Raw genomic sequence first — 487,587 nt, forward strand, 5'->3', positions numbered from 1 at the left:
AATTTCCTTGTTATAAGATATTGGTATTTGTTTAACTTAGTTTGCGATGTCTGGGCGAGGGCATGGCCCTAGCTGAAAGATGTCAAGATGGGATTATGGGATGGTAGGAGTGTCCCCTATGGACAAGGGGGGAAATCTCCTTTTAGTTATGTTTTATGTTGCTATTTCTTAGGAGTAGATTTTAGTAGTTTTGTTTTAGTAGTTACAAAGGTTGTATTTTAAAATTTGTGTGAATTGTTTACGGTCTCTAATCAATGCTTTTTGAGTAGAGTTCTTCCTTGTGGGGGGTCTCGGGTGTTCCTGAATGATCATGGCTAGTCATTCGTTTAAATTGGGTTTATAAAGTGTCGCAGATCTACTTATAATATCAGAAGAGTGCTAAAAATGTTACAAGTCTGCCAGCAAAGAGCGATACCAGGATTAGTTGTCACACTAGATGCAGAGAAAGCATTCGACCGATTGGAATGACCGTATCTTTTTTATACCAAGGAGCAGTTTGGCCTTGGTTAGGACTTTACCAAATGGGTCACAGTGCTATATGATGACCCGAACTGGGAATTTGTGTTGCAGACGTTTTGTCCCCTGTCTAGGTGACACCCTCAGTGCTTGGGAGTCTCCTGTGAAGCGCTTCTGTGGTCTTTCCTCTGGCACTTGTAGTGGTTTGAAACTGCTGCTTCCAGTTGTCAGTTCCAGAAGTTGGCAGAAGTTGTTGTCAAGGGTGCCTTCTTTCGTCACTATTAATTACACTAGTGATCGAACCGCTGGCGGAAGCCATCCAAACGGACCCCAATGTACCCCTGGAGGTAGGATCAGGTAAGCATAAAATTACTCTTTATGTGGATGACGTCCTTCTATCCTTAAATGATCCATTGACATCTGCCCCCCTTAATTCAAGTGATTAATTTATTTAGTATGTTTTCAGAATACAAAATTAATTTTATGAAATCAGAGGCCATGCCGGTAGGAGGTCTTACCAACGTATCCAACTTTGCGGATGGAAACCGCTTCCCCTTTCAGTGGTCACAGGAAGGTTTTCTCTATTTAGGTATTTTTATTACCCTGGTATTTGGTCAGCTATATAAAGCTAACTGTATGCATCTATTAGAGAAAATAAGGCAGGACCTCCAGCGTTGGGAAGATCTCCCGATATCCTGGTTAGGAAGAATAGCTCTGGTCAAGATGAATCTTCTCCCTCGCCCATTATACCCTTTGAGAATGCTTCCTTTGATGTTGCCAAGACAGGCCCTACGTAAGTTTTATGGTTGGCTCGGTTCTTTAGTTTGGAATCATAGATGGTCCTTTATTAAATTTGATAAATTGCAGCTCCCACAAGAAAGGGGAGGTCTAGGTTTCCCGGAATTTAGGAAGTACCAATTGAGCTCCCTGCTATCATATGTGGCTGATTGGGCCTCTCACGATCCACAATCAGTTTGGCTGGATATCGAGACTTCCCAAGCAAAATGCCCCCTCATCAACCTAGTGTTTATGGATAAGGTGAGAACTGTCACGGATAAAATGAGATTAGGGTAGCATGGTGGCTCAGTGGTTAGCAATACTGCCTCACAGCAGCAGGATCCCAGGTTCAATTCCAGCCTCAAGCAACCGCCTGTGTGGAGTTTGCACAGTCTCTCCGTGTCTGCATGGGTTTCCTCCAGGCGCTCCAGTTTGCTCCCACAGTCCAAAGATGTGCAGGTCAGGTGAATTGGCCATGCTAAATTGCCCATAGTGTTAGGTGCATTAGTCAGAGGGAAATGGGTCTGGGTGGGTTACTCTTTGGAGGGTTGGTGTGGACTAGTTGGGCCAAAGGGCCTGTTTCTGCACTGTAGGTAATCTAATCTAACTGTGCGCCCGATTGTCCTAAACACAATCAAAGCTTGGAGGATGATTCGACAGGGTGAGGGTAATCTACAAAAAAAAACCTCCCCCTTTATTTCGATAGTGGGAATGTTGGGATTTCAGCCAGGTTTGACTGACGCTGGATTTAAAATTTGGGAGTCCAGAGGCATCTCCTGTTTGGGAGATCTGTTCGATGGGGAGGTCATGTTTGAACAGTTGTGTCAGAAATTCGGGTTGCCTAGGGTTCAATTCCTGCCTCAGGCGACTGACTGTGTGGAGTTTGCACATTCTCCCCGTGTCTGCGTGGGTTTCCTCCGGGTGCTCCGGTTTCCTCCCACAGTCCAAAGATGTGCAGGTTAGGTGAATTGGCCATGCTAAATTGCCCGTAGTGTTAGGTAAGGGGTAGATGTAGGGGTATGGGTGGGTAGCGCTTCGGCGGGGTGGTGTGGACTTGTTGGGCCGAAGGGCCTGTTTCCACACTGTAAGTAATCTAATCTAATCTAATCTTTCGACATTTTCAAGTATGAGACTTCATGCAAAAAAAGACCACATTGATGGCTAATCTGTACAAATCAGATATGGAGGGGAGAGTGCTTTGGCTGATGGGTGCATCCTCGGTCAGTACTCTCTACCACTTGCTAGGTAATAAGGTATCGAAGGACATGGAATGGCCATATAAAACCTGGACTCTAGAATTAGGGGTGGAAATCTCCTCAGAGATGTAGGAGGACATCTGGGAAAATGCCAGGAAGATCTCTGTCTATAATAGGGGTCAAGCTATTCAATTGAAGATACTTCATAGGGCTCATGTGGCACCAGAGCGGCTTGCAAGGTTCAAGATAGGAGCATCCCCAATGTGGCCTAAGTGTAAAATAGAAGTTGGTACTCTCACTCATTGTCTGTGGACATGCCATAAGATCCGTAGATATTGGGACAGTGTAGCGAATGCCTTGGCAAAGATTATTGGAACTGAGATTAGGCTGGACCCAGTGTCTCTCCTTCTGGGTTTTCCAAATCTTCCTTCTCTAGATGCATACGGGAAGAAACTATTTACGATCCTCTCCTTTTGTGTGAGGAAAAATGTTTTAGAAAGCCGGATATTGGAAAGTCGCCCAGGACTTTCGAATTGGCATAGGATAGTTATGGAATATATCCCTTTGGACTTCTTATGAATATGGTGCACGATAAAACGGAATTGTTCTATAGAACATGGCGGCCCTTTTTGAACTACATTGATGCAGATGTATCGGCCATACTGTTTAGGGCCTTTGATTAGCCATGAGGATAATGTCTGCTGGTTCGGGGGCTCCTAGGAGGATGAATCCCTTACAGGACTTGATATAATTTTATTTTGAATGTTTATTTATTTATCCTCTTTTTTTTGTTAGTTATATACTGAATTGTAGTTTTCTTAATATAGAGGTTTTTTTTCTTATATCTTACTTTGTGTTTTGGTAGTCTGTAGAGTAGATTAGTAATTTGTTTCCTTTATTTATATTGATGTTATTATATTGTAAAGTGGTTACACTATTTTCTATTATGCAAGCATAAGAGGTACAGTTAGTGAGTTTGCAGATGACACCAAAATTGGAGGTGTAGTGGACAGCGAAGAGGGTTACCTCAGATTACAACAGGATCTTGACCAGGTGGACCAATGGGCTAAGAAGTGGCAGATGGAGTTTAATTCAGATAAATGCGAGGTGCTGCATTTTGGGAAAGCAAATCTTAGCAGGACTTATACACTTAATGGTAAGGTCCTAGGGAGTATTGCTGAACAAAAAGACCTTGGAGTGCAAGTTCATAGTTCCTTGAAAGTGGAGTCGCAAGTAGATAGGATAGTGAAGAAGGCGTTTGGTAAGCTTTCATTTATTGGTCAGAGTATTGAGTACAGGAGTTGGGAGGTCATGTTGCGTCTGTACAGGACATTGGTTAGGCCACTGTTGGAATATTGTGTGCAGTTCTGGTCTCCTTCCTATCGGAAAGATGTTGTGAAACTTGAAAGAGCTCAGAAAAGATTTACAAGGATGTTGTCAGGGTTGGATTTGAGCTATAGGGAGAGGCTGAACAGGCTGGGGCTGATTTCCTGGAGAGTTGGAGGCTGAGGGGTGACCTTATAGAGGTTTACAAAATTATGAGGGGCATGGATAGGGTAGATAGACAGTCTTTTCCCTGGGGTCGGGGACTCCAGAACTAGAGGGCATAGGTTTAGGGTGAGAGGGGAAAGATATAAAAAAGACGTATGGGGCAACTTTTTCACACAGAGGGTGGTACGTGAATGGAATGAGCTGCCAGAGGAAGTGGTGGAGGCTGGTAGAATTGCAACATTTAAGAGGCATTTGGATGGGTATATGAATAGGAAGGGTCTGGGCCGGGTGCTGGCAGGTGGGACTAGATTGGGTTGGGATATCTGGTCAGTATGGATGGATTGGACTGAAGGGTCTGTTTCCATGCTGTACATCTCTATGACTCTTTGAAATGACAACACTAGAATATTAAAAAGAATGCAAATAAGGAATGGGAATCATTTTATTCTTGATGGTCTTTGAAGTATTTGCTGTGGTTTGGATCTGAATTCTTTGCATGGCAATGTGGGTGGAGACAGATCTGGTTGTGACTTCCATAAAAGAATTGTTTTCGTGCCTGAAGAGAGGAAAAAATGCAAGGGCTGGGGATGACAGTGTAGTGAGACCAGCAGAATTGCAAAGAACTAGCTCGTTCCACAATGCCATGTCTAGAGAAGGAAAACGGGATCCAGGCAGAGTCACTACTGTGAACCATGCACAAAATACTGTCTCCTTGTGGCTGACTCAGAAACAAGGTCAGAGATTGGCAGTACATTTCCTGCCATCTAAAGCAAGAAAGTCAGAAAACATGATATTCAAAGTTGAATGTAATTGAAAAAAAAACTCAAAATACAGGATGGTGTTCCAGCACAGTAAACCACTCAGTTCATTGAATCTGTGCAGGCTACCAGACTCATCCTATCAGTCCCACTCCATCGCCTCCACATCCCCAACATTTCATTTTTGCTTCTTCAAGCACTTTTTGAAAGTCGCAATTGAATCTGCCTCTACCCTGATGCTCTTACCTGCCCTCGCTCTCTTCATAGCCAACTGCTGCCGCGACATTAACCGCCTCAAACTGTCCACCCCTCTTACCCACTCCAACCTCTCACCCTCACAGCGTGCAGCCCTCTACTCCCTCCGTTCCAACCCCAACCTCCCCATCAAACCGGCAGACAAGGGAGGCGCAGTGGTAGTTTGGCGCACCGATCTTTACATTGCTGAGGCTAAACGCCAGCTCGCGGACACCTCCTCCTACTGCCCCCTTGACCATGACCCCACCTCCCACCACCAAACCATCATCTCCCAGACCATCCATAACCTCATCACCTCAGGGGATCTCCCATCCACCGCCTCCAACCTCATAGTCCCACAACCCCGCACCGCCTGTTTCTACCTCCTGCCCAAAATCTGACTGCCCTGGCCGACCCATTGTCTCAGCCTGCTCCTACCCCGCCGAACTCATCTCTGTATACCTCGACACGGTCCTGTCCCCCTTAGTCCAAGAACTCCCCACCTACACCAACCACGCCCTCCACCTCCTCCATGATTTTCACTTCCCCAGCTCCCAATGCCTTATCTTCACCATGGACATCCAGTCCCTACACACCTCCATCCCCCATCACGAAGGCCTTAAAGCCCTCCGCTTCTTCCTTTCCCGCTGACCCAACCAGTACCCTTCCACTGACACCCTCCTTCGACTGACTGAACTGGTCCTCACTCTGAACAACTTCTCTTTCCAACCTTCCCACTTCCTCCAAACCAAAGGAGTAGCCATGGGCACCCACATGGGCCCCAGCTATGCCTGCCTCTTCATCGGATATGTGGAACAGTCCATCTTCCGCAGTTACACTGGCACCTTTTCCTCCGCTACATCGATGTCTGTATCGGCGCTACCTCGTGCTCCCACGAGGAGGTTGAACAGTTCATCCACTTTACTAACACCTTGCACCCCGACCTCAAATTTACCTGGACCGTCTCAGACTCCTCCCTCCCCTTCCCAGACCTCTCAATTTCTATCTCGGGCGACCGACTCAACACGGACATTTACCAAAAACCAACCGACTCCCACAGCTACCTAGATTACACCTCCTCCAACCCTGCCCCCTGTAAAAACGCTATCCCATATTCCCAATTCCTTCGCCTCCACCGCATCTGCTCCCAGAAGGACCAATTCCAATACCAAACAACCCAGATGGCCTCCTTCTTCAAAGACCGCAATTTCCCCTCAGACGTTGTTGACGATGCTCTCCACCGCATCTCCTCCACTTCCCGCTCCTCTGCCCTTGAACCTCACTCCTCAAATCACCACCAGGACAGAACCCCACTGGCCCTCACTTACCACCCCACCAACCTCCAGATACATCGTATCATCCTTCGTCATTTCCGCCACCTCCAAACAGACCCCACCACCCAGGATATATTTCCCTCCCCACCCCTATCAGCGTTCCGGAAAGACCACTCCCACCGTAACTCCCTGGTCAGGTCCACACCTCCCACCAACCCAACCTTCACTCCCGGCACCTTCCCCTGCAACCGCAAGAAATGCAACACTTGAGCCCACACCTCCCGCCTCATTTCCCTCCAAGGCCCCAAGGGATCCTTCCATATCCGTCACAAATTCACCTGCACCTCCACACACATCATTTACTGCATCCGCTGCACCTGATGTGGCCTCCTCTATATTGGGGAGACAGGCCGCCTATTTGCGGAAAGTTTCAGAGAACACCTCTGGGACACCTGCACCAACCAACCCAACCGCCCCGTGGCTGAAGACTTTAACTCCCCCTCCCACTCCACCAAGGACATGCAGGCCCTTGGACTCCTCCATCACCAGACCATGGCAACACGACGCCTGGAGGAAGAGCGCCTCATCTTTCGCCTAGGAACCCTCCAACCACAAGGGATGAATGCAGATTTCTCCAGCTTCCTCATTTCCCCTCCCCCCACCTTGGGTCAGTCCCAACCCTCAGACTCAGCACCGCCTTCTTGACCTGCAATCTTCTTCCCGACCTCTCCGCCCCCACCCCCACTCCGGCCTATCACCTTCACGTTAACCTCCTTCCACCTATCGCATTCCGAACGACCCTCCCCCAAGTCCCTCCTCCCTACCCTTTTATCTTAGCTTACTTGGCACACCTTCCTCATTCCTGAAGAAAGGCTTATGCCTGAAATGTTGATTCTCCTGCTCCTTGGATACTGCCTGACCTGCTGTGCTTTTCCAGCAACACATTTTTAACCTCTACCCTGATGCTGCCTGGCTGGCTGTGTTTTTCTGCTTGTATACTTCGGATTCCAGTATCTGCACTTTGTCTCTACCCATTGTCAATGCATTCCCCAACCTATTCACAGTGCTTTAAAAATAATTCAAAAACTTTCAATAAAATAATACCCATTCCATGCCTGCATGCATCCTAATTATGTATGTAGTGCTGGCTTTCTAGTAACAGAACACGTTGCCTGCACTCGAAGATATTAATCTTTACAACTGGAGGGCTGGAAGTTATTTGCATGAAACTCCCAGCCCTAAAGATCACATGGTGCTGATGTGAGGCACAGTAAACCATGGCAGCACTTAGCAGCTCCTTCCTGCTCTTTGTCGCTGCGGCATTTCTGCATCTTTTTATTCCCACTTGGGCCCTGCACACAGTCGGCTCGCTCCCTCTGGACACCGTCACTTTCTACAAGGTGAGTGCACCCTGAAAACGCGGCGCTCATGTTAAACATTTGATTTGCAGGCGGGCCAACGGGAACTTCCTTGGTGCTGCATCTGAAATAAACTCGACCAGTGTGATAACTCATTTGACATCTTGCAGCTCTGAAACAAAAAATGATTTGACTGTCACCCGATGAAGGGGCGTCGCTCCGAAAGCTAGTGTGCTTCCAGTTAAACCTGTTGGACTATAACCTGGTGCTGTGTGATTTTTAACTGAAAAAAAAAGATGGGGCAATATCCAACGGTAAAGAAAAAGCACAACGTGGAAATGCCCGGGATGCCAATCGAAGCGGATTTTGTTAAATGACAGGTTTCTATCAGACGCTAAGGAAATTAAACCTGATCGGCAACCTTGTGTTTTTGTTTAAAAGATAGGTTGAAGTATATTAGAGAAATAGACAATGAGTAAAGGCGAGGATAGAATGCACGGGTTTGCTGATCAATCCAGTTTTAAAAATGACAATGAATTAATTTGAGAAGAGTGTAGCAGTGTGCACGGGCAGAGTTTGTAACATCGCCACTGTTTCAGTGCAGTGTATCTTTATCATGGACGGGGGGAGTTCTCGAGGACTGATGTGCAGAATTTTCTGGCACCAGAATCTCTGCTGGGCACGGAATCTCTGTCATTCAGTCCGTTAACAGGGTGGTTAATAGAGGCTTCCCTTTTGCATTGCCCTAGTGCGCTCCTCCAATAGAAAAATGACAGCGAACAGCAATGAGCACCTCCCCACCAATCCTTTCTGCACGCGTGTGTTTCACTTCCTCCCTCCCGCCCATCTCCCCCCTCGTTTGCATCAATGTCGCTCCTTTTGTTTTTCCCCCAGCCCCACTCCCTTTCTCCCTCCCCATCTGTGCTTCAGTCACTAATTAGGCCAGAACAACATGAGCTCACAGAATGTGCTAGAATCTGCAACTCGGTCACATGCAGCCATCACATCTGGTTATAAAGGTTACTTTTCTTACAAACAGGAATCACTGAAACAACGTCCTCCTGGGTTGCAGCATTTTTTTAAAAAATAGAAGCCAAAGTTAAAAGTACGTAATAGAAAGAAAATGAATTCAGATTTACTCGTCAAATTTACCCCAAAATGCCACACACAATGAATCATTCCAGAAACAAAGACCGGTTACCAAATTCATGCCAAAAAACCTCTGTCAGAGAATAGGCGGGTGTTGGGAAACGCTGCACTTTTTAATTCTGAACAGGAACTAGCTTCGTTAAATAGAACTTTTATTTTCATGACAAAAACAATGAGATGCAGAAAACATGTAAGACATAAAGACAAAGTATTGGAAATACTCAGCAGGCCTGGCAGCAGCTGTGAATAGATAACACTGACCTTCCTGGTGGTTATCCAATGACGTTTATAGTAAGCAGATTGGTTGTGGGTAAAGGAAGCATTGGGTCAGTTGTATTTGATGAAATGCAATTTCAGACTACCAGAATTGTGCAAACCCAATAAATGGATCAACACCTAAAGTCTCAGTATTTCCTGCAGGTTATTCCTAAACAGAAGTATGTGCTGGTAAAGATTGACACACAGTATCCATACGGAGAGAAACAGGATGAGTTTAAGAAATTAGCAGAAAACTCTGCTTCCAGCAAGGAACTCTTGGTGGCTGAGGTGGGAATATCAGGTAGGAAGAGTTACTTGCTCAAGAATTAAACTAAGTGTTCAGAAACCTCCTCTATTAAATGTCTGTGTCTTATATTGGTTAGTTCCCACAACAATTCCAATCATAGCTGAAACCATGTTCATATTCAATGTGTTGTGCTTGTAAATAAATAAATACATATTAGTGAACAGGGATGCTAGGAGCCTCAGCCAGAGAGCAGGTCTTATTCTGTTAGAATTTTTTTCTCAGCATAAGTATTGAGTGGCTATTTCCAACTGTGAGCTGGAATCGAGACCATGAAAAATGAAGGAGAGTACATAGAATAGGGAGAAGAAATAATTTGTTTTCACATAAACACCTTTCACACACGGAGGACATCCCATACCACTCACAGCCAGTAAATACTCTTAGGAAAGGGTAGGGGAGAATTAGAAGCTTTTGTACCAAGCTGTAGATCCTGTGGGAATTGGGAGTGTTAGGAGGGTGGGGGGATGTGAGGAAAAACAATGTTTTAAAATATATAGTCAGACTTATACTATGAGAAATTATTTAACTTTAGATTTTTTAAATTCATAAACAGATTATGGTGAAAAGGAAAATTCAGAACTTGGCACGAAATACAAAGTGGAAAAGGATGACTATCCTGTCTATTTGCTTTTCACGAATGGGGATTTAGAGAATCCAGTCCACTACACTGGTGAGATTAAACAGGATGCCATTCAGCAGTGGTTGAAGAGTAAAGGTGTGTGGGTCGGAATGCTCGGATGTCTGGAGGAGTATGACTCACTAGCTGCAGAGTTCCGCAGCACAAGCGCCCAGGAAGAGCGCCAGAAGATCATGGAGAAGGTGAAGGCCATGATACAGGAGATGCCAGAGTCTGAGCAGAAATCAGCAGAACAGTACCACAAAATTATGAGCAAGGTTCTGGCACAAGGTGATTCATTTGTCCATTCCGAGATTGCACGGATTGGCAAACTGCTGGAAGAGAGCAAGATGAGTTCAGCTAAAAAGGTGGAGTTTCAGAAACGGCAGAACATCCTGAGCTCGTTTCAAGTACCCAGTGTAGCAAAAGAGGATTTGTAAGAATTAACTGGGATCTGTTGAAGTCCTGAAGTTTTAAAAAAAAGCATTCTACTGTAAGCCATGTCACTGCTGAAATTGCTGAAGAGGATCTGGTTATCCAGAGTCCACCATCTCCCACTTATTCTTCTCAGCTGAAGGCTCTGACTGTTGTGCTGTCTTAACAGAGCCCGATACTGTTCTCAAATGCCAGCTGGCATGAGGCACTGAATATATTACTTGTTTGTTGAATCCCCATTAATGCCAAAGCACCAAACTGAATGATGGCATCTTGCCACTCCTGTTAACTCAACAAATTTGGACTCAATCCTGGGATCCTCAGTCTGTCTAGCTCATAACAATACCCCTTCAAAGGTCTTAGGGTCTTTCATTGAAAGGGAATTTTCACCACGATTGTGGCAGCATTGTGCATGTTGAAACTGCAGGAGTATGTGCTAATGATGGGCTTTCACCAACATGCTTCATAGCTCAGAGTTGCCAGTTTCAGCTGTGCTACGTTAAAGGAGCTGCTGAACAGAAGCTGTCAGACTGCATTACCCCACCTTCATTTCAGACCAGTAGAAGCCTGTGACCAGGCCACTCATTCGTAATCAGCCAGGGAGTAGTGAGTGGCACAGGTAGACCAGCTCAGAAGAGGAAATACCATTAAAGAATGGGAGTCAAACCATAAAATTGTCTTCAAGTAGATGTCAAATAACATACAGTAGCGCCTTGACTTACAAACTTAATCCATTCCAGGACCCGGTTCGCGAACCAAAAAGTTCGCGAACTGAATCAATTTTTCCCATTGTTTGGATAGTGTAAGAATGCTTGGTCGGCTGTTCACAGCGCATGCGCCAAGGACGAACTGAATGAGAGCACGCGGGGGCCCGAGAGCTTTTGCGTTCAACAAGCACGTAGCAAAGCAGAACAGTGAAACCACGTGGTCGCACATGGGCTTTTTGCGTTTGTACCTTGAATTTCGTACGTACATTGAAGCAAAATGTTACGTACAATCCCATTTGTAAACTGATTTGTTTGAGAACGGGGTTGTTTGTATGTCAAGGCACCACTGTATTTCAAAGTACAAGATTTTATAGAAATTATGAAGCTCTTCAGCAGTGACATGGACAAAAGTCTTTGTTTATAAATCTCTTAATTTTTTTTTAATTCTTGGAAAATATTTTCTTCACTAACCTTTTGAGGGTTATTCCCAGTATTATTTCAATATGTAACAATCTGAAGCAGTACAGGTCTGTCCCATTGCTTCCCATGTAGCGAGTTCCGCATGTCAAAAATGCCATAATGAGTGTAACCAAACAGAGGTCCAAAAGTCATTGCCAATAAATTCTAAAGAAGATTAAAACTCTATAGACTGTAATAGTGAGGCCTTTTTCACCCCCTCTCCCTGGGCTGTAATACTCCTGAACAGCATTCCCTTATACTCTTGTCACTGGCGAGCAAGAGAAGAGGGAACAGTACAACATTCCAACTAAGATCAAATCCTGCAGGTGTATAAATGAATTTGGGTCTCCACTTATAACTGATTGGCATGAGTGAAGGAGATGCAGGTATGAGAAAAAACACTCCTCTTCAAGTAAAATGCAACTTACAGTAAAACAAAGGAAAAGAATTCTCCAATTCTGTTGACACCTGTTCGTTTCATCATCACCCATATTTAGACTTTCTCCCAACAGTTGATCTGTATAAGGATCACCCTGATGTGCAAATGATCTTGTGTACTATTGTGAATTGTTTTAAAAATCTTATTAAAAATGATAATTTACAATTAATCTTGCATATAGTGTATATATAACTGATTCAAATTTAGTCAGGATGAAGTCATTTTACAGCCTGGAATTCAAAACAAGTTGCTTTCCCTTCCTCATAGTCTTGTGTCAATGATAGGAACTCTTGTATCATGGGTGAGAGTTTAAATTCCACATCAGGACTTGTGCATAATATATGCTGATACTTCTATTCAGGGAGTAATGCAACATGTTTGATGTTAGAGAACAGGCCATGGTAAGTGTACCGCTGAATTTAAAAGATGTCTTAGTACTACAGTATTATTTAAAGATAGAGAATTTTGTTGTCCTAATCAACATTTATACCTCAATTAGTAGTACTAAAATTGGTTATTGATGACGGAGGCTGGTTATTTTATTTACTGGGCAAATTGGTTTCCTTTGATGCTTTCAAAATAACAGCAATTATACTTCAGTAATTTATTGAACATTGTACTTTAAGACGTCTAGAGGTCATGAAAAATATTTAATAAATGCAAGGTCTTCCTGCCAGTCAACCAATACTTTTATTCGTAGCTTCGTGAAAGTGCTATTCAGAGTGAGGAAGGTTGGGGCCACTTGCCCTTCATATCTCAACTATCTTACGATGTGCAGCAGCAGATTGGATGCTATTGATAGTTTATTCTAACTTGCAGTAATGAGGCAATTTGCCACATTCAATGACAGCAAAGTTGATCAGTCAGTCTGGCTCAGCAACAAATGTCAAACCTGGAGAAGCATCATGCAAAATTATGTACTTTGTGCAAAATTGAAGTCCATGAGATTAAAGAGCTGTATTGGCTAAGAGAATGGTTAAGTAGAGGACAGTAGTGGTGAATGTATGTTAATCAGAATTTCAGGGGAAGTGTGCAGTGATATTTCCCAGGAATTATGTTGGCTACTGTGCAATTTACTACATATTAATGACTTAGACGTTGGTATATAAGGCATCATTTAAAACTTTGTAGATTACACAAACGCAAATGTATCTCTGAAAAAGATAGTAATTGACTTCAGGAAGACACAGAACTGTTAAAATACATAGAAACATGGCAGGTGAACTCTTCTGCAACACACTATGGATGTGACTCATTTTGTTAAGATGAATAAGAATCCAAATTAAACACTAATTTTAAATAGGACGCAATAATGGAATCTCAGTGGTGTACACAGACAAGTGTTTGGAGGTGGCAGAACAAGTTAAAGGCTGTTAAAAATTGTCCAGTTGATCGTCACATTTTCATAAGGATTTCAAGCCTTTAAAGAGGAGGCAGGGAAGACTTACAAGAATACAACAAGGGATGAAAGTTCAATATGTTGCAATACTTAGGAGGTGGGAAAGATTTTATACAGATATTTGAAAGTTTTGATGAGTAGATTAGGAGAAACCGTTTCAAGTAGTAGGATCTAACAATGATGTCTTGAAACGGTTAAAGTTGGATAAATCCCAGGACCTGATCAGGTGTACCCGAGAAATCTGTGGGAAGCTACAGAAGTGATTGCTGGGCCTCTTGCTGAGATATTTGTATCATCGATAGTCATAGGTGATCTGCTGAAAGACTGGAGGTTGGCTAACGTGGTGCCACTGTTTAAGAAGGGTGGTAAGGACAAGCCAGGGAACTACAGACCAGTGAGCCTGACTGACCTCAGTGGTGGGCAAGTTGTTGGAGGGAATCCTGAGGGACAGGATATACATGTATTTGGAAAGGCAAGGACTGATTAGGGATAGTCAACATGGCTTTGTGTTTGGGAAATCATGTGTCACCAACTTGATTGAATTTTTTGAGGAAGTAACAAAGAGGATTGATGAGGGCAGAGCAGTACATGTGACCTATGTGGACTTCAGTAAGGCATTTGACAAGTTCCCCATGGGAGATTGATTAGCAAAGTTAGATCTCATGGAATACAGGGAGAACTAGCCATTTGGATACAGAACTGGCTCAAAGGTAGAAGACAGAGGGTGGTGGTGGAGGGTTGTTTTTCAGAGTGGAGGCCTGTGACCAGTGGAGTGCCACAAGGATAGGTGCTGGATCCTCTACTTTTTGTCATTTACATAAATGATTTGGATGCGAGCATAAGAGGTATAGTAAGTAAGTTTACAGATGACACCAAAATTGGAGGTGTAGTGAACAGCGAAGAGGGTTACCTCAGATTACAACGGATTTGGACCAGATGGGCCAATGGGTTGAGAAGTGGCAGATGGAGTTTAATTCAGATAAATGCGAGGTGCTGCATTTTGTGAAAGCAAATCTTAGCAGGACTTATACACTTAATGGTAAGATCCTAGGGATGTTGCTGAACAAAGAGACCTTGGAGTGCAGGTTCATAGCTCCTTGAAAGTGGAGTCACAGGTAGATGGGATAGTGAAGGCGGCATTTGGTATACTTTCCTTTATTGGTCAGAGTATTGAGTACAGGAGTTGGGAGGTCATGTTGTGGCTGTACAGGACATTGGTTAGGCCACTGTTGGAATATTGCTTGCAATTCTGGTCTCCTTCCTCGAAAAGATGTTGTGAAACTTGAAAGGGTTCAGAAAAGATTTACAAGGATGTTGCCAGGTTTGGAGGATTTGAGCTATAGGGAGAGGCTGAACAGGCTGGGGCTGTTTTCCCTGGAGCAGAGGCGGAGGGGTGACCTTATAGAGGTTTACAAAATTATGAGGGGCATGGATAGGATAAGTAGACAAAGTCTCTTCCCTGGGATGAGGGACTCCAGAACTAGGTTTAGGGTGAGAGGGAAAAGATATGAGACACCTAAGGGGCATCTTTTTCACACAGAGGGTGGTACGTGTATGGAATGAGCTGCCAGAGGAAGTGGTGGAGGCTGGTACAATTGCAACATTTAAGAGGCATGTGGATGGGTATATGAATAGGGAGGGTTTGGAAGGATATGGGCTGGATGCTGGCAGGTGGGACTACATTGGGTTGGGATATTTGGCCGGCTTGGACGGGTAGGACCGAAGGGTCTGTTTCCATTCTGTACAGCTCTATGATCTATGGACAACAATTTTTAAGGAACAAAAAGGACAGCAATTGAAAGTAACTTGCAAAAAGAAACCTGAGTTGACATGAATAAAAAAGTTTGCAATTAAATCTTATGATTCAAAATGTGTTCTCTGAAGGGATTGTTGAAGTAGTGCATTAGTAATGTGCTAGACTTATATTTGAAATGAAACCAAGTCATAAACAACCAACAGAGGCCTGATGTCTGAATGGCTTCCTTCTGAAATTACAGGATTCTAATTTTAATTAAACAAGAGTTGTGAAAACAGGTGTAATCATTGAGATGAGACCACATAGTGTAATTAGTTCAACCCTTGAATCAGAAAGTCCTGTTTCTGTAGCCATACTGGAAAAATTCTGAAACAAATGATTCCTACAAGCATTTCTAATCTGGAATTAAACAGTAGCTTTAAACGTATCAGATTCAAGATAGAGCTGCCTCAACAATCACTCCCTACCAATACTAAAAACCTACAGGCATGCTCCTCTCCCATGGGGACTGATTGTGCTTTGTTTTCTGTGCTGAGGCCGTTCCTTCATACATCCCTCACACCTCTATACAGGACGAGAATACTTCCATAAATAGTTCATTATTAACTTGCAGTGCAATGTCAATCAAGTGAAATTTTGCACATCAGACACATACTATACATCATAGATAAGATCAAGGAGCAGAAATTAGGCCATTCAGCCCATCGAGTCTGCTCTGCTATTCAATCATAGCTGATAGGTTTGTCAACCCCGTTCTCCTGCCTTCTCAGTGTAACCTTTGATCCTATTCACATCAATAACTTATGCATCTGTCTTAAATAAACTCAATGACCTGACCTCTACAGCCTTTTGTGGCAATGAATTCCCATAAACTCACCCTCATCTCTGTTCTAAGGGGTCCTCCCTTTACTCCGAGGCTGTGCCCTCAGGTCCTAGTCTTTTGCTAATGGAAACATCTTCCCACATCCACCCTATCCAATCCTTTCAGTATTGTGTAAGTTTCAATTAGATTCCCCCCTCCCCCCACAATCCTTCTAAACTCTGGAGTATACAGTGTGCTCAAATATTCCTCATATGTTAAACCTTTCATTGCTGGGATTATTCTCATGAACGTCCTCTGGATGTGCTCCAGGATCATATGTTCTTCATGAGATGTGGGGCCCAAAACTGCTCACAATATTCTAAATGTAGTTTGACCAGTGCAGTATAAAGCCTCAGAAGTATATCCCTGCTTTTATATTCTAGTCCTCTTGAATTAAATGCCAACATTGCAGTTGCCATCCTAATTACTGACTCAACCTGCGAGTTAGTTTTAAGAGAATCCAGGACAATGCCCAGATTTGATTTTCTTTCCCTCCCCCCATTTAGTCCATGTCTCTTCTTTCTACCAAAGTGCACAAACTCACTTTCCCACGTTGTATTCCATCTGCCACTTCTTTGCCCATTGTTCTTGTCTAAATCCTTCTGTAGCCTGCTCAATAATACCTGTCCCTCCATCTAACTTTGTATCATCTGCAAACTAGTATCTTGCCTCTCACACCATGGGCCCTTATCTTACCCTGTATTGCACATCAAAGGCCTTCTTGAATTCCAGTTAGATAACATCCACTGGTCTAACTTGCTCGTTACCACCTCAAAGAATTCTAACAGATTTGTCAGGTATGAATTCTCCTTGACAAAATCATGCTGCCTTTGTCCTATTTTATCATGCACTCCCAAGTATTCAGAAATCTCATCCTTCACAATGGACTCCAAAATCTTACTGACAACGGAGGCCAGGCTAATCTGCCTGTAATTTCCCACCTTTTGCCTTTTTCCCTTCTTACACAGGGCGGTTACATTTGCAATTTTCCAGTCCTCTGTCACCTTGTCTGACTCCAGTGATTCCTGAAAGATCACCACTAAGGACAGAAAAACATTTAATGAAGTACAAGAATTAGATGGTGAAAATACACCCATTCATCTGAAATGCCATGGGAAATTATGTTGCATAATAAAAGTTACCCAGAGTCATAAAGGTGTACAGCACAGAAACAGACCCTTCGGTCCAACTTGTCCATGCCGACCAGATATCCCAACCTAATCTAATCCCACTTGCCAGCACCCAGCCCATATCCCTCCAAGACCTTCCTATTCATATACCCATCCAGATGCCTTTTAAATGTTGCAATTGTTCAAGCCTCCACCATTTCCTCTGGCAGCTCATTCCATATACGTGCCACCCTCTGTGTGAAAAGGTTGCCGCTTAGGTCTGTTTTATATCTTTCCCCTCGCCCTAAACCTATGCCCTCTAGTTCTGGACTCCCCCACACCAAGGAAAAGACTTTGTCTATTTATCCTATCTGTGCCCCTCATGATTTTAGAAACCTCTATGAGGTCACACGTCAGCCTCTGACTCTCCAGAGAAAACAGCCCCAGCCTATTCAACCTCTCCCTGTAGCTCAAATCCTCCAACCCTGACAACATCCTTGTAAATCTATGCTGAACCCTTTCAAGTTTCACAACATCCTTCCAATAGGAAGGAGACCAAAATGCATGTAAAGTTAAAAATCACACATCACCAGGTTATATTCCAACAGGTTTAATTGGAAGCACACTAGCTTTCGGAGCATCGCTCCTTCATCAGGTGGTAGTGGAGGGCTCAATCCTAACACACAATTTATAGCAAAAATTTACAGTGCGTGATGTAACTGAAATTATACATTGAAAAGTTGATTGTCTGTTAAGCCTTTCATCTGTTAGAATACAGTGATTAGTTTCACTTCTTTCATGTGTAAATCACAAAACCTTTTTTTAAAATGTTGTATTCTCTGGTTAGCTGTTTACAATGGGTGATAGCTAGATAATATGTTGAAGGTGTTGGCCCCCCGTGTTCTCTGTCTATGCCATGATTTTAATCTAAAAAGTGAGATAACTGAGTTCTACATGAATGCATGCAGTTTTTGAGCAAAATACAATGTAACCCTGAAAGTACAAATTCACCCCACAAAATGTGTGCATCTGTCTGTCTGATTGGGTTGGGCGTTGTGAGTGACAGAAAGTGTGTGTGTGTGTGTGTGTGTATTGAGTCTTAAGTCTGTGAGGGGGTGCATGTGAGAGTGCGGGAGTGTGTGTGTGTCTGTAATGGTTGTGTGGGTGTCTGTGTGTGCATCTGTGTATATGTGTGTGTGTATAAGAGTGCCTGTGTGTGTGTGTGTGTAGGAATATCTCTGTGTGTGTGTAGTGCAATGGTGATCACCTGTAATGTGACATGAACCCAAGGTCCCGGTTGAGGCCCTCCCTACGGGTGCCGAACTTAGCTATCAGCCTCTGCTCGGCCACTTTTCTCTGCTGCCTGTCCTGAAGTCCACCTTGGAGGATGGTCACCCGAAGGTCCGAGGCTGAATGTCCTGGACCACTGAAGTGTTCCCCAACTGGGAGGGAACACTCCTGTCTGTTGATTGTTGTGTAGTGCCCATTCATCCGTTGTCGTAGCCTTTGCTCGGTTTCCCCAATGTACCATGCTTCCGGGCATCCTTGCCTACAGCATATAAGATAGACAATGAGTCACATGAGTACCTGCCACGTACAAGGTGGGAGGTGTCCCCACACGTAATAGTGATATTTATGTCCACACTCTGACACATCTTGCAGCGCCTATTGTGACAGGGTTATATGGAGTTGTCCTGAGAGCCAGGCAGCTTGCTACAAACAACGATCTGTTTGAGGTTTGGCAAGTAGAGGAGGTGTGGGGAAGGTCTTGGTGAGGTGCTCATCCTCATTGATAATGTGTTGCAGGTCATGAAGAACATGGCGTAATTTTTCAGCTCCTGGGAAATACTGAACAACGAAGGGTACTCTGTCGGTTGCAGCACGTGTCTGTCTTCTGAGGAGGTCATTACGGTACCTTGCTATGGCGGTCGATGAGAAATGTAGCACTGTCAGGTTGTCTGTGGGTTTGCGGTAATGTGATGCAGAGGTGTCCATCCTTGATGGAGACACATGTGTCCAAGAATGAGACAGATAGTTGATCGTAGTCCATGGTGAGTTTGATGGTGGGATGAAACTTGTTGATGTCACTGTGTAGTTTTATCAGTGACTCCTCGCCATGGGTCCAGAGGAAGAAAATGTCGTCAGTGTACCTGGTGTAAAATGTTGGTTGGAGATCCTGCATAGAGAAGAAGTCTTGTTTGAACCTGTGCATAAAAATGTTGGCATATTGGGGTGCAAATTTGGTCCCCATGGCTGTTCCGTGTGTCTGGATGAAGAACTGCTTTCAAAGGTGAAGACTTTGTGATCAAGGATAAAGCGGATGAGTTGTAGGATGGTGTTTGGAGACTGGCAGTTGTTGGTGTTGAGTACAGAGGCTGTTGCCGCGATGTGGGGGATGTTGATGTACAGTGCGGAAACGTCCATTGTGACGAGCAATGTTTCTGGTTCAACTGGTCCGTGGGTGCTGAGTTTCTGTAAGAAATCCGTAGTGTCGCGACAGAAGCTGGAGATCCCCTGTACGATAAGTTTCAAGATACCTTCCACATAACCAGAGAGATTCTCACATAGGGTCCCATTGCCCGACACGACAGGACTTCCTGGTGTGTTGGCTTTGTGTACCTTTGGAAGGCAGTAGAAGTCACCTACATGAGAAGTACGTGGGATGAGGGCGCGTAGGGAACTCTGAAGGACTGGATCCAAAGTTCTGATCAGTGTGTTTAATTCACGGGTGTGTTCTTTGGTTGGATCAGCTGGTAGTTGCCTGTAGTGTTCCTGGTTGTTCAGTTGTCAGTACACTTCCTTGCAGTAATCTGTTCTATTCTGAATGACAATGGCTCCTCCTTTATCTGCTGACAACGTTGTGATTGGTTTTGAGAGCCTGGATGGCATTGCGTTGTGAACGGGTGATGTTTTGCTCTATCTTGTGGGTACGGCTGATGAATCTGGCATTTATATATTTCCTGACGGTTTGAGCATACATGTCAAGCCTAGGGCAGCGGCCCTCCGGTGGGATCCAAGTTGACACTTTCTTTGGTCGCTCCTCTACAGACCCCTATGATGACTGTTCCAGTTCATCAGTGGGCTCAGTGGGATCACTGCTGGCACCTTGAAAGAATTCCCAGAGTCTCATTCGTCTGATGAACTCCTCAGTGTCTGCTGCCTGAACCAACAGGTCCATTTTGGTGGTGGGGCAGAAGTTGAGACCCCTACTCAGGACAAGACTTCTTCTCTATGCAGGATCTCCAACCAACATTGTACACCAGGTATATTGACGACATTTTCTTCCTCTGGACCCATGGCGAGGAGTCACTTATAAAACTACACAGTGACATCAACAAGTTTCATCCCACCATCAAACTCACCATGGACTATTCTCGACTATCTGTCTCATTCTTGGAGACATGCATCTCCATCAAGGCTGGACACCTTAGCACCACACTCTATTGCAAACCCACAGACAACATCACAGTGCTACACTTCTCCAGCTTCCACCCAAAACATATTAAAACAGCCATCCCCTATGGACAAACCCTATGCATACACTGAACATGACATCTGGAAGTACTCAGGGATGCCCTCACAAGAACAGGGTACAATGCCCAACTCATCGACCGCCAGTTCCAACGTGCCACAGCAAGGAACCGTAATGACCTCCTCAGGAGACAGACACGTGCTGCAACTGATAGGGTACCCTTCGTTGTTCAGTATTTCCCAGGAGCTGAAAAATTATGCCATGTTCTTTGTTATCAATGAGGATGAGCACCTCACCAAGACCTTCCACACATCTCCACTACTTGCCTTTAAACAACCGCCAAACCTCAAACAGATCGTTGTTCGTAGCAAGCTGCCTGGCTCTCAGGACAACTCCACACAACCCTGTCACGGTAGGCGCTGCAAGATGTGTCAAGAGTGTGGACATAGATACCACCATTACACGTGGGGACACCTCCCACCTTGTACATGGCAGGTACTCATGTGACTCAGCCAACGTTGTCTACCTTATACGTTGCAGGCAAGGATGCTTGGAGGCATGGTACATTTGGGAAACTGAGCAAAGGCTACAACAACGGATGAATGGGCACCGCACAACAGACAGGAGTGTTCCCTCCCAGTTGGGGAACACTTTAGTGGTCCAGGACATTCAGCCTCGGACCTTTGGGTGACCATCCTCCAAGGTGGACTTCGGGACAGGTAGCAGAGAAAAGTGGCCAAGCAGAGGCTGATAGCTCAGTTTGGTACCCATAGGGAGGGCCTCAACTGGGACCTTGGGTTCATGTCACATTACACGTGACCACCATTGCTCTATACACACACGCACTCCTATACACACGGACATACACATACACAGACGCGCACACATCCACACTTACACATGCACCCTCTACATACATCCACACTTACACATGCACCCCCTCACAGACTTAAGACGCTCTGCACCCACTACACACACACACACACACTTTCTCACACTGTCAACCCCCAACCCAGACAGACAGAGACACACACACATATTTTGTGGGGTGAATTTGTACTTTCAGGGTTACATTGTACTTTGCTCAAAAACTGCATGCATTCATGTAGAACTCAGTTATCTCACTTTTTAGATTAGAATCAATCTAAACATCATTGCATAGACAGAGAACACAGGGGGCCAACACCTTCAACATATTGTCTGGCTATCACTCATTGTTAACAGCTAAACAGAGAATATAACATTTTTAAAAAGGTTTTGTGATTTACACATGAAAGAAGTGAAACTATCACTGTATTCTAACAGATGAAAGGCTTAACAATCTACTTTTCAATGTATAATTTCAGTTACATCACACACTAAATTTTTGCTATAAATTGTGTGTGCTAGGATTGAGCCCTCCACTACCACCTGATGAAGGAGCGTCGTTCCGAAAGCTAGTGTGCTTCCAATTAAACCTGTTGGACTATAACCTGGTGTTGTGTGATTTTTAAACTTTGTACACCCCAGTCCAACACCGGCATCTCCAAAAAATGGATGCAATATTCCAACATTGGCCTGTACAGCCACAACATGACCTCCCAACTCCTGTACTCAATACTCTGACCAATAAAGGAAAGCAGACCAAAAGCCTTCTTCACTATCCTATCTAATTGCAACTCTACTTTCATCAGCTTATTTCTAGGTTTAATGCATTAACTATATTCGTAAATGCAGCACATCATATATAATAAATCAATGTTCTCATAATTCTTCTTGGATAATGCTGTGGGAAGAATTGATGCTCTAAAAGTAAGAATTCCAAAATCACCGCTACCCTGCTCACATTTTTTCTAGGAAGCTTTCATTTCTATTTTCTTCCATGAACTATTCACTATGCTTTACCATGTTTCCTTACATTAATCATGTTAAAAATCACACAACACCAGGTTTAGTCCAACAGGTTTATTTGGAAGCACGAGCTTCTGACTCGAGTGGGATACAGACAGACTCTGACCTCACACCTCTAATGCATTTTCTGAGATGAGATGTCATCTTTTGTTATAAAACCTTAAATTATCTCGAGATGATGATGAAGAGGGGTTTGGGATTTACATATGAATGAACTGTAACCTGCAACCCATTCTAAAAGATGAAAGACTTAACAATCCAGGTTTGTTCCATATATCACTGAATGACATTAATCTTTTACTGTAAATTCTGTGTCTTAAGATCTTATTACTCCACAACCATCCGATGAAGGAGCAGTGCTCCAAAAGCTAGTGCTTCCAAATAAACCCGTTTGACTATAACATGGTGTTGGGTGAGTTTTAAACTTTGTCCACCCCAGTCCAATACCAGCATCATACATTAGCCATGAATAACTAATATGGAAAAAGTTTCTGTAATTTAAAAAAAATGTACAACTGCATGTCCTTTGTTCATAATATCTGTGAAAACCACTATATTAAACAATCTCCAATTCCCGATCTGGATTATTGCTAACAAATTATACTTTAAGGGAGCAATCTCAGAATCATTTCAACTAATTTCTCTTCCTGTGACTCAAGTTTATTTCTTTAGTTAGTTTTGCTTTTGTAATAATGAAATTGTTAGCCTCTTTCCAAATCTGAAGAATCTCTCCCAAATATAGTACAAGAAACATCAGCTAAAGCTTCACTAATAGCTTCTTTAAGATTTATGCATGCAGTGTACCTGCATAGTACTTTAGGGGTGGTTATCCTTTTATAATCAATTATGTTATTTGCATTATGCAGCTCTTTCTGAATCAAAATCTTAGCTGGAACACTCAGACACAGACAAATGAGAGTCCAATGTCAAATAGGACTCCAAATTTATGTGCACGTTATTACACAGAATGACTACTATGAATTTCTGTGGTAGTACTATTGTAAATGCTAGTGATACAGAAGTATAAAACAAACACAACGGTCTGTGAAGAGAATGATTCTGCAGAGAAAAGTTCAATAAGCAGAATTTTATTGCTTTGCTAACCTTTAAATATGCAGCCCTGCTTATTCATAGGTATCCAATTCTGTTCAACATACAACAGAATTTTCAGGACACTTCATAACCTTAAATATCAGCTTGAAAAATTTGCTGTCATTAAATATGGGGCTACTTACAGAGTGAACACAATTTACAGATGTACATCAGATAAAACAATAGAATGTGTATCCAAGAAAAAGGTAAGAGATTGCAATGCATGTAAAATAATTCTGCAGTATCTCTGAAATTATTGCAGGAATAAAAAAAAAATTAGATTCCCCTAGCTGTATCACTTTTTAAATTGAATATGTTGGTGTCCATAAGACATAGGAGCAGAATTAGGCCATTTACCCATTAAGTCTGCTCTACTATTTAATCATGGCTGATGAGTTTCTCAACCCCATTCTACCCTTTCTCCCCATAATCCTTGAGGATCAAGAACCTATCTCAATCTTTAGTATACTCAATGACCTGGCCTCCACAGCTTTGTGTGGCAATGAATTCCATAGATTCACCACTCTCTGGCTGAAGAGGTTTCTCTTTATCTCCATTCTAAAAGGTCTTCCCTTTAGTCCAAGGCTATGCCCTCAGGTCCTAGTCTTTCCTGTCAATTGAGACATCTTTCTGACATCCACTCTGTCCAGGCCATTCAGTATTCTGTAAGTTTCAATTAGATTCCCCCCCTCATCCTTCCAAACTCCATTACGTTTAGACCCAGAGTCCTCAAATGTTTCTCATACATTAAGCTTTTCATTCCTGGGACCATTCTCATGAACCTCCTCTGTACATGCTCCGAGGCCAATCCATCCTTTCTGAGATATGGGGCCCAAAACTGCGCACAATGCTCAAAACATGGTCTGAGCAGAACCTCAAAAATACATCCCTGTTTTTATATAAAAGTCCTCTCAAAATAAATGCCAACATTGAATTACAATGTGTCCTATGATTACCTGCCTCTTGAAGTAAGATATCAAATGAAAATAATACTCAATGGGCCCAATTCCACACAAGAATAGTTAATGGCTTATATTTCCATTGAAAATTTACTGAATTTTACATTAAGCTGTGATAACTGTTACTTTTGATTGTCATAATCTGGGGTAGAGATGTGGAGTGAGAAAATACTATTTTCTAGTTTTATATAATAAATGATTGCTTAATGATTCAAGCAAGAAGAAAAATCCCCTCCAATCTGTAATTACACCACCAATTCAATCAGCAGATAGCTGACAAAATTAACCTACCATTCCAGTCACCAGAATGTCAGTCTAGCTCTTCCCTTGTTTTGACACAGTATTGGTCTCTTCAAAAGGTCTGGATAATTTTTACATTTATTGATTGCGCCTTGCTAATGAATTAATTTCAGTTCCATTTTGATAGAATGTTAGAATTTTTAAGTCATACCTGAAATTTATTTTTCATTTGGTGTGGATGTCTTATTTGTGGATGCATTTACAAATGATAAATGACAATCTCTAGCTCAATTCCAACTTTCTGCTGCATAAGTTGGTCTCAAAATTGATGTTGGGATTCTAAAATTAGACTTTGCCAAGGAGAATTCATTACATTAGGAATGGCTAAATAATAATTAAGTTAATATATAAAATAAGGTTTTTCTCTTGACTTTCACATGTTTTAAAATATCCTTTAAGAAATGTCATGTTGTTGAGTCTTTCCATCCATCTGGTGCAACACTTTCTTTTTTTTAAAGACCCAGTAACAACATAAGCAGCCAGAAATACCAAACATAACACACGTTAAGGGGTCTCAAGATTGAAATTGCTCCTGTATAATCCCTAGACTTGCACATCTATTTCCAACCTCAAACATGATAAACTGGGTACCAAACAAGCATCTCTCCATTGGATCCCTTTGATGAGAGAGCATGGTCGTGACCTGAAAAGAGAAGTGTAGGGAAGAAATACAAAACCTCTCACGCTAAAAAAGGGAAAAATACAACACAAACAAGAATATATGAAATCCATAGGATTGAATTTTAAGAAAACTATTAAACTCCTGTCCAGATAATTTAGTGGATGTGCTGCAAAATCAATGGCAGTAGTGGGAATACAGCAATAAACCAATATCTTTTATTGATGAATTGCAAGTTATGTTGAATCAATTGCTGTCAATTGTTAATGCAATTAAACAGAAATGTGCTCAGCTACCAGATTTTAGTAAATGCAAGAACTGGACTTCAATACTCTTGGGTTAAAGGACACAGGAAAACATTCACGTAAGCCACAAAATGATACATCACAAAAAGATCACTCACCCTATCATGCCTACATGAGTTTTTTGACAGAACCATTCAATAGTGCATCCATTCCAGTTGGAAAGTGCAAATGGTGATATTAGATGCAGAGTATCAATTGTGGCTGTGATGAGATTGAACAATGAAAATAGTTGCCGATATACTCATGTAAAGTAGCGCACCAGAAGACAAAAAGCTGCACTTGATATACATGTACAGAATTTTTGCTGTGTGTTGAAGAGCAGAACGAGGTGGGAAAACACAGGGGAAAAAACATGACTTTCTTGCAATGAAAACAGAAATCAGTGCAAATGCATTTGCCTGTATTAACATTTTAAATAGAAATACAGGTTCACCTTTCAACATGTTTTGCCCTCCCTGGAGGGGAAACAAAAAATTGACATTGCAAGGTCAAAATAAATAACTGTCTTATGACTACTGAATGTTGAAGAATTGAGATAGAGGTCATGAGAATGTTTTAAATTATTGACCAAACTGCCTTGAGGACTGTGCTGGAAGTTGAATTTTCTCTATTAATATAAAAGATGAACACAAGATTGATGTAACTGGTTACTCACATGCCTTGTTAAATTAATAAATTATAGAAATTTAAGAAATTTCAAAGATTGGCGAAGGTGCAGTGAAGCAGTTAAAAATTAAGGTATTAATACATAGGAAGGCAAAATAGTATTCCCTTTCAGAAACAAATATAATCAAAGTTTAACTCACCAAATCCAGAATACACTGCAATGAACTATAAAATTCAGCTTGTTAAAATCCTAACTGAAAACAAGTCCACATTTCTACACAGTCCTTCATTTCACTAATATTTGAGCCTATTTACGTGCATGTTGTACACAAAAGGTCACAGGTATAGCTTTTAATGACTCAAAGAGTCTTACTCAACTGCAAAGCCAAGTTGGAAATAGCTTTGAATGGAATAATGCGCAATCATACAGCTCAAATATGAAGCAAAGTAAATGAATTTTTTTTGTTCACTCACAGCAAATGGGTGTCTCTGGTGAAGCCAGCATTTATTGTCCATCTTTATTTGCCCGGAGGGTAGTTCAAAGTCAACCACATTGCTGTAGGTCTGAAGTCACTTGTAGGCCTGACCAGGTAAGATGGCAAATTTCCTTCCCTAAAGAACATCAGGGAACCAGTTGGGTTTTTCCAACAATTGACACTGGCTTTGTGGTCATTATTAGACTCCAGATTCTTTATTGAATTCAAATTCCATTATCTGCAATGGCAGGATTTGAACCAAAATCCCCAGATCATTAGCGAACTTTCTGAATTAATAAGTCGAGCGATAATACTACTAGGCCGTTGCCTTATGAATGGCAGTTTTAGAGTGTTTCTCAATAAATTGTTTGAGCTGCACCATTTGACTTATCAGAAGTTGTACTGGGCTAACTAAACAAGTGGGAAATGTTCCTGCAACAGTTATATGTTCCCTATCACAAAGTGCCACATTTGTAAAGCTCACAGCATCTAAGCCAAAAGCATTGATACTCTGTTAGCAAGGTTTCTTAACTGTTCCCTTAATTTGCAAAGAAAATAAATGTACGGGGGGGGGCGGGGGTAGTAATGTAAAGTCTAATTAATTTAACAGCCATTACAAATTTGTAATAGATGAAAGATGAGCCTTTTCAATGGCTCTTCTGCAGTTAAGAAAGTTTATTTGATCAAGGAAGTTTAAAAAATATGCAGGTCTCAATGACAAGTGTGTAGTCCTGTGCAGTTAAGGATAATAGAATCAAATTATTTCTGTATTATATAGACCATTATATAAAGTTTCTGAAATTATTTGATAATTCAGTTGGGATTTGGAGACTTTTAAAAAATATATATAAATAACTTCTGAAGAATTCTGCTCACATGGTGCCTTTGTAAGCATTTGCCTCAAATACTGAGCACACATTATCACAAATAGTAAAATCAAGACACAGAATCACAGAATGTTCCAGTCAAACTGGTGCAATGCTAGTCCTACCTCATGACTCTACACAAAATTGGATCCTAATCTTTGCTCAGCCAGGAAAAAAAACCCACAGGTGCTTACTTTCAGGGGAGGGAAGGTGCAGAAGGCAAACTTCCCTGGTTCTAGTTGATTGCATAGTAACACCGAGTTCAGGTGGAATAAAAGAGCTAAAAACAGTATATATAGAAAATACAAACTCAGTTTAAAAAGAAACCTATGAGCTAACTTGAATTATACCTGTTAAAAAAAATATTCTTGCAATTATGTCCACAATTTAGTTTTCACACATCCAATTCATCATCATTTAAAATGAAGAATCATTTGAAACCCAAATTTTAGATTTTAAAAGCAACAGCTGGTTTTATGATAAAACGTTTCTTGGGCCAGGAAAATGTTAACAATAGAGAATAATGCACATAACCAGGCCTTTCAACTCCGTAGCAAAATTTACGGTCACAAACATTCTGGCTGTTCCAGAATTACAAATAGAGTTTATAGCTAATGACAATATCCTGTTGTTCAACGTCAGGTCAAGTTCACCAGAACATACAGCTTGTCGTGTGCATTATATAGTGGCTCAACATATTGTATAAATCTCATTTATAAGCAATCAAGAGATCTGTCAGCTCTAAAGTATGAAATCAACTCTACCATTAAATGCAATTTCACTTCCAATATCATGCAATATGTAGTGCTGTGAGGAACTATATAACTTGTTAATGCAAAGCACGGCAAGTTTTACTTTGATGAGCCAAAATCTGGATTAAAAAAAACAAAACCCATAATTTTTTATTGCATTTATATCACTACATCAATACTATTTAACTTGTAATTGTTTGGTCAAGCTGACAAAGTTCACATTTGTGCAGGTTGACTGGGCAGTAAAGGTACCTAGTCTGTCTCAGTAATGGGAGGTTATCCCAAATTCAGTTATGAATCCACAATAAACCAGATATTTCTATTCAATACTATTAAGGCCTGAGAGATATTCTATAATGAATTTAAATGAAACAAAATTCAAGCTCTTCTTGTTAGCAGCAGAAAGGGATTATTTGGACTGGATCTAGATGATTAACTTAAAGGACTGTGCGCCAACTGAGTATGCCATTAAATCACAGTAAGATACAGCGCAGAATGAAAGCCATTCAGCCCCCATGCATGACAGATGTTGGAAGGAGCTGGCCAATTCGGTCCATTCCTTTGCTTTTCAGAAAGTCCTGCAACATTTTCCATTCCCTTTTTAAAGTTATTTTTGAATATGATCCAATTTTTTAATGTTACTTTTATTTTTGAATATGTATTCCAGATGAGAGATGCAGAAATGTCTCTCTCCACTCACCTCTGGTTCTTTTCACAATTATCTGCAGCACTCATCCTCTATTAATTGACCATTTTGTCACTGGAAAGTTCTCCTTATTTATTTTAACAAGACTTCATAAATCTGAACACAATGAAATCCTTCGGCCTTCTCTGCTAATGAAAACAACTCCAGTTTCTCTAGCCTCTATGCTCCAATTTAATGGCCAATGGTTTTAAACAGGGGTATTTATATAAATATGAATATAAATGTTTCTGATACATACCACCCTCACCGATCCACAAGTTTTATTGGCACACTTAATTATTCAACTCCTTTCCCTTTCTAAAAGAAGTGTCAATTGACACTTGGAAACAGAAGCTCTTTAGCCGTGTGTCAAATAAGGGGATTTCCACTCAAGTCCACACTGTGATTGTTGGCAGGTATTTATTTCTGAGTGCGCCAAAGGTATATTAAAATTCAGTCTCAATCAATACCCACATAATTTTCTTAGATGGATCAGCAGCTTCAGACTAGGAATGAATTTTTATTTTCTCATTCCTACCCGAGCTATTAAAGGGAATTGTAATGCCACTCAAATGAGATGAGTAAATTCAGCAAAGATCAATTAGCAAATTGTTCACCATTTTGGTCTGTATAGTTTTTTTAAAAAACATATTACATGCTCAGCCAGTAGGGGAGCCAGGATACTGTTTGGAGTGTATCTGAGTACAGGTTATTTTACTTAAAGTTATTTTTGACAAATTAATGTTGCTGCGGTGTGGAGAGCCTTCAATAGTGTGTGTGGATGTTAACAAAATACAAATACCACCAAGGAATTAATGCAATAAAAATGCAAACCTTACTGTTGTTTCGTATTTTAGTATGCCTCATGGAATTTAGGCTCTTCTGTCAAAATATACTCTCTGAATTAGAACTGTTTTAATACATTAAGTTTTTCTTTTCCTCAGTCCTGTCTTCAGCAGCTGTGAAGACAATGGAAAGGATGCTCTTGTACATTAGATGCTAACACATTTTCCTTGTTTGACAAAAGAGGCATTGAATACACAGAGAAATGAGAGAGACAACATTAATGCCTCACAGCATTGATTCCACTGTCTGGAAATCTCCCCCCACAGTCTGCTCTGCGACTGTATACTGCAATGAGCATTGAATCAAGACCATCAGTAACGAGGTGTGGGTCAGCAGCTCTCACACAACTGAAATAAAACAAAATTTGATAGAAAAGCAAGCACATAAAAAGCAAAAAAAATTTCCCCAAACTAAGCTTATTGGAACAGGGTCAGAAAGAAAATTGCAAATAAGGGAATAGATTTGAGGAGCCAGATCTATAAAGGAGAACAGTTTGTGAAAGAGTTCTGCTTATACAACACAATTTTATACAAATTAAAAAAAAATTAAAATGTTGAATAAATTATGATGGAACACGTGGTACTTATCATATACATTCTGTACACCCATATGTGTTGTATAAGCTGCAGTCAAAATGTCAGTACCTACACAGGTACTATGTTTGCAATTGAACATAGTCTAATGTTTCATTTGACTTTTCAGCACTTAGTAGCGATGGTGCTGGGTGCAACATGCACAAAACTACACAACAGAAACACCCAACAGATTCTAAAAATATTGCTGCCAAGTCTGAGAGAAGGCCTCTGACTCTGAATTTATGTACATAATTTATTAACCTTTTTTGTTCTAAAAACCTTTTACTTTAAACTCTTTCGTTGCAAAGTCCTTCATGCTTTCTGGTAAATGTTCTGCATCAGCTGATGTATCTGATGGGGTCCTAGGAACACACTGTATTTGTCACGGGATTTTACGGCATAGCCGTGCAGTTCTTCACTGGTCTGTTACCCCTTTTCTTCGTCTGCCTCAAACAGTTAAAATTTCAGGCTTTTAACCGTGTCCAATCTCTTTCTCAGTAGCTCTCCAATCTCCTGTAGAGAACGTTGGTAGCTGCTTTGAATTTTACTTCTCACCGTCCGGGAAAACTTCTGCTCATCCTGAAACCAGCAACAAAAATAATTTTTTTCAGTTACCAGCAATGATAAAATAATTTTTTTTATTACTTATCTACTGAATGCGGGCGTCACTGGCTAGGTCAGCACTGCCCAGAGCGGAGTGGAGTCCAATCAGGTGGCTATGTGTCTACAGTCACATGTACTTGATCTTCATAAAAAGGACATTAGTAAGCTAGATGGGACTTGCATACAATTGGCAAATGTTTATGGTCATTAACAGACTCTTAATTCCAGATTTTTATTGAATTCTAATTCCACCATCTGCCATAGCTGGATTTGAACCCAGGCCCCCAAACATTACCTAAACAATCTAGTGAAAATAGCACCAAGTCATCTTCCCCGGTCCAAGTCACTCCAGAAACTGCATATACATTAAACTATGTAAACAATGTAGCACAAATATAACTGTCTATTTTGTAATTGTTTATCTTCCTTTGGTAATTAATACAAGTGTTTGGGACTGGAAAACTTTTATTCTGTGCACTTAGTGTCAATATTAATCACCAGCAACATTGTGCAAAAAAATAATCACACGATACTTCAACCTCAGCAGTGCTGATCGGCTTCAATCCCCATGTGCGATCTTTTACCTGGTTGATTATGGTTTACCTCTCAAGTGAGAATGCTAATTTGAATGAAGCCTGACTCAATTGCAGCACTCACTTGAACCAGAAGTTTGTAGGATTCAAATCCCATTCCAGAACTTGAGCATATTATCATTTTAATGTGGTATAGAGAAAATGCTGCATTGGCAAAAGAGTTGTGTCATCACAACTTGAATTCCCCTTGTTGTGCATTAAGCAGTGTGACTATAAAGGAAGAGTCAGTTCTGAGGAAAACAATTTTAATAGCTAAAATGCAGTCAAGCAAATTTCAGGAAAAATACCTATGACACCAATAGGTTTTAAAAAGTATTTTGAAGATTTTACAGCAGAACCAAACAGCCACTACATGGAGTGCTTAAGCATATTTTGGAGACATGCACATAATTTAAATTTAAAGATCCAAGTGCCTCCTTGTGCTGGTGCAGGGAGAACCAAATCACTTAAAAGTTATTTTCTCCTTTAGGACTACTCTTTGTCTTACTTCACTTATCACTGAATATCATTTCGCGTGAAAACAGTTACACAGAATAAACAAAATACTGTTTAACTCTCCAGTTAATATTCCATCCACGATAGTTTTATTCTTTTCCTAAAGAGAGAGGCTTTAAGTGCAAGTTTTAACTTGTACAACAGGTAGAACTGACTAGTTTCTCGAGTGTCTGCTGGTTTGCTGCTGTACACTAATCTTAAATCAAGTCAAAGCAATTCCATTACAATTCCCACCAGTGATTAGCATTACTATCACCATTTTGTACAAAATGGTCACTTCAGACAACATTTGAATAAAAAAAATCTACAACAGTACCACTAAACGTTCTCATTTTGTTTTGCTTATGTGGCTGACTGATACTCATTCAGCATTCTTCACTGGATAGACCAACTGTTGTTTCTTCCTCAGGCAGCTGAGGAAATTTGGAATGACAGTGAGTACCCTTGCCAACTTTTAGCAGTGCGCCATCGAGAGTATTTTGTCTGGATGTATCACTACCTGGTATGGCAATTGTACCATTTAAGATCGGAGACAGTTACAGAGAGTGGTGATCTCAGCCCAGACAATCACAAAGGCCAACCTCTCACATATAGAATCTACCAGGCCCACTGTCAAGGAAAGGCCACCAACATTCTCAAAGACCCATCCCACCCTGGCAATGTTTTTCTACAACCTCTACCATCAGGGAGAAAGTACAGAAGCCTGAACACACGCACCAGCTGATTTCGAAACAGTTTCCACCCTACTGTTAGAATACTGAACGGACTCTCAAACTCTTAGCACTCGCCTGTACCTGTGTGTTTGTTTTTGTCGCTGTTTACCTATTATTTACTATCTACGCTACTTAACTATGTGATCTGCCTGCATTGCTCGCACGACAAAGCTTTTCACTGTGCCTCAGTGCACGTGACAATAAATTCAATTCAACTGCACAAGTAGTTTCCATTTGCCAGAGATTAAACATATTATCCCTTCCAGGGTACTCTTCAAAAACACTAACTTCCAAAAATCCAAAGCCTAACAAGAGTCAAGGCTGAAGCAATTCCAAATATTAAAAACACACAGCTGCCCAAAATAATGCAGTTCACCAACATATAATATCAGCAATTTCTCTGGTTATTTAATTAAAACAAACCTATTCTTAAAACAGGGCCAACTGTGACAAACTGAGAAGAATCCCAGTTCCCCAGTGAACATGGTTACCATTTCAAATCCATCAATAATCCTGAAGCCTCAACAGTGCAGAACTGCAGATCTGCATTATAAAAATGCTCAGTTTGCCAGAGTTTCAGGTGAAGCTGTTAAGCCACCTTGATTCAGTAAGGCTGTGGTTATCAGTAGGATAATGACTCGGTACCAGACAACTGGCATGGCATCAGGCAGCAAGCGCAAGGGATTTTACAGTCTTGCAGATATACATAAAATCTCATTTGTTGTTCCACACTTTCCAGGCAAATTTGTCTCAATGTAAATTGCAGAACTACGTCTGACTTACAAGATAATTATCCACATTATTAAGAATGAAAACACTTGCAGAATTGCCACAAAAGCACATTATTCAACCTCAATGACAATCATTCCTGATTTACCTTCCAGAACTAGGACTTCAGTGTCAGGTTAATGCATTACCTCACTTTGGCCTCTTCACCCATTGGTTGATCAAACTGTGCATACATAGAACATGGAAAAGTCATAGGAATAGACCCTTCAGCCAACCATGTCTGTATGTACATCATTCCATTCTTATCCAGCTAGACTTGAACAACTGACAGGAGAAAAAAATTCTCATTGCTACCGTTTTGCTTGTGGAAAATTGCACAGGTGAAAAGTGGTTTCATGACTGCCTTGGTTTGCAAAGATGTTAAATTTCCCTGTGCAGGAACTAGCGACAGTCCCAGAAAAGAAGCACTTAATTCTCAATCTACTCCATTCTATGCCACCACCTTTTGTCTAAAATTTGTTCATGGGACGTGGCATTGCTGGCTCGGTCAGTATGCACCGACCATGAGAAAGTGATGGTGACTGCCCTTACCACCACAGTCCTTGTAACGTGAATACACCCTTAGCAAGGAAGGGAAGTGTAGGATTCTGACCCAGCAACAGCAAAAGAAAGACAATAGGATCTGCAGCTTGGCAGGCAACTTGAAGTTAATGATGTTCCCATGAATCTGCTGCCTTCTTCCTTTTGAGGCGGTCGACGTTTAGAAGGTTATGATTGAAACTTCCTTGCTGAGATATTGCAGTGCATTTTGTAGATGATGCACATTGTCACCAATGTGTGTCAGTTGACTAGTGTTGAAGATAGTGGATGGGGTGCCAACCAAGTGAGCCACTTGGTTCTGAATAGTGTCAAGCTTCTTGACTGCTGTTGAACAGACCCAACCAGACAGAGAGTATTTCATCCCAATCTTGGCTTGTGTTTTGTACATGGTGGACAGGAATTAGGGAGAGGGTGATGAGTCACTTATCTAGAATTCCCAGCCTCTGACCTGCTTTTGTCGTCACATTGATATGGCTGGTCCAGTTCAATTTCTCGTTAATGGGTAGTGTCCAGGTCAATCTCCGTTAAAGGTAACCTCCAGAATTTTGTTACTTGGGAGATTCAGATTTATTAGATTATTAGATATTTTTCTGGAGCTGGCCATTGCCTGACACATGTGACATTGACATTACTTGTTACTTACCTGCCCAAACCTGGATGTTGTCCAGTCTAAGTGTATGAGTGGAATGGGTATCTGAGGAGTGACAAATGGTGCTAACCACAGTACAATCATCAGCAAATATGCATATTTCTGATTTATGATGGACAGAAGATGGTTGAACCTAAGACACCACTCTGAGGAACTCTTGCAGTGATGCTCTGGGCCTGAGATGATGAACATCTAACAACAAAAGGAAGGAATTTTTCCTTTGTGCTGGAAATAGCTCCAACCAGTGCAGCTTTTCCCCTAATTCCTAATGGTACAACATTTACTAGGTTACTGGTAAACTGGCCAAGAATATAAAGGAGGATAGTAAAAGCTTTTTTAGGTATGTCCAAGGCAAAAAAATGGTTAGGACAAAAATTGGGCCCTTGAAGACAGAAGCAGGGGAATATATTACTGGGAACGAAGAAATGGCAGAGGAATTAAATGGGTACTTCAGATCTGTGTTCACTGGGGAAGACACAAGCAATCTCCCTGAGGTAACAGTGGCTGAAGGACCTGAACTTAAGGGAATTTCTATTTGCCAGGATTTGGTGTTGGAGAGACTGTTAGGTCTGAAGGTTGATAAGTCTCCGGGACCTGATGGCCTGCATCCCAGGGTACTGAAGGAGGTGGCTCAGGAAATCGTGGATGCGCTGGTGATTATTTTCCAGAGTTCAATAGAATCGGGGTTGGTTCCTGAGGATTGGAGGGCGGCTAATGTTGTGCCACTTTTTAAGAAGGGTGGGCGGGAGAAAGCAGGAAATTATAGACCAGTTAGTCTGACCTCAGTGGTGGGAAAGATGCTGGAGTCTATTATAAAGGATGAAATTACGGCACATCTGGATAATAGTAACAGGATAGGACAGAGTCAGCATGGATTTATGAAGGGGAAATCATGCTTGACTAATCTTCTTGAATTTTTTGAGGATGTAACTCGGAAGATGGACGAGGGAGATCCAGTGGATGTACTGTACCTGGACTTTCAGAAAGCTTTTGATAAAGTCCCACACAAGAGGTTAGTGAGTAAAATTAGGGCGCACGGGATTGGGGGCAAAGTACTAGATTGGATAGAGAATTGGTTGGCTAATAGGAAACAAAGGGTAGTGATTAACGGCTCCATTTCGAAATGGCAGGCAGTGACCAGTGGGGTACCGCAGGGATCCGTGCTGGGACCGCAGCTTTTTACAATATATGTAAATGATATAGAAGATGGTATCAGCAATAACATTAGCAAATTTGCTGATGACACAAAGCTAGGTGGTAGGGTGAAATGTGATGAGGATGTTAGGGGATTACAGGGTGACCTGGACAAGTTAGGTGAGTGGGCAGATGCATGGCAGATGCAGTTTAATGTGGATAAATGTCTGGTTATCCACTTTGGTGGCAAGAACAGGAAGGCAGATTACTACCTCAATGGTATCAAATTAGGTAAAGGGGCTGTTCAGAGAGATCTGGGTGTTCTTGTCCACCAGTCAATGAAGGCAAGCATGCAGGTACAGCAGGTCGTGAAGAAGGCTAATAGCATGCTGGCCTTCATAACAAGAGGGATTGAGTATAGAAGCAAAGAGGTGCTTCTGCAGCTGTACAGGGCCCTGGTGAGACCACACCTGGAGTACTGTGTACAGTTCTGGTCTCCAAATTTGAGGAAACACATTCTGGCTATTGAGGGAGTGCAACGTAGGTTAACGAGGTCAATTCCTGGAATGGCAGGATTGCCTTACACGGAAAGACTGAAGCGACTGGGCTTGTATACCCTTGAGTTTAGAAGACTGAGAGGGGATCTGATTGAAACGTATAGGCTTATGAAAGGACTGGACACTCTGGCAGGAGGGAACATATTTCCGTTGATGGGGGAGTGCCGAACCAGAGGACACAACTTAAAAATACGGGGTAGACCATTTAGGACAGAGATGAGGAGAAACTACTTCACCCAGAGAGTGGTGGCTGTGTGGAATGCTCTGCCCCAGAGGGCAGTGGAGGCCCAGTCTCTGGATTCTTTTAAGAAAGAATTGGATAGAGCTCTTAAAGATAGTGGAGTCAAGGGGTATGGAGATAAGGCTGGAACAGGATACTGATTAGGAATGATCAGCCATGATCATATTGAATGGCGGTGCAGGCTCGAAGGGCAGAATGGCCTACTCCTGCATCTATTGTCTATTGTCTATTGTTACCTTGAGTCCACATCAGTAAAGTGCTACCTCGATATCAAGGGGAGTCATTCTTACCTCATTGTAAGGGAACTTGTATAAGTCATTAAAATCTCTGCATCAGCATCTACCGCAGTAAGATGCATCAATTTCTGTCATTTAAATTTGCACTTGACTGAATGACTCTAATGCAATTTCACAATCTAAAATTCAATGGAGCAACACAGATCATCAAATGAGAAAAGGAACTCAACTGCCAAAATCCTTCTTTTGAACATGAAATCAAAAAGGAAGTAAAACAATTACAGGAAACTAGAAGCAAAATTCTGTGGCCACTGGAAACATTGGCATAGTTTCCCCAAGAGATGCTACCTCCGCTGCTAGCATTGTTTCCCTTGGATGTAGGTTTGCTTGCTGAGCAGGATAGTTCATTTCCAGACATTTCGTCAGCCTACTAGGTAACATTTTCAGTGGGCTTCCGGGCGAAGCACTATTGATAATTCCTGCTTTCTGTTTAGATGTTTGGTTTTCTTGGGTTGGTGATGTAATTTCCTGTGGTGATGTCATTTCCCGTTCCTTTTATCAGGGTGTAGCAGATGGGGCCTAACTCGATGTGTTTGTTGATAAGAGTTCCGGTTGGAATGTCATGCTTCTATGAATCCTAGGACAAGCCAAACAGACATGCACAATTCCCAGAAGCATGGCATTCCAACCAGAACTCTCTCAACAAACACAGAGTTAGACCTCATCTACCACCCCCTGAAAAACAGGAAATGACATCACTGCAGGAAATTACATCACCAACCAAAGATACCCAAACATATAAACAGAAAGTAGGAATTATCAACAGTGCTTCGCTTGGAGGCCCACTGAAGAAGTTACCTAGCAGGGTGACAAAACGTCTGGAAATGAACCTTCCAGCTCAGTGAGCAAACCTACATCCAGAACCTCAACCTGAGCTACAAATCTTCTCAAAACTCGCCATTGTTTCCCTTGTTTATCTCTTCCCAAATATCTGTGAAAAGCGTCTGGAAGAAAAGTATCAGTAACAGCATTGTCCATTTGTCTGCTCCTGCACCTCAGCCAGTGCTGGTGCCACTATTCTCAAAACATTATCAAGTGGCCCCAAGTGTAAACAAGGGCAGTTCTTTATTATTTGCAAAGGAATGGTGAATAATACAGTAAACACAAAACTCATGAAAGTATCTGAAAATAAATGTCCAACAGGAAATTCCTGGTCAGACTTTATATAATTCTGTACCTCAATAGCTGAAGGACTTTCCAGTGTTAATTCTTCGAGTTTCAGTGCAGTGAGTGTTGACTCCAATTCTTTAAGATGGTTAACCACTTCAGACAGGAAATTCTGCAATCTACCCACATAGTCTTGGAAGCTGCTGAAAACAACGGGCTGTGGGAATACATTAATGCCTTGTCAGTAAACAAATTCTGCAGTATTACAGGGATGAACTTTGATAACTGAACAGTAATAACCAATTTTTGAATCAAAGATTTCATTCCTTTGATTCAAATTTGAAACAAGATGGCTGTCAGTTCTTACGAAACACACTCATTCTCTCCAACACCCAAAAGACCACTTGTGGGGTGTTAGGCTGTCTCTGCCTGTAGATAAAACCACAAATGGATCTACTCAATGAATCTTTAGGTTCTGTGATGTTATAGAACATAGAACATAGAACAATACAGCGCAGTACAGGCCCTTCGGCCCTCGATGTTGCGCCGATCAAAGCCCACCTAACCTACACTAACCCACTATCCTCCATATACCTATCCAATGCCCGCTTAAATACCCATAAAGAGGGAGAGTCCACTACTGCTACTGGCAGGGCATTCCATGATCCTACGACTCGCTGAGTGAAGAACCTACCCCTAACATCAGTCCTATATCTACCCCCCCTTAATTTAAAGCTATGCCCCCTTGTAATAGCTGACTCCATACGTGGAAAAAGGTTCTCACTGTCAACCCTATCCAACCCCCTAATCATCTTGTACATCTCTATCAAATCACCCCTAAACCTTCTTTTCTCCAAAGAAAACAACCCCAAGTGCCTCAGCCTTTCCTCATAGGATCTTCCTACCATACCAGGCAACATCCTGGTAAACTTCCTCTGCACCCGTTCCAGTGCCTCCACATCCTTCCTATAGTATGGCGACCAAAACTGCACACAATATTCCAGATGCGGCCGCACCAGAGTCTTATACAACTGCAGCATGACCTCAGGACTCCGGAACTCAATTCCTCTACCAATAAAAGCCAGTACGCTATAAGCCTTCTTCACTGCACTATTTACCTGGGTGGCAACTTTCAGAGATCTGTGTACATGGACACCAAGATCCCTCTGCTCTTCTACACTACCAAGTAGTCTACCATTAGCCCAGTAATCCATCTTTTTATTACTCTTACCAAAGTGAATCACTTCACACTTAGCTACATTGAACTCCATTTGCCACCTTTCTGCCCAGCTCTGCAGCTTCTCTATATCCCGCTGTAACCTGCCATATCCTTCCTCACTGTCTACAACTCCTCCGACTTTCGTATCATCCGCAAACTTGCTCACCCAACCTTCTAACCCTTCCTCCAGGTCATTTATAAAAATGACAAACAGCAATGGTCCCAAAACAGATCTTTGCGGAACACCACTAGTGACAGCACTCCAAGATGAACCTTTGCCATCAACTACTACCCTCTGTCTTCTTCCAGAGAGCCAATTCCTAATCCAAACCTCCAACTCACCCTCAATGCCATATCTCTGTATTTTCTGCAGTAGCCTACCATGGGGGACCTTATCAAACGCCTTACTAAAATCCATATATACCACATCTACCGCTTTCCCCTCATCTACCTCCTTCGTCACCTTCTCAAAGAATTCAATAAGGTTTGTGAGGCACGACCTGCCCTTCACAAAACCATGCTGACTATCCTTGATCACATCATTCTTATCCAGATGTGCATAAATCCTATCCCTTACAATTCTCTCTAAGACTTTGCCCACAACAGAAGTGAGACTCACTGGCCTATAGTTACTAGGATTATCCCTACTCCCCTTCTTGAACAAGGGAACCACGTTTGCTAGCCTCCAGTCCTCTGGCACTACTCCTGTAGACAAAGAGGACACAAAAATCAAGGCCAATGGCTCTGCAATCTCCTCCCTTGCTTCCCAGAGAATCCTAGGATAAATGCAATCAGGCCCAGGGGACTTATCTATTTTCACCCTTGCCAGAATTTCCAACACCTCTTCTCTACATATCTCAAAGCCATCCATTCTAATTATTCGTGCCTCAGTATTCATATCGACAACAATGTCCTGTTCCTGAGTGAATACTGACGAAAAGTATTCATTCAGCGCCTCCCCAATCTCTTCAGCCTCCACACGCAACTTCCCATTACTATCCTTGATTGGACCTATTCCTTCCCTAGTCATTCTTTTATTCCTAACATACCTATAGAAAGCCTTAGGGTTTTCCCTAATCCTACCAACTAAGGACCTTTCATGTCCCCTCCTTGCTGCTCTTAGCTCTCTCTTCAGGTCCTTCCGGGCTACCTTATAACTCTCAACCGCCCCTATTGAACCTTCACGCCTCATCTTTACAAAGGCCGCCCTCTTCCATTTAACAAGGGATTCCAACTCCTTATTAAACCACGGCTCCCTCACACGACCCTTTCCTCCCTGCCTGATAGGTACGTACTTATCAAGGACACTCAATAGTTGCTCCTTGAACAAGTTCCACATATCAATTACGCTCTTGCCTTGGAATCTACTTTTCCAATCCACACATCCTAAGTCATGCCTCAACGCATCATACTTTCCCTGCCCCCAGCTATAACTCTTGCCCTGTAGTACACACTCATCCCTCTCCATCACTAGAGTAAAAATCACCGAATTGTGGTCACTGTCCCCAAAGTGCTCACCTACCTCTAGTTCTAATACCTGGCCTGGTTCGTTACCCAGAACCAAATCCAGTATGGCCTCACCTCTTGTTGGCTTATCTACATATTGTGTCAGGAAACTCTCCTGCACACATTGCACAAACACTGACCCATCTAACGAACTTGAGCTATAGCTTTCCCAATCAATATCAGGAAAGTTAAAGTCTCCCATAACAATCACCCTATTACTGTCGCTCTTCTCCTGAATCATCTTCGCAATCCTTTCTTCAACGATTCTAGGACTATTCGGAGGCCTGTAAAAGACTCCTAACAGGGTGACCTCACCTCTCCTATTCCTAACCTCAACCCAAACTACCTCAGATGGCAAATCTTCATCCATCTTCCTTTCCACCGCTGTAATACTATCTTTGACAAGCAAAGCCACACCCCCCCCTCTTTTACCCCCACCTCTGACCCTACTAAAACATTTAAACCCTGGAACCTGCAACAGCCAATCCTGTCCCTGATCTAGCCATGTCTCCGTAATAGCCACAACATCGAAGTCCCAGGTACCAACCCACGCTGCAAGTTCACCTACCTTATTTCGTATACTTCTGGCATTAAAGTATACACACTTCAAGCCACTCTTCTGTTTACAGGCACCATCCTTTAAGATTGATGCCATATTCCTACCCTCCCTACACTCCAGGTCCTGCACCCTAAAGCTACAGTCTGGGTTCCCATGCCCCTGCAGAGTTAGTTTAAACCCCCCCCAAGAGCACTAGCAAACCTCCCCCCAAGGATACTGGTGCCCCTCAGGTTCAGGTGCAGACCATCCTGTCTATAGAGGTCCCACCTTCCCCAGAAAGAACCCCAGTTATCCAAGTACCGAAATCCCTCCCTCCTGCACCATCCCTGTAGCCACGCATTTAACTCTTCTCTCTCCCTATTCCTCGACTCTCTATCACGTGGCACGGGTAACAAACCAGAGACAACAACTCTGTTCGTTCTAACTCTGAGCTTCCAACCTAGCTCCCTAAAAGCCTGTCTAACATCCTCAGCACTCCTACCTATGTCATTGGTGCCAATATGGACCACGACTTCAGGCTGCTCCCCCTCCCCCTTAAGGACCCGGAAAACACGATCAGAGACATCACGTACCCTTGCACCTGGGAGGCAACATACCAAACGTGAGTCTCTCTCGTTCCCACAAAACCGCCTATCTGTGCCCCGAACTATCGAGTCCCCAATGTTATGCAGAGACCAGGCAAATTTTAATTTTGTATTTCTCTTTCAACATCTACAATGTGAACTTGACTGGGCATGATTCTACAAATGACAGCATCATGACAGACATTGATAAACTCTACCCAAGTATGGGCAAGTTCTTTAGAAATTAACATGCAGGTTTAACATTCAACAAGAAAGACTCAATACAAAAACGAGGATTGGTTTCAAGCTGGCTGTCGAGTGGAATGCAAAATTGGCACATGGGATTGAGAGTGCAACAGTGGAGTATTTTTAAAAGTGAACTGGTTAAATGTGTACTATAAATATCTTTCATTTAAAAAAATTATAGTAGTTTCAGGAAGTGCTAAATAAATAGAAAGATTGGGAAAAATTGGATTGTTCTTTCAAAAAGATAGTACCGATCATGGTGGCTGAATACTCCAGCAGAGATGGAAGACAGCCTAATGCAGGGTTCCAATGAAACTCAATGTAAGCTTATAGAACAACTCATCTTTCAATCAGGTACCTTATAGCCTTCTGAATGATCAGTGAGTTATTTATTCCGATTATAACCTCTACCACCCCTGACACTATGCCCTCTTCTCATCTCCTTCATTTTTGAATGTTGTGGTTTATCTCTTACTGTCCTTTTCGGACTGCAGCACATTTACTCTAGTCCCACATTTTGTTTCTTGGTTTTAATTGTGTTCCATCACCAGTCCTTGTGTTATTTCATGTATCCTCTATTCCACCCAATCAGGGACCAAGGTTTTTTCCTCCCTATACTTTGTTGTAAACCTGTTACATTTATAACTTACTCCATTTTTGTTGAAGGTAATCAACCTGGAATGTTAATTGTGTTTCTCTCTTCACACATACAGCTAGAACCAGAGTATTTCCAGTGTTCTCTGCTTTTGATTCAGTTTTCCAACATTTGCTGTAGTCTGCTTTTGAAATAGTCACAAAGCAAAGGAGCAAAGCACAGAAAATGAAGTAGGAAGAGGAGCGAGTTTCAGACAGTAATGTACACAGAAAATATATATTAAAAAGGATATGAAAACAAATGATGCAGTAAATTTTACTGATTTTTAAAATATGAATCAGTTAGGGAATGCTGACTTTTATCCAAATCAAATGGGCTCCCTTTTATTCTTCTGACTCTTCTTCTGTACTTGATGTCCTGGACTTTTTCCACCATGATCTGTGGGAATAACGTAGCCTGCCAGAATCTACTGGTGATCCTACCTTTCATTAGTGCGAAAGCTTCCGACGCAGTTCATATTAATTTAATCACCACTATTCGAGAGAATATAACCTTTGAACAAATTGTGGCAACAACTATATTTTACACAAGATGTTTGCTAATATACAACTATGAACAATTTTGACAGGATATTGTCTTGCTGCCATCTACTGGACACAGCAATTTTGTGATGGATACAGGAATTACCTGGAGCAAATCAAAATGCTCCCTTCCATCCTCAATTGGAGTAGTTATTAAGTACTGTTATTAATTACTTTTTTTTTTGAGATTCTGCTGAAATTCCAAAAGGCATTTTTAAGTGTCTCCAAGGGCATCACTTCTTTTGTAAGACAAAATGGGCACATCAAGTGCAAGCATGATTCTGCCAAAACTATGTAATGAGTAAATCTCTTATTTACTCAGTTCACGATTCTTCTAACTTCACCTTCAGTAGGTATAGTGCTAGGTTTGCCTCCTGAGTAGGTTACCCCTTAAATTAGGGCTTCCCAAATTTGGGGAATGAGAATGTGTATTCGCAAGCTCCAAGGAAGCATCGGCTTGCTTTGGAACTCACAACGTAGTGTCAGCATCAACATGTAAATTAACATTTAAATCCTTGTACATTTAAAAAAAAAGGTATAGCATAACTGGATTTTGTGCCAAAAAAGATAGGTTCTTAAAAAATATCTTTGCCACCCTCCTTTGGTGTTGCAGCTCCCTACCTCCTCCTAATGATTCCACACGTCGGGTCATGTAGATTTTCAAGTATTGAAATGCTATCATAGTGAAATAAAGCTTGAGAAACACTGCCTTCAGTTAATCCACAACACACACAGTTAACCAAATGCTGGTCCTTTGCCTTCTTTTTGTCATATCATTAAGTTCTGTTGTTTGTACGGACTTGTATATAAATTGGCTGCTACATTTCTTACATTACAACAATGACTGCACTACAAAGGCAGTTCACGTCTAAATGTCAAAAGCTATATTAATGTAATTTTTGTTTGTTGTTCACTCACATATGCTCATCTAAATAAAGCACCAATTGCAAAACTGACTGATAAGCAATACAAGAACTATTTGTTGAAAACAGATTTTGAATTCATTCATGGGATCTGGGTATTGTTGCCTGGACCAGCATTTATTGCCCATCCATAGTTTAGTTTCAGGTAGTGCTGAGCTGCCAACTTGTAATGCTGCAGTCCATTTGGACAAGATTTTGATTCAGCAACATTGCAGGAAAGGCAATATATCTTTAAATGAAGATGTGAGTGTGTCTTAGAGGGAGTCTTGTAGGTTTACAGTGCTGTTACTGTGTATCTGTTGCCCTTGTCCTTCTAGATGGCAGTGGTCATGGCTTGCAAGGTGCTGTGTAAACAGCCTTTGTGAAGTTCTGCAGTTCATCTTGTAGATGGTAAACCCTACCACTACAATGGTGGAGTGTTTGCCCATGTGTTGTCAATCAAGCAGACTACTTTGATTTAGATGTTGAGGGCTCTTCTTGGACACTGGTAGTGTCCCCTACCTCTGAGCCATGAGGCCTGTCCCACCAGTTCCAGAGGTGCGTAACATTACCACTGAACATGGTAATTACAAAATGTTTTTGAGTGTTGCTGGAGCAGTACTCATCCTGGCAAGCGGAGAGAATTCCATCATATTCCTGATCTGCGCATTGTCGATGATGGATGGGCTTTGGGTAGTCAGGTGGTGAGATACTTGCATGATTCCTTCACTTTGATCTGCTCTTGTAGCCACAGTACTCATATGGTTAATCCAGTACAATTGCTGGTCAATGGTACCTTCCAGGATGTTGATAGTGGGGGATTAAATTATGCTGATGCTCTTTAATGTTAAGGGTGATAGTTACATTCTCGGTTATTGCCAGGCACAGGTATTGCTTGCCACTTTTCAGCCCAAATGTGGATGTCTGTCCAGTTTTAACTGCATATGGATATATACAATTTCAGCATCTGAGGAATCACGAATGAGGAATCATCATCATCATCATTGGACATCCCCAGTTCATACCTAATGGAGGAAGGAAGGTCATAAATATAGCAGGTGAGAATAGTTGGGCCTCAGGCATTAAGTCAAAGAACCCAAGCAGGCCCAGATTCAGGTCCAGAGGTGTGTAATCACATCTCTGAACAGATTGATTAGACAATATCCAAACTGAGGAACTCCTTCAATGATGTCCTGGACAAGAGATGATGGACTTCCAAAACCATTTTAACTTTTGCTCTCCAATTCCCATTCATTCCAAATTTGCCAGAGCTCTTTGTTGCAACTCTTGTCAAATGTGGCCTTCTTGCCAAGAGCAATCACTCTCCCTTCTCTTCTGGAAATCAGTTCTTTTATCCATATTTAAACCAAGCTGAGTGGCCCTGGCAGAATCCAAACTGAGCTTTACAGAGCAGGTTATTGCTAGCAAGTGCTGCCTGACAGCATTGTTCATCACTCCTTTCATCAATTTACTGATAATCAAGAGTTAAGTTAGAGAGCACTAAGTGGCCATGTTGGATTTGTCCTGCTTACAGGATATACAGAGTATATCCAATGCCTTCAACGGTTACAATTACAGTATCCAATGCCTTCAACGGTTTCTTAATATTATGGGAGTGAATTGAATTGGCTAAAGACTAACATCTGAATGCTGGGGATATTTGCAAGAAGCAGAGATTGATCATTTACTTAGCATTTCTGACTGAAGATTGTTGCAAATGCTTCAGCCACACCTTTTGTACTGATGTATTGGGCACCCTCCACCATTGAGTATTTGTTGAGCCGCCTCCTCCAGGAAGTTGTTTAATTGTCCACCACCATTCGTAACTAGTTGCGGCAGAACTGCAGTGTTTAGATTTGATCCTTTGATTGTTAAATCCCTTCTTTCTGTGTATCACTCGCTGTTTACCTGTCAGGAAGTCCTGCACTCTAGCTTCACCTGGTTGACACCCCAGTTTTGGTCTGCATGGTGCTGCACTCTTTATTGAATCTGGAATGATCTCCAGCCTTGATGGCAATAGTAGAGCAGGAAATACACTGGTCCGTGAGATTACAGATTGTTCGAGTGCAATTGTTCTGTTGCTGATGGCCTACAGTATCACATGGGTGCCCAGTCTTCAGTTGTTAGGTCTGTTTGAATTCTATCCCATTTAGGACAGCACTAACATCACATGACAAGATGGATGGCATTATTAAGATAAAGACAGGATTTTATCTCCAGGAGGTGTGTGTAGTAGTCAGTCCTACTGACACTGTCATGCACAGATACATCAGCAGCAGTTTGGTGAGAATGAGATCAAATAGTTTTTTTCCCTCATCACATTTAACAGACACAATCTAGAAGCTATATTCTTTCGAACTCAACCAGCCCCATCTATAGCAGTACCACTATAGCAGTCACTCTGATGACAGACATCAAAATCCTCAACCCATAGTGGAGGATTTTGCCATCCTCTGTACTTTCTCCAAGTAGTATTCAACAGGGAGCAATATTAATTTATCAGCTGAGGTGGGGATAGTACACAGTAATCAGGAGATTTTCTTGTCCATGTTTGACTTGATGCCATGAGACTTTATGGGGTCTGAAGCTCCAGTTGAGGACCCTGGAGTTTTTCCACAAGACTATATAACACTGTACTGACCCTTCTGCCAGATATGCTGGGTCTGATCTGCTGTTTGACAGGACATACCCAGAGCTGGTGTTATAGAGTCAGAGAATCAGACAGCGTGAAAATAGACTCTTCAGTCCAACCAGACCATGCCGAACATACCATGCCAAACTAAACTAGTCCCACCTGCCTGCTCCTGGCCCAGTTCACACACTTATCCAAATTTCTTTTAAACGTTGTAATTATATCCACATTCACCACTTTCTCAGGAAATTCTTTCTACACACAAACCATCCTTTGTGCAAACAATTTGCACCTCAAATCTCTCTCTTCTCATCTTAAAAATATGCCCCCCAGTCTTGAAATCCCTCATTCTCGGGAAAAGACAACTCCATTAACTATCTATACCACTCATTATTTTATAAATTTCTATCAGGTCACCTCTCAATCTCCTACACTCCACTGGAAAAAAAACACCCCAATCTATCCAGCCTTCCTTTATAACTCAAACCTTCCATACCTGGCAACATCCTGGTAAATCTCTTCTGAATACTCTCCAGCTTAACAACATTCTTCCTATAACACTGCAATCAGAACTGGACTCTGTACTCCAGAAGAGTCCTGTACAACCTCAACATGACTTCTCATGTTGTCTGGGACAATGAGAGTAAGCTACGATTCCCTGAGTATGACTGTCAAGCTGTTGTTTATCTAGTCTGAGAGGGTTCTCCCAATGGTGGGACGAGCCCCAGACATTGCAAAGGAAGACGTTGCAAGGCCAACTGCTAAGTTTGCCATTGTAGTTTCTGGTGCATAGGTTGACGCTAGGCAATCTCCTCAGTTTCTTTTTTTTAAAAAACAAAAACAGTTCAATATAACTGAGTGGCTTTCGAGGCAACTTCAGAGGGGCAGTTAAGATTCAAAGATCGGAGTCACATAAAAGCTAGACCACATAAAGGACGCCAGATTTCCTTCCCCAAAAGGGACTGATTGAACCAGACAGGTTTTTTTACGACAATCGACGGTATTTTTATAGAAATCATTAGACTTTTAATTCCAGATTTTATTGAATCCAAATTCTACTCTCTGCTGTCGTGGCATTCAAAGACAGTCCCAACAACAATTCCTGGATTTTTGGATTACAAGTCCAGTGACAATACCATTATACCATCAACTCAGGTCACTTAAAAATAAATAGGGCAATAAAGCCAAAAAGAAAAGCTTTGTCTCTGCATACTGAAGCAAAAATAAACACATCCACAAGTCAGATGGTTGCATTAAATTAGACCAATTGGATAGAGCACTTTAATTGAACATTCAAAAAAGTAGCTTAATGGATTACAGGTCATTCTGCTATAACGCGGCAGTTGCTTTCCGCAGCAACCTTGCGCCATGAAAAACTGCTATAGAAAATCGCGCTGCAGAATACGGTTTTAGAAAATTGCTATACCTGTTCAATAGATTATCCAAACAGCATTCATAATTCACGCTGATGAAACATGCGTTATACTAGAACAACCTGTACATAACTGGAAAAGAACAAATGACTGTGTTCTATTTCCTACATTATCTCCACTGAAGACACTTAGCCTTGCTGGAGCATAATTCCATGGACACTAGATACTCACCCATGCCTTGCTCAAGTGACCATTCTCAAGTGCAGTGCTGGTGGACTATTTCACCAAGACAAATTAAAGCCAGTGCAAAGCTGTACATACTCATGCACTTCCAGAATAGGTCAACAGATAGTGATTAGGAGCTAGGAACAAGACAAATTTCCTTTCCCAATCCTGAGTAGGGAGACCTTTGGTGGTGCATTTACTACTACAACAGGCAGTATCAGAAAATGCAACAAATTCCAGAAGATTAGCTGAAAACCTTCCAAAATGGTTCACATTGAATGAATTTACTGGTCAAAGAAAGAAACATTTAGATGATCACAAGTTTTACTTTAGATCTCTATAATTTCTCTAACTTCTTACCATTACGACATTGATTTCCTTTTTCTTCTTCTTTTTCCTTTGTAAACTGGATTTTAGTGGCCGGAGGACATTACCACAGTAATAAGATACCCACAGGACGATGCAGGTGGTCTGAGATAGTAAGAACATGCCTAACATTAGTTAATTTAATTTGTTTCTTGCTGTTCTGTGTAGAACAGCGGGAACCACATTTCACAATAGAACAGGCAAAAAATGTCATTCACAACTAAATCCTAATAAAAGCACAGTTTATTTGTTAATGCAATACAAGTGCATCAGAAAGTCGAGAACCTCTCATAACAAAGAAACTGAAGATGAACACAATAGTAAGTTCAGAGAACGATGAGCTTCATTTAGCTACCTCTCCTGAACTCATTTCCAAGGGCTATTTCTAACGCCAAGCAGAGTGATTATTTATAATTTATAAGGTTAGCATTGGCATTTGTCTGGGTGCACGGAGTCTACACATTCTACCAACGAGTGAAATTTGGACTGTACAACAGAAGGTGGCATAGACGGTCAGACTAACAGTAAACCCAAATAGTTTTTAGTTAAACTGTAACCATACTTCTGCAGTGCACAAAACCTAGGCAGTTTTATTATTGCTAAAACAAATTCAGCCACATCAAGTCAACGCAAGAAGTGTTTTTTAAAAAAATGAAACAATAAATGGCAAGTAGGTTTGTGATTGCTTACCTCAACTAAAAAGACAAAGTTTTCTAAGAGTTCCGGTTTTGTTGTACATTCTGTTTGCTTTGTTTCCAATAAGTTTCCTTTACATTTATTGAATAATTCTGAAGAGGGAAAAGCAGACAAGTGATGTCCTTCGCGTACAAAATCTTAGTCCTACTGTTTTTATCGGTGTTCAGAAAACAATTGTAAAGATTCCCAAAGATTGCAGACACATTTCTCATTTTGACTTGCCTCGTTTAGATCTAGGCAATGAAACCATTTTCTTTTACCCCTTCAAAATACTGAATTGTCTCCTTGCTTCCTGAAAGTGCTGATTTGTTTAAGGGCAAAGGTTTATTCTACAGGTGCAAGCAGCTCTAAAATATTCAAGTTGAGGAGTCACTGCTGGAAACTTTCCAACTCACTTGACAGCAAGAGGATAACCATCAAGAATCCAGACTGATTTTTCTCTTCCTCAACTCAGAGAAACTTGGGAAAAATTATAGTGCTTTTGTTGCCCTGGAGGTGACACTCCAGAAACTGATAATGGCTAAAATATTTTAGAAGCAGAGTTGTTGGACAACAGTCAGATTTTCAACAAGGGTGTCTAGTTCAAACTCAATTGATTGCAAAAAAATTATGATAAAAGGGATCAGCTTCCAGCATACCAACTAATGAGTGAGTACCAACAATAATGGCATACCAACAGTACTTTCTCAGCAGAAGCACTGCCTCATCTGGAAGAAATAAAAAATATATATTTCTCTATACTTTCATGGGATGTAGGGTTGTTGGTAAGGGCATCTGTTGCCCATCTTTAACTGACCCGAACCAAAGTGGCTTGTGCCATTTCAGAAGGCAGTCAAGAGTTAATAATTTTACTGTGGATTGAGAACCATATGTTGGCCAGACCAGATACGGACGGCAGATTGCCTTCCCTATAAAGGGCATTAGTAAACCAGATGGCATTTTCACAACTACTGGCAGTTTATGACACCATTACTGAGACTAGCTTCAAATTCCAGATTTAACACTTTGAATTCCAGCATTTCTGGTGGTGGGATTTGAGCCTATAGCCCTTTGTTATTTTAGGTTTAACCCAAGCTTACTGGATTACTAGGCGAGTGATATTTCCACTGCACAAATGCCTCATGTTGAGGAATGTCAAACTGAACTTTAGTGCTGTTCTCAGTAGCACCAAAAGAATGATGATAGGTGAAGGGTGCTTTTCATTGATGCCGTCCACATGATGAAGATACATCCACTTCTTCGTTGGGGAGGAAATTCCAGAACCTTACTGCAAATTGTTTGCTAGAATTCAGCTAATTCTGCCTCCAAATACAACACACTAATTTATTTTGCAGAGTGGATGTAAAACAGTGCAGTTACAAATACAATATAAATAAGTACAAAGCAACACATTAAAAAAAAAGGACTAAGATTTGTGGAATCTTGGCATTACCTTGCATCTGTTGTAACAAAGATTTAAAATTATTTGCTATCCTCTCCTGGACATCCAGTGTTTCATCTGTGGGATTTAAAAGTGGAGAAGTATCAATTATAATAAAAATCAAAGCCAACCAGCACAGACAGGCTGAATTGCCTCCTCTGTGCTGCGAATTTCCACAATTCAATGAACACCTATTATCTAGGAACACAAGTAGACAGTTTGGCCATTCAACCAGTCAAGTTGTTCTGCCATTCAATTATATCAGAGCTAATCCTCAGTCTCAAGGCCACCTTCCCTCATCTGAGCAGTCTGTCTTCACAATGCAAACCAGGAATTACTTCTGAAGGACTCAAGAGCAAGATACATTTCAGTTAATGCATTTTATTTTAGAAGTAAAAGCAAATGGCATGCACTCTTTACCATCTCATCTCATCTGCCGACACATCCCAGACACATTACATATTTTGTTGAAATGAATAATTAGCCAAATGAACAGCAGGGGTACACCATTTCAGAACAATTGCAAAGAGGTCCCCAACTACCACTGGGAGGTTTATACATTTGACCATCAACTGAAATATTGAATGCCTCAGTTTCCAACTGAAGATTTCTCTGGTGAGGTACTTCAAGGCTGAAATAAATTCCTGTATGCGAGGACTTAAAGAAATGACACAAATTGGGTTCTGTAAATAAGACAGTGTGTTGGCGTAGCATGGAATCACAAACAAAAAGGCTGTGCTGAAAATGTTTAATTAACTTCTCCTCTGAAGACTTATTTCCTCCATCTTCATTTTTCCCAACTTGATGAAGGTTCTAAATTTTGCTAGACATAGTTTCACACAATTTTCTGCTACCTTTCCCAGGTTTTAAATGTGAGCTTAAACAAGGTTCACAGCCAGGGTATTTGAGCTTCAGAAGAACCCAAACCCATTGTGATAGACGCCACCTCATAGCAATAAAACCAGAGAGTACAAAGACTGCACAGAATACATTTATTTAGGGTACTTATTCAGTAATTCTATATGTGAGTAAGTAGGCTGAATCCTTAAGGATTACTAAATGATTACCAGTGACCAGAAACATTTCTTGGCTAGCTACATAAACATTGCCTTAATAAAAGCAGTCAGAAGGTGTTCTGTGATCAATGACATCGCCTGATGCCCCAGAGCTTTTGTAACGTTGCCAAGATGCAAGTCAAGGGTGTACAGATATATTCTCCATTTTCAAGCCCTGTGCTAACAAACTCAAGCAGTTTGCTATCATTCAGGATGATTAACAGCTATGGCTTATTCAAACACATACTTGCCTCAAAAGCCTTCAGGTTCTGGGATCGAATTCCTTTGTGCACAAAGGCTGACACTAAATGCAACAATGTCAAGGAGACATCTTTTCCACAAGATGTTAAACCAAGATTGTATCCAAGCGCGTGGGTTGAAGTGAAAAATTCCATAACACTTCAAAGAAGAAGAAGCCACCACTGGTGCACACTGCGTTGGCAGTGCATACACATACAAGATCCACTATCGTTAGGCACTAAGGGCATCTTTGGCAGCACCTCCATACCTGTGACCTCTATCATCTACAAAGAAAAGGCAACAGGCGCATGGGACACCAGGACTTGTAAATCCCCCTCCAAGCCATAAACCATCCTGACTTGAAAAAAAATCATTTCTTCACTGAGTAAAATTCCTGGATATTCCCTGCTAATATCACTGTAGAAGCACTTATATCATGTGTGCTGCAAGGTTTAAAGGTAGTAGCTCACCACCACCTTTTCAAGGTCAATTATGGATGAGCAATAAGCACTGGTCTTGCAAGTGATAGCCATTCCATGCACAAAAAAAGTAGCAAACTCAGCAATTGATGATATCAAGACTATATAACTTGCATGTTTCTTAGAAACACAGAATAGGAAGAACAGTGGGCAATATGGCCCTTGGAGCCTACTTTGCCATTCAACATGATCATGGCTGAACATGCAATTCAGTGCCCCTGTTCCTGCTCTTTCCCCATACCCTTTGATATCTTTAACAGTGAACTATATCTAACTCCTTAAAAAATTCAAGTTTTGGTCTCAACTGCTTTCTGTGGCAAAGGATTCCACATGCTCACCATTCTCTGGGTGAAGAACCTTCTGAACTCGGTTCTGAATGGTCTACCCAGTATCCTTAAGACTGTAAATCCTGGTCTGGCTTCCTGGTCATTGGAAACTGTCTTCTCCATTTACAGTTAGTCCTGTTGGAATATTACAGGCTTTACTCTCATTCTTCTAACTCCAATGGATAGAGTCCTAACTAATCTAATCTTTATTTATCTGTCAGTCCTGCCATCCCAAGAATCAGTCTGGCAAATCTTGGTTGCATGTCTTTAAAGATCCAAGTAAACCACATCTACTGACTCCACCTTATCAACTCTACTATGGGGAGGAGGAGGGTCTCTGAATTACAAACACTCATACTTACTCTATAGTGTTCTGCATTCAGCTTCAACTTGCGGACAAATCTACTTGCAAATGGACTCAAGAATGGAACCCGTTCACAGCCCAGGGACTGCCTGGAGTTACACTGTTGGAAAATTCTAGTAGATTTGCCAAGTATGATTTCCCTTTCATTAGTCCACACAGACGCTGTCTAAACTTGTCACTGTTTTCCAATAGCTCTGCTATTAAGTGTTTGAGAAGGGACTCTCACATTTTACTCACTACTGATAAGGATCACTAGTCTATAATTCTGTTTTCTGTCAACCTCATTTTTATATTGTGTTGCTACGTTAGTAATCCTCCAATCTATGAGAACTGTTCCTGAGTCTACAGAATCTTGAACTAAGAGGTGCTGACACTAATTTTGCCTAATTATCCTGTGCTCCTCATGCTCACAAAACCATTTCCAAATGGTAGCTGTTTCCAGTCAGGCTGCAATCGTTAGCAAAAGGGAAGAAACTCATGCACTGAAATATATTATTGAAAGCTGTCCAGATTATTGCTGGATCATTTTTGACTTGTATGGTATAGTTCAGTTGTCAAGTGTATTTTCAACTGAGCATTTTGAGAAGCCATATATTTAATTTCTCATAGAGCTCATTAGTTACTAACGGATGACAATATAATTTGGAAGATTTGGGCTCACACAATACTTACTGACCAACTGTACAAGCAGATTTGAAATTAAACTTCATGAGTTTCAGTTTTCAACATTTGAGCAATTCATCAAAGAGTGAAGTTCTCAGTTTAAGTGTACATCAGTTTCTTACCTAATCCACTGACATCCAGTTCATAGATATCAGTGACCAGATGGAAAGCATCAATCTGACACCGACAGCTATTACTTTCCAGGTAGGTTGTCATACGTGTTGGAGGTGGTCCCTGGACGAGAAACTGTGGACGAGAAAAGCAAATATTAACTTGCACGCTAATTTCCTGGATTAAATTTAAATTTAAAAATCTGGACATCATATTAGCAGACTGAAATAAAATAAGGGAAAACTTTTGTTGGCTGCCATTCTAATAAAAGACAGACACTTGTATTTATTTAGCACTTCTCATGACTACTCGATGTCTCAGAAGTGCGTTTGAGGTGTAGTTATTGTTGTAATGAACGAAACATGGTAACCAAATTTCACTCAAACTCCCACTAAGAGCAATATGCAAGTGACCAAACAATCTCTTGAAATATTAATCAGGGAACAAATATTGGCAAGGACACCAAAGATAACTATCCTCAGTTTCTTTTAGTGCTGTGGGATCCTTTACTTCTACCCAGGCAGACAAATGAGTCACTGGTTTAATGCTTCATTGGAAAGTTAATTGTTCTGACATGACTCTTCCTCAGCAGTGCATTGAAGATTCACTTTCCTTTTGTTGTGTTCAAACTCTGGAGGGGATGAAACCTTTTGACTCAAAGGTATGAGTACTAGCAACCGAGCCAAAGATGACACAATCCATATAATTCACAAAAAGCACAACTAAAACACTGCAATATGCTTAAAAGAGTCCTCTTGCTCTCCCAGATTAACCCAATTCTGAAAAGGTGGAGTTCAGTCAGTGCGAGCCACATAATAGTTTGTTTTTTGGTTCAGTGCATGTCGTAAAAGCTAGCACAAAATTTTCTCAATTATTTTTCCAAAAAAAATTGCACATTTTAAGGGCACAGCACTGTACACAATATATTCTATAATGTCTATAAAAAGGTCAAGTCTAACAGATGCAATTAGCACCCCATCAGCAGATACTATGTTAACAGCAAAGTGACAGAAGGTGCAGTTGATGCTGGTATCAAGTGGCATTTACACAGAACAACTTGCTCACGAATGTTAATTTTGGTTCTGCCAGAGTCACTCAGTCCCTGACCTCATCACAGCTCTGGCACGTGGACCAAGGATTGGAACTCGAGTGATGATGCAAGAGCCTATTTATTAAGCAAATGCAATTCTGGAACCAAACTATTGTCTCCTCATTTGCTGAGTTTCTATTAGACCACCACTCAGGCTCTAGAAGAGACAGTCTTTGGTAATGTGCAGTACTGTTTGTGACTCTCCACAAGGACATTTTGGGTGTATATTGGGTTTCAGTGATGGAGGCTGGCTATGCAGGGATTGAATCGCCCTGAATCTGTTAGTTACATCACTCTCATGTTGGTTGTTGAAAGCCTGCCATTCATCAGATTGGATATGTCACAAAGGAATGGTTAGCAATTTCCTGCATTTACCCATACATTGGTCAGATCAAGATGAGAGTGATTGTCCATGATATCAAGACAGCATTTGACATTTGACAGAAACATTGAAGATTAGAATCCCTACAGGGTGGAAGCAGGCCATTCAGCCCATCATGTCCACACCAATCTTTTGAAGAGTATCCCACCTAGACCGAACCCTCTACCCTATCCCTGTAACGCTACAGTTACCATGGCAAATCTAAACATTATTGGACTCTAGGGAAAATTTAGTATGGCCAATCCACCTAAAATCCACATCTTTGGACGGTGGGAGGAAACCGGAGCACCCAGAGGAAACCCACACAGACATGGGGAGAATGTGCAAACTCCACACAGACAGTCATCTGAGGCTGGAATCAAACCCAGCTCCCGTGCGCTGTGAGGCAGCAGTGCTAAGTACTGAGCCATTGTGCGTCCAAGTAATGGCAATCAAGAGAAAAACCCGACACTGATTAGAGTTATGCCTAACACAATTGAATACGGTTGTATTATTGAAAATCAACCATCTCAGTCCTAGAATATCACTTCAGGAATTTCTCAAGGCATTATCCAAGGCCCTGTGATCTTCAGTTGCTTTATCAGTGAATGTACAATCATCAATCTGATGAGGGAAAGGATACAGTACATTTACAAATCCTCAGATAATGAGGTAGATTGTGCCATTATGCAGCAAGACTTGGACAACATTCTAGTCTGAACCGATGAATGGCAAATAATGTCCACTCCACATAAATGACAAGCAATGATATTCTCCAAGGAGAGATTTCACTTATTTACTCTAGACATTCAACGGCATTACTATTGCTGAATCTCCCAACATTAAAATGCACCTGCTGCCATTGACCAGAGGTAACTGGGTACTATCAATACTGTGATCGCATCAGCAGGTCAGAGGCTGGGAGTAACTTGCCTCCTGACTCCCAAACATCTGACAAGCCCCAAGTCAGGTATTTGATGGATTACTAAGCACTGATTAGTGCCAATCTAATAAACCTCAAGAAGCTCAAGAACATATAGGACAAATGAGCCTGCTTGATTAGCATCCTAATCACCATGTTAAACATTAATTATGTCCACAGCAATGACAGTGGCACAACTTTGTATATCCACAAGATACACTGCAACAACTTGCTGAGTCTCATTGCCAACTTGCAACCTCTAGCACCTAGAAAAGAGGATAGGACAGCAAACATTTCGGAACATACTGATTGAAAGATCCCCTCTGAGCCACACACTCTCCTGACTTGGAACAATATCACCATCTCTCCAGTGTTGCTGGGTAAAAAAAACTGGAACTCCTTATAACAGCACTGTGGTGCACCTACAACATGTGTTATTGTTGCTCAAGTGACTACTCACTGTATTTTCAAGGGCAATAAGGTGTGGCAGAAAAATACTGGCCTAGTCAGAGAAACCCAGTTGCCTGAAATAATACATGAAAGAAAATACAAATATCCTAATACTTGTGCAAACTTAGTGAGGGACAATTAATTTTTACATGCAAAGTTCTTGGTCACTGGCATTCCTGTTAAATTGGAAGGGCAGCAAGCAAGAGTGGTTATACAGTATTAGGCTGAGGTAGCTGCAGGTTTTCATCAAGGATAAACAGGGCAATGGCAGCCCAGAACCTTAACAGTCAATAATCACTATGTCCAATATGGTTGCGGCCTGATATCCCCAAGTTTTCCCAACTCCAGATGCAGTTCTGACAATTAATAATAATTGACAAAAGCTCTGCGTGTTTTTTTTGACCATGTTTATAGTGACTCTTATTGGGCTACATTACTCTGTACTTCCTTTGATTAATTCTGGCAGCACTCACTATGCTGATAAACTATTCAACTGCAGCACAAGTTGAAGGAGATAGTTCTGGAGAAAGAACGCTGCCAATTATTCTTCTGGGCCAATAATGTACATTTAATGCAATTATCTGGATGAAATGACAAACTGGAACACAAGTTGGCTATTGAGCCAGTTTAGTGATATCACAAAATAACATATCTGTGGACTGACTTAATATCACTGCTTTTGCTATGCTGTAATATCTTTGATTAACCAAATTTAAAATTGAGACGGATATATTTAACAACTGATTCAACTGCTGTTTGCAGAAGAGAACTGCAAATTTCTATCACTCATAGCATAGACATGAGACTGAATACATGAACTTTCTGTTCTGTAAGATATTGATTTGTGTTCTTTTTAAATCAACTAAGCCAAATGGGGTGGGATCAAAAACATTGATCTTGTGTGCCGAGTTTCAACTTCTTTTCAAACCAAGACATATTTTCTTTTCTTATAGACTGTACCTTGGCTATTGGTTTGTCTTTTTTCTTCTCGGACTGCACCACACGTTCAAGCTGCTGAATTAAAGAGCGCAGTATCTCAATTTTAGAAGTGACACCATTTGTTGTCGTCTTTTCGGAATTTTTTGGCTCTACTGTATGGCTAACAGCAGAGAGTGCACAGACCAGACGCAGTGTCAATGAGCGAACTTGAAGCCATATTCTCTCCTCTTTCATTGACGATTTTCTTTCCCCTTCTGACAACTCCCTACCACAATTAAAAGGGAAAAAGTTACAATAGCACTTTTCTGGGCAAATTTAGTCATTGAATCCCTACAGTGCAGAAAGAGGCCATTCCACCCATCAAGTCTGCACTGACCCTCCGAAGAACATCCTCACCTATCCCCACATTTTTACCATGGCTAATCCAACCAGCCTGCACATCCCTGTACACTATGGGGCCATTTAATGTGGTCAATCCACCTAAACTGCACATCTTTGGATGTTAGGAAAACAACCAGATTGTTTGGCAGAGACCCATGCAGACAGGGGGGAGGACATGCAAACTCCACACAGCCACCGAAAGCTAAAATTCAACCTGGGTCCCTGGTGCTGAGAGGCAGCAGTGCTAACCATGCCGTTATATAAAGAGTTTTTCACTCATTAACTTACATAAATATGCTCACCTTTAAATGCACAATGTTTCCTATTTGTGAGCCACAGACGTTTTACAGCACAGAAAAGGGGACTCTTGGCCCATCATGTCAACATCAAACGAACATCCATTCTAATCCCATTCTCTAGCATTCGTGTCTATAGCATTTCAAGTATTCATCGAAACATTTATTAAATACCTTGGAAGTTCCTGCCTCTACCATCCCTTTCGGCAACGAGTTCCATAATGATCTGGGTGAAATTTTGCTTCTGCAATCCTTCTGAACCTCCTTACCTTAAAACTCTGCCACCTGGTTATTGACCCTTCTACCAAAGGGAAATGTTTCTCCCTTTCTACCCTGTCTATCCCTCTCAGAACTGTGTTCCCTCAATCAGATCTCCATCTGGCCTTTTATGCTCCAAAAGGAACAACCCCACATTATCTAGTCCCCTTCATAGCCGAAGTACTCCAGCCCAGGCAACATTTTGGTGAATCTCTTCTGTACCCTCTCCAGTGCAATTTTATCCTTCCTACAGTGTGATGAGCAGAGCTAAAACACAGTTCCCCAGTTGTGGCCTAATTAATGTTAAATACAGATCCGTCATCTCCTTGCTTTTGTATTCACTGCCTTGACAAAGAAAGGCAAGTATCCTTGTTACCTTCTCATGCCAGCTAGTTGTAATCTTACTGAACAAGGTGGCCAATTTAGTTATAATTCGTGATAGTTCAGGAGCACTTTTGTGTTGTGACCACACCAATGAGGAATTGTTTTGAGATTTGTGCAATAGATCTATGATCTCTACGACCTATTGCATACAGGAACCCTTGTCATTAAAATGGGAAGTGACAGCTCATCCATCAGATTTGGATTTGCATCTAAATCTCATGGGTGAAAAGTCTAACTCTCTGCACTGTAGAATTTTAAATATTCTATATCAGAATATATACAAATACTTTGATTATAAAATTCAGCATCAAAATGGCAGTGAGAGAATGAGAGGGAAGAGGGGAAAGGGGAACATGGATTTAAAAAAAACAAGCTGATGGTAAGTAAAAGACACACATAAGAAAGCCTTTTGAAAATAAGGTAGGAGATGGTGAGTCAAAAGAATTTTTCTAGGAATTTCTAGAGATCAGGGCACAGTGACTGAAGGAATGGCCACCAATGACAGAACAAAAGAAGCAGCGAGAAATATTCCAGTACCTGAGCAGCAGGGGACAAGCGGAGTGACAAAGATTCATTGGGGAAAGGCTATGATTCAAGTGCAATTAATTAACTGACCTGTTTGAGTTCATTGGAAATGATCAGAAGAGTGCAAAAGTCTTGTATGTGTGAGAGGAATTTGTGCTATATTATGAAGTCTGCAAGGCTAAAGAACACCTCAAAGCTTGATATCTTTGATGTTAAGAACATTAGAGACAAGGCAGATGCGGCAGGATTTGGTGATAAATGAATTAGAAAAGGTCTATGAACACTGATAGGCTGTTCTTTATCAATGTTGTGGACAAGTCTCTTCTGCAAAAAAATGGACGTCATCCAGGATGTGTGAGGTAAAGGACAGCAATACTAGAATAATATTACTACATAAATATATCACATCTTGTTAGAGAAGAATTTAAAACAATGAAAAGACAATCATTTACTACTAGATTTTCATCTCTGGAATTTGAAACATTCATCTGCTTCAATTGTCGATAGAGGTTATCCATTAATTATGCTTGCCTTTTATTGTCATTTCCTCACCATCATAACTAAAATTGCAGTTTACAAAATTATTTACCTGTCCTTTGGATCCCAGCTAATACTAACAGCCAGATCCCGGTTATCCCGTAGATTGTCCCATGGAATATCATCCTCATCTGGACATATACCCATTGCTTTTATACTTTCTTCCAGGCTGTTTGTTCTAGAAGAGGAAATAAGAAGATATTTAAAATATAAAGAGCTAACGTGCAACTGTGGGTTGTCCCAACTTGAAAGACAAAGGCTAACGTGAATCTATTAAAGTAAATAGCCTACAGTCAGTTCTTCTATAATGAGATGGTTGCATTCATGTGCAACCCCGCATTACAGAAAAATCGCACTTTCGATACAGCACTTAAAAGTATTTGTGCTGTATTCACATCACAGCCAACACACATTTCAAAAGTTTGCACTGCAGAAACAACATCCCCAATTCGTTAATCGTTACAGCAGATTTGCATCGATGATACGCATATTATAACAGCACGATCTGTACTTGAATATTGTAATTTCTATGTGTGCCTCAAAACATTAAGTTTCAGAAACTACTGCATTACCAATCTCCCTGTTTCCCCATTTTAACACAGAATAACAGGAAGAGATGAAGTTAAAGTCAGAAATTAAGTCAAGGTACCAACTTTATAAAGCAGGCAAACAAAACAAAAATTCAAATATTAGATCCTGTTCCAATCATTACCCTCTGCTGTTACATGTGGATTATGAAGATTACCAAGGAAATATATTCAGCTACAGTACAAATTAATGCAAGGCCATTGGACATCAAGATGTTCCTACTACATAAGTACTGCGTTCAAAAGTACAGAGCATTGAATGGGCAACTTTCATATGAAGACAGGATAGAAAAAGATTTTATCAAAAGCAAGACGAAATGCATCTTACAAATAAAATAAAAAAGCCCCAGCCATTTATTTTATATTAAAGCATTGAGTAAACAGCTTAAGATATCAACTACCAAAACAAGTGAGGTAGTAAACATAAGCCTTGTTTTACCAATACAATACTGTCTGGTATTGCCACACATACATGTTTGCTTCGAGGAAGAGATCTAACAGCATACGTTCAATGCGAACTTGTGCAAAATGCAGAGAATTATTCAGCCTGTTCCGGAAGGCAATGAATTCTGGGATTTTCTCAAACGCACCATATTTGTATGCCTGAATTATGTATTCAGAGGTCTGAAAAATCAAGTAAAACATCACATTCAAAAGGATTTTTATGACAACAATGACACAAAAAAAATGTTTCTTGAAAACTTAAGAAAGACTTCATTGAAGACAGAAAATCCAGTTTCTCCTCAAAGTAATGACTCTTACTAGGGTACGATTGGTACCATATCTCATGTGATATGTTGGATGTTACCTAATTGAGATCACAATCCTGTCCTTGTTGACATTTACATCTTTGTAATTACCAGAAGGTTATCATTGAGACATCAGATTCAGGAATCTTAAAAAAAAGTTTACATGTCCAGTTCAGAAGCACTGAGGACAAGTGCTTCATTCCCACTGTCGATCTGTCTGAGACCAAGCAACCCAATGCAAACTGGGAGCTGAGTGAAGGGAATAACACTAACCAGAATAGTTTTAGGCTCAATTCTTGGTCTAGCTAAGTTAGGTGACTGCAGCAAGAAGCAAGACGGAGATACAATTGACTTGTGAAATTTTTGTTTGAATTTCGGATAATCTGTTTCTGTGTCGTAATTCAGTCATTTCTGGTACAGTATGTGGATGCAACAGATTCCCGCTGATACATGCCGAAGGCAACAAGTATTTCAAAACCTCTCCTTGGTGGCCATCAGCAGAATCATATCGTATCACAATTTGTAACTTTTGGGAGAAGAGGAGATGGAGAAACATTTCATTTAAAAAACAAAACATTGCCTAAAACTACTGTGCTGTTTTAAGGTGGTGATACTACATTGTTTAAATAACAAAAACCAAAGGGAAAGAGTGCACTGCAGCCTAAAACAATAACTTCAGGAATTGAGGTGGCTCCATAAATCAGAAAAGCAAAATTCAGTTTGATAAAAGCAAAAAAATCTTACATTTTCAATCAAATTTTGTATGCTGTAAAATATATCCCTACGCCAGTACTGCCAAAACCTGGGAACTCACCTTTTTTGATGTGGTCCTTAACCAGAATTTGGAAAATGGACAATCAAGAATGGTTACAAGGAATTTAAATTATGGCTAAATTCACAAAATTGCATTTTTACAAAAAATGTTCTCAAACAAATGGAATCCACTTGCTGCAATCATTAATTCTGCATGGGGTTAGGTGGGAAGAATTTGAAAACAGCAATGACTAATGCTGACAGATTGCTCTTTCAATGCAATCCATTCAAAGTCTAGATTTGCACCACACTTACATCTTTCTGGTTGGAGTGGAAAAACCTGAGTGTGAAGTTACATGCTTGGGAAGCAGCAGCAAGGTGGCCCAGCGGCTCCGCATAACGAGTCAGCAGATATCTGCCAGTCAAGCATAACAGTATCAGTCACTAACTCTTGCAAGACAACATCACTTTAAAGACAGTTATTCTACATTTCAATATACTTGCACTAATTTTGTCATAGTTGCTTATATTTATGAATATTAAAATATCTTTGAATTTCCTTGGCACAAATTCCTCTCAACTGCCAAACATTTTGTCAAAATTCTGCTTAAAGTGTATTGACACCGTAAATAATAAGCATCAACCAGTGCTCTTTGGATTTAAATTAATGTCACAATTCAAGACCGATGTAATTCAATGTTATTTGTACACAAGTACTAACAGCAGAGATATACTTGTATGATCAAGATTAAGACTTGGAATTGATCTACTGATTTATTGTTAATCCAGAGAATCCTTTATCATGGTTGATAACAGCAGTTCTATTACGCTTGGTTTTATTCGGAAGGTAGTGTTATTATTGGAGAATGGAAATCAGTTTACATTGAACACAGACTAGAAAAAGAGCAAAGCCCCTACAATGTTATTTGACTCCTATCCTCAGAACACCACCAATTTACATTCCTTGTTTACCACACTGCACCTCTTTTTGGATTGTTAGATTTTCAAATATATATTAATTTATGCCAAGGGCCTGCATGCAGATTGGGAGAACAGTAATCTCCCAGTTTCACAAAAATCTAATGTTTTTCCTAAGTGCTCTTGTTTTTTATTCTTCTTTCCAAAATACAACACTAACAAGAGGCATAGTTAGGTGGCTTCATCTTTCAAAGTTAAGGAAATAAAAGAAGGCACATCAGCACACTGATATAATCTACTGGCTATAAAATCAGCACCCACCCAATTGTATCATGCTGCACATGCTTGGCATCAAGACTGGTGTATAAGTCTACAACTGGCTCAAAAGCTCCCAGCAGACAATAAATTCGAATGAGTAGCAGCTTGAATTGAGCACTTGAGGGGCTGTTAGAGAGGCTCTCTTCCAACAGTGCTAGGGATCGCCACAGCGGCCATTCCTCACCTGCAAGAAGATTAGTACACAAAAGTATTAAGCAAAAATATCAATAACAGATATGCAACAGTGAATAATAAGTGTTTAAAGCCATTTTATCAGATGACTTGTCCAAAATCATTGCGGTGAGAGTTTCTTTTCAACATCTTTACAATTTACTTCTCCTCCCAAAAAACCTAATTCAAAATGTTTACATGCTGCACTCATCAAATCTGATCACTCATTAGACAAATAATTCACTGCACAGAAATTAGTCTTCATGGTATTTATCAAATAAAATCTTTTTTGCATATTTTGAGGACTATAAATCCCTTTTTTTTCCCCACTCTGAACATGTCTTGCCAGATGGTACATCCCACAGTTGAATAGATAATGCCTTTGAGGCAGAGACCTTACACGACTCTAAACATATTAGTGTATTTTAAATTTTAGAAGGAAGTAGTTGACATACTTGTGTCGGTTAGTTGAATTGAAGACTCATGCACCATCTTTCTTTACTAAATACTCAGAAATATGGAAGACCTCACAACTTCTCCTTTCATTCTTCTTATAAGGTTCAATTTGTTAAACTATTACTAGATTACTATTATTCAACTTATCTCATCACACTTCACAATCTTTACGATGCCCTGCAGTATATGATTTGACCTTTCAAATCTGTTTCTCAAAAAACCTTATTTTACAATTTGCTTGTGCTGTGTGAAAGCTACTCACCTCCACTTGCCTTCTCCTCATACTGAAGAAAAGGATATTATCAAAACAGGAAAAAACAAATGGATGATGAGTACTGAATCAGTGTATTTTCAGTGCTTTGAAAAACTGATACAGTGCAAGCCCAGCAACTTTAGTTTTTTCAACTAAGTTAGCAAAAAACAGTAATTATTAGCATTTTGTGGCCATGTTTAACTAGTTTGAAACACAGCAATTAAAACAAAGTTCTGGAAAATCCAATATCAGTTTTGAAACTTTAACTCTAATTTATCTCTCCACAGATGCTGGTCACTTAAGGGAGTATGAACAGCTGGGAGCTAAATTAGAAAGCAGAACCAAAAAGGTAACAACCTCTGGAATATACCTGAACTGTAATTGGCACAGGGTCAATAAGATAAAGCAGATAAATGTGTGGCTCAAAGATTGGTGGGGGAGAAATGGGCTTGAATTCATGAGACAGTGGCATGAGTATAGGGGAAAAAACAACCTGTTCCAAAGGGAAGGTCTTAATCTGAACCATGCTGGGACCAGAGACTTTGCAAATCGCACAGCTAGGACTGTAGACAGGGCTTTAAACTAAATTTGGGGAGGGGGGGTGGTGGGATTCCTAAGTTGCAAGTGAAATTAGAAAACATGAATTACAGGAGGTGCCACGAGTGCAAACCTCAGAAGAGGTTAATAAGATCTCCAACACAGACACAAAAAGGACAGAGTGTATGGAAAGAGTTAGCAATCAAACTTCAAACGTGCTAAACAAACAAATGACAATAAGAGAGACAGTTAATACAGACTGAAGGTGTTATATTTGAATGCACACAGTATAAGGTAAATATGCTTGTGGCACAAATTGAAATTAACAGGTATTTTGTATTAGGCATCACTGGCTCAAGGGGATAAGGACTGGAAGCTGAATATTAAAGAATATACATCCTATTAAAAAGATAGGCAGGTGGGCAGAGGGGGTGGGGTTGTCTTGTTAGTAAGAAATGAAATTAAATCAATAGTAAGAAATGATGTAGGGTCACATGGTAGAGAATCTGTGTGGGTAGAATGGAGGAGCTGCAAATGATATTAAAAAAAAATCATAGTTGAATTTATGTACAGGCCTCGAAACAGTAGTTAGGAGCTGGGGTGCAATATACACAAGGAGATACAGAAAGTGTGTGTGAAAGGAAAAGTTATGGTGATCATGGGGGATTTCAATATACTGGTGGATTGGGAAACTCAGGATGGTCATGGATTGCAAAAGGAATTTGTGGAATGTCTACAAGATGGCTTTTTGGAACAGCTTGTGGTGGAGCCCACAAGGGACAGGCAAGACTGGATTTAGTGTTGTGCAATGAGGCAGACTTGAAAAGGGAGCTTAAGGTGAAGGAACCCTTAGGAGGCAGTGACCATAATGTGATTGAATTTACCTTGCAATTTGAGAGGGAGAAGACAGAATCTGAGGTAAGTGTATTAAAGCTGAATAAAGGCAATGACAGAGGCATGAAGGTGGAGCTGGGTTGAACTGACTGGGAGAGGAGCCTATCAGTAAAGACAGTGGAACAGCAATGGCAGGAGTTTCTGGGAGTAAGTCAAGAGACACAGCTGAGATTCATCCTGACGAGAAAGTAGCATGGTACAGGGATGATGAAGCAGGATGAGCCATGGCTGACTAGGAAAGTCAGAGATAGCATAAAAACAAAAGAGAAAGCATTTAGTGTGGCAAAGGGTAGTGGTAAACCAGAGGATTGGGAAACTTACAAAGACCAACAGAGGGCAACAAAATAATAAATAGAGAGAGAGAGAAGATTAAATGAGTGTAAGCTAGCCAGTAATGTAAAGAAAGACTGTAAGAATTTCTTTAGATATTTAAAGAGCAAAAGAAAGGCAAAAGTGGAAAATTACGCTGGAGAGATAGTATCGGAGAACAAGAAAACGGCTGAGGAACTGAATAATTACTTCGTATAAGTCTTCACAGTGGAAGACATGCATAATATCCCAAAAATTGAAGAGAGTGCTGAGCTGAGTATAGTGGCCCTCATCAAGGAGAAGGTGCTAGAAAAAACTGAATGGCATGAATGGATAAATAACCTGGATCAGATGGACTACACCCCAGAGTTCTACAGGAGAGCGCTGAAGAGATAGTTGAGGTGCTCGTGGTGATCTGTCAGGAATCACTAGAATTAGGGAGGGTCCCATAGCACTGGAAAATCATTAACGTGACACCCCTATTTAAAAAGGGAGTAGGGCAAAAGATGGAAAATTACAAATCAATTAGCCTAACCTCAGGCATGGGTAAGATCTTGGAATCCATTGTGAAGGATGAGATTTCTGAATATTTGGAAGTATATGGTAAAATAGGGCAAAGGCAGCATGGCTTCATCAAGGGGGTCGGTGGGAGGGGGGCACGCCTGCCAAATCTGCTAGAATTCTTTGAGGAAGTAACAAGCAGGTTAGACCAAGGAGAGCCAAAGAGTGTTATCTCCCTGGACTTCAAGAAAGCCTTTGACAAGGTCCACACACGAGGCTACCAAGTAAGATAAAGGCCCATGGTGTCAGAGGCAAGGTACTCGCATGGATAAAAGCTTGGCTGTCTGGTAGAAAGCAGAGAGTGGGGATAAAATAAGTCTTTCTGAGGATGGCAGCCAGTGACAAGTAGTGTTCCACAAGGCTCAGCGCTGGGACCACAACTGTTCACTTTATACCCTAATGATCTAAATGAAGGAACCGAGGGCATTCTGGCTAAAGTTTGCAGACAAAAGCAAGATAGGTAAAGGGACAGGTAGCAATGAGGAGGTGGGAGAGGGGGCGGCAGAAGGATTTGGACAGGTTAGGAGAGCAGGCAAAGAAGTGGCAGATGGCATATAAAGTGGCAAAGTGAGAGGTCAGGCTCTTTGGTAGGAAGAAGAGAGGCATGGATTATTTTCTAAATGGAGAGAATATTTAGAAGTCTGAAGTGCAAAGAGACTTGGGAGTTCTAGTCCAGGATTCTCTCAAGGTAAACTTGCAGATTCAGTCAGTCAGTAGTTAGGAAGATAAATGCAATTATGGCATTTATTTTAAGAGGACTTGAATATAATGCTCGATAAGGCTTTCGTCAGACCACATTTGGGATACTGTGCACAGTCTTGGGTCCCATATCTCAGGATGGATGTACTGGTCTTGAAGCGTGTCCAGAAGAGGTTCACGAGAATGGTCTCAGAAATTAAAAGCTTAATGTATGAGGAACATTTGAAGACTCAGTTTATACTCAATGGAGTTGAGAAGGATGAGGGAGATCTAATTGAAATATACAGAACACTTAATGGCCTGAACAGAGTACATGTTGAGAAGATGTTTCCATTGGCAGGAAAGACTCGGACCCGAGGGTACAGACTTAGAGTAAAGGGAAGACCTTTTCGAACAGAGATAAGGAGAAACTTCTTCAGCCAGAGAGTGGTGAATCTACAGAATTCATTGCCACAGAAAGCTGTGGAGACCAGCTCACTGAGTATATTTAAGACTGAGACAGTTAGGTTCTTGATCAAGGGATCAAGGGTTACAGGGAGAAAGCTGGAAACTTAGATTTGAGAAACTTAGTCACAACTGAATGGCAGAGCAGACTCGATGGGCTGAATGGCTTCATTTCTGCTCCTATGTCTTATGCTGTTTTTATCTCAGTCTTCTAGTATTTGGCTTCTGTTTCAAATACAGAAGTCTTACTTTCCTGGGAATATCTACTTCTCGTGTTACAGCTTAAGATTCAAGCGGAACACTGACCTGATTGTCGCCAGATATCGAGAAGCTGGTGCACAGCAAGGAGACAATAATTATCAGAGAATTGCAGTTCTGTTTTCAAACACGATGTTCCTAATAAACATAATTAGAACAAGATTTTAAAAAGTACTTCAAAAAATACTGCATAACATATTGACTTAAGAGTAGGCCAGAGGCAAGTTTGCTGCAGCTATATTCGTGCATGTATACATTTGAAATGAAAATGAGTGTTGTTTCATCTTGAATTAATACAAAAAAAACCTGTTAAATACAGAGAAAGGAATACTGGCTCAGATTAAGTTGCCAAAACACGAGTGAGATACTGACCGTTATTCAGGTGTAAATTCATGAAAGAAGCTTCAGGTGAGAGGATGCACTGTCAAATTCAAATATAAAATCTTTCCTGTCTGAGCTGAGTTATCTTTCGCTCATGATGAAATACTATCTTGCTATCTCGTTCAACACAGAAATGACTTGAATGATGCTGAAGCTCTGCTTTGTGGAGCAGAAATAATCACAGAATCTTGCAGCAAGAAAGGCCATTCTGCCCACTGTATCTGATATTTGAAAGAGCTTCCCAAATTAACCCCATGATGCAGCCTTTTGCTCATTATTCTATAAATTAGCTCTCAACAATCCATGTCCATGATATGAATTAAACTTAACAGTGGTAGTTGAATCTTGTTCATTTCAGTTTAAGTACCTTTTTCATGATGTGTTGTGTTGTGTTAAGAGATAATTATTGAGAATTAACCTTTTGGACACTAAAAGGAAACATAATAATAAGTACATCAATTCTTTGGAATTTAACTGATCATGAAAACATGAAACATTTTTCACTTTATTTTTGTTTCGACTACGAGCACAATTTTTTCTATTTCACTTCTGTGGCTGATTTGACAATGAATTCACCTACGGTAATTTATGCTTCCTTCTGAGCACTTCTGTTAATACTTCAATCTGAATGGTTGATTTATGCAAGTGCCAAGTGCCTGGTTTTCCGAAGTAAAACCATTAGCTTGGACATTCCACAACTTGTCATGTGAAAAAATTACAGCCCAAAATGTGCAAGGGTTAATCTAACAATAGCAGGCATTTAGCAACGTCAGCTACAACAAAATGTGGCCCAATGTTAGTGTTTCAAAAAGGTGTGCAGCATAAAGCTATCCTCAATGTACACTAAGAATTATTCACCAGTTCTAGCAAATGTTCAATCAGCAACAGAAAGGCACAATTGAACCACACGGACTAGAAAGATTCCAATTTTGATTCCTCGGCCATGCTCAGTTAACTGGTGGTAGAGACATTATAACTGTAGCCAGTTCACCAGGTTCCAGAGAGAAAAGTATGCTGAATTTCCACTTGAACACTTACAATCAATATCTGTTAGAGAGTGATGTATGAACATGAGATAATAGCAAGATAGGGATATCATTTTCAAATCAAATAGTCAAACATGCCAAATCTAAATTCAACAAGAGAGTCGTCGCTTGCAAACATTTCGTGGGCTCATGATATGTACGCAACTATATTCAGTGCAGTGTAGACCTTCAGGTTAAAAAATATACTCGAAAATAAAATGCAGGTTCTTTCTCAGACAACTGACAAAAGTTGTAAGTTAACACAGCAAGTCTAATAGTTGGGACTGAAATTTTGGGACTAAGATACGAATCATTATTTTGAAATTTCTTTCGGGCTGACTGAGATCACAGTTAAAACTGTTTTCCAATTAGAAAATGCTTCAGTTATCCTCAAAGATTGCTTATATTGTTTAAAATAAAAGATCTATTTCACGTTAATCGTGCATTTAATTTCTTGCTCTATCAATGACAATAAGTATAAATATATGCAGATTTGATAAGATTAATTTGAGTTTTAAAAATGGATTTCATTGATTTCATTATTGTATCAGGAGATGCGATAGGGAGCAACCAATGACCATTATCCATTAGGTGGAGGAGAGGCAAGTAAGAGATCAAGTTGCTATCACAACAATATACTTGAAAACAGGATAATGAAACAACCCTAAAACTTAGCAATTAATTTTATTCATATACGAGAGGAATAGGAGTAGTAAATAGTAGCCTAGCTTCTCACTGAGTGACTGGCTAGCCTGGCTTCCTGGCAGTACTTGAATGGTGAGACACACAAAAAGCAACTGAGACTCGGCCGATTTGGTACTGGATAACTCTGTAAGTGAATGATTGAATGGACAGAGGTCTTTTTTCAGACAACAGCATAAGACAAAAATACTCCAGGCTGATAATTTATACTGTTTTAGTTGGTTAAATATGAGCATTATCAATGCTCGGCCTCTAAATCTCGGTCTCTGATTACACACCAGGAGGAGACAATTAACTTGGTAAAAAATTGCTGTCTACAATCTATAAAAGGGAGAGCAAACACCTCAAAATCTTTTAAGAGAAAATATTAGGTTGCAGCATGTGCTGGTGGGACAAAAAGTGAAATTAACTTACCGAACTTTAAGGCATGTTTGTATCTCTGCATCAGCTCTTGAATAAGTCTGAGCTTCTGTGTCTGGTCCATGGTCTCATGAAGGCCTAATAATCGGGCAAATTGAACAACAAACATGTGCCTTTGCATGGCTTTGACATCACCTGGCAATGCAAGATCACTCTCTGTTGATATTGAAAGAGGTACTACCTCCATCAATTTGTTGATAAACTGCAAAGAAAGCAAGAACAGCAATTTTCACACTTAAAATATACAATCAATAAACATACCAAATCAATAATCTGTCACAAACACGATCTTCTTTGTGATTTTCCAGACAACTTTGATCCAACCTCGAGATAGCTCACTTCCATGTCCTTCCCAAGAGCCACAAAGAGCAATGGCTTCGGAGATTCATCATTTCAGTTTGCTCTTCTCTATGTAATAGATTTCTTCCCATCACAGCTCTATTTTTAATCTCTTCTAACCTACATCCACAATTCTTCTTGTTTCCTCTGCTAGGCTTTCATCACTATGGACAATCCAATCTCAATATCTGCATCTCCTACATCCCAGTAGCTCCATTCTTCCTTGAGTAAAAATGCAACCAGACCCAGTTACTACCACTGGTCTGCTGGCTAAACATGTTCTCCTTCTGAACAGTTTGTCCTTTGACTCCAGTTCCATCCCTGATATAAAGTGTGCTGCCATTTGGGGCTCAGCCATGCATGTGGCGTATTATATAGATTTGTTGTATAGAATCCCTACAGTATGAAAACAGGCCTTTTGGCCCAACATGTCCACACCAACCCCCCCGAAGAGTAACTCACCCAGACCTATTCCCCTACATTTACCCCAGACTAATACATCTAACCTACACAACCCTGAGCACTATGGGCAATTTAGCTGAGCGAATTCACCTAACCTGCACATCTTTGGATTGTGGGAGGAAACCAGAGCACCCAGAGGAAACCCACACAGACACTGGGAGATTGTGTGTGTGGAGTTTGCACAGTCGCCCGACGCAGGAATTGAACCCAGGTCCCTGGTGCTGTGAGACAAATGCTAACCACTGAGCCGCTGTGCGGCTTATTAGGAGAGATTGAATAGACTGGCACTATACTAATTGGAATTCAGAAGAATTTGGGGGGGTGGGTGAGATCTTAGAGAAACATATACAATTATGAAGGGAATAGATAAGAGAGAAGCATCGAGGTTATTTCCACTGGCTGGTGAATCTAGAACTAGGGGATATAGCCTCAAAATAAGGGGAAACAGATTTAGGACTAAGTTCAGGGGGAACTTGTTCACCCAAAGGGTTGTGAATCTGTGGAATTCCCTGCCCATTGAAGCAGTTAAGGCTATCTTGTTGATTGTTTTTAAGGCAAAGATAGATACACTTTTGAACAGTAAAGAGATTAAGGGATATGGTAAGCAGACAGGTAAGTGGAGCTGAGTCCATGAAAAGATCAGCCATGAACAGGCTTGACAGGCCAGATGGGCTTACACCTGCTCCATTTCTTATGTCTCTTTTGGAAGATTCTATATTCTCGTCTTATATGAGACTTCTCTCTCAATCCTGGATTGCATTGGTGCCGCTTGAACGGGGAAATGCCAACAACTCTCCTTCCAAATTTCCTCTTTTCCCATGCCTTCCCATGCCATCTTCTACTTCTGACTCCATTCTAGCTACAGACAATCAACCAACACTAAGCCAACAACTACCTCGAATACACTTTCTTCCACCCTGCTTCTTGTAGAAATTCTACTCCATTCCCAATTAGCCATCAAATCTATTTTAACAATGTCATCTTCCACACCAGTGCTTCAGACATTTCCTTCCTTCTTTGGTCAATCAAGAATTTTCTGCGATGAAACAGAAGATCCACCACTGTGTTCATTACACTTCATATCCTTGGCTCTAAACCGTGCCCATCATTCTCAGAATAGTGATAGGCTTCCCCTTGTCCTCAACATTCACCAACATTCATCCAACCATGGATCGGATCATACTCGAGCCTTTTTACCATCCCTAAAAATGATAGCACCAAACAAGCATCCCTTCCTGCACTGAAAAAACTGCTCATTCTCCAAGCCCCTGGTGTACTCCTGAATCACTCTGATTCTCTTTTCTGTGCACCATACCATACAAGCAACAGCTCTTTTATCTTCTGTTCTGTACCCAAAACACCTTTTCCAGGCAAAACAGTAATATATATGCACTTCTTCTAATTTGGTATATGGTACTTATTATTTATAATGTAGTCATCTCTATGTTGGAAAGCCCAAATACAGATCAGGTCATGGTAGAACACTATGTTCAGTTTTCAAGTGTGCTCCTAAGCTTCCTGTTGCTTCTCATTTTAAGTCTCCATCTTGTTGCTACCCTTAACTTCTCTGTCCTCAACCCCCTACATTATTCCAATGATAATCAAGATAAGCTGGAGATAGTGGGTGGCACAGTGGTTAGCACTGCTGCCTCACAGCGCCAGGAGACCCAGGTTCAATTCCCGCCTCAGGCGATTGACCATGTGGAGTTTGCACTTTCTCCCAGTGTCTGCGTTGGTTTCCTCCGGGTGCTCCGGTTTCCTCCCACAGTCCAAAGATGTGCAGGTCAGGTGAATTGGCCATGCTAAATTGCCCGTAGTGTTAGGTAAGGGGTATATGTAGGGGTATGGGTGGGTTGTGCTTCGGTGTGGACTTGTTGGGCCGAAGGGCCTGTTTCCACACTGGACTGTAATGTAATGTAATGTAATCTAATCTAAATAGCACCTCAACAATGATTAGGCACTACCACGTTTCAGACTCGGTGAATTCAACAAATTCAGATCATAACTTCGGATTCTTTTTCTTTTTGAATTGTAGCTGTTACAGATGACTGTGCTATCTCCCATTTGCACCTTCGTGAGACTGACTTGTTGTTTCCTCACTTGTCCTTAGAATATCTCCATTTGACTTGCGCTATTTTCCTTTTTGTTATTTAATTCTTTTTCCAGCCTAACACAGACCTTTCCTTTGCTTCCTTTCCTCTACACTCCACTTCCCCTGTTGCCTGGCTGGGTTAAAATCCTGTTCAGTCTCTCAATTTTTCTCCACTTCCAACAAAAGGACATTGATTTGAAATGTTAACTGTCTCTCTCCACAGATGATGAATACTTTACTCGAATGGTTTCAGTATTTTGTTTTTTCAGATTTCCAGCACACATAGTACTTTCCATTTTGTGAATCTATCATTTGCATGTTGCAAACTAAAGCTGATGACCAATCACACCAAGTGGCAGATATTCAAATTTCCACGATCCATGACAACATAGGTCACTTTCTAACAGGATGGGAAAAAACAAAGGGCCTGATATTAATCTAGCAAGAACAAAGTGGAGAGGAATGTATTATGTCACGGATCTTTGCTCCCAGTCATCAAAAAAGTGCAAGCATCAGTGCTGCCTGCCAATTTATTTTTCCAAAAGGTTAGATCTAGGGAAGGTAAAGCAATGTTTTAACACCTAGATCTCACAAAAAGCTGAAACAATTTTTTTTTTAGATTAGATTAGATTAGATTACTTACAGTGTGGAAACAGGCCCTTCGGCCCAACAAGTCCACACCGCCCCGCCGAAGCGCAACCCACCCATACCCCTACATTTACCCCTTACCTAACACTACGGACAATTTAGCATGGCCAATTCACCTGACCTGCACATCTTTGGACTGTGGGAGGAAACCGGAACACCCGGAGGAAACCCACGCAGACACGGGGAGAATGTGCAAACACCACACAGTCAGTCGCCTGAGGCGGGAATTGAACCCAGGTCTCTGGCGCTGTGAGGCAGCAGTGCTAACCACTGTGCCACCGTGCCGCCCACTGTGAGGAAGCTGAAATAACTGCAGAAAATGAGAAGAGCAAAGAGAAATAAATTTTAAAAATGCACTCCAAGTGACAACAGGTGAACAGTTTCAATTTGTATAGTCAGAACAAGTGAGCTAGTGGTATTGTGACCAAGTAGTCTAGAGTGAAGGATTTAATCTCCAGTGTCTATTGAGTCATTGATTCAAATGTCACCATGACCAAAACTGACAGAAGAGTGAGCTAAATAGAAAAAAGGTAGAGAAGTCTCAGCTATGCTTTATAGATGTCAGGGTGGGCCTACTGGTGAATGACAAAGAACGTAAGACAAATGTTACTTAGGAGGAACATTCATGTTTGAAAGGGGAAAGCATAAGAGATTGAAGATTCCAGTGAAGGGAAGAAGAGCCAGAAGAAGGAAGAGAGGATAGAAATGCACCGATGGCCTTGGCCCAAAGTGACAGCCAAAGTCTATCTTCAAAACAACACACAAACTCTTGACAAGAAAAGAATTGCATGAGACAACACAGGGAAATTTCATAAAGACAGGGAAGTCAATACAAAATAGCAAACTAAAGATTCATATCAGAGCAAGAATGCTCAAGTCTGACAACAATCCTCTGATATCGGAAACTAATCAATTCAATGCGCAAACAGATTTTTTTCTTTGATGGACAAAACATTTTAAATAGGTTGACTTAAAAAAGTAACCTGTATATGAAATGAACAAAAACCCAACTTCAAACAAACCATAAGATTGACTAGGCTTGAGTGATATTTAAACTTTTGATGTAGTTTATTGGCTATTTGCCAACACTGACTTTGAAATGAGTGATGTTCTTTTAATGGAGGAAACAATTACATACTGGAATGATGCTAAATAATGCCAGATTGGTGGGAAATTTCACCAAAAAAGATAACCTACTGCAATAGCCAAGAGGTCAAATACCCAAAATCCATAGGCACATCACTTTGATATGTGAATCTTGCATGATATGCTTAGCTCAGCAACTCAGTATTTCACTACAGCTAAATAACTGTTTTGTTCGGTCTCCTCTATGGTTTAAATGAATAAAATACCAAAGGAACATTCTCATTCAAGCCCTCGTGGCAACACTGCTTTGGTAACGTGTCAATGTATCACTGTATTACACCAAAGGAAGGAACTTTTGCTCACTTATTGCACAATTTAAATTTTCAATTAAGAATATGAAAAGGTAAAGGCTATTGCCCCTACTCCAAGATTATGATAGTTAACACAGTTTCAGAACTTTGTCAGCCATAATTTGCTTGCTCTTTTCATGTCCTTTATTTCTCAATATGAAAGAAATTTTATTTTAAATTTTCCCAACTGATCATGTATCCTTGGCCTTCTGGAGCAGATCCTTTATTTTAAACAAGACTTTTGGGTTTAGAAACGGTTCCAAATTCCCTTCGTTCCGATTTTATGGTTGCATATGTTTTGGCTGTTCCTAACTTTACAAAACAACAGGCAACAAGCAATACGTATAATGACTAAATGCTGAGGCCACTGGGTGAACTTACCCACTCACCTCACTGCAGCACAGCCTGAGCGAATGAAGACTCTGTCAGTCTCCCGGTCTCACCTGTGTATGCCTGTCCAGCGATAGAAGATCGACAAAGATTTTCAGGTCAGAATAACAGCAAGGCCTGTCCCCAAACCTCTCAAAGTACTGGAACATCAGGTCCTCTGGAATTCCTAGCAGTAATAAAGAAAAAAGCATAGTGGGTAAATGTAGGAGTGAATCCCAAACTGATGATGCTTAATACTATAAATTAGTGCAGCCTTTCAGTATGCATAACTTTAAAGCTGACAGTAGAGAATCATGGCTCATTTGCCTTGGTCTAAAAGCTGCAGGTCCATATCCTACCCCAGGATTTGAGTATATAATCAAGACTGAAAGACTCATTGCACAACCACGGGGCCATTCCATTGTTGGAAATGCTAATGATGCAACAAATCAAGGCCCACTTGGCTTGTTCAGGGGGACATTTTCAAAGAAGAACTGGCAACAGGCTGCAAACTGAAATTCCAAAATTGAAAGGTAAACACTTCATCGACGGAATTGCAACAGAGTATTTGCTTCTAAAGGAATTACTGTTCAAATGTTCAATATGGAGGAAATCTTATGAAGAGAGCTACACAATGCCTTGATTATATGGCTGTTGTGCCTCAGGCGAAAATGGAAAAAAATGTTTTTATTAATTACATTAGAAATAGGAGCAGGGGTAGATTATTTGGCCCGTTAAGCCTGCCCTGTCAAACAACATGGCTGACCTGCCCAAGCCTCTTCTTTCATACCAGGTCATCATAGTCCTCAACTCCCTGATATTTCAACAATCTACCTATTGTAGAAATACTTCCAGTATTTAGTTTTTTGACTTACCAAAGGATGATATTTAGATATACTAAACTGCCACTCCACTGTAGTCAGCTAACTCAGCACTGATTTGGAATCCAGCCTCTGATCTGAAGGGCCAATGGTCCACTGAATAAACTTGCCGACCCTATGATGTGCCAAATTAAGAAGCTTGAAAGAGTTCCACAATCAAATGTTGGAGGACCTCCCTCAAACTTTTCAGCAACTTTCCATCAGCATTATTGCCACCAGTGTTTGTACATTCAAGCTTTATTCCAGGCATGAATATAGTGGTAAGAAAATATTACATTGTCAAATATGTCATCTTTTGAAATATTAAACTGAGCAGTAGATAGGTGAAATTGCAGCAATTTATCTCATTGTTACTTAAGGACTTTCTTGTATGCAAATTGCCTGCTACGTTGACCAACATTGTAACAGTAATTGGAATACAAAATGACAAACATTTTGGGATGTCCTGAGGTCGTGTAAGGCACCATGTGAACATGATTCCCTTCTTTTTCTCTCTGAAAACTTGATCCATCCTGCAGTACAGTATTCCATAGCAATAGCTTTCTTGTACAAAAAAACACCTTTATAATAATTAACATGGATAATGAATATCAGCAAACTGTTTGATCATATAGGCCATCACAACTAAACTCAAACCGGTCCTCACAGGATGTTCCTATGTCCACTTTCTAATGAAAATCAACAGAAGCAGGAACATTCACATTGGTTAAAATTTCTCTCATTTATGGTCACTGTACTCCATGATCCAACACGGTGTATAAAGACATTTCTCTGAACATCTCTCCACACTCCCCAAGATACATTAAAGTTAATATGTAGATAATCTGACGAACTTGCATTCAGTAAACAATCAATCACGCACCAAGTTTATGTTCGTCATTTGTACCCCTCTCTCTTAGCCGCCTTATTAATTCAAGTTTAGCCAGGTATGGTCCCCTCAGGCGACGGGAGCCCTTTGGTTCTTCATTCAAAACTCGTTCCTCCACAAAGGACATGGCTTCCTGAACAAGGCAAGTGACTTGGCCCTCTGGACAGCTACACGAAGCAAAAAACATTGTTATGCACTGCACAATAAAAATTAACTGGGGCTTGTTCTTGATGTGTCTGATTATAGCAAATCTTCAGCAGAAAGGGATTTCCAGACATTTAAGAGCATTACACACTGCATGCAAATTTCTGAATTTACAATGGGCCATGGAGAAACTTTTGTTGTTGTGATGATAGAAAGAACACAATGTGCAGGTTATCGGAATGCTGATTCAACTGAAACATTCACAAGGTGGATTGGATTGAATGCTGAGCAATGAGTACAATAACATACAGTTTGTTCTGCTATAACACGTGTTTCATCAACACAAATTGGCTTTATCACAATTCAAGAATTTAGACCGTTATTTGTAGAACATGAACTTTCCATACCTGCATTGGCTATAACACATTGCCAGCCCCATTAGTTTAAATGTAAATCATCCATTGCGTGATTTCCTTATAACATGAGATCACACGAGAACAGAACTATCGCATTATATCAGAACTGACTGTATACGCAATTTAAGAAAGTTGAAAATGGCCAGCTCTGGATAGAACTTGGAACTAGTAGATCTAGTTTCTGTTCTATTCTTGAGCAACATTTCAGTAGCTGGGACAGAAGCAACGGTGATCAACCGTGTCCCTCAATTAGAGGGTAACACAAATCTGCCATGGTGTTGAGATGGGATGTTGAAAACTAGAAAAGGGAAGTGCAAGAGGCAAGTGCAATTTATCCAGAAAAAAAATTACATGTATTTTCAAAAATATTCAGCATGCCAACCAGTTGCTTTCCAGACACAAAGTAACCTGAAGCACAATAGTGTTTTTACAAATAAACCAATGCAATATCTCATGTTCCAAGGGTAGTTTGCCTTATATAAATGTCCCTATTATCGTTCTTTGAATGTAATATTATACCCATTGTTTACAGGATTACAACTGAAATATTATTTTATACAACCTTGGAATGTAAAGGAAATTTGTTCTATTTCAAAAAATACACCCTCTCATTGTCATGCAATAAGGATTATTCAAATACATGGCAGGACTTAAACACTTAAACTTTTTGATGTATGTATGTGTGTTCTGACAGAATTCTCAGGAGATTATATTAAATAAAAGGCACAACAATATTTTACTTCATTTCACATAAACACAATTCTAAAAAAGGAAATTCACACTACTTACTGCTCAGCTTTTGCAGGTGGAGTCCAAGCCTCATCAATCAGATGGAAGAGGGAATCAAAATAAGATATGTAAAATTGCCAGTCATCTGGGCTGGAAAAGAACAGCAGCAGCGTTTACTGCACATCTACAAGCTCTTTATATGATCATATGCTGAACTTAAAAGTTAAGATTAATTTATTTTGCTGAAGATAGAACACCCTTTGGCTGGCAGTTGTTCCCCAAATCCCAAAAAAAGCTAGCAGGAGAAGACTATTCTAATTTAAAAAAAAAGGTTGCTGGTCTTTACTGGATTTCCTTTCTGTTGGGGTTAGGATTTGTTATTTAATTGATACATTTAAGTCAATTATGTGCAAAAACTAATCATATGTCTATGTGGCACTCTTAAGGTTTCAGACAACTAACAGACCCAAAACACAATCTGTAAATACTTGTACACCAGTGTTAAATACAAATAATCATAAAATATTCCGTGCTCCTGAACTGAGACTGTCAATACACAACCTACATTCAAATTTTCAAAGTTCCTTAATCAAACAGCAATTAAAATCCAAATTACTCAAGACTATTACTTAACAGTTGTTGTAATTCACCACAAATTAAAATTTACCACTAATGCATTGCTCATTACATGAGTGACGTATTTTGTTATAAAACTGAGCATCAGCTGACTATATATAAAATACAAAAATTAGAAACTGGAAATGAAAACACAAAAATTGTTAAAATGCACAATTGATCAGGCACCTGAAGGAGGAAAAACATTTTATCTCTTTCTTTCAGATCTTGACTAACTTGCTGTACATTTCCAATATATTCTGCTTTTAATACATTTGACATTTTCTTGTTAAATATTTTCATGTTCAAACTACTCCATCTGTGCATTTGGCCTCAGTTGAAACTACATTCTTTCACACTTATAATGAATGAGACAGCAGCCAGCAGGAAATAACATTTCTTTTTTGTTAAGTTGTAATTGTTGGATTCCCTTTCTGCTCATTTGAGATTTACTATTATTTTGTGAACATATATGAACTAATGAAGATCACGAGTAACATGTGTACACCACCGAATTCTGTATTTCCCAGAAGTTATTACTGAACATATAACTGTCGCAAATTAAAAATCAATCTGAGCTCACATGTAGGTCAGATGAGGTGCAATAGAAGGGCACAAGAAAACCAATTGAGACTTAGCATAATCTGGTAAATATTGATTAATAGTATTGTTGGTTCCATTTCTCACTTCACATAGTAGAATTTGAAATCATTACATTTAAATGTAGGTTTGCTCACTGAGTTGGAAGGTTCATTTTCAGACGTTTCATCACCATACAAGATAACATCTTCAGTGAGCCCCCAGACAAAGCATTGCTGATGATTCCTGCTTTCTGTTTATTTGTTTTGGTTACTTTGGGTTGATGTCATTTCCTGCTCTTTTTCTCAGGGGTCGTAAATCGGGTCCAAGCCAATGTGTTTGCTGATAGAATTCCGGTTGGAATGCCATGCTTCTAGGAATTCTCACGTGTGTCTCTGTTTGGCTTGTCCTAGGATGGATGGGTTTTCCCAGTGGAAGTGGTGTCCTTCCTCATCTGTAAGGATATTGGTGAGAGAGGGTCATGTCGTTTTGTGACTAGTTGATGTTCATGTATGCTGGTGGCTAGTTTTCTGCCTGTTTGTCCAATGTTACCGTCCTTGCACAGTATTTTGTAAATGACAATAGTTTTGCTTGTTATCTGTATAGGGCCTTTCAAGTTCATTAGCTGCCGTTTTAGTGTGGTGGTGGGTTTGTGCGTTACCATGATGCCAAGGGGTCTGAGTAGTCTGGCAGTCATTTCTGAGATGTCTTTGATATAGGGGAGAATGGCTAGGGTTTTTGGACATGTTTTGCCTGCCTGTTTGGGTGTGTTGCTGAGAAATCTGCGGACTGTGTTCATTGGGTGCCTGTTCTTTTTGAATATACTGTATAAGTGATTTTCCTCTGCTCTGTGTAGTTCCTCTGTGCTGTAATGTGTGGTGGCTCGTTGGAATAATCTTCTAATGCAGCTTCATTTGTGGATGTTGAGGTGATTGCTTCTGTAGTTTAATATTGGTCCGTATGTGTTGTTTTCCTGTAGACACTGGTTTGAAGTTCCCCATTGGCTGTTTGCTGTACTGTGACATCTGGGAATGGCAGTTTGTTGTTACTTTCCTCCTTTTTAGTGAATTTTATGCCAGTAAGGGTATTATTGACGGTCTTGAAGGTTCTTTTAATTTGTTTTATTTAGTGCTGACAAAGGTGTCATCCATGTAGTAGACCCAAATTTTGGGTTGGATGGTTGGCAGAGCTATTTGTTCAAATCTCTGCATTACTGTCTCTGCTAAGAAACCTGATATCGGAGATCGCGTGGGTGTTCCGTTGGTTTTTCTGTAGGTTTTGTTGTTGAAGGTGAAGTGGGAGGTAAGGCATAAGTCCACTAGCTTGACAATACTGTCCTTGCTGATGAAGTTGGTAGCGTTTGGTGTATGTGTCTTTGGGTCTTCTAGTAATGTAGTCAGTGTTTAATTGGGCAGGTTAATGTTGGTTGATGTGAACAGGGCTGTTACATCAAAGGAGACCATTATTTCATCCTCTTCTACCTTCGTGTCTTTGATGGTCTTCAGGAAGTTTTGGGTGGAGTAGATGAAGTGGCGTGAGTCTTCTACGAAGTGTTTTAGTCTTTGGTGTAGCTCCTTGGCTAATCTGTAAGTTGGTGTTCCAGGTAGCGAGACGATGGGCCTTAGGGGGGGCTCCTGGTTTGTGAATTTTGGGTAATCCGTAGAAGTGTGGTGTGTTGGATCTGTTTGGTTTCATTTCAAGACCATCAATAATACCTTTACTGGCATAAAATTCACTAAAGAGGAGGAAAACAACAACAAACTGCCATTCCTAGACGTGTGTCCAACACTGATCCTGTCTTTTGTTTACAGTGATTAAAAGCGTTGCCGAGAACAGTCCTGGACTGATGGGAGCGCAGTCACCGTCTCTAAATGACTGATGTCTCACCCCCTCTCTCTCTCTCTCTCTCTCCTCACACTTTCCCTGGAGTCCTAACAGGGGTATAACCTAAACCCCCCTTCACCAGATAATCACTCTAACATTGTCTTATACAGGGCAGAGGTGGAACCTGTCAAAAAGTTACAGTAAACAGTTGTGCGCGTGCACATGCGTGCTATTTGGAGACTCACCTCCCAAATGGCGGCAGTAGCGGTCTTGTTGTTGGTGCCCAGTCTAGCTGCCCAGGAGAGGGAGAGGGGGGGCAGTGTTGAACGGGGTTTGGGGGTGGGCGAGGTGGCATTGTTGGATGGGGTTTGGAGGGTGGGCAGGGGCGCGCTGTTCGAGGGGTCTTGGGGGGGCAGTATTGGAGGGGCAGGGGAGGGGAGCGATGTTGGAAAAGGTTTGGGGGTCAGGCGGGGGGGGGGGGGGGTTGGTGTTGGACAGGGTTGGTGTTGGACAGGGTCTGGGAGGGTGGGCGGGGGCAGTGTTGAGCAAGGTTGGGGGGGGGGGGGGGTGCTGGACACGGTTTGGGGGGCAGGTGGAGGGGCCAGTACTGGTGGGCAGGGCAGCATGGGGGCTCACGTGCGCTGTGCTGCTGCGAGTCTCCTGAACGAGGAGCAGACTTATTGGAAAACTCCGAGCCCCAGAGGAAAGGCATTGAATCGATTAACCGAATAATCAATTATCCAAACGAAACAGTGCCCGCCCATCGCATTTGGATAACTGAGGTACCCCTGTATTGAAGTACAGAACATTATTCCAACGAGCCACTACACACTGCAGCACAGAGGAACTACACAGAGCAGAGGAAAATCACCTATACAGTGTATTCAGAAAGAACCAGTACCCAATGAACACAGTTAACAGATTTCTGAGCAACAAACACAAACAAGCAGACAAAACATGTCCAGAAACCCAAGTCACTCTCCCCTATATCAAAGACATCTTGGAAATGACTGCCAGACTACTCAGACCCCTTGGTATCATGGTAGCCCACAAACCCACCAATACACTAAAACAGCAGCTCATGAACTTGAAAGGCCCTATACAGACAACAAGCAAAACTAATGTCATTTACAAAATACTGTGCAAGGACGGTAACAAACACTACATTGGACAAACAGGCAGAAAACAAGCCACCAGCATACATGAACATCAACTAGCCACAAAATGACATGACCCTCTCTCACTAGTATCCTCACACACAGATGAGGAAGGACAACACACCCAACTTCGACTGGAACAACACATCCATCCTAGCACAAGCCAAACAGAGATATGCATGAAAATTCCTAGAAGCATGGCATTCCTACTGGAAATCTACCAACAAACAGAATTAGACCCCATCTACAACCCCCTGAGAAGAACAACTGGAAGTGACGTCACAACAGGAAGTGACATCACCACAAGAAGTGACATCAACCCAAAGAAACTCAAACACAAATAGAAAGCAGAAATTATCAGCAATGCTTCGTCCGAGGCTCACTGAAGATGTTACCTAGCATGGTGATGAAATGTCTAAAAATGAACCTTCCAGCTCAGCAAGAAAATCTACATCCAGAACCTCAACCTGAGGTACAAGTCTTCTCAAAAAAAAAGTTCCATAATGAGTAAGGTGCCCTACCCCAAATAAGGTTGAAGCCATCACGAGAGAATTTTCTGTTGCTAGATTAGTTGTAGCTAATCTCAACTGCAGTAGCTGTTGGGCAGCTACAATTGGCCAGAGCCCTGCACAAGCATAAAGAGTGACTGAGCCTCTACTCTGATCACCAAATAGCAATCCCGAGTAATAGTTGTGCGGATGCAAACTTGAGGGCACTGCAATGTTCATCACAGTTAGCCTGCCAGCATTCACTATATGGGTAAGACAAAAATACTACAACTACTGTGAAGTGCCAGTGGACAAATGACGTCATGGAAGTAGTTGCCCTAAAGATATGAAGTTGAGGCAAATCAGATAGTACAGACAGGACCTGGAAAAGGAAACTCAATTTTCAGAGACCAATCCAATGGTACGAAGAACTACTAATGCTTTAGGTCCAATTTCCTTTAGGGTACATCTTTACAAAAACAACAGAACGGACCAACTTTCTAAGGAACAGCAAGGAAATCAGATTAATAAACTGGAGAAGATCTTACATTTGCCCTTTGAGAGTACTGTTAAATTAATGAGGACTTCCTTACTTGTTCAGTAAAAGTTTCCTTGAAAGTGCATTACATTCAGGCCATTTTATCAGCTTCTTGTACAGCACCATACATTTCATCTCTCGACTTTGTAACTCACTAGTCAGTTTCTCTGAGGAGTAAGACAGAGTTGCAATGTAAATAAACATTTTGTCCCTAAATCAAACAGTGTCAAGAGAAAACCTGTGGGTAATAAAAGTCCAATGAGATTGAATCTGGACATTCACATTTTAATTACTATTAAGCACGAGTTCTCAGAGTTGACCATAAAACAGCATTAGGTTGGTAATCTCACTCAGATATTATAAGATTGTTAATATACAAACTGGGAACTGTCACACTGCAGTAGTGAAGTTATCTGAGGGGCAATGGACTGGGTGGGATGCTCTGGGGAACACTGGTACAAATTTGATGGGCCAAGTGGCCTCTTCTGCACTGCAAAGGCTTAACAATAAATGTGAAGTCACAGTAGTCTTACCAAACTATAGGACATGGCAGTGGCTTAACTTGAGAGAAGTAACACTCAGGTGAGGGAAGAGGTTGAGATAGAGTCCTTCATGGTAACTAATGCGAGGACTAAAGCGACACTATTGATACCAGTGCATCACCAAGCAGCTGCCCAGCCAACTGTGCTAAGTGATCCACATTTTCCATGGTTGAAAAAGTTCTTTTATGTATTTTTTTCAGATTCAATGAATAGTCAGTTTTGCAGAAAGAACTGGAAGACTATCCATTCTTGTGGAAATTACATCCTTCAGAGATTGGAATGGGGAGGGAAATAGAAAAAATATTGTGCACAATTTTGTGCACAAAAATCTTGCAATAAATTAGTTTCCATGTCACCTCCTAGTTTTCCTTGGATAACTTCGAGAGCCTCCTGGTCTTTTCCAAGTCGTTCCAAAATCATTAAGTAGAGTTGCACCTATTATAAAAAACAAAAACTGTGAAATACTATGATTGCATACATATGTATCCAGAGTGTCAAAGTCACACACTGATTTTAAAAATTTTACAAATTACTGCAGTCATCCGGTGAGATGAAAGTCAGTTTTATGAGCTATCATCTTTCGAGCTTCTTCCCAAACTTGAATACAACCGCTAAGAGTCAAAAACATTAGCGATGAGTCGGATTTATTTCTCATTTACTTAGCCCTAATCTAATACACAGAGAACTGAATAAAAACTGCAGGGCCAATATGGGAGAAGAAAATCAAGTATGATCTTTTTCTAATGTCTCCTGATTGTTAACTACAAGAGTACTATCCCCAGACTGGAAGCAAGTAATCCTCATGTCTTTTCAGCAATATAAGTACAAAGACTGGTTACAGGTTTGCTAAATTATGTCATATTAAGATAAAGAAAAATTGTTTATAACTTAATAACGGGTTTTTAAAAATTATTTTAGTGCTCATCATTGGTCAGAAAAAATAGGCCTAGGGAGAGAAATAAAATAATATGAACCAGCCAGTATATTCATACACAAATCAGTATGCAGGAGCTCCCCAAGCCCACCAAAAAAAAAAGAGACAAAACAATACATGGACAATAACACTTCTTGTCACAATGGTGTGATTCATGTCATGACTGGAGACATTTTTACTTTCTTACCTCAGCTTCAGCCTCAATCTTGTCTTCTTTTACCATTTTTTCCACCATTCTCTGTGCTAAGGGGAGGAACATTGTCTTCGATAATTTTTCATCTTGTGCTGAAATAGACTAGACATAAACATGATCAAAAAAAGGTTAAGGGACAGATATAGATTTTCAGTATGTTTAAAGCACACCCATCACACAATTAAAGTAGCCTCCACTATCCGTCTCTGCCACCTAATATCATGAGACAGATACTGTCATTAGTCTTTATAATTACTAACCCTGGCCAGCAGCTGTGAGATTTAAAAAAAGTCACGGGCTCAGTTAATTAACTTTCACAATGTCCTTTACAGAACTGCTGTAGACATATATCGGGTTCAATTATTGTGAACAAGCACCTTATGTGGAGCTACATCTTTATAAAGACTGAGAAAACATTGCAACAAGCTTAATGCTCATCCATTTGGACAGGGTGAGGGGAACGTGACAGAGAAGGAGTTCACTTCAGAAAGATTTGGTCCAAGAGATGGGTTCTCAAAGTTTTGGACATGAAGTTCACAAAAAGGAACTCCAGAGAGTAAGGCATAGATGAACAGTGCTTGTGCTGAAAAAGGGGAGAAAGCACAAAAGTCATAGTCGGGGGCTTAAAAAGAATTGCAAGGCGGTCTAAGTTTATATAGTATATTGTAAACAATATGAAATTTAATTAAGAAATTGGAGTAGACGATGGAACCCAACAGCCCCGTTCCCCTTTCATTCAGCAGAGAAACAGCCTCAGTCCATGCCAAATATAATCCCAAACTAAACTAGTCCCACCTGCCTGCCCCTGGCCCATATCCCTCCAAGCCTTTCCTATTCATGTACCCATCCAAATTTCAGTATGATCATATTGGGATTCTGTCTCAACACTATTTTTCTCCTTGTTCCTGAAATCACCAATTCCTTCAGATATTAAAATTCTGTCTATTACAGTCATAAACATATTCAACACTGGAGTACCCAAATCCCTCTGGGGTAAACAATTCTAAGGATTCATAACTTTTTGATTAAAGACGTGTTTCCTTACCTCAGTAAAATTTTTGTCCCTTTTTTTAAACACTAGGTTCTTATGTTCTAGATTCCCAATCAGGTGAAACTACATCTCAACGTCGACCCTGAAAAGGCCCAGCAAAATTCTACACATTTCAACAAGATCATTCTCATTCTCCTAAATTCCAGATAAAGTACTGGCCTAATTTACTCAGCCACTCAACACCGCACAACCTTCTTATTCCAAGAACTAGTGAACCTTTGTTGCATTGCCTCCAAAGCAAATAAACGATTTCTTAGATATGACCACAAGACAGAGTAGAAGCAGCTCATCAACTTAGTCGTAGACAAGTTAGTTCATGGCTGAACTAATAATCCTCAACTCTACATTCTTGCCTTTTCCTCATAATAGAGTCATAGAGATGTACAGCACAGAAACAGACCCTTCAGTCCAACTCGTCCATGCCGACCAGATATCCCAACCCAATCTAGTCCCACCTGCCAGCGCACAATTCATATCCCTCCAAACCCTTCCTATTCATATACCCATCCAAATGCCTCTTAAATGTTGTAATTGTACCAGCCTCCACCACATCCTCTGGCAGCTCATTCCATATACGTACCACCCTCTGCATGAAAAAGCCGCCCCTTAGATCTCTTTTATATCTTTCCCCTCTCACCCTACACCTATGCCCTCTAGTTCTGGGCTCCCCAATCCTAGGGAAAAGACTTTGTCTATTTATCCTATCCATGCCCCTCATGATTTTATAAACCTCTATGAGATCACCCCCGGCCTCTGACGCTCCAGGGAAAACAGTCTTAGCCTATTCAACCTCTTCCTATAGCTCGATTCCTCCAACCCTGGCAACATCCTTGTACATCTTTTCTGAACCCTTTCAAGTTTCGCAACATCTTTCCAACAGGAAGGAGACCAGAATTGCATGCAATATTCCAACAGTGGCCTAACCAATGTCCTGTACAGCTGCAACATGACCTCCCAACTCCTGTGCTCAATACTCTGACCAATAGAGGAAAGCATACCTCTTTCACTATCCTACCTACCAGCGATTCCACTTTCAAAGAACTATGAACCTGCACTCCAAGGTCTCTTTGTTCAGCAACTCTCGCCAGGACCCTTATTAATTAGAAATTTGTCTACCTCAGCCTTGAAAATACTTAATGATCCAGCCTCAACAGCCCTCTACGGTAAAGAATTTTCTACCCTCAATGAAGAAACTGCTCCTCTTCTTGTCTCAAAGGGCAACCTCTCATTGAGATTATGCTCTTTGGTCGTAGACTCTCACACAGGGGGAAACAACCTTCCTTCATCTACCCTGTCTATTCCCCTAACAATCTTGTATAGCGATAAGGTGGCCAAATCTGCACTTAGGTGTGGTCTCATCAAAGCATTGTACAAGTATAGTAAGATGTCCTTATTTTTATATTCCAAAAGCAATAGTTTACTTGTATTTTCTGATCTAACATGTTTTAAGGCTGCCCTGTGGTAGGACCAGTCAAAACCACCACAAAAATATATTCAGAAGATACTCTAGACCCTAACTTTTCTCAATTATTAACTCTCATAGTTTGCTAAATAGATTATTTAACTCGCATGACACTGTAATCTATTGCTATAAATTCTGTGTCTTATGCTCCCTACACCATAACCACCTGGAGGAGAAGCGGTAGTCAGAAAGCTAGTGCTTCGAAATAAACCTGCTGGACTAGAACCTGGTGTTGTGTGATTTTTAAATTTGTCCACCCCAGTCCAACACTGGCTCCTCCACATCTTAATTTAAACAGCAATCATGATGTTGGATGAGTACCGAGACACCTCGGTCTTGCTTAAATAATCGTGAACAGTCTTAGACATTTCAGTGGAGCAGATGAGCGGTTTGTTTTTAACAAAGTGAATCCATATAGTAATGATACTATGTTTTAACTCAAACAAAATACAACCATATAAGAGAAAGTTTAAGCAACCTTGCTGAAGTAGGATTCATTTAAAGGATACCAATTCAGATCCTCAGTACCTAATGTTACTTAATTTAGCAGTTTTGGAAATCCAGTTAACTTAATTGAACAAATTTTTACTCCAATCCCTCTGAAAGCACCTGAAATCTCCTTTCCTTGTACTGGACATTTTTAAAAAATCCATTACCAGTCACCATGCAATTAGTATCTTAGTTTTAAGATGTATAAAGATGTGGGCGGCACGGTGGCACAGTGGTTAGCACTGCTGTCTCACAGCACCTGAGATCCGGGTTCAATTCCCGCCTCAGGCGACTGACTGTGTGGAGTTTGCACGTTCTCCCCGTGTCTGCGTGGGTTGCCTCCGGGTGCTCCGGTTTCCTCCCACAGTCCAAAGATGTGCAGGTCAGGTGAAATGGCCATGCTAAATTGCCCGTAGTGTTAGGTAAGGGGTAGATGTAGATGTAGGGGTAGGGGTATGGGTGGGTTACGCTTCGGCGGGGCGGTGTGGACTTGTTGGGCCGAAGGGCCTGTTTCCACACTGTAAGTAATCTAATCTAATCTATACTCACCTGCATGACCAGACTCATCACAGACCAGAAGTAATATGGATTCTTTGGAACAATCTTGTAAAGTGCCATCCCAGCCTAAGAGAAAATTCAGCAAAATACTTCAGCATATTTCAATAAACCTTAGTGGACACACTTCTCAGGTTGAACTAAATTGATTATTTCTTGATTGAACTAATTTCTTGATTATTTTTAAAGTCAAAATTATATCAACTTCACCTGTACATAAATCATTGAATTAGATAAAGAGTTACTTTAAGATCAGAACATTTCCTTACAAATTAGGGCTATTGTCAACAAGTGATTCTTGTGTGAAAATGCCTCAGACAACATTTGAATTTGGTCATCACGCAACATACAAAACGAAAGCATTAAGCTAGTGGTAAAGGGATTTATATGTTGAACAAATAAAAATGCCAAAGATGAAGAAGTAGCTCCATGATAAGTTATGTTTACAGATAGTGGTACACACGCATGGAAAACAATGATACAATCATCATATTATTGGACGTAAATGGACGACAGCTTCTGAAGAAAGCAACTTACTACCCTCTTCCTCAAGGGCATCTAGGGTTAAGCAATGAATGCTGGCCCAGTCAGTCACACCAACATCACATGAATGAATTTTAAAAAGCTCCATTTATCAGCAAATATTGTTTATCTGGAATCAACTGTGCTTTTGAGAGGGATGTACAAGTTACAAGTAAGGCCATCATTGGTTGCCCTTCTCTAACTTGATGGAACTGACTAGCTTGCTGGGATATTGCAGGGAACATTTAAATGTCAGCTTAGAGTCCAGAATCACATGTAGGCCAGAAAAGATACGACAATAAGCAATAGTTTGATCATCACAAATACCAAATCAAGCATTCAATTCCATATTTTAAATTTTAAAAGCAGTCATGGTGAGATTTGAAGACATGCCCCATAGAATGGCACAGCTCTGGATCATTAGTTCAAGGTCACGGCCATCACACTACCGGCTCCTCCAATTTATGCTAAAAGTCATCATGGTAGGAACAGCATTCAAATTTCATTTAAGTTTCAGTGTCATAAAATTAATAAATAGGATGGGAATTTAGCATATATGTGATTTCATATTGTCCAGGAAAGTGACAAAAACAGAATTGATAAAGGCATCAGAAAAGGATGTCCACCCATTCAGCTGATGTTAGTATATCCCTGGGAGATGGAATCAGGATACTTACAAGAGTGGTAGACATTTATGAAGAAATAAATATGAAAATGAACCAGCTATGTTGATTTGGCAAATCAATTTTTTTTGCTTCCTTCAATGTGAATTTGTATTAATTGTATCTGTACACAAATCATTACATGGGCCAGGGCTGTGTTATTCTAAGATAATTTCAGAAATGTACTCAGTGAAGGAATAACAGAAATTTTCAACATAACACAAATTGTAGTGTACTGCTTACTTTTCAATTTTGACGCAACTGCTGGTGAATTGATTGAAAGGGACAGAATAACAGCAGTTAATACCAGCCCATAAAAAGTCAGTTCATTTGTATGTAAAATATTACATTTAATACTGCTTGCAACACAAATTTTGAAGGAATGGAAAACAGATCTAATTCAAATTTTGTGGAACTATCTGGAATAGTTTTCTTTAACCTAAGTAATTGAAAGGTTTTTATGGACAATGAAGCTTTTATTTAACAAGACTTCATAGAAATCTCATTACTAGTGCTAACTGTTCACTTTGCTGTAGGCCCCTGGTTGGGTTGTTTGAATAGTGACTAGGTGAAGTGTGCTTCATATCTAGAATTAGTTAGGGAATACATAACCAGTGAGCAAGAGCTCAAATCATTTTCAGTAGAGTTCACTTGCTAAGTTCAGGTCGAAACCTGTTCATTCTCCAAAAAAAAATTGGTTACATGATCTTCCCTATAGTGTATTTCCTGAGCAAGCAATGCCTACGAAAACTCCAGAGACAATCATGTGGGAGTTGTGACTCGATAACATATGCATCAGAGCAACAGACTTTTGAACATGCTAGACTTTATTCTTGTTGCCTTCAAGAATAACGTTATGGCCAGAGAGGTTTTCTTCTTTAAAATGTGAGTCTATGCAGCAAATCTTCTTTTGTTTATTTTTCTTTATTTCTTTCTTTTCCCTGAAGACAGAGGGTGTGTGCAGGTGTGCTTTGGGTTATTCCAAGAGATAAGTATTTATATTTTCATATTATGCACTGTGTATACAGAATGCATAACTGTACAGCACAAGAATGGGCCCTTGGGCCCTCAATGTTGTGCCAAACATGACACCCAAGAAAACTCATTACTTCTGCTTGTCCTTGGTCCAAATCCTTCCATTCCTCGCATATTCACATTGGTCCCTTAAATGCCCCTATTCCATCTGCCTCCACCACCACCTCTGGCAGTGCATTCCAGACTCCTACCACGCTGTGTTAAAAAAAACTCATCTCCTTTGAACTTTCCCCATCTCATCTTGAATGCATGCCCCCGAATATTAGACATTTCAACTCCTGGGGGAAAAAGATTCTGCTCATCAACTCGACAGATGCATCTCAATTTTATAGACTTATATCAAGTCTCCCTCAGCCTCCACTGCTTCATAGAAAAAAACCTGAGTTTTTCTAGCCTCTCCTTCTCATCCAGACAGCATCCTGGTAAATTTCTTCTGCATCCTCTCCAATGCCGCCACATCCTTGTTTTAATGTGATGACCAGAATTGAATGCAAAACCTTAAATGTGGCAAACCAAAGTCTTACAAAGCTGCAACATGACATCCTGATTCATATACTCAATTCCCCCACCAATAAAGGCAAGCCTACCATATGTCTTCTTTACCATGCTATCTATTTCAGTGGTCACTTTCAGGGAGCTATGGACTTGATACCTTTAGGCTCTGGGGTCTTAACCACTTGAATGCTCTCACACCCAACACCTCTTCATTCTTGATCTCAAAATGCCCTAGCATATTAGCATGCTCCACACAAATTTCACCATCAGCCATATCCTTCTCCTGGGAGAATACCAATGCACAGTACTCATTTTGGATCTCACCCACCTTGTCTACCTCTAATCACAAGTACCCTCCTTTATCGTTGAGTGGTCCTACCTTCTATCTAGTTGTCCTCTTATTTTTAATGTATATATATAATGCCTTGGGATTCTCTATAACCTTACTTGCCAAGGTCATTTCATGGCCTCTTCTTGCTCTCCTAATTCTCTCCTTGAGTTCTTTCCTACTTTCTTTATATTTCTCACAGGTCCTGTCCAATTTTAGCTTCCTAAACCTTACAAATGCTTCTCTTTTCCTTTTGACTAAATCCACAACCTCGCTCATTATCCTAGGGTCCCTCACGTTCCATCCTTGACCTTCCGCCTTATTAGAACATGCCAGTCCTGAACTCTGATCAGCAGGTCTTTACATAACACCCACACTCCTGTGTAATACTAATGCAAATTGCCGTCACCCAATTTAGTACCTTCCCGCAAGGTCCGAACTTATCCTTAAGTATCTTAAAACTTAAGGAGTTGCGATCACTGTTTCCAAATGCTGTCCCACTCAAACGTCAGTTACCTGGCCAGGCTCATTAGCCAAAACAAGATCCAGTATGCCTCCTCCTCTAGTCAGACTATCCACATGCTGTTTCAAGAAACCCTCTTGGATCACTTAAATTCTTTCCTGTATGGGAAGTTAAAGTCACCACAACGACAACCCTGTTGTTATTGCATCTTCCCATAATCTGCCGACATACTCACTACCTAATCACTATTTACTGCACCTTTCTTGAATAAGTGTTGTTTTGATCACCAATAATTGTGTTTATTGCAGAAATGCAGTTGATAACCTGTTTAGATCAGGTTTTAAATAAAAAAAGATTACTTAATTGGCCACCTTGGTAACTAGCACAGCATTTTTGTTTGTGACTCAGCAAGTAGTGGGAAAGTGCTTTCCTCCAGTCTTGATCATCAGACAAAGAAATAAAATCAACCGGCTGATTAGTTACTCAATAGCCTGAGGCTCCTAGTCAAGTCCACATAGATCTCTTCAATGTTTTTACAAAACTATATCTTATTATATAATAGTGAAACTAAAGATACATTTAAGAAATAAAAATGTCACTCTACAATTAGAACACAGAGACAGAAACATATGAAGTAAATAGCATGATCTATTAGAATCGGCAAATAAATGACAGGTTCATGTTTTTCATGGACTCGACACTCAAGCTGACATTAACTTCAGACATAACTTGCCTTGATTTGGATGAAAAAGTCAGAATAGGGAAGGAAAATAAGTGTCAACTTTTACCACAGCATCTGCTAAAGTTTAGCTTCTAATGCTACAGCATTCTACCATGCTATCAATTGGTAGTCAACACTGTATTTTGTTTGGTACAGTAAAGATTAATCTTATGCTGTAAAAATAATACCTGTTGCATTTTTTTGTATTCTCCAACCCTGGCATATGCCATGAAGAGGTGCGAGTGATACTCCTCACTGCTTGGGACTTTTCGCACAGCAGCCTCATACAGCTTAGTAACCAGCTCAGCTGAAAAATAAATTCAACACATCACAACTTCATACAAAATATGTACAGTAAATATTTTTATAGGGGATGGTAGCACAGTGCTAATATTACTGGATTAGTAACCTAGAGGTCTGGACTAAGATAGCAGAGAGACAAGCTCAAATCCCTCTAAATGTTGCCTCGCAGCACCAGGGTCCCAGGTATGATTCCAGCCTTGGGTGACTGTGTGGAGTTTGCACATACTCCCCATCTCTTCCTCTGGGTGCTCTGGTTTCCTCCCACAGTCCAAAGATGTGCAGGTCAGGTGAATTGGCCATGCTAAATTGTCCATAGTGTTAGGTGCATTAGTCAGAGGGGGGTGGGTTACTCGTCAGAGGGTCAGTGTGGACTTGTGGGACTGAAGGGCCTGTTTCCACACTGTAGGGAATCTAATCTAATCTAAACGAATTAAAGATGAACTAACCCACCAATCTGGAATAAAACACTAGAAACAGTTATGATGATTGTAAAAACTGATGTGTTTCTCCTTCAAAGGAGAAGATTTGCTTTCCTCACCCAGCCTGGTCCAGAGACTCCAGACTGACAATAATAGCTGAAAAACCTGAGGAAGCCACTCAGCAAGAACAGTAAGGTATGGACAATAAATGCTGGTTTTGTCAACAATACATTCCAAATTCAAACAAAAAAAAAGCAACTCAGTTTTCAATAGAAATAGCCCGAGATATTCAGCCAGTACGGACATCTACGTAATTAACACCTTTCAATTACGTGTTAAAAGGATAATTTCGTCATGTCCACTGTCTGTTAAGTACAGCAGATGCTAGCCAATAGGATTTAACTGAAGCACAGTTACTTTCTCTCAATTTCCTTATTTCTTGGACAAGCCAAAAGGACCTGGACATAGCACACTAACATTTGGCATTGGATAAATTATAACAGACAATTATTTATTGGATGTCACTGCAGCAGATCGGTATTATCAAACAAGAGAGAGATAGTAATTTCAGTTTAATTTTCAAATAATTTTCAGGAAAAAAATCCACAGGTCTCAGGTGGGTACATAAATTTAAGAAGGATTGTCAAATAGATTAATTTGAACTAAGCAGATATACAAGTAGCCCCTTTTCAGTCCTCTCTCCTCCCATCCTTCTGTGAGAACTTACGTCTGTGCATTTCACGATAAAGAATAGTGAGAGCTTGCAAAGAGTTGTCATCCGTGGGTTCAAGTGCAGCTACCTCCTGTGCCACAGCAAATGCCTCTTCTTGTTTGCCAGTCCGTTGCAACCCAATTGCTTTCAGGACCTAATTAGTCAGAACACAAAAGGAAATAAGTCTTCATTGGTATATTTTGCATATTGGTATCAATGAGTTTGGGAGAAAATCATGAAACTTTTGACAATGCTTTGCACTTCTAACTCTGAGTGTTCTACACATCATTATGGAGATGGGACTTTAAGATCTGGATTTTTTTTTCTTTAGATCTGAATGTTTTTCTTTCCTTTGGCTCTGTTTCTTTCATTTCTGCTCTTTTTTAAAAATTGTCTTTTGGAACCAAGATGGTGCTGGAGAATGACAACTGTATTGTATTCCAATACTTGAGTGCTTATGACAATAAAACTTAATGCTAATCCTAAAATTTTTAATTCATGACATTGAATTACCCCCTTTGCAAATCTCTAACAAATCATAACATAAGTGAGCATTTACTCAAAATCAATTTTTTTCCAGCATTTCTATCAGAAAGAAAAAGAGGAGAAAGAGTTATTTGAAAAGCATGTAGCATTCGCCATTGATAACCAAGGAGTCACACTGTTCATATTCTGTAACTTCAACATTAACCATGCTCATTACAATTTTAAGTAACAAAATGAAAGATTTTTATCTTCATGAAAACATGGATACTGAAAGACTGCCTCAAAAGCAAACAATCAAATTATTAAGTGAAGTCTGAAAATGACAAGACAGCAAGAAATTGGAACATGATTAGGCTATTTCGTCCTTCAAGCCTGCTACACCATTCAATAGAATTATGGCCGATTCAGCATTCCTCACAGCCACTTTCTTGCCCTTTTGCCCGTCACCCTTGATTCCCTTACTTATCCACAATCTATCTCAGCCTTCAATATACACAAGGACTTTGCTACCACATCTCTCTGTGGCAAGGAGTTCCAAAGATACTGAACTCTCAAAGAAGAAATTCCTCCTCATCTCAGTCTTACGTTGATATGCTTCATTCTGAGACGATACCCTCTCGTCCTAAACTCTCAGAGGGGAAATATCCTCTGAGCATTTACCCTGTCAAACCCCTTAAGAATCCTATACATTGAGATCATCACTCATTCTTCTAAATTCCAATGAGTCCCAACCTGTTCGACCTTTGCTCATAAGACAATCCCTCCATAACAGGGATCGTTTTAGTGAACTTTCTCGAAACTGCCTTCAATGAAATAATACCTTTCCTTAAATAAAGAGGCAAAACTGTTCACAGTACTCCAGGCGTGACCTCACCAGCATCTTACACAGTTGCAGTTTGACTTCCTGGCTCTTATGCTCCAACCCTCTTGAAATAAGGGCCAACATTTCATTGCCCTCCAGGTTACCTGTTGCACCTGTGTTCCTGCTTTCTGTCTTTCATACACAAGTACCCCCAAGTCCCTTTGTGTTGCAGCTTTCTGTTTTTTTTCCCCAATTTATTCTCTCTTCTAAAATGAAGACTTCACATTTGCCCACATTATACTGCACATGCCAACTTTGTACCCATTTACTTAAACAATCAATCTCTCTCTCTCAAGTTTGTATCCATCTCACAATCTGCCTTGCCACCTATTTTAGCATCATCTGCAAATTTTGCTCGAGTACTTTTACTCCCTTCCTCCGCGTCAGAGGTTTACAGCATTTGGCCCAATTTGTCCACATTGCTCAGTTTTCACAAATAATCTAACCATAAACCCCTCCATACCTCTCCCATCCACGTACCTGTCCAAATTTTTCTTAAATGACAAAATTGTATTCACCTCCACCACTCCCTTTGGCAGCCTGTACCAGACACACAACCTTTTGCGTTAAAATTGTCCCTCTGGATCCTTTTGCATCTCTGCCCTCTCACTTTAAAAGTATGCCCTCTAGCTTTTGACAGCCGCACCATAAGGAAAAGCTGTTTGTTACCAACCTAATATATGCCTCTCATGATTTTACGTACTTCTATAAGGTTACCCCTCAGTCTCCAACACTCCAAGAAAAAAAAGTTCAGCCTATCTAGTCTCTCCTTTTCACTTAAACCTGCTAGTCCTGGAATCTTTTCTGCACTCTTTCAAGTTTAATAATATTCTTTCTATAGTAGGGCCACCAGAACGGCAATAAATACTCCAAATGTGGGCTTATCAACGTCTTGTACAGCTGCAACAAGACATCCCCACTTCTATGCTCAGTGCTCTGATTGATGAAAACAAGCAGGCCAAAAGCTTTCTTCACTGCTGTCTACCTGTGACTCCAGTTTCAAGGAGCAATGAACTTGTACCCTTAGATCGCTTGTTCTCTAACACTCTCCCCGTCCCTACCATTGACTGTGTAAGCCCTGCCCTGGTTTGACCTACCAAAATGCACAATAGAGTTTAATTTAGATAAATTGCACTTATCTAAATTAACTGCATCTGCCACTCCTCAGCCAACTGGCCCAGTTGATCAACATCTTGTTGCTTTCCCAGATAACCTTCTTCAAGGTCCACTCGTCTTGGTGTCAGCTTCAAACTTACTAATCGTACTTCCTAAATTCTCACTCAAATCACTTGTATAAATGAAGAAGATCAGTGGTCCAACCAACAATCCCTGTGGCACACCACTGGTCACAGGCCTCCAGATTGAAAAGCAACCCTCTATCAATGTCTTCGACCTTCAAGCCAATTTTGTATCCAATTGGGCAACTCTCCTGGCTAATAAGATTTAATCTTACTCAACAACCCATCATGTGGTACCTTTCAAAGGCTAAACTAAAGTTTACGGAGACAACATCTACCACACTGCCGTCATCTACTTTCTTGGTCACCCCTTCAAAAAAACTTTTATCAAATTTGTGGGCCATGGCTTCCCATTCTTAAAGCCAAGCTGACTAACTGAAATGAGTCCTTTCCTCTACAAATGCCTGTAAATCCTGACTCTTAGAATCGCCTCAGATGTTAGGCTGACTAGTCGAAAGTTCCAAATATTTCCCTGCAGCCTTTCTTCAATAAAGGCACAACATTAGGTACCCTCCAATCTTCAGACACTCCATCTGTGGAAGGTCCTGAAGAAGGGCTTATGCCCAAAACGTCGATTCTCCTGCTCCTTGGATGCTGCCTGACCTGCTGCGCTTTTCCAGCAACACATTTTTCAGCTCTGATCTTCAGCATCTGCAGTCCTCACTTTCTCCTAGTTGATAATACAAATATCTCCACTGGAGGCCCCACAATTTCCTCCCATAAAGTCCTGGGATACACTTCGTCAGGTCCTGGAGATTCATTTACCTCGATGCATTTTACAACTACCAGCACCACCTCTTCTGTAATGTGTACTCACTTCAAGACATCACTTTTGTTTTCCCCAAGTTCCCAAGCATTCATGCCTTTCTCAAAGTTAAAAATGCTGAGAAATATTCATTTAGGATCTTACCCATCTCTTGTGGCTCTGCACATTGTTGATCTGAGAGGCCCCATTCTCTCCCTTGTAAATTCTTTTGCCCTTCACTTACTTAGAGAATCCCTCTAGATTCTCTTTTGCTTTATCTGCCAGAGCCATCTTGTGTCCCCCCCCTTAGCCCTCCTGATTTTTCTCAAGTGTACTTTGACACCCTCTATGCTCAAGGAATTCACTTGATCCCAGCTGCCGATACATATCCTATGTTTCCTTGTTTTTTTTGACCAGGACCCCAATAACTCTATTCATGCAGGTTCTCCACTCCTGACAGCCTTATCCTTCACTTGAACAGGAACATGCTGGCCTTGAACCCTCATTAACTCACTTTTGAAAGACTCCCACTTACCAGGTGTCCCTTTTCCTGCAAATAGCCTCCCCCAGTAGTATTTGAGAGTTCCACCTAAGACCATCAAAACTGACCTTGGCCCAAATTAAAACTTTAACTTCTGGACTAGACCTATCTTTTTCCATAGCTGCTTTTAAACTCATGAAACTACGGTCACTGGTCCCAAAGAGCTCCTCTACTAACATTTGCATCACTTGCCCTGCCTTATTTCCCAAGAGCAGGTCAAGTTTTGCCCCTTCTCTAATTCTTCCTATCCACACTTAAATTTATCTCTATCCACATCCTTAACACTATGATAATCCCAGTCTACGTTAGGAAATTGAAAATCCCAATATTGCAACCCTATTATTCTTGCAGCTCGCTGTGGTCTCCTTAGATTTTGCACCTCATATCCTGCTGACTATTGAGGGGCCTATTGTATGATGCTATCAAAGTGATCTCCTCAGTTTTATTTCTCTGTTCTACTCATACAGACTCGTGAACAAACCCTCAAGAATGTCTTCTCTCAGGACTGCCAGGTTGTATTTTTGATTTGGGAGAACAACACCTCCTCCTCTCTTATTTCCCCTTCCCGTTCCTGTGGTATCTGTATCCCTGAACAGTAAACTGCCAGTTTCTGTATTTCCCCATAACATCCCAGTTCCATGCATCCATCCACACCAGAGTTAATTTGCCTTATTTGTTAGGCTCTTGCACTGAAACAAATGCAATTTAACCCAGCTTCCCTTGCCCTCGTACTGTGTCCATCTCTATTCTGACTAATACCAGGATTACTAACACTGCCTTTACTACTTCACTTGCTCTCATTAACCCCTGTATTGTCCTCAAGCTACTCTTTCATCTCCTTTCTGCTTTGGATCTCACCCCACTGTTATACTAGTTTAAACCTCCTCAAATCAGTCGAGCAAATCTCTCTGCCAAGATATTGGTTCCCTCTCTATTTCAGGTACCACACATGCCTCTTGCACAAGTACCTTTACATCAATCATCCAACAATGTGAATTCCTGTCCCCTGCATCAGTTCTCAAGCCATGTATTCATCTCCCAAATCCTCCTATTCCTATTCTCACTAACACGTGGACATACTAACATATATTGTAAACAACTGCAGTCCTAGTACTGACATGTGAAATTCCACTTGCAAAACTGAAAAAGAACCCCATATACCCACTAGCTGTTTTCCCGATGGTTAGCCAAACATATTCCGATCTTTCCTGATAAACAACTGACTTCTATATGAACTGTGAACTTGCCTTTGTCTAACAATCATACTTTACCCCCTCAGAAGGGCATAACTTCACGAATGGAATGGTGAAATCTGTACTTAGTGGGGCAACACTTTGATCATGATCAGACAGATTTGACTTACCATAAAATTACAGAAGACCACATGATTTTGAAATTACAACACCTTGTACGCCAATAAATTAGAATTCAACAATTTTTAATCTAGAAATAACCAGACTAAATATTGAGAATAATCAGAAACATATCACTTCATGTGAAACTTGCAAGTGACAGTAGAACTATTTAGACCTATGCACTGTTGGAAATACTCATGCATTGCTTTTGAAGGGGAGGGCTAACTTTACAATTACTATTACAATCATGTCTCAAACTATGCAACCATGAAAAAGGTTACATATTGCACTCCAGTTTAGAAAACTACTGTTATGCTTGCTTACCTTTGCACAGTGAAGGTCCCTGTGTTTTTTGAGCAATTTGTCAGCTTGCTGTATAGCCATCTTGTTATTGCCATTGTCCAGATAATCTGTGCAAAAGATACAATGTATAACTTTTCCTAAAACTGAGGTAAAAAGGTAGGGTACGCTGTTTCTATTGAAAATAAAAACAAGTGTCAAAACTCATGCAGGGCCAAATACACTAGTATTTTGAATGTCACTGAAGTATTGAAGGAAAATGCACACCATTCACATCAAGCACATATGAACACCCAACCGGTGTATAATGCGTTAAGCTCTGAAAAGATTAATGCTGACAAATGCATTAAAGCACGACCCAAAGAATATATTATGTGAACTTCAGAAGACTAACAACTCAGGACCTTGAAAGAAATAGACCTACTCTCCAAGTCTACCTTAGTCTTTGTAATAAGCTCAGACCAAAATAACTTTCATTCAACAGTTATCAAAAAATAAATCATTGTTTGATTAAGTCAACAGTCTCCTCTCATTAGGCTACTTGATCGTTTTCCTCGACCAAGCACACCCAGGAAATTCCACCTTAAAAGCGACAGCAAATCTACCTATTGCTTTATTGGGGTGCGGGTGTGAGTGGTGAGGTCAGCATTTATTGAAGACCACCAATTACACTCGATAAAGTGGTGGCCTTCTTGAACTGCTGCAGTCCTGGAGGTACAGGGATACCCACAGTGCTGTTATGAAGCAAGTTCCAGGATTTTCACCAGTGACAATGAAGAAATAGTGATATAGTTACAAGTCAGGATGGTGAATGATTTAGGAGGGAAATTAAAGATTGTGGCATTCTTGCAGAAGTGATGGCATAATAATATCACAGGACGAGTAATCTATAGCCCCAGGCAAATGTTCTGGGAACATGGGTTTGAATCCCATCATGGAAGATGATGATAAAGTAAAAAGAATCAAAAGCTACCCAAATGACAGCCATATAACCACTGTCAATTGTATAACGCATCAGGTTTCACGAATGCCCTTTTGGAAAGGAAATTTGTTAACCTTACCTGGTCTGACTGATGTGCGGCCCCAGCCTTCCATCAATGTGGTTAACTCCCCTCTGAAATGGCTGAGCAAGCCACGGAGTTTATTAAACTAAAAAATTTTATTGAACCTTTTGATGACAATACCTCACACAAGAGCAGTGGTTCGGATACATTATACAACAGAAGTGTTTGATGCCAATGCTGACTCCTATAATGCTGTAGTTACATTCCCATGTGATGTCATGTTAGAGAAAATTGCACAATAGAAATAATGGTGCCTATGGGAAAAACAGGGTTGGGGCGAACCACCAAAAATATCAGTAAAAATCCAACCAAAATACTTAGCTTAACACAAACGATAGCACAATCCAAGTAAATTTTTAAATATGTTTCAACAAAATAATACAATAAATCTAACATTTTAAGGGTTTCTTGAATTAAACAACATCCTTTTCTGAAATTTGCTTGCACTGGTCTGGTTGCTGAATTCATTGCTATCATAGCTGGAAATCAAAGTTCGGAGCTAAGTAGTCAGAGTCATAGAGATGTACAGCATGGAAACAGACCCGTGGGTCCAACCTGTTCATGCCGACCGGATATCCCAACCCAATCTAGTCCCACCTGCCAGTACCTGGCCCAAACCCTTCCTATTCATATACCCATCCAAATGCCTCTTAAATGTTGCAATTTTACTAGCCTCCACCACTTCCTCCGGCAGCTCATTCCATACCCCAACCACTGTGAGAAAAAGTTGCCCCTTGGGTCTCTTTTATATCTTTCCCCTCTCACCCTAAACCTATGCCCTCTAGTTCTGGACTCCCCGATACCAGGGAAAAGAATTTGCCTTTTTACCCTATCCATGCCTCTCAATTTGTAAACCTCTATAAGGTCACCCCTCAGCCTCCAATGCCAGGGTAAACAACCCCAGCCTGTTCAGCCTCTCCCTATAGCTCAAATCCTCCAACCCTGGCAACATCCTTGTAAATCTTTTCTGAACCCTTTCAAGCACCACAGCATTTTTCCGATAGGAAGGAGACCAGAATTGCACGCAATATTCCATAAGTGGCCAAACCAATGTCCTGTACAGCCGCAACATTACCTCCCAACTCCTGTACTCAATACTCTGACCAATAAAGGAAAGCATACCAAACGCCTTCTTCACTATCCTATCTACCTGTGACTCCACTTTCAAGGAGCTATGAACCTGCACTCCAAGGTTTCTTTGTTCAGCAACACTCCCGAGGACCTTACCATTAAGTGAGTTTTGAGAAGATTTGTAGCTCAGGTTGAGGTTTTGGATGTAGGTATGCTCGCTGAGCTGAAAGGTTCATTTCCAGACGTTTCTTTACCTTACTAGTGGACTTTATGCAAAGCAATGCTGAAAACTTCCCGCTTTCTATTTATATGTTCGGGTTGGTCATGTCATTTCCTGTGGTGAAGTCACTTCCGGTTCCTTTTCTCTGGGGGCGGTAGATGGGTCTAACTCTATGTGTTTGTTGATAGAATTCTGGTTGGAATGCTATGCTTCTAGGAATTCTCGTGCATGTCTTTGTTTGGCTTGTCCTAGGATGGATGTGTTGTCCCAGTCGAAGTGGTGTCCTTCCTCATCCGTATGTGAGGATACTAGTGAGAGGGGGTCATGTCTTTTTGTGACTAGTTGGTGTTCATGTATCCTGGTGGCTAGTTTTCTGCCTGTTTGTCCAATGTAATCTTTGCTACACAGTCTTCGTACGGTATTTTGTAAATGACGTTAGTTTTGCTCATTGTTTGTTTGGGTCTTTCAAGTTCATTAGCTGCTGTTTTAGTGTATTGGTAGGTTTGTGGGTTACCATGATGCCAAGGGGTCTGAGCAGTCTGTCGGCCATTTCTGAGATGTCTTTGATGTAGGGGAGAGTGGCTAGGGTTTCTGGACACGTTATGTCGGCTTGTTTGGGTTTGTTGCTGAGAAATAGGTGCACTGTGTTAATTAGGTACCCATTCTTTTTGAACACACGGTACAGGTGATTTTCCTCTGCTCTGAACAGTTCCCTTGTGCTGCAGTGTGTGGTGGCTTGTTGAAATAATGTTCTGATGCAGCTTTGATTGTGGGTGTTGGGATGATTGCTTCTGTAGTTTAATATTTCGTTTGTATGTGTTGTTTTTCTGTAGACGCTGGTTTGAAGTTCCCCATTGGCTGTTCGCTCTACTGTGACATTTGAGAATGGCAGTTTGTTGTTGTTTTCTTCCTCTTTAGTGAATTTTATGCCAGTAAGGGTATGATTGATGGTCTTGAAGATTTCCACTAACTTGTTTCGTTTCGTGATGACAAAGGTGTTATCCACGGAGCAGACCCAGAGTTTGGGTTGGATGGTTGGCAGAGCTGTTTGCTCAAGTCTCTGCATTACTGCCTCTGCTAAGAACCCTGATATTGGAGATCCCATAGTGTTCCATTGGTTTGTCTGTAAGTTTTGTTGTTGAAGGTCAACTGGGTGGTAAGGCATAGGTCCACTAGCTTGATGATATTCTCCTTGATGAAGAAGTTAGTGGTGTTTGGTGTCTGTGTCTTTGGGTCTTCTAATAGAGTAGTCAGTGTTTTCTTGGCCAAGTTAATGCTGATTGAGGTAAACAGGGCTGTTACATCAAAGGAGACCATTATTTCATCCTCTTCTAGCTTAGATAGATGTGTCCACCAGGATACATGAACACCAACTAGCCACAAAAAGACATGACCCTCTCTCACTAGTATCCTCGCATACAGATGAGGAAGGACACCACTTTGACTGGGACAATACATCCATCCTAGGACAAGCCAAACAAAGACATGCATGAGAATTCCTAGAAGCATGGCATTCCAACCAGAACTCTATCAACAAACACATTGAGTTAGACCCCATCTACCACCCCGTGAGAAAAGGAATAGGAAGTGACTTCACAGGAAATAACATCACCAAAAGAAATGACATCACCAACCCAAAGAAACCCAAACAGAAAAACAGAAAGCAGGAAGTTTCAGAATTGCTTTGCATAAAGTCCACTGAAGATGTTACCTAGTAAGGTAATGAAATGTCTGGAATTGAACCTTTCAGCTCAGCGAGCAAACCTACATCCTTACTATTAAGTGTATAAGTCCTGCTAAGATTTGCTTTCCCAAAATGTAGCACCCCGCATTTATCTGAATTAAACTCCATCTTCCACTTCTTAGCCCATTGGCCCACCTGGGTCAAGATCCTGTTGGAATCGGAGGTAACCCTCTTCGCTGTCCACTACACCTCCAATTTTGGTGTCAAATGCAAACTTACTAACTGTACCTCTTATGCTCGCATCCAAATCATTTATGTAAATGACAAAAAGTAGAGGACCCAGCACTGATCCTTGTGGCACTCCACTGGTCACAGGCCTCCACTCTGAAAAACAACCCTCCACCACCACCCTCTGTCTTCTACCATTGAGCTAGTTCTGTATCCAAATGGCTAGTTCTCCATGTATTCCATGAGATTTAACCTTGCTAATCAGTCTCCCACAGAGAACCTTGTCGAACGCCTTACTGAAGTCCATACAGATCACACCAACCGCTCTGCCCTCATCAATCCTCTTTTACTTCTTCAAAAAACTCAATCAAGTTTGAGAGACATGATTTCCCACACACAAAGCTATGTTGAATATCCCTAATCAGTCCTTGCCTTTCCAAATACATGAACATCCTGTCCCTCAGGATTCCCTCCAACAACTTGCCCACCACCGAGGTCAGGCTCACTGGTCTATAGTTCCCTGGCATGTCCTTACCACCCTTCTTAAACAGTGGCACCACGTTTATCAACCTCCAGTCTTCCAGCACCTCACCTGTGACAATCAAATGATACAAATATCTCAGCAAGAGGCACAGCAATTACTTCTCTAGCTTCCCACAGAGTTCTTGGGTACACCTGATCAGGTCCTGGGGATTTATCCAACTTTACCGGTTTCAAGACATCCAGCACTTCCTTCTCTGTAATCTGGACATTTTGCAAGATCTATTCCCCTACAGTCTATATCTTCCATATCCTTTTCCACAGAAAATACTGATGCAAATACTCATTTAGTATCTCTCTCATATTCTGCAGCTCCACACAAAGGCCACCTTGCTGATCTGAGGGGCCCTATTCTCTCCCTAGTTACCTTTTTGTCCTTAATGTATTTGTAAAAACCCTTTGATTCTCCTTAATTCTACTTGCCAAAGCTACCCCTTTTTGACCTCCTGATTTCTCTCAATTATACTCCTACTTCCTTTATACTCTTCTAAGGATTCACTCGATCTATCCTGTCTGTCCCTGACATATGCTTCCTTCTTTTTCTTAACCAAACCCTCAATTTCTTTAGTCATCCAGCATTCCCTATACCTACCAGCCTTTCCTTTCACTCTGACAGGAACATACTTTTTCTGGATGCTTGTTATCTCATTTCTGAAGGCTTCCCATTTTCCAGATGTCCCTTGACCTGTGAACATCTGGCCCCAATCAGCTTTCCAAAGTTCTTGCCTAATACCGTCAAAATTGGCCTTTCTCCAATTTAGAACTTCAACTTTTAGATCTGGTCTATCCTTTTCCATCACGATTTAAAAACTAATAGAATTATGGTTGCTGGCCCCAAAGTGCTCCCCCACTGACACCTCAGTCACCTTCCCAAGAGTAGGTCAAGTTTTGCACCTTCTCTAGTAGGTACATTCACACACTGAATCAGAAAATTGCCTTGTATGCACTTAAGAAATTCCCCTCGATCTAAACCTTTAACACTACGGCAGTCCCAGTCTATGTTTGGAAAGTTAAAATCCCCTACCATAACCACCTATTATTCTTATAGATAGCGGAGATCTCCTTACAAGCTTTTTCTCAATTTCCCTCTGACTATTCAGGGGTCTACAATACAATCCCAGTAAGGTGACCATCCCTTTCTTATTTCTCAGTTCCACCCAAATAACTTCCCTGGATGTATTTCCAGGAATATCCTCCCTCAGCACAGCTGTAATGCTATTCCTTATCAAAAATGCTACCCCACTAGTCTCTTGCCTCTTTCTATCCTTCCTGTAGCATTTGTATCCTGGAACATTAAGCTGCCAGTCCTGCCCAGCTCTGAGCCATGTTCCTAATTGCTATGATATTTTTGAGGATGTAACTCTGAAGATGGACGAGGGAGATCCAGTAGATGTAATGTACCTGGGCTTTCAGAAAGCTTTTGATAAAGTCCCACATAGGTGGTTAGTGGGCAACATTAGGGTGCATGGTATTGGGGGCAAAGTACTAACTTGGACTGAAAGTTGGTTGGCTGACAGGAAACAAAGAGTAGTGATAAACAGCTCCATTTCGGAATGGCAGGCGGTGACCAGTGGGTACCGCAGGGATCAGTACTGGGACCGCAGCTTTTTACAATATATGTTAATGATATAGAAGATGGTATTAGTAATAACAGGAGCAAATTTGTTGATGATACTAAGCTGGGTGGCAGGGTGAAATTTGAAGAGGATGTTAGGAGATTACAGGGTGACCTGGACAGGTTAGGTGAGTGGTCAGATGCATGGCAGATGCAGTTTAATGTGGATAAATGTATGGTTATCCACTTTGGTGGCAAGAACTGGAAGGCAGATTAATACCCAAATGGAATCAATTTAGGTAAAGGGGTAGTACAGAGAGATCTGAGTGTTCTTGTACAGCAGTCAGTCAATGAAGGTAAGCATGCAGGTACAGCAGGTAGTCAAGAAGACTAATAGCATGCTGGCCTTCGTAACAAGAGGGATTGAGTATGGAAGCAAAGAGGTTCCTCTTCAGCTGTACAGGGCCCTGGTGAGACCACACCTGGAGTACTGTGTGCAGTTCTGGTCTCCAAATTTGAGGAAAGACTTTCTGGCTATTGAGGGAGTGCAGCGTAGGTTCACGAGGTTAATTCCTGAAATGGCGGGACTACCTTACGCTGAAAGACTGGAGCGACTGGGCTTGTATACCTTTGAGTTTAGAAGACTGAGAGGGGATCTGATTAAGACATATAAAGGTTATTAAAGGATTGGACACTCTGGAGGCAGGAAACATGTTTCCGCTGATGGGTGAGTGCCGAGCCAGAGGACACAGCTTAAAAATACGGGGGAGACCATTTAAAACAGAGATGAGGAGAAACTTCTTCACCCAGACTGGTGGCTGTGTTGAATGCTCTGCCCCAGAGGGCAGTGGAGGCCCAGTCTCTGGATTCATTTAAAAAAAAGAGTTGGATAGAAGTCTCAAGGATAGTGGAATCAAGGGTTATGGAGATAAGGCAGGAACAGGGTACTGATTAAGGATGATCAGCCATGATCATATTGAATAGTGATGCAGGCTCGATGGGCAGAATGGCTTACTCCTGCACCTATTGTCTGTCCCAGTCCCATGCTCCTAATTATGCCCTGGGTTCATCTGCCTTCCCTGTTACGCCCCTTGCATTGAAATAAATGCTGTTTAATTTATTAGTCCTACCTTGTCCCTGCCTGCTCTGACTGTTTAACTCGCTTCTGTTCTCAACTGTACCAGTCTCAGATTGATCTCTTTCCTCACTATCTTCCTGGGATCCCCCCCCCGCCACCTTTCTAGTTTAAATCCTCCCAAGCAGCTCGAGCAAATCTCCCTGCCATTATATTAGTCGCCTTCCAATTTAGGTGCAAACCGTCCTTCTTGTACAGGTCACTTCTACCCCAAAAGAGATTCTAATGATCCAAAAATGTGAATCCTTCTCCCGTACACCAGCTCCTCAGCCATGAATTCATCTGCTCTATCCTCCTATTCCTGTCCTCACTAGCTCGTCGCACTGGGAGTAATCCAGATGTTACTCACATCATAATGCAGATAAAGACATTCAACCAATAGGATTTCTCCTCAACAAACTTGTTCCCAAAAACATTTTCAAGGAGAAAGATAAAATGTAGCAAGTTTTCTTTTGGCGTGAGTAAAATCTCTTTTTCGAGGGCATGGCTAAAGTGCTGGAATACCCCAAACAGCTGGAGGTTTTAATGGGTCTCGGGTTTCAGAGAAAATGAGAGGCCAAGACTCTCAGATCTTCCTTCCAGCTCTTTACACAGGTTTGGCACGATATCATCAGTGCTTACATGTACCCATTCTTTCGGTCAAATCCTTCAGATTTAGTCAGGACAAATTCTTTCATCTCAACAAAGCTTCATAATTGTGCTTATTAAATACACCTGCTGAAAATTCTTATCAATGTTGAGAGTCATAGAACTGTACAGCATGGAAATAGACCCTTCAGTTTGACCCGTCCATGCCCACCAGACATCCTAAATTAATCTAGTCCTAATTTGCCAGCACTTGGCCCATGTACACATCCAGATGCCTTTTAAATGCTGTAGTTGTAAGAGTCTCCACAACGTCCTCTGGCAGCTCATTCCATATACACACCAGCCTCTGCATGAAAACGTTGCCCCTTCGGTCCCTTGTAATTCCCGCCTCAGGCGACTGACTGTGTGGAGTTTGCACGTTCTCCCCGTGTCTGCGTGGGTTTCCTCCCACAGTCCAAAGATGTGCAGGTCAGGTGAATTGGCCATGCTAAATTACCCGTAGTGTTAGGTAAGGGGTAAATGTAGGGGTATGGGTGGGTTGCGCTTCGGCGGGGCGGTGTGGACTTGTTGGGCCGAAGGGCCTGTTTCCACACTGTAAGTAATCTAATCTAATCTAAAAAAAGTAATCTAATCTAATCTAATCTAATCTAAATCTTTCCCCTTATCTTACACCCATGCCCTATCGGTTTGCACTCCCCTACCCTGGTGAGAAGACCTTGTCTATTTACCCTATCCATGCCTCTCATGATTGCTCCAGGGAAAATAGCTCCAGCCGATTTAGCCTCTCCCTATAGATTTAACTCTCGCAACATCCTTGTAAATCTTTTCTGAACCCTTTCAAGTTTCACACCATCTTTCCGAGAGCAGGGAGACCAGAATTGCATGCAGTATTCCAATAGTGGCCTAACCAATGTTCTGTAAAGCACTAACATGCTCCTGCACACAATGCACCGACTAATAAAGCTAAGTATACCAAACACCTTCTTCACTAACCTGTCTACCTGCGCCAGAACTTTCAAAGAACAATGAACCTGCACTCTGAAGTCTCTTTTTGTTCAGCAACACTGCCCAGGTTGAACATGATAATTTGCCTTCTCCCTCTTTTTTTGGCTTGCAAAGAGAAGGCAGCACATGATGAGGAGGAGGAAGAGAGAGTCATTCCCCACATCAACACCAGATAAAGAAAATGAAGTTGCTTCTCTTACCTCTCCTGAAATATACTAAGTAATACTACTGATATTCTTTCTCGGTAGATATCAATTGAAATCTCATTTAGAAAGAAAAATCTGAGTTAATGCCACTGACTCTTTTCAAAAAATGAGCTCCTGACTGGCAGAGTCACAAAGATTTTTAAAATGGGAGTAAGGGTAGAGAAACACAAAATTGCATGAAAACAAGCTCAAAGATTGTTTGCGGGGGTCCACACCTGAAGTGCTCCTTATTTTTAAAATTAAGTATGAACACTTCAGTCATATTTTCAGTGTCACCTATGCACACTACTTGATTAAACTACACATCAGCTTTAACAGAAAATTAACTCTCCTGGTACCACCATATGTTGGAATTCATAAAGCTACTGCAATCAACATGCATGATCATTTATATTTTCCCAAAAGAAACCAAAAAAACTACAGATGCTGGAAATCCAAAAGAAAAACAAAAATTGCTGGGAAAACTCAGCAGGTTTGGTAGTATCTGTGGAGAGAAAGCAGAGTCAATTTTTTGAAACCAGTGACCTCTCTTCCGAAGGGTCTCTCCACAGATGCTGCCAAACCTGCTGAGTTTTCCCAGCAATTACTGTTTTTGTTTCTTTTTTTACCAACTTGTTTAGATAAATGGCAACTATCACAAATTATCAGCAAACCATTCACAACATATTTTTAAAGTACATTTAAAAAGTATGCCTAAAACTTGAACTCATACAATGTAGATTGACTTTTATGACCTTCCAAGATTCTAGACACTTGCAAGAGGATTGCCATTTTTATGCTTGACCTTCTTGTCACTGTGAATGCTCTACGATGTCATGCATGTGTGCACAGAAAAATCATTCGGTCCCACCAACCACACGAAGTCGGATTCAAAACTAAATAAAAACATGTGAGCTCTTCCAGTGATTTAATGGGCAACATGACATTTATGACAAATGATTCACTGGGTGTGGAAGTATCGTAGAGATCAGAACTGTTAATTGTTCTTGGCAAAGACAGTGGTTAGATCAAAACTGAGCTGAACATATTGAACAAAATTTCCCAGACAGAGAGGCATAATTCAAAAAGGCATCCCATCTCTCAAAGTACAACAGGCTTTGTCCCTCAAATTCTGAAATTATCATGTACAGTACCAACATATCATAAATCAAAGTGCTCACATCATGAGTGTGCTGAGCACTTGTGTCTTCATAACTGTCAAAAGCATTAATGTTTGATGTATAAAAATTATGCATGAATAGAATGATAAAGCAGAGCAGGCGGTTTAATCACTGTGCCTGAGCCATCTCATTCAAAGAGCTAGAAGATGTGAAGGATATATGATTGGGAAGGGTTTAGAGGCTTATAGGCTAAATGCTGGAAAATTGGACTTGGTCAGATTCAGATGTCTGGTTGACGCGGATGGGTTGAACAGACTGCTGTTTCTGTACGGTGTGACTCTATGACCATATGACATCGGAAGAAAACTCGGTCACTCAGTCCACTGAGTTTGCTCCATCCCTCACTGAGATCTTCACTGATCTGATAATACTCACGACCACTTTCCTGCCTTTTCACCATGACCTTGATACCCAAGCTAATTAAAAATCTGTCTATCTTAATCTTGAATATATGTCACAATCTAACCTTGACAGCCCTCTGTGGTAAAGAATTTCTCTCCATCTCTGTCTGAAATTTGCTACCCTTTATTCTGAAGTTGCGTTCTCTGGTCCTAGACTCTCCCATAAGCGGAAACAATCTGTCTACATCTACCCGATGAAGACCCTGAAGAATCTTATATATTCCAAAAAGTGTTGACCAAATGGTTCTCCGTAGACCTGCAAATTTGTTCATGTATCTAATTCTAATTCAAAAGGTGGCATTAAATCTGCTTTAAATTAAAGGAAATCTTGTCTGAAGCATAACATTTAAGTGTTGATCCTGGCAAAAGAATGGTAGGAATTGTGACTGAAAAGTTACACAACTGAAATGTTAGTTCTTTTTCTTCTAGCACTTAGAGCATTTTTAAAATATTATAATCGGTTTTGATCCTTCTTGCTTGGACTTGGGATTCACTTTTACTGGTTCTGTTGAAAAGACTCAACCACAATGTTGTTGGGGAAGTTCTTCGGAGAAATGAAACCAATCAAACGAAATCCACTACTTGAAGACCTCCATTGTTAGAGAATTGAAAGGACATTTTTCCAGCAATACGCATACCAAATCCCTCAAGAAAGTAGAAACAGGAATGGGAAATTCAATGTTAATATGATTTGATCATGACTGATCTAATTATCTTTGTTTTTGTTGCATCTATCTCAATACTTTTATCAAAAATGGATCCTTCTATGACTAAAAATTTTCAATTGGCCCATCATCCATCGCTTCCTGAGGGAAGACAATTCGTTATCTGTAAACAAATGCTTCTTAATTCAACCCCTCAATTGCTTAACTTTACTATGAAGATTGTGCCAACATGTTTTGGATTCTCAAACAAAAAGGAAATAATTACACATATCTAAGAGTTTCATCAAATATATACGCTACCATAAATGCAATCCAGGGCAAATGTAAGCCAGGTTAATACATCCAGTTTTCAAAAGTCACATTTTAAACACCATCATAATTTTAGTCAATCCGCAATATACATTACCATTGATATATATATCCTGAGTTGTGGTCCTCAAAATAGAATGCAGTAGTCAAGGCTATATAACATATTTTCCCATTTTTATCCTAGCACTGGAGATGTTGTTCAACAATCCATTAGCCTTTTGAATACACTTTATTTCTGTGCACTTGTGTTCAAAATGTATAATTGGAGACCCAAATCCTTTTGCTCCCCTACACACATCAGTTTATGGCAAGATGCTGCATAACTAGATGCCAGGGTGATTTATTTGCTGAGTAAGCTAGGAAGAAAATTTGAGAGATTCTTAAAAAGATTCCAATTAGACAATAGACAATAGGTGCAGGAGTAGGCCATTCTGCCCATCGAGCCTGCACTACCATTCAATATGATCATGGCTGATCATCCTTAATCAGTATCCTGTTCCTGCCTTATCTCCATAACCCTTGATTCCACTATCCTGGAGACTTCTATCCAACTCTTTCTTAAATGAATCCAGAGACTCGGCCTCCATTGCCCTCTGGGGCAGAGTATTCCACACAGCCACCACTCTCTGGGTGAAGAAGTTTCTCCTCATCTCTGTCCTAAATGATCTACCCCTTATTTTTAAGCTGTGTCCTCTGGTTCGGCACTCACCCATTAGTGGAAACATGTTTCCTGCCTCCAGAGTGTCCAATCCTTTAATAACCTTATATGTCTCAATCAGATTCTCTCTCAGTCTTCTAAACTCAAGGGTATACAAGCCCAGTCGCTCCAGTCTTTCAGTGCAAGGTAATCCCGCCATTCCAGGAATTGACCTCGTGAACCTACGCTGCACTCCCTCAATAGCCAGAATGTCTTTCCACAAATTTGGAGACCAGAATTGCACACAATACTCCAGGTGTGGTCTCACCAGGGTCTTGTACAGCTGCAGAAGAACCTCTTTGCTTCTATACTCAATCCCTCTTGTTACGAAGGCCAGCATGCTATTAGCCTTCTTCACTACCTGCTGTACGTGCATGCTTACCTTCATTGACTGGTGTACAAGAACACCCAGATCTCTCTGTACTGCCCCTTTACCTAAATTGATTCCATTTGGGTATTAATCTGCCTTCCTGTTCTTGCCACCAAAGTGGATAACCATACATTTGTCCACATTAAACTGCATCTGCCATGCATCTGACCACTCACCTAACCTGTCCAGGTCACCCTGTCCAGGTCACTCCTAACATCCTCCTCACATTTCACCCTGCCACCCAGTTTAGTATCACCAGCAAGTTTGCTACTGTTATTACTAATACCATCTTCTATATCATTAACATATATTGTAAAAAGCTGCGGTCCCAGTACTGATCCCTGCGGTACCCCATTGGTCACTGCCTGCCATTCTGAAATGGAGTCATTTATCACTACTCTTTGTTTCCTGTCAGCCAACCAACTTTCAATCCAAGTTAGTACTTTGCCCCCAGTACCATGCGCCCTAATTTTACTCACTAACCTCCTATGTGGGACTTTATCAAAAGCTTTCTGAAAGTCCAGGTACTCTACATCTACTGGATCTCCCTCGTCCATCTTCAGGGTTACATCCTCAAAAAATTCCAGAAGATTAGTCAAGCATGATTTCCCCTTCAGAAATCCATGCTGACTCTGACCTATCATGTTACTACTATCTAGATGTGTTGTAATTTCATCCTTTATAATAGACCCCAGCATCTTTCCCACCACTGAGGTCAGACTAACTGGTCTATAACTTCCAGCTTAGTCTCTCCCACCTTTCTTAAAAAGTGGTACAACATTAGCCACCCTCCAATCCGCAGGAACTGATCCTGAATCTATCGAACTCTGGAAAATAATCACCAACGCATCCAGGATTTCTCGAGCCACCTCCTTCAGTACCTTAGGATGTAGACCATCAGGCCCCGGGGACTTATCAACCTTCAGACCTAACAGTCTCTCCAACACCAATTCCTGGCAAATATAAATTCCCTTCAGTTCAGGTCCTTCAGCCACTGTTACCTCTAGGAGATTGCTTGTGTCTTCCCCAGTGAACACAGATCTGAAGTACCAATTCAATTCTTCTGCCATTTCTTTGTTCCCTGTAATATATTCCCCTGTTTCTGTCTTCAAGGGCCCAATTTTAGTCTTAACCATTTTTTTGCCTTTCACATACCTAAAAAAACTTTTACTATCCTCCTTTATATTATTGGCCAGTTTACCTTCATACCTCATTTTTCCTCTGTATATTTCCTTCTTAGTAATCCTCTATTGTTCTTTAAAAGCTTCCCAGTCCTCCATTTTCCCACTTATCTTTGCTATGTTATACTTTTTCTCTTTTAACTTTATATGTTACTTAACTTCCCTCGTCAGCCACGGCCACTCATGCTTCCTCCTAGGATCTTTCTTCCTTTTTGGAATGAACTAATCCTGCAACTTCTGCATTATACATAGAAATATCCGCCATTGTTCCTCCACTGTCATCCCTGCTAAGGTACTGCACTATTGAACTTTGGCCAGCTCCTCCCTCATAGCTCCATAGTTCCCTTTGTTCAACAGAAATATTGTCACTTCCGATTGTACCCTCTCCCTCTCAAATTGTAGATCGAAGCTTATTGTATTATGGTCACTAGTTCGCAATGGCTCCTTCACTTCAAGGTCCCTGACCAATTCTGGTTCGTTGCACAATACCAGATCCAGAATTGCCTTCTCCCGGTCGGCTCCAGCACCAGCTGTTCTAAGAATCCATCTCTGAGGCACTCCACAAAGTCTCTTTCTTGAGGTCCAAATACCATCCTGATTCTCCCAGTCTACCTGCATGTTGAAATCCCCCATAACAACTGTAATAACATCTTTGCGACAGGCTAATTTCAGCTCCTGAGTTAACTTACATCTGACATCCAAACTACTGTTTGGGGGCCTGTAGATAACTCCCAAGAGGGTCTTTTTACCCTTAGTATTTCTCAGCTCTATCCACACTGACTCTACATCCCCTGATTCTGGGTCCCCCCGCGCAAGGGACTGAATATCATCCCTTACCGACAGGGCCACCCCACCCCGTCTGCCCGTCAGTCTGTCCTTACGATAGCACGTGTAGCCTTGAATATGCATTTCCCAGGCCCTGTCCACTTGAAGCCACGTCTCAGTTATCCCCACATTATCGTATCTGCCAATTTCCAAAAGAGCCTCAAGCTCATCTACCTTATTTCTAATGCTTCGTGCATTCACGTATAGTATTTTTAATTTGTTACTGCCCTCACCCTTCCCATCAACTCCTATTTCACTCAACCTTACAGCATGACCCCTTTCTGAGTTTTCTGCCTAATTGATACAGTTGTCTTTCTTGACTTCCCTTGTTCGAACTTTCCCTCCAATTTTCTTCTTAAACATCCCCCCCCCCCACTACTTAGTTTAAATGTAGCTGTGTTGCAGTAGCAAACCTGCCTGCCAGAATGCTGGTCCCTAACCTATTAAGGTGCAAATCGTCTCTCTTGTAGAATTTATGCTTACCACAAAACATACACCAGTGATCCAAGAATTTAAATCCTTGCTTCCTGCACCAGTTCCCCAGCCACACGTTCAAGTCCATTACCTCCCTGTTTCTGACCTCACCAGCCCGAGGAACTGGAAGCAAACCAGAGATAACCACCTTGGACATCCTGCTTTTCAGCCTTATTCCTAGCTCCCCGAAGTCCCGCTGTAGTATGTTCCTCCTCTTCTTCCCGACATCATTTGTGCCGACATGTACCACCACCTCTGGCTCTTCACCTTCGTCCTTGAGGATTTCCTGCACTCTGTCTGTGATGTCTTTAACCCTGGCACCAGGAAGGCAACACACCATCCTTAAGTCCTGTCTGCTGCCACAAAAACCCCGGTCAGTTCCTCTCACTATGGAGTCCCCTAATACCACAGCTCTGTGCGATGTCCGACTCTTCAGCTCTGTCTCCACGCCAACTTTTGATTGACAGACCTGGCCGTCTCATGGACTGGCAGTGTAATCTGTCTCTACTGTTTCCAAAAGATTCAACTTGTTCCTGACAGGTACTTCCCCCGGGGTCTCTTGCACCTGTCTCCTCTCTGCCTTCCTCATCGTCTGCTCTCTTCTGGTACGATTGGTGTAATAACCTCGCTGAAGGTCTTGTCCAGAAAGATCGCGTTCTCTCGGATGAGCCTAAGGTCCTTGAGTTCTTTCATCAGTGAATTCTTTCTATGAAGCTATTGATAGAACTACAATAAAACATGGATTATTTTTGATCAGAGACATCTGGTATATCCACACAGCAGCTTCCTTCCTTAACTCTTGACTGCAGTCAAACAACTTCATGGCACTAGTTAGTTCTTCTATAGTGCGACAGTTGTGTAACCCCACATTACAGAAAAAAAATGCTTTACAAACAGCGCTTTAGGTTTTGGCAATGTAATTTTGTTACAGCAAACACACATTTTAAAAGTTGGCGCTTTACAAATAGCATCCCTAATTGTCAGTTGCGTTCCAGTGAATTCGCATTGAGGAAATGCGCATTATAACAGAACGTCCTGTATTAAGTTCGACAGTGATGTTGGAGCCATGCACAGACCAAATCCACTGATCCAATTTAATAACAACTTGCAATATGCAGCAAAAGGATTCAGTGTTCCATCTGCCATGGCTCCATTATCACCCTAAACTGTGCATCTCCTCAATCTCTTCCTTTAACTCGTTACAGCAGGCCAACTACTCAGTCTCTGAGCAATATCAGCCGGTCTGGCAGTATCTGTAGAAGGAAAGCAGAATTATGCTTCCAGTCTAGTCACCTTTCTTCTGAACTCAAAATTTTCAGTACCTCAAACAACTAAAAAAATCTCAATTACACAGAAAAAAAAAATCACACTTGATAACTTTTGAACATTTCATTCATAAATCAAGGGAAGCAACTCATGCCCCCACACAAAGCAAAAACTGGTGATTGTCAAATACTGAAGCAATATGTTGATCCACCTAAGAAGCACAGCACACAGCCTTCTATTACTAAGAATCAGAAAATCTAATCATAAGCCTCTTCTCTAAATTTGCAGGAAACTAAACCATCTAAAACTTACGCTCAATTTTACAGAAGACTTATTTTGAATTTATTCCAGGAATGAATCAATTAGCTTTTTGGCAAGTCATTCAGCTCTTCTCAAATTTGTCTTCTAGTCTGAAGATGCAAAAATTTACGATCTTTATGTTAAGCAACCTGATCTGAACTCATTGCTTTTTGAGCCTGACGGATTAACAAAACAAAATGTGCAATATTAGGGTACTGGTTGGAGGGAAGGGGTAGTTAAGGGGCAACAACAGCAATGGAGAAGGGATGAAAAAAACATAATTCCACTTCTGCAAAGAGCTGTAACAATTCCTTGAACATTGAGTTTCCTTTGAGTGTTAGGAGACCAGAGAAATAAGCAACAGCATGTTGACCACCGTCTCATATTTAAATATAACACTGATAAAATTATCTCGTCTTTCAGAGATAATGCTATATTTTTCCCTTCAGTATAAACTGTCAAAATGCCCTTTGGTGTCAAAATGAATTAATTTGAGCCCATTCTATTGTTTTGACGGCATACTTCCATTAACCTGTAAACAGAAGCACAGTGATTTTAAACAATAACAGTTATATTTTATGAGGCACACTTCTTAATCAGTAAAGACTCCTTTTGGATTGAAGTTCCTTCTTTAACTACCTAAAAGCATTCAAGTTGTCGTTGTGAACAAGTCAGTCAAAGCTCTACAAACCCACTCTAATTGAAAACAGCCATTTGAAAAATCTGTTCAATAAATATAGCCAGATGGTATTTCATATGCAGAAAGAAAACACACACAATCATACAGTAAACTCCCTCTGTTGTTTGTGGGGTTTTGCTGTGTGCAGATCAGTTACCGATTTTCACCATATTACAACAGCAATAAGTAAAAATGTACTGTATTACTTGTAAAGCACAAAAGGGCCATGAAAGATGTTATATTATTCTTTCTTCTTTATTACCCATAAGATAAACGTGTGCTTCTCTTACACAAAGCACAGAAATTGCTGGAGAAACTCAGCCGGTCTGGCAGTATCTGTAGGAGGAAAGAAAAATTATGCTTCCAGTCCAGTGACCTTTCTTCTGAACTCAACATTTTCAGTGAAGAATTTTTGACCTGAAACATTATCTGGCTGATCATGACCTGCGAAGAGTTCCCAGTATTTTCTGAACTGCTGTTTTGAATTTCACATTACTCAACTCAAAAATAACTGTTTAGAAGTTATTAATTTGGAAACCTTAAAGTTTGATGTCTCTGTTCTGCAACCACCGCAGCAGTGTGAAATATCAAGAGCACACAAGGAAATCTTGATTTCAAAACCACTTGGATCACTGGAAGTGCAACTTGGTTATCAAACTTTTATTTTTCATATATGGAGACTTTCTCAATTTAGGTTATGGCACTTCTGTAATACTGTTTAACTTTTGAATACGTACTGACAAACTGCTGCTACAGAGATATAATTAGATCCACATGTACCAATATATTAATGGATAAAACAGATTTTTAAAAAATAGTGAAAGTCCCTGTTTTATTACCTGTTGGGACAGATTCACATTTCTGTTTAAAGTCATGATTATAGAAAACAGCGTTCATTTTATAATCAGTTGTTTGCTCAAGGACATTTCTGCCTGTCCTAGATCTAGGAACCGGACCAGCAAAAAAGAATGTAGTGCATTACTCAAATATGGTGCTGGAAAAGCAGTATCCAAGATGCAGGAATTAGGATAAAGGGCTTTTGCCTGAAACATCGGCTCTCCTGCACCTCACATGCTGCCTTACCTGCTATGCTTTTCCGGCACCACACTCGCGACTCTAATCTCCAGCATCTGCAGTCCTCACTTTCGCCCTGTATTACTCAGCATTTTAAATTCATAATAAATTTTAAAAACTGTTCTAAGCAGTCACATGTTCTAGAAGAAAATACTGAGACTAACAAAGCTTCAGTAGTGGTTCCCCTTTACTAGCTATTCAATTACAATATTAAAAGTGGAACTCAACTAATCTGGACTCCAAATGCACTTGTGAATAAAGCTCAAATTCCCCACAATCATTTATATTTTTTTCTTTTCCAGTATTTACCAGATTTACTTTTGAAAACTACTGAATCTGTTCCTGCACTGTATACTACAACATACAAATGCACTATGAAAAATAAGGTTTCCTTAAGTTATCTGATTCTTTGTTTCATTTACCATAAATTTGGGTACACTGAATACTGATCAATTTAAAATGGGAAACAAGCCCTTAAGGTCTATCAAAATCACCTCGATCAAATCTCCCTTTAGCCTTTGCTTCATTATGTGGAGAACCTTAATTTCTTCAAAATCTCCATTTCCTCAGTCTTCTCTAAGTTCCCAACATTGTTTCTATAGATAGAAGCAAGGAATTGGTTGCAATATTCCAGTCTGAATGTTTTATAAAGATTTGGCAGAACTTGATTGTTTTTGTCCTCCTCCATTTATAAAGTCAAGGATTCGATATGCATTTCCTGTGGTCTTCTCAACTTCTCTCTTGCCAACTTTAAACATTTGTGTATGATATCCCCACGACTGCATTCTTGCATTCCCTTTAAAAAGTTTTTAATTTAGATTTTATAGTGTACTATTTACTTTATATTGTGTCTCTTTTAAAGTTAATCACTTCACGTCTGCTAAAATTTCAAGTGGTATGATGCCTATTCTACAACTAGAAAATCTTTCTCAAGTACAGCCAGGAGGAGGATGCTCCAGGCAAAAGCCCTTCAATGTCCATTTTCCTGCTCCCCGGATGATGCCTGACCTGCTGTGCTTTGCCAGCATGACTCTAATCTTGATTTAGCAATGAAGGAGCCCAGCACACCAACATAAAAGCTAAGACTGAAGATCCTACATTGATCTTTAGTCCAAAGTGTTGAACAGATAATCCATCGTGATCTCCTCCTCAGGTCACCTGTATTACCAATGCCAGTTTTCAGTCAATTTACATAATTCCAAGTGACATCAAGAAACAGTTCGAGGCACTGGACATTTCAAAGCATATGAACCCCTGACAATATTCTGGCAACAGCACGCAAGACTTGTGGCTCCAGAATCAGCTGTACAACCTTAGCAAAGCTGTTGCAGTTCCAACACTAACATTCTACGCATCAATGTGAAAAAGATCCCAAGTATGTCCTGTTCACAAAAAGCATTACATATCCAATCTGGCAATTGCTAATGAGTTAAGGCTTGATCATCAGGAAAGCAACGGAAGGGGTCATCAACAATGCTATCAAGCAGCACTTGCAAAAGAATAAACAGTTCACTGATGCTCAGTTTGGCTTCAGCCAGGGCCACTCAGTTCCTTAGTTAACTTTTAATTAAGATTTGGTTAAAACATTACACAGGTTTGGTTAAAACATGGACAAAAGAAATTAATTCCAGAGGTGAGCTGAAAGTGAGTGCTTGTGACATCAAGGCCACAATAAACCAAGAATCATATCGAGGAATCAAGTAAAATTAGAGTCAAATGGAATTTGGGGACCTCTGCACTGACTGGAGCCATACCTAACACAAAGGAAGACAGTTGCAGTTGTTGAAGATCAATCAGCTCACTTCAAGGTCATCACTGCAGCAGTTCCTTGGTGAATTTCCAAGGTACAACTACCTTCATCAACTCATCAATGACGTTCCTTTCATCACAAGGTTAAAGTGGGAATTTTTGTTGATGATGCCCAAAGGTCAGAATCATTCACAGACTCTGAAGCAGTCTGTCTCCAAATGCAGCAAGCCTGGACAACATCTCGGCTTGGAGAATAAAGTGTTAAGTAACATTCATAAGTGGTAGGCAACAACTATCTCCAAAGAAACTATGTATCACGCTTGATACTTAATGGCATTGCCTTCGCTGAATCCCTCAATATCAACATCTTAAGAGTCACAAAGTCACAGAGTTACACAGCACGAAGCAGACTCCCTCAGACCAGCTCGTTCGCACCGACAAGCTATCCAAAACTGATCTAGTCCCCTTTGCTAGCATTTGGCCCACATTGCTCTAAACCACTCTTGTTCATGTACCCATCAGTTGCCTTTTAAATGTTACACTGTGCCTGTTTCCACCACTCCCTCTGGCCGCTCATTCAAGACACACATCACATTCTGCATGAAAAAGTTACCCCTCAGGTCAATTTTAAATCTTTCCCCTCTAGTTCTGGACTCCCCTATTCTGGGAAAATGACCTTGGTATTCACTCTACCCATGCCTGTATTGGTTTTATAAATCTCTATGAGGTCACCCTTCAGCTTCCAAGACACAAGAGAAAAAACCCTGACTATCCAGCCTCTCCTTCTAGCTCAAACCCTGAAATCCCAGCAATATCCTTGTAATCTTCTCAAGTTTAACAACTTTCAGGGAGAACAGAATTGAATGCAGTGTTCTACAAGTGGCCTCGCCAGTGTCCTGTACAGCCACAAAATGATGTCTCAACTCCTAAAATCAATGTTCTGACCAATAAATGCTAGCATGCCAAACATCTTCACTACTTGCTACGCCACTTTCAAAGAACTATGCATCTGCACCCCTCGGTCTCTGTTTGGCAATACTCCCAGGACCATACAATTAACTGTGTCCTTGCATAGTGGCAAGAGTGTACATCTACAAGATGCAGTGCAATAACTTACCAAGAATCTTTCTACAGCACCTTCCAAAACTGCAACTGCTACCATCTAGAAAGACAAGGTGCATGGCAGCATAAGAATCTGCAAGTTACCCTCTAAATCACCCCACCTAAGATACAGGAACAGAATTAGGTCATTCAGCCAATTGAATCTGCTCCACCATTGGATCATGGTGGATACATTCCTAAATTTCATTCTCTTGCCTTTCACCTTACCAATCAAGAACCTATCTCTGTCTTCAATATACTCAGCGACTTGGTAATCACAGCCTTCTGCAACAATCAGTTCCACAGATACACTATCCTCCAGCTGAAGAAATTTCTCCTCGTCTCAGTTCTCAAGTGTCATTCCTTCACTGAGGTTGTGCCCTCTTGTCCTTGTCTTACTACTGGAGAAAATATCTTGTCTATATCCACTCTAACCAGGCCTCTCAGTATTTAAGAGACTCCCCCCCCCCCCCCCCCCCTTTCATCCTTCTAATCTCCATCGAGTACAGATCCAGAGTTCTCAATGTTTCTCATGTGAGGAGTTCTTCATCCCTGGAACTATTCTTGTAAACCTTCTCTGGACCCCTCCAATGCCAGCACATTGTTCCTTTGGGGCTCAAAACTGCTCATAATATTCCAAAGGCAGCCTCAGCAGTACATCTCTCTTGAAATGAATCCTGACATTGCATTTGCCTTCCTAATTGTCAACTGAACCTATATGATAATCTTAACAGAATCATCAACTAGAACTCCCAAGTCCCTTTATACTTCAGATTTCCAAAGCCTTTCCACATTTGTAAAATTGTCTATGCCTCTGTTCTTTCTACCAAAGTACATAACCTCACACGTTCCCACACTGAATTCCATCGGCCACTTCCTTGCCCACTCTCCTAGCTTGTTCAAGTCCTTCTGTGGACGCCTCACCTCCTCAACACCAGCTATTCCGCCATCGAGCTTTGTGTCATCTGCAAACTTAGCAATAAAGGTAAAAACAGGGTTAAAAACAATGACTGCAGATGCTGGAAACCAGATTCTAGATTAGTGGTGCTGGAAAAGCACTGCAGTGCAGGTAGCATCCGAGGAGCAGTAAAATCGATGTTTCGGGCAAAAGCCCTTCATCAGTAATACAGGCAGAGTGCCTGAAGTGTGGAGAGATAAGTTAGAGGAGGGTGGGTGGTGGGGAGAAAGTAGCATAAAGTACAATAGGTGAGTGGGGGAGGGAATGAAGGTGATAGGTTAGGGAGGTGGGTGGAGTGGATAGGTGGAAAAGAAGAGAGGCAGGTAGGACAAGTCACGGGGACAGTGCTGAGTTGGACTCTTGGGACTGGGGTGAGGTGGGGGGGAAATGAGGAAACTGTAGAAGTCCACATTGATGGCCTGGGGTTGAAGTGTTCCAAGATGAGGCATTCTTCCTCCAGGTGTCAGGTGGTGAGGGAGTGGCAGTGAAGGAGGCCCAGGACCTCCATGTCCTTGACAGAGTGGGAGGGGGAGTTGAAATGTTGGGCCACAGGGTAGTGTGGTTGATTGGTGTGGGTGTCCCAGAGATGTTCCCTAAAGCGCTCTGCTAGGTGTCCAGTCTCCCCAATGTAGAGGAGACCGCATCGGGAGCAACAGATAAAATAAATGATATTGGTGGATGTGCAGTTAAAACTTTAATGGATGTGAAAGGCTTCTTTAGGGCCTTGGAGGGAGGTGAGGGAGGCGGTGTGGGTGCAAGTGTTGTAAATCCTGCAGTAGCAGGGGAAGGTGTCAGGATGGGAGAGTGGGTTGTAGGGGGGCGTGGACCTGACCAGGTAGTCACGGAGGGAATGGTCTTTGCGGAAGGCAGAAAGGGGTGGGGAGGGAAATATATCCCTGGTGCTGTGGTCCGTTTGGAGGTGGCGGAAATGTCAGCGGATGATTTGGTTTATGGGAACTTCAGTTCCTTCATCCAGATCATTAAAGTACTACATGGATAGCTGTGTTCCAACACTGATCCCTCCAGAGCTGCCATCTTGAAAAAGACCATTTTATACCCTCTCTGCCTTCTACCAGTCAGGCAATCCCCGAAATATGCCAGCACCGTACCCCCAACGTCATGGGCTTTTGCTTTATTTAGCAGCCTCTTGTGTAGCACTTTCAAATGCCTTCTGAAACTCCAAACAGATCACGTTCCCCTGGCTCTCCTTCATCTAAACATCCTTCCTTGGAGCTATATCCCCTTTCAATCATTGTCATTAGATCTAAAATTTGGAACTCTTCTCCTAACAGCATCTTAGATGTCCCTATAAACCAAAGATAATAGCAGTTCAAGATGGCAACTTGCAACTACCTTCTTCGATTTCAGCAAGGCATTCGATAAGATTCCCCACAGCAGGCTATTGTACAAAATGCGGAGGAATGGGATTGTGGGAGATATAGCAGTTTGGATCAGTAATTGGCTTGCTGAAAGAAGACAGAGGGTGGTGGTTGATGGGAAATGTTCATCCTGGAGTCCAGTTACCAGTGGTGTACCACAAGGGTCGGTGTTGGGTCCACTGCTGTTCGTCATTTTTATAAATGACCTGGATGAGGGCGTAGAAGGGTGGGTTAGTAAATTTGCAGACGACACTCAGGTCAGTGGAGTTGGGGATAGTGATGAAGGATTTTGTAGGTTACAGAGAGACATAGATAAGCTGCAGAGCTGGGTTGAGAGGTGGCAAATGGAGTTTAATGCGGACAAGTGTGAGGTGATTCACTTTGGTCGGAGTAACTGGAATGCAAAGTACTGGGCCAATGGTAATATTCTTGGTAGTGTAGATGAGCAGAGAGATCTCGGTGTCCAGGTACACAGATCCTTGAAAGTTGCCACCCAGGTTGACAGGGTTGCTAAAACACTGTATGCCTTCTTAACTTTTATTAATAGAGGGACCGAGTTCCGGAACCATGAGGCTATGCTAAAGTTGTACAAAACTCTAGTGCGGCCGCACTTAGGGTACTGTGTACAGTTCTGGTCACCGCATTATAAGAAGGATGTGGAAGCTTTGGAAAGGGTGCAGAGGAGATTTACTAGGATGTTGCCTGGTATGGAGGAAAGGTCTTACGAGGAAAGGCTGAGGAGCTTTAGGCTGTTTTCGTTAGAGAGAAGAAGGTTGAGAGGTGACTTAATACAGACATATAAGATATCAACCTGTTCAGAGATGCTATTACACACCTCTGGAGCAAGTCGACTTGAACTTGGGTCACAGTTTCCTCATTCCTGAAGAAGGGCTTATGCCCGAAAGTCGATTCTCCTGTTCCTTGGATGCTGCCTGACCTGCTGCGCTTTTCCAGCAACACATTTTCAGCTCTGATCTCCAGCATCTGCAGTCCTCACTTTCTCCTCGAAGATTTTAACCTACTGCGAATCCTCTGACAAGGATGCCTTCCTGAAGCTCTCTTCCTCCCTCCACAAGGATTTCAGTGAGTCCCTCTCTCACTGCACCATTTCCAACGCCCCTCCCCCAAGTCCCTCCTCCCTACCTTTTATCTTAGCCTGCTGGACACACTCTCCTCATTCCTGAAGAAGGGCTTATGCCCGAAACGTCGATTCTCCTGTTCCTTGGATGCTGCCTGACCTGCTGCGCTTTTCCAGCAACACATTTTCAGCTCTTTTCATTCAGGGACAGGAACACTAATCACAACAGTCCCTCAGTTTCAATATTCATTTTTTAAAAATTAACTTGTTTTTCAAATCAACCTGTTCATAGATGTTATTACAGATCGCTGGAGCAAATGAGACTTGAACCCAGGCCCCTAGTCCAGTGGTAAGGACACTCCAACTGCACAAGATGATCCTCTACCTAAACATCTTTAGATTAGATTACTTGCAGTGTGGAAACAGGCCCTTTGGCCCAAGTCCACACTGACCCTCCAAAAAGCAGCCCACCCTGACCCATTCCCCTACATTTACCCCTTCACCTTACACTACAGGCAATTTACCATGGCTAATTCACCTGACCTACACATTTTTGGACTGTGGGGGGAAACCAGAGCACCCGGAGGAAACCCACGCAGACACTGGGAGAATGTGCAAACTCCACACAGTCTCTTGAGATGGGAATGAACTCGGGTCTCTGGCGCTGTGAAGCACAGTGCTAACCACTGTGCCACCTTTCCATGCAATTTATCATGGTTTCCAGCATCTGCAGTCATTGTTTTTACCTCTTATCATCAACACCTGTTAGACCTAAGTACATTAGTGAAGCAATGACCAGAACATCTCTAGTATGAATGCGCTACTGCAGCACATCTATTTCCTGCCAAAACAACAGAATAATCTTTAGTGATATTTCTGGTTATACAGTAAGGTTTAAAAAAAATAATTTCAGTCAAGTAACATATAACTTAAAAACAGAACATAGCAAAACATTACTGTCAAATGTTCAACGTTAAAGCAAGCATGAGTGTTGAAACGCCACAGTTAAATCAGTTATTTCCAGAAAAGCGCTAAGCTCCAACTACCACATAACTTGTTTCCAAGATCAGAAGCATCCTCAGAGGCAAAATTGCCGCTCCCAACCAAACTTCATGCACTCTAGCAGTTTAGGTTAAAAAGATGACCCACCCAGATTTCCAACCAAAAGTTTGTCTCCACCAACACCCCAGTGTTTCAGTTGCTGTATCCCAAACGCCTCGCTTCCACCGTAATGAGAAATCAACAGGTTTCAACTGGAGATATGCACATCGCTCTACTTAACTACTGACAACCACAGACCCGCCTAAACAAACTTCTAAAAAACAAAGCTTTCTACGAGTGAAAACAACAATAAAATTTGAAAATCAAATAGACGCTGGACTGTCAGTAACAAGAGTTCGATACCAGACTGGGCTCCTAAGTGCTGTGTAACTCGAGCTCGAGGATACATTTGCGGCCTACCAAGAGGCGGATTCGCGGTGTTAAATTAACAAAGCACCGTGACTTTGAACAGCTTGAATTTTGTTACTGGTGTGTGAACAGGTGAATGTTGCAAGCAAAACACGACGAATTAATTCGTTACCATAGATCGGACGCAACCTCCTGTCATTGGGATCCTGCACATGGCTACGTGCCGCCATGATGACTCTATGCTCCTGCGCATGCGCACACCCACCCGCTCCTCCGGCTACTGCGCATGTCTATTGCTGGACATGGTGCCGGTCCAGACACATGCGCAGTGTCGTCCAACTTGTCAAAGTTCATTTGTCAGCCGAAGGTAAGAAAGTTATATGGGTTTCATTTAGAATAGCTCACCCATCTTTTTCACTTTTAACTTTTCTTCTGTCCTAGCTTGCTATTTCTCTGTTGACCGTTTCATTATCTAAGGTATAGATAGGATAGATCGAGTGAATCCTTAGAAGGGTATAAAGGAAGTAGGAGTATACTTAAGAGGGAAATCAGGAGGGCAAAACGGGGACATGAGATAGTTTTGGCAAATAGAATTAAGGAGAATCCAAAGGGTTTTTACAAATATATTAAGGACAAAAGGGTAACTAGGGAGAGAATAAGGCCCCTCAAAGATCAGCAAGGCTGCCTTTGTGTGGAGCCGCAGAAAATGGGGGAGATACTAAATGAATATTTTGCATCAGCATTTCCTGTGGAAAAGGATATGGAAGGTTATAGACTGTAGGGAAATAGATGGTGACCTCTTGCAAAATGTCCAGATTACAGAGGAGGAAGTGCTGGATGTCTTGAAACAAGTAAAGGTGGATAAATCCCCAGGACCTGATCAGGTGTACCCGAGAACTCTGTGGGAAGCTAGAGAAGTGATTGCTGGGTGTCTTCCTGAGATATTTGTATCATTGATAGTCACAGGTGAGGTACTGGAAGTTGGCAAATGTAATGCCACTGTTTAAGAAGGGCGGTAAGGACAAGCCAAGGAACTAAAGACAGGTGAGCCTGACCTCGGTGGTGGGCAAGTTGTTGGAGGGAATCCTGAGGGAGAGGATGTACATGTATTTGGAAAGGCAAGGACTGATTAGGGCTAGTCAACATGGCTTTGTGCATGGGAAATCATGTTTCACAAACTTGATTGAGTTTTTTGAAGAAGTAACAAAGAGGATTGATGAGGGCAGAGCAGTAGATGTGATCTATATGGACTTCAGTAAGGCGTTCGACAAGGTTCCCCATGGGAGACTGATTAGCAAGGTTAGATCTCATGGAATACATGGAGAATTAGCCATTTGGATACAGAACTGGCTCAAAGGTAGAAGATGGAGGGTGGTGGTGGAGGGTTGTTTTTCAGAGTGGAGGCCTGTGACCAGTGGAGTGCCACAAGGATCAGTGCTGGGTCCTCTACTTTTTTGTTATTTACATAAATGATTTGGAAGCGAGCATAAGAGGTACAGTTTGCAGATGACACCAAAATTGGAGGTGTAGTGGACAGTGAAGAGGGTTACCTCAGGTTATAACAGGATCTTGACCAGATGGGCCAATGGGCTGAGAAGTGGCAAATGGAGTTTAAGTCAGATAAATGTGAGGTGCTGCATTTTGGGAAAGCAAATCTTAGCAGGACTTATACACTTAATGGTAAGGTCCTAGGGAGTGTTGCTGAACAAAGAGACCTTGGAGTGCAGGTTCATAGCTCCTTGAAAGTGAAATCTCAGGTAGGTAGGATAGTGAAGAAGGCGATTGGTATGTTTTCTTTTATTAGTCAGAGTATTGACTATAGGAGTTGGGAGGTCATGGTGTGACTGTACGGGACATTGGTTAGGCTACTGTTGGAATATTGCATGCAATTCTGGTCCCCTTCCTATCAGAAAGATGTTGTGAAACTTGAAAGGGTTCAGAAAAGATTTACAAGGACATTGCCAGGGTTGGAGGACTTAAACTATAGGGAGAGGCTGAACAGGCTGGGGCTGTTTTCCTGGAGCGTCGGAGGCTGAGGGGTGACTTTATAGAGGTTTACAAAATTATGACGGGCATGGATAGGGTAAAACAGGCAAAGTCTTTTCCCTGGGGTCGGGGAGTCCAGAACTAAAGGGCATAGGTTTAAGGTGAGAGAGGAAAGATATAAAAGAGACCTAAGGGGCAACTTTTCCATGCAGAGGGTCGTACGGGTATGGAATGAGCTGCCAGAGGAAGTGGTGGAGGCTGGTACAATTGCAACATTTAAGAGGCATTTGGATGGGTATATGAATAGGAAGGGTTTGGAGGGATATGCCCTGGTGGCAGGTGGGACTAAATTGGTCGGCATAATGGGTTGGACTGAAGGGCCTGTTTCCATGCTGTACATCTCTATGACTTTATGACTCTTTCAGGGCTCTGTCTTCACCTCCTCCCTTCCCCACCACCGGTTCAGGGGAAAGACCATGTTTTCCCCATCTACTAATAACTGTGTTGACGAGTCACCGAACCTGAAATATTATCTCTGCTTTCTTCCATCAGATATTGTCAGACCTGCCGAGTTTCTCTGGCAATTTCTGTATTTGTGTCAGCACCTTCTTTTAGACTCATAGAGATATACAGCACAGAAACAAATTCTTCAGTCCAACTTGACCATGCTGACCAGATATCCTAACCTAATCTAGTCCCATTTGCCAGCACTTGGCCCATATCTCTCTAAACCCTTCCTATTCATATACCCATCCAGATGCCTTTTAAATGGTGTAATTGTACCAGCTGCCAGCACATCCTCTGGCAGCTCATTTCATATACACTCCACCCTTTGCTTGAAAAAGCTGCTCCTTATAGGTCCCTTTTAAATCTTTCCCCTTTCATCATAAACCTATGCCCTCTAGTTCTGGACTCCCTCACGCCAGAGAAAGAGACCTTGTCTGTTTACTCTATCTATGCCCCTCATAATTTTATAAACCTCAATTTCCTCAAACTTAGAAATTATATCCAGCTCTAATTTTGACAAAGACAAAACCCATAATGCAAAACATAATTCAATTGCCTTGTTTACTTTATGTTAATTTTCCTTGCATTTTCAGTTTAATATCCGTCAACAAAGGTCAATCATGAGTTTTAACATGGATTAAGGAGAAGAGGATGAAAATTTATTTTCACCCATATGGGCCTTAGAATTCATTATTTGAAAAGTTGTCAAAGGAGAAACTCTCATTGCATTTAAAAAATGCTTAGATTTGCACTTGAAGTGCTACAAGTGCTACTGAGGATCAATTGCATTAAAACTGGATTATTATCTTTCAGCTGGCACAGACAAAATAGACCAAATGATGTCCTTCGCTGCTGCAAATTTGTTATACTTTGGTTTGTTTTGTCTCCACTAAAACTGTTGACTCTTTTGTCAGGTACTGTTTCAAGAGCTGTACATCACCCAATGATTCTAAACTCTGAACTTGGCTGAGTTGTTAGCATCCTTATTTCTCTGTAAGAAAGCCTATGTTAATACTTTGGTATACCTAAACTGAGTTGACACCCAAATGCAAGACAGAGTAAGTGCTATATTATCTTTGGAATAGACACTGAACTGCTGAGAAAAACTGTGCAGCTTTGGGTTGTTGGCAGCAAACATATAGAGTTTCTGTTGGGTGTGAATGTTGTGTTTATCATTTTCATAAAAACAAAAGGGGCAGTATGCTGTAGGCAGAGTTTATTTCTACTTCAGTCTCAAGTTTCATCATCTGATTTTCATAAGTCAAAAAATTATATCATAGAAATATAAATGTTCCTTTTTGAGTTTTTTTTTCAATACCAGTGCACTGGCATATTTGACTGTACAATTTCTTGATTGGACTGGCTTGATAGAACAGGTGTTTTTGTCATATCCATTAATGGTCTTTCCAGTCTTCAAGAGGGGGAAGGTCTGTATTAACCTTGACTGAATCTCAGATTGATTTAATCAAGAAAAGTAATGGGAGATAGAACTTTGTCAGCCAATTCCAATAGATGTATGTCAACAAAATACAATATTTAAAATGAAGAAGAAGAGTGGACTAAGAATGGATCATTGCCATTGATTAGATTCAAAAACAATGAGAACTGGGGCCATGCTAAAGCAATCCTATGGAGAATCAACCATTTGGACATTGCAGAGGGGTCAAAGACAGCGCTAATTTCCTCTTCTGAATGTTAAAATGTCATAGGATATAATGGGCCACAACAATACCTAGTGATCTCAACCTGCAAATGCATTATTCAGACACCTATTTGCATTAGAAACTCATCATAACTGATGAAATAAGCATTTTACAAAAGAGAGAATGAAGTTTTTTGTAGAATACTTCAAAATTCTTCACAGCCATCAAAATGTTTTCGCAAAAGAATCATTATGAGGTGGGGAAACATACGGCAGCAAATTTGACCATATCAAGATGCTACAAAAAGTAATGGCCCTCTTATTTAATAAATGATGTACTGTTGAGGAATTTCAGAGAATGTTCACTGAGTTTACTCCTGGGAGGAAGAGGCTATCTTATAAAGAAAAGGTTGGGCCGATATTTATTGGAATTTAAAAGAATAAGTAGTGCTCTTATTTGCAACATATGATAATCTGAGGAGTTTCAAAGTGCAATTTTTTTCAATCTTAATATAAATTTAATGATTAATATTCAACTTACATCATTTGATGTTAACACTTGAGATTTTCATGGATGTTTTAAATTGTTTTAAAAAGAACACAGCTGACTAAAATGGCATTTGAGATCTCCTGACAAGCCCGGGCAACCCCAAATGGAATTTCAAGTGCTAACTGCCCTGGAACTACCATTCTAATTAAGAATCGGTGAAAGTAAAGTGAGTGAGGTTTCAAGAAATTTGCATCTCTTTGTTTACTCAAATCTGCACGATAACATCAAATATTGAAAATGAAAGTTTACCTGAGTGTTCAGCTTGAAAAAGGCAATAGAGCTATACTGGGAATATAGAAACAAATCCATCTAGAACCTTGCTTTGAGAACAAAGGAATGAGAAAGCAACATGTACTGAACACAGTCATGCCTGACTAAGTTGATTGGCTGGTTGACTTTATAATTAAAGTGTGCTAGTTTTGTACTAAAAAGGAAACAAAATAAATATTTATTGTGACTCACTGCAAAGGAAGTTGTGACCTGTCTTCAGTTGGTCTCCAAAAGATACTGAGGTGTTTCTCCTCATGTGATGAGAAGGAATTTGCTGCTTTTGTTAGATCATGAATTCATGACACTGAGATTTAAGCTGACTAAGGGAGTATTGAACAAAAGAAACCTGATTAAGTGTACCAAACTATGAGTTTACTCAACCTCTGTGCAGTTCTCCATAGTAATGAGACTGGGACAACATATACTAAACAAGAGGAAAGGCTGAACATATACCACCTTCACTGTCTCAGATATGGTCTCAATATCTTCAGTAGGACAAGATTATCAACTCAGTGGCCTTGGAGCATTTTAATTTTATCAGATTACACTCATTACTGAGCCAACAGCATCTACTTTGGTTCAATCATGTCCATCAGATGTTCCAAATCCTCTTCTCTAAAATAAACTGGGGACAGGGTCATGACCTGACCATACTTCTGCTTCAAGGCCATCTGCAAATGATATGTGAAGATGTCACATAATGACACAGATCAGAGGGATGTAGTTACTGGTGACTGTGAACACTCCACATGGACTGTCTGGAGGGAGTTTGGACAAAGTGAAGTGAATAAGTAAAGTCAGCTGGTCTAGAAGAAGGTCCATAGAAAACTGAAGCTTCAAATCCTGCATCTTTCCATCCCCTATCTCTTTCCAAAGCAAATGCAGCAAAGACTGCCATGCCAGAACAGAACTCCTCAGCCACACCAATGTTTAACATAGTGTTGAACAACCAATGGAAAAACCATTGCTTCACACGACAAAAGGCATCCAATAGAGAACAGACAGGAGAGTCAAGTTAAGGTCAAGACCAGATCAGCCATGATAATATCGAATGGCAGAGCAGGTTTGAGGAGTCAGATTGCTTACTCCTTCTATTCCTTATGTTCTTATGAGGTCAGTGATCAAATAATCTTTTTCTCTTGGTATTGGATGACAGCTACAGAAAAGCAACCACTGTCATCTTCTGTGACTTCACTCTTCTGGCTGCTGAATTCTCTCAGTTATCTTCTTTCTTTTTACTGCAAATATGTTTCATATGAAAAGGCACCTTTGATAGAGAGTGTTAACTAATTTATTGGATTTGTCTCGATGGCAGTTGCTTTCTGACCAATTTTCAAAATGCCCACATTTTATACCCCCAACATCAGATCATCTGAATGGTTCAATGTTGGCAAAACAATAAATTAAAACTCGACAGGGTTTTAGTATCCTGGGGCAAAAATTAAACTGATTGGTTAAATTTGAATTGTTGTCAAAACAGCAACCAAAACCCAGGTATCTATTTCACAGCCAAATGTTGCATATTTGTAATTTTCCAGTACACTCAGGGACTGCCATCTAGTCATATACAAAGGCGCTTGTAAGCTCTCAGTTCAAAAGCATTCACTCTCTCTTAAAGGTACAGTACATGGCTTCAACTTCATAACAATATGGAGGAATGGTGCTGAAGTGTTCTGAGGGAATATTGATGCAGTGCAGAGGCAGAAGGTATGCTACATGATAGAATAGGGGTAATGAGAGCAAGTGGAAAAGGTGTTTTAGGCGACAAGAGTGGGTGTTTAGAGTATAAGCATTGGTGGGAGGGTGGGAGGTGGATGGATAGGCAAAAATGAGTGTGAGGTAGCAGAGGACACAATATTGCATTTTCCCTGGTGGAATGGAGATCATTGACTTTCATACTGCACTGCTGCACAATGCTCCTCACCCTGGAAATAGAACTGACCCGGCTGGTGACCTCTGACTATGCAGTTCTGGTTGGGGGTGGGGAAGGTGAAACAACCTCTGCTGGTCCTCCAGGTAGATAACCCCTTTACATTATCCCACACACAACGAGAGACCTCATTGTCTCTCTGAGGGGAGAAAGTGAGGACTGCAGATGCTGGAGGTCAGAGCTGAAAATGTGTTGCTGGAAAAGCGCAGCAGGTCAGCCCTTCTTCAGGAGGGCTGATGCCCGAAATGTCGATTCTCTCTGAGGGGAACATGGTACCAGCTTCCTCTTCTATACCATCTCTCCTCATCCCTTCCACAGCCAAGCAGCACAGCTTTCAGATGGCAGAACTCCTGCAGGTGCACAGATTAGATTTGATTCTTGCTGTGAGGCCAAGATACAGCAAGACATCTTGCTCTGTCTTATGCAAGAATCATTTCAAAAAACTTGATGCACCTTGCAATTTACAGCCCCATGAGTTCTTTTCAAATAAAAATTTATAGTTGGAGAAGTGCAAAGTGATGGATATGAAGTTGAACCTTGTGATCAGCAGAAAAATGAAGTAGATAAGTGAACACAGGTTATGCTTTTATCATTGCTTTATCAGGATTATTGCTTCAGCTAAAAGCAAAATTAGAGTCGTGGAATCATACAAAACAAAGGAGGCCCATTGGCTCATCAAGTCTGCACCAAACCATCTAAGTTAATCCAAATTTCCAGCATTTCGCCCAAAGCCTTGAATATTATGGCATTTCAGGTGCTCAGCCAATTACTTTTCAGAGTTTTTGAGGTTTCCTACCCTCTCAGGCAGTACATTCCAGATGAGTGTAAAAGGTTTCCCTCAAATCTCCTCTAAACTTCTTGCCCTCCCCCTTAAAATTGTGCTCCCTTCAGCTGATTCATGCCCCTCACAATCTTACAGACCTCAATCAGGTCCTCACCTCAGTCTTCTCTAAAGAACTCTATCCAGCCTCTCTTCACAGCTAAAATGCTCCAACCAAGACAACATCTTGGTGAATCTCCTGTATACCACCTTCAATGTAATCACATACTTCCTATCGTGTGGCAACCAGAACTGCACACAGTACTCAAACTGTGATCAAATCGGAGTTCTGTATAGCTCCAACATGACATCCCTATTCTTATACTCTATGCCATGACTGGTGAAGGTAAGTGTCCCATAAGCCTTCTTAATCACCTTTTTTTTCCCTGTCCTGCACCTTCAGGAATCAGTGGACAAGCACACCAAGATTCTGTGTTCCTATGAAGTTTCTCGTGTTATTAGCTGTCAAATAATCTGAGTTTGAGGCTTAATGAAAAGACACTGATAAAGCTTCAGAAATTCTAATAACATTTATGGACAATGTTTATGAAGTATGAACAGACTTTGATAAATTTAGAAAGCAGGATGGATATTCTCCAGATCAATATATATTGAATTTTAACAGTTTAAAATTTGAGATTGCAGAAATTCTGCTTTAAGATTCATGAATCTTTAAAATGTTGGACTGTGCTAAAATGTCAAATATGGTTAGACTTCCTTAGTAAGTGGAGTTAGATTTTCAGAAAAAGATATACTTTTGGAACAGATATCAGCTTTCATAAAAAAACATTTCTGGGAAAACATTCATTTCCAGTGCCCGTAGTACCTCAAATAGGTTATTCAGCAATAACAAAAAGAACAGAGGATTCAATTGGAGTGGCAATGCAAGATCACCCAGATTCAGATCAAAAGTGTCAATACTAAAGGGCAATCAAGACTAAAAGTCGTGAAGGTGGCACGGTGGCACAGTGGTTAGCACTGCTGCCTCACAGCGCCAGGGACCTGGGTTCAATTCCCGACTCAGGCGACTGACTGTGTGGAGTTTGCACGTTCTCCCTGTGTCTGCGTGGGTTTCCTCCGGGTGCTCCGGTTTCCTCCCACAGTCCAAAGATGTGCAGGTCAGGTGAATTGGCCATGCTAAATTGCCCGTAGTGTTAGGTAAAGGGGTAAATGTAGGGGAACGGGTGGGTTGCGCTTCGGCGGGTCGGTGTGGACTTGTTGGGCCGAAGGGCCTGTTTCCACACTGTAAGTAATCTAATCTAATCTAATCTAATCTAATCTAATCTAATCTAAAAGGTGTGGCAACAGGAATTAGATAACTATAATTGAAGAATGACTTCTGGAAATACCTGGCATATGGTTAACAGGTGTTTTAAATGTGACTTAAAATATTGTTATGGAATAAAATGAAATATCAAGCTTTTCAAAATTACAGACAACATAGAAGTTTCAGAAGGATAAATATTGTGATCTTGATCAGGCTGAGTAATTGTACCAGTGAAAGAAGTTTCCGTTCCTGATTAAATGGTTTTATACCAGGCACATTAAATTGCTCTGTGATGGATAGTGGATGCGCACTCACAGACTGTCTAGCTTTAAATAATAACTACCAAAGTAAGGCCAAGGAATTTCAGAGTTTTGCATATTTTAGGTTTCGGGATGACAACATACTGAAAGCACTAAAAACAAGTTTATAGGGTAAACCACTATATCAGCACAGACATAATGTCAAGTGCAATACCCTTATTTCTTGAGCAGTCCACCAATGAAAAAAGGCTGATATTTACCTGGACATGAAACATGACAAGGTCATTGTTTTTAGAAAGTTTTTTGCAAGTTTACAGTTCTCACAATATAGACATCATTTTATTCCTTTTAACAAGACACAACTTCTCTGATCAAAATATTAGGCAGTTATTAGCATCAGGACATAAGAACTTCAAGGCAAAAAGTTAAATTATCTTTAAATTATATCAGCAGTCTGCCCATCCATTTTCTCACAGGTTAAAAATTCAACTAAAGAATGCAGGAGTAAGGAATGAGTAGTTTACATGTATGGAAGGGATCAACAATAAATGTAATATGCGTAAAATACCATGGCCCATAACGTGTCTCCCTTCAGCAAGAGACCTTAATAAAGTTGAAGTATTGGATTTAAAGGTATGGGGTAAGGAGATGTATGTTTTCAATTTGCAGTTGGCAGATGCCAACTAGATTTGGTCAGTCTACAATAATATATAATAAAGAGAAAAGAGTAAAAGTGTATAAGGTATAAGGTGGAAAAAAATGAATGGGGAACAGAGGGCAGGTACCAGTTAAATTCCTAACTTATAATGGCAGGGAACTTGCCAATGATGAATTTAGGACGAGGTGTAAAAACATGGGCATTGTGGTCATGAAAATTGTAGCAAAATATCCCTTTAGTAATGGTGTGTGTGAAAGAAATCATGTGGTAATAGATGTAATGCTTTTTAAAATCCTTGCAGACCAACCAAATTGTAAATGAAAATCTGCCCTGGTATATTTATTGCAGGAGGTTGGGCATACGATACACATTGAGTTGATTTTTTGTGGGCGGCAATCCAAAAATTTCTTTTGTAATGGATGGGTATCCCCAGCTTGTGGAAGAAAGTGTAATGAGTTCTATTTTTTATTCTTAAACAATTTTATTTCAGTTACATCTCTTATCCTTTTTATTTTTAAACTATTCAAAATGGTGCCGGATTAAGACCATAAGACCATAAGACATAGGAGTGGAAGTAAGGCCATTCGGCCCATCGAGTCCACTCCGCCATTCAATCATGGCTGATGCGCATTTCAGCTCCACTTGCCAGCGTTCTCCCCGTAGCCCTTAATTCCTCTAGACAACAAGAACCTATCAATCTCGGCCTTGAAGACATTTAGCGTCCCGGCTTCCACTGCACTCCGTGGCAATGAATTCCACAGGCCCACCACTCTCTGGCTGAAGAAATGTCTCCGCATTTCTGTTCTGAAATGACCCCCTCTAATTCTAAGGCTGTGTCCACGGGTCCTAGTCTCCTCGCCTAACAGAAACAATTTTCTAGCATCCACCTTTTCAAAGCCATGTATTATTTTGTACGTCTCTATTAGATCTCCCCTTAATTTTCTAAACTCCAACGAATACAATCCCAATTGTGGTGACTTTTGAAGCTTTTCACCATATTTTACTGTTTTATTCACTGTAAAATGCAAGTGACAATAATTAATTAATTAATTGATTGATTGATTAGTTAATTAATTAATTAATTAATTCATGCTTTCTTTCTGAGTACCTGAAGAAAGCCTTGCAGGCAGGGAGAAGGACATTCATTAAGATTGATGTTTCAGGGCAAATTTGACAGGCCTTAATGTCTTAGAAATCAATTTTCACCAAGTGGACATGATATATTACAAAAGACAAAGGTAGAAAGAGTGGAAGTTGGGGTAGAGTAATCATAGAAAAACACTTTTAGAGTCTGGCAACCAAAGGCCATGAATTACATACTGAGAGAACAAGTCATAGATGCAATCTGTGACTTATTTCACCATTATACCAGCTGATAACATCTACAGCACAACACCAAAAACTTTTATGGAGATTTTATAAAACAAGATTTACCCCAATCCAAGAAAACAAAGAAATAAATGGATGACCTTCGAACATTTTGAAGCTCAGTGGTTAGCACTGCTGCCTCACAGCGCGAAGGACCTGGGTGTGATTCCAGCCATGGACGACTGTCTGTGTGGAGTTTGCACATTCTCTCCGTCTCTGCATGGGTTTCCTCCGGGTGCTTTGGTTGCCCCCCACAGTCCAAAGATGTGCAGGTTAGGTGAATTGGCCATGCTAAGTTGCCCATAATGTTCAGTGATGTGTAGGTTAGGTGTATTAGTCAGGGGAAATGTAGAGTAATAGAGTAGAGGAATAGGTCTGGATGGGTTACTCTTCAGAGGGTCTGTGTGGACATGTTGGGCCAAATGGTCTGTTTCCACACTGTAGGGATTTGATGATCTATGATCTAAAAGAGTAGAATTTAAAATTGAGAATTTAGAAGAGAATATGTTTGTGTGGATGATCAGGGAATGGGAATTGTCTGGATATGCAAACCAGGAGGAGAGAAGAACCTTGAACAAACTAAATGTGTGGAGTTTATAATCTGGTGTCACGCTGATATATGGACAAGGGTCCAGAGGTAACAATGGACTGAATGACTGTTTCACCAATTATGAGCTGAGGCAGGGATGAATTTAGGAGCTGTTTTGAAGGTGGAAACAATAACTCTTGGTGATGATGCAAATATCTTCTTGAATTGATCTCAGACTCCATTATATGAAGGATATTATGAAGCAGGAGAGGATTCAGATGAGATTTACCAGGGTGTTGCCATATGGAAGGTAGGAGTTATAATTAGAGTGTGGATGAGCTGGGTTTTCTTTCATTGGAGCATGGGAGATTGAGAAGTGACCTTATGGAAGTTTACAAAATTATGAGGGGTATAGACAAGATTAATGGGAGGTATCTTTCTCCTCGGATCTGAGCTTTAGGACTAGGGGAGCATAATTTTAAGATGAAAGGAGAAAGATTTAAAAAGGACAACCTGTTTAAAAGGGCAACCTTTTTACACAGAGAGTGGTTCATGTATGGAATGAACTTATAGAGGAATTGGTGACTGTAGGTACAGTTACAATGTTTAAAAGACATTTGGATAAGTACATGAATAGGAAAGGTTTGGAGGATTATGGTCCAGGCACATGTAGGTAGGACTAGTTTAGTTTGGGATTATGGTTGTCATGGTCTGATTGGACTGAAGGATCTGTTTCCTTCCTGTATGACTCCATGATTCTATGAGGCACCATGAAATTTGTATACACATACATTGGACTGTTATGGGGAGCAGATGAAAGGCTGATTGTACATAGAAAACATGATGAGAGATGCAGGACAAGACCATTTGTCTCAAAGAACAACAACTGAAAATTGGCACCAAAGTGGCATATATGCCAAAAGGGACCAGTGACTGGAGGAATGCCACTATTACAGCTTAGCAGGGAAAGCTACCAGGAACTACAAACATTGGTTAAAGGTACAAGATGAGGCATATGATCCATGGATTGGCAAACAAGGTAAAAATACAAATTCTGAAAGTGGACCTGGAAGTGAACATGACCTGAGGAAAAAAAAATTAAACTTCTGAAAGGAATTCTGATCATAGGAGGGAAAAATCTTATAGTGGTAGTTCAGAACAAGATAGGAGGTTGAATAGAGGTTGTACTTTGACAAGTTGGGAATGCTGTGAGAAGGTAAGACCTTATGATCAAGATGTTTTAGTGGTTACAAACAAATTAGAATATGTTGATAAAGGATGCCAAAGGGGAATTAAAGTGCTGGTAAAAATATGGTACATAAAATGAGGTATCAGATAACTACCTTTATCATACTGTTGGATATGTACAGTAAGAATACTGGATTAGTGGTGCTGGAAGAGCACAGCAGTTCAGGCAGCATCCAACGAGCAGCGAAATCAACGTTTCACTGCCTTTATTCCTGATGAAGGGCTTTTGCCTGAAACGTTGATTTCGCTGCTCGTTGGATGCTGCCTGAACTGCTGTGCTCTTCCAGCACCACTAATCCAGTATTTGATTTTTAGCATCTGCAGTCATTGTTTTTACCTTACAGTAAGAATACTCCCTAGTGAAACCTACAAGACTAAAGCCAGACTGGTGTCTATGGGGTTTAAAGAAAAACTTGGTGATGAAGATGTTGGAGTAGATTCCCTTAACTGCAGGAAATATAATCTTGAAGATCTTCATAATTCTTTTAGCAACATAATCCTGGGCAAATACTTCCATTGGTATAAAAGCTGCATTATTGCAGAGTGAAAAATTTCAAAGGTATGGAACCACTTAATGTAGCAGGTGATAAAGAAGGGAAGCTATGGAAATTGAAAAAATGTGATTTAGGTAGAAACATTCAGTCTGATTGCTGAAAGCAAGTTACATTCAACATAAGGCAGATTTAACAGTGTCCCACTGGTATCAAAAGAGAAACTAGTATCTATGAATCACAATTACGATTTTCTGTGCAGAATTTCGATGGAATTGGTGCAATGTGTAACAGATAAAATAAGATGGGAAATTAGAAGAAGTTGATATTAGAAGTCTGAATCGGGGTCTTTTGTGTTGGACATTATGCAGAATACGTCAGGAGAATATTTGGATCAAATCTTATTTGGAAAGCATTAAATGCATCCGAATAAAATGGGTCAAGTCTACAGAGAAAAATTGCTCTGCATTGAGGGAAGAAGCAGACCAATTAAGAAGTTTGATTGGACAATTAACTTATTTACACATTCTGTGTTTACAGAATACTATGATAAAACATGTTGTTGTTGAGAAAATCCCGACAGTAAATACAACGTTATACAAATTAAATATAGAAAATATCCATTCATTTACAACCTTGTGTGACCCAGAAGATATCACCAAATCCTTTTTAGCTTTGCTTAATGTGCCATTCTTCTGAATCATTATTTGAATATGGTGGAGTTTCTCATATTCTTAATGGGAAAAAAATAATAAAAAAATAGTTAGAAGTTCCTCAGCAGGTGAAACATTGGCACTACTATACAAGGCAGTGTGAAAACATTTGCTAATAGAATGTTATATTGATAACCATTCTCTTTGGGGAAAGGTACATCTGACAAAGTATATAGCTAAAAAAAGATTGAGAATTGGCCTTACTAGCATAAAAGAAATGTTAAAAAAAAGAGTTCACTCAAATTGCCAGTTGTCAGATTGTTTCACAAAAAAAGATGAATGCTCCAAAAATATTATTGAAGATCCTTGAAGCAAGGAAGAATTATAAGAACATGAAAAGCAAATATTTTGTTTGGTTTGTTTCGTCATTAAACATTTGTTTGTGTTTAAAGAAAGAAGAGGGAATACTAAAGGTTGTTTGTATCATAAGTAATATGGAAACAAATAATTTTGTTACAGATTGGCTGTTTTATAAAGTAGCATAGAATATGAAAATTATTTTGTTAAATTTTCTTGAGATAAAGGATTGTTTTTATGTCTTCAAAACATTTATTTAAAGAGAAAAAGGGAATCTGTTAACATAATAAGCAGTTAAGCAGGTTTATCGGGTAAATTGATTATATAATTAGCTGTGGAGAGAAAAGGTTAACTGGAGGGGCCCTCTGGTGGCACAATGTGTCTGGTGTCTCTGCTCCTGGACCAAGAGACTCAGCTTCAAGTCCCACCTCTCCAGAGGTATATAACAACATCTCTGAACAGATGGATTAGAGTCATAGAGTCATAAAGATGTACAGCATGGAAACAGATCCTTTGGTCCAACCCATCCATGCTGACCACATATCCCAACCAAATCTAGTCCCACCTGCCAGCACCTGGCCCATATCCCTCCAAATCCTTCCTATTCATATAACCCATCCAAATGCCTCTTAAATTTTGCAATTGTACCAGCCTCCACCCCTTCCTCTGGCAGCTCATGATTAGGAGAAATGGGTTAAATAAACAAAAAATTAAAAAGGAAAGGTGGGACTGGGGTGTGGAAGGAGCTATAAGACTGAATAGTTAATAAACTTCAACCACGAAGTAAGGTCTTTCTCCTTTATTCACTGACTGGATCTGAATTGACAGCGGCCAAAGTTTCAAAATAATATGGAAACAAGAAGGAAATTATTTTCTCAGTGGATCATTGGTATTTGGAATTGTACTCCTCAGCAAGTAGTGGAGGAAGGTCATTGAATATATTCAAGGCTGAAGAAGACTGATTTTTGATTGACAAGGAAGTCAAGAGTTATGAGGGAAAAACAGGAACGTTGACAACCGGAAGCGGCAGATACAAATCACTATAAATGCTGGAGGTAACATCACAGAAACACTTCACAGGAGGCTCCCAAGCACTGAGGATATCACCTAGACAGAGGACGAAACGTCTGCAACACAAATTCCCAGCTCGGCGAACAGAACCACAACAAGCACCCGAGCTACAAATCTTCTCCCAAACTTTGAGCAGGCTACAATTTCTAATGTTCTTAATTCTAAACCTCTCTGTTTCTTCTTTCCCTCACTTAAAGTTATAATACCATTCCCAATATCAGGTTTGTAAAAATTTATTCATTTTGTGGGATGTGGCATGGCTGGCTGGCCACCATTTATTGCCTGTCCCCAGTTGCCCTTGACAAGGTGGTGATGAGCTGCATTAGATTAGATTAGATTAGATTAGATTAGATTACTTACAGTGTGGAAACAGGCCCTTTGGCCCAACAAGTCCACACCGACCCGCCAAAGCGCAACCCACCCATTCCCCTACATTTACCCCTTTACCTAACACTACAGGCAATTTAGCATGACCAATTCACCTAACCTGCACATCTATGGACTGTGGGAGGAAACCGGAGCACCCGGAGGAAACCCACGCAGACATGGGGAGAATGTGCAAACTCCACACAGTCAGTCGCCTGAGTCGGGAATTGAACCCAGGTCTCTGGTGCTGTGAGGCAGCAGTGCTAACCGCTGTGCCACTGTGCCGCATTCTTGAACTGCTGCAATCCACCTGCTGTGGGTTGACCCAGAATGGCATGAGGGACGGAATTCCAGGACTTTGACCCAGTGACAGCGAAGGAATCATGATATATTTCCAGTCAGAATGGTGAGTGACTTGGAAGGGAACTTGAAGGTGATGGTGTTCCCATATATCTGCTGCCCTTGTCCTTCTAGTTGAAGGTGGTCATAGGTTTGGAAGGTGTTGTCAGAGAATCTTTGGTGAATTTCTGCAGTGCGTCTTGTAGATAGTCCACACTGCTGCCACTGAGCATTGGTGATGGTGGGAGTCGAAGCTTATGGATGCAGTGCCAATCAAATGGATTGCTTTGTCTGGGATGGTGTCAAGTTTCTTGAGTGTTGTTGGGGCTGCACTCATCCAGGCAAGTAGGGAGTGTTCCATCACACGCCTAACTTGTGCCTTGTAAATAGTGGACAAGCTTTGAGGAGTCAGGAAATGAGTTAGTCGCCACAGTATTCCTAGCTTCTTATCTGTTCTTGTAGCAACTGTGTTTTTGTGGTGAGTCAAGTTGAATTTCTGGTCAATGATAACCACCAGGATGTTGATGGTGGGGAATTGTCTCTTATTTGTGATGGTCATAGCCTTGCGTTTGTGTGGCACAAATATGACTTGCCACTTATGAGCCCAAGCCTGGATCTTATGGCTTTTGAATATGCTTCAGTATTTGAGGAGTTGCGAATGGTGCTGAACATTGTATAATCATTGGCGAACATTCCCACTTCTGACCTTATGATGGAAGGTAGGTAGTTGATTAAGCAGCTGAAAATGGTTGGGTCGAGGACACTATCTTGATGAACTCCTGCACGGATGTCCTGGAGGTGAAATGACTGACCTCCAACAACTATGACCATCTTCCTATGTGTCAAGTGTAACTCCAACCAGAGGCGAGTTTGCCCTTGATATCCATTGATTCCCATGCATTTCCCACATCTAACACACCTAACTTATACATCCCTGAACACAATGGGGTAATTTAGCATGGACAATCTACCTAACTTGCATATCTTTGGACTGTGGGAGGAAACTGGAGCACCCACAAGAAACCCATGCAGACATGGGGAGAATGTTAAAATTTCACAGACAGTTGCCTGAGGGTGGAATCGAACCTGGGCCCAGTGCTAACCACTGAGCCACCATGCTGTCCCATTGATAGATACCATATCACAAGGGACATTTTGCATGTGAGCAGGTGAATGCTAAGGGCTGAAGGAATGAGACCGTGATGTTTTCCATGTTGGAACTGCAATGCTAATATTCCTGTTTGGCTCAAAAATCAATGTGAGGGAGCCAACAGAGACATGACTGAATTTTACACATTTCAGATGCTTATTCTTGACCCAAACATTTCCATCTTCTCTTATCAACTCTCTCCCCTTTGCAATGAGATGCTATTGAAATCCTACTTCTTTGACTAAGCTTTTAGTTATTTGTTCAAATGTCTCTTTATATGGTTTAGGGTTGAATTTTTCTTGAAAGCGCTTGTTATTTTGGGGTATTATAGAATAGTGGAGAGTGTGGTGCTGGAAAAGCACAGCAGGTCAGGTAGCATCCGAGGAGCAGGAGAATCGACGTTTTGGGCATAAGCCTTTCATCAGGAATGCTAATCCATCCATTCCTGATGAAGGGCTTACGCCCAAAACTTCGATTCTTCTACTCCTCCAATGCTGCCTGACCTGCTGTGCTTTTCCAGCACCACACTCTTGACTCTGATTTCCAGCATTTGTAGTCCTCACTTTCTCCTAGTATTATAGAAGTACAGTGGGGAGATGATGGCTTAGCAGAAAGTAATATAGAGACTCGAGTAATGTTCCCAGGACTTGGGTTCAATCCCATGACAGCAGATGGCGGAATTTGAATTCAGTTAGAAATCTGGAAGCAAAAGCTTTTTAGGGAAGAAAAACTGCTGGTCTATTTGTGACTTCAGACCCAAAGCAATTTGGTTGACTCTCATTGTGCACATCTCTGGATATCACATGATAGGAAGGATATGAATGCATTGGAGAAAGTGCAGAAGTCTTTTACAAGAATGGTTCCAGGTATGAGGTTAGGTTGAAGAAGTTGGGGTTGATCTACTTGAAGAGAAGGTCAAGATGATAATTGATAGAGGATTTATAAATCCTGAGATGACTGGATAGAGTAGGTGAGAAGAGACATTCTGCTTGTAAAAGGAACAAAATTTAAAGTGATCAGTTAAAATAAATATGGAAAAATGTTTTCACTCAGTGAGTAGTTAGCTTAATGAATACACTCGGGTATGTATAGCCCTTCCTGCAAGTGTGGTAGAGGCTGGTTCAATTAAGGCATCCAGGAAGACTTTTGATAATTATTTGGATAAAAATACTGTGCAAGGGGGAAAAAAAACAGGTGATTGGCACTAGGAAATGATATGATATTCATTTAATAAGCCACACATTCATTTGTGGGCGGTACGGTGGCACAGTGATTAGCACTGCTGCCTCACAGAGCCAGAGACCCGGGTTCAATTCCCGCCTCAGGCAACTGTCTGTGTGGACTTTGCACATTCTCCCTGTGTCTGTGTGGTGGAGGTGCTCCGGTTTCCTCCCACAGTCCAAAGATGTGCAGGTTAGGTGAATTGGCCATGCTAAATTGCCCGTAGGAGAAAGTGAGGACTGCAGATGCTGGAGATCAGAGCTGAAACTGTGTTGCTGAAAAAGCACAACAGGTCAGGCAGCATCCAAGGAGCAGGAGAATCGACGTTTTGGGCATAAGCCCTTCTTCAGGAATGAATTGCCCGTAGTGTTAGATGAAGGGGTAAATGTGGGGGAATAAGTCTGGGTGGATTGCTATTTGGAGGGTCGGTGTGGACTTGTTGGGCTGAAGGGCCTGCTTCCATGCTGTAAGTAATCTAATCCAAAGCCAGTGCAAGCACGATCCACTGAATGGCTGTAACAATACGATGATTCTGTGAAGTTTTTGTTGTTGAGACTGGAAAAATAAGTCTGGAGTATGTGAAAAATGGGGAACCAAACATGATCACAGGGTAAAGTTGCTGAATGGCCTTACAATAGTAGATAGTCATTCTGGTCCCAGGCAAAATCTGAAATGATATCACTTAGCGACTCACAATTTGTATATAATAAAGTAAACAAATAACTGTGGATCCTGAAGATCTGAAACACACAAAAGCAGAAATTGCTGGAGCAGATATGGCATCATCTGTTGAGAGAGAAAAGAAGAAACAGAAGAATCTGAAGAAAGGTGTTTGGACTCAAAATATTGACTCTATCTTCTAATATCTACTTCACCTTGGTGTTGATTTGGTCTGACTATATAACACCTCCACTCTAAAAGCAAATTAGTATGGCAACCACCTCAAACACTAAAATTGAGATAGTACACTGTTTGTGGGTGTTGGTTAGCTTATATGGCTGGACAATTGGTTTGTGATGTAAAGTGATGCCAACTATGAGGTTTCAGTTCCTGCCCTGGCTGAAGTTAGTATATTGTCAATATACTAAATTCAAAACTTGATTGGAATTTGGTATTTTTTGGGAAATAATTTAAACTGATTGGCCTAATTCAAATTTGTTTTTGTCTCCAGGCAACCAGCTACACTAGCTGCTGGACCAAAAGATTACATTGTATATTGTTTAGAACACTTGGTGCTGTCAGGTAGTTCTGCCAGCTTTTAACTTTCTTAAAGGTACAGTACAGTACACATCTTCATAACAACCATAAAGAACTCTTCTTCTCAACTTCTCCCCTCACGTGAAGTCTGGTGGCCCTCAGGTTAAACCACCACCAGGTGGTTCTAATGAGAGATTAGCCTGATAGTCTGGTAGGGCTATGGCAACTTTACATTTTACTCTGTTTCTTTTTCTAAAGATACTGCCAGACCTGTTGAGTTTCTCCAGTAATTTCTATTTTGTATGTTTCACATTATTTATAATTTACTAATTTTCATTCTCTGGTCTTAATAGAAGAACTTGCCTCTAAAGGAAAAGTCAATGACTTGAGACGTTTACTGGAGGAAGATAGATTAGATTAGATTACTTACAGTGTGGAAACAGGCCCTCCGGCCCAACAAGTCCACACCGCCCCGCCGAAGCGTAACCCACCCATACCCCTACATCTACATCTACATCTACCCCTTACCTAACACTACGGGCAATTTAGCGTGGCCAATTCACCTGACCTGCACATCTTTGGACTGTGGGAGGAAACCAGAGCACCCGGAGGAAACCCACGCAGACACGGGGAGAACGTGCAAACTCCACACAGTCGGTCGCCTGAGGCGGGAATTGAACCCGGGTCTCCGGCGCTGCGAGGCAGCAGTGCTAACCACTGTGCCACCGTGCCGCCCACAATGTTTGATGCCCACTCTGCTTCTTTTGCTACGCCTGCTAAGAATTTATAGCAATTTTATTTTCTTATTTCCAGCAATACTTCTGCTTGTGACTACCAGTGAGACCTCCCAGTCTCAGGAGGTCAGTACTGAGTTGGGCGGAGATCGCTGGATACACTACCCTCTTGACCTGACAAGAGCTGTGTTGGCGAACCGGGCGCTGCGGTTTGGGGCGGGGGAGAGAATATCTGCGTCATCGTGACCGACGCGCGGTCGAACCTATCCCCTGTCGAGACCGGCCGCCGGTTGGGCCAACGAGCAGCGGGCAGAGGGGCGGTGCCTCAGGCGGTGTTTGCGGCCGGGTTTGTTGCTGAGGTGAATAAACAGCCGAGAGCCGGCATCCCATCAGTGAGAGGAATGTTGCTGACAGCACTGCTGCTTGACGGAAGGGAATTGGGGTAGTCTTATCGGGTGTTCTGGGCAATTTTTTCCCCATTACCTTCCCCTCTTTAGACTCATTGGAGTGTTTGAGGAGCTACTTCAGCCAAGGACGGTGAGTGGGGGTGGTGACGGCGGCCGTTTCCGCCCAAAGGAGGAAACAACTGTCTGTTCACAGAGACAAGAGCGAATATACATATATAAAACAAAGATAATTCACTTTAATTCCGTTTGAAAATCCTTACGAATGAAACCCTCTGTTGAAGGGATTTGTGGTGACTGCCCTCCTGCCCTTGTGAAAGTGAACGTTGAGGCTCAGTTTAACTCCCCCTCAAAAAAAAACCGGAAAAGTTAATTGACAAAAAAAAACTTGTTTTTCATTTGCCAAGTCGAGGGTCTTATTTTAAGTTATTTTTCTTTGAAAGCGGCTTCCCTGTTGTCCAATGAATGGTTCCCGTAGTGACGTAACAAGGGATCCATTTATAGGATGGTTCAAAGTGACGTAATTGGGGAACTACAGGAATGGCGCCTTGGTCACTTCCTTGGACCTTCTATTAATGTTAAATATTGCTTGTTCATTGTTTTGCAGCTATTGGGTCTGAAGGGCAATCTTTCTTACAACTGACTTTATGCTGCAGTTGGTGTTGTTTTCTAGCAAGTTGGTTATTGTTTTGCAACTGCTTATTTTGGATTTCCACTGTCAGGACCACTGCCAGAAATTTTTGATTGCTCCATCCCTTTTTGGTAGAATTGTCTGGTTCTGTGACAATTCAGTGCAGTTTTGCATAACTGCTATTGATTTGTGGAGCAATGTAGCGAAAGAGGAGCTTATTTGGCTCATTGAGCCTGCTACGTTTTTTCAAAAGTAGCTTCATCCTTGTTGTTCCTCCTTTATCTATACTGTTTTATTCTCTAATAGTTGTCCAGTTTCGCTTAACTGTGGTTGAAACCATAGACCTTTTATGTTACAATTCTCTCTGGCAGTTTAATAGAAATTGAGTGCCTTTGTGAAGCTTCCATTCTCCTTTTTGCTGTAAACTTGCTGCATTCAGTAAATGTTTAAAATGTTGTGTCCAGGAGAATAATCAATTTATAAAGTGGCTTAATTAGATCCACTGGATCTTTATAGACCATCTTTCAGCATCTAAAGAAATGTATTTTCGATGCAAATTCAAACAATGAGATTTAGAGCCTCTCATCATGTACTATTTAACATTTAGTTATGACGACCTGAACATGGAAGTAAGTGCATTTCAGGAAGAAACTGTAGAACAGGAAGGCAACCTTTTTTATTTGTTTGTGCAATGTGGGCATTGCTGGTTATGCCAATATTTAGTGCCCATTCCTGATACTTTAGAGGGCAGCTAACTGGCAACCACATTGCTGTGTTTCATGATTACAAGGCCATTTCAGGTGAGGATGGCACTTTTAGTTCTGTTTGAGGACAGTGGTAAAAGCACTTGCATTTTAAGCAATCAACAGTGGGTGAAATGTTGCTCCTGGGCTCACTTTATATTCCAGACTTTGGGATTTGAACCCCAATTCCCACAATGTTAGGCTGGGGTTCTGGATTGCTCATCTAGTGATATAACCGCGCCAGAGACCCAGGTTCGATTCCTGCCTCAGGCGACTGTGTGTGGAGTTTGCACATTCCCCCAGTGTCTGCGTGGGTTTCTTCCGGGTGTTCCGGTTTCCTTCCACAGTCCAAAGATGTGCAGGTCAGGTGAATTGGCCATGCTAAATTGCCCATAGTGTAAAGTGAAGGGGTAAATGTAGGGGAATGGGTCTGGGTGGGTTGTGCTTCGGCGGGTCAGTGTGGACTTGTTGGGCCGAAGGGTCTGTTTCCACACTGAGTAATCTAATCTAATCATTTCTTCCTAAATATGTTGCCTGATTGCTTCCACTGTCTTTTCTACAATCAGTGAAAATGCCTAAGTCCCAATTTTATTTTTAATATACCACTTGTGAATAGTTGATTTAGTACTGACTGAAGTATATTTAAGCTAAGCTGCTTGTAAATTACAATTATTCTATTCATGGTGCATTTTAAATTGGATCTGTTCTGGATTCACCAACGCAACAGCTGGTAAATGGTCAGTGGGGAATGTACAAGTGGCAGCACAGCTGGGTAACGTGGCTGTCAAGACAAAAAATCCTCACATTCAGTTAAAAGCAAAATACTACACATGCTAGAGATTTGAAAAAAAAAGTCAGTGCGAGGGGAGCTTGCAGCATCTGTGGGGAGAGAAATGGATCTAAAGTTTGAGTCCCATTAATTCTTTGGAACTTTGGGGTCATTCATTTGCTGGTAACTTGGTTACTGATGGTGGCCTCTTAGCCATCCTTCGTTGAGTCCATTTGTTCATGATTTTGGAGCAATATTGCTTAACCACCTGCGCCCAAGCATGAAGTAACATTTTTAATGCAAATTCAAGAAAAAGGGTTGTTCACATTTTTTTCATTGAAACTAGTTTTACTCTTGGGAGCTGTTCACTTTGATTTTCATGCCTTTGTGTCACAACTATGTGCACTAAACTCAGCACAAAGCTGAGATCTAAATGGGGTCTTAATAGCTCATTTTGTCTGTTGTCCATCCATCAGAGGAGCTTGATGTTTGTTCTTAATGTGTCATGAGCCTGTACCAATACAGAATAAAATGTACAGTCGGGGCTTGATTCATCAAAAATAAAAAGACTAAGATGAAGACCACCTTATTAATTTCTTTCTTTTTCCCTCTGTGTGTGGCCAACAACTTATGTGGGAAGTGAAATCAATTATATCATTGTTTACTTGCAATTTTCAAAGACATTGACACAAATTAGTAGAAACTTTTGGTGTCTTGGTTTGTTTCTTTTGACCTGGTAATTCTCTCGAATGGAAGAATATTACCTTTAATTAGATTACAAAATGTAATGGCTTACAGGATTAAAACTATATACTATAGCAAGGTGCTTTCTTTGAAGACTTTAGAGATATATGAAACTTAAGCAGTCTTTTTGTCTACTAGACATGATCCTTATCAAGTAAATTGCTTTAAAATATTGATGATTTTAAAGTTCTAGCTCTTGGTAATCCTTTTAAGTATTATTAAAGCAGATGCCTTATATTTGCTTTTTCTTGGGCTGTGCTTTTGAAATGTGATGGCTGTTGGACTGTGAATCAGTGATCCTGGAATAGAGCCAGAAAGTTGGACTGAATTTGCAGTAAAAAGAAACTGAAAGCAGAACTTTTGATTCTGCAAGTTGAGCTAATTTTATTAACTTGAGGGTCACTGTGACTGATTAGAAAAGTGCTAACTGGTAAAGTATCTCCACCAGTCTTTCTTTGGCCGCAAAGTAGTTAATGGTGAATGTCACTGCTACTGTAATAAAGGTAGTTAGTTTTAGTCAGTGAATGATAAGCAAATGTAGTTGAAGCTAACTAGAATAGTAGCTGTGCTGAATCAACATCCAGCTGCTGGTTAGGTAGAATTGTTGGATCTAGCCATAAGTTCTGAGGGTGGCTATAATGTATGTAGTGCATACAAAATTTAATCTGTGAATTTCTCAATCACTTGCTTTGATTCTTAAGCATGGTGATGGATTTTTCAACAAGTTTGAGCTGAACAGGATTATGGTTAGATTGTTTGCTGGCATGTGTCACAGCTTGTTAAAATGATAAAGTGCTTGTTATATACACTCACAGGGTGTGGATTTGTGCCAATGGTTATCTTGTACTGTACAGGATTTTATGCCTCCTCCACTCTGAGGCAGCATTGGATAGAGCTAAGGCAATGTGTCACCTTCCTGTTAGCAAAATTGACGAATACACTGTGGGAAAACACCCAAAGTTTAAGAGATCAGCCACTCATGGGTTTCTGCACTCAGGATTTTTTATTGTTTGGAGTTATTCTTTTGGTCGGAAAATAATGCTGGTGGTGAAAGGAGAAATTGGAGTTAAAAGTCAGTGTTCCAAAAAGCTGTGATCTGCCCTGCCTATCTTTTCATTGGATGTTGGCTTGAGTTTTCTTTTTGCCTCTTCATACTTATCTTTTCAAGCAATAAGATCTGAGATACTCACTATTTTGCTTTGTAGGTTTTGAAGAAGAGTAAAGATGTCTGAAGATCAGGCTGAGGAAACTAGACTCTGTGCTAACTGGTAAGGGACTAACTTTGTTGTCCTTATCTTGATTAAACTTCTGAAGTACCTGTTTCAAAAGCTACTTTGGTTTAGGTCTGTCTCCAAGCTGGTTTCGGGGTGCAGCTCATGGGAAGCTGGGAAGGAATTTGAGAATTTCATCAGACCGTTTAAGAACAACATATGACCAATATTGTGTCTCAGAGTTGTGGTATGAATTTGTTAATGAAATGTGTTTTGAGAGCGAATGTTATCTTAATGATTCATAAGGTTATTCAAGTGTTGATTTGCATCTCTCGAAGTTTCTTTATAGATATGGTAATTAAGTCCCAATAATATAGAAAAGCAAAAGCATTACTCATGAATAATTGGGAATAAGTTTTGGTAGGAAATACTAGAAGAAGTAACTAAAGGCTGGATCAGAGGTTGTCTTCAAGGAGTGTTCTTAAAAGAGAGGAGGTAGAGATTTAGCTAGAGAATTTGTGTTGAGGACCATAGAATTACAGAATCCTTCAAGTGTGAAATCCTTAAAGTAAGGCCATTCAGCCCATTGAATTCACACCAACCCTAGGAAGAGCATCTCCTCCAGACCCAATCCCTGTATTCAGGCTTTGTTCATGGCCAATCCACCTAACTCGCATGTTTTTGGACTCTGCAAAGAAGCTGGAGGAAACCCACACAGACTGAGAGGGTTAGCAAACTCCACACACAGGAGCCTGAGGGTGGAATCAAGCTGGTGCATTGTTGCTATGAGGCAGCAGTGCTAACTGCTGAGCCATTGTGCCATCCATGTTTGAAGGAATAGTAGTTTGCCATTAAGTGAGAGATGTGGAGGATGCGTAAAGGTGTTGATGAAAGAAGATAATGAGGCTGGAGACATTTGGGAGAGTTAGGATGAGAGTGGAATCAAGTACTCAGATGAGAGATTTAAATTAGAGATGTTACCCTATAGCCTCTGAATCTATCACCTATCAGTGAATGCAAGAGCTGATATGGGATAGAGTATGATACATCACCAGTTTAGATGAGTTAAAGATTCTGAAAGATGGTGGCTCTCAGGTAACTTTGGATCAAGAAATAACAGATGCAAATCAAGGTTCTGGCAATTGATTGATTGTCTGGGGTACATAGTATGTTGGGCTTTGGCGAAAGAGGTAGGCCTGTTATGATGGAATATAATAAAATTATAAACTGTGTTCAAAAGAATGTCAAGATTCAATCTGTGGTATTGCATGAACAGGCTGTATAGATGGTGCTGAGTTGATAGCAATGAAAGTATGACTTTGGTCTGTCTTGTGTGAATGGGTGAAATTGTAGTGCAGATAGGGCTGGATATTAGACAAGAAGTCAATCAGTGCAATTAATAAGCCATTTTGAGAAATGTCGTCTTATACAAGAAGATTCAGTGAGGTGGTGTGAAATCCTGTAAAAAGGCTGGAAGGGTAGAAGCTGGCGATTGAAAATCTTTTCCCTTTAACAGAAGGATAAGAATTAGTTTTCTTGTTTAAAAGGGTCCATGAAGTATAATGTGCTAATTATTTTCACATTGTCTCATGAAGCTAGGTTTCACTGGATCAGTGATGCTGCTTTGTATTTTCACTGTGAAACAAAACAGCATAATCAATCAAATCAAACCTTCCCGTATTCCGTGTCAACACCACCTGTTTCAAGAAATGACCATATTCTTGCTAAGGTCACACAGGAGTGCAATTGTTCCCCCTCGTCCTGCTGTCGTACACTGAGTCAGAGCTTGACAACAAACCTTCCATAAAGTAAGATGCTTATACAGTATATTCTGCATGTATCTATGAAAGACCTTATTTTTACAGTTTTCATTAATAATGAAACCTAGTTGGAGATTTGAGTTATGGTAATGTCTTTGGGTTGCCTCAGTTTTTTGACTTGTTTAAAGGAAGTAGAAAAGAACAGTGGTAGTTATTGCCAAGACTAGTGAGTACATTAGATTAGTCAATTCATGACCAATGTCTAGAAACTAATAGTTTGTAAACATGGAACCGGTTCACTCAGACCTCCAACCAGATTGTACACTCCACTTATGATACCAGTTGTTTCTTATAAAATAAATTTTTAGATTTAAAAAAAAATCAACAGAAGCAAAATGCACAAGTGACAAAAGTGCTGTGGTAGAGTATTTTGGAATTTAGAAATGTGATACTTTGCCATAGTAATTGCTACCATTTAAAGTCATAGTATTGGCACAGAAGGAAAAGGTCCATTTCCACTCTGTGGAATTTACAGAACATTGGAAGCTGGATTTCACCCTATTTTCCCAGGGTGTAAAGATTGCCTGAATGCAAATAGTCTCCTAGTGTCTGGCTGTCCCCGTGATTTATTTTCACCATTTTCTGTCTCGAATCACCTATTTGTTCATTTTTTTTCTCTCTTGATTGTGAATTGTGTACATTGTGAGGAATAACACTTTAGAAAAAATGGGAAGATGTAAATTGAAAGCATTCAGTATTCTCAAACAATTGATACACTATCATATGTAACTAGTTTGTAGCCTGTTATTTTTGGTTATTACAAATTGGTTTAATTCTAGCCTTATTAATTTGGAAAGGATAACAAAAGTTGTATTAAAAGGAATTACTGTAGTGATCTCCATAAATTTCTTGTAGTCTTAGCTAATACAATGAGGCATTTATTTTTATAACTTGCATTTTCTAGCAGCCAAATTCAAGTCTTGGGGTGAAATCTTCAGAGTTATTTGGAAGCTCACTTGCCATTGCAATAAGATTCTAGGATTCACTTGGACTCTGCCTCCAAATATTAACAGTAAGTTTGGAACAGAGTTTGACTGGATTCATGAGCATTCAACTATGCAAATGGAAAGACATTTGAAGTTTTACAGAGTAAAGGTACAGAAAAGAGGACAGCAACCGCTGGAAATGGTTTTGAATGAGGACTGCCAGAGGACTATTTGTGATCCTTAAAAATACAAACTCCAAGTTTACTATCCAAGTGAAAGTGCCGCTTCACGACCATTTCCCACGGCACTACTGCCAAACTTTAGCGCTCTCAATCACTTTATAATTACTATGAAAGCCAAATTGCATACTATTTGTTGCCGCCACACACCCCCGCCAAAAGTGAGCATGATATTATCTCTCATATGATGAGCAATTGTTAATAGGTGACATGGTGCAATCTGATAATATTTTAAAGATTATGTTGATTTCATTGCTTATTGGGCAACTTTGAGTCTCTTGCTGTGCTGAAACTTTGTTGATACTGCCCACCTTCTGAAAGCAACATATGTTCCAATATAGGACTTTCCATCACACATGTCTTAGTTGGATAGGTTTGTTATCTTCATGAAATTGGGTTCAGCATTCTTGAGGAAAAGTTTAGGTATAGGAATACTCTTGTTCGCCATCCAGCATTTCTTGGGTGAAATACAACTAGGTGCTTGAAAGGTGTGTGTGTGTGTTGTGATTTTGTGGTTACTCCACCATATCATGGGTTCATATGAATACCGACTGTGCAGATGGATAATGAAGTGAAGATTTGCTGTCTTCTCAACACATGTGCATGCGCACAATCGGTGAGGAAGACAGGAGCAAGCAGTATTGAAGGTGTTAGTTTGTGAAAGAGGTGGTTGATTAAGGATCACCTGGTCTGTTTCGCTTAATTGACAAAGACACTATTTGCTGTAATTATGACATTTGGGGTGTTTGTTTAAATGGTGTTGCTTGATGTTTTGTTGACAGCTATGTACCTTCAATTTAGATGTACAAGTGGAACTGATACTATCTCCTCTTAATTGCCGGGTTTACATCATTAGCATGTCCTCTGTTTTACTTTCAGCCAACGAGACATTCCTGCAACTAACTTCACCATTCATGAAATCCACTGTAGAAGAAACATTGATCTTTGCAGGTATTGTCATGAACCCTTTCCTAAATCTGAGATGGAAGAACACTTTGAAACAGAGCATGCATTGGTAAGTTCAGTAGAATGATAGTGTTATGGTAAATATTTACACTTGTATGTCATTCTCTCTTGACTAATATTTCTTCGTAGTTTCTATATATATATGGTGTATGCTAATGTATTGTTTCATCAGTCTTGGCTGTCCTTGTGTGCCTCAGTCAAAGGTGATGTTTTCATGTAATCTAAAGTAGTGCTGGTAGGCCACCTCACTATTGTATCACAGCTCTTTCTTTTTCCCCCAATTTAAGAAACAGAAACATTTTGAGCAGGAGTGGACCATTTGGCCCTTCGAGTCTGCTTTGCCATCCTTGATCGTGGCTAGTTATCTAACTGTTCCTGCTTTTTCTCCATACATCTTGATTCCTTTAGCCTTAAGAAATGTGTCTAACTCCTTATTGAAACAATTCAGTGTTTTGACCTCTACCATTTTCTGTGGCAGAAATCGTCACAGGTTAACCCGTCTCTGGATGAAGAAATTCCTCCTCCTCCTCTCAGTCCTAAATAGCCTGCTCCATATCCTTCGACTGGTTCTGGACTTGCGTGTCATTGAGAATATCCTGCATTTACCCTGTTTGGTCTTGTTAGAATTTGATAGGTTTCTGTGAGATTACAACTCTTCTACTCCACCTCTTTCCCCCCCGCCTCCAAATCTCCAGTGAATGTAGTCCAAACTGCTTAACCAATCAAATGATTTCCAAGGCTTTGATCCTTTTCCATTCCTCTTCTTCCCATTTTCTTGTTGACAAAGGAATTAGAAGAAAACACTAAAAACTACCTTTGTGGTGCAGGATAATTATCTATCTTTGTGTCATTAAAAGCTAAAATATAAATGTTTGTATGTTTATTACCAGAGCAAAATTAGTTGAGGGATCATTCCTATTGCTAGCTACAAAGAAGGCTGCTTCACTAGTTAAGTATGTCAAACAACACTCTGCCATCGATGTGTTTTAAGTACAATTATTTCCAAGAGTGTCAAGGGGTTGATTGAACAGAAAAATCAGAAAAATTTTATTATTGACTACTGAAATGGTACAAAGTCATTTATCCTGTTTTGTCATGTCTCAAGACTTGGTTGGGGGTGGGGGGGAATGCGGCTGGAGGAGATAGTTAAATGTGGCTTCTCTTAACTTGGTTATCACTTGTTGTTCTGCGTTGCTTAAAGCATGTACCTGAGGGATGAAACTTAATCTAAGTTTTATTACTGCAAAAAAAAAGTTGTATAATTGGTCAACATTGAATGTAATGAGTGACATCTGAACCTTTTGTGCTAGATTGATTTTTTTTTCAAATAGGCATGATGTTGATCGAATCTGGGAGTCTAAATTCTCCAGATGAATTGCTGTATGATTATAAAAGTTGATAATAATGGAGTCCTTGGAGTTTGTTTCCAATGCTGAAACATTTTCAAGTTTACAAATTATTGTGGCTAATTTTAAAATGGCTTATCAGGTACCAATGTGAACCACTTAGAATCAACAGCAGCCTGAGCAGCTTTAGAGATGTGGAGTTGGAGGTAATTCATACCATTTCGAGCACCGATATTAAAAGCGAAATGGGTTTTTGTCCTGTGCATGTCTCAAGGCAGTTAAGGGTATTTCATCTATGTAACCAAGTTTTTCACAAACCTGACTTTTGCTTTGTATGGGTCAAGAGTAATGGGGGTTTTCCCAAATCATTTATTTTTATATACCTAAAGGTGTGGACTTGTCGTGAGAATGCTTACCCAGGGTGTACTATTCTTAATTTAGGCATAATTCTAAGTTTTGGCCAATTTGTACCCACGGTTTGCGTATTTTCAAACAATCATCATGGATGTGATCAATATTAGGACTACTTAGTCCAATCCTTTTGGACACCTCCATTTCTTGTCTGGAGCACTCCACTTATTGCATCCTTCTTGCCTTCCTGGATAAGATCAGCTAAGCCAGGATACAATGCAAACCCCTTAAGCTTTGGCAATTGAAATACATGAGGATTGCTCTTAAAGATAGTAAGCAACAAGTAATGAGCACTAATATTTGATGACTTAATTGATCACCACCTGTTTTTCAGGTCAACTGTAAGTGCAACATGAAGGTAGAAAAAAATCAGTTGGAAAAACATGAGGTTGGTGTGTGTCTTTGTTTATCCTCCAGTTTGTCTGCCTAATGCAGCACCATCTGTTAAACGCTGATGTTGATGTAACATAGAAAGCAGACTTGATTTATTGGTCCCTTGACTGTTTTAACGTTCAATTAGGTCACAGTTGGTTCTTAAACAGATATTCCCCATCTTTAGTTCTGCTTGGCATTTTGCCTGACACAAATTATTGCTATCAGAGAAGTTTTCAATTGATCCCGCATCTGTAGGATTTTAGGGAGACAAAATTCCAGATTTCTTACTTCCTGATTTCAGATTATGTTGACTTCGCTAAATTCGCCAACTAGAGGAAGGATCATAGATTAGTTCATTACAATAGTTTTATCATAAAGAAACTGATTGGATTGACATTTTAAATGTGAAATACGTCCAGCTGTCCCTACAACCTAACCCTTTAAATCCCAATTAATTCTGATAAATCTTTGCACCCTTAAAGGCTAATACTCTGTGCATTGTCCAAAACTGGACATTATGCTACAAATGGCATCTAAAACAACTGTGTAAGTGAAATAATGCTCCCTCACTTCTGTGTTCCAGCTCCCTTTACCTTGAAAAGCCAATGTTCTTCTGACTACTTTGATTCTATAGCTACAGTTAGGGAGCCATGTACTCTGCTAATTATCTGTGGATTTTCTATTGAGTGGGAAAACCAAGATGAACAAATAGATTACTTATCTTGTGCAAGCCTCAGTTGTAGTCAGATTATTTTAGATCCGTGAAGGGCAGGCCAGGTCTTGGTATGGTGATTTTCTAATAGCAGTCACTGGACAGCAATTGGAGCTTGACTGATCTGTTAACAGCCTGAGAATAGCTTGAATCCAGCCAGGAAGTCTAACCTATAACTGATAAGATTCATCAATATTGTGGGCAATGCACTTGGCAGCTTAGACAATGAAGCTCTAAATACTTTTTGAAAAACATGCTTGGTGTTAAGATCATTTTAATTCATTTTCTCTTTGCCTTGTAGAATTTCAAATGCCCTTTGCGACTGGTTAAGTGTCAATTCTGTGAACTGGAGCTGGCATTCAACAAATCTGAAGAACATGCTGATTATTGTGGATCAAGGACTGAACCTTGTGCAGCTTGTGGTCGCAATGTTTTGGTCAAAGACAGACACGTGCACCACATCTCCTGTGGCAAGGATGTGGAGGAAAAGAATAACAACCGTATCAAACCTAGATCTGTGTATCACTTTGAAGATAATGCTGGGACTTGGTTTGAAAACCAACCATTTGGGATCCTTCATCGGGATGAAGAGAACCGTGTTAGAGTCAGGCCAAGAATTTCTAGACAGTTGGAAGCCAAAGTTCATGGGAACAGAGAAGTAGGATGTTTAGTGAGGGGGTCAGACAGGAGGAATCTGCCGACCGTAGGTAGAGACCAGAATCAAGGTAAGCTGAGAATATTTTGAATTGGAAGTAGTTATATCAACATGTGAGCTTGAAGATGGGGAAGGAGCTAGAAGTAGCGAAAGAGCAAAATTTATGCTACAGGATTGCACAGCTACAACAGTTGTTGGCCTCCTGGTAACTGCTTTGATACTTCAATGTTTTGACGAGAGATTCTGCAACTTCAGTGGTGAGAGTGATGGAATTAAACAAATGAAGTGCGTACATATATAGTGCTCATTACTTGGCAGACTTTTAAGGATGTTTCTGGTCTTGTAAATGGTATGATGTACTAAGTATAATAAGAACTCTTGTCCTGTATTTCTTTACACATGGTAACTGTTGAGTAGCACCAATCCTGCCACCTGTTTAACAAGAATATTTGAATGGAATTGAAAATGGGTGTATAAGCAATGTGTGGATTTCAATAGTGGTATTCTGCAGTGTGTAGATTTATCTTCAACCCAGCATTATCTTCAGTTTTATAATGGCTGGAAGAAAAATACAGGCTGAAGTGAAACATTTCAGTGCTAAGGAAAGAAAGCCAATCTGGACTTCTACTTTTGTTTGTCATTTATCTAAATTCTCATCCAAATCGTTTGAGAAATGGTTATGAAGTTTGTGGATGGCACCAAAATTGGTGATATAATGGACAGAGAAGAAGGTTATTTAAGATTACAAACAGATGACAATCAATTGGGTTTGAGGATTGGCAGATGGAATTTAATTTGGATAAGTGCAAGGTATTACGTTTTAGGAAAGCAAACAAGGGCACGACTTATACAATTAATGGTAGAGCTCTGGGTAGTGTTGAGAGGATAGAGAGTTCAGTACATAATTTTTTTGAAAGTTGCATCACCTGTAGAGAGAGTGGTTAAGAAGGCGTTTGACATATTTTCCTTCATTGCTCAGACCATTGAGGGTAGAAATTGGGACATGTTGAGGTTGTATAGGATATTGGTGAGGCCTTTTCTGCAGTACTGTCTGGTTCTGGTTCCCCTGCTACAGGAAGGATATTATTAACTTGGAGATGGTTCAGAAAAGATTTATCAGGATGTTGCCAGGAATGGAAGATTTAAGTTATAAAAATAGGCTGGGACTTTTTTTCACTAGTTTAGGAGGTTGAGGGGTGACTTCAGAGAGGTTTACAAAATCAGGAGTGTTGATAAGGTGAATAGCAAGCATCTTTTCCCTAGGCTGGGGGAGTTCAAAACTAGGGGTGTATTTTTAAGGTGAGAGGAGACAGATTTGAAAAGGGTCTGAGGGGCAATGTTTTTACACCGGTTGATGTGTGGAATGAACTGCTGGAGGAAGTGGTGGATGCGCATACAGTTACAACTCTTTAAAAAGACATTTGGATAAGTATATGAATAGGAAAGGTTTGGAGAGATGGGGGTCAAACACAGGCAAATGGGACTAGTTTGATTTAGGAACATGGTTGTTCTGGTCTAGTTTGACTGGAAGTTTGGTTTCCATGCTGTATGACTGATTCTCGTGGCAGTTCGTGAACATTCTAAAACTGTGGACATCATAATTAGAGCAATACCTGTCATTACACTTTTTTGGTAATGGGCAAGGACTAATTTATGGAGGGAGGGAAGGATTCAATGCCTATTTTATTTTATCTTTGCTGGATTGATTAATTGGTATTAGGTTAAATGTAAATTCATATTTGTCCCTTGCTATAATGGGAATTTGTGTTTTGAGGTGGACTGAAACTAAATTGTGGGTAAAGACATTGCTAAATATGATTCTGTCTTCATCCAGCATTTGCAATTTGCCATGTTAGTCAGTATTTAGACCTCTGGTATTAAGTTGAATCCCACTGTGGTCGACCCATGGTGTTTTCTTGGTTAAAATCAGCTCACCAATACTGGTTGAAACTTTGAATTATGCTTTTAACACTCATATTTCCTGTTGATTTTGCAGCCAGCCTAGTGAGGACTGAGAGAAATAATTTGGCAGATGTTACAGGTCCAGAGCATGTGGATGCCAACTCTAACCTGGATTACCTGCTTGCTCTCAGTCTCCAAAATGAAAACAGTGAGGGAGGAGAGTGGCCACCTATATGGGAGGATACTCGCTCTGACTACAAATGTTCAGAGCAACAGAATGCAATGGGCTTGCTCAGCACTCAGTCGCCATCTGATATATTCCCAACTTCTGTAAATGTCCACGAAGAGGTAGCAAGTAAGTAGTTCAATATTGGACATTTCTTCATAACCAGTGAGTGCATCTTCTGTTAATTATTGTGATCATATAGCCTAGTATATGGCTAATATAATAATCCACCTTGGGTGTGTTAGGATAATACCTACTTGCCATTCAGATTGAGTACCCAGTCTTTTGCATGTGTACTTTTCCACTCTTTTTAAGAAGCAGACTGTCACACTGAGTTAAGGTCAGATATTAATTAGTAGCTTGCCTTCACTTGCAGAGAAGAAGTAAGCATAGAGTCACAGAACAAATTCTACCTCACTTGGTTTAATCTCTCTCTTCCTAATCATGAGGAAAAGTAAGCAACAACATGGTCCTATTTCTTAACTGTCACCTATCTTTCAAACTATTTCTGAGAGCAAAAAAAGCATCCTACATATTTAGCTTCCAGCTTTAAGCTTAAGGACTGAGTGCCAAACCTGTGGTCGGAAATCTGACTGTGTCCCTTTTATTCTTCTCATTGTCATCAGATTAGATGGTATTGAGATACTGATTGTATTTCCTGTAGTGATTCATCATTAAGCTTACAATAAAATTGGCTGTAGCTTGCTAGATAATAGTTCAAGTGGTACCTTTTGCAAATTAATGTTCATGTGGAAAGTTGTAAGTTTTGAATAGATTACTTTATTTATATGTGGTGGTTCTTTTCTTGCCTTTATTTGTCTTGTACATATTCACCAAGAATGGTTGGATTGTTGTCTGAATCAGGAACTTGTCACTTTTTCTCCTTGTAAAACAATGATTTGAGTCATACGTAACTGCTATCTCAAACAGACGTCAAATACCATGAATAGTGGGCCAGATGTCAAAATATAGTTTTGTTTTCTTCTTTGAGCTCCTCTGGGCTTGACTTGAGGGCTACCTTTTGGATTTCAGGGTGCCATTTTTCATTCTCACCAACTCATTTATTAGGTGATGAGCTCTTGTCATATTACCTTATCTATTTGTATTCGAAACATTTGGACTTGCACAGAAGCAGAATTAGAAGTATTTAACAATATATTCAATCATCACTGCTTGACTTGATTAAAATTAGCAACATACAAAAGCATTAATTTGAAGCTCTACAGTTTTTAAGTTGGCACAAGGTATTTGGCATAGGCGAGTAACAAAATCAAGTTTTTAAAAAATTGACGCACATAATGTACAGAAATCTAACATAACATGTTCTGTAAACTGGTGAGGTCATAGTAAACAGTTGCATGATTGTCCCTAATGTGGAGTCTGCACTTCGTCATTTTCAATATGAGATGCTCTACATAAATGTAAATCTTTATGAAACAAAACTGTTCAGTATTAAATTATCCAGTTAACAGTGCTTCAAGATTAATGTTTATTTATACACTACTTTGAAATGTTTAAAACCATTTTTCCTCTTGGCAGTTTCTCCCCTGCCCACTTTGCAGTCCCTTTCAACTCCCTTTGTCGTCCCTTCTCCCTATCCCTCTATCCATCTCCAATTGTTTATCTACCACAGATGCTGCTGATCTACTCATACGTCCTAGCTCCAACTGCAGAGTTGACTTTCTCCTGATTGGTTGTCCCTATACTCTCATTTCCCTGGTGATTTGGCCAATTTGAAGGGCTGAATTCACCCTCTGCCCTCTTATTTTGAGTGTTGCAGTCGGCATTTATTCATGGGCCACTCTCGTTGTGTGACTCACTTATTTTTTTGTGGCTCGAATGAGTCACTATGCAATTTAACTGTGGATTAATTGAGTCACTGGGGAAAACCTTTAAGTTCCACTTAATTGAATTCCTGCTAGTTTCCCCATGAATTCTATGCAGAGTTGCCTTAAATTTTATGTTGTATTTTGTTTCTTATTCATTGATGTTTACGTTCTGATGGACCAAGTTCTGTTTGGTCATCTAGGATCTTCATTGAAACTGATTTACGTACATGTTTGGTGTTCCTGTGGCCCCTTCCTGCTATCTGGGTCATAACCTTTTTCCCAAAATCACTCTTGCTCTATTGATTAAAATTACTGAAGTTTTTTAAAACCATGTACAAGTCATGTGAAAGTAAACCTTTTTGGGTCAAAAGTCTTGGTAAACCTTTTTGTGGGTAAGGTTTTTGAGAGATTGGCATATGTGCTTGTCTTGGGCCCAAAAGAAACTGTCAATAATGGAGTAAAGTGAAAACCAACAACTCTAAATAATTAAACTATCCAAGGTTTAGTTTATGACCTTGCAAACTATGTAGATTTCATTTAAGACAAGCGTGTACCATAAAAAAATTAACTGCAGCAGTTCTCATTGATCATTCCAACAAATACCTTCTTTATTCATTCTTGGGACATGGGCATCACTGACTGGCCATTTGATTTTTGCATTTATTGCCCATCTCTAGTTGCCCTTGACAGTGGTAAATTGCCATCTTGAATTGCTGCAGTCGAAGTACTATAGGTTGACCCACAGTGCCCTTAGGGAGGGAATTTCAGGGTTTTGATCCAGCAACAGATGTTTTTTCCAAGTCAGAATGGTGAGTGACTTGGAGTTAACTTGTAGGTCATGTTCCAATTTATCTGCTCATCTTGTCATGCACTTGGAAGGTGATGCTTAAGGACCTTTGAACTTGTGCATCTTGTAGGTAATGCACAGTGCCACTACTGAGTGTCAGTGATGAAGTGGATGCTTGTGAATGTGGCGCTAATCAAGCAGGCTGCTTTCTTGTGGATGGTATCCAGTTTCTGGAGTGTTGTTGGAGATGCACCCACCTAGGCAGGGGGGAGTATTCCATCACACTTCTAACTTGAGCCTTGTAGATGATGGACAAGATTTGGGGAGTCTCAGTGTTAGTTGTTGCGGTATCCCCAGCCTCTGCCTGTTCTTGTTGTTACTGTTTATGTGGCAAGTCCAGTTGATTTTCTGGTCATTGGGATGTCCCGTTGAATTTCTAGTTTGTGATCATTTCAAGCTTTTAATTTTTTTCAGATTTACTACTACTTTTTGCTTTGCGTAAATTGTTGTATGCTGTTGCAAAAATGTATCACTGCATGAAGATAATTTTATCTTCGACCTTTGGACAGTTAATAATCAAATGACATGCTGTGCTTAATCTGTGGATTTGAGTAAATGCCAAGTGTATCTCCTTTTGGGCTCTAGCCACGAGAGAACAGGAGAATTGCCCATTTCTTCATTTGTGCTTATAATTAAACAAGGAAGGATAAATACAACTTCTTTTCACCTTCACATTAAGTTGTAAAACGTTTTACAAAACTACTTTTTCCACATTGCTCATAGATAATTTGGAACTTTGCATGTTCAGATTGGAAGTTGATTAGTAACTGGTAAATTTGAGGTAAATTAAAACTGGTAAAATTAAGTGGTAGTTTCTCAAAATAATTAGAATGACAGGATAAGGTGTTGCTCATGTCATTACTTCAAGCTGAATAAACCCAGTGATTAATTTGAACCAGTAAGGTACTGTCTGTTAATGAGGGGTCATTGCTGAAAAACAGACATATTTTTTCAAGCTTTTTATCTTGCACTCATCAAGACATGCTGCAATTCAAGGGACAACTCAGGTCTACACTGAGAGGAGAGTGCTGATTGGCAGGGAAATGAACTGCTATTGATGGAGGCATTGTCATGGTGAATGCACCCATTAAGTTGGTTGACAGTTAATCGCCAAGCAGTTAAATTTTAAACCAAACAAGTTGAAGCATCTTGTGCTATATTTGGCAAATCCTATTTATACCTGAAAATCTCAGAGGCACCGGCTTATTCTAGTTGATTTCATCCCAAGAATTCATTTGTACTTTTATAGTGTCTTGAGGGTTGTTGGACTTCCTATTCCAAACTAAGATGTGCCACAGATCTTGGGAATTGACTGACTGTTCTCAGTTCCCCAGTCTGGTCCTTGAGTTTCTCCAGATTTTTAGAATTTGAGAACTTGAACCTTATTAGGCTTTGTTGCTGAGATCATTTTCACTATTCTCAGGTGTTACAACACAGGGTCAACCTTTTTGCTTAACTTAAAACCAGCAACACAGAAAAGATTTATCTTGTGCAGTAATCATCTGTAAAGATTTGAGTGGCCAAGAACTACTTATGGTAAAAATTAACAACTTTTTTTGAAGTATAGCATAGAATTATTAACTGACAACTATATCCAAGTCCTTACTCAAAACTATCTTTTACCTTCCCTTCTATAATACTAGTCTGAAAAAACTCCTGATTTATGATTTACAAACCAAAACAACTTATCTCAAAACCAGGCAGCTTTTGTTCTCCTTGGTATTTTGGTCGTCTTTTCTTCTTGGGGATTCTGCTTCAGTGTTACTGATCGATAAAGGTAGCTTTCTAAGAGAGCGGTTTTCTGGGCAGTGTGCAGTTATCATTGGCTTATCAGTTCTATTATCGACTGTTCAGGTTTTCCTGGTCTTATACTCCCAAAGCATCGGGTTGTGTCAATATACTCAATTCATACTGGATCGGAGTTTGGTATTTTTTCGGGGTTAGCCTAATTTGAATCGCTTTTGTTTCCAGGCAACCAGCTAATCAAGTTGTTCCACCAAACGTTATGTGTTTTTTTTTCAGAATGCTTGGTTCTGTACGGTAGTTCTATTGCTTTTAACTTTGAAAGGTGCAGTGCACCCACATCTTGATAACACAAGCAGATCTGACCATTTTAGTTCCTCATGCATTTGGACCTTATTAGAAATATTAGGTTAATGATAACTTGAGGGATAGTCCTGATTCCAAATGGCCTCTACATTCCTTGTGTTCTGGCAGTTGGTAGATACCAATCTTGCTGTCCATTTCTTTTGCCTTCCAATTTCTAATTCTGCATACCTTGGTTTTTATCCTTGAGAGGGTTATTTACACAGGCAGGAAGAACCACCTAGTGCTTAAGAGATGACTGAATAGTGCTATGCTGGTGTTGGTTAATTTTGTATCAGGAATTAAATATCAACATTTGTTGCTTTGAACATGTTGAAGAGTAAAATTTTTCTATGTATAATCCCCCAATCTCAAATTCCATATTGCTGTTGTTGCAATTGCTTTCATCCATCCAGCCTTCCTCATGAACCTGGACAAGTACGCCTTTCATAAGTCTCTTTTGGGAGTGCTTTGTACTTGAATATCATCATGGTCTTCAATCATGTGCCATCCACTTGCTGTACAAGATGCAACCACTGTGCAGTACTTATTATTGTGTCCAGTTGTCTCAACAATGAAAGTTTTTCATCAGTTTTAGCAATGGTAGTCTTTGGCATGTTAAATTTCATTGTCCTGTGTTGGAAACACGGATGAAACATCGATTTGTTTATATTCGTAGTATTGGAAGACAAAATAGTGGAAATTGATTATCTTTAAGTTCAGATGGCAGATGTTGGAATTTTTTCAAGTACTAAATTTGTCATCATTCATCTGGTGCCCCACCTGGGACAGGCAGGCCTCGAATTCTGAAATGTCATCTTTCTTCACTTCTGAGGGTAGAGAGTTGCATGCCTCCATTAATTAATATGATCGTTTTATTAATACTCATGAACATATTCTGCAAGTTAGTTCTCCAGTTTAAATTAAGCTGTGTACTTTTTAATTCTAAATGATCTCGTGATGGGTGATATTGTCTTTGGTTTATTAAGGAAGCTGAAGCTCTCCAAGAGGAAGAAGGCAGCTTATGTGAGGATGAGGCATAAAGGCTGAGATAGGGGACTGGAGAGTTATAAGTTAGCCAGAAAAGGTCTTTGAGAGGGCTAAGAAGAGCCAGGAGGGGATGTGAGAAGTTGTTGGTGGATAGGATCAAGGAAAAACCTAAGGCCTTCTATAGGTATATCAGGAATAAAAGAATGACTAGAGTAAGATTAGGGCCACTCCAAGATAGCAGTGAGAGGTTGTGTGTGGAATCGGAGGACATAGGGGAAGCGCTTAATGAATTACTTTTCGTCAGTATTCACATTGGAAAGGGGCAGTGTTAGTGAGAATACGGCGATATAGGCTACAAGATTATATGGGATTGAGGTTGACAGAGGTGGTTTTATCAATTTTCAGATCTTTGAAAATTGCTAAGACCCCTGGGCAGGATGGGATTTATCTTCTGATCCTCTGGGAAACGAGGGAGAGGATTGCAGAGCCTTTGACTTTGATCTTTGTCATCATGAGTAGTGCCAGAAGACTGGAGCAGAGCAAATGTTGTTCCCTTGGTTAAGAAGGACCATCGGGACAGCCCTGGTAATTATAGGCCAGTGAGCCTTATGTCAGTTGTGGGTGAGGTGTTGAAAAGGGTTATAAGCGATTAGGGTATATAATCATTTGGAAAGGAATAATTTGATTAGAGATAGTCAGCACGGTTTGGTGAAGGATAGGTTGTGCCTCATAACTTTGAGTTCTTCGAGAAGGTGACAAAACAGGTGGATGAAGGTGAAGCTGTTGATGTGGTGTATATGGACTTCAGTAAGGTGTTTGATAAGGTTCCACACGGTAGGTTATTGTACAAAATACGGAGTTTTGGGTTTGAGGGTGATTCAGCGGTTTGGATCAAACATTGGCTAGCTGAAAGAAGCCAGGGTGATGGTTGATGGAAATGTTCATTAAGGAGCTCAGTTGCTAGTGGTGTGCTACAAGGATCTGTTTTGGGGCCGCTGCTGTTTTTGCATTTTTATATATTATCTAGATGTGGGCATAGAAGGATGTGTTTGTAAATTTGCGAATGACACTAAGGTAGGCAGAGATGTGGATAGTGCCGAAGGACGATTATGGGTTACAGAGGAGCATAGATAAGATGCAGAGCTGGGCTGTGAAGTGGCAAATGGAGTTTAATGCGGAAAAGTGTGAGGTAGTTCACTTCGGAAGAAGTAACAGGAATGCAGAGTATTGGGCTAATAGTAAAGCTCTTGGCAGTGCAGATGAACAGAGATCTGTGTCGTGGTGCATAAATCCTTGAAAATTGCCACCCAGGTTGATAAGGTTGTTAAGAAGGCATGTGGTATGTTGGTGTTTATTGGTAGTGGGATTGAGTTTAGGAGCCACGAGGTAATGCTTTAGCTGTACAAGACACTAAGGCCGCACCTGGAGTATTGTGTGGAGTTCTGGTCACAGCATTATAGGAAGCATATGGAAGCTTTGGAAAGGGTTCATAGGAGATTTACTAGGATGTTGCCTGGTATGGAAAGAAGGCCTTACGAGGAAAGGCTGAGGGAACTGAGGCTGTTTTTATTGGAGAGAAGAAGATTGAGAGGTGACTTAATCAAAACTTAAAGATAATCAGCGGGTTAGATAGTGAGAGCCTTTTTCCTCGGATGGTGAGGGGACATAGATTTAGGACAGATATCACTGGTAGTTTCTTCACTCGGAGAGTAATAGGGGTATGGAACGGCCTGCCTTCGACAGTAGTAGACTGGCCGATATTAAAGGCATTTAAATGGATATTGGACATATGAATAACAATGGAACAGTGTTGGTTAGTTGGACATCAGATTATTTTCACAAGTCAGCACAACATTTTATGTTCTATTTGTCAATCCTGTTAATTAGCTGAGGGGAAAATCTAAAGTTTACCACATTTTGCTTCCCCGTTGATAAGCAATTGTATTTACTGGTAATTTAATAATCCACGACTAGTTTGATCCCTGAAAACCTAATTTTAACTTTTACAAGAGGTATGTTATTTTTCAGCCAAAATTTCTATGCTTTGTGTGATCTGTAGATGAAGGATGTAGACTGTTGGCAAGTTTATATTGTGGATTTGTATTAATCAAGCACCATGTTGGAACCCCTCATTTTAGATTTGAGATGAAGGAAAGCCTTTCTTTACATCTGTCAACCTGGATTTAAACCTGAGTAAAATAGGAATGGATTAATTATGGTAATGTTTCATCAGTGTCTTTTGAAAGTAATTGTAAATTTTGGTTGACAATTGAACATTTTTTCCCTCTTTTAGATGATGTCACAATGTTACCTTGTGAGTTCTGTGAAGAACTCTTCCCTGAAGAAGAATTAATTATTCACCAGGTTTGTTTTTGTGTCCATTCTAACAAATCAGGACTGATTCTATGATCTCGTAATTCTGATGGAAGTATTACTGATTGAATTTTCTCCAGTAATTTGATTATCAACATTAATGAACAGCTAATGCTAAAAATCTTGTTCATCACTGTCTTATTCTATCTTTCCAGTCTGATTGCCAGCATAGTATTTTCTCTTGCATTCTTAATGTATAGAATGTTGACTTGTTATAACTGCCTATGAAGATAATTAGTTGTGAAGTCAGTCACAGTGACCACCAAGGACAGATAATGAAAGCTGGGAAATGTTTGTCCTATTACCTGAAGAATGTTCCTTGAAAGTGAGGTAGCTTTGCTGAGTCAGTTTCATTGAACAAGGTTCAACCCATGTTTGGCCCTATTCTATTCACATTGGTGTGAGACCAAATCTGATCATGAAGAGAAGGATAATCAAATCATTTTGCCCCTACTTAAGTCACAGTACTTTCTTCTCTGTTCCCATCCTCTCCATGTTCTTCACATCTTTAACAAAGTCGCACAAAATAATGTTGCCATGACCTTGATTGCAAGAGCATAAATCAAGGAAAAAAAAATTGACAACTGTGAACAACATCAATCTGATTTATTCTTAGATATGGCCCATTCAATTATGTGCATGGGCTTTAGCATGGCTAATGCCTGTGTAGTATCTGCATAGGTCTGTTTTATGCTTAGTTAGCTTAGGAATCTTCAGGTAGCTGCACTGCAGTGGAGCTTGGTGAACATTGCCTATATGGGATTGAAAAGTTAGCAGTCATAAAAACAAATATAACCCAACTCATAAATCCAAAAAAAGAATGTAGGGGATGCTTCTTTATCCAAAGAGTGGTAAGAACATGAAAGGTACTACCACGTGGCATAGTTGAGGCAAAAAACTGAAGTGTATTTAAGGGGAAACTAGATGAGCAGAGAACAAAATCATCAGCAATCACTCCAATGACTATGTGCACTGAGAAAGTTTTGCATCACTGGTCATGGGTTCTGTGGCTGATGAGTCCAATCTAAAGCTGTACCTCTAACTGCAGAGATTTAGCAGGTGTTTCCAGGAGGTGGAATTAGTCCTTGCGATTCCTGTAATTTCTTTCTTCAATATCTTTACCATTCTTTCTCCTGATGATGGATCAGGTTCCCTCTGAATAAGGTGTGTCATGTGTTGATATCTATGTTGCATTTCTTGAGGCAAGCCTTCAGGAAGTCTCTGAAATGGTTCCTTTGACTGCCTGTTTGAAGAGTAATCCTTTGGGGTTAGTTGATGGTTATTCGGAGGTTGCTTTTCTAAACAAATTAGGAGTGAAGGTTTCAAGTATTTAATTTTATGTTTGATTATTAACTATTTTGTACTGGATTATAATACTTTGCAACAGTGAGCCTAAAAATAAAAATTCAGTTTATGATGATTAAAAATCAAGAATTCATCTTATTTTCAAAATGTGTTGCTAAAACAATTTTTATATATAATAACTTCAATCAGGAGGAGGGAGGTAAATAAGTCAAATTAAGAATTACTTCATCTAGAAAGGACGAAAATAGCTACGTAAACACTTCCAATTTCTTTCCATCAAGTCAGCCTCTGAATTCTTTTGACTTGTATCTCCTTTCATCCAGCAAGTAAAAAATGCTTATCTTGTCCATTCAATTACATCTGCTACTCAACCTTCTTGGCTACTAACCTCACTCCCAGGCATTCCCTTGTCTGTCCTGAAGCATTATTTCTTTTTTGACTATGAAATCAACTTGCCAATCTGATCCTCTTCCTGTACCTTGAATGCCATTTGTGCTGGCTTGTATGATAAATGGACTCCGCTTCTACCTCTCTCTTTCACTGCTGTTGCTTTTCTTTAAAGCAACAACCCCTCTTTTTCATCCTCATCACGAATTACTACCCTACTTAAGACTTGGTCATTCCCAAATCCATGGAGGTACATCTTGGCTGCAACTATCTGAATCCTTTATTTTGTGTAATTGGGTTTCTGTCCTTAAGAAAGCAGATGCAACCTTAATTAAAGTGACATATGACACACCCTGGTTACACAGGATATTATTCCTCCTAGATCTCCCTGAAGTCAATGAGAGCATTCAATCCTTCACTACTTTTCTACAGGGATCTGAACTTGCTTTGTTTACTCTTGGCTAACTGATCGTGGCCAATGCATCCTTGTCAGAGATCACTTCTCCTGCCTCAGGACTATTACCTCCAATCCCTTGAGGATCAATACTTGGTCCCTCTTTGTCTGTATGCTGTTCTGTAGCAATGGTCATATGACATATTGTTTTCCCCTTTTCATCGTATTGTTAAACCCCTTAGTGTCCTTGTCTTACTGTGTGTTTAGTAGCTAATCTTGGGTAAGGTGTAAGTTTTTTTTCCAGGTAAACATTGTGGAAAGTTGAAATCACCAACTTCAAACCCCATTATAAAACTGTCCCATATCACCAATTCCAATCTCCCTGGTTATTATCTCAAGTCAAATACGTTTGTCATTGCAGTTGCATTTTTTTCAAATCTGAGTTGTGACCACTCCACAAGTAACACTTGGTTTAATTTATATAATATCATCCACATTCCTACTGACTGATAAAGCCCTTGTGCGTGGCTTTCTCATTTCCGCTTTGCAGTGCCTTGCTCGCAAGCCTTTCACTCTTCTCTATGTGGAAACTTCTTGCTTCCTTATCTTTGACTGCAAGAAGTGCTGCACATTCATTATTCTCATGTCCTCACTGATCTCCTGGTCTCATAGTACGTCTAATTTATGATTTTGTGCTCATGTTTAAATCTCTTCCACTTGTTCTTGCCCTTCCACAACTAACATTTTCTGTCTTAAAACTACAAAACAACAATTCTCCCTTCCTCTGACTCTGTGCTTTCTCCCATCTTTACTTTTTCAAGCTTGTCTTAAGTTGCCAAGGCTTCATGATCACTTTACCCCTCCAACTCCTTTTTCATTTGATCTTGCTTAAACTCAATCTCTTTGACAATTTTTTGTCACCCCTCCTAAAATCATCTTTGGTCTGGTGTCTGCTTTATTTTGCATAATCAAACCATGTGCTTTGGGTCATTTTGTAATATTAAAGATGCTATATAAATAAAAGTTGTTTGTGCAATGATGAAGAATTGCCAAGAGTTGTTCGCATTTGAAGATGGGGAGGCAATGGTCTAGTGATAATATTAGGAGATTATTAATCCAGAAACTCAGCTCATTCTGGAGACCTGGGTTCAAATCCCACCATGGCATAGTGGAATTTGAATTCAACAAAGAATCTGAAATTAAGAGTCTAATGATAACCTTAAAATCCATTGTTAATTGTTGGAAAAATCTAAATGGTTCACTAATATTCTTTAGGGAAAAAAAATCTATGGTCCTTACCTGGTCTGGCCTGTATGTGACTCCAGACCCTCAGCAATGTGGTTGACTCTTAACTGCCTTCTGGGCAATTAGGAGTGGACCGTAACTGCTAGCCTCGCTAGAAATGCCCACATCCCATGAGTGAATAAATTAAAAAAAAACAAGTCCCGTATTAGGTGAATGTTGCTTAAGATGGTAAGAGAATGACTTTTACTTAGAATAATGTAGATACTTTATTCAATCTGAAGGCAATTTAAACAAGAATAAAAATTTCTTGGAAAAAAGTCAGTTATAATTGTGAACAACTGAAGTCTGATTTGAGAAACGTTTATACTGACGATTTTTTTTTTCCTTCCCTTTTTTGTGAAGCAATTGATTTTATGATTTTTGTTTTAACAGACTGGCTGTAACCCAGTAAGTGCCTTTGCATCATTCAGTAAAAGTACCACACTTATACCACCGTTACAAAGGGTCTCCATTCCCAGGACGAATGACATTTTCTCCCATCGTCATCATATGAATCCTGAATTGTTTTCAGAAGACTACACACTGCCATCATATAGTCCATTTGTGGGTTCCAGTGATGGAGATGTCATGATTCCGTGTGAGTTCTGTGGTTATGCATTAGAAGAAGATATGCTGTATCATCATCAGGTAAAAAGGAAAAATTATTTTAATAACTGTATCACAAGGCAAGTAATGATTAGTATTGACTGAATTGTCTGAATATTGAGCTTAGCTCACTCAGAAGCATTCACCTTTTGTGAGGAAAGACTTGTTACTCCTCTGCACTCTGTTCTTAGTATCTAATTCATTTGTTTAATAGGTTGCATGATATTGCCATGTAATTTGAAATGATTTGGTAATACATCTTAAATATGGTATGTTCTATATCTAAGTGAATGTGCTGGAAAACAGTCCCATTACTTTGAGATGGGGGATTGAATCACAGCTTTCTGGGGTTTTCTTCTGGTATGTCATTTGTATATTGACTGTGGCAGTCACCAGAGATTACCTGTACACTCCTTGTTAGTAACATAAATCCAAGTCAATATCTTCTCTTCAGTTAGCAGCTTTGTAGACCATTCCATTTTCTTAAAAATCTGGTTGGGGTTTTTGATGATGTGGATGTACCCATATTGAAAGTAAAAATTTTTTTTGTTTAAAAGTAAGAGTTTTATTTCAAATCCCTAATCAGCCGAGTTTAAAATCTGGAATATAAATATTTAAAAAAAAAACAAAACATGACTCTTTTTTTGAGAAAGCACAGTCTGCCTTCTATTATGCATGAACATAGAGCCAATAAATTTCCTTCTCTTCTGTTAACAGAATCAGTGTGATTTGCGACCACCAACTGCAAGACCACCTGATCAAGAAATCAATCGGCCTTTCCTAGTCACCAATACTGAAACAAGAGAACCTCCACAAGTGCCCACTCACCGACCGAGACACCAAGGTAAATGCAAAAGTGTGTCTCCCTCACGCTGTGAGAAAAACAATGTGCAAATGTAAGTCATTTTCTGGCTAGGCAGAAACACATGAAATATGCCCTCCTTTAAACAAGAGCCTTCATGTTAGGAGTTAGTGGATTGTTTATTCAGGTATCCCAATGCTGCAGTGCTCCCACTCTTGAACTTTACAATATGGATTACGTTGCCAGGCAGGTACAACATTTTATCTTCCTTGCTGTTTTCCCAGTGCAAGCAGTAATGTAATCATATCCATCCATCTGTTAGAGCTAATATCAGTTAAGTGTGCAAGGTGTTTTGTTTTAATAGAGGATTACTATACCAGATTCACTCAGATTCTTTGATTATTCAGTATCTAGTAAATTTGAGTTAACTTTTACATGAGTCTTTGCACATTTTAGGTGTATAGGGGAATTAACTTTCTTGAAGGATAGACACCGATATCCACAACAATATGTGGAAAATTGATCATTGGTCCTATCAACAAAACTCTGGGCAAATCCAACACCATCCAATCCTGCCCTATCAACCTAGTGTCCATCATTTAAGTAATGGAACTGAATCATTGACAGTGCTACAACACAGCATTTGCTCAATAATCACCTTTGTGCTTAGCTTAGGTTCTGCCAAGGCTGCTCAGCACTGACCTCATGACACTTGGTCCAAGCATGGACAAAAGGACTAAATTCTAGAGGTGGGGTGAGAGTGTTTGCCTTTGACATCAAAGCAGCATTTGACAGATTCTGACATCAAAGTGCTCTTGCAAATCTAAAGCTAATGGGTGGGTTGGGAGAAAAAGGGACACTCCACTAGTTGGAGTCATGCTTAGCACACAAGGTAATTTGTGCAGGAGTTCCTCATTGCACTCAGTCACTTCTAGCTACTCAACCCTGGGTCTGTCTTCCTTCCATCAAAAGATTAGAAGCACCCTTCATGATTCCAAAAATACTGAAGTAGTCCATGTTCATAGATGGTCTTCGGCGATAAGCGGCAAGTCACATTTATTGCATTCAGTGCAAGGCAAAGATCACCTTCAGATGGAGAGAACCATATTCATGATGTTCAATGGCTTTACCAGTGCTGAGTCTCACTGCTTGCGGGACTACCATTGACCAGGAACTGAACTGGACCAGCCATATTAATGGCTGCAAGAACAAGACCAGAAGCTGGGAGTCTGATGCATACCATCCTTGACGCTCCAAGTCTTTTTCACCTACAAGATACAAATTGAGTATGATGGCAAATACTGCAGTTGCCTAGATGACTACAGCTCCAACAGGACTTAAAGCTTGACATTAATCAAGGCAAAAGGGAGTGCATGACTGGTACCCATTAACCACTATGCTACAAAATGCTCTGCAGCAATTGGCCAAAATTCCTTTTTAACCATATCTTTCAAATCTGTGACCTCTGCCATCTCCCAAGGACAAGGGCAGCTGATGCCTGGAAATGCTTCCACTTGCATGTTCTCCTTCAAGTTGCAATATCTTGACTTGAAACTACATGATAGTTATTTCGCTGCCACTGGGTCAGAACCCTGAAACTCCTTTCCTAATAGAACAATGGATGTACCTATCTCTCAAAGAATGTAGAAGTTCAAGGCTCAGTGCCATCTTGAGGGCAAGTGGACAAAGGCCATAAGTGCTGACCTAGCTAGTAACACTGTCATCCTGTGGTTAAATTAAAAATCTGGTTATATCAGTGTGGAGGTTTGTGTTCTGTTTATGTAAATTATTTGGAGCACATTGTGTTTATGCTTAGTGAGTTTAGAAAGAATAGTTTTGTTTCAGAATCGATAGTTTCAATGCTCTTCATGATTTACGTTCTGATTGCAGGAGATGTCAAGCCAAATTATTTTTCGCATCTGGACAACGTCCAGGCAAGACCAGCGATTCGACCTGCACAAAAAACAAAACCAACAGGAGCTCCAGCAACATTTAGACAGGGGATTGGTGCCCATAAGTCTCCAGCAAGTCCAGACACTGAGACCAGTACCCTAAATACAAGAAGTACAAAGCTTCCCAACAGAGAAACATCTGAATTGAGGCGGCGGGCCCGGAAACCTTTGGAAACATCTGTGGGTTCTACTCGTCCTATTGGAGACATATTTCCAGAAAGCTACAAATCAAACTTTCCACATGCACCCACTGCTAGATCCAGGTGAAAGTGTGTTCAACAATAGGGCCAAGTAAACAAGCATCTGGATCGTTTTAAATAACCATCCATTTTAACAACCTAGTCTAATCACCTGTGGGATACAAATAGTTTTGACTTCTAGACACTGGTTGTAGGGATGATGAGAAAATGAGCTTTTCCATGATGGTTGACTGCCGTAAATGCATTTCCCAATTTGCGGAGTTTGTATGGACCAAGAAAGCCAGGATTCTTGCTTCTGATCCTTGACCAGTGACTCCTCCCACTGAAAAATACATATGTTGTTCAGGTGACTGCATTGGGCTCTTTGTAATGTCATCCAGCTTATTGTTGACTAGAGAGCTCTCTGTTTGAACTTTGATCTCAATAGCAACTTGGATGTGATAGACTTTGTGCAGAGCATCCAATGAGTTATGCTCCACTTGCCAACACCTTCTGGAGAGCAGGGTTGAAAATTGGAGGGGGAAGTACCCATGTGCCCTCCTGTTCAAAGTGCTCAAAACTGCATTTTGTTTAGCCATCCCTCCTGTCCTGTCACCTGTTTATTCAAACTGTGTTCAGATGCTGGTTTGCTTATCCCTTTGGATTGTGGTTCTCTTGTATATTAAGTTTTTTTGGTGACTCTGCTGTTTTATGTGCTTTTGTAATGTTCTGGTACATGCATTGGTTTGACGTGATTCCTCACACAATGCATTTTTTCTTATGGTCTGAGTAGCTCACTTGCTCACCACTTATATAAGAATGAACCATGAAGTAGAACTGTTTGTTTCTTTTTTTCTTTTCCAGTGTCGTATCACTGAACAACACAAGTCCAATGTTTGTAAAACCAGGGAAGCAGTTGGAGTTTAGGAAAGGACATTTTCAATGGTGGTTCTTAATCGTTAACCTGGCTGCATTTTGGTTAACATCAAACAAAGCTGAGATTGGCTCAGGAAATAAATCCTCCCATGGTCGAATAGCTTGCTGCCTCTTTCTGCCAATGTTTGGACATGGAATTGAATTGCTGTTCCTGTAGAGTCATAAGACTTGTCATCTGGGAGGGGAGAAAGGTGATGCGGGAGAAAGGGAGCCATTCCTTTTTAAAATGAAAATGCAGATTCCTGACTTGAGAATCAGAGGTGAACTTCGTGTGTTTGGTCCTGTATGTCATGAGCAACTATGAAGTTGCTTTCTATCCAAGGTGGCATCTATTTTAAAAGGATCTGTAGAGTCTCCAGTGATGATGATATTAATTGAAGCTGGGAACTGTCAGTCCTCCAGCATAAGTAGATATTGTAAGAGTTTCTGACAATGTAGTTAAAGCAGCACTTCCCAAATTCTGTTAGACCAATGTAATACAGTTTAAGCATGAGAATTAAATTGTTTTACAGATTCGCATTTTTCATGTTTTCAGCGTTCTGCCTGTTTGTGCCAATTCAGCTTGGTGCTTAAAAGCCCAGAAGACTTGTGGAAAAGTGCAAAGGTTGTGTTGCTTTAATGTGTTAAACATTGTTCATTCTTTTCCAGAACTCTGTATTAAAAGATAGTCATTACTAGACAAAATGGTGGAGATTTGGAATCAGGCAGTGGGTTGTGTGTCATTCCTGAGTGGAAATATACATACATGATTTGGAAGAGGACACTGTTGATATGATCAGCAAGTTTGCAGGTGACACGAAGATTGGTCGAGTAGCAGAAAGCATATGGGACTGTCAAAGAATATAGGAGAATATAGATAGACTGGAGAAGTGGCAGATGGAGTTCAATCCAGGCAAATAAGGTGATGCATTTTGGGAAGTCTAATTCCAGAGCAAATTATACAATAAACAGAAGAGCCTTAGGAAAAGTTGATGAACAGAGAGATCTGGGAGTTCAGGTCCATTGTACGCTGAAGGTTGCTGCACAGGTGGATAGAGTGGGCAAGAAGGCACATGGTATGCTTGCCATCATCATACAGGGTATAAGAGTTGGCGGGTTATGTTAAAATTGTGCAAGACATTGGTTCGGCTGCATTTAGAATACGGTGTACAGTTCTGGTCACATTTCCAAAAGGGTGTGGAAGCTTTGGAGAGGGTGCAGACAAGGTTTACGAGGATGTTGCCTGGTATGGAAGGTGAGGTCGAGTAGGTTGGGATTGTTTTCATTAGCAAAAAGGAGGGGTGACCTGATTGAGGTCGACAAAATCCTGGAGGGTATAGACAGGGTAGCTAGAGATAAGCTTTTTCCCCAAGATGAAGGATTCAATAACGAGAGGTCATGCTTTCAAGGTAAGTGGTGAAAAGTTTAAGGGGTATATATGCGGCAAGTACTTTACACAGAGGGTGGTAGGTGCCTGGAACACGTTGCCAGCAGAGGTAGGAGAGGCAGACATGGTAGATTCATTTAAGATGTGTTTGGATAGATGCATGAGTAGGGGAGCAGAGAGATACAGATGCTTAGGAATTGGGCGACTGGTTTAGAGAGTACATTTGGATCGGCTCAGGCTTGGAGGGCTGAAGAGCCTGTTCCTGGGCTGTAAATTTTCTTTGTTCTTAAATAAGACATGGCCTCTTGAACCTGCTTCACCATTTACCAAGATCATGATTGATCTTTGGCCTTAATTTTACTTTTCTACTAGGTCCTGAAATCCATAAGCTTCTAAAAATGTATCAATCGCAGCTAGGAATTTATTCAGCAATAGAGCATCTGCAGTTCCCTCTGGAGAATTCCAAAGATTCACAGTCCACCCACTGGAAAACAAAAATTCTCATTTCAGTATTAAATGATCAACCTGTTATCCTGAGACTGGTTCAGTCAGTAAGGAGAAAGTGCCTCTGAGCATTATGGTCAGATTTTGTTGTGCTATTTGTTTCAATGAGATTTATTTCTCATTTTTCTAAATTGCAGAGATTCTACTTAGTCTCGCCTCAGACCAGTCCTCCAATCCGAAGTCAATCCGAATCTAGTGAATCTTTGTGCAGACTCTTAAGATTCTAATGCTTCTCTTTCCACAGGTGCAAAGTATCTCCAGCACTCTGTTTAATATTGTTTTGCAATCCATCTGCCACCTCATTGTCTAGTCATTAACTTGTCTATAATCTCATCTTTATGCCCTTCCCGTAGCTGACCTTTTCACTTTGTTTCAGTCATCAGTTATTTTGGATACATTGCACTCTAATTACTTTACATGAAAAAACATGGATTGTAAATAATATTTTTTCAAGTCTATCGTGTGGATTATTTTGAAGTCTAGTTCGAGATCTGTTTTCTCTCCAGGCTACAAACATTAGAAACTCCAAGATTTTTCTATGTAACCATAACTTCTTAATTTATTGCTTTTTTTTTCTCCAGATCTTTTCAATTTGGCATATGTCCTTCACTGTCAATCTTGGTTCTTTGCTTTCAGTGAGAAACCCAGGCGAAGATCAGTATTGATTCTGGGTGATCTTCTCCATTACACATAACCTGTGTTTAGTAGAGCTGATTTCTTTTTTATTCTTGCTGTCTTTATAAGTCCTGTGTTTACTTTTTCAGTCTGAGAACAGAAGGACCCAGGGTTTCTAGGAGCACAGTTCCTCCAATCTCGAGGAGCAGAGTGCCAGGAATCAAGGTAAATAATTTTTAAATTGCATGGGAAATATGACCTTTGATCTAAAGAAACATGGTCATTTTAAAAAATAAACTCAGATGATCTAATGCATTATCAAGTTTCTATAAGCTGGTCAGGGTAACGTTTCAGTATTGTCTAATCACTAATATATTTTGTTTCTCTCCTAACGTTGCCCAGTTTGTAATATAGTTCCTGAGGCACTGGTGATAATTTAAATAAGTGCGTTTCTTATGTGACTAGAGAATTAAGTGTTGGGAAATTAGCAGACTTTAGGGGGTGTTACAATCTCCATAGAAATGGTGATAAATAATTAAAATCTCCAAAACTGACTAAAAGGGTCACATGCCGTGATTTCAAGAGGTTTTGCATTTACTGTGCCATAAGTGAAAGAAACATTGGTTCAACAAGCAATTTCCATAAGCAATTTTCACTTTTTAAAAAAAAAATAGGTTTATGCCATCTACTTAAAATGATCAAAAGGCCCAATTATATTTTACTCCATCCCTCGTGTGGAGATTCCCTTCTCTGAAGTCCAGCCCCAAACTATTCTCTGCTCCTGATAACTTGCCTCCTTTTTTTCTCTCTTCTAGATGAATAACTTCTCCCCAAACTGACCTAGTTCCCTGGCGATCTTTCTCTAGCCAAAGCCTCAATTAAGTTGTCATGTCTTAAACTCAAGAACATTCCATATGGTGAACAATTGAGATCTGCTGATTCTGTTTTTGCGCTCTCAGGTTTTTGTGGACTGACCTGTCTGAAGTGTCCATGCACTAGAGATATCTTGACTCTGTACTGTCTTGAATGAAATAGACAGTTTGAAGTAAAGGTTTTGCAGGTGCTGACATTCCTAACACCAACTTGAGATTTGGAGAATGGTTGTTTACTCAGTCATCAAAAATGCTCTTATCCAGATGTAAACATCTTGTATGATCTTCCTGGTAAATCAATGTGGCCCACTCTTAACCAAGCCAGCACAAACTCTTGTGACCTAATCTGGATTCAGTCAAATGACCCTTGCATCAGTGGCTGTCAAAGCAGCAATCTTACAATAAGCAAGGGATATGGTTATCTGAGACTGGAACCTCCATTTTCCACATACATTGACTAGAAAACTGCCGTACAACTCTGAACCAAAAAAGTACTTTTTCTAAGAGAATTGGGGTAACTAATCCTTTGTCACAGTGTTTGATTACTGCTTGTGATTTCCAGAAAATTGCCAACCTGCATATTTTAGACCTTTCTTTTTGAAGTCTGTTGCTGAGCCAAGTAATGATTCTGTATTATCTTTTAAGAGCCCACAGAGCAGTTGTCTATTCTGTTCTCTTGTGGATGAGGAAAAAGTAGCAAGTGTCCCAGAAACCATACAGCAAGTCTGGATATACAAGCTCACTATGCAAGTGCTAAGTGGACCCTGCTTTCTTCTTTTTGTTGAAACCAACAACTTATGGCACAATTATTTAACTTGGTCTTTTGACTGATCTAGTGTTTAGCTTGTTCTGACTGTGCTAGTTAGTCTCATCTGCTGTGCATTGCTTGTATGCTGTTTTGCAGTGCTTGCTTAATGCTGCTAATCCAGGAGTTAGTCTGTTCCATTACTTTGTTTCCTGGAACAAGTGTTGCCATCTGGTTCTACCACCTATACTCAAGTGGTAATCCTGCTTCAAAGTAGATAGCAAGAAGTTTGTTAAGAAGGTTAAAATCTTTCAAGTTCATAAATAGCTTGCTGTAACTTGTTTGAGTTCAGGCATTAGTGATCACAACTGAGCAACTGTACACTTGCAGGAAAAAAATGCAAGTTTGTTAAATATTCCTGTTTAGTTACAAATATCCAATTTAATACTTTTTAATAAAACTCTTAATTGAATGTTATGTTGAAAATCTGTGTTCTTGAAGAAAATTAGCACAGTGGCTCAGTGGTTAGCACTGCAGCCTCCGTGCCAGGGACTCTGGTGCGATTCCCACCTTGGGTGACTGTGCAAACTCCACAGACATTCTCCCCGTGTCTGTGTGGGTTTCCTCTGGGTGCTCTGGTTTCCTCCCCCAATTCAAAGATGTGTTGGTTAGCTGGATTGGCCATGGGAAATTGTCAATGGTGTTAGGTGCATTAGACAAGGGTAGGGGAATGGGTCTAGGTGGGTTACTCTTCAAAGGGTCGGAATGGACTTGTTGGGCTAACGGGTCTGTTTCCATACTGTAGGGAATCTAATCCAAAGTTAATCTTTTAAAATGTCTTATTTGTTTTGATTTTCCTGATGGCTCAGTTGGTATGGTCCAAAATTGAACCAGGCCAAGGAGGCCTCAAGTTTAACACTCACAGCAGAAACTGGAAATCAGTCTCTGCCAGGCTGCAAGTTACAATTATTCTCATTTCTGAGCTAAGGAAAGAGAATTAATAGCTGCTGGGATTCTTGCATCTGATCATTAGCTTAGTATCTTGCATCTGAGCCTTGGTGGGTTAGGCAAACATTGAGTGCATATGGTGAAGAGTTTGCTCATACTGAGCTTACAAATGAAAAATAACTGCTCAGGTGATGATAAGAGAACTTTGTTTTCATAGAATTGTGCTGTAGCATTTTCAGGAAAGTGGTGTTATGGTTGTCGGGTATATGTATGTTTGTTTTACCTACTACAAAAACCCATATGATTGATAATTATGTATCTCTTTCCATTTCAGCAGAAAACAAGACCAGAAACTGATGAGAAAGAAGAGGAGTGATGAAATGGACTACACTTGTTACAATGGTGTCCAACTCCTAAATTATATCTAGTGCTAAAACTCAGGACGTTCTTTTATTTTCTATGCAAAAGAAATATTTATCAGAGTGTGGTTTAAGTGGTAGTGTTTTTATTTCCTCTCAACTCTTGTTTTCATTGTGAGGTTTAAAAAATATATACTCTTACCAGGAGCTCACTTTTTTGGATCCCTGCACCACATAAGTAACTTAAAAGGCAGCAGAAAATTTAATTTAGGCATTTTGTACATTTCATTCAAGTGAATAATGTGGAGACATTTGACCACACAACTGATAGGTTAGGTTAGGGAAGAAAACAGTTCACGTTGATACTCATTCCATTTCAGTGGGGCCTGCTTTGGAAATTTGCAATCTTGAACAGACAACCTAAGGATATGACTTTACATTGTGAGATCAATTTGAAGTATCATATAATAGGAAAGGGCTACTAATAAGTTCAAAAGACTTAATGTGTCCCAAATGAAGAGTAGTACCGAACCATCCCAATTAAAATTGGGGTTTGGTGACAACCTGAAATTTTTGTTCAATTTTTCTGTTTTATCTCTTGTCATTTTAGGTAAGGGTGTAACACTTTCAATGCTGGTAGTGGTGGTATTTACCTTTTGAACTTTGTTGCTTTCTGTCATTTTTAAAAAAACTCTTGTTGCTCTGTTCTCTCTTACAGGAGTTAATTTTATCTCTGCTTGTATTATGTTCCATCTCTGTCTCTTTTGAATTCATTTTTCATACAGTTTAAGTAACAGCACAATATATATAGAATTGGAGAAATAACTTTTGTCTTTGAGGAAATTGTACATGTAAAAGTTTTAATCTGCATTTTGGGCATGGCAGATCAGTCCTAATTACTGTGAAGAGGTAATGTTTTTAAGACAGTTGTGTTGTGTGGGGATCACATCAGTTTCTCTGGACTAGTTTTGACGACAAATTGTAGGGGCACTTTATTGGAATGTACTTCTTTTAATATATGGTTAATTTGAAAAAGCACTAGGTGAGCTTGAATTGTCCTTCAGATCTACAGTCTCATTGGAATAAATTGGAGCATTAAGATGCTTCATTGCAAAACTGCTTGCAACCTGTCCTCCAGTTTTGCATCATTTTAGAAGCTGATAAAGACTATTTAATAAACTGTACTATTTACATAGTTAAGGATTTCAGAAATGTAAATGAGAAGCTGAAGTTCAAGAGCTCTAAAGGTGGTAAAAATGCACAGGAAACAGTTGCTCGAGTGGAAGAGGAAGATATGTATAAGAGAGCATGTTGAGTCTGGCCAACTGGGGCAGAGCAAAGATGTATGTACAGGATTGAGATCTGTAGAAAGAACTTCAACCTGAATCAGTCTTTGTGATCCACACCATGGAGCACCTTGTTGGGATTGGGTTACCACTGTGCCTGTCTGCAGGTGAAAAATGTTGTCCAATTGGAAGGATAAACTCTGTTGTAGGAAATTTGTCTATATGTGGCAGTAAATAGAAATTACTTGCTAGCCTTGAAATTTGAATCTCTTCAATAGAAAAACATGGCTGCCCCTTTTCTGTCCTTTGCAGTAACTTCAGTTAGATCAACTGGTAAAGTTTTTACTGCCTATGTAGGAGGCAGATTCATACTTTTATTGGTATCTATTTGTTGCCTGAAGAGATGTCTCTTTAGATTTGGAGTTGTCTTAGTAGACAGAAGTTCCAGTTTTTAATGCAAAATCATCGTTTGGTGTGGGTCAGTTCTACCACTGACTCCGCAACTGGAGTGCTGTGGGACATTTTAAAATGTTGTATGTGTTCAGTGGGAAAATATCCTTTCTTGCAGTTGGTGTATTTGTATACTTTTAAATATCTTTATTGTAAACTTGTTTGTTTTAAAATGTATGAGGTGGCTCTTGATTTGCTCCTGTTTAAACTTGACTTACGACTTATGTGAGTTCAAAGAGGTACTACCTGCTACAAATTCTGCTTGGTCATAAGGTTGTGACATCAGTAAAGAAATGTTTGTTTTAATTATTTTAGAAACATTGGCCAGGTATTCATCACGAAACTCAAATTTAAGTTTATCCCTCAAGGTAAGAGAATGAGTGGTCATTGCACCTATCTCTTAACATTGACTGTGATTTTTCTTCCAACAATGTGCTGGCTCTGTGCCTAATTTGTTCAGGATCAAGTATCAAATTGAAACCTAGGCAACACCAGTACATTGTGCATCAGTAACTGAATGAGCAAATATAACTGAGCAATAACATGCCTAATATTCTTGCCCTGTGCTCAGCAGCTTGAGAGACCACCACTGCTTTTGTCTTGAGCAGATCATGGATATAGCTTGCTAATATTGTGAAGACCCCTTTTTAAGTTGACAAATTGTTACTCAGTCACAAATTGTGATAACTTATTTTTCCTTCCATCTCTCCAAAGTTCCTTTTTTTTTCCTTCTTCACTCTTGATTTTAGGTCCTCTGGGTAGAGCTGTGGGCTGTTCTTGGAATGATGGTGGGCTTTGCAGCTCTAAGCAATTCATTCATTCATTGAATTAATCATAGATGCTTTTTCCTTAATGTGATACTGCATTAATGGGAGATTGAAGAGGAGAGAACATATTATAGGTTCGGTACTTTTACTTGAGATAGTGGTGTTAACGATTTCCTAAATATTTTAAGAATTGGTGGGAGAGTAAACAAAGATTTACTGTGTCTGTGTGCATATGTTTGTAGTTCTATAGAATAGACTAAAATCTATACCTCATTCTTGGATAGAGAGGTGGTATGGAAATGATATGAATGCTGCAATTTTATTAGTCTTGAGCACAAGCTTAGGAATCTCAAAAGTAATTCTTTAGCTGGCTAAACTATAAAGATCCTTACAAATCTGAATCTGTTTCACACCAAAATTATTTACCACTCCTGGCCAGTTCTATTCTTTCAATTTTAAAACTTGAGGAAACACTTATTCAGTGTGCTGTGTTCTGTAAACTAATGTTGATTATACAGTACGTAACCATCCCATTCACTGTGGACTGAATTTGGTGACTGTATCCTTTTTTAAATGACTGAAATGTTCTGTCTCATACCATTTGTGGTTTCTTTATCACCAGCATACAGTTAACTGCAAAATCTTGTCAGCTACTTATGATTTTTAAAAATTAGCTATCTGTAATGTGTAAATGTATTGACTTGCAATATATAATAAAGGTTGTGGTTTGACCTGTTTTTGTGAAATTTAAGTGAATCTTGTAATTGCTAATTTCAGAATTATGCATTTGCTGCACTGTTTGTGCTGGCTCTGAGCATTGTGCCTAGTGTCATTTCTGACAAAGTTGCACTGTTCCTTTTATCTAACAATCTCTTTTTTTTTGAATGCCTCAACTTGTCTCCAGTACACTTGGTTAGTGGATGTAGGTTTGCTCACTGAGTTGGAAGGTTGCTTTTCAGATGTTTCGTTACCCTACTAGTAACATCTTCAATGGGCCTCGGGCGAAGCAATGCTGAAGATTCCTGCTTTCTATGTTTGGGTTTCAAGACCATACAACATTTTTTTTGTTTGAAATAAAGGTCAATATTCATTTTCCTTCCCCTATTAGCCACTGAACTTGAGATTTATGCAGGATTATGCCCAAATTTCTCTGCTGTAGCAGTCTGTAGTCTTTCCCTATTCACAATCTTGTGTCAAGCTCACCACTTAGCTTCCCACCTATTTTTATCATCCACAAATTTGACAATAGTACATTTGCTTTCCTCATTCAAGTTATTAACATTTTAAATAATTGTGGCCAGTACTAATCCTTGTGGCATTCCATTAGTTACAGTTTGCCATTACTGAAAATGACCATGTAATCCAACTCTAGCTAGTATCACTTGGCCAATCCTCTGTGCCTACTGGTAACATTTCTAACACTCTGGACCTGTACCTTTTTAAGTTACTATGCATTAGTCTATTTAGAAAATGCCTTCTGAGGATCTGGATACATTGCATATATTGCTTTCCTTTCCTTTATCCTGTTTAAGTGTTTGAAGAATTTGTGAAACCATGCTAACTCTACTTGATCAAGTATTTCTAAATGCTCTGAAATTACATCTTTTACACTAAACTAACCTTTTCCTAATAACAAATATTAAACTAACTGACCTAAAGTTACCTGTCTTTGATTTAAAAAGGGAAAACAAAAGTACTGCATTGTCAGTTTTCCCAATAATCTGAAACTTCTGCAGCTTCTAAGGAATTTTAATATATTAAAAAGGAAGTTACTACATAAATAGTGAATGCATTGATAGTAATCTTTAATGATTTATCCAATTAGGTCCCAATAGTTTCCTCAGCACTTTTTCTTTCATAGTCAATGTATTTATTTCTTCTGTTGTTCCTTACTTGGTGTTTTTGGAATGCTGTTAGTGTATTCTACTCTGGATTAAATAAATACTTTGCATTAATCTTAACTGTAATTTCCTGATTCCTTGTTTCCCAAGGGACCTTTTGGTTCACATTGTCAATGTGAACTTCTCTCTCTCATTTTTTAAAAAAAAAGGATCTTAAACAAGCTCTAGCTGTTCCTCTTGGTATTATTTGCAAGTTTGCTCAGTTTATTTTCCCCTAATTTTCTTAAAACAAATGAAAATCAAGACGAAAAGTTTTCCAATCCTCTACTACCACTAATCTTTGCTATGTTATATTCTGGTTTCAATTTAATGCTATCCTTAACAAGCTGGATGGTTTATCCCCTTCCTTGGATCATTTTTTTAATTAGCAAATTTTTTTAACTTTACAAACATAAAATTATTGAAAAATACAATCAATAACAAATCTGTATAATAAGAAAAAACAAATTTCAATGCAACTACTGTCTCCTATTAAGCTACCCTCTAATGTGTGTGGAGTCAGAGGAGATAGGGGAAACACTAAATGAATATTTTTCAACCGTATTCACTCGAAAACGGCACTTGTCAAGGAGATTACTGAGATACAGGCTACTAGACTAGGTGTGATTGAGGTTCACAAGGAAGAGGTATTAGAAATGCTGCAGTGTGTGAAAATAGATAAGTCCCATGGGCCGGATGGGATTTATCCTAGGATACTTTGGGAAGCCAAGGAGGAGATTGCTGAGCCATTGGCATTGATCTTTAAATTGTCATTGTCTACAGGAATAGTGTCAGAAGACTGGAGGATAGCAAATGTGGTTCCCCTGTTCAAGAAGGGGAGTAAAGACAATCCTGATAATTTGATTAGGGATAGTCAGCAGTTTTGTGAAGGGTAGGTAATGTCTCAAACCTTAGAGTTCTTTGAGAAGGTGACCAAACAGGTAGATGAGAGTAAACCAGTTGATGTGGTGTATATGGATTTCAACAAGGTGTTTGATAAGGTTCCCCACAGTAGGCTATTATACAAAATGTGGAAGAATGGGTTTATGGGAGATATACCAGTTTGGATCAGTAATTGGCTTGCTGGAAGAAGACAGAGGGTGGTGGTTGATGGGAAATGTTCATCCTGGAGTCCAGTTACTAGTGGTGGACCACAAGGGTCGGTATTGGGTCCACTGCTGTTCGTCATTTTTATAAATGACCTGGATGAGGGCGTAGAAGGGTGGGTTAGTAAATTTGCAGACGACAGAGGTTGGTGGAGTTGTGGATGGTGACGAAGGATGTTGTAGGTTAGAGAGACATAGATAAGCTGCAGAGTTGGGTTGAGAGGTGGCAAATGGGAATTTAATGTGGACAAGTGTGAGGTGATTCAAAGAGATCTCTGTGCCCATGTACACAGATCCTTGAAAGTTGCCACCCAGGTTGACAGGGTTGTTAAGAAGGCAGACAGTGTTTTAGTTTTTATTAAGAGAGGGATCGAGTTCCGGAACCATGAGGTTATGCTACAGCTGTACAAAACTCTAGTGTGGCCGCACTTGGAGTATTGTGTACAGTTCTGGTCACCGCATTATAAGAAGGATGTGGAAGCTTTGGAAAGGGTGCAGAGGAGATTTACTAGGATGTTGCCTGGTATGGAGGGAAAGGTCTTATGAGGAAAGGCTGAGGGACTTGAGGCTGTTTTCATTAGAGAAGGAAGTTGAGAGGTGACTTAATAGAGACAGATAAAATAATCAGTTAGATAGGGTGGACATGGAGAGCCTTTTTCCAAGAATGGTGACGGTAAGCACAAGGGGGCACAGCTTTAAATTTGAGGGGTGATAGATATAGGACAGATGTCAGAGGTAGTTTCTTTACACAGTAGTAAGGGTATGGAATGCTTTGCCTGCAATGGTAGATTTGCCAACTTTAAGTACATTTAAGTCATCATTGGACAAGCATATGGACGTACGTGAAATAGTGTAGGTTAGATGGGCTTCAGATTGGTATGACAGGTCTCCGCAACATCGAGGGCCGAAGCACCTGTACTGTAATGTTCTATGTACCCTCCCTTATTCTCCTGCCACAGTAACCACTGAGCCTGTGGCATGCCCAGAAGCAATGGGTAAGAGTACCTACACTTATGTTACATTTGGGGCACACTGAAGATGTCCCCTTTTGAAAAAAACTTTACCAGACTGTCTGGTGCCAGATGAGCCCTGTGCAGAACTTTTAACTGCATAGCACATGTCCTATTAAAGATTGAGATCTTATGGGAGAATACTCAAATGTTGTCCTATCTTTCAGAGGAGATCTCCACTCCTAGCTCCTGTTCACAGACCACACATAACTAGTTAATATCCTGCCAGGCCCAGCAGGTGATAGAAGGCACTAACCAAAAGGTTGCTTGTGGAGCATAGCAACATCCTCTCTGTATTAGGCTTAGTGAGGAGTGTAGTCTTCTGGATGAAATCCCTAACCTGAAAAAAATGGAAAAATCTCTGCTAGGTAATGCCTTTTGAGCAACTAAACTGCAAATATAGACCATAACATCCCTCTCAAACAAGTTTCCTAAACTAGAAATTCCTTTCGCTGCCCCTAGTTTGAACCCTGAGTCCATCATCCCTGGTCAGAACCCTGGCATGCTAACTATAGGTATAAGTGGCGAAGTCTTGGATAAGCAATCCTCACTCTGACACATCTTCCAAGCCCGGACTGTATTAATGACAATGGAGTTCCAGCAATGGTCCATACCTGTCCTCTTATTAACCTGTTCATGGATAAGATGAGGACACTCTGCTGGGGAGGCCTCAACACCCAGCCATAATTGAGTTTATCTGCGATTGGGTGGGTTACGATCCAAAGGACAGCAAGAAACTCTATTGCTACCTTCTGATGTTTGGGAAATCAACTCCTTCCCCCTCCTTGAGGCAACTGCAATTTAGTGAGTGTGATAAGGGCTGCCCACAATGCCACTCTTTCCAATCTCAGCACCAGGATCTTGAAATCTGAATTTAATAGAGAGATGGGTCTGTATGAGGCACGATCCTCAGGCATCTTCCCCTTCTTAAGAATTAAGGAAATATTAGCTTCTCTCAAAGATGGTGGTAGGTATTCATACATATAAGAGTGATTGTACATCTCCAACATCAGCCCTGATAGAATCCCTACAAACTCTTTATAAAACTCACCTGGAAGACCATCAGGGCCAGGCACTTTCCCACTCTGAAGTTGCCTAGCTGCCTCCAAGGGGGCATTAAGGAGAGAGGCCTGTTCCAAGGGTAACCCTGCAAGGTCCAGGTTCTTAAAGGTCTCCATTTTAGCCTTCCTGCCTTCACAACCTTCAGACCGATACAATTCAGAGTAAAAGCTCCAAAAAGCCTCATTAACCTTTTTAGCATCATATGTAAGGACCCTGGCACTGTCTCTGATTGCCATAATGGATTGGGGAGCACGCTTTTTCCTAGTTAGGTGTGCTAAATACTTCCCTGGCCTATCCCCATATTCGAACAACCTTTGTCTAGCAAAAGCAAGTTCTTTCTTTGCGTTTTGTGTCAGTATTGAATTCAAGGCAGCCTGAAGAGCCGTGATCCACTATAGCTTAGTCACCAAAGGCCGCGCAAAATGTGCTGCCTCTGTGGCTTTCAACCACATCTCAAGTAGACGCTGCTGTTCCTCCTGCCGTTTCTGGCTAGCCAAATAGGAAATTGCTAAGGCCTTTGCTAGGGGATTAGCTGTCTCCCATAGCATGGACGGACTACTAGCCACAGCTGAGTTGATCATCAAGAATTCCTGAAACATCTTCAAAAAGTATTCCACACCTTTGGAATCCTTAAGGAGACAAGGGTCCAAATGCCAGTGCCACAAACCTAGCCCCTCACTCTTGGCCTAAACCTCCAACTACACTGCCACATGATCAGAGATAGCTACAATGGGAGCCAGAAAGAGGTCAATCCTCGTGTGACATTTATGTGGGTTTGAAAAAAAAAAGATGAAGACATCTCCAAATATCCACCAGCCCCAACTCCTCGCTTAAGTCAACCACCTGCTTGGCCTGTGAAGAAATAGTTGGGGGCCCACAAGGCATCCTATCCACTGTCGGATCCAAAAGACAATTAAAATCTCCCCCCCCAATAATAATGTGCTGTGTTCCAAAAGCACCCAACTTAGAGAAAGCACTAATCTAAAATTTGAGGGATGTACCTAAGGACAGTAGGTGTTTAAAATACCATATTCCTCCCCCTGTATCAGGGCATTAAGTATCACAAACTGTCCCTGCTCAAATAATGTGAACAGAAAATTTTTCTGGATAAGTACTACTAAAGGTAGGGGGGGGGGGGGGGGGGGGGACGGGGGTGGTGGTAAAGGATGAAAAGAATACCCGGTCATAAACCCACTGTTGTAATTTCAGGTGTTCCCCATCAAGATGGGTTTCCTGCAACAGAACGATATCCCTCTTAAGGCTAGAAAGCACTTGTTATTTCCTTTTAACAGGCGAATGGCTTTCCTTCATGTTCCATGTGCACCATTTAATAAGAAACTTAGCCATATCCCCTTTCAGACACCCTTTTACTCTTCGGAGGGAGAACCCTGCTTACAAAGTGCTGAGCATAAGTAAATAAAGAACTCAGAATCAAAAAACGATATATACAAAAACTACTCTATCATAATGATAAACAACTATCACTACCAAAAATCTACAAAGGAAACCACCTACAAAACCTTGAATGGAAGACTCTTTCCCCTGGCCATAGGGGGCACTCTCCCTACTCACCCCCTCTTCCACAGCTCCTTCAAACCCGGACTGTGCCCCAGCCTTCGGCCAGAAATAATCCTTAAATCAACAGAAAAAAAGACCAAGTCAGGATGAGCACTCCAACCATCCCTGGCTTCATGTCACTCCTACTTGTGACCAAAAGAGAAGCAGAACAAACAAAAAAAAGGGGAGAAACAACAAAGAATATCCACAAAATCCAGTTATTAAAAAAAATAGGAACAACTTATTCCAAAGTCTTTTCCCCCCTTTCCAAAAAGGAAATTATTAGGGAGAAAGAAAGGGATTAAAAAAAGGAAGGAAAACATGGGGAAAGATAGAGAAGAGAACAAACATTAACTGTATTCTTCAGGCCAATCCATCTATTTTAAAATGTCCACAAAGTTTTTAGCCTTATCCGCTGAGTCAAATGTATAAGCTGAGTCCTCGTGGCTGAAACAAAGTACTGTGGGGTATCACATGGAGTACTGGATGCCCAGGTTCCTCAGGCTCTTGTTAACTTCATTGAAGGACTTCCTCTTTTGAATTACAGCTGCAGAGAAATCCTGGAAAAACATGATTTTTGACCCGTTGTACAGCAGTGCCTGCAGATCTTTTCCCAGAGATCTGGAAGCTTCTATGACTTTTTGCTTGTCCTTATATGAATTGAAGTGCACTAGGACCGAGCGGGGGCGCTGCACTGGGCCTGACCTGTGCACTGTAACCAGATACGCCCTTTCAATATGTAGCCTGCTGGACTCTGAAGGCCCAAAAGCTTTGGCAGCCAGCTTTCAAAGCAGCTGACTGGCTGCTCACCTTCCTCACCTTCAGGGAGCCTGACAATTCGGAGATTTATCCTCCGACCTTGATTTTCAAGGTCATCAATATGGTCTCGCAAGGCCTGCATCTCTCGCTCCAGCACCTAGATCCGACTGGATGAGGACTCCATCGCAGCTTCCGAGGCCTTAGTTTGACACTCCACCTCCACCAACCTCCTCCCCCCCCCCCCCACCCCCCCAACCCCCAAACCGCCGAGGCCCTGGATCTCCTGCTGGTGCTTCTGTAGCATGGATGTAATAGGTTGGACCTGGGCACGAATCTCCCCACGGATTTCGTCAATTGCAGCCACAACTTTCAATGTAAGTCTCTCCATCACCGCAGCCAATTCCTGAGTCTGTCAGGTCCCTGGTGGGGGGGGGGGTGGTGGTCAGGAGAGGCTGCTGCTGCTGCAGGGGGGTGTCCTCCCTGCTGCTGTTTGCTTGCTCTTTTTCCCCTTTGACATCCTTTCTACTCCCAAATATTAACAAATATGTGTTCTGTAAGGTTTTAAACTAATAATTCCACCACATAGGTTGGCCAGGGATGGCAAAAAACATCAGTACGCCTTGGCTGTTAGGCAGAGCTGTCCACAGCAGTTCTACAGAATCGCTGCCATCTTGCTGAGTCCAACTGATACATGTTTTAATATGCATTTCAGTTTTTTAAATTTATAAACAAACTAACCAGGAGTTGTTCAATTGCCTGTTTGCTGCCGTGTTTGTAAAATAGCACCTACACTGTAAAAGACTGCATTTACAGCCAGTTGGAACGGCGTCCAATAATTCAGTATGGCTAAAACCAATGTACAGGTAGCTGTCAAAGACAATTAGAAAATTTGAATGATTACAAGATTGTCAGTCTTTATCAAATGCTGAAATTTGGAACAAGCTGTACGTACCAATATAATGCAATATTTCACCTTTTTGCCGTGTGTGGGAAAATCAAAAATAGCCCTTTTTAGTTGATGCTGCTTATTTTGGCCCAATTTTGCTTGGCAAATTTACTTTTAGCTAGACTTATAACCAAATTGACACACACTTTAGCTTGACTAGAGTGCAAAGATTTTTTTTCCAGGTTTGACTGAATACAGATTTTGTAACTCCATACACTTTGATTTATATATAAATGTGTCTTGTGCTTTTGGTATCATCATCAGTAAGTGAGTAACCAGCTACTAGCATGCATTACCCATGAAGTTAACCTCTTACTCCATGAACTAATCTTTCAGGATAGTTTTTTTTTACTGTTGGGGGGCACAGTGGTTAGCACTGCTACCTCTTAGCACCAGGGAACCTGGGTTCCATTCCAGTCTTGGGTGACTATGTGTTGAGCTTGCATGTTCTCCCAGTATGTGGGGGTTTCCTCCCAAAGGTTAGGCAGATTAACCATGGTAAATGTAGGGTTGAGATGATCTCAAAGTGAGACTTGGATCCGAATGGCGTCTTCCTGCACTTGAGGGATTGATTCAATTTTCATAAACACTGAAAATGTTTTTCCCAACCTCTTCACAAAAATCAGTGGTCTATAATATCCTTTTGTAAAGCACTTTGGTAGTTTTGATCCATAAAAATGAGTGACAACTTTAAAAAAAATCTGCTTGAACTTTTTAATATGAATGTAATTTCCATTCATACATCACTGCTTTAGGTACCAATGCAGACTAAATCAACAATACAGATGATTTTTAGATGCATTCATAAATAATTGCAATAAATATACATCAATAACTGTACAGCGCACATTAACACCTGTATGTTGATATGTCCTTTGTAAGTTTTAGTTTATCTGGTTGCTCCTCGTAAAATGGAGCAGTCATAGCAGCAGATTAACATTACCACAGCCAGTACCACATCACTCTAACAAGGTAGGGACAAAGAGTCAGATCTACACTGGTGTCAGCCTTTTTGGGTGAGGGGACAGACTGGGGGATTATTCAACTAATAGTTTGTATATAAAAACAACTAGATGTGGTGTTGCTTTGTTGTCCCATGAAATCAACCACTGAAACGATCATGACTTTTTAAAATAATTTCAACACCCTCTGCTTTAGATCTGTGCTAGTCAAAACTAGCTTGTCAATCTGGGGCCATAACCAAAATTGTAGTACTATCTATAAACAATTTAAATTTTTGATTGACCAGCTTGTTCCTGTTTACAGCTCTATTATGGGTCTTGACTTTTTGCAATTTATTAAACCTTAGTTGAAAAGCCAAGGTTCATCTACCAAAACATACCTCTTCATTGTATTTAATAAAAGATGAATAAAATTGACAATTATACAATAACTAATTCCAGAATTTAACAATATAATTTGCTGAAATGTTTGAACCACTCCACAAAAATAAACTCGCAGCATCAACACTGGCAGCAGGTCAATCTGCTCTTTGTTTGCCAAATAACTAATTACACAAAACCTTCATTCACTCAGTTATTAAGCAGGCCCTTCACATGTTTGCAGGCTATCTTACCATTGCACAGCAAAAGAAAACAAAATACACTCTGCACCCTATGATAATTTATATTACACTTTATGTATCTGGAGGATACATTACTTAAGCCTCCTACCACAAGCTTTAAGACCCGTCAAATCTCCTGTATTGCAAGGGGTTGGGATAAATCCACCAAGATTCACAGGTTTATACTGATATTATCCTTACACTTCTTGCTTCCCCTGCCTTGTATGCTTAGGCCAGTATTAACCTCAGCTCTTTACTTCTGTAAAATTGGTCCTGATTAATCCTAGAACTAGGGGTATTTAATGCCATTGATATAGGCTATCTTGATAAATATGACAAGTATTGTCCTGAAGCACAATCTTCCATTTCTTTGTATTGTCAATATACATTTCACAGCTCTATTCAAATTAGTAATGAAGAATTAGCTACTCTTGAAAGAGATTACAAGCCAGTACCAATTTCAATTTACAGTGACAGACTTGAGGGTATGTATGTACTTCCAAACTCTCTCAACGAGCTTCACTTCATTATTGGGAAATTCCAAAGTCAGATACACAATAGCAGTGAAGACTGTCAAAGGTTCTGATGGTGTCACAGCTTAGTTTCAAGTTTACCTCAGGTACAACTCTTCATGACTGCCTTTTTGCAAACGCTGAAATAACCTACAGCCTATATTATTGCAAAACCAAAACTTACAGGTTGTGGATTTCTGTGGGGGTGGACAAGGAAAGATGCTGGGAGGGAGGAGGAATGTTTAGAAATCTGTTTTATCGGAAAAATAAACAATTAGCAAATACATGTGGTACATTCACTGTACTGTCAAATTAAGTTTTAACGTACATTGAAAAAACTCAACATCTTAATTGACATCAGGCTGCATAGCCATATCCATTTCCCCTTTAAATAAGAATGTTCACTGATTCAGAGAATTCTGGAACCACACAACCAGTGATCTCAATAGCTGTATCCCTCATTTCAGATTAGAAGTGATGTCACTTCTGCTGGGCACTATTTAAATATTCTTTACGGTTGGAGCTTACTTCATCATTCTGACTGCATGCTGATAATGTCATTTTACACTCCCAACTAAATATGAAACAGCTTGGATAAATTGAGTGTGCCAAATCATGATATTTGGTTTGCATCTCTTAGCGCAGTATTTTTCCACAACATTTTGTATCAAAAGTAGCATTTTACAATGTAGTTAGCCAATTTACTGCTGAATGTGTTGTTAAACCATGTAAAAGATTATTCCGAAATGGCTATGGAGTAAACAAAACCGAAGGATGGAAACTTGTGCATTGGGTTGTGCAGACTTTTTTTTTTAAAACATATAATGCAGGCTATTTGCACTGTAAATCTTAAATCAATCTATAGTAAGATAGTTTTATTTAATTAGGATTCATGCTACTGCATTTCAACTTTAATATAGAAAATTCAAAATTCAAGGGGACCAGACTTCTGATCTAATGGATTAGGCTTACAGTTCTGTGACGTGACATTCTTATCCAAGCAGTGGCCAGACATTTCCCATCAGCTATTTGTCCACCCACTCAGTTGGGAATAGTATAATTTGAAAACCCACAAGGGAAAATGAAGAGGATAAACTGAACCAGCAATGATCATAAACCGACCTCTGACAAAGTAACTTTACAGAGAACTGTATCCCTGCCTTATTACCAAGTTCTGGGATCTTCTGTCAGTAGGAAAGGAGATATCTGAAATTATGTTACCCAAAGCATCAAATCAAGGCTTCTTACATTACTGGCAATTTCATAAGCACTGACAGACCGTCAGCAAAGGAACTTTGCAAGAAAATATTTGTAGTCACGGACTTCCTGTCAGTATGACAAAAGATTGAAAAATTAAATAAAAGGACAGCTGAGTGTCTTCATGGCAAAGCAGGCATCTGTTGACATGCTGATCCTACATACAAGTACTCACATCTTATCTGTGAAGGAGAAAAGGGAAGTAGACTGGGTCACATGATTCATTTAAATCCACCTATAACTAGAAGATTAATTGTTGGTAGGTGGAGGTATGCCTTTTTGTACACTGACGATCACGACATTAACTTTGGAGCGTTTAAATTCTGTAGCACACTTGTGCGCACATATGGTTACTAGACATTTTAGAAGCCAAAGCTGATCTGGAAGAGAAGATTTGTCTAATTTTGGGTAGTGTTCCCATGTGTGTGCTTGTGCACAAGGAAAAGTAAAAGAAATTTCCTTCTATGAGAACATGAAAGTTAAAATGCTGCTCCAAAGTTAAGACCACAGAGTATAAAAACAGTTAGATCCTACAATAAACTATTATCCTGTTTGACCACAAGCGTTTGTGTTTTAAGGGTACAGTAACATACACCGCTGTAGTGGTAAAAGCACCGTACACTCTTGGAATAGCTGCTTGACAAGACAGCAACACACCATTCTCAGTCCATCAATAGAAATGGAAATTTACAAAAAGAAAGTTTGCATCGGTGTGGAAGCATTTTGCTTGTGACGGGTTCAGAAGGAACTGCTCCCGACTGCAGCATCGATTTCCATCTGGCTTCCACCTCAATTCCTTTTCTTAAAAGTAGGTTCAAGGAGGTCCTCAGGCATCGCCATTTGTTGCAAAAGGATCTGGGAATGCCAGTTGTGTCCTGCTCAGCCGCTGAGAGGGTCTTCACGGTAGTGGATAGCATAACGGAGCTTTTCCAGCATGATATCAAGCGAGGAATACTGAGGAAGTTTGATCATAAACATACAGGTTTCTACCCTAATGTATCGGGAATCCGGTGAACCTGAACACAAAGGAGAAATAGACAAACTAAAAACAAGGCACTCATTCTGGCAGTGTGCATATTTGCTGACACTGATGCTATTTAGTTTTGTTGAAAAAAGATGCTTTGATGAAGCTTTTCATCTTGCACTCATCAGGACAAGTCATAAGAATATTAATAAATGTAAAACTAACATTTACACTGGTTGGGTAGAGGTGTTGCTATGGAGAATACACACATGAATGCTAACTAACAGTTAACCTCCAGGCACAGTGCCCTATACCATGCATTTTATTAAAGAATGGAGAGTTAGCTTGTTGCCTACTAGGCTACTCTCAAACCACTTGCTTGGAAGGTAGCTTTTACTTATGTTCTTGTGGGAAGTGCCTTTTCCTTTTTTCAAACAACATTCTATACTGGAACAGCTCAAATTAACAATGTCTGGTTGTGGGCAAGATTAATTAATTTAATGTTTGAATTGTTACTACTTCCATGCAACGAGATCAAAAAATTCTTAAAAGTGCTGTCTTCCTGGTTCTGCTAAAAATATTTAGATGCAGATATTCACATCCTAGCCAGCTTTTTGGTGCATCATTTGCTTATTCATTCCCAAAGATTTATTGTGGCTATTTTATAAAGAGAAATTGAATTCCCAAGGAACAATCCAGATTTCTTTCCCTACAAAATAGTTCTCAAACATCACTGTGACAGCTAGGCAGCTTCCAGCAACACATCAAATTCCTGATGTTAGTTATACCCTCAGGCAGAGGCACAGAATGTGCACGCTTTTCTTATGTGAAGAAAAAAATCTGGAGAGCAAACTCGGCTCCTACGGTTGTATCACCACAAGGAAGGCTGTATTTTGATCATCTTAGCTGCTGGATGGTGAGAGAGATAAGGATAGAAAGGGCTTCATCTATCGTGATAAAGCTGAAAGGACTGACTCCCACTGTGATAGTAGAAGAGACAACCCTCTAGATTACCTGCAGCTCCATCAGGAGGAGCAATCTTCATAGGATATGGTGGAACATGGGCGGTATCAGGGCCACCATCTTTGCAGGGGCAGGTGAATGGTATTCGTTCCTGGTTGCAGGCAAATTTGATGAATTTACAGAGTTCCTCTTGAGTGAACATCTCTAACGCTGCCCAGAAGAATTCAATATGCTGATCAGTCTCCATAAGTCCCACCTGGTACATGGTGTGAGCCTGGGTAATAGTGGAGGGCAAAAGAAAGACTCACATATATACTCATAATTGACAATACAAAACAAAATTCAACCAGTCGCTGTTTCTTTATAAGCAAGTCAAACTGTGGCTAGAAGTTGTACAACCGTCGCTAAAAAAGATGGCAATAAAAGGTTGGCAATTGTGCAGTTACATTTTGCCAGTATGAGTTGGACCCATTCACTTTTTCATGCGCTTGAATGTTCAAATATTTTTTGACCCATCAGCTATCAAAATGAAAGACACTTCCAGCTGTTCTTAAAGTCAGGAAATGCACAGACCGAATCTACATTAAACTTGGAACGATATGCCTGTGACTGGAGCCATGCTGAGTACACTTGTTGACTGTTACTTTACTGGCAATGGCTTGTTTGCAACTCTAAATTCCAAGTTCTATTAACCAGTACTTCAAATTCAGTTAGAAAACGTCAGGTTTCATGCTAGTCAAAAGGCATTTCAACTCAGATTCTTAACAGTAAGAAATTGCAGCATTCTTCAAATTATTCAATCTTTTGAAAAAAAAATAAGATTAGAAGTGGCAATCATTTATTTGTGTTATCTCTAAAACATCAGGCAGTATTGTAATGTTAGGTTTGTAACATCTAAATGACACTCTTTTACTCCTATGGCAGTATAAATTAAATGATTTTGAATAACATACTGCAACTGAACAGGTTAATAGAAGCAAGGTTCATTGATGATTAAAGTAGTTTCTCAGCTTAGTTTACTGAACTTCATGAATGATTATTACCTTTAGAAACTCTAGGTTTATGTAGGGCAGTCCACATGTCCTCAACTCCATTTCCAATGGTGTTGGCAGTGTCAGGAGCTGCAAGGGAATAATTGAGCCAAGCCCAGCGCGCACCGCAGTCATGCAGTCAGTGTTCTCAATCTCTTGCAGCCTCAGATTGCGGATTGCTGAAGCATATGCATCTTTATTATCCCACCTGTAGAAAATGAAATTAGGGCTTGGTGCATGACATCAGCAAATAAATGATATGTTCACTGCTCAACACTAAGTATAAAAGGTAAAAACAATGACTGCAGATGCTGGAAACCAGATTCTGGATTAGTGGTGCTGGAAGGGCACAGCAGTTCAGGCAGCATCCAAGGAGCTTCGAAATCGACGTTTCGGGCAAAAGCCCTTCATCCTCCAATCCCAACCTCACCATCAAGCCAGCGGACAAAGGGGGCGCAGTGGTAGTCTGGTGCACTGACCTCTACACCGCTGAAGCCAAACATCAACTCGAGGACACCTCTCCCTACTGCCCCCTCGACCATGACCACACCCCCCATCACCAAACCATCATCTCCCAGAGCATACAGAACCTCATCACCTCAGGAGATCTCCCACCCACAGCTTCCAACCTCATAGTCCGGGAACCCCGCACTGCCCGGTTCTACCTCCTTCTCAAGATCCACAAGCCTGACCCCACCCTGGCCGACCCATTGTCTCAGCATGCTCCTGCCCCACTGAACTCATCTCTACCTACCTCGACACTGTCCTATCCCCCCCCCCCCCAGTCCAGGAACTCCCCACATACGTTCGAGACACCACCCACGCCCTCCACCTCCTCCAAGACTTCAGTTTCCCTGGCCCCCAACGCCTCATCTTCACCGTGGATATCCAATCCCTCTACACCTCCATCTGCCATGACCAGGGCCTCCAAGCCCTCCGTTTTTTCCTCTCCAGATGTCCCCAACAGTACCCTTCCACCGACACTCTCATTTGTTTGGCCGAACTGGTCCTCACCCTTAACAATTTCTCCTTTGAATCCTCCCACTTCCACCAGACCAAAGGGGTAGCCATGGGCACACGTATGGGCCCCAGCTATGCCTGTCTCTTTGTTGGCTACGTAGAGCAGTTGATCTTCCGTAATTACACCGGCACCACTCCCCATCTCTTCCTCCGCTACATTGATGACTGCATTGGTGCCACCTCGTGCTCCCACGAGGAGGTTGAGCAATTCATCAACTTCACCAACACATTCCACCCTGACCTTAAATTTACCTGGACCATCTCTGACACCTCCCTCCCCTTCCTGGACTTCTCCATCTCCATTAATGACGACCGACTTGACACGGACATTTTTTACAAACTCACTGACTCCCACAGCGACCTGGATTACACCTCTTGCAAAAATGCCATCCCGTATTCCCAATTCCTCTGCCTCCGCCGGATCTGCTCCCAGGAGGACCATAGAACACACCAGATGGCCTCCTTCTTTAGAGACCGCAATTTCCCTTCCCACGTGGTTAAAGATGCCCTCCAACGCATCTCGTCCACATCCCGCACCTCCGCCCTCAGACCCCACCCCTCCAACCGTAACAAGGACAGAACGCCCCTGGTGCTCACCTTCCACCCTACCAACCTTCACATAAACCAAATCATCCGCCGACATTTCCGCCACCTCCAAAAAGACCCCACCACCAGGGATATATTTCCCTCCCCACCCCTTTCCGCCTTCCGCAAAGACCGTTCCCTCCGCGACTACCTGGTAAGGTCCACACCTCCAAACAACCTACCCTCCAATCCTGGCACTTTCCCTGCCACCGCAGGAACTGTAAAACCTGCGCCCACACCTCCTCCCTCACCTCTATCCAAAGCCCTAAAGGAGCCTTCCACATCCATCAAAGTTTTACTTGCACATCCACTAATATCATTTATTGCATCCGTTGCGGTCTCCTCTACATTGGGGAGACTGGGCGCCTCCTAGCAGAGTGCTTTAGGGAACATCTCCGGGACACCCGCACCAATCAACCACACTGCCCCGTGGCCCAACATTTCAACTCCCCCTCCCACTCTGCCGAGGACATGGAGGTCCTGGGCCTCCTTCACCATCGCTCCCTCACCACCAGACGCCTGGAGGAAGAACGCCTCATCTTCCGCCTCGGAACACTTCAACCCCAGGGCATCAATGTGGACTTCAACAGCTTCCTCATTTCCCCTTCCCCCACCTCACCCTAGTTCTAAACTTCCAGCTCAGTAACTGTCCCCATAACTTGGCTGGACTTGTCCTACCTGCCTATCTCCTTTTCCACCTATCCACTCCACCCTCTCCTCCTTGACCTATCACCTTCATCCCCTCCCCCACTCACCCTTGTACTCTATGCTACTTTTTCCCCACCCCCACCCTCCTCTAGCTTATCTCTCCACACTTCAGGCTCACTGCCTTTATTCCTGATGAAGGGCTTTTGCCCGAAACGTCGATTTCGAAGCTTCTTGGATGATGATGAACTGCTGTGCCCTTCCAGCACCACTAATTCAGAACTAAGTATAAAAGGATGAACAGAACAGTTTGGGAGGAATAAGGTTGCAAAGGGTTTGAGGTTTGATCGATCTTTCTTGAAAAAAAGCTTTTATTCCCCTCAATTTATATATAGTAGACATGCTCAGGTCTGTATATGAACCATAAACACTTATGAGGAGAGATAAGAGTTTTTAAATATAAAATAATTACTTTTGTTATTAAAGAGTTTGGATTTTAAACAACTGGCATTTGGATACTAGCTCAGTCTTTCTGGAACCATGACTTGAAACCAGGATATGCCACATAGAGTATTACCGAAAGTTTGTTTATATTGTTTCAGGTTTACGAATGAAGAGAGAAAACATTATGCAATTATAGCTTAGCATAATCTAGAATGAACATTTTAAAAAAATAGTTCAAAAGCTTTTTAATTCAAAGTATCAGGGTCAGATCAGGGATAATTTTGCTCAGAAAAAGGAAGTTTTTTGACGATATGCTTCTAAGCTACCCCCTTTTTGCTCTCGTCCCCTGCTGATACCACCAAAGGCAGAAGGGTAAGGATCATTTAAGGTAAAATCAAGGTCGTAACTTGCTGAATATCATTTGCTTTTACATAAATTTCATGTTTCCTGACACTTCCTCTCTCTGACTCATTATGTTGAGGTCCAACATACTGCATTGGAGCAGGAGAAATTTTCTCCAGCTAAATGTCAAAGCCATGTCCTATTTTTATTCCTTTCTCAAATTTCTGACCCCCACCTACTGAAGCTGTCTGTTTCCGAGATCACTGAGGTTGAGTCAAATTTTACACAACTCTGGTGTAACACCTGAAACTGAGATGTTTCACACGACATATCCACACACTCAGCATAAATGCCTCCTTTCACCTCCACAGAACTGCCCTTTTGCTTCTCCCATCTCAGCTCAGATATTACTAAATGCCTCATTTATCCCATTGTTACTTCAGACTAATCAGATGAAATCTTGAGTGGCTTTCTTACTTTTTCTCCTTAAAATTGAGTTCATGAAAGAAATTGTTCCATTGGGGCCCTTTCACAAAACACTTTCATACTCCATGATCAACACTGGTCTTGGCATAACAATTTCAAAATGTGGATTCTTGTTTTCACATTCACACTCCCCACTTGCCTGGATGCAGCTCCAACTTGAGTAGTTTGACACCATCCAGGATAAGAGCTGAAAATGTGTTGCTGGAAAAGCGCAGCAGGTCAGGCAGCATCCAAGGAGCAGGAGAATCGACGTTTCGGGCATTAGCCCTTCTTCAGGAATCTGATGCCAGAAACGTCAATTCTCCTGTTCCTTGGATGATGCCTGACCTGCTGCGCTTTTCCAGCAACACATTTTCAGCTCTGATCTCCAGCATCTGTAGTCCTCACTTTTACCATCCAGGATAAAGCAGCCTGCTTGACTGGCAAACCATCCACCTTCAAGGTTCAAACCCTTCATGACTGATGTACAGTGACAGCGAGTGTGTACCATCTACAAGAGGTACTGCAGATAATCACAAAGGCTCCTTCTTTGACAGCACTTTTCAAACACTAGGCAGTTACCCTGGAAGGGCAAGGGCAGCAGATACATGGGAATATCGCCATCTGCAAATTTCCCTTTAAGTCACAATACCACCTCAACTTGAAACTAAACTGGCACTCATTCACTATCATTACTTCAAAATCTTGAAACTCATTTTCCAATGGCACTTTGGGTGCCTTTACACCTCACGCACTGCAGCAGTTCAAAGTAGCAGCTCACCATCACCTTCTCAATGCTGGCTTCACCATCAATAGCCATGACCCCTCACTCCCCTACCCACGTAACCTCCTCCAATCCTTTCAGATCTCTACACTTGTGAAATTCAGGCCTCTTATTTACATTTAGTGGCATGCCTTTAGCTGACTTGGCTCTTGGATTCCATTTTTTTTTCTCCTTTTGATGCTTTCTAAAGGCTATTTCTAGGAGAAAGGGTTTGGACTTATGAACTGGAGGTGGTCGAATTTTGTTTGATTTTTGCTCAAGTGAGTTTGGATATTTTACAATACTAAGGCATGACATAAATGTAAACTGCCTTTGGCTGATGCCTGAGATTAAGCTTCTTACAATTGTTCTGACTGAAATATGTTTTGAGTGTACAGACTGTTGATAGAGGGGAAAAAAGCACACCCCTACCTCGATGACCACCAAATCTAGCCATAAAATTTTAAATTTAAATTTTTAATTTCTATCCACTTTTCTAATTTGCTTCAAATCCCCACTACCTTCAGGATAAAATCCTGTACTGGTCCTGAGCTCAAAGAGGTTAATATGCAAAAAGCGAAACAGTTGATTTCCGATTTGTTTGATTTGTAAGACTTTGGGCCAGAAAACTAGTATTTTAACCCATTCCATTTGTGATCAAATCAGAGGTAGATGATGTATCCTTATCATTTACTCACGTAACAGTGATATTCTTGCCTCCAGGACATAGCTCCACTTCCTCGCCTGTCATGGCGATGTAACTGAATTTACAACAGGGCTTGCTGGGAGATTCAGGGCTCTCTGTGGTTAGGTGATGTGATGTTATTTCAGCACACAGTGCCTCAAGTTCTATCTCATTATTAACCTGGAATGATAAAATTCATGTCAACCACACTCCCAACACTGAAGAACCATAGAAAACAGTCCACATTAGATCACCTTTAATAAATTACCTTGAATATGAATCACACTTTATAAGATGCTCACATCTCAAGGCCTAAAAGCCTTGAGGTAGGCCAGTTGCGAAAGTGGGAACTCACTCCAAAAATTTGACAAGGTGGATGGAGGGATGATGCTTTAATCCTCTGACAGCCAGTTAGTGAATCTTTGCTCAGATTCAGATTTATTCACAAAGTGAAACATTACAAAAATTCAGCTCCAAAAAGTACAAACTAGTCCCAAAATCAAGAAGTGTCTCTTTATATGTGCTCAATTATCTGATGAATTCCACCTTTATAACCCAATGGGAGGAAAATACCCAACATTTCATGTACAAATAGAATTCATTCTAAAATCTCGACGTTCAGAAGTCAAAATCTTTCAAAAAAGTGGCCAGATCGATGGGTTCTAAAGAACTGTCTTACCAGACTCAGAACATTAACTCTATTTTCTCTATCCACAGACACTGGCAGACCTGCTGAGTTTCTCCAACACTCTGTGTATTTATTGTTTGTTCGGTTAGAGAAGGGGAAGAGAAGGAAGAAGAAGCAGCAATCTTAATGGGCACAAACACTCGCACATACTGAATGACTTACAGTCTCAAACTTCTTGACGTAGTTGTAGGTCAAGATGTCAACCTCTTGCAGATCACACTCTGGATCCAGTGATTCGCCAACTAGAGTCTTCCAAAATGTTGGGAGGAGATCAAGAGGGAGTGGGACATCTGCTCGGATAGCAATTCCAAGTAATTGGCCAAAGAAGTGTAACAGTTGCTCCTCAGTATATGTTATTGGGCCAGGAGTCAGGATGTGTTTGCCCTGAAAAAAAGTGTTGAAACCAGACATACAATAGATGTATGATGTGCTTAGCCTGAAAATCTAAGAACCTCAACATTGTTCGTCTCTCTTTAACTAGAAATAGACTGCAGGAGAATGTTCAGAGTGGTGTCAATATCTTTATTTGTATGTATAATCCGTAGAAATTATAAACCTACTAAAACCAATACATCGGGACATGATGTGTTACACTACTTTCTTCAATTTAAAATTGACTAATCCACAATCACCAGTTCTTCACTCTGATATTATGTGGCTCAAAATGTTCTCTTTTGATGCATTCATCAATTTCATCTGTGGCGATGACTGAAATAATTTAATTAGATTCAGTGCCAATGGGTTATGTACAGGAGAATGTGTATTGGAAAAATCCACAATGCCCAATCTTAATTAACATCCACTGCCTCTTGATGAGAAGGAAACACAGGCAGGCACAGGAATGAGTATTGATGTCATCCCAGTTTGGCCAAATTTACATCCTGAATGGTCACTTAAAATGCTTACTCAAGACAAGGTACTGCAGAGCACCTGGTCACAAAATCTACATCATGTCCAGAAATTAACAGCTCTAGTAGAATAACAGGCAAACATTATAGACCAATACTAAGACTTTAAAAATTAATATTCCATATGTAATTCATTCTGATAAAGGCTTTCTACAGGTTGGCAGACTAATCATTGTCAACTGGAGTGCAGATAGATGCAATAATGCTACTAATTTTATTTCCCCTACAAGGGGCTACACTTTTGATGTATGCTATTCTGAGGGGGATCATGATGACCACTGATAATTCAACATTAATCATATTTGTTAATTAGATTAAAATTGTGGAGACCTATCCCACAAAGCAACCAGATAAGTGTTCAACTTTGTGAGAAGATTTGTAGCTCGGGTGCTCGTTGTTGTGGTTCTGTTCGCCGAGCTGGGAATTTGTGTTGCAGACGTTTCGTCCCCTGTCTAGGTGACATCCTCAGTGCTTGGGAGCCTCCTGTGAAGCGTTTCTCTGGCATGCTGGAGGAAAGATCACAAGCGCTTCACAGGAGGCTCCCAAGCACTGAGGATGTCACCTAGACAGGGGACGAAACGTCTGCAACACAAATTCCCAGCTCGGCGAACAGTAATGCCAAAATCTGGATGCTCCTTGAAATGTTCAAATTTAAAACAAACTATAATGCCTTCTAAATTTGTTTGAAGTGTGACAAAATGTTAACTGGTACTTGATACTGCAATTCTGTTGAATCTGAATTAGAACCCAGTGATAATAATACAAATACCAGCAACTTACTCCAGCACAGTAGAAGTGACGGCATCAGGACTTAATTTGATGAGATGAAACAAAGAAAGCTTAGTGCTGGGAATTGGAGCTGAATAGAAAATACTGGGAATGCACAATTGCTCAGTCGACATTTGAAAGAGGAGACAGTACTGTTTTAATACTGTCCTCCATCACAACAGATGCACCCTTTCTAATGCTGGGTGAGCAACTGAGTATTTTAAGCAATTGCTGTTATGGCTGACATGTTTGCAATCTTCATACAAGTTCTAAAGGAGAAGAACAATGATAAACTCTCGCATTAACATCAGGATTGCAACGAACCAAACTCATCTTTTTCTCTCTCAAACTTCATGTAGCGTCCCTTTTGCTTGAGGTTGCTATCATGACTCTTACTATCCTTATAGGTAAAGTGAGGACTGCAGATGCTGGAAACCAGGGTTTAGATCAGAATGGTGCTGGAAAAGCACAGCAGGTCTGGCAGCATCCGAGGAGCAGGAGAATCAAAGTTTCGGACATAAGCCCTTCATCAGGAAGCAGAGTCTTTTGTGTGCTGTGACGTCTACAATTCTATCACTTCATGACTCTACAGTACTTTATATTTTGGTGCATTATTTCAGAAGTATTTCATCGAGGAATGCATAATACTGCACATTTATGGTATAGTATTTCAACTTGCACATTGCTTGCCTCAAAAAAAAAACCATCTGAAGGGATCTAACATTGATTTGATTCCTCATGGGAATTTTGATTCACTTAAGTAGAGACTTTTAGGAATGCAACTGCAACCTTAAGATGACTTAATCAATCTGACTGGTTACCTTGTTTCTGTTGGCTGCAGAACTTGGACAAGGTATAAGAAGTGAAAGTGCTGAACTCTGTAACTCTTTACAAACTTGCCACAGAAAGTGTCGGAATGATCCACCTAAAATCCAAACAACACAAATTGAGACACCAGAAACAAAGGTAATTTTTGAACAAGGAAAACATTTTGGCACATTGATAAAGACCACTGGAACAAGCACGTGTAATTAAAATGGAGCTTGAAGAGTGCATCCCTCAACAATGCTGTGCTGACATTTTAATAGATTACATGATTTTTTTGGGAGTGGAATTTAATACCAGAATTTTCTAATTTAAGAGGTGAGACAACTATATCAATTTAGCTGACAATAACAGGAGTTTGGAATTGTGCCTATCTTCGATGATACTTTGGAGTTAAACCTGATCTCAGAAAAGCAAAGAAAGCAAACAAAAATTGAGAAACCAAATACTAAAGCTACACAAATTGAAACAAAATAACATGTGCTTTATAAACGTGATCAACTTAACTAACATTTTTAGCTGAGAATTAGATGCAATTATATATATTTATTCTGTCCAACATTATAGCGTCTTGTTTAAAGGATTAAATGAAGTTGAGTGCAGGTCAGGCAGCATCTGAGGAGCAGGAGAATTGATGTTTCAGGCATAGGCCCTTAATGAAGGCAAGTATCAGAATTCTCACAGGGAGGCAGCAAGGCAAATTTTGGTGAGCAAAATACTTGAGGATTTAAGTTAGTTACACATAAATACACACATTTTGAAGATCATAGGTTGTTAATTACATGAGCTGCAATTATAAGCACCATTCTAGCATACTCCAAAGTGATAGAAATGAGAAGATCTTGGGTTCGAGCGCCCTTTTGCAATGAATTACTTAGATCTGAGTTACACAGCAATTGGATTGTTGCAACTGATCTCCAGGATGGGAAAATATCAGCCATGTTACAGATTATTGAGCGATCGCCACTGGAAAGCAGACATGTCTGGATGCAAGGTGAACACAACAACAGATTTGTCTGCAATGTTTGACAATATTTAGGGGCGGTATAGTGGTTAGCACCGCTGCCTCACAGTGCCAGGGACCTGGGTTCAATTCCATCCTTGAACAACAGTCTGTGTGGAGTTTGCACATTCTCCCAGTGTCTGCATGGGTTTCGGCCGGGTGCTCCAGTTTTCTCCCACAGTCTAAAGAATGTGCAGGTTCGGTGCATTGGCCATGCTCAATTGCCTGTAGTATTCAGAGGTGGCTAGTTTAGGTGCTTTCGCCATGGGAAATGGGGAGTTACAGGGATAGGATAAGGGGATGCTTCTGGGTGGGATGCTCTTCAGCCGGTTGGTGTGGACTTGTTGGTTTGAATAGCCTGTTTCCACATTGTAGGAATTCTATTCTAATCACACAATTCGCCAATATTTCCTGTCTCTACCTAGTTATTTGGTGAGTATTTCATAAGTGACTAAGACTTAATCTATTCCTAAGTTTCAATATACTATAGTAGCCAGTGGTAAGGTTGACAGAATTTATAAAAACATAAATATGTATATAATTAAATAAAAATCAATTAGAACACATTAAGGTTGAAAGGACAGGTGATGTGTCACATCTGTAGTGCGTGTGGGAGTTCTTGGAAGCCACTTTGTCCAAAACAATTATATCTGTCACAAGTTATTGATATCTACAGTACAGAAAAAGGGACTTTAGCCCACTGAGTTTACGTCAGTCAAAAACAACCTTACAATTCTAATCTATTTTCCAGCACTTGGCCCATAACCTTGTATGCCTTGACATTGCAAATATATATCTATCTAAATACTACTTGCAATGAGGTTTCTGCTTCTACCATCCGTATATTTTAGGTATTTTAGGTGCTGGAGGCGATTTCCTCAAATTCCAGGAGCAGCAATTACTGTTTTATATGCTGTTGCATTTCTTTTTTCCAAAGTTCCAAAACAAAATCAAAACAACAGCAGTTTTAAAAGGGAGAAGAACAGACAACTCCAGGAAACGTGAGAGAGTTAGGCACCTAGTGCAGATGTGTTTTGTGGCTATACCCATTTCAAACAAATATGCTGTTTTGGAAAATGTAGGTGGTGATGGATTCTCAGGGAACATAGCACGAACAATCAAGTTTCTGGTATTGAGACTGGCTCTAATGCAACGAGGGGTACGTCAGGTTCCAAGAGATCAATTGTGTTAGGGGATTCTGTAGTCCGAGGTACAGACAGATGTTTCTGTGTCTAGCAGTGAAAAGTCAGAATGGTGTGTGGCTTCCTTGGTGCCAGGATTAAGGATGTCTCAGAGAGGGTGCAGAATGCTCTCAAAAGGGGAGAGGGGCCAGCAAGAGGTCATTGTCCACATTGGAACCAAAAACATAGGAAGGGAAAAGGTTGAGATTCTGAAGGGTGATTACAGAGAGTTAGGCAGGAACTTAAAAGAGTTCCTCAAGAGTAGTAATATCTAGATTACTCCTGGTGCGACAAGCTGAGAGCAGGAATAGGAGGATAGAGCAGATGAATGCATGGCTGAGGAGCTGGTGTATAGGAGAAGGATTCACATTTTTGGATCATTGGAATCTCTTTTGGGGTAGCAGTGACCTGTGCAAGAAGGACGGTTTGCACCTAAATTGGAAAGGGTCTAATATACTGGCAGGGAGATTTGCTAGAGCTGCTCGGGAGGATTTAAACTTGTAACGTGTGGGGGTGGGCCCCAGGGAGATAGCTAGGAAAGAGATCAATCTGAGATTGGTACAGTTGAGAACAGAAGCGAGTTAAACAGTCAGGGCAGGCAGGGACAAGGTAGGACTAATAAATTAAACTGCATTTATTTCAATGCAAGGGGCCTAACAGGGAAGGCAGATGAACTCAGGGCATGGTTAGGAACATGGGACTGGGATATCATAGCAATTACAGAAACAGGGCTCAGGGCTGGGCAGGACTGGTAGCTTAATGTTCCAGGATACAAATGCTACAGGAAGGATAGAAAGGGAGGCAAGAGAGAAGGGGGGTGGCGTTTTTGATAAGGGATAGCATTACAGCTGTGCTGAGGGAGGATATTCCTGGAAATACATCCAGGGAAGTTATTTGGGTGGAACTGAGAAATAAGAAAGGGATGATCACCTTATTGGGATTGTATTATAGACTCCCCAATAGTCAGAGGGAAATTGAGAAACAAACTTGTAAGGAGATCTCAGTCAGCTGTAAGAATAATAGGGTGGTTATGGTAGGGGATTTTAACTTTCCAAACAGACTGGGACTGCCATAGTGTTAAGGGTTTAGATGGGAGAGGAATTGGTTAAGTGTGTACAAGAAAATTTTCTGATTCAGTAAGTGGACGTACCTACTAGAGAAGGTGCAAAACTTGACCTACGCTTGGGAAATAAGGCAGGGCAGGTGACTGAGGTGTCAGTGGGGGAGCACTTTGGGGCCATTGATCATAATTCCATTAGATTTAAAATAGTGATGGAAAAGGATTGACCAGATCTAAAAGTTGAAGTTCTAAATTGGAGAAAGGCTAATTTTGACAGTATTAAGCAAGAACTTTCAAAAGCTGATTGGGGGCAGATGCACTCAGGTAAAGGGATGGCTGGAAGATGGGAAGTCTTCAGAAATAACAAGAATCCAGAGAAAGTATATTCATGTGGGTGAAAGGACAGGCTGGTAGGTATAGGGAATGCTGGATGACTAAAGAAATTGAAGGTTCGGTTAAGATAAAGAAGGAAGCATATGTCAGGTATAGACAGGATAGATCGAGTGAATCCTTAGAAGAGTATAAAGGCAGTAGGAGCACACTTGAGGGAAATCAGGGCAAAAATGGGACATGAGATTGCTTTGGCAAATAGAATTAAGGAGAATCCAAAGGGTTTTTACAAATACATTAAGGACAAAAGGGTAACTAGAGAGAGAATAGGACCCCTCAAAGATCAGTAGGCGGCCTTTGTGTGGAGCCACAGAAAATGGGGGAGATACTAAACTAGTATTTTGCATCAGCATTTACTATGGTTAAGGATATGGAAGATATAGACTGTAGGGAAATAGATGGTGACATCTTGCAAAATGTCCACATTACAGAGGAGGAAGTGCTGGATGTCTTGAAACACAAAGGTGGGCAAATCCCCAGGACCTGATCAGGTGTACCATCGAACTCCATGGAAAGCTAGACAAGTGATTGCTGGGCCTCTTGCTGAGATATTTGTATCATCAATAATCACAGGGCCAATGGGCTGAGAAGTGGCAGATGGAGTTTAATTCAGATAAACGCGAGGTGCTGCATTTTGGGAAAGCAAATCTTACCATTAACAGGACTTAGGGAGTGTTGCTGAACAAAGAGACCTTGGAGTGCGGGTTCATAGCTCCTTGAAAGTGGAGTCGCAGGTAGATAGGATAGTGAAGGAGGCATTTGGTATCCCTTCTTTTATTGGTCAGCGTATTGAGTACAGTAGTTGGGAGGCCATGTTGTGACTGTACAGAACATTGGTAAGGCCACTATTGGATGTAATTCTGGTCTCCTTCCTATCGGAAAGATATTGTGAAACTTGAAATGGTTCAGAAAAGATTTACAAGGATGTTGCCAGGGTTGGAGGATTTGAGCTATAGGGAGAGGCTGAACAAGCTGGGACTGTTTACCCTGGAGCGTCAGAGGTTGAGGGGTGACCTTTTCAAGGTTCACAAAATCATGAGGGGCATGGATAGGGTAAATAGACAAAGTCTTTTTCTTGGGGTTGGGGAGTCCAGAACTAGAGGGCATAGGTTTAGTTTGAGAGGGAAAAGATAAAAAAGAGACCTACGGGGCAACTTTTTCACACAGAGGGTGGTCCATGTATGGAATGAGCTGCCAGAGGATGTGGTGGAGGCTGGTATAATTGCAACATTTAAGAGGCATTTGGATGGGTATATGATTAGGAAGGGTTTGGAGGGATATGGGCCGGGTGCTGGCAGGTGGGAACTAGATTGGTTGGGACATCTGGTCGGCATGGACGGGTTGGACCGAAGGGTTTGTTTCCATGCTGTACATCTCTACGACTCTATTATAGGCAGTGAGTTTCAGATTCCCACCACATGGTGGGTGAAAACATTTTTCCTCTCATTCCCTTTAAACTTCCTGCCCCTAAATCTATGCGCCCTCGTCACCGATCATTTCACCAAGAAGTAGTTCCCTTCTGGCTACCCTATCTAGGCCCCTAACATTTTATACATCTCAAACATTTTTCCCTTCAGTCTTCTCTGCTCTAAGGGAAACAATCCTGGTCTGTCCAGTTTCTCTTCATAACAAGCTCTCCAGTTACATCTGCTAAATTTCCTCTGCACCCCCTTTCATGCAATTTACCTCCCTATAACGTGGATCCCAGAACTGCCCACAATTCAATAGCTGTGGCCTAACCAACACTTTATATAGTTCCAGCATCACCTTCCTGCTCTTAAACTCAAAACTTTGGCTAATAAAAGCCCTGCTACCTTATGAGACCAGTGGTCACATGCACCAACAGGCCTCTGATCCTCAATGCTTCCCAGAGTCCTACTGTTCAACATGTATCCCTTGTCTTGTTTGTCCTGCCCAAGTGCATCACATCATACTTCTCCAGATTGAATTCCATTTGCCACTGATCACCCCATCGATGTTTGTATTACCTGTGAACTTACTGATCAATCTTCTTACATTCAAGTCTAAACTGTTTGTATACTCCACAGTCAACAAGGGCCTCAAAACTGGTCCCTGCAGAACTTTAATGGACACAGGCTTCTAGTCTCAAAACACCCCTTGACCATCACCCTCTGCTTGCTGCTATTCAACCAATTTTGTGTGCAATTTGCCAAATTGCCTTGGATCCCATGGGTCTTAACCTTCGTTATGAGTCTCCCATGTGGAACCTTATCAAAAGCCTTGCTGAAGTTTAAGTATGCCTGTCATTCTAACTTCAGTGGTGGGGAAACTATTGGATGTAATTCTGAGGGACAGAATTAGTCTATACTTGGATGGCAGGGATTAATCCGGAGTAGTCAGCATGGTTTTGTTAGGTTAAGATCAAATGCATTACCCTCATCTACAAACCTGTTAATATTCAATCTAGTTAGTCAGACATGACCTCCTTTGACAAAACAATGCTGACTATTCTCGATTAATCCCTGCCTCTCAAGTAGCGAGAGGTGAAAGATTCTTTGAGATAGGCAGGAATATGGAGTTTAGGTTACAATCAAATCAGCTATGATTTTTGAATGATAGGCGAGATAGGTTGAATGATCTATTCCTGTTCCCTGTTTGTGTCTTGACTCATGTGTTAAATGGTCAATTGGAGAAGAACTGGAAACTAGTGACTGTTCATGAATCTGCATTCGAACAGTTGCCCACACCTTCAGAGAATAAGGGAGTGGAGAGAAAGGGTGGGAACACATGGTTTTGCACTAATATTTCACTATTGCTTCAATCTACACTTTAACAACAAAAAGCTGAATCTACACATCTTACTTGTTCCATGCACTTCTTCACCAGTGAAGCGAATATTAAATGCGTAGGTTGGATCTCCGCCACTTGCCAATTTTACACAGAGTTGGGAGGAAGGCACTAGTGCCAGTTGTCGAGCTGCCTGGCAGAAGTAGGTATTTTCTGATGAACGAATCTCACCTATGTCAATGATTTAAAGGAAGGAAATCAGTGCCCATCCAATGATTTGCAGTGACAATCAAACTAGCACATCACAAATGGCTGACTCAGACTTAAACAGCCAAAAAAAAATCTACATCTTCTGGTTACTGTACTGCCTCAGGTTATTGCTAATTTGTCGAAGGCTCTTGCACATTTTAATGCATTACGACTCTATGTCTGTCCTTAGAAAACATAAAGCACTCATAAGTAGAATTAAATAACTAAGTTTAGATTTTAAAAAAGCGTATATGAGTTTTAGGAAACAGAGGTGCCTTAGGTCCACTGGGCTGTGGCAGTTGCCAAAGCTGCATTTAACCATCCAATAATTCATGAATCAGTTTCTAAATTGTCACATACACGTTGAGTGGCCAGTGATGGTCATTTAAATTAAAACATTGCTTAAAAATAAAGATAAACAGAAATGAAATTGTAATGTAAAAGTCTTGACATAAGTAAAATAATTTTTTTTGTGGACCCAAAGGATAACAGCCCCTCTTGTAGATTGAACCTGCCAAGACCAAATTCCTTTAAAAAACTGAAACAAAGATGATGAAAAAAATTGAAGTCCACATGACAATAACATACCAAACTTGAAGGTGTAAAAATGGTTAAAACCCCTAATTTTCTTACTTCTGTGTTATGCCAGATCCAAATCTGTGCTCAAGCACTAACTGGATTCCAACCTTCTCCTAAGTGTGAGACATCCAGGTGGTTACCAGACTATCTAACAGAAGACTGATATATTTCAGCTTTCAATGTAAACTGCAAGGCACGAAACGAAAAACTGTGCAGAAATCAAACCAATATTTGGAAAGGAAAGTGCATAAAAGAATCCTTAAATCATATTCTTCAAGTCAAGCATTTTTAAAAAATTTTCAAGCCTTTCTCCACTTACCTCCCACTATTTCCAAAGGATCCAGTGTTATTTCAGGTGCGGCATGGTCTGCAGTTCGCTGTACAGTTGCATTCAAAACCCGGTTCATCACAGCTAATTTAGTATCATAAAAAACTAATCCTAAACAAAAAGAATTGATATATGAACAAGGACAGCTTTGTCAGAATAGTTACGAACATCTCTACAGTCACGTGGAACACCGGATCTCTAATGTGAAAAGTTTACAAATATGAAGATTACCTGCAATAACTGGGCAAAACAGAACTTTGACTGAAACATAGCATGGACAAGAGAAATAGCTAAAAGCTGCTGAAAAGCTGTTCTTTTGAAAGAAAAAGACATCCAATTTAGTCTCAAAATCTAGAAGGCCCCCAAGTTTCAGTGTAGGGATCATGATACACAAATCACTTCACACCTGACTGAAGTGATGCAGGCAGCTTATAAAATGCATGTTGCCTGTTCATTGTCATGCAAAGCTGTGATGCTGATTGGGTGCACCCCTCAGCAGGGGTATCAGGTCAAAGAGAGTCAAACACCACTTAAAGCTGAGCTATACCTTTCAAAAGTGAGATGCATTCTGCTGGCAGCAAGGGTTGGAAGTTCCCTGGCAATACTTGGCAACACAATTGAAATGGTGCAACAGGCAAAAGAACATGGCTGCAATTTTTAAAAAATATATAGTTGTTGCTAAACTGGAGTAACTGATGCAGTAGGGGGACTGGAGGAGAGAGGGACTGATCCTTTCAGACAAACGTTCAGAAGGTAGAGGAGCAGATAGCTGTGGTCAATAACAACAATACAGAGCAGAGGGCATGGATTAATCAAAAAGTTTAATGACCTCATACAAGTGGTTAACATCAAATCCCACCAACTGACTATAAGCTAGTGAGTATGAAGATCTGCTTTGTTTATGTGCATTTTTGTTTGAGGTTTTTAAACCTTTAGGTGACGAGCTAGAACTGAATAGATCAGTGCATTATTAAAAATAGAGTGAAAGAAACGTTGCTTTGTGACAGGCACACAGTCACAAACAACAATCTCAAAAGAGTCTGTGTGGAGGTATGCCACAGAGTGGAGACAAGGCTGCTGGACAACTGAATTTTGAGAACTCCTATGGGTTTTCTCCAAAATTAAAAGTAATAGTGTGTTTAGTTTGAAATTTATTTCATGTGTCTTAGGGAGATAACAGATGAAGGGCAAAAACATCTTGAGTACGCAAAGAAGTTGCTGTAAGAAAATCAGTTGGAGTTGTCCCAGCATAAGACTGGGCAAAGGACCTTAACACGGAGATAATGGTGAATCTTCACTGAAGGTTTGGGTGTTTATAAAGATTTTGCTGCGCTCAGGCGGATAATACAAGTTTGAATCCTTTTCTGATGTCTGTAAAGAAACTTTTCCATCGTTTTGTTTGCATAGTGTATATAATTCTTTTGTTTCCTTGTTTAATAAACATTTTATTCTGTGTGTTAATGTGCACCCTTTTGTGAATCTATTCAGCAAGTGACTTTCATGGTTAAGAAAATGTTAGAAGTTAACAAACCAGGCTTCAGTCTGGGATTAAAATCCACTAATAACACTGATAAAATGATGTATTCAGGGATGTTTCAGAAGTATGTAACTCATCCGAAGAGCAAGGCACTACTCCTTACTTATGTGAACTTACAAGAGGGTTATTAGCTGAACTGACTAAGTCAAAACTGGTAGATATTAAATGTTAATTGTTGACTAACATCATGTTCTTCCTCCTGCATGCTTCCAATCTATGGTAGTGCTCTCTAAAGTGTGGTGCAATATGCTAGATGTAGTTGGGAGCAGCCACCCCACAGTTTTTAATCCTCAGTGGACTGATGGGGGTGAAACTTGTAATGACAGAAACAAAATTTACTTTAGTGGCATCTACTCTCAGTTCAGATCTGTCAAAATTTAACTGATTTTTGGATGCAGGTGAACTAACTAGTAAAAATTTTAGCAGTGTGAAGTTGCAATATATAGCCCTATGAATGAAATTGACTGGTCTGATGGGTTCTCAAGCCCAGTATCATTGAGCTGTGAGGTAAGCTTTATTAAAAAGGAGAACAGAACTCAAGCAATCAAATTTAACAATAATTTTGGATGAAAAATGATTGTATCAACTCTACAATTTTAAAAATAACTCCATTTACTCCTGTTTCTCTTGCCAGCATATTATTCTAATGCATTGGCAGACTCTGGAACTTCCGTTCAATTGCCAGTCTTCTTGTACAATTCTAACTTGAACATAAATGGGAGAGCCTGGTGAGACAGATCAATGATGAATGTGTACAAGCTGTGTAGAGGAGGAAGAGAAATGCAGGAAGTGCTGAACAGTTCATCTGAATCCTTTTCTTACCTGATCTATACTAGATAACAAATCAGAATACGGAATCCTGCCCAATACTCCTCTCTCCAGGGAATAAAAGAGCAAGATAAGTTTGCTATTCATCTCCTGGAGTCTGTTACACAATACAATTTGATCAAGATTAATCTGTATATTATCTACTTTTGTTCCATATCTCTCAATTTCCTTACCTAGCAAAATGTGCTGATCTCATTCAATAACCAGCAACCATAGCCTTTTGGGGAAGTGAGTTCCACTTTTCCACTAGTCTGTGTGTGGAGAAACCGTGTCCCCATTTCACTCCTAAATGGCCTAGTTCTAATATTAAGAATATGGCCTTTTGATTTCTCTTCCCTAACCAAAGGGAACTATTTCTTTGTAACTAGCCTATTAAATCTTTTCATTATTTTAGAAATCTCAATTACTCAATCCCACCCACAACCTGCTTAACAAATTAAGTCAGTGTGTGTGTGTGTTAAGATTTGAAGCTCAGGTGCCAGTTGTCATAATTGTGGGTATGTATCAGATAATAACTTACCAGGACAAACAACCCTTTACCCATCATGTGCAAGATTAATGTAATTTACAGGATTACGTGCAAAGACTGCACGAAACACTAGCAATCTGCATCCACGAACACCAACAAGCCACGAAACATCATGACTAGGTGTCCCGAGTAGCCACATTCACAGATGACAAGGACAACAGATTCGACTGGGACAACGCAACGAACATAAGACAGCCAGAGAATTTCTAGAAGCATGGCACTCAGCCACAGACTCCATCGACAAGCACATAGACCTAGACCCAATTTCCTGGCCACTACAATGAACAACTGGAAGCAGCAGAAATGGAAGCAACTAAATTCCAGAAGACACAGTACAACAGCACTTCACAGAAGGCTCCAAAGCACTGAAGATGTCACCTAGACAGGGGACAAAACATCTGCAAATCAACTTCCCAGCTCAGTGAACATATCCACAAATATGATAATTCAGTCAATTTCATGCAACCTGTCCTCATAATTTAATTTTTTAAGCCTTGATATCATTTGGGGATTTCGCTGCACCCTTGCCATGACCAACACAACTTTTCTAAGGTTTGGTGTAACGTATTCAGCAAAGACAGAGTATGCTATTCCAGATATCATTTAACCAAGACCCTTTTATAACTGATTCATCACCTTCTTATTTTGGAAATCCTATCCTTTAGTTCCATTAGTTTTCCATTATATTCTGTACATGCAGATTACATTTTAGCAATTTTATACACAGACAGCTAAACTCCTTGGCTGCTTCACAGCTCATAGTGCTTCACTATTAAGAAAATATTCTGATTTGCCAATTGTAATTTTTCAATGCAGAGAAGTTTCATTCCTGAGTCGAAAGAACTTTGGAATATAATGACTCATGCACCTGTACTTTCCACACCAATTATTTTAATATCTTATGTCCCAAGGAGGCAAAAGGACTTGTTACATTATCTATCATAACAATGAAGTATTTTCCAAAGTAAATAGTCCACTGCCTTATCGGTTGAGCCATCCAATGCATTACAGTCCTACTAACACCATTGAGTCTTCCAACAGGACATCTGACCTTTAGCCTCTCGTAGCAGTGATGCAATGCTATCCATATAAGTATGCGTTTGTCTGAGTTCCACCAGAGGCAGGAAGAATGTCTCCAAAGTGTTGTTTAAAGACTGAAGTAGAGCAAAACGAAGTCGAAGGCTTTCAATTGGAACATCTAGAAATAGTACATCAAAATTAATTGTGCACAATGTACAGGATAACAAGCAAACACATCTCACATAATTTGGAGGTACCCATATTAGACTGGGTGTACAAAGTTAAAAATCACACAACACCTGTCAGGCAGCGCTGCGAAAGCCAATACCTCCAAATAAACCTGTTGGACTATAACTTGGTGTTGTGTGATTTTTAACTTTGTACATCTTACATAAATTTCACTGTATCAAGCATTTCATTTAATAGTTCTTTTTGTGATTTAAGAATGAAGGTATGTTAATTGAATGCCCTCAGTACCAAAACAGTTCATACTAAACAAATCACTTTTTAAACTGGAATTACTGCTAAGAACACAAGTTTGGTAGCTCATCACAGTATTTAAGAAATCCTGACTCAGTCTTGATCCAAATTTTCACCTTTTGACCAAGGATTTAACTCCCAGACAGGGAAGGATTTCATAATGATGAGAATTTTTCATTTTAGGTACTGGTACATCAGGAAGTTTAGCTAGAAAGGATAGGAGAGATGGGTGAGTGTGACATGATACAGGAAGTAGGTAGCAGGAGTTTTGGGTGAGTCAGAAGTTTGCAATGTCATGGAGGTAAAACTAGTTGCTCTCTTAAATGGAGCTGGAGCACTATCTTTGAGTAAAATAGGAAGTACAGGTTGTCAAAAGATAAATAGTCTGGTTTAGCTAGAGATAGAGTCATAGAGATGTACAGCATGGAATCAGACCCTTCGGTCCAACTTTTCCATGCTGACCAGATATCTCAACCACCAGCACCCGGCCTATGTCCCTCTAAAGCGTTCCTATTCATATACCCATCCTTTTAAATGTTGCAATTACCAGCCTCCACCACTTCCTCTGGGGCCTATTCCACACACGCACCACCCAGAGTGAAAACATTGCCCCTTAGATCTCTTTTATACCTTTCTGCTCTCACCCTAAACCTATGCCCTCTAGTTCTGGACTCCCCCACCCCCGGGAAAAGATCTTGTCTATTTACACTATCCAAGTCCCTCATGATTTTATAAACCTCTAAAAGGTCGCCCCTCAGCCTCTGACATTCCAGGGGAAACAGCCCCAGGCCTCCAAGCCTGGCAACATCCTTGCAAATCTTTTCTGAACCCTTTCAAGTTTCACAACCTTTCAACAAGAAAGGAGACCAGAATTCTAAAAGTTGGAGACACAAATGGAATAAGAGGCAATAAGAGTTTGTGGTAGGGGTTGAAAGCAGTAGATCTAATATTTTCTTTATGGCAAAAATTCTGAATTGCTTGGTTTTCAGACAAGCGATAACCAAGAGACAGTGGAGGGTTAAGAAAGAGGGAGGAGAGAGATTGATGTGACAGTCAAATGGCAATGACTATGTTTTCCGATCCCTAACTCAAAAATGTTGGGGTCAACTGTATTAGTTCCAACTGATCATGCAAGATGTTGTTAATGCAAAGGAAATAAAAATAACTATGAAAGAAAAGTTTTATTCTCTCCCTTTCTGGAGTCCTATTGCAAACAAAGTTCTTTGGCTGGTATATGATTGTGCTTGCCAATGCAATTTTAACGATCACCAGAATAAGACAGCAGCTCAAGATGTGCCATCCTTTGATTACTTTTTCCCTACCTATTGTCAAGCAAAGTGCTTCACTTTCCTTACCTAAAACCTCTGCCTTTCCCATTGTTCCCCCCCTTAAAAGTAAACCTGTTGACAAAGGTGGTGAGAGCATGTTTGGATTGTTATAGTTGACAAAGCCTTGGCAAAATGCAATACATTTATTTTGTGAAATGAAGATTTCTGTTTCTGTTTGAGTAGTGCTACAAACTTAACACTAACTAGAAAATTACTAATACAGGGCTTACTCAACAAACAGGCAATCCTTGGATCATGTAAATCTGCAGGGTCAAGGTAGACTTCATGAGGATGGAGTCGGCTTGGAGTGATGGCAAGATGGCGGCAAAGACGGTTGACGTATTGTACAAGTGCAACGTCCATCTCTAGAGTCCATTTTTTGCAGGATCTTTGGGCATGTCTGGTGTCAATGCAGGCACATCTGTAGTAGATAAACATATTGCCAATTTGAATGCAGATAAGCTTCATTAAAAGTATGACATATCAATAACCATTAGCCAGAATGATACCTGCTCAAAATTACTTGTGTTAATTTTCTAAACAAGTCATTCTGTAATTTGCTACTTGCCTTTCAAAGTGTAGGTCATAGCCGCAGGAAAGAATTGCCCTCCAAACGCTCCGGATGTCCTGCTTTGACCGATCTACGACAAATTTCTGGAAACCATCCAATGTCAAATACTTCTCTTCTGGTACTATTGGAGATTGAAAAATTCATAACATTAGTTAAGTTTGCCATCAGTATCCTGGATATGCCATCTGCAGTTCTTTTCTAAGAATAGGAAGCAGGAAAAGGTGAAGAGGGGACTTTATTAAATAACGATGGTATTAGCACAAAAGGGTGATAACTCAAGTTCAGGAAACCGGTAAGAAGCAACACTTCACGTGGAGACGAGAAATGAGAAAGGCAAAAAGTTACGTCAACCACATGGTAGGGTGAAATATAAAGGAAGAAATAATGGGAGTATGCCAGAAAGGCTTATCAATAATATGGGAGATTTTAATCTGCAAGTGGACTAGGAAGTCAGATGAGAAAAGGAAACCCAGATAAAGAGAGTTCATAAAATGTTTTCAGGATGGTTTCACTGAACAGTATGTTCTGAATCTAATATAGGACAACAGGCCATACTAGATCTGACATTGTCCTATGTAATAGGATTTCTTAACAATCTGACAATGAAGGCACCCTGAGGTAACAGCTTGATTGAAATATAATTGAACATTTATGTTCAGTTTGAGAAAGAGGGGGAGTGGTTCCAAGACTAGCATTTTAAACTTAAATAAGGGTAATTATGAAGACATGAAATCAGCACTAGCTGAAATGGATGGCAAATTAGGCTGAGAGATAGATCAGTAGAGATGCAGTAGCATACATTGAAGAATACAGAGAATTCCATTGAGAAATAAAAAATTCGAAGGGGTGGCCCAACCTCTGACTAAAAAGTTTAAATATAGTAACAAATTTAAAGTGCAAATCAGAGGGTTGGGCACAATAAAAATAACAGCAAAGACTGACTAAAAGATTAAGCACCAAGTCAGAATTAGAGTGCAAGAAAAAAACTAGCTAAAAATAAAAACAGACGGTAAGAGTTTTTCCAAATACATTTCCAAAAAAATTAAGGAAGTGCATATTGGTGGATTTCATAATAGAAAATTAAGAACATGGCAGATGAATTAAGCAGAAAGTTTGCAATGATTTTCACTACAGAAGATACAAGCAACATCCCAGAAACAGCTGTAAAGCAGGAAATAGAAGGGAAGGAGGAACTCAGGAAAATTAGTCATGAAAGTATTACTGAACCAATTGGTAGAAATGCAGGTTGAAAAGTCTCCAAGTTAACATGGACTTCACTCTAGCAATATGAAAGAAGTGACTAGTGAGATAGCTGATGTTGATCTAATTGTCCACAATTCCACAGATTTAAAAAAAACACCAAAGATTGGAAGATGGCGAATGTAACTCCTTGACTCAAAAAGGGTGACAGAACATTTGCTATAAGGAAGATGTTACAGCACAGCACTTGGAGTAAACTAAAATCAAGGTAATCAGGTAGTCAACCTCATCTGTGAAAGGGGAATTGAACTTAATGAAATAATATGATACAGATGAAGGGAAAAAGGTTTTGATACACTGCACACAAATTTTTAAAAGGCTTTTGATAAAGTGTAACATCAAAAGTTTACTGCTAGAAATAAAGGTTCAAGATCTCGGGTATAACATCCTGCATAGATAGGAGATTGACTAGTTAACATAATCTAGAAATAAATGGGTCTTTTTAATTTTATCGTTCATTTCATGGGATGTTGGAGTCATTGGTTAGGGCAAAATACCCACACTGTTGTGGGTCTAAAGACTAGGTAAGGATGGCTGTTCTTACAAGGTCACTATCAACCAAATGGGTTGGCAATTACATAGTTGCCATTAGGCTGGAATGACATTTTTATTGAATTCAATTTTCACTATCTTCACAATCTGGATTACCATCCCAATGACATTACCACTGCAGGTCTACAGGTAGTGTCATAGAGCATGCCAGCCTTCAACATTTTGTAATTTATCAAAGTGACTTGGATGCAGGTATCAAAAGGATATCAAAAGCAGGTTGTGAAGACATAAGGAGCCAGAAAAGGTTATGGATAGGCTAAGCAAGTGGTCAATGAGTACAACAGATGGAATACAGTGTGGGAAATTGTGAAATTATCCATACTATCACAGATATGGGTGCACTAGTGCATGAATTGCAAAAAGCTGGTTTGCGTGCACATCAGAGAAACTAATATAATGTTGTTTATTGCAAGGGGAATTAGATACAAACGTGGGGAAGCCATACTTCAGTCTTCCAGGGCACTGGTGAGATCAGATCTTGAGGATTGTATCTCATACAGATCTCCTTTCTTAAGGACATTGATGCACTGGAAGCACTTCAGAGAAGGATTATTAGATTAATACCTGAAATGGGCAAGATTGTCTGACAAGGAAAGGCTGGACAAGCCTTCCACTGACATTTAAAAAAGAGTAAGAAATGACTTGATTGAATTATACAAAATCCTGAGGGTTCATGATTGGATGGATTTGAAAAGAATATTTCCTCTTGTGGAAGAATCTAGCGCTAAGGGTCCATATTTGAAAATAAGGGTCATACATTTAAGATAGTGATGAGTCAAAATCTGTTCTCTAAGAGGGTTATCAATACTTTGAACTCTCTTCGTCAAAAGTCGGTGGAAGCAGAAGTGAATAGATACCTGATAATCAAGAGGGTGAAAGGGTATTGAGCATAGGCACGATTGTGGAGTTACCAGATTAGTCACGATCTTAATAAGTTGTGGAGGAGGCTTGAGGGAGAAGTGCCTACTTATGATCCTAAATTTTATGTGTCTCACAAAATTAATAACAGGATGGTTTGCACAATGTAGGAGGAACATTAGCAATTCATTTGGGGGATTAATTTAGGAAAGATAGGTACATTTAGTTTGCAGAGCATGTTAAATGATAAGGTAGGATGGACTGCGCAAAGCCTCATTAAAAGACTGTTCTGAATATTGCTTACATATTGACCTTGCCATCAGATATCTTTTGCACAAACCAGTGGTTCAATATTTATACTGGAAGAGAAGGACAACTAACCTATCATTTTATTGGAGGAATGAAGAACAAACAAGCAGGGAATAAAGTGTAAAAAAAAAGTTTTGACAGATGGTGATCACAAGAATAGGTACAAATTTCAATAAATTTGACGACAATAAAGTTAATCATTTTAGAGTTACATCATTAAGATAACTGAAGTTTGGACAGTGTTACTGATGAGTCATGATTCATGAATCAATGCCACCCCATCATCAAGACGACGACAAAAGTTGACACTACATTGAGAACTGAACATTTCCTTACAAAGCCCAGGTGCAGACAAATTACATGAACAAAACTTCAGTATAAGGAAGTGACTAAGATTACTTGCTGGGAAAAATCAGACATTTGGTTTAGACAGTGAAACTGCCCAGTGTACGTATAGAATATCTTAAGTAGAAAGCATTGTCCTTTAATTAAAATAGTTCAACAGAACTATAATAAATGCAACTCGTAGTTTTGCAGTAAACATAATAGAAAACTAATTTGACCACCTTCTGGTTTCTTTGCTGGTGACTTCTCTGGGTCCTTGTCCTCAGGTTTGGTGTTCTTTTCAGGAGACTTTGCTTTCACAATTGGTTTCTTTTCACTCAATGCCGTTCTATTCCAAAAGAAATAAATGTTTAACTTTGCTGTATTTTAAACAATTTTCCTAATGTCCAGAATCCAGATGTTGTTAACTTTGGATAGGTTAGATGTCATGCTACTGAACCATAAAGACCTGCAGATATCTTGTACCACCTCTGGTCTGTGGAGGTGGCAGGTTTAAAATCAGGTCACTTATAACGCTCCAAAGCACCTAAAAGATTTCAGGCTCTAAAGGCTGACAAGAGAGATAATGGACAAGGCTTATCTCTCAGAATAATGATGAGTGACACACAACTGTCTATATGCAAATGTTACAGCTAGTTCATAAGAGAAGTAGTTTTGAAATGCCAATATTCAAACATTGCTGTCCAAATTGCACCATTTCATCATTAACTTTGTGGAAACAGCGTTTTGCTGTCACGCTATTAAAGTGCATTGAATGGTATGAAGTAAATATGAAATAAACTCTTCACAAAGTTAATTTTTGTCAGTTTAAGTGTAGGTACCTTTTACTGATCAGTCTTAAGTACAAATCAATCCATCTGGCATTGACAGTTTATTTCCTAATAATTAACTAACAAGAGCCTGTTCACTGCTCTGCTCATTCAGGTTCCACAGTACATGTCTTGTTTCTTGTGCTAGGCCATAATCAGATTGCAGATCTGGAACCTGCTCAATGTTAAACACTTATCTGGTATCCTTTGGAATCTGAAAGCTTCCTAGCAATAGTGAAGGGTAATCTCAATGTCATAGGTGCATAGGAAGTAGTGTAGGTTATTCAGCTCCTAACTACTAGATAAGGGCTTTTATCCTCAATTACCCATTCCCTTCTATTGTAATTGCTAAAACTTTTAATCTAAATATTCTGCACAAGTTTCTTATCATACTTGACTTCGCTGCTCTTGCTTTGTTTTACCTCCTGTCAGTTAATCTCTTCTAGCAGTTCTCTGAATTGGGTTTAAAAAAACTTTTCAGTAAAAAGAAAACCAGCCTCAACAGTCCAACGAGACCTGAAGAGTCAGTTAAGAAAGAAAGAAAGAATTGAGATAGGAATGATGTTTTTCTGGGATTGAGTGTTTGTAAAAGATGGAAAGTTTGCTTTGCTCTTTATATTGAAATCTTTTTAAATTGTATAAACCTATTCTTTAGTTTCAGCCTTGTGTATACATTCAGCAACTAAGCACCACAGTAACCAAGAGCAAAAATTAAACTTTTGATTCATCAGGTTTTACTCTGGGATCTGATTTGACATTGTTACCCATCAGTAGGGATCACAGCAGAAAGCTTTTGTTTCATCCCACAAATTATCTGCCCAAAAATCTAGAATTCCTTTACAAACTTAACAGCAAGTCTCCTATTATATGATTACGTCAGATAAATGTTCCTTTCCACTAAATAAAGAAGTTTGATTATCAGTCGTTATCAAACCTGTGATCTGTCCTCTTATTGGTTTGAGTATACTGCTAGAAACTAGACAGCTTCCCAAAACCACTCAAGAAAGTCATTACCTTTGACTCTTGTACTATGCTCTGGTTAATCTGCATGAAAATTAAAATCTACCCTTGTAACAACTTTGTTTTAACTACAGACCTCAAAAAAATCTGAAATAAGTTCTGTCAATCCAACACTGATATTAGCTGGAAGAACACCACCTAATTTTCTGCTTGGGGACCCTGCAGCCCTCCAGACTCAAGATTGAGTTTACTAATTTTAAGGCCTGAACTTTCCCATGTTCGAGCCCCCATCCCCACACACCAGGCCTTCTTATCACAGTTTGCCATTACACATCACCTCTTGTTCGCCACTAACAGTCTCCTTTAACAGCTAACAACTCCTTTAGCTAGATTGTTATAGATTCCTTTCTCCAAATGTTCTTCTCTCCCTTTGGGCTCTATCCCCACCTATCATTTACTCCATACCTCCTCCTCCCAGCCTATCTTTTGCACATAAACCAACATTTTCCGAGCTAGTTTTGAGGGAAAGTCACCAGACCAGAAACATTAACTCTGGTTTCACTTCATAGACACTGCCAGACTTGCTGAGCTTTACCAGCAACTTATGTATTTGCTTCTGGTATCAGTAGGCTCATTGATACAGTCATAGAGCTGTACAGCACGGAAACAGACTCTTTGGTCTAACTCGTCATTGCCAACCAGATATCCTAAATAAATCTAGTTCCATTTGTCAGCATTTGGCCCATATCCCTCTGAACCCCTCCTATTTATATACCAATCCAGATACCTTTTAAATGGTGTAATTGTACAAGCCTCCACCATTTCCTTTGGCAACTCATTCCATACCTCTGCGTGAAAAAGTTGTCCCTCCAATCCCTTGTAAATCCTTTCCCTCTCACCTTAAACCCAGGCCCTCTAGTTTTGCACTCCCCTACCCTGGGGAAAAGATAGCTTCTATTTCCCCTATCCATGCCCCTCAATTTTATAAACCTCTAAGGTCACCTCAGTCTCTGAAGCTCCAAGCAAAATATCTTAGCCTATTCAGCCTCTCCCTATAGCTCCAATCCCAGCAACATCCTCATAAATCTTTTCTGAGCCCTTTCAAGTTTCACAAAGTCCTTCCTGTATCAGGGAGACCAGAATTGCACGCTGTATTCCAAAAGTGGCCTAACAAACATCCTGTACAGCCTCAACATGACCTCCCAACTCCTAGACTCTATGCACTGACCAAAGAAGACAAGCAAACCAAATGCCATCTTCACTATCCTGTCTACCTGCGACTCCACTTTCAAGGAACTACGAACCTGCAATCCAAGGTCTCTTTGTTCAGCAACACTCCCCAGGACCTTACCATTAAGTCTATAAGTCCTGCCATGATTTACATTTCCAAAATGCTGCACCTCATTTATCCAAACTAAACTGCATCTGGCCACTCCAGTGGGCCCACTGACCCATCTGATCAAGATCCCGTTGAACTCGGAGATAACTTTCTTCGCTGTCCACTACATCTCCAATTTTGGTGTCATCTGCAAATTTACTAACCAAACCTCCTATTTTCACATCCAAATCATACATATAAATAATGAACAGCAGGGAACCCAGCACCAATACTTGCGGCACACTGCTGGTCACAGGCCTCAAGTTAACAATTCACCATCACCCGTGTCCAACCTTCGAGCCAGTTCTGTATCCAAATGGCTAGTTCTCCCTGTATTCCCCGTTATAACCTTGCTAACCAGTCTACCATGAGGAACCTTGTCAAATGCCTTACCCAAGTCCATACAGATGACATCCACCACTCTTCCCTCAAATTCTCTTTGTTACTTCTTCAAAAAGCTCAATCAAGTTTCTGAGACATGATTTCCCACACACAAAGCCATGTTGACTATCCCTAATCTGTCCTTGCTTTTCCAAATACATGTACATCCTATCCCTCAGGTTTCCCTCCAACAACTTGCCCACCACCGAGGTCAGGCTCACTGGTCTATAGTTCCCTGGCATGTCCTTACCACCCTTCTTAAACAGTGGCACCACGTTTATCAACCTCCAGTCTTGCGGCACCTCACCTGTGACTATCGGTGATACAAATATCTCAGCAAGGGGCCCAACAATCACTTCCCTAGCTTCCAATAGAGTTCTAGGGTACACCTGATCAGGTCCCAGGGATTTATCCACCTTTACATGTTTTAAGATGTCTAGCATCACCTCCTCTGTAATATGGACATCTTTCAAGATGTTGCTATTTATTTCCCCACATTCTCTATCTTCCTTATCCTTCTCCATAGTAAACACTGATGCAAAATGCTCTCCTCTATTCCCTGTGGTTCCACACATAGGCGGCCTTGCTGATCTTTAAGAGTCAAGTGTATGGTGCTGGAAAAGCAAAGGTCAGGCAGCATCCGAGGAATAGGAAAACCCCAAAACGTCAATTTTCCTGCTCCTCGATTGCTGCCTGACCCGCTGTGCTTTTCCAACACCACACCCTTGACTCTAAACTCCAGCATCTGGAGTCCTCACTTGCGCCGAGTTGATCTTTAAGGGTTTCTATTCTCTTTCTTGTACTCTTTTGTCCTTAATGTATTTGCAGAACCTCTTTGGATTCTCCATAACCCTATATGCCAAAGTTATCTCATGTCCCCTTTTTGCCATCCTGATTTCCCTCTTAAGTATACTCCTACTGCCTTTATACTCATCTAAGGACTCACTCGATCCCTGCTGTCTATACCTGACACGCTTCCCTCTTTTATTTCTTGACCAAAACCTCAAATTCTCTAGTCATTCAGCACTTCTTATACCTACCAGCCTTGCCATAATAGGAACACACTGTTTTTGGACTCTCGTTATTTCATTTTTGAAGGCTTCCCATTTTCCCTTTACCTGTGAACATCTGCTCCTAATCAACTTTGGAAGTTCTTGCCTAATACTGTCAAAATTGGCCTTTTTCCAATTTAGAATGTTAACTTCTAGATTCTTCCATTACAGCTTTATATTCTCCATTTATTCAATCCTAATTATAGTCTCCAAAGAGGTGACTACATTCCAAGACTTACACCCAATCTTGCTAATGTAAGATTTTCCTTACTCTATGAGACGACCCTTCCTCCTCCTCCAGACTCCCTATCCTTTCTAAGCTGTTATAAATTTAGAATATTTAACCCAATAATAATCAACTCCCAGCCATTTATCTCAATGTCTTGTACATTATTCTGTCTCAAGACTTAAATATTTCAAAAACTTGCTATAAAATAAATTCATCTGTTAAGTGTAGAAAAATCTGACAGCAGATTGGTCATGTTTTCCCAGCATCTTTTCTTCCCCAGTAGTTAACACTACTAAGCAACTGGGGAGGGAAATGATTAAGATTGAAATACCAAATGTATTGAATAAATACTGATGGGGGCTAATTGCTGACTTGCTCTTTTCATATAATTGCATTCCAACCGTCTGTGGAGTATGTGCAGCCATTTGTGGCAATGTTCAAGATTACAACATGGTTGTGTAGTTACTATAGAATACAAACCTTGAAACATAATTTTTATAACATTGTGAAAACAGTCGAGCTAGGTTACAAATCTTGTGTAAATGTTGTGGCTGTTTTCCGTACATTATCACGAGTTGATTTTTATCTTCACACTAGCAGAGTACGAGGTTCATTACTCTCTCACCTTAAGTGAGGCATTGAGCTATTGCTATCCAAAATCCTGGGTGCGTTGGAGGCAGGGGATGGGTGTGTGTGTGGACAGAGGAGGTGGAGAAGAGGAGTGGAGTAGAAGAATCCCAAAAAACAGAACGAACCTGACGCTATTCAGCATGGACCTGTCTTTGCCTGGAGGTTTGGCAATTGGTCTTTTTGTGCTTACTACTTTCCCAGGGTGTTGTTCCTTTCCTCCTTTACTGTACTTGTTCTTGTCGAATTTTGGTTTAGGTATGCCATACTTCCGTAGTATCTTGCAATTTTAAGCACAAAACAGAAATCAATTATACATGACAAAGCGCAGTAACTTAATGTCTACTTAAAACAATGAAAAGATTCTCATATGACAAAGAAAACTTTAAGAACAATTCTCCCACATAATTGTTATTCTTATGAATAAAAAAGTAACAATGAAAACAACAAAATTCATTGAATAACTGAATAATTAGTGTTGGTGTAACTAACTCGTAATGCTGGTGGAACACTTACTCTATTTGGTAAGGTTACTAGTTTTTTCAATAGGCTCTTCGGGAATTCAGAGCAGTGGGAATGGACTGCATGCTCCTCCTGTAGGATGTGGGAGGTAAAGGTCACCATAAGCGACCCCACTGACTTCATCTACAGGAAGTATACCCAACTTCAATTCCTCAGAAACCACGTTAGGAAACTGGAGCTGGATGAACTTTGGATAATTCGGGAGACTGAGGGGATAATAGAGAGGAGTTACAGGGAGGTAGTCTCACCTCAGGTACAGGAAAAACGTAGATGGATTACAGTCAGGGGAAAGAAAGGGAAAACGCAGACAGTGCATGGATCCCCTGTGGCCGTTCCCCTCAATAATAAGTATAACGTTTTGGATATTGTTAGGGGAGATGACCTACCAGGGGAAAGCCATCGTGGCCGGGTCTCTGACACCGAGCCTGGCTCTGTGGCTCAGAAGGGAAGGGGGAGGAGAATAGAAAAGCACTAGTGGTACGAGACTCAATAGTTAAGAGGTTCTGTGGTCGTGAACGGGACTCCTGGAAGGTTTGCTGCCTCCCAGGTGCCAGGGCCCAGGATGTCTCTGATCAAGTCTACAAGATTTTGAAGGGGGAGGGTGAGCAGCCAAAAGTCGTGGTGCACATTGGCAACAATGACATAGCTAGGAAAAGGGATGAGGATCTTAAAAAGTGATATCAAGAAGTTAGGTTAGAAGCTAAAAAGCAGCATGAACAGCGTAGTAATCTCAGAATTACTACCGGTGGCATGTGCTAGTGAGGCGAGGAACAGGCAGTGTATGCAGCTAAACACGTGGCTACAGGGCTGGTGCAGTAGGGAGGGCTTCAGATATGTAGATCATTGGGCTAGATTCTGGAGAAGGTGGGACCTGCATAACTGGAGGGGTACCAATGTCCTGGGTGGGAGATTTGCTAGAGTACTTTGGGATGGTTTAAACTAGTTTGGCTGGGGAGTGGGAACCAGAGCTCCAGAACAGAGAGAGTGTAGTTGTTGAATGGGCAGAAATAGAATGCAGAGAATCTGTCAGGAAGGATATACAACTAATAGGGCAAAGGGATGGGTTAAAGTGTGTCTGTTTCAATGCAGGGAGTATCAGGAATAAGAGTGATGAACTTAGAGCTTGGGTTAGTACTTGATACTACGATGTTGTGGCCATAATGGAGACATAGATTTCACAGGGGCAGGAATGGTTGCTAGACACTCCAGGGTTTAGAAAAGAGCAGGGAGGGGGAGTAGCATTGTTAATTAGAGAGTGCATCACAGTTGCAGAAAAGAAGGTTGTTGAGGAGGGTTTGTCTACTGAGTCAGTATGGGTGGAAGTCAATAACAGGAAAGGAGCAGTCATTTTACTGGGACTTTTCTTTAGACCCCCCAACAGCAGCAGAGAGACAGGAGAACAGATTGGAAAGGTGCAGATGTAACAGAGTGGGGAGACTCTGTTATGGGTGACTTCAACCTCCCCAATATTGATTGGAACCTCCTTAGTGAAGATGGTCTGGATGGAGCCGATTGTGTCAGGTGCATCCAGGAAAGATTCCTGACTCAATATGTAGATAGGCTGACTCAGGAGGAGGCCATATTGGATTTGCTGCCAGGCAACGAGGCAGGCCAGGTGTCAGATGTCTCAGTGGGACAGCATTTCGATGATACAACTGCCTCACCTTGACCATAGCTATGGAGAGGGATAGGAACAGACAGTACTGGAAAGTATTTAATTAGGGGAGGGGAAATTATATTGCTATTAGAAAGGAGCTATGGAGTATAAAATGGGAACAATTGTTCCATGGGAAATGAACAACAGAAATGTGGATGCTATTTAAGGAGCACTTGTTATGACTGTTGGAAACTTTGTTCTACTGAGACAGAAAATGAATGGTAAGGTGAAGGAGCCTTGGATGACAAGAGAAGAGGAGCTTCTCGTCAACAGGATTATAGGGAAGCTAAGAAAGAATTCAAAAATGAACGGATGAGAACTAGGATGGGGCACGCAAATGCCTTGGCAGGAAGGATTAGGGAAAACTCAAAGGCTTTCTACAGTTATGTGAGGAATAAGAAAATGATCAGGCAGAGGGTAGGGCTGATCAGGGATAGTGGAGGGATCTTGTACCTGGAGTCTGAAGAGGTAGGGGAGGCTTTAAATGAGTTTTTTGCCTCAGTATTCACTAGAGAGATCTTGTTGATAGTGAGAACACCGTGGACTTAGTTAATAGGCTTAAACAGATTGATGTTAAGAAAGTGGATGTGCTGGAAATTCTGGGAAGCATCAATATAGATAGATCCCCAAGGCCAGACCAGATATATCCAAGGTTACTATGGGATGCGAGGAATGAGACTGCTGCTTCCCTGGCGATGATCTTTGCATCCTCACTCTCCACGGGTGTAGCAATGGATGACTGGAGGGAAGCAAATGTTGTTCCTCTGTTCAAGAAAGGGAGTAGGGAAAATCCCTGGGAATTATAGATCAGTCAGTCCAACGTCTATAGTAAGCAAGGTACTGGAAAGGGTTCTGAGCTATAGAATTTATGACTATTTGGAACAACATAGTTTGATTAAAGATAGCATGACTTTGAGGAGGGGGCAGGACATGCCTCACAAGCCTTGAGTTCTTTGAGGATGTGATGAGACAAATTGACGAAGGTCAAGCAGTGGATATGGTGTACATCAATTTCATTTGATAAGGTTCCCCACGGTAGGCTGATACGTCAAGTGAGGTGGTATAGGAAAGATACAGGGAAATTTGGCTGTCTGGATATAGAATTGGCTGGCCGAAAGACAACAACGAGTGGTAGTGGATGGAAAGTATTCCACCTGGAGGTTGGTAACCAGTGGTGTCCCGTAGGGATCTGTTCTTGGGCCTCTGCTCTTTGTAGTTTTTATGAATCACTTGAATGAAGAAGTGGAAGAGTGGGATAGTAAGTTTGTCGATGATATTGTTGTAGATAGTGTTGAGGGCTGTTGCAGACTACAAGACATTGACAGATTGCAGAGTGGGCTGAAAAGTGGCAGATGGAGTTCAAACTGCATAAATACAAAGCGATTCATTTTGGAAGGTCGAATTTGAATGTTGAATACAGGGTTAAAGATAGGATTCTTGGCAGTGTGGAGGAACAGTGGGATCTTGGGGTCCACATACATCGATCCCTCAAAGTTGCCACCCAAGTTATTAAGAAAGCATTTGGCGTTTTGGCTTTCATTAACAGGAGGATTGAGTTTAAGAGCCGTGAGGTTTTGCTGCAACTCTATGAAACGCTGGTTAGATCACACTTGAAATATTGCGTACAGTTCTGGTTGCCTCATTATAGGATGGATGTAGATGCTTTAAAGAGGGTGCAGGAGAGATTTAGCATGATGCTGCCTGGATTTGAGGGCTTGCCTTATGGAGAGAGGTTGAGTAAGCTCGGGCTTTTCACACAGGAGAGAAGGAGGAAGAGAGGTGGCTTGATAGAGGAGTACAAGGTAATGAGAGGCATAGATAGTGTAGATAGCCAAATGGCTTCCCTAGGGCAGAAATGGCTGTCATGAGGAGTCATAATTTTAAGGTGATTGGAGGTAGGTTCTTTATACAGAGAGTAGTATAGAATGTACCACCAGTGGTGGTAATAGAGTCAGCGACATTAGGGACATTTAAGTGACTACTGAACAAGCACATGGATGGGAATAAATTGAGGGGCGTGTAGGTCAGGTTGATCTCAGATTAAGATAAATGATTGGCCCATGATGTTGTACCAAAAGGCCTATACTGTTGTATGTATATTCTGAATGACATATTGGACTTCTGTGGGAATCAGATACTGTCTCAGACCAGTGACTGAAGAAACACTCCCCAGGTGATCATGAGGTCACTATCTCCTGTCTTAAATGCAGGTATGCTGACAGTCTACGGAGGATCTTGTCCTTGTTAAGTTGTAAGACGAGATCCGAATAATAGTAATTACCAGTTGCCCTGTTTTGGCATTTTTTACTTGAAGAGTGGTCAGAGGAAGATCTTTAAACTTGCCATGCTCTGCAACATTGTTGAGATTAGGCATTAACCAGGTATTTATCAAATACATGACAACAGACAAATTTCATCTCTGGCTACCATAGATAACCATACATACTGGTCAATTTAATAGATACAGTCTGTTCTGACATAACGCGGTAGTTCTGTTCCTGTGCGATTTCATGTTATAAGAAAATTACGTTACAGCAGCACCATTTAAACCAGGGGATCAGAATTGTGTTAGAGCTAATCTATGTAAGAAAAGTTTGTGTTCTATAGATAATGGTCTAAATTCTTCAATCGTGTTAAAGCCATTTCACTTTGAAGAAACATACTTTATAGCAGAACCGACAGTACAAATAAAACCAACCGAAACCTTTATTCAAAGCACGCATACCTGTGTGAGTTGATCCTCTAGAACTTTCTTTGGTGGTCGGACATTTGTGAAAAAAATTTGCAACAAATTTCCTGGTGTCTGAGAGTTGATTTGCTCTTTACTGAGGAAAATGTCAGAAACTTTGATAGGCTTGGCTGGAGCCAGACTTAGCATCTGCTCAGAGTGTATACAGCTTCGGAATATCTCTGCAAGAACATCGCGTGCTCCAGGAACAACTTTATCACCTGTGTGAAAAGGAGCACAATAAATATTTTAGATTGAGATATTGGAAATGTTCATTGATTGACTCATTTAAAAATACTTTCTCCCTAAACACTGAAGAAAAATAAACATACAATTATATAGCAATTTTCATAATCTCAATGTTTCCAACTATTCCTCACCCAAATAAGCACACCTGAAGTGTAATAGCTGTGGTAATCTAAGAACTCGCATACAATTTGTACACAGCAATGAGCTAAGTGACCAACTAATCTAATTGTGACATTGTCCAAGGGATGTGTAGACCAAAACACTAGGAAAACTCTCCTGCTCTTCTTCAAATAAGTACCATGGAATATTTAAGAGAGCAGATAGAGCTTTGAAACTAACAGAAATTTGCCAAGCAATAGCCTTTGAACTGATGCATCGTGGTAGGAAATGGGTTAGTCAGCAGTATACAAATAATATTGATAGTACGATAAATTAAGGTACTGAAGCCACCATGTCAAGCGTACAAAAGGGACTCAAAGCAAATAAATGGAATTCTACTCCTTCACTTAGCATGCAAGTCAACAACATGGTTTTGTCTTTTCCAAACTTTGCTCCGATTCAGGTCAAAAGTCATAAATATATCAGAAGTCTATACATAGTCAAGCACATCTGAAGTTGTTAGTATTATGAATTCACCCAAAATGTACCAGATACAGGAAAGAGAATTACATGACATATTTATAAAAACATACATATACACCCACCCACCATAACAACCATTCTTGGAAAACCCTGTAACACAGTTGAGTGCGATTGGGCATTAACAGAGGATAGTAACTATTGTTGCACAGTAATAGCCAAACCATGTCACAATCCAAGGCCTCATCAGGAATACTTTGCTGTGGATGAACTGGATTTTTAAAAATGCAAGGTTGGTGTTCATGAAAATGCTTTGTTCACTCATTGATAATGGCTAAGTATTTCACAATGTTATGTTGTGAATGGAAGAAATGAAAGATACTCATCGGAGAACGTCAAGACATTCTTGAAAAATTGAAAACGATCATACTTACCACTGCAACCCTCATCATAATTGAGATAAAAGTACAACAGTCTTTTCTAGGAGCCCAATAACCTAACACACATTTCCAACATTTCTATTTTAAATGGATTTTAGGATACAACAGTCGATGAAACAATACATCATGGCTGCCTCCAATTCCACATTATAAAAAGTGGGCAATTCATGAATTGCTGGTTTTTAGCTTATCAATGTGGCATAGCTGAGAAAGAACAGACATTGATCAGAAATAAGTTTTTACTGATTACTTATTTCTCCCAGAGAATAATGGAAGAAAGGACTATATAGCTTTCCTTTGGAAGCTTGGCTCTGCATCAGAATGGTGCAACCACACTCGAGAACTATACCCATGAAACAGCATAAATCCAACATTCATCACTGCAGCATAACAATGCAGAAGATTTCTGATCATTCTTATTTCATGGCTCACCATCACCTTCTCAAGGACGATTTGACATGGGCAATAAATGCTGTCCTAGGTCAGTAATGCCCACTTCCTGTGAAATAAAATACAAAAAGTAAATTCCAGGAAGCTGATTGTTTGCCTCACCTTTTATGAGCTTATCAGTGAAATAATCTTCCAATGCTGAACTGCCTTGGGTGTCAAACAAGCTCTGGTTTACAGACGACACTGTCAAAATCTCTTCTGTCGACATCTCCATTAATTCATCTTCCCCATCCAGACTGGACAATCCAATCAAATCACTGCTATTGAACAGACTGGCACGGATCTTTTCAATTTTTGCCCTGGCTCTCACCTGCAAGTAAACAAAATTTTGAGATTCAAAATATATTTTTAGAACTACTATTTCTCTTCAATGATGAATGTTACAAAGCACAATAATTTTCATTTCCAATCTCAACATGTTAGCTCATGTTATTTGCTTCTACAGAGGGTAAATTTCCCATTCCTCACTTGGTGAGCCTAGGGGAAAATGCTATTAGGAGAGTATGATAGCTGTGTTCAATTGGCACAAACAGTAGTGTCTACTAATAACAGAGAAGGAAGCATGCCCATCTCTGTCACTATTAGTTTAAAAATACACAAATTAACTTTAGCTTACTTAGGTAGCTAATTACGCACAGAGTGAAAACTGAATCCAGAACCTTCCAGATTTTAATGTCTCACCTTGTCATACTACGGAAGTTTACTTTTACAATATTTTCTGGTCACTTAATAGACCAAAGGAGGCCAAAGAAATGCTACCACAGTCAGGACTATAGTGGGGTACACTATAATTGAATCAGTTCAATTTGGAAAAAAAATGACCAGGACTTGGACATCCACAGCAATCATCATGAGACCTTCAAATGAGTCAGAGGAATTTATCAGCAAGAAATACTAAATAAAAATGCTTCAGTTCTGCATTCATTATGGAAACTTTTCAATGTGTCGGACTAACCTTGGTATCAGTTGGCATTAGAGATAACCATAAATTTGAAACAATCATTTCAGATTTCTATAGGGAATTAAATTCTTTAGATTATATGTACTGATCTTAGCAGCCAACTGTGGAAGGCCTGATTGCTGAAGAAATATCCCTGTGTCAATGGTTTATTTTCAGAAACACTGGAGATCTAGGGTCAGTGTCATCTGGTAACTGCCACACTAACATTCAAATATATGTACCAACACACCACATCATTGTCTCAGCTCCCATATCCTAATGTCTAAAGTGGCTACAATTTTTAATACAGGCAGAATGAATGATTACGCAGTCATTCCTCTGGTCCTGAGAACCCCTGCGAACTATGACATTTGCAAACGCAGAATTCATTTAAAAACAGGTTAAAAATCATGAATGCGCGATTTCTGCCTGCAGATGTTGATTTGTTGTTGCTTTTTTCAGCATGGATAAGTGAATTTGCGATTTTGTGGATATAGAGGATTTACTACACAAAGAAATAGTGAACGGGTGCTTTTGCTAATCCCCTGAAATGTGGATAAGCAAACGCTTGAATGTTTTTGAAATAGTGTGCAACAACTGGACCAAGGGAGCAAAACAAATTTGTCAGGATACAGCAAGACAACACTTGAGAGAAACTGGCTTATGATCAAAGAGAACCAATATATATTCAGATGGGAGGAAGGAAAGAGGATGAAAGCAACTTTAAAAGCACCTGTCTTGAAATGAAGACGAAACAAATGAATGCTAAAACCAGAACGCACAAATTTCCAGATTAAACAGTATTTCTTGTCTAAGATCCCTTATTGTTACAAGCAAATTGCACAATTACATCAAGCCAATTTAAATAATTAAACGCTCTGTTAATAGTGATTTGCAAGTGACACTTGAGGTGTGGGGTGGCCATCAGCTTCATGGAGGCAGCTTCCGTGCACCCATGAGTAAGGGGTAGGAAACTGGAAAAGGAATCACAGAGAGATAGAGATGTACAGCATAGAAACACCCTTCGGTCCATGCCGACCAGCTATCCCTACCTGCCAGCACCTGGCCCATGTCCCTCCAAACCCTTCCTATTCATATACCCATCCAGATGCCTTTCAAATGCTGTCATTGTACCAGCCTCCACCACTTTGTCCGACATCTCATTCCATACACACACCACCCTCTGCATGAAAAAGTTGCCCCTTAGGTCCCTTTAATATCTTTCCCCTCAGGTCCCTTTAATATCTTTCCCCTCTCACCCTAAATCTATGCCCTCTCGTTTTGGACTCCCCTACCCCAGGGAAAAGACCTTGTCGATTTATCCTATCAATGCCCCTCATGATTTTATAAAATTCTATAAGGTTGTTCCTCAGCATCCTGGGTGGCACGGTGGTTAGCACTGCTGCCTCACGACAGAGACCCGGGTTCCATTCCCGCCTCAGGCAACTGTGTGTGGAGTTTGCACATTCTCCCAGTGTCTGCGTGGGTTTCCTCCGGGTGCTCCGGTTTCCTCCCACTGCCCAAAGAATGTGCAAATTAGGTGAACTGGCCATGCTAAATTGCCCGTGGTATTAGGTGAGGGGATAAACGTAGGGGAATGGGTTTGGGTGGGTTGCTCTTTGGAGGGTCGGTGTGGACTTGTTGGGCCGAAGGGCCTGTTTCCACACTGTAAGTAATCTAAAAACAGCCCCAGTCTATTCAATCTCTCCTCATAACTCAAATCCTACAAACCCTGGTAACATCCTCGTAAATCTTTTCTGAACCTTTGCAAGTTTCACAACATCCTTCTGTTAGGAAGGAGACCAGACTTGCACGCAATATTCCAAAACCGACCTAACCAATGTCCTATACAACTACAACATCACCACCCAACTCCTGTGCTCAGTGCTCTGACCAATAAAGGAAAGCTTACCAAATGTCTTCTTCACTATCCTATCTACTTGCGACTCCACTTTCAAGGAACTTTGAACCTGCACTCCAAGGTCTCTTTGTTCAGCAACACTCCCCAGGACCTGACCATTATGGGTATAAGGTCCTGCTCTGATTTGCTTTTCCAAAATGCAGCACCTCACATTTATCTAAATTAAACTCCATCTGCCACTTCTTAAGCCCACTGGCTCAACTAATCAAGATCCTGTTTTACTGAGGTAACACCCTTTGCTGTTCACTACACCTCCAATTTCAGTGTCATCTGCAAACTTATTAACTATACCTCCTATGTTCACATCCAAATCATTTATATAAATGATGAAAAGCAGTGGATCCAGCGCCGATCCTGCTGGCACTCCACTGGTCACAGGCCTCCAGTCTGAAAAACAACCCTCTGTCTTCTACCTTCGAGCCAGTTCTGTATCCAGGTGACTAGTTCTCCCTGTATTCCATGAGATCTAACTTTGCTAACCAGTCTCCCATGAGGAACCTTGTCAAACGCCTTACTGAACTCCATATAGATCACGCCTACCATTCTGCCTTCATCAATCCTCTTTGTTACTTCTTCAAAAATGTCAATCGAGTTCGTGAAACATGCTTTCCCACACACAAAGCCATGTTGACTATTCCTAATCAGTCCTTGCCTTTCCAAATACATGTACACCTGTCCCTCAGGATTCCCTCCAACAACTTGCCCACCACCGAGGTCAGGCTCACTGGTCTATAGTTCCTTGGCTTTTCTTTACCACCTTTCTTAAACAATGGCACCATGTTAGCCAACCTCTAGTCTTCTGGCACCTCACCTGTGACTATCAATGATACAAATATCTCAGGAAGAGGCCCAGCAATCACTTCTCTAGCTTCCCACTGAGTCCTTGGTATGCTTGATCAGGTCCTGGGAATTTATCCACTTTTATGCATTTCAAGACATCCAGCACCACCACTTCTGTAATATGGACATTTTTCAACATGTCACCACCTATGCCGCCACATTTTATATTTTCCACGTCCTTCTCCACGGTTAACACGAATGCAAAATACTCATTTAGTATCTCCCCCATCTCCTGAGGTTCCATACATATGCTGCCTTGCTGATCTTTGAGGGGTCCTTTTCTCTCCCTAGTTACCCTTATGTCCTTAATACATTTATAAAATCCCTTTGGAGTCTCCTTAATCCTACTGGCCAAAGCTATCTCATGTCCCTTTTTGCCCTCCTGATTTTCCTCTTAAGTATACTCCTACTGCTTTTACACCCCTCTAAGGATTCACTCCATCTCTGCTGTCTATACCTGACATATGCTTTTTTCTTCTTCTTGACTAAAACCTCAATTTCTCTCATCATCCAGTATTCCCTACATCTACCAGCCTTTCCTTTTACCTAAAACAGGAACACACCGTCTCTGGACTCTCGTTAACTAATTTTTGAAGGCTTCCCATTTTCCAGCTGTCCCTTTACCTGTGAACATCTGCCCCCAATCAGCTTTTGAAAGTGCTTGCCTAATACCGTCAAAATTCCTCCAATTTAGAGCTTCAACTTTCAGATCCGGACTATCCTTTCAATCACGATTTTAAACTATTAGAATCATGGTCGCTGGCCCCAAAGCACTCCCCCAATGACACCCCAGTCACCTTATTTCCCAAGAGTAGTTCAAGTTTTGCACCTTCTCTAGTTGGTACATCCACATACTGAATCAGAAATTTTCTTGTACGCACTTAAATTCCTCTCCAACTAAATCCTTAACACTATGGCAGTCCCAGTCTACCTTGGAAAGTTAAAATCCCCTGCTATAACCACCCTATTCAGTTCTTACAAAGAACTGAAATCTCCGTACAAATTTATTTCTCAATTTCCCCCCTATTAGGGAATCACTAATGCAATTGTGCCCTGCAGACTGTGTTCTAGGTGGGGAAGGCTACCTCCACAGATTTAATCAAGTGTCCGGAGGTCATAAAGTGAGAGTTATACAGCATAGAAACAGACAGTCTGTGCTGACCAAATATCCTGAACTGATCTCGTACCATTTGCCAGCATTTGGCCCATAACCCTGTATACCTTTCCTATTAATGTACCTAACCAGATGCCTTTTAAATGTTGTAATTGTACCAGCCTCCATCACTTTTTCATGCAGGGGGTGGTGAGAGTATGGACCAAGCTGCCAGAAGAAGTTGCTCCTCAGATTGCTTTTAAATATTTCCCCTCCCACCGTAAACCTATGCTCTCTAGTTTTGGACTCTATTCACCCTATATACCTCTAGAAGGTCTTATTTCTTACCAATTTTTCTCGATGCACCATCGAAAGCATTCTACCCAGATGCATCATGGCTTGGTATGGCGACTGCTCTGCTCAGGACCATAAGAAACTACAGAGTTGTGAACACAGACCAGTTCATCACTCAAGCCAACCTTCCACCCACTGACACCATCCATACTTTTCTCTGCCTCAGAAAGACAGCTAATATAATCAAAGACCTCTCCCACCCTCATCCTCCAGGCAGAAAATGCAAATTTTGAACATGTACCAACAGATTCAAGAACAGCTTCTTCCCTGCTGTTATCAACCTTCTGAATGTACCTCTCAAACTTCAAGTTTAATATTAACTTTGCTCTTTATACACCTTCTCTGCAGCCGTAACATTGCATTCCTTGTTCTGTTCTATTACCCTCATGTACTTTATATGGTATGATCTGCCTGTACTGCATGCAAAACATTTCACTGTATCCATGTATATGTGACAATAATAAATCAAATCAAATCAAAATATTTCACCCCTCAGCCTCTGACGCTACAGGGAAGAAACACTCCAGCCTACTCAGCCTCTTCCTTTAGCTCAAACCCTCCAATCCCAGCAACATCCTTGTAAATCTTTTCTGAACCCTTTCAAGTTTGCATGTCTGTTAGGACCCTCTGTTTTTACTTTTTGTTTTACTTCCTTCTCAGAAGACAATTCAAGGTATCCTCTCAATCTACGACCTGCCTCCATGACTGGGGTGCCAGGCTTCAGAGTTATCAGCCCTCTGTGCCAGCAGCACTCACGCTGTCAACTATCTTTAATTCAATAATGAGCCTGGAGGCAGCTTATTAGTAAATCATTTGGTCCTGATGTTTGGGGCCTGAATAACATGATTATCTCCTGCCCAAGGCTTCAGGTCTCTGGACACCACATCAAACCTCTAATGGAAGGTTACATATCTGAAAATGGTGACTGTATCCCTCTCCCTCCATAAAACCTTCAGACCCAAGAAGGTTTCCACCATTTCCTGCTTTTATTTCAAAATTGCAGCATCTCTAGCATTCTATTTTATTTTTATTTTCAGAATTTGGGTGAAAAAAATTAGTCCAAATAATTAAATAGCAAAACAAAATATTTCATGGTCAGCCATTTATTTTAAACAATGTTAAGATTGTATAAGACTATGAGGGTCATGGACAGAGTGACTAGCAAGTAGTGTTCTCCTTAGCTGAAGGGTCAATAACAAAAGGGTATAATTTTAAAACGAAAGGCTGGAGGTTTAGAGGGGATTTGAGGGAAATCTTTTGCATCGAGATGGTGTGAAAGCCTGGAACGGTAGTTGAGGCAGTAAATCTCATAACCATTTAAAAAGAACTTGATGAGAACTTTAAAGTATCATAACATTCAAAAATGTTGGAGCTGGTTGTTAGGATTGTCCAACATCAGAGTCATACAGTACAGAAGAGACCCTTCAGCCCATCAAGTCTATGGGCCAAGGGTGTGGGAAAGTACTAGTGTAGATAGTAGTTTATCTTTGGCAGTGTAACTTGATGGGCTGAAGGATCTCTTCTGCACTGTACGATTCTATGACTGAGGTTTGACAATCCTAACAATCAATTCTAATATTTTTACAGATTCCTGTTCTGCAAGCAAAGACCAGATTCATCTCAAGTTTTGCTGCCCTTATCAGAATATGTAAAACTAACCTAAACTTGACTCGAACTAATGAAGTAATTTCACAAATAATTACAAAACCTGCTAGGCAAAATGTTCTGGACAATAGAATTTGAAAAATAAAACTTCATCTGATGATGGCATAAATCATATAAAAATAAGAATTCACAGATATTGTGACTGAGGTTAATTTGCAGGCTTAAATGATACTACACTGCTGTTTCATAGCCTCAGGTTTAAAAATTTAAAACTGAAATTACACTGAAAAATGCTAGAGGCTAACGTGATGCGAAAGCATTTGACTGTTTCACAACAAAGTCCAAAAAGGGAGTAACTTAAATTATAAAGGAAAATTCCAGGAGACATAACAGCAGACTTTAAATTATAATTCCTCATTCTATATCACATTTTTTTTTAAGACACAGGCTAAAACCTGAATGGCAAATCGTAACCTTACCTCAACAATGGCATAACCTTTGATGGGTCGTGTCACAAGTGGATTATTGTCCAGTGATGTGACTGTGTACATAGATCCTACATCAGAAATAGAAGCAGAGTCTGCACTGTCCATGGGTTCTCCTAGACTACCAAGACTGCCCAAGCTCCCAGTGCTGCATAGAGATAGGTCCAAGCTCTCCTGACTAGATACAGTGTGTGGATCAACCATTCCCTGTGGTGTAGCAACGTCATGACTTGCTTGAAACTGGTCTACCGAAAGATCACTTGTTGTCCGAGAAACGCACTGAGAGCTACAAATTGAGGTCTGACTAGTAGAGGCAGAAGCACTCATACTCATAGCTGGTGTGACACTGCTACCACTACTAACATCCATACTGTCCATGCTGTTGACTGTTGTTGACTTATCCAGTTCCAACCTGCTATCAACTTTCACTTTCAGCTTTTTAGGGTCATCATCTTGCAACGGTATGTAAATTTCATCTTTGAAAATGCCACCATGTGCACTGCAAGCCCTGCGAATGGCACTTCGGACAACACATTCCTCAAGATGCGTTGGTATTCCTGAAATCACCAGTAACCTGCTGTGGGAGGTGGAGCCTACTAAAGCCTGGCAGGCATCTGAGATGGCATCATTCGTCACTCCAAGACCTTGAGGGTCCTTGTTGGTCAGATGACGGAGGATCATGAGTAACGTCAAGGCCCGATGGAACCACAGCATGTCCTCTGGTTTACTGCCACCAATATTCAGGATAGATGCATCACTCTCACTGCCTCTTGAGGTTAGTCGTTTTCCTGTTGCTGATGTTTTTTCCCGTTTCATTTTAACCTTTTTCCGCTTGGAAAGCAAGCTGGGGCTCTGTGGTGTCTGCCCAGGTGAAGACGAAGAGGAAGAAGAAGAATCACTGAGACTCGGTGCGCTTGTGGAGGTCATCACATTAACCACTGTGCTCATGTTGATTGGTAGCGTTACTTCTGCAACAGCAAGACAAATCTCCATCAATGCATGGAAATAAGTGGAGAAGCGGCCCTGGTCAGTCGCTCCAATTCCAATACCAGAGCTATTCCCAGTCATCCAGTTTTGTGTTTCCTCATCATACAGTTTCCGCAGCTCAGTTTGTATTGCCATCAGAACAGCCAGGCATGGGTTTAACTGGATTGCAATGGATGAAGATAGGCCAGCTGGATTCTTTTTCTGCTCCAGCTGATGGATTTTGCGCAGCAGTTCAGCTAGTAGGTGGAATATCATTTCCTTTATACTGGGGGATAGGTCTGTGGTCCACAGGAGGTTGGCTATAATTTTGGGAGGTAATCAAATGCAGAAAAAAAAGGCATTAAAGTTCAGTGAAGTTAATCATAATATTTACATACAATACATAAAGGAGGCCCACAAAGTACTTTCCCACTGCATACAAATGAGGGGGAGAAAAAAAACAATTCAGCGAGTCTTGCTGTGCCTATCACTAACCCATGAGGCCAGTTGAAACATATGCAATTGGAGAGACAGGAAGATGAGGTGGTTCAGCTGTGGTCCTCCCATAATAGATTAGCTTGTTTTATTTGGATGTACCAATGATAAGTCTCTCAGATCCCATGGAACATACTAGGTACGGTATCTTCAGAATGGATCTTAACTTGTAAAATCTTCAGTTATACAAGGGTTTCCAGCTGCTAGTACCAGCACACCAATTAGATCTAGCCAATTCTTGTACATTGCATGGTACTAACAAGTTACCTTTTCTCCGAATCGATTATAGAATTGATTCAGTTTTGTTTGGAATCGCGATGTCATTAGGGAGGTACATAAAAATTTACATTTACGAATAAAATATGTAAAAGATCCACACTCCTCAAATCTATTACTGGCAACTTGTCTTACCAAACAGTTCAACAACCTGCAGGAGAACTGATTCAGGAACGTCATCAAGTTCATCCTCAGATTTCCCATCACTTTCGCCAAGTTTCCATGTTAACAACTGTTCAGCAAATGCTAGCGCCAGAGGAAATTCCAGAGGCAACGAGTTTAACACCAGCACCGCACCAGGTGGTGGGGAGACACCTTGGTAGAGGAAATTGAAAATCAAATAAAACAGTTTACCAAAGAAAGTAAGAACAAGAACAAACATTTACAATAACAGAAAAGAGCTAGAGAGCAGAAAAAGGGTCTAAGCAAACTTTATTTTACTTGATAATTTAGTGAATAACTACCAAAGCCAATTGAAAAGGCAGCATTTTGCATATCTTTAAGCCATAGAGACTAGATAGTCTCAGGTTTAATTCCTAAACCAAGCAAAGCTTGGTTAAGTGAAGCACTACAATTGACTTCAAAATTTGGATTAAAGCTTGGAGAATAAAACTAGAGTATTCCTCCCTGATACTGGCAGGGCTATAAATAACAGTGGAACAGTGTCTGCAGATCAACCCCTTCCAGGCAGAGAATTTATTGAGAAAAATGCCAATTGAGGGGAATTGTTCTTTTAGGATCAAATCTTATTGCCCTGGATTCTGAGCGAAATGATAGCTAAATGGTTAGTTAACCCCACTAAAATATGGAAATCCAAAAACTGCTGTTAGTGATTCTTTGTTCAGACTGTTGAGGCCATTCTAGATTGAAATGAATTGGAAATTTATGAACTGATGACAATTTGTTGCCTCATACAGTCTGTGTGCAACAAAATCTTGAAAAGCATCGAGATTTTTTTTAAGACATGCAAAATTCATGATTACTGCGAAACAACTTGGTTGATCACAAAACAACAGTTATGTTTTGCATGATAATCTAAGATTTCACTTTTCTAAAAATAAATTTTTAAGTTTGACATTCTATCTTAACTCCAATTATTTATTTCACCATTTCTAAAAATTTAAAAGTGAAAGAATTCAGTGGCTTTTCTTCTTGGTTTGCTGTTCATACTTCAATGAAATGGTTGCTTAAACCTGCTCGATAACATTACAGCAGTTAGACACCTGAAGATCTCCTAGACTTTGTTTCAGATTTTTTGGGCAGCTTTCTTTGAGAAGCACTGTTGCTCTGCTTTCTGCAAAACCCGGCTGGGCCCCAGTTATGGCTGCCTCTTTGTCAGCTATGTCAGACAGTCCCTCTTTAATACCTACACAGGCACTGTGCCCCATCTCTTCCACTGTTACATTGATGACAGCATCAGCACAGCGTCCTGCACGCAGGCTGAACTGGAGCAGTTCATCAACTTTGCCCACAACTTCCACCCCACCCTCAGATTCACTTGGTCCATCTTGGACACCTCCCTCAACCTTTCTTAAACTCTCCACTTCCACCTTTAGCGACGATCTCCAGACAGACATTTACTACAAACCCAGAGACTCCCATAACTACTTGGACTTCACCTCCTCCCACCCAGTATCCTGCAAGAACTCCATCCTGTTCTCCCAATTCCTCCACCTCTGACGCATCTGCGCAGACGAGGAAACATTCCACTCCCAAGCATACCAGATGTCTGCCTATTTCGAAAAACATACTTTTCCTGTCATCTAGACAGCCCTCCACTGCACCACCTAAATTCCGTGTTCCACTGCTCTAAACCCCGTTCCCCCCTCCAAATGCAATAAAGACAGAGTCCCTTTGTCCTCACCTACCACCCCACCAGTCTCTGCAGTCAACGCATCATCCTTAAACATTTCTGCCATCTCCAGCTAGACCCCACCACCAAGAATATCTCCCCCTCCCAACACCCTTGTCTGCCTTCCTAAAGGACCCTTCCCCTCAACAGTCCTTGGTTTGCACCACTCTCCCTACCAAACCCCCTGAATCGCCAGGTATCTTCCTTGTGACTAGAAAAGATGCAAAACCTACCTGTACATTACCCCCCTCACCACCATCCAGGGCCCCAAACAGTCCTTCCAGGTGAGACAGAGGTTTACCTGCCTCTCTTCCAACCTAGTTTATTGCATCATGTGTTCCTGATATGGTCTTCTCTACATTGGGGAGACCAAACATAAACTGATGGAATGGTTTGCCAAGCACCTCAGCCAGGCCCACCGGGGCCAACCGGACTTCCCAGTCATCAACTATTTTAATTCCCCTTCCCACTCCCTTTCCAACATGACCATCCTTGGCCTCCTCCATTGCCACAACGAACCACACCGCAAAAATGGAGGAACAAGTCTTCATCTTCCACCTGGATAACCTATAGGTCGGAGGACACAGCACTGAGTTCTCCAATTTCAAACAACCACCCTTCCTTTCCCCGACTCCCTTCCCAGCCCCCTACTGGATTAATTTCTCCCAGTGACCAACCAGGTGGTACCCTCTGCCTGTCTTCACCTACCCCAAACTTCACCTGCCTGCCCCCACCACCCCCTTTACCTGCAGCTCCCCCTACACCCACCCCCAGTCCTGAAGAAGGGTTACACCAGAAATGTTGACTTCTCCACCTCCTGATACTTCCTGACTTACTGTGTTCCTCCAGCCTGTCTACTTCTGCAAAATCTAGCCCAATACGTTTTTGTAAAGTTTATGCTTTATTCTAATATTCAGTTAGTTATATGTATGTTGCAGGGGTATTCCTTTCTTAGGCATACCTAGTTTGACATGCAGTTTGTCAGTAGGGATGACAACAGAAGGATATTGGTTGGTGGTGGGAGGTGGAGTCAACCCTGTGTTGGTAGGTGATGCATCTTTCGGGTAACAGACAGTTTCTGTGAGGTTAAGTTGCCCATTTCTTCGTACTTTGTGACCAAGTCCATACACCAACACTCTAACCCAAGGAGCCTTATACAGAGAGGAACTAAATAATAAAAAGAAATGGAAAGGATAAGAATTATTTATAATTGTAAATCTTAGGCGGTCACCAAGTTTAAGTAGAGCACAGCCCTCACATTTCAAATAGGTGTTCTCCATACAAATTCCATAGCCATTAAAGCATTAGTTAAGCTTTTAAGACGCATGCTTATCAGTAGAACAATGGTTTAGCTCTCACATGTGGCAATGAACATTATGGAGCTGATCCATCAAATACAGGTAGTTCTTCTATAACGTGATGGTTGCGTTCTTGAGCAACCCCGCATTATAGAAAAATCACGCTTTAGAAACAGCATTTGAAGTGTTGGCAATGTAATCATCCATTACAGCCAACACACGTTTTAAAAGTTTGCACTTTAGAAACAGTGTCCCCAATTCGTCAATCGTGTTAGTGAATTTGCATTAACAAAACACGCGTTATAGCCAAACGATTGTACTGGTGAACTTTCCTATTTCTTTAAAGTGTAGGTAATTTGCTATTCCTTGAAGCTAAGTTTAGAGGAACCAGCACCTTGTTAACAGAAATATAAAAAGGGCTGTTGTAGGGGTGGCTCAGTGGTTAGCACTGTAGCCTCACAGCAGCAGGGTCCCAGGTTTGATCCCAGCCTTGGGGGACTGCTTGTGTGCAGTTTGCACATTCTCTCCTTGTCTGCGTGGGTTTCCTCCGGGTGCTCCAGTTTCCTCCCACAGTCCAAAGATGTGCAGGTCAGGTGAATTGGCCGTGCTAAATTGTCCATAGTGTTAGGTGCATTAGTCAGAGGGAAATGGGTCGAGGTGGGTTACTCTTCAGAGGGTTGGTGTGGACTGGTTGGGCTGAAGGGCCTGTTTCCACACTGTAGGGAGTCTAAACAAAACTGTGGGATAATCACTGATTTGCCTGGATCATGTGGGCCTGTTCTTTTTATGTAATGCATGACTGGTCAAATCTGTCATTACCAGCAATTAAACTACAATTTGATTTGCTTGGCAGCAGAAAAATATTGATAAAATAACCAAAATACTTATTTAATCAACTTGTTTTCACATGTTCCAACACACCTCCATGGAAAGGAGGATTTAAACTTCAGATATTTTTCATCAACACTTTCATGTATGTTATGACACATCTCTGCAGCAGATGGGAATTTTACCAGGCTTCCTGGACCAGACATAAGGGCAATAACGATGGACCACAAGAACCCTTGTAAAAATAATTTTTCATTCCATTCAGCCAGTAACCTTTGATATTTCTGTATGGTTTTGAACTGGAAGCCTTTATGATGGCAAGCTTAAGCAACAACTGGAATAATTAATTGGACAAAATCAAATTCAAACAGAGGGTGAAGATCTTTCCAAAAATGAATACAGCCCTATGGTGCAAACAAGTTCTTCAATTTTTGTAGCTGCAATCTAATCCAGCTCTAATTTAGATAATCATCAATTAAGACTAGGTCATTCAATCTTTACAGAAGTACAACCATTTCTTTACCTGTTGGAGAATGACTATAGTGTTTCATGTACTGCAGTAAAGAACCTATTTGGGTGTTGTGAATAAAATACAACATTTTCATAAAGTATCAAATGCAGCTGCAGGATTGAGGGACCAAATGTACAAGCTTAACTAAACATTGAAATCTCTTCTAAATGCTTATTTCAATCATACTTACTCTTTCCGAAAACCTGCTGGACTTTCCTTGCATGATACCATTACAAAGGCAGCCCCAGGAAAATGTACATCCATGCTCACTTTTGACTCTGTCACTGGGAACTCTTCAGATGGGAACTGTTCTGGTGAATGCTACAAGCAACAGCATTTGAAAAAAGCTCTGCTGTTACTGGACTTCTGATAAAAAGCAATTTTTATCCTCTTATAAACCCAAAACCACAGCAATATAAAATGACAAACACTAATTCTAAAATAAAGCAGAAAAACACAAAAACACAATCATCATTTGTCCAGTAGCTATTTATTCATCTCTTAAATCCATTAAGTTATTTACAGAAAATGTACCAAATTGAGAAAGCAAATTCTACATTGTCACAGCTTGAGCAATTGAGATAAACAGGGTGTGAGAGCGCTAGAGGATTCTCAAATCTGCCTAGTTGCATTGAATCATAAAACGTTTAGAAGGGACTGGATGTTTTTCCATCTTGCATATGTAACATGCAAAGGATGAAAGGTGGGGGATTTTAAGTGTGCCTCCTAAACAAAATATTATTTTCCTGCCTCGTGCTTACTGTTCTGTTTCAAAATGTTCTACATTCACAAGCTTTAGCAGCTGAAAAAAAACACGTATTTTAAAAGTTTTGAATATCAGAAAAGCACTGTTCCAGTGGCTGGAAAAGGTGCTGTCCACCACACTAATTCAATATTTGGGCACCATTTTATAGTTTCAATGCAGTATAAAATTGGCCTTTTTTGGCAATCTTATAAAAAAAGGTTTCAGCCATTTGCTCACTAGTGCAAGCTAAATGCTAAAATATCAAACATTATCCTGGTCAAAGCATTTCCTGTTGTTTATCTTGCAACTCATGAAAGGCCATTTGAGACAGTAAGGTGTATCAGTGGTTAGCATTGCTGCCTCACAGCACCAGGGACCTGGGTTCAATTCCACCCTCAGGCAACTGCCTGTGTGGAGTTCGCACATTCTTCCCACATCTGTGTGGCTTTCTGATGGATGCTCTGGTTTCCTTATACTGTCCAAAGACGTGCAAGTTAGGTGGATTGGTCATATTAAATTTCCCATGTTCAGGGATGTGTAGGTTTGGTGCATTAGCCATGTGAAATGTAGGGTTACGAGGAAAGGGCAGGGGGATGGTCTGGATGGGATGCTCTTTGGAGGTTCGGTGTGGACTTGTTGGGCCAAATGGTCTATTTCAACAGTGCAGGGATTCTACGGCCCCATGGTCACTCTTTGGACTGAAAATGTGCACCATATCTCAGATTACCCTCGAAGAAAAGGTTCGTCAAGAGCTTGATCAACAGGTGTAACTATCAACACATAGCGTTTTCATCACAAGCAAGATGCTGCCATTTAGACAAAAAGATGCTCTGCCTTTCACACAAATGAGTAACATGGCATATGCATTTCAGTGGCATTGTGCTATTAGATAAATAGGCTGCACATCCCAAAGACTGATTCTTTATATCAAACAGCATATCCTGTTAGCTGTTTACAATAAGCAAGGGTCAGACCAGACCCAACCAGCCTGCGCTTGCAACACTTATTGGGTATACAACCAACTTAGGCCTGTCAGTTGGGAGCACAGCATGGTATGATCGCACGACTCCAAGTTAAATATATTAACACACAGGTCCAGCTCTTTGCAGACAGAGAGAACACATACACATTTCACCTCTAAATGCAACAAAATAGATGATCTCTATTCTCTGGCCATTTCTCAAGGCAATGCCTTGACCAGTTAGAGGCAATATGCCTTACTTAAAATTTAACCAAAGCTTGGCAGTTAAACATCATAATTAACTAGTGCATTTTCCATGGCAACAACTCTACCAGAGTCCATTGCCATCCAATCAGTACTCTCCTTTACTGTGGTACTTCTTGCAAATTGCCCTGATGAACGCAATACCAAAGCTTCTACAAAAAAATCTGTTTTTCAGCAATACTATTTTTGTTAATATCTGTTCCTGAAACTGTCGAAAGTGCTAACACAGTTCACACACTATTCAGCTTGTGTTCCTTAAACTCATGTTCAACCACCTTGCAGCATGCCTCCCTCTCCCTCATCAGACTTTAGCTTCTAGCCTTGTCTTTCTTACTTCTAAGTCACTACAGGCCTCCTTTCAGGCCAGACTGCTTAGAAACGGTTAATATCAGTATCTCTCCTGATTTTTTTTTCTATCAAAGAATCTGCACACTGCCAGACTTCTGGATTGTTCTGACTTTGTGTTATTGGACTCCTAGAGCCAGACAACAGCAGCTGTTTTCCTCTTTTTGTCTGCTCTATTTACATCAAGGGTTTAAAGACCACATTTAAATGCATGTAAACAAAGTAAATCTTCAGATACTCCTGTACTACATTCATTACAAATCTAAAACAAACCCAAATGCATGTCTTCCCTTTCTTATCACTAAGGAGAAATTACATTTTTATACAAGTTCTACATCGTTCTTCCATTTTAGAACCTGAGCACTCAAACAGCACAGTTTGAAGCCTCAACATGCTATCTTGGAAAATCAGAGTAAAGACATACACAATTTAACATCGAGTATAGATTACTTCTAACACATTCTTGTTATTGGAGGAATGTTTACTCAAACATTCTACCTCTTGAGAAAAGCCACCAAACAAAAGAGTCAACCTGTATACTGCGAAATGAACTTTGAGGTATGGGTCCATCCTGAAACAGTAGATCAGTTCATATTTTACTCAATCTTTTAGAATATCTCAAAACTGTGGAGACCCTTCATTTTGCTGCTCCTACAATCTTGATGGTCTTAAAACTCATGATTGGTGCTGTCAATTAACTTCCAGGTATATTCTTTTAATCATGATTGTATTTAGCTGAATAGCTGTTGCCTCCAACCAAGTTTCTCAAGACATATCAAAAGGTTAGTGCCTCATTGGCTGACGTTACAGAGATACCTTTAAGGCACATGATCAATGAGACACCAAGGTACTGCATTTTAGTTATATAATAATATATAGAACTACTATAAAATAATAGTTACAAATATGGTTTAATTGAAAAAATGTTAAATTCAGATGCGTCAAATAGAAAGTGAAAAAATGCTACCTGTAAGAAAGAGCAGATCTGTTTTGTTAAATCCAACAAACTTTCTTCACCCTGGTGTAAGGCTCGTGTGATAGCAACTGTAAGCCATTCCCTAATGGAATTGGAGTTGCCCTGGTAGAACAGGTCAGTAGGAGAGCAGTTTTGACCCTGGTTACAATGCTGGAGGGACTGCGCCAAAAGAATTGAATTGGAGCTGATTGTTCCATCTGCAGGGGATGAAGAACAACAAATTTCTTAAACCATTTCTCCATGTTCTCTTTTTCATATAGAGTCTTAGTTTAAATACTTGGCATTACTAATTTTCTTTATGAATACTGCACCTACTCATTTATACACTCTCCACATACAGAATTGAACACACACAAACACTTCTTGGCAATGGAGAGATATCAACTAGGATCTCAATTATTTGTGGCTCCCAACTTCATTGATCCCAATGTCATTTAAATGGTCTAAAGGGGCTATACCAGTTAGAGAAACTTACTCCTTTACAATACACCACAAAACAAATTTCTTATTCACCAGTCCAGACAACAGACCAAGGGAAGATGAAAAAAAGCTAAAAAGCTAAAGTGTCTCAATATGCCACTCCCATGCACTTCTAATGAATAGCTTACTAAACAATTAAAAAAAACAGACCACAACAGGATTACATGAACTAGGAGGACCTGGTCGGTACTAAGACAAATAAATAATAAAATTTAATTTAGAAAAATATTAAGACTATCATTAATAGTATCAACTGTCAGGTATCATTTACTTTGCTCATTCTTACAGTTGAGGTATGGAAAATAGTACAACATTGACAATGAATTATGGCTGCTGCTTTAATACAAAGGTTACACTATCAAACTGGAAACAAATAGAAAATATCAGCTCATTCTTAACATTCAGCACTGAAAACTGTTATATAGGAAATATTCTTTACACAAAGAGCTAGAAAGGAATAAAGCTGAATGTTCGTGTCGCAGATTTTAAAGTATTTTTTCTATTTCCCATTCTGCAGCCAGGAGAACCAAGTAAATTCAACTTGTCCTCTTATAAAAAACCAAAAAGATCTGCAGATGCTGTAAATCGGAAAGAAAACAGAAATAGCTGGAAAAGTTCAGCACGCCTGACAGCATCACTAGAGAGAAAACACAGTTAACGTTTTAGGTCAAGTGACCTTTCCTCAGAACAGCCACTTGATCCAAAACAAACTCTGATTTCTCACTAGTGATGCTGCCAGACCTGGTGAGCTTTTCCAGCAAGTCCTGTTTTTGTTTGTGTTCTTTTATATTGCTTGGTATACAGCTAAAAAAAACAAACAGTATTGTAGCTAACTTGTCGACAGATTTTCATCTTTATGCTCACTTTTCACTTTTCAATTCATTTGTTTTGATGTGCTAATAAGATGTAAAATTGCCAACAAATATTAGCACCTAAAAGTTGAACAGAAGTTTGTTCCTTTCCCAAACTGCTGCATCAGGAAGGGGACAGATCCTGAACAAGCTGCAATTATTTTATATTACTTGAAAATTTACAGTCAGTTTATCATTCAGCTTCACATCAGTTTGTCATCACGAACCTGAGAGTGGTGGGGCCAGAAGTTGATTGGACAACAGCTGCAGATGCTCCAATGTGATGTCACGAACAGCAGGGATATGGAACAACCGGGTGAAAGTGTGGGGTGACTTGGGAGCAAAGATGTTCAGCAATGCCATCCGACAATAGAGTCTAGCCAAAGAAGCCTCACAGCGCAGTAACTCTCTAAGCAGTTATGAAAAAGTGAAAACATACCAAAGAGATTTGAAAACAAATCAGGAACAATCAAGAACATAAGATTTATAATAGTCTATCAATTACTGTACAAATTGCATCCCCGCTGTCCCCACATTTATTAACTACATAATTTGGTGGTGATAGATCAATTGTTTGGAGGTTAGGGATAAATATTTTCTATTGCCACTTTATCATTTTTTCAATCCAATGAACACTTGTATTAGACTGAAGAATGAAACTGGAAACTCATTTTGCTCACTTTATTCAGTGAACCAGCAAGAGTTTCACCAGCATCTTGTTGCAGTGCAGGTGATATACAAGGCAAAGAGAGACAAACAACACAAAAAGGATGTGAAGATGTGATTTTCATCAAATAAATCTTGTCAAAAGTTGATCATTTTGGACAATCATTTGAGAACAAAGGCAGTGCAGAGAATGCATGTAACCACTTAGATGCAACTGCTGTTTTAAAGAAAAAATTAAAGAGGATATGAGAAATCTAAATATTCTGTTCACATTTCATGTGTCAGAATGTGCAGCCTTTGTCACTTGGTGCACTTTTAAAAAATCATTTTCAACTTTGTATTAGACTTCTGTTCTACGTTTTTGAGGGAAATGAGCAAGAGTTACTGAAATTTGAAGTGAGCACCAATAACATCAGTAAGGGAAATGAAGGACTCAACTTTTGATGCTGAAAGTGATTAGGCTTTAAGAACTGCTTCAGGTAATGGTCATTTTGCTTACAACACTGAACTCCATGGATAGTTTATTAAAGAAAAGGAATGCTGTGCACTTACTCTCAATCTGTGAATACTTTTCTTCCCACAGACCTTAAATGCATTAAAGCTAACCTGATCCAACGTTCAGTAGTTTTGGCAAAGTGATCCACATAGACCAGGAAAATGTCAGGTTCAACTTCCAATGCGTGTTGTTTTGGCCAAGAAGCCAGGGGAAACAATGGGAAGATCAACTGGCTTGAAGCCACTAGCTCAAGGAGGAGGAAAAGAAATATAGTTGGTATACTTTCTGATTGCCCACTATTCAATACATAGTCTTCCAAAATGGCAATCACAGAAAAATACTAGTATGTAATGGAAAAACCTGCTAACACACTTGCCCAGGAACATACAAACGGGCAAGAAGAATTTCTGACAAATTCAGAGGAGGAGGAGGAGGAAGTTAAAATAAGTGAAATCACACAGTATTAGGTTACAACATCACGATAGACTTTTGCCACTTTAAAGGAACAAACATCTGGTATGTTTCACTTACTGTACACCTTTTTGTTTAAATTGACAACTAAATTGAAATGCCAAAGTGCAATGTAGAGATTTTAACTTCAAGCAGAAAAATAAACTTATCAGAAGATATCACAACTTTAGGTTTGAAAGCCTGTTTACTGTTTGTGAGAAGATTTGTAGCTCGGGTGCTGGTTGTTGTGGTTCTGTTCGCCGAGCTGGGAATGTGTGTTGTAGACGTTTCATCCCCTGTCTAGGTGGCATCCTCAGTGCTTGGGAGCCTCCTGTGAAGCCCTTCTGTGATGTTTCCTCCGGCATTTATAGTGGTTTGAATCTGCCGCTTCCGGTTGTCAGTTCCAGCTGTCTGTTGCAGTGGTCGGTATATTGGGTCCAGGTCAATGTGCTTACTGATAGAGTCTGTGGATGAGTGCCATGCCTCTAGGAATTCCCTCGCTGTTCTCTGTTTGGCTTGTCCTATAATAGTTGTGTTGTCCCAGTCGAACTCATGTTGCTTGTCATCTGCGTGTGTGGCTACTAAGGATAGCTGGTCGTGTCGTTTCATGGCTAGTTGGAGTTCATGGATGCGGATCGTTAGCCGTCTTCCTGTTTGTCCTATGTAGTGTTTTGTGCAGTCCTTGCATGGGATTTTGTACACTACATTGGTTTTGTTCATGCTGGGTATCAGGTCCTTCGTTCTGGTGAGTTGTTGTCTGAGAGTGGCTGTTGGTTTGTGTGCTGTTATGAGTCCTAGTGGTTGCAGTAGTCTGGCTGTCAGTTCGGAAATGCTCTGGGAAAGACAACGGAATGAGGACATGCCGCAACCCAAAGGACTAGCCACACTACTATACATCAAGAGCATTTCCGAACTGACAAGCAGACTAAGATAAAAGGTAGGGAGGAGGGACTTGGGGGAGGGGCGTTGGAAATGCGATAGGTACCTAAGTCCCTCAAGTCCCTCCTCCCTACCTTTCATCTTAGCCTGCTTGGCACACTTTCCTCATTCCTGAAGAAGGGCTCATGCCCAAAACATCGATTCTCCTGTTCCTTGGATGCTGCCTGACCTGCTGTGCTTTTCCAGCAACACATTTTCAGCTCTGAGCTCCAGCATCTGCAGTCCTCACTTTCTCCTGTCTTCCTAAAAATTGTACTATAGATTTACGGCCATGAGGGGGGGAAAAACATCGCTACATTAAGAAAATAAAGCTAATATTAGTGATAGCAATACAAAGAGGGCTTTACTGTTTCTTTACAGGTCATGCCAATGTTCTGCTTTCTTATGGTTTTATTTGGTGCGTTTTAAAATTGACTGACATTTATGGTGGATATGTGTAAGTACATCAAAAGCTAAATTTATGCTTGGTAAGTGCACAGCGTTCCAATAATTTAACCTGTGTAATTTCATTCTAAACAAAATCACTGACTCAGCTTAATGGAATTGCAGTGGGTTGCATGTCCACTGCATGTGATAAGCGCTAATCTCAGGTGGAAGCATTGGTTTCAGGTCTTCAAACTGGACGTTACATTTCAAACTTTTATTTTAAAGCGAAGTATCACTCACTTGTGTATCTGGATGTTTGTGTTGTCCAGAGTAACTAGTCCATAAGCAGCTGTGCGTCTGTATCCCGCAGGAGGGCGCTCCAGCATATCAATTGGGTACCAATAACGAACCAGCACACCTTCACTTCTTAAGTACGTCTCCACCTGAACTAATTCATTCACCTAAATTGGGGAAAATGAATGGAATGGTTGTTTTACGTGGACCATAATAGCAGTAGTAGTGTTTTATTAAATAGCAACAGCAATGTCAATAGACAAATAGGTGAAAAACTAGAATCGAAGATGACTTATGCTTACAATGGCAGGAAGGGATCTTGCACTACAGTAACAGCACATCTTCCTTATCTAAGTAGGCACCAGAGAAAACTTTGCATTTTTGACAACTCAGTTACTGATATCAGTTAGAAGAAAGTGAAGACTGCAGATGCTGGAGATCAGAGTTCAGAGTGTGATGAGAGATACATTCAAAGGGATGGGGCTGGGGGAAGGTAGCTGAGAATGTGATAGGTAGATGAAGTTGGGAGGAGAAGGTGATAAGTTGGAGAGGAGGGTGGAGAGGATAGATGGGAAAGGTGATGGACAGGTCAAGAGGGCTGTGTTGAGTTTGAGGCTTGGGACTGGGATATTGTGAGGGGAGGGGAACTGAAGAAACTGGTGAAGTCCACATTAATCTCATATGGTTGCAGGGTCCTAAGACAGAAGATGAGGCGTTGGATGGTTAGGGTTTGTCAATAGAAGCCCAGGACCTGCACTGGCGGACTGGGAGGGGAAGTTAAAGTGTTCAGCTACGGGGCAGTGGGGTTGGTTTATGCGGGTGTCTCAGAAGTATTTCTCTGAAATGATCCGTAAGTTGGCGTCCAGTCTCCCCGATGTAGAGGAGACCACATTGAGTGTAACGAATACAGTCGTTGACATTGGTTGGGGTGCAAGTAAATTTCTCTCAGATGTGGAAGGATCCTTTGGGACCTTGGATGGATGTGAGTGGGGAGGTGTGGGCGCAGGGTTTGCGCTTCCTGTGGTGGAGGGGAAAGGTGCCAGGAGGGGGGTGTGGGCGAAAAAGAGGGGAGAATGGATCTGAGTTGCAGAGGAAATAGTCTCCAAGAACACTGATAGGAGTGGGGAGGGAAATGTATCCTAGTGGTGGAGTCTGTTTGTTGGTTATACTGATATCAGTTGATGAACAGGAGATCCAGTCCCAGTTTCTGTCTGGCCCCAAAAGATACAATGCACTGGTCCCTCATTCTGCTGCATTTATAGCCAATGAAATTTATTTGTCTCTCTACCTCTTGGCCAAAAGGCCTTGGTTCGACACCTACCTCGTCTGAAAAGTGTGTCTTACATCTGAACAGGATGAATTAAAACATCAAAAAGTGATTGCTTTTCCCCTTCTCTTCAGTGCTCTATACTGGTCATTTTGAGGGTTTGGTATAAAGAGTGTATTAAAAAGTTCACCCACTCCAAAAGATAGTTTTATAGAAGTAGCCCAAATTTACTTGGGCACTTGTCATTGCTCTCTACTTGAGTTGCCTGAAACAGCCTTTTCCGAAACAAAAGATTCCAAATTTTGTTGTGAATAATTGACTTAAAGTGCTCACTACCACTAGAAAATTGTGTAGTTCTTAAACATACAGATGTGGAAATGGCTAATTACATTATCATTAAGTCACTTTCTTGCATTCTTCTATCGAGCTTCAGAATGTGCCTTTTCATTCACAACTGAAATAAGCATTTCAACATTTCATGTATTTTAAACACTGAAGCATGGCTCATGTGGTGTCAAAAACAATAAGAATAATTGCAGGCACACAGTTTTCTGACATTCTGTAGAACAAGACAACCAGTGCTCCCACTTTCTAATTTTCTTCAGCTTATATATCTTCCTTATCTAGTAAGACACTGAGCAAAACCTTATGTATTACCAACCCAGAGTCACTGATATCAGTTGCTGAACATGAGGTCCCAATCAAAAGTTCCAGCTTCTGTCTGCCCCAAAAGATACGACACGCTAGTCTCACATTCTGTTGCATTAATAGCACATCGGAAATTCATTTAATGAATTCAGGTAATTACTGCTCTCGACTCAAATGTTTTGTAACTTACCGTGTCAACGTCAAGAACAACTCCATTCAAGCCAAAGGTTTTCATCATTCCTCGGATGGCAAACTTTGGTAAAGCAGTACCACCAGTGCTGCTGTTGAGATTATTACTATCTGGGTACCGGATCACCACTGTTAGGCCTGTAAGAAACAGATGACCAATTATATGATACTGGTATTGGAACAATTGTGCCCACAATTGAGAAAGGTGATTTGATAGCGGTGTCCAAGATGATGAGGGGCATAGATACAGTGAATAGTCAGAGACTTTTTCCCAGCGAGGAAGGTTTAGGGGAGATGTCAGAAGTAGGTTCTTCACACAAGAGTGGTGGGTGTGGAATGCACTGTCAGCAGTGGCAGTAGAGTTAGCTACATTAAAGGACATTTAAGTGACTCTTGGATAGGTACATTGCTAATAGTGAAATGAAGGGTATGTAGGTTAGTTTGACCTTGGAGTAGGAGAAAAGGTCAGCACAACGCCGAGGGCCAAAGGGCCTGTTGTATGTTCTAATAGAGGGCAGGTTTACATTAATTCTGGACCATACTGGGTCCTTTAAAACAATGTAAAACAATGTCAGCTCAGATCATTAATAAAGCACAGTTGGTCTAGACCAGTGTTGCTCAAAAGTCACGATGAGGACTCACAGTGCTGTCAATGATACTTACATTAACCCCTATTGCTACTATACTGAAAATGACTGTGACTTTTGATTGCATTGCTGAAAGACGTCCTCTAACAAAAGCAATTCTGTTTGATAAAACAGAGCGCAAGTGCTATGTGAAAATGGCATTGTAACAGGGGCCTTCCCAGTCCAGCCCTTCAATTCCTCTCAGCCATGTAATGGATTCATCCCACCCATCGACCAACCAGGTCGTAACCTCTACCTGTCTCCATCCATCTCCCCTTCCCTTCCCCCTCCCATCTGCAGCTCCCCTTACACCCACCCCCAGTTCTAAAGAATGGTTACACCCGAAACATTGACTTCTCCACCTCCTGATACTGCCTGGCTTGCTGTGTTCTTCCAGTCTCCTGCTTGTCTACCCTGTAACAGGTAAAATAAGGAAACTAATGGGCACAGAACCAAAAGCAAACAGAGCCACAGAATCAAACAGCATGGAAACAAACACTTTGGCCCGACTTGCCCAATGCCGGTCAGACATCCCAATCTGACCTAGTCTCAATTTCCAACATTTGGCCCATATCCCTCTAAACCCTTCCTATTCATACACCTATCCAGATGTCTTTTAAATGCTGTCATTGTACCTGCTTCCACCACTTACTCTGGTAGCTCATTCCTGATCGAATTCAGTATAAAGGACAAAGCAAGAACAACAGCACAGGGATGGGCTCTTCGGCCCTCCAAGTCTGCACCAACACATTTTGCCCTTCCAATCTAAAATTTTCTTCACTTAGACAATCCGTATTCCTCTATTCCTTTCCTATTCAAGTATTCGTCCGGATGCTTCTTGAATGTTGCTATAGTACTTGCTTCCTCTACCTCCTCTCGCAAACTGTTCCAGGCACTCAACATACTGAGTGAAAAACGTGCCTCACACATCACACAACCCTCACATCTTGAACCTGTGCCCCTAGTAATTGACCCCTCCACCCTGGGAAAAAGCCTCATACTTTCTACTCTATCCACACTATTCACAATCTAATAAACTATGAGGTCTTCCCTCAACCTCCTGCATTCCAGTGAAACAATCCCAGTCTATCCAACATTTCCTTATAGTTAAAATCCTCCATACCAGGCAACATCCTGGAGAAATTTTTCTGTACCCTCTCCAAAGCATCCACATCCTTCTGGTAATGTGGTGACCAGAACTGTACATAATATTCCAAGTGTGGCCTAACTAATGTTTTGTAAAGCTGCAGCATCATTTGTCTATTGTTTATACTCAATGCTCCTTCCAATGAAAGCAAGCATGCCACTGATTTTTTTGGCTAGCTTATCTGCCTGAGCTGCCACCTTCAGTGATCTGTAGACCTGCACACCCAGATTCCTCTGCATATCAATACTCTTAAGTGTTCTGTCATTCACCGTACAATTTCCACCTGTACTTGACCTCTCGTTTGTCTGGATTAAATTCCACCTGTAATCTTTCTGCCCATGCTTTCAACTGATCTATATCCTGCTGTATCCTCTAACAATCCTCCTTACTATCTGCCACTCCACCAATCTTTGTATCATCTACAAACTCACTAATTAGACCAGCTACATTTTCATCCAAATCATTTACATAGATTATGAACGGCAGAGGTCCCAGCACTGATCCCTGTGGCACATATCTAATCACAGCCCTCCATTCCAAAAAAAACATCTTTCCACCACTACCCTCTATCTCCTATGACTAAGGCAGGTCTATATCCACCTTGCCAGCTTACCCCGATACCATGTGACTTCACCTTTTGTAGCAGTCCGCCATGAGGGACCTTGTCAAAGACTTTACTGAAGTCCATGTAAACAACATCAATCACTTTTCCCTCAAACACCTTCATCACCTCCTTAAAAAACTCAATCAAGTTAGTGAGACACAACCTCCCCCGCACAAAATCATGCTGTCTATTGCGAATAATAGAATTTGCTCCCAAATGCATATAGATCTTGTCCCTGAAAACCTTTTCCAATAATTTCCCTACCACCACCTGTAAGACTAACAGGCCTGTAATTTCCAGGATTATCTTTGATATCCTTCATAAACAATGGGACAACATTGGCTATTTTCTTGTCCTCTGGGACCTCAACTGTGGTCAAAGAGGATGCAAAGATGTCTGTCAATTCTCCAATAATTTGTTCTCTTGCCCCTCTCAATATTCTTGGACAGATTCCATCAGGATCTGGGGACTTTGATATCTACCTTAATAGTTTTTAAGATGCACAAAACCTCTTCTTTTTTAATAGCAAAAAATTCATCACTCCCTTCCCTGAAATCATCTTCCACCAACTCCTTCTCCTTGGTGAATACTGACAAAAATTTCATTTAGGAACTCACCTCCCTTTCTGGCTCCACACAGATTCCCTACTTTGTCCTTCAGTGGGCCAACCATTTCCCTGGCTACCCTCTTGCATTTTATATATGTATAAAAACCATTGGGATTCTCCTTAATCCTGTTTGCTAATGACTTTTCATGACCCTGTTTAACTATTCTAATTCCTTGTTTAGGTTTTTTCCTCCTTTCCTTATATACTTCAAGGGCTTCATCAGTTCCCATCCTCCTAGACCTTACATATGCTTCCTTTTTCTTTCTGACCAAGATATAACATCCCTGGTCATCCAAGGGTCTTGTAACTTGCCATACCTAGCCTTCATTCTCACAGGAACATGCTGTTCCTGAGGTGTCATTTGAAATACTCCCAGTGGTCAGGGGCTAATTCAGGGACTTGAACTACAAACTACACAATAAATCCAATAAGCTTTATACAAGACAAATAACTACCTTTTCGAACTTTATCAGTTGTGAATTTATTGGCTTCATCTTTAATGTCTTCAATGGTTGGGAGGTAGAGATCTCTAGGTATGCCACCATTTTCTTCATAAAGGAACTCGACAGTCTGACGAGCAATATCTACCATACCTGTTGAAAACCAAACATCCATTTTAAGATTATAACAATTTATTAGACATACCTGAACAGAACCATAAAATCTTACAAACATTACAATAACATTTTAAATATCTGGCTAATATTAATGCCTGAATATCTTCACTCTAGTTGGAAGAAATTTAATGATCGATCTTGGCTTTAATCTTCATTGTACGTGCCTACCATTCGCCAGCAGTTGTTCAGATATTATCAAATTGGTTTATATAAATTCACATTGTGTTTTTAGTGCTAAGTGAAACACGTTAAGATTCATCACTGTCTCAGTGTGCATGCTGCAATTATTTAAAGGTAAAAGTAAAGACGTCATAGTCTCAAAGCACCACAGGGTTGCCCTCTCATTAAAGAGATATGACTAGTTTAACCTGAGGTTTACTACATCTCATGCAAGGGACGAAGTAGGAAAGAAGAGTCCTTCATCATAACTTCCTCCAGTGCATAAATTGAACCCACGTTGGGGTTTTCACTTTGCATTGCAAACCAGCCTCCCGAGCAAACTGACTCCCTAAAATTATGAAACGTGTGCTGCCACAATTGACATCCAAGTTTGAAACAAAATGTGAAATACATCCTTGGGAAGGAAGTACGAGGAAATGACATAGTACACATAATCCTTGGGTCCACTGACAATTAGTCTGAATGTGCATCTAAAAAATTCTGACTATAACCATTCCAGCCCCTGAATGACATGGGCATTAGTGAGTCAGTTGGTAAAATATGACAAGATTGTAAAATATTAAATTCTTAAGGCGAATTTAAAAAATAAGCTTTTTTCCACCTTTGATTTATTGCCAGAATATTGTTCGCGAGCAATGAGAGGCCTAATTACATGCATTAAAATCCAATTCTTACCTGCACCTCAGTTATATTGTTTGCTATTTTGCCAGGCAATGGAGACAAACAAGAGTTACAATTCCCAACATGAAAATCTGAGTGGCTAACTGGTAACTCCGGCTCATTGCTTGTTCCTCAATATCTCAGGGAATGCTCCACGGACAACAACAGCCTGCGGTCTTCAAGCACGGAGACTGGCATCAAACATCACATCATGACATGTCGCTGACTCATTTAGAATATAACACACCAATTCAATATTGCATTCTGGAATGCACCAACACCTTTCATGACAATATGACTGACAGACCACTATTTTCAGGGACAGACACCCATCTCATGCATCAGATCAGGGTGCATCTCAGTGCTCCGAGCTTGCTCTCTTCACACACACACACTCAACGACGACAGCTGCTTAGAGCATTGCTACCTTGCATCTTATTCAGAACTTACACAGCCTTATAATAGTTCTCTTTTGCCCTGCTTTTCCATGCAGACTGACAAAAACTGGCAGCTCGTCATGCTTGCCAGCAATAATCAGTAAAGGGAATTGACGTGTTCCTGTATAGCACTTTGCTACATCAAATATCAAACAACACTAACTACCACTAGAGGTGCGCTAATCCCAAATTCCTGCACTTGTCCCATATTCTTGTATTTTTTGATATTTCAAGAGTTTATCTAATTTTTTTTTCCAGTTTAGAAGGTTTCCATCTTCCATTGCATTCTCAGGCAGTGCATTTGACATTCTCACAGCCCTCTGAGTGATATTGTTTTTTTCTCAAATCCCCTCTGAATTTCCTGCTCCTTATTCTAAAACCATGCCCCCCTCATGGGTGACCTCTCAACCATACCCCCCAAGTTATAAATAGCTCAATCCAGTTTCCCCCTCAGCTTTTATGCTCTGAAGTAAACAATCCAAATAATACGTCGTTAAGAGGTATATTTATATTTCATATGTTAAAAAGAAAGGTTGATACAGAGATGCCAAGCTGTCTTCTCCAAAGCCAATAAAATAAACGGTTTGAGAGACCTTGAGTCTTTTTAAAATAAAAGTTGGAACAATGGTAACAGCCTGAATGGGTGGGGTCAAGCTCCCACAGAACCAGGAATTTTTTTTTTTAAGTTTTAGCTTTCAGTTGTGGCTGAGGTCTTGAATCTGAGAGCTCTTATTGCTCTCTGTTACAGCTAAAACTTGAGGTTCTCTTCTTGCTGCTAGAATGAGGCAGTCTATTTTACTGAATTTGCCTTTTGCCAAGTGTTTATGGAATGTTACTACATTGGAAGTTAGCTAGTAGTATTTTACATATATTATTTTATTAAGCATTTTGGTAGAATTACAATTAAGCCATTTTATTTTTATTTTGTCTGTACTTTAATTATAGTACAGTAGCGCCTCGACTTACGAACTTAATCCGTTCCGGGAAGTTCGCGAACTGAATCAATTTTCCCATTGTTCGGATATTTACAGAGTCTTTTCTCTTTTTTTATCTCTTGGAGGTTGATGATGCCACAAGAAAACGATCCAGAGAAATTTGTTTTTTTTCTTTGTTGCAGATTTTTCTGAAAATGGGACATTACATTGTCATTTAAAATGTTCACTGCTCTGTTGGTCACAGTTTTGTTAGGGTGATGCCTCTCAACAAAAGCCTGCATTTCACTCCATTTGCTACAAATGTCTTTGATTTGAACACTTGATACATCTTCCCTCTCCTTCCTGCTCTCCAGAATGCTCCTGCTGCATAACCTTCACCTGCTCCTGTTGCAATTCAACAAGATCTTCTGTGCTGAGTTCTTGTCTGTGGTCCTCCACCAGTTCTGCCACATCATCCTCATCAACCTCCAAGCCCATATTTTGGCCCAGGGTCACAATCTCATTCACTACATTTACTGATGTCTCCTCCTCAAAACCCTCGAAGTCTCTCTCAGGTACACAATCTGGCCAAAGTTTCCTTCAGGCCGACTGCAAAGTATGGAAAGAGAGCTCGTTCCATACCTTATCAATAAGGCTTATGCAGTGGAAGATATTGAAGTGGTCCTTCCAGTAGTGACCAAGGATCAAATCTGTGTCGATGGTGACCTGGAAACACCTGGCAAACAGAGCCTTCGTACATAATTTTTTCAAATTTGCAATGACATTCTGGTCCATGGGTTGGATGAGAGGAGTGGTGTTGGGAGGAAGGAACTTTAATTTTATGAAGTTGTATTCAATGTCCAAGTTTTCTTCCAAATTTAGAGGATGGGCAGGAGCATGTCCATTACTAAAAGACACTTAAGTGACAAACTATTTGTTTCAGGATATTCTTTGACAGCTGGTGCAAAAACTTCCGTCAATCATTCCATAAAAATCATTCACGTGACCCAAGCCTTGCTATTCGCCCTCCACATTACCGGGAGTTTAGCCTTCAACACATTATTGCCTTTAAAAACGCGAGGATTTTCAGAGTGGTATACTAATAGAGGCTTAATCTTGCAATCCCCACTTGAATTTGCACACAATAAAAGCGTTAACCTGTCCTTTATTGGTTTGTGGCCCGGTAATGCCTTCTCCTCTTGGGTTATGTAGGTTCTTTTCGGCATTTTTTTTCCAGAAAAGTCCAGTTTCATCACAGTTAAAAACTTGATGTGAGACATAACCTTCATTTTCGACAAATTTATTGAATTCCGTCACAAAGTCCTCCGCTGCCTTTTTGTCCGAACTAGCCGCTTCTCCATGCCTTATTACACTATGGATTTCAGTTTGTCTAAGAAATTTATTAAACCAGCCTCTGCTGGCTATAAATTCTTCAATGCTAGCAGTACTTGTACTCGACGGTGTCGCCAATAAATCACAGTGTATGTGTAGAGCCTTCTCGCAGATTATAGTCTCGTTAACACCATCTCCAGCAAGCTATTTTTGATTTATCCAAACTAATAATAATTTTTCAACCTTGTCTAACAATTTAGGCCTTTGCTTTGTTAAAATAGTCACTCCTTTCGCACCTCTTTGTTCTTTAGGATAGTACAGATCGTCGATTTCTCCATGTCATACTGCATAGCGAGATCAGATATGTGAGCACCATTCTCGTGTTTAGCTACTTTTTCCCTCCTTCATTTCTCCAATAATACGTTTAGGCTTCTTAACACCACTATCACTACCACTTTTCACTTTCTTGGGAGCCATAATGAGGGCTAGTTTAATGCAAAAAACAAAAAAAAAGCCTAAGAATGCTTGAATGTTGGATGTTCACAGCGTGCGTACCAAAGACAAACTGAATAAGATCACGCGGGGCCCCAAGAGCTTTTGCGTTCAAAGCGCACGTAGCAATGCAGAACAATAAAAATGAAACCATGAGCTTTGTGCATTCGTACCTTGAATTTCGTACATACGTTGAAGCAAACTTTTACGTACAATCCTGTTCGTAAACCAATTTGTTCGTGAACAGAGTCGTTCGTATGTCGAGGCGCTATTGTATATAAAAACCGTGCGTTTTGTTCTAAGCCTAGCAGTTTGACCAACTGAACTGCACCTGAACATGCCTTACACTTACCTTTAAAATAACAAAAAGTTAGGGTCTATGTCATCTTAATATATTTTGAGGGGGTTAGGTCTGTTCCATAACAAAACCTATCTAGTCTCTCCTTATAGCTCAAATGCTCCATCACAGGCATCATCCTGGTGAACCTCTTCTGAACCAACTGCCACCCCCCCACCCCATTCAAGTGCTATCATATCCTTCCTATAGTGAGGTGACCAGAACTGCACACAGCACTCTAGCTGTGGCCTAACCAACGCTCTCGACAACCCCAACATTACCTCCTTGCTCTTACAACCATTGCTACGACTATTGAAAGCAAGCATCTCATCTTCCTTTTTAACTGTTGTATTCATGTGTGTTGCTAACTGCAGGGGTCTATGAATAATTACTTCTAAATCCCACTGTAATGTAAAAATCATGATTTTTTTACCAAAACAATGCAAGGCACTAGTTAAGTCAGACTTAGAAAACTGTGAACAGCTTTGGTCCCCTCGTCTAAGGAAAGATATGATGTGAAGGGGCCGGTGTTGGACTGGTGTGGACACAAGTTAAAAATCGCACAATACTAGGTTATAGTCCAACATGTTTATTTGGAGGTACAAGCTTTGGCAGCATTGCTCCTTCATCAGATAGCTAGTGACCCAAGCTACCTGAAGAAAGAACAGTTCTCTGAAATCTTGTACCACCAAATAAACCTGTTGGACTATGACCTGGTGTCATGTGATTTTTAACTGAGGAAAGATAGATTGGCATTGGAAGCAGTACAGAGAAGTTTCTATAATTTATGAATTGATTTTCTCACAAGGAGAGGGTGAGTACTGATTGGAGTTTAGAAGAATGAGAAAAGACCTTCTTGAAACATACACAATTCTTAGGGGTTTGACAGGGTAGATGCAGAAAGGTTGTCACCAATTGTGGGATGATCCAGGACCAGAGGGCATAATCTCAGAGTAAAATGAGACTCACTTAAAAATAGAGATGGAGGAATTTCTTCTGTCTGAGGTTCTCAATCTATGGAACATTTTTGAACCACAAAAGGCTGTAGAGGCTGGATCATTAAGTATATTCATGGCTAATGTACATACTTTTAAATCTGAAAGGGAATCAAGGGTTATGGGAAAAGCAGGCAAGTGAAGTTGAGGATTATCAAATCAGCAATGATCTCACTTATTGGAAGAACAGATTGGGCAGGCTGAATAGCCTGCTTCTGTTCCTACATTTACAATCAGTCAAGAGCAGTGTTTTATCTCAGTCCAGGGCTTTGGATATGATCAGAGCCAGGGGTTCCATCCCATTACAATCAGGAGTTGGCCATAGTCTGCAGATCGAATGCAACCAGTCCAGGGATTAATGGTAAATCAATCATAAGCAGCACAATCACTGATCACTTACCAGTTGGGGCTGTCCTTCCAAAACCCAGGGGGTCTGTTCATTAAAAGTCAAGGGGGTTATCAGAGGCAGTATATTTTGACAGTTGGCATGACTAAGCTGTAGGCCCAGAGCTCAGCAGGCAATGTTTAGAGATGAAAACTTAAATGAGAGAGCTGTTGTAGGATATAGGTAAAATTTAAGAACTGATAGGGTCAACAAGGAATGAAAAGAAAAAGGAATAAAGCTTTAGAGATCATTTAAATTAACAACCTGAGCTTGCAACACTCTCTGCGAAGTGTGGTCTGTGTCATCCAAGTCATGGGAATTACAAGTGTGCAATATAAATGAAAAAAAGGCTGTCACCACACCTGGAATAGAGAGAGTAAGTTTTTTTTCTGAAGATGCAGGTTCAATTTGTAAGCAATGTGAGGCCCTCCAAGGGGCAACTACATTAATCAGGCACTTACACTGCACCAGTTTAAGAACTCTGTACTGTAGAAATCTACATGTGAAATGCATGCAGTGACTAACTTTGTCAAATGCAAGTTCTAGCCTTGCAATCAGTTCTACTTAATTTGAAATGAGCTCAGGGGTAAACAAAATAAACTTCACATCTTTATGAAAGCATATGATCCTTTTTAACTATGAAAGGCAGAATAAACTTTGCTTGTCCTATAAAATGGCCAATGGATGAAGTGCATGATAAAGGCAAAAGATAAATAATAGAATGCAGCTGAAACAATTTGTGTTGGCATTAAACTCTTTACAATGTAGCTAAACAATTAGAACTGCCAGAAAAGTGACTTCTGCTGACCCAATCAATACTTGCAACTCTAGCAATACTACCAAAACCAGATTAATTGGGTATTTATCTTAGTATTGTTTGTAGGATCGAGTGAAAAATGGTCACTGCAGTCCAAAGTAATTAACTTGAGACACTTCTGAGTTGTATAGTATAGTTATAAAATATCACATATTCGTTCCATTCAACTACTCAGTTGCCAGTTGCCACCTTTTCCACTTGACCTTAGGAAACTGACAGCAGATGACATTCATGCAGTTGCTCAGCATAGAAGGTAATTTTACATGAAACGACTGCTCCTGTGTTCTTTATGACAGCTTTCATTAATATAGCATTTTACATAATCAAAAGTCCTAAGTCAAAGGATCAAATTAAGTTACAATAACTTGCCACGCATGCAGTTATTAGGACAGATTACCAAAATCTTGGTAGTGTCTGAAAGAAGAGAGAAAAAAAAAAGGGATTTAGGGAATTTTAGGCCCTAGAAAGTTCAGGATTTTGTTACCAATTGAGAAGTGAAAATTGTGGATGCGCAACAGGCCCAAATTGGAGGACAGCAGATATTTCAGACTTATCAGACTGGATGAGATTGACAAAAAAGGAAATGGCAAGACCATTTAGGAATTTGGAAGAATAATGGCAAACAGAAAATCATAAGGAATAAATCAGAATAACACATGCTCAGGCAACTGTTTTTAAAAATGGAGTATGCAACAATTCAACAAAACACTGCTAAAATTGAACAATCTGCTGTGGCTATTCATTAGTCACATAAATTGCTTGGAACTTACCAAGCTGCAATGCACCCTTTATCTGATCTAACCCGGATTTTCTTTCTGCTTCATTCCGGAATCGTCTGCGAATTGTTGGGAAAACTTTGGTTTCCCAGGCTTTGACTAAAAGTGCATAGTGATCTTCCTGTGAAAAGACAATATAAGAAATCAGACATCAGTACTTTGTCAAACAGCATCACACAATAATTGGGAGAAAATGATGATAAATGAAAAAATATTTCAATCACCCATTTCAAATTCAACCTGATTAGTTTTTGTTTTGCAAATTTTTAAATTCGATATATTGATGTCCATGTCTCAAGTGCTGTGATAACGAAAATGCACAGGTTAAAAGATAAGTATATGATGGCCCTTGTCATAAAAATGACTCGATCATTTATAATTAATCTTCTCACCAGAAAACTCAATGGAAATATCTGCAGTGCAATCTCCTCAGTTCCCCACAAAATTGCTGCATCAACTGCCATTGAAGTATTCATGGAATCATAAATCCCCACAATGCAGAAAGAGGCTATTCGACCCATGAAGTCTGCACCAAGCCTCCGAAGAGTTTCTCACCCAAACCCATCCCCCCTATTCTAACCCCATGACCCTGCATTTTCTGTGGCTAACCCACTAGCCTGAACATCCTTGGACACAATGGGGCAATTTTGAAGAAGTTTTCCTCCTCTCTCTCCAAGAATCTCAGGGAGTCCCTCTCCCACTGCAACTCCCAGGTCATTTCCTCTGCTCTGAAGCTCTTCAACCAATTTAGCACAGACAATCTACCTAACCTGTACATTGTTGGACTGTGGGAGGAAATCAAAGCACTTAACCACACAGACACAGGGAGAACATGCAAACTTCACACTGATAGTCACCCAAGGCTTGAATCGAATCTGGGTCCCTGGCGTTGAGGCAGTGCTAACCACTGAGGCACCATCTTTCTGTATTGGGGAGCACAAGGGTCTAACTTATAGTTGCTTTTAATTCATTTTGTGGGATGTAGGCATTGTTGGCTGGCCAGCATTTATTACCTGCCCTGAATTGCCTTCGAGAAGTTGGTGGTGAGTTGCTTTCTTGAACAGGTGCAGTTCATGTGTTGTGGGTTGACCCATGCCGCCATTGGGAGGGAATTTTAGGATTTTGATATTGCGACAATGAAGGAACAGTGATATTTTTCCAAGCCAGGATGCTGAGTGGCGTGAAGTGGAATTTGAAGGTGGTGGGGTTCCCATTTGCTGCTGCTTTTATCCTTCAAGATAGAAGTGGTCATGGATTTGGAAGGTGCTGTCTCAAGATCTTTGGTGAATTTCTGCAGTGCATCTATGTACTGTAGAATGCGCTATTGAGTGTCGATGGTGGGAATGGATGTTTGCGGATGCAGTGCCAATCAAATGGGCTGCTTTCTCCTGGATGGTGTCAAGCTCCTTAAGTGTTGTTGGAGCTGCAGCCATCCAGGCAAGTGGAGAGTGTTCCATCAACTCCTGACTTGTGCCTTTTAGATAATGGACAGGCTTTAGGAAGTCAGGAGGAGAATTACTCACAGTAATCCTCGCCTCTGACCTACGATTGTAGCCATTGTATGTAAGTGGCAAATATAGTTGAGTTTCTGGAGAATGGCAAGCCCCAGGATGTTGGCAGTGGGGGATTCAGTGATGGTCACACCACCGAATGTCAAAGGGCGATGCTTAGATTCTCTCTTATTGGTGACAATCATAACCTGGTGTTTTGTATGGCACGAATGTTAAGGTGTCTGTCAATTGTATGATAACTGCAGTGATTTTTGGCTCATTGCTTATGGATTCCAAAATCTCAGGAAGGGAAAAGAGACCGAACTGATGTAAAGAAAGATAACATACGTCTTGTTTTCATTATTAACTTGAAGTTATAAATCGCTTACTCTTGGAACATCATCATCGTCGTCATCATCACTTTCATCATCGGGTACTGGTGATGGATGACAGTACGGACCAGATATCAAAAGGTTTTCATAGCTCAATTCTACTTTGTAATGGCAAGAGGCATCACTATCATATTCTGTAAATGAGTAGAGGAGAATGTCACCTGAGGCACATTTGCTGTTCATCATCCTTACATCAAATAGTGTTCTTAAGAATTGTAAAAGTTTTGATCCATTCTAAGTTACTATAAATCTGACTAAAAGCAAAATGCTTTAGATGCTGGAAATCTGAAGTGAAAACACAAAATGTTGAAGATACTGAGCAGGTCTAGCAGCAGCTATAGAGAGAAACAGGGTTAGTGTTTCAGGTCAAAGACTTTGATTGGAATTCTTATTCTGATCTTGTTAAGTATTGTTCAAAGGAGGAATCAAGACACATAATTACACATAATTCAAATGTATAAAATACCATATGATTGATTCAGCTGCATAAGGAACTGACAGTTTTGATAAAATGTTTGAGCTATCAGTTGTTAAAATCTAATAATTCCCAGTAACAATTATTAAGGAATCTCTACTTCTATTACTCAAATAGAGATAGTTGCTTTGAAATTTTCACAGGTTCAGAAGGCCCACCCAGTGGTCAGAAATGTAAGATTAAAATCATTGCATCGATAAAACAAAAGTGCTAATTTGGTGATTTAAGGTTTTTATTATTTTTCTTTTCAGGATCTAGCTAGCATGTTGACTACAAATGTACATTATATTAGCTGTTTTTGTTTATCTGATGTTCAAGAATTTGCATTTATGTAGAACCATTCATGACAGAGCATTCTAAAGCAGTTTATGGTGTATTGCCTTTGTTGCAATATTAAAAATGCAGAAGCTAATGTGCAGTCAGCAAGGTCTCAAACAGTAAAGTGATAACAGCCAGATCATCTGTATTATTATACAGTAAGTGCTGATGAGAATATTCATTTGATCAGTAAAGCCTGAAAAAAGAGTCAGATATATCTTTCCAGAGATGGTCAATAAAGTATTTAGAAAATAGACTTCCTCTGTGTTCACCTGAGTATGTGAAAGCTTATCTAGCCTTTAGGTATTAGGAAACAGATACTCATCTATATGATGAATATAAAATACAACAAATACCAAATAATCAAGACAAAAAAGGGATAAAAATGACATAGCAACAAGATGCAACCAAAGTTTTTAAATGATAAATGCTACTTACGCTGTTGTGCTGCAGCAGTAGCTGCAATGCGACAGGGTGGACCATGGGATGCAGTATCAGATGCCACACTAGCACCAGCATCATTGTCACTGTCAGAGGCCATGGCGAATGGTAAAGCTTCAAAATTGGCACTAATTTCCTCTGCGAGATCAATGCAGAGATCAGCTGCATTCCTGTGTGCCTGACCTTCTGCATAAGCAAAAGGACGGCATCCAAAGTTTGCACGGACTTTAGTATTCTATTAAAATGAATACGGAAACAAGTAATTAAAAAAGTAAGGTTTTGCGCCACGTGATCAGAAATAACTAGAGATATAAATGGGATCCTCCACATGGAATCCAGACAGATCTCTAAAGAGCCAGAAGGGGCATTAGATTTCAAATGTGAACTGTTTTCTGTCCACAAATGCTGCCAGATTTGCTGAGTTCCCCCCCCTGCCCCGGATTTCTGTTTTTGTTTCAGATTTCCAGCATCCAGTTCTTTTGTTTATATTTTCTCTTCAGTTTCAATTGCTCCATGGTGTCAATTTAAAAGTAAAAATATTGCATTTATCGAGTCCCTTTAACAACCTCAAAGCCTGGAGCACTACAAAGCCAATTATATGAGTTGAGTGGAATCAAAGCAGTTGCAAGGAAATGCAGCAGCTAATTTGCACACAACAGAGACCCACAATAAGTAATATTATGAATGATCAAAGTCATCTGTTTTTAGCTTTGCTTGTTGAAAGATAAATTAATGGTGAGGACACCAGGGAGAATACTCTGCTCTTCTAAAAATAGTACTGTGATTTTTACCTTGACTTGAGGGAGATAAGTCTAATCTCTCATTAAAAAGATGGGACCTCAGAATGCATTTCTAAAACAAGTAAGGAATTATCATGACTTGCATTTATCTAACTTGAGACTAGAAAATCACTTTCATGCTGCATCCACAACTGCTGTTATATTCATCTGCCCTCTTTAAATCAACAATAATCAGTTTTGAAGTAATGTGTTTACAGTAGTATAAATGCTAAAGCTATTCTACAAAATATCACAAATTTCTAGAATAGAATGATAAAGCTGTGCCATGAAAATACCAGTTGCAAACTGTTGCAATATTTTCCAATTATATGCAAAAGATCATCTGAAACATTCAGTCCAATGTGACAAGTATACATCTTTAAAAAGCTTTCAGAAAGATGGACTAGTTGCCAATTCTTGCAGCATTCTTTTTTTCTCACTATTGTATGTTTGATTATGTTGATAGCTTACGGCATTTTTGCTGCAAATTGCAACTCCAATGTTAACTAAGAAATGATTAAATGATCTGTCGGTATCTCAATTCCTTTTTTTAAAGATTAGATTAGATTCCCCACAGTGCAGAAACAGGCCCTTTGGCCCAACAAGTCCATACTGACCCTCAGAAGAGTAACCCACCCAGACCCACTCCCCAACTCCCCACTATTGCACCTATCGCTATGGGCAATTTAGCATGGCCAATTCACCTGACCTGCACATCTTTGGACAGTGGGATGAAACTGGAGCACTCGGAGGAAACCCTCGCAGACACGGGGAGAATATGCAAACTCCACATAGACAGTCGTCAGAGGCTGGAATTGAACCTGGGTCCCTGGCACTGTGAGGCAGCAGCGCTAACCACTGAGCCATGGAAATACAGCAAGATCATCATGCGTTAAACCATCAGTCTTCATGGTAGAACACATTTTGGCAATCACGGGTCAATTTCAAATAACGCAAACCTTTCTTTAATGTCTGCCTTTTCTGCTACAAACATGTAACTAATTAAATAAAGAAATTACCTTTTTTTGAATGTGAACAACTGGCCACATTCCACCAGACACATCTTCCAGAAATGGGCTTAGCCGCTGCCCACAATACGTGAAATACACTCTGCCTTTTGATGGTTGTCCTGGAGGAGGTGGTGTTCCATCACTTCTCTCCCAACCAATTCCTGCTACATCGCCTAGAGAAGAAAAAGCAGGCAAGGCATGGAAAATTATATGCTGTAAAGCTATGCTAATTATTGACTTTAATAGTCTTTCATTTGGGAAAAAAAAGGTTACTGATCCTCTTATGACTGAGTCAATTTAACTTGTGACAAACTACACAGCTAACGGGTTTGTTGATCCTATATCAAGGCATTTAAACAGACATGATTTACACTTTTGATTGGTCAGATATGTTGGGACAGTGCCCATACGTTCATGAGTGAGACAATGATTGCACTTATCTTTGAAGCCCTAAATGGGTGAATTGTTGGAAATTTCTGCTCTATAATCTCCAAAAAGTAGAATGGTCACTTGGGGGTGATACCAGAACTGCGAGTAGCTCTAAGTGCTGTACTCCTCTATGAATATGACCAAACAAATCAGCACTTTCATAAAAAAGCTTCTTCTTTTAAAAAAAAGGGGATAATACCTTCTGTTGATATATTCTTCTGGATGTACAAACATGCATTGCAAAGTGTGCAAACTGAGATAAGGGAGTTTAAAACTGACAATAAATAAACTCTTGGTGGTAGATAAGCTTGGAAGTGTACATGCAAACTCTCTCTACAGTATGCTGATTTAACAGGAATACTGTCCACTTCTTGCTTGCAACAATACAATTTAAAAGTGACTATGAACTATGTCAAGAATATGGAATACATAACTTTAATATTAATGTTCGTTACTGGGCAAAGGATATTTAAAAATATTTCCTCCATTTAACCAAGAAACCCAGCCTGCCCAAAATTAATTGTTGGCCAATATTTTAGGAGCCATTCCAATTTTATTAATGCAAGTGGTTTCTTGACAAATGCAGTTCATGTAAATTAACATAGACCCTCTAATAGTCAGAGGGAAATTGAGAAACAAATTTGTAAGATCTCAGCTATCTGTAAGAATAATAGGGTGGTTATGGTAGGGAATTTTAGGGAATTTCCAAACAGATCGGGATTGCCGTATGGTTAAGGTTTTAGATGGAGAGGAATTTGTTAAGTGTGTACAAGACAATTTTCTGATTCAGTATGTGGATGTACCTACTGGAGAAGGTGCAAAACTTGACCTACTCTTGGGAAATAAGGCAGGGCAGGTGACTGAGGTGTCAGTAGGGGAGCACTTTGGGGCCAGCGACCATATTCCATTAGTTTTAAAATAGTGATGGAAAAGGATAGACCAGATTTAAAAGATGAAGTTCTAAGTTGGAGAAAGGCCAATTTCGACAGTATTAGACAAGAACTTTCAAAAGCTGACTGGGGGCAAATATTCGCAGATAAAGTGACGGTTGGAAAATGGAAAGCTTTCAGAAATGAGATAACGAGAATCCAGAGAAAGTATATTCCTGTTAGGGTGAAAGGGAAGGCTGGTAGGTATAGGGAATGCTGGATGACTAAAGAAATTGAGGGTTTGGTTAAGAAAAAGAAGGAAGCATAATACAGGTATAGACAGGAGAGATCGAGTGAATCCTTAGAACTGTGTAAAGGCAGAAGGAATATACTTCAGAAGGGAAATCAGGAGGCCAAAAAGGGGACATAGGATAGCTTTGGCAAATAGAATTAAGGAGAATCCAAAGGGTTTTTATAAATATATTAAGGACAAAAAGGTAACTAGAGAGAATACAGCCCCTCAAAGATCAGCAAGGCGGTCTTTGTGTGCAGCCGCAGAAAATGGGAGAGCTACTAAACGAGTATTTTGCACTAGCATTTATTGCAGAAAAGGATTTGGAAGATATAGAATGTAGAGAGATAGATGGTGACATCTTGAACAATGTCCATATTACAGAGGAGGGAGTGCTGGATGTCTTGAAACGCATAAAAGTGGATTAATCCCCAGGACCTGATCAGGTGTACCCTAGAACTCTGTGGGAAGCTAGAGAAGTGATTGCTGGGCCTCTTGCTGAGATATTTGTATCATTGATAGCCACAGGTGAGGTGCCGGAAGACTGGAGGTTGGCTAACGTGGTGTCACTGTTTTAAGAAGGGTGGTAAGGACAAGCCAGGGAACTATAGACCAGTGAGCCTGATGTCGGTGTTGGGCAAGTTGTTGGAGAGAATCCTGAGGGACAGGATGTACATGCATTTGGAAAGGCAAGGACTGATTTGGGAGAGTCAACGTGACTTTGTGAGTGGGAAATCATGTTTCACAAACTTGATTGAGTTTTTTGAAGAAGTAACAAAGAGAATTGATGAGGGTAGAGGGTTGATGTGATCTACATGGACTTCAGTAAGGCGTTCGATAAGATTCACCATGGAAAACTGGTTAGCAAGGTTAGATCTCATGGAAATATAGGGAGAGCTCGCCATTTGGATACAGAACTGGCTGAAAGATAGAAGACAGAGGGTGATAGTGGAGGGTTGTTTTTCAGACTGGAGGCCTGTGACCAGTGGAGTGCCACAAGGATCAGTGCTGGGTCCTCTACTTTTTGTCATCTGTATAAATGATTTGGATGTGAGCATAAGAGGTATAGTTAGTAAGTTTGCAGATGACACCAAAATTGGAGGTGTAGTGGACAGCGAAGGAAGTTACCTCCGATTACAACAAGATCTTAACCAGATGGACCAATGGGATGAGAAGTGGCAGATGGAGTTTAATTCAGAAAAATGCGAGGTGCTGCATTTTGGGAAAGGAAATCTTAGCAGGACTTGTACTTAATAGTAAGGTCTTGGGGAGTGTTGCTGAACTAAGAGACTTTGGAGTGCAGGTTCATAGCTCCTTGAAAGTGGAGTGGCAGATAGATAGGATAGTGAAGATAATGTTTGGTATGCTTTCCTTTATTGGTCAGAGTATTGAGCACAGGAGTTGGGAGGTCATGTTGCGGCTGTACAGGATATTGATTAGGCCACTGTTTGAATATTGCGTGCAATTCTGGTCTCCTTCCTATCAGAAAGATGTGGCAAAACTTGAAAAGGTTCAGAAAAGATTTATAAGGATGTTGCCAGGGTTGAAGGATTTGAGTTATCCGAAGAGGCTGAACAAGCTAGGGCTGTTTTCCCTGCAGCATTGGAGGCTGAGGGGTGACCTTATAGAGATTCACAAAATTATGAGGGGAATGGATAGAGTAAATAGACAAAGTCTTTTCCTTGGGGTGGGGGAGTCCAGAGCTAGAGGGTATAGGTTTAGGGTGAGAGGGGAACGATATAAAAGAGACCTGAGGGGCAACATTTTCACGCAGAGGGTGGTACATGCATGAAATGAGCTGCCAGAGGATGTGGTGGAGGCTGGTACAATTGCAACATTTAAGAGGCATTTGGATGGGTATATGAATAGGAAGGGTTTGGAGGGATATGGGCCGGGTGCTGGCAGGTAGGACTAGATTGGGTTGGGATATCTGGTCGACATGGATGGGTTGGACCAAATGGTCTGTTTCCATGTTGTACATCTCTATGATTCTATAACATGAAATTGACCAGGCAGTTGGCTGCCATAGGTCAAAGACCCAGGAAATCACACTGGAAAGTCAGGAAACCACAATTAAGAGGTAAATCTTTTAACCTTTTAGGTCACTGATTTTACAAATACAGTGCTCTTCAGGAGCACTGGCAGGAGCCAAACAAACTGTGTACCAGAGGACAGATAGTTGGCCCTGGTTGGGTACTGAACAAGGGGGATCAAGAATCAAAGTTGACAGACAAGTAGTTATTTGTAGCTAAACGTCAATGCTACTGGGGGACTTTTAAAAAAAAAAGCAAAGGGCCAGGATCCATGTTGATGCCAATTTAAATAGCTCAGAGAGCTTTATGAGGAAAGGTTGAGCAGAACAGGTTTATACCCGCTAGAGTTAAGAAGAGTAATAGGTGATCTAATTGAAATAAACAACATTGTGATGGTCTTGAAAAAGTGGATGTAGAGAGAATGTCTCCCTTTATGGGAGAATCTGGAACTACAGTCACTGTTTAAAAATTAAGGGCTAACTACTTGAAACACAGATTAGGTGAACGTTTTTCTCTCAGATGGTGTTGATCTTTGGAATTCTGCTTCTCCATCTTTTCAGGAGAGTGTCCATGAATGTTTTTAAGGTAGAGGTAGCTAGATTCTTGCTAATCAAGAAGTTGAAAGGTTATTGGGTTAGGTAGGAATGAGGATTGGAGGTTACAATTAGATTAGCCTTATTGAATGGCAGAATGATTTTAAAGGGTTGAATAGTTTACTCCCATTTTCAATGTTTGGATGTAACAGAGATTTTGTTTAAGTATATAGGAAGGACTGTGACTTAAATCTGAGGTTGACAGAAATAAGCCTGAGACAAGAGGGTAGGATTGTACATGGCCATTTCTTGACGAGCGATTTTTTTTTTAGTTGTTTTTGGTCAACTGTGAAGGTTAAAAGAAATAATAATTTACCAGTTTAACAAGTTTTGGGATAATGTAAGACCGTATGATATAGAGGCAGAATTAGGCCATTTGATCATTGCTGATGTGTTTCTCAACTCCATTCTCCTGTTTTCTCCCCATAACCCTTGACGCTTTTAATTATCAAGAACCTATGTATCTTTGTCTTAAATAAAGAGAATGACTTAGCCTCCACAGCCTTCTGCATGCAGAATTACAACACATTTAAATTATGGAACAACTCTCAGCATTTTTACCATACTATAACATTCCAAGGGACTTCACAGGATCCATGATCAAAAAAGTTCATACCAAGCCACGGATGACAAAAAATTGGTAAATGATGCATAAAATGAAACCTAGAGAGTCAGACAAGTTGAAGGAGAAAATTTCAGAGTATATGACTCAAGCAGCTGAAAGGCACCACCACCAATGATAAAAATCAGTATGTTCAACAGGTCAGGGTTGAAGGAGTGCCAGAATCTTGAGTGGACTGAATGATCTCCTCACCCCTCTGTATCTCCTGAACAACTAAAGGAATTAGAACTTTAAATGAAACAGGTGCCAGATTCTGAGCTAAGATTAGAACTAGCCTAGCATGCTCATTGATGAGGAGTGAAGAGGACTTGACATATCGTAGAGGACACATACCAGAGAAAGATTAAACTTTATGGTGGCTGCTAGGGAGGCAGCTGGGCAGGTTAGCAACAAACATATGAATGAGGACGTTAACTGATGGGTTATGCAGCAGCAGTTGTAATCATATGGAGAGGATCTAGGCATTCACTGTATGGGCAGAATATCATCACAATGTAAACTCAGACAGCGAAGCTGCCACATTATGGTCAGTGTCAAAAAGTGGTTAAGTAGTAGCGTTTGTGGCAGGAACTGAAGACAATGACAAAGTCTTTCAAATATTCAACTGGAAGAAATTTCTGCTTATCCAGTGTTGGATAAGCAGTGTAACTAATCAGAGGAAATGGAGCAAGCCAAAGAGTGATAGAAGTTGTCAGTGTACATGTGGAATCAGACACCATTTCAGATATCACCAAGGGAGCATTTGATGTAAAATAGACGAGGGGCCTTAGTTGCTGCTAGGATTACTCCAAATGCAATTGTACAGGAACACAATGTCAACTCAATGGAGATGAACCACTTGCTATGATTAGACATTTTGGACATCTGGACATTTTGCAAGATGTCACCATCTATTTCCCTACAGTCTATAGACAATAGGTGCAGGAGTAGGCCATTCTGTCCTTCGAGCCTGCACCACCATTCATGATGATCATGTCCGATCATCCTCAATCAGTATACTGTTTCTGCCTTATCTCCATAACCCTTGATTCCACTATCCCTGACAGCTCTATCCAACTACTTTCTTACACAAATCCAGAGACTGGGCCTCCACTGTCTTCTGGGACAGAGCATTCCACACACCCACCACTCTCTGGGTGAAGAAGTTTCTCCTCATCTCTGTCCTAAATGGCCGAACCCTTATTTTTAAGCTGTGTCCTCTGGTTCGGGACTCACCCATCAGCAGAAACATGTTTCCTGCCTCCAGAGTGTCCAATCCTTTAATAATCTTATACATCTCAATCAGATCCCCTCTCAATCTTCTAAAATCAAGGGTATACAAGCCCAGTCGCTCCAATCTTTCAACATAAGATAGTCCTGCCATTCCAGGAATTGACCTTGTGAACTTACACTGCACTCCCTCAATAGCCAGAATGTCTTTCCTCAAATTTGGAGACCAAAACTGCACACAATATTCCAGGTGTGATCTCACGAGGGCCCTGTACAGCTGCAGAAGAACCTCTTTGCTTCTATATTCAATCCCTCTTGTTATGAAGGCCAGCATGCTATTAGCTTTCTTCACTACCTGCTGTACCTGCATGCTTGCCTTCATTTACTGGTGTTCAGGAACACTCAGATCTCTTTGTACTGCCCCTTTACCTAACTTGACTACATTTAGGTAGTAATCTGCCTTCCTGTTCTTGCCACCAAAGTGGATAACCATACATTTATCCACATTAAACTGCATCTGCCCTGCATCTGACCACTCACCTAACCTGTCCAGGTCACCCTGTATTCTCCTAACATCCTCCTCACATTTCACCCTGCCACCCAGCTTTGTGTCATCAGCAAATTTGCTAATGTTACTATTAATACCACATTCTATATCATTACTGTATATTGTAAAAAGCTGTGGTCCCAGCACTGATCCCTGCGGTACCCCACTGGTCACCGCCTGCCATTCTGAAAGGGAGCCGTTTATCACTACTTTGTTTCCTGTCAGCCAACCAATTTTCAATCCAAGTCATTACTTTGCCCCCAATACCATGCGCCCTAATTTTGCTCACTAACCTCCTATGTGGGACTTTATCAAAGGCTTTCTGAAAGTCCAGATACACTACATCCACTGGATCTCCCTTGTCCATCTTCAGAGTTACATCCTCAAACAGTTCCAGAAGATTAGTCAAGCATGATTTCCCCTTCATAAATCCATGCTGACTCTGCATGTTACTGCAATCCAGATGTGTCATAATTTCATCCTTTATAATTGACTCCAGCATCTTTCCCACCACTGAGGTCAGACTAACTGGTCTATAATTTCCTGCTTTCTCCCTCCGTCCTTTCTTAAAAAGTGGTACAACATTAGCCACCCCCCAAACCGCAGGAACTGATCCTGAATCTATCGAACTCTGGAAAATAATTACCAACGCATCCACGATTTCTAGAGCCACCTCCTTCAGCACCCTGGGATGTAGACCATCAGACCCTGGGGAACTTATCAACCTTCAGAACTAACAGTCTCTCTAACACCAATTCCTGGCAAGTATAAATTCCCTTCAGTTCAGGTCCTTCAGCCACTGTTACCTCTAGGAGATTGCTTGTGTCTTCCTCAGTGAACACAGATCTGAAGTACCAATTCAACTCTTCTGTCATTTCTTTGTTGCCCGTAATAAGACTCTTCTGTCTTCAAGGGCCCAATTTTAGTCTTAACCATTTTTTTCCCTTTCACATACCTAAAAAAGCTTTCATTATCCTCCTTTATATTTTTGGCCAGTTTGCTTTCGTACCTCATTTTTTCTCTGCGTAATTCCTTCTTAGTAATCCTCTGCTATTCTTTAAAAGCTTCCCAGTCCTCCGTTTTCCCACTCATCTTTGCTATGTTAGACTTTTTCTCTTTTGACTTTATATGTTTCTTAACTTCCCTCGTCAGCCACGGCCACTCCTGCCTCCTCTTAGGATCTTTCTTCCTTTTTGGAATGAACTGATCCTGCATCTTCTATATTATACCCAGAAATATCTGCCATTGTTCCTCCACTGTCATCCCTGCTAAGGTATTGCACCATTGAACTTTGGCCAGCACCTCCCTCATAGCTCCATAGTTCCCTTTATTCAACTGAAATATTGTCACTACTGATTGTACCCTCTCCCTTTCAAATTGCAGATTGAAGCTTATTGTATTAAGGTCACTACCTCCTAATGGTTCCTTCACTTCGAGGTCCCTGATCAATTCTGGTTCGTTGCAGAATACCAGATCCAGAATTGCCTTCTCCCTGGTAGGCTCCAGCACCAGGTACATTGGGATACTAGAAACATAAACAAGGATAGAACACAATTCCACATAGCTGGAAATGCATTCAGCTCATCACACATAACAGAACTGAAATAGTTGTGGAAAGGTTTAAGATCTTCTACATGACAAAGATTGTAACTTGGGGCAGTTTGCTGCTATGATTAAACAAAAATACAAACATACTAACAAAAAGCAAGTGAGTGAAAAATCAATGGCAGAATGTAACAAACTCAAACAATTCTGGAATTTTGATCTCTTTGGAAATATATTCCAGTTAAAGTAAAATAATCTACACAAAACTGCTAATTACCAGGTGACAGGGTGACATCTAAGCGAACACTCTTCCACTGGAGCAGACTGGATCCATTGTAATGTACAGCTCTCCCATTACTGCATAGAGAAAAATAAATGAACATACAGCTGGACTTTTTTGTCCTAAAAACAGTGTTCTACATATTTACTTTTAAGTCCAAATAAAGGGCCCACGTTACAAAAAAGTGCCAATGTATGGAATCAGTACAGAAGTACAGAGATCTTGTCACAAGATTAATCAGTGCGACACATTCAGGATTTACTGAGTCATCATCATTTTCTATTCTACCGAGCAATTGCCTTCAGGGTTTTATTGATAAATGTCAAAAGATGAATATTGAAAATCGAAATTCAAGCACAGGAGCAAAACGTTTATTCAATCTTTGGTTGGGGGAAAGGCTTTTCTAAAATCCAGATTACGTGCTCTCTCCCAAAGCTGTTCCCATTTTCTTGCACTAATTTCATGCTCTTTTACATTCTCTAAATAATCACCTAATATCTTTTCCTGAGTGTTCTGATATAACACTGATGATTGCTAGTGGCAAAGCATTACATGTCTTGAAAATTTTCACGAGAAAAGATTTTTTTCTAAACTCTTTTTATATAACTAGCATTTACCCTCACACCATAACCAACTGCCTTTAATTTACCTACTGGTGGAAACAATGCATGCTCACATTAAAGATGACGTAAGAAAGGCCCATTTATTTACAAGTCATGGCTCTTTGATAATATTTTCTCTTGCAAGATGACAAGTGAAACTAACCTGCAGTTAAATCACACCCTCCCCAGCGTCTGAACAAGATAGCAAATTATAAGTACTTACTTGTGAAAGAGACAGGTTCCAACAGGATTTGTCCAAGCTCCATCCCTTTTTTCAGCTTCCGTAGCAAATCCAAAAGACACGATTGGGCCACTGTCATCATCTGTGTCTCCATAGGAAACAATCTCTAATTCCCAATAAAACGATGGTGCCTTTAAAAGTACACATTAAACAGCATTAACTACGGGTACATGACCACAAACAAGGAGACTGCAAATGCATATCTTAAGCAGATATTAATTTTCTTTTATAAGGGCTAGTAATATGAGTATGTACTTGAAATTGCAACACAAAACCAAAACATGTTAATGGATTAGCCTTTGGAGGAGTAAGGCACCAGATGTGCCCAATTAGATCAGTGCACAGTTCTGCCTGAGTTCCAGCAAATTGTGATTGACTACAAAGTTTTCAAAATGCAGGAATGATACCAAGATCACAGAAAACCCTAGGGCACATTTCTAAATGGAGACAACTGCATTACCATCAAAACAGCACTGGTTCAACTCTTGGGCTGCCTAGAATAACAGAAAATGATGGTGGTTCAAAGTAGGTTAGTCAGCATTTGTAAAAGAAAACAAGTTAACATTGATGTGGGGTTCATCAAAACAAAGGTTTAATTCTGACAAAGGCCCCAACTCAGTACTTGAAACTGTCTTGCTCTTTCAGGTGTTGACTGTCCTACAATAACTAAATAAAATTGGTCACCAATCACTTGATGTTTATTTTCATTTACTTTTCTTATTTTCCAAGGCTATTTCAAGTTGATTATCTCAGTAGTTTCAGTCAACCAATTCATTCAATTTCATTTTTCTCATTTCACCAATTGGACAGTAAGATTTGTTGCTAACTTGTTGATTCAGAATTGGAAGTACGTACAGTTAATCCAACAACATTTATTTATTCTAATATCGATCCTTCACACTTGATGTCAAACACCTACCTGCACAGGTATCTGTGATGTAGCATAGATAAATGTCCCACGAGGCAAGCCACCTCCTGCACTTGGATCAGCTAAGAATGTCACAGCAGTAAGATGAGAAGAAAACATGCACGCACGCACCGGAGGGAAGACACGAGAGGGACACCAGGTAATTTCTTTTGGCTGGAATAACAAAGTGGAAAAGTAACACTTTCAATTTGAAATTTATTTCAAAACAATCTATTTTCAAAAAAGAAACAAAAAAATGAAGTTCCTTTAACCCTACAACACTCAATGTTACCCAACCAAGCAAGTGAACACCCAACAACAAGCTGGATGAACTATGTTTATGATTAGGATAAGCTCCTCCAATGGCCTTGAAAGTGAAAACATTATCTGGTATTGTGAACAATGATATAGGTTTGAAGGTCTTAAGTTTCAATTCTACATATATAGTGAGCTAGCTGATTTAAGTAAAAGCATCAAGTGATTTTGTGGTTCTCTGGCTTGGGAAGAAGTGATAACGGAAAGTATGTAAAATTCCTTCTCCTGACCACTATTTCGTGACCTGCGTTGGAAATTGTCTCTCTGAAATGTCCAATAAGAACAGAATTGGGCTCATGCAGTTAAACAGTTTCTTTACACTCACTGGTAGAGCTTATGTATGAAGAAAGGCACTTGGGTGAGGCACTGGACAATGTCCAGATTCCCAATAAGAATCAGCATCTTCACAAGATGAGGGGAGAAAATTGGCATAAAGTTCACCTCCAAATTATTTCCTTATATTTTCCTTACTGAATTACATTGATTCAGCTGCCTCTCAAACCACTAGGATCCACCTGAAAGAAGGAAAAAAGGTATCACTGAGCATATAACCCACGGCCACCCCTGTGCACTTCCTTGTTACTGTTAATAAGGCAGAATGGTCAAATAGCAGGAAGTAGCGCAGTTCCATGATCTTCTCTGTGGGGCATGAACATGTAACAGATGTGAGCAAAAAGAATTGTTATCTAAACATTAAAAATTTACTAAAATGTACAGTGAAATGAAACATGACTTGGAATATGTTCTAACCTACATAGAAATGAAGGAAACATATTTTCAGAACTCAGAACAAGCAGTTTCAATAAAAGGTGGAGAGGATATTCAGGGCTACAGGATAAAATCAGACTATTTCTGGAATCACACTTAAAACATGATGCATTTGTTCTGATTTAAAAGATCGATGTCCAGCAACTGAACTACTTACATGCGGATGCTGAAATAATGTTGTCAATAATAGGGGAATCTTGAATTAGAAGACATATTTACAGAATAAAGGAACATTCATTTAAAAGCGAGGTGCAAAGGAATGTCTTCTCTCAAATGATAATGAATGTCTGTAATTCTCTTATCCAAGAAGTTTGGAGGCTAGACTGCAATGTATTTAAGCAGGAGGGAGACAGATTTTTGAAATACCAGGGAGTTGAGGGCTATGATGTGCAGACATGAAAAAGCCTTGATATTATTTAATGGCAGAGGTGGCTTGAGTGACTAAATGACCTACTCCAACTTCATAGTTCTTATGGACAGAAAATTAGAAAGTAGGCAGCAATATTACTGAATGGAATCTGAGTTTTTAAAAACTTTTGAAACTTCATGAGACCAATCTGTAACAAAATCAGAGAGTAGACTAGGAATAGGGTTTCGGTGATGTGCTTTACCCTCATTAAAAAGACTAGAATGAACTGGTTAGCACACTGTCATGTTTTGAGCTGGTTAACTATAGCTAGCATTAGCAATCTCCTCAGGAAAAATTAAAGACATAAGTTGAGAAGATGTGGAAATAATACTCCTAGAGAAATAGATTGATAATGTGTAATTATGTGGCTTCAATACATTTCTGTACTATTACCTGTCTCCTGTCAGACTGCAGTGGGGGAGGTGGGGGACGAGCACAGTCCCGGTATAACATCCTCAATCTTTCACACTGTGCCTCTACAACCACCAACCGTTCACCTGAAAATAAGAGCATATTTTCCTTTTTAAAATGGAAAAGGATTTACAAGGCACAGAAATATGTGAACTGTACAACACCTCAAAATCTCCTTCTAATCAGACTTGCTGAAGATCCTGTTATGTACTCTGCTGTCAGCTCACAAATAAACTGTTTATTTTAAACTTTGGTCCAAAAATGTGACTAAATGTCAAATGGCACAGGAAGTAAACAGCTGAATATTGAAACTTCAAAAACAATAACTTAATTATGAGGACACTCGAGGCTAGTAAACCACAGTCTTTCACTGAAGCAAAGTTGATTTCAAATTATAAAATAAGGATAATTATTAACACATAGGAGCAATTATGAGAAAATTGTTAGACATCAGATGAATTCTTGTATACAATTGTGGGTGCCCCATTATAGAAAAGATATGAGTGCACTGGAGTGTGTGCAGAAGCGATTTACAAGAATGGTTCCAGGAATGAGAACCTTCAGTTATGTGAATAGATTGAAATAGTTGGGACAGTTCTCCAGGGAAATATGGTAGCTGAAAGGAGATTTTATAGAGGTTTTCAAAATCATGAGTAGATAGGGAGAAGCCTTTCCTGCCTGTAAAAGAGAAAAGAATAAGAGGGAATAAATTTAAAGTAAGCAACAAAGCAAGGGTGGTGTAACAAAAAATGTTTTCACATAGCGAGTATTTAGGGTACGGAATACACTGAGATGCAGGCAGGTTCAATGGACTCATACAAGACTCTATATTGCTCAGTTTTTAATCAGACATTTATTCAGATTTCAGGTATCTTTATGCGTACCTTTATGGTTGATAAAATTAACTTCATACAGCTGCTCCATGCCTTTGTTATACTGAGGATATTGGCAATACATATGCGTTCTTGAAGGTACAAAGTCTGAATCTATTACATTTAACTGCGATTTAGAACAGCAAACGTACCAGGACTACACTCTTGTGCCACCAGGTTCAGAACCTCGACTGCTGCTGGACACTGCTGAATGAACTCCTCACAGAACAAACTATCCTCCAGTAACTGGGCCATTACTAAGCATGCTCTGTAACAGTAGTAGAGTTTTTCAGTTATTTAAACAAAATAAATCCAGAACTGAAATTACAATGTTACTTACTGCTGACCTTAATGGACGAACTGCAAATTCCTCAACTGATGAACTTTGTTCTCACAAACCAGAATATTTTACAATGAAGACAATATTGCAATGACCAAATATGGTTTAAAGATAACATTTGGACACAGATTTTGTCCCAGTTTCAAATTGCTATTTCCTCAATTTTATTCCATTTAAAGCAGCACATCTCATTAGTGCTGTTGTAGGTCCTGAGATATTAATTGCACGGCTGACCTGCAGGAGATTGGACGTCCCAGGGGTAGGGTGGTATGCTTCTGTCTTAGAGTGGTATATGTCTGTCTTACAGGTAGAATGTAAGGAATTTATATTCCCATCTCTTGCCACTCAAAGCCATTTGCATGGCCATTTCATAGTTATCCAGAGTAAAAGAATTTACATTACCATCTCCTATTCAGAATTAATAAGAGCCTTGCAATTAAAATTCTGACCACTCCCTGCAGTAAAAAAAAACGATTTACAACAGATCTGGCCATTAAAGAATGAGTCACATTACAGAGTTTTTGGAAATGATGTGATGACTACCATGTGTCTTGAGTGGCATGTAACTGTGGGGGAATGGCTGAGGGTCATCTTGTGGGCATTACTGACTGTAATGTCAAACTCTTGTACTGTATAAAGGAAGGACTGTTTCTTTTGTTCAGAGAGATTTTTGGCACATCTACAAGCCCTGCAAAGTGTGTTAAGGGTTCTTCCAGAAGGCTTGTACTTGCTTAATTAAATTTTGGTTGTTCAAAGAAGTTGGCGTGTTGCAGTTGCATCAAGTGTAAGAATCTCAAGAAAAAGAACACAACAGCCATGTGTCACTTTTGTACCAAAAGTAATATCCTGAAGCAGCACAACAACTAGAACTGTCAAATGTAAATTAGTTAATTGGAATAATGTGCCACCAAAACAACTTATAAACATATTGGTGAATGAAAAGCACAAATTAACATGTTTAGATCTCCAATGGACAGAATATGAAAAGCACAGTTAGCCCCTTCAGATAGCTAAGATACAGTCAGAAATGGTCTCAGGACATGGAGGCTTCTCCTCAATTATATGGATAAATTTACTTCAGTATACAAACAAGGATCAATGATTCATCAATTTATTTCTTATTAACAGTCATCAAAACATGTTGAATTTTCTCATTGGTATGAACTGGAGTTAATGTACAAGATATCTACTATGCTTCAATGACCTAATATTACATTTCTGACACAAGCAACTGCTGGCAACTACATGTGCTCTCATTCGGGAACATGTATGCACGATTGGTCCCAATCAACCCCCACCCATTTCCCTCTCCTCTGTCCATATCAAATTCTTCCTCCCTAGGCCGTACTCCTGCCCCAAAATGTGCATGTGCGATTTAGAGCAGCATATTATGCACGTACACTAGTGGCAGCAAATGCAGTGACAATATTATCTGAAATTTAGAAGTTATTGAGGTTTTGACAAAAAGTATGTGACATTCTTGCCACAGACACACCAAAATCTTAAATACTCCTGCAAAATCTTTTGAGACACATCTGATACTTGTTGGAAATAAACACAGCCTTAGGAAATCTGACTTAGCAGGTGACATCTTGGTAAAAACAATGACTGCAGATGCTGGAAACTAGATTCTGGATTTGTGGTGCTGGAAGAGCACAGCAGTTCAGGCAGCATACGAGGAGGAGTAAAATTGATGTTTCGGGCAAAAGCCCTTCATCAGGAATAAAGGCAGAGAGCCTGAAGTGTGGAGAGATAAGCTGGAGGACGGTGGGGGTGGGGAGAAAGTAGCATAGAGTACAATGGGTGAGTGGGGGAGGGGATGAAGGTGATAGGTCAAGGAGGAGAGGGTGGAGTGGATAGGTGGAAAAGAGGATAGGCAGGTAGGACAAGTTATGGGGACAGTGCTGAGCTGGAAGTTTGGAACTGGGATGAGGTGGGGGAAGGGGAAATGAGGAAACTGTTGAAGTCCACATCGATGCCCTGGGGTTGAAGTGTTCCAAGGCAGAAGATGAGGCGTCCTTTGTCTGGTGGTTAGGGAGCGGCGGTGAAGGAGGCCCTGGACCTCCATATCCTCGGCAGAGTGGGAGGTGGAGTTGAAATGTTGGGCCATAGGGCGGTGTGGTTGATTGGTGCGGGTGACCTGGAGATGTTCCCTAAAGCGCTCTGCTAGGAGGCATCCAGTCTCCCCAAAGTACAGGAGACCACATCGGGAGCAACGGATACAATAAATGATATTAGTGGGTGGGGAGACTGGATGCCTCCTAGCAGAGCGCTTTAGGTGACATCTTGGTTCCAGCTCTACACGTTAAGGCCCAAAATTAATTCTAGGTCCATAACACCCAGCTTACCAAGCTACCAAAATGTATTGAACAGGCATTTAACAAATCAATTATGTTCTAGCCAACCAATATAATCCATTGCCTAAGTGTTAAAATGTAATCTTGACTCTTAAAGTATGCTCCCAATAGCCCGTATTTGAGAAGGGAAGTTTTATAGAATATTGTAATGCAAATTCTTACAAGAAAAATAACCTGAAGCATTCAGAGAATAAGATAAAACCAAAGGCAAACGCAAGATATAACATCATCCAGATTACATTACCTGGTTCTTATTTCAGCAACAAGTCGTACTACTGCCATTACAGGGGTGGAGCCATCACCAATTGCAGGGAGTGAGGTCAGAATTGAGAGACTCCCTTCTTGTGGAAGCAACATAGACTGAACTGCCTGGACTACTTTTTCAGTGATGGACAGCTTATGCAGAGGCAAGGCCTAAAAGATACATAAAAGATCAAAAGGTCAGGGGAAACTGTTAAAACATTATAATTTGCATTATAGTTATTTAAACAGCTAACCCCATCAACTTTTTTGGGCTCCATTTTCTTCCCCATGTCACTTCTAAATCTTGACAGCATAGTATGGTCTGCAACTAAGCTAGTAGGAAACCAATGAAATTCATCAATATCCACCCTTCTGAATTAGCTTGTTGCTAAAAATAGGAATCCACCACATGATAAATCCTCAGCTGAAACCAAAGCCGTACTACTCTACAGTCAGTAGGTATATTGACCCACCAGGTCAATATGCCTCCAAATAGAAGGTATTTGGAAGGAATATGCATATACTTGGAATCATTAGACATAGGAACAGAAGTAGGCTATTCAGGCCATTGAGTCTGCTCCATCATTCAATGAGATCATAGCTGATCGGTAAACTTCTACTCCTATGGCTTAATATCATGCTTTGTGCAATGGTCACATGTCGCAAGGCATCTCGGTTGTTGAACATCAGGTGCCTTCTGATCTGTTTGGAGATATATTCGTCTGGTGGGTTAATATTTGATCACAGAGCAGTTAAGTACTGCCAAAATAATAAGTAGTAGTAAGTGTTGCATTCCCTGTCACCATGTTTCCTCCCCTTCTCCAACTCCAATTTTTTTCCCCCAAGTTTAGTAGATGAATACACCATTGTTCTGCCATTCTCACATACCCATCACATAATGTGCACCCTTTCTCCTCCAGCACTTCACAAATACTTCATGTCAGCTCTGATGAACAGTCAGGTAGACTTGAAATATTGTAATCTTGCTGTCTCTCAAATGCTGCCTGAACTGTTCTGATTTCCACATTTTTTTACTTTTCAGTACAGATTCCAGCATCTGCAGTAATTTGCTCCAACAGAGTAGTAAGGACTAAGGATTCTAAAGATTTGGGGAGGATTGAGGATTAGAGACTTATTCAAAACTGCATGGAGACAAAAATTGGTCAATAACTTTACTGCAAAAAATTTTAAAGGAATTACATATATTTTCAATTGTTTATATCATCCTGGATTATGTTAAAACAACTCTTCTCTGGGAGGGCATAGGGAGTGTGATGGGAGAGAGAGAGAGAAGACAACATGAACAAATTTACCACCTGATCCTCTAATAAAATTACTTGCGAAATTAATTAGAGTGTTCATCCAAGCAACATAACAGAGAGGATAGTGCTCCATGCAAACAAATGGTGGATGATAATTCTGGCAAAATAGTAAGAACTTGGAATGGAAGACAAATTCAGAGTATCATGTAAAGTCTGGCAAACCATTGTGTAATGATTTGCACCTAGCAGATAACTGGCACCACAGAAATGCAACAGAATGAGTTATTATAGGTTATTAGTAAAACAGTGTGACAGTACAACAATGAATAGTTATCTCCAAGATCAATATTTCGATAAAATTTAAATGCTTGCCATTTCAATGCAGCAGCGATGATTCTTCATGATTTCCTAAACAACTAACCTCACATCGTGGGGTGTACAGTCTTGAGATTGGAACGGTCACTGTGTCCGATGCTTTGGAAGCCTTTCGAAAATCAGATAAGGGGAGTCGGACTGTGGCAATACCTTCTTGCTCATTAATAGAAGTCACCACTCCAATGCTTCCAGATATGCCCTTCCCTGAAATCTGTAGAAAATATAAAATTATATTTTTAGCGATTAAGTGGAATAAAAATATAGTCTTCAGTGCTGCCAGGAATAGAAATGATTTACAGTATAGAAACAAGTCACTCAACGCAACCATTGATGTCAACATTGACCCTCAACAAACTATTAGAAAGTTAGGACTACAAATGCTGGCGATCAGAGTTGAGAGTGTGGTGCAAATAAAATACAGCAGGTCATGCAGCATCCGAGGAGCAGGAGAATCAACATTTTGGGCATAAGCCCTTCAGCAAGAAGGATCAGCAGGGGTCCAGACGAAGGGCTTATCCGAAAAGTCGATTCTCCTGCTCCTCGGATGCAGCCAGACTTGCTGTGCTTTTCCAGCACCACATCCTCAACAAACAAGCCCAAATTAGTAACCTTATTCCAATATATCTCTCCAAGTCATAGAGATGTACAGCATGGAAACAGGCCCTTCAGTTCAACTCGTCCACACCAACCAGATATCCCAACCCCAATCTAGTCCCACCTGCCAGCACCCGGCCCATATCCATCTAAACTCTTCCTATTCATATTCTTATACAAATGCCTCTTAAATGTTGCAATTGTACCAACTTCCACCACATCCTCTGGCAGCTCTTTCCAAATATGTACCACCCTCTGTGTGGAAGAGTTGCCCTTAGGTCTCTTTTTTAGCTTTCCCCTCTCACCTTAAACCTATGCAGCACCTCACATTAATTAAACTCCATCTGCCACTTCTCAGCCCATTGGCCCATCTGATCAAGATCCTGTTGTAATCTGGAGGTAACCCTCTTCGCTGTCTACTACACCTCCAATTTTGGTGTCATCTGCAAACTTACTAACTGTACATCTTATGCTCGCAACCAAATCACTTATGTAAATGGCAAAAAGTAGAGGACCCAGCACCGATCCTTGTGGCACTCCATTGGTCACAGGCCTCCAGTCTGAATAACAAGCCTCCTCCACCACCTTCTGTCTTCTACCTTTGAGCCAGTTCTGAATCCAAATCGCTAGTTCTCCCTGTATTCTGTGAGATCTAACCTTGCTAACCAATCTCCCATGAGGAACTTTGTCGAACGCCTTACTGTAAGTCCATATCGATCACATCTACCCCTCTGTCCTCATCAATCCTTTGTGTTACTTGTTAAAAAAACTCAATCAAGTTTGTGAGACATGATTTCCCACGCACAAAGCCATGCTGACTATCCCTAATCAGTCCTTGCCTTTCCAAATACACGTACATCCTGTCCCTCAGGATTGCTTCCAACGTACCCACCACTCTTTTCTTCAAAGCAACAGGAGGCCTTGTAATCCTTTGAACCGGTTTTCTTCCTTTCAATTAGATCATAGCTAATTTACATTCCAATATTATTTACTTGCATTGAGACCATATCTCTTAATACACTTCATTCACCTATCTAATCTAATACCAGAAATTGACCTAGTTTCTGTCTCAATCACTAATTCTGGAAGTGAATTTCACAGCCTCAAAATCGTGGCCATGTTTCACCTGATTGCAATCCGAAATTTCTTGCATCCACGCTCCTTCATTTTGAACATCTCAGCTGCTGGGATCAAAGCAATCTGCTTCCATCTACATACTTCCATTTTTTTTGAATATACATCAAATATATCACCTCACAATCAATGTCACTAACAAAAAAAAACAAAATTTTCAAGTCCTTCTTTGTATTCAGATTTGCTGAGAAACTACTTCGTAAAAGGAAACATGTACTGTTTCACAAGCCTGCAACCTGCTATAACGGAGGTGACAGCTTTATCTAGCTTCATCATTAACGTTAAAGTTTTTAGTATGTGGAACACTTATGATAATACCTTGAATTCTAGACGTTTCTTCCCATAATCTTATCAACTGGGTGTTGCTTTTATTTGCTGTAGCCTGCACCCAAATACTTTCTCCAAAGCCTAGGCCCAGGGTACAGCTAGTAATGATCAAAATGACCTCACTGTGGACATTGCTTCAATAATATTTGAGTGGGTTCAATGTTTAAAAGTGCACATAAAGGAAGATCAGGTTTGGATGTATAACCTCCATAAAAATTTAATTTTACTACAAATGTCCAACACATTGATGCAAGAGAAACATGCAGACAATGAGTAGATTACCTGTACTTCAGATCCGATTTTAATGGTCTCTTTGAAGCCTCCAAGTGCACAAAGTGCTGCCACTGCCTGCCGTCCAATAGCCTGCAGCTTTGCCAATTTTCTCCCACTACTACTTCCATTCTCCAGGACACTCTCTGCATATTTACCAAGCTGAGGGATGTACATCAGTGCTCGAGAGAGAACCTGATGGACGAAGAACAAGACTTCAGTAGGCACATGAAAAGGAAGATTATATTTATATAACACCTTCAACATAAAAGACATCTAAAAAAATGATGATTAAGATATGAAGGAAATGAGGTGGTAGGTGATGATGATAAATAATTAGGTGGGCTTTTGAAGTGAATGCGCCGGTGATTACAAGAGATCACTGAAAGCTCTGTCACTGACCGCAGATGGGAAGAAAAGGACTGTGGAAGGTAAGATGCAATAGGATCGCTTGGAAGAGTTGAATTTTGCGATGAGTACAATGCCTAATGTCAAGGAAGAGAAGATTGAGAATTTTAAATTTGAGATGAAGTGATTGGAGGCATAGATGAGAATTTCAGCAGTACTGAGAGACAATTAAAGTAATTTGATATTGTATAGATGGAAAAAGTAGTGATGGTATCTGCAGGGCAGACTGTAAAAGTTGACCAGGTCGGGTAAGCTTGTAGGAAGGGGAACGAAAATGTTTTGGAGCATAGATCTGGAAGCAGCCCAAGAGGATGGAGATTCATTATACTGAGCTGTAAGGGTTTACTCCACCTTTGAGCAGACATGCTAGCACACCAGTCATTTTTGAATGAAATGCATTAGTGAAGAGATAAAATTGGACATCACTGGAACACAAATGAAATCTGTAGAAACATAATACTGCTTACAACTGTTATGAAGATGTGGATGTACTGTACCTTTAAGAGAGTTAAAAATGAGCAAAAACTACTTGACAGCACCAAGTGTTCTGAAAATAAATGTAACATTTGGTTGAACATCTTAATTAGCTAGCTGCCTGGAGACAAAAACAAATTTAAATTTGGCCAATCAGTTTAAATTATATCCCAAAATACCCACCTTCAACCAAGTTTGAATTGAATGCATTGACAGTCTTAAAATCCAATGACACAATCATTGGCGGGGGGGGGGGGCACGGGGTGTGTGTGTGTGTGTGTGTGTGTGTAAGACTGGGAAAAATTGAACAGTTGAGAGGAGAACTGCCAAGCTGCCAGCATGTAAAGACTGCCAGAAAAATAGTTCTCTTAAAAGGTACCTTTATCGATCAGTAACCTGTGAAGCAGAATCGCCAAGAAGAAGAAAAGAACCACTGAAAGCTGCCTGGTTTTGAGATAAGTAGTTTTTAAAAAATAAATCTTAATTGGGAGTTTTATTGGACTAGAATTGTGAAAAGGGAAAATAAAAGATAGGTTAGAGGAAAGAGTTGTAAATAATGATTACTTAATTATTCCATTATACTTGTTAATTTTTACTTTAAATATTTCTTGGAATTCTGATTTTTACAGATTACTGCACTGGATAAATCTTTTCTGTGTTGCTGGTTTTAAAGACACAGGCAGTAATGAAGCTAGCACCTTTGTTGCCAATTTGTTGCATTTGAAGAACCTTTCACACGGGTTATAACTGATTGTGTAGGTGCCCTCCCGAAAACTAAAAATGGGAACTAGTATTTGTTAACCATAATGGATATGTCTACCAAATTTCTGGAGGCAATTCCATTATGAAGTACCAAGGCAAAAAGGGTAGTAGAGGAGTTAGTAGCTTTCTTCACACAGTATGGGCTACCCAGAGAGATTCAATTGGACCAAGGATCAAATTTTACTGCTAGGCTGTTTAAGGAGATTATGGATAGCTTAGGTATACAGCACTTTAAATCCAGTATGCATCATCCTGAATCCCAGGGAGTTTTAGAAAGGTGGCACCAGACCTTGAAGAACATGGATGTAGGTTTGCTCCCTGAGCTGGAAGGGTCATTTACAGACATTTCATCACCACGCTAGGTAACATCTTCAGTGAGCCTCTGGACAAAGCACTGCTGGTACCTCCTGCTTTCTATTTATAGGTTTGAGTTTCCTTGGGTTGATGACGACATTTCCTGTGGCAACATCATTTCCTATGGTGATGTCATGTCCTGCTCTTTTTCTCAGGGTGGTAAATGAGAAAAACAGGAAAGAACATCGCCACAGGAAATGACATCACCAACCCAAGGAAATCCAAGCATACAAATAGAAAGCAGGAAAAACCAGTAGTGCTTCATCTGGAGGCTGACTGAAGACGTTACTTAGTATGACGAAACGTCTGTAAATTACCCTTCCTGAAAATGAACCTTGCAGCTCAGCGAGCAAACCTACATCCAGAACCTCAACCTGAGCTACAAATCTTCTCAAAACTTGCTTGAAGACTATGTTGAGAGCATACGATCAGGATTACCCAAATGACTGGATAAAGGCATCCCAATTGTATTGTTTGCCATTAGAGATGCCCCAAATGAATCTACTCAGTTTACTCCCTTTGAGTTAAATATTCAGTCATGAAGTGAGAGGCCCTTTGAAAAAATTGACAGGACTAAAGTCGGAGATCTCACACTTAGATTATGTATCGGAGGTGAGGGAGAGATTAAATAAGAGTAGGTGAGATAGCTAAAGAGCACCTAAAGAGGTCACAGTATAGAATGAAACAGGTGGCAGATAAAAGTTCTGAGACTCTGACGTTTTTCCAAGGGGATAACATGTTAGTACTGTTACCAGTGATAGGAGATCCCTTCAAAGCCAGGTTTCGCGATCCCTATCAAATTGAAAAAATGTCGAGTCAAGTGAACTATCTAGTAAAGATGCCAGATAGAAAAAAAAGAGGTATCCGGTATGTCATGTGAACATGTTGAAACCGTATTATACTAGAGAGAAAGAACTGGAGAAACAGGTGTTAGCTACTGTCCCACAGAATGAGGAATTAAACCCAGAGGGTGTGAATTTTGATGTGCCTCAAAATAAAAAAAAGAAGCCCTTGAGGAGTGAGATAGGTTAGTAAGCTATCTGTCTCAGGAGCATAGAGCGCAGTTGAAAGATTTATTATTCAAGATAAGGACATATGTAAGAATCAGATGGGGAGGACTAATGCTTTGTATATGAAGTAGACATAGGGAATATTGCTCTGATAATACAACACTCTGATCGGCTTAGTCCTTTCAAAGTCAAACAGGTCCAGATGGAGGTGGAGGCCATGCTCGATGAAGACATCATCAACCCAAGCCACAGCGAGTAGAGTTCACCGATTGTATTAGCTCCCAAATCAGATGGGACTTAATGGTTCTACGTGGATTACTGGAAGGTCAACGCTGTTACAAAATCAGTCTCATATCCAATTCCTAGATAAGAGGACTGTATCGAGAAAGTTGGACTTAATGCATGGTTACTGGCAGGTACCTTTATCAGAGACGGCAAAAGAAATTTCTGCATTTGTAACCCCAAATGGACTATATTAGTTTAAAGTGATGCCCTTTGGAATGAACAATGCACCCGCCACATTCCAAAGACTCATGAACACAGCTGTGGCTGGGTTAACAAACTGTGCAGTCTATGTGGATGATGTAGTGATCTTTAGTAAGTCCTGGAAAGATCACATGGTACAGTTAGCAGAGCTCTTTGAACGACAACGAGAAGCAAAATTGGTGATAAGCTTAAATAAAACTGAATTTGTGAAAGCAGAGGTGACATTCTTGGGACATAACTTCGGTCATGGACGGCTGACCCCACAGAACACAAAGACGAAGGCCATTGAGGAATTTCCACAATCAACCTTGAAGAAAGAGGTGCTTTGATTCTTAGGACTCAGCTGATTCTAATGGAAGTTTGTTCCAAACTTCAGCAGTGTAATGGCACTGGTAACCAATTTGCTGAAGAACATCACAGTTTTGGTGGACAGAACAATGCCAGGAGGCATTCGACAATTTGAGGTCAATATTAACCACCAAACCAGTTTTATCTGCATCAAACTTTTCAAAACCTTTTAAAATCACCATTGGTGCTAGTGACATATGAGTTGGAGCTGTACTCCTACAGGAAGACAAGGATGGGATTGACCTGCCAGTTGGTTACTTTTCAAAGAAGATTAAGCAGGAGGGTTTACTCTGTCATAACAGAACATATGAGGATAAGCAATGGGAGAGGTACAAAGATTGAAATTAGTACTCTGCAGGGGAACATGCAGACAAGAAAAGCTATTGTTATCAATAAAAACACTGACAAACTAAAACTCCAGAAACACTATGATCTAGAATGTGATCGTCTCTCTTTCCTCTATACCCACTGAGGCTCGACACAGAATCAACATTGTGGGTTTGGTGACCCAGTTCTGAAGGAGGGTCACTGGACCTGAAATCTTAACTTGAATACCTCTTCACAAATGCTGCCAGGTTTGCTAAGCTTTTCCAGCAATTTCTGTTTTTGTTTTTAATTTATAGCACCTGCAGTTCTTTTTGTTTCTACACAAAATCATGTTAAAGGTGCTCAATCCTAAACGGTGTCTTCAAAACATCCCACCAGATTTAGCCAGATAACAGTTAAAACACTTGTGCCCTTGTGAACCCGAGACTGATAATATCTTTTTAACATGACTGGAGATTAATGAATCGGAAATGAAAATGGAGGATCCTGGAAAAAATACTGTTCTGAAATTAGGAGTCAGAACTACAATGGAACTTTACTGGAACTTATTGTGGGGAAAAGTGGGCTGTAGAAGGTGGAGTCACATGAATCATAGAACCCATAGAGTGTGGAAGCACGCTATTCCACCCATCCAGTCCACATTGACTCTGAAGAACATCCTATCCAAATCCACCCCCTTCTCCATCCGTGACCCTACATTTCTCATGGCTAATTCACCTAACACACACATTCCTGGAGATTATGGGCAATTTAGCACAGCCAATCCACCCTATCCTGCACATCCTTGGACTGTGGGAGAAAACCTGGAGGAAACCCATGAAGGCATGATGAAATTATGCAAACTCCACATAGACTTAAGGTGGAATCGAACCGGGGTGGGGGTAGGGAGTCTGTGGGGTAGCAGTGAGCCACCGTGTCATCCTAATGCAAGAAAATGCTGTTGATGGCTTCTAGGCACAACAGAAACTTCATTACCAGCCTTTCAAAAAAAAACCCAACACTTAATTAAAATTCAAAGATTCCCTACAGTGTGGAAATAGGCTAGTTGGTCCATCAAGGCCACACTGACTGTCTGAAGAGCATCCCACCCAGAAACACTCCATTTCTGTAACCCCACATTTCCCACAGCTGATCCACCTAGCCTATACACCCCGGACACAATGGGCAACTTAGCATGGCCAACCCACCTAGCCTACTGTGGCAGGAAACTGCATGACCCAGAGGAACCCATGCAGACACAGCAAGAAAATGGAAATTCCACACAGACGTCGCCTGAGACTGGAATTGAATCTGGGTCCCTGGTGCTATGAGACAGCAGTGCTAACCACTGAGCCACCGTGCTGCCTGTTCCTGTACTTGGTCCTACACAGAGTTTTCTGAAAGATGAAAGAACTGCGAGGCTGTAAGTCAGAAACTAAATCAGAAATTGCTGGAAGAGCACAGCAGGTCTGGCAGCATCTGTGGAAAGAAGTCAGAGTTAACGTTTTGGATGAAGTGACCCTTCCTCAGAACAGAATCTAATAACAAAATTACAGAGAGTCTGATTCTTGCTAGTATCTTAACACAAATAAACAGATAAACAAACTATTGAAATATTCTACCAGACTTGCAGATTAGTTTATCCTGATGGCTCACTGAACCAGAATCTATAAAATATCAACTGGAAACGCTCAAATCAATTTCAACTGAACCTTATAAAACTAAAGACAATTATCTTTGACTTACAAGATCAAAAGCATTTTTTTGCAGATAATCAAATTTCAAAAGTTTCATACTGTTCTTCCCCACTATATATCGCTTTCTTGAATTTGTTGCACAAAAACTGTAAATCAAGATAATGCAAGAGCAGCGAATGGCTGAGGGTCACCGGCAACCACTAGTCTAATGGTTCGAAGTGTCAATAACAGGAAAAATCCAGAAAACTAGAAATCTTGTTTCAAAATAAGTTCTATGCCTTAATCTCTGCATCATATTTGACATACCTTTTCTGCTGTGGTGGTCCAGATCTGGGCAGTGCTGAACTCAGGAGCCATTAATAAGTTATGCAGCAGAGCAATCACTTCTGCTGCCATGCTATTTGCTACGTGGCCACTGATGAATGGTCGGACTGGGTCTGTTCTGCAAGAAGAAGACAGACCAATTCTTGGAACCAACAATTATGTTTTCAAGAGCCCAAATATTAAATCAAAAGGAAACAAAAAATCAAAGTTTCAAGTCACATTCCAGTCTCAACATTATTCTGGAAGAAACTCATCAGGTTCCATTGTTAATAACTTGGCTATTGCTTCAACTCTCTTCTAATTCCCAAATCATGTTGTAGAAATAAGCATGCCTTGCAAGTAATGTTGACCATATCATCCTGGTTCATCCCAGATCCTGGTCAAATATAACCTCAGACATTTTAAAACAAAACTTGCATTTAGAAAGCACTTTTCACAACTCCAATGTTCCATTGTTAATGAAATATTTTTACAAAGATAGATGACGAAACATTAATCTTTAGTATAACTCATTAAATTCCCAACAACTTAAAACTGCATTAGTATTTTGATCAGTTAGCTCTCCCTTCTACCTGAAAGCAACAGGAACTTGATCTACATTTTGGTAGGGCAAATGAGGGCAGGACTTATACACTGAACAGTAATGTTCTGGGAGTGTTGCTGAACAAAGGGACCTTGGAGTACAGGTTTATAGTTCCTTGGAAGTACAGACTCAGGAAGACAGGGTAGTGAAGGCGCTGTTTGGTACTCTTGCCTTTATGGGCCAGGGCATTGAGTTTAGGAGTTGGGATGTCATGTTGCTGCCAGACAGGACATTTGTTAGGCCACTTTTGGAATACTGTGCACAATTCTGGTCTCCCTGTTATAGGAAGGGTGTTGTTAAATTTGAAAGGGTTCAGAAAAGATTTACAAGAATGTTGCCAGTATTTGAGCTATAAGGAGAGACTGAATAGGCTGGGGCTATTTTCCCTAGAGGCTCAGAAGCTGAGGGGTGACCCAATGGAGGTTCATAAAATGAGGGGCATAGATACAGTGAACAGTCAAAGTCTTTTCCACAGCGTCGGGGAATCCAAAACTAGAGGGAATAGGTTTAAGTTTTCACGGGAAAGATTTAAAATGAACCTATAGGGCAACTATTTTATGCAGAGGGTGGTGTGTATGGAACAAACTGCCATAAAAAGGGGAGGAGGCTGGTATAATTACAAAATTTAAAAGGCATCTGGATGGGTATATGAATTGGAAGCATTTGGAAGGATATGGACCAAATACTAGCAAATGGTACTTAATTAACTTATGCCTTGGCCTCTGCATGAGTTGCACCAATGGGTCTGTTTTCTGTCCTGTACATCTCTAACAACTTCTCTCTCAGATCCCCCACACTTGCGACCAGATTCCTATTCTTGTTTTATTTTAGCCTCTCTGCAACCTTCCAGCTGTTTTGTGTTGGTCTTGTAAATAGCTTGCAGTGTCCAAAATTTCTTAAGTAAGGAAGTGATGATACTTTTCAGTAGAAGAATTTGACCAGTTTAACTGTGCTCCATTCTAAAAGGGCATTTCCTCATTATCTGGTCTTCAATCCATTCCATTCTCACTATCTCTTACCTGGCAAGTTCTGCATTTTTTTCTCTGCAGATAGACGTCCGAGCTGTTTTCTTCTTATCACCAGTTGTCAGCCCGCTGGTAGCATCCTGATTGGCAGCCTCCACTGGTGGGCCCACACTTACAATTAGCCCTGACTGTGCCCATTTGGTAGCCTTCCGCAAGGCTGCAACTGCTTCTTCTGTGATAACTTCACAATACCCAGTCTGCAAACCAATGAAATCGTTAGTCTCAGAAAGTATATTTTGTCAATACAAAGTTACAATACTATTCTGTTTCAGGATAAAGAAGGAACATGCGTTCTATAGATAAGCTGAAACTCTGCACAGTTATTTATCATAATTTAATAGTGACCCAATTATTTGATTTATGCAATGTATGAATTCTCAACTTTAAAAACAAAACCAAACAGGGAAAGGCACTTCCTTGACTTTTATTACACACACAGAAGTCATTGCCCATTTGGGACAGAAGATGGGAAATGTAAGGAATGGATAGTAATGAATATATTTAAGAGATGGAACTTGTATCCTGAATAATAGATAAAAATAAGATTACTAACACCAAAGTAAAGTAAAAATATTTTTGAAGAACAGTTAAGACAGATGAACTCTGGGCATGGTTGAGAACATGGCACTGGGATATCATAGCAATTACGGAGACATGACTCAGGGATGGACAGAACTTTTGGCTTAATGTTCCAAGGTATAGATGCCATATGAACGATTTGGTGAGAGTCAAGAGAGGAGGGGTGGTACTGTTTTGATTAGAGATAACATTATGGTTGTATCTGGGGAGGATATTCCTGGGAAAAAGTCTAGGAAAGTTATTTAGTTGGAACGGAGAATAGACTCCACAATAGTCAGGGGGAAACTGAGAAACAAATTTGTAAGGAGATCTCCGTTATCCATAAGAATAATAGTGTGGTTATGATAGGGGATTTTAACTTTCCAAATATAGATTGCGACTGCCAAAGTGTTAAAGGCTTGGATGGAGAGGAATTTGTTAAGTATGGACATGAAAATGCTCTGATTCAGTATGCGAATGTACCTACAAGAGAAGCTGCAAAACTTGACCTACTCTTGGGAATAAGACAGGGTAGGTGACTAAGTTGTCAGTGGGGGTGCACTTTGGGCCAGTGACCATAATCCTATTAGTTTTAAAATAGAGATGGGAAAGGATAGACAGGATCTAAAAGTTGAAGTTCTAAATTAGAGGAAGGTCAATTTTCACATTATTAGGCAAGAACTTTCAAATGCTGATTGGGGGCAGACGTTTGCAGGTAAAGGGACAGCTGGAAAATGGGAAGTCTTCAAAAATGAGATAATGAGTGTCAAGAAACAGTATGTTTTTGTTAGGGTGAAGGGCAAGGCTAGTAGATGTAGGGAATGCTAGGTGACTAGAGAAATTGAGGTTTTGGTCAAGAGAAAAAGGAAGCATATGGCACATATAGACAGCAGAGATTGAGTGAATCCTTATGAGAGTTTGAAGGCAGTAGGAGTATACTTAAGAGGGAAATCAGGAGGGCAAAAAGGGGGCGTGAACTAGTTTTGGCCAACAGGATTAAGGAGAAATCAAAGGGATTCTACAAATACATTGAGGACAAAAAGGTAACGAGGGAAAGAATAGGACCTTTTAAAGATCAGAGTCAAAGAGTGTGGTGCTGGAAAAGCAGCATCTGAGGAGTAGGAGAATCAACGTTTCAAACATAAGCTCTTCATCAGAGCAGTAAGCCTGACATTGGTGGTGGGCAAGTTGTTGGAGGGAATCCTGAGGGACAGGACTTAAATGTATTTGAAAGGCAATGACTGATTAGGGATAGTCAACGTGGATTTGGGCATGGTAAATCATATCACACTAACTTAGTTGAATTTTTGAAGAAGCAACAAAGAGGATTAATGATAGTGGACTGGTTAGCTAGGTTAGATCATTTGATTACAGAATACAGAAGGAACTAGCCATTTGTATACAGAACTAGCTCAAAAGGTAGAAGACAGAGGATGGTGGTGGAGAATCAATGTTTTGGGCATAAGCCCTTTATCAATCCCTTCAACAGTAAATAGACAAGGTCTTCTCTCTGGGGTTTGCGGGGGGAGTCCAAAACTAGAGGACATAGGTTTAAAGGTGAGAGGTGAAAGTTTTAAAAGGGACTCAAGGGGCAGGTTTTCCATGCGGAGAGTGGTGCATGTATGTAATGAGCTGCCAGACGTAGTGGTGGAGGCTGACACAATCGCAACCTTTAACAGACATCTAGATGAGTCTACAAATAGGAAGGGTTTAGAGGGATATCAGAAGTGACAAACATGATTAAATTTAGTTCGAATATCTGGTGGGCACGGATGGGTTAGCTCGAATGGTCTGTTTCCGTGCTGTACATGTCTATGACTCTATGACAGTAAAGTGACTTCCAGCATACAACTCTTTTGACCTGATCAACTTCTGTCCACAAACTTAGAAAATTTTTGTTTTTGATGCCAAAGGTCATTGAGTGCAGAATGAGCCATGGAGATTTTGGACAGATTTGCAATCGATCCCCAGACGCTAATGGTATCAGAATTTTCAGATCACAGTCTTTTGCCATTTGGGAACTATTTTCTCATAACTCCTTACTTTAGTCATATCTCGATCCATTTTCACTACTTTCTCCATGTTGGCTCCAGTGCCCAGTCGGAAAGGACGCCCCTCCGAGCTACTGCAAAGAGGAGAATTCAAATTACATTAAAGTGCAACCGAATATTTAACTTCATTGTCACCTCACCTGATTCAGCTTGTAACACTTTTTAATACAGCCATGCAAAATCATGGAAGCCATACAACATAATGCCTTCACTAGGAAATGAAAAATCCTGGCCCAAGTCTAACTTTGGATTGAATATCAGAAGTATTTTTCATACACCAAACTCAATGTAGTCAATAATTACCAAGAGCTCTTTGTTAGCTGTAAATTAAATTTGAATGTGAACCCCTGAAACAAAGAAATTCAATTTATCACCTCTAAGTTAATTGATCAATCCTAAGGCTGTTCTGGAGCATGTCAAATGGTCACAAAGCTAGACAAGATGAGGGGAAGCAGAGTTGCTATTATTGTTTCATGGTGGAAAGTATGCAAGTGTGGACATTAGTTGATGGCATAGAACTGATAGATCCAAAATTGAACTAGTGATAGGAAATGAAGAATCCAAAATTGACTTAGTGGTGATACACACAGGATGGTGGTAGAATGCTATTTGTGGGATTGGAGTGCCCAGTGGAATACCACAAAGGTCAGTGCTGGCTCCCATTGTTCTGATGATATTTATAAAAAATATAGATGAGAATTAGGGGTGCAGGGGGACTGTCCTAACTTAGTTTACAGATGACATGAAGATTGGCATGAAGAGGGAAGAAGGTGGTCTTCAGTAACTGGAAGATATAGAGGGGTTGGTCAATTAGGCATATCAGTGGCAAATAGAATTTTATGCTGAAAAGTGAGAGGGTGATGTACTTTCAAAGAAGTAACAAGGCAAGGGAGCACTCAATGAATAGCAGGAAGTTTGGAAGTTCAGAGGAACAGAGGGGTCTTGGGTGCTTTTTCAAAGATTCCTGAAGGCAACAAGACAGACTAATAGGTTTATTAAGCTGGCTTACAGGACACTTGCCTTTCCTCAATGATATGCCTATTATTTGCATAGATTATTAGAGCAAGGAAGTTATGTTGGAGCTGCACAAAACTTTGATTAGGCCACAGTTGTAGCACTGTGTGCAGTTTTGGTCGTCACACTATAGGGAAGATGTGATGTCACTGGAGGTGGTGTAACAGAGATTCATCAGGATGTTGCCTGGTTTGGAGCATTTTAGCCATGAAGACAAGCTGGCTAGGCTCAGGTTGTTTTATCTCGAGCAGATAAGGCTGAGGGGATCCTGAATGAGGTGTACAAGATTATTAGCAGAATGATTAGGATGGATAGCAAACAGCTGTTTCCTTTAGTTCAAGGATCATTAATGAGGGGCATAACTTTAAGGTAAAGGGCAGGAGGTTTGAAAAGATTGAGGAATTCTTTTTTCATCCAAACAGTGGTGGAAATTGCTCTACGCTGCCTGGCAGTGTAATAGAGTCAGGAAATCTCAACCTTTAAAAAGAATGTGGATAAACCCCTGAAATGTCATAAGGTGATGAGCTAAGTTGGATTAGTCTATATAGATCGATGCAAACTCAATGTGTGATGGGCCTCTTCTGTGCTGTATGACTCTATGCCATAATTGGCATTCACGATCTGACGACCTTGCCTGTAAAGGCTTATATGAAATCTAGAGATATGAAACTTACATTACTTCCCAATTACTTGCTGTAAATGCACACTTTTGCAATTCATGTACTAAGACACACAGACCCCTCTGCAGCCCAGAGCTCTGCAATTTGTCATCATTAAGAAGCTTATTTACACTCTTCCTGCTAAAATAGGCATTTTCACATTTACCCACATTAATTATCATTTGCCAGACCCTTACCCATTCACCAAATCTGTCTACACTGCTGTCGTCTTCACAACTTTCTTTTGCATCTATACTTTGTCATCAGCTACTTTAGCAAACATACCTTCAGTCCATTCATCCAAGTCATTTATATAAATTGTGAAAAGTTAAGGCCGCAGCAGAAATCCCTATGGCACATCAACTGTTTCAGCCTGCCAACCAGAAAATGATCCATTTATGCCTACTGTTTCCTGTTGGCTAGCCAATTGTCTATCCATGTCAGTAGGTTACCCCAGACCATGAGCTATTATCTCTCAATAATATTTGATGTGTCGCTTTATCAAATCTCTTCTGGAAATCTAAGTACAGTACACATCCATCAGTTCACATTTATCCAAGGCACATGTTAAAGAAATGCAATAAATTGGCTTCATACGATTTTCTTTTCACAAAAACAAGTCAAACTGTCTGATTACCTTGAACTTTAAGTGCTCTGCAATAACAACCTTAATAATAATTTTCCACATCGTCTTTATGACGGATGTTGAGCTAATTGGCCTGTAGTTTCCTGCAGTTAGTCTTCCTCCTTTTATTGAATATAATTCCTTTATTCCAATCTTCCAGTCGAAATGACCATTACCAGAACTAGAAGATTTTGGAAAATCAAATCCAATACATTAACAATCTCATTGGCTACTTGATTTAAGGTCTTAGGATGAAGTCGATTAGGACCTGGGGGCTTGTCAGCCTGGATGCGATGCTGGAGAAGAGCAAGTATTGAAGTACCATAAAACTGCACCTTCAAGTGAAAGGTAAACAGATGGCAGAAAAGAACTGTACTGCTACACCTACCTGAGTAATGGCTGAAGGACTTCATGGGATGACTGATCCTCACGTTTATGAATCAAGATCGACAGTTTACCATCTACTGCCTCGCTTTCCTCTCCACCATCTTTCTCTGATTTTATTGAATTCTTTGGGCTGGATTTTGAAAAGGAAGAACCAGCTTCTGATGTGCTGGGAGACAGCACAGTTTGACACCCTAAAAATGGAGTGTTAAATGTTCAACTTCTCAAACAAACAGCCTCACCAATATTACTGTTAGAATGTCAGATTTCCTGCACACTTGACTGAAGCCATGCAAACACTTGGGGCAGAATTCAATTTTGACAATTTCTCAATTTACATTTCACCAATAGTAATTCAGTATGAAATTTAATAATTACTGCAATAAATAAACTGGTATATGCTGTTAGTGGATCTCAGCTAGCAACAAGCTATTATACCAGATCTCAGCACATCTGGGAAAGAAAACACCATGTCTGTATTTGATCAACACTTCTGTCGCAAAGACTGCATGTGTGAATTGAGCTCAAGAAGGATATGGTTCAGCTATGAAGAAACTTTTGAGAATAGTCTAACATTAAACATTTAGGATCACAAAGAAATAGTCACTACTTTGAGTACTAGAGGAACAGATGCCAAAAAAACTCTATACCAAGGTGACAATGTCTTCAGGAGAGGAAAGACTTAAAGGGAAGCACATGAAAAGGAATAATATTTAGATCTTTGATTTCAGTTAAACAGCATCAGTTGGATTCCCAATGGTTTCAGAATATATTTGTGCAACCATAAGGCTAAAACCAAAAGCTAATTTTGAAAAAAATACTAATCACTTCTGTGTCAGTTGTGGGAATAACAATACCATACTAGCACTGCTTACTATAACTCCTTTTATGATATAAAGGAGCCCTACTGTTTCAGAATCTCTCTCAGCTGACACTGCAGAAATCCCCTGGAGCTCAGCATCTGATCTTGAAGTGGTACCCCAGAGCCAGAAATCTACAGTTGCCTGAAAACACTTGTATTTTTATGATGAGACATGTACAATACTCCACATTGCCTACAAACCAAAAACACACCAGAACCAGTGGCTCTCTGAATGATTTCTTACCTTAAAGGAATTGGAGTTTGCAACATCTTATAACTAAAGAAATGTGTCTAATGGCGAAAGATCAATGACTAAAACTGATAAGTGAAAAGACAATTTCTTATTCCAGGGCAAGACCATAAAGGTAAGTTTAAACAGGGAAAAGACAGATTTTTAATATTATGGGCAAAAAGTTATTTTTCTGTTTTAGCAGTTAGCACTGCTGCCTCAGATTGCCGGGGCCCAGTTTCAATTCCACCTTCGGGCAACTGTCTGTATGGAGTTTGCACATTCTCCCAGTGTCTGCGTAGATTTTCTCCGTGTGCTCCAGTTTCCTCCCAAAAAATGTGCAGATTAGGTGAATAGGCCATGCAAAACTTCCTGTAGTGTTCAGGGATGTGTATGCTAGATGCATTAGTCAGGGGAAATATACAGTTATAGGGTAGGGGAATGTGTCTGGGTGGTATACTCTTCAGAGAGTTGGTGTGGACTCCTTGGGCTAAATGACCTGTTTCCACACTACAGGGATTCTATGATTCTACGATACCATGCTATTCAGTGGCAATTAACTTACCTGGTACAACATAATCAGCAAGTTTAGCTAATAGGAGTGATGCAATATTTGAAGCAGGATCAGCAGGATCATCCTGTTCATTGTCCAGGGAAGGTACAGAATAGCTCCATGGGGGCAATTCCACATTCCCACAGTCTTCCACACTCATGAGAGGCAAGGCAGCACGGCAAAGTTGAAGGATGATGAGTACCAGCTTGGGGGATGGTCGCTGGTCTAACAACAATGAAAGGAGCTTTGACACACAGGCAGGTTGGCTAAGGATTGCTTTACCAATTTGACTTCTGATAAGATCAGAAATAAAGTGTAGAGAAAAGCAGAGTTAAATTTTCTTCATTAGTTTCCAAAATTCATATATGCAAAATATATCCTAGGCAATACAATTGCTGCTTGGAAAATCAGGCTTGCAAAAATGTTTGATCTATTCAGTTTTCATTCTCAAACACCTATGTTTAAAATTGTTGAATAGCATAACAGAGTACACATGCAACACTAAATTTATTTTAACACTAAAATCCAATGACATTGAATTTATGCACCAAGTATGCGAGTTACACATTACTTGCGCTAAAATATTATGGATATTTATTTGAAATTCTGCATATCTCTAGTGTGTTATGCAATGAAACAAATGCAAATATCTGAACTTAACTCATTCAAAACCTATTCAAATAGTGAATTGAAAGCACTCCTTTAAAGATGCAGTCTAGTTGTGGGTGATCACTGTTCACAATAATTAATTTTTAAAAAGACATGGAATGGCATAAAGAAACCAAATGTCTTCAACTACTTACTTAACTGTTTACAGACTGCATACAGCAAAAAGATTGTTCAGATAATATTAGTGTGACAGCAAGACAGGTTTGTCAGCATGGTCCTTTTAAAATATCGGAATCTTGTAAGAACTTTTCAGTTCACAATTTACCGAAGTACATGATGGTTGTAAATTGCCATACATCTGAGATTCACCAAAGTTTTAAATGGTACCTGCACTTTTAAAGAACTATGTTGTTGCTCTCCCTACCTGGAAAGGTCATTGAGGAGGCTGAGAACATCCTGCAGTGCGTCATTCCCTGCTGCTTGATTCCCACAGCACTCAGTAGCACGGGCTAGATGGTTGGTCAATAGGCTTGACACTTGACGAGCTAAGCCAGAATGGACTGCATTTGTTGATACACCTAAATGTGATAGGTTTTTATTTGGTGGAAGGGGGTGGAAAGGGAAAGTGGTCAATCAAGAGAGGGACAGCGAGAGAGCGTGATTAAATACACATTAAAGTATACAGGAGGTCGATAGAATTCTATCAAAGCACAGCACCATATGCCAAACTTAAAAAAAAGTTTAAGACCCAAAAGACCCCACTTTTAATTTGGGATAGGAGGAGTCCCAATTTAAAAAGAAAATCCACATATTAGCATTTTTAAGGAAGTTATAATAAAAAAAATTGATATCAAAGTAAATTATCTTTAAAAAGTTTGGCTTGCAATGTATTTGGTAGTTATATCTTTACTTGCGTGTCTTTTATATTTAACTATAGATACGTCTTTCACATGATTGGTTGACATCTCAGAAGAAGGTTGTCATCTCCAAGTAGTCACTTGTATTTTTTTCCTACTCCATGAAAACAACTCTTAGTTAACCAACCAACCAGATGGGGCACTTTGAGCAGCCCAGTATTCTAATGTCTGACCATGCAGCAGAATTTTGAACAATTTTCATTAGGCACACACTGTCTAGTTGCCCAACATGAGACCAATAAACTAATCCTCTAACCATTGAAAATATTGGAAATTACAAAATCTTCACCTTCAGCAGAGGGAACAAGTAAACTACCCTAAAATCGTGGTCTGCAAATGTTTTATTTTGTCAGCGGGGAAGCTGTCAAAATTAAAAAGTGTTAGCAGGTCTATCAGAAAGATCACAGTCTTTTATCACCAGCGTACTTTTCTCATTTAATTGCATACAATCTTTTCACAAAATTAGTGGAAATTGGCAGGTGTTGTATTAACTGATTTTAACTAAGAGCCAGAGTCTATTGTGCAGGCATGAACCAAAATAAAGACAAAGTCAAACATGAAATAATGAATAACGCTAACCTGAGTTTTAATACTTTGAAGGAAGAAAAAGTTATATGGTTGTAGCAGGGAGACATGATTTTATTTACATACAATACTGACCTTCTTCCTTCTCCCACTCCACACAGCGATTAGCCAGTACTTGGAAGGCAGCCCAGGCCATCGTAGCTACCTTCTGTTTTCTTGTCTGTTTCTCACTGGAGCTACTTTCTCGCTGGCTTGTTAGACTGCAAAGTCTATCCATTAGCTGCACCAAACCACTACGCACCAGGCATTTCTCCTCACTTCTAAACACGGGAGGGGTAGGGAGAGAAAAAATACTAGATAGGCGAGAACAATACTACTTGAAGAAAGGCCACAAAAAACACAATTTCCTAAAGACTATAATTAATTGTTTCTATTAAATAAAGTTGCTTAACCCGCTAATGATGAAACCAGGTGCATATTATTGTTAGATTCCAAATTGAAGTCAGTCAAGCAAATTGATTTTCATGGTTTAATTAGATTCATACACATTTGTCATGGCTAGCAGAACTCTATCAGTGCACTTTTGCCATTTTTCACAAAGACACTTGAATCACTTACATCCCCAATCAGAAGAATTGCCCACTGCGAAGACCACAAAAGCAACTATTCAATATGATATTGTCTGCATTGTCTGAAAATTATTTAAATATGTAGATTACGACAATGGATGATTTAACTTCCAATTCATCTAGCAATAGTTCCTTACCTTGTGTATGGAATAGTACAAAGAAGGCCAATGCTATTGGCGCAGGCAATTGGATATCGTGCACAAAGTGAAACAACTGATGTCATGGTCTCGCCAAATGCCTCCTGAACCTGCTCCACCATTCCGCCACATGTCAGCTCTTCAATCCTTAGAGAACAGCAATACACATTTACCAATGAGAAAAGTCAGACAGTCGTAAGCTGTTATACAGTTGGATAAAATCAGAAATCCAAATTAATTCTATTCAGTTAAATAAACATCCTTAATTTAATTGGACCCAAATTTGAGTTAATCTATTCTGTAAATTTAACAATATTTGTTTTTAACTCTGTGCATTCAATATCAAACTTGTTGGTGTCTAGTACATGATCTCTGGCATAAAGTGTTTTTCTTAAATCATCAGGACATTGCTAGACTAGCAGGAATCAGTTTGATGGGATTGAATAAAACAAAGTAAGTTGAATAACAAAGGCGAAAATAATTTAAACATGTCAAAGCTTTGTCGTCTCGAGACTCATTAGGACAATTTGCAAGAATTACCAAGTAAGGAAAAATATGTATACTGTATGAGGGGATCAACTGGCTGGCAAATGTACTTATTGATAGAATATTTGGAATGGAGAATGCACCAGTTTGATGATTACTAACAGTTAACTGCTAAACCATATTTCAGTTTTAATCCACAGGTGTAAAAAGCAATTGCCTTGTACATCTCAAATTAATTTGATACTGTACTCTGGTTAATCACTGAAATTGAGCAGCAAAATGGGCCAAAGGGTCTGTTTCCACACTGTAGGGAATCTAATCTAATCTTTCCTTGACGTCCTGGTTCAGAAATCAGTCAGACTCTGACTAAATGACATGATTCTACCTTCAATGGTCAGTGTGTGTGTGTGTTGGGATTTCTACAGTTCCATGTGCTACAAGTTGGGCCTTAACAGCAACTACAGAAATAGAAACCAAACTTTTTGTTCAACTTGCATACTTCATACTGAAATAAGGTGCCTCAAAGCCATCCAACTGCACAACAGCTACTCTGATAAGACCATTTCTCACAACACATCAACCAAACTCCTGAATAAGCCCAAGGCCATCACCTTTGGTGCTGGAAAGTACCCAGCCAACCACAGATTTAAGACATCTCAAACAGGTGAGTCTAGGTACCATGGTGATCTCAGCCAGGATGGGAACTGAACTTATCCTGATGGCATCACTTTGCATTGCAAACCAGCCATCTAGCCAACTGAGCCAACATTCTCCTCTCACACAAGTTTTGTTCTCCCTTTATTTGGTAATGTAGGACATACTGATGAATGCAAGATGAAACGTTTTTCTTAAAAACGTGCATTTTTTCAGCAAAATTCAAGCTCTGTATTACCAAGATATTTTACATTTGATTATGGATATTGGGCAAAAACAATGTTTTCTTGCCTACCAAAAAGAAACTACACTCTAACCTTTCTAATACTGTTGGCAATCTTGCAGGTAACACATAATAGTAGCCCAACATCACATTCAAAGACTTCAGACATGGTCGAATTAGTAGGAAGGAACATCAAATGGAATCCAATACATCAAAGTGGACTCGGGAATAGAGACATCCAACTCACTCTGTTGGAAAGGTCTCTCCTCCTGCACAATTAAGGAGCAGCAACACTCGCAGCTATTAGGCTTCTTCCCCCCATGTCTAAATTTGTAGTGGCATGTGAATGGCTGTGCAAGAAAATTCAGTGAGAGGGGGACAAAACATGCAAATAATTCATAATACATAAATATGACAATAAGGGAAGCAATCTCAATCCAGTTCCAAAAGTTGCAATTCAGCATTCACAACTACTCAAAATCAAAAATGACTAATATGAAAAAAATATATATTGTGTTGGAACCAGGTCTAGGGGATTGAAGAGTGAGGCTGAGGTGCATAACTGGAGTAGAACAAAGATATTCCTCATTCACCCGTAGTAATGCCCCTCACCTTATTGAGCATGCAACAACTTTTTTAAAACAAGTGAGTTGCTCAGTACTCAGATTTTGTAACATTAGAAGAGTAAACAAAGTCTACTTGCTTCACATCCCAAAAAGATAACTTTATTCAAGAGTTTCCTTTTAAAGAATAACCTTTCTTCCCCAACTGCTTCCCTCCACCACACCCCCTCCCCTCCCCCATCCCCCCCCCCCCCCCCCCCCCCCCACCCCAACAATTCTATTAGGCAGCATCTCACCTTGGCCCACCTTGAAGAACTGTGGTTACAGGTCCAACCAAATGAGTAACACCACCAACTCTGACCGCTGCTGTCAACAGCTCACGCATGTGTACCAGGGCTTGTTTTCTCGTATTACCACGCCTCCACCGAGTCTGGGCAGCTAAAAGGAAACTGCTGCTTGACACCTTAAGTTAAATAAGATCACAATTTTCAAATGTTGTTTATGTAATTCTCAATGGCAGCCTTTCCATTTTAATTTAGTAGGTAATGAGAAAAGTTTGCCACATTACTTCAGTAATTATTGTCAAATGCTGCCAATTATAGATCAACTGAAACATTGTAATATGTACAATTAACGTTAAGTATTCATGCCTCATGGACAGAAATGATAAATTAGTCCAAATGTATTTAAGTCAGTGAGATGATATGTATAATTACAGACATGGTGAAACAAATGTCATAAGTTAGAGGTGTTTAATTCAAGGAACAAAAAAATAGAATTGCACATCTGCTATGAAATCAGTTGGCCCTGCAAATTATTTCAAATTTTATTTACTGACAAAATACATGCCATCAGAATATTATGTACATTTTTTTCCAAGACAAAAATTGATCGCCTCAAATTTTTTCCAATACTTTTGGAAATAAAGCTTAGTTGCAAAAAAAATTTAAACACTTACAGCCTGGTCAGGATTTGTCCCAATGAAAGCAAAGAGCTGTCCAAGCAGCACACTATACGTTGGCTTGTCCCGACTATCTTCAATAGTCAGAGACTGAAGCAGAGTGAAGGAACTACTCCGATGACTATTCCCATGGCGTCTCCTTCAAACAAGACATAAAAATTCCATGACATCTGCAATGTTGAAATTACTTTGCTAAAAATGTTCAATACTTAAGCATAACAAAACTTAATGGCTAAGAGCACTCTCTAATAATAGCACCTTCACTAAAAATTTGTAATTGTCCAACATATAACCTTGCCCAAATTTAGACCTCGTAAAGACCAACTTTCTCCACATGAATCCAAAAGGATCTGTTGAAAGCACTTAATGGGAATGAAGACAAGCCTCTGGAGAAGAGTACAAAGTGTTTTTTGTAGCATGTGGCATCCCATTTATTTTTAAAATGTGTGTTCTTATAGTTTTTTTTCAAATTCTCACTTTCTCTAGCTTGATTATTTCCTACCAATACTTCCAATCTTGCGGTTTGACCACCTGGAAGAAAAGAACAGCAGGCACACAACTATCTCGAAGTCACAAAGCATAATAATTTGAAATTCCCCATGGCTACTGGTTAGCAACCTTGGAATTCCCTACCTAACCAAAAAGTGGGTCTACCAAGACTATGCAGATTATAGTGGTTCCAGAGAGACCGTTCATGACTAGCTTCTCAACAGCAACAAATACATCATGAATAAAGAACATGTCACATAATGAGTGGTCAATTCACATCCGGATACATCTGGCAGCCTTACAACCCTATGAATGCTGCTTGAACTGCTGTGCTCTTCCAGCACCACTAATCCAGAACCTATGAAAATACTGTTGACCTATCCAGATGGTAGTGAATGGAAAAATGAAAGTATGTTCTTTTTACACAAAAAAAAGAGAGGGGAAACACTCTGTCCTAAAGAAGCTCCTTCCCCCATAGGATTTCAGGCTTTGATGCCTGTTTTAGCTGAAATTTGGAAAGTCAGTACAATCCTTCAAATGCTAATCCGACTTTGTCATTTGTGCAGAAGTGTTAAAAATAAAGCCCATTTTGGTGGCTAGTGCAACATGAGAATTGTCAAGGAATACAAATGGAGAATGGGAGTACAATGAGCAACTGATCAGTAAAGGTTGCTGCAAACTACAGAAAAATAAACAAACAGAAGCAGTTGCGCTAGGTCCAAAGATTTGAAACATATCAAATCACAGTTTCAGTCTGCAGACAACAAATCAAAGATATGTTATAACAGTGTACACTATCTAGAAGATGCATTGCGGTAACTTGTCTAAACTATTTGACATCACCTTCCAAACCTCCAATTTCTACTAGAAGAACGGTAGTATTGTATGGAAACACTACCTGCAAGATTCCTCCAAATCTCACTCAGTCCAATATACTGTCATACCTTCATGAAAACTCATGCAATTTCTCAAGAAAATACACCATATGGACCACAGCAGTTCGAGGCAGCAACACACCTCATATTCTCAAGAATGAGATTTAAATGCTTGTCTTGTCAGCAAATTGCAAATTCTATCAACAAACAAGACAGATATCTAACTATAAGCATTCTGTGATTAATATTCTGTCATTACACTGCAATGTTATTTCCAAGACAGGACATGTTTAACGACAGAAACTTCCTGGAAATACCAAATTAACTTAGCCTTTTACCTTTGACTGGCTCGTGTGAATTCTAAATCCTCATTTGCAATCATTTCTAGGTCAGAGGGTGCAGACATGCTACGCAGGAACACAGGTTGGCGAACAGTGTGGGAAATCACCTTGGTTTCAGAAGATGATTTACAAGCTGGTAAAATAAGCAGGGAAGATCAGAAAGACAAACGCACACTGAATATTTCACAAATTATGTAAATTTGAGATTTCTGTGGCTGCACATGGTTGAGATAAAAGTCTTATCTATACTATTATTAAGGTTCCTTTAAACTGCGCAGCTACCCCTACTTCTTGTCAAACAGACTATCAAAATGTGAACAGTAGTCAAGAGTACTCTTTAGCAGCTATTGGAAAGTTATCCTATTTGAGTATTTCCTTTTTCACAACATGAAAACATTTCATCATATTTATTGGCAACATTTGGCATCTAACACAATATTTCCATTTTATCAAATTTAAGTTAAAGTTATTAAAAATAAAAGACATGAAATGCTTGCTGAAACAGCAAAGTTATTTATTTCACAAGGGACTAGACATCCCCCCCAAGTTACTTGAATTGTTTGTCATATTCTTCACATGTAAGATGTTTCAAGCTCAAACCACTTAGCATACTCTCAACCATCAAACAGGAACATGCAAAAAAAAAACTGAATTGACATTACACTGATGACAACTGTTAGCTGTATGGCTGGACTGCAACACAGAATAATGTAACAGCTTTGGTTTAAATCCCCATACTGCTGAGGATACCACAAAGACTCACACCTTCTCAACCTCGCCCCTTACGGGAGGCGTGGTGAGCTTCACATTGAACTCACCATCAGTCATCTCTCTTTTATGAGACAGGAGCCTATGGTCCTCTAGGAATATGACAACATTCACTTTTCACTTCACAAATAGATGAATTGGAAGAGCAGGACACTCACCCTTTCAACCTGCTGCATCATTCAATAAGGTGATCTAGTTACTCCACATTTCCATCTATTCCCAATGACCTTTCAATTCTAATCTTATCAAGAATCTACCTTTCTCTGCCGTAAAAATATTCAAGAGCTTGGTTCCTTAACCTTTTAAGGAAGAGTTTCAAAGATTCTCAAATGTCAAAATAATTGCTTCATTATTGCCTTAAATGGATGATCCCTTTATTTTTAAACAGTAATTCTTAGTTCTAGATTCACCCAAAAAAGAAACATCCCTTTCATTCTACCCTGACAAGACACTCAAGATGTTTTAATCAAAGCTGTTTACTCATGTAAACTCCAGTGAATACAAGCCTAGCCTGTTCAAGCATTCTTCATAAGACAATCTGCTCATTCAGATATCATGCTTTACCTTCTCTGATATGTTTCCGATGCATTTAAATTCTTCCTTAAATAAACAGATCATACTGTACACATCATTCGGGTTGTAATCTCACCATAACTGAAAATTAAACTCCCTACCTTTATATTTAAAAACTCTCACAATGAAAAATAACATTTTACTGTTAAGTTTTCTGAATAACCTGGTGCATCTGCATACTGATCTTTTGACATCTAGGCACTAGGATAGCCAGAATCCTCTGCAGAATAGAACTTTGCAATCTGATTTGAAAAGATAGTCGTGAATAGAAGTGCACAAAAGGTGCATATGAGCTTGCCCCTGAAGCTTATAAGTTAAAAATTAGTACTATAAGAAAAAAAACACAATCAAATAACACTAGAATTTACAAGGAAACCAATGTGTGGAGTCAGTGAATCCGATCACTGAAGGTAATTTAAAAAAATTAAGAATGGGAGGGAAATCATGATTGAGGAAGAATACCAAAATAGTAATCTAGTAACCCTCAAGATGTATTTCAATAAGCATCAGGTATCAAAGAACAGAGAAGTGGCAGTTCAGGCAGAAACTCATGAGATCTTTCACAAACAATCACACGTGGGGATAGAAATTCTGGGCATGGACAAGATATTAATTTTAGGGAACAAACAGAAGGATACTAAAACAAAAAGAAGGGCTGAACCTAAAAGTAATATAAAGATAATAACATGCTTCCATTGCAAGAAGACTGGACATGCTAAATCTCAATGCTGGAAGTTAAATTGGAGGCCAATTACAATAATAGGAACATCCAAGGAATCTTCAGAAAAGCATGCATCAGGAAACAAAATGAATAGCAAAACTGTAGCAGTTACATAGGTTACAGCATGCCCCCATAGAATCTTTTAGGGAGAGTGTGATCAAGAGACCATGGGCCCAAAATTGAACATTTTAAATTTGCTCAAATGGTCAAACTAAATAAAAAGGCAGCTACTGGCTACAGAGAATAGTATGGACAATGGTCAAATAAGTCACAAAGGCTTGGAAAAGTATTAGACTTTCTGGCACCTGGAATTCCAGCCACTGCCTCAGGGAGGTGTACTCTACACCACCCTGACATAGCAACTGGAAAGGGTGTTGGCTTGACCCCAGTTGAATGCTTTGAACCCCACTCATGACCCCATTGGCCAAAAACCACAGATCATTCAGAAAGGTTTGGGGCGAGGGGAAATAAAAACACACACCTGGAAGCCACCTCTCAGTGGGGACCCACAGCAAGACTGATGGCAGAAGATTACGCAGCAATCCAAAATGATTCATGACAAATTCCTGACCTTCATGAAAAAGAGCTAGCCCTATGCCAGAGAGAAGAAAGTGAGGACTGCAGATGCTGGAGATCAGAGTCAAGAGTGTGGTGCTGGAAAAGCACAGCAGGCTAGGTAGCATCTGAAGCGCAAGAGAGTCTATGTTCAGGCATAAGCCCTTCATCAGGAAGGGCTTATGCCCAAAACATCGATTCTCCTGCTCTTCAGATGCTGCCTAACCTGCTGTGCTTTTCCAGCACCACACTCTTGACTATCCCAGAGAGGAAGGAGATTCCAACAGCCCAGATCAAACATGTGGATTGTTATGGGAAATATCCTTTTTCAGAGTAGAGAGTAAATATTATGAGAATTTGGGAAATGTTTACATGGTATTTATAATAAATATTTTGTTAATAAACTCAAGGTTGAAGTGTCCAAAGCACGAACAATATGGAAACGATGGCTGAGGACTGCCAAGAAATGTCCTTCACCGATTATTGCAAAAAAGAATCAAGACTTATGGAGATTCTGAATTTTTGATTACAAATGAAGAGGTATTTCCTTATTTTTCTCAGGAACCAAGTAAACTAACCAAGATACCAACTTACATTGGAGCAGTCAGTTCCTAACGTTCGCTGATGATATCAATTAACTTCCGGAGAGATTAAATGAAGGAAAAATATTAATTTGAGGCTTACACAGGGGTCACAAACCAGTACTAATATCAGAATCAGATAAAAGAGTAACTTAGCAAGTGGAGAAGTTGTAGCTGGAGTTCCGAAATAAATCCTGATTGAATCAACAACTTTGAAATCAATATATTCTAAGTTATTGGCCTCACCAAGGGTGTTGGAAATAAAACAGGTGCCCAGGAGGAAAGCCTGGGGCATTTCCTGACCATAATTTGCCTAGATCATGAGTTCACAGAATTAGACAGAAAAACTAAAAGTCGACAGTAAAATGAGACAACATGGAAAATCAGTTATCTTACAAAAGGTTTTGAATACTTAAGTAAAAAAGACAAAGGTGAAGAAAATGAGGCTGACATGCTCAGCCCATCTTTAATAAAAATGCAATAGATGGATCTTGAGTTAAGGAGCTGTATCAAATAGCTTACACAGAAATTGAATCAGAGCCAATGCCCAAACACGATTATTTAAAAAACAAAGTGCTAATAAAGAAATAGAGAGCACCTAAAATATCAGCAAAGAGGAATGGCAGTCCATTGGGTAGTAGTACTATCACAGCTTTGTGATCTACAGGTGATCCATGAAATTCCAAGGAAAACACAGGATAATATAGTAAATATTTTTATTGGTTAAGACCACATGAAGATCATGTAGGGGTCAAATTTTGCCAGATATATCAGGTACAGCAGAAAGCCAAACCATTGATTAAACCTACACACAATTTTGCTTCTACCTTTCTAATAACTTTTTTAGCAGGTCTAAATGGGTCATGTAGGACCCCCACATGAAACCAGGATTTGCAATCAGTGTCCTTTAACATCATGGATTTTTCAAACAGATTTAGTGAAACAGAAAACTAACGCCTAAATAGTGTGAAAGTGAACTTATCTTTTAAAACAAAATATGCATTACCAAGAAATAAAGTTTGAACTCTGATCTTAGTGTATTTCACAAATACACAAAATCTAATAAATAGTTTGGGAATAAAACAATTCATGCCTTCCTCTTATCATCCACAACCACAGGAAGCATTGGAAAGATAGTATTAGAGTCGAGAGTGGGGTGCTGGAAAAGCACAGCAGGTCAGGCAGCATCCGAGGAGGAGAATCGACATTTCGGGCATAAGCCCTTCATCAGGAATGAGGATTGTGGGACGGGGCTGAGAGATAAATGGGAAGAGGAGCACAGACCATTTGATAATAACGCATCGTGTGTAGAGGTTGGGCTAAGGACATGGGAGAAGGTGCCTCAAGCCCCAAAATTCTTGAGCTTGATAGAGTTGAGAAGGCTGTAGCATTCCCAAATGAAAAATGAGTTTTTGACCTTCTAGCCTGTACTGAGCTGCGCAAGAAACAAGGAAAAAGAGAAGATAAAAGGACTGCTGCCCAGCAACAGGGTCTCATATCAAGTAGAAACTATGATAACAACAGGCTTAGCAATCTTCAAAGCAATTTGGGTTGAAATATCAGCTCGAGAAAGCTCCAGAAATGTGGAAGAGGAGTTTAAGGAATTTATGCTTAGAAATAAGTGAGCTGTGCACACAGATTAAGGGTCTCAAGAAGAGATATTAGCTAAAGATGAAAACATTGAGTGAATGCAGAATATAGCTGAGTCAACTGAACAAGGATCTTTTAACATGCAAACAGCCTAATGCTGTCATAGTGTAATAGTTGTTCCATTTGCTGAGCCTATAAGGTGGCCCAAAAAGGGCCTCTTGTGACACAGTGGTAACATCCCTACCACTGGACTGGGAGGCTTGGATTCAGGTTCAACCTGCTCCACAGGTTGTAACAGCATTTCTGAATTGGATGATTAGCAAAATAGGTTAATTTTGTTTTATAAAAGTAAAAGATAGTGTTTAAACGTTCTTTTTAAAATGCAAGAGGCTCTTGTGGCACAATGATAGTGCTCCTATCTCTGAGCAATGGAGGTCTAGTTTCAATTCCCAACTGCTCCAGAGGTAATAACACCTCTGAACAGGCTGATTTAAAAAACAACCAAAATGCAAACAGTGTGACCATTCATGGAGATTGGAGTATCTGTACATTTGCTGTTGAGCGTAGAAGTGTTGAATCTTTATACCTTTTATTTGCAACAAGACTGCATCAAATAATTCTACATGTTAATAGTTTGTGCTTTCATTCCCTTTGTGCACAATAAACTTGTTTGCTAAGAGTACATTGACAGACTTTTGGAAATATGTTCAAGTGACAACCACAGTAACCAAATTGCAAAAATGAAAATAAAAGTTTATCAAGCCATTCTGGAATCTGATTTATACAGCATTATCAACTGGAATCAATTTTTAGCATTAAATCCATCAGGACACCGGCAGTGCCAGCCTGCAGCTTCAACAATTTGCTCAGTACCACTTCCTTGGGTAATTGTTATTTCTTCCATTTCCTGATTTACACCTATTTCTCGGAGGTTACTGTAGAAGATGCAAATGGGAACTGATGCAAACAAAAAAATCTGTTCAATTTATCTGCAATCTCCTTATTTTCCATTATTAACTCCCCAGGCTTACAATTGGACCAATTCTCACTTTTTAACTTTTCCTTTTTTAAAACTATCTACGGAAACTGCCATCTGTTTTTATATTTCTAGCTAGCTTTCTTACTTGCTCTAATTTTGACTTCCTTGATAATCTTTTAGTCAATCTTTGTTCTGCCTTATATTCTGTTTAATTTCTGACATGCCATCCATCTGTGCACAATTATGTGCTTTATCTTTAATGCTTAACCACAGATAATGTATCCACTCCTTGGATGTTTCCCTTCCTGTTGGAATGTATCTATTGTGTATTCTGAAATACTTCCTCAACTACGTCATTGCAACATGTAAAAACCATGTCTTTATATTTTCCTGTATTTTTGATTATGGACTGATACAGGAAAAGAACAGTTTTAAAAATCAAGGACTGTTGAAGGATTACTGCAATTTTTGAAAGTAATATTTTAAGCACTGCTAACACAGTTGCTTTTTCAGGGAATAGGGGAAGTTTAGTGAAGACTTGGCCGATAACATCCAGTTTATTGATAACTGGTTTTAGTCCACAAATCGATGTCAAAGGCCTTCTGCCAGCCAACAACAGTAACGATTGGCTTTCTGGTAGCTAACCCAGGTTAGAGTGTGAACAGATGGAAGACGACAACAGATTTCCAAAAATGCAAAGCTGACTTTTGCCTTTGTAGTTTAAAAAAAAATCTTAAGCCTAAAAAAAGGCCAATTTACTTTTTCCCTCAGCAGTTTCTCTCAGTCGTGGTCCATAAGCAGTAAGCCAGAGAGTTTCAGTAAGTGTCAACCAGTCATCAGGTAAAAGGATCTGGAGAAGGAGCAGCACCTATAACAAGCCAAAAGGACCACCTTAGTGAACCCTGTGAACAGGGACCAGTGATGCCTTCCCAGTCTTTCCCTCTGTTCATCAAACACATTTTTCTTGTCTAGAGGGGATGTTTATGGGATGGTGGGGGTCGAGAGAGTTTCAACTAGCAGATGTACATGCTGACAGTTCATAATTGTTTATCTGCAGCTAGAATCTACTTATTTAAGCAGAGAAACCTGCATCTGCTTCCAGTCAACCTGGCTATAAAAGACAGATAAATTGAGGAATTTCAGATACTTTCATAAAATCAGGAGTTGTAGGGCTTGACTTCAGCATGTTAATTCAATGGGGCATCTTAATCTTAATCTAATTTGTTAGCTAATTAATCTAACTCTGCTTTATTGCCTTTACCTAGAGGCACTTTCATGACAAGGTCATTAATCAACCATATGCACACATTGCTATTGTAGCCTGCTCTCCCGTTGACTCCTGAACATGTAGTTCTAAGACTCTCCTGAAAATATTCTTTGAAAATATCTAGGCTACATTTGCCCATCTGACTTATCCAGTATATACTTGGGTTAAAAACCCTCATTATGTCTTGATTTATACTACATCCTACCTGTTATTGACAGGAGGCCAGAACACCACTCCCACAAGTAACTATTGCCTGTAGCATTCCTACCTAAACCACTTCTACACCTTGGTTTCTTCAACTTGGGACATGTACGAATGCCATTAATTAGGAGAACCACCCTCCACCTTTTCCTAGCTTCCTGTTCTTCCTAAATTTCCTGTACCCTACAATATTTAGATCCCAATCTATGTCATCCTCTAGTCATGTTTCTAATTTTTATTTGTGCTATGAAATTTTATTTATTTGCTCTGAAAACTATGTGCATTCAAATGCTGAACCATTAGTTTGGCTCTTTTACTATTTTTGTAGTTTCTACTTTATCCGTTGACTTATTCTTAAATTTGTATACACTATCCCTGCTAATCCGGTTTATTATTTCTCATATTATACCCTTCTTTCTTGTCATGTTTCTAATTTGTTATTTATTATAACTGTGCAAAATTGATCAATTGCCCCAACTATGGGCGGCACGTGTCTCAGTGATTCACACTGCTGCCTCACAGTGCTAGGGACCTCGCTCTTTGCTTCCACCCTCAGGCGAGTGCCTGAATGGAACTTGCACATTCTCCCCAAATCTGGGTCACAGTCCAAATATGTGCAGGTTAGGTGGACTGCCTGCTAAATTGCCCATAGTGTTCGCGGATGTGCAGGCTAGTAAATTAGCCATGAAATGCAGGGTTACAGAGACAGGATGGGTCTGGATGGGCTGCTGCTTGAAGGGTTAGTGTGGACTTGATGGACCGAATGGTCTGCTTCTATACTGTAGGGATTCTTTGATACTTAATTTAACCACTTTACTAGTTACGTGGTTCTCTAGAACATCGGCCCAGTCATGGGTTCAGCTGTAGATAATCCCAATGGCACAAATCCTACAATCCCCAGCACAGGTGTCAGTGCCCCATTAACTGGAGCATACCTCTCCCTTACCAGTCTCAACATACAATTTTGAATTCTAAAGTTAAACACAAATTAAATACTTGATGCAAAACACATTTGATTAGAACAGCAAAAGTCTTTTTGTTCTTTCGAACTTCGCTCATTTGCGTCAGGGCCAATACCTGGCGTGTCAGCTGGGGTTCCTGAAATACTCCTAGTCAGACCAGCCTGTGCCGCTATGGTAACATGCAACAACAGCTCAGCTCGATTCATCAAACTTTTCACCAAAGTTTTTGTTTTTGCTAAAGAATGTGAAGATTTTGGCATCAAAGAGTTCACCTCTTGACCAAATTTCTCCCTGGTAATAAAAAAGGAAAAATGGTGAAAAGATAGACAAGAATAAACAGCAAAATAAGTACATTCTACTTGAAATTCAGTATCCTGGGTATCAAAATACTGGTACAAAGAGAGTGAAAAAAATTGCCTCTAGCATCACAACAGAACGTTTATTTTTATTAAAGGTTGTAAAGGGGAGCAATATGTTTTTCAAAGCGGAGCTCTGCACCAAACTTTCCCCACTGTGGAGTTTATACATGACAATAAAATTAGGAACACAGTTTGCAACAAGCTTGCATCCCTTTAATGCACAAAACATCAGCAAGGAACATTCTCCAATTGTGGCTAATAAAAGAAATTAAGGATTAAATTAGCAATAAATGAGAAAGGGTTAAGGAAGAAACCTATTAAATTGTCAAAACAAGCGGTAAACAAGAGGACTGGGAACATCTTAGAATTCAGCAAAAGACTACGAATAAAAAGACTAAGAAAGGGTAAATGGAATGAGAGCAAACTAACAGAAAAAGACCAGTAAAGCTTCAATGGGTCTGTAAAAAGAAAAAAAAAGATCTAAACAAATGTAAGTACAACACAAGTGAAGTCAGGAAAAGTTATAATGGGAAATAAGGAAATGGCAGAGAAACTAAACATTTGCCACAGAGACTTCCAATTAAGGGTCTCAAATTAATTCTGGGGATGGAGCGGTTATCTTGTAAGGAACAGTTAAATTGACTAAATCGACACTAGAAGAATGAGAGATGATCTCAGTCAACCCTAACAAAATTCTTGACAGGGTAGAAGCAGGATATTTCCACTGGCTGGGGAATGAGGTCTAGAACCAGAGGACTGTCTCAGAATAACAGGTATACAATTTAGGACTGAGATGAGAAGGTATTTCTTTACTCAAAAAGGGTGTGAATCTTTGGAAATCTCAACCCCAAAGGGATATGGAAGCTCAATCATGGACCATGTTCAACACAGATTAAAAGATGTATACATATTCAAAATGTCAAGGGATAAGGGAATAGTGCAAGAAAATAGTTTTGAAGTAGATGATCTCATTGAATGGAGGAGTGGGTTTGATGGGCTGAATGGTCCACTCTAACTTCTATTTAGGTTTTTCCAACAATCACAGTTGACTTGTTACAGCAACAAATCAGCTGAATTACACACCAACTTGATTTTCACTTCGTAAGAGTCAGAGTCAGAATCAGAGTCATACAGCATGGAAACAGACATGTTTATTTTAGTACTTTTGGCACTCACTTGTGAAGTGATTCAAGACGAGGGATGCGAAAATAAGGACAGACATCTACAAAAGTCTTAACTACAGTCACTGTTTCGTGATTATTTTGTAAGATGTATTCGATTGAAAGCTGAACCAACACAAAAATACTAGAAAGACTACGCACATCAGAAGTTGCAGGAACCATAAACTTTCTATTTTGCATTCAAGTTCAAGTGAACTTTTCCTTTCTAGTTATCACACCTCACTTTTTGACAGTACCATGCTCTGGCAGCCATTCAATACTTTGTACAAATAAACACTGTTCACATTAAGAGCCCACACAATGAGTGTTGCCAAAATATCCAACTGTGAAGTATAGCATACAGCCTATGTGCACCTGCAATTCACAAGCATGCACTTTCTAGCAGGTGGTGCTGGGAATAAAATCAGGAATGGGACTCTACCTTATTTTTGCCTATACATTTCCAGAAGAATAAAACTGTTCAACTTACACTTTCTGTGCCCAGGATCGGCTAAACAAATAATCTATCAATTAAGTATCAGACCCGTAGTTTATAAATGTCATCATACCTTAATAAAAGGACCATGTTTTCCAAGTCATTAGAGTCAAATGGCATCTCCTTCAGGGAGCACAGCAGTTCTAACTCCTTGATTTTGCTCTGGAGAAAAATAAAATTAGATTGAATTTTGGAATCAAAGCATCAGTTTTCAAACCAGTGTGATTTGTTTGATGAGTTAGAAATTAATTGCTTCCCAAGTTCAGGAATAAGAATATCCATTTATTAAAGTTTCACTGTCGCCTCATGCTGGACAGTTTACAGAACTGGAGTTAATATTTCAGGGGAATAGTTAAGGAGTAATGCATCTGTCACATAAGGTGGTGGACACAAATTTCAGAGTATTCTTTAAAGAGCAAGAAACTCTTGATGTCTGGTCAACATTACTTTCTCAACCAACACTAGCAATCCTGGTAGAAAAGATGTGTTGCTATATTTCTGAAAAAGCAACAGTGATACTTCAAAAAGTAATTAGGACAGTTTTCAAGGAGAGAGGCACACCACACTGGACACACCACCAACTGCTTCAAAACTGCAAGTCCATTATCTCTGTTTTGTGGACAATAACTCAAAAACAAGATATTCAATAAGGTTTGAAGATTCAACCTTTGTAATAGCTCATTAGACCAAAAACAATTTCTCAAATCTCTCTCACCCAAACATTGCATAAATGTGCATGATCACTTGCACTTCATGCAAAGTCATGGGATTGATTATTTACTACTTCTGAACTACAGGTTGTTTTGTTCTTTCACACATTCTGGGTATGTTGAAAAACTAATTTTGCAATGAGCTCCTGCATGAAGCCCTGACTTGCAGATATTATGGAATATTAAGTAAACAGAAGTGCCTGGCCAAATAGGTCTCAGGATCAGACAGAGTTATTGCGGATTGGTGCACACTGTGTCCTTCAATTCCCCAAAAGGAAACTTGCAAATACAGTAAATCTGAAATCAAAACAAAAAAAAATACTAGAAATACTCAGGACAGGCATTTGTGAAGTGAGGAACAAAGCAAAAGTTTCAGGTTGCTGACCTCTCTCAATGGAGTCTGGGAACACTCCATTTCACACTTCATAAATGCTGCACAATCTTTGCATTTACAGATTTTGTTCCATTTACCTTCCACTCACATCTGAAATGGAAAGCAAAAGCAACACTATGCTATACTCAATTTTCAAAGGCACATTTGTGGTCAGTGTTGAAATCAGTTCCCCACATTTCCAGTGAGACCTCAGAGGAGTATGAGGTATCAGTGATTTTGTTTCTATGTTATTAGCAAAGATGACTTTAATCATTTTTACATTCAAATGCTAACCTCATTGAAGTGATAGTCATGAAAAAAAGGCAGATTGTTTTCTAGTTTCCCTTGCTGACAATCTTCCATTTCATTCTGCCACTTCTGTTCAAGCTCGGCTACACTCTAGGAGATGATAAAAACACAAAAGAAAGCAAGTGTAAACATCATCTTAAAGAATAAACCAATCCAAGAAAACATCTAGATGTGTGCCTAACAACATGAATGAGAGATTTTTTTTTACAAACTGTTTGAATAAAACTGCTGACTATTCAACTAAAACTAGGCACAAGTGAATCACTGAGAAAGTACTGCATACTTCTTTTACACATCGGAAAAAGTGTTGGAGAGATAATTGAAGCACTTAAACATTCTCAGATTGCAGCAAACATCGGCTTGATAGGTAGCAACTTGATTATCTGACGGCAGGTTTTTGTGCAAAGAACAGTGAGAATGAACGGGAATGAGTGAAAAAACATTTTTAGTTTAATTTTCAGTATAAATGAAAACTATTTTACAGTCAAATCTGGGATTTCAGGATAAATTACGTATCAACTCAGCAAATATTTACCAACTGTTAAATAGGATAAATGATATTTCAACTGAGCAAATACTTACCAACTGTTAAATATACTTCAGATTGCATTATTAAAAATTTAAACTTTCAAAACAAACATGCATCGTATCTTCACCCGTTCATTATTAGAAGTGTTTACAAAAATGGCTTCAGGGAACTCTCCAAAACTCTTATTCACCAAATAGAAAACTTTTAAATGCTCCCACATATCCCCATTTCCACAAATCAGCCGTGCTAAGGTTCACTTCTACTTCCAAATTTACCTGAAGTTGCCTCTCCATAGCATTAAGTTTTTTGAACGTTTCTCCCATTATTTTACACAGTAGATCATACTCTTCCAGGTGTTCCTCTCGGTACTGGAAATTAATCAGAGACTGCAGTGCATCAATCAGATTCAAATGTTTGATCACACATGACACCACCATTTCTTCCATCACATCAGGCTGAATCACTTCCCTAGAATCAAGAGATAAAACGTATCATTAGTGGCCAAAATTCACTTTAAGAACTGCATCACCAGAATCATTTTAAGTCTGAAAACCTAATCCTGCAACATCCTAGCAACTAACTGCTTTGGATTGCAATTGCCTTTGGCATTGCTTTCTGAGAATGAGAGCGCACAAGTGAGGAAGAGAGAGCGAACGAGGAAGAGAGAGAGGAAGAGAGCGCGAGCGAGGAAGAAAGAGAAAGAGAGAGAGAGGAAGAGTGAGCGAGGAAAAGTGAGCGAGCAAGGAAATAAATTATTATTGTGTTGGTAGTGTGCTGTACTGCAATCTTGAACATGCCTTTCGGATCTCCATAATGGTCAAATTTGCTAACTGCATCATATCCAGCCAGGCAGCACCATAACTGCTGCATTATCTTATTTGGGAAAATAATAATGTGTACAAGTTACTGGTCCTGAAATTTCCAATCCAGAGACATGGCGCAATTAAAGAAAAAGGGCAATGGTACAGTAAAAACTGTACTCAAAGCTTCATCTATTTTCATTGTAATTAAATATTTTAATGCTATTTCTGTAGAACTGAACATCTCACAATGGCAAGTGCCAAGCAATGTGGCAAAATGAGCCAAAATAACCACAAAGGTTCCAGGCTTGCAAGCCACTCTTCATTAATAGAAGTGTTCTGATATGATATTGTGGTTGCTGCAGGTGCTTTCAGTGGCTATAAGCTGGGAAAGGTACAAAATAAATTCCAACTTCTGTTTCCTTGATAATTACTCAACTGTTGATAGAAAGGACATGAATGTATGGATGTCAGAAGAGAGGAAAAAGGCTTAGTTGAAATGCACCTTCCACCACTGAATAGCATGCTGCTAGTACTCATGGAACCATACCACAAGAGTCATTCACCATTGTTAAAACATCAGAAGTTAATGTGTTGGTTAGACAGAATTCACACATGTACTTACTTTACTTCAACATACACAAAATTCCAACACCCCAACATTTACAGACCTAATTCTCACCCATTAGCTCACAACTAACATATAACCATCACCAGTTCTCTAGTTCCATTCGATCTTAAGCACCTCTGCCAGACTTTTCCAGATAATAGGCTTGTCCCTTTTGCATTTCTTAAGATTAAATTTCTTTGGGAATAGTGATTACAATTCTGTAAGTTTTAGAATACTCGTAGACAAAGATGACAGTGATCCTAAGGGACGTGTACTAAACTGGGTCAAGGCCAATTATATCAAAATTAGGCAGGTGTTGGGAAATATGGATTGGACACAGCTATTTGAAGGAAAGTCCACATTTGATATGTGGGAGGCTTTCAAAGATAGGTTGAAGATGGTGCAGGGATAGGAAAGGCAAGATTCGTGAACCGTGGATGACAGCAGAAATTGTGCGACTAGCCAAGAGGAAAAGGGAAGCGAACATAAGGTCCAGGCAGCTAAGAACAGAACAGACCTTGGAGGAATATTGGGAAAGTAGAACCATTCTTAAACGAGGAAGCAAGCGGGCTAAAAGGGGTATGAAATAGCTTTAGCGAGCAGAATTAGGGTTGGTCCACTAAAGGATAAGGAATGAAGGTTGTGTGTCGAACCTGAGAAAATGGGTGAGATTGTCAAAGATTACTTTGCAAAAGGAGACAGAGTAGTAGCTGAAGGGAGTTTCTTGAAATGGAGAAAGGTGACCAGTGGTGTTCCACAGGGATCAGTGCTGGTACCGCTGTTGTTTGTAATATACACAGATGATCTGGAAGGGGGATTGTTAGTCTGATCAATAAGTCTGCAGATGACATAAAGGTTGGTGGAGTTGTAGAAAGCATAGGGAATTGTCAAAGAATACAGGAGAACATACATAGATTGGAGAGTTGGGTGGAGAAATGGCAGATGGGGTCCAATCCAGGCAAATGTGAGGTGATGCATTTTGGGAAGTCTAACTCTAGAGCAAACTATACTGTAAAGAGAAGAGCCTTGGGAAAAGTTGATGAGTAGAGAGATCTGGGAGTTCATGTCCATTTTACCCTGAAGGTGGCTGCACATGTGGATAGAGTGGTCAAGAAGGCATATGGCATGCTTGCCTTCATCAGACAGGGTATTGAGGATAAGAGCCGGCAGGTCATGTTAAAATTGTACAAATCTTTGGTTCGGCCACATTTAGAATACGGTGTTCAGTTCTGGTCGCCATATTACCAAAACGATGTGACACTTTGGAGAGGGTACAGAGAAGGTTTACGAGGATGTTGCCAGGTATGGAAGGTGCTAGCTATGAAGAGAGGTTGAATAGGTTAGGATTGTTTTCATTAGAAAAAAGGAGATTGAGGGGGGATCTGATTGAGGTCTAAAAAATCATGAAGGGTATAGACAGGGTAGATAGAGGTAAGCTTTTTTCCCAGGGTGAGGGATTCAACAACGAGAGGTCACGCATTCAAGGTGAGAGGTGAAAAGTTTAAGGGGAATATACGCGGCAAGTACTTTACACAGAGGGTGGTAGGTGCCTGGAACACGTTGCCAGCAGAGGTAGGCACAGTAGATTCACTTGAGGTGCGTCTGGACAGATGCATGAGTAGGTGGGGAGCAGAGGGATACAGGTGCTTAGGAATTGGGCAATAGGTTTAGACAGTGGATTTGGATCAGCTCAGGCTTGGAGGGCCAAAGGGCCGATTCCTGGGCTGTAAATTTTCTTTGTTCTTGAATGAATATAATTACCAAAATAAATGAAAACCAACACAAAAAAGACAAAATGACAGATTATTATACTCGAATTAGGTTTTTGGTGCACAATATAGTTCCAGACCTCTTTTTTTTTCTAGTACTCCTACTATTTTCTTAGAGGTTACTCGTTTCTTTGTAAAGAAATCAAATGGTTGACTGCTGCACTCCCCCCTTTCAATGGGAAATTTCTTCAACCTCTAACATCCATTTTAAAAGTACAGTATCGATCTTCAGTCTTTTATCATGCGTAATTTCATCAAATGTACATTTTCCCAACAACATAACATTCAATGGGTATTACTGCTGAACTCTTTACAATATTTTCCAATATTTTCACGGAGAAAAATGCCATATTTAGCACCTCAACACAAGATGGTCATTAATGCATATTTTACTACTCTTCTGATCTTTTTAGCTGCCTGAGCTAAAAGGACATTTACCAACCTCTCCCTGTCAAAAGAAAATCACAAATACACCTGTATTTGAGAATGTACAACAAAGATTTAGATAAAAACAATAAGCTCCAATGATGTAAATTTCAAAATTTAAATTTAAATTTTTTCAATATCTTGTTTTTCTGCATATCTTCAAATTTGGCATTTTTCATTTTTGAACTCAACTGCAAGATCTCAAAACTGACATCTGGTTTTGTTTAGGTACGCAGCCAATTCAGTTGTTCCATCAGAGTTCACAACTACTATTCACTTTTTGAAGTTGCTGCATTTTTTTATGAAGCTTTAACTGACCAACTAGGCACCACTCTGATCTAAACTCTAATTGACCAACAGCAATCTGCTAAAGTTTTCAAATTAAAATTTCTGATGGAAGACAACATTTTGCTAATTCCATACCCAATGTACTTGGAGGCTTCAAAAGTGCGACTTCCAATTTTGAATTCTGCACTATGTCTATTTATGACAATGTTTTAAAATTCACTGCTCACAGTCCATTAAAAAAAAGTGCATGCGCCCAGATGCTGGAAAGTTGTCCTCCATGGTGAGAGTAAAACATGACAGGTTTGCATTCAACTCGAGACAGCCCAATCTTAATACAATGGACCTTAGTTAGAAGTAGCAAACTCTAGAGGCATTTAATTAATTTCTAGAGTGCCCCGATTATGCTTGCTACCTCTTTCAGAAAGTGAAAAAAAATTTCTCTTTTGAACTGAATGCTCTGCAGAAACATAGCTTTAACATCAATTGATCTACATTCCCAAGTATTGTTGCTGACAAAACCAAGAAAATCTTCAAAACATACTTTCCTGCTTTAGGTGAACCTACTCATATCTTGGACCCCAGTTTTCCTCAAAACCTCATGCTTTCAGACTTGCTTTAGCCTTATAAGTCCAATCAGGAAACCCTTTTGCTGTGCATATTCGTTTAAGAGATAGGGAAAAGCTAGCCTTACCTGGCAACTACGTATACCACAAACTCTCTCCAAATTGATAATTCTTGCTGTTCAATATCTTTTATAATCTTTGAATTGAATTAATTCAGTCTTAAGACTTCTGGATCATACATGATTGCCACTAGGTACAGAAGGTTGTAACCGCAAAAACACTACAGATGTTGTAAATCGAACAAAAACAGAAAATTCTGGAAAACACAGATTTGGCAGCATGTGTAGACAGACAAAAAGAAAGATTTATATTTTGAGCTCGATAGGACTTCTGCAGAACTAAAAGTGGCTGGAAAATGGTGGTTACGATGATGCAGATGGGGGAGGAGCAAGTTGCGACGACACCCACAAATGGAGTTCTAATGGTGGCAAAGAAGCAAGGGGATATGAGAGACGGAGAACAGATGTCATGCTCTGAAATTGTGGAACTCAATATTGGTCCAAGAAGTTGTAAAGCAGAAAACATCGTGCTACCCTAATAGTTTATGTTGAGCTTCACTGGAACATTGCAGCAAGCTCAGATTTGCCAGAGACAGAGAAACTGGGAGAATGGAATAGAATCCAGTACAGTTTGAGATGACATAGACAAGGTAACCGAAGGCATCAGTGGGTGTATAGTGGATGTTAGTGAGGTTGATAGGGCTGTTAAAGCGGCATATTGTACAGCGATCGAGTTTCAGAGCCATGAGGTCATGCTGCAGTTGTACAAAACTCCGGTGCGGCAGCATTTGGAGTATTGCATACAGTCCTGGTCACTGTATTAAAGGAAGGATGTGGAAGCTTTGGAAAGGGTTCAGAGAAGATTTACTAGGATGTTGCCTGGTATGGAGGGAATGTCTTATGAGGAAAGGCTGAGGGACTTGAGGCTGTTTTCGTTAGAGAGGAAGTTGAGAGGTGACTTAATTGAGATAGAAGATAATCAGAGGGTTAAAAACAAAAAGGTGGATAGTGAGAGCCTTTTTCCTTGATGGTGATGGCTAGCACAAGGGAACATAGCTTTAAATTGAGGGGTGACAAATACAGGACAGATGCCAGAGGTAGTTTCTTTACTCAGAGTAGGAGGAGCGTGGAACGTACTGCCTGCAACAGTAGTAGACTTGCCAACTTTAAGTGCATTTAATTGGTCATTGGATAAACATATGCATGAAAATGGAATAGTGTAGGATAGATGGGCTTCAGATTGGTTCCACAGGTCAGTGCAGCCTGTACTGTGCTGCAACGTTCTATGTCCTATGTTCAAGTAGGGGAAGGTAGGTTGTCAGAGATGGTCCACATAAACGTGACAAAGATGGAAAAATTGGAAGCAAAACCTTCCCCCCACCCCCCACAATTCTGGATGATAGCACAAAGCAGCACTGATATAATCAGTGTAACTGAATAAAGAAGTATGGGTGGGAACATAAGTATGATGGGAACAAGGAACATTCTACATACTCTACAAGGTGATATTAGAACCCATAAGAACTCAAAGCAGGAACGGGAAATTCAGCCCCTCAAGTCTGCTATATGATTTGACACAATCATGGCAGATCTCATCATGGCCTCAACTCTATTTTCCTGCCCAAAGTTCATATCCTTCAATCATTAGTAATTAAAAATTTGTCTCTCTCCTCCTTATACTTAAATGTTCCAGCATTTACTTAATCCTGAGGTTTACAGATTCTCAACCCTTTGAGAAGAGGAGTATCTCATCTGTGTGTGAAATCTACGACCCCTTATCTTAAAACTATGACCTCTAATTCTAGATTGCCCAATATAAGGAAACATCCTTTCTAAGTCTACTTTGTCAATCCCCATTAGCATATGAAATACCTCAATTTGATCTCCTCTCATTTTTCTAAATTCCAGACAGTATGGGCCCAAATTGCCCACTCTTCACAAGACAAACCCCTCATCTCTGGAATCAATTCACTGAACATCCTCTGAACTGCTGCCAATGCAACTACATCCCCTCAGGTCAGAGGACCAAAATCGCATGCAATACTCGAGGTACGGTCTCAATGATATCATGTACATTTGCAGCAACACTCCCCTTTATATACTTCCTTGAGCAATTATTGCTAAATTTCCATTAGCCTGCCTTATTACCTGTATACTTGTTTTCTGTGACTCAGGACACTCAGTGCCTTCTACACTGAACATTTTCAAAGTAGAGACAGTTCTGCTATAATGCCATGGTTGCGTTTCAACGAAACCTCGCTTAATAGAGAACCGCTCAATAGAAATAACGTGGCCTATGGGAAAAGTAGGGTTAGGGGCAGCCCAGCAAAAGATATCACTCAAGATCGTTCGAACACCATCCAAAAGTCTAATGCAAAGTATTATGCAGCCTGAAAGTTGAAATCATATTTATTAACGAAAGTAAATTTAACAAAGTATATTTTTTAAAAATGTAAGAAAGCTGCTCTCTGTACAGTATCACACAGAAGACTGCTCTATTAGCAGCTGACTTTGGCGCATGCACAGAATGGCATGAAGCCTGGAGCTCACATCGTGCAAGTGCAGAATGGCACTGACATCATGCATGTGCTGATACTGGTAAATGTGCAGAATGGCACGGAGATTTCAGCATGCACATCAACACATGAGCAGAACAAAGCACGCAAGCTGATGCCCATCACACTATTGCCAAAAGGAGGCAAGTATTCTCCAAAATACGTTCCTTAATTCATCAGCGACGTGATAGCCAAATCACGCTACCGAAATGAGTGTTATTGCAGAACTACCTGTACCTCTATATTTGGATAATATGTTGCTTTTCTATTCCTCTGACCAAAATGGATGACCTCACAGTTATTCACAATAAACCTCAGCTGGTAAATTTTGGCCTATTCACCTAACTTTAAGGCTGCACGGTGGCTCAGTGGTTCGCACTGCTGCCTCACAACACCAGGTTCCATTCCAGCCTTGGGCGACTGTCTGTGCCGAGTTTGTACATTCTCCCCGTGTCTGCATGGGTTTCCTCCAGGTTTCCCCCCGCAATCCAAAGATTTGCTGGTCAGGTGAAATTGCCCATGAAATGGCCATGCTAAATTGCCCATAGTGTTCAGTGCCCATAGTAGGTTAGGTGCATTAGTTAGGGGTAAATGTAGGATGATAGGGTAGGGGAATGGGTCTGGGTAGGTTACTCTTTGGAGGGTCTGTGTGGATTTGTTGCTTGTTTACACACTGTAGGGATTCTATGAAACTTATTCATATCTACTTGTAAATCTTTCCTTTATCGGGCAGAAAATACAGAAGTTTGAAAACACAAACCAACAGACTTAAGAACAGCTTCTTCCCCACTGTTATCAGACTAATGAATGGACCCTTTAGATATTAGGGTTGATTGTTCTCTGCAACTTCTCTGTAGCTGTAACACTATAGTCTGTATTCTGTCCTAACGTACATTTGTAAGATATGATTTGTCTGGTTAGCATACAAAACAATACTTTTCACTATCATGCAACAATAATAAATCAAATCAAAATTATTTCTTCATTGCAACTTACTTTCCCACCTATGTCAGTGTCATCTGTGAATTTGCAGGCACCCACAGCTTCACCATTGACTTGGAGAAAGTGAGATGATTTAAAGGAAAACTTTTTCAAAGTGAGGAGGAGTTCAGCCAGGCAAGGAAGGGTAGTGGCGGATGAAAGCACGACATTTAATGCCTCTTTTCAAAGAAGGAGTGCAGAGCCTTCAGTCCATCGTGAAGGGGTGGAATGTAGAGGAAGTACACATCTATAGTGAAGACTTTTGCATCAGTGTTTACTACGGAGAAGGACATGGAAGATACAGAATGTGAGGAAAAAGATGCTGACATCTCAAAAATAGAGAGGTGGTGGTGCTGGATGTCTTAAAATGCATAAAGTTGGATAAAATCCCCAGGGCTTGATCAAGCGTACCCAAGAACTTTGTGGGAAGTTAAGGAAGTGATTGCTGGGCCCCTTGCTGAGATATTTGGATCATCGATAGTCACAGGTGAGAGGCTGGAAGAATGGAGGTTGGCTAACGTAGTGCCAGTATTTAAGAAAAAAGGACAAGCCAGGGAACTATAGACCAGTGAGCCTGAGGTCATTGGGAGCACGTTGTTGGAGGGAATCCTGAGGGACAGGATTTACATGTATGTGGATAGGCAAGGACTGATTAGGGATGGTTAACATGGCTTTTTGTGTGGAAAATCATGTCTCATTAACTTGATTGAGTTTTTTTTGAAGTAGTAATGAACAGGATTGAGGAGGGCAGAGCAGTGGACATGATCTATATGGACATCAGTAAGGTGTTCAACAAGGTTCCTTATTGTAGACTGGTTAGCAAGGTTAGATCACACGGAATACAGGGAGAACTATCCATTTGGATATAGAACTGGCGAAGGTAGAAGACAGAGGATGGTGGTGGAGGGCTGCTTTTTAGATTGGAAGCCTGCTACCAGCAGTGTGCCACAAAGATCAGTACTGGGTACGCTGCTTTTCGTCATTTATATAAAGGATTTGGCTGTGAACACAGGAGGTATAGTTAACAAGTTTGCAGATGACACCAAAATTGGAGGTGCAGTAGACAGTGAAGAAGGTTAGCTCAGTGTACAACAGGATCTTGATAGATGGGCCAGTGGGCTGAGGAGTGGCAGATGGAGTTTCATTTAGATATACGCGAGATACTTCATTTTGGAAAGGCAAATCAGGGCAGGACTCATACACCGAATGGTAAAGTCCTGGGAAATGTTGCTGACCAAGGAGATTTTTGAATGCAGGTTCATAGTCACTTGAAAGTGGAGTCTCAGGTACATTGGATAGTGAAGACGACGTTTATTATGCTTTCCTTTATTGGTCAGAGCACCGAGTATAGGAGTTGGGAGGTCATGTTGCGGCTGTACAGGAAATTGGTTCGGCCACTGTTGGAACAGTGCTTGCAATTCTGGTCTCCCTCCTATCGGAAGCATGATGTAAAATTTGAAAGTGCTCAGAAAAGATTAACTAGAATGTCGCCAGGGTTGGAGGATTTGAGATACAGGGAGAAGCTAAATAGGCTGGGACTGTTTTCCCTTAGAGCATCGGAGGCTGAGAAGTGACCTTATAGAGGTTTATAAAATCATGAGGGGCATGGATAGGGTAAATAGTCAAGGTCTTTTCCCTGAGGTGGAGGAGTCCAGAACTAGAGGGAAAAGACTTAAAAGGGACCTAACAGGCAACTTTTTCATGCAGAGGGTGGTGCGTGTACAGAAGAAGCTGTCAGAGAAAGTGACGGAGGCTGGTACAATTACAGTATTTAAAAGGCATCTGGATGGATATATGAATAGGAAGATTTTAGAGAGATATGAACCAAGTCTGGCAAGTGGGGCAAAATTAATTTAGGATATCTAGTTGGCATGGACGAATTGGACCGAAGGGTCTGTTTCTGTGGTGCACAGTTCTATGACTCTAAGTGGCAGCTGGATCCGGAAAACTGAAAATTGTGAAACTGACAATGTATCAGAAAAATCACAAATGTAAATGGGAAGAGACTGAATGGGGTTGAGGGGAAAGAAAACAAAATCAAGACAGGAAGAAATAGGTTCAGTAGGGCTGGAATAGGCTGAAATGATAGGCAGTCCTGTTTGCCAATTTGGGAAGGATGCAAAAGAACTGTGTGAGGTGGGAGCCTATGTGACTGGAGGGGAAATCTCCAGAGGGGAGATCAGTGACAGTTCTGGAAATAATAGTTTGATGTTTAACTTTAATGCAAAGTTACTGACATTCATGACCTGTACTATATTCTTTGTCTTTTGTTAAATTATGTCCTCAATCTTGCTTTCACGCTTTAGGACTCTTACTACTTGATCTTCACCCTCTACTAACAACACTCAATAGATTGCAATCTCTTTCCAGATACAAGCTCACTCCCAGGTTCAGTGTTTGAGTGTATTCATATTTTACACTTCATGTTTCAATCAATGGATCTAACCTTTTGCTCCTCACCCTGTATATTCAACTAGATGTTATAGTTTCCCATGATTTTCCCTACTCTAGTTATATTAGTCTCATATCTCCATTGACTACCCTCTTCTTGTAAATATTTGACCTCAGTTCGCACTTTTGGTTGCTGTCTTTAAGGACCGATGCCCTCACTTTGATTGTCAGAACTGTTATTTCTTCGTTAGCTTCAACTGTGTTAAAAGCAAAACATTCCAGATGATGAAAATCTAAAAGGAAACTAGAATGCTGGAGAATATCAGCAGATATAGCAGTAATGTTTCCAGTCCAATGTGACTATTTTAGGACTTGAAACATTACTCTGCTTTTCTCTCTAATTTCATGTCAATTCTGACAGCCTGATGTTGTAGCTCTGCAAGATATGGTCATGAGAAATGCCTGGTTCCTAGTTACTTCTATACCTCCTTTGAAATCTATAAACTTGTAATCTATATCAAGCAAGCCTGAACAATGTATCCAAAAACAGTCTGGTTAGCATGCTGTAAAATTATTCTCCCATCTTTCTAAACAACCTTTCCCATGCTTATCCATTCTAAAAAATCCCTCTTTTATAATAAACCATACCTCTTTGGCTGAAATTGATTTTCAATGGCCTTACATTAGAATTCTCAGACTTTGACTGTGATGAAAAGCTTTCTGCCTGCTTGCAGTACATTCAAATGCAAATAGAAAAAGTTGAGCTAATTGCTTTCCCTTCTCAAGCAGGTGGACAATCACTTCTTATTGATGGCACTTCAGGACTTAGTTCATATTGGTTAGCTTTTGATCGATGCCCTTCAACCACTTGCAGCAAACTCTTAGCGTGGACATTCCTTAACATTGCAGCCAACAATTTACACTTGTACTTTGTAGGCCAATGTACTAAAATGTTATGAATTTTATGAATCATTTTGTGCAGTAAGCCTTTCACACACCTCATGCCAAAAGAGCTTTTTGCTGCCATATTCATGACTATTACGTTCATATCTGCTCATACATCTCTAAGTTAACTGTTAGCAAATCTATCCCAAGTATCAGTGAGAAATTTTCCTTGCAGTCCAAGTTGACTCCCATTCCACTTTTCCATTCCTGTACCCACAATTATTTCCTAACATTTATTGTGTTATTGTCAGCTGACAAAATCTGATTGTCACATCTCCAAAATGTAAAATTAAAATGGTTTCTTCTTCAACTGTCACCATAGTTACTAGAAAATCCATAGTTGTCACTCCACTGATATCCCTCACCATTCTCAAGGCGGATCTTTTTACGGTGGTGGACTTTGGTTTTTCTTACAAATCTCACATGGATCACATTGCTTATATGAAATTATTGCATTATTCATCCAATATGCTTGCATCTTTTACTAACATTTTTAATATTTGAGCATGGGTGGGAAAATAGCCCATGTGGTTTTAACACAATTAACTTTTTATCTTCCAAACAGAGTCATACAGCATAGAAATAGACCTTTCAGTCCAACTCATCTATGTCAATCAAGCTTCCATCCTGTCATCCAGACAAACCTACACTGCACCTCCTCCATTCCCCGCTCCACTGCACTAAACTCCCCCACCCCTAAATCATAATAAAGACAGGGTCTTTCTTGTTCTCACTTTCCAGCCCACCAGCCCCGCATACAACGCATCATCCTCAAACACTTGTGTCAACCTCAATTAGACCTCACTACCCAGATCATCTTCCCCTCACCACACCTCTGTCTGCCACAAGGTCTGTTCCCTTTGCTGCTCCTTGATTTGGATCCCACCCTCACCCAGAGGTTATGTTCTATTTGAGGAACACCATAATGTTTCAGTTGTGTGAATTGTAATTTCACAGATTTCCACATACAATAGATTTGCCATTTTCCAGATGAAGTTTCATATGCACAAAGCCGTAAGATGCAAGAGAAGTAGCTCATTCAGCCCAGCAATGAGATAGATGATGGTTGATCTGATAATCCTCAACTCTACTTTCCTTTGCCCAATACTGCACAATTCAAAGATTCAGTCACAAACATATCCATTACTAGTTTAGAATCGCCTTGTGGCCAACACAATGCCCTTTCTTTGTTCAATATCTCTATCACCTTCTTCCGAATGTTCTGTATTGTGTTTAGTTTTTAATAAGATATTGTAACTTTTGGGACAGTTCATGGTATAACTGTACTTTGAATCACACCTGAAACATGGTGAGACAACACCTTTGGGAATTATGCAGTTTATTCTTTTATTCTAAGTCACTGGTTCTCTTCGACACTTAAAATTACTGAAATATTTCTGTCCTCACTTCTCAAATAAAATTCTACTGTTGCACTATCACCTCCGACCTGTATGTTAGTCAACCTTGTTAATCAATAACACTGTGTCCTCCATTTTCTGTTGTATGGGCAATTGTCCATTTGCACTTTCAAGGCTGCCAGAAAGGAATACTTTTCAAAGAATCTTTTAGTACTTTCTTACGTTTGTTCCCGTAACTTGTATTTCGCTACAAATTCAAATCGTGTCAAAACTAGATGTCTGTGTAAACTCAATATTTTTGTACATGAATAACTTAAATACCAGCATAGACTAGAGAACTTCCAAATAGAATTTTTGCAGTTTTGCCATGTAATCTGAATTCCATATGTATTACACTATGGAACCACCTTCCCTCTTGCTGAATGTGTCAAAGTCTGACCATGCCTCATTTTTTGATACCATCTTTTTGATAAACTTATCCATGGAAGTTAATACTTGGTTTAAATCTTCATCTGCTTCCATTTTAATATCAAATTCAAATTCCAAAAAAAAAATTGCTTCTTATCCTATTTTGTATTGTGGAGAAAGAGTCACAGCCATATTCAATTTGCTTCAGTAAAGAATTACACAGATTCTTAATTTTAACACCAATCAAAGTTTACATTTAGAGACCAGGGATGGGTAATCAGACATTCATATTTTAGATTCTGATTCACCCATTTCTCTGATGCTGCTGCAAATCTGCAAACACTTTGGTTACAATAATACTTACAAAAAGTATCTTCTATTACTACTGGTAAACGTCAAAGGTTAAAAAGATTGGTTAGACAAGCATTTACCTTCCCAGTCAGAGCTTTATTTCAATTTAAACATGACAAACTCATCACTGATTTCTTTTCCCCCCCATATTATATATACATGCACACTCCATTCACTTATCCTTTAATTAATGTACAATTAACCTGTTATAAGTTCCATTTGGCTTCATGTTTCCCTGCCAAACTGTAGTAGATGATAACTTCATCACAAACTAGGAAATGAGCGTGTAAATGTAGAATAACATAACAGAACTAAACAGTTTGCGACAAAATTCAATTATTCAGACTCAACCATTTATTCCTATAATTGAATATGCTCACTAACATTCTAATAGCTTAATACCTCTGCCTCTTTACAAGACAGAACCATTGATATTTAAGGGATTACACTCACTTAATACTTGGTCTGAACTGGGGTCGTGCTCTGCCAGATATTTCCCTGAGTTTTCCCATTATTCCAGGAGGTAGACGAATCCTTGGCAGATCAAAGTAGTGTCCAGTGACTGGAGGTGGTGGTGCGAGTGCATCGCATGGATATGTGAACTCCTGGTCTTCCTCAATAGTTAGTGGCAGAGGAGAGGGACTTGGTGTCAATGCAGGAGATAAGGCACCATTAGCTTCAACCTGCCACTGGCATCTGTCGGTAAGAATATTGAAAGATGGAATGATATTTAATTCTAGCACAAAAACTGCCCATTTTAATTTCCCACTTATAGAGTCATAGTCCCCTTCAGTCCAACCCGTCCATGCCGATCAGATATCCCAACTCAATCTAGTTCCACCTGCCAGCACCCGGCCCATATCCCTCCAAATAAATTTAAGTTGAGCAATGAGTGTACTTCGTGTGGAGTGATTACAAATGTGCAGTCACCAGATATCTTTTCTGATACCAGGTATAAACAACAGTATCCACTGGCTCACTTTTGTCACAAAATAAGCAAAGACAGTACACTGAGCTGAATATCACACAAATTTAAAATCAAAGTGCATACTGCAAACAGGAACCTCCAACCTTTCCAACTAGGAGATTGTATGTCAATCAACAGCCGAAAATCAGAGCTTGTAGTAAAGTTGCAAATACATAAATCACACTGAAGCCTTTGGCACAATGGTACTCTCTACACCTCTGGGCCAGACATTCCAGGTTCAAATCTTATCAGGACCAGGAGTGTGTCAAAAAATACCAGGTTGAGCATAGCAATCAAAAATCTCACAGGTTTACTCAAGTTACAAAAGCTTCAACGATGAAAGTTTCCAATTTTTGCAATGAAGAATTCTTAAAATAGTAACATTTATTTGGGGAGAGAATTCAGAATAAAGAGTTATTAGTCAAAACCAGCAGATACTTTGAATGAGGTTCTTGTTAAAATCTCACCTACTGGTGATTAGCATTTTCAAATGATTACTCTCGAGGGGCTCTTGTGGTGCAGTAGTAGTATCCCTACCTCTGAGCCAAAAGGCATGCATTCAAATTCCACCTGCTCCAGTTATGTGTAATAACATCTCGGAACAGGCTACTCACTCTCGGGCCCTCTTGTGGTGCAATGATAGTATCCCTACCCCTGGACTGAGGCACCCGGTTCATGTCCCACTTGCACCAGAGGTGTGTTATAACATCTCTGAACAGGTTAATTAGAAAAATTGAGCAGTTACACCCTTACAAAATGCTGAACTAGCTTATCAAATCTATTCTGTAAGACTTTAAACACAGCAACGCATATCTTCATCAAAATATAAAGAAAAAAAGTAATTTGAATTATATTATTTCCATAGTAATGAGGAATGTATTTTTTGTGGTTGTGGTGGTGGTGATGGATGGAAAAGAGAAACTGAACTTTGCAGTTCAGTTGTTTCTAGCCATGTAGTAATCAATTTGAAATAATAACTATCTCAAAGGATTTAACTGCTTAACAGATCATTTGTGGTTTTATGAAATTTATCAGAACACTTTTATAAGAAGATTGACTGTAGTCGGCAAAAGATTGCCAACTCAATACAGGTATACCCCTAAACTCATCTGCTCTCGAGCCAGTTAATTTTACATTGGATCCTTAAGAGTCATCAGCTGAAGAAGTTCTCTAAATTCTCAGCATTCTAAAAGGCTATCGTATTTTTTGATCAACAATATAAATTTTTAGGAGTTCTGATGAGAATTACAGTAATGGAATTCAGATTGCTAAGCATCGCCTATGGCTTAGTGGATTTACCAATCCCATGTGGTACATGTCTTTAAATAATACCTTGGTAATCACTTCAGTCTTAACAGGACTTTAACACATTCAATTTTTATATGAAAAGACTGCTTTAAACAGCTTAGTGTCCAAAACACTAGAACACTGAAAACCCAAATCAGATTACAACTGGGCAGCGACCCAGTCATTTCTCACTTTATAGATCCGATTAATCAACCTGCTTAGATATTTTATTGAATAGGTGGGACTTTGAACTTGGGCTTTCTTGTCCAAAGGTAGGGACACAACTACTGTCCCACAAGTGCCCAGTGTTTACCACTTTATAATATGTGTATAAAGGTAACAAATCTGGCAAATGTGAAAACAATGTCATTGTGATGTGGACTATTTCTATTATCAGAACATGAGGTAACCACTTTGCAAAATACCTAGGTTCTGTCCATTAAAATTACCCTGAGCTTCCAGTTACCTGCCACTTCAACACACTGTTGTGCTTCTTAGCCAACACTTTGACTTGGGCCTGCTGCAGTGCTCCAGCAAGGCTCAGCACAAGTTGGCAGAACAGCATCTCAGTTTCCATTTGGGGTCCCTGCAGCCTTCAGGACTCAATACAGTATTGAGTTCAAAAATTTTAGAACATTATGTTCTTAATCCAACCCCACACCTTTGGCCTTGTCAGCATATAGGCTGCTTTCAGCACAGTCAACCCATTTTTGCCTACTCATTGCTCCCAATACCAGTTTTTCTCCTTCCCTGGCTTACTAACAGCTATCTCTTTGTCTGCCTAGCTGCCTTTCTTGCTGGGTTCCATCTCCTTCTATCTGCTCACTCCTTCTCCACCCCTACCCAACTATTTCAGCGTACAAAACACCTTTTCATAGCTACTATCAATCCTGAAGAATGTTCACTGAATCCACAGATGCGGACAGATCAGCACACTCAGATATTTGGTATATGTGCTTGGCTGAAGAGTTAACATTCCCCACGTGACAACTTGCCTCTGTAGCAGTTTGGATCTGAGTAGCTGGTGACATGTTTCCTCCTCTTTAGTAGTCTCAGGTCCATTATAAAGGATCCGTAGCATGGAGCACGCTAATACAGAGAGGCCCAGTGCAAGATCAGCAAGGAAGGGGAGGCCCCCCGAAACATCCTCTGAAGACTCCTACAAAAATGAAAAAGCAAGCAGAGGCTCTAAAGCTAAATTACCAAATGCAAAATAAACTGAAGTCAAGATTGTAACCAGACACATTTCTATGTTTACATACATGGCAATTAAACTGGAACAAACCATTGGCCATACCTGGGCTCGAACAGTACAAGCAAACCCCCACATGGCCTTATCAGGAGTGTTATGTTCTCTTCCACTTCTCATCTCAAAAGAAAATGTCACTGTGTCCCCTTCAACCTGATCGTCAAAAACAGATATGATTGAATTTACCGACCCAATTAAGACTTAATTCTAAACATACAGAGGGGAACATCTTTGCACTTTCATCAGAATTCATTTCCTATTTCAGTACCTAGTAGACACAGATTTAAATTTAATTCACTATGTTAAAAAAAACAAATATTTCATAGCGAGGTAGACAGGAGAACAAAGGCTGTTGTGAAATAACTAAAAGGAAAAAATCTTGCTCATTACCAAAAAACACAGTAAAATAGATTTAAGGTTTCACTTACCTTCACCAAGTCCTTAGGCCAACCAGTTCCGAGTACACTACGACTTCCATAGCCCAATGTATTTCCACCATATTCTGCCACTTTCCTGCTGTTAGTATTTGGGCCCGCATATATCACCAACTACAACAATAAATTTTGCATTATTGAAAGAAAGTGATAACATATCTTTAGTTTAGAAGATCTTTCATTTCAAATAAACTTAATTATTTTAGACAGATATTATTAAAATATTAGAATATTTGCAAACGGACAAACAGAATTAAATCCAATTGGTTGGTGAAAATGAGCTTACACAATCCTGCACAAACTCAAACCAGAGACATACTTGAAGCAAATACCCATGAGGCACACACTTTTCTGAGGACTACTGATCTTATAAAGGTAAATTATGTAAAGTTATTCATGTTCCTTTTTGGGAGTATATCAAAAACATTAAATTGAAATCAATGAAACCCACAGAAATGGGTAAGAAGAAAGATTTGCAACACAAGACTCAAAAAAAGAGGGAGATAGGCATTAAATGGGTGCTTTTGCAACAAAAACAAACACCACATAACCGAAGAAAGCAGACATGTTAAGGCATGATCTTCTACTCATCGGTTCTGTTTCCAAAGTACAATTGCATCACATTTTCACTGGGCTAATGGAGGATCAATCACCCCTTTTACAGAGAATGCCCTAATGCATGCTCAATGTGACATATGAAATAAATAAAACCAGAGATGCAGTTTCTAAATTTCAAGTTGGATGAGTGCATGTCAATTCTATATTTTCTGCTTTAAGTTAATCGATTAATTTTGAAAATTTGCTGTGATAAAGTTTCCCAATAATGGCACGGTGGCACAGTGGTTAGCACAGCTGCCTCACAGCGCCTCTGGCAACTGATGTTGTGGAGTTTGCACATTCTCCCAGTGTCTGCGTGGGTTTCCTCCGGGTGCTCCAGTTTCCTCCCACAGTCCAAAAATGTGCAGGTTAGGTGAATTGGCCATGCTAAATTTCCCATAGTGTTAGGTGAAGGGATAAATGTAGGGTGGGTTGTGCTCCAGCGGGTCAGTGTGGACTTGTTGGGCCGAAGGGCCTGTTTCCACACTAAGTAATCTAAACTCATCTCACACTTTCATTGATTCTGCTTTGGTGTGTGCAAATATACCTGCCAAATCTGCTTTTCAATTTTTCTTTTTTTTTTAAAAACAACTGATTTGTTTTGAGAGTTCTCTGATGTCTCCTCCCAGGTTCTCAGATACAATCAATCCTCAGATACTTACATTTTTGTGATTACATTCTGATTTAAAACTGTTGTAACAGAAATAGGTTATGTAGCCCACCGCTCTAGGAGATCATGGCTGACTTGATAATCCACAATTCCACCTTCCTGCCTTTTCCCCATAAACCTCAAATCCCTTACAGATTAAAAACCTGCCTATCTCACCTTTGAATATACTTTTCAACACACCCTAGTCAGCCCTCTGCTATAAACAATTCCACAGATTCATTATCCTGAGAATTATTTCTTCAGCTGTTTAAATACACATCATCTTATTTTGAGATTGCGCTATATGGTCCTAGTCTCCACTACAAGCAGAAGCAATCTTTCCACATCTACCTTGTCAAGACCCCTAAGAATTTTGTATGCTTCAATAAAGTTGCTCTCATTCTTGCTGCCCTCATTCTTCTAAATTCAAATGTGGTACAGGCCCAACGTATTCAACTTCTCCTTGAAAGACAGTTCTCCTCCCCCCTCCCCCCCACCACCCTGATATTAATCTAATGAATCTTCACTAGATTGCTTATCTTTCCTCATGTAAGAGGCTCACATGTTCAGTATTTCAGCTATGGTGTGACTAGCGCATTGTATAGTTTCAGCAAAACCTTATTTTATTTCAAAGGGAATGGAATATAAAAGGCTGACATTCTGTGTGTCTTCCCTGTTACTTGCTGATGCTGGACACTAGCTTCATACGATTCCCGGCTGAGGAATCCTAAATTCCTCTGCCCCATAGCTTTATGCAGCCTTTCACTATATAATATTCAGCTCTTCTATTCGTTCTGCCAAAGTGCACAACCTTGCACCTTCCTATGCCATATACCATCTGCCGGATCTTTGCCCATTCACTTAACCTGTTTGCATTCCTCTGTAGACTTTGTCATCCTCACCATCTGCCTTCCCACCTACTCACACGGCGATATTACTTTTACTTTCCTCATCCAAGTCATTGGCTGTAAATAATAGTGAACCCAGCAGTGATCCTTGTGACACTCTGCTAGTTACAGTTTGCCATCCTGAAAACGCTAATTTAAAGATAACAGAATTATCTATTAGTTTACCAATTCTCTATCAATGCTAATATACGACCTCCAACTCCACATGTTCTTATCTTAAGTAGCCTAATGTGCGGTAATTTAGCAAACAGGTTATGAAAATCCAAATATGACTACTGCTTCTCTTTTATCTATCCTGCTTGTTAGCTACTCAAAGAATTCTAGTCAATTTGTCAGGCACTATTTCCCCTTCTTGAAGTCATACTGACCCTGTTTGATTATCCTTTGTATTATCAAATGTTCTGCAATTACATCCTTTATACTATACTCTACTTTTCCAATAACAAACATAAAGACCTACAGTTACGTTTTTTTTGTCTCCTTCTATTTTTATTTTGCTACATTGTCAGCTTTCAAATGATTAAGCTCTAATCCAGAATCTAAGGAGTCCTGGGAGATTATTACTAGCTCATCAACTATCTCTGTAGCTACTTCCTTTAATATCCTGGAATGCATCCCATCAAGTCCAGGGGACATTTTAGTCCTTCGTCCCATTAGTTGCCCAAGTATTTTTTTCTCCAGTGATAGTTATTGTATTTATTTCCTTGTCTTCCTTTGCTGTCCACGTTGATATTACTTGCAAGTTTACGTTTGCAGTTTATTTTTTCCCTTTTTTTTGGTTGTCTTTCATTGGTTTATTAAAACGTTCTCAAACCTCTGGTTAACCACTAATCTTTGCCATGTTGATTTATTCTTCTCGAGAAGTAACAATATCCTGAACTTCCTGGTAAATCAACGTTGACTTATCTCCTTCCTAGAATCCTTCACTGGAATATATCTTTGCTGTGATCAATGAACCATTTTTAAAAAATGTCTGCCTTTGCTGATAAACTCCTTTCCCAGTCCACTCTAACTAGCTCTGGCCTCATTTCTTTGCAATTACCATTATTTAATCTTAATGTAATTGTTTTCGACCCAAATCCCTCCTTCTTAAAATGAATATTAAACTGAACCATGTCATGATCACTGTTTCCTCGGGAACCTTTTACTCTGACATTTATTAAACCTTCCTCATCACATATCACCAGAGCGCCAACCTAGTCTGTTTGGATCGGCAACATATTGTTCAAGAAAACAACATGAATTCTTCATTATGGTTTACTCTAACAGTGCGACTACACCAATCTACAAGAAGATTAAAATCATCCATGGTTACGTACTGCTTTTGTTACATACCCTCATTTTCTTCTGATTTATTCTCTGTCCCACCATATAGACCCACATTACAGGCCTATAAACTACTCCTATCCCTTTTTATTTCTTACCCTCACTCATTAGGTGTTTGTCTTGTGATTCAAGATAATTTCTTCCTCTTGTAGTTATTGCATCCTGTACCACAATGTTACCCCAGCACCCTTTCATTCCTACCTACCTTTTCAAAAAGGTCACAGAGTCCTGAATATTTAGTTCCCAGCTTTGATCTCCTTGTAACCATGTCTCCGGAATGCTGTTAAGGTCATACCCATTAACCTGTATTTGTGCCATTAATTCATCTACTTTGTTCAGAATACTATGTGCATTCAAGATTCAACTTCATTTTACCATTTTTTAAAACCCTTTTGATCCTATTTATTGCTGTTTTTCTATGCTTGCTTACTTTGTCCCTTCCTATTCCACTCTGATAGGATTATCCATATAGTTATATGGATAGCACCATTTCCTTTTGCTTTATAAGTCTACATTCCCTCTCTCCCATTTAATTTGTTTAAAGCTCTCTATAGCTTTCAATCGAATGCAACTCATCTTGTTCAACTCCAATGCTAAACAATTTGAATATACAATGTTCTTTTCATTCATTTACCTTGTCATAGTCATATTGGGAGGAACAACGAGTGTCAAATCTCAGATAGAGGCATCTTGCACCAGGAATGTGGACAGTCTCTTTGAATTTATAGTTGTCTCTCACAGGATGGACAGTTTCTACTGTCTTTCCAGCCGCCCATGGAGCAGGGATCTTTAAACCAGTCAGAAACCCAGGCTCCTCCTTTTCCTCGAGCATACGATAGTTCCTAGTGTAAAGAAATTAATTTATCAAGATCTAACATATGCCAATCTTGATTCAGGCAATCTCAATATGATGCTAAAACAATTCAAAAGACTGACAAACAGAAGATTTACACTGTCAATGAACCCACTCAATAGTAGGTACAGTCAGCAATAACTCCTATAGGAGAAAGTGAGGACTGCAGAAGCTGGAGAACAGAGTCAAAAAGTGTGGTGCTGGAAAAGCACAGCAGGTCAGGTAGCACCCAAGCAGCAGGAGAGTCTATGTTTCAGGCATAAGCCCTTCATCAGGAATTTTGCAGGGTGGGGGTGGGGAGACAGAGATAAATGGGAGGAGAGGTAGGGCTGTGGGGAAGGTAGCTTGGAAGGTGATAGGTCGATGAAGGTGGGGCGTGATGGTGATAGGTCAGAGCAGAGGGTGGAGCAGATAGGTGGGAAAGAAGGTGGACAGGTAGGACAGTGCCAAGTTGGAGGGTTAGATCTGGGATAAGTTGGGTGGAGGGGAGATGAGAAAACTGGTGAAATCAACCAAATAGAAAGCAGGCCATAACACCAGTGCTTCACCAGAGGCTCACTGATGATGTTAACCAGTATGATGACAAAATGTCTAAAAATGAACCTTCCAGCTCAGTGAGCACACTTACAGCCAGAATCTCAACCTGAGTTACAAATCTTCTCTAAATTCACTAAAACGGTCTTTCCTTTCTTAACCCACAAAAATCACAGAATCATTGAATCCTACAGTGCAGAGGGGGACCATTTGGCCCAGCAGGCCTGCACAGACCCTCCAAAGAGCATCCTAACCAGATCCAGCCCCCTTATATCTGTAACTCTACATATCCTATAGTTTATCCACCTAGCCAGCACATCCCTGGACAATTCAGCATAGCCAATCTACCTAACCTAAATTACTTTGGACTCTGGGAGGGAACCAGAGCACCCGGCGAAAACCCATACAGACACAGAGAACATGCACACTCCACACAGTCAGTCACTCAAGGTTGGAATCAAACCTAGGTCCCTAGTGCTGAGAGGCGGGAGTGATAGACACTGTGCACCCATTAAAAAAAAGAAAATCCAGCTGTCAATTTTAGAACCTGCATTGCCAAATAATGATTCTACATTATATGCATAACAACAAAGCAAGATTTTAAAAAAAAAATACAAACATAAAACAGAAACATCAGGAGCTTTTAATTATTGGAATTGTGATTATATTTGCACTTCTGCTGCAATTGACCTAGCTACAGTGATTAAGTCCCCTGAATCATCAATCTGTTACTGCTTGCATAAGATCACAATGAACTGTTTCTTAAGTGAGCTCAAAAAGGATCTATTGAATCTCCCAGACATTTTATAAATTTAAGCGGAAAGTTTATGTAAATGTTTTAAGTGTAGGTGTTCTTACTAGCATTCAACGAACAGTTTGAGCTAGTAGCACAGTTCTGCCCATTTACAGGATCTAAAATGTCTCATAAGTGCACACATAAGATTCATAGCAAAAGTAGTATTTGTCAGGTTTGTTCTCTGCAAATTGAAATTTTAGCTACCAACTCCAGATTAATACAATGCAACCTTGCAAATACTTTGTTCATATTCACAATTATTAAATTGTGGTATGAGTTGTGCTTGTCAAACAATTTTCTTTTCAAATGCATATTAATTCCTGAAGATAAAGTGAGAAAAGTGAAATTGCACAGTTTTGCATAATTAGATTAAAATTCATCACCTGTCATCCAATGATGGGAGCTTCCCTTTCTGGTTCTGTTCCAATCCAACAAAGGGCTCATCAGCTATCTCCGTGAAAACAGGAGCTTGTGTTTTCAACAGCAACGCAGTCTACACAAGAGAACAGGATAGTGAACTCGACATACCAGTAATGATTGCAAATCAACGAGACAACCATGACTTTAAATCATCTGAAAAATGGATGATTTATTCAAATTACAAAACAGATGGCAGTTTACTCATACCAAATATTTAGCTAATTTTACAACTACAATAAATAAGGAAAAAGACAACCAAACTGCGTCATGATCAGATATAAATTCACCTCACACTCTATGAAGGAGACAACCCAAGAGTACAGGAAAAAGCAAAGTGAACGAACAGCACAAGTTCCAACAGCTAATTAGGAAGTAAAATGCAAATGTCAAGCAATTATAATTGCTGACAAGGAAAAGTTTAACCATGTGCCCTTGACATTCAACAATATTGCCTTGTTACTTTCTGCATCCTCTACATTCTTTTATTTTGCAAGGGTCTAAACCATCAACGAGAAATATAATTGGATCAGTAATGCAAATAGGAGAAAGTGAGACTGCAGATGCTGGAGAAGTCAGAGTCGAAAAGGGTGGTCAGGCAGCATCTGAGGAGCAGGAGAATCGAGGGTTCAGGCATAAACCCTTCATCAGGAATGTGGAGGGGGAAGGTGTAGTTAAACTGGCACCATCCCTCATCTTTTCCTCTGCTACACTGATGGCTGCATCCGTGTCGCATTGTGCTCTGACAAGGAGATTGAATGGTTCATCAACTTTACCAACACCTTCCACTCGGACCTCAAGTTCACACGGACCATCTCCGACATCTCCCTCCCCTTCCTGGACCTCTCCATTTCCATCTCAGGCAACCAATCAGCACAGACATCTACTTTAAATCCACAGACTCCCACAGCTACCTTGAATACACCTCCTCCCACCCCTCCTGCAAAAACTTGATCCCTTATTCCCAAATTCTTCCACCTCTGCCAGATCTGCTCCCAGGAGGAGCAATTCCACTCCAGGACATCCCATCTGCAAATTCCCCTCTCATGAGATCAATATTGCCCTCCACAGCAACTCCTTCACTTCCTGCACCTCCGCCCTTGAACCCCATCCCTCCAACTGCAATAAGGATAGAACACTCCTAATCGTCACCTTCCATCCCATTAATGTCCAGATACAGCGCATTATCCTCTGCCATTTCCACCACCTACAGTCAGACCCCACTACCAAAGACATATTTCACTCCCTATCCCTATCTGCGATCTGCAGAGATCATTTCCTCTGTACCCCCTTGTTAGGTCCACACCCCCCTCCAACCCACCCTACACCTTCCCTCACCACCGCACGAGGTGCAAAACCGCTGTGGGACCCTTCAACCACACAGCTTCAACATCAACTTCACTAGTTTCCAAATCTTCCCACCCCTCATCTCATCCCAGATCCAACCCTCCAGCTCAGCACTGCCATCTTGATCTGCCCATCTTCCTTCCCACCTATCTGCTCCACCCTTCCCACTGACCTATCAAAGTTAAACCCCCCCCGAATCTACCTATGCTCTTCCCACCTACCATCCCCCTAATCCCACACCCACTCCCTATTTACCTCTCACCTCCTTCCCACTCCATATTCCTTATGCTCGAAATATCGACTCTCCTGCTCCTCAGATGCTGCCCGGCATGGACGAGTTCGACCGAAGTGTCTGTTTCCATGCTATATATCTCTATGACTCTATGACCTGCTGTGCTTTTCCAGCACCATCCTTTTCGACTCAGTAACACAAATACTATAACAGCAGGTGCAGGTTATTAGCTGGGAATTCTCTAGGTCACTCTTTACAAATAAAAGTCAGACTGAAGAGTGTTCATTTGTCTGGATGAATACAAATTCAACACCCAAATGCTCATAGGTTTCTCCATGGCATCCTGGATAAAGCTTGCTTGATTGCCCCATCTTAAATATTTAACCTTTTACAACTGATTTACCAGAGACACAGTAAGTTGCAATCTCTACCACCCAGTCACACTATCTTGACTTGGATCTCGACCCCATTCCTTCAACATGGTTAGATCAAAATCCTGGAACTCTGTCCTTAGCAGCATTAAGTGCATCTATACCACAAGGAATTATCTCAAATGCTGGCCTTGTGATTCTCAGGTCCCATGAACATACAAAATTAAAGTGTGCTAATTGCAAGCTCAAAAATATGGCATATCAATGTAGATTATTTGTTATGTTGCAGAACACAATACTAAAGCGTTTAGAGTTAATCAATTCCAGAAGTAAAACAGCAGGGGGATCGAACCAAATGGAAATGTAACATGCACCTCTATTTTAGTAACACAACTGCTAACAAAAAAAAACCCTCAGCTGTGTATGAAATTTCAACATAAAACAATTTATTAAAAAACATTACGAAAATGTTTCCATCCAAACCTCTACATTCAAATTATAAAGTTGCCCTTATAATATAGCAACTCTGGAGCAGTGTGCCATACACTCCTCGTATGCGCCACCTTCAGTTCAAGAGTGATTTAGCTTATGTCACAGGATTAGAAACATTGATAATCTTGATCACAGATCTCCACTCCTGATTGCCACACAAGAACACATATGATCTAAGTCTATTTGTACAGGCATCAGCTGAGGGTGGAACAAATAGCTGTTCGGGATTCATTCTGAAGTTTGTATGTGAATAATTTACCAACCACATTGAATACCAGCACTGCAAGGAATCAGTGCCTTCAAAAGATTAATGGAAGCTGGAAGAAAACATGTAAGAGGTGAGAAAAAAAAAGTCATGAAACAGCGATGCTCCCTGTTGTTATACTTATGCCATTGTGTGAAGAGCGAAGGATAAATTGTCAGAAATTCCCTTTTACCAATGAGGGAGAAATTAAACGGGGGTGAGACGTTTTTCTCTAATCCTTTCCTTCTATCCTGGAAGGAAAGTGGACTATAAATCATTCAATTTAGCCTCACTTACTCGACTGAACAAAATGTATGCACAGCAGGCTTGGAAAAAGACAGGAAATAATATAACATGGAGATAAGCCAATAAATTTCAAAGCATAAAGTAGTGGCTGGAGATTATGAAACATCTTTCAAGAGATATGTACTTTTACTTCGAAATTCAAACTCATGATCATCATAAATGTAGATTTCAAAACAGATGAAACTTAAAGTTTTTTTACCTGGCTGGTGTAGAGAACAAGTTGAACAAGCTGTGGCATCAGTGCATCGGCCATGACAAGGGTCTGCAGGTTTGGGTGCATCAAAGATGTCAGCAGTACTGGCAGCAAATGACCCAGCATAGTGGCCTTAGTAATTTGTTCCAAGCCCTTCAACCTGATGTGAAGAATCAGACATAATTTATTCATAACCAAAATCAACAAAATCACAATTTTGAGAGAGGATGGGAGAGCGCACCCACAAAAGGCAGAGATTGTGTGCAGGACCAGCCATGGGACTAAGAGATCCAACACAGTTGCATTGGCTCTTTGAAAGATCAGATCTCAAGATTTATCAAACTAGTACTCAGTACCATGAAACAAAAACCAACGTTCCACGATAAGGGAAGGACAAGTGACGTTAAGAAGAGTTGCTTCTGAGGATTAACTAGCATCCTTTGTCTCACTACATTTTATCGGTCAATAACAAAATATTTCATGCTCAGTAACAGGAGTTGGCTGTTAATCTCTTTAGTCAGCACCTCTATTTTTGGTAACAGAGAGAACCAACTTGCTAATAACAAGAATTGTTTTCTCTATGTGCTTGAATAGCGAATCCAAGGCAGCCTTTTATTTAAAAAAAAACTTCCACTGACAAGGCAGCTATCAATCCACATTTCTGAACTTTTTTCCTTGATTTGTTTTTAACTGGCATAGTTTAAATTCTACGATTGCATTTCCTTGCTCTGATCTTGCCTGTTACTGAAAGAGGGGATTTCCAAATACTCCTTCCAAACAGTTTAACTCTTGACCCTCCACACAAACACAGCAGTGCAGTAAAGGCCCTTCAGCCCATTGAGTCTACTATGCTAAACCTACTAGCCCCATGTTTCAGTGCTTTGTCCATAGTTTTGAATTTTATGCTATTTCAGATGTTCATCTAAGTAAGGTTACCTGCCTTGGACCCTCCCAGACAGTGCATTCCAGATTCCCATCATCTTCAAGATGGAAAATGTTTTCCTCAAATTCCCTCTAAACCTCCTGCCTTTCACCTTAAAAGTGTGTTCCCCACCCCCCCTCAATTCGTGACCCTTCAAGTAGAATAGGCGCTTTATATTCACCTTGTCCACATCCCTCATAATCTAATACATTTCCAACAGGTCCCCCTCAACCTTGTCTAACCATCTGAACCTATCAAGCCTCTCTTCATAGCTAAACTGCTCCATCCTAGGCAACATTCCAGTGAATCTCCTTCGTAAACCTTCCAGTGCAATCACACCCTTCTTATAGTGTGGTGACCAAAACCACAGATAGTACTCCAGCCGTAGCCTAACCAAAGTTCTGCATGCTCCATTACAAGCTTCTCTGCTCTTATAATCTCTGCCGTTACTAATAAAGGTAAGTGCCCCGTATGCCTTAACTACCTTGTTAACCTGTCCTACTACCTTCAGCAATTTGTGGGTAAGCATCTCCTGTTCCTCTGAGCCTCAGAGTGACCAGTAGCATTAGTCCAGGTTTACCAGGTCTTGCATCCTACGCCAATCCATTTGTCTCAAATTTTGTGAATTGACTGCACAAAACAAACAAGAGTGTTGTCTTCTAGGGTAGGGAGGAAGTGGGGAGGGGGGGAGGAGGGGCAAAAGTGGAGATTGGGAGATTGAAGTAGGGAAACCTGAGCAGGTCGAGCACAGTCAACACATTGCATGTTGTGAGCTGATGAAAGGATATGCTGTTTGATACAATCTTTGGGACATAGGCTTATATACCCCTGGTATCATTAAAATTCATATTCTTTACTCATTTGTGTGAAAGCAGCATGCTATTAGGGGTGAATGCCATTTGTGCTGCTAATCCTAACAACAGTCTGAAATAGCTAAATGCACTTGATGATCAAATTTTTGACATACCTTTACCTTCCAGGTAATCGGAGATAGACTGGACATTTGGTCCTAGCTATCAGATCATACTTATTTACTTCAAATTGGGCTTATTTATCAGGAATGCTACATGTATTGAGCTAGTGTTTTCAGTTTCAACCTTTTGTTATTTTTCCTATCATCCATTCTGGCTGATGTAGTCTTAGATTCATTCCTGCTGTCCCTTCCTGCCAAACTTTGACTTTTCTGAGATGCAGTGGAATCTCCATGTTCAAATGCACAAGTCACAAAGGTTGAATGCAAATACAGCAAGTAATTAAGGCTAATGGTAGAACATTCTTTATTAGAAGAGGAATTAAACATTAAAATTATAGATATTATACTTGAGTTACAAAGAGCATTGGAAAGTGGTAGAGGCAGGTCACTGAATATGCTTAAGGCAGAGGTAGATTGATTTTCTTGCCCGACAAGAATCTAACATTAAAGTAGATGGGAATCTGGGATTTGAAACAGAAACACAATCATGATCTTATTGAATGGCGGAGCAGGTCTGAAGGGCTGAATGACCTATTTCTGTTCATGATTTATGTTCAAATGAACTAAATGATAATAAAATTCTACTTTTGGAAAGTTGCCATTCTAACCAATAGATTTACCACACTAGTTTCTGCACAAAACAATCAAACCAAACTAGTTGGTCAAAACTAAAAATTAAGATTAATTTCATATTGGCTATCAGTGTGCACAGCTGATGAGCAATGATGGCACAAACCGTTTTACAATTAAATTTTAATCAAACTTAAATCTCCACCAGAGGGCACTAGTAATTAACAAGTCTATATGAGTGACCAAATTAAACATACAGGCAATAGGATGGTTAGTTACGCATTTTAATTTAACTCAACATCACCAACAACTATCATTAAAAATATTATTTTTGTTAAAATGACAACCATTTAATTAGGAAAGTAAGTAATCCAGCATCAGAGTGTGGACATGGGCTGGAAGAGCACCTTCTCAAACACAGACAAGTTTTGCATAATTTGGTGCAACTCATGTACATTGTTAACTTGAGCATATGTGCATACATAGCTAAATGATGGTATTGTTATTCCAATAGATGTAGAATCAGACAACTGTTAACAATCAAAACTACTGAACTAAGGCTTTTGGAGAATGGGCATGGGGAAGCAACAATGAAATAGACTCTATATAATCATGAAATACACAAGTCAGGTTAAAATTATAGTCATACTGACCTGTGCTCTTTGTCGACCATTTCACTGTTGATAATAGACGTGGTGACGTGCTGGAGTTTTTCAAGTACTTCATCACATCCTCCTAGGATTTTAGTGGCTAGTGCTAAGATACTGGTCTGGAGTTCCTGCAAATAAAAGAAATCAGATGAGTCACTTAGGATGCATAAATATAGCTACTCTTTTTACAAAAGGAAGCAACAGGGCAATTGCAACTCAAGTTCAAAAGTCTGTGGAATGAATTAGAATTTCACTCCCTCAGTTGGAGAATAAGAAATTATATACCAATGCAGCAAAAATAGAGAGAGGCCGAATAGAGAAGCCGAATCTTAAAACAAATTTAAGAAAACTGAATCTTGCTAACTCAATCAGCTGAGTTGCCTGCTGTGGCTCTGAGCCATACAGCTGTAAGAGGTTTCAATATTCAGTATGCGCTTTGTTAGTAGATTTCAACAGAGATAGCAGTCAGCACCAAATCGTTTTCTTGTGAGAAATGTGAAACATTAGATGGGCTCCAGTTCCAATTACTTTGTGACAGCACATATGGGGTTTAGTTAAGATACGTACAGTTTAGGCTGCCTTGCTTATAAAAGAATGAACGGCCTGCTAACACAATTTAAAGTTACAGATGAAAGCATCTAGGCTAAGGTACTCATACAACATGCGGTATCTCTAGAACAGACTTTCTGCCGCCAATCCTTCCTACTGGTATTAGTGTAGGGTATTAATACTACGTTGGAAAGGATGTCCACGTGCTGACTTAAGCAGAAGACTGATTCAATCCTAATGAACAGTAAATAGATTTATTACATTACATCAAAATGACATGACTGCCTCTTGTGAACATCCGGCTCAAATGAGCACAAGTTCAAATTGCAGCTACTATTCTCTCATGACATTGGTAACAAGCACAAAAGTCCTAAGAACTCTAAATTCTTAGAGAAGTGGTTAACCCCTCTCAGGAACAGGACTTTATATCCTGATGAGCAGAATCCATCTCGTGATGTCAGTTAAATTGTTCTGATCCTAACTGCCTTATACAAAAGATAGAGAGATTATGACAGCCATACAACATCATCACTGCAAGTGAATGCATTCAGGAAATGCAAGTAAATAACAAAAGAACAAAAATTCATTCAAAATTCAGGTACTGTTTTGCCTCTACTTCTATACACTCAGCTATTTTTCTCCACCTCCTCATACAGCCTGCACACTCTAAACGTTCTAGCCGGCGGACGAGGGCAAAATATGAAAAGCATTTGACTCAGAAGCTTCCATGAGGTCACAGTTAAATTTCACAAACAACATTTTATGTACAGTACAGGAATGTTCAGACAGACACCACATGGGTAACCATTCCCAAAAACCTGGGCATGATGGTCTTTATTATCATGCTGCACCACATTCTCAATATAACACTTTAATCTCGCAACACGTGCTTGTTTTAACTGAAATAACTGCCATAAGTTCCAATTTTAAGCTGTTCTGTTGTAATGTCAGTTGATTAGATACTGGGGCCCATATGCCTATATAGCATTGGACGTGTAGAACATGACCTGACCAACACCAAAGTCCTTCTCATTTGCCGCACATCCTCTGGTTTATGGCCTATGTAAGGGCCTGACTCACCCACATGCTGGTGACTTATTTGCAGCCTTTGTCACTCCCTGGCCCTCCCTCTCACTTCCATTCCTCAAGTTCATAGCCGCTGCCCAAGCCTCCCCCTCACAGTATAACTTTTGGAAAACCAAAGTTACTTCTGCCTCCTGCTACTCCTTTTCAGAACCCTCATGATGTTCAGCAAGAAGTAGAACCCGTATGTGAGTGCAAGCAAGAGAGCGAGATCAGGTGAGAGCATGCATGTGTAGGCAATAGCAGAAGCTGTCAGTCAAATATATTGAGCAAGAGTGCACGATGAGCGCGAGAGCATGCTGTGAAGAGTGTCAAAAGGTAAGAATTGGAGATTGGGAGAATGGTAAATGATCAAAAAATAGCAGGGACTGTGAACCAGGGAGTCAATAATGAGAAGGATCCTGTCAGGGAACCAGATGTGTCACAAGAGTGGGGGTGTTCAAGCAGGAGAAGCAGTGGGCAAGACGTACATAGAAAGTTACCTTTTTTCATTTTTGAATTTATTTTGTGAGAAGTTATTTCATTCACCAAAGTAAAAATTTAGCCACGTAAAGCATTTCAACTGATAGTCAGAGTTACACAGTACAGAAACATCCCTTCAGAATAACTCATCCATGCTGACCATAATTCAGAACTAAACTAGTCCCAGCTGCCTGTGCTTGGCCCTTATTCCTCCAAAACGTTCTAGTTCATAATTTATCCAAATGTCTTTTAAACATTGTAACTGTACCCGCATCCACCATTTCCTCTGGAAGTTCATTCCACATATGAACAGTTTTGTGTAAAAGTAGTTTCCCCTCATGAAATGCGCATCAGCCATGATTGAATGGCGGAATGGACTCGATGGGCGGAATGGCCTTACTTCCACTCCTATGTCTTATGGTCTTATGGTCTTTTTAAATCTTTCTCCTCTCACCTTAAGAATATGCTCCCTAGTCTCGTACTCCCCCATTCTAGGGAAAAGACACATGCCATTCACCTCATCTATACCTTCATGATTTTAAAAGCCTCTATAATGCCAATCTTCAAACTCCTACACTCCAGTAAAAGAGATGCAGCCTATCCAGCCTCTCCCTATAAGTCAAACCCTCCATTCCCAGCAACATCCTGGTACATCTTTTCTGTGACCTCTGTAGCTTGATATCCTTCCTGTAACAGGGCGACCAGAACTGGGTGCAGCACTCCATAAAAGGCCTCACCAATGACCTGCACAATCTCAACATGGAGTCACAATTCCGATACTCAAAGGTCTGACCAATGAAAGCAGGCGTACTAAACACCTTAACCACCGTGTCTACGTGTGATGCAAATTTCAACAAATTATGTATGTGAATCCCTAGGTCTCTGTTCTACAACACTAGCCAACAACCTATCATTAATTGTATAAATCCTGTCCTTGTTTGTTTTGCCAAAATGCAATACCTCCCATAGATCCAAATTAAACTGCATCTGCCACTCATCAGCCCATTGACCCAATCAATCAAGATCCCTTTGTAATCTTAAATAATCTTCTTTGCTGTCCACTACACCACAATTTTGGAGTCATCTGCAAACTTACTAACCATGCCTTCCATTTTCTCATGTAAATCATTTTTTAATAAGACAGACAAACAAAATGGGATCCAGCACTGACCTCTGTGGAAAACCGCAAGGCAAATTGGGTTTTTATCAGATTAGAAAGGACCTGCACAACCTAACTACAATTTGCACATTTGTTTTAATGGGATATTCAGATCTCCCTAAATTTGTTGCACTTTTCAGCAAAAAACGACAATCTTAACTGGGAAGTGTTGTAGTATACACATGTGGGGCAGCAAGTTTCAGATAAAATTCAACAAGTTGCTAAATGTAGTAGATTAGACAGTGTGCAGCTGACAGTTTAAATATCTAACAATTCAGCAGCTTCACTGCATGCTAACCAATAATCTATTGTAACAGCACTTACTATTGAACAGAAGTGGAATAAAAATTTAAATGCGTTACTACAAGATCAACACATTAATGCCTGAATGAAAGCATAAAAGCTCTCTTCAAAAAAGGTAGGCTTGATTGTTTTCCAACCACCTGAATTGCTGCAATACAAGGAAAGGTAGCTACAAATCTAAACATTTGAATTTAGATTTTGAATCTAAGTTCAATTGCACTGCAAAATTCTTTCACTCAAAGCAAAATGAAGACTTAAAAATCCAAACATTTTAACTTGAGTGCAATTTAAAAGTGAATTTTAACAGTTGGTAAATCTGTATATTTTAAACTTACTGTTCATATATCTGTACATTTTAACTTAGTCTGATTACACAAATATTTTGAATAAATCACAACATATTATAAAATAGAAAGCAAAGCAACAGCATAGCCACTGTATAAGACATTGTTACAGACACAATGGAATTGAATGATGGTTATTGCTCTAAATGAACATCAAGGTTTTGAATACTTTCACAAGTTGACCACATTCCCACATAAGTGGCCAATGGAAGGTAAAAGACCACTATCCAAAATCATCACCATCCCCAATGAGAATTGCACTTCAAAAATTATGGTGGTTCAGACTTGCCCTAAGTGTTCTCTGACTGTAATCTTGCTCATAAGACAAGATGCTACTTGCAATAAAATCAACTGCTCAGATATGTGGAAATATTTTATACAAAACATAAAACAGGTTTTTGAGACAAGAATTGTTGTGGGGTTGATCCACAAGAGATTAAAAAATATTACTCAACTTTCCATTGACACTGTCAGGAGTTTGTAACCAGCAGTATGTTAATGGTTATGTAGTCAATAAAAATAAAAGACATAAATGCTGGAAATTAAATAAAAACAGAAATTGCAGGTCAGTTAGTATCCATAAAGAAAAAATACATTTCAGATAACTCAGTTAATTTTAGCAGTTAGGTTAGCATCTTTAGTGGTGAAAATTTTCAAGTAAAAATGTATGTCAAAAGAAACAATTGCACTGGACAAATCTCAATTCAATTAGAATTTAACAATAGTTGGTAGAAATGCTATTGATATACATGTAAAAGCTTAGCAATAATAAGCCAATGCAAGCCTTTCCGTAGACCTAAAATTAGACAATATGTTTGAGCATTCTAATTTTCCTAATTACGAACTTGTAAGATGTCACTGTCACCTTCAGAATAAATTATGGACATTAAAGGAATGGTTTCATGGATAAATTAAGTGGGTTCACACTTGGAGCTTGACTTTCAAACCCTTAGATTATGAGGTGATTTGATTTTATCTTTCATGGGATCTGTGTGTCACTGTTAAGGCCATCCATTCCTGATTTCACTTCAGAAGGTAACAGTGAGCCACCTTCTTAAACTACTGAAGTTTACCTGGCATAGACACACCAGAGTGTTGTTAGAAAGGGAGTTCCAGGTTTTTAAACTCATTGCAGGATCAACAATATAGTTCCAAGTCAGGACGGTGTGCAGTTTAGAGAGGAACTTATTCATGTGGTGATATTTCCATGGATTTGCCACATTTGTTCTTGTGGGTTGTAGAGGTTAAAGATGTGGAAGATGTTGTAAAATGGTTTACTAGCACTTACAATTACTTGCGACTGCTCTAGATTTGATAAGGTGACAAAGATGGAAGAGTTAAAAAATTTTGTTTTTGTTAAATCAGTGACAGCATTGATAATGAAATATGCTCCCACTAATGCAAGGATTAAGAATGAGGGCACAGATTATGATAATTGGCAAGAACAGTAAAGGAGGCACAAAGAGAAACATTTTTTACACAGCTAGAAGTAAATGTGCTGCCTGAGAGTCTAATGGAGACAAGTTCAGTCAAGGCAACAAGGAAACAGAAAATGGGGACGGCACTAGATGAATTGCTAAGAGGGCTTTCATAGCTGGAATGGGCTGAAAAGCTTGGTTTTCTGTTGCAACAATTCTATGACTGTGTGATAACAAACATCTATTTATTTGTCTTGACTACAAATACAAGGGGTGAAAAAGCAAACTACTCTCAATTAATCTATACTAAAATTACTGAGGATTCTCCCTTCCTCTGTTGCTCATAATATCTGTATGATAATGAATATGATATTAAAACAATTCTATGCACACAAGCAGCTGAGGACAGAAAAAAATCATTTGTCCTCACTTTTTCTACCCCTGCCTGCTAAGCACTGCCACCAGCAGACGGCATGACGAGAATGCTATTGGAATAGAAACCTGGTGTTTACCTGTACCTTCAATGTCTCCCCCTGCAGGGAGCTGTCACTATCATCATGGTCATCAGGTTTGATGAGGACCGTGTTACTGAGGAGGTGATTCTGCACTGCCATCAAATAACGGAGGCAGGGTGATGCAACCTGTTAGACAATGGAAAGAAATAGCAGAGACAGCACATAAAATCATTATGCATTTGCCATATCCATACAGAATACTGAAATAGTGTGTTAATGGAGATAGCTATAATAACTGTTAGCACAGATCGATTCAATAATATGACCTCAATTGTTTTCTTTTAAATTGCCAAAACAATACTTTGCCCATCTCAGCACATAAGTGAGCACCCATTTTTAGCTATGAAATGCTATCGTTTATAACCAATCTGTTCAGAGATATTGCTACATCACTGGAGAAGATAAGAGTTGAACCAAGACCTCCTGGTCAGAGGTAGGGACACTACCACTGTTCCACAAGAGCCCCCTCACAATTGTGGCAGTTCTTCACATTGTTATCCCAGCAGCTGTGTTACAAAGAATATGCTTGGTAGTTGAAGATATGACCATATATCTAACCCATAACGAAAACATGGACGATGTACTACAGATAACTCAAATCCAGAGAGAAATAGATTCAGAACTGTCTCCCAAAACCCGGTGAATCTGTTGTTGGGAAAGACATACCAATATCAGTGCCCTCTCTGAAATCAAAGTCATTAAATTAGAGGCACTTAGTTACTGCCAGTTGGCTAAGCCACATCATTCACATGCCTGACAAGCCAAAACAAGGTGTCTGCTCAGAGCTTTGTCATGGCAAGTGGTTAGAAAGGCAAAGAAAATACTCCAAGGAGTCACATCAAAGCATCCCTGGAAAAAACAATAATCCCACAGATTTACAGGGATGTATTTCCAAAACTGGAGAAGCGCCTGTGAAAGTACTAACTATCTTGGGACACCTCAGAGAAGTGAAAACAAAATGCTGGAAAGAATGTGTTAAAAAAAGCGGAACATCCAAACCATCTGCCTTTTCAATAGCACCTGCCCCAAGTGTAGCAGTGACAGTGGAACCAGTACTAGATGTCTTAGGCACCTCAGGACCTACAACTCTATAGTGGAAGAATATCATCCTTGGTCTTGAGGGACTGGTCAGGAATAGATGTTAAAAGGAGTCAATAGATTCAATGAACTCTTTGAATCAAAAGCAAAAGACAAAGAATTGGATATTTTTAAAGTGCTTTGATTAAAAAGGTACCTTGTACATTAATTTATTCAATAAAGTATGCCAAGTGCACTTAATATGAATTACTGATGGAAATTTTCTCCCTCATTTTTTAAATGGTGACCGCCCACATTGATGGCAGTGTATGTATCGATTCCTGGCTTTGGAAGTATTTATGGATATTTCAAAAAAGTAGACATATATACCAAGACGTACATATGCAAGATTCAAGTCAAGATTAGAATGGTGCTGGAAAAGCACAGTAGATCAGGCAGCATCAGAGGAGCAGGAAAATCAATGTTTGGGCAAAAGCCCTTCATCAGGAATTTCCTGCTCCTTGGATGCTGCCTGACCTGCTGTGCTTTTCCAGCACCACTCTAATCTTGATTCTGATCTGCAGTACTCACTTTCACCTATGCAAGATTCAAGTCATGATTTCAAAACCTATCAATCTTACCACAAAAGGTTACAAGTATACGATTGCAAGTTTCATTTAAAGAATTGGAGATGTATAATTCTGTCTTCATGTTATTTTGTATATTATACACCGATAGGGTTCTTTGACAGATGTAAGCAGGAGTTTGCAACTAGTATGTTAACGGTTCTGTTAAGAATCCCAAATAAAATCTGTTCAACATATTGACATCACTAAGTATGCACTTGCAATGTGGTGGTATCGGGCAATTCATGTGACCTTAATTTTGCTTATAAAGATCAAATTACTAGGTTGACATTATTTATCCCATTTTTGCATTCTCACCCCTTACACAAAAAAGGTTTGTTTTGCTATTTTTTTGATCTCTTAATGCTAAAGAGTCGCAAGTTGCATTTTGACGCTCATCATCATGCTCTGGAGCTGAGACATCCATGAGGTCTAACATTACAGTATAATTAGCCATAGCACTTACGTTTAAGGTAGCCATGTAAAACTAGCATCACTCCCCCAACTGCACTGACACAACCACCCAAACCAAGAGAACACAATATTTATTTTGTATTACATTTTCTTTCCACTGCCACAATTATCTCCACATAAAGCCTTTGTCTTCTGCCAGACAATAGGATCGCATAGGAAAGCTACAGAAACGATCAAAATTGTTAAGCCAGTGTTCTGCTGTTCAGAAATGGTACAACTTCACTGAAGTGAGAGCTTATTACATAATAGATCATCCAACTAGTGAAGATAGAATAAAAGCACATTAAGCTAACAGCTTCATAAAGGATATTGGTTAGGATTGTCTCAGTATTTCTATGTTAACAGTACTGGCACATTCAATGGACACCTTAACACTGTTTATGTTTAATCACTCACTGGCACTGTAGCAAGAAGCCTGAGAAATTCTTCTTTAGAAACTGTTTGGCACTTTGTGATGAGAATGCAGGAGTCCTGTACCACAATCTTCAGGATATAGTGCAGTAGTTCATCATTCAGCCTGAGGGAAACAGCAACCAGGATGGACATGAGACAAATGCATTGGGCATATTGAAGATGTGGCCTCCAAACTACTGTCCATTACTTCAACAAAACTGACTCCAACAGTTAGAATGTTTTAATGGTCACTCTTCCACTTAGGCTTTCAATGGTATAGGAACATCAGAGTTTGATAAGACTACAGCTACTGGTTACCACAATCAAAGATAAATATCAACTTGCTGTAAGTGTAAACAAAACTTTGTAAAATGCAGGCAAAGGCTAACAAAACTAAAATTGGGATGAACATCAAAACCTGCAACCCATGTACTAACTAGACACAATGCAATGGATACTATAGTACAATATCAGTTTCACTTTAAGATAGGGCTACGAAGTGGTTAGAAGACTTTAGCCTACCGGTTATCGTATAAACATGGGATGTGTTCAGGTCATCATATCATTTAATGTAATGCTGTAAAATGGTCATTACAAAATTTAATATTGTTACTAGCCAATTCAGCAAAGCTATCAGTGTATGAATCAGGAGAAGAATTATTGTTGCTCTGCTAAAAAGGTATTGGTTGTAACAGTTACCTTGGAGGATTTTCTCCAAGTAACTTCAAACTTCAGCTCTTTAAAATCTCTTGATTACAAAAGGCATGGTTCATTTTTACTAATTCTTTCGAGTCAATCATTTAAATAGAGTTAGTGCTTGGATTTCATCATAGGGAATAGTAGAAAGGGTCAGAAATGTGGAAAACTTGCACTTGCACATGGGGATCTCTCACTTTTCACATGTAGAAATGTTGGCTTCAATGAGTAAAGGGTGCTTCCTGTGCTGGGTACATCCAGAAACAGGAGAGACAGTTTTATAATTAAGGGTTGCACTTTTAGGACAGAGATGAGGAGAAATCATATCTCTGGCAAAGGATTTAGACATTTTGGAACTTTCCCTTAGAAGGGGTAACGGTGTGGTTATTGAGTATTTTTAGGGTGGAGTTAGATTGATTCCTTTGCCTAACAAGAATCTAAGGTTAGGTAGTTGGCTATGTGGAGTCAAAACACAAACAGATCAGCCACGGTCTCACTAAATGGTGGAGTATGCTCAAGGGGACAAGTGATCCACCTCTGCTCTAATCAGTATGTTATCGCCATGTGCTTGAATAATGTGTATAGGGGTGTGCGTGGGGAGAGAGATATAGGTGGCCATGATTCTGACATAAATTCTGAATAATGGGATGCCCACGTAGACTTGTTGAGCAGACGGTCTTACTTCTGCACCAGTGTCTGATGGTCTTACCAAAGATAGACAGATTTTTGTTTTAAATCAGTTGGTGAACTGAAGATTATAGGGATAAACCTGAAAACTAGTTAAACATTATAAAATCTGACATGATCTCACTGAATGGTGGAGCAGATTCAACACCTGAATAGCCTAACTCTACCATGTCTTATGGTCTTTTCAAGTATTTTAATAATATTAGTGCACCAGACATAAGTGGTGGAGGCTGGTGCAATTACAACATTTAAAAGGCATCTGAATGGGTATGTGAATAGGAAGGGTTCAGAGGGATATGGGCCAAATGCTGACACAAATGGGACTAGATTAATTTATGATATCTGGTCAGCATGGATGTGTTGGGCCAAAGGGCAGGGTCTGTTTTTGTGCTGTATATCGAACTCTAAATGCTGAATTCAATACTTTTTAAACCTAATTTGAAATCTCACTCTTCCCTTATTTCCCTGTAATTATTACTCTTAATTATGTAGCCCATCATAGCCAGCAAAGTCGGAAAATTTGGATTATGAGATCCTCTTGTAAGGTTTTTCAGCATAATTCTCACGTAAAGACATTTGTCCTTTGAGCTTGTTGAGTACCAATAGCCCATCTACATTTAAGACATAAATGGCAACAATTTTTCTGCTCCAAAGTCTGGAGAATGTGCAAGAGAAGGTTGTGAGTCAGTAATAACAATTTTTTACATTCTTAATTCTTCAAGTTGTACACTGAAATCTAGATTAGGACTATCTCTGCATCCACTTATGTTGATCAACATGCAAAGCACGGCTACCCCTAAAATTGAAGTATAACTCTTAATTGTGCATGTTACATTATAAATCCCTAGGTTATAATAGGTCGTCAGTTTACCCAAATATCTTCATTAGTGGAAAAAATGTCAGCAAGCAAATATAGCCTAACGATTGTACCTGTAGTGATCATCATCTTCACTCCCAAATCGATTGTTCTGCAGCTGTTCAGCCAGATTAACCAAGATAATATCTCGTAACTGACAAAGACCACTGTTTCTCTGTCCTGCAACAAAGAATTGTTTAAGATCAACCACTTCAAACAAAAAACTTAAATAAGCCATTATTTAACCTCGGGCCACCAAATAAAAAAACTTTATTAAAAGGAGGTGACCTGTGCATCAAGAGACATAAACATCAGTGCTATCCCTCTACTTGCATGATATGTTGATATTAATTATAGGAGGTAAACATTATTTCTAACCCTCTCATCAAGTTCCTTTCATTGCCAAATTACTGAAGTGAGAACTTGCTTCAATGTCTCGAGCAATACAACTCACAATCATTTGTGTAATTCTTCAGTCCACTGTCAACAAGTGCAATGTTGATTATTAGTTTTAAACTCGTTCTATAATAGAAGATAAAAAGCCCAATTAAATTAAGTTATGCCAAAGTAAGGCTTTTTTTTTGTTCTGTTTGCCTTCACTAGAAATAATCTTACCTCAGAGGTTTTCATCCTTGTCGAAGCTAAACTTTAACACTGGTTCAAAGTTTGTGAGAAGATTTGTAGCTCAGTGCTCGTTGTTGTGGTTCTGTTTGCCGAGCTGGGAATTTATGTTGCAGATGTTTCGTCCCCCGTCGAGGTGACATCCTCAGTGCTTGGTAGCCTCCTGTGAAGCGCTTCTGTGATCTTTCCTCCAGCATTTGTAGTGGTTTGAATCTGCTGCTTCCGGTTGCCAGTTCCAGCTGTCCGTTGCAGTGGTCAGTATATTGGGTCCAGATCGATGTGCTTATTGATTGAATCTGTGGATGAGTGCCATGCAGGAAAGCCACACACACAAACCAAGTCCTAAACTACGAAAGCAACCACCCCAACACACACAAAAGAAGTTGCATCAAGACACTATTCAAAAAAGCCACAATACACTGCAGTACACCAGAACTACAAAAAAAGAGGAAAAAGAACACCTATACAATGTATTCGCCAAAAACGGATACGCCCGCAATTTCATCAACAGATGCCTAAGGGAAAGACAACGGAACGAGGACATGCCGCAACCCAAAGGACTAACCACACTATCATACATCAAGAGCATTTCCGAACTGACAGCCAGACTACTGCGACCACTAGGATTCATAACAGCACACAAACCAACAGCCACTCTCAGACAACAACTCACCAGAACGAAGGACCCGATAACCAGCATGAGCAAAACCAACGTAGTGTACAAAATCCCATGCAAGGACTGCACAAAACACTACATAGGACAAACAGGAAGACAGCTAACGATCCGCATCCATGAACACCAACTAGCCACGAAACGACATGACCAGCTATCCTTAGTAGCCACACACGCAGATGGCAAGCAACAGGAATTCGACTGGGACAACACTACTATTATAGGACAAGCCAAACAGAGAACAGCCAGGGAATTCCTAGAGGCATGGCACTCATCCACAGATTCAATCACTAAGCACATTGATCTAGACCCAGTATACCGACCACTGCAATGTACAGCTGGAACTGACAACCGGAAGCAGCAGATTCAAACCACTTCAAATGCCAGAGGAAAGATCACAGAAGGGCTTCACAGGAGGCTCCCAAGCACTGAGGATGTCACCTAGACAGGGACGAAACGTCTGCAATACAAATTCCCTTTAACACTGGTACCAGAAGTGAATATTTGACTCAGTGAGCTAGCCTGGTCCTTAGGTAAGTGCAATTTTAAATGCACAGGATGTATAATACAACCACAAAGAAATTTTCATTTAATCAATTTATGATCATTGCTTGCTTATCAGCTAATCCAACAATTTACATACCTTCAATGTCAAAAAAGTGTCAAGGTGGTTTAGAAGTTGAAAACAAAAGCCACTTTAAAAAGAAAGAACAGCAATGTGGATTGCTGTATTTTCACACAGGAGTGTTCCCATTATCAACACATTTTTGCAAAAGCCACCCAGTAGCCACCATTCTTACCATGGAACATGTGAAGAGATGTCAATCACCCGAAGCTGTTCTAGCAGCTAATAGATGATACAAACTACTAGCAATCTATTAGCTACTTAAAAGAAGAAAAGACCAGAGAACTATTTTTCTATTGGTCCACTCAATGGAACACAGTGCATTTCAAAGAAGAATGGGAAAATGGGAATGTAAGGTCTGAAAATAAAACTTAAACACCAATATCAAGATATGAATTATTATGAAAAATGTTATATGCATTTCATTCTAAACAATCTCAAGGTACATCTGGTAATTATTTTACAGAAAGATTAATCACTTACCTTCTGTTAATACTAATTTCAGTAGATTGTTCAGTTCTTGCTCTCCAAGATATAGTGTATTAAGTCCTGAGCTATAAGTAAAGAAAAGTATATATTTGGGTTAGCTGTGGTTTAACAGTGTCATTCTCAACTGCAAGTCAGGAAGGTCTCAGGTTCAGGTTCTTCAATATAAAACCTGAACCAACACTTCAGTGCAGTTCTGACACTTCTCAGTGAGACATTAAACCAAGACTTCTATTCTCTCAGCTCCATCGCACTACTTTCTTACTTTAAAAAGAGTTGGTGCCCTGGTCAGTACACGTATCTTAACCATCATGAAAAACCAAGAACACATTCTGCATGTGGAATTTCACCGAAACTGGCTATGTTTTGTACATTATAGTGACAATACTTTGTAAGCAAACAAGTCGTTGTAAAGCTTTTGGGATATCCCAAGGTAATAATACCAGCCTTCCTTTTATCTTTTTAGTAGTGAAACAACTTTTCTCTTAAATTGCAAGGTAACTCATACTTAAAATCAATGTCAACAAACACTACTGCACTCAACTGTCCCGTTTACCAAACTTCCTTTTGTTCTGAGTATCAAGTTAAAATTAAAATTCTTCACATAAGTAGTGCTATCACAGGACAAAGGACAGACATGGATTTTCCCGTGGTGACTGAAGGGGCACTGAGTGGAGATTATCTAAACGAGCAAAAGAGGGAAGCGAAAGGAAACTGAACTCATGCTATGCAAGTGTTGGATTCTAACAGGCACTCACATGGTCAGTCCAAAAACTTGGAAACATAGCATACCCCAGAAAGCAAATATAAGGAGCATGTATTTAAGGAAAAAGGGGTGCAGAATATATTATATTAAAATAAAGACAAAATTGAGTATAAATAAAAAGTTATTTTAAGTATTTACATCAGATGGGTTGAGAAAACAAGTATAGTAAAAGCAACATAACCAGTGAATTATCTCTTTTATTCCAAATCATTATGAAAGTTCATTAGTAGAGGAAAGAAGTTCCTTAACTTTATTGCCTAAACAATTCACTATAAAATTAGAATGACAACAAGAACGGTTATAAAAGGCATTGGTCCAACCTCACTTAAAGCACAACTTTGAATTCTGGCCCTCCCAGCTCAGGAAATATATTATGACTGTAAAGGAGATTAAAAAAGCAAAGATAATTAATTGCCAGAAGTTTGTTTGCCTATGAGGATAGATTTAATATCTTAGATTTTTATTTTCTGACGAGATATTTTGAGAATTTGATCCAGCCATATATGATAACTAAAGATATGTTCAGCAAGTAGGTAAATGCTGAGGTGTTTTGAGGTGGTATAAAGATCAGAGTCACCAGACAGACCAAAGAAGTAGGGGGAGGTTAATTGCCTGCACCTTTTCCATATCTGAGAGGTAAACTGATCTCTGTAACAGAACTCATTAAGTGGTCATGAAGACTTAGAGCCATAAGATGTCTTTAGACGTACAGTATTGCTAGAAAGTGAAATGATCGCAACAAGTAATACATATAATTCCAGGATGACTTATGAATCTAGGACTTCTTTGGCATAGCCTGACTTCAAATGGTGGGTTGCAGAGTAGATTTTGCCAGAACAATGCTAGAGTTGACCACAAGTTTCTATTCTACTGCTCTTCTCAGCAGGTGGGAGGAAATAATAACTGCTGCACAGAAATAAAGTCAGCCAAATGGTAGGCAGAGAAAGTACTAGTCTGAAGGCTTTTATAGTCCTAAATACACAAAACGGCATTCTCTAATTTTAGAGATGCATTTCAGACAAATGTCAATAACATTCATGATGAGATGTGCAGCTATACAACATAGAACAGTACAGCACAGAACAGGCCCTTCAGCCTATGATATTGTGCCGATCATTTATCCTCATGTGAGGTAAACCTAATGTACGAACTCTCAAATTTCTGTGACCATATGCACGTCCAGCTGTCTCTTAAATATCTCCAATGACCTCGCTTCCACAACTGCTGCTGGCAACGCATTCCATGCTCTCACAACTCTCTGCATAAAGAACCCGCCTCTGACATCCCCTCTATACTTTCCACCAAACAGCTTAAAACTATGACCCTCGTGTTAACAATTTCTGCCCTTGGGAAAAGTTTCTGGATATCATCTCTATCTATGCCTCTCATTATCTTGGAAACCTCAATTAGGTCCCCTCTCTTCCTTCTTTTTTTCCAATGAAAAAAGTCCGAGCTCAGTCAACCTCTCCTCATAAGATAAGCCCTCCATTCCAGGCAGCATCCTGGTAAACCTCCTCTGAACCCTCTGCAAAGCATCCACATCTTTCCTATAATAGGGCGACTAGAGCTGAACGCAGTATTCCAAGTGCGGTCTAACCAAAGTTTTATAGAGCTACAACAAGATCTCATGACTCTTAAACTCAATCCCCCTGTTAATGAAAGCCAAAACACCATATGCTTTCTTAACAACCCTGTCCATCTGGGTGGCAATTTTAAGGGATCTATGTACCTGCACACCAAGATCCCGCTGTTCCTCCACACTGCCAAGAATCCTGTACTCAACTTTCAAGTTCGACCTTCCAAAATGCATCACCTCTCAATCCAATTTGAACTCAATCTGCCACCTCGCAGCCCATCTCGGCATCCTGTCAATATCACACTGCAGCCTACAACAGCCTTCTATACTGTCAACGACACCTCCAACCTTTGTGTCGTCTGCAAACTTGCCAACCCATCCTTCAATCTCCTCATTCAAGTCATTAATAAAAATTACAAAGAATAGAGGCCCAAGAAGAGCCCTGTGAATCACCACTCACCACTGACTTCCAGGCAGAATATTTTCCTTCCACTACCACTCGCTGTCTTCTGTCGACCAGCCAATTCTGTATCCAGACAGCTAAATGTCCCTGTATCCCATTCGTCCTGACCTTCTGAATGAGCCTACCATGGGGAACCTTATCAAATGCCTTACTGAAGTCCATATACACAACATCCACCGTTCGACCCTCAGCAACTTGTCTAGTAACATCCTCAACGAACTCAATAAGATTTGGGAGGCATGACCTGCCCCTCACAAAGCCATGCTGACTAGCTTTAATCAAGCCATGCTCTTCCAGATGGTCACAAATCCTATCCCTCAGAATCCTTTCTAATACCTTGCAGATGACAGACGTGAGACCGGCTGGTCTGTAATTGCCGTGGATTTCCCTATTTCCTTTCTTGAGGAGAGGAATTACATTTGCCTCCCTCCAGTACAACTCCGGTGGAGAGCGAGGATGCAAAGATCATCGCAAGTGGCGAAGCAATCACATTTCTGGCTTCCCAAAGTAGCAGAGGACAAATTTGGTCTAGCCCTGGAGACTTGTCAATCTTAATGTTTGTCAAAATTTTCAACACATCAACTTCCTCAATCTCTATCTGTTCCAGTATGCTTACCTGCTCCTCAAATGGTTTCATTCACTACAAGGTCCTTTTCTTTCGTAAAGACAGAAGCAAAATACTCATTTAGGGCTTCCCCTACCTCCTCAGACTCTATACACAAGTTCCCTATGCTATCCCTGATCTTTCTCTTTGATCATTCTCTTATTCTTCACATAAGTGTAAAATGCCTTTGGATTCTCCCTAATCAAATCAACCAACCAACCCAACCACCCCGTGGCTCAACACTTCAACTCCCCCCTCCCACTCCACCAAGGACATGCAGGTCCTTGGACTCCTCCATCGCCAAATCATAGCAACACGATGGTTGGAGGAAGAGCGCCTCATCTTCCGCCTAGGAACCCTCCAACCATAAGGGATGAACTCAGATTTCTCCAGTTTCCTAATTTCCCCTACCCCCACCTTATGTCAGTCAAATCCTTCAAACTCAGCACCACCTTCCTAACCTGCAATCTTCTTCCTGACCTCTCCGCCCCCCCCCCCCCACCCCCACTCTGGCCTATCACCCTCACCTTGACCTCCTTCCACCTATCGCATTTCCAACGCCCCTCCCCCAAGTCCCTCCTCCCTACCTTTTATCTTAGCCTGCTGGGCACACTTTCCTCATTCTTGAAGAAGGGCTCATGCCCGAAATGTCGATTCTCCTGCTCCTTGGATGCTGCCTGACCTGCTGCGCTTTTCCAGCAAAACATTTTCAGCTCCATTCTCCCTAATCCTTCCTGCCAAGCCTTTTTTGTGCCCCCTCCTGGCTCTCCTCAGACCATTTTTGAGCTCCTTCCTCGCCTGCCTGTAATCCTCTAGAGCTGAGCAAGACTCTTGCTTCCTCCACCTTACGTAAGCTGCCTTCTTTCTTTTGACGAGAGCGGCTTTTGATGAGAAGCTCCTCTGCTCTCGTCATCTGAGGTTCCTTTATCTTACCACTTCTTGCCTGTCTCAGAGGAACACCTTTGTGCATCACTTACAACAACTGTTCCTTAAACAGTCTCCACATATCTATAGTGCCCTTTCCATGGAACAATTTCTCCCAGTCCATGCTTCCCAACACATGTCTGAAAGAATCAGAGTTTCCTTTTCCCCAATTAAATATTCTCCCATCGTGCCTGCTTCTCTCCTTTTTGATAGCTGTGTAGAATGTGAGGCAGTTGTGGTCACTATCCCCAAAATGCTCTCCCACCGCAAGATCTGACACCTGCCCCGGCTCATTGCCGAGCACCAAATCCAAAATGGCCTCTCCCCTCGTCGGCCTGTCAACGTACTGAGTTAGGAAACCCTCACGAACACACGTTACAAAAACAGCTCCTTCCAAACCATCTGCTCAAAGGAGGTTCCAATCAATATTGCAATGTTGCAACATTTAATGATAAAACCAGGCAAAGCATGAAAAAGATGCATTTGTTTATGTCAAGATGCGAAAAAGAAAATGATTACAAGATCAGACACCTAAACAAATTTGGTATTAGAATTCATAAATCCATTCTGCTCAACTGGTTCTGACACAAAACTACACAGTTTGATCTTAAGTGTGAACTCCAATCATGCAGAGAAGGCAGAAACTTAAGCACTACAGTTAACTACAGCACAATTGGTCAGTGGGAGGAACAAAACTGGCTAGGACTCCCAATCCAGAGGAGCATAGCACTAAAAAGCACAAGCCACTTGGCCCTTCAAGCCTGCGCTGCCATTCCATAAGATTATGGATGATCAGATTGTGGTTTCAACTCCACGTTCTGATTTCTCCCCCAAAAAGAGAAAACATAGAATGTGGATCTAGAAAGATAAGATCCCTAGAGGACTTGATAACGTTTCAGTAAGATTACCTCTTGATCTTATAAAGACCAATGGTGTAAAAGGTTCATCTTTCTTGATAAAATATGTTCTTCATCCCAGGAATGATTCAAGTGAACCTTCTCTGAACTGTTTCTAAAGTAATTACAACCTTTCCCCAACTTTTGGTGATTTACATACTAGGACATATGGATCCCTTGATTTATGTCACATACCGCTTATCTACTTTTCCTGAAGCAGACAAATTACATTTTTTCTATATCATACGCCAACTGACAAACTTTTGCCCAGTATCTATACGCTTTTGGAGACTCTGTCTCTTCACTTACTTTCATACCATCTTGATGTCACTGGCAAATTTAGCCAGCATACATTTAGTCCCTTCATCCAGATCACAGATAACACATAGCTGTCCAGTGACCTAATTGGGCAGTATGCAAATGATTTAAAAAAAAATATTAATCTATTTTTCTAATCAACCTGGTCAGAGATATTACTACATACCTCTGGAGCAGGTGGGACTTGAGCTCAGGCTTTCTGGCTCAGAGATAGGGTCACTACCTCTGTGCCGCAAGAGGGCCCATTGTAAGTATATATTGTGAAGGCATAAAATTAGATTCAACTGCAATGTTATTAAGACAAAGTTTGGCTTCAATCCCTTGCTGTGATTTTATTAATCAAAAATCTATTTTTATTTCAGTTCAGCCTTTTTGCCTCAACAGGGCTTCATTACAAAAACAAATTTTAAACAATTACCACCCCCAACGGTATCAAGATGTTGAATCGCTGGAAATTAAAGGACCAAGAAATACCATCTGATTCTTGTACAAGCTGTTCTTTTGATTTATGCCTCTCATAGCCCAGAAGATTTCACATGAAAAAAAAATGACAACACTCAACTAACATTATTTTGCAGAATGATTCTCCCAGAATAGAGTCCAGTGTGAAAAGAATGGTCACTGAAAGCAGTTAGTGATATCCCACTAATATTAATTGACAGCTTCTTGTTAAGCAGAATAATATATTATACAGTTTAAAGGGCAAAATTTCACAAAACTATAAACTGCAGCACTATGTGACCTCTCCTGTCTAGCAGGGCAAGAGCAGCAGGTGCATGGGAACATTACCAGCTCCAAGTTCTTCTCCAATCCCATACATCTTAATTTGAATCTGATTGTTCATTCCTTGCATTGAAATCCTAGAACTTTGTACCTAACAATATTGCTAGAATATTTCCTCACACTGACTGTAACAGTTCAAGAAAACACAAAAGTAAATGACACCTAGTGGTTGAACTGGAGGTAAACTGCAGTTTACTGGTAATTCTGCAACAAGTCTCATAATCCAGAAACCAAGGCTAACACTCAGGACATGAAATTAAAACCACCAAAGCAGATGAAATTTAAATTCAATTAACAAAAGTAATATGGAATTCAAAGCTAGTCTCAATAACGGTGACCTCAAAATTCATTTATCTTAAAGGCCCATCTTGTTACTATTGCCTTTAGGGAAGGAAGTCTGCCATTCTTACCCAGTCAAGAGTCGCAGTAATGGAGTTAACTTTTAACTGCCCTCTAAAACATGCCGATTAAGCCATTCCATTCAGGGGCAGTTGGGAATGGACAACAAATGCTGACCTTGCTAGTGATGTCCATATCCCACAAAATAATAAAACTATTTTCTCTCAGTGGATCAGCAAAAAAAAAGACTGACAATTATATTTTTAAAAATCAATTTATTGGTTTTTTGCAAAAAGTTAAGGCACTCAACTGGCTTGCTGTGCATTTAACCATCAGTTTCTCCTGAACCATACTTATTTTATTCCTCTGCTTCCTTTTGTTAAGACATGGACTCTCACATTTGGAATTGTGCTTTCAGTACGAACAGGTCCTCAGTTTCTCACCTCAGAGCCAATCCTATTATATTGATAGTGTCACAAGGCTTCCCCCATATTGACAGGGACTCACTTCACGCTATGGGCTTAGATGAGGGAAAATTCAAGAGGGCTTTCTGACAGTACATAAGGAGGGAAGGGGGTTATACTCAACCTGGTGTTAAAAATGGACCTAGCCAGGTGAGTGAAGTTTCAGTGGGGGAGCATTTCAGGAGTAGCGACCACAAAACCGTGAGTTTTAAAGTAATCGTGGATAGGGATAACAGCAGTACTTGGGTGAAGGCATTAAACTGGAGAAGGTGAACTACGACAATATTAGGCAGGAACTGGAGAATGTTGATTGGAGGCAGCTGGTTGGAGTCAAATCCACATCAGACTTGTGGGAATATTTCAAATGACAGTTGATAATAGTTCCTGCAAGAATGAAGGATAGATATGGCAAGTTACTTGACCCTTGGATGACCAGGAATGTTATGGCCTTGGTTAAAAAGAAAAAAAGCATACGTAAAATCCAGGAAAATGGGAACTGACAAAGCCCTTGAAGCATAGAAGGAAAGTAGGAAAGAACTTAAACTAAGAAATTAGAAGGGACAAATGGGATCATGAAAAGTTGTTAGCAAACAGGATTAAGGAGAATCCCTACATATATACATTTATACATATATAAAAAGCAAAGAGGGTAGCCAGGGAAAAGGTTGGCTCACTCAAGAACAAAGGACAGAATCTGTGCGTGAAGCCAGAAGAGGTAGGTGAGGTCCTAAATGAATACTGTGTATCAGTACTCACCGAAGAGAAGGAACTGGAGGATGATTTCAGGAAAGGAGTGGAGTTTCTAAGCCAAGTTGCTAGCAAAAAGGAAGAGATGTTGTGCGTCTTACAAAGTATTAAGGTAGATGAGTCCCCAGGTCCTGTTAGGATCTATCTATGAATATTCGGGAGTTAAGAGAATAAATTGATGGAGCACTGACAGATATTTTTGTATTTTCTTTGGCTACAGGTGAGGTCCCAGAGGACTGGAGAATAGCTAATATTGTCCCATTGTTCAAGAAGGGTAACATGAATAATCCTGGGAATTACAGGCCTGTGACTTTCAAGTTGATGGTGGGGAGATTATTGGAACAGATTCTCAGGGACAAGATGTATAGGCATTTAAAAGCAAATGAACTTATTAGCAACAGACAGCATGGTTTTGGTTAGGGAATGTTGTGCCTCACTAACTTCATCAAGTTTTTTGAGATGACGAAGATGCTTGATGTGGGAAAAGTGGTTGATGTTTTCTACATGGACTTTAGTAAAGACTGTGATAAGGTCCCTCATGGCAGATTAGTACAAAAACGTGAAGTCACATGGTATCAGAGGTGAGCTGGCAAGATGGATACAGAACTAGCTTAGTCACAGGGGACAGAAAGTAGCAGTGGAAGGATGATTTTCGGAAGAGAGCATTGTGACGAGTCATGTTCCACAGGGATCTGTGCTGGGACCTCTGCTGTTTGTGATCTACATAAATGATTTGGAGGAAAATGCAGCTGGTCTAATTAGTAAGTTTGCAGATGATATAAAGAGTGATGGGGTTGCAGATAGTGAGGAGGACTGTCAGAGGATACAGCAGGACATAAATCAGTTGGAGGCATGGGCAGAAAAATGGCAGATGGAGTTTAATCTGTTCAGATGTGAAGGGATGCATTTTGGAAGATCAAGTATAGGTGGAAATTGTATGGTGATTGACAGAAGCCTTAAAGAGTATTGATATGCAGAGGAATTTGGGTGTGCAGGTCTACAGATCACTGAAGGTGGCAGCTCAAGTAGATAAGGTAGTAATGTGGCATGCTTGCCTTCATTGGAAGGGGCATTGTGTATAAACAATAGCCAAGTTATATAGCAGCTTTGTAGAACTTTAGTTAGGTCACACTTGGAATATTACGAACAGTTCTGGTCACCACATTACCAGAAGGATGTGGACGCTTTGAGAGTGTACAGAAAAAGATTCACCAAGATGTTGCCTGGTGTGGGTAAATTTTAGCTACGAAGAAAGGTTGGATAAACTGGGTTTGTTTTCACTGGAATGCAGGAGGTTGAGGGGCAATCTGATATAATTTTATAAAATTGTGAATGGCATGAATAAAGTGGAAAGTATGAGGCTTTTCCCCCCGCCCCAGAGTGGGAGGATATATTACGTAGGGACACAGGTTCAAGGTGAGGAAGAATGTTTAATAGAGATGCACAAAGGATGTCGAGTGCCTGGAAAGCATTGCTAGAGGTGGTGGTAGAAGGATTCAGGCAGGGAATAAGAGATACAGATCCTCTAAGTGAAGAGAGATTTAGTCCGAAAGGGCAAAATGGGTTGGTGCAAGCTTAGACGGCTGAAGGGCCTGTTCCTGTGTTGTTCTTTGTTGTAGATCTTTGGAAAGGGAATGCTCTTTATGTATATTTTCCTAATTTACCTGCTGAGAGATGTTATTACACACCTCTGGGACACAATGAACTTGAACCCATGCCTCCTGGTTTACAGGTAGGGACACTACCACTGTACAAGTGCACTCCACGCTTACATAAAAGACATGGGGCTCCTATTATGCAGTGGTCATGTTGCTACCTCTGATTCAGGAGGTTTGGATTCAAGGCTCACCTACCCCAGAGGTATGTAATAGCATCTCTCAACTCGGAGCTTTGCTAGACTGGATTGCACAGGTGCATGCAATCTTCTCTCGTGTGCTTTTTTAATTACTTAGCAACCACTGGGAATAGAAACAAGCATTTTTCCTCCCCTGAAACCAAAAGGTCTGATGTCAATTTTTATATTTCGACCAGCATTCCATTTGAAAACAGTTAAATCGAACAGTTCTTTTAAATTATTTAACATTCTTCAACCTATATTTATTTTTAGCCTCAAGGGCTCACAGCAATCAAAATAATTCACAATTAGAGATTAAGTGTTGTATCTTGACTAACTTGATAGATGTTATGGCAATAGCACCTCACCAAATCAGCTGCACTTCCCAATTACCAAAATTAAAACTTGCGCTCTTACAAGTGCAAAGCTCATTTACGAAATTTGAACAGGTATACAAAACTCAGGTTTAGTGTATTACCTTCTCACTTTCAACATTAAATTAAGCACTAGCAGGATCATTGAAAACATTAAATCATATTTTAAGGCAAACGATTTTAAAATAATACCTTGCAGCATTAATCACTGACCTAATAGCCAAACACACCTCCCTCTGAATCTCTTCACCAATTTCATCAACAGGAGTTTTTAAAAGCTGCCAGAGCAGTACCTCAGATCGTTGTACAATCTCGCGGTTTCGCTCTGTTTGCGGGTTGAAGAAAAACTTGAATATTACCTATATATAAAAAAAAGCACAATTATACAGTACTCAGATTAGCCCACTAGTTATGGATTTTTTTGAACATAGAAGCCCCAAATTTTAGTTTAAAAACATACTGTAACACTTCCTTTCTCCTCTCCATATATGAGCAATATCATACTTTTTAAAAAGTTATACAGTTTTATCTATCTGTACGTAATTCCCAATATTTTTCCTAATTTAAATTCCTTTGTTCACATCTTTAAAGAAAATTACCAACATACTGTAATTAGACTCTGCTGAAAGTGGAGGCACTATAATGTATTTCCTTTCACATGGGGCCAGTTTCAGAAAATTTCAACATCTCCAGCCCATTCTATCATTCAATTGTATCACTGCTGATTTGTATCTCAACTCCACTTTTGCTCCACATCAATAGATTTGAATGCTTACAGCACACAGATGCTACTTGGCCCTCAATGCCCATGCTGCTGAACAAACATTCCATTTCCCATTGCTCTGAATGCTATGGCAACGCAAGTCAGTATTTAAACATTGCTTGATATTACATCTGAAGTTTATCAGATCAACTACGATCTCATTGAATGTTAGAGCAGACTGGATAGGCTAAATAGCCTAATCCTTCTGTCTTATAGTCTTACATTTTTTGTTGATTGCCTTAGCCAAAAAAAAAACCAAAAGTACAACATAGAAAGCAATGGCCTATTTTTCTTTAGCAAAATAACTAAAGCAACTTGGATTTGTCTACAGCCTTTAATATAACAAGATGTCTCAAACTAATTCAGTTTTGACTTTCCCAATTCCTATTTGGAGTTCAGGAAGAATATCAAGATATAGAAAGCAGAAACGTGGTAAGGAGGAGCTCAGTGATGTGGGAAAGGACAAGATGTTTCTGTCTATTAGATAATGTAGAAAGGTGCAGATAAAACAAGGGCATCTACTTCATGATGCTTAGCCTCATTCCCGATGAGAACTACAGAACATTTAACTGAGTAAATTAGCCATCCAGATCTAACCAGTACTTCAGCACATTGCTTCAATAAGTGATTCTCAATAGGAAAGCCAAAATCTGCAGTCAAGTTAAAACAGTGCAGAATGTTTTCATTTCTTCATGCAGCCTTGTATAGTTAAACATTCGAAGTATCACACTTAGAACACAGAACATAGAAAAGTCCAGCACAGAACAGGCCCTTTGGCCAATGATGTTGTGCCAAGCTTTACACCTAATATAAAACATAATAACTTAAACTATGCGCCCCTCAACTCACTGGATGTCCAGCAGTTGCTTAAATGCACCTAAAGGTAAATCTTTGAACTAGAGTGTGAAAGACTGAAGTTTGTAGATAACAAACATCAAAGTGAAAATGCAATGATGTACTATACCTGAAAAACAATAAGAATACAGCGAATAATACAGGCATCTTTGTTTGCCATGGCCTTCTCCATTATGTCACAGATACTACTCAGGTGCTGAGCTTCAATGGGGTGTTGCTTTCCCAGGAAGTTTGAGATCGGTAAATTAGCACTAGCAGTCAGCAAATTGAGCTGATGAATGCACATTGCTCCCACATGATGCAGAAGTTGGTTAATTACATTACTGGTTGACACAGATTCATCTAAAAACACAGAACATAGACAACAGGAATTGAAAAGCAATGATTTATAATCTCTTAATACGTTAATTTGAAACTACAATTTGTTACACATTATCAATTCTGCATTATTTGGGTATTATCTTTCTTCAGATATTGCTGCTAGCATCCAACCAACAATTTTGAGTGATCAACAATAAGCCAACATAAAAGGCACTTTTATATTTTATGGCCCTATTAGAGGTCACCAAATGTCAAACTCCTTCAATATATTGTGCTGCATTAGAAGCCAGTCTATTCTTTCCCTCAACTTAACTTGACCACGGCACTAAACATAGTTCACATATGACAAAGCAAAAACTGTTATTTATTCAGGCAGTTTTGCAAACGCTACACCTGAGACTTGTGCACAGATACATGCACATCTATGTCCAAGTGATTTGATAGATTCAGATGATCCAAGAGGAAAGCACAAAGATGGTGGAACAGAACAGATGCAGAACTCGAAGGTAATACTGCTGCTTTACAATCACTTCAGTGTACTGAGTTAACTGATCATAGATAGAATTTGGGTCAGAGATTGTATTGCTTTTGCCACTTGTGATTTTGTGGGTTGTGGGGAAGAGGAGCAGCAATGAGCTTTCCATTTCCAATTATTATTGGTGATCCTTGCCAGAAACTAAACAAAAAATAATATGGGTATTGATCTCTAAATTCTACTGTTTAGATAAGTAAATGAAGAATAGTCTTGAGAAACTCTATAATTCTGCCATTGCTCTATGAAACCACACACAATATAACTTAATATCTTCCAAGAAAAGATAAGTCAAAAGATTGGAGGGAGGGAAGGAAGGGAGTGCAATAAGTACAAAAAATAAGGCCACGCAAATTAAATAAGGTATGCCAGTAGCGTTAATTAATATACAAGTCAGACTGCACTAACCTTTTGGTTCAGGGATGATGTGGCTAACACCTAGTCGTTGACAGATGTGATGGAAGGCTTGGTTACCAGGGTTACACCACTGATCCATGTAGTCACTAGAACACGTCCAAATCATATTATTCATGGCATCATAGCAGGCTCCTAGTACAGAAAATTAATTATTAAGATGCAACCAACCAATATGATAAAAGCCTACATTTTAGAAGGTGCATCACTACTAGTTAAGAAAAGCAAAGGGGAGGCACTCCTTTATGAAACAATAACAATCAAGTCCACTATAACAATTCTAACCAGAATTTTCTGTCATTATCTAACAAAGGAGTACAGCTTGTTTTCTCCCAAATCCAGGCCTAAAAGTTCTCTTACTACGAAAATGAAGTGGTGGTCAGATTCCAGACTTTCACTAATACTGCTGTGGTTAATTGGTCATATGCAACATTGACCTATTGATATCTGCATCAGAACTTGCCTTCAGTGCAGCGCACAGCTATCTTTCCTTTCTGATGCTGAGCTTCAAGAAAGTCCAATATACCTTAAGTATGCAGTTTGATTACATCAGAGAAGTAAACCTTCTACCAACCTTTGATCTAAATCAGAAGATGATGAGAAATTATGCTTTGTTTCCTTTTAAATTAGTTAAGTAAATACTGATATTTGATCTGTTTTTTATGAATTATGGAAGAGGCTACAATTCATATTTGGCATCCAATTCTGGCTACCACAGTTTTGATGAGAATGAGAAGATATTGGAGACTTTGTTTCGTGGATTTACTAAAATAGTGCCAGGGATGAGGAAGTTCATGGGAGTTCAGTAATACAGTGAGACTAGTGAATAAGGGACTGTACTCCTCAGAACAGGTTAAAAGGATGCTCAAACTATAAAGTGATCTTTGTAAAGTAGATAAGAAGAAACAGTTTCCACTCTAATTTAGAGGATAGACTTGAGACAACTGGCATCAGAGCTAAGAAAGATGAATGTTTTTCACTGCAGCAAATTGCTTCGAGGTTAGTCATAGCTCACATCAACTCTCGCCTCCTAGACTGCCTCAATCCCTGCAATTTGCAACTGGTGAAACAGGCCCACAGCGGATGCCATTTGCCTGGCCGTACACTCATCCCTGGAACAACTGGATAAAAGGACATCTATATCAGGCTCCTGCTTCATTACCATAATCCCTTCCAGACTAGTCTCAAAACTCCGACACCTTGGTCTCAGTTCTGCCCTCAAACTAGATATTCAGCTTCCTGACCCACAGACCGAATCAGTGAAGACAGCAAACAGTATCGCCTCCACAATAATCCTCAATACTGCCATCCTGCAAGAATGCATACTCATCTCCCTACTGTACTGCCTGTACACTCTCGACTGAGTAGTCAAATTTCATAAGAACGCCATTTACAAATTTGCTGACGACACTACAGTTGTAGGCCAGATATCAAATAATGATTAGTCAGAATACAGGAAGGAGATAGAGTGCTTTGTGCCATGGTGCAATGATATCAATTTGTCTCTCTATATCAGCAAAACAAAAGAACTGATCATTTATTTCACAGAAAAAAAGAACCCCCCCCCCCCCCAATCTACATCAACAGAAATGAGGTGAAGAGGGTTGAGTGTGTCAAGTTCCTAGGAGTGACAATAACCAACAATCTTCCCATGTAGATCAGATGGTCAAGAAGGCACACGAATGCTGCTTCTTCCTCAGGAGGCTTAGAAAATTCGACAAGCCCATACGAATCTTCACCAACTTTCACAGATGCACTGTAGCAAGCATTCTATCTGGGTGTGTAACGGTTTGATAGGGCAACCGCTCTGCTCAGGACCATAGGAAACTACAGAACGTTGTGTGCACAGCCAGACCCTCACAAAAGCCAACTTCCCATCCATCCATGGACTCCATCTACACTTCTTGGCGCCACAGAAAGGCTGCCAGCTTCAAAGATCCCTCCAGCCCCAATAATACTTTGTTTCAATCTCTTCCATCAGGCAGAAGATACAAAAGCAATAGGTTCAAGAACAGCTTCTTTCCTGCTGTTATTAGACAGCTGAATGGATCTCTCTAATTTCAAATCTAATGTTGACCTTGCTTCTGCACACCACTTGTGAAGTTGCAACCTTGTATGCCTCAATCTAAGCAACCCATGATCTGTATGTCCTTGTTTGCTATGGTCTGCCAGTATGCTCGCAACTCTAAACATTTCACTGTACTGAAGTATATGTGACATCAATAAATCAAATCATATTATTTGAAATACGCTGTCTGAAAGGATGGTGCAAGCAAAATCAATGGTAACTTTCAAAATGCAATACAAAGTACACAGGCAAACTTTATAAGGGAATAGGCAAAAAGAAAAGTAACTGGACTAACTAGACAGCTTTTTCAGAGGTAGAACAAGCATAGAGAGCCACATTAATCATCTCCTTGTCTAAAGCCCAATAAGATTTCTTCTTCCAGCATAGATTTCTTTTTCTGCTTGCAGTTCAATTAATTGAAAGAATAAGTCAGAGAACGGTTTTACTCAACAAATATTAAACAATATACTTGAATGTTGGAGCTCAACAAAGACCAGCTGTGACTACCAGTCAATTTGAATCATTGGCAAGTTTGTTCACCTGAGACAAATTCATCTCAAACTCAATTCAAATAACAACTCTCTGACAAGCCTGTCAATCCACGCTGGAAATTAATTGATCCAACATTCCAAATTTCCTTAGGAATGCAGAAAAGGTGAAGTACTATCCTATGTGCAGTTATTATTGTAGCTATAGAAAATAGACAGTGGAAAAGTAATTGCCAAAATGACATTGCGCATTGAGCATGACAATACCCTATTACCACCTTCAAGCACAATTAGTGATGGGCAATAAAACACCCACATCCCATGAACAAAACAAAAAGGAACCTATTATTCATTGCAAAAACACATTTGCATTTATAACTGATTTTATAATGTTCTTTTTAGCTTGGAATAATGTAGCCATAAGCTAAATTGCAGTTTTTGTTTAGTGTAGAACAGAAAACTGTCAAATCTAAATGGCAGAACCAGACAGATAAATGCTGGGCTCGCAGAACCTAGTCTTCAATTTTAAAAGCAAACTATGACATCTCCTGTCACTTAGCATTGCCTATTACTATAAAGTAGCTTATTCTAAGAGCTCATGGTTTACAACCTACTTTTAACATTAAAAGATTTGCAATATTATTTGAATCAATCAACCTGCAATAGATTCTCCTTACCCAGTCCTGGAACCAGAGCTCCCCGCCCAAGAGAACTGCCAGCTGCATCAATCAGGTCTGCTCGGCTGTTAAATTGGCCATCTGAAATGTTGAAAACCAGGCTAGAGGACAGGACTGAACAGAAAGATATATCAAGTTATAATGAGGAGACAAAGTTACTAATATCTTATTACTCATTGCTTTAGAACCTCTCCTTTGAATTGATAATTTTAATGTGATATTATCCTGTGTGGTAGTTGTGCGATATTAATTCAGCACCTCAAATTGTCGCTTAACAGTGACAGTGGTAAGAACAAACTAATAGTATGCCAGTATATACCCCAATCTTACACAATGCAATGTTCCAGTCTAACATCAAGCATTTTTGCAAGAATTAAACCAAAGATGAAAACTGAATGTTTGCCACACTTCAAATGGGTCAAATGCAAAACTGCCAGGTATGCAACATGATGCGCCACTCAAATCAGTTGAGAACATCTCTATTATACAATTATAACTCTTCGTATTACATTTTAACTAAAAAGCTATTGACAAGATTGCAACAAACACCACCAGAATTTTAACTACACCTTGCAACTGAATGGCAGCAAATAAAATCTAGATGATAACACAATGCCATAACATAAAACAAAGAATTGCAGATGCTGGAAATCTGAAACAAACAAAAATTGCTGGAGAAACTAGGTCAGGCAGCAGCTGTGGGGAGAAAACAGAGTTAATGTTTTGAATTTGGTGACTTCATCAGAACCACTCCACTTTTGTTATTAAGGTAAAATAAAATGCAAGTGGAAGGACTGCTAGCTTACCAGTGGTCAAAGTTCACGCACTATTGTATTGTGAAAGACATAACTCCCTCCTTTGAGCCACATGATTCATAATCATGCAAACCATAAGACTATCATAAATAGGAATAGGAGTAGGCTGTTCAGCCGCTTGAGCCTGGTCCACCATTCAGTAGGATTACGGCTGATCAGACATTCCTCACATCCATCTCCTGCATTTTTCCCATAACCCTTGATTTCCCGATAGATAGATCAAGAATTTGTCTTCAGCCTTAAATATACACAGGGAATCTGCCCCACAGCTTTCTATGGTAAGGAGTTCCAAAGACACTCAACTCCAAGAGGAATTTCCTCCTCATCTGTGTCTTAAACTGGTGGCCTTTATTGTGAGGCAGCATCTCTGGTCCTAAACTGTTCCATGAGGGGAACATTCCATCAAGTTCCCTAAGAATCCTGTACGTTACAATGAGATCACCTCTCATTCTTCTAAACTTCAGCAAATAGAGCCCTAAACTGTTTAGCCTTTGCTTGTAAGACAATCACTCCATGCCAGGGATCATCCTAATGATTCTTCGCTGATGTGCCTTCAATGAACTGATATCTTTCCTTAAATAAGGGGACCTAAAGTGCTCAAAGTTCTCCAAGCGTGGTACAACTGGAGTACGACATCCCTACTCTTATACTCCAACTCCCTTGAAATAAAGGCCAACGTTCCATTAGCCTCCCTGATTATATATGTGCTAGCTTTCTGTGTTTTGTGCACAGGTACCCCCAATTCCCTCAAGTGTTGCAGCTTTCTGTAGATTTTCCTCTATCTAAATAATAATGTTTTTCTTCTCCTTCCAAAATGAACGTCACATTTTCCCAAATTACATCCCAATTGCCAACGTTTTGCTACTTACTTAACCTATCAATATCTCGCTGTAAACTGTATCTCTCTTTAGGGCAGGTGGCGGCCTAGTGGTATTATCACTGGACTGTTAAACCAGAGACCCAGGTAACATTCAAGGGACCAAGGTTCGAATCCCACAATGGCAGATGGTGGAACTAAAAGTCTAATGATGACCATGAAGCCATTAGGCAAAAATAGAGGACTGCAGATGCTGGAAATCAGAGTCTAGAAAAGCCCAGCAGGTCAGACAGCATCCAAGGAGTAGGAAAATCAACGTTTCGGGCAAAAGCCCTGTCAACTGTCAGAAAAACCCATTTGGTTCATCAACGTCCTTTAAGGAAAGAAACTGCTATCTCACCTGGTCTGGCCTACATGTGACTCCTGTCACACAACAATGTGGTTGACTCTTAACTGTCTTGGGGTAAGCTAGTGATGCCTTGATCCCATGAGTGAGTTTTTAAAAACTGCCTTTTCCACTTATTTGTGTTTTCGGCAAATTTGGCTACAGTACATTTACTTTCTTCCTCCAAGTCATTATTATATATTGCAAACAGTCGTGTCGCAGCATTAATCCGTATGGAACTCTACTGGTCACAGATCACCAACCTGAGAAAGATTGATGTAAAATTTCTGTTTAACTCTGCCATTTCATTGTTCCCCATAAACAGCTTCCCAGATTCAGTTCCTCAGTCATCTTTGTTCACTTTGACGTCACGTTCCTATTTGAAGAAGCTCTTATAGATTCAGAATGTCAGAGCACAGAAACAGATGTTTTGGTTCAACCAGACCATGTTGACCATAACCCCAAACTAAACTAGACCCACCTGCCTGCACTTGGCCCATATCCCTCCAAACATCTCTTATCCAAATATTTTGCTTAAACATGGTAACTGTACTCACATCCACTACTTCCTCTGGAAGTTCGTTCCACACACTAACCACGCTCTGTAAAAACATAAAACAACTGACCCCGTCTTTTTAAGATCTCTCTCCTCTCACCTTAAAAATATGCTCCATGGTCTTGAAGTCCCCCATCCTTGAGGAAAGACACCTTACCTATACCTCTCATCACTTTACAAACTTCTAGAAGGTCACCCCTCATCCTCCTATGCTCCAGTAAAAAAAAAAGTCTTAGCCCATCCAACCTCTTCTTATAGCTTAAACCCTCCATTTCCAGCAACATCCTGGTAAAGCCCTAACTGTCACCAAAAGAACTGCGGATGCTGGACATCAGAATCAGAAATTGCTGGAAAAGTTCAGCAAGGCTGGCAGCATCTGTACAGAGAAATCTGAGTTAATGCTTTGGGTTCAGTGACCCTTCCTCAGAACTGAATTCATTCCAGTCTTCACTGACTTCTGCTTGCGTATATGCTTTTTCTTTCAACGTAATACTCTCAGCTTCCTTGGTTAGCCATGGCTGGTTTATCTATCTCTTAGAAATTTTCCTTCTTACTGGAACATATATTTTTGCTGAGTACCATGAATTAATTATCTCCTTAAATGTCTGCCATTGCTTGCCAACTGTTATTCCTGCTCATTCCGCCTAGTTGTCTTTTGCTAACCCTATCCTCATTTCATTGTAATTACCCTTATTTAAGTTAAACACTTTTGTTCCCAAACCAAGCTTTTCGCACTCAAACTGCATATTAAATTCTATCATTTTATGATCAATATTTCCGGGCGAATCCTTTACCCAACTTATTCATTAAATATGCCTTTAACAGATCCAAAATAGCGTGTTCCCTGATTGACTCAATGACATATTGCTCTCGGAAAATATCCCCAAGTACTATGACTTCGTTGTCATAGCTACACTTGCCAATTTGATTAACCAAAACAACAAGATCAAAGTCACCCATGGTTATTGCTCTATTCTTTATAAACGCTCTTATTATTTGTAATTTATAGCCTTGCCTTCAGATTGACTACTGTTTGGGAGTCTGCACACTACGTTTCAGAGAACACCTCTGGGACACCCAGAGCAACCAACCCAACCACTCCGTAGCCCAACACTTCAACTCCCCTTCCCACTCCACCAAGGACATGCAGGTCCTTGGACTCCTCCATCGCCAGACGATGGTTGGAGGAAGAGCGCCTCATCTTCCGCCTAGGAACCCTCCAACCACAAGGGATGAACTCAGATTTCTCCAGTTTCCTCATTTCCCCTCCCCCCACCTTGTCCCAGTCAAATCCCTTGAACTCAGCACCGCCTTCCTAACCTGCAATCTTCTTCCTGACCTCTCGGCCCCCACCCTAGCCTATCACCCTCACCTTGACCTCCCTCCACCTATCGCATTCCGAACACCCCTCCCCCAAGTCCCTCCTCCCTACCTTTTATCTTAGCCTGCTGGACACACTTTCCTCATTCCTGAAGAAGGGCTGATGCCCGAAACGTCGATTCTCCTGCTCCTTGGATGCTGCCTGACCTGATGTGCTTTTACACCTAGCAATGTCTTCTTGACCTAATTTTTCTCTTTACCTCCGCCTGAATGGTTTCTACATCACCCAAGCCTAGATCGTCTCTCAATTATCATTGCATTTCTTAATAACAGCTTTACCCCATTATCTCTTCCATCCCATCTGCCTCGCTGAAAGATCCCATATCCCGAAAGTTTCCCATCTTTGATCTCCCTGTAACTAAGTTTCCATAACAGCTACGAGATCATATTCACTTACTTCAATTTGCACCAGTTTGTCTACCTTATTCTGAATGCTTTGTGCATTCATGATACAAAGCCTTTAAATTTGTTCTGTAGTCAAATTTCTGCACACTTTATGGTTCCTTGGTACAATATGACATTCACACATTGTTATCAGAAAATAAAAAGGGAGTCAGTCGATCCCATCCCTACCTATTCCTTTGATTTCTGTCCCATCAGAATGTTTTTTGCCACTACTGGTGCCAGTGTCCATGAATTTGAACCTGTATTTCCCACATCGATCGTTCAGCCACGCATAGATCTCTTTAATCTTGACTCTAGTAATTAGCTTGTGGTTTAGGTAGTAATCCAGAAGTTACCATCTTTTTGGCTCTGCCTTTTAATTTAGACCTTAACTACTCATATTCCTTCAGTAGAACCTTTTTCTTCATTTGACCAATATTGTTGGTACCTATGTGGAAATCAACAACTGGATCTTTTCTCTCCCACTCCAAGTCCCTTCGCAGCCTAGATGAGCTATCCCGAAACTGGCACAGGCTTTCTGGACTCTTGATCAGAATACATCATACATTCCCCTGACTATACAACCCCGAATTACAAGTACATTTCTTCACCCACTTAAATAGTCCCCTTTACCATGGTGCAATTGGCAGTTCGCTCACCTCCCTTCAGCCTGTGCTCTCGACTATACAGGGACTAAGAATCTCAAACCTGTTACGTAAGAGCTGAGGCTCCTATAGCACTTCCTCGACTTCTCTAAATTCAAATTTATTCAACTCATTATTCTCTTACTGATAACTGCAAGGCCGCCTCCAAACACATTTCTTCCTCCAGGCAAGCAAGTGGTACAGATAGCTCAGCCCTATGGTGTGATAGTCAGCTGAGACTTTACAAACGAGCAACCCAGATTCAATTCAATTACCTTTTTTCAAATCTTCAATTTCTATAAAGTGTCTCATTTTTGCTTATTACCATGCCAGACTCAGAGTTGCCAGTTACCTCCCAGCCAATAACCTCCAGCAATCCATTCTTAATGAATGTGCTGCTAACTGTTTTTTTAGACCTTGGTGTGGTCTGCAATTGATGTTTTAAATCTTCAGACAATTCTGTGTTAATGTGTTTAAAGGTTTCCTTGCATTAAGAAACTGTAGAATCTATTCACTATAACTTATTAAATAATGACAGTTAGTATCCAACAATGCAAATTGAACTCAATTTTATAAAATACTTAATACAAGAGCATTATACCAGAAGTACTTCCAATTCTAACAAATTATTTATTAAAAATGTGCAAGGGAACAATCAACTCTGAGACAAAAACAAATTACAGAAATCTACAATAAAAACAGAAAATGCTGGTAATGCAGAGGTCGTCAGACAGTATCAGCAAAGGGAAAGACCGAATTAAAACTAAGTCAATTATAGAACTCAAAAAACAGAAATTAAAAGGGTCTTAAGTGCAGAGTCACAAAAAGGACAGAGCAACAAAGATCAAAAAAGTTCTTTGATAGGATAAGTGGTGTGAAAGATGAAATGACAAAAATGACAAAAGGGACAATGGTGAAATACAAAGAGGTTGGCAATAGAATAAGTAACTAAAGGAGATTCAAGAGGAAGTGACAGGAGAACGAATCACAGCTGTCTGTTTGAAAAAAAATGCAGTTACGACTTCAAATCACTCAATGTTCAGAACATAAGAGGTGGTGCAGTTTCTCAAGTTACCAGGGAACTTCAGCAGAAATGGGTTGGATGCCGAGGCTAAAGATTAGACCGGAATGGGTGGGAGAATTAAAATGACGAGCAAATTGTAACTTCTTCACTCGCGGCAAAAGATAACTGACCTAAAATATTATCTTCAGAGATGCTGCCAACATGTTATTTCCAGCATTTTCTATTTTTACTGACACTTAACCATTAACTGGCTTTGCATTTAATCAGTATGGTCCGTACTAAAGCAGTTAAATTCCTCTACACCTCACTGTAAGAGCTACCACAAAAGCATATGCGTGAAATTTGTTGACTCTCACTCCACACATCCCAGATGCACAAGTGTACATTCTGTTCTGCTTAACTTTGACTTATTACAATTGAGATGGAAGGAGTGCACTGTCTTTTTCTACTTCACTATTCCACTAACATGAAATTTATTATTCTACAGGTTCCTAAAATGGCCAGTCATATACCTTTTCTGTATTAGAGTTAAAACAAAAAATCCATCAACCAGAATATTTAATAAAGAAATGTTTTATTATAAGCAGAATATGCATTCAATGACAATGTAAAAATAGGTTGAAACATTTAATTTATAATACAAAAGTATGAATGCTTAACCTTCTAAATAACCCAGCACCCACAGTACTGTGGAGAGAATTACTTTGAATATAGAAACAGAGAACATTACAGCGCAGTACAGGCCCTTCAGCCCTCCATGTTGTACCGACCTGTGAAACTAATCTAATATCCATCTAACCTACACCATTTCATTATTTTCCATATGTCCAAAGCCCATTTAAATGCCCTTAACATCGGCGAGCCGACTACTGGTGCAGGCAGGCCATTCCACGCCCCTACTACTCTGAGTAAACAAACTACCCCTAGACCCGGGTTCAATTCCCGCCTCGGGCAACTGCCTGTGTGGAGTTTGCACATTCTGCATGGGTTTCCTCCAGGTGCTCCAGTTTCCTCCCACACTCCAAAGATGTGCAGGTTAAGTGCATTGGCCATGCTAAATTGCCTGTCGTGTTAGGTGAAGGGGTCAATGTAGGGGTCTGGGTGGGTTGCTCTTCGGAGGGTCAGTGTGGACTTGGGCCGAAGGGCCTGTTTCCACACTGTAAGAAATCTAATCTAATCTGTCCTAAATCTATCACCCTTCAACTTAAAGCCATGTCCCCTCGTGTTGGTCTTCACCATTCGAGGAAAAAAGGCTCTCACTGTCCATCCTATCTAACCCTCTGATTATCTTGCAAGTCTCGATTAAGCCACCTCTCAACCTTCTTCTAATGAAAACAGCCTCAGTTCCCTCAGCCTTCCCTCGTAAGACCTTCCTTCCTTAGCAGGCAACATCCTAGTAGATCTCCTCCGAACTCTTTCCAAAGCTTCCACATCCCTCCCATAATGCGGTGTCCAGAACTGTACGCAATCCACCAGGTGTCTTGTACAGCTGAAGCATGATCTTGTCGCTCCGAAGCTCAGTTCCTCTACCAGGAGGATTTACCAGAAAGGAAAATCACTTTTGGCCAAAATGTATTATTATTCGATGGGGATTAAAGTACAAGGAGTAGACTGCTCAGATGGCTATCACTGTAGCATTCTGGCATGTGTTGAGTGGCATCGTGAAACATAGGTGGATGCCTGAAAGAGTTTGCCAAAGCAGCTCACCTCGGGAAACATAAGACTGAGGATTATTCTGGAGAATCCTCTTCAGAGGAATGGAGGGTTCAGACTGGACAGAGATTCAGATCCCACACCAAACCACACTAGGTTTTACAGAAACATGAGAGCTGGCTGGGAACTTAATTTCTTCTCCAGACAGGCCATCAACTGAATCTAACTAATCGCTAAAAAAAAAACTACAACCTAACAGTTGTATAGCCAGATGGGGGAGGTTGGGGGGGTCTGCAGTAAACAAACACTTATAAGGCAGATGACTTTCAAGAAATGCCTTATTTAAAAAAAAAGGTTCAATACCCACTCATTGATCTCTTGAAAATATCCAGGTATTCGCAATCCTTCAAACTCAAAATAGCACTTCAGGCAAATAATTCTGCGCAGCTGAACTAATGGTTACTGTAATGATGGGAGGAATTTGAAACATCACAAATAGCATATTTGGCCTACCAATGAAGTATACTGCTGCCAAAGATCTTCAAGTATTGATACCAGGCAATACTGAATTGCACACTTCAAAAAAGCTAGCTAACACATTAAGGCAATGGTTTCCATACTTAAGTTGAAAAGAATCTTGAAAATTGCATTTGACTTACCTTTTAAAGAGGACAATCCACTTGTGCCACCAAACAGAGAGCGTGTTGCAGAACTCCCAGATCCTCCTGGTGGTGCAGTAAGCATAACCAGGTACGTTCCACACGTATACATTGGTGTCTTCCTTAATGTTTTCAAAGGCAAGCCGCAACTTGTATTTGCTGCTACATTTGGTAGAGGAAATGAAGTCACATATTGGTAATATTCAATACCTATCTCTGAAGGGGTAAAGGTGGCTGATTAACCTTTTGAGTCAATAAAACAAAAGAACTATGAATGCTGGAAATCTGGAACAAAAACAAAAATTGCTGGAGAAACTCAGCATCTGTGGACAGAAAGCAGAATTAATGTTTCGGCCAGTGATCCTTCTTCAGTTTCACTAAAAGATAATTGGTCGACAATGCCCTTTTCCCTAACCATCTCCTCACATCATTAACTTTTGGATAATGAAATATCTCAAGATAGGATTTATTTTCAGTTTTAAAGATAAATCTACATGAAAGTTATAACATAATAATTAGACCAACCCAACATTGGTAGCTTGCAATATTCTCAAATTTAAAACAGATTTTAACACATTAACTTAAGATCCATAAAATGCATTGAATCTGAATCAAGGTTAGAAAATGTCTGCATTTGTCATACCCACATATATAAAAAAAAAATCATCCCAGTAACAAAGCAGAACACTTTGGATATCTATATCTTACAGGTTCAAGAAAAAACTCCACCAGACTCAGTTTGTTCTACAGTACACACTGTGCTCGTATGCGGGTGTTTTTTTTAAGGAAAAGCAACACCAAACACAAGGGTTCAAGTTCAAAAGCTCCATGGAACAAACTTCCTTCCACTAAGGAAGATGTCAAGACAGTTTCAAAAGAAATTTAAATCAAAAGACTTCATTGCAATGACTACCTTTAAACTGCATTGACATGGAAGCAGATTTCACAACCCTCACGATTGTCTATTTGGAGATGCACTGTCCAGTAAAGGGCTAATAAAAAGGAAAATGCCAAAGGAATTTGATAAGAAAGAAAAACATATTTCAAAAGTGCAACATTTTTAAAACAAACTGTTAAAACCAGACTAACAGCTAGGTAAATTCCTTCCATATGTTTTAGTTTTATTTCAAAACTCATACGTGAGCAATATCAGTTTTCATAGTGATGGATCAAACTTTGTCCAGGAAGTCTAAGTAGGTTTTGAGGTGGGTAACTATACAAATTAGCAAGTAAATGGTCAATAGAAATTGTCTTACACAAGGATAAATCAATTCAGCTTCTGACTAATGAGGAACACAGACAGAGGTATCTTGAAGCTGAGATGCCTGACCTCCAAAAACCACAATCATTATTCTTTGAATTCGTTACGATTTCAACTGGAAGACAGCATGATTCTGCCTTAAATCTGTCATTTTCCCCTTCTCTTGCCAAAATAAAATAATGTTTTTGAAAAGAAAAATGTTTTTAGCAAAGCAACAATGATCAATAAGGAAAGCACTTATACATTTTACTAACTACATTTTTTTTCATTTCACTGAATTTAGATTTAAATTACTTACAGTGTGGAAACAGACCCTTCGGCCCAACAAGTCCACACCGACCCTCCGAAGAGCAACCCACCCAGACCCATTCCCCTACATTTACCCCTTCACCTAACACTACAGGCAATTTAGCAAGGCCAATTCACCTAACCTGCACATTTTTGGACTGTAGGAGGAAACCGGAACACCCAGAGGAAACCCACGCAGACACGGGGAGAATGTGCAAACTCCACACAGACAGTTGCCTGAGGCAGGAATTGAACCCGGGTCTCTGGCGCTGTGAGGCAGCAGTGCTAACCACTGTGCCACCATGCCGCCTATCTGTGCCACCATGCCGCCCATTTAATAGCTGTAGCTGTAGGTTCAGTAAAGTTAATTTCTATGTTGGCAAAGTTTCAAAATTTTGCTTTTCCCAAAAATATTGTGTATTCAATAACAAATCTTATTCCGTCAGAACAGTAGATGAAAACGATTTCAACACTAACTTCTTCCTTTATGTATCATTCTCTCCTGTTATTATAAGTAATATTTTGGTGAAGGTCAGGGGTGTTAGTGATTGGAACAATTGGCAAACTTGTTCACCTGACAGTTTCAGTATTGACCATATGATACAGGTGTAGAACATTATATTAAAAATTTCTTCATCCTCTTCAATTACTTTGATTGCAAATTCTGCAAACTGACTGCCATTTTCTGCTATTCAGCTGAAGTATTTAGTAACAAACTAGGAGCTGTTTTGTACTCAAAATTAGATCAAGATTTCCCTTAAATTTGCAAGACTTATACACTTAATGGTTATGATCTAGAGAGTGTTGCTGAACAAAGAGACCTTAGAATGCAGGTTCATAGCTCCTTGAAAGTGGAGTCGCAGGTAAACAGGATATTGAAGATGGCGTTTGGTATGCTTTCCTTTATTGGTCAGAGTATTGAGTACAGGATTGGGAGATCACATTGTGGCTGTACAGGACATTGGTTAGGCCACTGTTGGAATATTGCGTGCAATTCTAGTCTCCTTCCTATCGCAAAGATGTTGTGAATATTGAAAGAGTTCAGAAAAGATTTACAAGGATGCTGCCAGGGTTGTAGGAATTGAGCTAAAGGGAGAGGCTGAACAGGCTGGGGCTGTTTTCCCTGGAGCGTCGAGGCTGATGGGTGACCTTATAGAGGTTTACAAAATCATGAGGGGTATGGATAGGTTAAATAGAAAAGGCCTTTTCCCTGGGGTGGGCGAGTCCAGAACTAGAGGGCATAGGTTTAGGATGAGAGGGGAAAGATATAAAAGAGACCTAAGGGGCAACGTTTTCATGCAGAGGGTGGTACTTGTGTGTAATGAGCTGCCAGAGGAAGTGGTGGAGGCTAGTACAATTGCAACATTTAAAAGGCATTTGGATGGGTATATGAATAGAAAGGGTTTGGAGGAATATGGGCCAGGTGCTGGCAGGTAGGACTAGACTGGTTTGGGATATCTGGTTGGCGAGGACAGGTTGGAGCAAAGGGTCTGTTTCCGTGCTGTACATCTCTATGACCACAATTATCACAAGCGAAGTTTCTCATGCCAGCCTGGGCTCGATACAAACACCAATCCAAAAAAATCAAAGTCACTAAACTACCAATTTACTATACTCTTCTGATCATTTTCACCTGGAGGATGAGAGCGGAACTACATGATCAGTTATCTAAACAAAATGTTTTAAGCCACAGGATGATCACTACTTTTATTTAAAAGAATCTTACCAGAATGATCTTCCTTCAATGTGTTGGTAATTGTGGAACCAGTAAGAGCGGCCAATGTAGCTGAAGGGGAGCCACGATATCGGGAAAGTCGACTCAGCAGCATTTCATTTATACTTTTTGCAGATTCCCCTTCTTTTCTAGTTATGATAGTTCGTTCCTGGAGAGGGCATGCTGTGCAGCTGTCATTGTGCATCTACAACAGAAACACTCAAATGGTCATGATCGTGGGGAGATTTCGCATAAACAAACATTAAAGTACAATCATTATAATTCTGTACTGAAATCCTTCAAAGTAGTTCAGACTGGTATCTGACATTTTCCAAGAACTGCAGTTAGCATTCCAGACATGGGTCTGATCTGATGAAGGGTCACTGACCTAAAACGTTAACTGTTTCTTTACACAGGTACATTCTAATGTGCTGAGGATTTCCAGCATTTTGTATTTGTTTCAGATTTCAAATATTCACAATACGGGATTTTATATCAAGTTTGCAATCTTGCTTGGTCTGTCATTAAAAAATGTGGGAGATAACAATTTTTATGTATTACCTTTGGAAAAACAGATTAGAAGCATTTTTTTTGGAGAGCAATCTCATGAGATCTATTTTGTGGTGGTCAAAACATGACTCAGTCCTCACTTATGGCTTGAGTTGCTTTAACAGCTAATATAAAAAGGACACTGTTGTTAGGCTAAGGCTTACTTCAGTCTTTTAAATGTAATTTCTCAGTTCCTAATTTTTTTTTGCTAAATACCTATCTCAGTCTGCAAGTTAATATTTAATCAGCCTACATGTGAGGTCAAGATATTAAATTTTAATAAACAAGTTAATATATGAACATTAATACCCAAATGCAGTTATACTAATTCGGTCTTGCATCTCTCCAATTTTCTCAATTCAGTTCTGAAGATGTCAGTTATTGGCTGAGGTACAATTAATTAAGCACTGACTGATCTCCAATACATCATCCAAGACGTCATTCATTGTGGAACTATTGACAATAGAAGGCTATTCAAACAGAATTGGCTTTAAAGTCCACTTCTGATCCTGTCCGCACCTGATATCCACCTATGTGTCACTTGCATTTGCGATCACATGATAGCAATTATGAATAGGAAACTTACTTACTTCTTTCTTACTCAGAAGTACTAAAATCAAGTGCTGCCCCTCCATTAACTATCTGTTTGATTAGGATAGAACAGATTTGCAGTGCTGGAATTGTTTTTTGCAGTTGGAGTACAGGGGTATGGGAGGGAGAGGCATTTGGTTGGGGGTCCTGGCAGTGGGGTTTGAAGAAGAAGCTGGGTGGGTGGAGAGGATGAGAGAAGATGGGTCGACAGTGAGAGCGAGAGACAGGGACAGAGAAAAGGTGAGGTAGAGAGAGGCAGAGAAGGAAGGAAATATGGGGTGGAGAGGGGGGGAGAGAGAATGGATGAAAGCAAAATAAATTAGGAAAACAAGGGCAGGTCATTAAAAAAATTGAAAAGTAATATCATGAAAAACTCAGATATTTTAAAGATACATCAAGAGCCATAGGATAACCAAATGAAGGATCAATAAAAGGCTGAAAATGTGAAGTGTTTGGAGACAGAAACCTCTTTGCAATGAATATTTTTTATTTGTTTTCACAAGAGGGGAACAATGCTGCAGTTAAGGAGGACTGTGAAATATTAGATGAGATAAAAAGTGAGGAGGTAAAATTAACTCTCATCCTTGAAAATAGAAAATCACCTGGCCCAGAGGAAGTGTTTCCCAGGGTACTAGTGGAAATAAAGGAAAAGCAGCAGGAAAGTCTGATCATCATTTTTCAAAATGATGATTCTAGAGCATTGCTAACATTGTAAGATTGTTTAAAAAGGGAGGAATGGATGGCCCAAATAATTATTAAGCAGTCAGCTTAAATGGTGGTGTTGGCAAGTCACTGAGAAAAAGCAAACCAAATTCTCAACCAGATTCAGCCAGATGAACAAGTACATTGTGGTGGATTTACAATTTAAAGTTTGAAAAAAACGTTTTCTGAGTAGCTGCAATAAATCACTTTTCTTTTAAAGTAATTGTTTGCGACAACAATTTTGGTACAAGATACCTTTTTTCTTTAGCAATGCAATTTGTTGCTTTTCACAATGTTAATTTTGTCCAATTATGATTAATGCTGGAATACCTATATATGGGAATTCAATACAAATTTTTAAATTAGGAATCTAAATATTTTACTCTCCCTTCTCATCATTTTGCTCCCTGGTTAGCACTTCCTAAACTACACACCAATTGCAACTGAAGTGACAGATGAGCAATATATAGAACCTTGACTTGAAACAACAGAACGAATTAGAGAACAGAACAGTGGTGAGAATTATAGTTCATGTTTTGCTCCTCTCATAACATATATAGACAATTTTATTCTATATGCTTCTGGAAAAGAATGTAAAAATCTAAATAGAATTCATAAGTCAAGTTAATCTTCTAAACTACATTGAGAACAGCATTTGAAGCACATGCAGCACTACTCAATTATTCAAATTACAATCTCAAGTATTTCAGTACTGTATCATATTTACAGTGATGTCTTCCATACAAATAAGTGTGAAAACAATAGACAAAACTGGCATTCCCAACATACAACAAATTTGAGATTTAAAAACAATTCATTCAGCAAATGGAAGGCTAGATCATGATGGCTTAACAAAGCAAACATACCGAAATCAGATTTAAAGTAAAATTATGGAGAACCTTACCATCAGTTCAAATACATCCATGAATACAGAATGGCCCTTTGGAGTTTTTTCATTCAAACCTGCAGGAGACCAGATCCAATAGATGTAAGTTCCATCAGAGCAGAGATGGACTGTGGTCATGTTACTGCCTACTGGGAAGTGATTTGGTGGCATGGACACAACCTGGGACACCTGGAGAGAAAGAAAACCAAATAATAAATCAGATTCAGCCAGATGAACATTTTGGTGGACTTACAATGTAAATCTTGAAAACCTTTGGCTTGAATAGCTGCAGAGAAGAATTGCTTAAATAGAGTCAGAGTCTTACAGCATGGAGACAGGCTCTTTGGCCCAAACTATTCCATGCCAACCCCATTTCCCTGTACTTGGCCCATATCTTTCTAATCCTTTCTTATCCATGTATTTGACCAAATGCCTTTTACATGCTGTTAATGTACCTGCCTCAACCACTTCCGCTGGCAGCTCATTCTACATGCGTAAAAAAGTTGCCACCTCAGATTCCCTTTTATTCTTTCCCCTCTAACCTTAAAGTGATGCCCTCTAATCTTGGATTCCCTAAACCTGGGGAAAAGACTGAGTGCATTCACCCTAAAAGGAAAAAAAGGTAAGTCATCCAAAAAGGATAATTCTTTAGTATGCAAGCAGCACCTAATGATATTTGCTATTCATTCAAGCAACAAATGTCTGCTTCCGTGCAATATGACTCTATGACTATATTACTTCAGTTTTACAAAATCCTATTCCAGTAAAACTGCATAAATAATTTAATGTTGCAAACTGCAGCTTTAATATTCTGTAGAATTGCAAGATGCCTAAATTTGAGAGGATTGAGTAACGTACAGCTGCATTTCTAGCTGAAGGCAAGATGACCTTGGTAAATTACCAGATGTAAGAGAGTGTGTTAACAATGTTTAACAGCAAAGTTTACAGGAAATGAGATTACCTGCAGGGTGTATTGATCAATCACTTGAAAGAGGTAATGAGGCTTGCTGTCAAAGGAGGCCGGACGGTGAAGGAGAGTACCACTACCAAAAGCAATCCAGCCAGCTTCAAGTTCATCGTTGCGACAATAGACAAAACCACTGGGAAGAAAAGGGGAAGATGCACCCGTTAATTCTTAATTCACAATTCTCCCAGATAAGCTCAGACAATAAATCATCCATTATTTCAACTCAGATTCCCCAACCTCCAAAATTATGAGCATAATAGATAAGAGCCAACTTGAACATTTAGTCCAGCAAAAATTGCTTATTGCATTTTTTAGTTTGGGCCATTTAAGTTTGAAAGCTTAATACAGCCAGCATCATCTTTTCTTCCCCATACATCCCAAGAAAACTGCATCAATCTGTCTCTCATTGACCAACATTCAGCAGGATGTTCTGACGCACAAATACAATTTTACAAGTCTCATGCGAGGTTGGTAACTAGAAAAGTCTTCTGTCTTCTCAACAACAGTACTGGAAGCAAAATCATGATGGAATAATTTACACTCAGAAGATGGAGTAAGTATCATGGGTATCAGGGATTGCTTAAATAAGGGTACTCTTTTCTAAAAATATTGTGATTGAATTATTGATGTAAAATACCTGCTACCAACCAATTTATAGATTTGACAGCAGGACTCAGGAATTTTTTGAAGGTGCAACCTGGAAATTCAGATTGTGTTTCTCGCCAGGCCCAAATGATGATGGAGTGGGAGTGGCATAAGTAATTAGCCTGCCAGTTTTACGAAAGTAACATGAACAGCAGAACTGAATAAAGGGAAAGAGATTAAGTTGTGTGAGTGCTATACAAATCAAGGATGCTTTAATGGAATTAAGTTTAAGTTTGAAAATTTGTACTTCTGCAAATGTTCATGCAGAAACATTCAACTTCATTTGTAATCTTTGCACAGACATACAGGACAAAAATTCAAAAGCTTAATTTCTTCAAAAATAAAGACCAGACAGAGAATGCCAAATTAATTCAGTAACCTCTGCTAAGTTAGCTGATCTCAGTTATATCAACAATAAGTTTTAAGCGCCTCGGTGTTCTTAGGAAACCATATGGTACAAAGAGATACTACTGTTTATAACAACAGCTTTTTAACAATCCGTGCTGGAAATGGATTGGACCATGCCATAATGATGCCTCTTGCATCAATACCAAAAACATGAGGGTTACCACATGAATGAAGTGCAACACGACAATGTGTGCCTGCAGGACTGTATTCAATAGAGCCATACTCTCCTGAACTGAATTGCAGATCCCCCTCAATAACAAAACATCACTTCCACATTCACGCTATTATCTCTCTCTGCTCCTGTGCTACTAAACTTTGAACCATATTTTTGCCATTTCAAGGCTGCTCTAAAACAGTATTCCCGGTATTACTCCGAGTCCAATATGCTACGGAACATATAAAAAGAATAATTCAAATAAATACATGTCTGGAAAGCTGGTATAGGCAGTTGGACATTAGTTTTCTGAGACATTGGAACCAGTGAAAGGTGGAACCTGCACACGATAGGTGGTCTTCACCAGAGCAGGACTGAGAAATCAAGGATACTTTAAGTTTGAAAATTTGTACTTCTGCAAATGTTCATACAGAAACATTCCTTACAAGGAAGTTACAGAGAGCTTAAGGTAAAGAGGTAGGGGAAACAGAGTGCAAATTCCGAGCAGAATTTTAAGAAGTGACTTTGAAGGAAACCAAGCACACAAATCTGGCAGTATTTGAAGATATTAAGTAAACAGAAGGAGTTGACAAACTGAGGGCATAGAGGAAACATGGCAGCATGGTATCAATGTTAAATGGACTCTCAGCTTAAAGAGGGTCAATGACAGCAGTTCAACATTCCTGGACATAAGGCTTTGGGCAGGACACAAAGGAACAAACAAAGTCAGGGCACAGCATGCGATTGTTTAGAGAATCAATTACAGTTGTGAGGAATGATGATATACTAAATGAATCACCAAATGCAACATAGCAGATTTAATGTTTTGGAGCCAGTAACCCTTTTTCAAAACTGGATATGATGCGGCTTGAGTTCAGACACAAAAAGGCAAAGGATATGTACTACAGACCCCCAAAAAGAGGACAGAGAGAAGCAAATAAGTGGGCAAATTTCGGAGGTGAAAACAATACAACTACTACAGCTGGGAAAGACAACTTTTTAAGTCAGCACACTAGTCCAATAAGGAAAGATGCAATTCTAGATTCAGACTTCTCAGATGAAGCAGGGTAGATGGACGAACTAACAGTAAGTAGGTGACCATTTTGGCGTTAGTGACCATAACACAGTATGGAAAAGGACAAAAGCAGAACAAATGTAACAATTCAATGGGCTAACTTCTTAGAGGAAATAGTTTGGGCACAATCAAAATATATCACCCCACAAGGAAAAGACAAGACAAACAAAGCTAGAGCTCTTTGGACGACAAAGGAAATATAAATTAAGTTAAAGAAAAAGGATGCTTGAGACAGATGTCAAGTTAGAAATACAGTTGAGAACCAAGCTGAATACAGAAAGTTCAGAAGGGAGTAATAACAGAAAAAGACAGGCAGCTAACAAAGGAAACCCCAAAATCAAATATAACCATGTGAATCCTAAGAGAAGTGGCTACAATTAGGGACCAAAAATGGAATTTAGAGGCAGGAGGCATGGCTGATTTGTTTAAATAATAATTTTCATTTGTCATTAACTATGGTGGCAGATGCTGTCCAGGCCACGGCAAGAGAGGAGGAAACACAATCATTAGATGGATTTAAAACTGACAAGTATGTACGTACGTACAGAGGAACCTCAATTATGTGAATCTCGGATCATCTGAAGAAGATCTCAAGATCCCGATGGAAACACCTCTTTGATGTAATGTTTCTAACACTGATTGTCTCTTTTGTTTACAATGATTAAAAATGGACTTGGCTTACTGAAATGCTGCCAAGAACAGTCCTGGACATTGATGGGAGCCCAGGCACCGTCTCCAAATGACTGACCTCCCACCCTCTCTCTCCGTCTACATTTTCCCTGGATTTCTACACAGGGGTGTACCCTTAAGCCCGCTTCCCCAGGGAATCTCTCCAACATCCTCCTGTCCAGGGCAAAGGTGGAACTTGTCAAAATGTTGCAGTAAAAAGTTGTGTGGCAGTGCGTGCATGTTATTTTGAGACTCTTTTCCGCCCCGCCGCCCCCCCCCCCCCCCCCCCTCCCCGCCCCCCGCAAGGCAGCAGCAATCTTACTGTTGGTGTCCAGTCCAGCTGCCCTAGGGAGGCGGGGTGGGGGCGGACGGAGATCTCACGGGTGCTGGCAGGAGCGATCCTGCCCTGATTTGCCTTTACAAAATGCAGCACCTCACATTTACCCAAATTAAACTCCATCTGTCACTCCTCAGCTCATTGGCCCATCTGAGTAAGATCCTGTTGTACTCTGAGGTAACCTCCTTTGCTGTCCACTACACTTCCAAATTTTGGTGTCATTTGCAAAAGTACTAACCAAACCTTATATTTTCACATCAAAATCATTTGTATAAATGTTGAAAAGCAATGGACCCAGCACGGATCTTTGTTGCACACTGCAGGACACAGGTCTTCAGTCTGAAAAGCAATCCGCCATCACGACCCACTGTCTTCTACCTTCGAGCCAGTTCTATACAAGATAGAACGTAGAAAAGTACAGCACAGAACAGGCCCTTCATCCCACGATATTGCATCAAGGATTATTCCTAATCTAAGGGCGGCTCACTGCGCCAGGGACCCAGGTTCAATTCCCACCTCAGGCTACTGTCTGTGTGGAGTTTGCACATTCTCCCAATGTCTGCGTGGGTTTCCTCCGGGTGCTCCGGTTTCCTCCCACAGTCCAAAGATATGCAGGTTAGGTGAATTGGCCTTGCTAAATTGTCCGTAGTGTTAGGTGAAGGGATAAATGTAGGAGAATGAGTCTGGATGGGTTGCACTACGGCAGGTCGGTGTGGACTTGTTGGGCTGAAGGGCCTGTTTCCACACTGTAAGCAATCTAATCTAATCTAAAAAAAAACCTTAACCTATGACAATGTGGCTATCAACTCTATCCATGCCTCTCATTACCTTGTACACCTCGATCATGTCACTTCCTTTCCTCTTTCTCCCCAGAGAGAAAAGTCCAAACTTAATCACCTTCTCATCGTAAGACAAGCCTTCCAGTCTAGGCAGCATCATGGAAAACCTTCTTTCCATCCTCTCCAAAGCCTCTGTATCTTTCCTATAACAGGGCGACCAGAACTGACACAACATTCCAAGTGTTCTCTCACCAGGGTTTTGGAGAGCTACAGCAAAACCTCGCAAATCAAACTCGATCCCCCTGTTAATGAAAGCCAAAACACCATATGCTTACATAACAAACCTATCCACTTGGGTGGCAACTTTGAGGTATTTATGCACTTGAACACCAAGATCCCGCTGTTCCTCCACACTGCTAAGAATCCTGTCTCTAACCCTATATTCAGCATTCGAGTTCAACCTTCCAAAATGCATCACTTCGCATTTATCCAGGTTGAACTTCATCTGCCATTTCTCAGTCCAGGTTTGCATCCTGTCTAAGTCATGCTGCAGCCAGTAATAGCCCTCGATACTATCAGCAGTACAACCAAACTTTGTGTCATCAGCAAATTTACGAACCTACCCTTCAACCTCTTCCCAAGTCATTTATAAAAACCACAAAGAACAGAGGCCCGAGAACAAAGACCTGCAGAACACCACTCACCACTGACCTCCAGGCAGAATACTTTACATCACCACTCTCTGCCTTCTGTCAGCCAACCAATTCTGAATCCAGATAGTCAAATCTCCCTGTATCCCATACCTCCTTGACTTTATGAATGAGCTTACCATGAGGAACCTTATCAAATGGCTTGCCGAAGTCCATATATACCACATGCACTGCTCGACCTGTCTTGTCACCTTCTCAAAGAAGTCAATAAGATTTGTGAGGCATGACCTGCCCCTCACAAAGCCATGCGGACTGCCTTTAATCACATTATGCTTTTCCAATTAGTCATAAGTCCTATCCCTCAGAATTCTTTCCAAAACCTTGCTGACTACAAGACGTAAGAATGACTGGTCTGTAATTGCCAGGTATTTCCCTATTACTCTTCTTGAAAAGAGGAACAACATTCACCTCCTTCCAATCCTCCAGATCGACTCTCGTGGAAAGTGAAGCAGCAAAGATCTTCGCCAGTGGTTTAGCAACCTCTTTTCTCGCTTCCCGAAGCAACCTAGGATAAATCTGGTCTGGCCCTGAGGATTTATTCATCTTAAGGTTTGCCAAAATTTCCAGCAAATGAACTTCATCAATTTTAATCTGCTCAAGCCTATTTCCCAGCTCCTCAAAGTTCTCATTCACAACAAGGTTTGATGAGATGAGATGACTTACAGTGTGGAAACAGGTCCTTCGGCCCAACACGTCCATACCGCCCCGCCGAAGCGCAACCCACCCATACCCCTACATCTACCCCTTACCTAACACTGCGGGCAATTTAGCATGGCCAATTCACCTGACCTGCACATCTTTGGACTGTGGGAGGAAACCGGAGCCCCCGGAGGAAACCCACGCAGACACGGGGAGAATGTGCAAACTCCGCACAATCAGTCGCCTCAGGCAGGAATTGAACCCAGGTCTCTGGCGCTGTGAGGCAGCAGTGCTAACCACTCTGCCACCGTGCCGCCCTTTAAGGTTCTTCTACACCTTAGTGAAAACTGAAGCTAAAAACTCATTTAGGGCTTCCCCAATCTGCTTAGATTCCACACACAAGTTCCCTACGTTATCCCTGATTGGCCCTACCTTCTCCCTGATCATTGTCTTATTCCTCACATATGAGTAAAATGCCTTTGGGTTCTCCCTAATCCTTCTTGCTAAGTCTTTTTCGTGTCCCCACCTGGCTCTCCTCAGTCCATTTCTGAGCTCCATTCCAGCAAGTCTGTAATCCTCTAAAGCTGTGCTAGACCCTTGCTTCCTCCACCTTATGTAAGCTGCCTTCTTCCTTTTGACGAGAAGCTCCTCTGTTTTTGTCATCCAAAGCTCCTTAATCTTACCCCTTCTTGTCTATCTCAGGGGAACAAATTTTTGCATCACTCACAACAACTGCTCCTTAAACAGGTTCCACATGTCTGTTGTGCCCTTTTTGTGGAACAATTGCTCCCAATCTGTACTCCCCAACTCCTGTCTGATAGCGTCATAATTTCCTTTTCCCCAATTAAATATCTTCCCATGGCAACTGCTCCTTTCCCTATCCATGGAAAATGTGAGGCAGTTATGGTCACTGTCTTCAAAACGTTCTCCCACCGCGAGATCTGACATCTATCCTGGTTTATTGCCGAGCACCAAATCCAAAATGGTCTCTCTCCTTGTCGATTTGTCTGCATACTAAGTAAGGAAACCCTCCTGAACACACCTGACAAAAATGGCTCCAACCAAACCATCTGCACTAAGGAGTTCCAGTCAATATTGGGAAAGTTGAAGTCACCCATAACAACAACCCTGCTACATCTGCATTTTTCCAAAATCTGCCGGCCTATGAGTTCTTCGATTTTCCTACTCATATTCGGGGGTCTGTAGAAACCCCCCCAAAGGAGGTGACTGCTCCCTTGCTGTTCCTAACTTCCACCCATACTAACTCAGTAGACAAACCTTCCTTGATGACCTTTGTTTCAATAGCTGTGATGCACTCTCTGATTAGCAATGCTACACCCCCTCCTCTTTTTCCACCCTCCCTTCTTTTTAAAAGTCCTAAACCCTGGAACATCTAGCAACCAGGCCTGCCTCTGTGAAACCCACGTCTCTGTCATGGCCACAACATCATGGTCCCAAGTACTGATCCATGCTCTAAGTTCACCATTCTTATTTCTGACACTCCTTGCAATAAAGCAGACACACTAACAGATTCTTTTGTTTCATCACATGAAAAGTTTTCCCGATAGATTCAGTATATCCTGCCCCATCTACACCTACTGCCGATCTCAAATGTGTAGCTCTGACTCCCACCCCCTGCTAAATTAGTTTAAACCCTCCTGAACTACATGAGCAAATCTCGCACCGAGGACATTTGTGCCTCTCCAGTTCATCCTTCATGTCCCACCGCCCCCAGAAGGCATCCCAATGGTTTAAGGCTCTGAAGCCCTCCCTTCTCCACCAGCCTCGCAGCCACGTGTTAAGCTGCACTTACTGACTGCTCCTCACCTCACTATCGTGTGACACCTGTAGCAAACCTGAGAACACTTGACTTGTCCTGCTCTTCAGCTTCTAACCTGGCTCTCCGTAGTCATTTTTCAGATCTTCAAATCCTTTCCTGGCTAGATCACTGGTGCCAATATGTACCACGATTTCTGGCCGCTCACCGCTCCCCCCCACCCCACCTTCAGAATCCTGTGACCACCTCCCTGTACATCCTCTTAATTTCTCCCTCTGCCTCCCGGATGATCCGCAGTTCATCCAGCTCCATGTATCCAAATGACTGGTTTTCCCTATATTCCATGTGGCTCAACTGCTGCCTGACCTGCTATGCTTTTACAGCACCACATTTCAACTGAAAATTGCTAAATCAGTCTACCATAAGGAACCTTAATAACATCTCACTGAAGTCCATATAGATCACATCAACCACTCTGACCTCATCAATCCTCTTCATTACTTCTTTTAAAAACTTAATCAAGTTAGTGAGATAGACTTTCCCACGCACAAAGCCATGCTGTCTATTCCTAATCAGTCCTTGGCTTTCCAAATACATGTAAATCATGCCCTTCAGGATCTGGGGCATGCGCTTCATGCCCTATCAAATTGCCCACCACCCATGTCAGGCTCACTGATCTGTACTTCCCTGGCTTTTCCTTACTATGTTTCTTAAGTAGTGCCACCATGTTAGCCAACCTCCAGTCTTCCAGTGCCTCACTTATGGCTATTGATGATATAAATATCTCAGCAAAGGGCCCAGCAATCACTTCTCTTGCTTCCCAGAGTTCTGGACTACACCTGATCAGGTCCCCTGGGATTTGTCCACCGTTATGCATTTAAGCAGTCAAGTACTCCTCTTTTGTAATGTGGACAATTTTCCAGATGTCAGTACTCATTTCCTTATGTTCTATATCTTTATATCCTTCACCACAGTAAATGCTAATGCAAAATACTCGTTTAGCATATCACCCATTTCCTGCGGTTCCACACACAGCCTTACTGATCTTTAAGGGGCCCTATTCTCTCCCTAGTTACTCTCGATGTGGTCTCCTCTACATTGGGGAGACACGATGCCAACTCGCAGAATGTTTCTGGGAACATCTCTGGGACACATGCACCAAACAATCCGACTGCCCTGTGGTCAACCACTTCAACTCCCGCTCTCACACTGCTAAGGACATGCAAGTCCTGGGCCACCTCCACCGCCAAATCAAAGCCACCCACCAAATGGAGGAAGAACCCCTCCTCTACCACCTTGGGACCCTCCAACCACACAGCATCTCGTCAATTTCACCAGTTTCCTAATCTCCCCTCTCCCCATCTCATCCCAGATCCAACCCACCACCGTCCCCTTGAACTGACCTACCTGTCCATCTTCCTTCTCACCTATCCACTCCAACCTCCCCTCCGATCTATCACCATCACCTTAATCTACACATTGCCTTCCCAGCTACCTTAACCCCAGCACCACCCCACCCTCTTAGTTATCTCTCAGCTTCTCACCTTCTTCCCCCCACCCCATTCTTGATGAAGAGCTAATGCCCGAAATATCAATCCTCCTGCTCCCTAGATGCCGCTTTACCTGCTGACGCCACACTTTTTGACCCTCAACTTCTCTAGTCATCCAGCATTCCCTACACCTACCAACCTTGCCCTTCACCCTAATAGGAACACACTGTCTCTGTACTCGTTGTCACATTTTTGAAGGTGTCCCAGTTTCCAGACGTCCATTTACCTGCAAACATCTGCCCCAATCAAATTTTGAAAGTTCTTGCCTAGTACTCTGATAAATGGCCTTCCTCCAATATAGAACTTCAACTTTTAAATCCTGTTTATCCTTTTCCATCACTATTTTAACCTACTGGAATTATGATCGCTGGCCCCAAAGTGCTCCCTGACTGACACCTCAGTCACCTGCCCTGTCTTATTTCCCAAGAGGTCAAGTTTTGTATCTTCTCTAGTAGGTACATCCACAAACTGAATCAAAACATTTTCTTGTATACACTTAAATTCCTCTCCATCCAAGCCTTTTAAAACAATGACAGTCCCAGTCTATGTTTGGAAAGTTACATCCTACTATTCTTACAGATAACTGAGAGCTCCTTAAATTTGTTTCTTAATTTCCCGTTGACTATTGGGAGTTGATAGTACAATCTCAATAAGGTGACCATCCCTTTCCTATTTCTCAGTTCCACCCAAATAACTTCCCTGCACATATTCCCAGGAATATCCCCCCAAAGCACTGCTGTAATGTTATCCCCACTCAAAAACACCATTCCTCCTCCTCCCTTGCCACCTACTTTCTATCCTTCCTATAGCATCTATATCCTGGAACATTTAGCTGTCTGTCCTGTCCATCCCTGAGCCACATCTCTAATTGCTATGATCTCCCAGTCCCATGTCTCAACCATGCTCAGAGTTCATCTTCATGCTCTGAGTTTATCTGTTTGGCCTCTTGCACTAAAATAAATATAGTTTAATTTATCAATCCAACCTTGTTTACTGCTTTGTTTCTGCCTGCACTGACTGTTTGACTTGCTCTTTTTCCCAATTCTACCAATCTCAGGCTGATCTTTCTTTATTATCTCCCTGGGTCCATCCCCCTCTTACTAATTTAAATCCTCCCAAGCAGCTCTCACACATCCCTACGCCAGTATATTAGTCCCCTTCCAATTCAGGTGCAATCTATTCTTATACAGGTCACTTCCACCCTGGAGGAGATCCCAATGATCCAAAACGTGAATCCTTCTCCCCTGCACCAGCCCCTCAGCCACACATTCATCTACTCTGTCCTCCTATTCCTACCCACATTTGCTCTTGGCACCAGGAGTAATCCAGATATTACTACTCTCGCGGATCTCCTTTTTAAAATTCCTGTCTAACCTCATATACTGTCTCCTCAGAATCTCATTAGTTCCAATGTGTACAACAAAATCTTGGTCTCTCTTCTCCTTTGAGAATATTCTGCACTCTCTCCAAGATATCCTTGATCTTGACACCAGAGAGGCAGCACACCATTCTGATGTCTCGCTGTCAGCCACAGAAACATATGTCTGTGCCTCTGACTGAAGAGTCCCCTATCACAATCGATCACTTGGAACATGGCATACCACACTTTATATTAGAGCCAGTTTTGGTACCAGAAACTGGTCTGTCAGTGGTACATGCCCCTGAGAGGGTATCACTCCCTACATTTTCCAAAACAGCATGCTTGTTTGAGATGGGGATAGCCACAGGAAACTCCTGCATTACCCGTTTCCCTCTCATCTTTTTGGGGTGCAACCCATCTACCTGACTGTACTGTTGGTTTAACTCCCTTCCTGCAACTGCCATCCATCACACTCCCTAGTTCCTGTAAATTCCTCATTGGAGCAGCAGTCAAAGGCAATAGATCCATGTGATCTGATAGGATTCGTAACCAAACACACTTCCTGCACACAGTCATCAGTAACATAGTAACTCTCTTTAATCTCCCATATCTATCAAGATCACGTCACTCTACTGAAGGTCATCTTTGCACCTTAATCTACAGACTCAGAAAACAGCATAAGAACATGGCTCTAGGCTAACTTAGTACCTATGTTTTTGTCTTTTTAAAGTTTAATCAAGAAACAGATTTCAACAAAAACATGTAATTCAAAAAGATTCCTCTCTAGTCACTATTGTAGATTTACAAACAGAAACAGTGAGGTGACACTTGAAAAAAAATCTATCCACTTAGCTACTCCCCTGCTGTCAGATCCCCTACACAGGTTTCTCCAAGATCAGCTGTGAATTTCGCTATTTGTTAATTTTTCTTTGACAATTTCCCATGTCCAGAGATGCATGAAGTCAAACAGTAGAGGGAGTTAGCAGTGCAGGTTTATTTCTCCGTTTGATTCACATCCCGTGTGGTCACTGCCTCTTTAAGTTGCTATGACTTTTTTTTCCCCCAATGCCAAAACAATGCAACAGCTTATCTAACAGTAATTATTGCTCCTAGAATTCAAGGAAATTTGCTCCAATATTGAAAAAAAACAGCAGTTTTTACCACCACAATTATTTTTCCTGTCCTCCATCTTGGATTACCCAGATTATATGACCAGATTATCTTCAATAGTTGGGGAGCTTCAAGAAAATTATTTGGGATAGAACTAACAGTCACATTGAAAAATTACATTGAGTTGGAAGAGTGTCAGGATGGATTTGTAAAGGCAAAATCTTGTCAAACCAACTTGGCTTTTGAGAAGAGATAACTGAGAAGGTTGATGAAGTGATGGCTGCTGATGTGGTGTTGACTACCTTCCAAAAGGCATTTGATAGAGCGAGGGATAGGAAACAGAGTAACGGTTAATGGGTATTGTTTGGGCTAGGAGATGGGTTATAGTGGAGGTCCCAGTAGTCAATATTGGGATCTCTGCTTTTCCTGATTATATAAAAGCGACCTGGATCTTGGTGAGAAGGGAACATTTTTAAAGTTTGTGGATGACACAAAATAAGGAGGGCAATGTCAGTGCCTTCAAAATGACAGTCTCAGCTGCAGATGGAGTTTGATGTGGGGAAGGGTTAGGTGATGCACTTTGATACAAAGAACAAGGAAAGACTGCATAAAATAACAAATACTATTTCTAAATAGTATGGATATACAGACTAACGTGGTGGTACAAGTACATAAGTCACGAGAAGTGGCAGACAGCTGGTAAGTGTAGTTAATAAAGCATAAACTATCTCGGCTCTATTAACAGGGCCATGGTATACAACAATAGGGAGATAAGGTGGTACAGGACGCGTTGTTTCATTGGGCAATGTACTAAATGCAAGAGAATGTAATTTTGGGACTTTATGAGACATTTGCGAGGCCACTGCTGGAACCATGTAGATAGTTCTGGTCACCCCATTATAGGAAGGGTATAATTGCTATAAAAGAATGCACAGAGGAGATGCAAGAGTGTTGCCAGAACTTGCAAGATGTAGCTAGAAGGAAAGATTGTAGAGGTTAGGGATGTTTCCCTTTGAACAGAAGCAGCTAAGGGATCACTTAACAAAATAATGAGGGGCTTGGTTGAGTGGACACAGAAGCCAAGTTTTCTCTATTGAAGTGATAAATTACAGGTGATTAATAGAAGAATTAGCAAGTACGTGAAGAAAGGTTTTTCTCACCAGACAGTGACGACTGTCTAGAGTTTGCTGTCCAACTTGGTGGTTGAGGTGGAAACCCTCAACTCATTTAAAGGAATCTGGATCGGCACCTGAAGTGATCTAACCTGCAAGGCTACAGATCAGTGCTAGACAGTGGGATTTGAACAGGCAGATAGTTTATTTAGCCAGCACCGATTTGATGGATTGAGTGGTTTCTATCTATGGTTTCTATGATCTTCATTATATCTAATATTTTCTTAGTGCCTACTTTTCTTTATCCATTATGAAGCACCTTAAGATACAGTTTCCAAGTCAAAGCTACTACATTAATACAGGCTATTGTTTCTATTCAGCAAGGAAAAAGCACTCAAAAATCAAAATTTATTTCAAGTTCAAGAGACATCCAACCATTTCATAGCAGTTTATAACCACCAGAGATCCAAATAAAATTAGCCTCATCTGTATAAGAATTTATTTTTAAATTATACAAAGAAAACATTATATAGACCAGAAAAAACTATCAAGGAACACTGCTGTTCAATTTTTCTGCCTTTTTGCGTGATATTGTAGTTGGATGCTTCACACAACAGATGCACAATGAAACACATGGCAGAAAATTTGTCACAATGGTATAACCCCTAGAGATCAGATCAGACCAGACTGTTCCTGTACACTTGTTTGCAGGCCAACATAAAGAGGTAGTTGTCTGATCATTTGAAAAAGACAGCTGATGAGGGGGGTAAATGGTGTATTACAGATCTTTAAAGAAACCTGAATAACAATAATCAAAAAATGCTTAATATAGTTTTCTAGTACCACATTGCTTTTGAGTAATAATATGACTGTTAGAGTGCTAGAATGCAAGATCAACGCATTATTTCCACAATATATTCCTCTTTGCCCTTGGCTCAGGAAAGCATGGTCTTGCACAGTACCACACAGGATTACTGCCTTTGCCTGAAGTCATTTAAATTGGTCTCATCTTTAGGATACTTAACTAAAATGTTTGGTTTCTTTCCAATTAAATTAGTTACACAATGCACAGATGAGTTGCCTCAAAACACATTTTCAATTTTTTTTCATTTTTCATGTCCAGCCACTGATTGCCAACAAGCTACTCAACTGCAGATATCATGATGGCCAAGCCCAATTCTACACGTCTACTCATGCACACACTCCAACAGGCGTTCTTGATCAGTGACCAGCAATCCATACCTGAGTATTGTTTTTCACTTAACAGTTTGGTACGCCTCCTGTGCTCGGTCAGCTTAGCAGAGAAATTCACCAAGGCTGCTTAGACAACACCTTCCAAATTCACAACCATCATCATCTAGTACAAGGGCAACAGATACCTGAAAACGCCACCACCTGCAAGTTGCTCTCCAAGCAACTCATCATCCTGAATTGGTAATATATTGCTGTTCCTTTACTGTAGCTGGGTCAAAATAATGGAACTTACTCCCTACCAGCATATGCATATCGATGTCACATGGCCTTCAGCAGTTAAAAAGGCAGCTCACCACTTTCTCAAAGGAAATTAGGGATGGGCAATAAATGCTCGCCCAGCCAAAGCCCACAATAAATATTAATTTTTTTTTGAAACAAGGCTGAGAAATTAACTAGGAAAAATTGAGCAGACAGGACACCAACTTCTAAATCTTTTCAGAGAACATCTCTGGGACACCCGCACCCACAAACCCCACTGCCTCGTGGATGAACACTTCAACTCCCCCTCCCACTCGACCAAGGACATGCAGGTCCTGGGCCTCCTCCATCGCCTTACCTTCACCAACTGATGCCTGGGAGGAAGAATACCTCATTTTCCACCTTGGGACCCTTTATCCCAGTCCCAAGCCTCCTACTCAGCACCACCCTCTTGACCTGTCCATTGTCTTTCCCATCTATCCACTCCACCCTCCTCTCTGACCTATCACGTTCTCCCCCACCTTCATTTACCTATTGCATTCTCAGCTACCTTCCCCCCAGCTTCCATTTATCTCCCAGCCCTTGGCCCACAAACCTCATTCCTGATGAAGGGCTTACTCCCAAAACATTGATTTCTCCTGCTCCTCAGATGCTGCCTGACCTGCTGTGCTTTCCCAGCGCCACGCTCGAGGGGTTGGGAAGTTAACCAAGTCTGTCGAGCAAAATACGACATTGAGTATCCAATCTAATATTCAAAAATGGTTCTTTCTGCAAAATCAGTCCAGAAATTATTAGTTACGTGTAGCTGAAGACATTTGATACACCAAACCACTTCAAATGAAGTTTGCACTATTTACAACCCAAAAAGATTTTGTGTTAACAGTAACATGAAAAACATGAGACTAATACAAAAGCAGACAGAACAAATGTTTTTGCTTTTTAATCGACTGCAGTGCATTTTAATGTAAAACGAAAATTTTAAAATATAAGAGCCATTTACAACTGGTTCAATTTTACATATGAACCAATATAATTGCAGTCAATTACCGTAGAGTGCCATGAAGACCGGATCCCAGTTTGCTGATCCCCTTGCCAACTGAGTTAGTTGTGTAAAGGTACATTCCGTCTGTTGCAAGGCAGCGGCCCAAATCTGCATCTGAAAAAGACAAAGATAGACTTGTGTAAATTTAATGCTGACAAGGAACAGCTTTCAGATCAAAAGTGAATAAATGAGGTAAGTCTTTTGTGATTTTTTAAAGGAAAGCAAAGGGATGCTAGGAAAAGAGAATGAAGCAAAAAAAAAGCTGATAACAAACAGTAGTTAAGTTTAATATGACTTTTTTCTCGAGTTTGAGGAAAAGTCAGATTAGATTTGAAATGTTAAATTTGCTTCTTTCTCCACTGGTGTTGCCTAACAACTGGGTTTCTTCAACTTGGATTCATTTCCTATTCAAGAATTTTTGAAATGTTGATGTGGATAAACAGTGAGAAAGGCTGGCTACCTATACAAACCCCAAACATATGATAAACACAAAGACAGAATGGGTAAATGAAAAAAATAACCTGTACACGCTACTCCCTCTACATTGCCCCATTACACAGTTATACAACATATCCCTCTAACTCGTTCCATAATGCCTTTTAAACGTTGTAATTGTACCAGCCTCCACCACCTCGTTCCACATATGCAGCACTTTCTGCGTGAAAAAGTTGCCCTTCAGATCCCTGTAAAATCTTTCCCTCACCCAAATGTGTGCCCTTTTTACTTTTGGACTTGCCTACTTTGGGGGAAAAAACCCTTGACTATTCACCCAATATCTATGCCCCTCATGATTTTATAAACCTCTATAAAGGTCAACCCTCAGCTTCCAACAGCTGAGGGAGAAAAGCCTCAACCTCCCCCTCTGGCTCAAACCTTCCAATCCCAACAACATCCTTGAAAATCTTTTCCCAACCCTTTAAAGGTTAACTTCTTTCCAATAAGGGGGAGACCAGAATTGAACACAGTATTCTAATAACCACACCAACATAGTTATTTGTAAACAATTCAAAGAAAAAGTCTTAAAAAATTGCAAGCACTCGAAACAAAAAATTGCTATGCTTAGGAAAATTGTAATTCACATTAAATATATGAAACTGCAATACTATTTCGGCTATAACTCAATTAACAAATTTTGGACATTGTTTGGATAATGTGCACTTTCTACTGAACAGGTATAGCAATTTTCTACTGGCAATCTTATACAGTACAATTTCATATAGCACAAGGTTGCAGAGGAATACAACCGTCACGAATGACCTGTGTTACACTATTGATGCCAAAGCATATCCTCACTAAGTGTGGATATAGACATATCTGTGTTCCATCTTCTTGATTTCTTTCATCCTTGCTTTAATACATTGACTCAGCATGGCTCCACAAGCCTTACTGATCTTGACTTACCATTTCCAACCGTCTAACCTTCACAGAGAATGGGTCATTTAATAGCCATTTGAGAGTTCAAGACATTGCTGATGGAGCCCACCTAGTTGTCTGGCATGTACACTCATGTGTCTCTAATGATGACCTGTCAATTGTCAGAAAAACCCATCTGGTTCATTAGTGTTTTTTGCGAATAAAAACGGTCATCCTTACCTGGTCTGACCTACATGTGATTCCAGACCCACAGCACTGTGGCTGACTCTTAACTGCCCTCTCAGATTGGCAATAAATGCTGCCCGAGCAAGTGATGCCCTGGTAACATGAATGAATAGATAAAAAGGAAATGGAGAAATAAAAACACTAGCATTTATATTAGAGAAATGCCAGGATTGATTTTGGTCAGACTTCAGTTAAAAGATCAAAGCTGCTCCTAGGTTAGGGCAATTTTTAAAAATATAGCAAGCGGGATCAGGCAATAGGCCATTCAGATTTCCTTCATGATCAAGGAAAAGTAAAAAGCATTGGAACAAAAAAATGCTTTTCAATTTTCCAAAATTTACATCTTGCAATTTAGATTTGAATTCACATCAGTGATGGTGATGGAAACTTCTGGTTCGCAAATTCAAGTTGAAAAAAAAGACTTGGCAAGCTGTAGTAAATTTTCTGTAGCTATTACACTGACTTATGCCATTATCTAGCAGTGACAAAGTAAGTGAACTGTCATGATTGTCAATCAAGCAGACTGCTTTGGCCTGAATGATGTCAAGGTTTCTGAGTGCCGTTACAGCTGCACAGATACAAACAAATGGGAATTGGCTTCTTGTGACTTGTACTTTGTAGATGGGCTAGATGGAATCACTTCACTAATGATCAACAACAGATTGGTGGGACAGTAACTGGCTCGACTGGATTTATCCTGCATTTGTGTGCAGGATATTGCTAGTTCTTCAAAGTGTCAGATAAATGCCAGTGTTGTAACTATACTTAATGAAAGAATTTGTCTAGGGATGTAGTCCAACAAGACATCTTCAGTGAAACAGCTGGAATGTTGACAGGGTTCAACTTTTGCTGTATGCAATGACTTCAACCATTTCTTCTATCACATGGAGCGAACAGCCGTTTGACAATATAGAACTTGAGCATTGCTTTTAAAAAAAAGCTTCTTTGCTTGCTATTATCAGGACATATCACAAGAATGTCAAATCAAGGAGAGAAAACTAACATTTATACTGCACACTGCATGAGGACACAGTTGTCTGAAATTACAATGTGTGAAGTCAGGAACCTTGAGATATGTTTGAAATGATCAGCTGCTCACACTTCTGGCTAAAGATAGTTGTCTTTTTTTTAAACAGGCATGCTGGCTGGCTCTCATATCATTGACAATGGGGATGCTTGTAGAGCCTCCTATACTGGTTAGTTGTTGAATTGTCTACCACTAATTATGACAAAATGTGGCAGACAATAGAACTTTGATTTGGTCCATTGGTCATGGAATCTCTTTGGTCTGTTGATAGCATGCTGTTTCTCCTTATTTTATTATTATTCAGACATCAATGGCTGGGGCCAGCATTTACAGCCTATTTCAGAAGGCTCTGGGATCTGGATCAACAGTCCAGCAATAATACCAGTAAGCCATTGTCTCCCCTATCTGTTTACCACGTTTTTGGTGCAGTGCTGCAGCTTTAAAAAATTGACAACCCATTTTTAGAAAAGCTGAGTACTGTTACTGGCATATTACAATCCAATCATTAAATCCAGACTGATCAATTTTATGGGAATGATAAATTGAGGGACATACTGAGCCCAAGATCTTACGTTGTGGTTGAATACAATTCTGTTGCTACCGATGACTCTCAGTATGCCCATTATTTGAGTTATATGGTTTGTTCAGTGATACATTCAGTGATTGTGGCCACAAAATATGATATATGGTATACTCCATTTGATGTGTCAAACATTTAAACCAGGATAACTGGGAAATCTATGTTCTACATTCACAACTGGCAAAATTCAAAAAAAAAGTGAGGATTTCAATTCCAATGCAGTTGGAGTGTTGTTTGGCACAAAAAAAAGTAATTGTTGTAAATGTCACTTTAATGATCATTAAAATTGTGCAGCTTTACAAACATTTCAGAAGGTTGACCACCTTGCCAGATTAGCAAAGTCTCTCTGGAGGTCTGAGGTACCAGCTCATCATAATTTCACAACATCACAGGAAGAAATCGGTATTCATTCTCCAATAGTTTGAAAACCAGTATTAAGTAACAGATGCCTGAGAGGAATTACATGGCAGTAGCCTAATAGAAGAGATCAAATATCAGTCAGAAAATAAACTTAAGCAAAATAGACTTTAGTTATATAGTACCTTTAATGTAGAAAAGGTATCTCAACACACCTCAATGCACCCACTACCTTGCACAGAAATGTGGGAGCCTGAACGACAATGAAAACCTTCTCTGTATTAAATAACTCATGAGAAAAAATGAGCAAAAACAAAGGCGTTTTGTGCTAAAAATAAAAAGCCCACACCAAGCAATTAAATTCTAAAGGGAATATTTTCGCAGATAAATAATCATGAAAAAAATGGATGCTTGACCAAGAGCGAGATATTAGAGTCATTAGAAGAGATGGCCAAAGGCTTAGTTAATCTGTTAGCCTCAGAACTGAGGGACTATCTAAAGATAAGTACAGCATCCTCTCAAGATTTTACCTATCCATGCTGAGTAAGACAGGGCAATTTAACAGTAACCTGATTCAGAATATCAAACTGCATATTCACCAAGTATTCATCTTCTACAGTGGCAAGACCTGGACAACATATGTTCAGCAGTAGGAAAGGCTCAAAGTTTGCACCTTCAGAATCTCAGATGTATCTTCAGCATCTCTTAACAAGACAAGATCAGCTAAGCCAACAATGTCTGCACTGGCTCAGCCATGGTCATTGAACAGGAAACAGAAACTCTTAAGACTTTCTGTATGATGAACTAGCCACAAGGTCAGGACCTGCTAGACATTCAGAAGATTCAAAGCTTCAAGGACACCTGAAAGATTGCAGACATTAACAGTGACAAATGGAAGACATCAATGACAGCTATGACCTCTGGACGCTGAGTGAATGTGCTTTCAAAAAGGCAAGCATTAACAAAAAGCTCAGCTGGTCAAGAGGAAGGCCAAAGAAAACAAAGGTCAGCAAATCGATAATCTTTCCAGCTCATTGTCTTCCTCTGTGGCAAATGCAGAGACAACCATGCTGGAGCAGGGCTCTTGAGCCCCACCACACAATGCAGTTGTCCATGACATGCAAAGTATCACCTCAGGAAAGAGAATACTGGCACTAAGACTCTGCTAAGTAACAGGCTGTGCACTTCATATTTCAAATCAATATTTTCAGTATTTATGGCTTTCCATTTAACCCCAAATTCATTTTTACATACAAAAGCTCACAAATGAATACTAAGTATTCTGCACCATCTACACTATTTTGCTGTGAAAAATATTGCAACCGAGTTATTCCTTATCTAATCAATTTTCTGTGCTTAGAACATTCAGTGCTATCGAATTACAATGCCGCAATTGGTTGCTGCTGATTGACAGTAATTTCTAAAGAGACGCAGTTCAGGTCACGTTTCAAGAGCTTATGCAAGCAGTGAACTCAACTGTCTGAACTACATAAATGCCTATTATTCCAGAGGAGTGTTTCGTGATCTGAAACAAAGGTTCTAATATATGTGTACTGCAGTGTACAAGTGCTCAACAGATGAGAAAACCTTACTTACTGCCCTATTGTGACCATATGAAAAATGAAAGTGGCCACAATCAAAGGGACCAAAGGCTGATTTTTCATGACAGCGCACCAATTCATGGTAATTTGAGGGTGATACAAGGGGAAAAGTTGGAGAAGTGACCTTAGCCATTACTGGAATTGAATTCATGTTACTGAGATCACTCTGCATTGCAAACTAGTTATCCAGCTCACAGCTAAGTCAACAAATTACAATATTTCCTCTACAAAAACAGGAGAAAAGTCCTATCATAAGGTACAGGTAAAGGGAAGAAATCACTCCGCCAAGCGTACTGAACAGCTTCTTGGCCCAGGATTTACCAGTATAATGCTATCAAGCTTCACCTCACTTTAATTCTAAGACTTTACATTCTTTATTCTTTCATGGAATGTGGGCACCTTTGGTGAAGGCAGAATTTATTGCCCACCATTAGGTGTTTGCAAATTGAGTGGCTAATGGGTACAATGCATCTGTTACTCAACATTTTTAAAATAAGGTAGTTTTCGTGCTGATCAATGGTTTTTATGTAATATCAGGGTTGCAATTGAATAGCCTTCTGATACCATCTAGAGTCAACATAAATCAAGAATTACTAGTTTTGACAAGCACTGGAGAATTATGAGCATTGATTGCATATTTTCCACGCCTTAACTTATTTACTTCAAGAGAGAGAGAAATAAAACAGAATAAATGCAATTGATAATTTTAAGGTTCAAGAAATAGTTTAAAATGACAGCCATAAAATTCATTTTTTTCAAAAAGGTGGCAAATTTGGGAAGGAGGGTGACATACTCAGAGTCATAGAGATGTGCAGCATGGAAACAGACACTTCGGTCCAACCTGTCCATGCCGACCAGATATCCCAACCCAATCTAGTCCCACCAGCCAGCACCTGGCCCATATCCCTCCAAACCCTTCCTATTCATACACTCATCCACATACCTTTTAAAAGTTGCAATTGTACCAGCCTTCACCACATCCTCTGGCAGCTCATTCCATACACGTACCACCCTCAGTGTGAAAACGTTGCTCCTAAGGTCTCTTTTATATCTTTCCCCCCTCACCCTAAACCTATGCCCTCTGGTTCTGGACTCCCCCATCCCAGGGAAGAAACTTTGTCTATTTATCCTATCCCATGCCCCTTACAATTTTGTAAACCTCTATAAAGTCACCCCTCAGCCTCCGACACTCCAGGGAAAACAGCCCCAGCCTGTTCAGCCTCTCCTTATAGCTCAAATCCTCCAACCCTGGCAACATTCTTGTAAATCTTTCTGAACCCTTTCAAGTTTCACAAAATCTTTCCGATAGGAAGGAGACCAGAATTGCACGCAATATTCCAACGGTGGCCTAACCAATGTCCTGTACAGCCGCAACATGACCTCCCAACTCCTGTACTCAATACTCTGACCAATAAAGGAAAGCAGCCCAAACGCCTTTTTTCACTATCCTTGCGACACTCCACTGGTCACAAGCCTCCAGTCTGAAAAACAACCCTCTGTCTTCTACCTTTGAGCCAGTTCTGTATCCAAATGGCTAGTTCCCCCTGTATTCCGTAAGATCTAACCTTGCTCACCAGTCTCCAATGGGGAACCTTGTTGAATGCCTTACTCAAGTCCATATAGATCACATCTACCACTCTGCCATCATCAATCCTCTTTGTTACTTCTTCAAAAAACTCAATCAAGTTTGTGAGACATGATTTCCCACGTACAAAGCCATGTTGACTATCCCTAATCAGTCCTTGCCTTTCCAAATACATGTACATCCTGTCCCTCAGGATTCCCTCCAACAACTTGCCCACCACCAACATCAGGCTCACTGGTCTATAGTTCCCTGGCTCGTCCTTACCATTCTTCTTAAACAGTGGCACCACGTTAGCCAACCTCTTCCGGCACCTCACCATTTGTATCAATGATACAAATGTCAGCAAGAGGTTCAGCAATCACTTCCCTAGCTTCCCACAGAATTCTAGGGTACACCTGATCAGGTCCTAGGGAATTTATCCACCTTCGTGCATTTCAAGGCATCCAGCACTTCCTCCTCTGTAATATGGACATTTTTTAAGATGTCACCATCTATTTCCCTACATTCTATATATTCCACGTCCTTTTCCACATTAAATATGGATGCAAAATATTCATTTATTATCTCCCCCATTTTCTGCAGCCCCACACAAAGGCCGCCTTGCTGATCTTTGAGGGGCCCTATTCTCTCCCTAGTTACCTTTTTGTCCTTAATGTATTCGTAAAACCCTTTGGATTCTCCTTAATTCTATTTGCCAAAGCTATCTCATGTCCCCTTTTTGCCCTCTTGATTTCCCTCTTAAGTATACTCCTACTGCTTTTATACTCTAAGGATTCACTCAATCTGTCCTGTCGATACCTTCTTTTTCTTAACCAAACCTTCAACTTCTTTAATCATCCAGCATTCCTATACCTACCAGCCTTTCCTTTCACCCTAACAAGAATATACTTTTTCTGGATTCTCATTATCTCATTTCTGAAGGCTTCCAATTTTCCAACCATCCCTTTACCTGCGAACATTTGCCCCCAATCAGCTTTTGAAAGTTCTTGCCTAATACCATCAAAATTGGCCTTTCTCCAATTTAGAACTTCAACTTTTAGATCTGGTCTATCCTTTTCCATCACGATTTTAAAACTAATAGAATTATGGTTGCTGGTCCCAAAGTGCTCCCCCACTGATACCTCAGTCACCTGCCCGGCCTTATTTCCTAAGAGTAGGTCAGGTTTTACACCTTCTCTAGTAGGTACATCCATATACTGAATCAGAAAATTTTCTTGTACACACTTAACAAATTCCTCTCCATCTAAACCCTTAACCATATGGCAATCCCAATCTGTTTGGCAAGTTAAAATCCCCTACCACAACCACCCTGTTATTCTTCGAGATAACTAAGACCTCCTTACAAATTTGTTTCTCAATTTCTCTCTGACTATTAGGGGGTCTATAATACAATCCCAAAAAAGGTGATCATCCCTTTCTTATTTCTTAGTTCCACCCAAATAACTTCCCTGGATGTATTTTCGGGAATATCCTCCCTCAGTACAGCTGTAATGCTATTCTTTATCAAAAAGGCTACTCCCCCTCCTCTCTTGCCTCTTTTCTGTAGCATTAGTATCCTGTCCATCCCTGAGCCACATTTCTGGTAAGTGCTAAGATATCCCAGTTCCATGTTCCTAACCATGCCCTGAATTCATCTACCTTCCCTGTTAGACCCCTTGCATTGAAATAAATGCAATTTAATTTATTAATCCTACCTTTCCCTGCCCGCCCTGACTGTTTGACTTGCTTCTGTTCTCAGCTGTACCAGTCTCAGATTGATCTCTTTTCTCACTATCTCCCGGGGTCCACACCCCACCTTACTAGTTTAAATTCTCCCGAGCAGCTCTAGCAAACCTCCCTGCCAGTATATTAGTCCCTTTCCAATTTAGGTGCAAACTGTCCTTCTTGTACAGGTCATTTCTACCCCAAAAGAGATTCCAATTATCCAAAAATGTGAATCCTTCTCCCATACACCAGCTCCTCAGCCATGCATTCATCTGCTCTATAGTCCTATGCCTGACCTCACTAGCGCCATGCAGAAATATTTTCTTTGAATTTCCTATTGCTGAACTAGCAATTTAGAGACCCAGGTAATGCTTCTAAGGCAGATCGTGAAATTTCAAATTAAACAAAATCCAGAATTGTTGATTATTGTAAAAATCGTGCTGATTCACTAGTGTCTTTTAGATTAGATTAGATTAGATTACTTAGAGTGTGGAAACGGGCCCTTCGGCCCAACAAGTCCACACCGACCCATCGAAGCGCAACCCACCCAGACCCATTCCCCTATATTTACCCCTCCACCTCATTTTACGGACATTTTAGCATGGCCAATTCACCTAACCTGCACATTTTTGGTCTGTGGGAGGAAACCGGAACACGCAGACATGGGGAGAATGTGCAAACTCCACACAGTCAGTCGCCTGAGGCGACTTTTAGGAAAGGTTAACAGTTATCCTTATCTCGTCTGGCTTATATGAGTGGGCTTGATACTTAAGTGCCCTTTGAAATAGCTCAGAAAGTTATCAAACCACAAAGAAGTCTCAGAAAAGGGATCCAAGTGGACAGACCACTTGGCATCAATCTAGGTACTGAAAAAGACTACAGCAAACTCAGCCCTGTGGCCCTTGCAAATTCCTTCTTACTTGCCTCTGGGGACTAGTGCTAAAATTGAAAAATCAACAGCTTAACATAATCATACTTGTGGAATTAAAGACAACATCCAACACCATAACAATGTCTGACCACATTATGCCCCACCAGCAGGACTGACCCAGCAGAACTGGCAGCACAGTGGTATACAGTGAGGGAGTTTCCCTGGGAGTCCTCAACATTAACTCTACACCCCATGAAGTCTCATGGCATAGGGAAGGAAACCTGCTGAGTACCACATACTACCCACCCTTGGACTGATGAATCAGTGTTCTTCAGTTGAATATCACTTGGGGGTAACCACAGAGGGTAGCAAGGCCAAAAAACATACGATGTTTCAATTTTCAGTACCAAGAGTGGCGCCACTTCTGATTGTGTCAGTGCAGCCCTAAAGGACATCACTGCTCAGCTGGGTCTGTGGCAGGCAGTGAAAGAACCTAGAGGGAAAACATACTTGACTTCATCTTCACCAATTTGTGTGGACAAAGTCTCATTTTAACTATGAGGATATCCTTCATTATGTTGTATGACACCTGCAGTGTGCTAAATTTGAAACACATGTAACAAGTCAAGAATAGACATTTATGAGGCATTGAGGAGGGCAACAATTATATTCATCTAAAATCTTCCACTCTGCCATCAACAGGGGATCATCCCTGGTTCAAGGAGGACTGCAGGAAGGCATGCTAGGACTAGGACTAGGACCAGCATCAAGCCGACCTAGAAATGAGGTGTCATTTTGCGTCAACATATAGCACAGCACTACTTGGGAATAAAACAGCTGAAACATAAAAAGAGCTGCATGATTTCTTAAACTAATGGATCAAATCGAAATTTTTCAGTCCTGTCATATCCAATCATGAACAGTAGTGGACAACTAAGCCCACTGGAGGAAATGGTTCATAAATATCCAGATCCCTAATAATCATCAGTACAGAAGACAAGTTGAGCTAGAATCGATGATCTAACATGGCCTTTTCCAGAGGTCACCAGCATCACAGGTGCTAGTCTTCAACTAATTTGATTCACTCCACTCGATATCAAGGAACAGCCGAAGGCTGTGGATACTGCAAAGGCTCTCTGTTGGATCGTACCTAGAATAAAGGAAGATGGCTCTATCTGTTGGAGAAGGTCAATCATCTCAGCTCCAGCACATCTGTGCCTCTGGGTAATGCTCTCTGCTCAGCCATATTCAGTTGTTTCAATGATCTTTATTCAATCACAAGGTCAAAAATGGGGATGTTCCCTGATGATTGCACAATATTCGCAAATACTCAGACAATGCAACTATCCATGGCCAAATGCAGCTAGACCTGAAGAATATTCAGGCTTGGACTGACAACTGGCAAGAAGTAGCTAGCAATGACCATCTCTACAGAAGAGAATCTTGACATCAATGGTATCACGATCACCAAATCCCTATCAACATGCTAACCTACTAACCAGACACCCAACTGGACTAGTCATTCAAGTACTGTAAATACAAGAACAGGTCAGAGGCTAGGAATCTTACAGTGAGTAACACCTCCTGACTCCCCAAACCTGTCGACCATCTACAAGGCTCATGTCAGGGGTGATAGTACTCTTCATTTGCCTGGATGGGTGTAGCTCTAATAACACTCCAGCAGCTTGACACCATCCAGGGCAAAGCAACCTGCTTGATTGACACCATATCCAAACATACACTCTTTCCACCTATATACAGTAGCAGCAGTGTGCACCATTTACAAGATAAACCAAGGATTCTTAGACAGCACTGTCCAAATCCATGATCATTCCTATGTAGAAGGACAAGGACAACAGATTCATGGGAACATGACATGCAAGCTCCAAGGCACTAACCTGGAACTATATGACCATTTCTCTCAGTCACTTGGTCAGTCACTAGGGCGGCACGGTGGCACAGTGGTTAGCACTGCTGCCTCACAGCGCCAGAGATCCGGGTTCATTTCCCGCCTAGGGCGACTGACTGTGTGGAGTTTGCACATTCTCCCTGTGTCTGCGTGGGTTTCCTCCGGGTGCTCCGGTTTCCTCCCACAGTCCAAAGATGTGCAGGTCAGGTGAATTGGCCATGCTAAATTACCCGTAGTGTTAGGTAAGGGGTAAATGTAGGGGTATGGGTGGGTTGCGCTTCTGCGGGTCGGTGTGGACTTGTTGGGCCGAAGGGCCTGTTTCCACACTGTAAGTAATCTAATCTAATCTAAAAACAAAATACTGAACTCTCTACCTAACACAGTGGGCATTCATACAGTAAATACAACAATACAACAGTAGTTCAAGAAGTCAGCTCAGCATTAGTTTCTGAAGGGCACGAGGGATGGACAATAAATGCCAGCAAAGCCAACGTCCACTGAAGTAGTTTTAGAAAGCCTGTTACCAATTTAGGATTGCTGTAATTTCTATGTGGCAGCAACAATAGAAAAGAAAACCCAAGTAAATGAAAAGATTTAAATGAATGATGCTGCAAAGAGCACCAGCAGGCTCAAATCAATGGTACACAGATGGTGCCTGGTACAATAATTTCACAAACATCACCACATCAATTACATTGTGCCTGAAAAGTTCTGAGCAAGACAGCTAGAATTATTCCACCACTATCAAGTTTGGAAAGCTCATGCTGCTGATCTGAATGTGATACTTGAATTTATTAAAGCATATCAAACTAATTAAAATGCAAAAAGTAGTATTTAACAAAATTCTAAATTTCCTACTGTCGAATGACTTGAGATAATTAAAGGGAAAGCAGTCCTGTACTTTGTGCATTCTTACATTCCTATGTAGTTCAGCTGCTATCTTCAAGAATTAAAGTTCCTTTGGCTGCTGCCTTATTTAAATAGGTGGTGATGCTGGGCTGACAATTACGGTGCAAGGGAGAGTCATGGGTCTATATAGAAGAATGTGTACAGTAGAAGTGAAAACTAAGCAAGAGCGAGGAAAAATACCAGAGCAGCTGGGGAATGCAGGAATAAGTTAAAAAGACAACAAAGTTTAGAGCTTTGTATAGAGACTGATTAATGATAATTAACTGTGAGAGGTGGTACAATACAAATACGTAGATGGTAAGGACTTTTAGAGAAAGGAACTAAAAATGATAAAAGAAGAATACAGGAAAGGTCAATGTGGATGAAAAACTCAACAATACCGTGGTCCTATCCCACACCAAAATTGAACACAAGTCAAGTAAGGAGTGAATCAAGATGATTGTTGTCCGGAAGGGAGAATGGAATCACAATGCAGTCCAGAGATAGAGCCAAGACACAAACAAAATCAGAAATTGTTGAAAAGAACTCAGATCTGGCAGCATGTATGGAGTGTTTAGGGTCCAGTGACCTTCTTCAGAACTAAACAGCCAAAGTGTTCATTGACACATCCAGCATTAGGCCATGGACAGTGTGCATTCGTTTTATAGAAAGGAGCAATATTGTGCAGAGCAGTGGAGTAGGTAGAAGGCAGCAGATAATCAGAAGGCAAATTTGAAGATGCTTAATCCAGACAACAAGGTATATGGTATGTGAGCTCAAAGAGAGCATCACAATACTGTTTTGAGACACATCAGGATCCAAAGTATGCAGCATAATTATTATAAAACATTTAGAGGAAAAAAAAGGCATACTGAGGCAGAAAATAAACATTAAGTTGAGAATTACCATTAAATGTATACTGCTTCAAGATGGGAAAAGAAGAAAAAGAGAGATGAAATCTTAAAGGGGAAAGCCAGGAAATAAAAATGGTGTAGTGCTCTGGTCGGTTGCAATAGTCAGCATGTACACAGGAAGATTCAAGTTTAAAAACCAAAAAACACATGGTAACTTACAGATGAGGACAGGAATCTTGCAGGATGACAAGACAAGTGGGTCTAAGAATCAAAAGCCAAATGGGATAAAGGATGGAAATCTAGGCTCATGTGGTTAGATGTCAAGATTTTATCTAGAGCTTAGCAGCTAGTGTACAGCTTGATATTTTACAAAAAATAATTCTGATCAGAGTGGAGAGCTAATATCCAAGGACTTGTGTGTGTTATCACACAACAGCAGCAACAAAGGAGAAAATGCTAGAAATATTCAGCAAGTCTGACTTGGAGAAATAACATTAATACTTCAGGTCAAGAACCTTTCTTCAGAACTGGCTATAATGCTAGCTTCATCCTTAAATGGAGCACTGAATGATTGCTGGTATTAATAATTAAAGAAGCGCTGAATTGCTCTGTTAGAACCATTCTAAAAATAGCAAACTAGCTTATTTTTTAACCAGTAATTCATGGGAACTTGCCTAATTTGGTGCAGGGAAGGGAGGAAGCTTGGTGCAGGGAAGGGTAGAATCACGATGCAGTTCGGAGATAGAGCCAAGATTGATCGATACATTCAGCATTAGGAAATGGATGGTGCGGTGTCTGTTCATAAAAAGGAGCGATGTTTTGCAAAGCAGTGTAGAGTAAGTAGCCGATATAGGTGCCAGATAATCAGAAGGTAAATTTGGAAATCTTGATCTAGACTAGTTTGTGTGCCTTCAATTTCTACCATAAAAGATTTCTATTCCTCTCTGTAAGCCAGTGCCCATAAATCAGTGGTTAAAAGATAATCTAATTTGCTTTTATTAGAATAGTACTTATAGAGCAACTCTGGCTTCTGAAAATAGCTGGTAAGTTAGAACTTCTTTCATTATTAATTACAGCAATTGTTCAGTGCTCAATTTAAGATGGTAACTGGATGAAGCGAGCAATATGGTCAATTCTGAAGAAAGGTCCTCGACATAAAACATTAATGCTGATTTCCCTTGTCAGACCTGCTGAATATTTCCAGCATTTTCTCCTTTGTTGTTGCCATATGATTGCATGCATAGGTCCTAGGCAATCAGCTCCCCACTCCGACCAGAATCACATTTTGGTCAAATACCAAACTCTGCACTACCTGCAAGGCTCCAGATAAAATCTAGGCCCCTGACCATGAATCTAGATTCCGATCTTTTATCTCACTTGGCATTTGATTCTTGACCACCTTCCTTCATTCGACAGCCTGAAAGATTCCTATTCTCATCTGGAAGCTACCATGTGATTTTTCGTTTTAAACTTGAATCTTTCAGCATGTACTTACTGACTGCTGCAATGGACCAGAACACTGCTCCATTTTTATTTCCTTTTTATAACCTTTTTATTGTTAAAGTTTCACCTCCATCCTTCCTCAGTGAACTGACTGCTGACAGTAGAGTTAAAGCATAAACTCCAACATATAAAAGAAAATTAATAGAGGAGGCAAATATCAATAAAGAAAACATTGGGTGTGGCATGAAAACTTGGTTTGAACTGTGTGTGGGGGGGCATGGGGAATCATAGAATCCCTACAGTGCAGATCGAGGCCATTTGGCCCATGAGCTCCAAATCAACTCTCTGAAGAACATCTTACACCCCATTCTCTCCCCAGAACTCCACATTTACCAGAACTAACCCCACCTAGCCTATACAACCCTAGGCACTATCAGGCAATTTAGAATGGCAATCCACCTGACTTGCACATCTTTGTACTGTGGGAGGAATTCAAACACTGGAAGGAAACCCAAGCAGACATGGGGAGAATGTGCAACCTTGATGGCACAGTGGCTCAGTGGTTAGCACTGCTGCCTCACAGCGCCAGAGACTTGGGTTCAATTCCCACCTCAGGCAACTGTCTGTATGGAGTTTGTACATTCTCCCAGTGTCTGCTTGGGGTTCCTCCGGGTGCTCCGATTTCCTCCCACAGTCCAAAGATGTGCAGGTTAGGTGAATTGCCCGTAGTATTAGGTGGATTAGTCAGCAATAAATGGGGGGAGGGTTGCTCTTTGGAGGGTTGGTGTGGACTTGTTGGGCTGAAGGGCCTGTTTCCACACTGTAGGGAGTCTAGTCTAATCTAATCTTGACATAGACAGTCACCCAAGGCTGGAATTGAACCTGGGTCCCTGGGGCTGAGAGGCAACAGTGTTCATCACTGAGTCACCATGCCACCAGAAAGAAATCCAAGTAAAATCTGCTACTCTACCTACAAGGAATGCTGGGAGAGGTCAAGTAAACTGCTGTTATCCTGTGCCTGTGAGAACAAGGGAAAGACCACATAAGCAAATGGTACTGAATCCACATGGTAATTTAAAGAACAAAAAAAATCCTGCCAACGTCTTCTATAAGATGAACCAGGAAAACAGTGTGTCTGGGAAAGCAGAGAAATCAAAAATAATGGATTTACAGTTGTACACTTTCAAAAGGAACAGTTACAAAAGGAACAGTTACTGATGCTGGAATCCGTGGCAACACAAGACACTTTTAGTAACTGACCAGCAATTTAGCTTTGAGTTGCCTTTTATCAATACTTGTTAAGACTACAGCAGTTTTTGTTGTGATTTGTATTTATCGTGCAGGTAAGAGACCACAAGTGTTATAAGTATGCTGCGATTATGAAAACACAATGAACACATAAACATGAAAATTAAATTAAATTGCTACTATTAGACTAATGTTTCAGAAAAAAGATATTTTTGCAAAATACTAAATTAAAATGTCTAAAAGGTAATACTTGTAGAGTTGGATTGAAATATCTAAATGCAACATTTAGAAATAAAAACAAAATTGCTCTTATCTAAATTTGTGATACCTGGCATCACCAACATTTCTTTGCAGATCTTAAAACAAGCAAAACAGCTGCTCTTTACAGGATCAAAGCTACCTCTCTGAAAGCAAATATGATTCAATAATGTTTTCCATTTTAACAAAATGGGTGTGGTGATATTAAGTTGCCAAACTAAGAAATGTTTGTGTATTTACCTTGCTGCTTTCAAAATGTCTCTCAGCTCTTTGGAGGGATTTATCCTTGGAGTACATTGACACAACAATCACAGAAACTACTCTACACCACCAACAATCCAAAACAAAAATCTTAAAATCCCTACAATGCAGTTTGAGGTAATTCGGCTGATCAAGTCTGCACCCACCTGCCAAAAGGCATCTCACCCCAGACCCACCCAGTTACCCTATCCCTGTAACCCGGCATTTACCATGGCTAACTCACATAGCCTACACACCCCTGGTAATTTAGCAGGGCAGACCCACCTAACTGGTGGACTAGCTCTGTTAGAGTTCACACTGATCTTTCACTATTTTTATTCTTCTATCAGTTTGGTGTAGAACTATAAATTAAAGAGGACTTTTGGACTGTGGGTAAAAGACCAAACAAAATTTTGTCTATTCATGAATTTAAAGTTGAACAAACAAGCCACCAAATAACAAATTCTAAGAATTACATACAAACAAGTAAAATAAAGAGAGATCAGAAAAACTGAAATAATCAGAGAAGTTGCACACGAGAAGCATGCACATCAACCCTTATACCATACTGAAAATAACTGCAACGTTCAAAAACGCCAAGTCCCCAAAGCCTTATTGGAACGTCAAACATTGGATTGGCAATCAATTACCATGCCATTACAGAAGGAACTTCATGCTATAATCTGTACTCACCTGTAAATATTCAATATTGACAAGTTTATAAAACCTGGAAACATATACCTACACTAGAATACCTCATTTCGAGGGCAAACAAACATTGCAGTAATTCATGACTGACACTATTTCACATCATTAATTCACCGATTGTTCTGACTTGCACCACACAACATTCCATTCCAACTACAATCAAAACAAACAATACTTCAATCAGAAGAAACCAATTTTATGGCATTTAAACATACCTGAGTATTCCTTTTATATTGCTACGAACAGTGGTGATGTAACTAGCAGACAATGTAATTTATTTACTTATTGTTTTTAATAAACAAATGTTATTTGATATTCTCTCAACCTTGTTTTATTGAACTACTTTGAATGAATTATCACATTGCCATTTTCCTGTTTTGAAATTTGTAAATTTAAGTAGTCACTCTCATAATTCTAGCTAAATGTTCACTGCCTACATGTCTGTCTGCCTTTCCCTCCTTACAGCCCAACCACACTAATGGGGAAAAAAAAAATCAGGTGTACCTTTATTGTCAGTGGAACTACTGTTGCTCTCCGGTGCAGACAGCATATCCTCAAACCCCCAAGACACCATATGTTTGTTGCCAAGCAGGCAAGATGCCGAGCCTGGTCCTCCTTCCAACAGAAGAAGTCTGAGGAAAAAAATAAAAACGTTAGCTACATTTAGGTAAAGGCAAAAAAAAACATATTGTTAAAATAACATCACACTTATGTCACTTGTTATGATTAAACATAAAGATTGTGCAGCAACTTCCAGACATGGGCTTGAACTCAAAAGTACAGAAATTGCTGTTTAAGTGGCACTACTCTGCTGTTAGCTTTGTGAAAATAATGTCTCATTGTCTGCCTCAGAACTATGGTGCATTGAACAGTGGGAAGCTACTAAAGTTGCATGGTGGGCAGAAAATCAAACTGGTAGAGAAAGTTAAATCAAATATTTTCAAATCTTGGTATGATATGAACATTGGAATAAGGATTAATTACTGCAAATCAAGTGCCCTGCACTAAACTGAACTACAAATGTGAAGATTCATTCTTGCAAGTGTTAATAGTTTAATAACAACTTTCCATGCAAAAGACCCTAAAAACCTAAACATACAAAGCAAGTCCAAGAGCTGAGCTAGTTAGATACCAGGTCTGGAAATATAGTTGCTAGCAAATCTCAAACTTACAAGAATGGTAGAAACATATGCAAATCAAATTTAAGCTAGGAAACACATTGGTTAATACTAACCAATACAGAATTAATATTATTTATTAATTTCAGTAAAATCCTTCTCCTCCTTCCCTGCACTTCATGCGTAAGAGGTCAAACAAATGAGTTCTTCAACCACTTAGTAACTAGGTTACGGAGGAACAAATTGGAGTAAAACTTCCTCCTGTGAACAAGCACCTAGCCACTACTTAGCTTCAAAACAAAGTTTTTCAAAAAAATTTAAGGAACAAACACTAAATACAAAACATCATAAATGTGCAGCGTAATGCCACTCTGAGAAAGGTGCAAGATATCTCAAAATATCTAGTTGGCTTTAATGTCAAAACAACTGCTGAAACCATTTTAGATTTAAGATGAGTTCAAAGTGCTGGTGTAAATTTAATTATTCAATACTTTCTTTCAAATTGATTTGGTACAGGTGGGGAACAACAGCATAGATTACTATATCAAAATCTGTGCATCGATAAAGAAAGTAGGCCCATCAATTAAAATTACAGGTACAATTCATACTTAACTTCCATAGGACCAACTGACAAGAGAGCCCATGGGATCCAAAGAAATTAGGATAAATGGATTCAGAATTGGAGGAAGCAGAGAGTGATGTGCAAGGGGTGTAAATGTGACTGGAAGCCTATGTCCAACAGATTTTCGTAGAGACACTTGCTGTTTGCATGAAATATTCAGATTCAGAATTTAACATAGGAGGGCTAATCAGCAAGTTTGTGAAATATACAATATAGGGTGGTAAATAGTAAGGAGGATTGCCTTAGATTTGAGGAATATATAGATGGTTTGGTCAAATTGGCTGATCAGTGGAAAATTGAATTGAATTCAGATAACGGAGAGGTGATGGACTTGGACAGGATAAACGTTGCAAGGGAATACAGCATGTATAGTAGAACCCGGTGAAGCACTAAGGATCAGAGGGACTTTGGTGAGCATGTGCTGTAGTCCGTCAAGGTAGGTAGATAAAGTGGTGAAGACAGCATATGAGATACTTGCCTTTATTAGCCATAGATATACAGTTTAAGAGTAGGGAGTTGTCCTGGAACTATATAAAACATTGGTTAGGCCACAACCACAGTGGGCAATTCTGGAATCCATGTTAATGAAGAGATGTGATTGCACTAGAGAGTTCACAAGAGAGATTTACCAGGAATGTTGTGTGGGCTGGAGAACAAGAAACAATGCAGCACAGGTACAGGCCCATCCATCCTCCAAGCTTGCATTGCCACATTTCGCCCTAACATGCTAAAACTGTCTTCACTTACAGGATCCATATCCCTCTATTGCCTTCCTATTCATGTATCCATGAGAGTTTTAGTGATGAACAAAGATTGAGTAGGCTGTGGGTGTTTTCCATAGAGGAGTAGAGACTGAATGGCAGACATGATTGAAATGTACAAAATTATTAGAGGCATCAATAGGATAGTCAAGAAGGAACTTCTCCTCTTGATGAAGGGATCAACAACTGGAGGTTTGTTAAATGTAAGGGGCAGGAGGCTTACAGGGTATGTAAGGGAAAAGCAACTTCACCCAGAGAATGGTGGAAAATGGAACTCATGGGCTTAACAGCAGTAGAGTCAAAACTCTCATAACATTTAAGCAGTATTTGGCTGCATGCAATGCCAAACCATATAAGACATGAATCAAGTCCTGGAAAATGGGATTAGAATAGTAAGTCTGTTGTTGTAACTGATTCAAACTTGATGGGTTGAACTGCCTTTTCCTGTGCTGTGAATCTCTGAATCTGACTACCAAGAAATGCTCATGCCACACAAATGCCAGGCAAGGATCATCAGAAATCAGGAAACCTGCAGCAAGTAACTAACCTCCTGACTCCCCAAAACATGTCTAACAACTTTAAGGCACACATCAGGCACATGATAATACTCCCCTGGAGATTCTTACCTGGATGAGTACAGCTCTACTAACACTCAAGACACTATCCAGGAAAACGCAGCCTGCTTGATTGGAACCATTTCCACAAATATTCACTTGCTCCAACGGTAGCACACAAAAGTAGCAGTGCGTACGATTACAGAATGCACTGCAGAAATCTGCCAAAAGACCTTAGACAGCATGTCCAACCAGGTGAGGTAAAAATGAGGTGCCAAATTTGGTGAAGCTACCAAACAGTACCACTTACATGCCAAACAGAATAAGCAGCAAGTGGCAGAAAAAGATAAGCTTTCGCAAAACGTTGTGCATGCGAGTGAGATGGGGCAGGAGGGTGAGGCGAGCAAGGTGGGGCAAGAGGGTGAGACAAGCGAGATGGGGCATGAGGGGAAGAGGGTGAGGTGAGCGGGGTGGGGCAAGAGGGTGAGGCGAGTGAGATGGAGAAGAGGAGCAGAGAGTGAAGTGGAGGTAGGGGATGAAGGAAGCAGAGTGAGGCCCAGGAGAGCGAGGTGGAGAGGAGAGTTCAGTTTGTCAAATACAGTTTACCTTCAACAAACCTGTGCAGACTGTAACTTATTAATCTATGTTTTTCCAAGTGACAATTTTGTCCTGGATCACCAGCCCTAAAAATGTTCATTCATCATCAATTTTAAAGATAATTAACAAATGTATCCCTTTTCTATTTTAAGTTGGGGATCCATCATTTTCACTCCCATGCTTGAAGATTGAAAAACTGTGGTAAAGTTTCACTATTTTGGTCCCCACTTCCTTCAGATGGCCTCCTCTCAAACAGGTGATTTTTCAAGTTTGAACAACACAGACATGATACTACTTCTTCAACTTTATATTGATCAATGTCACTACAGTCTTCTTTGCAACAGCATTATGCTTAGCTTCACAAAAGAGAATGCTACCAAATTATTTATTACAGTCATATCCTCTACCTCATTTAAACATTTTGTTCCAGATTTTGCTGACATCCTTTGATTATCGTTTTACTATTTCAAACTATTTGTTTACTTTTATACTCTAGATTTCTCAGTTGTCCTTGGCACTCTGTATCTAGTTTGATTCTCGAAAGTATTACAAATACAATATTTGTCATAAGTCTCCATTTCTTGATTTATTTCAATTTCTGTATTTTTAGTAATTTTAGCTTTGAATGCCTTTGTTTTTCCATGGATACCACCAGACTTGCTGAGTGTTAAAGCATCTGTGGATGATTCTTCAAACACACTTGCCCAGAATCATGAGATTATCTCTAAATAAATTATTGTATTCTAAACATCTAAAAATGTAATGCAGACTCCAGCATTAAGTAACAAATGTATATTAGAACATAGAACATAGAAGAATACAGCGCAGTACAGGCCCTTCGGCCCTCGATGTTGCGCCGATCAAAGCCCACCTAACCTACACTAACCCACTATCCTCCATATACCTATCCAATGCCCGCTTAAATACCCATAAAAAGGGAGAGTCCACCACTGCTACTGGCAGGGCATTCCATGAACTTACGACTCGCTGAGTGAAGAACCTACCCCTAACATCAGTCCTATATCTACCCCGCCTTAATTTAAAGCTATGCCCCCTTGTGTTGGCAGAGACAGCTAGTCACACATGTTTCATTTCCATTGCCATTACAGGTCATGATTTGCTTTTGTATAAGAAATTAGTAACATGAAAGCTAGTATCCATTGCTTTGAATTACATTTTCAGCATATTGCAGTTTCAAATTAATTCAACTGCTGCTACAAACTTTGCTACAGGACTTAGGAATAGGTACATTTTGACAAAATGAAGTACGAGATATTGTCATTCGATCAATTACTTTCACTCTTGGGTGTAACCAATACATATAATTCACATGAAATAGTGCTGAAGATCACAAACAGAGAATGTCCATAAGTTTTCAAAGGTCTATGGAACATTTTAAAAGGGGAGAAATTAGTGCATTTTCAAAAGCATGAAGCGTTGTATTTTTCCGTTTCCTTTCAGATATCAGGGACAAGTGCATGCAAGTTACAGAATCACACTTTAGAGGTAGCAATTTTAACTTCACCTTTAGAACTAGTGCCAATGTCCTTGGGTTGGTGAATGGGAAACACGAGTGACAAGATTCACTCACCTAACCATAACCCCTAACACCTCTGCTACAAAATATGCATCTCAAAGTCAGGAGATTAAGGTCAAAGTTGTGATGTCTGACTAGCTGATACCAAGCATACGATAAAACTAAGCCTGAACAAGAAACCAGAGGACTGCTGATACCATAATTCAATTGAAGTCACAGGAGTAGAGAGAAAAAGCGCAGACATTGATGAAAATAATGCTAAATTAAGGTTGCATGTAGATAGGTATATATGTCCCTCAATACCATTTAAGATTAAATGAAGTTCACATATAAGTTTCATACAATACATCAAAAACTGCTTAAAATAAGAACAGTGTTCATTAACTACAACTTAATATGTTCCTTTTGTCAAATCAGTGCTTACCGGTGTAGAACGTCTGTAACAGGTAAAAACCCCAGCTCGGTCTGTTTCTGTAACAGGTGCACTGTGTGAATTAGTGTTTTCAGAGAGCCTCTGAAAGGGAAGTAAATTGTAGTCACTGATCTTAAACACAAAAACTGAAAAATCACATGAACAGGTGAACAAATAAGATTTCTTTGCTGAATTATCAATTAATAACTCTTTGAAGAGACTTATATTCCAGCAATTTTAGACAATAAAATCACGAATAATTTAACAGTGAATTAGCCAGAGTACAGACACCAGCAACAATTTATACCATGACTTCACTGAATCAGTCTCAAAGCAGATAATCATATATCGATTCGCTACATTTACAACGAATAAGTCATGACCACCTAATGTTTGTAGGCACAGTTCCACCAAAAAAAAACACCACAGTTCAAGATATTTCATCATCAGTTATCATAGACCTGGTTCAAATTAGAAAAATGACAGTTGTTAATATGGTACGTCATATGCATATAAATTTTGACCTATAATATACACATCTACTAAAAATTGAAACCAACCACCTAAGAAACAAGGCCAATGGAATTATGAAGGCTTGAAAGCAGAGTTCGCTAAAGTGAATCAGCGAATTAGGTTAAAAGATAGGTCAATAGAAATGTACTGTTAGATATTTAAGGTATTCTGAAGTGTTCAGACTACACAATAGATTCCAAAGGGCAAGAAAATTGCAATTATGAATCTACCATTCATGGTTAACTAGAAACATTAAAGACAATGTCAGACAAAGAAATAGCATATAATTATGTAATGGTAGGCAACAGGTCAGAAGATTGGACACAATATGAAAAGCACCAAAAATTGAGGAAAAAATTAGACTACATGAGAAAGATAGCTAGAAATAAAGAGAGAGACGAGTAACAGCTTTTATAAATAAGTTCAATGGCAAAAATAAAGTGAGCAACAAACCTCTTGAAAGTGAGGCTGGAAAATTACTAAAAGAAAATGAGATAATAATTTAACAGAAAAGGTTATCAGTGTTCACACACTGACCTACATGCAGTGATATTCGAAAAATAGAAGGGAGGGAAGAACTCGGCAAAATTAGACAAGTGCTATTGACTAATTGGCTTGAACTGCAAAATGATAAGTACCCATGTCCCATGGATTTCATGCTAGAGTTGTAAAGGTAGCAGCTACTAAAATAGTTGATGCATTGATTTTAATTTTCTAAACCTCTTGAGCATAGTCCTACTGAAGTGAAAGGAGGAGGATGTTAACTGCCTTATTCAAAACAGGAGAAACCCAAAGCCAAAACTACAGGATAGTTATGTTAAAGTTTGAGAGACAGAAACATTAGAATCCCATTACTGTTAGACTAAGACACTTAGATAAGTTGAAGGTAATCAGAGTCAACATAGATTGTGAAAGGGAAATTGTATTTGACCAATCCCAAGGCCTCCGAGATGGTAACACAAACTGGATAAGAGGAAGTACCACCAGAAAGTATTTGAAAAAGTGCCACATCACAAGTAATTGTAAAACAAAAAGTTCATAGAGAGGGGGTTACCATACTGCCAAGGCGATTGTCTGGTTTACAGAAAGCTGATAGCAGGCATAAATGTGTCTTTTTTCAGGTTTGCACAATGTAAGAAGAAGTGTGCCACAGCAATCAGTACTGGGACCTCAACTGTTTACTACTTGTATAAAATAACTTAGGGAAAGATCTGATTTTGTTAAATTTACCAGTGCACAGAGACAGGTAGGAAAGTAAGTTGTGAAGAGAACATGAGACTGCTGCAAAGGGATGTAGATGAGTTGAGTGGGCAAGGTTTGGCAAATGGTGTATAATGTGCAAAATGTGAAACTATCCATTTTGGCAATAAGAATTCTTAAATGTATGAGAAATTGTAGAACTCTAAGATGAGGGGGACCTGGGTGATTTAGTGACTATCACAAAAAGTTGTATGCAGGTACAGTATGAGAACATTAATGGAGTGTTACCATTTATAACAAGAGGTCTTAAATACAACAAGAGGGTGGTTATGTTTCAATTATACACAACACTGGTAAGACCACATCTGGTGTACTGGGCACAGTATTGGTCACCTTACTTAAGGGAGATTGCAAATGCATGGGAAGCGATTCAGATAAGTTTAACCAGAAAAATATCTGGAATAACTGGGATGCCTTTGAGAAAGGTTGGACAGGTTAGGAGTTTAGAAGATTGAGAGGTACAAGATTGAAACATACAAGATCTTGATGGGTCATGAAAGGGGAGATGTAGAAAGGATGTAGAAACTAGAGCTAGGGGTCATGGTTTAAAAATTAGGAATCACCCATCTAAAATGAGGATGAGATGAATTTCTTTCCCCTCAGGGGTAAGCAGTAATGCAGACTTGAGGTTACAATCAAGTCAATCGTGATATTATTAAATGGTGAAGCAGGCTCAGAGGGTTGCATGATCTCAACTCTTTCAGTAACTCATTGGGAGCAGATATCAGTTTAAGGCACAGAAGGAATTTGATCCTGCGGCTGATAAATGAAATATTCCAGACTGAGTGACAGACAGAAAAAAGTTGACATTGTATGCCTTACTCAATCTTGTCCCTTATCTTTTCTTTATTTTTGGAACATGAAGGTCAAATTTTTTAAAAAGTCAGCTTTTTTTCCCATGCCTAATTGACCTTGACTAAGTGTTTGTGAGCCACCTTCTCAAATCTGTCACTGCAGTTGATGTGGTGTATCTGAACCACACTACTATTTAATATAGAATTTGATCCACAATTCTGACTCAGTGACACCAAAGTCAAGGCATATTTTCAAGTCAAAATAATGCACGGCTTGAAGGTAGCATTCTCACCTGGCAAAACATCTTAAAAATGTTTTAGAAACTAATCTGCAATAGAAATAACAATGGCATTCATCTCATGTTTTCTCTTCTAGAGATTAGATGACAAAAATCAAATCATAAAATATGAAGCCTGTTAGACAATCACACTGATCAGCATTTTCACTTCTTTGAAAATAAAAAAAAATCATCTAGAGTTCAAGGACCTCTTAGAAACTAAAAATTATTTATAACTGAAATTCCTCCCAACAATGATATAGTTAATTATCTTCATACATACACAAACAAATTACAAATTGCCAAATAGCCACAAAATCACTGATTATGTGCTCAATTTACAGTTACCTATCAGAGTAACAGGGAGACAGGCAATTACCCATTTAAGATATAATTCATTTATAAAGACACTGGAAGGTCCTGCGCATGTCATCATTTCAAGCTGAACAAGCGCACATAATTTGAACCAATAAAAACCGTCTGGTATATTATTTGATGAATCATGCTGAAAAAAGAAATTTCACAGCATTTCATCTTGCACTCATCAGGACACTCTAGAAGAGTACCAACTCAAAGGAAAATGAAGCTCTATACTACACAAGACAAGGGTGCTGATCGGCCAGGAAATGAACTCCCATTATTAGAGGTATTTGTAAATGTTTAATTCCTAGCTTTTGAACTCAATACTCTTTCAAAAGCAAAGTATCGCACAACGCTGGCCCATAGCCCTCATACCCTTCCTATTCATGTACCCATCCAGATGCCTTTTAAAATGTTGTAATTGTACCAGCCTTCCCCAACTTCCTCTGGCTGCTTAGTCCACACTGTGAGAAAGTTGCCCCATAGGTCTCTTTTCAATCTTTCTGCTCTCACCCTAAATCTATGCCCCAAAGTTTTGGACTCCTACACCCCGGGGACAAAACCTTGTCTACTTACCCTAACCATGCCCCTTGTGATTTTATAAAGCTCTACAAGGTCACCCCTCAGCATCCAACATTCAAGGGAAAATTGCCCCAGCCTATTCAACCTCTCCGTGTAGCTCAAACTCTCCAACCCCAACAACATATTTGTAATTATGACAAAGTGAGGAGTGCAGATGCTGGAGATCAGTGTCGAGAGAGTGGTGCTGGAAAAGCACAGCAGGTCAGGCAGCATCCGAGCAGGGGAATTGACATTTTGGGCATAAGCCCATCATCCTTGTCACTATTTTCTGAACCCTTTCAAGTTTCACGACATCTTCCTATGGCAGGGGAGATCATAATTGAATGCAGTATTCCAAATGTGGCAAAACCAATGTCCTGTCCAGCCACAAGATAACCTCCCAACTCCTATACTTAATGCACTGACCAATAAAGACAAACATACCAAATACCTTCTTCATTATCCTGTCGACCTGCGACTCCTGCACTACAAGAGGTCTTTGTTCAGCACCACTTGCTAGGACTTAACCATTAAGTGTACAAGTGCTGCCTTACTTGCCCTTGTAAAATTCAGCAACTTACACTTATCTAAATTAAACCTGACCTGCCACTCCTCGGCCCATTGGCCCATCTCAACGAGATCCTGTTGTACTCTGAAGTAACCTTCTTTGCTGTCCACTACACCTCCAATTTGTGTCATCTGCAAACTTATTAAGCATCTCTCTTATGGTTCACATCAAGTCATTTCTACAATGACTAAAAGCAGTGGACCCAGCATCGATCCTTGTGGCACAGTTATTTCACTATCAATATAAAATTCTAGAATAATAGGCAAAAATGAAATCATGTTAAGAGAAACACCTGCAAATACTGACATGTCATTACTATGAGAATTAAGAACTGGATTACCAAAAAGAACACAGCATACTGACTGAATCAATCTCCTAGCACTAAATGATGAAATCAGCAGGTTCTACAAAGGCTCAATAAGCACATTTTTTTGTGCATGTGAGTGCGCGACTGTGAGTGAGAGAGTATGTGACTGCGTGTGCGCGACTGTGTGCGTGAAAGAGAATGCATATGCGAGAGAGAGAGAGAGACATTTGATTCATTGACATGCCCTTAAAACATGTCACCACTCCTAAAGTACTCATTAAAAGAGTGCAAACTAATTTTTAAAGACAATGCAGCAGGAATCTTACTGAAGGAATCAGAACATCTTAATGCCCTCCTTATGATCAATGCAGCCAGTACTGTGGAACCCACCCAGAATCCACCAGATCACAATTGAAAATAAATAAATTTGAAGGGACAACCCGATTGACATACCACGGAAGGAATTGCTGAGAACTTTGGTATCGACCAGCAGACAATAATTCCACTTACCCCCATCCCCACCCCGAAAGGATACACAATTGTGGCTTAGGACACAATTGCCTACAAAAGACAAATAACATAATGAAAAAGGATCTTAGCCTAGAAAATCATGATCTGAAATCAGTGTGCAGGCAGCTAAGCAATGACAAATCACAAGAACACAGTTGTGGGAAGTGTTTAGAGGCCTCTGCCAATTACAATATTGGAAATAACTTAAAAGTCATAAATCTAAAAAGCTGCACTCACCAAAAGTAATCCTATAATTAATTATAAGGGACTATTCCTCAGATTGGAAAACAGGAATCAAGAAAGTTCTCTGCTGAATGAAATCATACTTTGCACAAAGGAAGATGGTTCAAGTTGTTGGAGAGTACCTCAAAGAAATGTCCTTATCTGAAATATGTTGAGCTGCTTTTTATGTCGACAACTTACATTCCAACATAACATCAGCTGTAGGAATGTTCACTGATGATTTTAGTGATAAGAGAACAGAATGTGAGTAAATTAGCAATAATCAGAAACAGAGATCAAGTACTTCTACAAGCACAAAATTTGGGAAGAGATCAGCAAAAGTAAGAGTCCTTAGAAACAGAGACAGAAGAAATTCTAATGGGAAATAAAGGGTAGCAGAAACATTAAACAAAGACAGAAGCTTTTTTTGTCAGATACAGAGTGGAACCTGAGGTTAAGATTATAGCAAGAGAATAAGCAACTGAAAACAAATAAAGATTGGGGAAATTTGCGGGACCAAAAGTTGACAAATCCCACAGACTGCAACATCTTAACAGAAGTAGTTGCTGAAATAGTTTTAGTTTCAATCTTCCAGAATTCCCAAAATCCTTGTACCTAACACATCAGAAGATGCAAGTCACTTCAACATTCAACTTCTAAACTAAAGTCTGCCCATTTCCTTCTCCAACTGCATTAATTCCTTGACTTTTATTGTCCATTTCTCTGAATTGTCCTGGCATCCCACTTTAAAAAGCACATTGCAATAAGAAATGCTCCTATTGCAGGATAGAATGGAATATTACCCTCTAACCACTCAGGAACTCAGTGGGCTCAAATTTCACAACAAATGCTGCCTTCCTTGGCTCAAATGGACATATGGGAAATGGATTTCATCAGAAACATTGTACCATTTGTCAAAGCCAGAGGTGCAGTTAGTGGCACTGTAAGTGATCACCACCTTCAAATAGCATTACACAGCAACAAAATATCTTGTTCTCTCATCTCAGGATTGTGCTGACAAAAACCTCAGCATTTGTAAGCCTGAATTCCACAGCAAAACCCTCTATTCAGGGAAATTGTCAAATTCCATCTTATTGACACTGCATAAGAGGTAGCTAGAAGTAGAAGTAATTTGGGTATGAATAAGAATTTATCATGTTCTATGTCAACACAAATCTGACGATGACTATGATCTAAATCAGCCAGCAGAATTGCAACCTTCTTACCAATGTCTAGTTTCTAGATGGTGGTTTTGGCTTTGGCTTTGCTGTATTACATCATTTTCACACTTACTGAGGTTATCATGAAGAACACTCTTCTTTGACCTCTCCCACTGAGGTATGGTGACCCTCAGGTTAAATCACCACCAGTCATGTCTCTCTCTGGACCCTATGGTCTGGTAGGGCTATGACAACTTTACCTTTTTTAATTTAGTCAACTTTGAAATAACAGGAGTTGCAAATATCACACTCCTGTGGAGACCACTAAAATAGCTTGGCAATCAAAGTTAACAATGTTGAATATTCATCACACATTCAAATCATTGTAAAGGTAAGGAATATATTCAAACTTTTAATATGAAATGCAACAGAAAGGCAACGTGGAATAGGCTGAAACTCGGGTTCCCACGTAGCAGAACCAGAGTATGTTCGCAAGCATGCTGTTGGTAACAAGACAGTAGAGTAGAATGGACATTAAAAAGCTCAGGCCGATTTACTGCAGTCACCTGTATAAGATTGTGTTGATGGAAGTCATGCTGATATGATTTCTGTTCATAAATAAATTCAGAATCTACTTCCTCATTTGGTCTGGGGAAATTGTTTTAAGACCCTTGGATAAAGAGGGAGGTTGTGAATTTAATCAAAAGATAAAAAGTAGGATACGCAATGTTTAGGAAGCTAAAATCAGATAGGGCTCATGAGGAACATAAAGAAAGCAGGAAAGAACATAAGCAGGGAACTAGGAGAGCAAGAAGGGGCCATGAAATGACCTGGGCAAGTTGGATTAAAGAGACTCCTAAGGCATTCTATACATACATTAAAACCAAGAGGATAACTAGGGAGGTGATAGGACTACAAGGATAAAAAGGAGGGAAACTTGTGTTTGGAGGCAGAGGATGTGGACGAGATCCTAAATGAGGATTTAGGACCATTCGGCGCAGCCATTTTGGTGCAGCCTATTTTGCCACAGACCCAATTTAGGCGGAGAACTATTTTGGCACAGATATACGGTAGTCATCAACATAATAGTAGAACCAGTAGGTTGTAGTTATTTGTGTATCAACTGCATTTAGTTTGTGATTAGTCCACTCCTAACCGTGGTTCCTCAAAGTTTCTGAAAAAAATCAAATTCCCTGAATCTCTTTAATTTTAACGGAATATCGTGCCCTGCTACGAGATGTACAAGTTCAAAGTCACAGTTGATAATGTCAGGGCAGCATTCAGGCTGTATTTCCAGAACCATTTTAAATTATTTATCATATGTTGTTTGTAACTTATTTGGGAGTAAAGCATACAACAGTGGGAACACACCTTTACGTATTTCCCCGAAAATAACAAACTTATGAAAATAGAGGTGGGGAAATTTTGAATGTTCCACGAGCATATAACTTTTTTGATTGTTTCAGAAACTCAGCATTAATTTTTCTTCCAAATATAAGAATTTTCAGGTGGTGCTACCGCTGTCAGCTAGTAAAAATTGTTCTTTATTATATTAATTAACAGAATATATTTTAAGGGTATCTGGAATTACAAGATTCTTGGATTTACAGGGTAAGCAGCAATTTCTTTCCTTGTTCTATGAACCATTTTCTTCAGCGCTCTGTTGTTAGGTATTGTTCTGAAAAATTTTCTAGGCACTCGTTAATCGCTTGTAAAGTTCCCTCTACAGTTGTTTTTCTTTGATGACTAGTTATCTTAATATTAACTACAAACTACTGGAAACTACCCCATCTAATAATTATACTATTATGTTGATTTTCATTGATGGCTACTGTATATCTGCACCAAAATAGTTCTGCACCTAAACGGGTCTACGGCAAAATAAGCTGCACCAAACAGGCCGTGCTAAATGGCTGTGCCGAATGGTCCCACTCCGCCTATATGAGTACTTTGAGCCAGTAGTCACCCAAGAGAATGACATGGAGGATACAAAGATAGTGTGGAGCACATGCCAGGGCATTTTAAGATCAAGAATGACGTGGTGTTGGTCGCTTGAAGAAGATTCATATGGTTAAGTCCCTAGGGCCTGAAGGTATCTACCGAGTTATTAAGAAAGACGAGAGTGGAGATTATCTTTTGTAGCAACTAACTGTTGGTTAAAGAAACCATTAAGACAGCTAGTACAGGTTCAAATTTGAGCAAATTTGCTCTAAATTCAATAGTAATAGGTGGTCAAACACTGCCTTGGATAAATGAGAAAGGTGAATGAGAAAAATTCCAGGGCTGAATGAAGCTAGTCAACATTTAAAATACCAAGTGACCAGTACTGTACTCAAATGCAAAAGGGAAGCAAGAAAAAAAATTAAATTTCATTCCATTAGTGGTGAGCGAGATGACCAATAATTTATGATGTGTGAAAGAAACATCAGATGGAGAGCATCAGTGGGGATAGCAAATTATTATATAATATCAAGCTGCTAGTTGATGGCCTTGACAGCATACACTCATGTGGCAAAGACTCCACTGCAGCCACAAACTTCAATTCTAAGATACATGACTAGTTCTCATTAATTTAGTCAACGGGGAAAAAATGAACTGCTCAAAATCTACTTTCAGCTCTAAGTCCATACACCTCAGGGAAAGAACTGAGAAATGCAATCCAGTAATATACAGTTAAGAAACATTGTCAGAGAGAGACTTAGCAACAAATCTTCTCAAAACTCGCTAAGATTTAGCAACTATTCGTTTGAGTGCTGTTAGACAGGATACCATTTTAATGAATCAATGTGGTTCTGATCAAGTAGTACAGTAGCAAAATATTACAGTAGCAAAATATTACAGTTTAATAGCAATTTCAATATATAACACAACATTCTGTTTGATAACATGGTGACTGCAGAAACACTGTGATGCAGAAGCAGGAAGGTTTTAGGAACCAATTTGTTTTTGCTCTCTGACATGCATTTGGAGTAAAGAGCAGAGAGCTCCTTCCCCAAGTGGTTATTTGTTCCTTTTGTTGGTTGTTTTCTGTATTCGCCTTCTGGCAACAAAATTAGATATTTGAGTAGGAGACATCCAAATGTGCTCTAAGAACAAGTCCCAAGTGACTTGGTGCTTTTTCAGTTCCAGACAAGGCATTTTCCAATTAGAGCTTTTGAAAAATGGAATCCAAAGCTATCTTTGGTACAACTTCATTCTAAAATCTTGAAAAAAAAACAGAGTGTATACAAAATTAAAAGTAATATTGCGAATGCTCAAAATCTGAAATAGATAATGAATAACAGTCTGCAAAGAGAAAAGACAAATTCTGAGATTTTAGATGTGTTACCTACCTGACTTTCCTTGCTAAGTGACACTGCTTGCTGCATTTTGTTTTATTTTTTAAAAAACTCGTACCACATCGGTCTTTTGGTAGAAGCAGCCCATCAACCACTACTCATAACATCACTACACCTATTGGTGAATTGCGATAGGTGTAGAGAGATAATATGGTCCATGTAATATCGAAGTTGTGAATATTGTCAATCAGGGTCATTAAGCAAACACTCATGTAGCATTTGTTTATTAATGTGCACCAAAATATTATTTCAGATCACTGTCATCTTTATTCTGTGAAATGTAATGTTACTGAAGACATTGTAATCTTAAGAACACTTCTAGTTAGACAGAAATATACCAGATTGCTCTTACCTTGCACAGGCAAGAGCTACCAATGCAGCTGCAGCATTTTCTTTCTGTTTCCATGGAATTGATTGACCCAAAGCAGGTGATTCTTCTAACCAGGAGCAGAGAAGGGCTTCCAGACCATTCAGACAGTCAGCAGGTTCTTTTGTAAGGCTCAGAGGCTGACAATCTCTCAGGCAGTTCAGGAGTACCTCAGCAGTGATATTACAGAGAGAAGGATCAGTTTTACTTTGTGACTGGATCAAAGGGAACACTAATAAGAGGCCCATGCGAGAAGTAAATGGTGCTTGTTCTGGTTGCTGCAGCAAGCCCTGCCGTTTGAGCAAGGACATGGTCTCTTCATCACTGGAGTTTTCACGTTCATGCTGCTCTTCAAGTGCTAACTGTCGTTGTGCATTCCACAGGCCTCTAAGTGCATTGAGACGGTATTCAAGTAGTCGTGCATATGCATTACTCTGGTTTCCACACACAGCTCGCAAGCGTTCTGCTAGCTCTTCAGGATTTTTGGTTTCAAATGTCAATATCTAAAAATTGAACAAAGAATATTTTACAGCAGAATGATAGCACTTATTTAGCCTGTTAATATATAAAACATCCAAAAGAACTTCATAGGAATATTAACATGTACAATCTACACCAACAACATGAGGAGAAAAGAGGGCTCAGTGTATTATGAAGGAGCATCTTAGTGGAAGAATGAGAACAAAATACTAAATATTATACTACACTGATTTTTCCAATATTAATTTTTTTGTTTAATTTCAAGACTGAAAAAGGAGCCTGTTTTCAATTTGTAAAGTACCCGATGCAAAGGAGGTCCAAGTATCACAGCTTTATGTTACTGCAACAATGACAAACTTCATCCAATCTGGAATCACATGATAGCGTTTCCAGATAAGCAATGTGACAAGAAAATTATAGCAAAAAATAAACTTTAACAAACACATTTCAACAATCACACCAAATCTGACAAAGCAGCTACTAACCATTCTAGGCGAGCTATTAGACATGGAAAAGCCAAAAAAAAACAATTCCCACACTCACCACCTCACAACACTCCTTGTTTATATTTATACTACGTAGCATGGAGAAACAACACTACCCTCTGGCAAAAGAAAAGTAGATATCTTGCAAGACTGCAGTGCTTTAGACAAACATAGGAGATCATTTAATGTACTGCTCCATTAGCTGAATGGACAAATATACTGTCTGCCACATAGATAACTATACTGTCTCAAATTCAACCTTGGCCCTTAAACCCAGGTTAAATATCATTTAAAATCCGCTGATTTGCTAACTGATATCCAGCAGTCATACTGGAAACTAAATGTCTGTCAATTGTGGTGAGATCAGGCTCAGTGGTGTTTGCAGGCTATTCATACATGTGGGGAAATCACTGTTGATCACAATATTCTCAATTGTCAATCACACAGATGGACTGGTATCAAATCAATATCACTGCAAATTAGCTCCAATTCAAAAGTAATTAATTGACTACGAAATGCATTGGTATTCCTCGAAAAAGGAAGATGCAATGTAATGCAAGTTCTTTCTCTCCCCATCATTTTGTTTCTTTTTTGCCGTGCCTCCCCTTGAACTCCACAACCTCACTGAACCCTACAAGCCCTCCTCTTCCACCACAACAAAACTTTCTATTTGTTGTGCATCACCAATACCTTCAGGAATCTAAGTGCAATATGCAAGGACACTTATACCTTCTGAAATATAATGCATCCCTGAATAGCCATCTCTTAGACCAACTGATTCAACCAACTCTCCTATAATATCAAAAACAGAAATTGCTGCAAAAACTTTAACAGATCTGGCAGCATCTATGGACAGAAAACGGAGTTAACATTTCAAATTCAGTGACCCTACTTCAGAACATCTTCAGTCTTATACAACACACACTTCAATCTTACTGGTGCATCAAGAAAATATTGGTCAAATGTTTTTCCAATCCCCACTTTCTCAAATGCACTGTTCATAGGCATAACCCAAGACGATCATAACTTGTCCCCAGAGTCAACTTTCTCAGCATTCCAGGATTTCTTCAGTCCCGACTCCCAACAATTAGTTACCTTCGAATTCCTAGAACATCTCAGTTTTAATGCTACCCAGCCATGCGGCTGCTCTTGACCCCTCCAATTCCCCTAAACGGAACATATTGTTCAGTCTCCTGGCAATACAGCTAACTATAGCACTGCCAAGATGGAGTTTGCTTTGATTCTTGACAGTCTCCCACACTCAGTACTTGCTAATTATCTGTAACCTTTGAAATCCTCCAGTGAAGCCCTAAGTGACCGACTGGATACCTTACAATGAGCACTTCCCCCGATGCTGAGCACACCTTGAAACAATGAAATATAAGCAGCCTTGGACCAGAGTATTCCTGGATAGGTAAAATCCCTCAGAATGCTGGAAATAGATTTACAAATACAACCGATGAAATTTTTGCTATAACAAGTGAAGAAGATGAACAAAACAGGTTAGAAAGCTGTGTATGATTTAAGAAATCAAAGACAATGGGAACAGCCAAATAAATATCTCAATACAAAGAAAGATTTGTTTTTAAAGCCAAATTCTAACTTACCTTTACACACGAACTGTGCTCAATTTTGAACTGAAAGTAATAGTGTGCCATTTCACCTCAAAATCAATTCTCAATCTAAATTACAGCATTTTCCAAATCATTAGTAATATTAGAAGTAAGTTGTTAACTGACAGCTAAACAAGGACATTTTATATTCTTGATTAATCTCTGGAGGAAGTAAAAGAACTATGCACCTGGGTCAAAATGGTCTCATTATGGCCTTTGAAATTCTACCCAATAAAGCAGATTACACCTATATCAGATATACTTTTAGTAACATCTACTCCAGTACTGACCCAAACTCCAGTGCTTAAAAGCCCCTAAAAGTTTCAAAGAATGCACTTTTAGCATCTCTATTTCAGCCCTGAGGCATTATTTACACTAACACAATTGGATGCAATAATCGGGAGCCTGGCACCAGAGACATTTCAGCTTAGCAATGAAGACTTTCTATTAAGGTTAAGTAATAATTATAATTTATCTGCTGCAACAACTTTTGAGAGCATCAGTAAGGAAGTGGACAGAAGAGGAGTGACAATCGATGGAAGAGGTACTAAGTCACAACCTTTTTGTACATAGCTGACTATGCATCATCTACTCAGATCCACTTTTAGAACACAGATTAATATGCATATGCAACCAGTTTGACCTGGAACAGAAGACAACGTAAATCACAGTAAGGGAACTCGGACAACCGATCTTTTGTTGTCTTTTATCATCAGGTCAGATTTGCCAAAGCTGCTGGGGATTTTGGTTCAGAGGGGTTGAGGACCTCATCAGAAACTAGAAGGTGCGCATGGTGTTGATCTACCAGTAACGTTGAAAAAACAGAAATATATTTCAAAGTCAGGATAATGTGACTTAGTGGGGAATTTCCAAGTGGTGATGTTCCCATGTATCTGCTGCCCTTGTCCTTCTAGATAGAAGTGGTTGCGGTTTGGAAAGCAGTGTTGAAGGATCTTTAGTAAATTTCTGCAGTGTACCTTGAAGATAATAACCACTGCTGCTGAGTGCCTGTCGTGCAAGATTGGATGCTTGTGGACTTGGCGCCAATTAAACAGGCTGCTTTGTCCTGGATGGAGTCAAGTTTCTTGAATGTTGTTGGGGCTGCAGCTATTCAGACAAGTGGGGAGTATTCCATCACACACCTGACTTGTGGCTTGCAGATGGTGGACAGGCTTTGAGGAGAGAGGTGGTGAGTTATTCACCGCAGTATTCCTAACCTTTGACCTGTTCTTGCTACCAATGTGCTTAAGTGGCAAATCCAGTGACCTCCAACAGCCATGACCACCTTATTATGTGCCAGGTAGGACTCCAAACAGCAGAGAGTTTGCTCCCTAATATCCACTGATTCCAATTTCGCCAGGACACCCTGATGCCACGGAGTCAAATGCGGCTTCGATGCCAAGGCCCTTCACTCTCACCTCACATTGCATCCAGCTCTTTTGTCTATGTATGAATCAAGATTGTAATTAGGACAGCAGCTCAGTAGCCCGAGCAGAACCCAAAACTTTTTTTTGATTTTATCTTATTTGTTACAGAATACAATGAAAAGTATAGTATAGTGTTGCCATTCTCTGGCGCCATCTTAAAACACAGAAAAATAATCAAAACATACAAAGGCAAAAAAATACAAAAAACAAATATTCAACTTTATAGTTCTTCCTATTAGGGGCCTGGTGGGCAAGCATGAGTCCCCTTCACTGTGCCACCGCCACTGGAATGTTAGTCATTCTTCAGCACCATTTCACCTCCATCAACGCCCTCACTACCATGAGTCCTCACTGGATCTTGCCAATGCAAATGCCACTAATCTCACTGGGTACTACACCAGCCCACGATCAGTTCTGTTTCCATAAGTCCACTTCGGAGCCACCTCACCGATGCAATTGTTGCCTGGTCTCACACTGGGCCTAAACCCACCTCCACAAATCTGCACTGGATGTAACACTGCTGGGAACCAAACTCACCTTCACTACTTAGTCATGAGTCAGCACTAGGATTGCCTCATCATGCAGAAGCCAGGAACCTAAACTCATCTCTGATGCTGCCTCGAGATTGTTGCATTATCTTTTTGCACAGAGGTATTGGGCTTTTCCACCATTAAGAATGAGGATATTTGCGCAGGCCCCTCTTCAGTGAGAGTTGAATAACTGTTCACTAGCATTCAAGACTGCATATGGTAGGACTACAGAGCTTCGATCTAATCCATTGATTGCAGGATCACTTAGCTCTGTTTATTACTTGGTGTTTGGGCTACTAGCATTCCTATTTGGTGGCTTCACCAGGTTGATACCTCATTTTAGGTATAGCTGGTGATGCTCCTGGCATGCCCTCCTGCACTCCCCAGTGAACCTGATGAGGAGCTTCTGTTGTGATGTCCTGGGATCAAAATGATTGACACTTAAACTACAACCAACTTACTTTGTGTTAGGTGTGATTCAAACAAGCAGCAAATTTTCCATAATTCCTTTGCTTCCAGTTTCACTACAGCTTCTTGATGCCAAAGTCATTCAAATGTTATCTTGATGTCAAGGGAAGTCACTCTCACCTCACCTTTGGAGTTCAGCTCTTTTGCCCATTTTTAGACCAATGCTATAATGTAATCAAGAGGCAAGTGGCCCTGGTAGGATCCAAATTAAGAGTCAATGACCAGGATTTTCCTTTGCAATGCATTTGATAGCAGATCAATTACAGCTTTTACCAATGATGATCAAGGGTTGACTGATAGGGTGGCAACTGGTTGCATTTGTCTTGATTCTTCCTCGACAATCTTTCACATTCGATTCGATAAGATTAGATTCAATTAGATTCCCTACTGTATGGAAACAGGCCCTTTGGCCCAACAAGGCCAGACCGACCCTCTGAAGAGTAATCCACCCAGACCCATTTCCCTCTGACTAATGCACTTAACTCTATGGGCAATTTAGCATGACCAATTCACCTGACATGCACATCTTTGGATTGTGGGAGGAAACCGGAGCACCCGGAGGAAACCCACACAGACACAGGGAGTGTGTGCAAACTCCACACAGACAGTCACCCGAGGCTGGAACTGAACCTGGGTCCCTGCCACTTGAGAGGCAACAGTGCTAACCACTGACCAAAATGCCGTTGTTAGGTAGATGCCAGTGTAGAAAATATGCAGAAACAGCTAGTCTTGGGTTGCAGCTATTTATGTTAGCCAGCCAATCTTTTATCCGTAACAATATGGGCTGGTGTAGATGATGTAATCCATCTAGAATTGAAAGCCAGTCCCAGGAAGGGTGATCACGGCAACTTCTTTTTGTCTTTAAAAACTCATCTGGTCCACTAATGAGCTTTAGGGAGGGAAATCTAGATGTGGCACCAGATCCATAACAATGCTGTTGGGGCATCACACAGTTCAAGAGCAATTTGGAATGGACAATAAATGCTGGTCATGAAACTTAGGTGCCCGACACTATAAGCTCTTATTTTCCAAAATAACCTTTGATGAGACCTTATCAAACACCTTCTGGAAATCTAAACACAGCAATATTCCACCTGTTCCTCTTCATCCACAAGTACGTTACTTCCTAAAAGAACTCCAAATGATTGGTTCAACACTGCCCCCTTTCACAGAAACATTTTCTCTGCCTTATGACCTTAATATTTTCTAAGTGCCTTGCTTCTAATAACAAGAGCTAACATTTTTCCTGAGTAAGATATTAAGCCAACTAACCTTCAGTTTCCTGCTTTCTGTCTCCCTCTCTTTTTGAATAAAGGGGTTACACCTGTTATCATCCAATCAGATAGGGCCTTACCCAGACCAAAGAGGAATGAAAACCAATGCATCAACTACTGTATAAGCCATTTCTTTTAAGACTGTAGTATGAAGCCCATCAGGTGCTGTGCACTTGTCAATCAATTTGACCTTAACCTCACCAATCTATCTACTGCAGAAGCTTCCGTGTGGTAGCATTAGTAAGAGTGACGTGGTATGGTCTGTCTGGAGGCAAAGTCCTATCTTTACACTGAGGATAACCTCCAAAGTGTTGCGACACAACTGGGATAGATTTCAAACAGATCTTGCAACTCAAGCCTAGACATCCACGAAGTACTGTGTCTATCAGAAACAGAAGGTTTCTAAAGCACAAACTTTTAAAACATGTGTTGGTCATAATACGATTAGATCTCCAACACTTTAAGCGCTACTTCTAAAGCACGATTTTTCTATAACATGGGGTTGCACAAGAATGCAACCATTGCATTAAAGAATGACCTTTTATCATTTCTCTTACTCAGCATTCAGTAGGAAGGAGGAGGAGGATTTGTTGAAGCTGCAAGGTTGACAGAAACAGTGCCATTGATGAATGAGGTAGACAACTAGGAGGAACTATTGCAAGACCCAAAATTAATACAGGTGACAACTAAGTTTATATTGCCTTAACTGCTAACATTTGCTCAAAACGAGGAGGTGGCTAACTAAAGCAATACAAGGTAAAAGGTGCAAAAACGTTCGTGAGATCTGTAATTTATGGAATGCAGTGGTCCCTGGGACAACCACAGACAGAATTTTAGGGTACTGCCTATTTCCAAAAGCAAGCAAGTAGTTAAATGAAACATTGCAAAGTAAGGCTTCCATTTTGGATTAAATACTTGAATACAGTCTAATGATACTCTATTCAAATGGTATGCAGGTGTAACACTAACTTCACAAACGTAGCTTCTAATGTTACATTACAAGCTTGCTGGGGGTTCAAGATGGTGGCAGTCTGAGCAGTCTGCTGTGTTGGGCTCTGTGCCACACTCTAGGCAAGGTGAGCTCCTACCCAACCCCCCATTAGCCACTCTTGAGGAAAGTTTGTAGGGTAAACTAGGTAGAGCACCTACAGCCCCTTTAAATTAAAATTTGAAAGATCTGGAGCTGAAATAAAGACATCTAAGTGAAAGGGAACAAACAACGCAACAGACAGGGCACTCCTCTATTATGATGGGCACACCCGCAGCCGTTAAGGTTGGTGGAACAACAGCAAAACTCTGAAAAAAAAAGGGAGCACTGGGCCCAAATACTGCCATACTGACAAAGCATGAGCAGGAGATCCGGACTTTGGATCAGCGCATAGAAGCAGTGGAAACAAAGGACCATGGCCTCGGAGGACAGCTCAATGGTGGGTATGAGCCTTGGAAGGCCAGATTCAGACCCTGCAGAAACAAATAGACGACCTCGAAAATTGAGGTCGGAGGGGAAAAAAAATCTTACTGATCATGGGTCTTCCAGAGCGTGCAGAGGGTGAAAACCTTGTTGACTTTCTCGAGAGTGGCTTCCAGAGTTGCTGGGGCTGAAGATCGACTCAGGCTGGGTGAGCGTAGAGCGGGCCCACCAGATCGCGATACGCAGGTCCAGTCCAGTCCAGCCCAGCACCCCCACCAGGTCCTCGTGCAACTCCAGCGTTACAAGGAAAGCAATTGATAACAAAAGCAGCTAGAAGACTGGGAAGAGCGCCACAGGCTTTGGTTTATAAAATTTCAAGGATAATTTTTTTTTAAGGATTTTTCTGGGCCATAATGAAGAAAACGAAGACCTTTGATGATGTAAAAGAAAACAAGAGATTTAAACATTCAATATTTTGAGGTACCCGGCAGTGCTACGTTTCAATTATGGGGGAGCTGTCTACAGCTTTGCCTCGGCAGAAAAAGTAAAAGAATTGTTGGACTCGTTGATATGATAGACTTTGATCGAGGGAGAAAAGAGGAAAAGATGCATGCAGACAATGGCATAATATAATTTTATTTTATCTTCCCTTTCTTTGTTCTTTTCCCTTTTGGGGTCTCGGGTCTTATGGGCTTGGTATTGCTGTGGTGTAAAATCCAGGGTGTTTTATGCTATATCCATTTGGTAGTTATTACTTATTCTATTGTTCAGTTTTGCTGGATATGGGGTGGTTACTTATTTGGTGTAAAGACGTGTGGGGTTGAGATGTGGAGGGGGAAAGAGGTCGCCAGCCATAGTTAACTTGCAGGAGTGTAAATAATATGCTTGTTTTCCATTGCTTGGATTTGGGGCGCGGCCTCAACTGGAAGGTGCTAGGATGGTTGAGAGGTTGGGAGTGAATGCCCCCTATGAGCGGGGGGGATCTCAGGAGATTGATGTTTTTTGTGTTTATTTGTTCAAGTTAGGAATAGTGGTTAGAATCTTAGTTTTGGGAGTATTTGTTGAAATAGTCTTTAGATTTGATAAAGACCGTATTTTATCCAATTGCCGCACATTGAATGGACTACTTTCTCTTGGGGGCTCGCAGGCGGGCTGTAGTGTGCTGTCATGGCTAGCGATCTGTTCAGGTGGTGCACCTGGAATATAAAAAGGAGTCATTCCCCCATTAAAAGGAAAAAGGTGCTCTCAAATCTCAAGAAAGAAAGGGTTGACAACGCGCTGTTGCAAGAGACACATTTAACTGATAGGGAACACCTGAAGTCACAGCAGAGGGGATACGATAGGGTGTTCTTCTCCTCTAACTCCAAAAGCAGAGGAGTGGCCACACTGGTACGAAAGAACCTTCCATTTCAGGTGGCAGATCAAATCAAGGATGAGTATGGACAGTTCATCATTCTCAAGGCGCTGATACATAGAGAAGAGTATGGTATCCTGAACTTTTATTGTGCTCCGATGCTCCTCTTAAATTTTTAGTCTATGTGGTTTCTAAATTAATGGCTCTTGGGGTGCGCCGTACAATTATAGGAGGAGACTTTATTCGACTCATGGACCCTGGTATAGACAGGATGCCAAGGGGACGGTCAGGTGCGGTTCATCAGTTAGAGGACTTGTGAAAGGAATTGGGGTTAGAAGATGTGTGGAGGTGCCTCCACCCAAATGGGAGGGATTTTATCTTCTACTCCAACCCACACAAGTGCCACACAAGAATTGATATGTTCTTTGTTCGGTCAGTTTGTTTGGGCTTGGTGCTGGCCTGCAGGATTGGGAGCACAACTATTTCGGACCATGCAGCAGTGTATTTGGATGTTAAGACTAAAGGTAGTGGAGTAGGCACACGGCACTGGCGTATGGATCAGTTTCTGTAGAAGGATGACAACTTTGTACAATGTTACAAGGGAGTTCAGGGCATTTTTAGACATCAATTAGGATACGGCCAGTAATCCATCAGTGCTCTGGGAGACCACCAAACCATTCTTAAGGGGTATGATTATTTCATACCCTACAACGAGGAGGCAGAGAGGAGAGCAACAGTAGATGCTCGAGACCCAGCTGAATCGGCATATTATACCAGACCATCCGTGGTCAAATTACACTGGGTCACGGCTCTCCGGGTTGCTCTGGACTCAGTGCTCACGCAAGTGGGGAAAGAGAGGGGTCTCCTTTGCAAAGCAAAGGCTGTTTGAATATGGGGATAAGCCAGGTAGATACTTGGCTAGGAAGAAAAGTGCTCCACTGTCCATTGTGTCTAGCATGGAGTGGCAACGTGACTCATGAACTGAAAGAGATCAATGCCAGATTCCGGGAATTTTATGCAGAGTTATACCAGTCGGAGGGTTGTGGGGATGGAATAGCGAAAATGGAAGCCTTTTTTGAAAACCTGGACCTCCCAGTTATAAACGCAAATCAGGCCTCCCTTTTAAATGCAGCTCTGACAGTACAGGTGGTGCAAGAGGCGGTAAGGCAGCTCCCAGGTGGCAAGGCACCCGGTCTAGACAGGTTTCTGAGTCAATTTTAAGGTGTTTAAACACGTATTAGCTAAACCACTTCTGGAGATGTATGGTCATTCGTATAACCAGGACTGCCATCTGCCGTCTTGGAGGGAGGCTAATTTTAAAGAAAGGGAAAGACCCTAGAGTTTACGTGTGGTATAGACCTATCTCGTTGCTGGATATGGAATTTAAAATCCTATCAAAAAGGTACTGGCTCTGAGGCTGGAGAAGGTGCTGCCCATTATTTTAAAGAGGACCAAACGGGTTTTATCAAGGGCCGCAGGTCCTCCAAAATATCAGGTGGGTACTGAACATTGCTGTCATATTTGCACAAAGTTTGATCCCAGGTTTGGTGGTCTCCCCTGGATGCAGAAAAGGCTTTTGATTGGGTGGAATGGTCATATCTTTTTGCTGTTCTAGACTGCTTAAGCTGAGGAGGGGCATTCGCCGGGGGAGGGGGGTGGCAGTGTTATATAAAGAGCCCAAGGTGGCGGTTATCATGAATGGGATTAAATCAACAATTTTGGTGTAGGAAGGGGCAGCCAACTGGAATGTCCCTATTGCCACTGGCGGAGGCTATCTGAAAGGACTCTGAAATAGTGGCACCAAATTTGGGAGTTGGGGGAACACAAAATTACTCTTCATGTGGATGATGTCCTTCTGTTTTTGGCTAACCCGGAAAAGTCCATACCCCGGCTCATACAAAGAATTCAAGTATTCAGCAGCTTTTCAGGATACAGGGTAAATTTTACAAAGTCAGAAGTCATGCCCATGGGGGGTTTGGTGAAAGTACCAAAGCTGGAGGACGGAACGGAGTTTCCTTTTAGATGATCACAAAGGTTTTATTTATCTGGAATTTTTATTATCCCTTCCTTCCAGCAACTGTACAGAGCTGGCTTTGTACAGCTGTTTGAGAGAATAAAGCAAGACTTACAAAGATGGGAGGGACTACCCATATCGTGGTTAGGCCATACAGCCTTGATTCAAATGAATGTTCTTCCTTGGTTGTTATTTCCCATGAGGATGCTCCCATTGTTATTACCCAAACAGGTTCTGCAGAGATTTACAGGATGGCTTGGATCAGTTATTTGGTGCTGTAGGCACCCCCTAATTAAATTTTCCAAGTTGCAACTTCCAAAGAACATTCGGGTGGACCTCCCAGATCTGAAAAGATATCAAGTAGGCTCCCTGTTGTCATGTGGGCGAATGAATGCATAATGACTCGAAATCAATATGGCTTGATGAAGTCTCGAAGGCAAGATGTCCCCTCGTAAACTTACTGCTTATGGATAAGATGACATGTGTAGATGAGCACTTTTAGAGACCGATTATTATAAATACGGTGAAAGCATGGAGGATAATGTGACCGGGTGAGGGCAATTTGCTTAAGACTTCACTACTTACCCAGTTAGTGGAAGCCCCAGGATTTAGACCTGGGTGAGTGGACTCTGGCTTTCAAGCACAGGAGGGTAAAGGAATCTCCTGTCTGGGAGATTTATTTGAGGGAGAGATCTTGATGTCTTTAAATCAATTAGGTCAGAAATATGGAATCCCTAATAGGGACTTTTTCCAATACTCCCAGGTTTGGGATTACATACAGAAGACGACCACGCTCTGGGCCCAACCCTACAAGTCGGATATAGAAAGAAAAGTGCTCCGGTGCGGGGACGCGTTCGCAGTTAGTACCATATATCATCTGCAGAGAGGGAATGCCTTGGGGAATATGGAAAGACACCATGAGATTTGGAATCAGGAGTTTGGGGAAGAAATCTCATCAGAAACATGGAAGGATATATGGGGGAATGTTAAGAAAATTTCAATATGCAATAAAGCATAAGCAATGCAATTTAAGATCCTCCACGGGGCCCATATGACACTAGAGAGGTTAGCAATGTTTAAAAAAGGATCTTTTCCAAAATGTCCCAAATGTTAAATCAACACTGGCACCCTTACACATTGCTTTTGGTCCTGTTGCAAGATCCACGGATACTATGGTGCCATTGTGAATGAGCTGGTGAGGATCCTGGGAATGGAAGGAACAGGGAAGATCCAGTATACCTCTTTTTGGGACTACCAAATCTTCCCTCTTTGGACGAGTACAGGAAGAGGGTATTCAATATTCTTTACAAACTGTGAGGAAGAACATCCTAATGAATTGGATATTAGAAAAGCCTCTAGGTCTTGCAGGGTGGCACAGACTTGTGATGAAGCACATCCCTCAAGATTACCGTGTCGTCCTATTCAACACACCCCCCCCACCACTTCAGTCGAAGCAAAACACTCAGTGTAGTTTTACCTCCAACTTTATTCCAGGCCTTGGAGGGAGAGAGAATGATCTCCCATGAGCACAGAGACGTGAGCTCACAGTTTTCTCTGGAAGAGCAGTTTCTCAATAGATTATATGGTCATTTTACAGGAGAAGCATCCAGATAAGGCAACGTACATATTAATTGAGTCACCGTTACAATCAGCGAGTGTCAACAGTAAAGATTAAACCATCTGCTGTTACACAATGAATAAATGACTTTACATAATGAATATTTTCACCTTGTTAAACTGACCTCATATACTGAATGCTACCTCATCTTGTTAAATGGCTCTACATAATGACTGGTTGTCCACCTTGTTAACCCAATAACCTTGCCTCCAGAACACCATTGTTAACTGCAAGTTCTTATCTGATCTGAGTCATGCTCAGCTGAACCTTTTGTTTCGCAAAACTCAAAACTTAACTCTTTTCCTGCCTGCTTATACCAGATATACATTCTCAACCTGACAAGTATAATGTGCCATGGAATGGAGCAATTTTAGAAGGCATAGTGGTCCCATTTGGGGCCTAGTAAGTATGGGTGTAATAACTGTGGCTTCCGTGGACGGAAGCTTTGGTGGTGGTGCAGTGAGTGGAGTAATGTAATATAGCACTGTGTGGTGTAATTTAATTTTAGTGAATGGTCATTTATTTTGTTTAATTTGAGTTTATGCTGAGTCGGGCTAAGTTAATTAAATGAGGCGACTGTATCTTGAACAGTAGGCAGCTTATTGTTACTGTTACTGTAATAATATAATAGTACGATATTATAGCTACTTTTCTGTACTTTTGTACTTTGATAACTTTTGGGGTTTTTTTGTAAAAAAAAGTGAAGAAAATTTTTAATAAATATATACACAAAAAAAAACACAAGCTTACTCATATATAATGTCCTGAAGAAGGGCTCATGCCAGAAATGTTGATTCTCCTGCTCCTTGGATGCTGCCTGACCTGCTGCGCTTTTCCAGCAACACATTTTCAGCCCTACTCATATATAATATGTACATTAAAAAGCCACAAGCTTACTCAATTAAGCGCATGCTAGGGCAAAGCTCAGATAAAAGTCCAATAGCTCTCAAGAGTATCATATAAAAAGGAATGACAGACATAGGTCAAGAAAATGGAAATGTTCTATAAATGCAACTACTGGCTGATAAGAGAAGCACAAAAACAGCCTGATATACCATACTTTTTCTGTAGAAGCTATTGTAAAATCACTTAAGATGATGTTTAAGACAGGTGAAATGCAAGCACTTTTTCATCTATCTGTCTTTGTATCTCATTTTCCAAACATAAGACTGATGCACGAATGATCAACGAATTTGCATTATAATCTAGTCAAAGTGCAGATGGCGATTAAACATAATATGCTAGTGTTGAAACATTTTAAGTGACAATGCAAAAGCAGACCCTTCAGTCCAATCTGACAATCCCAAACTATGCTAGTCCCACATGCCTGTGCTTGGCCCATATCCCTCCAAACATTTCTTATTCTTGTACTTTTTAGAATATCTTTTTAAATGTTGCAACTGTACCCGCATCCACCACTTCTTCTGGAAGTTCACTAAACACAAACCATTCTGCCAAAAAAAAATTGCCTCTCATATCTTTAAATATTTCTCCTCTCTAAAGCCGGTTGGAAACAGCCCCTATATCCATCGTTACAGCAAGAGCTTTTACTCTCAGATTGAAGTGTGATAGTTAGTTATTAGTTCGATGCCTAAAAAAAGGACAAACTAGAATTGCTAGTCTTAAAGGTACAGACTACAGATTCAAAAACACCAGCAACAGTTCTCCTTCAAGATCCTCCACTCCACGCTTGCAGCAATGCGCCGTCACCGAACCTCTCGACAGTCAGCCCTGCCTCAGCTGAGGGCCACACTCTCTCAGAATTGCAAAGGACCCACTCTGTACTACATCCTCAGGAGAATTCATACTCTCAACAAACAGTATTTCAATTCCATCTTGAAAATCAAAAACTAAGTACAACAAACTTTTATCCACCCACCTCCATAACCAGCGCTCCTCAAACATTCCAGAAGACTCCCCTGGCCTCGGAAACGCCATTAGCCATGCGGCTGACGCAGCTACCACCCCCACGCTGAGTGATGATGTCACTTCCGCCCACATCATGGCCACTCCCACAGCCACTTCCGGCCCTCACATCATCGATGATGCCACATGCTCAGTGACTCCCGCCACCCCTACTGCCATGATCACCACCACTTCGGCCTCCACCAGCGCCACTCACCTGCATTCTGCTGACACGCCCCCCACAGACCCCACTGTCACTATCCCCACACCCCAGAACCCCGAGGGGAACACTACCCCTGCTCATGACTCCACCCCCATTCCCCCCACCATCACACCCACTCCAGTTACAGGTTCCGCCCCCACTCCCAGCTCCACACCCACACCAGATCCCAGCTCCCGGCCCTGCCGAGTTTTCACCATCCCTCCAGACCTCCCACTCACTGAGGACGAACGATCAGTCCTCAGCAAAGGACTCACCTTCATCCCCCTCCGTCCACGCAATGAATTTAATACACGACGTGACATCGAACAATTCTTCCGTCGCCTCCACCTCCGAGCTTACTTTCACAATCAGGACTCCCGCCCACCTTCTGAGGACCCCTTCACCCATCTCCAACACACTGCATCCACCTGGACACCCCGCGCTGGCCTATTACCTGCCCTCGACCTCTTCATTTCCAACTGCCGCCGGGACATTAACCCCCTCAACCTGTCGTCCCCCCTCCCCCACTCCAACCTCTCACCCTAACAACGCGCAGCCCTCCAATCCCTCTGCTCCAATCCCAACCTCACCATCAAATAAAGGGGGCGCAGTGGTAGTCTGGCGCACTGACCTCCACACCGCTGAAGCCAAACGCCAACTCGAGGACACCTCTTCCTACTGCTCCCTCGACCATGACCCCACCCCCCATCACCAAACCATCATCTCCCACACCATACAGAACCTCATCACCTCAGGAGATCTCCCACCCACAGCTTCCAACCTCATAGTCCGGGAACCCCGCACTGCCCGGTTCTACCTCCTTCCCAAGATCCACAAGCCTGACCACCCTGGCCGACCCATTGTCTCAGCATGCTCCTGCCCCACTGAACTCATCTCTACCTCCCTTGACACTGTCCTATCCGCCCTAGTCCAGGAACTCCCCACATACGTTCGAGACACCACCCATGCCCTCCACGACTTCCGTTTCCCCGGCCCCCAACGCCTTATCTTCACCATGGATATCCAATCCCTCTACACCTCCATTCGCCATGACCAGGGCCTCCAAGCCCTCCGTTTTTTCCTCTTCAGAGGTCCCCATCAGTACCCTTCCACTGACACTCTCATTCGTTTGGCCGAACTGGTCCTCACCCTTAACAATTTCTCCTTTGAATCCTCCCACTTCCTCCAGACCAAAGGCGTAGCCATGGGCACACGTATGGGCCCCAGCTATGCCTGTCTCTTTGTTGGCTATGTAGAACAGTTGATCTTCCGTAATTGCACCGGCACCACTCCCCACCTCTTCCTCCACGACATTGATGACTGCATTGGCGCCACCTCGTGCTCCCGCGAGGAGGTTGAGCAATTCATCAACTTCACCAACACATTCCACCCTGACCTTAAATTTACCTGGACCATCTCTGACACCTCGCTCCCCTTCCTGGGCCTCTCCATCTCCATTAGTGACGACCGACTTGACACTGACATTTTTTACAAACCCACCGACTCCAATAGCTACCTGGATTACACCTCTTCCCACCCTATCTCTTGTAAAAATGCCATCCCGTATTCCCAATTTCTCCGCCTCATCTGCTCCCAGGAGGACCAGTTCCACCATAGGACACACCAGATGGCCTCCTTCTTTAGAGACCGCAATTTCCCTTCCCACGTGGTTAAAGATGCCCTCCAACGCATCTCGTCCACATCCCGCACCTCTGCCCTCAGACCCCACCCCTCCAACCGTAACAAGGACAGAACGCCCCTGGTGCTCACCTTCCACCCTACCAACCTTCACATAAACCAAATCATCCATCGACATTTCCGCCACCTCCAAAAAGACCCCACCACCAGGGATATATTTCCCTCCCCACCCCTTTTCGCCTTCCACAAAGATCGTTCCCTCCGTGACTACCTGGTCAGGTCCACACCCTCCTACGACCCACCCTCCCATTCTGGCACTTTCCCCTGCCACCGCAGGAACTGTAAAACTTGTGCCCACACCTCCTCCCTCACCTCTGTCCAAGGCCCTAAAGGAGCCTTCCACATCCATCAAAGTTTCACCTGCACATCCACCAATATCATTTATTGTATCCGTTGCTCCCGATGTGGTCTCCTCTACATTGGGGAGACTGGGTGCCTCCTAGCAGAGCGCTTTAGGGAACATCTCCGAGACACCCGCACCAATCAACCAAACCGCCCCGTGGCCCAACATTTCAACTCCCCCTCCCACTCTGCCGAGGACATGGAGGTCCTGGGCCTCCTTCACCGCCGCTCCCTCACCACCAGACGCCTGGAGGAAGAACGCCTCATCTTCCGCCTCGGAACACTTCAACCCCAGGGCATCAATGTGGACTTCAACAGCTTCCTCATTTCCCCTTCCCCCACCTCATCCTAGTTTCAAACTTCCAGCTCAGTTACTGTCTCCTTGACTTGTCCGACCTGCCTATCTTCTTTTCCACCTATCCACTCCACCCTCTCTTCCTTGACCTATCACCTTCATCTCCTCCCCCACTCACCCATTGTACTCTATGCTACTCTCTCCCCACCCCCACCCTCCTCTAGCTTATCTCTCCATGCTTCAGGCTCACTGCCTTTATTCCTGATGAAGGGCTTTTGCCCGAAAAGTTGATTTCGCTGCTCGTCGGATGTTGCCTGAACTGCTGTGCTCTTCCAGCACCACTAATCCAGTATTTGGTTTTCAGCATCTGCAGTCATTGTTTTTACCTTAAAAGGTACAGCAGGCCCTTGTGGAAGTGAATTTAAGTTCCAAATTTAATGGAATAAATCTCTAGAACTGCAGGTATTTCAACAAAACTCGCAAATAAAATGAACAGCCCATCATGAAATACACTAATATCACATCAAATCAAAAAGGCAGCACTAAAAATTTGCTCTTTGCCATTCAATCACCTCTTAACTAAATTTAACATTGAGTGATCTCTCTCCCAAATGGGAATTATTCATATTTGAGGCCATAAATACAAAAAGTCTTGACCAACTCCAGTTCCAATTTGGAATCCAAATAGGTGTATGGACAATCAGTTGACAAAAATCAAGAAGAGAACTGCTGCATCTTTACCAATGCCCCACTAGAGCTCACTTAGAACAGACCAAGGGTCAAACCTGGAATCATCTTCAATTTTGTGGATAAATCATTCAATGGATAGATACTTACTACATTTAAGAAATTATATAATGCATGACAACACATTTTATTCCACTCAATGTACGGCATTATTGCAAATTGGACCTTTGCATTATACAAGATCAAATAAAGTTGAACATTCATTAATATTTCAACAGTTGTATTGATGGACAATTTCATGGTACCAATGTATTAAAGCAGCCAACTTTTAAATCTTGTAAACGATGGCTAACTAGGGCACCCTAATGAACCAGCTACCATTTCTGATCAAGGAAAAGCTAAATCTTTCATCAGACTGACGTGCATGGAAATCTTTCATCATTCAAAGATCCATTGAATGGAAGTACAGCTTATAATTGCAATATTTTTACTTCGCAATTCATTCCCGGTATGCAGATATTACAGTACAGCACTCAAATGAGAATTGCCCATTCTCAACTGCCCTCAAGGTGGTGTTGATTTATGCTTTCTTGAACCATAGTAGTCCTTACTAGATGTGAAAAATGTCGGACCAGCATGGTCCTATTGAATGGTGGAGCAGGCTTGAGGGGCAAAGCTTTCTACTCCTGTTCCTCTTACTTGTGCTATGGTCTCAGTTTTCGTGTGTCGGCCCTTCATCAGATGAAGGGGCTACGCTCCAAAAGGTTGAGACTTCAAATAAACCTGTTGGACTGTACATCACATCATCCTCCGCCATTTCCGCCACCTATAAACAGACCTCACCACCGGATATATTTCCCTCCCCACCTCTAAATGAGTTCTGGAGAAACCATTCTCTCCACAACTCCCTTGATAGGTCTACGCACCCCCACCAACCCAACCTCCACTCCCGGCACCTTTCCCTCCCACTGCAAGAAATGCAAAATGTGCGGCCACACATCCTCCCTTACTTCTATCCCAGGCACCAAAGGATCCTTCCACTTCCGACAGATTTACCTATACTTCCACTCGTATCATTCACTGAGCCCATTCCTCTTAATGAGGTCTCCTCTACACTGGGGAGACAGGACGCCAACTTGCAGAACGTTTCAAAGATCATCTCTGGCTCATACACTAAAGAATCTCACTGCCTGATGGCCAAACATTAACTCTCCTTCCCACTCCACCAGTGACATGCAAGTCCTGGGTGTCCTCCACCACCAAACCCTAACTATCCAATGGCTGGAGTGAGAACACCTCATCTTCTACCTTGGACCCTCCAACCACATGGGATCACCAGTTTCCTAATGTCTCCTCCCCCCACCTTATCCCAGATACAACATTCCAACCTCAGCACCACCCTCTTGAAGTCCTACTGGTTCATCTTCTTTCCCCACCTATCTGTTTCATCCTCATCTCCAACCTATCACCTTCATCCCCACCTTCCCCTACCTATCACATTCCCAACTACCTTCCCCCAAGCCCCACTACCCTCCCAATTATCTTTCAGCCCCCTTGGGCCGCAAGTCTCGTTCCTGATTAAGAACTTATGCTCAAAACATCGATTCTCCTGCTCCTCAGATGCTGCCTGAATGGTTGTGCTTTTCTAGCATCTGGTATTGTGTGACTTCTGACTTTGTCCACCCCAGTACCTCCACATCATGGTTAGTATATAGGAACACGGTGCTATCAGGTTGGGACTTCCAAGATTGCAACCCAGTAACCAGGACTAAACTGTAACTTATTTTCAAAGTCAGAAAGGTGTGCAACTTGGAAAGAAACTTCTAGTACCCAAGTGTCTTCTGCCTTCATCTAAATACGTGGCAGGAGTCACAGGTTTAGAATATGCTGTCGAATCAGCCTTGGCCAGATGATAAACTGCATCTGGTAGATGCTATAGAGGAGCCGGTGTCAGACTGGGGTGGACAAAGATAAAAACCACACCGCCAGGTTATAGTCCAACAGGTGTATTTGGAAGCACTAGCTTTCGGAGTGCTGTTCCTTCAGGTAGCTGTGGGACAGGATCATAAAGACAGAATTTATATCAAAAGATTAGAGTGTCATGCAACTGAAATGATATATTGAACAAACCTAGATTGCTATTAAGTCTTTCATCTTTTAGAATGGGTTACAGATTTCGGTTCATTAATATGTATATCCCAGAACTATGTTTAAGTCACACTCTCGAGATAACTTAATTTTTTATATTTTAAAAAATGGCATCTCTGCTCAGACAATGCATTAAAGGTGTTCGTTAGAGTCTGTCTATACCCCAAACTTAAGTCAGACTGGTCCTATTTCCAAAGTAGGAACTTATAAAATATTACTTGGATTGACTGTATTAACTGCCTGCAGGTTGCATGCTTTTTGAGCAAAATAGAATGTATCTGCAAATTAACCCCAGAGCAGGGGAGTAAGAGGAATGCATGCTTGGTAAAGTGTGCGCATGTGAATGTGATAGAGTATAAGCCAGTGAGAGAGAGAGAGAGAGAGAGAGAGAGAGAGAGAGAGAGAGAGAGAGAGAGAGAGAGAGAGAGAGAGAGAGAGAGAGAGAGAGAGAGAGCGCATGAGAGCGAGCGCATGTCTATGAGATTAGATTTGTGTGAGTGAGTGCGTGTGTATGAGAGAGAGTATCGTGTAGTGGGGTCACCCTCATGGGTTATGAGCGTGGCTATCAGCCTCTGCTCAGCCACTCTGTGTTGTTGTGTATCCCAAAATCCACCTTGGATGACAATCACCCAAAGATCAAAGGCCAAATAAATGTTCCCCCAACTGAGAGGGAACATCCCAGTCTAGCAATTGTTGTGCAGTGTCCATTCATCCATTGTCATAGCGTCTGCTTGGTCTCGCCAATGTACCGTGCTTCAGGGCATCCTTGCTTAAAGTGTATGAGATAGACAACGTGGGCAGAATCAAGAGTACCTGCCATGTACATGGTGGGTGGTGTCCCCACATGTAATGGTGGTATCCTTATCGACACTCTGACATGTCTTGCAGTGGTTATGACAGGGTTGCACAGTGTTGTGCCAATGTTGTCCTGAAGGCTGGGCAGTTTGCTGCGAACAATTGTTTAAGGTTTGGCAGTTGTTTAAAGGCGAGAAGTGGAGGCATAGGGGAAGTCTTGGTAGGTGCTAATCCTCATCAATAATGTGTTGCAGGCTGCAAAGAACATGGCGTGGTTTCTCCTCTCCCAGGAAGTACTGGACAACAAAGTGTACCTTATCATATACATCCCGTGTCCGTCTCCTGAGGTGGTCATTATGATTTCTCGGTGCGGCACGTCAGAACTGGTAATCGAGGAGTCGAATCATACCCTATTCTTATGAGGGGATCCTTGAGCACCTTCAGGTGTCCGTTGCATTCTTCCTCATCGGAAAGATCCTGTGTATGCGTAGGGCTTATCTGCAGGGAATGGCTGCTTTAATATGTCTGGGGTGGAAGCTAGAGAACTGCAGGTTATCCACGGATTTGCGGTGGAGTGAGGTGCTTGTCCTTGACAGAGATGCGTACCGTATTCCAGTTACCAGTAAAGTGCATGCATGTCTACACATATGTAGAAAAGTTAATAGGCATACCAGCAGGTGGTCAGGCCATCTACTGGGGGTATTTGCATGTACAAGTCAAACATATGTATGTAAATATCAGAAATAAATATACACACACAGTATATATAGTTATCAACACTCAATTTAACGATTTGAAACTCTCGTTGCGCAAATATATTCTGGTGCGCATAACGCAAGCATTGTATTTGAATCAAAAATGTGCAAACCAAGCCCTTTAAGGCTGCATATATGGTCAGGAAAAGATCCCTGAAAAACTATGGTTGACTTATACATGAGGTATATGAAAAATACCATACTTTTTGACCAAAATAAGAGGTTGACTTATACATGAGATTGACCTATACAGGAGAATATTTGGTATTAACTGCACATTATCCCAGGATTATATTTGAATGTAAAGAAAACCTCCAGTCTCTTTTCTCTACTGCAAGTCATCTTAAATCACAATTGCCATGCAAGGAGCTCATGAATTTCATTGTCACAGCGATCAAGACAATCCAATAGCAGCCAGATCTCTCCCTCCCTTCCATTAACTCAACTGGTCAAATGTTTTGATGCTCGTCCAAGCTTAACCCTTGAACTCACATCTCTCCTATCCCTGAAGTGATCCTGTCCACAGGATCCACCTCCAGCTCCTAATCAAGTAAGATTCCCTCCTAGGTCCCAATGTAACCCAATATTATAAATGCTTCTCTTTTTAGGTTAGAAATCACACAACACCAGGTTATAGTCCAACAGGTTTAATTGGAAGCACACTAGCTTTCGGAGCGACGCTCCTTCATCAGGTGATTGAAGGAGCGTCGCTCCGAAAGCTTGTACTTCCAATTAAACCTGTTGGACTATAACCTGGTGTTGTGTGATTTTTAACTTTGTACACCCCAGTCCAACACCGCCATCTCCAAATCATCTCTTTTTAAGTGTTGCCTCTCTTTCCTTTAAATTTGCTTGCCTTTATTCTCTCCTCAAACAACTAAACCTTGACCTTTGTGACCTTATGAAGTGTTGCCCCATCTCTAATCTCTCTTTCCTCTACAAAGTCATTGAACCTGATGTCACTTCCAAATTTAGTTTCCATCTTCTCCAGAAACACGTTTGAATCATTCCAAACAAGTTTCCACTCCACAGTATTGAAAATCTCACACATCACCATGATATCCTATGTCTGTGACAAAGATAAATTTTCCCTCTTCGACCTGCCTATAGTCTTTTCGGCACAGTTGACCAAACCATCCTTCTCTTCCAATGCTTCTCCATCACCATCTGCCAGATAGGAAAGGCCATACCATCTTCCATCCTTATCTAATCATATCCAGGGAATCACTTGCAATGGTTTTTCTTCCCATCTCCCGATTAACCCTGCCATTCTAAAGAATTTGTTCAGTGCTTTCTCCTGTTTCTTATTCACATGATGCCCCTTAACATCCTAAAGTACATTAATTTTCACCTTCAGTTCTGTCTTATCACCACCCTCTTAACTCCTCCACTTTTACTGTATTATCAGAAAACGAACCCAAATTCCAGTATTGGATGAAAGAAAATGTTCAGTTAAACACTAAGAGTGAAGTCATTGCTTACGGTCCCTCATCTTAACTCCACTCATTAGCTGCCAACTCTCTTCCCCTCCCTGGCAACAGTTTGAGGTTAATATGTATGATTGCAACCTTACTGAGACATTTGACCATGCAATCAGGTTTTAATCTTATATTCATACTTTTACTAACCAAGACTGCCTATTTTCATCTCATGACTTCACCTACTGCTGAGATTCTCATTCATATCAGTTACCTCTAGACATTCAAAGCACTCACAGCTGATGACTTAAATTCTCCATTTGTAATCTAGCCACCTAAAGTTCTATCACAAACGACAGAAAATTGATGGAATAGCTCAGATCTGGCAGCATCAATAGAAAGAAATCAGAGTTAACATTTTGGGTCCAGTGATTCTTCTTCAGTTGACTGATTTCTCTCAGCCATACCAGTAGCAGCTCTTCCAGTAATTTCGGTTTTTGTTTGATTTCCAGCATCCACAATTTTTTTTAAAAATCAAAAACTCTATTGCTGGTGTCTACAACCAGTGCTTGCTATGTTAACTCTGTTCAAAAAAAACCTTCCTTCCAAATCCTTCCACAGACGAGTTCCTTCACTTTTTAAAAAAATTATTCACTCGTGGACTGTGGGCATTGCTACTGGCCAGCATTCACTGCCCATCCCCAGTTGCCCCAAGAAGGTGGCAGTGAACTGTCCTCTTGAATCGCTGCAGCCCACATGTTTTAGGTTGACCCACAATGCCCAGGATTGGCACTCCAGGATTTTGGCTCTGATAGTGAAGGAATGACAATATATTCCCAGTTAGGATGGTAAGTGACTTGGAGAGGAACTTGAAGGTGATCTTCCCATGTATCTGCTACTCTTGTCCTTCTAGATGGAAATGGTTATGGGTTTTGGAAGGATCTTTGGTGATTTTCTGCAGTGTATTGTGAAGATAGTATATACTGCGGAGTGTCAGTAGTGGAGAGAATAGATGCTTGTGGATTTGGTGCCAGTCACGCAGGCTGCTTGGTCCTGGATGGTGTCAAGCTAGAGTGTTGTTGGAGCTGTAGCTACCCAGGCAAGTGGGGAGTTTTCCATCAAATTCCTGATTTGTGTCTTACAGATAGTGGACAAGCTTTGGGGAGACAGGTAGTCAGTTACTCGCCACAGCATTCCTAGCCTCTGACCTGCTCTTGTTGCCACTGTGTTAATGTGGAGAGTCCAGTTCAGTTTCTGTTCAATGGTAACACTCAGGATGTTGATGGTGGGGGATTCAGTGATGGCAACACCACAATGTCAAGGGGCAGTAGTTAGATTGCCTCTTATTGGTGATGGTCATTGCTTAGGGCTTTTGTGTGATGTAAATGTTACTTGCCATTTGTAAGCCCAAGACTGGTAATTATAGAGTCAGAGATATACAGCATGGAAACAGACCCTTTGGTCCAACACATCCCTGTCAAACAGACAGCCTAAATAAATCTTGTCCCATTTGGTCCAAGTTCCCCTAAACCTTCCTATTCATTTACTCATCTGGATGGGAATTAAATGTTGTAATTGTGCCATCCTCCTCCACTTCCTCTAGCACTCACCACCCTGTGCATGAAAAGGATGTTGCTTAAGTCCCTTTTAAGTCTTAATCCTCTCACCTTAAACCTATGCCCTCTAGTTTTGGACTCTCTAATACCAGGTAAAAGCCCTTGTCTATTTACCATATCCATGTCCTTCATGATTTTTATAAACCTCTGATTTTATAAAGTCATCCCTGAGCCTCCAATGCTCCAGGAATACAGCCCCAGTCTATTCAGGCTCTCCCTATATCTCAAACCCTCCAACATCTTGCAGCATCCTTGTAGATCTTTTCTGAACCCTTTCAAGTTTCACAATATCCTTCCTACAGCAGGGAGACCAGACTTGCACACAGTATTCCAGTCGTGTCCGAAACAATGTCCTTGTCCAGATCTTCTTGCATTTGAATACGGACTGCTTTACATCTGAGGAGTTGTGATCAGTGCTGAACATTGTTGACTGACGACTGCGCACCCCCACTTCTGACCTTTTGATAGAGGAAAGGATATTTTTGGTGTACCTGAAGATAGTTGGATCTAATACACTACCCATCTCCTTAGAGATATCCTGGAGTTTAAATGACTGACTTCCACAACCATCCTCCTGTGTGCCAGGCATGAATCTAACAAGCCAATATTTTGTCCCTTGATAACCAATGATTCCAATTTTGCTGGAGCCCTTGATGCCACACTCTGTTGAATGCAGCCTTGATGTCATCAACTGTCACTCTCACCTCACTTCTGGAAATCAGCTCTTTTGTCCGCATTTGAACCAAGGCTGTATTAAGGTCTGGAGCTCGGTCACACTATCAGAACCAAAACTGGGCTTCACTGAACAGGTGCTGCTTGATACCACTAGTGATGACAACTACCATCACTTTACTGATGATCAAGAGTAGACTGATGGGATATTAATTGGTTGCATTGGACTTGTCCTGCTTTTTACGTACAGGGCATAGCTGGGCAATTTTCCACATTAAGTAGATGGCAGTATTATAATCTACTTGTTACAATAGCAAGTGGATGGAATTACTGGAAGAAGTTGGGTTGGGGAGTAGCAAGTTCGAGATCACGAGTCTTCAGTACTATTGCTGGAATATTGGCATGGCCCATAGTCTCTACAGTTTCTAGTGCCTCCAACCTTGTTTTGCCGTCATCTGGAGTGAACAGAATTTGAAGACTGGTATCTATAATGCTTGGAATCACTGAAGGAGGCCAAAATTCACTTGGCACTTCTGGCTGAATGCTTTAGCCTTATCTTTTGCATTGATGTATTGGGCTCTTCCATTATTAAGGATGGGGATATTTCTGGAACCACTTCCTCCAGTGAGTTGTTTGCCTCTCTGATCTTCTCTAGACCCACTACATTCACATAGAATACATAATTCAGAAAAAAGTATGACTTTTTGAGCATCTCCAGTTTTAATTGCTTCACTAATGGGATCAAATTCCTGGGAGTTTCTTCAGGGTTCCTTGCTTATTCTCACTAACTCTTTTATTACATGATACAATCACACAACAATATCTTTTGTTGTTGTTTGTGTTATAGCACTTCCTGCAGGTAGGCAAGATTACACAAATATCAAATGAAAAGACTCAGTAAATTGTAACAGCTCATCTGATTTCAAGACAAAGCCCAATCAGATCAAAACAGCATGTTAAATATGAACCAATGCAAGAATAAAAAGCTTCTTTTCCAAAGGAATACAATTACTTGGCAACATATGGCTTGTACAATAATGTTTCAAACAAAATCAGAACAGAGAAACCTGGAAAGTGGGTACTGTTACAACCAAGATGGGAAGAGTGCACTTTTGTTCTCTAGTCCCACGACTCCATGATTTTACTCAGTTCCTAATATGGTCAACTGTATCCTCTCATTATTAGGACCATATATATTTGTATTTGGAGAATGTTGTACAGAAAAAACAGTTTTATTTTTAAAAGAAATGTGGAACTTTGCGAAATTCACTTATTTGATTATGCAATAGCATATAATTTCTAGAGAAATTGGATCAAAAAACTTTTCAAACTTGAGCTGGCACCAAGTGTCGTTGGATTAAAACTGCCCGGCAACAAAATCTGGAAGATGTTGAGTTGGAGTTCATCATAGAACCGAGAAGACAGCAGTTACACTCAGACCTCTAAACATCTGAAAACCAATCTTTCTTGCCTGGATCAAAAGAAAACTAGCAGTAAAAGACACTGACTAGAGCTTCCAATTCATGCAACAACTTAGGTACAAATGACCAGCCAACGAATATCGTACAGTTGATGCTGCGCTATAATTGACAACAAACTTGTGAGAAAGTCGCCTCATTCTGCTGACTGCAGTTGGATTCTTGATCTACAGAATTTGTTTTTTGACTACATTTTCCACCAACTGTCTTGTTTCCCCTCTTTATGTAGGAATGTGTTGGGATTTTTAAAGAGGGTATCTTTTAAATTTGCATATTAGTAACTAATTATTTGGTTTTGCCAATCATTACGAATTAATCCTTGAGCAAGACGTTAGTTTTTATTTCTTGTTTATTGACGCAACCTAGTGAGAATTTTTCCTGGTCAGTCAGTCAGTCAGGTTAAGTTAACCATTTTAGTGATTAAACTGGTCATTTATGCTTTTGCGACAGCTCATGGAATAGCAGGACTTTATTTTCAGCAATATTTCCCATCTGTTATCGCACCAAGTTAAACTAAAAATTTTCTTTTAAAATCTATTTTTAATAACCACAAAATTGATTTATTATGGCACAACATTTATTCCAATAGAGTTGGAACGTTCAGATCTGGCATACGTAGACAGGCCACAAGACACATCCAGTTGTTTCTAGGATCTTGGCAGATGCAACTCACTCAGGAAACAATATTGAGAAGTCTTCCAGTCACAACAGATGACATTCAGGTTTCACATTGAATTCGCAATGATGTGGCTTCAGAAACAGGAGAGATGAGCTTTGCAGGCTAGTCTTCAGTAGATTTCCCCAAATAAAAATTAAGACAAACTCCAACTACCTGCAGAACACTCTTCAAACAAGACAGCTGCGACACACATAAAATTACTTCCAGAAAATGATCTCAACAATTGCTGAAATTATACGGTTCCAAGAAATGTTCATTCAAAAGTTTCAATGTGTAGCTTCACTGATCCTTTACAAAACAAAATATCCAGGTATGTCCAAAGAATTTGAAATAAATCTATTTTTCTCAATTCTTCAAAATGAAAGCCCTCAAAACTATTAAACATAAAGCCTTCATAACATGAACAGCAATTTTAAAGTTTCCATACAACCAAAAGTGGCAAATACTTTGAAGTTAACATTAGTCTTCCCTTTCGTTATTTTCTATTACTAGGAGAAAGTGAGGACTGCAGATGCTAGAGATTAGAGCTGAAAAATGTGTTGCTGGAAAAGCATAGCAGGTCAGGCAGCATCCAAGGAGCAGGAGAATCGACATTTCAGGCATAAGTCCTGAAGAAAGGCTTATGCCCAAAACATCGATTCTCCTGCTTCTTGGATGCTGCCTGACCTGCTGCGCTTTTCCAGCAACACAATTTTCAGCTCTGATCTCCAGCATCTGCAGTCCTCACTTTCTCCTAGTTGATTTTAACCTACTGCGAATCCTCTTGCAAGGATGCCTTCCTTGAAGAAGCTCTCCTCCTCCCTCTACAAGGATCTCAGTGAGTCCCTCTCTCACTGCACCCCCCAGGTTTTAAATATTGATTCCTGAAGGGCTTATGCCCGATTCTCCTGCTCCTTGGATGCTGCCTGATCTGCTGCACTTTTCCGGCAACACATTTTTCAGCTATTTTCTATTACTGCCAAGATTGTGGACCAATACATTTCTGCAAAGTCAAAGTCAACAAACAACTGCAGCATTTTAGTTTTATATTCAGGTTGCACACGCAAAACAGGATGAAGTCCATACAGTACAAAGGACATGACCATATTGGATCTGATGCACACTATGCCTGTGTAAAAGGAGAAAAAGATGTCGCCAATTAGCTAAGGGTGCCTGCACTGCCATCTGGAATAACCTATTTCCAATTTCCAATAATAGACTAAGATTAGATTCATCTAAAGTTCCAATAGATGATTAAATGAAATAGCAATCAGATAATCATAAGCAGTTTTGGCAAGGTAAAATTAAATTAATCTGCATGATTTTCATCTCATTTGTGACTGCCGCCTCAGGCCCCACTTACATGAGTTTAATATATAGTAACCTTCTGTCTGTTCCACAAGTACCAAGGACAGGGCAGTGTTTCCTCAGGGCCTGCTTTTTATCTCCTTTCTGGGTCTCTGTCTCCTTCATCCATTTTCTATTTTCTTTAAACCTTGTCATGGTCACACAGGATGTTGAAAGTTCGACTCAAGGTGGTCATCCCAATTCCAGAGAACATAGAATATTCCAATCAAAGGGAAGATTATTTAAGATAACTGTTCACCTTCTCCAATGACAGATTCCCTTACCTCCCATCCTTGCTGCTCCACCAATCATATTTCTGTATCTGGAGAATCAACAATAGCAGGGGGAGCATGTCACTGGAAAACAAGATCAACAATAATTGGGGCGGCACAGCTGGCTCAGTGGATAGCACTGCTGCCTAGCAGCACCAGGGTCCCAGGTTCGATCCCAGACTCGGGTGACTGTCTGTCTGTGTAGAGTTTGCACACTCCACACCAGTGTTTGCTTGGGTTTCCTCAGGGTGCTCCAGTTTCCTCCCACAGTCCAAAGATGTGCAGGTCGAGTAAATTGCCCATAGTGTTAGGTGCATTAGTCAGAGGGAAATGGGTCTGGGCGGACTGGTAGGGAATCTAATCTAAAATATCAAATTGACAGAATTTGTAAGTGGTGTAGCAACTCCTCTCTGATCTGTACCCCACATTTACTCTCTACTCCACTAAATAAACTGGACATTGTTTTCCCACTCCTTTGTCTCTGATTCTCCAAACCCTTACTGGAGTAGTATGTATCGGACAGGAGTAAAGTTTTTAAATTTATCACCATCTTTATTTTCTCTTGGGTTACTAGCTATGTTTCAGAAGCTAATTCACTAGTTATGCCTGTTCAATTTGTACTCTACTCCTTCAGTTGCCAGGCAGCAGGCTCTGGAATTCTCTTTTTACCGCTTTACTTCACTTTTCTCCCTTAAAACACTCCTTCAGCAGCTCCCACTTCAATCATGCTTTTGGTTATCCGACCAAATACTCCCACCATTTGGCTAGGTGTTTATACAGTATTCCGAAGCTACAGCATTTTATTACCTTAAACAGTTACACTAATTGTTACTGACTGCCAAAATGTCCTGCGCTGGAAAATCTTATTCAGATAACAGGCTAGAGAATCTTATTCAGGTAGCAACATACACTATAACATCAGACTCCAAAGCAAAGTAATACCATCTCTAAACCAATATATTCTAATTATGTAGCTACTAAGAGACGTTCAGTTTTCAGTTATAATTTCTGATGACAGATGTTACAACGTTCACAATAAGAAACAAAACCAATCCAGGTCTGATTATACCAAAACTAGAAGTCGCTTCAGAAATTCAGCAGGTCAGACAGCGTCTGTGGGGAAAAAAAGCAGAGTTAACATTTTGAGTCCAATGAAGAGTCACCAGACTCAATATTGGCTCTGCTTTCTTCTTGCAGATCCTGCCAGATCTGCTGCCCTTCTCTAGCAATTTGTCTTTTTGTTTCAAATCCCCAGTATCTGCAGTTCTTTATTTTATTTTAGGTATGATTATACTTTGGGGCAAAAATAGCAGTGCAATTCTTCATTAAAGGAATGCTCAGAATTTCTGAATGTATTACTTTTGAACTCAATACTTTATGCAAATATGCAAACGATTAACAACAAAATTCACTCATCACAAGAACCAGAATGATCAAACCCCAACAAATATGTGCAGCCAACAATTCTGAAATTCCATTTAACTAAATTCAGAACACAGGATATAGCAGAACCAAGGTAAAAATCAATTTAAGTACCTTTTTTGTTCAAATTTTTTTTATGGCAGCAAAGCTGAGATACCTTTCTTCTGACAACCTGCCAGCACTTACTATCCATGTTTACAAATGAAGAAAGAAAGGAGTTTTGAGAAGAGTTTTATCAGAGAGCAACTGGGATTGTATGAAAGTTGGGGAAAAAAAACACTTATGAAGGAAAGTGAGAGAAAAAAATTCTGGATGATGAATGGGCAAATATTTGTGCGCTGATCTGGAAATACAGAAAAGGCTCTCTTGTAAAAGTGAGCTCAAGGAACAAACACGGCAGACAAGTCTGACATAAACTCAGGGTGAACTCTAGTCTGTACTTTTTAAAATATTTATCAAAATTTATCGCGAGAATAATTTATCAGCCACGATCATAAATGATGGATCAGGCGCAAAGGGGCAAATGGCTTACTCATGCTCCTAGTTTCTATGTTTCTGCAGAATGGATTTTTTTTTTAAATCAAAACAGTCAATTCAAATCCTTTTTATATTAATGCACCCCTCACTATTTCCGATAGCATTGTTATTGAATGCTGATGACTTTGCCTGTAGCTGCCTAGGTCCTAATTAGCTCCAGAATGCCATCCACATACCTCTCAGTCTCTCTCCTCCTTCCTCTAAAAGTCTTTAAAACTACCTGTATGTGCAAGCATTTGGCAATCTGATCAAATACCTTGTGGCTCAGTGCAATCTTTAGTTTTATAATGCTTGGGATGATTCAAATTAAAGATGTCATATAAATAGCATTTATCACTGTTCTTCTAATTTGTCTGACTGCTTCACCAAAAGTGTCAAGCCAAGAGGTAGCCTGACTGTGGATTCCCACGAACAACCATGCCTCATGGAAGTGGCATCCTTCAACAGAGTTGGTAAGTATGAGTTTATTCAACATACCAATTTGATTGTGTTCTCAAAGTCATATGCATACACACTTATTTGAATAGATAAACCCACTGCTGCACTTTCGCCTGCCAAGTTGAGTGTTGAAACAAATGAGAACAAGCTAACCAAAACTAAATAAGTAACAGACTGAAATTGAACATGCAATCTTCTGGATCTGAACATTTTCATTCGAAACCAATAGTACATTTGCCAACTGAGCATAAAGGAAAATATTCAACTCTTGGGACACTTAGGCAAACTGGTGTTACATTCAATATCAACTTTGACCCATAATTCTTCAGAAATGACACCGAAAACAACTATCTTTTCAGCAAGGAAGGTTGTTTAAATTCACCAATTTCTTAGTATAAACTGGCTACTGACATTGCAAGTTATTTTTACACATAGTAAGTGTTTCCTCAGTAAATTCAAAATCAACTCTCCCAAATTAAAACATTAATCGCATGAAAATGCATTCATATTCAACTGTACTTTTAACTGGACATTTATGCCAGCTATAATTCTTGCTTCCTTCAGGGTTCAAATCAATCAATTCTCGTACCACGTTGCTAATTTTATTTCGCTTTTATATACTATTTTCTGTCTCTTGTTGTCACTGTACTTTGCAAAGTCCTTTTCCATGTTTTTGGTTTTTCTGGCAAGATTCATAGAAATATTTTCACTTTTTTAATTCCCCGCTGTACTTCGTTATCTGACAACACAAACCTGAACACTACACTGGGCCAACAGTTCAACTGTGACATTTTGCTTTTATCTGAATATTGTAACCTACTTCTCGCAATCATTATCGTGCCCGCGGTAAGACGTGCGTCACCATGCAGATCGATCACTACTGTATACACAGTATTCGATTTTTTATGCCCATCTCAATCTTCCTCAAAACGACTCAAAAACGCAGAAATTTAAAAATGTCTCTCAGTCTTGCCAGTTTCCGATTATATAACACTCTCGCAGATTAAACCCCAATCCGAATCAACTGCTCTATTTCATTAATGTTTTATGGCTTCCCCTCCATCTCTCTACATGTTATTTCAGATTTAGCTGTGGGGTCAATGATCAACTGCAATTATGATCAATTATGTTATCCTCCACTTGCACGCATTTAAAAGCTAATGGGAGGGGCAATATCATGATCTGGGAAAAATCGTTTTAATATCAATGCAGTAAATGATCAATGCGATTAGAAAGCAATATTCAAGATGCGGATTTATGTTGTTTTAAGATACCCACCAGTTGCAACAACCCTAATTCCGAAACCGATCCCCACAGGTGAAAACACTGGTTTTATTTTGCCCATTTGGGACTCTCTGACCTGCAAAGCTGAGTGTTGGCATACTGCCGAAACCCCACAATCTTTCATTTTTACAGAATGTGTATTATTCCCCATTCGCTTTTACCTTGGGGCGGGTGGGGGAGACTGGATCAGCGGGAGTCATTCCCAAGCAACCCAGCTGCTCCAAGGGATTGAAGGAAATAAAGGGGCCGCGGTCTGTCACCGCATTGAAGCCACTCAACGGGGCTCCTGTCTCTCAGTGGCTTAAAGGGAGTTTGTCCTGACCTGAATTAGTCACTCAGACCAAGGTGAGATGGTCTGACATTCGTTTTTCACCACATAGACATTTTATACATTTTAATAACTGTCTCCATCTTGCTCGCAGTTATTAGACTGCGTCAAAGTCCGGGAGTGGTTGGTGCCTCGGGCCAAGCAGGGACACAGCCTGTCAGTGAATTGCAGTATTTCTCCCGAGTCGTGGTTCCTGTCAAACGGACACACAAGCAATAACCGACAGGTCGGGAGGTTAGCTTTGGGTGCGGGAGTGGCTCACCTCCTGTTCGTTCTCCCCAGGCTCGGCTGAAACCCCGATCTCAGTTGGTAGCTCCACCAGGTCGGTCACTCTGATTAGGCCGTCGTGCAGGAAAAGCGTCTCCTCTTTCACCGAGAGCCACTGGGCCGAATCGGCCGCAGCTGCGGCCGCCACTGCAGCCGCCGCCGCCATGGCTCCCGAGGGCCGGCGCCAACACACGGACAGCGCGCTACCGCCTCACACCGCCGCCATTGCAACCCGTCGATCTCTTCAGCCCCTCAGCAGGGAAATGTTTATAACAGAGGGAGAGAAAATGGGGGGGGGGGGGAGAACACCCCAGCAACCAGAAAGGGGAGGAGAGCGGGCGGGGCAACTGAGGGGGGGGGGGAGCTCAAACACAGTCAACCCCTCCGAGGATAAACTGCCGAGAGGGTTGCTGGCGGCCGCTTGGATAGGGCTGGGTCTTGGTCCCTCACTCAGTGACAGTCGGAGCGGCGCCGCTTTCACACCCAGCGGCCGTCAGCGCTCACACTGACGCCATATTGGACAGATAAGGGACAGTCCCCAAAATGCACCGCGTCACGCACGGCGGCGCGCACAGCCGGCAATCCACCAGCAGGGGGCAATGGCCAGTCGGGGCTCTTCCACCAGCTGGGGCTTCACCCACTGCAGAAAGGCTGACACCCGGGATGTCGGGCAGGGTTGTACCGGGGGCGGGGTACTTCATCATTGGCATGGTTTCACGTGGGGGAAAAAAAGGAATCCAGGAGAGCTACTCATCCGGGAGGTGCCCGGGGAGACGGATTAACCAACAGCTGGGAAATCAAAGTAGAATGGTATAAAAACAGAAAGAAGGACCCGTGAGAAAGGGGGGCAATCTTCCCAGGAATGGGCAGAAGAATCGGATGAAATTCATCACAAAAATGAAAGTATACACCAGTGGCGAATCTGTAGGGAAAGTAGGGGCAACCCAATGGGGAATAGGCTTACATCAAAGAACAATTAAAAGCGGGAGGCTAACAATCCCCGGAGTGTTTTACGCTTTGGACACGATTCACGGGCAAAGAGATGTTCATTAAATAGCGAGAATACGTAACACAACAGTGCACAGCAGAATTGACACACCAAGACAACTCACAATAATATACAAGAATGCAGTCAGCCGGGGCTGGGGTTGGGAGATGTCACACCATAAAATATTTCGCAGGGAAAGGAGTAAATAAGCGATTATAGGAATATTCCACTATGGTAATAAAATAATACAAACTGAATAACAAAAACAAAGTGCTGGAGGAACTCAGTGGGTTGGCAATATCTGTGGAGAGAAAAGAAGATTTGCCTTTTCAGTTTTCATTTCAGATTTCAAGCAGCTGCGGTGTCTTGCTTTTATTTGAGCATATAACTGTGGGTGTCAT

General features: G+C 40.4%; 4 protein-coding genes across 13 annotated transcripts; 2 read left to right on the plus strand and 2 right to left on the minus strand.

Moving 5' to 3' along the window:
* Nucleotides 1–7,425: 7,425 nt before the first annotated feature.
* Nucleotides 7,426–12,083, plus strand: LOC140488145 (endoplasmic reticulum resident protein 29-like). Its single transcript, XM_072587969.1, has 3 exons — nt 7,426–7,586; nt 9,114–9,252; nt 9,812–12,083. Exons 1-3 carry the CDS (start codon nt 7,464–7,466, stop codon nt 10,312–10,314), a joined length of 765 nt encoding a protein of 254 aa, XP_072444070.1. The 5' UTR covers nt 7,426–7,463; the 3' UTR covers nt 10,315–12,083.
* Nucleotides 12,084–23,474: 11,391 nt separating this feature from the next.
* naa25 (N-alpha-acetyltransferase 25, NatB auxiliary subunit) lies at nt 23,475–127,526 on the minus strand. The gene is made up of 24 exons (XM_072587970.1): nt 127,442–127,526; nt 100,922–101,007; nt 95,386–95,524; nt 94,125–94,243; nt 89,705–89,779; nt 86,148–86,255; nt 85,383–85,461; nt 84,540–84,651; nt 79,344–79,433; nt 77,989–78,161; nt 76,320–76,432; nt 70,894–71,101; nt 68,420–68,509; nt 63,793–63,973; nt 62,869–62,968; nt 61,524–61,675; nt 60,517–60,642; nt 58,105–58,348; nt 54,333–54,456; nt 51,096–51,161; nt 49,658–49,755; nt 48,962–49,072; nt 38,271–38,417; nt 23,475–31,062 (listed from the first exon to the last, which is right to left on the minus strand). The coding sequence occupies exons 1-24, from the start codon at nt 127,497–127,499 to the stop codon at nt 30,940–30,942; spliced, it is 2,922 nt and encodes a 973-aa protein (XP_072444071.1). The 5' UTR covers nt 127,500–127,526; the 3' UTR covers nt 23,475–30,939.
* Nucleotides 127,527–127,617: 91 nt separating this feature from the next.
* LOC140488147 (TRAF-type zinc finger domain-containing protein 1-like) lies at nt 127,618–186,581 on the plus strand. Of its 9 annotated transcripts, XM_072587978.1 has the most exons (13): nt 152,380–152,442; nt 153,981–154,193; nt 155,110–155,217; nt 156,250–156,385; nt 158,428–158,481; nt 159,482–159,905; nt 161,832–162,092; nt 170,008–170,078; nt 173,851–174,105; nt 174,781–174,907; nt 176,756–177,080; nt 180,567–180,642; nt 183,317–186,581. In XM_072587978.1, the coding sequence occupies exons 4-13, from the start codon at nt 156,353–156,355 to the stop codon at nt 183,356–183,358; spliced, it is 1,668 nt and encodes a 555-aa protein (XP_072444079.1). In that variant the 5' UTR covers nt 152,380–152,442; nt 153,981–154,193; nt 155,110–155,217; nt 156,250–156,352; the 3' UTR covers nt 183,359–186,581. The 9 variants fall into 9 exon arrangements, with proteins under 9 accessions (XP_072444075.1, XP_072444073.1, XP_072444072.1 ...); XM_072587974.1 differs by lacking the exons at nt 153,981–154,193; nt 155,110–155,217 and adding an exon at nt 127,618–127,636; XM_072587972.1 differs by lacking the exons at nt 153,981–154,193; nt 155,110–155,217 and adding an exon at nt 148,155–148,242.
* Nucleotides 186,582–194,864: 8,283 nt separating this feature from the next.
* Nucleotides 194,865–486,723, minus strand: LOC140488149 (probable E3 ubiquitin-protein ligase HECTD4). 2 transcript variants are annotated; one of them, XM_072587982.1, is made up of 76 exons: nt 486,194–486,723; nt 452,946–453,463; nt 442,735–442,824; nt 437,626–437,753; nt 420,255–420,363; nt 405,425–405,563; nt 404,482–404,652; nt 401,748–401,940; nt 398,473–398,634; nt 390,156–390,269; nt 386,917–387,057; nt 385,765–385,997; nt 384,251–384,396; nt 373,947–374,017; nt 371,619–371,724; nt 369,309–369,429; nt 366,799–366,921; nt 360,966–361,090; nt 357,854–358,007; nt 354,629–354,738; nt 352,697–352,904; nt 348,577–348,696; nt 348,197–348,301; nt 347,895–348,058; nt 345,099–345,341; nt 331,417–331,609; nt 330,598–330,702; nt 329,294–329,382; nt 327,321–327,496; nt 319,006–319,141; nt 317,301–317,442; nt 316,639–316,805; nt 314,417–314,563; nt 313,786–313,970; nt 312,633–312,786; nt 311,612–311,892; nt 309,960–310,149; nt 307,266–307,347; nt 304,659–304,861; nt 303,039–303,174; nt 296,900–297,082; nt 294,609–294,773; nt 292,927–293,096; nt 290,138–290,253; nt 289,096–289,199; nt 287,223–287,384; nt 286,286–286,434; nt 285,458–285,537; nt 277,051–277,214; nt 275,250–275,487; nt 274,016–274,152; nt 272,131–272,257; nt 264,650–264,787; nt 261,212–261,348; nt 259,113–259,273; nt 256,123–256,304; nt 254,556–254,761; nt 251,464–251,594; nt 249,598–249,803; nt 246,920–247,099; nt 245,042–246,333; nt 237,912–238,119; nt 236,089–236,312; nt 231,313–231,464; nt 225,970–226,076; nt 222,422–222,545; nt 222,084–222,274; nt 220,077–220,223; nt 216,123–216,242; nt 215,051–215,206; nt 208,590–208,693; nt 206,255–206,476; nt 205,418–205,584; nt 200,468–200,663; nt 199,476–199,698; nt 194,865–198,513 (listed from the first exon to the last, which is right to left on the minus strand). In XM_072587982.1, exons 1-76 carry the CDS (start codon nt 486,362–486,364, stop codon nt 198,377–198,379), a joined length of 13,257 nt encoding a protein of 4,418 aa, XP_072444083.1. In that variant the 5' UTR covers nt 486,365–486,723; the 3' UTR covers nt 194,865–198,376. The 2 variants fall into 2 exon arrangements, with proteins under 2 accessions (XP_072444083.1, XP_072444082.1); XM_072587981.1 differs by having other exon boundaries at nt 366,793–366,921.
* Nucleotides 486,724–487,587: the final 864 nt, after the last annotated feature.

This window comes from Chiloscyllium punctatum, chromosome 17, assembly GCF_047496795.1.
Source record: "Chiloscyllium punctatum isolate Juve2018m chromosome 17, sChiPun1.3, whole genome shotgun sequence".
NCBI lineage: Eukaryota > Metazoa > Chordata > Chondrichthyes > Orectolobiformes > Hemiscylliidae > Chiloscyllium > Chiloscyllium punctatum.

What these genes read in the sequence shown, in the direction of transcription:
- LOC140488145 (XM_072587969.1), top strand. Translation starts at nt 7,464, where the DNA reads ATGGCAGCACTTAGCAGCTCCTTCCTGCTCTTTGTCGCTGCGGCATTT. An exon ending in ACACCGTCACTTTCTACAAG is followed by an intron (nt 7,587 to 9,113) that starts GTGAGTGCACCC and finishes TATTTCCTGCAG; the next exon opens with GTTATTCCTAAACAGAAGTA. An exon ending in GGCTGAGGTGGGAATATCAG is followed by an intron (nt 9,253 to 9,811) that starts GTAGGAAGAGTT and finishes ATTCATAAACAG; the next exon opens with ATTATGGTGAAAAGGAAAAT.
- naa25 (XM_072587970.1), bottom strand. Translation starts at nt 127,499, where the DNA reads ATGGCGGCACGTAGCCATGTGCAGGATCCCAATGACAGGAGGTTGCGT. An exon ending in AAATGACGAACATAAACTTG is followed by an intron (nt 76,433 to 77,988) that starts GTGCGTGATTGA and finishes TATTACTGCTAG; the next exon opens with GAATTCCAGAGGACCTGATG. An exon ending in CGCTGGACAGGCATACACAG is followed by an intron (nt 71,102 to 76,319) that starts GTGAGACCGGGA and finishes CTTTCTTTGCAG; the next exon opens with TTTATCAACAAATTGATGGA.
- LOC140488147 (XM_072587974.1), top strand. Translation starts at nt 152,399, where the DNA reads ATGTCTGAAGATCAGGCTGAGGAAACTAGACTCTGTGCTAACTG. An exon ending in TTGAAACAGAGCATGCATTG is followed by an intron (nt 156,386 to 158,427) that starts GTAAGTTCAGTA and finishes CCTGTTTTTCAG; the next exon opens with GTCAACTGTAAGTGCAACAT. An exon ending in ATATGCTGTATCATCATCAG is followed by an intron (nt 174,106 to 174,780) that starts GTAAAAAGGAAA and finishes TTCTGTTAACAG; the next exon opens with AATCAGTGTGATTTGCGACC.
- LOC140488149 (XM_072587981.1), bottom strand. Translation starts at nt 486,364, where the DNA reads ATGGCGGCGGCGGCTGCAGTGGCGGCCGCAGCTGCGGCCGATTCGGCC. An exon ending in AGATCCAAACTGCTACAGAG is followed by an intron (nt 345,342 to 347,894) that starts GCAAGTTGTCAC and finishes TCTTACCGACAG; the next exon opens with ATGCCAGTGGCAGGTTGAAG. An exon ending in ACCAGCAAAGAAACCAGAAG is followed by an intron (nt 222,546 to 225,969) that starts GTGGTCAAATTA and finishes AATCTCCAATAG; the next exon opens with TACCAGAAGAGAAGTATTTG.